Source organism: Podarcis pityusensis, assembly GCF_964106645.2.
Source record: "Podarcis pityusensis genome assembly, chromosome: 1".
NCBI classification, from domain to species: domain Eukaryota; kingdom Metazoa; phylum Chordata; class Lepidosauria; order Squamata; family Lacertidae; genus Podarcis; species Podarcis pityusensis.
The window spans coordinates 4,294,477-4,776,259 of NC_138028.1; the positions used below are offsets into that span (position 1 = coordinate 4,294,477).

The 481,783-nt window shown below is 47.4% G+C and overlaps 10 protein-coding genes and 3 long non-coding RNA genes across 17 annotated transcripts in view; 4 read left to right on the forward strand and 9 right to left on the reverse strand.

The window, feature by feature from the left end:
* Positions 1-2,686: 2,686 nt before the first annotated feature.
* PSMC6 (proteasome 26S subunit, ATPase 6) lies at positions 2,687-23,737 on the reverse strand. The gene is made up of 14 exons (XM_080991701.1): positions 23,574-23,737; positions 15,750-15,829; positions 15,447-15,486; positions 15,076-15,128; positions 14,540-14,607; positions 12,905-13,019; positions 11,923-12,010; positions 10,449-10,510; positions 10,226-10,349; positions 8,345-8,406; positions 6,164-6,284; positions 5,989-6,069; positions 3,836-3,907; positions 2,687-3,186 (listed from the first exon to the last, which is right to left on the reverse strand). The coding sequence occupies exons 1-14, from the start codon at positions 23,656-23,658 to the stop codon at positions 3,068-3,070; spliced, it is 1,170 nt and encodes a 389-aa protein (XP_080847827.1). The 5' UTR covers positions 23,659-23,737; the 3' UTR covers positions 2,687-3,067.
* Positions 23,738-37,873: 14,136 nt separating this feature from the next.
* On the forward strand, positions 37,874-72,321 carry ERO1A (endoplasmic reticulum oxidoreductase 1 alpha). The gene is given in 17 exon segments (XM_080993451.1): positions 37,874-38,100; positions 47,351-47,470; positions 47,684-47,767; positions 51,074-51,115; positions 53,871-53,947; positions 55,262-55,335; positions 57,001-57,121; positions 59,885-59,931; positions 60,460-60,477; positions 62,056-62,082; positions 62,687-62,779; positions 63,989-64,239; positions 67,659-67,679; positions 67,681-67,725; positions 69,519-69,605; positions 70,792-70,925; positions 71,734-72,321. Coding segments are annotated over 17 exon segments (1,398 nt in total). The 5' UTR covers positions 37,874-38,004; the 3' UTR covers positions 71,795-72,321.
* On the reverse strand, positions 70,290-101,986 carry GPR137C (G protein-coupled receptor 137C). 2 transcript variants are annotated; one of them, XR_013982100.1, is made up of 8 exons: positions 101,372-101,986; positions 93,265-93,308; positions 89,462-89,690; positions 86,559-86,708; positions 85,160-85,285; positions 82,663-82,772; positions 79,449-81,234; positions 70,290-70,318 (listed from the first exon to the last, which is right to left on the reverse strand). XR_013982100.1 is itself a non-coding variant. In XM_080991669.1 (7 exons), exons 1-7 carry the CDS (start codon positions 101,720-101,722, stop codon positions 81,069-81,071), a joined length of 1,176 nt encoding a protein of 391 aa, XP_080847795.1. In that variant the 5' UTR covers positions 101,723-101,986; the 3' UTR covers positions 77,289-81,068. The 2 variants fall into 2 exon arrangements, 1 of the variants encoding a protein (XP_080847795.1); XM_080991669.1 differs by lacking the exon at positions 70,290-70,318 and having other exon boundaries at positions 77,289-81,234.
* TXNDC16 (thioredoxin domain containing 16) lies at positions 101,485-159,571 on the forward strand. Of its 2 annotated transcripts, none has more exons than XM_081020262.1 (21): positions 101,485-101,614; positions 103,223-103,466; positions 111,611-111,811; positions 112,696-112,778; positions 115,388-115,461; positions 116,622-116,696; positions 118,326-118,447; positions 119,004-119,091; positions 120,353-120,509; positions 122,650-122,816; positions 125,080-125,140; positions 125,296-125,443; positions 127,325-127,471; positions 130,538-130,597; positions 134,674-134,842; positions 135,384-135,496; positions 142,688-142,772; positions 145,252-145,384; positions 146,848-147,008; positions 147,818-148,011; positions 149,968-159,571. In XM_081020262.1, the coding sequence occupies exons 3-21, from the start codon at positions 111,649-111,651 to the stop codon at positions 150,267-150,269; spliced, it is 2,502 nt and encodes an 833-aa protein (XP_080876388.1). In that variant the 5' UTR covers positions 101,485-101,614; positions 103,223-103,466; positions 111,611-111,648; the 3' UTR covers positions 150,270-159,571. The 2 variants fall into 2 exon arrangements, with proteins under 2 accessions (XP_080876388.1, XP_080876387.1); XM_081020261.1 differs by lacking the exon at positions 101,485-101,614 and adding an exon at positions 102,220-102,344.
* Positions 135,663-418,834, reverse strand: LOC308470678. The gene is made up of 2 exons (XR_013982542.1): positions 418,791-418,834; positions 135,663-135,954 (listed from the first exon to the last, which is right to left on the reverse strand). It is a non-coding gene; the product is annotated as an uncharacterized lncRNA (long non-coding RNA).
* Positions 185,189-203,975, reverse strand: PTGER2 (prostaglandin E receptor 2; the record flags this gene model as incomplete). The annotated part of the gene is made up of 2 exons (XM_080991745.1): positions 185,189-186,742; positions 203,058-203,975. 2 exons carry the CDS (start codon positions 203,973-203,975, stop codon positions 186,494-186,496), a joined length of 1,167 nt encoding a protein of 388 aa, XP_080847871.1. The 3' UTR covers positions 185,189-186,493.
* Positions 205,072-209,060, forward strand: LOC308470736. The gene is made up of 2 exons (XR_013982614.1): positions 205,072-205,217; positions 208,782-209,060. It is a non-coding gene; the product is annotated as an uncharacterized lncRNA (long non-coding RNA).
* LOC308480029 (prostaglandin D2 receptor-like) lies at positions 227,745-258,645 on the reverse strand (the record flags this gene model as incomplete). The annotated part of the gene is made up of 3 exons (XM_081011243.1): positions 227,745-230,947; positions 252,980-254,122; positions 258,640-258,645. 3 exons carry the CDS (start codon positions 258,643-258,645, stop codon positions 230,714-230,716), a joined length of 1,383 nt encoding a protein of 460 aa, XP_080867369.1. The 3' UTR covers positions 227,745-230,713.
* NID2 (nidogen 2) lies at positions 306,779-382,095 on the forward strand. The gene is made up of 21 exons (XM_081007259.1): positions 306,779-307,070; positions 310,909-311,214; positions 320,315-320,541; positions 331,458-332,167; positions 339,275-339,424; positions 340,826-341,071; positions 343,042-343,242; positions 346,383-346,613; positions 351,952-352,095; positions 352,898-353,026; positions 359,256-359,399; positions 361,470-361,589; positions 363,664-363,894; positions 365,511-365,732; positions 367,126-367,295; positions 373,638-373,767; positions 375,191-375,362; positions 378,276-378,433; positions 379,641-379,764; positions 380,220-380,332; positions 381,309-382,095. The coding sequence occupies exons 1-21, from the start codon at positions 306,861-306,863 to the stop codon at positions 381,317-381,319; spliced, it is 4,149 nt and encodes a 1,382-aa protein (XP_080863385.1). The 5' UTR covers positions 306,779-306,860; the 3' UTR covers positions 381,320-382,095.
* Positions 382,353-396,930, reverse strand: RTRAF (RNA transcription, translation and transport factor). Its single transcript, XM_080992945.1, has 8 exons — positions 396,758-396,930; positions 394,138-394,265; positions 392,820-392,919; positions 391,387-391,473; positions 390,850-390,938; positions 386,397-386,465; positions 384,457-384,505; positions 382,353-382,711 (listed from the first exon to the last, which is right to left on the reverse strand). The coding sequence occupies exons 1-8, from the start codon at positions 396,816-396,818 to the stop codon at positions 382,557-382,559; spliced, it is 738 nt and encodes a 245-aa protein (XP_080849071.1). The 5' UTR covers positions 396,819-396,930; the 3' UTR covers positions 382,353-382,556.
* GNG2 (G protein subunit gamma 2) lies at positions 401,449-463,039 on the reverse strand. Its single transcript, XM_080993443.1, has 4 exons — positions 462,836-463,039; positions 409,304-409,384; positions 407,990-408,122; positions 401,449-402,355 (listed from the first exon to the last, which is right to left on the reverse strand). Exons 3-4 carry the CDS (start codon positions 408,074-408,076, stop codon positions 402,227-402,229), a joined length of 216 nt encoding a protein of 71 aa, XP_080849569.1. The 5' UTR covers positions 408,077-408,122; positions 409,304-409,384; positions 462,836-463,039; the 3' UTR covers positions 401,449-402,226.
* A 7,136-nt stretch (positions 463,040-470,175) lies between these two features.
* The window catches only part of FRMD6 (FERM domain containing 6), a 144,068-nt gene continuing 132,460 nt past the window's right edge, over positions 470,176-481,783 (reverse strand). For all 3 annotated transcript variants that reach the window (XM_080977374.1, XM_080977373.1, XM_080977375.1), the window contains 3 exons: positions 481,029-481,163; positions 479,791-479,882; positions 470,176-476,657 (listed from right to left, as the gene is read on the reverse strand). In XM_080977374.1, the coding sequence (XP_080833500.1) occupies positions 476,373-476,657; positions 479,791-479,882; positions 481,029-481,163 (512 nt within the window). In that variant the 3' untranslated portion in view covers positions 470,176-476,372. The remainder of the gene's footprint in view (positions 476,658-479,790; positions 479,883-481,028; positions 481,164-481,783) is intronic.
* LOC308470594 overlaps positions 470,176-481,783 on the reverse strand; it is an 80,379-nt gene continuing 68,771 nt past the window's right edge. The window contains exon 2 of the long non-coding RNA XR_013982489.1: positions 470,176-475,044. This is a non-coding gene — a long non-coding RNA (uncharacterized lncRNA). The remainder of the gene's footprint in view (positions 475,045-481,783) is intronic.

The following is a 481,783-nucleotide window of genomic DNA, read 5'->3' on the forward strand; positions in this document are numbered from 1 at the left end:
TGAAGGGCAGTGTCGAAATTTAATATAAATAAATAAACGTTGAACGTATGCCCTAATCCTCCCTGGTGCATGCTCAACGTTTTGGCACGAGAATGTAAAAGTTCCTCAAGCATGAATTGCACGAATGCTGCGACTGAGCATACGCAGGGCGCTTTTCCTTCACTGTAGGTACCAGGTGCATAGGACTGGTTAGACAAAAAATAAAAAATGGGGACGCTATCACAACATCTGGGCTAGCTACAGTTATGGCTCCTCCGTTTTTATTATTTCATTTTATACCTTTTTATGTTGCGAACAGGTCTCCGGAACGGATCCCGTTCGTGACCAGAGGTACCACTGTACACTGATATTAGTTCGCCTGTCTTCCCAAGTGATGTGTAAGCCACCCAGAGACCTGTGGGCATAGGGCAGTATACAGTGGAACTTCAGTTCCTGAACACCTTGGGAGCCAAATGTTCCGGCTCCCGAACGAAAACTGGAAGTATTTGTTTTTGAACGTTCTATGGAAGCCAAATGCCCAGCATGGCTTCTGACTGGCTCCAGGAGCCTTGGTGGCCGAACTGTTTCAGGAATCGAACAGACTCCTGGAATAGATAACGTTCGGGAACCAAGGTTCCACTGTACAAATATAATAAATAAAAATAATCCATGCTGGCCACCGCTACTTCTTGTGGGAGCGAATTTCTTTAACTATGTGTGAACACAGGCTTTTTCTTTTTTCTCCTGGCTCTTCCCACATTTGGCCCCATCAAATCCTAGTATGGTACCAAAGGGAGACCCAACAGCCCCTAACTATTCACTTTCCTCCATATGTACCTATTGCCCTTGTAACAACGGCTTCAGCTCGTTTCAGAGATCAAACCGAGTCCCGATTTCAGCATCCCAATCCCAAGAAGGACGCTCCATATATTGTGCTCACCCGTTTCCATCATCCATGCGTTTCCGCGCACAATTCAGAGCAGTAAATATAGGTCACTTCATGGCCCACAGGCTGGATCCCAGCCAAGCAGCTCCGCCAAGCAGTTTGCCTGCCTTAACAAACACACAACCCTTCGTTTTTGGTGTGTTTTAACAACGTGCTTCGTCTGTTGCTTCTGTGGTAACATACACAGAAAATATGTCTCAGAATTCATCCAGTATACCTGAAGGAGTGTCTCCACCCCCATCGCTCTGCCTGGACACTGAGGTCCAGCGCCGAGGGCCTTCTGGCGGTTCCCTCATTGCGAGAAGCAAAGCCACTGGGAACCAGGCAGAGGGCCTTCTCGGTAGTGGCGCCCACCCTGTGGAACGCCCTTCCAGCAGATGTCAAACCGATAAACAACTACCTGACATTCAGAAGACATCTTAAGGCAGCCCTGTTCAGGGAAGTTTTTAACGTGTGATATTTACTGTATTTTTGGTTTCTATGGAAGCCGCCCAGAGTGGCTGGGGTATAAATAATAAATTATTATTATTATTATTATTATTATTATTATTACCATCGCTGCCCTTTCAGTCTTTACTCAAGCATTGAAAGCTGATTATATTTACATTAAACTACTTTCTTACTGTATTTTGTGCACTTTTCCCTACCTCTTTTTCAGTTTCTTCATCACTTTATTTCCTATAACTGAAATTCTTTTATTTTTTTTAAAAAATGGAAATGGCTTTTAGATGGACAATTGTGCAGCTATGAAACTATGCGATTTTTAAAAGACATCTGAACTTCAGGGAAGTTTTTAGCATTTTATGTTGTATTGTGTTGTTACTGTTTTTTGTTGGGAGCTGTAGCAACGCAGTCAGAATAATATATTTATAATTAATTTGTGCAATTTTACTTGTGCAATTATGTTATTTTCATTAATATGGTGTTTGTCTGATAATGTGTGGTTTGTGTTTAGTCGTTTAGTCATGTCTGACTCTTCGTGACCCCCTGGACCAGAGCACGCCAGGCCCTCCTGTCTTCCACTGCCTCCCGCAGTTTGGTCAAACTCATGCTGGTAGCTTCAAGAACACTGTCCCACCATCTCGTCCTCTGTCGTCCCCTTCTCCTTGTGCCCTCAATGACAAACAATGACAAGCCTAGACAGCATCTTAAAAAGCAGAGACATCACCTTGCTGACAAAGGTCCGTATAGTTAAAGCTATGGTTTTCCCAGTAGTGATGTATGGAAGGGAGAGCTGGACCATAAAAAAGGCTGATCGCCGAAGAATGGATGCTTTTGAATTCTGGTGCTGGAGGAGACTCTTGAGAGTCCCATGGACTGCAAGAAGATCAAACCTCTCCATTCTTAAGGAAATCAGCCCTGAGTGCTCACTGGAAGGACAGATCCTGAAGCTGAGGCTCCAATACTTTGGCCACCTCATGAGAAGAGAAGACTCCCTGGAAAAGACCCTGAAGTTGGGAAAGATGGAGGGCACAAGGAGAAAGGGACGACAGAGGACGAGATGGTGGGACAGTGTTCTTGAAGCTACCAACATGAAGTTGAGGAAAACTGTGGGAGGCAGTAGACAGAAATGTTACGCATGCTCTGGTCCATGGGGTCATGAAGAGTCGGACACGACTAAACAATAACAAGAAGAAACACTAGTATAAAGAAAATGAAGGTGTTTTCAGATTTTGAACACGATGCTGGTAAGCTGTATCATGAGGGGCCAAAGACCACTCTGCTCTAGAGTAAACTGTGGAAAAAACAGACGACGGAAGCTGGATTTAAACAAGTTTTATTTAATTCTTCAATGGGAAGGGGTGGGGGAGTTAAATGATATAAAATAAGAAATGCACTGCCTTACAATCTGCCGAACCAAACCAGCTGTATGTTTTTCTGTAAGGTTCTCGTACGAGGACACATGTTGCTCTGCGCTTAAGAACGGGACTGTAACAAAGGCCATGTTGGGTTCAGGGTGCCGCCATGAGCTTCCCAGCAGCAGGAGCACCACTAATACAAACAGCTGGCGAGCTCGCTGGCACAATGCAGACACTTGTAATAAAAACACAATCAAGGGATACTTTTGCTTCTCATTTCACCTATCGCAAGCCCCATATTTTCCCATGCAGTCTCAGCCAGCCATTAACCACGTGGTCATGCTTAGATGGGCTTGTAGTCCAACTTAGACTCCAGCTTCTTGGAGTCGGCAACTTTCCTAACAGCCTTCATGAAGTCCTCCTGCACCACAAAGTCGTGATCGGCACGAATGGCAAACATCCCTGCAAAGACACAAGAGTTTGGGAATCAAGCTGTCAGAGAGAAGGAAAGGGGCGCAATAAGGTTCGTGCAGGCAACTCTCTGTGCTTCAGCTTTAATTGCAACGTTACGATCGCAATCCAGACCCTACAAGCATGTTAAGGCTCCCCTTCATGAGCTATAGCCATGCATATGCTCCTCTTTCCATAACTGTGACACATCATGAATTATTTGAGCTTTATAAGAAGTCTCCGGGACGCGGGTGTTGCTGTGGGTTAAACCACAAAGCCTAGGACTTGCCGATCAGAAGGTTGGCGGTTCGAATCCCTGCGACGGGGTGAGCTCCTGTTGCTCGGACCCTGCTCCTGCCAACCTAGCAGTTCGAAAGCAAGTCAAAGTGCAAGTAGATAAATAGGTACCACTCTGGCGGGAAGGTAAACGGTGTTTCCGTGCACTGCTCTGGTTCACCAGAAGCGGCTTCGTCATGCTGGCCACATGACCCGGAAGCTGTATGCCGGCTCCCTCGGCCAATAAAGCGAGATGAGCACCACCGCAACCCCAGAGTCGGTCACGACTGGACCTAATGGTCAGGGGTCCCCTTTACCTTTACTAATAAGTCTCCAAGGGATCAGGAAAATGGAAAGTGATGTCACAAAGATCTCGTTTCCTTACCTGCTTCAGTGCATACATTTCTCAGATCAGCACCATTAAAACCATCGGAAAGCTTCACAATTGCTTCGTAATCTATAAAAGAAAAATTCCTGGGTTAATGGGAATTGTGGACTAAGAGCAAAAACCTGTTTCAAAAATCAGAACTCTTTGCTTCTGACTGACGCAGCAGTCCTGATGTGTGAACAAGCCAGCCAGGGTGGCTCGGTCCTGCCTCCACATTCAGAGGCAGCAAAGCTTCTGAATTCCAGTTACCGGAAACCAAAGCAGGCGAGTGTTGCTCTTGCGCCCGGATCCTGCTTGCGGGTTTCCCATAGGCAGCTGGTGGCCCCTGTGAGAACAGGAGGCTGGACTAGATGGGCCACTGGCCTGATCCAGAAGGCTCATCTTACTCCCACCCGTTCATCGTTTTCTTCGCATGCAGTCTTTCCATAGTTAAAACCCTGCTCAAAGGTGGCTCACAACATGAACAATAGTAAGATAATTCAAAACGCAACAGTAGTAGTCATAAACTATAAATAAAAGATTAAAAAGTACACAATCAAATTGAACTACAGTGGACGCTTGGGTTGCAAATGTGATCCGTGCGGGATGAACGTTCGCAACCTGCAGTGTTCGCCACCCACGTCTGTGCATGTGTAGGTTGTGATTTGGCGCTTCTGCGCATGGGCAACTGCTGAAACCCGGAAGTAACCCGTTCCGGTACTTCCGGGTTTCGGTAGTCCGCAACCTGAAGAAACGCAACCTGAAGGTATAACTGTATCTCCACATTCATCAAAATAAAGACACAAAAAATCAATACAGTGGAACCTCGGCTCCCGAACGGCTTAGCTGATGAACAAATCGGCTCTTGAACTCCGCAAACCTAAGTAAGTGTTCCAGTTTGTGAACGTTTTTCGGAAGCCAAATGTCCATTTCGGCTGTCAGCATTGTTTCCAGGGCCAATCAGAAGTCGTGCCTTGGTTTTCGAACATTTTGGAAGTCGAATGGACTTCCAGAATGGATTGAGTTCGAGAACAAAGGTACCACTGTATAAAAAACAGCAGTAACATTCCCCTCAACCCCCATCCCCCCAAAAACCAAGCAATACTACACTCAAAGAGTCTGTTCAGCAGCCGGAGTTTACAAGTGAGATCAGGACCTGGTCAGACAACCTGATACAACATACTATTCATGATGCCACCATAACAAAATGTTTCTTTGGCCGTGCCAGCTTCACTATTCCATCAGCACTAAAAATAAGTGTGGGTCGGTATGGTGCGATGCACGAGTGGGAAACAGATACGGCTGGTGGGCCAGGTTGTTATCTCTTCCACCCCCTGAGGGCCAAGTTCGTCACACCCTTGTGGCTGGCCAGCTGTCAACTGCCTGATGTCCACAATGGGAGAGTTGGGGGAACTCCCAGAACAGATCTGGGCAGTATGGGGGGTATGGGTAGGGAGCGGGCAGTTCCAACATCCTTCTGTGAACAGGACAACCCAAATAATTTTGTGGCAACTTAAAGAGCAACAAATTGATGATGGCACAAACTTCCGTGGACTGTAGTTATTAAGGTGTGCTTCTCAGTGATGGCTCCGACCTGGTGGAATGCTCTGTCCCACGAGACCAGGGCCCTGCAGGATTTAACTTCCTTCCGCAGGGCCTGTAAGACAGAGCTATTCTGCCTGGCTTTCAATTTGAACTTAGCCTGATCTTTCATTCCCCTTCCTTCCCTCCCTCTCCCCTTTTTATGAAGATTACCCTCTCTGGGATCCCACAGCTAATTCTCCCCTGGTCTCCTCGCTGACCTAAATAGGACTAACTTAGCCAGCTAGCCTTGGTGATCATCTAATGTTTATTGGATGGATTTCCCCCCTAAATTGATTTTTGAATTCTGAATTTATTGTTGTTCATGTTTTATACTGTATTTTATGCTGTTTTTTGTTGCATCAATTAAGTGTTTTAAATTTGTTGTTAGCCGCCCTGAGCCCGGTTTTCTGAACTGGGAAGGGCGGGGTATAAATAAAAAAATATTAATATTATTATAAAATTTTGCTGCAGAAGACGAAGCTGGCTATTTCCCTGGAAATTTACAATCTGTTACAGGAAACAGACTTGAATATGCAAAGCCCAGCCCCCTCCCAGACGCACCTATGAAGCCCTGGGTGGGGACTTACCTATTTCCCCATGTTTTGTTATAGGTCCAGCGTGGATCTTCAGTATGTCTAACCTGGCCTGTTCATTTGGCAAGTCAATATCTAGAAGGAGGGAGAAGGTATGTTAATTTCGAAAGGTACGCAAGCGAAGGGGAGGCACAGACTAATGCCAACCCTACAGAAACTGAATACTCACGGATTTTCCTGTCCAGTCTTCCAGGACGCAACAGTGCCGGATCCAGAGTGTCTGGTCTGTTTGTAGCCATTATCATTTTAACTCTGTGCAGAGTATCAAATCCATCCATCTGGTTCAGCAACTGGAACGCGTGGCGAGAAAACAAAAGCTTTGGTTAATCGGCAAAGAACTTGCCCCACTGAGTGGGCTGAGAAGAGCAGTGTGGGGCAGCAGGTCCCAGGTCCAGTCCTGTCTTGGCATCTCCAGCTTCAGGCTGGGAATAATCCCTGCCTGGAATCCGGGAGAGCTGCTGCCAGTCTGAACGACTGAGCTGAACAGACGAATAGTATGGTAGTCCTGGTATGCCCCGCGGAGGACCTTAAGGTCCACAAATGACAACATTTTGGAGGTCCCAAGTTGCAAGGTGGTTAGGTTGTGTTGCGTGTAGTGAAGGGTTAACCTTCTATGCCTCGGGACTGAGGGGACGGGCTTACAAGGGAAGTAAGCCAGGACGTGACGAAAGCAGCTTGGAGTGCTGTGTACTGAGTGGAAATCGAAAGCAGTTTGTTGCGTCGCTGCAAGCAGAGGGAGAAGATGCAGCTTGAATCAGATGGAAGTTGGAGTTTGTAAATACGCTACTTTTGTGCCAATAAAGAGATATTAGGACAGAAGAAACGTTTGGGACTCTTTGACTGCTCTTTTGACATACGCTGCTGTGTAACTCTGCTAATTGCTTTACGATCTACGGCTCCCAGGGGAAGTGTGGCTGGGCGCCGAACAATAAAGCAATAAATCTACCATACCGAAGTATGGTAGTCCTGGTCTGCCCCACGGAGGACCTTAAGGTCCACAAATGACAACATTTTGGAGGTCCCAAGTCGCAAGGTGGTTAGGTTGGTCTCAACTAGGGCCAGGGCCTTTTCAGTACTGGCCCCGACTTGGTGGAACGCTCTGTCTCAAGAGACCAGGGCCCTGCGGGATTTGACATCTTTCCGCAGGGCCTGCAAGACAGAGCTGTTCCGCCTGGCCTTTGGTTTGGACTCAGTCTGACCCTTATGTTTTCCCTCCCCTTATGGTTTTGATCTATGGGCTAATTTTAAAATGAGGCTGCATTTTAAATTGCATTTTAACCTGTATCTTAAATTGGTTTGGTTTTTTTTTCTATTATGTTTTTACTGTAATTTTACTGGTGTTAGCCGCCCTGAGCCCAGCTCTGGCCAGGGAGGGTGGGGTATAAATAAAATTATTATTATTATTATTATACCCTGCCCATGGGACGCGGGTGGCGCTGTGGGTAAAACCTCAGCGCCTAGGACTTGCCGATCGTATGGTCGGCGGTTCGAATCCCCGCGGCGGGGTGAGCTCCCGTCGTTCGGTCCCAGCTCCTGCCCACCTAGCAGTTCAAAAGCAAGGACCCTTAAGTGCAAATAGATAAATAGGTACCGCTTTATAGCGGGAAGGTAAACAGCGTTTCCGTGTGCTGTGCTGGTGCAGGCTCGCCAGAGCAGCTTCATCACGCTGGCCACGTGACCCGGAAGTGTCTTTGGACAGCGCTGGCCCCCGGCCTCTTAAGTGAGATGGGCGCGCAACCCCAGAGTCGGTCACGACTGGCCCGTACGGGCAGGGGTACCTTTACCTTTATACCCTGCCCATATGGCCTGACCTCCCCAGCCCCTCTGGGCGGCTCCCAACAGAATATTAAAAACACGATAAAACATCAAACATAAAAAATTTCCCTAAACAAGGCTGCTTTCAGTTGTCTTCTACCTAGAATTAGTTATTATAAACCCATGGAAACCAGCAATGGAGACACGACCTTAGGATCCAGGAGAACGGTGGCTCTATCGTTTACTCAGAAAGAACACGTGTGAAGGTTCTAGTCTTGGACATGGTTCTAGTCCAAGGTTTTAGTCTAGACATGGAGATGGGACTGCAATTCAGACACAGAATGGCTGCTTTATGCCAGGAGCTGTTCAGTATGTGCCGCTTTTAGCATTGTCTACTTCCAAGGAAAAGACCTCCTCACGTAAATGATTTCAGGAGGCAGTGGTGAACAGCTGCAAACAATTTCAACATCACCGTTCAGCTATTTCATCTTAGCAACTGATCCTTAAGTCTCACATTTTTTGCTGCCTGCCTAGGATTACAAAGATGTTTGTGTACACGTGAAAGACGACCGGCTCCAGTTCAGAGAAGCGTTACCTCCATTAGAGTTCTCTGAATTTCTCTGTCAGCTGACGTGCCCTCCGAGAAACGACGGCCACCTAAGGAGAAAATCAGCGGGAAAGAAGTCAGACCCTTTCCCTGGTCACCACGCAGGGCAGCTCATGAAAGGAGTGAGGGGAGTTAAAAAGTCAAGTTGCAAGCTGAGGTGCAAGGTTTCTGTATAGAATCTAGGCAAAAGAAAAGAACAGAAAGGGGGTTTGGAAGGTTCCCTTCAAGAGATCACTCAAAAGCAACTTCTGGGTAACATAAGGTCTTGGGGAGGCAATACCTTTTTCAGGTACTTACCTGAGTAAATTAGTTTTACTTTCATGTGGTTACCCTCAGCCCCTGTCCCACTGACATACTGTATTAAGCTCCAAGTAAACAGCTCCAGGGGGACGCGGGTGGCGCTGTGGGTTAAACCACAGAGCCTAGGACTTGCCAATCAGAAGGTCGGCGGTTCGAATCCCCGCGACGGGGTGAGCTCCTGTTGCTCGGTCCCTGCTCCTGCCCACCGAGCAGTTCGAAAGCACGTCAAAAGTGCAAGTAGATCAATAGGTACCACTCCGGCGGGAAGGTAAACGGCGTTTCCGTGCGCTGCTCTGGTTCGCCAGAAGCGGCTTCGTCATGCTGGCCACATGACCCGGAAGCTGTACGACGGCTCCCTCGGCCAATAAAGCGAGATGAGCGCCGCAACCCCAGAGTCGGTCACGACTGGACCTAATGGTCAGGGGTCCCTTTACCTTTACACAGCTCCAGCCTTTGAAAGTGGATGTCATAATACAGTACAGCTGCTAGTTGTCAGGTGCCAGAAGACTCTGCAAGGTGTTTTTTTTGGGGGGGGGGTTCTTTTCAGCCCACGTTTCCGTCACGGGTAAACTTTTGGGGCCACATTCCAGTGGTGTGGCCAGAGCCTAAAGTGGGTTTGTCTTTGTACAATAGCCTACATCCAAACCATGCAGAATTGAGGCAAGAGGCAGGGCAAGGACAAGCAAAAAGCCCTTGAGGAAGAGGGCAAATCAGGACTTGCGAGGAGTGTGGCATCTAATGTGTGGGATGGTCTGGGGAGAGTCCTGAGGACCAGAGAGAGGACTAGCCCCTGGGGTTAAGGTCCTCCACATCTGCTCTTGTATGTTTGGTGTATAGCAGGCGTGCTCAAACTTTTTTTTTGCAAAGAGGACCAGATTGGATGAAGCGAACATGCATGAGGGCCAAGCAAAGTTGATGAGCTTTTTTTTTAAGGACATGAATTGCCAATGGTGGCCAGATTAAATCGATAGGCGGGCCAAATTCGGAACGGACTTTGGACATGCCTGGTGTAAAGGCTTTTGGCACAGCCGCCCTTCCTGCATCTCCCTGGTCTTGACTCTTGTTCACCTGTAGGAAAACTTTATCAGCTACATTAAAGGTAAAGGGGCCCCTGACCATTAGGTCCAGTCGTGGCTGACTCTGGGGTTACGCCGCTCATCTCGCTTTATTGGCCGAGGGAGCCGGCGTACAGCTTCCGGGTCATGTGGCCAGCATGACGAAGCCGCTTCTGGTGAACCAGAGCAGCGCACGGAAATGCCGTTTACCTTCCCGCTGGAGCGGTACCTATTTATCTACTTGCACTTTGACGTGCTTTCAAACTGCTAGGTTGGCAGGAGCAGGGACCGAGCAACGGGAGCTCACCCCGTCGCGGGGATTCGAACTGCCGACCTTCTGATCGGCAAGTCCTAGGCTCTGTGGTTTAACCCACAGCGCCACCCGAGTCCCATCAGCTACATTACGTGTAGGCAAAGTGCAGTACAGGTAAGCAGAGCAGTTCTTTGGGCAGCTGGTTGGGGGGGTGCGGGGGTGAAAGCTTGATGGGCTTCTTGTTGAGCTGCTCAGCCTTACCGATAGCGTCAATTTCATCCATGAAAATGATGCAGGGCTGATGATCCCTGGCGTAGTTGAACATCTCTCGGATCAACCGAGCGCTTTCGCCAATGTATTTGTCCACAATGGAACTAGACACCACCTGCGGAAAGTTGTTACAGGTAGCATGAGCGGCGGCGGCTGCAGATCAAACAGGTCTGCTTTAAGATTCTGGAAAGGAATCTTAAAGAAATTGTTTTACCTTTAAGAAATTGCAGTCAAGCTGGCTGGCAACAGCTCTGGCCAAGAGAGTTTTCCCCGTACCTGCGTGGAGAATACACGTTGCATCAAGAAGCAGTGAAAACAAGTGGCAAGAGGTATACATTTAAACAAACGTGCAAAGCAACATCGTGTTGCAGGTGCAGTGTAGGCCTTTGACCAGAGACCCATGCTCAAAATTTCCATTCATCCCCTCCGGGTGAGCCTGCCCCTTAATCAAGTCTGCCCTTTAAGCCTTATCAGTCCTGCGTTATAGGGTTTAAAACTTTCTATCTTGTTCAATTGGCCTTTCGGGATTGATGCTTATTGGTTGGACTGTGACTCCCTTTAATTATGTTTTTCTGCATCTGCGATTCCCCTGAGAAGAATGGGTGTGTTGTTTTGGTTTTAAAACTTGTATTCTTGGGTTGGCTTTTATGGCTGGCTAGGAAGTGGAAGAAAATGCGGCCTATACAATCATACCTCGGGTTACAGCCGCTTCAGGTTGCGTTTTTTTGGGTTATAGATTATGGAACGGGTTACTTCTGGGTTTTGGCAGTTGTGCATGCACAGAAGCGCTAAATCACGCTTTGCGCATGTGCAGAAGCGCTAAATCGCAACCCACGCACGCGCAGATTGCGAACGTGCATCCTGCACGGATCACGTTCGCAACCCAAGCATCCACTGTAAATGTTTTTAAATGAATAAACTAAACCAGGAAGGTTCATTCCCCACCTCCCTCTCTCAGCCTGACCTACCCCCCAGGACTGAGCTAGCCCTGAGGGACAGCAGAGTTCGTAGAGCAAGAGATTCTCAAGGCCATGGGTCGAGCCCTATGTTGCGTGAAAGCTTCCTGCACTGCAGGGGGTTGGACCAGGTCAGTGTTTCCCAAACTAGGGACTCCAGCTGTTTTCAAACTGCAATTCCCATCATCCCTGCCCAGTGGTCTTGCTAGCTAGGGATGATGGGAGTTGTAGTCCAAAAACAGCTGGAGACCGAGGTTTGGGAAACACTGGACTAGATGATCCTCGTGGCCCCAACTCTAAGATTCTATGAGGATTGTTTTGAAGAGAAAAGGGGAAAAACTCATGTTTGCTATTATGAGCTCATGGGACAATAGGGGCACAACTGCTATGAGTTTTGTTTTTTTTTTACAGTCAAGCTACATATAAATTCTACGAAACAATGTGATTAAAAAAGTATAGAATAATGGGATTCAAACAGCATTTCAAAAGGGATTAAGAGAGACGAAATTACTGCTTTACTTGTACAGGTCTGGAATAACTCCAATGCTGGTGTTTCAAATGTAACACCCATTTCAGTGCTCTATCTGCTGGCTCCTAAAAATGTGACCCCCCCACTTCACACCCACCCACCCACTGCTACTTGAAGGAATATTGCCACAGAGCAGTTGATGCGGAATGAAATCTCCCAAAAGTCATACTGTTTGTTCAGCAGTCAAGAGGCAAGACACCAACCTGGTGGGCCATACAGCAAGCAGCCTTTGGGAGGTATAATCCCCACACGCTGGAACAATTCTGGATTAGTCAGTGGTAACTCTATAACCTGCGAAGAGAAGTAACAAAACGTGCCTTGGATTCAAAACAGAAGGTATACAAAGGCCTGGTTCACATGTTAACACTGAACCATGGTTTTATCAAGTTGTAGTTTATTAACCATAGTTTGTTTGATCACCGAAACATAGCTTCACCATGGTTGTTTGCCCATCTACAAATCAAAATCTGAAACCATGTTGTTGTGGTTTTGCTGGTTTACAAACCTTGGCTTGTTTTCACTATGTCTGAACCTGCCACCCTTCCCTAACCATGGTTTGTCTGGCCACCTCAAAGGCAAGTAGGACAACCGTGGGACAATTTTGCGTCAACTCATAGTTTTGTTAAAGAAACCATGGCTGAAATTTAGTGGTATTCAACTATGTTTGTTCAGTATATTCCCACTGAAATTAATGGGCCTAGCTTAGTTTTGTCCATTGATTACAAAGGGTCTACTCTAAAACTAGGTGAACACAACTCCAAAACAAGTCAAATGTCTGTGCTACTTTTTGTTGTACGCAAGACTTTTGTGCAATGGTGTGTAAGCCAATTTGAATATCCTATTTGAATATTTAAAACCTGAGCTGCTTTAGGCTCATCGGACAATGTTCAGTGTCAATAAATTGATGGTGGCAGGGGAGTCCACAGCTGGCTAACCGAAACTAACGCTGAACTACCAAGGCCAGCAATGATTTGTTCAATGCTGCCCAACTTAGATATCACACCAATCTAGGGTTAGAGGATATCAGGAAAAGGAAGAGGAACTGCCATGACAGCAGCGAAGAAGTGTGCATGCTTGTTCTGAAACCCAGCGCTACGACCAAATTGTACCAAAGACTTAAATGTCTTCCCTGCCAGCAAGGTAAACATATCCATCATTCAGACCAATAAAGAATCAGGCAATTACCTCTCTTAGTTCCCTGATTTGTTCCGACAATCCTCCAATCTCGGAATAAGATACATCTCCAGGATCTTCATGAGACATGTTGTAAACGAGGGGATCAACTTCTCTTGGCAAATATCTAAATTGGAGAAGCCATACAACTGATGTCACCCGCTGATTTTTAAAGCCCCTCTAAAGCAACTTCCCACCCTTTCCCCACCCACAGTTTGTAAGCCACGTATAAAAACGAAGATACCCGAGTAAGCTGACTGCCTTGGGGGTAGGGAAGGCTTGATCTACACGTTGGGGATATTTAAGAAATAGGCTGGGTAACATTCAGTCAGGAACGATGCAGTTACCTTCTGTCATGGGAAATCCTGCTAAAAGCAGGAGGAGGGACTGGATAACCCATCTAACTCCATGAGCGTGAGTAGTCAAACTAAGGCCCAGGGGCCGGATCCAGCCCCATCGCCTTCTCAATCCAGCCCACAGACGGTCCGGGAATCAGCGTGTTTTTACATGAGTAGAATGTGTCCTTTTATTTAAAATTCATCTCTGGATTATTTGTGGGGCATAGGAATTCGTTCATTCCACCCCCCCCAAAATATAGTCAGGCCCACCACATGGTCTGAGGGATGGTGGATCAGCCCACGGCTAAAAAAGGTTGCTGACCCCTGCTCTATGATCCTAGAAAACTAATAAGTTTTTATTTAACATTGGTTAACATATATATCAGCTGATTCAGTAACTACTCTTTTTAATGGGGTGGGGGGTGTCTCTTCATGTCATCTTTGCAAATATTTAAAAAACCACCATCAAATTTTACAGCTATTTTTAATACCTTCTGTGATGCTAAGTAAGATTAGCACTTGGTTTAAACTTATGGTATTTCCCCCTATGTCTGGTATTACTAGTTGCAATGTGCGTCCAATAATCATGAGCTTTCTGGCATCTCTACACAACCACACACGGATATGGCCTGCATTAGGAATACCGTGCTTCCAAGATTTAAACAGTGTTATTGAAAATGTTTTTTGAGTCGAGTGCCAAAAAAATAATAATTGTAATTTATACTGTGCCTCCTGAACCAAAAAGCTTAATGTTACCCTGTTCACCAAATATGCTTCATAACCCACTATTATTCCTGGATTGGCACACCAAGTTCTACGACGCACTGAGTTTTTGTAGAAAACTGGTTCTGCTTTCCGTTCTGATGGTCACCGTACCAAATCAAGATGCCAAAGCAAGCAGGTGGAAGCAAATGCTTCAATACCCTTGGAAATTTAATCAAGTAAGAAAATACTCCATCTTAGCCCTTGGTTTGGAATGCCCAGTTCTCTTTCTGCACTAAGAGCAAGTGAGACTTTGAGACACAGATTTTATTTTTTAAAAAATACCCTTTCAAAAAAGGGTTTTTATAGCCCCTAAATCAACCTTTCTCAACCTGTGGGTCCCCAGATGTTGAACCATAACTCCCATCATCCCTAGCTAGCAAGGCCAGAGCTCAGGGATGATGGGAGTTGTAGTCCAACAACATCTGGGGACCCACAGGTTGAGAACCGCTGCAAATGCTTCTGTGGCCAATACTTTGCAGTAGCTCCACTGCAGGCTTCCTCCATCCCACTCTCCCCTCCCGCCCACTTGATGAGAAGACCTTACCTCATAATAGTTAGGGTGGTCATATCCAGTGCAACTCTTGTCCCAGGCTTCAGCTTACTTTTATCGAGCTGAATGCAAAAGGAGAGGAAGGCAATTGTTAAGATTTGGAAAGCTAAGTGTAGAAGAAGTCGTTTCTTACGGTGCTGTCAGAAACTGACAGCTCCAACCACACTAGTAATCGGGCACTGTCAGATCCAGAGTTGAATCCAAACCAAATGAGGTGACTTGCCAGCTTTCTAATATGAAGTGACCCCATTTTACAGATTTTACTCTCCGAAGTTGCTTGACATCTAAGCCAATTAAAGTATCAAATTATCAAGGGGTGCTATTCAGGACTGGGATAGTAACCCATCACGACAGTCTCTCTCCCAGCCCACACTCTCACAAACAATTTACGGCACTCACCAAAGGGAAGAACGAACCGAGTGTCAAAAAGACATATTTGCCCATGCATGTGCTACAGCCCTAAAGTCTGTGGACGTCTGAGTTATGATCTGAGAGACCAAGACCCATATTCTCAACCGCAGGATGCTCACCTGACGACGGCAGCCGACAACATATCTTGGTCCATTTGTTGCTTTGACAATGACTGGAAGCAGCAAAAGAAAGCACATGGCAGTATTTTAATTTTTCTGCAATTGTGGCTGCAAAAGGACATGTTGCTAAAACATTTTCGCAGCGCTGGATGCGCCAGCATTGCTGCGCTATTCATACTTGGCTTTTCATTTTGCCTTGTTAAATTATTTTGTCAGCGTCCTCTTTTGCCTGCTGCCTTGGGAAGGCAGCATGCCTTGAAATGTGGTTTAAATGTAACTTACTAAATTAACCAAACGAACATTAAATACACCAGTAAATTAATAAAACAATCATTAAATATACTAATAAATATCCTTCTTAATAAACTCACATTTTTCTTCTGTTAACTGTTTAAGAACCTCACCAACGATCTGTTTTTAAAAAAAGAAAAAAATATTAGACCTACTGACCAATATCAAGAACCCTGCCTATCTGGGTCCCACAAAGGGACATGACGTTCATTCACCACAGTACCCTCAGACGTTTTGAGTCCAGACCCACATATGGAAATCTAATAAACTGTTTAGGGCCCCAGAAAAATACCCATTTAACCCAAGAAAAACTGGAGATGCTAAGGAACCCCACCCAAATGGCTCATTTACTGACACATTCCTATCCATATATAAACACTCACCTGTCCAACACTCTGCAAAGCCTTGAGGTCATTTTCAGATTTTTCATACTGCTTGGTGAGCTCCTTCAGCTGTTCCCTTACTACAGACAAAAAAACATTGAAAAAGCTTGTTATGCATGTTCTAAATCAGTGCTCTATTTTTCCCCTCGGACAAAATGGTCACAACTAATCCAGAATGCGGCAGCTAGACTGGTGACTGGGGGCGGCTGCTGAGACCACATAACCCCGGTCTTGAAAGACCTACATTGGCTCCCAGTACGTTTCCGACCACAATTCAAAGTGTTGGTGCTGACCTTGAAAGCCCTAAACGGCCTCGGCCCAGGATACCTGAAGGAGCGTCTCCACCCCCATCGTTCTGCCCGGACGCTGAGATCCAGCGCTGAGGGCCTTCTGGTGGTTCCCTCGTTGCGAGAAGCAAAGCTACAGGGAACCAGGCAGAGGGCCTTCTCAGTAGTGATGCCCACCCTGTGGAACGCCCTCCCATCAGATGTCAAAGAGATAAACAAATACCTGACATTCAGAAGACATCTTAAGGCAGCCCTGTTCAGGGAAGTTTTTTATGTGTGACATTTTAGTGTATTTTTGGTCTCTGTGGAAGCCGCCCAGAGTGGCTGGGGAAACCCAGCCAGATGGGCGGGGTACAAATAATAAATTATTATTATTATTATTACTGGAGCTGTAAAATGTTATTTTCAGATGTGCACAAGGCAGAATAGAAAGTGCACTTCTTTATACATTGATTCCCCCCCCCCCCGATCAAATAAACGTGGCATAATGATCTTCACAGATGCTTTGCTAACCAATGTGTGCTGTGATCCTGTGCACACTTATGTGAAAGCAAGTTCTACTGGAAAAGAAAGCAAGGCAGGACTAGGGCACCTGTGGCTCTCCACCCTGTGGCACCCAGCTAGGCCAATGGTCAGGGATGCTGGAAGTTTGGGTCAGGCAACATGTGGAGGACCACAGGTTCTCGCCCTACCCCTGCCTTTCAAAAGGAACCGACTGGAACAGATGGAGCTTTAGCAGCAAATATCTTCCTCTGTTTTCCTTTGGACCACATCAGTGAGGCCGAGAGGGGGGTCTTGTTGCCTGGACAGCCCAGGAGCTCCATACACACTGCCCAGGCTAATGTCCCAAGGAGGTCACTTTGGCACTGCAAATGCAGTAAAAACATTGCAGGACGCAGCAGTTACAAGTTACCGGTTTCTGCAGCCACAACAGGTGCTGTGATTCTCCAGTGGTTTGACTTCACCTCCAGAGGCACACTCCATTGTCTCTTGAGACAGACAGATGCCAATAGAAAGCGTGTTCCCCCCCCCTCACCTTTTCATGCTAAGTGAGAGCACCACCTGCTTTTTTGCTGAAGGGGGGAGCTGGAAAACAGGGATCTCTCAGAGCACCTCCTCCACCAGGCAGGTCTACTACCCAAGGTGAAGGCATTCCAAGGGGATCACAGGAAAGTAGGAATTGGCCACCTATCCTGAGCCAGACTGCTGCTTCATCTCGCTCAATATTGTCAAGAGAGTAGCAGTAGCTCTCCGGAGCTTCAGAGTCCTACCTGGGGATGCTAGGCATCTAAATCAAGAGGTTGTGAGCTCTCCTCCTTTGGAGGTTTTTAAGCAGAAGTTGGATGGCCATATGCCATGCATGATCTAGTTGAGATTCCTGCATTGCAAGGGGTTGGACTAGATGGCCTTTGGAGTCCCTTCCAACTCTACATTCTAGGAGTCTATGAGCTCCTTGGAGGAAAATGGCAGGGTAGGAATCACAGAACTGGAAGCAGTCCCCTCCCCCTCTCTCACACAGACAAAACCCACTGCAGTCAACTATAGGCAACCAACCATGCCCTGCCCTCCACCTCTCTCGCTGCCAACAAAACCCAATACAGTCGTACCTTGGGTTACAGATGCTTCAGGTTGCGTTTTTTCAGGTTATGGACCCACCAAAACCCAGAAGTACCAGAACGGGTTACTTCTGGGTTTTGGTGGTCGCGCATGCGCAAAAGTGCCCAATTGTAACCCGCACGTGCGCAGACTCGCTGCTGCGGGTTGCGAACGTGCATTCCGCACGGATCACGTTCGCAACCCGAGAGTCCACTGTAAATGAATAGAAATACAACCTGCCCATGTGACGCTGACACAAAAACCTTACACGTACACTATATGGAAGAATGAAACTTTACTACCTCTCCCCTCAATGTCTCCTTCCCCACCTCTTTTCTCCCCCAATGTAAATGCTGTCTATATCATTGTATGTCTCACACTGAATATGAATGATCTGTAGAAAGAACTCTTATCAGCTGGAAGCAGACGCTGTAGGTACCTTTGTGACACAAGAAAACCTTTAATAAAAACCAAAACAAAGAAGAATCGGAAGGGATCCTGGGGGTCATCCAGCCCAACCCTTCAGGACTCTCAACTAACTACAGTGGTACCTTGGGTTAAGTACTTAATTCGTTCCGGAGGTCCATACTTAACCTGAAACTGTTCTTAACCTGAAGCACCACTTTAGCTAATGGGGCCTCTGCTGCTGCCGCGCTGCCAGAGCACGATTTCTGTTCTCATCCTGAAGCAAAATTCTTAACCTGAAGCACTATTTCTGGGTTAGCGGAGTCTGTAACCTGAAGCGTATGTAACCCGAGGTACCACTGTATTCTTATGTTTATTGCGAACAGCAACTTGAAGTAGCTCTCCAAAGCTTCATAGTCCTACCCGGAGATGCCAGGCATCTAACTGAGGAGCTTGTAGCCTCTGGAGGTTTTTATGCCTGGGTTGGATGACCACCTGCTGCCAAGTGTGATGCTAGCTGAGATTGTGAGGGGGTTGGGCTGGATGACCCTCGAGGGTCCCTTCCAACTCTATCAACCTAGGACAGTGGTGGCGAACCTAAGGCATGTGTGTCAGAGGGGGCACTCAGAGCCCTCTTTGTGGGCACACGTGCCATCGCCCCAACACAGAGTTCGTAGGGGCAGCATGTGCGCTGAGTAGAGCCATGTGTGTGCAAGTATCCTGTTTGCCACCCATGGGCTGCAGCAGAAATGTAAACGTTCCATTCCGCTCTCTTAAAACGCCCTGAGTGCAGAACTGCCAGTAAGCTGGGCGGCATTTTGCTCCCTCCCGCATGCGCGGGCTTTAGAAGTGCAGCCCGGTGAGCTAGCCATTGAATCATAGGATTGTGGGGAGTTGGAAGGGAACCCGAGGGTCAGCTAAGTTCAACCCCCCTGCGATGCAGGGATCTCAACGACAGCATACACGGCAAATGGCCATTCAGCTTCTGCTTCAAAATCTCCCAAAGAAGCGTTTCTTGAAGGGAAATCATCAAAACGGCCATGTTGTCTGGGAGCAATTCCCTTTTCGTGATTTCCCAAACAGGGGTAATGCAAACTTTCACCTTTCATTAAAGAATTGTTTGTATCATTGAAAGCTCTGTTACTGTGTTTTTCTTTTAAGATAAAAGATGTTAATGTATGAGTTGTTTTCCTGTAAACTGAAATCGCATCAAAAAATTCCTTCCAGTAGCACCTTAGAGACCAACTAAGTTTGTTCTTGGTATGGGCTTTCGTGTGCATGCACACTTCTTCAGATACACTGAAAGAGAAGTCCCCAGACCCTTATGTCTGGTGACTTGTGTTTCAGTGTATCTTAGGTCTGGCGACTTCTTTTTCAGTGTATCTGAAGAAGTGTGCATGCACACGAAAACTCATACCAAGGACAAACTTAATTGGTCTCTAAGGTGCTATTGGAAGGAATTTTCTTTGTTTCGACTACAGCAGCCCAACATGGCTGCCTACCTGTAACTAAAACCACAGTACGGTATTCCGGTTAAACTGCTTTGTTGGCACTTTGCAATAAATAAGTGGGTTTTGGGTTGCAGTTTGGGCACTCGGGTCTCTAAAAGGTTCGCCACCATTATCCTAGGTACTGCAATGCACTCTATGTGGGGCTACCTTTGACGGTGACCCAGAAACTACAACTAATCCAGAGTGCGGCAGCTAAACTGGTGACTGGGAGCGGCCGCCAAGACCACATAACACCATTCCTGAAAGACCTACATTGGCTCCCAGGACGTTTCCGAGCACAATTCAAAGTGTTGGTGCTGACCTTGAAAGCCCTAAACGGCCTCGGCCCAGTATACCTGAAGGAGCGTCTCCACCGCCATCGTTCAGCCCAGACACTGAGATCCAGCGCCGAGGGCCTTCTGGCGGTTCCCTCATTGAGAGAAGTGAGGTTACAGGGAACCAGTCAGAGGGCCTTCTCGGTAGTGGCACCCGCCCTGTGGAACGCCCTCCCAACAAATGTCAAAGAAATAAACAACTACCTGACGTTCAGAAGTCATCTGAAGGCACCTGTTTAGGGAATCTTTTAATATTTGATGCATTATTCATTTTAATTTTTTGTTGGAAGCCACCCAGAGTGGCTGGGGAAGCCCAGCCAGACGGATGGGGTATAAATAACAAATTATTATTATTATTATTATTATTATTATTATACCTCGGGTTAAGTACTTAACCTGAAACTGTTCTTAACCAGAAGACCACTTTAGCTAATGGGGCCTCCTGCTGCCGCCGCACCGCCAGAGCATGATTTCTGTTCTCATCCTGAAGCAAAGTTCGTAACCCGAGGTACTATTTCTGGGTTAGCGGAGTCTGTAACCTGAAGCGTATGTAACCCGAGGTACCACTGTATTCTTATGTTTATTGCGAACAGCAACTTGAAGTAGCTCTCCAAAGCTTCATAGTCTTACCCGGAGATGCCAGGCATCTAACTGAGGAGCTTGTAGCCTCTGGAGGTTTTTATGCCTGGGTTGGATGACCACCTGCTGCCAAGTGTGATGCTAGCTGAGATTGTGAGGGGGTTGGGCTGGATGACCCTCGAGGGTCCCTTCCAACTCTATCAACCTAGGACAGTGGTGGCGAACCTAAGGCATGTGTGTCAGAGGGGGCACTCAGAGCCCTCTTTGTGGGCACACGTGCCATCGCCCCAACACAGAGTTCGTAGGGGCAGCATGTGCACTGAGTAGAGCCATGTGTGTGCAAGTATCCTGTTTGCCACCCATGGGCTGCAGCAGAAATGTAAACGTTCCATTCCGCTCTCTTAAAACGCCCTGAGTGCAGAACTGCCAGTAAGCTGGGCGGCATTTTGCTCCCTCCCGCATGCGCGGGCTTTAGAAGTGCAGCCCGGTGAGCTAGCCATTGAATCATAGGATTGTGGGGAGTTGGAAGGGAACCCGAGGGTCAGCTAAGTTCAACCCCCCTGCGATGCAGGGATCTCAACGACAGCATACACGGCAAATGGCCATTCAGCTTCTGCTTCAAAATCTCCCAAAGAAGCGTTTCTTGAAGGGAAATCATCAAAACGGCCATGTTGTCTGGGAGCAATTCCCTTTTCGTGATTTCCCAAACAAGGGTAATGCAAACTTTCACCTTTCAATAAAGAATTGTTTGTATCATTGAAAGCTCTGTTACTGTGTTTTTCTTTTAAGATAAAAGATGTTAATGTATGAGTTGTTTTCCTGTAAACTGAAATCGCATCAAAAAATTCCTTCCAGTAGCACCTTAGAGACCAACTAAGTTTGTTCTTGGTATGGGCTTTCGTGTGCATGCACACTTCTTCAGATACACTGAAAGAGAAGTCCCCAGACCCTTATGTCTGGTGACTTGTGTTTCAGTGTATCTTAGGTCTGGCAACTTCTTTTTCAGTGTATCTGAAGAAGTGTGCATGCACACGAAAACTCATACCAAGGACAAACTTAATTGGTCTCTAAGGTGCTACTGGAAGGAATTTTCTTTGTTTCGACTACAGCAGACCAACATGGCTGCCTACCTGTAACTAAAACCACAGTACGGTATTCCGGTTAAACTGCCGTGTTGGCACTTTGCAATAAATAAGTGGGTTTTGGGTTGCAGTTTGGGCACTCGGGTCTCTAAAAGGTTTGCCACCATTATCCTAGGTACTGCAATGTGCTCTATGTGGGGCTACCTTTGACGGTGACCCAGAAACTACAACTAATCCAGAGTGCGGCAGCTAAACTGGTGACTGGGAGTGGCCGCCAAGACCACATAACATCATTCCTGAAAGACCTACATTGGCTCCCAGGACGTTTCCGAGCACAATTCAAAGTGTTGGTGCTGACCTTGAAAGCCCTAAACGGCCTCGGTCCAGTATACCTGAAGGAGCGTCTCCACCGCCATCGTTCAGCCCAGACACTGGAGATCCAGCGCCGAGGGCCTTCTGGCGGTTCCCTCATTGAGAGAAGTGAGGTTACAGGGAACCAGTCAGAGGGCCTTCTTGGTAGTGGCTCCCGCCCTGTGGAACGCCCTCCCAACAAATGTCAAAGAAATAAACAACTACCTGACGTTCAGAAGTCATCTGAAGGCACCTGTTTAGGGTATCTTTTAATATTTGATGCATTACTTTATTTTAATCTTTTGTTGGAAGCCACCCAGAGTGGCTGGGGAAGCCCAGCCAGACGGATGGGGTATAAATAACAAATTATTATTATTATTATTATTATTATTATACCTCGGGTTAAGTACTTAACCTGAAACTGTTCTTAACCAGAAGACCACTTTAGCTAATGGGGCCTCCTGCTGCCGCCGCACCGCCAGAGCATGATTTCTGTTCTCATCCTGAAGCAAAGTTCGTAACCCGAGGTACTATTTCTGGGTTAGCGGAGTCTGTAACCTGAAGCGTATGTAACCCGAGGTACCACTGTATAAGGGCAGGCACACCTTTGTTCGAGGTCCTCCTCCTTCTCCTGCGTGTGAGGGGAGCGCCCTGTTGCAACAGTTCAATAAAGATCAGGCTTACTAGCTGCTTTGCTTCTCAATATTCTCTGGTTGGCCTCTTGTTATTTTCTCCTACTGATGGGGAACCCACTTAAGGACTCTGTAGGGGCTCTTAAGATTCCCTTATTGGTGTGATAGGAATTTTATGGTTTTAGATATATGGCAACGTTCATAACCACACGTACACAGATCAGCACAGGAAAGCCAACCTGGAACCATTTTGATTCCTAAACTGAGCAAATGTTTCTCTGCATGGTAAAAATGGAAAAGCCTCCCCATTGTCTTTTCCTTCACAAATCCTGTCTTAATCTATGTTTGAGTAAGGGTGTGAGCCTTATCATTACAAAAGACTGCCAAGGCTCCCCAAGAAATCCAATCAAGTAACCTGCCAGACAGGAAATAAACAAAGCGACAGGAGAAAACAACATGCAAATGTTCTGTTTTAGACCGCCTTATCTGAGGGGTGGTCTTAGGTTACACCCCTTCTGTGATGAATGCATAATGTTTCTGGGGGTGGTCTTGATCTAGAGGATGGGAATTTCAAAAGTCTTTATAAGGCCTTGTGCACCATTATTCTGGGTTCCTCCTCCTTTCCTGCGTGTGAGGGGAGCACCCTGTTGCAACAGATCAATAAAGATCAGGCTTACTAGCTGCTTTGCTTCTCAATATTCTCTGGTTGGCCTCTGTTATTTTCTCCTACCAATAGGGAACCTATGGGCTCTTGGGATACCCCATAAGGGAAAAGGGCATATTTTTATTTACAACATTGGGAAGCAGTAACCCGAGGTACTACTGTACTAGGCAGAGCTCCTTGGAGGGAAAAGGCGGGGTGTGGGGGACCCCCAGGGGCCATCCATCCCAACCCCCTTGGGACGCGAGGCTCCGTGGCCGAGGCCTCCGTAGCAGCTCTTCCTGTGCTCAGATAGGAATACGGGCCAATAAACCGAAGGGGGAATGAGGTGCGGCCTAGGAAGCCCCTCCCTCCCTCCCTGCCAGGCCCGGCCGCGACAAAGCGGCCCCTCTCCCCGGCCACTCACGCTCCTTGAGGCGCCCGTCGATCTCCTTGTGCTCCAGGAGCTTCTTGCGGTAGTCCTGCAGCGCCTTGTCTCGGGGCTCCGCCATGATGATGATGAGGATGCCGATGCGGCTCTCGGCCGGGAGGGGGGCACTGCGCACGCGCAGCCGCCGCGAGGGACGCCGGGAGCGGAAATACACCGAAGAAAAGGGGAGGAAGGAGGGGGCTTCCTCTCTCTATGGTTCATGCGCCGGCCCTAGACTTCCCGCAGCTCTTCGGCCCGAGGCTTTTGAAGAGCTCCCCCTGCCGGCTGGGAGGCGACCTTGCGGGTTAACGTGAAACCCCAGAAAGAAAGAGGATTTTGGATTTGGAATACAGTAAGGGATAAATGTATAATCTAATGCAAACCCTTTAAGCTTTGTGTATAGGCATTTACATGAGTATAACTTTTGAAAGTCACTTGTAATGAGATGAAGGAGGTTTAAAATTGGATTACTAAGAATATAAACAAGCACTAAACAATGGCTGCATTTTAAATTGCATTTTAAATTGTATTTGAACCTGTATTTTAAATTGGTGGTTTTTTCCCTTTTATGTTTTTACTGTAATTTTACTGCTGTTAGCCGCCCTGAGCCGGCTCTGGCCGGGGAGGGCGGGGTATAAAAATAATTTATTATTATTATTATTATTACTGTATTAATGGAACCAAGAGAGGGAGTGGAGGCAAGTCAAGCAAAATTATGACTGTTATGTACTGAGTTGAATAGGATCCAAACTGTAGCAGTCTGATTGGTCCTAGAACAATAGGATCCAAAAGGCAGCAGTCTGATTGGTCCTAGAACAATAGGATTCAGAATGCAGCAGTCTGATTGGTCCTAGAACAATGCAGCAGTATGATTGGTTGGCAGGAACCACCCAATCCTGCTCCAGATAGAAGTGAATCCACAACCTGATTGGCTTACAGTAGAATTCCAGAATTAGCCAATCATGTGCAGCCCATTGTGTAAATAATGTATATAAAGCAGATACTGTGAGGGGACATTTATTCATTCCTCCTCACCACTATGAGCTGAATAAAGAGCATGAAATCACTTTGCGACTCTGAGTATATTTCACTGGCGACGAAGGTGGGATCCCGCTGAGCTGACTGCCACACACAGCACCGCAGCACCGCCAACTGCCGCACCGCTGCCTCGCACCGTGTATCCAGGCTTCAGCTCCGGGGCACAAGGAACTCAGAATGGCAGCCAACAGCAGCTTCTCGCCATTCAACCCAGCATCTGGAGACTGGGAAGCGTACGCCTCCCGTTTCACCTTCCTCCTAGAAGCCAAAGGGGTCACCGACAAAGAAGACGCCAAGAAGAGGGCGATATTCTTCAGCGTCTGCGGAGAGGAGACGTTTGAAATCGCCCGGGCTCTCCTTGCGCCTGAAGACGTCGCTACTGTTCCATACAAAACAATAATGGAACAGCTGAAGGGGCACTTTTCGCCGCAGCCCTCAGTGGTGGCTCGTCGAAATGCCTTCTACGCAAAGCGGCAAGCCCCTGGGGAAACCATAACTGGGTTTGTGACCTCTCTCCGCCAAGCCGCCCGGTTCTGCAACTTCTCAGAGCTGGAGAACATGCTTCGTGACCGCCTCGTCGGTGGCCTGAAGGATGAGAAGCTGCAACGACGCCTCTACGCTAAGAAGGACCTAACGTTCCAGGTCGCTCTGGAGGAGGCCCTGGCAACAGAAGCTGCCGAGAGGTCGACCCAAGAGGCACGGCCGAGCCTGCCATCCCAACCGAGGGTCCACCATGAAGACCTCACCGACGACTCAGGATCCGACAGGGAGGAGGTGCACCGAGTACAGCAGCGCACTCAAGCAGCGCACAGACCACAGCTGCCTCGACGAGAAGGAGGGAACTGCGCAAGCTGCGGGGAGAGTCACGAGAGGAGGACCTGCCGTTTCCGCAACGCAGAGTGCAGGCAGTGCAGAAAATCGGGACACATCGCCCGGGTGTGTCGGGCTCGGCCCACCCGACACCAGGCATCAGATGACCAATCCAAGAGCCCCAGGTCCCGGGGCCCAACGCACCAAGGCAACTCGACGGAGCTCACGGACTTCCAGGTATACCAGTTGCCCCACCCCAACGTAGAGAAAATTTATGTAGAGGTACAGATAGAGGGGGCCCCATGCCGCATGGAGCTTGACACGGGTTCAACTCTATCCATAATCTCGGCAAGGACCTTAAGGAAACTGTGTCCCACTGGGGGTCCCAAACTCAGGCCGGCCCCATTCACCCTCCGGGACTTCCAGAAACGTAAGGTCCCCACAATGGGGGTGGGGACCTTCAGGGTGCAATACCGAGGGCGGACGCGGCAACTGGACTTGCTTGTGGTCAAGGGCCCCTACATTAGCTTACTGGGATTGGCATGGTTTGGACCACTGGGGCTAGCTGTCACCGGGGTGAACCACACTAGCTTACAAGTGGACGTGGACGCCATATGCAAGGAATTTCCAGGGGTTTTCGATGGGAAATTGGGACAGTATACGGGCCCCCCCATTGCGCTACAGCTTGACCCCGCAGTACGACCGGTCAGGCTCAAGGCCCGCCGGGTCCCGTTCGCCTTGAAACCCCGTATAGACGAGGAATTGGACCGACTCGTAGAGCAAGGAGTGCTGGAGCCGGTGCCTAATGCTCCCTGGGAAACCCCAATCGTCACACCCGTCAAGCCTAATGGTTCGGTCCGCATCTGCGCAGACTACAAATGTACCATAAACAAGGCCCTCACGGCCCACGCATACCCAGTGCCAGTGGTCAGCCATGTCCTTGCCACCCTGGCTGGGTCGAAAATTTTTGGCAAGCTGGACTTGGCCCAAGCATATCAACAGCTGCCAGTAGATGAGGCCACAGCAGAGGCACAGACGATTGTGACGCACAGAGGAGCGTTCAGGGTAAAGCGGCTGCAATTCGGTGTCAGCGTGGCACCAGGCATATTCCAGAATATAATGGACTCTCTCCTTAAAGGGATTCCTGGCGTCACCCCCTTCTTCGATGATGTGTTGATTGCCGGCCCCACACCAGAGGAGTTTGAGGACCGCCTCCGCACCGTTCTGCACCGTTTCCAGACGGCGGGTCTCAAGGTGAAGCGGGAAAAATGTCTACTAGGAGTGCCTCAGGTGGACTTTCTGGGATTTATGGTGGACGCAGAAGGGGTCCACCCGACTGGGGACAAGGTACGGGCCATTTGTGATGCCCCAGCGCCCAAGAGCAAGACTGAACTTCAGGCCTTCTTGGGACTATTGAACTTTTACCATTCCTTCCTTCCCCACAAGGCGGCGGTAGCGGAGCCCCTACACAGACTCCTGGACAAGCGGGCCCCTTGGGTGTGGGGCCAGCGCCAGGAGGCCGCATTCCAGGCAGTCAAGGACTTGCTTGTCTCAAACTCGGTCTTGGCACACTTCGACGAGAGGCTGCCGGTGGTGCTAGCATGCGACGCCTCACCCTATGGCATTGGAGCTGTCCTGGGGCACCAACTCCCGGATGGAAGAGAGGTACCGGTGGCGTACTTTTCCCAGACACTCAACACAACCGAGCGGAACTACTCGCAAATCGACAAGGAGGGTCTGGCAATCGTAAAGGGAGTAAAAAAATTCCATGATTTCTTGTACGGGCGGCCCTTCACCGTGGTGACTGACCACAAGCCGTTGCTTGGCTTGTTTGCCCCCGAAAAGCAGACCCCCCAAGTGCTGTCTCCTCGCGTCCTCAGGTGGTCAATTTTCCTTGCCAGCTACCAGTATGCACTGATTCACCGACCTGGGAAGGCGATGGGCCATGCGGACGCCCTCAGCAGGCTACCACTACCGGAAACAGGCCCTGACCCAGCACCTGCACAAGAGGTTATGAGCCTGGAGCTGCTTCCCGACCGCCCCATTCAGGCACAAGAAGTTGCACACCATTCCAAGAAAGATAGGGTCATCTCCCAGGTCCTGGACTGGGTGTGGAGGGGATGGCCCAGCAGCAGCCCCGGGCCAGAATTCGCCGGCTACACAACCCGCAAACATGAACTGTCGGCCCACAAGGGGTGCCTGTTATGGGGAAGCAGAGTCGTTGTTCCCCAGCCCCTCTGCAAAAGGGTCCTCACAGCCCTACACGAGACACATCCAGGGGTAGTAAGAATGAAGGCCCTTGCCAGGAGTTATGTGTGGTGGCCGGGGATCGATGGAGAGATAGAGGCCTGGGTCAAACACTGCCAGGCCTGCCAAGAATCCCGCCCAGATCCCCCAAGGGCCCCAGTCCAGTCCTGGGAGTCCGCCCGAGCACCATGGTCACGCCTGCATGTGGATTTCGCTGGCCCCTTTCAGGGGAAAACATTCTTCATAGTGGTGGACTCCTACACCAAATGGCTGGAAGTCGCACTGGTACCGTCCACTTCCACGTCCGCAGCCATCCGGGTACTACGCAGGCTGTTTGCAACCCACGGGCTCCCTGACACTCTCGTCTCAGACAACGGGACTGCATTTACGTCAGGAGAATTCCAAACCTTCACAGCGCAGAACGCCATCCGCCACATCCGTTCGGCGCCGTTCCACCCTGCCACCAATGGCCAAGCAGAACGCATGGTGCGGACCACCAAGGACACCCTTCGCCGCATGACGCAAGGGGACTGGGAGTACCGCCTTGCCACATTCCTTCTAGCACAGCACAGCACCCCCAGCTCAACGACTGGCCGGAGCCCCGCTGAACTACTAATGGGTCGGCGCCTTGCAATCAGATTGGACCGCCTTCACCCCGATAGAGCTCAGGATGAGGTAGTGGTGGGGGAAGGCAGGAACCCCCGGACCTTCGAGGCCCAGGACCCAGTGTACGCAAAGAATTTTGGGGCAGGCCCAGCATGGGTACCCGCCACAATCACCAGGGTCACTGGCCCCGTGTCGTACGAGGTGCTAACGGATGGGGGGCAATGCTGGCGCCGCCACTGCGACCAGATACGGCGACGATTCCCGGGAGAAAACCAGGAGGACAGGTCAGAGGAGTCCCAAGGGAACAGCGGGGCAGTGAGGCCCATAGAGCAGGAGGGGCCAGCAGGAGAGGCAGAATCAGTAAATACAGAGAGGACCCGTGAGGCCGAAAGGACACCGGAACCAGAACCACGACTGAGCGAGCCGGTTGCACCAGACCAAACAGCCGCATCACAGCCAGCATCCTTGGAACACGAGCCAGAACCCGGAGCCCGGACCAGGGAACACCCCAGGCCACAACGCACACGTAGGCCGCCGGCATACCTTGAGGACTATGAATGCGACCTCCCGGGCAGGACTGGAACTTAGAGGGGAGGGGTGTTATGTACTGAGTTGAATAGGATCCAAACTGTAGCAGTCTGATTGGTCCTAGAACAATAGGATCCAAAAGGCAGCAGTCTGATTGGTCCTAGAACAATAGGATTCAGAATGCAGCAGTCTGATTGGTCCTAGAACAATGCAGCAGTATGATTGGTTGGCAGGAACCACCCAATCCTGCTCCAGATAGAAGTGAATCCACAACCTGATTGGCTTACAGTAGAATTCCAGAATTAGCCAATCATGTGCAGCCCATTGTGTAAATAATGTATATAAAGCAGATACTGTGAGGGGACATTTATTCATTCCTCCTCACCACTATGAGCTGAATAAAGAGCATGAAATCACTTTGCGACTCTGAGTATATTTCAATGACTTAAAAATTTGTTCATGATGTTTTGTTTTCTTTTTCCTATGTAGTATTGTTGTTATTCTTATTTTTATTTTTTCTTCTGTTGTTATGTTATTTTTGGAAATTAATAAATTGTTATTCCCCCGCCCTGAAAAGGAGGTGACCTTGCGGGTGGGAGAATTGTCTATTTCGAAGGGGCTCCCCAGGGCCATCTAGTCTGAGCTGCTTGCAGTGTGGGAATCGCAGCTGAAGACTGGCTAGCTTCAGGTCAAGGCGTTTGCCTGAGGTTGCTGGGAGGGCAGAATGGTGGAATCACCAGAATAGTAGAGTTGGAAAGACCCCCAGAGGGTCTGATCCAGCGGGCTCTTCTTCTTCTTTGGTTCTCTCTGGGGTTTCAAAAGCAGCTCCTCCTAGCCAAAAGGGCGTTGAAATAGCTGTCGAAAGCATCCCTCCTTGCATCCCATAAGCAACTGTCTGAGCGATATCATTTTTAGCCATATTGCAATGCGTTCTAGAGAGGTCAGTCGCATGTACTCAGAAGGCAGGCACAAGAAATGAGGAGACCTCCAGTGCCGGATTTACGTATAAGCTAAACAAGCTTTAACTTAGGGCCCCACTCTCTTGGGCCCCCCAAAAAAATTAAAGGGGGAAAAACTGGATGTATATTTCCAAAATATAAGATAAAAAACAAATAAAATAAAACCTACATACAGCAACAGTGTTTTGTGTTGTGTAGGCTCTTATGGTGTAAGTCATAGGCCCCGCCTACTAGCCTGCTCCCTAAAACATCACTGGTTTGTTCCTTTCTATATACAGGGTGCCTACATTCTGCATGGACTGTTACGTGCAAATGGCTTTGGATACCTATTAGGTCCATCAATTACCATATAGCATATATTCAACACAAAAAACAGCGACAATTTGTTGTTGACAAAGGACAGCTGGACATATAAAGGGCCCCATTACCTTCAGTAGTTTAGGGCTCATCAAACCTAAATCTGGCCCTGCTTCAGGCATTGTGTCTTCATCGCAGTTATGCTGTTAGGCCCTGCCATAAGCCATGCAACGCACTTCTCTGTGAGCTTACTCTGATGTAAGTCTGGCTGCATTCACTAGGACTTTTTTTTTATTATTGTATGTATTACGTTGTGTGCTAGACGCTTCTAATTCCCTAGAATCAGCAAGTGCTGTATATGTGTGTCGATAAACCATATATCTGCTGTGCGTCATTTCTAAAAGGAAACACAGACCCTGAGCAAAGCTAATGGAATGCCTGGAATCTCACACTGCTTGGATATTGGGGTGGAGTGTGTTGCAACCTTATCCATACTGCACTATTTGTAATCTAGTGGTGCAGCAATGAAACTGCTAGCACATTTGCAATACCTACGCAGGGTCCAAGGTCCGTATAGTCAAAGCTATGGTTTTCCCAGTAGTGATGTATGGAAGTGAGAGCTGGACCATCAAGAAGGCTGATCGCCGAAGAACTGATGTTTTTGAATTCTGGTGCTGGAGGAGACTCTTGAGAGTCCCATGGACTGCAAGAAGATCAAACCTATCCATTCTGAAGGAAATCAGCCCTGAGTGCTCACTGGAAGGACAGATCCTGAAGCTGAGGCTCCAATACTTTGGCCACCTCATGAGAAGAGAGGACTCCCTGGAAAAGACCCTGATGTTGGGAAAGATGGGGGGCACAAGGAGAAGGGGACGACAGAGGACGAGATGGTGGGACAGTGTTCTCGAAGCTACCAGCATGAGTTTGACCAAACTGCGGGAGGCAGTGGAAGACAGGAGTGCCTGGCGTGCTCTGGTCCAGGGGGTCACGAAGAGTCGGACACGACTAAACAACAACAAAGCAGGGTCCAGTCTGGATACAGATTGGATGGGGCATCCTGTACTCACAGTGTCCAGCCTGTGGGAAACCTGCAAGCAGAATTTGGGCACAAGGCCTCTCTCCCTTCCTGTGATTTCCAGCATCTGGTATTCAGAAGCAAGTACTGCCTCTATTATGGGATGCTGGCAGCAACTGGAAAGAGTTTATGGACTCAGGAGGAGACGTTCTCCTCAAGAATTGGGACCCTGGTGAAAGAACTGCTGGTGCAATGAGTGCTGCTGTCCTCTGGTGTGTGCACACCCTTTTGTTCTTTCTCAAAGATGCATTTCCTGTCTTCCTGCTCTATTCTTGGAGCGCCTGAAGCAAGTCATCTCATGAGCATTAGAAAAGCAAGCCCCAAGGAAAAGAGTCAACAGCAATAACACAGCGGATGTTATAGATGAACTGTTGCCACGATGCGCCCTGCGTCATAGAGATGGTCCTCGGTTTGAAGAATCCTGGGAGCGGCACCCTCACAAAACTACAATTCCCAGCACCCTTAAACTACAGAACTACAGGTGGGGCTCCCTCCCAGCCCTACCTGGAGATGCCAGGGAGTGAACCTGAGACCTTCTGCATGCAAAACATATGCTCTGCCATTGAGCCACTGCCTTTCCCCTAATAACACAGTACAGTCCGTGCCGTCCTCTATAGCGTTTGCAATTCCTGCTAATAATAATAATAATAATAATAATAATAATAATAATTTATTTATACCCTGCCCATCTGACTGAGTTTCCCCAGCCACTCTGGGCAGCTTCCAACCAAGTGTTAAAAACAACACAGCATTAAACATTAAAAACTTCCCTGAACGGGGCTGCCTTCAGATGTCTTCTAAATGTCAGGTAGTTGTTTATCTCTTTGATGGGAGGGCGTTCCACAGGGCGGGCGCCACCACCGAGAAGGCCCTCTGCCTGGTTCCCTGTAACTTGGCTTCCAGCAGTGAGGGAACCGCCAGAAGGCCCTCAGAGCTGGACCTCTGTGTCCAGGCTGAACGATGGGGGTGGAGACGCTCCTTCAGGTATACTGGGCCGAGGCCGTTTAGGGCTTTAAAGGTCAGCACCAACACTTTGAATTGGGCTCGGAAACATACTGGGAGCCAATGCAGATCTCTCAGGACCGGTGTTATGTGGTCCTGGCGGCTGCTCCCAGTCACCAGTCTAGCTGCTGCATTCTGGATTAATTGGAGTTTCTGGGTCACCTTCAAAGGTAGCCCCACGTAGAGAGCATTGCAGTAGTCCAAGCGGGAGATAACTATGCACCACTCTGGCAAGACAGTCCTTGTTTTGTGTCATATATGTAGATACAATAAACACACACGACATAACCGGCTGTACGTTTGAAGAAATAATATATACTATTCATTGTATTAAATTGTAGATTTCAACAGCAGCTACTACTATGCTATAATATCCACTGTCCTGTGATATCATATATGAGTTTGTACTACTGATGAAGCCCAAGATGGCGAAACAAGGCTAATATTACGGAAATCCTCGTCTTAGACTCTGAAAGGATTCTGTGGAACTGCAAAAACCTTTCGTGTGGACTGTTGGACTCTATGAACAGACAGGTGGAATAGACATTTTCACATGTATGGACCTTATGCATAAACTGATTAGAGAATGAACTGATCCACTGGGTCTTCTACATTTTTCGTTGAACTTCATTTGTTACTTCTGTTGAAATCTACAATTCAATACAACGAATAGTATATATTATTTTTTCAAACGTACAGCTGGTTATGTCTTGTGTGTTTATTGAATTTGTTTATATATGTAGATACAGCATGCATATTCTAAACTCCTGTACCCCAGACATTGATGAAGATATTGAACAACATTTGACCTGGGACAGAGGCAATAGGTAATAGGCAATAGACCATGGGTTCAGGGCCATCTTAAGCATATCTGGTGCCGTGGTGCAAAGATCCCTCCAGCGCCCCCCCCGGCAACTCCAAAACAAGGGAGGGGGCGGTGGAAAATGTCCTCTGCCTCCCCCACCGCCCCGATCCCCAGCGTGGTAGCAGCAATCAAGCAGGAAAACGTGCTGGCAGACATGCTGTCCGGCGTTGGGGCGCCTGTGAAGGCTGCACACCGCCTTTTGCCAGGAAGCAGTAGGACAACGACCGGGAGCAGGGCCGTCTTAAGCAGATGCAGAGGCTTGGGAGGGAAGGTGGCAGCTTCCATCCTAAGCCTCTGTGGGGGTCGGTCTCCTCCTGCGGAGGCTTGGGAAGGAAGCTGCATGCCTGCCAGCCATATACCGTATTTTTCACTCTATAAGACGCACCAGACCATAAGACACACCTAGTTTTGGGAAGAGGAAAACAAGAAAAAAAATATTGCCAGAACAGCAAGAGGGATCTGGCTTCTGGGATAGCTTCTTGCTGTTCTGGCTTATGGGATAGCCACACGCAGCCTCTCCTGGGCAGCGGGATGAAGGCTCCCTTTAAAGAGTGTGTGGAGTGTGCGTGCGGCTCTTGGGGGCTTTTCCCCTAGAAGGGAGAAGGGCAGCCCATCAGTCCCTTCTCCTTCCTCGGGGAAAAGCCCCCAAGAGCCGCACACACGCTCCACGCGGCTCTTTAAAGGGAGTGCTGAGCAGAGCCTCCTGCCTGCATTTGCTCCATAAGACGCACACACATTTCCCCTTATTTTTAGGAGGGGAAAAGTGCGTCTTATAGAGCGAAAAATACGGTAGTTGGCGGGGCGCAGCTGGCAGGCGTGCAGGGAAAGGGGAGGCTGCCGGCAAAGCTGCGCAAGTCCCCTACTCGCTAGGGCGCCCCTGAGAGGCTGGCACCCTGGTGCAGAGAACCACTAAGACCAATGGGAAAGACGGCTTTGCATGGGTTGTTACCTCCACCTGCAATGACAGGGATTTATAAATTACTACCCGATGGGTGTGGCTACCTCCCAACTGGTTGTGTATCCACCTTATGATAGTTCCTTCTAATTTGCATTTATCCAATCTGCAGGTGAGCTGTCCTTGATAGACCAGCCGGTACATTCACAGCTCTGCTATTAATCATTAACACGCCCTGATGCCTCAGCAAGTTGGCCAACACAGTTGCATTTAAGAGCTGATGCAAAGATTGCTCATTGCAGCACACAGTCCCCGGCATCTCACAATTCCAGGGTGTGCTTTCTTTCCAATGCTGGCTGCCCAAATTGTGACCCACAACCAAATCCCAGGACCAATTCCACCCTTGTGTACTCAGTTACCTGTGAGCAAGCTCTGTTGAACTCAGTGGAGTTTAAGCAGGCATAAGACTGGGCAGTAAATGCATGCCAATGTGTGTCTTCTTAGAATTAAGGTGGCAATTTGATGCATGCTTACACAGGAGTAGACGCGCTCTTGGCCTGATCCCGCAGGCTCTTCTTATGTTCCCCAAAACAGGACCTGAGTCCAAAAGCATCTCTCGCCACCTGTTTCCCAGCAAAACTGACTCCAAGGGCGGAGTCCCCATCTGACTATACATTTAAAACACCATCATACCATTTTCTAAGGGACTCGGGTGGCGCTGTGGACTAAACCACAGAGCCTAGGACTTGTCGATCAGAAGGTCAGCGGTTCGAATCCCCGCAACGGGGTGAGCTCCCGTTGCTCGGTCCCTGCTCCTGCCAACCTAGCAGTTCGGAAGCATGTCAAAGTGCAAGTAGATCAATAGGTACCGCTCCAGCGGGAAGGAAAACGGCGTTTCCGTGCGCTGCTCTGGTTCACCAGAAGCGGCTTAGTCCTGCTGGCCACATGACCCAGAAGCTGTACGCCGGCTCCCTTGGCCAGTAAAGCGAGATGAGCGCCACAACCCCAGAGTTCGGTCACGACTGGATTTAATGGTCACGGGTCCCTTTACTTTTACATACCATTTTAAACAGGCATGGATTCTCCCAAAGAATCCTGGGACCTGTAGTTTGTTAAGACTGTTGTTAGGAGACCCTGTTCCCCTCCCTGCTCTACAACTCCCGGAGAGTTCCCTGGGAAGAGAGATTGATTGTTCAAACCTCTCTGGGAATTGTAGATCAGGGAAGGGAATAGGCGTCTCTCAGCAGCTCACTGCACCTGTAACAAACGACAAGGTCAATCTCAAGGTGCTAGTGTACAAAGTCCTGGGGACCAGTTTAACTATGAGGTCACCTTACCCCACAAATGCCCACTCATCTGGTTTCATCAGCTGAACTGGCCCTGTTACAGGTGCCACGGAATACCTGTTCCACATTTGTAGGAAATCGATTTTTCCGTATGGCGGCACCTACACTTTGGAACTCCCTGCTTATTGACATCAGGTAGGCACCTTCACTGAACTCTTATTGGCACCTGCTAAAAGCATTTTTGTTCAGACAAGTCTACCCAAATGTTTATATTGAAGATTCCACTCCTCATTTATTGCTGGTGTTAATTTTTGGAATGTTTTGATTGCTTTTCCTAACAATTTTATTGTTTTATCGTTTTTGCAAACCATGTTGAGGCTGTTTTTCAGAATGCGGCAACTAGACTGGAGACTAGGAGTGGCCGCCGAGACCACATAATACCAGTCTTGAAAGACCTACATTGGCTCCCGGTACGTTTCCGGGCACAATTCAAAGTGTTGCTGCTGACCTTTAAAGCCCTAAACGACCTCAGTCCAGTATACCTGAAGGAGCGTCTCCACTCCCATCGTTCAGCCCGGACACTGAGATCCAGCACTGAGGGCCTTCTGGCAGTTCCCTCACTGTGAGAAGCGATGTTACAGGGAACCAGGCAGACGGCCTTCTTGGTAGTGGCTCCTGCCTTGTGGAACGCCCTCCCACCAGATGACAAAGAAATAAACAACTACAGTGGTACCTCAGGCTAAGAACTGTTCCTAACCTGAGGTATCACTTCAGCTAATGGGGCCTCCTGCTGCTGTGGCGCTGACGGGGCACGATTTCTGTTTTCATCCTGAAGCGAAGTTCTTAACCCAAGGTACTGTTTCTCGGTTAGCGGAGTCTGTAACCTGAAGTGTCTGTAACCTGAGGTACCACTGTATCTGACTTTTAGAAGACATCTGAAGGCAGCCCTATTTAGAAAAGTTTTTAATGACTGAAGTTTTAATATATTCTTAATATTTTGTTGGAAGCCACCCAGAGTGGCTTGGGAAACCCAGCCAGATGGGTGGGGGTATAAATAATAAATTATTATTTATTATTATTATATCATCATCATTGTATTATTATATTATTATTAATTATTATTATTATTATTATATTAAACAAACCAAGTGGTATATAGAGTTTATGAAATAATAATTAAATCACAGCCCTGGGGATTCTTTGGGGAAGCCATGATTATTTAAAGTTGCTGTATGCACAGTGCAGATGGGGCCACAACCATAGTGGCTAGTAGCCACAATAAGAACACGACCCATCTATCCCAGCATCCTCTTCTCACAGAGGCCAACCAGGGAGCAGGATTCGAACACAAGAGCCCTTTCTCCCTTGCTGTGGTTTCCATTCCAACAATTACCGTATTTTTCGCTCCATAAAACGCACATTTTCCCTCTTAAAATCTAAGGGGAAATGTCTGTGCGTCTTATGGAGCGAGTGTGTGGTCCCTGGGGCTGGGGGGGGGGGGACCTGGGCTTCCCCCACCGCCAGCCCTACAAACTCAGGGAGCAGCAGGAAGCCTCTGCCTGAAGCCTCCAGAGTGCAGCGGGAACTCTTTAGGGAAGCTTTTAATGTTTGATGTATTACAGTATTTTAATATTTTTTTGGAAGCCGCCCAGAGTGGCTGGGTAACCCCAGCCAGATGGGCGGAGTATAAATAATAAAATTATTATTATTATTATTATGGTTGGGTGCATCCTATAGAGCGAAAAATACGGTAGTATTCAGAAGCATTTCCTGCCTCCAACTGTGGCTTGCAGCCATCCATAACCCTTTCTCTTTTAAAGCTATCACGTCCTCCTGGGCTTCTCCCTCCTGAAATACAACAATAACGACAATTATTATTATTATTATTATTATTACCCCACCCATCTGACTGGGTTGCCTACTCTGGGCAGCTTCTAACATAATATAAAAACATAATAAACCACCAAACATTAAAAACTTCACTATGCAGGGCTGCATTCTAAAAGTTGTTTCCTGGGCATCTGAACTGCTGCCTTCCCCAGCGCTTCTAATACTGGATAGCTTTCCGTGTCTCTATAGGAAATGTATGCTTTTGTTTGCGTTCTACAATTTCCAATTCCCATTTAATTCGGCAAACCGAATGAATAATAATAATAATAATTTTTATTGATACCCCGCCCTCCCCAGCCAAGGCCGGGCTCAGGGCTGCTAACAAGCAATAATGTGTGTATCTGAAGAAGTGTGCTTGCACACGAAAGCTCATACCAAGAACTAACTTAGTTGGTCTTAAAGGTGCTACTGGAAGGATTTTTTTTATTTTGATTATGGCAGACCAACACGGCTACCTATCTGTAACTGTAAGCAATAATAAAAACAAGTTGATTGAATACAACTTAAAAACAAGATTAAAATACAACATTAAAATATTGAAACATTAAAATATTAAAATGCAGCCTCATCACAGGAGGAGAAAGGAAAAAGAAAAAAGGGGAGGGAATCAAATTGACTCCAGTGAAGGCTTGCGTCCGCTCCGAAATAGCACCGAGTGATGCAGTGCACGCATACGGCTTCCTCGGGAGCAAGCGTGCGCCTGGCAACGTCCGGTGCGCCGGGCAGGCGGGGCCGGGCGGCTTCCTTCGCCAATGAGGCCGGGCCAGATCAGGCCGGGGAAACCCGCCGGCCGCGCCGCTCCTCGCCTGCGGGCCGGGCCGCACGTCCACCGGCAGGAGGCGGAGGCAGGAGGCGGGACGGAGCCGCCCCGCCGCCGGCGCCGGCGCTTCGGAGCTGAGCTACCCGGCAGAGCCACACTCGCGCGCAGCCATGCAGCCGCTTCTCGCCTTCCTCGTGCCTCTCCTCCTGGGCTGCGCAACTTGCGCGCAACCGCCGGGCTCCGCCGAGCAGCGCTGCTTCTGCCAGGTGAGTGTCGCGCGCGCGCGCCCATCCGCGCGCTCCCCACCCTCGGCTGCCGCCGGTCCCGGGGCGCGCCTGGTGCGTAAAAACGCAGCGCCACGGGGCTTGCTCCAGAGGAAAGGGATCCGATCCGGTTGGGGGTTCGGGTTGCGCTGTAAACAGCCGAGGGGGAGAACTGGTCCCGGAGCCCCCATCCTCTGAAGGCACTCTGCACATGCTCAGGGCACGATGGCGGCCTGGATTCAGAAGCTGAATCTGTGATTGGTTGGAGACGTTCGGGGGTCGCGTTTCCTTCTCCACGCGCCTCCCCTTGGAAAGGTTTTTTTTGCTTTTTGGCTGAGCTTCTCTCGTTAGTCTTTAGGAGACGCAAATCACTGTTGATCTCTTTCTCCTTAATTACATTATTCATTGATGATTTGCATTGCTTAATGAGACTTGCGGTGGCGGTTCAGCTCCTCCTCGGCGTGTCCTCAGTCCCAAAGGCGCTGCTCCTTACACCAGCTGCTAATTGCGCCTGCCTTCTTTCAACAAGAGCAGAGAACTCCCAGGGCGCAACCTGCCCATAACTGGCAGTGCGATCCTAAACATACTCAGCGGTAAATCCTGAAGAGCTATCTTTTCAGGAAGCGCGCCCGGGGTGGCAGAGCCTTGGTGCCTTTGGGAAGAAGGAAGAGGTGAAGAAAGGCAAGAACTGGGGTTACGCCCTGCCTTGGGAAGTGTTGCGGTTGGCTATAGAAGCTGAGACCCCTAAAAGTGTAGAAGTAGTAGTAGTAGTAGTAGTAGTAATAATAATAATAATAAATTTATGTATATGCCACCCATCTGACTGTGTTGCTCCAGCCACTCCAGGCAGCTCCCAACAAAAATTAGTAAACACACAATGCAACATCAAACACCAAAAACTTCCCTAGGTAGGTTGTGGTGGGTGCTCTGGATATGCCCAGAGGCACTCTCTTCTTCAGGGGTCACAACCTTTTTCAGCCGTGGGCTGGTCCACTGTCCCTCAGACCATGTGGTGGGCCGGAGTATACAGTGGTACCTCGGGTTACAGACGCTTCAGGTTACAGACTCCGCTAACCCAGAAATAGTGCCTCCGGTTAAGAACTTTGCTTCAGGATGAGAACAGAAATCGTGCTCCAGCGGCGTGGCAGCAGCAGGAGACCCCATTAGCTAAAGTGGTGCGTCAGGTTAAGAACAGTTTCAGGTTAAGAACGGACCTCAGGAATGAGTTAAGTACTTAACCTGAAGTACCACTGTATTTTGAAAAAAAAAATGAACAAATTCCTATGCCCCACATATAACCCAGAGATGCATTTTAAATAAAAGCACACATTCCACTCATGTAAAAACACCAGGCAGGCCCCACAAATAACCCAGATACGCATTTTAAATAAAAGCACACAGTCTACTCATGTAAAAACACACTGATTCCCGGACCATCCGCAGGCCGGATTGAGAAGGCGATTGGGCCGCATCCGGCCCCTGGGCCTTAGGTTCCCTACCCCTGCTCTTCATTGTTACTTTGTACATTCCAAGCCCTACTTCAGGTCATGCCCTGTTCAGCCCTCATCCTGCCCCAGACATCACCTGCAGCACTCACTTTAATGGAACAGAGCCAGACTGTCTTATGGCAACCCTGTTATTTCAGACAATCTACCGGTACTTCCTAGTGGATCAGGCTTCAAACTGCTTGCTCAGTCTTTGACTGAGCAGGGGATCCAGACCTAGTATGGCAGCTTTCCCCAACCTCGTGCCCTTTTGTTGCTTTGGGCATCCCTAACTCACCGGCTTAGGGAAGGCTGGGATAGATTCCTGTCTCAGTTTTCTAATATTTTGCCTATGTGCCTTTTGCAAAATGAAATCGGATGCATAAGGTGGTATCCAACAAAGTAATACTGTCAGTGCGAGGACTTTCGGCTGTGGAGCAGAGCTTTCCGTCCTTTCTCTGTGCACCCCTTAAATTTGTTTTGGGGGTTCCCCTGAAAACCTCTGGAGCAGGCTTTGGAGAGGATGCAAGGGAACAGTTCTGTGGTGCAATTAGAAATCTTGCACTAACAGGACTGCTTCACTGGATGCCGCCCATAGAGTTGTAGTCTTGTAAACAGACAGTCGTTGCCCGAAATCCTCCTGGTTTGACTCTGATCTACTGTCCAGCTTTTCTTGAATTAACAATGCTTGCCATTTTAGCCGTAACAGTAATTTCTCCGTATTTTCTCCATGGCCTTCTCCTCCATCTGTTTGCTGAGTTCTTTTTATAGGGGGTGACTAAGACTAATAAGTTATTCCTCTGTCACTTGCAATGCTTTTTCTGTGTGTGTGTGTGTGTGTGCGCGTGTGCGGGTGCCTGGAGTTCGTTAATATGTTCTTTTGAACTCTCTTAATGTGCAAATGACAGAGTGGTGGAGAAGGAAATGCGGAAGGTGTAAACAGAGGTGGCGTAGTGTGTGAGCAATTACGCCAGCCGTTCTGAAATGTGTCCTTTCCTGGGTGGTAGACAATACTAGACTGCGCTGCCTGGTGGAAAAACCCTCCCTGTGGGCTGTATTTACCCAGGAGAAATCTCCCTCGTAAATGTATTTACTCTTGAGAAGTTGCCCCTAAGTTGCCATTGAGCTGGTGGATTTATTTACCCTTTACCCAAAAGATCCCACCCAGGCTGGGTTGCATAGATCATAAAATCACATTGATCATAAAAAAAACACCTGCAAGAACATTCTGCATGTGATTGCCATGAAACGAGAGCAAAAATAATGGAGTGGCCAAACAGAGACAGCAATGCTTCTGGAAGTCAGTTGCTGGTAGCCACGGGAAGGGAGAGGGGTCTTGTGTTCGAATCCTGATCGCAGGTTTCCCAGAAGTGGCATCTGGTTGGCCAGTGTGAGAAAAGGTTGCGAAAAAGTGTGCATCCTCAGCAACTGCTAGAAAGAGATTGACACGGGTTCAAGACAGGGCAGGTCTTTCCAAAGCTAGGGTCCTGCTGTTGCCCTTGGCCATTAGGGGTTGCCCTCAGCTGCGGGTTGGAAAGTAAATCCCAGGCTAGCTCAGTCCCACCCCTGCCCTTGGAACGCCCCATTTCAGGACTTTTCATTGGGCCCTACTGGGTGGTCAGGGTATATATCCCACCTGTGGGCCTCCCAGTTGCCCACATTCATGGAATCACAGAGGATCAGCTAGCACAACCCCATGAAATGCAAGAATCACACCTTGGGAGATCACTTGCATCCAGCCCAGGAAATCTCGGAAGCGGCTTTGCAGCACACAGGTCAAAGAGGAAGTTTCCAAACGCCAGAGAGATGCAAAACCTGACATGCTTCCTGTTCAAGATCAGTGCCGGATTTGCGCATAGCTGTCAACCTTCCCTTTTTTTTGCGGGAAATTCCCTTATTCCAGTGCCATTTCCTGCTGCTATCCCGGATTGTTAGATATCCTGTAGACTGTCCCCGGGACAGGTGAGGCTGCTGATCCCTTACTTTCAAATCTGAAAGTTGACAGCTATGGATTTGCGTATAAGTTAAACAAGCTATAGCTTAAAGGTAAAGGGACCCCTGATCATTGGGACCAGTCGTGACCGACTCTGGGGTTGCAGCACTCATCTCACTTTATTGGCCAAGGGAGCCGGCGTACAGCTTCCGGGTCATGTGGCCAGCATGACTAAGCCGCTTCTGGCGAACCAGAGCAGCGCACGGAAACGCCGTTTACCTTCCCGCCGGAGCGGTACCTATTTATCTACTTGCACTTTGACGTGCTTTTGAACTGCTAGGTTGGCAGGAGCAGGGACCGAGCAACGGGAGCTCACCCTGTCGCGGGGATTCGAACCGCCGACCTTCTGGGTGGGAACGCCCCCCCTAAAGATCCCGAGGCAAAGGCAAAACCGACATGGGAGGAACACCTGCCAAATATTTGGGTCCTTGGTTGTTATAGAGCAGAGCTTTCCAGACTTTTCACGTTTTTAGACCCACATCATTTCGCGACACAGTAATTCAGTTTTACTAGCTAACTGGAGATTAAACTAACCTCTATCCAGCCCCGGAAAGAGTGCAGGGAGCATTCATTCGACACACCTACACACTCCAGCTGACACACAAATGTGTCGCTTTCCACCATTTGGAACGCTCTGCTTTAGGGCATCTTGAACGGGGCCGGATTTAGGTTTGATGAGGTCCTAAGCCAGGCTTCCTCAACCTCGGCCCTCCAGATGTTTTGAGACCAATTCCCATCATCCCTGACAACTGGTCCTGCTAGTTAGGGATCATGGGAGTCGTAGGCCAAAAATCTGGAGGGCCAAGGTTTCCTATGCCTGCCCTAAGCAACTGAAGGTAATGGGGTGCTTTATATGTCCAGCTGTCCTTTGTCAACAACAAATTGTCGCTGTTTTTTGTGTTGAATATATGCTGTAAGTAATTTATGGACCTAATAGGTATCTATAGCCATTTGCACATAACAAAATGTGTGATATTTGAGGGAGCAGGCTAGCAGGTGTGGCCCATGACACATCATAGGAGCCTACACAACACAAACACTGTTGCTGTATGTAGGTTTTATTTTATTTTTATCCTATATTTTGGAAATGTACAGTGGTACCTCTGGATACCAAACTGCGGGAGGCAGTGGAAGACAGGAGTGCCTGGCGTGCTCTGGTCCATGGGGTCACGAAGAGTCGGACACGACTAAACGACTAAACAACAACAACAACCTCTGGATACGAACAGGATCCATTCCGGAGCCCTGTTCGCATCCTGAAGTAAACATAACATGTGCCTGCGCATGCGCAGGCTGCGTTTCACAGATTTCGCACATGCACGTGATGTCATTTTGAGGGTCAGTGCATGCGCGAGCGGCGGAACCCAAAAGTAACGTGCTCCGTTACTTCCAGGTCGCCATGGAGCACAACCCGAAAATACTTAACTTGAATCTACTTCAACCCGAGGTATGACTGTACATCCAGGTTTCCCCCCCCCTTTACATTTGTTTTGGGGGCCCCCTAAGCTATAGCTTTAAAGGGACGTGGGTGGCGCTGTGGGTTAAACCACAGAGCCTAGGACTTGCTGATCAGAAGGTCGGCAGTTCAAATCCCCGCGACGGGGTGAGCTCCTGTTTCTCTGTCCCTGCTCCTGCCCACCTAGCAGTTCGAAAGCACGTCAAAGTGCAAGTAGATCAATAGGTACCACTCCGGCGGGAAGGTAAACGGCGTTTCCTTGCGCTGCTCTGGTTCGCCAGAAGCGGCTTGGTCATTCTGGCCACATGACCCGGAAGCTGTACGCTGGCTTCCTTGGCCAATAAAGCGAGATGAGTGCTGCAACCCCAGAGTCGGTCACGACTGGTCCCAATGATCAGGGGTCCCTTTACCTTTAAGCTATAGCTTGTTTAGCTTATACGCAAATCCATAGCTGTCAACTTTCAGATTTGAAAGTAAGGGATCAGCAGCCTCACCTGTCCCGGGGACAGTCTACAGGATATCTAACAATCCGGGATAGCAGCGTGAAATGGCACTGGAATAAGGGAATTTCCCGCAAAAAAAAGGGAAGGTTGACAGCTATGCGCAAATCCGGCACTGATCTTGAACAGGAAGCATGTCAGGTTTTGCATCTCTCTGGCGTTTGGAAACTTCCTCTTTGACCTGTGTGCTGCAAAGCCGCTTCCGAGATTTCCTGGGCTGGATGCAAGTGATCTCCCAAGGTGTGATTCTTGCATTTCATGGGGTTGTGCTAGCTGATCCTCTGTGATTCCATGAATGTGGGCAACTGCGAGGCCCACAGGTGGGATATATACCCTGACCACCCACCCCCCAGTAGGGCCCAATGAAAAGTCCTGAAATGGGGCTTTCCAAGGGACTGAGCTAGCCTGGGATCTGGTGGATCCCAAACCGGTCTCACAGTCGTCATGAGAGCAGGACCTCCACCTTCTGTTGCAGCTGCCATGCTCCATAAAGCCGCTCCAACACGATGGGGAGTTAGGATTGTGCCAAAGCTTCTGTTATTTCACCGCTGGGAGCAACTTGCAATTGTAGAAGCTGATAGAGGAGGACGGGATTCCATTTCCTTAAATTGCAACTTGACTTCCTTTCATATTTCAGAAAGCATTCTATATTGAGGTTTTAGGCAGGCCTGGTTTTCAATCGCTGCTTGCCTGAGTGACAAACCTTGCAAGGTTCTTGTGAGAATATAGTGTACGCCTTGAGAGAGGGAGAAATAAAAACACACCGGCGTTAAAAACTCCTTCGGGAGGAAGGGCAGGATATAAATTCAATAAATGAATAATAGTAAAATAATACAAAATAGACGCCAAAAACATTTAAAAAATAAAAACATACGCATATTTCGTTGGTGGCGAGTGATTAAAAATAATAAATTCTTTATTTAGTTGATCGGTCTGGTGAATTAGAATCTAAAGATCACTTTGCTTGGTCAGAGCTAGGTATGCCCAGTGTCCTTTTTCTGTCAGGTGACAGCTAAATTTCTCCAGTTGGCCATGATGAAAATGCGTCCTGTGTTTTCTGCCCAGCATCTGGCTCCAACATCTGTAGGTACACTGGCACTGACCATGGAGGCTCAATTTAGTTGGGGGTGGGGGCCTAACAGACCTTGCTTTTTGACTCATCCTTTCATTTGAACATCACACCCAAGCTATTGTGCCGTTGCCACATCTCCAGGGAGTGCATTCTGCAAGTTAATTATGTGTTGTGTGTCTGTGCAAAAGTGCCTTGCTGCCAGCCGGTGTGTCTGCTGGGTGACTCATTTGCAAGGCTGGGAGGGGAGGGGAACAGATTCCTTCTCTCCTGGAGAGAAAGAGAATGTGCGTATGTATCTTAGAGGTATAGAGGGGATACACCAGGGGTCAGCAAACTTTTTCATCAGGGGGCCTGTCCACTGTTCCTCAGACTTTGTGAGACTATATTTTGGAAAAAAATAAATGAACAAATTCCCATGCCCCACAAATAACCCAGAGATGTATTTTAAATAAAAGCACACAATCTTTTACAGTCATACCTCGGGTTACAGCCGCTTCAGGTTGCGTTTTTTCGGGTTGCAGACTGCCGAAACCCGGAAGCACCGGAATGGGTTACTTCCGGGTTTCGGCGGTCACGCATGCGCAGAAGCACCGAATCGCAACCCGTGCCTGCGCAGACACGGGTTGCGAACGCTGTGGGTTGCGAACGTGCATCCGACACTGATTACGTTCGCAACCCGAGCATCCACTGTATTTAAAATTAAATGTTAAAACACCAGGCAGGCCCAACAAACAACCCAGAGATGCATTTTAAATAAAAGGGCATATTCTACTCATGTGAAAACACACTAATTCCCGGACCATCCGCGGGCCGGATTGAGAAGGCGATTGGGCTGGATCCGGCCCCCGGGCCTTAAGTTTGCCTATCCCTGGAATACACACCTTCTCTGTCTTCAATGAGATTGGAAAAGCCATGCATTTGAAAAACCAAGCCAGCTAAACCGGCCACCTGAAACACAGCAGGTGAACAGGTGCCGGATTGGCAGGCTGTGTCAACAACAGTCCTGGCCATTTAGGAGGGTGCCCAGTTGGCAACGCTTTGCATTTGACAAGGAGAGGTTGAATAAGAAGCAGGCTGGGATTTGCATCTCTCTGGTGTTTGGCAACTTCCTTCCTGCCTACGTGCTGCCAGGCCACCTCTGAAGTTTCCTTTGCTGGAAGCAACTGCGCTCATAAAAGCTTCTTGAATTCAGTTTCTCCAGGGGGTGTTGCATCACGTTTGGGATCTCATGCCAACAATGGCAGGGCAGAAAAAGTGACCTGAAAGCTTTTTCTTTGAATGGCAAGGCTCCAGAGAGGGACAATTTCCTGCATGCATTGAAGCCATTATTATTATTATTATTATTATTATTATTATTATTGCTGCTGCAATCTCAGGCTGAGCTGAATCATAAATATAGTCTGCATTTGAGGGTTTGGTGTACTCCTGTAACCTGTACAGTGGTACCTTAGGTTAAGTACTTAATTCGTTCCAGAGGTCTGTTCTTAACCTGAAACTGTTCTTAACCTGAAGCACCACTTTAGCTAATGGGGCCTCCCGCTGCTGTCACGCCACCAGAGCCCGATTTCTGTTCTTATCCTGAAGCAAAGTTCTTAACCTGAAGCACTATTTCTGGGTTAGCGGAGTGTGTAACCTGAAGCGTATGTAATCCGAGGTACCACTGTAGTAGTACCAATGTTATATTAAAAAATAATTATCTAAAGACTTTGCAGGATAGATAGGACACTTCCATCACATATGATATGATACGATAATCTTTATTGTCATTGTCCCATACAGAACAACGAAGTTGAAAAAAATCTACATCAGACATTCAAAAACCAACAAGCCTGCTATCCCAGCCTGGTTAGCCCCCTAAAAACTCTGATACCCCATAATTAAATACAATGTACTCCCATAGAGACAACCTTACACTGCGTTTAAAACCAAAATTGCATTGGATAGAAACTCAGGCGGCTAGTCCTAGTCTTTATAACCCTGTAGGTCCTTGTACTGCCACATAAGGTACTTTCTAAAATTATGTCGTAGTGAAGCTAAATATAAAGCTTAAAGTGTGGGGGAATCAGGTGGGGCAGGGTGATATTTTTTGGGGGGGGGGCAGGGGGAAGTAGCCGGAGTTGAGCCCCTCTGCCACTCAAAATCGCAGCCTCTTGATGATGCTTTTAAAAGGTAAAGGGACCCCTGACCATTAGGTCCAGTCGTGACCGACTCTGGGGTTGCGGCGCTCATCTCGCTTTATTGGCCAAGGGAGCCAGCGTACAGCTTCCGGGTCATGTGGCCAGCAGAACTAAGCCGCTTCTGGCGAACCAGAGCAGCGCACGGAAATGCCGTTTACCTTCCCGCCGGAGCGGTACCTATTTATCTACTTGCACTTTGACGTGCTTTCGAACTGCTAGGTTGGCAGGAGCAGGGACCGAGCAATGGGAGCTCACCCCGTCACGGGGATTCGAACCGCCCACCTTCTGATCGGCAAGTCCTAGGCTCTATGGTTTAACCCACAGCGCCACCTGCGTCCCGATGATGCTTTTACTTACTTTTTTTTAAAGTTGGGGTTTCATTACACACACCTCTGTGTAACATTTAATTTACCCCGGTAGGTTTGTTTGAAAGGTGACCTGGATCGAGTATGTAAAGTACTTTCATCATTCCAGTACACATATAAATGTTAATTATGTTGTTGTTTTTGTTAGACGTCCCCTAATTATTTCGCTGCTTTCCAGTCCTCATTGCTTCTTAATTTCTCCTCAGGTGACTGGCCATTTGGACGACTGTACTTGCGACGTTGAGACTATTGATAGCTACAACAACCGCAAGATTTTCCCTAGCCTGCAGAAACTTTTGGAAAGCGATTATTTCAGATATTACGAGGTAATGCTTATACTTTTCTTTTTTTTAATACCCCCCCCCCGCCCCAATGCCTTGGCAAACCATTTCTCAAAAGAAAAAACTGCGCTTGCCTCATCGGAATGCATATCGTAAATCTAAAAGTTTTTTCATCTTTTCCTGACAAGTTAAAATCTCTTGCCTGGAACTAAAAATCACCTAGACCAACCGAAGCAATTTCTGCCTTGATCTCTGCAGGTTAACCTAAAGAAGCCTTGTCCTTTTTGGAGCGACGACAGTCACTGTGGAATTAGAGACTGTGCTGTAAAGCCATGTCCATCGGTAAGTGCGAAACGTCGCAGAATCACAGAAGGGACCACGAGGGGCATCTAGTCCAACCCCCTGGCATGCAGGAATCTTTTGGCCTAATGTGGAGTTCAGACTCACGAAACCCTGAGATTAAGAGTCTCATGTTCTGCGCAGCTTGCAGACTTATCTTTTTTTTTTTTAAATGATATTTATTAAAGTTTCAAAGAATACAAAAACATAAAATAAAAATACAAGAAAATACAAAATACAGAAAAAAAAGAATAAAATTTTTAAGATATAACAAAAAAAATAAAAATAAAAGGAAACATACAAAATAGAAACAATTAAAAACACATCGTTAGTTTTCCATAACATATCTTCCTTTCACTTATTTCCCCGGACCTCCTCGTACCTCCCTTTTTTGTATTCCAGTTCAGTTTGTTAGTTCAGCAAATCCTTACCATTAAGCTTTTACCCATTTATAAAACCTTTTTTCGTATCTCTTAAAGCATTGCAGCTGGAAACCACTTAGTTTCTATCCAACATCCTTCTAAAATTCCTTAATTTTACAATATTTATGTAAATAGTCTTTAAATTTCTTCCAGTCTTCTTTCACCGTCTCTTCTCCCTGGTCTCGGATTCTGCCAGTCATTTCCGCCAATTCCATGTAGTCAATCACCTTCATCTGCCATTCTTCCAGAGTGGGTAGATCTTGTGTCTTCCAATACTTTGCAATGAGTATTCTTGCTGCTGTTGTGGCATACATAAAAAAATTTCTGTCCTTCTTTGGCACCAATTGGCCGATGATGCCCAGGAGAAAGGCCTCTGGTTTCTTCAAGAAGGTATATTTAAATACCTTTTTCAATTCATTATATATCATCTCCCAGAAAGCCTTAACCTGTGCTCGCTTCGGCAGCACATATACTAAAATTGGAACGATACAGAGAAGATTAGCATGGCCCCTGCGCAGACTTATCATATACAATAAGAGAACAAGAAGAACATACGTTTAGAGAAGATTGGAAAACGTTTATTGACTACATTGGGGGAAGGAAATTGTGTACAGTGGTACCTCGGGTTACATATGCTTCAGGTTACAGACTTCGCTAACCCAGAAATAATACCTTGGGTTAAGAACTTTGCTTCAGGATGAGAACAGAAATTGTGCTTTGTCAGCGCGGCGGCAGCAGGAGGCCCCATTAGCTAAAGTGGTGCTTCAGGTTAAGAATAGCTTCAGGTTAAGAACGGACCTCCGGAACTAATTAAGTACTTAACCTGAGGTACCACTGTACACTGGAAAACGTTGGCAGCATTAAGATAAATTCAACAGTGCAAATAAGTTTTGATGGATGTCATAATGGAAAAAAGATTGGTATAGCTTATGTAAAATATGCAGGGATTTGTTGTTGTTTAATCATTTAGTTGTGTCCGACTCTCCGTGACCCCATGGACCAGAGCACGTCAGGCACTCCTGTCTTCCACTGCCTCCCGCAGTTTGGTCAAACTCATGCTGGTAGCCTTGAGAACACCGTCCCACCATCTCGTCCTCTGTCATCCCCTTCTCCTTGTGCCCTCCATCTTTCCCAACATCAGGGTCTTTTCCAGGGAGTCCTCTCTTCTCATGAGGTGGCCAAAGTATTGGAGCCTCAGCTTCACAATCTGTCCTTCCAGTGAGCACTCAGGGCTGAGTTCCTGAAGAATGGACAGGTTTGATCTTTTTGCAGTCCATGGGACTCTCCAGAGTCTCCTCCAGCACCATAAGTCAAAAGCATCAATTTTTCGGCGATCAGCCTTCTTTATGGTCCAGCTTTCACTTCCATACATCACTACTGGGAAAACCATAGCTTGAACTATACGGACCTTTGTTGGCAAGGTGATGTCTCTGCTTTTTAAGATGCTGTCTAGGTTTGTCATTGCTTTTCTCCCAAGAAGCAGGCGTCTTTTAATTTCGTGACTGCTGTCCCCATCTCCAGTGATCATGGAGCCCAAGAAAGTAAAATCTCTCACTGCCTCCATTTCTTCTCCTTCTATTTGCCAGGAGGTGATGGGCCCAGTGGCCAGGATCTTCATTTTTTTGATGTTGAGCTTCAGACCATATTTTGTGCTCTCCTCTTTCACCCTCATTAAAAGGATCTTTAATTCCTCCTCCCTTTCTGCCATCAAGGTTGTGTCATCTGCATATCTGAGGCTGTTGATATTTCTTCCGGCAATCTTAATTCCGGCTTGGGATTCATCCAGCCCAGCCTTTCGCATGCAGGGATTTACAATTTTCAAAATGAAGAAGGGAAGTCACTGATTTTTTAGGGATGTTAAAAGGAGTATTTTAAATTGCTAAGCAGAAAAATTAATAAAAGACTTGAGGCAAGTGCCAAGCCCTAACACAGAACTGGCATCTCTTCTTACATTGTATGACATTCATTTGGGCAGATTCCTGTCTTGCGTTCGGATTAGGGACTCCTTGCACTGCAAGCAGATGCAATCAGGTTTGTGATTAGGGTTTCCTGCCAGGTTCTTGTCCCCAAACACAAGGTCTCGCTTGAGAGGAAGGAAGAGATATGTATTTAAAGGCTGCTGATGCCACAGGCTCAGTAGCAAGCAGAAGGCCTAGAAGTTGAGATCTGCGAGGAGAGGAGCATGGCCAGAGATTTGCAGCCGCCTTAAATCTCAGGTATCCAAGGACGCTGAATGTTAGAAGAATTGGGACAGATAAGAGAAAGGACTTATTCACCGCAGAGTTGATCTGTGGAACTCACTGCCACAAGAGGCAGCGATACCCACCAGCTGGGATGGTTTTAAAAGACTGGATAAATTCATGGAGGAGAGGGCTGCTGATGGCTGTTAGCGCCTTCTCTTTCCTCCTCCTCCTCCTCCTCCTCCTCCTGCTCTTCATCCATCTGGGGCTGCCAAACCGTGCCAAATCCTGGCAAGAGGGGACTGTGATAGCGAACCGCAAGTGGCGAGGGCAGGTGGAAACAGAGCCAAGCAAGGCCAGGGAGAAATGAAGGAGAAGGAGCTGAAGGACAGGGGTGCAGTTGAAATCCGTGCATCGCACGGGGTTTGACTCTGGGGGGTCCCTTCTAATTCTACGATTCTTTGATTCTATGAAATTTACAGAATACCAAACAGGGAAAACCTGCACCAAAGCAGCCTAATAATAATAATAATAATAATAATAATAATAATAATAATAATATATTATTTGTACCCCGCCCATCTGGCTGGGTTTCTCCAGCCACTTTTCTCATCCTGAAGCAAAGTTCTCCAGAACGAATTAAGTACTTAACCTGAGGTACCACTGTACAATGAAATGGGATTTTATTTTGCAACTTCTCTTTTCAGGATGAAGTCCCTGGCAGAATTAGGTCGGAGAGTCACAACAAGGTAAGTCCTGGGAGGGTCCCGGGCAAAACGGAGCTACTGGACTGTGACCTAGTTCTGCCCTATCCTGGGGGAAGATTAATAGAATTGTAGAGTTGGAAGGGTCATCTAGTCCAATCCCCTGCAGTGCAGGAATAGGCAGCTATCCCTTACGGGGATCGAACCTGCAACCTTGGCGTTATCAGCACCATGCTTTAACCAACGGAGCTACCGGCAGTTCATAACTCAGTTGGTAGAGCACCAGCTTTGCATGTAGAAGGATCTCAGTGCAGTCCCCAGCATCTCCAGTTAGGGCCGGGACTGCCTGAAGCCCTGGAGAGCTGCTGCCTGCCAGTGTAGACAATATTGAGCTGGAAGGACCAAAGGCCTTGTCTCCGTATAAGGCAGCTTCCTTTGTTCCTGGCTATGGCATTTCTTTTTGGAAAAGAAATGAGGTGAGGTTTTTTGAGTCATCATGGCCGCCTAGCAAGTATCAGCTGAAGGTTTGGCCGGAAGTAGTAAGCACACACATACCTATTTATTTAATGCCGAGAATTTATATATACCGTTCGTGATGTGAGGTGAGAATAATCTCCGGAGAATATTCTCGAGAATGAGAATATTCTCTGCTAGGAAATTCTCTGGGGAGTATTCTCCCCAAACTGTAAATTCTAATGTAAGAACCAGTTTTACAACCCACATTTTAAAAACCTAGTAATAAATCAAGCTGTGATATTGCTAGTGTAAGTAATGAATAATGATTTTTTTTTGATCCAGTTACATTACTGGGCATTGTGTCATTCACCATTGGCAGTTCTGAAATGTGAGCTACAGAAAACATTCTTTATTTTAGTTTTAAAAATGCTATTCATTTAATTTGATGAACATTTGAATGCATATATATTTCAACTATATGTAAAGTTGATAGTAAATATACAGTTAGTGGCAGGCTTAGTGATTAACGTGAGTCATTCACATTGAATTTTCAATTTCAAGTTTGGTGCCAAAAAACCCAAAGAATGTGAATTCACTTCATTGCCCCATTGAATAAAAGTATCTGTTCAGTTTTTGGTTGCCATCGGAACAAGTTTACCCACGAATAAACATGTATATGAACTAATTATATCATTTTCAATGCATTAAAATGAATATTCTCCTATTTTAAATGAAAATTTTCTAATATTCTCATTAATTTAACATTGCTATATACCATCAGTGGTGTAGCGTGGGGTGCAGAATGGTTAGGGGTGCAAAAGTTCAACATCCAGTTGTGTCGCTGGGCTCTGTTCAAAACGGCTTCCCCGTGCGAACCAGTGACATAACCAGACAATTCAACAACTCTTCTTATTTTTGCAACTCCGATCTCCTGGGTAACACGGATGCCATTAGGCAGTTGAATGCGCATGCGTACGCCGTCCATTTCCCTCCCTCCAAACCCCATTCCTCCGCGTGGCCCCGAACGCTGGCAACCCACGTTATGCCACGGCCCACCATTCTTGGATTAGCTATTTCCGGGGCGTTCACGCCCATGAGATTTCACCAAACGCACCCTCTCTTTCCCCCACAAAAGTTGCTGCACCAAAACAATGGGAGAATGACCTAGGCTATGAGATTAACCCCACTCAATGGACCAGAATGTGGTCTAAACCCCCCTTTAAATCCATATCAACGATAAGAAAAGAACTCACTCTAAAACTCACCTACAGGTGGTACCTAACACCAAGAAAACTAGCGCTAATACGCCCAGGAACCTCACCAAAATGCTGGAGAGGGTCACCTCCACAGGCACATACCTCCACATGTGGTGGGAGTGCCCCCAAACCCAACTATTCTGGACAACAACCATACGAGAAATATGTAAAATAACTAAGCAAGTATTAGAAATCACCCCAGAATTGGCCCTACCAAACATCTTCAAAGATAACAATGCCCATTTACACCACAAAGAACTCATAACCCACCTACTTTCAGCAGCCAGAAACACCATAACCAAACACTGGAGAGACCTGTCAGGAGTAAACATGGACCAATGGTACCAAATAGTATGGGAAACAGCCTTACTAGAAAAATTAACCAATAAACTGAAACTGACACGGGAACAATAGAAGAAGACGCCTTCACCCTGGTATGGCTCCCCTTTATCACATACACAGCCCAACAAGACAATGACAAGAATCCACCAACAGCATACAAATCAATATGGCTAACCTGATCCAAAACACCACCCCCACCCCACTCACACATGAAAACAAAGACCACCACAGCTAACCACAAATGAATAACTGCACCCATGGCCAACCCCAACCTCTCTCACCACCAAAGGAACACAAGTGAACAGCAGAGAACCTGCACAAGCAACACTGACACCAAACCCCACATATATTAAGTAAAATAGAAACATCGCCACCCGATCCCACCTCCACCCATCTTCCACCCCCTCCCCCTTTTCTTCCTAACATCTCAACAAACGAAACTGATTTGTAAAAATGTTACATGGAAAAAATACAAGAGAGAGACATTACGCATACTTTTGTAAATCAGAAAATCTTTAATAAAAATACAAAAAAAAAAAAAAAGAGAAGTCGCCGCACCAGTTTGGCTAGCTCATAAAGCTGCGACGTGGGTGGTCTGGATAGGTGCAGATGTGACTTCCTGGGTGGTCCGTGGGCTGGCTGGTAGCTTTCTTCTGCCTTGGTTGGGTTTGGTGACTCCTGGTGGCCTTCTCCACGGCAGTGGACTCTAATCAGCTTGAAAGCAAACCTGTTGTTTTGCTTTGCAGTATTCTGAAGCCGCTGCCCACCTCGCTGAGGACTGCGAAGAAGCTGAGAGACTTGGAGCCGTTGATGGATCCCTGAGGTGCGATGTCTTCATCTCGATAAACTGGGGCGGCCTGCGAGGCAGGGTAGCTGCTGGTGTTTATTAATCCCGAAAGCTGCAGAGACTTTCCTGCAAGCTCCCTTCTCGCTGTTTTGAATCCCACGGGCGCCTGAATAATAATAATTATAATAATAATTTATTATTTATACCCCGCCCATCTGGCTGGGCTTCCCCGGCCACTCTGGGCGGCTTCCAAAAGAATATTAAAATACTATAATACATCAAACATTAAAAGCTTCCCGAAACAGGGCTGCCTTCAGATGTCTTCTAAAAGCCTGGTAGTTGTTGTTCTCTTTGACATCTGGTGGGAGGGTGTTCCACAGGGAAGGCGCCACTACTGAGAAGGCCCTCTGCCTGATCCCCTGTAACCTCACTTCTCGCAGTGAGGGAACCGCCAGAAGGCCCTCAGTGCTGGACCTGAGTGTCCGGGTAGAACGATGGAGGTGGAGACGCTCCTTCAGATATACTGGGCCAAGGCCGTTTAGGGCTTTGAAGGTCAGCACCAACACTTTGAATTGTGCTCGGAAACGTACTCGGAAACGAAGATCACAAAGGCGACAGGAAGCGTCCAAATCACACCTGCAAGGCCACATCTGCACCGCACACCTAAATCACTACGATACCACTTTATAAACAGTCATGGCTCCCCCCAGAGAATCCTGGGAGTTTGTGCTGGGAGTTGTTCGGAGACCCCCTTTATTCCCCTCCCAAAGCTACAATTCCCAGAGTGGTTTAAACCACCACCATCACCATTTTTTATTTGTATGCCGCCTTTCCACAGTTAAAAAAAACAATGCTCAAGGCGGCTTACAGCATAACAAGATTTACATAATTACAAAAAATAAACCACATCAGAAAAATACACAACCAAATGGGAAACAATTTCCACATAAATCAAAATTGTATAGTTGGAAGGGACCACAGGGGTCACCTATAATGGTTATTTTATTATGATTATTTTACTATTAGGCTGTCTGTCATCATGTTTTTTTATAAGGTTTTTCTGTAATGTGTTTTTAATGTTGTACACCGCCCTGGGAACTTCTGGTACAGGGCAGTATATAAATTGAATGATAATGGTAATAGTAATTATTGTTGTTGTTGTTGCTGTTACAGCCCTGTGCAATGTAGGAATATTTCGCCTACTTGGGGCTCGAATCTGTGCCCCTGAGATTAAGAGTTTCATCCTCTACCAAATGAGTTATTCCAATTGTTTTTAATATTATGTAATAATGCTATAACCTGGGACAAATGAAACATCTAGTGACAAATATTTTCTTGCTTGATTTGCAGTGAGGAAACGGCGAGGGCTGTGATTCGATGGACTCGGCACGATGATTCTGCAGACAGCTTTTGCGAAGTGGACGGTATTGGCTGTTGTGGTTTAACATGTTTCTGTCCCACCTTCCTCCCAAGTTGGGATATTTCCTGGGGTTTTTTTTTAACTCCTGCGCTTAACGCAGCTGGAAGAATTTTATTTTAAAAAACCCAAATTCTTCTAGACTCGTGTCGCGTAAATAGGGACAGCAGTGTTATTCGTTTGTTTGTTGCCTTGTTGCTGTTGATGTCAGCTTTTAAAAACCCTCGAATTAAACCCGGCTGGTGGAGGCAGGGGGACGTAAAAATGAAAAAGGAAGGCGTGTGGGGAGAGAGAGAGAGCAGGGCAAAGACGTAAATAGACCTCATCAGTATGCCACATGCCCAGTCGTGTGGGGCAAACAATAGCTGTTCTCAGGCAATCGTTGTGCAGCTGTGGAACTCATTGCCACAGGAGACAGCAATGGCTAACAAGCTGGATGGCTTTAAAAGGGAATTAGGCAGATTCATGGAGGAAGAAAGGGCTATCAATGGCTGTTGTTGTTTAGTTGTTTAGTCGTGTCCGACTATTTGTGACCCCCTGGACCAGAGCACCCAGGCACTCCTGTCTTCCACTGCCTCCCGCAGTTTGGTCAAATTCATGCTGGTGGCTTCGAGAACACTGTCCCACCATCTTGTTCTCTGTCGTCCCCTTCTCCTTGTGCCCTCCATCTTCCCCAACATCAGGGTCTTTTCCAGGGAGTCTTCACTTCTCATGAGGTGGCCAAAGTACTGGAGCCTCAGCTTCAGGATCTGTCCTTCCAGTGAGCACTCAGGGCTGATTTCCTTCAGAATGAATCGGTTGGATCTTCTTGCGGTCCTTTAGTTTTACCTATGGAGTATCCACAGCTTTACAGGGACGCGGGTGGCGCTGTGGGTTAAACCACAGAGCCTAGGACTTGCCGATCAGAAGGTCGGCGGTTCGAATCCCCACGATGGGGTGAGCTCCCGTTGCTCGGTCCCTGCTCCTGCCAGCCTAGCAGTTTGAAAGCACATCAAAGTGCAAGTAGATAAATAGGAACCGCTACGGCAGGAAGGTAAACGGCATTTTCGTGCGCCGCTCTGGTTTGCCAGAAGCGGCTTAGTCATGCTGGCCACATGACCCGGAAGCTGTACGCTGGCTCCCACGGCCAATAAAGCGAGATGAGCGCCGCAACCCCAGAGTCGGTCACGACTGGACCTAATGGTCGGGGTCTCGTTACCTTTATCCACAGCTTTACAGAGGTCAGTATCCTGTCCCTTTCTTGCAGGCTGAAATGGTACAGCTCTGCAACGGAGATATCGCATGAGTCTTCTTGCTTGAGCTCTCAGACCAGGCAATTTCAAAAGCAAGAAGGTTATTGGCTGGAGAACACATAGGAGCGAGGGAAGGAAGGAAATATGGGGACTGTTATTTACGTGCAGCTTCCCCCAAAGACAACATTTGATACAACCAACACAGTCCATAATCCTTGAAATGTTCCTAAAATGGAGTCTAAACCTTGGGCTGGTCACACTTCTCTGAAGTCTCTCAGCCCCACTCACCTCACAGAGTGTTCGTTGTGGGGGAGGAAGGGAAAGGAGATTGTAAGCTGCTTTGAGACTCCTTCAGGTAGTGATAAAGCAGGATATCAAATCCAAACTCCTCCTCTTCTTATGTCTTTCTGATTAAAATACGGAAATGTCTTTTTTCTTAGATATCCAGTCTCCAGAAGCGGAGTACGTGGATTTGCTTCTCAATCCAGAAGGTTACACTGGCTACAAGGGACCTGAAGCCTGGAAAATCTGGAACAGCATCTATGAAGAAAACTGTTTCAAGTAGGTTCCTTTTGATTGGCTGGATTCTGAGATTTATTAAATTAAAAACACACACACATCCTTTTACAGCCCATGGTTTCCTGCCATGGGGTTATTTGCTTGTGTATAAAATGCTTATCGCCCAATAATAGAAAGCATAACTTTTTCTATCAAAAAAGTGCATGTGCTCTGCATGTTTTTATTGGAAGCCTTGTCTATTCATATGAATGTGTATAAGGTTATATCCAATTGTATAAATTGTCTGTAATTTTTTATTCAAACAAACAAGTTCAAAGTAATAGTAAAAACAGTCATAAAAGCAGGAAGAATAAAATTACAAGATAAGAAGAAGAAGAAGAAGAAGAAAAAGAAGAAGAGGTTGCATTTTATTTGAAATTGTATTTATATCTGTAACAGCTTTTGCTTGCTTTTATATATGCAATAGTTGTTTTATATTTTTATTGTATTTTGAGGTGGCTTCAAAGTGCCTCCTAGGAAGTGATTTGTTAATTAATTAATTACTAATGGATTGCATTTGCATTTGTAATAGCAATTATATTTTAAAACGTTTAAAAATACATTATAAATCATAAAAAAGCTTATCGCCTGCCTCTCAAATCTGCTTTCTTAGATGACCTTTAACAAAAAAATTAACATCCGTACGAGAAATAAAAGCAAAAAACAAACTCATCCTAAAGCAGCAGTAAAAGCAGCCAAATTGCAAAAAGTCTACAGCACCCAAAGACCCATCAAATAAGGTCACGGCAATCCTGACATGCGCCCATAATTTTAAATGTTTCAGTAGGAAAATACAAAGAACTCGGTTTAAAAGCTTGAACAAATAGGCTTTTGGCACCAGTGTAAAATGCTGTGATCATGGCAGGCGATAGGTTAAATGGTTAAGGGGAGGGTGTCCCAACTCCCAGGGGGCCACAGCCAAAAAGACCCTGCTGTTTGCTGCTGTTTGCCTTTCTTCCATAGACGCAGGTGTTGAATTAAGATGTCGAATGACTATCTTGACAACTGGGCAAGATTCACAGTGGGGAGTAAGCTGACCTTTGCTAACCCAGCACCCGCCATATTTTTTGGGACTACAACTCCCATCATCCCCAGCCAGCGCAGCAAAGGCTGCCGCAATAAGCAGACTCTTTGCAGGCACCTGGCTCGTAATAATAATAATAATAATAAGAATAATAGCAATAATAGTAATAATGATAATAATAATAATAATATAGTATTTATACCCCGCCCATCTGGCTGAGTTTCCCCAGCCACTCTGGGCGGCTTCCAATCAAATGTTAAAAACAGTGCAGCATTAAATATTAAAAACTTCTCTGAACAGGGCTGTCTTCAGATGTCTTTTAAAGATAGGATAGCTGCTTATTTCCTTTACATCTGGTGGTAGGGCATTCTACAGGGCGGGCGCCACTACTGAGAAGGCCCTCTGCCTGGTTCCCTGTAACCGCACTTCTCGCAATGAGGGAACCACCAGAAGGCCCTCGGCGCTGGATCTCAGTGTCCGGGCTGAACGATGGGGGTGGAGACGCTCCTTCAGGTATACAGGACCGAGGCCGTTTAGGGCTTTCAAGGTCAGCACCAACACTTTGAATTGTGCTTGGAAACATACTGGGAGCCAATGCAGATCTCTCAGAACCGGTGTTATGTGGTCCCGGCGGCCACTCCCAGTCACCAGTCTAGCTGCCGCATTCTGGATTAATTGCAGTTTCCGGGTCACCTTCAAAGGTAGCCCCACATAGAGCGCATTGCAGTAGTCCAGAACATGGGCTTTGTAAGTCTGCGTTCTGAATTGCCTCTAGAAACGGACGAGTTTCCTGTGAAGTTCTTTTAAAGAGTTGGCATGATGTGTTCCCTAACACATGATGGAAGGATTGTATCTCAGCTGTGAAATATTGGAATTGTGTACAGGTTACTTTTGCCTTCAGAACTTGAGCCAAGGGTAGCCTAGGACGGGGCCTTTTCGGTGGTGGCACCCTGTTGGTGGAAAGTCACCCAAGCAGAGATGTTCCTTTAGCAGGCAACAGTCAGCACGAGTTTATTTCCCTGGCCTTTTGGGAAGAATGTTTGCTCTCTCCCACAGTCGATTGGCTTGTTTTAGTGATGGCTTTTTAATAGAGATCGTTTCTTTTTCCCCCCCAAATAATATTTATTATTTTCAGTAGATAAACATAGGGGAAAAAAAGATTAACAATAATAAAAACAAACAAAGAATAAAAGAAAAAGAGAAAAGAGAAAAAAGATACATACAGCATATTACCACTTAATTAATTAAAATTAAGTACCATCCATCTTCATAAACATAGTATTTGACTTCCTCGAATCTCTTCCATCCGAATTTCTTAGTAATTATATGTAGCAGTTTCCAATATCAGTGTTTCAAAAGACCATATCACAGTCCTAATCATATTACCGTACATAACTTTCTTTATCGTACATTTTCTTATTTATAAATTTAATTCCAGTTTAATCCTAGGCCTAATTGTTTCTTTCAAGTGGTTACATATCTTTAATATTACAATATTTATTCAAATAGTCTTTAAATTTCTTCTAGTCTTCTTGGTGTTCCTCTTCTTTCTGGTCGCGGATTCTCCCGGTGAGATCAGCCAGCTCCATAAACTCCATCATCTTCATTATTAGAGATCGTTTCTGGGGGGGGAAACGTATGTCACCTGGAAATCTGATGGAATGGTGGAATACAAATGTCTTTTAAAAAATTAAAGCACCCTTTTGATTAATTTTTTTAAAAAATACTTCTTTGTCTCCTAGACCTCAGTCCGTAAAAAGGCCTTTAAATCCCCTGGCTTCTGGAAGAGGTGAGTTCATATTTTGTTTGACACTGCCTGCTTGATAGTGCTGTAAAATCAGTTTTTATAGAAATACAGTTTTAAAAAAAAAATTGGGGAAAGCAGCTGATACAAATGAGAGAACAGTTAAAGAGCCTGAAGATTTTGCCAGGCGTGCAGAAAGATAGCGAGGAATTCGGTTTGGAATTAGCCGCAGATTTCAGAATCCCCAGGGTTTCAATTTTCATTGAACCAAAAAGTAGAGTTTCTAGTCCCTGTGGATGCAAATCTAGACTTGAAATGTATGCTGGCAATGACTGTGTAGTGGCTGCATAAGATTCCCCATTATGGTAGGATATAGTCAAATAAGACAGGAAATGCAAATTTGTATAATAACGCAGGACTGGGATGCAGAATTTTAATACCTTATAATGCAGAATATACTTAGTCCTCATCTTAGGTGGTCAGCCAAATAATCTAGACATGCAGGGGGAAGTTGTTGCTCCTTTTTGAAAGTGTAGTGTGAGTGGTAACATTATCTTTTTCTTAAATTTGCAGCTGCAGGAGAAAATGAAGGTGAGTCTCTCTCCAGCTGGGGCCACGAAGGACAAATTTCACGGAGGACAGAAAGCCTAGTTCCTGCTGTCAATTAATTCCATGTTCCATATTATTTCAACATAACTTTGAAATAAACAACTTATATCAAGTAAAGTAATATTCAATAATCCATTAGAATACAATAAAAAGGTAAAGGAGCCCTGACAGTTAAGTCCAGTCGCGGACGACTCTGGGGTTGCGGCGCTCATCTCGCTTTACAGGCCGAGGGAGCCGGCGTTTGTCTGCAGACAGCTTTCCAGGTCATGTGGCCAGCAGGACTAAGCCGCTTCTGGTGAACCAGAGCAGCGCACGGAAATGCCGTTTACCTTCCCGCTAGAAAGCGGTCCCTATTTACTTGCACTTTGACGTGCTTTCGAACTGCTAGGTTGGCAGAAGCTGGTACTGAGCAATGGGAGCTCACTCCATTGCAGGGATTTGAACCACCAACCTTACGATCTGTCCGCGAATGGTCCGGGAACCAGCGTGTTTTTACATGAGTAGAATGTGTCCTTTTATTTAAAATGCATCTCTGGGTTATTTGTGGGGCATAGGAATTTGATCATTTTTTTCCTTTTCAAAATATAATCCGGCCCCCCACAAGGTCTGAGGGACAGTGGACCGGCCCCCTGCTGAAAAAGTTTGCTGACCCCTGATATATAATGTCTGTGGCAGCAACTCTGTTCTGAAGCCTCCTAGGGCTGGAGAGCGAGGGGCGAGGCAGGTGGAAAAAGCCATCGCCTGACGGCCAGCACAAAACCTCTCTCCCCGGCTCCCATCGCGCTTGACCACTGGCCATGCCAGCTGCGGCCGATGGCAGTTGGACGCCAGCAGCATCTAGAAGCACCAGGGAAGTTGGAAGTCAGGTTCATAATCTGGGGCCAAGGTCCCCTTTGGTCTGAATCCTAGCAGGGCTGTTGTGTTTAGCCCAGCCTTTTCCAACTTGGAGTTGCGCTCGCTGTGGCTGATGGGACTTGTAGTTAATAATAATAATAATAATAATAATAATTTGTTATTTATACCCCGCCCGTCTGGCCGGGCCTCCCCAGCCACCCTGGGCGACTTCCAACAAAAGATTAAAATACAGTAGTCCATCAAACATTAAAAGCTTCCCTAAACAGGGCTGCCTTCAGATGTCTTCTAAAAGTCTGGTAGTTGTTCTTCTCTTTGACATCTGGTGGGAGGGCGTTCCACAGGGCGGGTGCCACTACCAAGAAGGCCCTCTGTCTGGTTCCCTGTAACTTGGCTTTTCGCAGTGAGGGAACCGCCAGAAGGCCTTCAGAGCTGGACCTCAGTGTCCGGGCAGAACGATGGGGGTGGAGACGTTCCTTCAGGTATACTGGACTGAGACCGTTTAGGGCTTTCAAGGTCAACACCGACACTTTGAATTGTGCTCGGAAACGTACTGGGAGCCAGTGTAAAATATCTGGAAGAGGCAGGAGGTTGACAGAGGCCAATTACAACCTCTGCTTTGCACGCAACAAATGTGATTTTTTAAAACATTCACCTTTCTCTCATGGAAGAATCCTCCTGACTATTGTCTTGTTTCTGTATTTCCAGGGAACATGTTTTACAGCTGGCTGCAAGGTACCCACCTTTTCCTGTTTGCTTCGCTCTCGATAACCAAGGCAATATTGTATTATTTATTACAACGCTGTTATTAGTAGCATTAGCATTATTTTAACGTACAGTGGTGCCTCGCAAGACGAAATTAATCCGTTCCGCGAGTCTCTTCGTCTAGCGGTTTTTTCGTCTTGCGAAGCAACCCTATTAGCGGCTTAGCGGATTAGCACTACTAGCGGTTTAGCGGCTATTAAAGGCTTAGCAGCTTAGCTGCTAAAAGGCTATTAGCGGCTTAGCGGCTTAGAAAAAGGGGGGGGGGAAGCGAAAAAAAATCTCAAGACTCGCAAGACATTTTCGTCTTGCGAAGCAAGCCCATAGGGAAATTCGTCTTGCGAAGCAACTCAAAAACGGAAAACCCTTTCGTCTAGCGGGTTTTCCGTCTTGCGAGGCATTCGTCTTGCGGGCCACCACTGTATTACCTACCCTTCTTCCAAACTGCAGATTGCATCAGTTTAAAACACAGTATAGAAACCTACACTGCATTTATTCCATTGCCCAATTTTTATACTCTCAGCTGCAAGTGTGCTCCCTTCCTTCCTTTTTCAATATCTCTGAATATTTCTTGCAGGTGTCTGTGTGGAAAAGAGGGCTTTCTACAGGCTCATTTCGGGCCTCCATGCCAGCATTAACATCCATCTCAGCGCCAGGTACCTTTTGGAAGGTACTGCATTCTAATTCCTTTGGGGAGGCGATTGTTTTTTTGCTTGTTTTGCTGTTACTTATTTTGTGTGCAGGACCGTCCTGCAGCCAATCGGAAGCTGCGCTGGACATCCGGCTTCCGGAAATCGTTCGAAAACTGGAACACTCACTTCCGGGTTTCGATCGTTCAGGAGCCAAGGCGTGCGGCTTCCAAGGTATGACTGTACAGTGGTACCTCGGAAGTCGAACGGAATCCGTTCCAGAAGTCCGTTCGACTTCCAAAATGTTCAGAAACCAAGGTGCGACTTCCGATTGGCTGCAGGAAGCTCCAATCGGAAGCCGCGTCGGATGTTTGGGTTTCAAAGAACATTCGCAAACCGGAACACTCGGTTTGCGGCATTCGGGAGCCAAAACATTCGACTCACAAGGCCTTCGCGAACCAAGGTATGACTGTATATAAATTTAACTAATAATAATAATAATACAGTCATACCTCGGGTTACAGACGCTTCAGGTTGTGTTTTTTCGGGTTGCGGGCTGCCGAAACCCGGAAGTACCAGAACAGGTTACTTCCGAGTCTCGGCAGTCGCGCATGCGCAGAAGTGCTAAATCGCACTTTGCGCATGTGCAGAAGGGCCAAATCACAACCAGCGCGTGTGCAGACGCAGGGTGCGAACGTGCATCCCACATGGATCACGTTCGCAACCCGAGCGTCCACTGTACATGGTACCTCGGTTTAAGGACAGTCCTGTTTGAGAGCAATTCGGTTTACGAACTCCGCAAAACCAGAAGTAGTGTCCCGGTTTGCGAACTTACTTTGGTCTAAGAAGGGAATCCAAACGGTGGAAGGGCACCAAGGCCTCATTAGGGAAAGCGTGCCTCAGTTTAAGAATGGTTTCAGTTTAAGAACGGATTTCCGGAATGGATTAAGTTTGTAAACTGAGGTACCACTGCAATAGTAATAGTAATAATAATAATAATAATAATAATAATAATAATTTTTATTTATACCCCTGCCAGAGCCAGGCTCAGGGTGGCTAACACCAGTAAAATTACAGTAAAAACATAATGGGGGGGGGAACACAATTTAAAATACAGGTTAAATGCAATTTAAATGCAGCCTCATTTTAAAAGCAGCCCATAGATCAAAACCCTAAGGGGAGGGAATGTTCCACATACTTCCAAGAAGGCTGAGAGTCCTTTGACGCCTTTCCTTTTTCCTTTCCCCAAGACACGTGGGCAGCCGAGCGTTGGGGCCACAACATCACGGAGTTCCAGCAGCGCTTTGATGAGGTCCTGACTCAGGGGGAGGGTCCCAGGCGGCTCAAGAATCTCTACTTCCTCTACCTGATAGAGCTGCGGGCCCTCTCCAAAGCCCTCCCGTACTTCCAGCGCCCCGATTTCCAGCTGTTCACGGGGGCCGAAAGCCAGGATGAAGAAACCAAGAGCCGCCTGTTGGAAATCCTGCATTTAACCAAGCAAGTGGCTTTGGCTTGAGGTCTCGTGGGTGGGAGGGGTTGGGGGGTGTCTTGAGGAAGGGGGAGGTGGCAGCAAGCTCTTTTGCTTGCTTTTTTATAATAATTTTTATTAGTTTGCAATTACAGTCCAATAATAGCCTCATTGTAAAGGTAAAGGGACCCCGACCATTAGGTCCAGTCGTGGCCGATTCTGGGGTTGCGGCGCTCATCTCACTTTATTGGCCGAGGGAGCCGGCATACAGCTTCCGGGTCATGTGGCCAGCATGACTAAGCCGCTTCTGGCGAACCAGAGCAGCGCATGGAAACACCGTTTACCTTCCCACCGGAGTGGTACCTATTTATCTACTTGCACTTTGTGCTTTCAAACTGCTAGGTTGGCAGGAGCAGGGACCGAGCAACAGGAGCTCACCCCGTCACGGGGATTCGAACCGCCGACCTTCTGATCGGCAAGTCCTAGGCTCTGTGGTTTAACCCACAGCACCACCTGCGTCCCTTTAGCCTCATTATAGCAATGCCATATTACAATACAATTGCAAATACCAATCATTCACATACCAAACTACCGTATTTTTCGCACCATAGGACGCACCGGACAATAGGACACACTTTGTTTTAGAGGGGGGAGAACAAGAAAAAAAAATTCTCCCCCTCTCTGCCCAGCGCCCCTTCAGCGAAGCGGCAGGAGGCGCTGTGCAGAGAGGGAGAGAACTTTCCCCCTCTTGTTTTCCTGCTCTAAAACAAGGTGCCGTTTAAGGTGCGTTCAGGCGGCTACCTTGGAAGCCTGGAGAGCGAGAGGGGTCAGTGTGCACTGACCCCTCTCGCTCTCCAGGCTTCAGGTTCCTTTCGACCTGCTCTTTGGGGCTGGCGGGGGGAAGCCCACCACCAGCCCCAAAGAGCAGTTCAGGGAGCAGCGGAGAGGCTCCTGCCATAGCCGCCCGTCACCTCTCCAGCCGGGAGAGGGTCGTGGGGGGCTGCTTTAGCCCCGCGCGCGCTCTCCCGGCTGGAGAGGTGACGGGCGGCTATGGCAGGAGCCTCAATAGCCGCCCGTCACCTCTCTAGCCGGGGGAGGGTCGCGGGGGGCTGCTTTAGCCCCGCGCGCGCTCTCCCGGCTGGAGAGGTGACGGGCGGCTATGGCAGGAGCCTCAATAGCCGCGCATCACCTCTCCAGCCGGGAGAGGGTCGCGGGGTGCTTCTTTAGCCCCGCGTGCGCTCTCCCGGCTGGAGAGGTGACGCGGGGCTGTAGAGGCTCCTGCCATAGCCGCGCGTCACCTCTCCAGCCGGGAGAGGGTCGCGGGGCTATGGCGTCTTCGCTCCATAGGACGCACACACATTTTCCCTTCATTTTTGAAGGGAAAAAAGTGCGTCCTATGGAGCGAAAAATATGGTATATAATTTAGGTGCCCCCCACCCCACAAGCTAGAATTGAGGGTTTGATTATATTCTTTATTTCTGCATTCCAAAATCTTATTAATTTCGATTACACTTCAGTCGAGAAGACCATCACTTAGACAACAACTGCAATATTAACAGCTTCCATTCGTGTCGACACATTAAATGGCTTATGAAACTACAAATGAGGCACTCAAAACTAAATCCTTCTTCTTCCTGTGTGTGGCACTTATTCTGTCTGTGACATTTCTTCCTGTCAAGCTATTTTGCTTTATGTGTGTGTTTTTCTCGGTGTGCAGAATTTGAATTACCTGGATGTAGTGATAGATTTGAGGCTGGTGAGGACATATTGCCATCTGTCTCATACGTGATGGGGCTTCCCCTCCCTCTGCTGCCAAATCTGTTCCAGAGGGACTCCCAATCCTAAAGAGCAGATTTGGGGGTTGGTTGGTGGAAGGGGGCTGCAGGGGGAGGGAGAACAGGCTAGTAAGGGCTGACATGGTAGAAGTTTATAAAATTATACATGGCCTGTAGAATAATAATAATAATAATAATAATAATAATAATAATAATAATAATCAATAATTTATTTGTACCCCGCCCATCTGGCTGGGTTTCCCCAGCCGCTCTGGGTGGCTTCCAACAAAGATCAAAAATACATTAAAATGTCACACATTAAAAACTTCCCTGAACAGGGCTGCCTTCAGATGTCTTCTAATAGTCTGGTAGTTGTTTTTCTCTTTGACATCTGATGAGAGGGCATTCCACAGAGCAGGCGCCACAACCGAGAAGGCCCTCTGCCTGGTTCCCTGTAACTTGGTTTCTCGCAGCGAGGGAACCGCCAGAAGGCCCTCGGAGCTGGACTTCAGTGTCCGGGTAGAACGATGGGGGTGGAGATGTTCCTTAAGGTATACTGGGCCGAGGCCGTTTAGGGCTTTAAAGGTCAGCACCAACACTTTGAATTGTGCTTGGAAACGTACTGGGAGCCAGTGTAGGTCTTTCAAGACCGGTGTTATATGGTCTCGGCGGCCACTCCCAGTCACCTGTCTAGCTGCCGCATTCTGGAGTAGTTGTTTCTGGGTCACCTTCAAAGGTAGCCCCACGTAGAGCGCATTGCAGTAGTGCAAGCGGGAGATAACCAGAGCATGCACCAGTCTGGCAAGACAGTCTGCGGGTAGGGAGGGTCTCAGCCTGCCTACCAGATGGAGCTGATAGACAGCTGCCTTGGACACAGAATTGACCTGCACCTCCATGGACAGCTGAGAGTCCAAAATGACTCCCAGGCTGCACGCCTGGTCCTTCAGGGGCACAGTTACCCCATTCAGGATCAGGGAGTCCTCCACACCAGCCCGCGGGCAGAGAAGTTTTTCTCCTCCTAACACTAGAACTGAACCTGAATGCTGGAACATTCAGGACAGAGGAAAGAAAAATCCTTCATGCAGTGCTGAGTTAAACTGTGGAACTCCCTCCCACTGGAAACAGTGATGGCCACGAACTTGGATGGCTTTAAAAGAGGACTGGGCAAATTCCAGAGCAGGGGGCTATTGATGACTTCTAGCCAGGATGGCTCTTTTCTGTCTCCCCTGGTTGAAGGCAGCAATGTTTCTGAACACCAGTTGCTGGAAACCCCATTAGGGGTGAGATGTTCTTGAGTTCGAATCCTGCTTCCTAGCTTCCTACAGATATCCGCCTGGCCCCTGCGAGAAGACTAGATGGGCCATTGGCTTGACCCTGCAGGCTCCTTTTATGTTTTTAGGCAACTAAACAGCACAGCAAATAGATAGGCTAACTTGCAGTTTTTTAATGACTCCGAAGGTATTGATTTTATACAGTGCTTTTTTTCTTTAAAAATGTTTAGGGGAACTCTCATTTCCTGCTCATATTGAAATACTGACCCTCAATGAGGCCAAACTTCGATTCACAAAATGTTTAGGGGTATGCGTTCCCCCCAGAAAAAAAGCACTGGTTTTTTGTAAACGGCGTGCCAACGAAGGACTCAAATTATAAACAATGTTTTGTTTCTGCTTTAGATCGTTCCCTTTGCACTTCAACGAAAAATTCACTCTTTGCTGGGAGCCAAAAAGAAGCGGCTAAATTAAAGGTAAGATTCTGTCTCTGGTGGCAAACACTTTTTTTTGGGGGGGGGCAGAATTTACTGTCTCTCTGCTGCAATTATGGCAATGATCATTATGTGAAGGTTGGGGGGGGGAATGGCTTCCTCCCCCATTATTTTCTGGATCTTTATATGTATAGGAGGTGACGTCTTCTACTCTGACTGCAGAAAGTAGTGTGATGTTACTGTAAGGTTACCAGATTTTTTTCAAAGAATCCGGGAACACTTTTCTTTTTTGAAAAGAGAAAAAAAACATTTATTTTTTAAAAGTTGTTTGTTTCTTTTTTAAAAAAATAAGAAGTAATATCTTCTCTTCTGTGGTCTCCTCTATTGGGCTGCCTTCCTCTGGGTCCCAGCCTGCTCTCTTGGAGCGCTAGCCACCGTGGAGTAGTCTCGGATCGGGCCTGGGCTCGGCCACGTGTCCTTGCCCTCCCAGTGTTCTCCTACCTCTCCCCTCTTATTTCTCCTTCCTCTTTCTCTCTCTTCCTTCTCCTTCTCCTCTCCTCCTTCTCCCTGCGCCAGCTCCAGGGTTTTCCTGGCCCTGGAGCACCGCTGGGCAGTTGGACGGGCGGCCAGGCGCTCTCGCTCCCGGTTCAATTTGGGTCGCGAGTGTGTGTGTGTGTGTGTGTGTCAGCAGTTCCCCCAGTTGACACGCCGGGCGTCCCCGGTTCGCCTTCGGCAGTGGCAGCAGCCCGGAGCCAGCCTGGTAGCGCAGTTGGCTCTGGCTGGCTTCAGGAGCTGCTCGCTGCCGTGGTGCCCGCCATTTTGCCTTGCTGGAAGTCCCCTAATAATAATAATAATAATAATTCATTTTTTATATCCCGCCCATCTGGTGTGTCTTGTGCCGTTGGACCAATCATGCAACATTCATTCCGTACTAATAAACCTACAACACTTAAAATATAAATCCGGGGACATTAAATGAAATCCGGGGACTGTCCCCGGGAAAAAGGGGATGTCTGGTACCCATATGTTGCTGAATATTCCATCGGCACCTGGGGGTGGCAGGGAGCTGTCATTGACGAAATGTTCCATGTCCAACTTATGTGAGGGAAGTGTAGCTGTCAGTTTGGCTGGGAGGAAAACAACCCAGAGGCCACAGCAGGAGCTGTGTGTGTGGGGGCGGGGGAAGTCTGGAAATTCCAAAAGGTGTGGACTTCAAGGGGCAGGAAGTCTAGGGCAGCCTGCAGCCCAGGGGTGTCAGGGCAGAGGGAAAGATGGGAGAAAGGGGTTGGCAGAGAGACAAAGATTTTCAACTCTATTCTCACTCCACTGCTCTCAAGTGGCCCCCTGATGGACTGCTCCAAAGGAATGTGGCCTTTGACGGAAAATAAGGCCCCCACACCAGGTCTAGAGGCAGGTTAGTCAACGGAAAGGGGGGTGAGGTAAGCAAGGGAGGTGCCTAAAATTTAAAGAAAAAAGATAATTCTTTCAGATCTGGTTTGTAAAATCACAGCAGTAGTTCGGACTGGGAAGTCCTAAAGGAGCAAAGAAGTGTGCTTGTATGCGTTGAATTCACACACGTTTATACGAACCAAATGTAACTGAGGGACTCCAAAATGTATTCTGCATATGGCAGGGTTTTTAATTGTCAGCATGGGTTTTTATTGTGAAATCACCTAAGATATTTCATGGGAAGTGATTCATGAAAGGAATGAATTAATTAATTAACAGAAGCTAAACATCCCAACCTGGAGTTTCTTAGCAATTGGGTGAAAGGCAAACCAGTGGACTGCTTTCTAACGACATTTTCTTCTCTCTTTCCCTCCTTGCCAAACCAGGAAGAATTTAGACTCCATTTTAGGAACATTTCAAGGATTATGGACTGTGTTGGTTGCATCAAATGCCGTCTTTGGGGAAAGCTGCAAGTAAGTAACAGTCCCCATCTTTCCTTCCTTCCCTCGCTCCTCACAAAGATTTTTCATTCCTTTGCACATTTGCTGCAGGCTAATGCACACAGGTGGGATGCAGGTGGCACTGTGGGTTAAACCACAGAGCCTAGGACTTGCCGATCAGAAGGTCGGCGGTTCGAATCCCCGCTACGTGGTGAGCTCCCGTTGCAAGTAGATAAATAGGTACCGCTCCAGCGGGAAGGTAAACTGTGTTTCCGTGTGCTGCTCTGGTTCGCCAGAAGCGGCTTAGTCATGCTGGCCACATGACCAGCTGTATGCAGGCTCCCTCGGCCAGTAAAGCAAGATGAGCGCCGCAACCCCAGAGTCGTCCGCGACTGGACCTAATGGTCAGGGGTCCCTTTGCCTTTAATGCACGCAGGTATAGTCTGCTAAGAACTTAAAAGTTTTGTTGTTGATCATCGCAAGCCACTCTGGGAACCTGTTTTGGCTGAAGGGCAAATACTTCAGTTTTTAATACTTAAAATAAGGCTTCCCTATCCTGGTGCTGTCCAGATGTTGTTTGACTATCACAGAATTATAGAATTATGGAATTGAAAGGGACCTTGAGGGTCATTTAGCTCAGGCATAGGGAAACTCCAGCCCTCCAGATGTCTTAGGACTACAATTCCCATCATCCCTGACCACTGGTCCTGTTAGCTAGGGATGATGGGAGTTGTAGGCCAAAACATCTGGAGGGCCGGAGTTTGCCTATGCCTGAATTCTAGTCCAACCCCCTGCAATGCAGGAATCTCAGCTAAAGCATCCATGACAGATGTCCATCCAGCCTCTTAAAAACCTCTAAGGAAGGAGAATCTTATCACCTCCCGAAGGAGACCATTCCACTATCAAACAGCTCTTACTGTCAGAATGTTTTTCCTGATGTATAGTTGAAATCTCCTTTCTTGTAACTTGAATCCATTGGGCTCAGGTGCTTTCTTCCAGATCAGGAGAATACAAGTCCTATAATTCCTTACTCTTTAGCCATGCTTGCTAGGGATGATGGGAGTTTAAGGTTCTAGCCAGGGGTGGAGATCCTCAAGGCCAGGGACTGAGTGTGGCCCTCCATGCCTCTATCTGGCCCTTGGAATTCTCCCCAGGCCACACCCCTTCATTGGCCCTGGACAGGTAGACGTAACCCAATTCTTGTTCCCGTTGTGTACAGACTCAGGGCTTGGGAACAGCTCTGAAGATCCTGTTTTCTGAAAGCCTGATAGAAAACATGCCGGAGAAAGGACCCTCGCCCAAATTCCATCTAACGAGGCAGGAAATTGTGTCCCTCTTCAACGCCTTTGGAAGGTGAGTGTGAGGTTTCGTGTCTGGAAACCTGCAGCTTCAACATAGTTTTGCGCATGCAAAAACTGGAGACCCCAATTTGCTTGGAATTTTATGCAAGGTTATATACGGGAACTTGTATCCGCTCAGGCTGTGTATTCATCCCTTGGATGGGCTCTGCCTGCGCTGTTTCAGGCATATTACCGTACTTTTCCGTTTATAAGACGCCCCCTATTTTGGGACTCAAAATTAAGAAAATGGGGAGAGATTCCCCAGAGTTGTTGAGATTTTTGGGGGGGAGGGTGCCAAAAAACGCTCACGCGATGCAGAAGCCTCCAATCATATTTTCGCTCGCCGCCTCGTCTTATACATGGAAAAGTATGGTAATCTGCAAACACAGGACTAGAAACATGCTCATTTTTTTTCAAAAAAGCCGCCGATCAACGGCCCAATTGCCATAGCAGCCACCAATCGCCTGCACTAACTCCAGTGACAATCTACAGCTCGCGGCAGGAAACAATCCACCATCCCCCCGTGTGCACTACACGTGTATAAGACGACCCCAGTTTTTTAACATTACTGTAACGTAAAAAAAAACCCCTCGTCTTATACATGGAAAAGTATGGTAATCTGCAAGCATAGGACTAGAAACATGCTCATTTTTTTCAAAAAAGAAAAGCAAGCTGCGGTGCTCAGGTAGCCGAGTTCATTCTGGCGGGTTTTTGTGCCTCTGTGGAACTGCAGGGTGCAGACAGCTCTGCCTTTTGCCTACGTTCCGAGTCCAAAAGCTACCTAAGATCATGCTCTCTCCCTCTTGTGTCTCCCAATTCAGGATTTCAACAAGTATTAAGGAACTGGAAAACTTCAGGAACCTGCTGAGACCTCTCCACTGAAGCCATTTCCTGATAAAGACTGGCACTCCTGTTCTCCGCTGATGGTTGCTGCATCGTGGCCAGCCCCCCCCAACCCCACCCCGATCTTGGCAAGAAGGGGGAGCGTGGGACTGTAAACCAGCAACCTTGCTTCCCCAGCTTGCGAGTTTTATACTGGCCACAACTCCCGATGCAAGACTTAATCTTCCAGGGCTTCCTGGTCCTGTCGTCTTTGTGATCTGCCATGCAGCGTCTTACGTGATCGAATCTCTCAATGGTGGAAGGCAAAACTCACCTCGGTTAAGTAATCCTCAGCCTGCAGTTTTCATTTAAGGATCTATGAAGTGCCTTTCTGGATCAGGCCCAAGCCCAGAGGTTCTTTGCAAGGATCCCGGTACGGTGCCGCCTCTGTTTTAGGGGGTGCAGTGGAGATACCGCTTCTGGAAAAAACCCTGCTTTTGAACCATTTCATTTTAATTAGATAAGAGAACCGGCAGCTGCCCTTTAAAAAGGACCCCCCCAATAAATGCAATTAAACCCAAACACAAGTTAGATCTAAAGCAGTGGGTAGCTCTCCTTTTTGGGAGTTTTGGACTAGAATTCCCACCCAGTGGCGTATCGTGGAGAGGGTGGTGGTCCACAGGGGGGGTTGCCCTGGGAGCTAAATTTCAGCACTCGGTTCCATCACCGCTCCGTCGAAAATGGCTTGTCCATGCAAACCAGGAACTGGTGATGCACACTGTTAGGAAGTTGAACGCGCATGCATGTTCCGTCCATTTCCCTGCCTCTGCGCAGCCCCGGGCACCGGCAACCCACGCTAGGCCACTGCTCCCACCATCCTACCTAACCATTGACCGCACTGCCAGGAACTGGGAGTCCAAAACAGCCGGGAGGGGGCACCATGTTAACCATCCCTTGCTCTACAGTGCTGTATGGCACAGTCCTCAGGGAGGTACGGTATACGAAGCACACTCCCCAGGGAGATATCTCCATCTGAGCACACCTGGATACAGGCCAGATCTGGCCTACGCAGACATTTGCTCTGCTGCCCCAGGGATCTTCTGGTGGGTCAAATATCTTCTCCCCTATTCTTTTGGGAAATCCTTATAAGAGCTCTGTAGTGTACCCTGGTCACAGGCCTGTGCTTCAGGCAAGCTGATAATCCACAGTTGCAGACTGCCCTTAGAGCACAGTGTAAAGGTAAAGGGACCCCTGACCATTAGGTCCAGTCGTGGCCGACTCTGGAGTTGCGGTGCTCATCTCGCTTTATTGGCCGAGGGAGCCGGCGTACAGCTTCCGGGTCATGTGGCCAGTGGGACCAAGCCGCTTCTGGCGAACCAGAGCAGCGCACAGAAACGCCATTTACCTTCCCGCCGGAGCGGTACCTGTTTATCTACTTGCACTTTGACGTGCTTTCGAACTGCTAGGTTGGCAGGAGCAGGGATCGAGCAACAGGAGCTCACCCCGTCGTGGGGATTCAAACTGCCGATCTTCTGATCGGCAAGTCCTAGGCTCTGTGGTTTAACCCACAGCACCACCCGCATCCCTAGCTGCTATTAAAAAGCAAAATTATGATGGATGTGACTTGACATCTTTTTCTAATAGAAGGGTGACCTCCATCCATCTTCATGGAGGTTAGAGAAACATTCTCCTCTTGTAACTCATGGGCACCCAAGGAAGCTGCAAGTTGGAAGAGTTAGGGCAGATAAAAGAAAGTGCCTCTTTGCACAGCACATAGTTTAGATTGGAGAACTCGTTTGCATAGGAAGAAGCAATGACCACCAGCCTATAGGGCTTTAAATGAGGATTACCGTATGTTCCGGCGTACAAGATAATAATAATAATAATAATTTATTATTTATACCCCGCCCATCTGGCTGGGCTTCCCCAGCCACTCTGGGCGGCTTCCAAAAAAATATTAAAATACAGTAATACATCAAACATTAAAAACTTCCCTGAACAGGGCTGCCTTCAGATGTCTTGTAAAAGTCTGGTAGTTGTTGTTCTCTTTGACATCTGGTGGGAGGGTGTTCCACAGGGAGGGTGCCACTACCGAGAAGGCCCTCTGCCTGGTTCCCTGTAACTTGGCTTCTTGCAGTGAGGGAACCACCAGAAGGCCCTCGGTGCTGGACCTCAGTGTCCGGGCTGAACGATGGGGTGGAGACGCTCCTTCAGGTCTACTGGATGAATTTTTATTCCTAGAAAATCACCCCAAAAGTCGGGGGTTGTCTTATACGCCGGGTATACACTTTGGGATGGAGAAGAGGGAGCTGGTGAGCAGAGGCGCCCCTTGTGCCGTCGCTACTCCTCCCTCCCCCAGAAGGGGACGCGGAAAGACCTTCCGAGTGCAGTGCTCACCCGCCCGCCCAACACCTTGCCTCGGGCTGCTGCTGCTGCGACGGCAGAGGCAGCGAAGGGGTGCGCGCTCTGTCCCTGGCGGCACTCAAACTATAACTCTAAAACTGAACAGCAAAAGTTGAGGGTCGTCTTATACGCCCAGTCGCCTAATACGCCGGAATCTACGGTAGGCAAGTTTATGTAGGAGAAGGCTACCAATGGTTACTATCCAACCAACAAAGACTTCCCCTTCGGGCATCTGATTGGCCACTGCGTGAACAGGATGACGGGCCATTGGTCTGATCCAGGAAGGTGGTTCTTAGTATTTTTGGTCCCAGCACTGAACCTAAACTGTCCAAGTGCCCTGTTGGGTTTCCTCCGCCCAACCCTTCTCTCTCTGAAGAAGAGTTTGGATTTGATATCCCGCCTTTCACTCCCCTTCAGGAGTCTCAAAGCGGCTCACAATCCCCTTTCCCTTCCTCCCCCCCACAAACACTCTGTGAGGTGAGTGGGGCTGAAAGACTTCAGAGAAGTGTGACTGGCCCAAGGTCACCCAGCAGCTGCGTGTGGAGGAGCGGAGACACGAACCCGGTTCCCCAGATTACGAGTCCACCGCTCTTAACCACTACACCACACTGGCTCTCTGCTTAATGTTACCTCATTTGACAAAACGCTTCGTACCCTGGAACTGCTACGCTGGTCTCAGGAAAAAGAGAGAGGCTCCCGAATGATTTTTTACTGTGAATGTTAGCAGAGAAGGGCAACACCTGCCCCCGAATTTCTGTCCACTTCTCCTGAGAAAGCAGAAAGGAATTCTGAGCAATGATTTGTGCAACTGTACTCGATGTGCTGTGACCTGTAGGGGGAAGTGGTGTGGAAATGACTCAGGTTTGTAAAAAAAACCACAAATGTGCCATGAATACAGAAGTGGGGCATACAGACCTGAAACAGAACGCTCTTGCTCTTTCATTTTATTCTCCTGAATTTGCGTTGCAAAGGACTTTGGGTCCCTCTGAACTCTACAATTCTATGATTGCGAAGGGCTGGCTGGGTGAGCAAAATGATGTTCCTACACTGGTATGTTTCCTTGAAGAGATGGTTATTATTTATTTAATTAAATACAGTGGTACCTCTGGATGTGAACGGGATCCGTTCCGGAGCCCTGTTCGCATCCTGAAGCGAATGCTCCACATGGGTCGCGATTCGCCACTTCCACGCATGCGCGTGACGTCATTTGGAGCGTCTGCGCATGCAGCGAAACCCAGAAGTAACACACTCGGTTCGCCACAGAGCGTAACTTGAAAACGCTCAACCTGAAGCACATTCAACCCGAGGTATGACTCTACTGCCCTGTACCCTCAGGTCTCGAGGCGCTTCACAGATAAAATCAGAATATAAAACCACAAAGTACATAATCAAAATAAAAGGTAAAGGGACCCCTGACCATTAGGTCCAGTCGTGGCCAACTCTGGAGTTGCGGTGCTCATCTTGCTTTACTGGCCAAGGGAGCCGGCGTACAGCTTCCAGGTCATGTGGCCAGCAGGACTAAGCCGCTTCTGGCGAACCAGAGCAGCGCACGGAAACGCCGTTTACCTTCACGCCGAAGCGGTACCTATTTATCTACTTGAACCTTTGACGTGCTTTCGAACTGCTAGGTTGGCAGGAGCAGGGACCGAGCAACGGGAGCTCACTCCGTCGCAGGGATTCGAACCGCCGACCTTCTGATCGGCAAGCCCTAGGCTCTGTGGTTTAACCCACAGCGCCACCCGTGTCCCAGTCAAAATAAAAACAACCACCCAAATAACAACTCCCCCCTTCCCCTGCAAAAGGAGCTCTAGGTGGTGACATGGTCTGCCTCATTTAATCCCCACAAAACCCCTGTGGGGTACGGCTAGGCTGAGAGGCTGGCCCAGTGGGAGCTTCATAACTGAGTGGGGATTCGAACCTTGTTCTCCCAGGTCAAAGGCTAACCGCTAGACCGCACTGTTTCTCAGAGCTGACCCTTGGAAACTAGCTGCTCCCAAGGCTCCCCCCCCCTCCAGCGGAAGGTGGGAATCGGCACATTCTTCATCCTGCCTCCAGCTATTTCCCCCAATCCTGCTAATTCCCCTCACTCCAAAAAACCTCTACATCTATCTGCTCCCCCTCCAGCTGTTTTGGTCTGTGCCACAGTAGCTGATGGGAGTTGTAGTCCAAAACAGCTGGAGAGCACCAGGTTAACAAAGGCTGATCTTTCAGGTACATGCAATTTATTTATTTTTTAAAAAGCATGCATTTTTGTTGAAATTATCAGGCATTGTGAACACACTGCCTTTGGGAGGGGCGCATCCATGACCCATGGCAGAGAATTCCATTTCATGCCCCCCCCCTTTAAAAAATACTCTACCACTCTAGGAGTCTGTGGTACAGATTTACCAGCTTTTGTTTACAACAACAACAATTTATTATTTATACCCCGCCCATCTGGCTGAGTTTCCCCTGCCACTCTGGGCGGCTACCAATCAAGTGTTAAAAACAGTACATTGTTACATATTAAAAACTTCCCTAAAGAGGGCTGCCTTCAGATGACTTTTAAAAGTAAAATAGTTGTTTATTGCTTTGAAATCTGCTGGGAGGGCGTTCCACAGGGCAGGTGCCACTACCGAGAAGGCCCTCTGCCTGGTTCCCTGTAACCTTACTTCTCGCAATGAGGGAACCGCCAGAAGGCCCTCGGCGCTGGATCTCAGTGTCCGGGCTGAACGATGGGGATGGAGACGCTCCTTCAGGTATACTGGACTGAGGCCGTTTAGGGCTTTAAAGGTCAGCACCAAAACTTTGAATTGTGCTCGGAAACGTACTGGGAGCCAATGTATGTCTTTCAAGATCAGTGTTATGTGGTCCCGGCGGCCACTCCCAGTCACCAGTCTAGCTGCCGCATTCTGGATTAATTGCAGTTTCCGGGTCACCTTCAAAGGTAGCCCCACGTAGAGCATGTTGCAGTAGTCCATGTAGGTTTTTTTTGTTTTGGTGCTTCTGCCAATTTCTCCATTCCCCCCCCCCCTAGTTTTTTCCTCTCCATCGCCATGAGCCAGTCAGGAGGGCAATAATCCTAAACCCTCTCCTTCCACGAGTTGGGGCAAGCTGTAAAGGTTGAAGAGGAGCAAGAAAACTCAAAGCCGAGCCTTTGAAAACTCCCGTCTCACAAGATAAAAACAAACCTTTATTTTCAAAACATGAATGGCATTACAGTTCAGAGTGAAGGAGGTTTAAGCGTGGGGTACATTCATTAGGCGCAGCCAGCCGAGGGCTGAAGGGACAGCTGGCAAAATGGCGTCCCTCAAACCATACCACGAACGGGCGAACTCTCGCACATTGCAGGATTTCTCTGTTTAAATAAGAAGCTGTCCACGAGAACGAAAAGGGCGCCCACCTCTTGTCAGCCATCACTTATTCTCTGTTCTACAACCCCACCCCGCTGTCCTAACCGGCAGTGGCTCCGATGAGTGGGAAAGTTCAGCTTCAGTGCAAAATGTTGAATAAGGAGCTTGTAGCCCTTAACACAATGCCCTCCTCCCGCCTACAAAACAAAAATTATAAAGTGCTCCCAGTGCATTGTAAAACTCTTAAGCGGAAAAGAAAACGGGTGGGTGAGGGGGTGTTAACAGCGCGATCTGCCTTGGGTGGGTGAAGGAGGGCAGCACAGAGTTCGAGACATGACTTGCTTCACCCGAGTCAGGGATCAATTGATGCCGGGGTGGGGTGGGGTTCCTAGTCACACATTAGCTTGGGAGAGGGAGGGAGAGAGAGCGCGCTTATCTTGACGCACAACGCCAATATGGCCTTTTTCAAGAGATGCTTAAAATTTGACAGCTGTCAAAATCTCATATGTCGACACTAACATGTTTACGAATCCGCCTCCCCCCCGCCCCAGCAAAATGGCCACCCTGACAGGGCCCTGATGCAACGCTAAAAACCACAGTTTACTGTTGCAAGAGAACAGCTCGGGTGCTTTTCCCTACCGCAAAGCGCGACGTGAGGTTTCCTTCAAAACACAGTTTATGAAGCTGGCTTGTTCCAATCAGATTAGCCACAGGTTAGCACTCGGACACAATGCTAAACTGGTTAATTTAAATTTAAAAAAGCAGTGAAAGCTACATTGGAGGAGGAGAACACAAGCCTCTCAGGGTGGGGGCCCTAGGCTTGGCCCTGTAACACTAAACTAGAGTTTAATGCTATTATCTCAATCTGCAGCCACTCTTGAAAAGTTGCCAGCACTTCGGTGTGACTTCAAAAACTGGTGTAACATGTAGTTTTCCTTCTCAATCTGTGAACAGGAGATACACCCATTATTCCAGCCAGATATCCTCACGGGGTATCAGAATTAGCTTGCGAATTGAAAGGGACAGCTACACAGTTCTACCCCCGGGAAGATATCTTGAGGTCTGAAAAGCAAAAGAGCTGCTGGAATGAGAAATGTTTCTCTCCTAAACAAACGCTTACAGATGGCACCTGAAGTTTTGCTCCATGAGTACCTTGAGGCGGGGAAATATCCTTTTTGTCCTGGGGCTGTTAAGAGTCTGCTAATGGAGATGAACCTCCACACATTTCCCAAAGCAGCCTCTGAACTAAGTCCCAAAGAGCAGCAAAATGCCCTGGTTGGTCAGAGTGAGCTGAACAGAAAAAAAACAGAGTCAAGAAATCTATGCAAAGTCAAGAAATCTGGGGCAACCCAGCCCAATGGGCAAGGAATAAATAATAAAAATCATTATTATTAATATTACACAAGAATTGCCTTGCCTACAGTGGTTCTACCAAACATCTGAATTTGTGAGCACAGCGCTAGGAATGGACAAACGTCTCCCAGCAAGTCTTTGGCAGGTTAGCGTCACTTGGGAGTGGAATTTGCTGACAACCTCAATGACTTTAGGCCCCCAAAACAGCTACTCTGCAACACATGACCTCAGCCCAGGGGTGTTTCTTTGTGGGGGGGGGGGTTGGACCCACCAGGTACCGCTGAGCTACAGCTCCCATCAGTCCCAGCAAGCACGGCCAATGGCCAGGGATGTTGGGAACTATAGTCCAGTTGATGGGTGAAAGATTCCCCAGATCTCTGAAGAGGCTGAGCTGCAAGCAGATATTTGGGTGAAGAACTTGTGCAAGAACCTAAACTTGTTCGGGCCCTTTCGCAAGCACGACACCCCCCGACAAATTCTAAAATCGGCACTTTTTGCTGAAGTCACGTTCACTCTGAGCAGGCATGGCCAAACCTGGCCCTCCAGCTGTTTGGAGACTACAATTCCCATCATCCCTGACCACTGGTCCTGTTAGCTAGGGATGATGGGATTTGTAGTCTCCATACAGATGGAGGGCCAAGTTTGGCAAGATACTGCCTCCTACCTCTCAATGTTAGGGATAACTCACCTGGTTCTCGAACTGCCTGAGAAGCAGAATGCGTGCAACCTGGTGGAACAGAGAGCTCCAACACTGGGTCTGAACTTCTACGCAATGGGGACATGTCTTCATTCCGTCACAAGGGAGCAGAATCAGATTTTTGCAGCCAGAAGGTGGTGGAAATGACCCAATATAAGAAGGAGTTCATCCAGCCTGCCTCTTGACCCTTAGGGAGTCTTCACTTCATCCCAATACTATCCACTCAAGAGTGTACATTCCCAGCTTGGATTTTTAAAAAATGGACGGATTGCAGCTTCTCTAGACAACACAGCTGTGTGCATTATAAACAGGCAACCGCCCCCTATCCCCTTCTCTGCTGAGAAGTATGACTGCCATGAACTGCAAAATCTTCCAGAATGGCTACATCAATGGCTACACTTCTCTATTAAGAAGAAGCAGGGAGTAAAGGAGAAGAGAGAAAGTTTTCTTCAACTCTGCTAGAGAGTGCAACCAAACTTTTTCTCCATTGCAGATGACAGTGCTATTTCGTGATTGCTAAGCAGTCCAAATGCTAACCGTGCTGCTTCCTGGCTGCTAAGCGAACCCTAAGAAGGCTCTCCCATCCCGGACCACACCTGTAGCTGGCTGGCTAAGAGCAGCCGAAATATCAACCTCAGCTGCTTCTGCAATATCCCTAGGAAGCATGCAACTAGCCCTCATGGAGCCATTCTGTCTTAAAAAAAATAAAGCACCACTGAGTAACAGCTCTGCTTTCCCCAGTGTGTGAACCAAGTTTGTTAGTTTTATAAATCAATGCTCAACATTAGTCAGTCGGTCGCAAGGGGCTTCATACCACATGCAAAAAAAGATAGATATGAAGAACTGGCTTCAACAGCCCCAGGAATAAACAGATTGATAGTAAAGCATAGCTGCAAGGTAACTTAACCCTTGTGAGACCATGACACTTGTGCCACACTTGTTAACATTCTTTCGTTTTTGTGTGTTATGGTTTCCCCATTTTAAAACTCTGAAAAGTTTGGAAGCAAGGAATTCCCCACCCGACCCGAAACGTCCCCACCGTTAGTACGCAGAGATGCTCCAGTCATCGCAGGAAGACCGAACAAACTTCCCCAGCTATGGATGTGCAATTAAAAGAGTTACCCAGAACCGTCTTCCGGAGCTGATGGAGACAGTTGACTGGCAGGGAGAAGGAGCGTTCCTTGGGAAAGTTCGGTTAAAAGTGCAAATTATCAGCCATCAAGGTCTGCCAGCAAAGCTGTGCTGCTGTTTTCGGTTGCCAAGGTATCGTCCTCCTCTGGAAGGCCCGACCCACTGAAACGAAATACTTCTATAGGGCTGTGATTTGACCTCGCCGGCTTCCATCATTGCAAGTACCGTTTGGCAAGAAGAGTTGGCTTTGCAAAGCTCCCGTCCTTCCGTTCCCACGTCCCGGAAACTTCGGGAGCCGCGCTAGGTATTTGGGGACCCAGCGGAGAGCTGCCGCCTGAGTCCTGCGCACCTGGTTGGAGCCCTGCTCCGTCCGCGTCCCACCCAGGCGCAGCCCCCCAGAGGCGCACGAGTTCCAGTCCTACGGTACCAGGCGGGGGTTCGGGTGGCTTCTCGAATCCAGGCTCCCGTGGGTGAAAAGCAGCGGGGCCACGTCCATCGGAGGGGCCACCAACGGCGGGATCATGACGCAGCTGTCGCTCCCCGTCAAGGAACCGTACCAGCCAGAGCTCTGGGGGGTAGCCAGGCTGCAGAGAAAGAAGAGGACAGGAGGGAAGTCCTGCGGGTCCAGGAAAACCTGTCTAAAACCAAATGCACCAATGAAGGAATGGGTTTCCCAAACCCAAAACTGACTGTGCAGGCAGTTTGAAACTGCACCAAAATCCCTATTTTTCCTTAGCTAAAATGCTTTAACTTGAGCTCGTGAGCCAAAATCCCAGCTGTATAAACAAGTGCTCAGAGCCCTCTCCTTTATCAGTTTGTGACGGCAAGAATGGCCTTGACTGTACCAGTAGAACAGGGAAGACACGTCTGTGCCTGATCTTATATCCTGACCACAAAGGCGCACAGACCTAGTCTGGGAACAGCGCCAGAGGGTGTTCTTGGAGACAGTGACCTCTTGCTCCAAGATAAGAGTAGGAACAGGAAGATCCTTTTATGGTCAGAAGTACAGGAAGGAAAACCCTTTTATGGTTAAGCGTGCCGGAGCAGGAACATCTGTGATGTCAACCTGCGTGTACAAGCTGATGTGGCTGGATTCCTGGGGAAGGGGGAGAGAGTGCCTGGACGATATATATACTGCATGAAATTTCTCATTTCTTTGGACTTGCTGTGGACTGACCACACAAGTGCCTCTCTGCTGTTCCGGAGAGCAGAAATAAAGAACTCTTTCTCTGAACCAACCCTCGGTGTCATTTGACTTCCTTCCTCCTGTCCGGGAGCAACGCAGACCCAATTGGTGAACTCCAATAAGGCTACACCTAAACCAGTGAATGGCCAAACTTGGCCCTCCAGCTGTTTGAGGACTACAATCCCCATCATCCCTGACCGCTGGTCCTGTTAGCTAGGGATGATGGGAGCTGTAGTCCCAAAACAGCTGGAGGGCCAAGTTTGGCCATGCCTGACCTAAACGGTCTTGGCCCAGTGTACCTGAAGGAGTATCTCTGCTCCCATTATCCAGCCTGGACACTTGAGGCCCAGCTCCAAGGGGTCTCTGGCAGTTCTCTTGCTGTGAGGCAGGATGGATAAAAATCAATGATTTTTTTTTTAAATAAAAAAATGGATTTTTTAAAATTTAAATCGGATTTTTTAAATTTAAATCGAATTTTGTAATAAAATGCTTTTGGAGAAAAAATATTTCTAAAGGTAGTTTTCTATTTAAGTTACATTAAGTTACATTATAGTCTATTTAAGTTACATACGTTTTTCACGTGTGCTAAAACTCAAGTCTCTTTTTAATAAAATAATTGTTTAATAAAATAATAAAATAATCATCCCTAGCTAACAGGACCAGTGGCCAGGGATGATGGGAATTGTAGTCCCGAAAACATCTGGAGGGCCGAGTTTGCCTATGCCTGTTCTAAAGCACGTGCCCTACCCACTGAGCTATACAGCCCTTCCCTACACTTTGAAGTGGGCTGCCGACAAAACGCCCTCTCCCCCGTCAACCGTGCTACCTTCCTCCGCTGAGCCTTGGAAGATCGTCGTCACTGTCGTACCGCCTTGGATTGTCGAAGAAATAGGCGCGGGAGTTGTAGCTGTGGCTGTTTATCATTCCAGCCGGCGCCTGTTTGGTTAAAAGAGGCTGTTAGCCAAGTGAGCAAAACAGACAGCGATCTTAGAACATGGGTCTGGGATGCAGACAGTCTTGGGAAGCATCCCACTTAGGGGGAGATGGGGAGGAAAGTCTCTTAATTTCCTTTTCCTCTTTCAGTGGGGGGGGGGGAACCTTGCAGAATTTGCAACGTTTGCTTTGATGTAAAAATGTGTGGAGCTTAGCATTAGCTGAAAAAATAACTCGTTAAACGAATGTGCTGCCAAAGAACTGTAGCACACAGCCCCCTGTTCTGGAGTAAGCATATCAGTATGGAATGAATGATGCTTTGCAGGGTTAAAGAAAGCGAAAAATGGTGTAAAAAAGAGGTAATATACATTAGACACAACAACCTAGAAAGATTAAAAATTTTAAGGTCTTAGGAATAAAGGAAAGAAGTCAGTATGTATATACACCGTATTTTGCACTTATAAGACGCACTTTCCCCCCCTAAAAAGTACAGTGGTACCTGGGGTTACATACGCTTCAGGTTACATACGCTTCAGGTTATAGACGCTTCAGGTTACAGACTCCGCTAATCCAGAAATATTACCTCAGGTTAAGAACTTTGCTTCAGGATGAGAACAGAAATTGTGCAGCGGCAGGCCCCATTAGCTAAAGTGGTACCTCAGGTTAAGAACAGTTTCAGGTTAAGAACGGACCTCCAGAACGAATTTAGTACTTAACCCGAGGTACCACTGTAAGGGGAAATGTGTGTGCATCTTATGGAGCGAATGTAAGCGGGAGGCTCTGCTCAGCGCTCTCTTTAAAGAGCTGCATGGAGCGTGTGTGCGGTTCTTTGAGGCTTTTCCCCAAGGAGGGAGAAAGGCTGCCCTTCTCCCTCCTCGGGGAAAAGCCCCCAAGAGCCGCACCATAGCTGTCCCTTATTTGGCGGGAAACTCCCTTATCCCAGTGCCGTTTCCCGCTGCTGTCCCTTACTGATGATGTCCCTTAAATTTCCCGGGTTTCAAAGGAAGCAGCTCCTCTCCCTCCCTCCCTGCCGGCCAGGGAGGAGGGAGGCTCCAACTGTGTTGCTCCCCCAATAAGCATGCGGGGTGGAGCTTGCATGCCTTGTGCCGATCAAATTGGTCGCGTTGCCTGGGGACTCGCCTTTGCTCAGCGCTTCCCAGCGGAGAGGTGGTTTTCCTTGCTGCATCCCCTTTGCCAGGTTGCTGCGCTGTGGGAACCACCGCTTGAGGCTTTGTTTGGCTGCTGGCTGGGCTTTCTGCCTTTGGCTCGGAGGGGCTCAGAAGTTGAACATACCTGCGCTCTGAAAATCCCTTATTTTGGCTGCTGATCCCTTATTTTCGAGGCTGCCGGTCCCTTATTTTCAAATCAGTAAGTTGACAACTCTGCGCCTTCTTGAAAGGGAGCGCGGCTCTTGGGGGAGCCTTAGCCGTGCGCAGCCTCTCCCGGGCAAGGGGAGCCTTCATCCCGCTGCCCTGCGGAGGCTTCGCATGGCTATCCCTGGCATTTGCGGGAGGTAGGTGAAGGGACAGAGTGCGCGGCTCTGTCCCTTCCCCCACCTCCCAGAAAAGCCCCCAAGAGCCGTGCTCCCTTTAAAGAGCACACGGCTCTTGCGGGAGGTGGAGGGAAAGCCAGGAGGCTTGCTTTCGCTGGAGCCAGGAGGGCAAGAGGGATCAGTGCGCCCCGATGCCGCTTGCTCTCCTGGCTTCAGGGATAGCCCCGCAAAGCCTCCTGAGCGAAGATGGAATAGCGTTCCCTCTTAGCTCAGGATTTGCGTTCCTTTCTTATTTCTTGTTTTCCTCCCCTAAAAACTAGGTGCGTCTTATGGTCCGGTGCGTCTAATACAGCGAAAAATACGGTGTGTATGTAATGATTAGATTAGAATGATTATATGGTTTTATTTGTAGATGTGTGTTTCTGTTTTTTGTGTTCTTTTTTCCTCTTGCGTTTTTTTCCCTTGTTTGTACTGTTTTATTTTGGATTAAATGTTTGTAATTTTTGTTGTAATTTTGCACTGAAAATTAAAAAAAAATAAAAAAGAAAAGAAAGAAATGTAGTACACACACACCCCACCGCCAAAATCCTATTTTGGAGGGATTTTATCTTACGCACAACAAATACAGACGCATGCAACTCCCTCTCAGTGGTGAGATTTTGTTTTCCCCATGGTCTTCAATACCCCACCAAACTAATATTAAGCCTCTCTTCGATATACTGTGCTGCTTCTTGCCACTTCCATTACTTCCGCTCTATCAATTTGTTTGATTTGCTTGAACAAAATCTTTTTAAAAAATAATCATTTCCTTTCGAAGCGGTCTTCACAGTTTGAGGGGCACGCTCTGTTTTTTAACTGGGAAAAGTAGATGATCCGTGCAAACCCTGCGTGATCGTACCAAGTTCTGTGTGATCCTCTGAGCCCGGAAGAAGAGAACCAGGAATGTTGTAGGGACAAATTCCCAGAGGAACAAGACGACCCCAAAAACCACGTATTCTTCGCTTCCGGCTTCTTCGCCTCGAACCTGCGGAAACAGGCCATGGATTCAAGTCCAGCACTCAAGGAGATAGGTTACAGTGGCCAGAGGTCAGCATACCCTTTCAGCAGGGGGCTGGTCTACTGTCCCTCTGACTATATTTTTCGGGGGATAAATGAACGAATTCCTATGCCCCACAAATAACCCAGAGGTGCATTTTAAATAAAAGCACACATTCCACTCCTGTAAAAACACCAGGCAGGCCCCACAAATAACCCACAGATGCATTTTATGAATAAAAGGACACATTCCACTCTTGTGAAAACACGCTGATTCCTGGACCGTCCGGGGGCCGGATTTAGAAGGCGATTGGGCTGGATCCGGCCCCCAGGCCTTAGATTTGCCTACTCATGGGCTACGCTGTGTCTGGGACTGTCCTTGATGACTGTCCTACGAGTACAGACTTCCATTGCGGGACACCTCTTATTTAGAAGATTCAGGAACGATAAGAGAGAAGGTACTTTTCAACATGGTGCACAGTTGAACTATGGAACTCATTGCCACAGGAGGCCATGACGGCCACCACCTTAGATGATAATAATAATAATAATAATAATAATAATAATAATAATAATTTATTATTTATACCCCGTCCATTTGGCTGGGTTCCCCCAGCCACTCTGGGCAGCTTCCAACAGAATATTAAAATACAACCATCTATTAAACATTAAAAGCTTCCCTAAACAGGGCTGCCTTCAGATGTCTTCTAAAAGTCTGGTAGTTGTTTTTCTCTTGGACATCTGATGGGAGGGCGTTCCACAGAGAGGGTGCCACCACCGAGAAGGCCCTCTGCCTGGTTCCCTGTAACCTCACATCTCGCAGGGAGGGAACCGCCAGAAGGCCCTTGGCGCTGGACCTCAGTGTCCGGGCAGAACGATGGAGGTGGAGACGCTCCTTCAGGTATACAGGACCGAGGCCATTTAGGGCTTTCAAGGTCAGCACCAACACTTTGAATTGTGCTCGGAAACATACTTATGGGCTTTAAAAGAGGATTGGACAAGTTCATGGAGGAGAAGAGGGCTATCAAGGGCTGCTAGCCGCGAAGGCTGTGCTCTGCCCCTACAGTTGGAGGCAGCAAAGCTGAATACCAGTTGCTGGAAACGACCTTGGAGCGGGTCTTGTGTTCGAATCCTGACTGCGGGTTTCCCACAGGCATCTGCTCAGCCAATGAGAAGACAGGATTTCTGGACTAGGCGGGCCACTGACTCTTCTTCTGTTCTTATATGGAAATTCAAAAACACCTGGATCAAAGCCCACTGACCTTATCCGAAAGGTTATCCCAGCCATAGTTGAAGGGGCTGGGCACGTGGTCCGGCGAGATCGCCACCGCCACCAGGTTATAGAAGGCCCTCGAGGAGTACAGGAGGAGGACGACAGAACCCACAAGCAAGGCTTGGCAGACAGATGTGCCCTAGTTTTTTTTAAAAAAGAAAAACACATATACACTGAAAGAGGGCATTAAAAATACAGGAAGCTGGTGCTCAGATCTTTCTTCTTAAGTGGTTGTTTTTACGCTGGGTAAATTGTTCACGAGAGAACTGAACCGGAAGAGCTGTTCATCTTTCTTTCTTTTAAGAAAAACAGCTTTTAAATATTTGAACATGCCAAGTTCACAAAGAATCAGATGCGACAGAGAAGGAATCTCTTACTCTACCAGCCTCGAAGATGGAGAGGATGCTCTTACTATCCTATGTGATGACTGGTCAGCCCAGGCACTTACCGTATTTTTCGCTCTATAGGACGCACTGGACCATAAGAGGGGGAGAAAAGGGGGAAATTTTTTTTTCTTGTTCTCCCCCTCTAAAACAAGGTGCGTTCAAGAGCAGGTCGGGGAATAGCGCAAAGGCTGAGCGCAGCCTTGCCGCTGCCCCCCGAGCTTGTGGGGCTGGCAGTGGGGGGAAGCGCTGCTTTCCCCCACCGCCAGCCTCAAAGATCCCTGAAGCCTTTGGAGCTCAGCTGCACTCCAAAGGCTTGAGGCTTCGGAGACATCCTTTGTAGCCTCCGCAGGGCAGCGGGGTACAGACACCCCGCTGCCCTGTGGAGGCTTTGCGCAGCCACCCCGAAGCTAGAACAGCGAGACGGAGGGCTGCACAGCGCTCCATCATGCTGTTTTGGTTTCGGGGACAGCTGTTTTGGCTTCAGGGGAGGCTTTGCGCAGCCATCCGGCTCCCCGGGCTTTGGGCTGCAGGCTGCTATCCGCAAGCCTTCAGCGGGCACTCCCGCAGCACTCCAAAGGCTTGCGGATAGCTTCCTGAAGCCTGGAGAGCGAGAGGGGTCAGTGCGCACCGACCCCTCTCGCTCTCCAGGCTTCCGCGAAAGCCTGCATTTGCTCCATAGGACACACACACATTTCCCCTTCATTTTTGGAGGGGAATAAGTGCATCCTATAGAGCGAAAAATACGGTATTTTCAGACACGAGATAAAAGCAACCGGTTCAGGTATGGAGCGGGGGTGGGGGGTGGGAGGCGAGACGCCATGTCCTTAGAGATCATCGCCCAGGGTAGAGACCTGTCTGTTCTCGCTTCGGTTAAGCCCGTAAAGCTCCGTGCACAACGGACTGTGCTCCATGAATAATCTATGCTAATTGATGCAAATTTATTCAGAGCTACTTTGGTGTGTTTTTTTGCCGATTCCGTACGGGCAGCCTGCTCTTCCAAAACCAGATACGTGTTGGAACTTGAGAAATGGGCTGCAGGGTCACGGAACGTTCACCAACATTCCACAGAGGCATGAAAGGGAAAGAGTCACAGAGGCAGGTAGCGTCCATAAAAAGAGTTGTGGATGGGTAGGGAAATGAAAGTGGCTCTTGCTCTGCTGTCAGACTCAATAATAATAATTATTATTATAATTTATTATTTGTACCCCGCCCATCTGGCTGGGTTTCCCCAGCCACTCTGGGTGGCTTCCAGCAAAAGATTAAAAGTACATTAAATCACCGGTCATTAAAAACATCCCTAAACAGGGCTGCCTTCAGATGTCTTCTAAACATCAGAAAGTTGTTTATTTTCTTTGACATTTGATGGGAGGGTGTTCCACAGGGCGGGTGCCACTACCGAGAAGGCCCTCTGCCTAGTTCCCTGTAACTTCGCTTCTCGCAATGAGGGAACTGCCAGAAGACCCTTGGCGCTGGATCTCAGTGTCCGGGCAGAATGATGGGGGTGGAGACGCTCCTTCAGATCTACTGGGCCGATGCCATTTAGGGCTTGTGCCCGGAAACGTACTGGGAGCCAATGTAGATCTTTCATGACCGGTGTTATATGGTCTCGGCGGCCACTCCCAGTCACCAGTCTGGCTGCCTCATTCTGGATTAGTTGGAGTTTCCAGGTCACCTTCAAAGGTAGCCCCATGTAGAGCGCATTGCAGTAGTCCAAGCGAGAGATAACTAGAGCATGCCCCACTCTGTCGAGACAGTCTGTGGACAGGTAGGGCTCAGCCACCTGAGAGCCAGTGTGGTGTAGTGGTTAAGAGCGGTAGATTCGTAATCTGGGGAACCGGGTTCGTGTCCCTGCTCCTCCACTTGCAGCTGCTGGGTGACCTTGGGCTAGTCACACTTTTTTGAAGTCTCTCAGCCTCACACACCTCGCAGAGTGTTTGTTGTGGGGGAGGAAGGGAAAGGAGAATGTCAGCCGCTTTGAGACTCCTTAAAGGGAGTGAAAGGCGGGATATCAAATCCAAACTCTTCTTCTTCTTCAGCCTGCATAGCAGCTGAAGCTGATAAACAGCTGAACTGGACACAGAATTAACCTGCGCCTCCATGGACAGCTGTAAAATTCATGTTAAACTGCTGTTTTAGGGGTCGTTTTTAAAAGTCTGGAATGGATTAATCCGTTTTGCATTCCTCTCTATGGGAAATCGCGCATTGGTTTTGGAACGCTTTGGTTTTGGAACGGACTTCCGGAACGGATTAAGTTTGAGAACCAAAGTAATAAATAATAAATATAATAATAATAATATATTTATTATTTATACCCCGCCCTTCTGGCTGTACCAATTTTCCACTTTAACAACCACACCCTACCTTTGCGGAGACCAGCCACTCGATGTCCTTCCTCAGAAATGGGAGAGTTTAAGGCGAGGGAAAACAACAACAACAACAACAACAACAACAACAACAACAACAACAGCAACAACAAACCAACCCACCAACCCTTGCTGTCCCTTACCTTGGACTCAAGGTAAGCATTGGCCGAAGACATTTTGGACAGCTTGCACATGAAACAGGCTAGCAGCACGGCGCAGAGAATGAAGAGGCTGTCGTTGATCAGAGCCCGGGTGTACACCGTCCACCGCAGCTGGTCCTCAGGGAGGTCGCCGTGCGCCAGCAATGCGCACGTCAAATTCACAAAGACAAAGAGGAGGCTGGTGAGGATGGAGCCCACGTACAGGGTGGCCCTGGAAACGGAAACAGAAGGTTATCCCATCCGTGTCCCAACATGGAGGCCTTCTGGTCATTGGACCGCAGTTGCTGTCTTGCTTGATGCTCTGGGAGGAACAGGACATAGCCAGGGCCAGATTTAGGTTTGATGAGGCCCTTAGCTACTGAAGGGGCCCTTTATATGTCCAGCTGTCCTTTGTCAACAACAAATTGTCACTGGTTTTTGTGTTGAATATATGCTATATGGTAATTTATGGACCTGATAGGTATCTCAAGCCATGCAACCAGTCCATGCAGAATGTAGGCACCCTATATATAGAAAGGAGGAAAGCAGTGATATTTGAGGGAGCAGGCTAGCAGGCGGGACCCATGACTTACATCACAGGAGCCTATACAACACAAAACACTGTTGCTGTATGTAGGTTTTATTTCATTTGTTTTTTATCTTATATTTTGGAGATGTACAGCCAGGTTTTCTTCCTTTAAATTTTTTTTGGGGCCCCCAAGAGAGTGGGGCTTTAAACTATAGCTTGTTTAGCTCATACGTAAATCCAGCACGGAGTCGTAATCCCATTTAACAACTCTTGGGTTGGGGCAACTGGCTAAAATGTTTCAATTTTGGTTCCTCGGTTTTGTTTTCGTCGGGCTGGGGTTGGTTAAATGTTTAGTTGGATGTTATTTTAATTTGGGTATAGATGTAAACTGTTTATTCTTATTCTTGGTTTCTATTGGTTTATTTATGGTCTGTATAAGAGATTGCAGTTTTTTTGTTTTTTATTTTGATAAGAATTTTTATTAGTTTTCAATTACAACAGTCCAATAGCCTCACTAAAACAATGCCAATTATAATGCAATTAATAATAGCAATCATTGAGATGCCAAATTATACAATTTAGGTGCCCCCCACATGCTAGAATTAATGGTTTGATGATTTTCTTTGCTTCTGCATTTCAAAATCTGATAAATTTTAATAGATGTTCTGGTTTTTTATGTTTAATGTTTTATGTTTTTATATACGCTGTAAGCCACCCAGAGTGGCTGGGGAAACCCAGTCAGATGGGCAGGATGTAAATATTTTTTAAATTTATATTTATTATATTTATTTATATTTATAATATTTATATTTATATTATTATAGCGATACCTAGAAGCACCATGTTGGCTATTCCTGCCTTAAGGCGCAGTAAGACATTAGCTGCAGGAGACAAAGGGGAAGGAAAGGGGGCAGAGAGGACCCCAGTGGGGCGAGATGGAAGCCAAGTGGGGAAAGAAATCTGTTCAAGTACAGAGCGTTAAAAGCCAAACAAGTTCAAGATCCATCGGTATTACAGAAGATAAAGCGCTCTCAAAACCTGTGGGTTGTATTCAGCATAGCAATAAGGTGAATGGCCTATCAGCAGAAGGATTTATCCTTGCGCTACAGAATATTCTCTCTTTCTCTCCCTAAATCCACACTGTTTCTTTTAATTTTAACTCTTATTATTATTTTTTATTGATTTGTTAGCAACAACAAGTGTAAACAGACAGAAAACAAAGAATCAAAGATTTAAACCATAAAAGCATTTGCAGGCTGAAGGTCAAAGATACCATGCAGCTCCAAAGGGAGAATAAAGTATTAACCCATACAAATATCCCATTTACAAACAATTAAGATTTATAAAAGTATTGCCCACCAGTGAGTTCCATGATTGAGAATAAAGGCGCTATATAGTCTCAAATGAACTGGACATTTGTACATACTGGTGGCACTGAGTAACTATGTGCCTCTTTATTTGTATAAGAAATAAAATAACCCCATGTATTTTTTTTAAAAAAGGGCCATTTGAGATCTCTCCTTCATATACTTTTGGTTTATCAGATGTCTTCTCAAAAAGGGGCATTTGTCCAACCCTTTGAATACCAGCAATCCGAACTATTATAATAAATAATTTTGTATTTATACCCTGCCCTTCCCGGTTTAAAAACTGGGCTCAAGGCAGCTAACAGCAAATATAAAACATTGATTAAAATGTGACTTAAAAACAGCATAAAACACAACATAAAATGCAGCATCAATATCAATAAAATTCTAAAATTCAGGGGTCATTTTGGGGGTGGGGTGGGGGTGGAAATCCCAGTCCGTAGACACTGAATGATCACCAGGGCTAACTGGCCAAGTTGGTCCTATTAGGGCCAGCAAGGAGACCAGGGAAGAATTTAAATGTGGGGTCCCAGAAAGGGTTTCTTCATAGAAGAGGAAAGGGGAAAAGGGAATAGAGGATTAGGCTAATTCAAATTGAAGGCCAGGTGGAATAGCTCTGTCTTGTTAGAATAAAGGGCCTCCATAAATTGGCAATACAGTCCCTTCTCCTCACATTAATCCCTAGTTTTTTTTTCTGGGGGCTTCCCCAATGCTCCGGAGCAGATTTGGGGATGGTGCAGTTTGCACGTACGGAAAAGTTATGAGGGAGGAATGACCACTTCACTAGTGCATAAAATTACCGTATTTTTTGCTCTATAAGACGCACTTTTCCCCTCCTAAAAAGTAAGGGGAAATGTGTGTGCGTCTTATGGAGCAAATGCAGGCTGTGCAGCTATCCCAGAAGCCAGAACAGCAAGAGGGATCAGTGCGCACCGATCCCTCTTGCTCTTCTGGCTTCAGGGATAGCAACGCAAAGCCTCTTGAGCGCAGCGGAAGCGCTCCTCCCTTCTCGCTTAAAAGGCTTTGCATTGCTTTCTTGTTTTCCTTCTCTAAAAACTAGGTGCGTCTTATGGTCTCGTGAGTCTTATAGAGCGAAAAATACGGTAGTTGAGTACCTCCCTATAAATCCACTTGGCTTTGCCAAGAGAGCACCATCTGCTTCAGCTGCGCTACAGTTATTTATAGAAAGCCACAGCAAGAGTGCTGGGAACCTGTACTGGACTCCAACTCCCATCAGCCCCGGCCAGCATGGCCAATGGTCAAAGCTGACACGAGCTGTAGTCCCAAAGACTTGGGAGGAACCAGATTCCTCCTTCCCAAACAGAATTCCTTTGAAATACAGGCCATGTTGAAATGAAAGAGGAGGAAAAAAATTGTGCTTTCCCGAAAGAAGGCTGAGCGGCTCAGACACCACTGCAGACCCTTCGGGTGCCTTTGCGCATTTATCAAGCCACGTTGATTCATCAGCGGCAAATTTTAACCTGCGATTAAAACCTGCGGTAACTAATTTATTGGGACACGGGTGGCACTGTGGGTTAAACCACAGAGCCTAGGGCTTGCCGATCAGAAGGTCGGCGGTTCGAATCCCCGCGACAGGGTGAGCTCCCGTTGCTCAGTCCCTGCTCCTGCCAACCTAGCAGTTCGAAAGCACCTCAAAGTGCAAGTAGATAAATAGGTATTGCTCCGGCGGGAAGGTAAACGGCGTTTCCGTGCGCTGCTCTGGTTCGCCAGAAACGGCTTAGTCATGCTGGCCACATGACCCGGAAGCTGTACGCCGGCTCCCTTGGCCAGTAAAGCGAGATGAGCGCCGCAACCCCAGAGTCGTCCGCAACTGGACCTAATGGTCAGGGGTCCCTTTACCTTTACATAACTAATTTATTACGAGGCACCACCCCAAAGGTTAGACTCACTTGTATTTGTTGAATTCGGCGGCACACTTCACTTTGAAGATCACCTGTTCAGAAAGAGAGAAAACGTGGGTTTGGGTGAGGTTTTCCCCTATTCCATCATAGGGCTCCCTCCAGGTATCCTTTACATCATGCATTTGTGACGATGTACCAATGATCCTTCAACATCAACTTCGTTGGACTCGTCATGTTGTGTGGATGCCTGATGATCATCTTCCAAAGCAACTACTCTATTCTGAACTTAAAAATGGAAAGCGTAATGCTGGTGGTCAACAAAAGAGGTTTAAAGACTCTCTCAAGGCAAATCTAAAAAAATGTAGTATAAACACCAACAAATGGGAAACACTGGCCTGCGAGCGCTCCAGTTGGAGAACAGCCTTTACCAAAGGTGTCATGGGCTTTGCAGACACTCGAACTCAGGACGCAAGGGAGAAATGTGCTAAGAAGAAGGCACGCTTGGCAAACCCTCACCGTGATCAACTCCTGCCCAGAAACCAGTGTCCCCACTGCGGAAGGACGTGTGGATCCAGAATTGGCCTCCACAGTCACTTACGGACTGGCTGTTAAAACCGTGATTATGGAAGACAATCTTATTTGGTTATGAGTGATCGCCAACGAAGAAGAAGAAGAGCTTATTCCCATGATGCACGAGGAAACCATGACCTGTTTTCTTTTGAATTTTCTACTAGGAATGAGTCCCCCTGAGCAGTTTGCCCCAGCGTTCCAGCATCCACACTGACAGCTTCAGCTGCTGTTTCGAACTGGAGAACTTTGAATTTTGGAGCCTAGCTGTGTTTCTGGTCACGTCTAGGTTTGAGTAGTGCGAGTTAAGGACATACGAACCGCCTGCTGTGTTAAGCTGTGGGTGAACATATCAGACGACACAGCGATTCTTCAGACAGCTCTTGTTTATTCACAGGCCAGAACAGAACTGAACTGAAGGGTTCAGCCAGCCTGCTTATATAGAGCTCCACTACAACACAACAGTAACCACTTTCTGTAACTATCCAATCACTGAACGTCACTTTCAATCCCTTATTTGCATATGTGGACCTGAGTGAAAACTGTCTACAGTATCCCCCTGCTGGCCCAGGGTGAGAACTTCAGTACATAACATGCCACTGGCCCCTCCAGCCCAGCATCCCATTATCACAGTGGCCGACCAGTTGCCTGTGGGAAACCAGCAAGCAGGATTCGAGCACAAGAGCCCTTATTTTGTCAGGAGCCAGAGTCAGGCAGAAGTCAACAATAAAACAATAAGAAGGCACGCTTGGCAAACCCTCACCATGTTCAACTCCCGCCTGGAAACCAATGTCCCCACTGTGGAAGGATGTGTGGATCCAGAACTGGCCTCCACTGTCACTTATGGACTCATTGTTAAAACCATGTTTATGGAAGACAATCTTAGCTACGAGTGATCACCAAAGAAGACGACGATAAGCAAGCCGGTGTTGAGGATGAAGGAAGTCAATTAGAAGAAAAGAAGAACTGAAATATGGTATATATTTATATTATTATTTGTTTTGTTTAAGTTTTCTTACGTTTATCACGTTTTATTTGTATTTTCTTGCTTGGTGTTTTGTTGTTGTTTGTTTTTCTTTTCATTCTGTACTATTATTTTCATGTTTAGTTCGACAAGTGTGTGTATGTGCTGTAAATAAACTCAATATAAAAAATAAAAAATAAAGCAAGCCCGCTTTGTGTACTGTTTGTGCCTGCAGAGGTTTCAGGGCAGGCATAACACTTTGTTTCATAGATTTGTAGAGTTGGAAGGGACCCCCAGGTTCATCCAGCCGAACCCCTTGCAATGCAGGTTTCGGATCCTCCTTACTGCGGAGTAAATCCACAATACAGCCTTCACTCAGGGAAACAAGGCCAAAAACACACTCCCTTTTCCTTCTTAACAAATATAAGAGCCTTCTAGATGAGAACAAAGTCCCAGCTAGCCCATCCATCCTCTTGTGGCTTACGGCCCTCGTATTTACGGGACCGCCTCTCCTGGTATGCCCTGCAGAGGACCTTAAAGTCCATGAATAATCATAGTTTAGAGGTCCCGGGCCCTAAGGAAGTCAGACTATCCTCCACCAGGGCCAGGGCCTTCTCAGTGATGGCTCCAACTTGGTGGAATGCTCTGTCCCATGAGACCAGGGCCCTGCAGGATTTAACTTCCTTCCGCAGGGCCTGTAAGACAGAGCTATTCTGCGTGGCTTTCAATTTGAACTTAGTCTGATCTTTCATTCCCCTTTCTTCCCTCCCACTCCCCTTTTTATGAAGATTACCTGCTCTGGGATCCCACAGCTAATTCTCCCATGGTCTCCTCGCTGGCCCAAATAGGACTAATTTAGCCAGCTAGTCCTGGGGATCATCTAATGTTTATTGGATGGATTTCCCCCCTAAATTGATTTTTGAATTCTGAATTTATTGTTATTCACATTTTATACTGTATTTTATGCTGTTTTTTGTTGCATCAGTGTTTTAAATTTGTTATTAGCCGCCCTGAGCCCGGTTTTCTGAACCGGGAAGGGCGGGGTATAAATAAAAATTTATTATGATTATTCTCACAGTCACCAACCTATGTTGAGAACCCTGAAACCAGGACTGGTGCTGGTAGCGACAGAGAGCCCAAACCTCCATGAATTTCTCCAATCTTTTTGAAGCCAAGCTGTTGGCCAGTTTGGTAAAATTCAGAGTTGAACCAAGCACGAAGGACAGCAGCCCTTTCTATTGTCTGTCCTGAATCTTCCGGCATTCAGTTCCACTGGCTGGCTCTGAGTTCTAGTATTAAGAGAGAAATAAAAATATTCTCTCTAACCACTTCCTCCATGCTTAATTTTACAGTTCTGTCATGCCCCACCTCGCTCACCTTCTTGCTAAGCTAAAAAGCCCAAAATCAGGGGCAAAACTAGGCTTTATTTCACCCGAGTCAAAGATCCAGTTTGCCACACACCCCAAGCGCATTTGTGTACACACACAGCGGCTGGGAGCCTCAATGGCGTCTCTCTGGGGCTTCACCTGGGGCAAAAACCCCTGGCAAATCCCACTCCCCCCCCCAGCTATTGTTGTTTAGTCGTTTAGTCATGTCTGACTCTTCGTGACCCCCTGGACCAGAGCACGCCAGGCACTCCTGTCTTCCACTGCCTCCCACAGTTTGGTCAAACTCATGCTGGTAGCTTCGAGAACACTGTCCCACCATCTCGTCCGCTGTCGTCCCCTTCTAAAAGCTAAAGAATTCTCTACAAAGGAGATGGTGGCAGTGGTGGTTTCTGCTTAATCATTCCCTGGCAGAAGACAAACTGGCATTCTTGGGCAACGCAAAGCTTCATGACTCAGTATTCCAGATCTGTAAAAGGGACCCGTTCTCCAGCAAAATCTTCACGGCCCCCTTCCATGACATGAACTGTAGCTCATGGAACTGGGGCAAGCTCCCAATATGTGAGATTATTAATTATTATTATCATCATTATTATTACCGTATTGGCCTGAATATAAGCCTCACCTTTTTTCCAAATTCTGACCATGAAAAGTTAAAGCGCGGCTTAAATTCGTGACCTTACAAAAACTGGCTTTTACGATATCGCTGCTGAAACAGACATACGGCAAAACAGAACGGGTGTGAGTGCCTGCAGAATTTTAAGGGAGTGGTTGATATTCGGGTGCGGCTTATATTCGGGCCAATACGGTATTATTTAATTCAACTTATACACTTCTCTATACCCAGAGGTCTCAGGGCAGTTCACAACAAGACCACAACATATAAAATCAAACCAAAAGCACAAACCCAATACCCCCCCCCCAAAGCCACTTTCTAAAAGGTCAATAAGATCAACCAAAGGCCTGGTTAAAAAGGAACGCTTTTGCCTGGCGCCTAAAGGTGTGTGATGAAGGCGTCAGGCGAACTTCCCTGGGAGAGCATTCCACAGACGGGGAGCCACCACAGAGAAGGCCCTGTTCTTGTGTTGCCGCCCTCTGGACCTCTAGAGAAGGGGGCACATATCCATGCATTTTTTTTGTTCCCAGTTACACCTCAGTTGCAATTTGGATTGCATTGGCTTGATCTCCCCATCCCTGACCCCTGAATTTTTATGTGGCAACAACTCCTTGGGGGCAGGGGACTTCTCCAAAATCCCTCCGCAAATATGCACAGGCTTGAGCAATGGTCTTCCTTTCTGAGTAAGTGTGCACAGGATATGCTCGGGGTTAATCATCAGTCTCAAGTCTTCCTTTTCTCTTTGATACTGTCTGTCCATGCAGCCAGATTTTTAGACCAGTTCCCACAATCAATCTCTAGGGACTGAAGTTAAGGCTCCTTGCTCCGTGGTTAACTTGAGATGTGAATTCATAGCTCATGGAGTTCAGGAGGAGACAATTACGTCAAATTCCACCTCAAGCTGCCATTTTGAAAGCTGGCTTCACCCTTCGAGTCTGGTTGAAGAAGAGGAACCTGCAAGCTTCAGATCGAGGATAGATTTCCCCCTCCTCCAGAACTAGTGCTTCTAATCTGCAGATTTGATTTTAAAGAGCTGTTACATCAGTTAACCCTGTAGTCTAAAGTCAACAGGCCTGCCTCGCTGCTGCACCCCATAATATATCAGCTCAATCTTTAGACCTGCAAACAAACTGAATGCAGTTTAAAAATGTGGAGTGCAGATACACCTAAGGAGATCATTGTGAGACAGAAGGAACTCTGTCCTTCCCTAAACTCATTGGTCTCAAGCTGCTCTGCTTGGTTCCCCATGCTTCCAGATCCTTAATTAACACTAGATTCTGAGGGGAACACCATGGAGAAAGAGCTTGTCAAATACCGTATTTTTTGCTCTATAAGACTCACTTTTTCCCTCCTAACAAGTAAGGGGAAATGTGTGTGCGTCTTATGGGGCGAATGCAGGCCGCGCAGCTATCCCAGAAGCCAGAACAGCAAGAGGGATTGCTGCTTTCACTGCGCAGCGATCCCTCTTGCTGTTCTGGCTTCTGAGATTCAGAGTATTTTTCTTCTTGTTTTCCTCCTCCAAAAACTAGGTGCGTATTGTGGTCTGGTGCGTCTTATAGAGCGAAAAATACGGTACATTTTGGGGAGCCCCCCGAGGCAGAAAATCCGGAAACGAACCCAACCCCCAACTTACTAACCATCAGGGGACAGTCCATTTGAAATTGCCCTATGCACTTTGCAGAAGGGCACAGCCAATGGGTGCATAACTTAACATGCTCTGTGGCTCAGTGTCAGAACATCTTCCTTGCATGCAGGAGGTCCCTGGTAACTCCAGGTAGGGCAGGGAGCAGCTCCCATCTGAAACCCTGGAGAGCTGCTGGCTGCCAGTCAGAGTAGAGGTGTCCTGCCATGGAACAGCAGCTTTTCTTGTTGCCTTTACTGCCTCTTAAGTACCGTATTTTTCCCACTATAAGACGCACTTTCCCCCTCCTAAAAAGTAAGGGGAAATCTGTGTGTGCGTCTTATGGAGCAAATGCAGGCTGTGCAGCTATTGCTGAAGCCAGGAGAGCAAGAGGGATCAGTGCGCACCGATCCCTCTTCCTCTTCTGGCTTCAGCGATAGCAACGCAAAGCCTCTTGAGCGCAGCGGGAGTGCTCCTCCCTCTTCGCTTAAGAGGCTTTGCATTGCTTTCTTGTTTACCTCCTCTCAAAACTAGGTGCGTCTTATGGTCGGGTGCATCTTACAGAGCGAAAAATACAGTAGTCCTCTTTACCCAGGGGGGAATCAGGGGACACAAAAGGTTAAGAGCAGGGGTCAGCAAGGTTTACCTCGCCTGGGCCAATTCACTCCAGCGGAGAGCCCTCTGTGGGTCCGAGTGTGCGCACACAACGCGCATGCCCGCGATTTCCAGTTTCTGCGGTTTTTGGCATCTGTGCATGTGCAGACGCAATTTCTGGCGCCGTGGAAGCAAGTCCCCACGCCGCGCTGGTTTAGCACAGTGCACAGGGACTTGCCTAGCGGGCGGCTCAGTTCATGGGCCGGTTAAACGACTTGTGGCCCATGGGCCTTAGGTTGCCAACCCCTGGTTAAGAGCCTGCTCTTTAGCGAGATCTGGGTTGACGCTTAACAACTTTCAAGCCCCGTACTCTTAAGCCAGACCTTCTGAAGAGCACGACTCTTCTAGCGCTTCTCTTCGATAGCCTTAAAACCTTGCAACTGGTATGTCATGTTTTAGTAACAGCGCTGAAACCAGCCAATACCACCCTGATCTCTTAGCTTGCCTTCGCAAGGATTATGGGATGCCTATGGGTGATGCTGGGAAGCAGGTGGCGTTGTGGGTTAACCCACAGAGCCTATGGCTTGCCAATCAGAAGGTTGGTGGTTCGAATCCCCACGACAGGGTGAGCTCCCATTGCTCGGTCCCTGCTCCTGCCAACCTAGCAGTTCGAAAGCACGTCAAAAGTGCAAGTAGATAAATAGGTACCACTCTGGCGGTAAGGTAAACGGCGTTTCCGTGCGCTGCTTTGGTTTCACCAGAAGCGGCTTAGTCATGCTGGCCACATGACATGGAAGCTGTGCGCCGGCTCCCTCGGCCAGTAAAGCGAGATGAGCGTCGCAACCCCAGAGTCGGCCACGACTGGACCTAATGGTCAGGGGTCCCTTTACCTTTTATGGGTGATGCCACCTGCAAATGTCACCCCCTCTCCTCGGAAGGTGCGGCACAGTATTTTGCGGTCCATCGATCCTATGCACACCCATTTGAAGAGCAACACCATGCTCAGCGGTGCTAGAGGATTGCAGCCTTAAGGTTGCTACTCCCGCATCAACTCTCATTCGCCACCCCAGAGAGAGCCTTACGAAAAAGCAAGCCTTGAGAAGCCAGTGCTTATTTTTTCCTGGGGATAACAGCCTCTCTCTCACTCGTGCTTATCACGTGAACATCCCTGGGAGAATGAAATCATTGTTGACACCGCATCCTAAGTGACAAGACACTTTTGCACACACACACACACACACAGAGGGAGTGTTGCCCGAGACTCAAAAGAAACACACCCACCAAAAGAAAGGAAATTTTAAGGAAATTCAGCCAACTGCTGTAGAGTGGGGGGCATCATCCTGTTCAGAGAAGGGGTGCCAAAACTGAAATCGGGAGAGAGGAGGAGGTTTGTGTTCAAGGCTGTATGGAGTTCCTGGGTACCTGCCTGGAAATAACCCCCCAAAGAACCCGGTGTAAACTACTCCCAACTCAACAACGAGGGGGGTTGCAATGCAATATGCTCAATGGAACATCCAAACCTTGAAGCCAGATAATTGAATGTTGTTTTGTTTTGGGAGACGGGGAGTTTGCAGGGGTTTGGAAACAGCTGATCAGCAAGACACAGGGTGGGAGGGGTAGGAAATTAACCCCAGCAGAAAGGGGGGGGGGGAAACAGCCACAAAAATATTTCAGCTCTGAAGCTTTCATCTTCTGGATTATAGAAAGTGGTAAAACTCGCTTACAGTTTTAAAAGAATAGTTTCCTAGGATGATGTGGAGATGCCATCAAAAGGGCTAAGCAGGTAAAAATGGGAATAGGGTTAATAGCCAGATGCTTTCAAAGGTCTTGACACTGAAGGAGGAGAGAAAGCAAAAACAGGGAGAGGAGGAATGCAGCAACAATGGGGGGGGGGGGGGGAAGGCTCCGGAGCGATGACGTAATGGCTGACACCGCTCCCTGCCCCAGCTGAGACAACCTGGGAGGCTGTTGCTGGTACTCTGCAAGCGCTGGCCCCTTATTTGCAAGAAAAAGGAGAAAAAAGCACATATATTTTACATGCACATCTAGAATTACAAGAGCTCTATACAGCAAGCCCGGGTGCGCTTGCAACCTCTGCAAAAACTGCAAGAGAGATCACACAAGCCAAGGCTTGCAGGGGGGGAAAAAAAACCTTTTGGGTTTTTCCAACACCAGGAGGAGGAAAATCCATCCCAAGCTTTTTTGCAGATGCACCAGAATGTGGTAAACAAGAAGAGGCAAACAAGCCGGAGGAGGAGGAGGAAGGGGGGGGCGTGCCTGGGCTGCCGGGTGCGCGCGCGCTTGTTTTGTTCTGCTGTTTTTAAAACACCATGCAAAAAAAAAAAATCCAAACAAACATATATTTATTTGAAACACACAGAGACCCCCCCCCTCCCCATCCCACTTACCTCTGCAAAATAGAGATTGAGGAGGCAGCCGGTGGCGAAGAGGAGGCAGACGGGGAAGCAGAGGAGCAGCCAGCGGGGGAACGGAGGCAGCCGGGGCTGGCGGTGGGGCGGCAGGAGGGCGCCCTGCAGGGAGCAGGAGAAGAGGACGGTGCGCAGCGCCGCCCAGAGCAGGCAGAGGAAGAGGCAGACGGTGCGGTAGCTGAGCCGCTTCTCCCGGTAGTAGAGCAGCAGCCAGAGTTGCAGGTAGGCGAAGAGGAAGAGGCCGGCGTAGAGGAGCGTGTGCAAGGTGCTCAGTCCCAGGGCCAGCGGGGAGCGGGGATCGGGGCCCGGATCGGGGCCCCGCAGCACCATGGCACCCCCGGGGCACCCTTGGGTGCCCTGCAAAGTAACCAACCGGGGGTTGTGCAAAGGGGTGCGTGGGTGGGTGGGGTGCAAAACTGGGGGGAAGGGGTGCCCTGCACCCCGCAACGGAGAGGCTCACAGCTCCATGCAATTCCTGGCAAATCCAGCTTCAAAAATAATCCATATATATAAATATATTTGCCCAGCCAGTGAACCTCCCGCCCGCCCGCCTCCCTGCAGCGCCGGCTCGGCTCTCCCCGAACCAGCCAACTCTTCCCTCCCTCGCTCCAGCTGCGAAAGAAACAATCAGCTGAGCGGCCGCGGCGATTTGAGGCGCTCGCTCCGGGCCACGCGCCGCTCGCCATTGGCCGGCGGGGAGCTCCGCCCACCAGAGGCCCGCCCGCTGGCTGCCGGGCCGCGTCACTCAAGGGGAGAAGCCCCGCCCACTCCCCTTTCAGCCCCGCCCCTGGCTGGCGGCCCCGCCTCCGGAATGCTTTTCTTAGGTTGGCGGAGCCCGCCCGCCTCGCGTTTGGCGGAGCCCGCTCTCTCTCTGTTTTGCACAGCCACCTCTGCGCCTTTTCTCGCCCTCCTTTTTACTGGATCCGGCAGGAAGAGGGAGGAAGAGGCCTGTGTGCGTAAGATGCCATGCATTGGAGGAAAAAAAAATATTATTTATTTGGGTTTAATTCTCCCCCACCCCAGTTTCTCTTGCGTGCTGTTGCTCTGTGTAGCCAATGAAGCTTGCACCACTTTGCAAAAATGGGGGAAAAAGGCTCTAAGGCAACCGGTTTTCCCTGATGTGCAGAAGAAATCGGGCTTTTTTAGTGCCCTGCAATGCCCCTCCTTCGCCTCCCAGCTGTTTAAAGGGACTTTTGCACAAGTCCTATTGATTGATTTGCTTGCAGCTTCCAGGTGGATCCCTGGTCCCACGCCTGAGCTCTGCGTGCATTGACCTCCAAGGAGGCCCCATGGATTTCAAGGCGGCTTCCGATTTGATGTGCTTCAGAGGGGTGGTCGCCTCGGAGGGCTGGCTCTCTATTCTATAGGATCCCCTGTTGCTAAGGGGAGTTTGGAAAAAGGGCTCTATTTAGGACAGCCAACAGAGGCTCCTCCCGCGTTGCTGTAGGGCATGGGGAGGCAAACTAAGGCCTGGGAGCCGGATCCGGCCCAGTCGCCTTCTAAATCTGGCCCCTGGACAGTCCAGGAATCAGCATGTTTTTACATGAGTGGAATGTGTCCTTTTATTTAAAATGCACCTCTGGGTTATTTGTGGGGCCTGCCTGGTGTTTTTACAAAAGTAGAATGTGTGCTTTTATTGAAAATGCATCTCTGGATTATTTGTGGGGCATAGGAATTCATTCATTCCCCCCCCCCAAAAATAGTCTGGCCCCCCACAAGGTCTAAGGGACAGGGGACCGGCCCCCTGCTGAAAAAGTTTGCTGACCCCTGCTGTAGGTCAATGATGCTCAAAGGCTGACAATCAATGGCTGCTTTCCTCCCTTTTTGCAGTGGGATATTTTGGGTCCTTTCAGAACATGGCAGCACTCTAGCGCTGAGCATGAAGTCATCGGACTGGTTTGACTGGGATGCATCGGGGTCCAGGAGAGAAGCCACCGGAACCCCAGGTTGCTTGGGAGGCGACGGTGCCATGTGGACCCCAAATATTTAGCAGAGGCAGGCAACTGGGATCTGCCACCTTCACAACTGGGGGAGAAGCGAGCAGCCATCTGGAAGGCAACGGCTGCGCGTGGAGGTGAGTTGCTGTTTCTTTGGCACTGTGATGCGGTGAGTAACCAAATATTGCTGAACGGTCGGAAGATTCAGGACAAAGAAAAGAAGGGACTTCCTCGCGCAGAGTGTAGTTAAACTGGAACTTCCGACCTGAAACCATTATTTATTCCCAAACTGACCAAATGCTTTCTCTGCAAGGTCAAAGGAAAATGGAAAAGCCTCCCCATTGTCTTTTCCTTCACAAATCCTGTCTTAAGGGTATGTCTGTGTTTGAATAGGGTGAGCCTGTGACCTGGCTCAGGAACTAAGTATTTATCATTACAAAAGACTGGCCAGGCTCCCCAGGTAATCCAGTCAAGTGAGTATTAACAGGTAACCTGTCAGACGAGAAAAACAACGCACTCAGATTTCTGCTGTAGACTGCCTTTTCTGTGATGTAGGTATGATGTATCTGGGGGGTGGTCTTGGGTTTATACTCCTTCTGTGATATATGTATGATGTATGGAGGGGTGGTCTTGAGCTCCAGGGCAGGGAATTAAAAATGTCTATATAACGGCAGGCACACCTTTGTTCTGGATCCTCCTTCCTCCTGCGTGTGAAGGGGGCACCCTGTTGCAACAGATCAATAAAGATCAGGCTTACTAGCTGCTTTGCTTCTCAGTATTCTCTGGTTGGCCTCTGTTATTCTCTCCTACCAATAGGGAACCTACATAAGAATTCTATATGGGCTCTTGGATACCCCATAAGGGGAAAAGGGCAGATTTTTGTTTACAACAAAAGGAGGCAGGGATGGCCACCAACTAGGATGGCTTTAAAAAAGGACTGGTCAAATTCATGGAGGAGGAAAGGGCTACTAGCTCTGCTTCCATAGTCAGAGGCAGCAGTGTTTCTGAATACCAGTTGCTGGAAACCACAAGAGGAGAGAGGGCTCTTGTGTTCGAATCCTGCTTGCGGGTTTCCCACAGACATCTGGTTGGCCACTGTGAGAACAGGATGCTGGACTAGGTGGGCCACTGGGCCTGATCCTGCAGGCTCGTCTTGTGTTCTTGATGCTAAAAATAAAAAATATGCATTTGCACTTGGCCATGTATTTTTATTTTATTTTTTTAAAAAAATATTTTTATGCTTTCCGTTTTACACAGCATAACAGCAAAAAAGAAAAAACCCCCAGATATCATCCCTTTATCCTTTATGCCTAATATGCCTAATAAAGGAATACAGATATCATATCTGCTTTGACTTCCCTTCCCTTCTATTGTGGATCTTTGTTTACATTTTCATTCTCCATTTTATCACTGACTCCAGTTGTTGTTGTTTAGTCGTTTGGTCGTGTCCAACTCTTCGTGGCCCCCTGGACCAGAGCACGCCAGGCACTCCTGACTTCCACTGCCTCCCGCAGTTTGGTCAAACTCATGCTGGTAGCTTTGAGAACACTGTCCCACCATCTCGTCCTCTGTTGTCCCCTTCTCCTTTACCAACTTTCCCAACATCAGGGTCTTTTCCAGGGAGTCTTCTCTTCTCATGAGGTGGCCAAAGTCTTGGAGCCTCAGCTTCAGGATCTGTCCTTCCAGTGAGCACTCAGGGCTGATTTCCTTCAGAATGGAGAGGTTTGATCTTCTTGCAGTCCATGGGACTCTCAAGAGTCTCCTCCAGCACCATAATTCAAAAGCATCAATTCTTCAGCGATCAGCCTTCTTTATGGTCCATGGATGAAGACAATTCCAGTTATTACAAATCCTTAATCAGTCCATGGTTCAGATTTTTGCTGGAAGTCTTCTGTCAAACCTGCTAATAAGTGTAGTTGTTTGGAATAATTTTTCATTTACATGTTATACTTTCCCCCATTCTTTGCTGAAGTTTGATTCTTCCTGGCCCCTGATTCTTCCTGTGAGTTTTGCCAATTCAGCATAGTTCGTTCATTTTAACTGCCACTCCTCTCTGGTCGGAGCTGAATTTTCTTTCCATCTCTGGGGCAGCAACATTCGGGCAGCTGTGGTCACATACATGAACAATTTCTCCTGGTCTTTCGGGATCTCCGCACCTAAAATTCCTAAAACGAAAGCTTCTGGTTTCTTAGAAAAGGTTATTTTCAGCATCCCCCCCAACTCATAATGTATCATTTCCCAGAAAGCTTTTATCACTTTACATGACCACCACTTGTGATAAAAGGTGCCCTCTTTCTCTTTACATTTCCAGCACATATTATAATTTGATTTATATATTTTAGCTAATTTACTAGGAGTTAAATACAAAGAGAACATAATTTTCATATAGTGTAGCATGCTGTAAATTTCAGATCTGCAATCCATAATCTGTCTCACACTGCTAATTCAATATTATAACCAAAATCCTTGCCCAGTGTATCTTCACTCATTTGACCTGTTTGCCAGTCCCATAGAAGTTTATACATTTTAGAAATCAATTTGTTTTTATTTTCCAACACCTATCTTTCGAATCGGGAGGTTTTATATGAAAAACCTTTCTTTTTATCCAGCTTAAAAACTTCATTAAGCTGGTGATACTGCAGCCAATCGGTTATTAGTCCTCTTATTTCTTCATACCACCTTAATTTTAAATCTTGATCTACCTCTTTTAATAATTCTTTATAAGTTACCCAGTCATTCCTCATATTTATTTTTTTCATCGATTTTGCTTCAAGTGGAGAAAGCCACCACAGTATCTTTTGTTCTAATAATTCTTTTTACATTTATGCCACAACTCTCATGCCAGTTTCCTTTGTTACGGAAAAATCTAGGCGCAAGGCTGCTCAGTCCCCCAGCTGAGCCCGCGGGTCCCTGCGGAATAAAGGAAGGAGTCCAGCCACCAACCGGAGCAAATAGCTGTAGACTAAAGTTTATTGCGCAACAGGTTCAAAGAGGAATTTTGAACCCCGAGGAGGGGGTGACAAGGACTTTTAAAACTTTCCCACCATATCCCAGAATACAGTTCGTATGGCATCATTGCCACATCATTGCTACATCACTGACATGTCACAAAAGGGGAGGGGTAGACGAGTTATGCGGGGGGCTCTGTGGGTTAAACCACAGAGCCTAGGGCTTGCAAATCAGAAGGTTGGTGGCTCGAATCCCCGTGACGGGGTGAGCTCCAGTTGCTCCTGCCAACCTAGCAGTTCGAAAGCATGTCAAAGTGCAAGTAGATAAATAGGTACCGCTCTGGCGGGAAGGTAAACGGCGTTTCCGTGTGCTGCTCTGGTTCGCCAGAAGCGGCTTAGTCATGCTGGCCACATGACCCGGAAGCTGTACGCCGGCTCCCTCGGCCAATAAAGCAAGATGAGCGCCGCAACCCCAGAGTCGGCCCCGACTGGACCTAATGGTCCCTTTACCTTTTAGACAGGGGTTACACTAGTTTAACCTTGGGAAACATATCCAGACATGTCCTTGGTACAAGATTAGCATAAGCAGACATGGCAGGGCAAGACCCAGGTATAAGATGAGCATAGGCAAACACCTCTGAAGTCCCACCACCCAAAGTACAATAGAACTTCCTCTGGATGTCTGGACCCTTGGCAAGTCTGGTGATGGGATTAGGCTTTCCTTGGCCAACAATCAGCCCAGCAATTGTCCCCTCTGGGCACTTCCTGGGGTAGGAGGCGTGTATAGTCCTCATGCTTTGGGGGCTTTTCCAAGACCAAAATAGTGTTGAAATAGAGGAAACTGGCAAAGGAGTTGATTTTATATGATTGTTAAAACTAGGTAACTTCCCTGAGCTGTCAAGTCAAAAGGATACATTTATGCATAACATTTGTAACATTTAACAACTTTAACGATGTGGGCCCCCACCTTATAACATGGTTCAAGAAAGCTTTATGAACTTTAACCTTATCATACCACAAATACGCGTGCCAACCAAATCTATTATCATGTCCTTCCAGATTTTTTTTTCTATAATATTTGTTATTTTTCATACATAAACATAACAAAAAAAAGAAAAAGTTGACAATAATAAAAGAAAAAGAATGAAACAAAAAAGAAAGAAAAAGAAAAAAGAATATGAAACATACAATACAACTGATCATCACTTGACTGTCAATTAATTAATTAAAATCCATCTTCATAAACATATTATTTGGCTTCCTCAAATCTCTTCCATCTGAATTTCTTAGTAATTATATATAGCAGTTTCCAATACAGTGGTGCCCCGCAAGACGAATGCCTCGCAAGACGAAAAACCCGCTAGACGAAAGGGTTTTCCGTTTTTCGATGCGCTTCGCAGGATGAATTTCCCTATGGGCTTGCTTCGCAAGACGAAAATGTCTTGCGAGTCTTGAGATTTTTTTCGCTCCCCCCCCTTTTTCTAAGCCGCTAAGCCTTTAATAGCCGCTAAACCGCTAATAGTGCTAATCCGCTAAGCCGCTAATAGGGTTGCTTCACAAGACGAAAAAACCGCTAAACGAAGAGACTCGCGGAACGGATTAATTTCGTCTTGCGAGGCACCACTGTATCATTATTTCATAAACCATATCACAGTCATAATCAAATTTCCTTACTTTTCTTTTTGTACATTTTCTTATTTATATATTTAATCCCAATTTAATCCTAGACCTAATTGATTCTTTCAAGTGATTACATATCTTTAATATTACAATATTTATTCAAATAGTCTTTGAATTTCTTCCAATCTTCTTGGTGTTCCTCTTCTTCCTGGTCGCGGATTCTCCCGGTGAGATCAGCCAGCTCCCTAAACTCCATCATCTTCATCTCATGTCCTTCCAGATCTAATACATAACCATTTTCTAACAATATCCATTCTTTTAGCCAACACCTGGCCAGGTAGGTTAAAGGTACAGTCCTAAGCACGTGTCTGAGAAAGGAAGTAACTAAATTGTGCACTGGGGTCAGTGGAGTTTATTTCAGATGAACATAGGTATGCTCAAGATTGGGGACAGGAGATCAATGAAAAGTTTCATACTGATTGCCAGTGGAATGAGATGCCCAAAGCGGTGAACTTCCTACAAAAAAGATCTTTGGTGTTCAGGTTAGATGACTTTATTTATATGCTACGTAAAATAAATGCAACATAATTCATCAGAAATAAAACATCACACCCCCCCACCCAGCTAACAAGACAATATTATGTAAGTTTCCAAATATGGCTCCCTGATCTCTTCCACAGAAACATTTGTCTGTCTCCATCTGTCACAACTTATTCAAATACAGTCACACCTCATGTTGCGTCCATTTCATGTTGCGTCTTTTTGCCTTACGTCCTGCGGCAACCCTTACGTCCTGCGGCAACCCTTATTTGAAAATAAGGGATCAGGAGGCTCACCTGTCCCGGGGACAGTCTACGGGATATCTAACAATCCGGGACAGCAGTGGGAAACGGTGCTGGAATAAGGGAATTTCCCGCAAAACAAAGGAAAGGTTGACAGTTGTGGCTTTGCAGTGCTTTGAGTTGCGGGCATTTCACGTTATGGACGGGTCTCCGGAACGGATCCTGTCCGTAACACAAGGTGTTGTTGAGTCGTTTAGTCGTGTCCAACTCTTTGTGACCCCATGGACCAGAGCACGCCAGGCACTCCTGTCTTCCACTGCCTCCCACAGTTTGGTCAAACTCATGCTGGTAGCTTCGAGAACACTGTCCAACCATCTCGTCCTCTGTCGTCCCCTTCTCCTTGTGCCCTCCATCTTTCCCAGCATCAGGGTCTTTTCCAGGGAGTCTTCTCTTCTCATGAGGTGGCCAAAGTATTGGAGCCTCAGCTTCAGGATCTGTCCTTCCAGTGAGTACTCAGGGCTGATTTCCTTCAGAATGGAGAGGTTTGATCTTCTTGCAGTCCATGGGACTCTCAAGAGTCTCCTCCGGCACCATAATTCAAAAGCATCAATTCTTCGGCGATCAGCCTTCTTTACGGTCCAGCTCTCACTTCCATACATCACTCCTGGGAAAACCATGGCTTTAACTATACGGACCTTTGTTGGCAAAGTGATGTCTCTGCTTTTTAAGATGCTGTCTAGGTTTGTCATTGCTTTTCTCCCTAGGAGCAGGCGTCTTTTAATTTCATGGCTGCTGTCACCATCTGCAGTGATCATGGAGCCCAAGAAAGTAAAATCTCTCACTGCCTCCATTTCTTCCCCTTGTATTTGCCAGGAGGTGATGGGACCAGTGGCCATGATCTTCGTTGTTTTTTTTTATGATGAGCTTCAGACCATATTTTGCGCTCTCCTCTTTCACCCTCATTAAAAGGTTCTTTAATTCCTCCTCACTTTCTGCCATCAAGGTTGTGTCATCTGCATATCTGAGGCTGTTGATATTTCTTCCAGCAATCTTAATTCCGGCTAGGGATTACCACTGTACAAAGTTATTGCAAGGTGTTAACTTTGCAAAGTTCCCCCGTCTAAGCAACAAGAGCGACTCTCTTGTTTAATCTCTTGTCTAAAGTCTCAAAAGAAGGCCAGTGATAAATCCTATTCCATACCATTCACTGTGGTGCAATTAATCCTCCAGAAGCTATGCAACGAAGGTGCCAGGCACACCTCTGGGAAGAGGGAGCTTCGCAGCTTAGGGGCTACCACAATGAAGGCCCTGTCTTTGGAAACGGACACAGCAGGTCATAGGTTTGGGCAACTGGTTAATTTTTAACATCGGCTATGGTTACCAATATTTTAGGTACCTTCAGCGGATGGAGGAAAACGTTGGGAAATGGAGAAGAGAATAATAACCCTCTTTCAAGCAAGCAGTGTAGCAAGTTTAAGTATGAAAAAAACCACACTCCTGAATTGACAGATTTGTTTGCCAAGAAGCTCGTAATCTTATCAGCAGATAAGTGCACAGGGCTGGATCTGGTGGTTCCCCCACCCTCCGACAAGGTGTTGAAAAATTCCCCAGGATTCCCTGATAGCCTGGTTAGGGAACCTTCTGCTCCACAGCTGCCTTTCTGTTGAAATTGGGTGGCAAAAGGAGTACAGTGGTACCTCTGGTTGCGAACGGGATCCGTTCTGGAGTCCTGTTCACAACATAAGCAGAACGCAATCTGCGCGGGTCACGATTCGCCGCGTCTGCACATGCGCGTGGCTGGGGAAACCCAGCCAGATGGGCGGGGTACAAATAAATTATTATTATTTTGCACGTCTGCGCATGCGCGAGCGGTGAAACCCGGAAGTAACCCTTTCCGGTACTTCCGGGTCACCACGGGACGCAACCTGAAAAGATTTAACCTGAAGCAAATGTAACAAGAGGTGTGACTGTACCAGTGAATGCGGCAAACTTGGAATTTTGGCAGTGATGCAGTTGGCGGGGACCTCCAAAGGTCATCTAATCCGGCCCCCTGCAATGCAGGAATCACAGCTAAATTATCTCTGGCAGATGGCCTTCCAACCTCTGCATAAAAACCTCCAGCGAAGGAGAGTCTATCACCTCCCGAGGGAATCTGTTCCACTGTTGAACAGCTCTTGCCTTCAGAAAGTTCTTCCTAATGTTTAGTCAGAATCTCCTTTTTTGTCATTTGACGCCATTGGTTTGGTGTCCTGCCTTCTGGAGCAGCAGGAAACAAGCTTGCGCCATCTTCTATACAGCAACCCTTCAGATATTTGAAGGTGGCTCTCGCGTCACCTGTCGGCCTTCTCTTTCCCAGGCTAAACGTACCCAACTCCCTCAACCATTCCTCAACCAGTGTCTTTTCGTTCTTGGGAAATCTCCTTTTGTCTTCCTTTGCGAAAAGTTTCACTAGTGTAATAAACGAAAATCTGCACTCAGGGCAGCTCACGGAATAAAATACAAGATAAAAACACAAGTAAATATGTGAAACAAAACAGCAAAACAGTAACGCGCCCCCCTTTCCCATAGACACATTTAAAAGGAACCTTTTTGCCTCTAGTTTAAAAATATGTAATGAAGGTGCCAGGTAAACCTCCACAAAGGAGAGCATCCCACAGACGGGGAGCCACTGCAGAGAAGGCCCCGTTCTTGTGTTGCTACCCTCTGGACCTCATGTGGAGAGGGCGCATGAAGACCGGTCTCAGATGATGAGCGCAGGGTCCAGATAGATTACGTTCCTTCCTGCTGAATTAAAAACTTTTGCAGCCTTTCCCCCATAGGGGAGTTGCTCCAAGCCCCTTGAATGTTACGGTTGCCTTTTTCTGAACCTTGTTGGCTCTCCAGATCTGGCGCTCTGTTTAATCAACGGTTGTAACTATTTTTCTCCCCAAGGTCTGGGCTCCCTGCGCCAGCTGTAAACCACCGAAGTCATGCCATGGCCAAAAATGAGTGGGTGCGCAACCCCTTTCTCTCTCCTCTTCTTATGGGCTACCTACATGTCTGCAACAAGGCAGGCAGAGGACATGGTGTCCCTGGAACAGCTCAGCGGCTTGCAACCATCCAAAGCGTCTCTGGTTTATTTTCGGAGGGACAGTGAGTATTTTTCCCCCATCTGCGTTTTTATTGCATTTGGTTAGTAGGGTTGGTTTGTTGTTGCAATTTAATGGATTTGTATCGCATCTTTCTCCCAAGCTGGGATTCAAGGCGGCTTGCAACATTTAAAAACTATGTTATAAAATACAAAGTAATAAAAAGAAACGCATTAGAAACAGTAGCTGAAAATCAGAACCAGCAATTAAAATCCAGTTTGCCCTGATAGCAACCCAGTGATCAGCCTCATGTGCACTTTAGTTTCTAAAAGGCCTGTCTGAGCAGGAAAGTCTTAGCCTGAAAGAGGCAGCCAGTCTAACTTCTCTTGGGAGAGAATTTCACAACATATGAGCTCTGGGAGTGAGGTTTGGAAGAGAGGTTCTTCCTGGGTTATTTGCGGGGCATAGGAATTTGTGCAAAATTTTTTTCAAAATATATTTCGGCCCTCCACAAGGTCTGAGGGACAGGAGACCGGCCCCCTGCTGAAAAAGTTTGCTGACCCCTGTAATATACCTATTAAATGTGGAAACATGGACTTAGCAGATGGGCAATGAAAGCAGATCAAGTTTGGGAGCCTTGATGGTTGCAAAGAGCCTTGTACTACAAGGCAAAACCACCTTGTGACTGGGAAGATCTCACTGTCCTTTTTGCATTAGTGCAAGGATTTCAGATTCAGTTATAATTTCTTGTGGTGAGTGCTGCATTTTGACTCCTGCTTTTGCATTTAATTTACATTTGGTTGGGGAGCTGGTGGCAGCCCCCCCACCCCCCCGCTGCATCAGAAAGCCCCGTGAAGCCCTGCGCACATTAAACAGCGTCCCAGAAATGTTTTAGCAATAATCGCAATTGTTCTTGTGAAGCAGAGCAGGCTCTTGTTTATCTTCCAGCTTCTCCATCTGCTGAGATGTTCTTGGAACAACTGGATAAATCCACAGAAGCACTCCGAGATTATGGGATTGCAGTCCTCAAGGTACAAGGAAGTATCATTCCCTCCCCCCCCCCCCCCGGCCTGGTAAACAACCAAGGAAGTTTTTCCCTTTATTTCAAGCCCCTAGAAGGACTAACTGGTGTCTTCCTTGTTGCAAATGTTCCTCAGGGCTATTTGGCCATAAGTTGCCCGCAGATTTCTGGCAAAAGTTTTTCTCTGTTGCTCCAAACAAGGTTAAACCACAGAGCCTAGGACTTGCCGATCAGAAGGTTAGCGGTTCGAATCCCCGTGACGAGGTGAGCTCCCGTTGCTCGGTCCCTGCTCCTGCCCACCTAGCAGTTCGACAGCACATCAAAGTGCAAGTAGATAAATAGGTACCGCTCTGGCGGGAAGGTAAATGGTGTTTCCGTGCGCTGCTCTGGTTTGCCAGAAGCGGCTTAGTCATGCTGGCCACATGACCCGAAGCTGTACACCGGCTCCCTCGGCCAATAAAGCGAGATGAGTGCCGCAACCCCAGAGTCGGTCACGACTGGACCTAATCATCAGGGGCCCCTTTACCTTTACCTTAGAAGGACTACCATATTTTTCGCTCTATCAGACGCACCAGACCACAAGACGCACCTAGTTTTTGGAGGAGGAAAACAAGAAAAAAAATATTCTGAATCTCAGAAGCCAGAACAGCAAGAGGGATCGCTGCGCAGTGAAAGCAGCAATCCCTCTTGCTGTTCTGGCTTCTGTGATAGCTGTGCAGCCTGCATTCGCTCCATAAGACGCACACACATTTCCCCTTACTTTTTAGGAGGGAAAAAGTGAGTCTTATAGAGCAAAAAATACGGTAACTGGTGTCTTCCTTGTTGCAAATATTCTTCAGGGCTATTTGGCCATAAGTTGCCTGCAGATTCCTGGCAAAAGTTTTTCTCTGTTGTTCCAAACAAGAAATGGATCTAGAAAGCTGTTAGAGCATCTGTCTTCCTGGCTCAGCGTTGCATAGTTCAGCCTTTATCAACTATTTGGGTTGGGAGGGGGGCTTCACGACTTTGTTCCATTCTTGTTTTTGTTATACATTTTGTGTCTTTGATCATGTGTTTTTATGCTGTGGATTGCCCTGAGATCTACGGATGAATCTTCGAGACCAAAAGTTCATTGAGGACTGGGGGAAATTTGTTGAATATCTGAAAAAAACGTGTGATGTGCAAACAACGCTAGTGGGGTTTCAAGAAGCACTGTGAAAGTTGAGATATATTGTTAAAAAGAAATAGAAGTGGGAGGGAAGTTTAATGGCAATATAAACAGAAGAAATGCGTAACTGAGAAGTAAATATGGATGATTGTCAGAGAAGCTGAAGGAAGTCCAAACAGAACCAAATTTGTGGAAATTTTGATATGATTGTTTATTTGTGTTGGAAAATTAATAAAAATTATTATTTAAAAAAATCTACGGATGAAGGGTGGTATGCAAAGTTGGTTGCTGTTATTATTATTATTAATAATAATATTAATATTAGTAATAATAATAATAATAATGTAATTGATCCTGAGTGCAAATGAATAAGAACGATGGCTCTGCATATTGATATAGAATAATAATAATAATAATAATAATAATAATAGTAATATAATTTGTGCTAAAATTGTTTTAATGGGGGATGAGGTTTTAACTTGGGTGGGTGTTGTTTTATATGGGGGTGGGATTGTTTTAAATTGTTTTTAAATGTTATCTGTTGATTTGGATTTTTGTGGGCCAGGAAATTTGGGGGGGGGGGCTTTTTCTTGGGGAGTGTATATTTTATTCGTTTACTTACATTAGTATTGCTAATTGTTTTGATTATTTTTATTACGTATTTTGTGCTGTGACTTTGTGTTGTGAACCACTCTGAGACCTACAGGTATAGTGTGGTGGTGTAATAATAATAATAATAATAATAATAATAATAATGCTGTGTGAACAATGACAAGCGCATAGCCAGGAGCATAGCATTGTCTTTCAAACACCTGCCGAAGGGAGAAGCAAGGGGAGCCTGTCCTTACATTCTGTACAGTTGAATTTGCTCTTAAGAGCCACCTGTTTGTGATGCTTACCGTATTTTTCGCTCTATAAGACGCACTTTTTCCCTCCTAAAGAGTAAGGGGAAATGTGTGTGCATCTTATGGAGCGAATGCAGGCGGGAGGCTCTGCTCAGCGCTCCCTTTAAAGAGTGCGCAGAGCGTGTGTGTGGCTCTTGGGGGCTTTTACCCGAGGAGGGAGAAGGGCTGCCCTTCTCCCTCCTTGCGGAAAAAACCCCCAAGAGCCGCACACATACTCGGCACGCTCTTTAAAGGGAGTGCGGCTCTTGGGGGAGCCTTCATCCCGCTGCCCTGAAGAGGCTTCGCCCGGCTATCCCAGAAGCCAGAACAGCAAGAGGCTATCCCAGAAGCCAGTTCCCTCTTGCTGTTCTGGCTTTTCGGTTTCAGAATATTTTTTTTCTTGTTTTCCTCCTCCAAAAACTAGGTGCGTCTTATGGTCTGGTGCGTCTTATAGAGCGAAAAATGCGGTATTTATCATTCTGTCCAGATAATAAGTTAATATAAGCCCATGAGTGCAAGTGTATTCCAGACATTTTTGCCGAAGTTATTTCAGCGAAGACCTGAGCGTGCCTGACTTCTTCCCCGCAGGTCAACTGTCACAGCGGAAAAGCATCCGGTTACTGCAGAGATGACAGCTCAGAGGGGAAAGCATACCTGTTCAGGTGAGTGGTTGATCCTGAGTGCAAATGAATAAGAACGATGGCTCTGCATATTGATATAGATTTGGGGAGGGACCCCCCTCCCAAACCCTAGAAGTTAATAAATGGTAGGATTTTGATTATTTGGGATGTGGATGAAAGTACAAGCTGCAGAACTGTGCCAGACAAGGAATCCCTAGGCTAGCTTCTGCAAACCGCCCTGGCTGGCCTAGCGAAGAACAAATCTGTTAACATGACAAAAGGGATTGGTGATGGACCATCTGAGAGGAAACCTTTGGCAGACAGCTGTTGCCAAGGTGATGGGGTGTGTGAAGGGACAGGAAAAGAGAGTTTTTAGTAGGGCGTACTGGGAAGAAGAAAGGCTGGGGTCCATCTTGGGCAGGCTGGCTGAAGGCTGGCTGCACTGCTGTGGATGCCAAGACCCTCTGGAAATGACCGTGCTGTAAGATCTGGATTCCATGCAGACTGAAGGTGTAAATGGGCAAATAAACCACATTTCTTAAAGCTATGACAGTCTCTGCCGTGTCTCAATCCTCCAAAGGAATTACAGACCCTGGGTGAGTGCCTGGAAAACCCCCCCCCCCATTTCTCAGCAGAGAGTTGGGGCAGCACCCAACTTTTGTAACAAAAATATTTTAAAGGGTCCAGAATCGAGGTAATGGACCCCAGGGTGCCTTATAAATCAAGCATTGCTGGGTCTTGTTTTCTTTTCGTTTTCCAGTGTATTTGTTGTTCAAATTCGGCTCGAGCAAATTTTTACACTGAAAGCAGTTTGAGAACCTCTGACTTTGGCTGGATCAGGCCCAGAGCCTAGGACTTGCCGATCAGAAGGTCGGCGGTTCGAATCCCCGCTACAGGGTGAGCTCCGTTGCTCGGTCCCTGCTCCTGCCAACCTAGCAGTTCGAAAGCACGTCAAAGTGCAAGTAGATAAATAGGTACCACTCTGGTGGGAAGGTAAATGGCGTTTCTGTGCGCTGCTCTGGTTCACCAGAAGCGGCTTCGTCATGCTGACTGCATGACCCGGAAGCTGTACGCCGGCTCCCTCGGCCAATAAAGTGAGATGAGCACCACAACCCCAGAGTCGGCCACGACTGGACCTAATGGTCAGGGGTCCCTTTACCTTTACCTTTATCTCCCTCTCACGTTCTTCTCCTTACTTCCAGGGGACATGTGCTGCTTCGTGAGCTCCCCACGGACGCCTTGTTCAGTGTGGATGCCATTGTGGCCAACGTGCTCTTGTGAGTCCTTTCGACATCTGTTTGATTGGCGTCTGTTCCCTTTGCAGCCACCTGCCTGCGTTCTGCGTGGAAAGAGGGTTGTGACAGCAGACTTGTTCTGAGTCAGTGACGGCTGTGGGTGGGGGAACTGGAGGTGACCGACTTGTAGAATCAGAGAACTGTGGGATTGGAAGGGAACCTCAGGGGTTCTCTAGTCTAACTCCCAGCAAATCAGGACTCACAGCTGACAGGTGGCCATCCGACCTCTGTTCAAAATCCTCCAAGCCGACCATCTCCCGAGGGAGTCGGTTCCACTGTCCAACAGCTCTTCCTCTTGGAAAGTTCTTCGTAATATTTAGTTGCAATCTCCTTCCTTGTCATTTGAATCCATTGCTTTGGGTTCCCCCCTCTGGAGCAGCGGAAAACAAGCTTGTTCTGTCTTCCATGGTCCCAGGGCTGGATTTAGGTTCAGTGTGGCCCTAAGCTACTGAAGGTAATGGGGCTCTTTCAATGTCCAGCTGTCCTTTGTCAACAACAAATTGTCGCTGCTTTTTGTGTTGAATATTTTCTATAAGGTAATTGATGGATCTAAAGCCATTTGCCCATGTTGCCATGCGACCAGTCCGTGCAGAATGTAGGCTATATATGTACCCTATATATAGAAAGGAGCAAACCAGTGATATTTGAGGGAGCAGGCTAGCAGGCGGGGCCCGTGACTGGCATCATAGGAGCCTACACAACACAAAACACTGTGGCTGTAGGTAGGTTTTATTTTAATTGTTTTTTATCTTATACAGTGGTACCTCGGGTTACAGACGCTTCAGGTTACAGACTCCGCTAACCCAGAAATAGTATCTCGGGTTAAGAACTTTGCTTCAGGATGAGAACGGAAATTGTGCTCCGGCGGCGCGGTGGCAGCGGGAGGCCCCATTAGCTAAAGTGGTGCTTCAGGTTAAGAACAGTTTCAGGTTAAGAACGGACCTCCAGAACGAATTAAGTACATAACCAGAGGTACCACTGTATTTTGGAAATGTACATCCAGTTTCGTTTCTCCTTTAAATTTTTTTGCCCCCCCCCCCCCATGAGAGTGGGGCCCTGAGCTATAGCTTATTTAGCTTATACGTAAATCCGGCATGGCCTAGTCCACATTCCCACCACGCATTTAAAGTACTATGAAACCACTTTTAAGCAGTCCTGGTGTCCCCAAAGGAATTCTGGGAGCTGTAGTTTGATGAGAGCAGAAATTCCCAGAGTTCCCTGCGAAGAAGGATTGATTGTTGAGCCACCTTCCTCAGCCCCTCTCACCCCAACTGCCTCAAATCGGTGACCCTCAGACCCACAGGATAAATACAACCTAAATCTGCCGTCCCTCCATCTTCCTCGAGTGTTTATAGCCTGGCTGTAACGTGTCCTAGAAGTCCGATAATTGAGTTTCCTCACCCGGATAGAGAATAGAGAGCAGTGTGGGCATGCAGAAAATCGATTTCTGTACAAAGGTAAAAAGTAGGTTATTTTGCTCCGCCCACTTTTGCCTCTGGCCCCGCCCACTGCTGGAATATAGCCCTCGGGGGCTTGCCAAGAAGCGGATGTGGCCCTCGATTTGAAAAAACTTCCCTGGTTTACACGTCGCTCGTCGTATCTCCTTCCCAGCGCTCTCCTCTTCAACGAAGTGAAATACGTCGCCACTGTGGCAGACCTCCAGAAGCTGGAAGACTCTCTGAAGGGTCACCGGGACCTGGTCTTTGCTTATGTACAGGCTGTTGGGACGGCAGGTAATAAATTGGGCAACTTTTCTCGGCCGTGGAGGGTTCCCTTGTCTGTTTCCTCCCTCCAGCTCCAAAGTTTGTGGAATCAGCTGCTGCAGAGCCTTGCTTTTGGTTATAAAGGCAGTGGTTGAACCACGTTGAGCCAAAGGAGGATGGTCTGGGATATCTGAAAGGCCGTATTTGTCCCCTACGATCCTGCCTGGGCTCTGAGATCTTCAGGGAAGGCCCCTCTCTCAGTCTTTCCACCCTCCTGGAGGAGCCAAGAGAGGGCCTTCTCGGTGGTGGCTCCTTCCAGCCAAGTTTGGAACTCCCTCCCCAGAGAAGCCAGACTGGCTCCCCACCCCTTGTTGTCCTCCCGCAGGCAGGTGAAGACTGTTTTATTCTGACAGGCCTTTGCGGAAACCGCTTGAAGCATCTCGATTGCTTTTCTTTGATTTGCTGGTTGCAAACAGCTCAAAGTCTTGAAATTTTGATAATAAACCTGATTTGCAATGGGGGGGGTTGAAGAATTTTGATTGCAGCTGTAAATACGAGTCCCTAAGTGCAAATGTCTTTCTCTTAGAGCACAGAGCTTTGATGGAGGCTGCTTTCGTCTACGACTCTCTTAAGTTTGCCTTAACCACTGAAGTGATGGTTTTGAGGAGCATTCGGTATGTATTTGACACACATACACACACACACACACAAACACACAGAGGGAGGCTGTGTAGCAGGGTAGGCAACCTAAGGCCCGGGGGCCGGATGTGGCCCAATCGCTTTCACAATCCGGCCCGCGGACGGTCCAGGAATCAGTGTGTTTTTACATGAGTAGAATGTGTGCTTTTATTTAAAATGCATTTCTGGGTTATTTGTGGGGCATAGGAATTCGTTCTTTTTTTTTCCTCTTCCAAAATATAGTCCGCCCCCCCCACAAGGTCTGAGGGACAGTGAACCAGCCCCCCGCTGAACAAGTTTGCTGACCCCTGGGTGTTCCTTTTGCATCAGCAAATAATTGGAATAATTGGGTGTACTCTTCCCACCTTAGATCAAATCTATGCTGCCAGGTCCCATGAGAAAGCCGCAGAGATAGAACAGTTTCTACACAAATGCAATTCTGGTTCGAAACGCAGCATAAGGGGTCTCTATAGTATAGTGGATTTTAAAATGGGGTTTCAGAGTTTTTTAGGGGGTTTTGAATGTTTTATGTAGTTTTTCAATTTCATTGTTCTGCATGGGACAATGACAATAAAGATATTATTGAGGAGATTTCACCCCTCCCATATCCAAGAATCTCCTGAGGAATCTGCTGATTCTCCAGAGAGGAGGAGGCATGTTCTGCTCTCTACTTATTCTGCTCCAGCACCAAGTCAGTCAGTCAGTCAGTGTCGGAGAGAGAGAGAGAGAGACTGAGTGTTAGAGATTGTGTGTAGAGATAAGGTTGCTGCTAAGAGCAGCTGCAGACACTCATTTATGCTTAGACCTATTTAGCTCTGTATATAGTTGTATAATAGTTGTAGATAGAATAAAGAAGATATTCTACAGAGCTGCTCTCCGAGTTGTTTATATACTCTGCTAGACTCTGCTATACTCTGCTGTGCGACGGCTGTCTTCTTGTGGGAGTGAATCCGGTGCTCACAACTCCAAGCTGTGAGTCCACAGCACTTTGACCTGTTCCTGTGCAGAAGGTGGTCTCTGGAAGTGCTACCCAGCTCGCCTATCCCAGTCGGGGCTGAAGTGGATGAGTCCAGTTAGTGGCACTGGCTCAAGGGCGATGCTGACAATTATATCGTATTCTGGGTCCAGTTTGGTGTTTTTGCAAAGGTGGACAAATGCTACCTGGCTGTGTTTCTGGGCATGTCTGCATTTAGGAATGCAAGCTCATGGGAGGCCAGGTCGGACCCTGTACTGATGCTCTTGTCTCCCCTCCTGCAGCAGCGGAGAGCCGGACGTGCCGAGCTCAAAGCTCTTTTTCTGCCACTGCAAAGTGGCCACGGATCTGGACCAGCCGTGCCGGAGGACTCTGATGGGGCAGCCTCTGACCACGCTGAACATCCACAGGTTCCTGAAGCTGATGGCGGAGCCCCTCGTGGTACGGTTGGTGGTGGCCTCCTTCCCACCTTCACCCTCACCCACTTATCCTGAGCTTTCTTCAAAGGCCTATTGGATTATAGAGTCGTAGAGCTGCAAAGGGACACCCGAGGGTCATCTAGTCCAACCCTCCAATGCAGGGATCTCAGCTCAAGCATCCATGACAGACGGCCATCCAACCTCTGCTTAAAAAGGAGGAATGGGAAGCAGCTGCCTGTCCTTGCCAAGTCCCGCCCCCCGCCAAGGATCCTCTCCGAAGAATGTTGGATTGGGAGACCAAAGTTCAAATCCCCCACTTAGCTACGAATCTCCTATTTAACTCCTTTGTTCAGAATCATGAGGACTAGAAACTTGTTTATTTATTTTCAAATGATCTATTCTTTATTTCAGCAATTCCCAACCCCCCAGTATATATTTATTTATAAGGAAACATTGTTGTTGTTTAGTCGTGTCCGACTCTTCGTGACCCCCTGGACCAGAGCATGCCAGGCACTCCTGTCTTCCACTGCCTCCCGCAGTTTGGTCAAACTCATGCTGGTAGCTTCGAGAACACTGTCCAACCATCTCATCCTCTGTCATCCCCTTCTTGTGCCCTCCATCTTTCCCAACATCAGGGTCTTTTCCAGGGAGTCTTCTCTTCTCATGAGGTGGCCAAAGTCTTGGAGCCTCAGCTTCAGGATCTGTCCTTCCAGTGAGCACTCAGGGCTGATTTCCTTCAGAATGGAGAGGTCTGATCTTCTTGCAGTCCATGGGACTCTCAAGAGTCTCCTCCAGCACCAGAATTCAAAAGCATCCATTCTTTGGCGATCAGCCTTCTTTATGGTCCAGCTCTCATTTCCATACATCACTACTGGGAAAACCATAGCTTTAACTATACGGACCTTTGTTGGCAAGGTGATGTCTCTGCTTTATTTATTCCAACCCCCCAGTATATATTTATTTCTATGGAGACATAGCACAATATAATAACAGGTGCCCAATGAAGCAAAACATAAGTAAGGGGAGTATCTGGGACTAAGCATATAGGAACAGGTTTCCACACCAAAATCAAACACAATAAATTCCTATCACAGAGTTCCAGAGAAGATAAATGGGTTTGCATTCTCCTGTACCTTATTACTCTATGACGTTATGAAAAGGCTCCATTTCCCAGTGAAGGCATGACCTTGTCTTTCCTCTCTGGTTCCCACCATCTAAGTAAGCTTAGCCATACAACCAGGGAGGTTTACCTGGCGCCTTCACGAAGAAGCGTCTCCACCCCCATTGTTCAGCCCGGACACTGAGGTCCAGCGCCGAGGGCCTTCTGGCTGTTCCCTCCCTGCGAGATGTGAGGTTTCAGGGAACCAGGCAGAGGGCCTTCTCGGTAGTGGCACCCGCCCTGTGGAACGCCCTCCTGACAGATTTCAAGGAGATAAAGAACTACATTAACTTTTAGAAGACATCTGAAGGCAGCCCTGTATCGGGAAGTTTTTAATGTTTAATGTTCTGTTCTGTTTTCTTATATTCTGTTGGAAGCCGCCCAGAGTGGCTGGGGCAACCCATTCCAGGTGGGCAAAGTACATAAAGTAAATTATTATTAGTAATAGTAGTGGTAGTATAAATTATTACTATTTTATCTTTAGGTGACCTGCAAAAATGTTTCTCTTACCCCAGGCCTTTGGCTAATTACGCAACCTGTGCCCTCTTAATCTGGGGTGTGCATGTGTTGTTGTTTTGATGTTGTGTATTTTTGTGTTGTGTATTATGTTGTGTATTTTTGTGTTTTGATATTGTCAACTGCCCTGATATCCTCAGATGAAGTGCAGTATAGAAACTTAAGAAACAACAACAACATGCCCACATACATACATACATACAATGCCCCAGATTTTACAAATGATAATTCTGTCAGCAGTTAAGAGACGTTGTCTGACTCCTCTGGCTTCTGTTAGTACAATTTTATGAACATATATGAATAGTAAAGTACAGCCAGCTATTGCTTCAAGTAACTCAAATTTGTCACTGCATCTTTCTGTTTGTTTGCTTAAAGAAGGTAGATTTCCAGGGGAGCACTGAGTACAGTATTATTACTTCTTTTGGGGGGGGCAAATAAATTTGGGGATCTCTGGTGTATTTACCCTGAAATGGCCTCTCTCCTGCAGGCAGAGGCTACGGAAGACCCAGAAAAGGTTTCCACCACTCACCTCCACCTGGGCCTTCCTCTGATCTTCATCCTGGCTCACGAGGAAACCCTGGAGGCAGATAAAGGAATTGCAGAGTTTGTGGCCTGGCAGTTGCTGGGCAAAGCTGGAGTCCTCCTCCTGTCAAGGTATTTGAGGACAAGAGGTATTTGGGGAAGGGGAGCGATTTGGGGAAGGGGAGAAGAAGATGGGTGGGTTTCTTTTTAACCATTTATAACCTAAGTACCACCAATCATCCGGCAGAAGTTAATCGAAACAAGTCTGTCAAAAAGGGAGGTAACAATAAAGTATGAAAGAGACAGGTTACTAGAAGTGAAAAAGAAAATCGTGTGAAGGATGAAGGAAGTCAAATGGAAGGAAATAAAAATGGAAATTATATATATATAGAGAGAGAGAGAGAGAGTGTTAGTTAGTTCAGTATTCTTTTGTACGTTATTCTTTGTTCTTTGTTTTTCCCCCCATTCATTTTATTTGTATTTTTGGGGAAGGTTGTTTGTTTTTGTTGTTGTTCTTTGTTATGTGTTTATGTTGTAAATAAATTCAATTTAAAAAAGGGGGGGAAGATGGGTGGATTTCTGAGATATCTTCTCACTGTGGGAGCTGACCATCTGCACAGACGCATGAAGGGCCCGGTGCTGTGCGCATTTACACAGAAGTAAGTCCCGCTGAGCAATGACAAACCTAGGCAGCATCTTAAAAAGCAGAGACATCACCTTGCCAACAAAGGTCCATATAGTTCAAGCTCTGGTTTTCCCAGTAGTGATGTATGGAAGTGAGAGCTGGACCATAAAGAAGGCTGGTCGCCGAAGAATGGATGCTTTTGAATTCTGGTGCTGGAGGAGACTCTTGAGAGTCCCATGGACTGCAAGAAGATCCAACCTCTCCATTCTGAAGGAAATCAGCCCTGAGTGCTCCCTGGAAGGACAGATCCTGAAGCTGAGGCTCCAAGACTTTGGCCACCTCATGAGAAGAGAAGACTCATTGGAAAAGACCCTGATGTTGGGAAAGATGGAGGGCCCAAGGAGAAGGGGACGACAGAGGACGAGATGGTTGGACAGTGTTCTCGAAGCTACCAGCATGAGTTTGACCAAACTGCAGGAGGCAGTGGAAGACAGGAGGGCCTGGCGTGCTCTGGTCCAGGGGGTCACGAAGAGTCAGACACGACTAAACAACAACAACAAAGTCCCGCTGAGTTCTTCCTGACAATAAACTGAAGGTGTGCCTAGGATTAAGGACAGGACTCTGGACTAGATGGGCCCCCTTGGGCCTGATCCTGCGGCCAGGCTCTCCTTAGGTTCTTAAAGGCAGGTCGTAGACTGGCAGGTGTAACAGGGGGAGCGATGATAACAGCCTTGTATTTGATTTGATTTATTGTACTTCTGTGCTACTTTTCATTAAGATGAATCCCAAATTGACTTACAAACAAGAAATAAAGGTAACATAATGGAACATCACAAATACAGCACAGAGCACACAAAATAATGAACAAATCATCAATAAAACAATCTATAAAACACTGTTAACAAAGCAGCAACTAAAAATTAAGCTTAACACCACAGTTGCAGCAGTCATTTTATATCATCAAATCAGCAGGGCATTTATAATCCATAAAACAATATTAAGTTCATATACACACTCTCCGTGCGTTTGAGAGGTTTGCTGCCAACAATAGGATGTTAGAACCAATTCTTAACTCTAGTCCTGCTAGGTAGAAAGAGGAGAGTTAGCTCTAGAAATGTGAGCGTTTTTAGCCATTTTGGGCAGCGTTCACAACCTTTCCCCCCCTTTCTAACCCACAGCTCAGTGGTAGAGCAGTCCAGTCCGGCCACAGGAGAGCTGGCCCTTAGATATATAATAATAATATAATAATAATAATTTATTATTTGTACCCCACCCATCTGGCCGGGTTTCGCCAGCCACTCTGGGCGGCTTCCACAAAGACCAGAAATACGCTAAGATGTCACACATTAAAAACTTCCCTGAACAGGGCTGCCTTAAGATGTCTTCTGAATGTCAGGTAGTTGTTTATCTCTTTGACATCTGGTGGGAGGGCGTTCCACAGGCTGGGCGCCACTACCGAGAAGGCCCTCTGCCTGGTTCCCTGTAACTTGGCTTCTCGAAATGAGGGAACCACCAGAAGGCCCTCGGTGCTGGACCTCAGTGTCCGGGCAGAACGATGGGGGTGGAGACGCTCCTTCAGGTCTACTGGGCCGAGGCCGTTTAGGGCATTAAAGGTCAACACCAACACTTTGAATTGTGCTTGGAAACGTACTGGGAGCCAATGTAGGTCTTTCAAAATGGTGTTATGTGGTCTCGGCAGCTGCCTCCAGTCACCAGTCTTATTTACATGCCTCATTTCAGGTTTTAATGCCTCGTTTTTTATCTTGAAAGGAGCTCCATCAGCTTGGATGTTCTTCCCCAGTGTAACGTCGCCCTCAAGACACCTGAGGAGGTTAGTTCGTTGTTGCTGGTGTCATTAAGACTCCCTCTCTGTTTTGCCACCTGCAGTGGGCCTGTTCAGTCGCAAGTTCCATTGCAGCAAATGTCCGGGTAAATGTGTGCAGGCTTGCAGCCTTGACTGGTTTCAATGATCTGGTATTTCCGCAGGGTGCGCCTGTTAAATACTTGGTTCTGAAAGACGTGGATGAGATCATAGCTTTGGTGGAAAACGGCAAGCAGAGCGAACCCACACAGGAACGTGAGGAGGAGGAAGAAGAAGAGGAGGAGGAGGAAGATGGTGAGAACTATGAACAAGGTAGATTTACTAATTCATTTTATTTGGTAAAAATTTTACGCCGCTTGATGGTTGAAGGAAAAAACCAAAATGGCTTACAAAGAGAGTAAGGCAATAAATATAAACAACTCATCAAAATATTCAAAAGGTAAAATCAGCACTAAACAGATGAAAACATTCTCCATGTCTGAAGATGGTTTGGAAACTTCAGCTGGTGCAGAATTCAGTGGCCAGGTTGCTCACCGGAGCAAGACGGTTTGAGCATATTATACCCATCCTGGTCCAACTGCACTGGCTACCAATTAGTTTCTGGGCCCAATTCAAAGTGCTGGTTTTGACCTATAAAGCTTTAAACGGCTCAGGACCGCAATACCTCAAGGACCGCCTCTTCCCATATGAACCTAGCCAGTCCCTGAGATCATCTTCTGAGGCCCTTCTTCGTATGCTCCCTCATCGAGAGATCTGGAAGGTGGCAACACGAGAACGGGGCCTTCTCTGCAGTGGCTCCCCGTCTGTGGAATGCTCTTCCCAGGGAAGTTCGCCTGGCGCCTTCATTACACACCTTTAGGCGCCAGGCAAAAACGTTCCTTTTTAATCAGGCCTTTGGTTGACCTGATCAACATCCTATACCCTTTTAAAATGTGGCTCTTTTTGGGGGAGTGGGGTATTATTGGGTTAGTGCTTTTATTTTTATATACTGTGATCTTTTTATGTGAATTGCCCTGGGACCTTCAAGTATAGGGTGGTATATAAATTCAGTCAATCAATCAATCAATCAATCAATCAATCAACAGGTTTATCTAAATAAAATTGTCTTTAGCAGGTGCTGAAAAGATGACGGCAAAGTTGCCTGCTTGATATCAATTAGCAGAGAGTTCCAGAGTATGCGTGCTTGTACGTTTCCGAGCACAATTCAAAGTGTGGTGCTGACCTTTAAAGCCCTAAACGGCCTTGGTCCTGTATACCTGAAGGAGCGTCTCCACCCCCATCGTCCAGCCTGGACACTGAGGTCCAGCACTGAGGGCCTTCTGGTGGTTCCCTCACTGCGAGAAGTGAGGTTACAGGGAACCAGTCAGAGGGCCTTCTCAGTGGTGGCACCCACCTGTGGAACGCCCTACTATCAGATATCAAGGAAATAAGCAACTATCTTACTTTTAAAAGACATCTGAAGGCAGCCCTGTTTTGGGGAGTTTTTAATGTTTGAAGTTTTGTTCTGTTTTTAGTCCACTGTTGGGAGCCGCCCAGAGTGGCTGGGGAAACCCAGCCAGATGGGCGGGGTATAAATAATAAATTACAGTGGTACCTCGGGTTACATACACTTCAGGTTACAGACTCCGCTAACCCAGAAATAGTGCCTTGAGTTAAGAACTTTGCTTCAGGATGAGAACAGAAATCATGTGGCAGCAGCGGGAGGCCCCATTAGCTAAAGTGGTGCTTCAGGTTAAGAACAGTTTCAGGTTAAGAATGGACCTCCGGAACGAATTAAGTACTTAACCTGAGGTACCACTGTATTATTATTTTTATATTATTGCTGCCGCAGTAAAATTCATTGATAGCATCACCCTCCATGAAGTTGTAGGGTGCTCTCTGTACCCTGCCGAAAGCATGCAACGGGAGACCCAGTGTGCTGTAGTGGTTAAGAGCGATGGACTCGTAATCTGGGGAACCGGGTTCGCTTCCCTGCTCCTCCACCTGCAGCGGCTGGGTGACCTTGGGCTAGTCACACTTCTCTGAAGTCTCTCAGCCCCACTCACCTCACAGAGTGTTTGTTGTGGGGGAGGAAGGGAAAGGGGATTGTGAGCCGCTTTGAGACTCTTTAGGGTAGTGATAAAGCGGGATATCAAATCCAAACTCCTCTTCTTCTTCCTTGTCTTGAGAAGGAGCCTGTTGTTTGCCCTGCAGAGATCCAGGACGACGAAGTGGTGGAATCGGTCGTCAGGGACCGGAAGCGTGAACTTCCTCTTGAGCACATCCAGACCCTGACGGAAGACTCCTTTGCCCCTGCTCTGGCAAAGACCAACTTCACGGCCGTGCTCTTCTATGCCAGCTGTAAGTAAACAGCCCCAAATAGCTCTGTGTTTCACCTTTCCAGGAACCAGCTCTCTCTGTTCCGCTGCTTGAAACAAAATAAAAAAATTCCTTCCAGTAGCACCTTAGAGACCGATTAAGTTTGTCCGTATAGTGAAAGCCATGGTTTTCCCAGTAGTGATGTATGGAAGTGAGAGCTGGACCATAAAGAAGGCTGATCACCGAAGAATGGATGCTTTTGAATTCTGGTGCTGGAGGAGACTCTTGAGAGTCCCATGGACTGCAAGAAGAACAAACCTCTCCATTCTGAAGGAAATCAGCCCTGAGTGCTCACTGGAAGGACAGATCCTGAAGCTGAGGCTCCAAGACTTTGGCCACCTCATGAGAAGAGAAGACTCCCTGGAAAAGACCCTGATGTTGGGAAAGATGGAGGGCACAAGGAGAAGGGGATGACAGAGGACAAGATGGTTGGACAGTGTTCTCGAAGTGACCAGCATGAGTTTGACCAAACTGCGGGAGGCAGTGGAAGACAGGAGTGCCTGGCGTGCTCTGGTCCAGGGGGTCACGAAGAGTCAGACACGACTAAACAACTAAACAACAACAACAAAGTTTGTTCTTGGTATGAGCTTTCGTGTGCATGCACACTTCTTCAGATACACTGAAACAGAAGTCACCAGACCCTTCTATATAGTGAGAGGGTGGGGAGGCGTATTACTCAGAAGGGTGGTGGGAATGGGTGACTGGCTGATAGGAGTGGTGAACCTGTTGACGACTGTTTCTCTGTCTTGTGATTCCTGATATCAGATTTATGTCCATTTATCCTTTGGCGTAGGGTTTGGTCAGTTTCGCCAATATAGAGAGCTGAAGGGCACTTTTGGCATTTGATGGCATAAACAATAGGAGAACAGGAGGAGAACACTTCAGTCTCCCAGGACATTCTATGCAAGATCTCAAATTAGCTGTTTTAATACAAAAGACAGCACCTTAAAAAGCAGAGACATCACCTTGCCAACAAAGGTCCGTATAGTAAAAGCTATGGTTTTCCCAGTAGTGATGTATGGAAGTGAGAGCTGGACCATAAAGAAGGCTGATCGCCGAAGAATGGATGCTTTTGAATTCTGGTGCTGGAGGAGACTCTTGAGAGTCCCATGGACTGCAAGAAGATCAAACCTATCCATTCTGAAGGAAATCAGCCCTGAGTGCTCACTGGAAGGACAGATCCTGAAGCTGGGGCTCCAATACTTTGGCCACCTCATGAGAAGAGAAGACTCCCTGGAAAAGACCCTGATGTTGGGAAAGATGGAGGGTGCAAGGAGAAGGGGACGACAGAGGACGAGATGCTGGGACAGTGTTCTCAAAGCTACCAGCATGGGTTTGACCAAACTGCGGGAGGCAGTGGAAGACAGAAGTACCTGGCGTGCTCTGGTCCAGGGGGTCACGAAGAGTCGGACACGACAACAAATACAAAAGAATTTCAGAAATAGACTGGAAAGAGAAGTTGCTGAATTGCAACTTATTCCCAAACTTAAAACCATGGAGAGACCTGGTCTGAATAGAGAGTTGGATTCTTATCTCATTATGCATGAAAAAGCTATTTTTAGCCATCTCACCCTTTGCTTTTTCCTGTAAGACCAATTGCAGTTGTTAACAGTCGTCAACAGGTTTACCACACCTATCAGCCAATCACCCATTCCCACCACCCTTCTGAGTAATACCCCTCCCCACCCTCTCACTATATAGAAGGGCCTGGTGACTTCTGTTTCAGTGTATCTGAAGAAGCGTGCATGCACACGAAAGCTCATACCAAGAACAAACTTAGTTGGTCTCTAAGGTTTTACTGGAAGGAATTTTTTTTATTTTGTTTCGACTACGGCAGACCAGCACGGCTACCTGCCTGTTCTGCTGCTGTTTCTTATATTTGGCCTTCCCTCTAGCGCAAATGTTGAATTGGGCTCTGGCGTGGAAATCCAGCATCCTTGAAATTCTAGGGCCCAGCAAATGTTGCTGGGTGTTGCTGTATTTTCTGAAGCAAAGCCTTCCAGGGAAGGTTCAGTAATAAAACCTCTACTTTGCCTGCAGAAACTCCCATGCTGTTTTGCGACAACGGGGAGCAGTCCTTCCTCCAGATCTCCACCATTACGAACCGGTATTAGATCTAAACATTACTGACCTTTAGGTTAAAATCTACAAATTATCTTCGCTGGCTTTCCAACATCTTCTCTATGATCATTTGGGCCTTTCCTTCTTTTTGTGCATTGGGAATAAGTCTGTAGTCTATGGGTGTCTTGTTTGTAATTAAGTATTTTTTTGATCTGAACATTATATGTGTGTGTGTGTATAATTTATTTAATCATTTTTCAATACAAACAACAACTGCAAAAGATACATACAACAAAAACCATAATAACACAATTTGACAATTCAGTTTTGAATACACTGATATACCTATGACTACACATTTCTAACAACATTTCCCCACCTCTCTCTCCTCCCCCTCCTTCCCACCACTATCCGCCTTATCGCTTAAATATTCCTTCCAGATTTCTTCATATTTATCCAGCCTTAATTTGCGTTGACATGCTATGTAGCTAATCTGTCCATATTATCAATCCATGTGCTCAACTGAATCTTTTTGCGGCTCTTCCAATTCATCAAAACAAGTTTTTTTGCTTCTAATATAGCACGGTACATCCATTTTTTTTTTACCCCTTGTAATCTCCCACGTTTCCGGAATATAGTTTAGAATTAAATTCAATTCCCCTAAATAACAATTTCTTTTTATTACTCTTGCTATAAATATCCTCACCTCGCACCGAAATGATCTTATCATCGGGAAGTTAATCATCATATGTACTAAGTTCGCATTTTTACTCCCACATCTCCAGCAGTTGTCTGCATTTGTTATTTTCTTCTGGTAAAGTTTTTCTGGAGTCAATTTCACAATTTATCCAGGCTGCAAAATTCCTGTACGCTTTTGGTATGGACTTCCCATTGGTATGGAACTTTGCCTGCCTGCAGAGCAGAGCTGAGGAATTTCTGGGGGCCTGGAATAACAGGATCTGTTTTTCTTTTTCCTCTTGGCCTCAGGGGAAGCCGTCTCCCTGGTCGTGATGCAGTCCTATGCCGAAGTGGCTGCCCATCTGCAAGGTATGGAGGCCAGCTAGCTATTTCACTGACACACAGATTGCAGCTCACACACAGACCCCCCCCCCCCAGAGTGATGTAGGACTTCCCCTATAGCCTTCTGCTCAGGCACACAAGTGGGGTGACTGTCTTGGGCCAACAGGCCACATGGCAGGAGGTCAGTTTTTACAGGACCGCCTCTCCTGGTCTGCCCCGCAGAGGACCTTAAGGTCCATGAATAAGCATAGTTTAGAGTTCCCGGGCCCTAAGGAAGTCAGATTATCCTCCCCCAGGGCCAGGGCCTTCTCAGTGATGGCTCCGACCTGGTAGAATGCTCTGTCCCATGAGACCAGGGCCCTGTAGGATTTAACCTCCTTCTGCAGGGCCTGTAAGACAGAGCTATTCTGCCTGGCTTTCAACTTTATTTCCCTTCCTTCCCTCCCCCTCCCCTTTTTATGAAGATTACCCGCTCTGGGATCCCACAGCTAATTCTCCCCTGGTCTCCTCGCTGGCCCAAGTAGGACTAATTTAGCCAGCTAGCCCTGGTGATCATCTAATGTTTATTGGATGGATTTTCCCCCCTAAATTGATTTTTGAATTCTGAATTTATTGTTATTCATGTTTTATACTGTATTTTATGCTATTTTTTTGTTGCATCAATTAAGTGTTTTAAATTTGTTGTTAGCCGCCCTGAGCCCGGTTTTCTGAACCGGGAAGGGCAGGGTATAAATAATTTTTTTAAATTATTATTATTATTAATTCCCTGGTGGTTGCAGGAGGACAGTGGCTTTGGGTATTTGTAATGGCCAGTAGCAGCAGACTGGAAATTCCCCGGCCAAAGACCTCCATACACATTGACCAGGCTTGCACCCCAGAGAGGTCATTTGGGTGCCGCTAACGCAACAGTTAGGGAAGCGGGTGGCGCTGTGGGTTAAACCACAGAGCTTAGGACTTGCCGATCAGAAGGTCGGCGGTTTGAATCCCCACGACGGGGTGAGCTCCCGTTGCTCGGTCCCTGCTCCTGCCAACCTAGCAGTTCAAAAGCACGTCAAAGTGCAAGTAGATAAATAGGTACCGCTCCGGTGGGAAGGTAAACTGCGTTTCCATGCTCTGCTCTGGTTCGCCAGAAGCGGCTTAGTCCTGCTGGCCACATGACCCGGAAGCTGAACGCCGGCTCCCTCAGCCAATAAAGCAAGATGAGCGCCGCAACCCCAGAGTCGGCCACGACTGGACCTAATGGTCAGGGGTCCCTTTACCTTTTAACGCAACAGTTACGAATGACCAGTCTTTGCAGACGCTGTGCTTCTTCAGCAGTTTGACTTCACCCCCGAGGCACTGTCTCTTGAGACACATGGAGGCCAACAACAGCTACATTAGCTCCCTTCACCTGAGGATCACGAGGCAGTTTGCACTATAAAAACCCAAAAGGCGTACCGTAGTAACAAAAAAACAATAATTGGTTTTTGCGTTTCTTTTCTGGAGAAGGGAGTATTTTTGTGTTGCGAACCTCCCTGAGATCTATAGATGGAGGGCAGTATACAAATAATAATAATTATAATAATAATGTTGGTCATGGAGCTTCATGCTCTGACCAGCATCCCAGTGGAAAGTCCCTGGTCCTAATGGGGTCACTGTGCCCCTGAAGGACCAGGTGCGCAGCCTGGGAGTCATTTTGGACTCACAGCTGTCCATGGAGGCGCAGGTCAATTCTGTATCCAGGGCGGCTGTCTACCCGCTCCACCTGGTACGCAGGCTGAGACCCTTCCTGCCTGCGGACTGTCTCGCCAGAGTGGTGCATGCTCTAGTTATCTCCCGCTTGGACTACTGCAATGCGCTGTACGTGGGGCTACCTTTGAAGGTGACCCGGAAACTGCAATTAATCCAGAATGCGGCAGCCAGACTGGTGACTGGGAGCGGCCGCCGGGACCACATAACACCAGTCCTGAGAGATCTGCACTGGCTCCCAGTACGTTTCTGCGCACAATTCAAAATGTTGGTGTTGACCTTTAAAGCCCTAAATGGCCTCGGTCCTGGATACCTGAAGGAGCGTCTCCACCCCCATCATTCAGCCTGAGATCCAGCGCTGAGGGCCTTCTGGCAGTTCCCTCCCTGCGAGAAGTGAGGTTACAGGGAACCAGGCAGAGGGCCTTCTCGGTAGTGGCGCCCACCCTGTGGAACGCCCTCCCTTCAGATGTCAAAGAGATAAACAACTACCTGACATTCAGAAGACATCTGAAAGCAGCCCTGTTCAGGGAAGTTTTTAATGTGTGACATTTTTGTGTACTTTTGGTCTCTGTGGAAGCCGCCCAGAGTGGCTGGGGAAACCCAGCCAGATGGGCGGGGTACAAATAATAAATTATTATTATTATTATAAAGTCATAATTCAGTACATCTCCTTTGCAAGCAGAAAGTCCCACGTTCATCAAGGTGGGACAGGGAGAGAACCCCTTCCCGAAACCTTGGTGAACCTGTGCCAGTTAGTGTGGACAAGGTGGGCCCAATGGTCTGACTCCCTTATGATTCAGGGAGCCAGGGCCTGATTCTGAGCTTGTGGTGATTCCTCCTAGGATCTCTCGCCTCTCCCCCTTTCAAGGCAACAGAGGCTGGATTGCAAGGGAAATATTCTGGCCGCTGGATGGCAGCAGTTTATTAAACTCCCGTGGACCACAGAAATCTGGGCTCAGAGCTTTCCAAACCGTGAGCTCCGGTTTGCTAGTAAAGCTGAATTACTGTCTTGTGAAATGACGCATGCCTAAAAAGCCTGAAAAAGTTTGGAAAGCTGTGGTTGGGTGCATAAGAGACAAGGTTGTCTCTAAAGTAACCTGCCCCTCTACTCCAGCACCCTGTTCTCAAAATGGCCAACCTAAGCCTATGGGGAAACAGCGAGCAGAATTCGAACTCAAGACCAACTCTCCCCCTCCTGTGGTCTCCAGCAACTGGGGTTCAGAAGTATGGCTGCTTCTGACAGACTAGAGCCATCCTGGCTAGCAGCCACCGATAGCCCTCTTAGTTAATGAATTTGTCCAGTCCCCTTTTAAAGCTGTCCAAATTGGTGGCCATTGTGGCCTCCTGTGGGAGGGAGTTCCACAGGTTAACTGCGCGGCAAGAGGCAGCACTTCCAGCTCCTGGCACATCTCCCCTTAACTGCCAATCTTCTCCTGGGCGAGCACACCCAGTTCTTTTCAACCCACCCTTGTGGGATTTGAGTGGGTTGGTGCAATGGGTTGCCCAAGGATAACAATTGCAAAACAATTGCCGTATTTTTCGCTCCGTAAGACACACCTGACCATAAGACGCACCTAGTTTTTAGAGGAGGGAAACAAGAAAAAAAATATTCTGAACGAAACAGTGGATGTATGATTTTTGTGGTTCGTGCTGTGGCCACAGACATGATACGTGATTTGACGCTGAGTTTGGGGTATCCCAATGCAAAAATCCTGAGAATCCATGTGGATCCGTGCTTTGTAACCACGTTTTTGCATTGCGGCCCCACGAAACAGTGGATGCGTGATTTTTTTTGGTGCAGGCTGTGGCCACAGACATGCTGTGTGATCTGATGGTGAATTTGGGGTGACCCAATGCAAAAATCCTGAGGATCCCTCCTGATCGCTTACTGATCAGCTGCTTCCTTTCAACACTCCCTTCCCTCTTGTTTGCCTTAGTGTCTTTTCTTTAGCTGGAGCAGTTTTTTGCTCCTCCTTTTCTTCTAATTTCTCTCCTCATTGCTTAAGTCTTCCTGCTTCCCCCCTTAGCAAGTTTGCTGTCTTTACCTCCCCCCTCCCAGGCAGCCTCCTTTATCTCTAGCGTCCCTTATCTCTCTCCCCGATCGGCAAACGATCAGCGGCTTTGTTTCAACACCCCCTTCCCTCTTTCAAAAAAGAAAGAAAGCATGATCTGCTTTTTGCCCCTGGGCAATTCGGCTCCAGGGACTACACACTCGCTCCATAAGACGCACAGACATTTCCCCTTACTTTTTAGGAAGAAAAAAGTGTGTCTTGTGGAGCGCAAAATACGGTATATTTAGTGTGTGCCTTTTAGAAAGGTGCTGATGAAACGTGCACCATTTTTCACCTCGCTTTCCTCTCCTAAATACTTTACAGGGACCCCTGAGATTACGCTTGCGAGGGTCAACTGCTGGGACTGGCCAGACCTCTGCTCACAGCAAAACGTCACTCAGTTTCCGACCATCAAAATGTATGTGGAAGCGGGGAGATGGCTGGCCTACTCTGGGATGTGGGGAGTCGAGGAGATGCTAAGGTTCATTGAGCTGTAAGTATCTTCCTGGTGTGTTTGGCTCTAAGGTGCACATGGAAGGTGGGTGGTCTGAGGTCGCAATTCTGGAGAATCTGTTCTGAGAACAGATTTCTGCTTTAAATGTGCATTCTGTAGTCTTTTGTCATCTCTGCCCCCATCGCTCAGCCCGGACATGGAGGTCCAGCTCCGAGGGTATTCTGATGGTTCCCTCACTGCGAAGAGTGAAGTTACAGGGAACCAGACAGAGGGCCTTCTTGGTGGTGGCACCCGCCCCGTAGAGCGCCCTCCATTCAGATGTCGAGGAGATAAAGAACCATCTCACTTTTAGAAGATGTCTGAAGGCAGCCCTGTATTGGGAAGGTTTTGCCTTTCAGTGCAGACTGAATCTGATCTGTCCCACATTGAGTAGGTCCTAATCTCCCTTCTTCCCACCCCGGGTGGTGAGACTTGGGGTATCCAAAATCTTAGGCAGTGACATTAAACATAGGAAGGAATCGAAAAAGACCTTGTAGACAGGCCTGAAACTATTTCCCCTGATTTCCTCTTACATCTGCAGAAGCAGAACCTCCTGTCCGGTGAAGTTGACCACGGCCGAAGAGGTGGAAGACTATTTAAGGATCAAAACTTCAGTTTCTGTTTTGGGACTGTTTGATTCCAGCATGAGTGAAGGTAGACACCTCCCTTGGTTACCAGAAATGATAATACTTCCTATTGCCCTTTACCCGTAGAAACCTTTATACGTGTTTCTTATCCTGCTTTCCTTCACAACAGCCCTGCCAGGTAGGCCCTCTGCCATCCTAATTTTGACCGGTGGGGAATGGAGATGGTAAAGGTAAAGATAAAGGGACCCCTGACCATTAGGTCCAGTCGTGGCCGACTCTGGGGTTGCGGCACTCATCTCGCTTTATTGGCCGAGGGAGCCGGCATACAGCTTCCGGTCATGTGGCCAGCAGGACTAAGCCGCTTCTGGCGAACCAGAGCAGCGCACGGAAATGCCGTTTACCTTCCCGCCGGAGCGGTACCTATTTATCTACTTGCACTTTGACGTGCTTTCAAACTGCTAGGTTGGCAGGAGCAGGGACTGAGCAACGGGAGCTCACCCCGTCGCGGGGATTCGAACCGCTGACCTTCTGATCAGCAAGTCCTAGGCTCTATGGTTTAACCCACAGCGCCACCCACGTCCCTTATGGAGATGGTATCAAGACTGACCAGGGCAACAATTTGTGTCATGGAGATGGTATCAAGACACAAATTGCTGCCCTGGTCAGTTGCCTCCCTCTGGGATTCTCCAGAACAGGGTTTCCCAAACTTAGGTCCCCCCGCTGTTTTGGGACTACAATGCCCATCATCCTTAACCACTGGTCCTTCTCGCTTAATCCACTGGTCCTGTGGCAGCTTAATCCAGAATGCGGCCGCCAGACTGGTGACTGGGAACGGCCGCTGAGACCACATAACACCAGTCTTGAAAGACCTACACTGGCTCCCAGTACGTTTCCGAGCACAATTCAAAGTGTTGGTGCTGGCCTTTAAAGCCCTAAATGGCCTCAGCCCAGTATAACTGAAGGAGCATCTCCACCCCCATTGTTCTACCCAGACGCTGAGGTCCAGCGCTGAGGGCCTTCTGGCGATTCCCTCATTGCGAGAAGCCAAGCTACAGGGAACCAGGCAGAGGGCCTTCTCGGTAGTGGCGCCCGCCCTGTGGAATGCCCTCCCACCAGGTGTCAAGGAAATAAACAACTACCAGACTTTTAGAAGACATCTGAAGGCAGCCCTGTTTAGGGAAGCTTTTAATGTTTAACAGACTTTTGTATTTTAATATTTTGTTGGAAGCCGTCCAGAGTGGCTGGGGAAGCCCAGCCAGATGGGTGGGGCATAAATAAATTATTGTTATTATTATTTATTTTATTTATAGGGATGATGATGGGAGTTGTAGTCCAAAAACAGCTGGAGACCCAAGTTTGGGAACACTGCCCTATATGATACTAACCACCTTCTGCAGCCTGCCACCAATGCAATAGTAGTGTGTTGGGCTTATTCTGAGCTGAGTCCAGGTCACAGGCTCACCCTATTCATACCCAAATGTGCCCTTAAGGCAGGATTTCTGAGCACAGAGACAATGGGGAGGCTTTTCCCATTTCCTTCCTCCTTGCAGAGAAACATTTGAGGTCAATTTGGGAGAGTCAAAATGGTTTCAGGCTGTTGCCTGTACTGTTTCAGACATATGCTCTAGTTATGTCCCGCTTGGACTACTGCAATGCGCTCTACGTGGGGGTACCTTTGAAGGTACTCGGAAACTACAACTAATCCAGAATGCGGCAGCTAGACTGGTGACTGGGAGCGGCCGCAGAGACCACATAACACCGGTCTTGAAAGACCTACATTGGCTCCCAGTACGTTTCCGAGCACAATTCAAAGTGCTGGTGTTGACCTTTAAAGCCCTAAACGGCCTCGGCCCAGTATACCTGAAGGAGCGTCTCCACCCCCATCGTTCTACCCGGACACTGAGGTCCAGCTCCGAGGGCCTTCTGGCGGTTCCCTCATTGCGAGAAGCAAAGCTACAGGGAACCGGGCAGAGGGCCTTCTCGGTAGTGGCGCCCGCCCTGTGGAACGCCCTCCTATCAGATGTCAAAGCGATAAACAACTACCTGACATTCAGAAGACATCTTGCAGGGCAGCAGTTGAAGAAGGAGCAAAAAGGGTTTTCTTGTGTGTGTGTGTTTCTTTGTGGCTGATTAGCTGCTCTCCCTGTGCAAAGGTCAGAGGGGGCAGGGTTTCTGTTGAGGCAGGTGATTAGCTGTGGGAGGAGCTTATCAGAGCTTGCAGGGCAGCGGCGGGTGCCTAGTTTGATCCATCTTTTAGATTTAGGGGAGCTAGTCTCAAACGTTTGTTGGGGGAGACCTAGGTTTTTTTGTGGGGGGAGTTATTTGTCCTGTCTTCACGCTTTTTATGATGGAGGACCGCTGTAGCCACCCCCAACGACATGTTCTTAAGATGGAGGGGGAGGGAACAGCTGCAGTCGCCTGCGGTTCCTGCGCAATGTTTGCCATCTTGCCAAAGGTTGCAGGCAGCTTTACCTGCAGCAATTGCATGTTGATTGCCCTCTTAAAAGACAAAGTCCAGCAACTGGAGGAACGTGTAGCTACGCTCCAAAGAATTAGAGAGCTGGAGCTCTTCTTGGAAGCAGCAGAGCACACCGTCTCCACCAAGGAGGAGACAGGGGACTCCCCTGAGAAGGAGGCTAGTTCACCAACACAGGAGCCAGATATATGGAGAAACGTGACTCAAAGAAGTAGGAGGCCCAGGGTTCGCTCTGATTGTTTAGAAATACACAATTGCTTTCAGGTCCTCTCCCCTAGCATGGAAGACGAAGAGCAGACTCCATTTGAGGATCTCTCCCTCATTACAGTCGATCAGGTATATGAAGACGAGCAGCAAAGTCAGTCCTCAGGGAATGTGCAGGCGACCTTGGAACGGACAGCTCACGGAAGAACCCCGACCAAACCTAAGAGGAGGCGTGTAGTGGTGATAGGGGATTCCCTACTGAGGGGAACAGAAGCAGTGATCTGTGGGCCTGACAAGATGTCTCGGGAAGTGTGCTATCTCCCCGGGGCTAAGATCCAAGATGTAACTGAACGACTGCAAGGAATCATAAAACCCACTGACAAATACCCCTTCCTCTTGGTTCATGTGGGAACCAATGACACTGCAAGCAATAGCCTCCAGAAGATCAAAAGAGACTACGAGGCTCTGGGCAGGAAATTGAAGCGATTAAATGCACAAATTGTCATCTCATCTGTCCTCCCAGTTGAACGACGTGGCCCAGGGAGAGAGGGAAAAATAGTGGAAGTGAACAGCTGGCTTCGCAAATGGCTTCGCAACAGGAACGGTTTGGATTCTTAGATCACGGACTGCAGTTTCTTGAAGATGGACTTCTGGCAAGCGATGGGCTGCACCTCACAACGGTTGGGAGAAATGTTTTTGCCAAAAATCTCAGAAACCTCATCAGGAGGGCTTTAAACTGACTAATGTGGGGGAGGGAGACAGTGCTCCTGAAGGTAGGAGTCTATCAATTGATGAAGATGATCATCCAAATGTCATAGACCAAATGGAGCAAACAGCACGCAGACCTAGTGGTGGGAGGAAAAAATCCTTAAATAAGAGACACGGGGGAATGATTAATGGACTTCAATGTCTGTACACTAATGCACAAAGCATGGGAAATAAACAAGATGAGCTTGAGCTCTTGGTACAGCAAACTAAATATGACATAATAGGCATCACTGAAACCTGGTGGGATAAGTCCCATGATTGGAATGTAATAATGGAGGGATACAATCTATTTCAGAGAAACAGACCAGACAAGAAAGGAGGAGGAGTGGCGTTATATGTCAGGGATGTGTATACCTGTGAAGAGATCCAAGATTTAGAACCTCAAAGCCAAAGTGAGAGCATTTGGGTCAAAATTAAGGGAGAGAAGAATAACAGTGAATTCATTGTGGGAGTTTACTATAGATCCCCAAGCCAAACGGAGGACATAGATTATGCCTTCCTGGAACAGATGGCCAAGCATGCAAAAGGAAGGGAGATAGTAGTAATGGGGGACTTCAATTACCCGGATATTTGTTGGATTTCAAACTCAGCCAAGAGCATAAGGTCAAACAGATTCCTCACTGGCCTTGCAGACAACTTCATTGTCCAGAAAGTGGGAGAAGCAACAAGAGGAACAGCCATTTTAGATCTGGTCCTAACCAATGTTGATGACCTGGTTAGTGGGGTAGAAGTGGAAGGATCATTAGGCGCGAGTGATCATGCTCTTCTGAAGTTTACTATACAGCGGAAAGGAGCAGCCAAGCATACTAGGACTCAATTTCTTGACTTTAAGAAAGCCGACTTCATAAAACTTAGGGAAGTGCTGGGTGAGATCCCATGGACAGTAATACTAAAAGGAAAGGGAGTTCATGATGGCTGGGAGTTTGTTAAGAGGGAGATAGTAAAAGCACAACGTCAGGCAATACCAATGAGACGGAAACATGGAAGGTGCCTAAAGAAGCCAGGGTGGCTATCTAAAGAACTTTTAACTGAGTTAAGATTAAAAAAGGATGTGTACAAAAAATGGAAATGGAAAAGGGGGGAAACCACCAAAGAGGAATTCAAACAAATAGCCAGCACATGTAGACACAAAGTCAGAAAAGCTAAAGCACAGAATAAACTCAGGCTTGCTAGAGAGGTTAAAAGCAACAAAAAAGGTTTTTATGGGTATGTTCGTAGCAAAAGGAAGAACAAAGAAACAGTGGGGTCACTCAGAGGAGAAGATGGTGAAATGCAAACAGGGGACATAGAAAGGGCTGAACTCCTCAATGCCTTCTTTGCCTCAGTCTTCTCTGATAAAAAACAATGCCCGACCTGAAGAATTTGGAGCAAATGATTCAGCAGAGGAAACACAGCCCAGAATAACTAAGGAGATAGTACAAGAATACTTGGCTAGTTTAGATGTATTCAAGTCTCCAGGGCCAGATGAACTGCATCCAAGAGTATTAAAAGAACTGGCAGATGTGATCTCAGAACCACTGGCAGTCATCTTTGAGAATTCCTGGAGAACAGGCGAAGTCCCAGCAGACTGGAGGAGGGCAAATGTTGTCCCTATTTTCAAAAAGGGGGAAAGAGAGGACCCAAATAATTACCGCCCAGTCAGTCTGACATCAATACCAGGGAAGATTCTGGAGCAGATCATTAAGCAAACAGTCTGTGAGCACCTAGAAAGGAATGCTGTGATCACCAATAGTCAGCATGGATTTCTGAAAAATAAGTCATGTCAGACTAACCTGATCTCGTTTTTTGACAGAATTACAAGCCTGGTAGATGAAGGGAACGCAGTGGATGTAGCCTACCTTGATTTCAGCAAGGCATTTGACAAGGTGCCCCATGATATTCTTGTAAAGAAGCTGGTAAAATGCGGTCTTGACTATGCTACCACTCAGTGGATTTGTAACTGGCTGACTGACCGAACCCAAAGGGTGCTCATCAATGGTTCCTCTTCATCCTGGAGAAGAGTGACTAGTGGGGTGCCACAGGGTTCTGTCTTGGGCCCGGTCTTATTCAACATCTTTATCAACGACTTGGATGATGGACTCAAGGGCATCCTGATCAAATTTGCAGCTGACACCAAACTGGGAGGGGTGGCTAACACCCCAGAGGACAGGATCACACTTCAGAACGACCTTGACAGATTAGAGAACTGGGCCAAAACAAACAAGATGAATTTTAACAGGGAGAAATGTAAAGTATTGCACTTGGGCAAAAAAAAATGAGAGGCACAAATACAAGATGGGGGACACCTGGCTTGAGAGCAGTACATGTGAAAAGGATCTAGGAGTCTTGGTTGACCACAAACTTGACATGAGCCAACAGTGTGACGCGGCAGCTAAAAAAGCCAATGCAATTCTGGGCTGCATCCATAGGAGTATAGCATCTAGATCAAGGGAAGTAATAGTGCCACTGTATTCTGCTCTGGTCAGACCTCACCTGGAGTACTGTGTCCAGTTCTGGGCACCACAGTTCAAGAAGGACACTGACAAACTGGAACGTGTCCAGAGGAGGGCAACCAAAATGGTCAAAGGCCTGGAAACGATGCCTTATGAGGAACGGCTAAGGGAGCTGGGCATGTTTAGCCTGGAGAAGAGGAGGTTAAGGGGTGATATGATAGCCATGTTCAAATATATAAAAGGATGTCACATAGAGGAGGGAGAAAAGTTGTTTTCTGCTGCTCCAGAGAAGCGGACACGGAGCAATGGATCCAAACTACAAGAAAGAAGATTCCACCTAAACATTAGGAAGAACTTCCTGACAGTAAGAGCTGTTTGACAGTGGAATTTGCTGCCAAGGAGTGTGGTGGAGTCTCCTTCTTTGGAGGTCTTTAAGCAGAGGCTTGACAACCATATGTCAGGAGTGCTCTGATGGTGTTTCCTGCTTGGCAGGGGGTTGGACTCGATGGCCCTTGTGGTCTCTTCCAACTCTATGATTCTATGATCTTAAGGCAGCCCTGTTCAGTTTTTAACGTGTGATATTTTAGTGTATTTTTGGTTTCTATGGAAGCCGCCCAGAGTGGCTGGGGAAACCCAGCCAGATGGGCAGGGTACAAATAATAAATTATTATTATTATTATATGGTTTATATATTTAAGTATACGTTTGCCTAGTACATTTATGAACATTTATTTTATATATTTAAGACCTTAAATTCTTATAACAGCAGGAAGCTGCAGGACATGAACTGAATGGGAATACAGTCTGCCCCAAAACGGTATTTGAAAGCAGGATCGTGTGTGACTGCCCTGATAGCGTCGCAAGTGCAAATCATAATGACTGGACAATAAAAAGGAGCATCTGTGAGGTGGCCTCTGTCTAATTGCAGGGCGCTGAGCCTTATCATTAGGTTCTGACATGATATATGACGGGACACAGGGAGCTTTCGTCTCTCGAGGCGAGGTCTGCGTTTTGCCACAAAGCGATAAACCTATTGGATTAAGCTTTCTCCAGGAAATTGAACCGGGGTGGCTGGATAAACACCAGCAAACCTGTTTTGATTTAATCTGATAATTAATTATCTGCAAAAATAATAATGAGAAAAGCATTAAAGGGAAGGGGAGCCTAGCTGATACCAGGGAGAGAAAAACTTCTTCTGAGTTGGATCTCTCTGCATTTAAATCCTCTGATGCTTCAAGAACTCTTGCTTGTTCCCGTATATTTAGCTGACATTCCTGCGTTGCGGGGGGGGGGTTGGATTGGATGACCTTTGGGTTCCCTTCTAACCCTACACTTCTGTGATTCAATGATTTACAGACTGGGTTATCTGTTTTTACAGCAAGAGAAGCTTTCGTTGGAGCCGGGAGAGTCCTCAGTGGATACGTCACAACAGGAATCTATCACGAAGAGGATGCCCAGATCCTGTAGGTGGATTGCTAGCTTGCTCTGAACTCGCTGAGCGACTCACTTGGTCTAGACCAGGGGTCGTCAACTTAAGGCCCATGGGCCATAAGCAGCCCACGGGGATCGTTTAACCAGCCCCCGAGCCGCCCGCTCAGCGAGTCCCCGCGCGCTGCGCTAAACTGGTGCAGCGCCACGTGGGGACTCGCTTCTGCGACGCTGGAAATCGCGTCTGTGCAGGCACTGGAAATCGCGGGTGCGTGCAATCTGGCCCACCTTGCTGACCCCTAGTCTAGAGCAGCCATTGCAAACCTCCCGCCTAGTGGTTAGAGCAGAGATAGAAAACCTGTGCCCCCACCCAAAGTTGTTGTTGGACTACAACTCCCATCATCCATCTCTGTCGGCCATGCTGTCTGGTGCTGATGGGAGTTGGAGTTCTGCATCATCCAGAATGCCAAAAGGTTCTCCACCCCTGAATTGGAGTGATGAGCTAGGACGAGGGAACACAGGAAGCTGGAAGGCTACCTTATACTTATTCAAGCCAATGGTCCATCTAGCTCAATAATGTCTACCCTGACTGGCAGCAGCTCCCCAGGGTTTCAGGCCAGGGGGTGCTCCTATAATAATTAATAATAATAATAATAATAATTTATTATTTATACCCCACCCATCTGGCTGAGTCTCCCCAGCCACTCTGGGCGGCTCCCAATCAAATGTGAAAAACAGTACAGCATTAAATATTAAAAACTTCCCCAAACGGGCTGCCTTCAGATGTCTTTTAAAGATAGGACAGCTGCTTATTTCCTTCACATCTGAAGGGAGGGCGTTCCACAGGGTGGGCGCCACCACCGAGAAGGCCCTCTGCCTGGTTCCCTGTAGCTTTGCTTCTCGCAGTGAGGGAACCACCAGAAGGCCCTCGGCGCTGGACCTCAGCATCCGGGCTGAACGATGGGGGTGGAGACGCTCCTTCAGGTATACTGGACCGAGGCCGTTTAGGGCTTTCAAGGTCAGCACCAACACTTTGAATTGTGCTCGGAAACATACTGGGAGCCAATGCAGATCTCTCAGGACCGGTGTTATGTGGTCCCGGCGGCCGCTCCCAGTCACCAGTCTAGCTGCCGCATTCTGGATTAATTGCAGTTTCCGGGTCACCTTCAAAGGTAGCCCCGCATCCTAGCCCTACTGGGAGATGCCATGCCCTAAAGCAGTGAGCAGCATCTACTGACGGCCAGTGTGTGCATCATAGGAGCATAGAGATGGTCCTTGGTCCATCTAAATCAGTGCTGTCCACACTGAGCGGCAGTGACTCTGCACAATATCAGGCTGGGGTCTTTCTCTGTCTTAACCTGGAGATGCTCAGGACTGGATAAATGTATTGTTTTGTTCTTTCCCAAAAAAGAGATCCCCACTCACCTGCGAAGCTCATAGGGCAGTTTAGGTCTGGCAGCTGCCATCTCTCAGCCTAACCTGCCCTACCTCACAGGGTTGTTGTGGGGTTAAAATGAGGGCTGGGCAGAGAGAACGTGAGGACTGTGCTGAGGTCCTTGGAGTAAGGGGAAAATAAATACCTTTTCTGAGACGCTTGCTGTGACAGAGAATCACAGAACTGTGGTGTTGGAGAGGACCCCAACATGGGTTTCGAACCCACAACCCCGGGTTTAAGAGTCTCACCCTCTACCGATTGAACTCCCAAGGCGGACAGTATCTGTTTCCCGAAAACAATGTGTGCATTTTTCCTTCGAAAAAGTATTGTTTCATTTGTTTATATTGGTTGACTGTCGGCCAATATACCGTATTTTTCGCTCCATAAGACGCACTTTTCCCCTCTTAAAATCTAAGGGGAAATGTCTGTGCGCCTTATGGAGCGAATGTGTGGTCCATGGGGCTGGGGGGGGGGACCCGGGCTTCCCCGCCAGCCCTGAGCTGGTCTTTGAGGCTGGCGGTGGGGGAAAGCAGCTCTTCCCCCCACCGCCAGCCCCACAAGCCCGGGGAGCAGCGGGAAGGCTCCCCAACCTGCTCTTTGGGGCTGGCGCCAGCCCCAAAGAGCAGTTCGAAAGGAACCCGAAGGCTCTGGAGCGCAGCGGGAACTCCCGCCGCGCTCCGGAGGCTTTGGGTTGCCTTCACTGAAGGCGACTGAATGCATCTTGAACGCACTGAACGCACCTTGTTTTAGAGGGGGAGAACAAGAAAAAAAAAATATCCCCCTCTCTGCGCAGCACCCCTTCAGCGAAGCGGCAGGAGAAATGGAAGGGGCTCCGTTTCTCCTGCCGCTTCGCTGAAGGGGCGCTGCGCAGAGAGGGGGAGAATTTTTCTTGTTCTCCCCCTCTAAAACAAGGTGCGTCCTATGGTCGGGTGCGTCCTATAGAGCGAAAAATACGGAAATTGATAAACCATCTGTAAAAAGCTCGTGCGATAATTTGGCTTAGATCCCTTTAATTGGGTGATCTTCTGTATCTTCAAAAGAGTTTTTGAAATGTGTTTCTTTCTGTCTTTTCCTCCCAGGTCCCATAAATACAAGGCGCCCCTTCCAGCTCTGCTGCTTGCTAGGCCCGAGGCGAGGACAGTTATCCAGCTCTCAAAGTTCAGCGTGCAAGACGTGGTTGAAGTTATCCGCCGTGCGTTACTGGAAACCTTTGTAAGCACGTTCTCTGCTTCTGATCTCAGCGTTAAAGATGCAGAGCTCCTTTTTCCGGATTCGGATCTGGCACCCCTTCCTTCCCTTGTAATATTTGTCCCGTCTGCCCGCCCACCCCTCTCCTGGGATTCTTGCATTGCACGGGGTTAGGCTGGATGACCTTTTAGGTCCATTCCAACTCTACACTTTTCTCTGATTCCTGTTGTTAGAGAGCCAAATAGAAAAAAGAATTCTCTGTTGCTGGTTTAGAGTTCAACAGATGGACAACACTAGGCTATCCAAAAAATGCCTGAATGAGCTGTCGAACGGATTACCCCTTAAAAACTGGGTACATCACGCTGCCCAACTGATGGGCAAATATGACTGAGATAAAAGAACTTCCCTTATATTCCCAGAAAAATATCTTTAAACGAACCATAAGGGCAGTGGCAACTAAAAACGATCTAAACTCTATGTACACATCTACATGCGCCCCATTGTAATTTAAACTTAGAGAGGCCTAGGAACACACATCTTATTTTAATGAATTGACTTTTGCACGACTTCGGAAAGCTTTTACAGAGTTACACTTAAATACAATAAACTCTGCTTATAGAGATGGGAGACACAGAGGCATACCAACAAACGAACGTGTTTGCATTAGGGGATGTCCTGAAGTAGAGGACCTTATGCATTATATATTGCGCTGCCCCATATATAATGAAGCAAGGGAACGATTTTTAGCACCTATAATGACAAGGTCCCCTGGCCAGAACCCCTCTCACGTGATTTTCTATCTCCTCCAGACACAGATAAGTATGTGACCTGGCGTGTAGCACTCTTTGCAACTGCTGCTAGGAAAATTAGAGCAAATTATATAGCCAATATAGCCACCAACTGTAAAGGAGATCAATTTATCTGCATCAACCTTTATTCTATCTTTGATAATCACCAAACTCTGAATATAATTGCACATTGTATTAATTAACATTATTTTTTTAAATATATTAGTGGCCCTGTGATAATTCTAGCTTATAAATTTTATTGTTTAATGTCTTAATTTGTATATTAAGGTACTTTTATAGCTCTGTTTAGAGTAGGTAATGTATTGATAATATAAATGTTTTAAGTTTTTTGTATCAATTCAGTATACAGTGGTACGTCGGATTAAGTTCTTAATTCGTTCCGGAGGTCTGTTCTTGACCTGAAACTGTTCTTAACCTGAAGCACCACTTTAGCTAATGGGGCCTCCTGCTTCGGCTGCGCCGCTGGAGCACAATTTCTGTTCTCATCCTGAAGCAAAGTTCTTAACCTGAGATACTATTTCTGGGTTAGCGGAGTCTGTAACCTGAAGTGTATGTAACCTGAAGCGTATGTAACCCGAGGTACCACTGTATTTCCTTTTAATTGTTGAATGATTCTGTGTACATTGCGGCAGCCTTTGGCTATGTGCAATAAAACTGACCGACTGATTCCTGTTGCAGCCGGAAATCACAGTGGGCAACTTCCCAGAGTACTTTCAGCTGGATAAACCTTTGCTCCTCCTGTTCAGCGATGGGGCCCTGGCTGAAAGCCAGGAAGGAGAAATGAGGCGTTTGGCCACAGAAGAGCACCGGGAAGAGTTCGTTCCTTGCTGGATGAACCTGTAAGCAACGTCTTAGGGCGGTGATTCTCCGAAGGTGTGGCAAGTGTAGTGGGAAGATTCGAGGGCAGTCAAAGGAACATTTCAACATTTCAGTGTAGTACAGTGGTACCTTGGTTCTCAAACTTAATCCGTTCCGGAAGTCTGTTCCAAAACCAAAGCGTTCCAAAACCAAGGCGTGTTTTCCCATTGAAAGTAATGCAAAACGGATTAATCTGTTCCAGACTTTAAAAAACAACCCCTAAAACAGCAATTTAACATGAATTTTACTATCTTAACTGACCTGAGATCTACGGGTGTAGGGCAGTATACAAATTTAATAATAATAATAATAATAATAATAATAATAATATATTGTTGCTGGGCTTTTTCTCGAGTTAGAATTATTATTATTATTATTATTAATAATAATAATAATAAATAATATATTGTCCCTGGGCTCTTTCTCGAGTTAGAATTTGCTTGTTTCTTATCCTGCATGTGAGTTAAAAGCTTTTACCCCAAAAAGCTTTTTAGATTTGACACTCTGTGCTCCATTTTGCTTTGTTTTTAATGAATCCATTTACGCCACGAGAGCGTGCCATTTCCCAGAATCCAGGGCAAACGCCTTCTGCGGCCTTCGTGATCCAGAGCCTGCGGTTGCGGCTTAAAACAACCCCAAATGCTTCTGGGGATCGAAATCAGTTTAACGGCATCTGCATCTGACAGGGAGCTCAGACTGGGTCCTTTTAAAGTGCCTCTTTGGAGCGCAGCTGTTTACTTTTCCACTCACTAAGTGCTATCATTTAATCTCCTGGTTTTTCCAATGGCAGCAAAAGCACCCCTGCAGGAAGAGGAATCCTAAAGGCCTATTTCGGGAGCTCCCTCCCTCCGCTGCCTCTCCTCCTCTGGATCAACCTCCATTCCGGGGGACAAGTGTTTGCTTTTCCTCCAGATCAGTTGGTTTCTGAAGTGAACGTCTTAGCTTGGATCGAAAAGCTGAAATCCGGCCAAGAAATTCCGAGCAGTAAGTATGCAAAGTTGTCCCTTCTTAACCAAATACCGTATTTTTTGCTCTATAAGACTCACTTTTTCCCTCCTAAAAAGTAAGGGGAAATGTGTGTGCGTCTTATGGAGCGAATGCAGGCTGCACAGCTATCCCAGAAGCCAGAACAGCAAGAGGGATTGCTGCTTTCGCTGCGCAGCGATCCCTCTTGTTGTTCTGGCTTCTGAGATTCAGAATATTTTCCCCCTTGTTTTCCTCCTCCAAAAACTAGGTGCGTCTTGTGGTCTGGTGCGTCTTATAGAGCGAAAAATACGGTATGTCTTGGACTCTCCTCCTGCTGTCGCTCAGTGTCGTTGGCGCCTGAAGATGGAAGGAGATCTGGAGAAAATTCAAAAAGCATGAACCAGACTTCTTTGGTCTGCTTCCGTGCTTCTGACGATGAGATTTCACCCCCTCCAAAAAAAATATGCCCTCTGCATTGGGCTTTCTTTCCCTCAAGCTTACAGGTCCTCCATCATTGCTAAGAACTTGACTTCACTTATGAGAAGTTACGCTTGCACTGGGAAATTCTAACCACCGAAAGGATGCTTTTACTGGTAATTTTAAAACAAAAATGATAACAACCACCCAGTGGAGATATCTTGCTATCGCTAGCAAACGTGTCACGTTGCTTACTAAAAAGGATTCTGAGATCATGCAAAACTGCTCTCTAGCATAGGGTTACCAGACGTCCCCGATTCCCGGAGACAGTCCCCGGATTTGCAAATCTGTCCCCGGACAAATTACGTCCCCGGAATGTCCCCAGATTTGCAAATCTGTCCTGAGGAAACATGGAAACATTCCCTGTTTAGGGAAGCTTTTAATGTTTGATGCATTACTGTATTTTAATATTTTGTTGGGAGCCGCCCAGAGTGGCGGGGTATAAATAATTAATAATAATAATAATTACATGGCAGCGGCAGCCTCAGCTCTGGCTGGCTTCAGGAGCTGCCCACTGCTATGGCGCCCGCCATTATTCCGTGCCGGTGAGGAAAAATGGCGGGCACCACGGCAGCAGGCAGCAAGCAGCTCCTGAAGCCAGCCACAGCCAACTGCGCTACCAGGCTGGCTCCGGGCTGCTCACTGCTGCTGCTACCACCACTACTGAAGGGGAACCAGGGATGTCCGGCGGTACAGATCTTCTGCCCCCTTCCCTCTTTGTTAGACTGATCGGGGGAGGCTCAGGAGTTGCGGGCGGGCGGCCAGTTTTTTAAAAACTCTGCGCATTTATGTTTCACAGGGTGCGAAAGAAGGGCTTTGCACCTTTATGCAATATGCATTTGTGCTTGGGCCCAGGGTCTTTTGCCTCACCATCCCCACTACTGACTCCCTGTTGCTAAGGTAAAGGTAAAGAGACCCCTGACCATTAGGTCCAGTTGTGGCCGACTGGGGTTGCGGCGCTCATCTCGCTTTACTGGCCGAGGGAGCCGGCGTACACCTTCCGGGTCATGTGGCCAGCATGACTAAGCCGCTTCCAGCAAACCATAGCAGCGCATGGGAACACCATTTACCTTCCCGCCGGAGCGGTACCTATTTATCTACTTGCATTTTGATGTGCTTTCGAACTGCTAGGTTGGCAGGAGCTGGGACCGAGCAACGGGAGCTCACCCCGTCGCAGGGATTCGAACCGCCGACCTTCTGATCGGCAAATCCTAGGCTCTGTGGTTTAACCCACAGCACCACCCGCTTCCCTTAAGTTTGGGGGCTCTTTTGTTTGGGGCTTCCATCTTGTTCCACCTGGTGGCAGGTGGGAGTCCTGTCGTGACAGTCTTCAATAAAGACCAAGCCTACTGGCTGCTGTTTTGCTCTGGTATTCCTGGCTGGTATCCTTGTTTTTTGTCCAAGGGAGCCCTCAGATTTCTCCGCTAACAGAACCTGTTAACACAACGGTAAGCGCTATCCTGACTTTTCGATGTGCTCTTCCTGTCCCGCCCCCAGCCGTCCTGTCGGGTGACGAGTGGAAGCCCCGCCTCCCCGCCTACGACTTCCTGAGCATGATGGAACCGTCGTTGCCGGAATTTACCATCTACAGCCGGGGGAGCGTCGGAAGCTACCAGAAGGAAGAGGAGGAAAGCCCCCCCAGAGGAAAGGTATCACTGGGGATGGCAAGAGAGGACCCCACGGAAGACTCTGTCGTATCTGAGTTGGAGAAAGACCAGCCGACTGGAGGGGACCTGAGAGGAACAGCTCCCCGTCTGTCAGCAAGGGAGAAGCAGGCGAAACGCCACGCAGAGCTGTGAAACTCGCTGGATTTTCCGGAAGCAGGCAGCGTGGCCGGGGATGATGGGAGTTGTAGTCCACTTGGAGGGTCATTGGTGCCCCCAAATCCTGCTCTAACCTACGACCGTATTCAGATTTGCCGGTTTTTCTCCCAGGGCATGGTCCTTTCCGTACCAGGGCTAGAACCTTGACCCTTGTGTGACCAAAACATCGTTCCACCACTGAACTGTGGCCTCTCAGTCTCTGGGTAGGTGAAGGAGCATTTTCCGGGATGTTTGGACATGGAAAATGGCGACCTCAATGGTGGTAGCTTGGTGTTGTCTTCTTCGCTGAAGGATGACAGCTGACGTCTCTTGAAGCATCACCAGGTCCTGTCTGTCCTCCTGCCCGTCTTTTAGAAATCATTTGTAAACTCTTGGGGTCTTTTGTTCCTAAATGAGCATGAGTTCTGGAGCCTTGTTTTGGAAGGTTTGTGTATGTGTGTGTGTGAGAGAGAAATTACAGCTCCTCCAGGCAAGCTGTTCCTCGAGAACTCATTCTGATTTGCTTGCACAAAGCTTTTGTAGAATTGTAGAGTTGGAAGGGACCTCGAGGGTCATGTAATAATAATAATAATAATAATAAAAATACAGTGGCACCTCTGGTTACATACACTTCAGGTTACATACGCTTCAGGTTACAGATTCCACTAACCCAGAAATAGTGCTTCCGGTTAAGAACTTTGCTTCAGGATGAGAACAGAAATCGGGCTCCGGCGGCAGCAGGAGGCCCCATTAGCTAAAGTGGTGCTTCAGGTTAAGAACAGTTTCAGGTTAAGAAGGGACTTACGGAACGAATTAAGTACTTAACCCGAGGTACCACTGTAATAATTTTTTGTTTATATCCCGCCCTCCCCAGCTGAAGCCGGGCTCAGAGCGGCTAACAACAGTAAAAGTAACACAATTTACATAAAATCACAAGCAATTAACTAAAATACGTTCTAAAATCAATTCATTCTAAAATCAATTCAGAATCAAATTAATGGCAACCAACCGCCTGCAATACAGGAATCTTTTGCCCAATGTGGGGTTCGAACCCACGACCTTGAGATGAAGAGTTTCATGCTATACCAACTGAGCTGTCCCTGCCTCACAGAGCTTAGACTGTAGACACTTCCAGGCGGCGGCTGTTTTTGGGTGGGATTCAATCGCATACTGGCAAATTGAGGTTGCACAATTGACGGGGAGGTCTTGTGCAACGAACCAGCCATAGCTCAGTCGCAGAGCAGGTTCAACATCTCCATGTGGGGCTGAGAGGGAGCCCTCTTCCTGAAACCCTGGAGAGGTGCTGCCTGTCAGTGTAGACAATACTGAACTAGATGGACCCAGTGGTCTGATTCAGTTTAAGGCAGCTTCCTAATATTCCAAAAGATGTGTGTTTGTGTGTGAAAGGAAGTAGTGGTACCTCGGGATGCAAATGGGATCTGTTCCGGAGCCCTGTTCGCATCCTGAAGCGAACGTAACAAGCAACGGCGCCTCTACACGTGCATGGGTCGCGTTTTGCCGCTTCCGCGCATGCGCATGACGTCATTCTGAGCGTCTGCGCATGCGCGAGCAGCGAAACCCAGAAGTAGCGCGCTCCGTTGCTTCCGGGTTGCCGCAGAGCGCATCTCAAACGCGCTCAACCTGAAGCACATTCAACCCGAGGTATGACTGTAGTGGAAAAATGCGCTGGAAAGTCTGTGGGATCACAGTTGCTTTGACGCAACTTCGCCCTAACGTCCCTGCAAACAAGCCAGTATGAGCGCTCATTAAATAGCCAATGTTATCTAATCTCCCTCCAAACAAATCAGGACGAATGCTCAATGAGCAAGTCAGCCAGAAGCAACCTTTATCCAGTCTTTATCGGGCATTTGTTCAGATTTGTTTGCAAAGTGGCTACAGGACAATGAGCATTCTTCTTGATTTGCTTCCTCGGTGGTTCTGTGGCATCCCATTAAGCACCCACGCACCCTTTGCAGTGCTTTCCCTGTCCCCTTGCCAGCCCCAAAATAGCAGCATGCTGCTCCTGTTGCAGAACGTAGTTACCGTATTTTTTGCTCTATAAGACGCACTTTTCCCCTCCTAAAAAGTAAGGGAAAATGTGTGTGCGTCTTATGGAGCGAATGCAGGCTGCACGGCTAAGCCAGAAGCCAGAAGAGGGAGAGGGAGCGCTGCGCAGTGCTCTGTTTCGCTGTTCTAGCTTCCGGCTTAGCAGGCTGCCCAGAAGCTTCAGCAGGACACGGGGATGAAGGCTCCCTGTTCCTCTAGCTGGCTTCGCGCACAGCTAGACCAGCTAGAGGGAGCGCTGCGCAGCTTTTGGATAGCCCCGTGAAGCCTCCGTACGGCACAGGGATGAATGCTCCCCGCTACCCTGCAGAGGCTTCACGCGGCTCTTGTGGGAAGTGGGGGGAAGGGACAGAGTGCGCGGCTCTGTCCCTTCCCCCACCTCCCAAAAAGGCCCCCAAGAACCACGCTCCCTTTAAAGAGCGTGCGGTTCTTGCGGGAGATGGGGGAAGGTACAGAGGGCAGCTTACCCACGCGCAGCCTCTTCCAGGCAGGGGGAGTCTTCATCCCGCTGCCCAGGAGAGGCTTCAGCGGCTATCCCAGATGCCAGATCCCTCTTGCTGTTCTGGCTTCTGGGATTCAGAATTTTTTTTTCTTGTTTCCTCCCCCCCCCCAAAAAAAACACCTAGGTGCGTCTTATGTCTGGTGCGTCCTATAGAGCGAAAAATACGGTACTTATAGTCATACCTTGGAACCCGAATGCCTTGGTACTCTGACATTTTGGCTCCCCAATGCCACAAGCCCAGAAATTACTGTTTCTGTTTGCGAACGTTCTTTGCAACCCGAACGTCCGACGCGGCTTCCGATTGGCTGCAGGAGCTTCCTGCAGCCAATCGGAAGCCACTCCTTGGTTTCTGAACGTTTTGGAAGTCGAACGGACTTCCGGAACGGATTCCGTTCGACTTCCTAGGTACGACTGTATGACGAAAACAGGCCCTATTGAAAGCGCTCTGGGGGGGAAAGCAGAGCAGAACTGCTTGATGGGTAAAATCCCCTCCCCGTGGGGGGTGCCCAGGGGTTTGATGCCAGCGCGACTTTCACAATTCTGCCAGCTTGTAAAAGAGCCACCGTTGGCTGGCGTTCATTCTTCACGTGACCAAATGCAAGATGATGGCTTCCAGATGGGTCTGATAGTTGGCCGGTTTTAATGCAGCTCTTGTTATCCGGCCCAGCTGGAGCTCAGACCTGTAAAAGTGACGCTCGTGATTAATAGAGCTTGCTAAGCTGGGACCCGAAAGCTTTTACGAGCTCATGGGGAACGCTGGTCCACTAGGCATTAATTTTTATCTTGTGCAAAGACATTATACATATGGCTATGCTTTATGAATGGAGGCTGTAAGAGCTCAGGGGCAGTGAGCAGCAGCCGTAGGCAAACAGTGCATTTGTTATTGCTTTTAAACTGGCCTCGGTCCTAAGATCAAGGAGGGCGTGTGCCTGGAGCCCTGGCCCACCTGCGGTCCCCTAAATGCCTCTCCAAAGTGTCAGGAGACCCTTCTGAAGTCCTGGAGAGCCACTGCCGGGCAGTTTTGGCAGTGCCAAGCTTGGTGGTCCCGTGGTCTGGCTCAGCAGAAGGCAGTTTGCTATGTCCCTGCGTTCCTCCACTGAAAAGCCTCTGCCGAGGGCTGGGGTGGTTGCATTGTGAACATTGTGGGCAGGAAAACTGCAGGGAGGAGATGGGATAAACTTACTGATGTCTTCTCTTCTCTGGGCTTTGTAATACAGTGGTATTGAAAAGATTAGAGAAAATCACAGCGGCTATGAATGGCGACTAACCCTGGTGGAGACTATGATTTTTGTTGATTATTTTATATGGTTTATGCTGCACTCATAATTTTCTGTTATGTTATTGCTAATTACTGTTTGTATGGTGCTTTCGGATTCATTTGAATGAAAAGCAGCATAGAAATGCAATCAGTAACTGATTTTATTTTATTTTATTTTATTTTTTTTATTGAACAAATTTAAGAAATCAGATTATAAATCAATATAACCAATTACATTTCCCCCCTTTCCCCCCTCCCTCCCTCTCCCACCCACCAGAGACTTCCCTCAGCTTCCGTCTCTGATTTCTTTATACCTGTTATTCTCTGCATGTTATAAAATTGTACACATCATTGCCTTGTCTATCATATACAGTGGTACCTCTGGTTAAGAACTTAATTCGTTCTGGAGGTCCGTTCTTAACCTGAAACTGTTCTTAACCTGAAGCACCACTTTAGTTAATGGGGCCTCCCGCTGCCGCTGCACGATTTCTGTTCTCATGCTGAAGCAAAGTTCTTAACCCGAGGTAATATTTCTGGGTTAGCGGAGTCTGTAACCTGAAGCGTCTGTAACCTGAAGCGTCTGTAACTCAAGGTACCACTGTAGTGTGACGTTGAATGTCATTTGTTATTATGTTCATTATCTGCCCTACACCAGACAGCCCCAGGATGGCTTGCAGCAGTATAAATCACAGCATTCAAAACACAGTCACAGCTAGAGTGGGTCTCCCCCCCCCTTGTGTATGTGCATAATCGTCAAATTTTAAGATTCTAGCCAATATATCTTCTTGTGCACAAGTCTGCCCTGGTATCCACCTCTCTTTCCGCTCTGGCAGTCTTTTAGCTTCATCACCAACAAGACATGGAGGTAATGAATGGCTGAGCAAAACAGTACAGTGGTGCCTTGTTTCTCAAACAACGCCTTGGTACTCAAACAACTTGGAACCCAAACACTGCAAACCCGGAAGTAAGTGTTCCGGTTTGCGAACTTTGTCCAGAAGCCAAACATGCTCCGTTTTGAGTGCCACACTTCCATTTTGAGTGTTATGCTGAGGTCTGCCTGTTTTTGCTATTTATTTTGCATTTTTGTTTTTGAGGCTCTTTTTGTTTGTTTTTGTGACTATGTGGAACCCAGTTCAGCTACTGATTGAATAATTGTGTGACTCCAGTACATTGTTTATTGCTTTCAATTTATGGATCAGTGGTGTCATTAGATAGTAAAATTCATGTTAAATTGCTGTTTTAGGGGTTGTTTTTAAAAGTCTGGAATGGATGAATCCATTGTGCATTAGTTCCTATGGGAAAGCACGCCTTGGTTTTGGAACGCTTTGCTTTTGGAACGGACTTCCGGAACGTATTAAGTTTGAGAACCAAGATACCATTGTAGATCCATTTATAAGCTCCCCTGCAAGGTCTGTGAAGCTGGGCCTGGCCAATTTGAAAATAACATTTTTTTAAAAAAACGAACCAGCTGATTTTTGCAGAAAAGTCAAGTTTCAAGGACCGCTTTGGGAAGGGCGTTGATGCAGACCTTGAGCAGCCTGCCTGGGTGTATATATTTGCTCTGTTTCCCCCCAGCCCAGCCCCACATGCACGATTCCTGCTCAACCTGTACATTTGTAAATAGAGCAGTTTGCTCCAAGGGAACCATAAATCCTCAGCGTTCTTTCCTCTGCAAAAGGTGGCCTTGAACTTCGCACCACTCACAGAAAGTGGAAGTCCAAAAGTGTTCATCTGCTGGGGCGGGAGAAGATGTACTAAGATTAGGGGGAAACTTAAGTAAATAAGCAGGGAGCACAAATGTCAGGACCAAAGATGAATTTCACTTAATTAGTGTGGGAACGCTGCTTGATTTTGCACACCCTTCAATCTGCTCTGGGGATCTTGCTCTACTAAATACATTTTCCTTTCTGCTGATGGAGGAACCATAGGGATGGATGAGAGAGAGAGTACGCAAATCTATGCTCGAGGAGAGGAGGACTTGGCCAAAATAAACAGAAAAGGCTGGATATGTAAGGGGGTCAGCAGCCAACATAAACTGCATGTAGATTGTAGACGTTCTCAAGCTTCAGAGGAAGCAGCCTCCTTTGGTCAAATTGAACTCCGGGTAGACTTCCTCGTGTATGTTGGGCCAGGCTTTGAGGCTTGTGGCAGGATCCAACACACGAGGGATAGTTCCCATGAGTCGGGTAGGCATTAGGGCGATATCTGGTTTTCAACATGGTGAAAAATCACCAGCTAAACATCACAATATACTGATATATCACAATGGCTGAAATAAGAATGGAGGCATTGACTGGCTTCATGGTTTTCCCCACATTGTGATTTTTTTCCACAGTACACACATCATGATTTGTGATATGTTGCCAGATCAACAATTATGAAACGGATGTCATGATACGGACTTCAAAGCAGTTTTGGACAATATATTGATTTCTTGCCCACCCCAGTTGTTGTTGTTGTTTAGTCGTTTAGTCGTGTCCGACTCTTCGTGACCCCCATGGACCAGAGCACGCCAGGCACTTCTGTCTTCTACTGCCTCCCACAGTTTGGTCAAACTCATGTTAGTAGCTTCGAGAACACTATCCAACCATCTCGTCCTCTGTCGTCCCCTTCTCCTTGTGCCCTCCATCTTTCCCAGCATCAGGGTCTTTTCCAGGGAGTCTTCTCTTCTCATGAGGTGGCCAAAGTATTGGAGCCTCTGCTTCAGGATCTGTCCTTCTAGTGAGCACTCAGGGCTGATTTCTTTAAGAATGGAGAGGTTTCATCTTCTTGCAGTCCATGGGACTCTCCAGAGTCTCCTCCAGCACGATATTCAAAAGCATCAATTCTTCGGCGATCAGCCTTCTTTATGGTCCAGCTCTCACTTCCATACATCACTACTGGGAAAACCATAGCTTTTACTATACGGACCTTTGTTGGCAAGGTGATGTCTCTGCTTTCTAAGTAGTAGAGATGGATTATTTTCATGTTCATTTTCCCCGTCTTCGGTTGAGTTTCCCACACTTCTGCATGAAGTAAAGGGGGAAACTTCGTGAAAATCCACCAGCATTTCAGTGCGACGTTCTCACAATTTACAATTTGTGACAATTTTTACAAATCTCACAATTTACACATAGTTGAAAGTCCTTCCCACCCCATACAATGCGTTTTTACGCGTTGCTTTCCAGTGGAGAACCGAATCACAAAATGTGGATTTCGAAGGATAAGACGGTGTTTCTGTTTGTGCTTTGGAAAGTTCAGGTTAGGGAGGTTCACATTAAGATTCTAACTGGCCCAAATGTCTCCATCCCTAGTCAGGGATGGCTAACCTGTGGGTCCTCCAGATGTTAACTGGACTCAAATCTCTCATCAGCCAATAGTCTGAAGGAGGAGGAGCGTCTCCACCCCCATCATTCTACCTGGACACTGAGGTCCAGCGCCGAGGGCCTTCTGGCAGTTCCCTCACTGCAAGAAGCCACATTACAGGGAACGAGGCAGAGGGCCTTCTTGGTGGTGGCACCCGCCCTGTGGAACGCCCTCCCACCAGATGTCAAAGAGAACAACAACTACCAGACTTTTAGAAGACTTCTGAAGGCAGCCCTCTTTAGGGAAGCTTTTAATGTTTGATGCATATCTGTATTTTAATATTTTGTTGGAAGCTGCCCAGAGTGGCTGGGGAAGCCCAGCCAGATGGGCAGGGTATAAATAATAAATTATTATTATTATTTATTATTATTATTATTATTATTATTATTATTATTATTATTTGTCAGCGATGATGGGAGTTGTAGTCCAGGAACACCTGGAGAGCTGCAGGCTCCCTGCCATAGAATCTTGGAAGGGACCCAGGGGTCATCTAGTCCAACCCCCTGCAATGCAGGAATCTCAGCTAAAGCATCCATGACAGATGGACACCTAACCTCTTCTTAAAAACCTCCAAGGAAGGGGAGCCCACAGCCGCTTAAGGGAGACTTCCACCGTCCAACAAGTTCTTATTTAATGTGGGAATGCCACAGACCACCTGAACGAAGCTTGCAAAACCACGATGGTCGATGGGGCATAGCTTGGGAACCCTTGTCCTATAGGAAATAGTGTGAAGGTTGTGTGGGGTTCATCCCCTCTGACAATGATGCATTTTGCATCTTCAGCTATGGCTGCTTCTTTGTTTATTTGGTTTTCAAATCAAAGTTTTACAATCCCACATCCAATATATAACAAAACAAAACAAGATTCCAAGGTGTAGTGAAGTTGGGAAATCTTGGTGCAGTGGTACCTTGGTTTAAGTACTTAATTTGTTCCGGAGGTCTGTTCTTAACCTGAAGCACCACTTTAGCTAATGGGGCCTCCTGCTGCTGCCGCACTGCCGGAGCACGATTTCTGTTCTCATCCTGAAGCAAAGTTCTTAACCTGAAGCACTATTTCTGGCTTAGCAGAGTCTGTAACCTGAAGCGTATTTAACCTGAAGCGTCTGTAACCCCCAGGTGCCACTGTATGTTCAACTTTGGTACATATAGGAGTGAGGCATTGTGGGAGAGTTAAAACTGTGGATTTCTGGGGAATGGGTCTCTGGTTTCTTTAACTACAAACTTCCCTGTCTTTAGAAGTGTGAATCAAATTGCATCCTGACTCTGGGCAGGAAAGAGATGTTATCTGATTTGTAGATCCGGGCAGCTGGGGGCTTGGGTGTGAAAAGGCTAGCAGGCAGTTTACAGCTCAAGAGCCTGTGGGAACAAAGAAACAGTCTTTTCATCTCAAGGTCCTTTGAGCATAAACAAAATTCAGCTGTGCTGGCCTCCTGACAATCAGGAGATATAGTCCCATCATGCAGTCATTGGTAATTAACCTAAAGAAATGATTGGTCCCCAAGCCCCTTCTCCACGTGGGATTCTCAAGGATAAAAGTCTGGGGAATTCAGATGCAAATGGCAGACCACCTTGCCCTGGTGTTTGCGCCTGAGGACGCTGGACCAACAAAGAGATTTTGATGACGTGCTGTGCTTTGAACTGTTGCTTTGAGTATGTTTGAGTTAGCTATACGGTAAAGGTAAAGGGACCCCTGACCATTAGGTCCAGTCGCGGACGACTCTGGGGTTGCGGCACTCATCTCGCTTCACTGGCCGAGGGAGCCGGCGTTCAGCTTCCAGGTCATGTGGCCAGCATGACTAAGCCGCTTCTGGCGAACCAGAGCAGCGCACGGAAACGCCGTTTACCTTCCCGCTGGAGCGGTACCTATTTATCTACTTGCACTTTGACGTGCTTTCGAACTGGTAGGTTGGCAGGAGCAGGGACCGAGCAATGGGAGCTCACCCCGTCGTGGGGATTTGAACCGCCGACCTTCTGATTGGCAAGTCCCAGGCTCTGTGGTTTAACCCACAGCGCCACCCGCGTCCTTTTTTAGCTATACTGTACAAGGTTTTTATTTTCTTGTTTGTAACCTTTTAAGAAATGTGCAAGCTTTTACTTTCCGAGTGGCTTTTTCAATAAATTTAGAAAAGGACTTTTGCCTTTTTGTATTCTGTGCCTTTTGCCCGGAGAAGCTGAACTGTTGCCTGACCATTTGATACACCTACCTGTTAGATTTCTGTCTGCGTCACAGTATAGTGACACAGGGCTGTGCAGCTCAGTAAATATCGAAGGGGCGTTCTCCTCCTTGAGCCCCATTCGAGGGTTGCACAGGGGAAGGAGATGGTGGCAGCTTTTACCATTTGGCTTGTGGCTTGCAACACCTAACGTAACTATCCCAGGTCCTGCTGGTGTCTGGAGGACTGGTTGGGGGGGTGGATAGTGTGATAGGAATTTTATGGTTTTAGATATATGGCAACGTTCATAACCACACGTACATAGATCAACACAGGAAGACCAACCTGGAACCATTTTGATTCCTAAACTGGCCAAATCCTTTCTCTGCAAGGTTAAACTGGAAAAGCCTCCTCATTGTCTCTTTCCTCACAAATCCTGTCTCAAGGATATGTCTGTTTGAATAAGGTGTGAGCCTGTGACCTGGCCCAGGAAATAAGTATTTTACCACTACAAAAGAATGGCCAGGCTCCCCAGGAAATCCAATCAAGTAACCTGCTAGACAGGAGATAAACAACAACAGGAGAAAAACAATATTTAAATTTCTGTGATGTAGGGGGATGTATCTGAGGGGTGGTCTTAGGTTACACCCCTTCTGTGATGTATGCATAATGTTTCTGGGGGTGGTCCTGATCTAGAGAATGGGAATTTCAAAAGTCTTTATAAGGCCTTGCAGGCCATTGTTCTGGGTCCTCTTCCTCTCCTGCGTGTGAGGGGAGTACCCTGTTGCAACAGATCAATAAAGATCAAGCTTACGAGGAATCTCCTGGACCTCCCTCTACCCCTTTGTGGGTCCTGTTGTTAATCATTTCCTCCTGCATCTTTTAAAATGTTGCAGGAATTTATGTATAGGTTGGGGGGGGGGTTGCCCCTCCAGCAGATATCAGGCATATGCAGCCCACTACCAAAATCAGCACAATCGCTTTTGTGACTTTTGTGATTTGTCCTCACAAAACACTTCATCACATTTTCTTCCTATCTATTCAAAGGGCCTTTGCTGCACGATACCAAATGTTAACAATTCACTGATAAATGTATCTATCAGTGTGGTGTAGTGGTTAAGAGCGGTAGTCTCCTAATCTGGGGAACCGGGTTCGCGTCTCCGCTCCTCCACATGCAGCTGCTGGGTGACCTTGGGCCAGTCACACTTCTTTGAAGTCTCTCAGCCCCACTCACCTCACAGAGTGTTTGCTGTGGGGGAGGAAGGGAAAGGAGAATGTTAGCCGCTTTGAGACTCCTGAAGGGGAGTGAAAGGCGGGATATCAAATCCAAACTCCTCTTCTTCTTCTTCTATGTACTGGCTCACTGGGAAAACTTCAGAAATTCATATAGACATGTGAGCTCAGCTACTCAGCAGCCCCTCTGCCCGAGTGATCATCCCTGGCACCCTGATACCTGAGGGCCAGACAGGTAGCCATTCCAGAAATAACAAACCCAGATGAAGACAAAAGGGTGTGATTCACTTGGCTGGGAAACAGGGAAATGTAAATATCTCTTTTGTTCCACTTGATGGGTGTTTGGTGGAGGGCAAGGGGAACCATGGGGCAGGGTCCAGGATGCTCAGATTACTGCCACCAGACCTCCCCTTTCATGATGTAACCGTGATGTATGAGTGATGTAGTTTGGGGGGTGTGTGTAACATGGGGATTAGCAGCTAATAAAAGTTTGGGGGCTCTTTTGTTGGGGGCTTCCATCTTGTTCCACCTTGTGGCAGGTGGGAGTCCTGTCGCAACAGTCTTCAATCAAGACCAAGCCTACTGGCTGCTGTTTTGCTCTGGTATTCCTGGCTGGCGTCCTTGTTTTTTGTCCGAGGGAGCCCTCAGATTTCTCTGTTAAGAGAAATAATCCAAATATTTTGCCGCTGTGGTTTCCAAAGAATGAAACCATGTCAGGAATATGTGAATATGGTGCCTTGCAGATGTTTTGGACTACAATTCCCATCAGAGGACAGCTGGATTTCCCGCTTTGTTCAGCATGGCAGACTAGCCACCTGGTTCCTGGCTTGTGTTTACGTCTTTCTTTCTCTCTCTCTCCTGGAATCCTTTTGGCCCTTTCTTCCAACACATGTTGCTGGTCCCTTGGCAGCTGCCAACCTAAACAGCGAATTCCCAAAGTGCTCTCGCAATGCCCTGCGCAATATCTAAATCTGATCCCTTGTGCAATTTTTATTTAAAGTAAAACCTTAATGGTTGACATTAACGCAACACTGTTTAGTCTTGTTTTTGAACAAAAGCCAGCCACCACCTGGTGAGCAGCGCCAGAACCCACTAGCTGGCTGGTGTGTTTGCTTTAAGATTTGCCCTCTCACTCACTAAAACTTTTTAAATGGAGGGCAAAGAATTTTAAGAGCAATGCCGGTGGAGAATCTGCTCCTTCATTTACAAGTAACCCTGACATCCTTCAAGTGTGATCACAAAAGCATCATGTGCCGTAGTGCTTATTGCACTGCCAGTATAGAAACATCAACAGATGTCATCATAAAGGAATTAAAAATGCTTATTTACACAAATTGCCAGGCAGTGAGCGAACTAGTTATACAGCTTGAAGTGCCAGTACAGAAATACAGTTGTTCTGAGTTGTAGAGTTTACCTGACTACCCAAAAGCTGAGACGTCTGCTTCTTGGGAGAAAAGCAATGACAAACCTAGACAGCATCTTAAAAAGCAAAGACGTCACCTTGCCAACAAAGGTCCGTATAGTAAAAGCTATGGTTTTCCCAGTAGTGATGTATGGAAGTGAGAGCTGGACCATAAAGAAGGCTGATCGCCGAAGAATTGATGCTTTTGAATTCTGGTGCTGGAGGAGACTCTTGAGAGTCCCATGGACTGCAAGAAGATCCAACCTCTCCATTCTTAAGGAAATCAGCCCTGAGTGCTCACTGGAAGGACAGATCCTGAAGGCTCCAATACTTTGGCCACCTCATGAGAAGAGAAGACTCCCTGGAAAAGACCCTGATGTTGGGAAAGATGGAGGGCGGGGAGAAGGGGATGACAGAGGACGAGATGGTTGGACAGTGTTCTCGAAGCTACCAGCATGAGTTTGACCAAACTGCGGGAGGCAGTGGAAGACAGGAGTGCCTGGCGTGCTCTGGTCCAGGGGGTCATGAAGAGTCGGACACGACTAAACAAGAAGAAGCCTAAAACAGTTCCTATTACAGTGATAAAGAAAGATGGAGGCCCAGAGGCTAAAAATATTCATTTCATTTCTATACTGTTTTATATTTTTAAGGGGGGGAAATCTCAGAGCAGTTTGCAACCCATTATAACATCAAACCATTACTGAAGAAAGTCACATATAAAGTACACATTCAGAGCAATGTCCTTAACAGGAAACTATTATCGTAACGTTATCAAAATAAAACATTACAAAGGTCAACTACAGTATTCACACTGAGCACAGCAAAGTTAACCAAAATTACCATAACCATTTCAAAATGGAACATTACTAATGGAAGTCAAATGCATGTTTAAAATAGCAGAAGCAAGAGGATAAAATATTACCATAAACATAGAACTTAACTGCCGTTGTTGCCAGTGGTGCCAATGGTGGTTCATGGTGAGTGGTGGCTGTGGAAACTCAGACTCGGTGACCTCGGTCTGCACTAAGAAGAAGAGTTTGGATTTGATATCCTGCTTTATCACTACCCTAAGGAGTCTCAAAGCAGCTAACATTCTCCTTTCCCTTCCTCCCCCACAACAAACACTCTGTGAGGTGAGTGGGGCTGAGAGACTTCAGAGAAGTGTGTCTGGCCCAAGGTCTCCCAGCAGCTGCATGTGGAGGAGCGGGGAAGCAAACCCGGTTCACCAGATTACGAGTCCACCGTTCTTAACCACTACACCACACTGGCTCTCTAAGAGATGCCCAGATGGCCTCTGGCCTCTTCAGCAGTCTCAGCTTTTGCAGCTGGAGCCAGTCAGAACCTGGCCCTCCCATGCCTTCCAGCAGTGACTCCAGCTGTTTACCATTCCTTGTAGGTAAAATATCAGAGGGGCTTTCTGGATCAGGCTAGTGGCCCATCTAGTCCAGCATCCTGTTCTCACAAGTGACCAGCCAGTTGCCCGTGGTAAGTCTGCAAGCAGGATCTGAGCACAAGAGCATCTCTTCCCGTCCTGTGGTCCCCTGCAACTGATATTGAGAAGCATCCCTACCCTCCACCTGTGCAGGTTGCCTTGTGTGGGCTTGAGGTGGGACTGGAGAACCAGGGAAGCCTGAATTCATCAGCTAGGGAAGCTCAAATGCAAAGGTTTGGACCACATGGGAGCTGTACAATAGAGAGATTAGGAAGGTAGAACCAAGGGGGGGGGGAATGAAATGGGGAGGGCAATGACAGCTTCATCTCCTGCAGTGGCACAGTTGTGGCCGAGTCCAGGGAGTCTGGTGCAAGCTGAGCAATGTTTTGGGTGATGAGTCCTTTACAGTTAATAATGTGGGAATGTTCAGGGATGCAGGAGAGGATATATTGTCTGATTATAACCTTTCCAGCTTGGTTAACAAGTTCACAATTTAGCAGAGTAGCATTCCCCTTTTTAAACTTGCAGCAGATGCATTTGCTCAGGCTCACGAAAGACTCTATAATAACTGTTCTGGTATTTTCCCCTTATTCCCTCATAAAAGATAAGACACGACAGAGTCTTCTATAAAAGTATAGAAAGGTTTACTCACACATCATTCTGTTCATAATCGGATCCCAGAAGGCAGACTTAGCTTAGAAAAGTAACATATACCTGGAAACTCTCATAAGGAGACAGTTCCTTTGTCCTCTCTTGGCTGGAGGCCAAGAGAGCATCTTTGGCTAAGCAGATGTTGCTTCTTCGATGCATGTAGTCAAAGAGAGAGAGATGGCTGCCCTACCTTGTGCTTTTGTCGTTACCTGCACAGGTGAGGCCACGCCCACCTCTAGTCACATGCAGAGGAAGTCTGTCCCAGCCCAGAAGGAAACAGGAAGTTTACCTGCTGGCTGGACAAACCTTCCTCCCCATGTGTAAACGTGTTCACTCTAGGAATGTTGTACTTGACTGCTCTTGTGTTTCACATCCCACAAATAATAATTACAATTACAATTACAAGTACAAGTACAAGTATAATTATAACTATAATTATTATTTATACCCTGCCCATCTGGCTGGGTTTCCCCAGCCACTCTTGGCGGCTCCTAACCGAACATAGGGACGCGGGTGGCGCTGTGGGTAAAACCTCAGCGCCTAGGACTTGCCGATCGTCAGGTCGGCGGTTCGAATCCCCGCGGCAGGGTGTGCTCCCGTCATTCGGTCCCAGCGCCTGCCAACCTAGCAGTTCGAAAGCACCCCTGGGTGCAAGTAGGTAAATAGGGACCGCTTACCAGCGGGAAGGTAAACGGCGTTCTGTGTGCTGCGCTGGCTCGCCAGATGCAGCTTGTCACGCTGGCCACATGACCCGGAAGTGTCTGCGGACAGCGCTGGCTCCCGGCCTATAGAGTGAGATGAGCGCACAACCCTAGAGTCTGTCAAGACTGGCCCGTACGGGCAGGGGTACCTTTACCTTTAACCGAACATTAAAAACACAATACAGCATTAAACATTAAAAACTTCCCTAAACAGGGCTGCCTTCAGATGTCTTTTAAAAGAAAGATAGTTGCTGATTGCCTTACATCCAATGGGAGGGTGTTCCACAGGGTGGGCGCCACCACCAAGAAGGCCCTCTGCCTGGTTCCTTCTTGCCTTGTTAAGGTAACCATCATATAATCATAGAGTTGGAAGGGACCCTGAGGGTCATGTAGTCCAACCCGCTGCAATTCAGGAATATGCAGCTGTACTTAACAGCCGATCGAACTTGCAACCTTGACATTTTCAGCACCACCCTCTAACCAACTAAGCTGTGCAACTGGTAAAGTCTGAGTTCCTTAGGTAAAGGGGCCGCTGACCATTAGGTCCAGTCGTGGCCGACTCTGGGGTTGCGGCGCTCATCTCACTTTACTGGCCGAGGGAGCCGGCGTACAGCTTCCGGGTCATGTGGCCAGCATGACTAAGCCGCTTCTGGCGAACCAGAGCAGCACACGGAAACGCCGTTTACCTTCCCGCCGGAGCGGTACCTATTTATCTACTTGCACATGACATGCTTTTGAACTGCTACGTTGGCAGGAGCTGGGATCGAGCAATGGGAGCTCACCCTGTCATAAGGATTCGAACCGCCAACCTTCTGATCGGCAAGTCCTAGGCTCTGTGGTTTAACCCACAGCGCCACCCGTGTCCCCCCTTAGAGCACCTCAAATATTCTACAAATGTCCTTTGTGATGGAGTTTCTCACTGTGGCCAACAAGATTGCCTTTTTCTCTGCGCAAAAGATATTGCAAGCTTCCCTCAGCAGAAAGCTGCTTGATCATTTCGGTTCCCGTTTCTTGGACCTTCTCCAGCTCTGCAATCTCCTTTTCGAGTCGTGTGAAAAGTTAAAGAGGCTCAACTCCAATGACTTTCCCCCAGTTTTCCTCTTCTCATTCCGGGACCCCCAAGGTTACACTTTTAAAAACATCACATGACTGGTTCCCAGGCTCTGCCTAGCAAGGCTCCCACTTGTTCCCATCGTTGCTATATATATGTATAAAGAAATCTTTGGAAACACGATTTATATTCGGACGCTGCTGTAAACTATCAGAGCTTTGTTGATTTTCCTCGGATCTCCCTGCATTAGGACTCAGTGACGTCACGTCAGCTTTGACAGACGGAAAGAAGAACACAAGAAAACCATATTTTTCGCTCTATAGGACGCACCAGATGATAGGACGCACCTAGTTTGGGGGGGAGGAAATAAGGCAAAAAAAATTCTGAATCCCAGAAGCCAGAACAGCAAGAGGGATCTGGCTTCTGGGATAGCCTCTTGCTGTTCTGGCTTCTGGGATAGCCTCTTGCTGTTCTGGCTTCTGGGATAGCTGCTGAGATAGCTGGTCTAGCTTTGCGCGAAGCCTCTGCAGGGCACGGGGAGCCTTCATCCCCGTGCCTTGCGGAGGCTTCTGGGACAGCCCGCGAAGCCTCCGGAGGGCAGCGGGATGAAGGCACCCCGCTGCCCTGCGGAGGCTTTGCGCAGCTAAACCCCGAAGCTAGAACAGCGAGACGGAGTGCTGCGCTGCGCTCCGTCTCACTGTTCTGGCTTCTGGGACAGCCTGTGAAGCCTCCGCAGGGCAGCGGGGTGCCTTCATCCCACTGCCCTGCGGAGGCTTTGCGCAGCTAACCCCAAGCTAGAACAGCGAGACGAAGCACTGCACAGCACTCCCTCTCCCTGTTCTAGCTTCTGGCTTAGCCGCGCAGCCTGCATTCACTCCATAAGACGCACACACATTTCCCCTTACTTTTTAGAAGGGAAAATGTGCGTCTTATAGAGCAAAAAATATGGTAGCTTCCTGGATCAGGCCAATGGCAAATCTACTGTAGTCCAGCATCCTGTTTTCCCAGTGGCCAACAAGATGCCTCTGTTGGAAAACCCGCAAGCCGGATCCGAGCACAAGAGCTCTCTCATCTCCTGCAGCTTCCAGCAACTGGTATTCAGAAGCATGCTGTATCCAACTGTGGGGTGAGAACATAGCCATCAAAGCTAGTAGCCTTCAATAGCCTTTTTCTCCAATCCTCTTTTAAAGCCTCCTGGGTTAAACCACAGAGCCTAGGGCTTGCCCATCAGAAGGTCGGCGGTTCGAATCCCCGCGATGGGGTGAGCTCCCGTTGCTCTGTCCCTGCTCCTGCCAACCTAGCAGTTCGAAAGCACGTCAAAGTGCAAGTAGATAAATAGGTACCGCTCTGGTGGGAAGGTAAACGGCGTTTCCGTGCGCTGCTCTGGTTCGCCAGAAACGGCTTAGTCCTGCTGGCCACATGACCTGGAAGCTGTACGCCGGCTCCCTCGGCCAATAAAGCGAGATGAGTGCTGCAACCCCAGAGTCGGCCACGACTGGACCTAATGGTCAGGGGTCCCTTTACCTTTAGGTAGGTGGTCTGTGATAGGGAGTTCCACAGTTTCAACTATGCATTATGTGAATAAATGTTTTCTTTTATTGCCCTGAAACCAAACCTTATGAGAAACAGCGGAGGAAGTTAGTCTGGGGAAAAAGAGGAGATGGAGCCAATATTTTATGGGGGGGGGAGCCAAAGGGACCTTGGCTCCCCAGGAATTGGCTCCCATGGTCTGAGAATAAGGCAGCTTCCTATGACTGCAGAGCTTGCAAGATCTCCCAGACATGAACTCACCTGGTGACCTCATGTCACTGATTCTGCTCAAAACAGCTCTCAGGTTGGCTGGAATACCGTCAAATTTATGAGACATATAAACTGGATAAAAAGAACGGATTTGACAAGGAAAGACTAAATAATAAAGCTAAGACAATTTCAAGAACGTACCAACTCCTCCTTGACTGGGAAGTCAAGGAGGAGGAGGTCAAGGCAGTTATGATCAGATGGGCACAATGTTGGCAGAATGGGAAAACCTTTGGAAAACTACTATGAATTTTACGGCGTGTTACAATATTAAAGAGAACATGCTAAAGTTGGAGTATAGATGGGATCTTACCCCATCAAGGCTTTCCAGGATGTATAAAAATATTGTGAGTAACTGTTGGAGGTGTGGGGAAAGTAATGGAGACATGTACCACATGGAGTGGACGTGTAGGAAAATAAGAGAATTCTGGGGCCTTGTCTATGATGAGCTGAAAAAAATCTTTGGAACGACATTTTTTAAAAAGCCAGAAGCGTTTTTGTTAAGCATTGTTGGTAAAGAGATCCCGAAAAACTTTCGTGTGCATGCACAGTTCTTGAGGTCATGTGATGTACCTGAAGAAGTGTGCTTGCACACAAAAGCTCATACCAATAACAAACTTAGTTGGTCTCTAAAGGTGCTACTAGAAGGAATTTTTTTATTTTGTTTCAACTACGGCAGACCAACACGGCTTTGTTGTTGTTGTTGTGTAGTCGTGTCCGACTCTTCGTGACCCCCTGGACCAGAGCACGCCAGGCACTCCTGTCTTCCACTGCCTCCCGCAGTTTGGTCAAACTCATGCTGGTAGCTTCGAGAACACTGTCCAGCCATCTTGTCCTCTGTCGTCCCCTTCTCCTTGTGCCCTCCATCTTTCCCAACATCAGGGTCTTTTCCAGGGAGTCTTCTCTTCTCCTGAGGTGGCCAAAGTATTGGAGTCTCAGCTTCAGGATCTGTCCTTCCAGTGAGCACTCAGGGCTGATTTCCTTCAGAATGGAGAGGTTTGATCTTCTTGCAGTCCATGGGGCTCTCAAGAGTCTCCTCCAGCACCATAATTCAAAAGCATCAATTCTTCGGCGAATTATTAGTTAGGGATAATTAAGAGTAATAGAGAAATTAAGAAATGCAGAATAAGTGATAAAGAACGGAAAATCATCAGAGGTGCTGATGGAAGTCAAAAAATATTGTATAAGATAAGTTATGTTATATGAATGTTGGAAATGATATGTTAAAAAACTAATTAAATATATAACCTTCCGTATGTTTTAAATTATGGATGTCCATCTTTAAGTGATAACTTCTCTCTTTTTCGTAAACCGCTTTGAGGCTTTTTCTACAATAAAAGTAAATTTCATGAATTAAATGAATATAAATGCAAGGAATGAATGCAGCAGGGAGTGCTAATGAGTCCTTTGCTTGCTCCCCAATTCCTGATGCCTGATGGTGGATATTCTCCATTCTGGCTTCCCACTCCCTGAAAGCACAGCTGCTTTTAAGTTCTGCTCTGCCAGTGGCTCCCAGTTGCAGGAGCCAGTCAGGGACCATCTGTCCAGCTGGCTGGCACATTCCCAGCAAAGCGGCCCCTTCATCTACCCACGGCCTTGATGGCATCATTATCTCTCATCGCTGCCCACCAGCCGCTTTTGCAGAAGCCTTTTAATGTCATTAGGGCCATGCTTTGGTTGACAAACATCCTTGCTAATTCGTGCCTCTCCCTGCCAGCTTCCAGGGATAATTAGACCATAAGCTGATGGACCGGACACGGACTCCAGAGAATGAGAAATCTCAGAGGGGGAGGTGGTGGGGAGCAAAACTGTTTGCAAAGGATGTTGCTGCAGAGACCAAGGCAATAATAATTCCCTGTAGTGCTGGCGAGACCTCTGGCCCATCTGGCTCGCAACGGGAGACCTCATGAAGAAGTCATCCCCCAAATCTCCAGAGAGGTATTTCAGCCTTATTTGGAAAGGGAACGTCCTTCATCTCCTCCATGAATTAAAGATTCAGCTGGAAAGGGGGGGAAATACATTATTTAGGCAGGCACCCGGCCAGTGGTGCTTCCACATTCTGGAGTTCCCTCGGACAAACTGTTCTCTTTACTGCTGCCCATTTGCTCCCTCCCCTTCCCTTTCGTGGGCCCAATCCACCAAGCGTTGTGCCGAAATCTCCTCTGTCCTTGACCAAGATGGTAAGGGTCAGGGAACCAGGCCTTAGGAGGAACGGCTGAGGGAACTGGGTATGTTTAGCCTGGAGAAGAGTTGAATGACAAGTGATATCATAGGCATTCAGATATTTGAAGGTGGCTGTCACATGGATGATGAAGTAAGCTTGTTTTCTGCTGCTCCTGGAGGGGAAGACCCAAACCAAAGACTCAAATGGCAAGAAATGAGATTCAGCTAAACAATAGGAAGATCTTTCTGACAGCAAGAGATGTTCAGTGGTGGAACGGATCACCTCAGGTGGTGGACTCTCCTTTGTTGTAGGTTTTTAAACAGAGGTTGGACGGCCATCTGTCAGGGATTCTTAAATATTCCTGCATTGCAAGGGGTTGGATTAGATGGCCCTTGGGGGTTTGTTATGTACTGAGCTGAATCCTAGAACAATAGGATCCAGAATGCAGCAGTCTGAGTGGTCTGCAGGAGCCACCCAATCCAGCTCCAGGTGGAAATGAATCAGTGACCTGATTGGCCTGCAGGAGCAGCCAATCAGGCTTCTGGAGGAAGTGAATCAGTGACCTGATTGGCCTGCAGAAGCAGCCAATCAGGCTTCTGGAGGAAGTGAATCAGTGACCTGATTGGCTTGCATGAGCAGCCAATCAGGCTCCTGGATGAAGTGGACCCGCAACCTGATTGGCCTACAGGAGCATCAGGGCGATGAAACACTCCAAAAAGAATGGGAAAAATTTATGTCATATATAGGAAAGAAAAGGTGAAATAGTGAAACCAGTAGAAATGAAATAAACCCCACAATGGGAAAATACAAAGAAATCTATTGGACAATAAGAACAATAAGAAGTAAAAAATGTATAACGTGACCAATGTAACTAACAGTATTTGTAAATGAATATAGACAGACAACAAGAATTGCATATATAGAAGGATTTATTTGTTTACAGACATCTTATGGACAAAAGCGGAAGAAGAACAATTATATACAAAATGGATAAAGACAATGAGAAAATTAGAGACGACATAAAAAAAGCCAGAAGAAGGAAGGAGGGAAGTCAGCTCTTAGGAGCAAGTACAAATGTAAAATGTAATGTAATATGTGTATGTATGTATAAAAAGGTAAAGGGACCCCTGAACATTAGGTCCAGTCGCTCATCTCGCTTTATTGGCTGAGGGAGCCGGCGTACAGCTTCCGGGTCATGTGGCCAGCAGGACTAAGCCACTTCTGGCGAACCAGAGCAGCGCACGGAAACGCCGTTTACCTTCCCGCCAGAGCAGTACCTATTTATTTACTTGAATTTTGACATGTTTTTGAACTGCTAGGTTGGCAGGAGCTGGGACCGAGCAACGGGAGCTCACCCCATCGCAGGGATTCAAACCGCCGACCTTCTGATCAGCAAGTCCCAGGCTCTGTGGTTTAACCCACAGCGCCACCTGCGTCCCTACATGTGTATGTATAGTATGTAACTAAAAAACTAATAAAAATTATCATAAAAAACCCCAGAAGCATTGCTCCCTTTGACTATGGAGGAAGAGCACAGTTTTGTCATCCATGAATTTATCTAATCCTCTTCAAAAGCCATCCAAACCTGGGAGCATCACTGCCTCCTGTGGAAGCAAGTTCCATAATTTAACTATTTGCTGTTTCCATTCTCCCCATTCCTGCATCAGTTCACATTTTTAAGAAGTCTGCAGGGGGAAAAACCCCTCTGCCTTTTGCATGCACTTATCTTGAGATGTGCCTTATTCTTCACTGTCTAATATGCACTTTTTGCAAGCAATTTCCGTGGGTGGATGGAGGGAGGTTGTTGAAGGGAGTGATTTGAGCTTCTTTATCTCCCATTTTAAAGCCTCCAACTGATAACACTGCAAGCTCATGAATAGAAAGTGTTTGCATAATTCTACATAAATAAACAGTGGTTTCTTGGAAGCCAAATGGACTGAACTTGCGTTTCCACTGTGTCCTTCAAGCAATTTTTCTCACACAGAGGGGAAAAATGTCTGCCATTTAAAATGTCAACATTATTTTATTAAGCAGCAAGTGGAAGGGAGATGGGTTGTTTATTTTTATTTTAATATATATTTTAAGGCAGAGGCCTGAAAGTTTTGTGACTTTGAAAATGACCAGACTTCAGTTCTTCCACATCCATTTGAAAAGGCGATTGCTATGTTTCGTTTGGCAGTGGCAATGCACAACTCTTTGGCGGTACGATCCTGGGCCTGTTTTCTCATCAAAAATAGTTCTCGTCCATTGAGTTGGACGTATGGTGCAATCCTGGCCATGTGTGCTCAGAGGTAGGTGCCAGGTGGGGCTTCCTGCCAGGTGAGTGGGTTCAGGGTTGCAGGCACACTCCAGCAACGGCTTGTGCCCGTTGGGTGGAAGGCAAGGAGGCCAACAGTAGGTGGCGCCTGTTTTAAACAAAAATCGCCCTTTTCCCTTATGGGGTATCCAAGAGCCCATATAGAGTCTTTACGTAGGTTCCCTATTAGTAGGAGAAGATAACAGAGGCCAACCAGAGAATATTGAGAAGCAAAGCAGCTAGTAAGCCTGATCTTTATTGATCTGTTGCAACAGGGTGCTCCCCTCACCCACAGGAGAAGAGGAGGAACCCAGAAAAATGGCGCGCAAGGCCTTATAAAGACTTTTGAAATTGCCAACCTGTAGATCAAGACCACCCCCAGAAACATCATACATACATCACAGAAGGGGTGTAACCTAAGACCACCCCTCAGATACATTACACCTACATCACAGAAAAGGCGGTCTAAACAGAAATTTGAATGTTGTTTTTCACCTGTCATTGTTTATCTCCTGTCTGGCAGGTTACTTGACTGGATTGCCTGGGGAGCCTGGCCATTCTTTTGTAATGATAAATACTTAGTTCCTGGGCCAGGTCACAGGCTCACAGCCTATTCAAACACAGACATACCCTTAAGACAGGATTTGTGAAGGAAAAGACAATAGGGAGGCTTGTAGAGAAAAGATTTGGTCAGTTTAGGAATCAAAGTGGTTCCAGGTCGGTCTTTCTGTGCTGATCTATGTACATGCGGTTATGAACATTACCATATATCTAAGACCTCAAAATTCCTATCACAAGCCAGAGCCGATGACAGGCAGAGACATTTGTCCTCCTCCCTGCTGAGTTGTGGAAGGGGCAATACTGAGATTAAGGTGGAAAAAGCTGGCAGGCCGATGGTCTGAGTGTAAGACGACAGGCAGGTGGGGTCTGGATGAGGGCAGACTCAACTGGGCAGGGCAGTCGTAGGCGTGCTGAATTTTTCAGCTTTCGGATTCCCCAAATGAGGGGTGCTAAAAAGTTGTAATGTGACTTGAGAATTTGTAAGATATTTTGCTTAAATTAATCCAATTTAGTTTTGCTTGGGAAGTAAAACGTGTGTAAAATGGCATATAAATCATTAAGAATGATTACCAAATACTTGCAGTTGTTGTTGTTGTTGTTTTATTTAGGGAAGTTTTAAATGTTTGATGCTTTACTGTGCTTAATGTTTCTAATTTGTTGGGAAATGCCCCAAGTAGCTGGGACAACCCATTCAGATGGGCGGCATATAAATCTATTATTATTATTATTATTATTATTATTAAGCATTACCTGACATTTTCAGAAGGTAAAATTAAAATTCTTTGGCTTTCTGAAAGCAGTTTTTGCACTTCTTCATCAAACGTAGACTTACCAAGAGAAATGTTGTCCAAGCACAATAATAATAGCAGATTTGAATTCCTCACACCCCAAAACGACAAAATTCACCCCCTAGAACGACATGCTCTGGTGGTGCCCCATTCATCCTCATGGATCAGCCTCCATTATGCTTACTCCTAGGTCAGAGTAGACCCATTCACATCAGTGCACGTAATTTGGTTTTGGTGGGTCTGCTCCAAGCCTGTCTAACGTTGGATCTCACCCCATGTGTATAGTGTCACATTCTTGCTTAGAGCTCTTCTCTTTCATCACAACTGCAGTCCCATGTACACATTTACAGAGTGTGTTCCCCTCCCTAAAACTACATATTATTTCTATTATGTTGTGAACTGCCTTTGCATTGTTTTTTGTCAATGAAAAGTGTGGCTCATGACTGGGCACAAGGGCAGCTTGAATAAAAGTGCCCACAGGGCCATTAAAGCTGTAGGCGACAATGGCATTTTGAAATAATCTTACTCCACTTTGCAAGCCACTAGAAGGTCTCTGGGGACCTGGGGATTTTAAACAAAATTGCCCAAATTGGTTGTAGAAAGTGAAATGAACAAGAATGGATTTGTCTAATCTGTCTCCATGAATTTGTCTATTGCTCTTTTAAAGGTTTTTGGCTCTTATTGTGGCAGGGAGTTCCATGGTCTAACTTTCTTTTATCTGTCCTAAATCTTCCAGCATTTATCTTCCTTGGATGTCCACAAGTTCTGCTGTTAGGAGAGAGAAAGAAAAATGCTTTTCTCTATTCAATTTCTCCATGCCATGATTTTTTTTCCTAAAATGAGCTTCTATAAATTATCCTCTTACTCCCCTTTTCTCCAAACTAAAAAAATACCAAACGCCGCAACTTTTCTTCATGGGAAGAGTGGCTCCATCCCTTCTATCATTTTGGTTGCCTTTTCTGAACCTTCTCCAACTCGACAATATCCTTTTTGAGGCGAGGCAGGTTCATAGCTATAAAAATGCCAACCCTGCCCAGATTTCTGTTCCTCTTTCAGGTTCTGCGAGTGGCAATTCGTGAGAAAAGCTTTGTTAACTGGCATAGGTTCCAGAATAACTTCACCACCAGGGAAAGTGGAGTTCTGGAAACACTTTTGTCATCTGTAGCTGAAGAGATAAGGGGCATGCCAGATTAGAAGTTATGCTATCACACCTTCCAATTAGAGCAATGGATGATAATTATTCACAGGGCCACATTGTGGGTTTCCCTTTCTGCACCCTTCCTGGGTGGCTGTCAGGAGCCGGTCAGCAGTAAATCACACTGTGCAAATAAGCGTTAACTCTTTATTAGCAAGAACATGATGTGTAAAGACTTGGTGGAATATCAGGCATAATAAGCACAGCAATTCACCTCTGGAAGGTCTTGCCCCACGGATCAGTTGCCAAGACTGAAAGTCCCCACCTCCCCACAACCCTCTAAGTACGTTTCCGAGCACAATTCAAAGTGTTGGTGTTGAACTTTAAAGCCCTAAACGGCCTCGGTCCTGTATACCTGAAGGAGCATCTCCACCCACATTGTTCTGCCCGGACACTGAGATCCAGAGTTGAAGGCCTTCTGGCAGTTCCTTCACTGCGAGAAGCAAAGCTACAGGGAACCAGGCAGAGGGCCTTCTTGGTGGTGGCGCCCGCCCTGTGGAACACCCTCCCATCAGATGTCAAAGAGATAAACAACTACCTGACATTTAGAGGACATCTAAAGGCAGCCCTGTTCAGGGAAGTTTTTAATGGACATTTTAATGTATTTTTAATCTTTGTTGGAAGCCACAAAGAGTGGATGGGGAAACCTAGCCAGATGGGCAGGGCACAAATAATAAATTATTATAATTTTATTATTAAGTTCCCTCCTCTTCAGGGTTCCCCCCCAAGCAATCTGAGACCGTACCTGCATGAAGCCAACCTCCCCTCTGCCCTTTTCATGCCTCTTCTGGTTCTGGGAGACAAGGGAGGAAGGGAACTTGTTGCAGCAGGAAGGGGAGAAACCTGTGACTCTTCGCTAGCCTGATTCATCTCTGCCTCTTGGCCTCCCCTCAGCCCAACTCGCCTGTTTCAGCTTCTGCCTCTGATTCTGCACTTCTCTCTGCCACAGAGTCTGCCAGCTCACTAAGGCCTGTTACCTTTCCCCTGTCTTTTACCCCTTCTCCCTCTGACTACTCATTGTCATCAGACCACCACTCCCCGGGCTCTGAGTCTTCTTCCCTTGGGGGTTCCCCAGCTGGTTCCTTCTACCATTCCTCCGTGTCCAACCAGCCCACGACAGCATCCAATTGAAAAATAAATGTTCTATTTCTTTGAGTGACTTTGCAGGTACGGGGAAATTAGCACCATCAATCAGCTCCTGTTAGCTTTGAGAACACTGTCCCACCATCTTGTCCTCTGTCGTCCCCTTCTCCTTGTGCCCTCCATCTTTCCCAACATCAGGGTCTTTTCCAGGGAGTCTTCTCATGAGGTGGCCAAAGTCTTGGAGCCTCAGCTTCAGGATCTGTCCTTCCAGTGAGCACTCAGGGCTGATTTCCTTCAGAATGGAGAGGTTTGGTCTTCTTGCAGTCCATGGGACTCTCCAGAGTCTCCTCCAGCACCATAATTCAAAAGCATCAATTCTTCGGCGATCAGCCTTCTTTATGGTCCAGCTCTCACTTCCATACATCACTACTGGGAAAACCATAGCTTTAACTATATGGTATATAGTAGCATACATTCAACACAAAAAACAGCGACAATTTGTTATTGACAAAGGACCGCTGGGCATATAAAGGGCCCCATTACCTTCAGTAGCTTAGGGCCTCATTCAACCTAAATCTGGCCCTGCTGAGGGCCTCAGGTAGGAGGCAAACAGATCTGATCCCTCAGAGATATAATAGATGTAGAGACTTGTTCTGTTGCTCAAGGCCATAGGGATGAATGCACCAGAACACTACTGTGCAACATCCATTAATTTCATGTTTCTTTTTCTTTTCAAGGGAGAGCAAAAACAAATCAAACCAGAAAGGATTAACGTTGCAAACCAAAGCCCACTTACCCAGAAGTAAGTCCCAGTGAACTCAACGGGATTGACTTCTAAGTAGACCAGTGTAGGATTTCACTGAAAGTCTGATTGGTGTGTAGTGGTTAGAGTGTCGGACTAGGACACGGGAGGCCAGGGTTTGCATCCCCACTGGGCCATGAACCTCACTGGGTGACCTTGGGCCTGTCAATCTCTTTTAGCCTAACACAGGGTTGTCGCGGGGATTAAATGGGGAGCGGGAAAACCATATAAGCCACCTTGAGCTCCTTTGGAGGAAAGGTGGCGTAGATATGTAAAAAAAGAAACAACAAATAAATATCGAAAAATTCAGGGAAGAGCGAATTTCGAAGAACGTGTTTCATATTGTTTCAGAAGGGGTGAATTAGGTCAGGGGAACCAAATCTCTCCGCCATCCCTAGCCAAGAAGAGTCAGAGCCAAAAATGGAAAACCCAAGAACTACCAATGGTAGAAGAATGGCAGATGAAGATGATGGAATTTATGGAGCTGGCTGATCTCACCGGGAGAATTCGCGACCAGAAAGAAGAGGAACATCAAGAAGACTGGAAGAAATTTAAAGACTACTTGAATAAATATTGTAATATTAAAGATATGTAATCACTTGAAAGAAACAATTACGCCTAGGATAAAAATGGAATTAAATTTATAAATAAGAAAATGTACGATAAGGAAAGTTATATAAAATGATTAGGACTGTGATATGGTCTTTTGAAACACTGATATTGGAAACTGCTACATATAATTACTAAGAAATTCAGATGGAAGAGATTTGAGGAAGTCAAATACTATGTTTATGAAAATGGATGGCACTTAATTTTAATTAATTAAGTGGTAAGATGATGTATGTATTTTTTTCTTTTTTCTTTTTCTTTTATTCTTTGTGTGTCTTTATTATTGTTATTTTTTTTCTTTTTTTACTATGTTCATTTACTGAAAATAATAAATATTATTATTCACCAGGTAACGTTCCCTTTGCCCCAGAACAACTTGACTTTCCTGCGTTTGTCTGGCCTTTCTGTGTGCTTGCTGCTGCTGCAGGTGCTACAAAGCCGCAACGCGGATGGAAACCTCCCTTGTAAATAACCCCAACAGGACGGATGCTGAAGAGTCCTCAGGGAGACCTCCAGAAGGCTGTACAAAGGTGGCGGCCGCTTTTCGGAGGAAGTAATAGAAAGAGAGGAAATGAAGAGAGGAAGTCCCAGCACCAGGCGGAGGGGACCAGCCAAGTAGACCCAAGGCTGGTTGTTAGAACAGGGTCAGCCAAGTGGGTTACGGATGGGGCAGGAGCTGGGCCTGTGTCAAGGAAAGCCCTGATTGCAGAGACATCTAAACATAAGAAGAGATTGATGGGTCTGGCCAACCGCCAACGAAGGCCAGCATCCTGTTCTCACAGGGGCTCAACAGAAGCCTGTGGGAAACACGCAAGCATTACAGCCCAATAGCGTCTTGCTTCCCCCATGGGTGCAACTCAGGGTCCACAGAGACGCCTCACTTCCTGCCTTTCCGCTTCCCCACCACAGAACTTCTCCCCAAGTTTCTAACTCGCATTGCTTCATCTGTGGTGTGAAAGGCCCTGCTCCTTTTGCCGTCTCACAGAGACTTCCCTCTGATGCCTTGTGTCCTCCAAATGGCACCTCCCAAGGTTCACATAGGAGGCCAGTTTGGCTTAATTAGCCATTAACACATGCTGATTTCACAGGATTAGCATTGTCTAGCACACAGCTTATTACATGCAGGTCTGGCCTTCAGGTAGGCAGCCGTGTTGGTCTGACGCAGTCAAAATAAATTTTAAAAATTAAAAGGTCTGGCCTAACACACACACACACGAGTCTAATAAGCAGGGTAGGGCTGGGCGATATATCAATATGTCATCCAAAACCAGTTTGAAGTCCACGATATTGGTTTCATAATTTTTGACCAGGTGTGTGTGTGTGTGTGTGTGTGTGAGCGCTATGCAAAAATCTCAAGGAGGGAAAAACTGAAGCCAGCCAATACATAAGTCCAACCTTATTTCAGACATTGTGATATATCAGTTATATCGCGACGGTGATATATCACAAAGTTGAAAACCAGATATCGCCCAGGGTCCGGCTGTATCCAGCTTTGAAGACTCCAAGCATTGATTAAATTCTTATACCTATTAGACCAGGCATAGGCAAACTTGGCCCTCCAGATGTTTTGGGACTACAACTCCCATCATCCCTAGCTAACAGGACCAGTGGTCAGGGATGATGGGAGTTGTAGTCCCAAAACACCTGGAGGGCTGAGTTTGCCTATGCCTGTATTAGACCCAGGAGTTTCGGGTGTCTAGCACTCAGTGGAAGACAGGAGTGCCTGGCGCGCTCTGGTCCATGGGGTCACGAAGAGTCGGACACGACTAAACAACACAAGAACAACAAACACTCACCAACTTATAACAAAGCTTTGTCCTCAGGGAGGTTTATGTATGTATTTCATAAAAACAAACCAACTGTGGTTTAGTATTACTGTATATCAGATGACAAAGAGAAAAACAACTACCAGACCTTTAGAAGACATCTGAAGGCAGCCCTGTTTAGGGAAGCTTTTAATGTTTAATAGGTTATTGTATTTTAATATTCTGTTGGAAGCCGCCCAGAGTGGCTGGGGAAACCCAGCCAGATGGGGTGAGGTATAAATTAATAATAATAATAATAATAATAATAATAATAATAATAATAATAATTAATTAGTGAACTGGGCAGCTTCCCTTGGGGATTTCAGTGATGAATACAGCCTTTCTCCCAACCTCATAAAGATAGGCACCAGCTAAGGGTCACTGGATTGAGTCAGGACCTACCACTGATGAAATTATAGTAAAAAAAAGAAACTGACATCACGGGGATCACTGTCGTTCTCCCTTATCGCACTTTAAAGCAACCATTTATGATTAAATCAGTCAAGAGAAAGCTCCGTTGGTTGCTCAAGATTCCTGCCCACCCACGTTTACAAAGGCCAGAGTACATCCTGTAGATATTGGCCCGAGGCCAAAGCACTCTCCCAATAAGGCCCGTGGCTTTCGTGTATTCAATTAACTGTCTCCCTTGGGAGTCACAATCTCCTTGGAGCTTAATGGGAGCCAGAGCTCACACAGATGTAAATATTTTTACAGTGCCCAGAAATGCGCCTGGTGGTGTTTCTTTTCCAAATGGCATTGCGGTTTCTCACAGTGTAAGCCTATGTGCGTTTGCTGGGAGATAAGGCCTACTGAAATCATTGGGGCTTACTCCCAAGTAAAAAGGTAAAGGGACCCCTGACCATTAGGTCCAGTCGTGGCCGACTCTGGGGTTGCGGCGCTCATCTCGCTTTACAGGCCGAGGGAGCCAGCGTTTGTCCACAGACAGTTTTTCCAGGTCATGTGGCCAGCATGACTAAGCCACTTCTGGCGAACCAGAGCAGCGCACGGAAACGCCGTTTACCTTCCCGCCGGAGCGGTACCTTTTTATCTACTTGCACTTTGACGTGCTTTCGAACTGCTAGGTGGGCAGGAGCAGGGAGGAACGGGAGCTCACCCCATCGCGGGGATTCGAACCGCCGACCTTCTGATCGGCAAGTCCTAGGCTCTGTGGTTTAACCCACAGCGCCACCTGCGTCCTTCCCAAGTAAGTCGTGCCCCAAAATACTTTGAAGTGGCTTCCCTCAACCTGGTGACCGCGGGAGGGAGGAATCTGCCCAGTTCACGTTCTCATTTCTCCACAGTGGTACCTTGGTTCTCAGATGCCTTGGTACTCAAACACTGAAAACGTGGAAATGTTCCGGTTTGCAAACTTTTTTCAGAAGCCGAACGTGCTCCGTTTTGAGTATTATGTTCCCGATTTGAGCGCCACACTTCAGTTTTGAGTGTTACACTGAGGTCTGTCTGTTTTTGCTATTTATTTTGCGTTTTGTTTTTGCGGCTATTTTTTGTGACTGTGTGGAACCCAGTTCAGCTACTGATTGATTGATTGTGTGACTGCAGTACATTGTTTATTGCTTTCATTTTATAGATCCATGGTCTTGTTAGATAGTAAAATTCATGTTAAACTGCTGTTTTAGGGGTTGTTTTTAAAAGTCTGGAACGGATGAATCCATTTTGCATTAGTTTCTATGGGAAAGCACGCCTTGGTTTTGGAATGCTTTGGTTTTGGAACAGACTTCCGGACCGGATTAAGTCTGAGAACCAAGGTACCACTGTAATCTTAAATTCTGTAGTCTGCATTTCCACACCAGTTTGTCCTCATGAAAATTCTTCACCATTTTAGGGGGGAAATTCTCCCTATATACAATTTTCGTATGCAGTGTTTTGCATACTATATTTTCCTTAATGTAATGCATCTACTGGGGTAAAGTGTACAAGAACTGCAAAAATAGATGCATTTTATGTTCACGTCACTGCAGGAAATGCATTTTTGTGTACAATACTTGGCTGGAAAACTACACTGCAAAGTTCAGAGAAGTGTGAATTTTGAAGGATGGCTGTTTTGTTTCCCTTGTTCTTTCTGAAAGTGCGAACCAAGCATTTTTTTGTTTCATAAAATTTATACAGCCCTTGATTGTAAAAAGAAACACCACAAAGCGGTTTACAAAAGATAAAACAGTAAAACCAAGGAAAACTCACAGGAACACAAAAGTTAAATACTAAAACAGATTAAAATTACCTTGATTGTCTAAGCATCTGCACAGGCTTGTCTAATAAACAAGAATGTTTTTAGCAGGCACCGAAAAGAGTACAGCGAAGGCGCCTTCTTGATCTCAGTAGGCAGGGAGTTCCAAAGTGTTGGCTCTGCCACACTAAACGATCAGGTTCTTATAAATGTGGTATAAGGTAAAGGGGACCCCTGAGCATTAGGTCCAGTCGTAGCCGACTCTGGGGTTGTGGCGCTCATCTCGCTTTATTGGCCGAGGGAACCGGCGTACAGCTTCCGGGTCATGTGGCCAGCAGAACTAAGCCGCTTCTGGCGAACCAGAGCAGCACACGGAAACACCGTTTACCTTCCTGCCAGAGCGGTACCTATTTATCTACTTGCACTCTGACGTGCTTTTGAACTGCTAGGTTGGCAGGAGCAGGGACCGGGCAACGGGAGCTCACCCCATCGTGGGGATTCGAACCGCCGACCTTCTGATCGGCAAGTCTGAGGCTCTGTGGTTTAACCCACAACGCCACCCGCGTCTATTTTGCCTTTAAATGTGGACCGAATTGAGTTTCTCTCCCATCCTAGGCCTCCAGCTGTGTTGGACCATAATTCCCATCAGCTTATGTGAGCTGTAGTCCGAAGCAGCTGGAAAACATCACTTAGCGGAAAGCTGTTTAAAGAAAAGGAGACCTTAGTCTTGCCATTAAGAGTCATCAGATGTTGGATGGTTTCCTTTCGCAGCAGTAATATTTCTAAACTTCCAGCCCAACTGGATTCCTGTAACCTAGGAGCTATGCCACTATAAAGCGGGAAGCATTTATAGAGGATTGTTGCTGTCCCGCCTTGAAATCCTAGCAGGATTACTTTCCTTGTTGAAAAACACCAGGCTGCTTTTATATAACAGTTTATTCCTTATGCCTCACCCTCCCAATTTGCCCAGGGGGAAAATATCTTTCTTTGAGGAGTAAACTCAAGACCCCCAAATGAATTCTCAAGTTATAATGCGAGTGAGGCGGCCCCTTGCTCAGAGGAAGAGAACTTTTTAGAAACTGGGAGGGCAGATCTCAGCACTATTTTTATCTTCCGAAAAGCCACGGGGAGCAGCAGAGAAATGCGGAGGAAACACGAGGAAGAGCAAAAAAACACAAAAGACCCAAGAGGAAATGAAGTTTTATTTTGCACCTCTTCCTTAAATATTTCTGAAACAGAATCCCAAAAGGAACAAACCATTTCATCCTTCCAAATTTATTTCATTTATAAGCTTTCTTATACTCCCCTTTGCCGTTAAAAGTCCCCAGAGTGGTGTTACAGCAATATAGGTTATGCAGCATCATGTTAAAACAACAGCTTCGATTCGCAAGGAGTTTAATGAATTGAAAAGTTCCCATCCCCTCACAGCATTAGCGTTGCCAGGGGTTGGACTAGATGGCCCTTTGGGTCCCTTCCATCTCTATAATTCTGTGATTTCAGCCATCTGCATTTCAGCAGCCTGTTGGGAGCCCTCCTGAATAATGTCCTGATTTACACGTAACACTAAACCATGGTTTGCTTAAACCACAGTTTGTTTAATAAGCAGCAAGCTGAAACAAGTTGTCTGACAGACGAGAGACAGCAACAAACCATGGCTTCAGAGCAGAGTTTGTTGGCAATAAACAAACCATAGTTAAGTTGCTGGGCGGATAACACCATCCGTAAAGTTTATTAAAGCACTAAACCAGGTTTGAGGAAGCTTTGGCCTTCCAGAACGACTACTCCCATCACCCCTGGCTTGCTGGGGCTTATGGGAGTCGTAGTTCAGCAAAATCTGTAAGGCTAAAGGTTCCCCAAACCTGTACTAAGCCATGGTTTAATAAACCATGGTTGAACAGGCCATGGTTTAGTGTTCACTGCTAACCAGGGTAAGATGGGGCTGCTGCGAACTTCCTTGGCTTAGCATTGTAAGCCCTACAAACACCTATGCTGTTTGTCTCCACCATCTGGTATTCAAAGATAAACAGCCTATGCACATGGAGGCTCCATTTGCTATCATGGCTAATAAACAGAAACCCCCTTATGAAGAAAGGTTGCAGCAACTGGGACTCTCAAGTGAGCAGAAAGGTGAGAGACAGGCGACAGGACTGAAGTTGACAAAATGATGCATGGCAAGGAGAAATTAGATTGAGAAAACTTCCCTTCTCTCTCTCATTACACTAGATCTTAGGGACATCCAATGAGGCTGAATGTACCATATTTTTCACTCTATAAGACGCACCAGACCACAAGACGCACCTAATTTTTGGAGGAGGAAAACAATATTCTGAATCTCAGTAGCCAGAACAGCAAGAGGGATCGCTGCGCAGTGAAAGCAGCAATCCCTCTTGCTGTTCTGGCTTCTGTGATAGCTGTGCAGCCTGCATTCGCTCCATAAGACGCACACACATTTCCCCTTACTTTTTAGGAGGGAAAAAGTGAGTCTTATAGAGCAAAAAATACGGTATTTTGCGTTTTTTTATCTTGTAGTTTTATGCTGTGAACTGCCCTGAGATCTGGGGACGAAGGGCGGCATACAAATTTAATAAATAATAGTAATAATAAATAAAATTCTTGGAGGAGAGGGCTATCAGCTGCTACTAGCGATGCCCTGCCTCCACAGTCAGAGGAAGTGCTTCTGGATCTCAGCTGCTGGAAACTGCAGGAGGAGAAAGGGCTCCTGAGGTTGGATCCTGCTTTTGAGTGCCCCACAGGTATTTGGGTGGCCACTGTGAGGACCATATACTGGACCAGATGGGCCAGGGGCTTACCCAGCAGAGCTATTGTTGTTCTTATGCTATTAATGTTAATATTATTAATATTAATATCTACATGGTGCCTAGGGAACAACTTGCACCTTACTATCAGCAAGACAAAGGAGATGGTGTTGGGCGTTCGGAGGAAGAGAGGAGAACTAGCCCCGCTGTACATGAGGGAGGGCTGTGTGGAGAGAGTCTCTTCCTTTGAATTCCTAGGAGTTTATCTCAGTGAAGACTTTACTTGGAAGATCAATACAACCCAGGTGTTTAAGAAAGCCCAACACAGACTCCACCTCCTCAGAGTATTGCGGAAGAACGATGTCAACCAACATTTGATGATCTCCTTCTACCGGTCCACAATAGAATGTGTCCTTTCCTACTGCATCACGGTGTGGTACACTGGTTTGACATCAACTGATAGGAAGTGCCTACAGAGGGTGGTGAATACAGAACAAGATATTATGGGCTGTCCCGTGAATCCGCTGGATGAAATAGTGGAAGAACGTTGCCTCAGGAGATGATTTACACCCTGGCCAGCACTTTCTTGATCTCCTGCCCTCGGGCAGAAGATATAGAAGCACGATTAGTCGCACCAACAGGGTAAAGAACAGCTTCTATCCGTGGGCTGTTAGGCTGCTGAATGAAAAGATAACAACAGGGCAGCTGACTTTCGGGTTTGGTGGGTGTGCGGCAGTAAACGAGGGGAATTAAGACTAGGAGAGCTGAGTGGGGGGTGCTCGTGTAACCTCACTGTATACAAGTTGTACAAGTGACAATAAAGTCTTTCAATTTCAATTTCAATTCAATTCAATTAAAAGACCCAACCTCTCAGAAGCTAACGTCTCCACATTCTGCCTCCTCTCTGCTTTCCACACTTACTGGCCATTTTGTGCATAGTTTGCACTAGTAAATTATGCCTCTACCTGCTTCAGGTAAGAGCATCTTCCTTCTGGATTGGAAGATGTTGATTTCAGTGCGTAGATGACAAAGCTAATGGTTCATATAAGATAACGCAAGCTAATACGGATCTTATCACCTTGACCAACGACCAAACACAGTTTTACTGACATATAGCATCTGAAGTCAAAGCAAACAGGAGGGAGAAAACCCCTCGAAGATAAATATCCAATTGCATTCAACAGCCATTGATAAAGTGTGCATCATGTTCTTTGCATTGGCCCCGGCCTTCATACGAGAGAAGAAACGCGCAAAGATGACACTTTTGGTCACAGAGTGTTTTGCAAACAAATAATGGTTCCTTGGGGAGATAATTTTCCCTCGCTCTCAGTGCAACGTAAGGTCGACCCATCTAAGCATCAGAGCAACTGCTTTGCATGCAAAATCCCCCAAATTCAATCTTAGGCATCTCCAGGTGAGGATGGAAAAGACCCCTGCCTGAAATCCGGAAGAGAAAATTCCAGGAAGGAAAGACAATGATGAGTCACATGGACCAATGATCTGATGTTGTCTCCAATCTGAACAGTCTCCAATGTTGCCAGCCGAGTGTTTCCTGGTGAACAGTTAGGATGGATGGCCATCTGTCAGGAAGTCGAAACAAAACAAAAAAATTCCTTCCAGTAGCCCCTTAGAGACCAACTAAGTTTGTTATTGGTATGAGCTTTTGTTTGCATGCACACTTCTTCAGTTACACTGAAACAGAAGTCACCGGACCCTTATATATCGTGAGAGGGTGGTGGGAATGGGTGATTGGCTGATAGGTGTGGTAAACCAGCTGACGACTGTTAACGATTGCAATTGGTCTTACAGGAAAAAGCAAGGGGTGAGATGGCCAAAAATAGCTTTATCATGTATAATGAGATAAGACTCCAATGTCTCTATTCAGACCAGGTCTCTCCATGGTTTTAAGTTTGGTAATAAGTTGCAATTCAGCAACTTCTCTTTCCAGTCTATTTCTGAAATTCTTTTGTAATATGACAGCTACTTTTGAGATCTTGTATAGAATGTCCTGGGAGGTTGAAGTCTTCTCCTACTGGTTTCTCTGTCTTGTGATTCCTGATGTCAGATTTATGTCCATTTTAAAAATTTTGTTTCGACTACGGCAGACCAGCACGGCTACCTACCTATGCCAGGAAGTCTTTAGCTGTGATTCCCCCATGGCAGAACATTGGAGTAGAGTAGGATTCCTAAAAGTCCCTTCAAACTCTACAGGTCTAGGATGGAGTCATTTCAGACAATCACCCTAGAGAAATGCAGGACAGCGCATACTTTGATGTCCACCAGGCATGCCAACATGGGAATGGAGAATTCCAGCCATTCTCCTGGAATTACCCTGAGGAACTGTCCAGAGATGGACTTTCAAACTTCTTCTCCAAAAGCAGGAGACCGTTCACTGCCTGCAAATGCCAGCCTGTTCGACGGGCTTTGGTTTGGCAAAGGGAGGCCTCTGCCTGTCCGTAGTTCGTGGTTTTAGGGGCACCCGGCAGCAGAGGACAGAGCGTATCACCCTCAGGATGGGGGGCCGGAGGATGGCAAACACCCAGGGGTCAATGATGGAGTTGAAGGACAGGAACCGCATTGCCTGAAGGTCTTCCTTGTAATCCACACCCGGGTCAAAATGGTTCATAAAGGCACGGACCTGGAAAGAAAGAAGAATAACAACACACTGTTTAGCAAAAGTAGAGACATCACCTTTCCCACAAAGGTCTGTATAGTAAAAGCTATGGTTTTCCCAGTAGTGATGTATGGAAGTGAGAGTTGGACCATCAAGAAGGCTGATTGCCAAAGAATTGATGCTTTTGAATTATGGTGCTGGAGGAGACTCTTGAGAGTCCCATGGACTGCAAGAAGATCCAACCTCTCCATTCTGAAGGAAATCAGCCCTGAGTGCTCACTGGAAGGACAGATCCTGAAGCTGAGGCTCCAAGACTTTGGCCACCTCATGAGAAGAGAAGACTCCCTGGAAAAGACCCTGATGTTGGGGAAGATGGAGGGCACAAGGAGAAGGGGGCAACAGAGGACGAGATGGTTGGACAGTGTTCTCGAAGCTACCAGCATGAGTTTGACCAAGTTGCGGGAGGCAGTGGAAGACAGGAGTGCCTGGCGTGGTCTGGTCCAGGGGGTCACGAAGAGTCGGACATGACTAAACAACTAAACAGCAATAGCAGTTTAGCAATTGTATAGCGCACGAGGCTTAAAATGTTATGGGCTTTATTTTATAGAATTTATACGCCATGTGATTGGTAAAAACAGCAACTCCCTCAGAGTGGTTTACAAGGAGAACAAAACAATGACATCGTCAGTAAAAAACAAGTCCTTAAAACATTCAGGAGGAACAAAACCCCAGCAATAAACTGAAAACAGATTGAATGTCAGAAGCAAGCTAGCAGTAAATCACACCATGCACATCGGAGTTAACTCTTGATTGGCAAAAATACCATCTGCCAGGACCTGGCAGAGTCTCAGGCCTAATGAGTACAGCAACTCCATCCCGGTAGGTCTTGCCCCCATGAAGCAGTTGCTGAGACTGAAGGTCCCCACAGCTGCCTAAGTCATCTCCTCTCCAGGGTTTTTTCCAAGCAACTGGAGACTGTGCCTGCATTCCAGCCTTTGCTCCTTGCTCTTCATGCCTCTTCTGGCCCTGGGAGACAAGGGGGAAGTTTGTCACAGCAGGAGGGGAAGACACCTGTGACTCTTCACCAGCCTAACTCATCTCTGCCTCTCTCTTTTTTAGAAATAATTTTTATTCTTTTTCAATTACAAAAACCCAATATAAGCCTTATTATATCAATACCGAATTGCAATACCAATTTGAATACAAGTCAATCAAATAGCCAACTATTAAATTTAGGTGGCTCCCTGCATGCTAGCCTTCAAGGTTTAATAATTCCCTTTAATTACGATCCAATCTTAATAAGAATCCCTTATACCACAGCTACAATGTTTTAATTTCAATTCGTATTAGCACATTTAATCATTTATGTGTCCGCTAGTGAAGTTCTCCTTTCTTCTTCCTGTGTGAGGTATTTATTTTAATCAATTATTCCTTTGCGTCTTTGCCAAATAGTATGTCCACCTTGGTTATTCCTGGTCTCTATCATGCCTTGTGTCTTTTTGTCTCAGTGCCATTCTAGAGCAGGCATGGCCAAACCTGGCCCTCCAGATGTTTTGGGACTACAATTCCCATCATCCCTGACCACTGGTCCTGTTAGCTAGGGATGATGGGAGTTGTAGTCCCAAAACATCTGGAGGGCCGAGTTTGGCCATGCCTGTTCTAGAGAGATCTCTCTTTTTTTGTTTTCCAGCCCCTCTGGCTGCAGTTGTAAAATCCCACCCATCTCTGCCTCTTGACCTCCCTTGTCCCACTTGCCTGTTTCAGCTTCTGCCTCCGATTCTGGACTTCTCTCTGCCATAGACTCTCCCAGCTCACCAAGTCCTGTTACTGCTTCAGCTTCCCACATCTTCTCTTCCCAGTCTTCTCCCTGTGTCCACTCATTGTTGCCCCACCACCAATCCCTGGGCTCTGAGCCTTCTTTCCTTGGAGGTTCCCCAACTGGTCCCTTCCACCATTCCTCTGCGTCCAGCCAGTCCAAGACATTGAAACATATATATCAACGTTCTACATGGAATGTCAAATTATCACTTCCACAGGAGGCAGTGATGGTTAGTGGCTGAGATGGCCTGGGACTCGGGCTCGGACTTGGAACCAGAGGAGTCTCAGTCCGCAACGGATCCTTTGCCTCAGGCATCACCTGAACCAAGTCCAGGGCCTGATCCTGAAGAGTCCCAGTCTGCAAAGTTTCCCCTGCAACAAACACCAGCTGGGCCGAGTCAGGGGCCTGAGCCTGCCCTGGCTCCAGATGTGGGGATGACCTCGTTGCCTCCAGCTGGGCCATCACTTACAGCTGCTCCACTACCAGTTGGGTCAGGGGAGGCTGAGGCGGCCCCTGGGTCTAGTAACCCACCGACATCTCCCGAGCTGCAGAGACTGAGGTCTGGGAGAAGGAGAGACCTGAGTACTCGCAGGAGGAGTGTTAACCTTCAGGCGAAACAGGGAGGTGAGTCGCCGGGGGATCAGGACTGGCCGCTACCCCGACAAAGATAAAAGGCTGTCGGACTCTGCCACAGGTTGCGGGAGCAACATTGCTGTATGCCAGATCCTGCCTGAGATCCTGTACCTGCCCTTGCCTGGTTTTCTGCCTAGTGTCTTGCCTTGGCCCTGTCAGACTGACGCCTAGCAGAACCTTTGGATTCTGGACCGGCCCTGGACAGCGTTGCACGGGTTATCCCCGGGCCCAGCACAGTGGCTGCTAGCCATGACAGCAATGTCCTGTCTCCACTTTTGGAGACAGCAATGTTTGTGAATGTTTAGTCGTTTAGTGGTGTCCACCTCTTCGTGACCCCATGGACCAGAGCATGCCAGGCACTTCTGTCTTCCACTGCCTCCCGCAGTTTGGTCAAACTCATGTTTGTAGCTTCGAGAACACTGTCCAACCATCTCATCCTCTGTCGTCCCCTTCTCCTTGTGCCCTCCATCTTTCCCAACATCAGGGTCTTTTCCAGGGAGTCTTCTCTTCTCATGAGGTGGCCAAAGTATTGGAGCCTCAGCTTCAGGATCTGTCCTTCCAGTGAGCACTCAGGGCTGATTTCCTTCAGAATGGAGAGGTTTGTTCTTCTTGCAGTCCATGGGACTCTCAAGTGTTCCCTCCAGCACCATAATTCAGTCGCAAAAAGCCGGCCACTATGAGAACTAGATGGGCCCTTGGCCTGATCCAGCGGGCTCTTATGTTCTCATGCCTGGCTAGGCTTGTCTGAACAAAAATGTTTTCAGCAGCTGCTGTAAAGAGTACAGTGAAGCCCTGATGTCAAAACTTCACAGGGCAGCGGAGAAGGACAATAGCACGCCCAGGAATATTCGTTAAACGGAGGAGGCATGTTGGGATCTGCTTTTGAACCTCAAGCGTTTTACGGGTGGAAAAGGCTGCAGAGAATTACGTCAGCCCCCCTAATACAGGAAACGCTTCAAAGGGTGCTCTGACTGTGTGGACTTAACTGCATTGCAGCAGCAAGAAGGTTCTTTATAAGGCTGGAGCAGAACACAGGAAATTGTTGAGGGTCTGGCTCACAGTCCAGGGTGAATTTGTGGCTGTGGTTTTGCCTCCAGGCCTACGCCAACCCTCCCTTTTCAGCCTCTGAGTCTCCCTTCGCTGCTCCTTCCCACTTCTTTTTTAAAATAAATTTATTTTTGCTTTTCAGGTTTATACATTTCCACTAACTTGACAATCATTTTAACATTTCAAAACTTGACTTCCTTTCCCCCCTTTCTGCAGTTCCTTAAATGTATTTTTCATAACTTCTGCATATCCAAATTACCATATTTTTTGCTCTATAAGACTCACTTTTTCCCTCCTAAAAAGTAAGGGGAAATGTGTGTGCGTCTTATGGAGCGAATGCAGGCTGCACAGCGATCCCTCTTGCTGTTCTGGCTTCTGGGATACAGAATTTTTTTCCCCTTGTTTTCCTCCTCCAAAAACTAGGTGCGTTTTGTGGTCTGGTGCGTCTTACAGAGCGAAAAATACGGTAACTTAATTTGCTCATTTAATTTTCATCTGTTTTAAATATATGCTCGTATAAAACCGCAGGCTATGACAATAATCCTGCCATTGTTCTTATCTGTTTACAATTTATCTGTAAATATTCAATAAACCAATTCCATTCTTTTATATAAAAAAGTTTGTTATCTTGATTTCTTATTCTTCGGGTAAGTTTTGCAATTTCTGCATATTCCATAAGTTTTTGTATCCATTCTTCCTTTGCTGGGACTTCTGCTTCTTTCCATTTTGGGGCAAGTATCATTCTTGCTGCTTTAGTAGAATACATAAATAAATGTCTATACTATTTAGGTAGTTCTGTCCCTATAATTCTCAAAAGAAAAGCTTCTGGAGGTTTTTGTGTGTGTTTTTTTACAAGCGTTATTTTAGACATCCTTTTCAATTCATTATGTATCATTTCCCAGTAAGCTTTCTCTCTCTCTTTGGTGATCCCTCATAGCCGAGTAAGATTGTCTTCCATAAACACGGTTTTAGCAATGAGTCCGTAAGCGACTGTGGAGGCCAATTCTGGACCCACACGTCCTTCCACAGTGGGGTCAGTGGTTTCCGGGCAGGAGTTGATCATGGTGTGGATTTGCCAAGCGTGCCTTCCTCTTAGCACGTAACCCTTGTGTCTGGAGCATAGCTGTCAACTTACAGATTTGAAAATAAGGGACCAGTAGCCTCGAAAATAAGGGATCAGCAGCCAAAATAAGGGATTTTCGAACACAGGTATGTTCAACTTCTGAGCCCCTCCGAGCCAAAAGCAGAAAGCCCAGCCAGCAGCCAAACAAAGCCTCAAGCGGTGGTTCCCACAGCGCAGCAACCCGGCAAAGGGGATGCAGCAAGGAAAACCACCGTCACCTCTCCGCTGGGAAGCGCTGAGCAAAGGCGAGTCCCCAGGCAACGCAGCCGATTTGATCGGCACAAGGCATGCAAGCTCCACCCCCCAGTCGTTCTTAGACTCTTTATTGGGTGAGCAACGCAGCCAAGCAACACAGTTGGAGCCTCCCTCCTCCCTGGCCGGCAGGGAGGGAGGGAGGGAGAGGAGCTGCTTCCTTTGAAACACAGGAAATTTAAGGGATATCATCAATAAGGGACAGCAGCGGGACACAGCACTGGGATAAAGGACTTTCCCGCCAAATAAGGGATGGTTGACAGCTATGGTCTGGAGTTCAAGTATCTTCAAAGCCCATGACACCTTTGGTCAAGGCTGTTCTCCAACTGGAGCGCTCGCAGGCCAGTGCTTCCCAGTTGTCAGTGTTTATACTACATTTTTTAAGATTTGCCTTTAGGAAGTCTTTAAACCTCTTTTGTTGACCACCAGCATGACGCTTTCCATTTTTAAGTTTGGAATAGAGTACAGTGGTACCTCGGGTTACAGACACTTCAGGTTACAGATGCTTCAGGTTACAGACTCCGCTAACCCAGAAATAGTACCTCGGGTTAAGAACTTTGCTTCAGGATGAGAACAGAAATCGCATGGCAGCAGCGGGAGGCCCCATTAGCTAAAGTGGTACCTCAGGTTAAGAACAGTTTCAGGTTAAGAATGGACCTATAGAACGAATTAAGTTCTTAACCCGAGGTACCACTGTACTGTTTCCGATAGTGGAAATGGACATATTCACCTTTCGTGGGGTTTATCGGGGACATAATCCAAGATCATCTTCTACATGCAGAACAGAGGCTTCACCACTGAATTCAGATCATCCCACAAAGCAATCATGCTACGTGGTACATGATCTTTGTGAGGTTCCAAAATGACCTGCAGCACTCACTTGTCACAAAGTGTAGTGCTGGTGACTAGTTTAAATAGTTTCTTCTTTTATGTAAACAGCAGATGGAAAATTGGAAGTTCCCCTTTTGCATTATTATTATTTTTGCTCATGTTTCTTTCCTTCTGCTTTCTTTCTCACTCTCTCTTTCCTCCCTTTATCTCTATAGCCCCTTTCTTTTCTTCTTCCGTTTTTCTCCTTTGTTTTGTACCTTTCGTGGCTGCAATTTTACTGGGAAATCTCAATAAAAAAATTGTATTTTTTAAAAAATGGGCAGGGGCTACCATGCCAAAAGATCAAGTGCCTAACAGGTCCCTGTGAGAGTGCCTTTTCTGCAGATCGAAGCAGCGGAATGAACATGCATGGATGGGGTAAGGCGATACTCAGTAGAGCTTACTCCCAGGGAAGTGTCTTGCACAGCCACCTTCAAAATGATGCACACTAGACAAATATCCGTATAGTTAAAGCTATGGTTTTCCCAGTAGTGTTGTATGGAAGTGAGAGCTGGACCATAAAGAAGGCTGATCGCCGAAGAATTGATGCTTTTGAATTATGGTGCTGGAGGAGACTCTTGAGAGTCCCATGGACTGCAAGAAGAACAAACCTCTCCATTCTGAAGGAAATCAGCCCTGAGTGCTCACTGGAAGGACAGATCCTGAAGCTGAGGCTCCAAGACTTTGGCCACCTCATGAGAAGAGAAGACTCCCTGGAAAAGACCCTGATGCAGGGAAAGATGGAGGGCACAAGGAGAAGGGGACGACAGAGGACGAGATGGTGGGACAGTGTTCTCGAAGCTACCAGCATGAGTTTGACCAAACTGTGGGAGGCAGTGGAAGACAGGAGGGCCTGGCGTGCTCTGGTCCAGGGGGTCACGAAGAGTCGGACACGACTAAACAAAAACAGACAAAGATGTGCCACTGGTCTCATTTTGCAGCATGCACCAGCTGCTAGGAGTCACAAGCTGGGAAGATACGCTCTTTTGATCAGACCCTGCTTGCAAGTTTCTCATGGGGCAGCTGACTGGCCACCATGAGAACTGCATGCTGTACTAGATGGGAGTTTGGCCTGGTCCAGCTGGACTTAAGTGCTATGCATCATTTGTCTTATTTTGCTATTTCTTGGGAAAGGAAGGAGTTATGCAAGACTCTGAGCAACGCTACCCCCCCGCCCCCACCTAACCACCAGAATTCTTACTGGCTTGTGAAGTGTCAGGCAGCGTCAGCCAGAAACTTACTTTTGTATCTAAATAATCTGTAATGAATTGGGGGGGGGGGATGTTTAAAATTCACTTTTCCAAAAAACAACAACCAGAGTCCTTTCTATTGGGGATAATTCAGAATGAAATTCCCAGGTGTCAAAAAAGGTTATTTATGTATGCTACTACTGTGGCCCGTGTTTCGTTAGCCCCCAAATGGAAAATGAGCAGAAGAAGAAGAAGAAGAGTTTGGATTTGATATCCCGCCTTTCACTCCCTTTAAGGAGTCTCAAAGCGGCTAACATTCTCCTTTCCCTTCCTCCCCCACAACAAACACTCTGTGAGGTGAGTGGGGCTGAGAGATTTCAGAGAAGTGTGAGTAGCCCAAGGTCACCCAGCAGCTGCATGTGGAGAAGCGGAGACTCAAACCCGGTTCCCCAGATTACGAGACTACCGCTCTTAACCACTACACCACACTGGCTCTCATGGGAGCAAGGTCCCAACCAAAAAAGAACGGTGATTTAAGATGACAGAATATGCACAACTCACAGACTTAACATATAGAATAACAGAACAAGAAGAACGTATGTTTAAAGAAGATTGGAAAATGTTTATTGAATATATGGAGGGGGGAATTGTGTACACCTGAAAACGTTGGCAGCATTAAGATAAATTCAACAGTGTAAATTAGGTTTGATGGATGCATTTGTGGAATATTGAATGGTTTAGTTTTTGTAAAATATGCAGGAATCTATGATACGCAAAATGGACCATGGAAGGAAAAGAAGGGAAGTCATTGATATTTTAAGGATGTTAAAATGAGTATTTTAAATTGTGTAACAGAAAATTTAATTTTAAAATTATATATGTAAAAAGAAACTTAATTTTGGTTTTATAATTTTATTTTACTTATTGTTTTTATTATTAAATTTATATACCGCCCGTCATTAAAAGGGCGGCTCACAGAATAAAATACAATACACAAGAAAGTAATTAAACCCAAATAACAAAACAATACCCCCCCTCCTTCTGAGAATTCACAGAAATAATTCTGAGATTTGCAGGAATCTCCATTCATTATGGCACCCTCCCCTCCCCTCTGCAGAATCGTGGCGTTCAGGAAGCCCTGGAAGCAATAAGACCTGCAAAACTCCTCATGTATCCATGCCTCAGTTTATTCACCATTCAAAACAGGGATGGGAAAACTGTGTCCTTCCAGACTGTTGTATCCCTGAACATTGCCCAGTGCTGGCTGGAGCTGATGGGAGTTTGGGCTCCAACGGCAGCCATCATGGCTAGTAGCCTTTGATAGCCCTCTCTGCCACCATGGTTTGGAAGAACCTGTTGTAGGGCAGAGTCAGTGTGGCATAATGGTTAGAGTATGGGTCAGCAAACTAAGGTCCACGGGCTGGATCAGGCCCAATTGCCTTCTGGCTGCAGCCCACGGACGGTCCGGGAATTGCCAGCAAGCACGCATTATTTCCCTCTCCCTCCCTCTCCTTCACATGGCGCCGCCGGCTGCGCCTCCTCCCTCCCTCCCAGCTTCTCCCTGTGCCTTCCTCTTAGCACGTTTCTCCCTTGTGTCCTGAGTTCGAGTGTCTTCAAAGCCCATGACACCTTTGGTAAAGGCTGTTCTCCAACTGGAGCGCTCACAGGCCAGTGTTTCCCAATTGTTAGTGTTTATACTACATTTTTTTTAGTTTTGCCTTGAGAAAGTCTTTAAACCTCTTTTGTTGACCACCAGCATGACGCTTTCCATTTTTAAGTTCGGAATAGAGTACAGTGGTACCTCGGGTTACAGACGCTTCAGGTTACAGACTCCGCTAACCCAGAAATAGTACCTCGAGTTAAGAACTTTGCTTCAGGATGAGAACAGAAATTGCACGGTGGCGGGAGGCCCCATTAGCTAAAGTGGTACCTCAGGTTAAGAACCCTTTCAGGTTAAGAATGAACCTCCAGAACGAATTAAGTTCTTAACCCGAGGTACCACTGTACTGTTTCCGACAGTGGAAATGGACATATTCACCTGTCATGGGGTATATCAGGGACAGAGCCCAAGATCTGTTTCTACATGCAGAACAGATGCTTCACCACTGAATTCAGATCTCCTTGCAAAGTAATCATGCTACGTGGTACATGATCTTTGTAAGGTTCCAAAAGTGACCTGCAGCACTCACTTGTCACAAAGTTTGGAATAGAGTAGTTGCTTTGGAAGACGATCATCAGGCATCCGCACAACATGACCAGTCCAGCAAAGTTGATGTTGAAGAATCATTGCTTCAACACTGGTGATCTATTATTAGCCCTCTGTTATGTGCTGAGTTGAATAGGATCCAAAAAGCAGCAGTCTGATTGGTCCTAGAACAATGGGGTCCAGAATGCAGCAGTCTGATTGGTCCTAGAACAATGGGGTCCAGAATGCAGCAGTCTGATTGGTCCTAGAACAATAGGGTCCAGAAGGCAGCAGTCTGATTGGTCCTAGAACAATGCAGCAGTCTGATTGGTCCACAGGAGCCACCCAATCCAGCTCCAGGTGGAAGTGAATCTGCAACCTGATTGGCCTACAGGAGAATCCCAGAATTAGCCAATCAGGTGCGACCCATTGTGTAAATAATGTATATAAAGCAGCTATTTTGGGGGAACTTTCATTCCTCACTACTATGAGCTGAATAGAGAGCATGAAATCCACACTCGACTCCGAGTATATTTCACCCTCCTTTCAATGTTTTATATTCCTCCCCCGAAAGTAATGGGGGCACGCATGAACTAAATCACTGGAATCCCAGGCAGCATAGGATTTCTGCTTGCGTAACGAGACTTCCGCTCATCTCTCTCCCTTCGCCTTGCACCCTCCCCCAAAATCTGCTTCCGAGTGTAGTGGGAGCCCCCAAAGCAGATTTAGGGGAGGAGAAGGTCCCACTGGGAAAGCGGGAATTCTCACACGCAGACTCAGGACGGCGACTTATCACTGTGCTAAATACCAGCTGAGAAAGTCCCAGGCAGTCCAGGACGAAAGAACACACAACTGCAGCTTCCCCTTTCTGACCCGGCCCATTGCAGATCTCCCAGCTGCACCTTCTCCAGTTATGACGCAGCCGGGGGGGCGGGGGGGGGGGCAAATGAAGTGGAGAAGATGTTTCAAGGCTGTTGAGACCCAGAGCTAAATACTGGGGGCCAACAGCCGAATGTCAATATCCTGTTATAATAAACTTTGGGATGAGACTGTAAGGACAGAAAGAGACAAGAGAGAGAGAAATATCTAAATTAATGGTTCTTATTAATGGTTCTTATTAGCCCGAGTAGCACCGAGTTAAAAACAAAAGAGGAATGTAAATGGGTAAAATGGATGGTAACTGCAGCCACTCAGACCTGCGCATGGGGCAAGAGGAGGTAGTGTGAACCAGCCCAAAGTTTCTCCTCGTCATATATATTGACTCAGCATTTGCTTCTGGCTTTTCCATGTGTGGTATTTTCATTTTGTAAAAAGCCGCCCTTTGGCTAATTTGAGCTGGCTGCTGTGCTATTGCTAGCAGCTCCCTGGGATTTCAGCCTTGTTTACACAGTTGGCTTGCTCATCTCATGCCGTAAAAACTAACGCATATAAACAGAAAGCCATTTAAATGTTTTGCATTCTATTGCACTTTTTAAGAGTTTCCCCTTTTTATGCCGCGAGAGGCTGGAAAGAGTCCCGAAGGTGGATTGAACATTACAGATTGTATCCACCTAACCACCCCTGGAATACCGGGCAATCTTTGTGTTATTGTTGTCATCCATCCGTCTCGAGAGACAATGGGGGTGAGCCTCCGGGGGTGAAGTCAAACTTCTGTGTTAGCAGGTCCAAAGGGACACCCCCCCCCCCGGGGCGCAAGCCTGGGCAGTGTGTCTGGAGGTCCTGAACTACCCAGACGACAAGACCGGCCTTGCTGGCGGGGACCAAAGGAAAGTAGAGCAAGACGTTTGGCACCAGTTTGGCTGCAGGAGTTGCTGGAAGGAGGCTGTTGCAGAAATTTATGTATAGGTTGCTGGGGGGGGTGTTACCCCTCCAGCAGATATCACAGGCAAAGGCACAGCCCTCTTCATGTCTTTATCTGCTCCACACCTGATATTCTGTGAAATGGACGCATGGGCCAAATAGGGGTGTTGCAGGAATTTATGTATAGGTTGGGGGGGGGGTTGCCCCTCCAGCAGATACCATGCACATGCAGCCCACCACCAAAACCAGCACAATCGCTTTTGTGACTTTTGTGATTTGTCCCCACAAAACACTTCATCACAGTTTCTTCCTATCTATTCAAAGGGCCTTTGCTGCACAATACCAAATGTAAGAATTCACTGATAAATGTATCTATGTACTGGCTCACTGGGAAAACTTCAGAAATTCATCTAGACATGTGAGCTCAGCTACTCAGCAGCCCCTCTGCCTGAGGGATAATCCCTGGCATCCTGATACCTGAGTGCCAGACAGGTAGCCATTCCAGAAATAACAAACCCAGATGAAGACAAAAGGGTGTGATTCACTTGGCTGGGAAACAGGGAAATGTAAAGATCTCTTTTGTTCCACTTGATGGGTGTTTGGTGGAGGGCAAGGGGAACCACAGGGCAGGGTCCAGGATGCTCAGATTACTGCTACAGGACCTCCCCTTTCATGATGTAACCATGATGTATGAGTGATGTCGTTTGGGGGGGTGTAACATGGGGATTAGCAGCTAATAAAAGTTGGGGGGCTCTTTTGTTCGGGGCTTCCATCTTGTTCCACCTTGTGGGAGTCCTGTCGCGACAGTCTTCAATCAAGACCAAGCCTACTGGCTGCTGTTTTGCTCTGATATTCCTGGCTGGTGTCCTTGTTTTTTGTCCAAGGGAGCCCTCAGATTTCTCCATTAACAAAGTGTACAAGGAGTCATCAAACCACCTTAGGGACTCCACTCCAGATTTGTGTGAGGTTTACTCCCGAGCCTCTTCATTTTATTTTATTTTTTGTTAAACAATTTTCATGAATTTTCAATTACAAAAATCCAATATAAGCCTTATTATATTAATTCCAAATTGCAGTACAAATTCAAGTACAAATCAATCATAAAGCCAATTATAAAAATTTATATGCCCCCCCCCCGCCTGCTGTACTTCAAGGTCTGTTGATTCCCTTTCACCCTGCTTCCGATCTATTACTCAATCCAATTACAATCCACTCTTGATAAAATCCCTTGTACCCCAGCTACAACGATTGACTTCAGTTCGTATTAAGACATTTAGCAATTTGTAAATCCGCGAAGGAAGTTTTCCTTTCTTCTTCCTGCATGAGGTTTTAATTTCCATCCACTGTTCCTTAGCCTCTTCATTATTGACAATATGAATGAACCAATAAAATTGACGATATTGGACCGCTCAGTGGATAGCCCTACCGTCCTACTACGGTGACCGTGTTTGCTCTATCATTGCGGGAGTTCTTAAGTCTATTCCTTCCCTCACCCCCGTCCACTGACACACCAGGGGTTCAAATTGCTCACCCAGCCCTCATTTCAGGATCACAGTTCTATCTAGCTTCATCTTTGCTTCTGCCCAAGCCCCCTTGTGCTTTCCAACGACTAAAGTTGGCAGATTGGGAAAGGTTATGGAAAGCAGACTTGAAATTTATGGCATGTTGTAGGTATGCTGAAAGAAAACTACAGCAGTACCTTGGGTTACAGACGCTTCAGGTTACAGACTCCACAAACCTAGAAATAGTACCTCGGGTTAAGAACTTTGCTTCAGGATGAGAACAGAAATCGGGCTCCGGTGGCGCGGTGGCGGCAGGAGGCCCCATTAGCTAAAGTGGTACCTCAGGTTAAGAACAGTTTCAGGTTAAGAACGGACCTCCAGAATGAATTAATCTCTTAACCCGAGTTACCACTGTATATGAAAATGATGTACCAGTGGTATTTGACTCCTAGGATGCAGGTGGCGCTGTGGTCTAAACCACTGAGCCTCTTGGGCTTGCTGATCAGAAGGTTGGCGGTTTGAATCCCCGCAACAGGGTGAGCTCCCGTTGCTCAGTCCCAGCTCCTGCCAACCTAGCAGTTCAAAAGCACGTCAAAGTGCAAGTAGATAAATAGGTACCGTTCTGGTGGGAAGGTAAACGACGTTTCTGTGTGCTGCTCTGGTTTCGCCAGAAGCAACTCAGTCATGCTGGCCACATGACCCAGAAAAACTGTCTGCGGACAAATGCCAGCTCCCTCGGCCAGTAAAGCGAGATGAGCGCAGCAACCCTAGAGTCATCTGCGACTGGACTTAACTGTCAGGGGTCCTTTACCTTTTAAGCTAGCAAACAGGTCAATAGGACAAGTACAAACACCTGCTGGAAATGTAAAGAAAAAGAAGGTACCTTCTATCATATGTGATGGACCTGTAAGGAACTAAAAGCTTTCTGGGAGATGATATACTGTACAGTGGGCGCTCGGGTTGCGAACATGATCTGTGCAGGATGCACATTCGCAACCCGCAGCATTCGCAACCCGTGTCTGCGCACGGGCAAGTTGCAATTCGGCGCTTCTGCGCATGCGCAAAGCGCGATTTAGCGCTACTGCGCATGCGAGACTGCCGAAACCCGGAAGTAACCCATTCTGGTACTTCTGGGTTTCGGTGGTCCGCAACCCAAAAAAACACAACCTGAAGCAGCTGTAACCCGTGGTATGACTGTATAATGAAATGAAAAGAAAATGTGTAAAATAACCTTTGTTTAAAAACCCCAGAAGCTTTCTTTTTAGGAATTACAGGTACTGACATCCCAAAGGAGCAGAAAAGACTTTTCATGTATGGAACAATAGCTGCTCAGGTGCTACTAGCCCAGAGACAGAAAAAAGACAAAATCCCTAACAGAGAGGAATGGGAAGCTATGATGCTTTGCCGAAATGGCAAAGCTGACTGGAAAACTCCGGAACCAAGAGAACAAAAACTTTTTAAAAAGAATGGGAATTTTTTAATAAGTTATCTAGGAGACCACTATAAGCAGATGGAAACATTAGCAGGATTTTAATTCCACTTGTAATGTAATAAATGCTATGGACAATATGGATTGATGTAAAATTTAGAGTATGGAAAAATATGCAGTTGAAAATGTTGAAAATAGGATTCCATGGAGGGGATATGGGGAAGTCGAGAGATTCAGAGTAATCTCAATACATGGATATGTCTTTGGATTGTTATAATTTCGTATTTGTAAAACCAAACAAAAATGATTAGAAGAAGAAGAAGAAACTGGCGAAGAGTGGAGACCCTTTTCGGATCATCTGAGAAAATATTCGTCAAACGAAATTGCAGGCAGCATTTGAAAGGCAAGCAAAAGGATGTAATGTAAGATATATGATTTTTTGGGGGGGGGGGAGTACTGTATTTAAGACGCGGGTGGTGCTGTGGGTTAAAACCACAGAGCCTAGGACTTGCCGATCAGAAGGTTGGTGGTTCAAATCACCGCGACGGGGTGAGCTCCCGTTGCTCGGTCCCTGCTCCTGCCAACCTAGCAGTTTGAAAACACGTCAAAGTGCAAGTAGATCAATAGGTACCGCTCCGGTGGGAAGGTAAATGGTGTTTCCGTGCGCTGCTCTGGTTCGCCAGAAGCAGCTTAGTCAGGCTGGCCACATGACCCAGAAGCTGTATGCCAGCTCCCTCGGCCAATAAAGTGAGATGAGCGCCGCAACCCCAGAGTCGGCCATGACTGGACCTAATGGTCAGGGGTCCCTTTACCTTTACCTTACTGTATTTAAGGCAGCAAATAAAGGATTTGAACAGAAACATCGTGGAAGTAAGGATGGGAGGTCAAAACACCAGGGGAAGGTTGTATGGGAACTGAAAGGAATTGGTTAAACTGTATGAAAATCAATAAAAATTTACGGGGGAGGAAGAGTGGTTAGACACTGGCATAAATCGCGGGAGGAAATTGACTGATGTCTCACATTTAACATGCCTTTAAGAGTCATCCTGAGCCCTTAATGCTAAACATCCAAGACTCTGGGGCATCAGAAGCTGCCTTATCAGCCCTGCTGCGTCAAAAGGCTGCAGGGTCTTTGGGGAAGGCCAAGAGCTCACTGGGAGAACACCTGCTCTGCCTGCAGAAGGTCGCAGATTCAAACCCAGCTGCTTTCGGGGCCAGCAGCAGAGGGTGCTCAAGCTGGGCATCTGCCAGGGCCCCACAACCAGCAGAAGACCCATGGATCCTAACTGTGTACTGTTCTGGTTGCCTCGCCTCAAAAAGGATATTGTACTTTTGGGAATTTCCCAGTAGTGATGTATGGAAGTGAGAGCTGGACCATAAAGAAGGCTGATTGCCAAAGAATTGATGCTTTAGAATTATGGTGGTGGAGGAGACTCTTGAGAGTCCCATGGACTGCAAGAAGATCCAACCTCTCCATTCTGAAGGAAATCAGCCCTGAGTGCTCCCTGGAAGGACAGATCCTGAAGCTGAGGCTCCAATACTTTGGCCACCTCATGAGAAGAGAAGACTCCCTGGAAAAGACCCTGATGTTGGGAAAGATGGAGGGCGCAAGGAGAAGGGGACGACAGAGGACGAGATGGTGGGGCAGTGTTCTCCACTTTCTGGCAGTATGAACTGTTTGGCAGTGGAACGGATTCCCTTGACGGTGTCTCTGAAAATCGCTTGGGAAGACAGGCAAACTAATGCCAGTGTATTAGAAGAAGCAAAGATCACCAGTGTTGAAGCAAGGATTCTTCAACATCAACTCCATTGGACTGGTCATGTTGTGCGGATGCCCGATTATCATTTTCCAAAGCAACTACTCTATTCTGAACTTAAGAATGGAAAGCGTAATGCTGGTGGTCAACAAAAGAGGTTTAAAGACTGTCTCAAGGCAAATCTTTAAAAATGTGGTTTAACTGACAAATGGGAAACACTGGCCTGCGAGCGCTCCAGTTGGAGAACAGCCTTGACCAAAGGTGTCATGGACTTTGAAGACACTCGAACTCAGGACGCAAGGGAGAAACGTGCTAAGAGGAAGACACGCTTGGCAAATCCACACCTTGATCAACTCCCGCCTGGGAACCAATGTCCCCACTGTGGAAGGACGCGTGGATCCAGAATTGGCCTCCACAGTCACTTACGGACTCATTGTTAAAACCGTGTTTATGGAAGACAATTTTACTCAGCTGCGAGGGATGGCCAAAGAAGAAGTTGAGATTCTTATATTGCAGGGGGTTGGACTAGATGACCCTTGGGGTCCCTTCCAACACTACAGTGCTACAATTCTACAACTGTAAACCTCTTTAAGTGCCCTTTTCTGATGCAGCCCCAGCCCCATGGCAGGTCACCCCGCACCTCTTGGGCAGCTCACAGGCTGGCTGCTTGTTCCCCGGGATTTTGGACTGCTCCCCCGGGGCGTCCCAGTCGCATCCTCCCTTCCCACTCACCGTGAAAGGCAGGGAGCACACAGCGAAGGTGATGGTGATGATGGCGAGGAGGATGAGGTGGTCCAGCTCCTCGAACATGGACAGCTGCTTCCTGGCCGCGCACCTGGGGCTGGGCGCCTGGCCGTCGGAGGACTCCGTCTGGTGGAGCTGGGAAGAGGAGGAGGACGAAGCGGCGGCGGCTGCAGCTGCGGTCGCCCGTCGGGTGGCTTTGCCCCTCCGCTGCATGCGGAGCAGGTTGACGATGACGCTGAGGTTGCAGAGCAGCACGGCCAGGATGAGCAGGAGCAGCAGCGACGCGTAGAGGAGCGAGAAGGCGCCCCCCGACGACAGCTCCGCCGCGCCGCCGGCCCGCGGGAAGTGCATCTGGATGAAGCACCAGGTGCCCGGGCAGTACTGGACGTAGCGGCCGAAGCCGAGCAGCGGCAGGGCGCAGAAGGCGGCGGCCAGCGCGTAGAGGGCCGGCAAGGCGGCCAGCAGGAGCGGCGCGACGGGGCGGGCGCTCAGGAGCCGCTCGTACAGGTAGGGCGCGCCGATGGCCAGGCTGCGCTCCAGCGCCATGGCGCCCAGGCATCCCATCGTGGCCAGGCTGAAGAAGCTCATGGCGAAGGCGAAGTAGAGGCACACGCCGCCGCCGTCGGACAACCCGCGCAGCGTCCGCCGGCGCCCGTAGGCTGCCAGCACCACGGGGCTCAGCAAACACGTGCCCAGCAGGTCCGTCAGCACCAGCGCCATCACCAGCACGTGGAAGGGCGCCAGGCGCTCCCGGCGAGCCCGACGGCGAGCCCGCGCCCGCAGCAGCAGCCCCAGCGCCGTCACGTTGCCCAGCACACCGGCCGCGAACATGAGCGCCGCGCTGGCCGGGCTCTCGCCCGACGGCGGACGCAGCTCCAGCGCCGCCTCGCAGCTCGTGGTGTTCATCGGAGGGACTGCGCTCAGCGCGGTCCGTCAAGAGGGAAGGCAGGCGGAGGCGGGGAAGCCGGCGGGGGCGGGACCAGGCGACACCTCCCTCCCTTCCTCCCTCCCTGTTTTTTTTTTTAAATAATTTTTATTAATTTTTAAACATATTAATTGTCATATGTGTGACATCTTAGTGTATTTTTTGTTTTTGTGGAAGCCGCCCAGAGTGGCTGCGGAAACCCAGCCAGATGGGCGGGGTACAAATAAATCATCATCATCATCATCATCATACATACCACAGAACTTCACATCTTATACAACTTTTTGGACTTCCATCAGCACCTCTGACGATGCCCCATTTTTATCATTTCTTAAATTCATATTGCGTTTAATTATCTTAACCAACATCCTCCTCTTTATCCTATTATGCAGTTATTCAAACTATCCACCTCGCAAAACTTCTTGCAAACCTACAAATGTTATCTGATCATCACAGTTACTTTTCAAATAGCCCGTAAATTTACACCAATCTTCTGCGAGTCTCTGGTCCCGCAGGTTTCGAATCCTTCCTGTTACTTTATCTAATTCTGCAGAGTCCATCAATTTCATCCTCCAATCTTCTTTCATCGGTAATTCTTCTTGCTTCCATTTTTGTGCCAATAATATTCTTGCTGCCGTCCCTGCATATAAGAACCACTTACAATCCTTTCTCCCTCCCTCCCGGTTAGGGGGCTGGAGAGAGACCGGGTGCCCCGTCGGGGGAAGAGCGTCGGCTGGCCTCCCCAGACCTTCGCCAGCAGCCGAGCCCCACGACGGCGTCCCCAAGGCGCACGAAGGAATCGACGGGGACCCCAGGACCTCGCCAATCCCACCCATCCGACAGCGTCCCGAAGGCGCACGCGGGGGGTGGGGGAGGGAATTGATGGGACGCAGAGGACATCTCCAATTCCGCTCCCCACCACGGAGTCCCCAAGGCGCGGGGGGAATCGACGGGGACCCAGAGCACCTCCCAATACTCCTCTCCCACGGGGTGCAGCACCTTTGCCAACGCTTTCAACGCCGTGTAGTGTGGAGTCATCCGAGCCGTCTTGCTCCAGGGCCTCCCACCGCAGCCCCGGATTCGCCCTCGACGGGGCGATGCGGCAGCTCCCGATCTCCGCGGCGTCCCTGGGCGCTACACGCGCGTGGGTCTCCTTCACGCGGGTGCGTTGGTAGATGCAAACTGAAAACACATGATGGGCGGCGCGGCCCCGTCAGCTCTGGGTGAGTGGAGAGGCGTGGAGATCTTTTCTCCGGATGTCCTAAGACATCCCCCACTTTTCCTGCCTCGGACTTCCACGTCGGACCAGTTTTCAGGGACTCTGAACACTCAGGGATGTAATGACGAGGGTGTCTCTGAGCATGTGTGGAGAGCGCTGCTGCTTCGCTCTCTCTCTGCGACTATTCGTGGAGGATTTTCAGGCAAAATCCACAGTTCTCTTTTCACGTTGCCTCCAGACTGTCACTGTTTCGTGTGGGAGGGATTCAGGTACATATCCAGAATTTACTTTAGTGCAATTAAAGTAGATGAAAAGGGTTCTGCTACCACAGCCCTTCCTTGCTTGATTGCATAAAGGAAATGGATGATTTGGAGCATATAGGTAGCAATCACGATTTATCGTCTTGCACTTTTAAAGGATATTAAAGGTTAAGGTAAAGGGACCCCTGACCATTAGGTCCAGTCGTGGCCGACTCTGGGGTTGCGGCGCTCATCTCGCTTTACTGGCCGAGGGAGCCGGCGTACAGCTTCCGGGTCATGTGGCCAGCATGACTAAGCTGCTTCTGGCGAACCAGAGCAGCGCACGGAAACACCGTTTATCTTCCCGCCGGAGCGGTACCTATTTATCTACTTGCACTTTGATGTGCTTTCGAACTGCTAGGTTGGCAGGAGCAGGGACTGAGCAACGGGAGCTCACCCCGTCGTGGGGATTTGAACCGCCGACCTTCTGATCGGCAAGTCCTAGGCTCTGTGGTTTAACCCACAGCGCCACCCGCGTCCCTTAAAGGATATTGCTGGACCTCAAAGCCACATCTGCATAATTGAAAGGGAAAGTTTTGGGATCCAGAAGAGGGAGCCATTTTCTCAGCCCTTGATTAACTTTATGAGGGCTAAGGAATTGGTACTATTTTGTTCTCATTGTCTTTAGGAAAAGCTCTTTTAAGCACCAACAAATAGCTGGCAGAATGAAACTCTGATGACATCTTGTAACCCCACATAAGATTTCTGACTTATCCTTCTCATGGTTTGATAAATTATTGCCAGAATGCTAAGCAAACATTGGCCCAACTCTCTCTTATAACGGAAGTAGCCACTCAAGAGCTCATAAAATCCACATCATCTTATAAATGCCTCTTACACAAACATACCCTGGAATATAACAGAACTCAGTGGGAGGCCTTGCGTATGGCTACTATAGAAAAGAATGAGCCTAGACTTTCAGATATTTCTGCCCATGGCCCAGCTGAGATGAAAGGGATCATTGGAGCCCACATTTCAACTGATGACTGGACCAATTACAGTGGTGCCTTGGTTTACGAACTTAATCCGTTCCGGAAGTCTGTTCTTAAACCAAAGTGTTCTTAAACCAAGGCATGCTTTCCCATAGCAGCGGGGGATTCAATTTACAAATGGAACGCACTCAACAGGAAGCGAAACATGTTCTTATTCCAAGGCAAAGTTCACAAACCAAAACACCTACTTCTGGGTTTGCAGTGTTCTTAAGCCAAGTTGTTCATAAACTAAGCTGTTCTTAAACCAAGGTACCACTGTATTATTTTACTAAATCATACAGTTCTCCATCAGTTTCTGAGCTTTGCGTAGACCGTGGAGTTTCTCTTCTTTGGGATCCAATGCAGGTGGCGCTGTGGTCTAAACCACAGAGCCTAGGGCTTGCCAATCAGAAGGTTGGTGGTTCGAATCCCTGCGACGGGGTGAGCTCCCGTTGCTCAGTCCCTGCTCCTGCCAACCTAGCAGTTTGAAAGCACATCAAAGTGCAAAGTAGATAAATAGGTACCGCTCCGGCGGGAAGGTAAACGGCGTTTCTGTGCGCTGCCCTGGTTCGCCAGAAGCGTCTTAGTCATTCTGGCCACATGACCTGGAGGCTATCTGCGGACAAACACCAGCTCCCTCGGCCAGTAAAGTGAGATGAGCGCCGCAACCCCAGAGTCGTCCGCGACTGGACTTAACAGCCAGGGGCCTTTACCTTTACCTTTAACCTCACAGTCGGGTTGTGACTCCACAGCAGTGAGCAGAGGAGGAATGACCACTAGGAGAAGCACACAGAGAAGAAACGTCTTGGTGCATCTGCAGGAACACAACTGGACACCTTCTTCTGCCCCAGCTGCAACTAAACATGTCTCTCCTGTATCGGTCTCAACAGCCACAGCAGGTGGTGTAACCTTCCAAATGTTTGACTTCACCCCCAAAGGCACATCCTCCTCTATTTGTCTCCCGAGACAGACAGATGCCAACCAACAACCTCACACCAAGTTAAATCAATGATAAATCAACCTAATAAGGCTCCGAAGTCAACATTCCTTGCCCCCCCAGAAATGTTTAAAACCGACTTCAACTGGTGGACTCCTGTCCTTGCTAAGCTGTTACACTGAGATCACTCTGACTGGCTCAGTTCCTCCAGGTTGGAAATTGTAGTACAGTGGACGCTCAGGTTGTGAACGTGATCTGTGTGGGAGGCACGATCGCAACCCGCAACACCGTGTCTGCACACACGCGGGTCGCGATTTGGTGCTTGTGTGCATGCGCAAAGTGAGATTTAGTGTTTCTGAATCCGAGACCAGGGAGAAGAGTCAGTGGAAGAAGATTGGAAGAAATTTAAAGACTACTTACAGAAATATTGTAAAATTAATGAATGTTAGAATGATGACAGATTGAAGTTAAGTGGTTTCTAGCTGTAAAGGTATAAAAGAATATGGAAAAATTGGTTTTTAATAGTAAAAATTTAATGTTATAATATATCAAGATTAAAGATCAGGATTAAAAAGGAGGGAAAGGAATTGCTGGACTAACAAATTGAATTGGGATACAAAAGAGGGAGGTATGAGGAGGTCCGGGAAACAAGTAAATGTAAGAGAAGTGATGAAAAGATGGAATTGTTTTTAACTGTTTTTTCTTTTTTGTACTTTGTATTTTTCCTTTTTATTGTTAATTTTCTTATTAATGTAATCTTTTTCTTTTGAAATTTTAATAAATATCATTTTTTTAAAAAAAAGAGATTTAGTGTTTCTGTGTAACCCTTTCCGGTACTTCTGGGTTCGGTGCGGTGCGCACCCCAAAAATGCGCAACCTGAAGCTTCTGTAACCCGAGGTATAAGTGTATATCCTATTTCAGAGCACAATTCAAAGTGTTGGTGCTGACCTTTACAGCCCTAAACGGCCTCGGCCCAGTATATCTGAAGGAGCGTCTCCACCTCCATCGTTCTGCCTGGACACTGAGGTCCAGCGCCGAGGGCCTTCTGGTGATTCCCTCCCTGCAAGAAGCCAAGTTACAGGGAACCAGGCAGAGGGCCTTCTCAGTAGTGGCACCCGCCCTGTGGAACGCCCTCCCACCAGATGTCAAAGAGAACAACAACTACCAGACTTTTAGAAGACATCTGAAGGCAGCCCTGTTCAGGGAAGCTTTTAATGTGTGATGTATTACAGTATTTTAATATTTTTTTTGGAAGCTGCCCAGAGTGGCTGGGGAAGCCCAGCCAGATGGACGGGGTATAAATAATAAATTATTATTATTATTATTATTATTATTATTATTATTATTATTTCATTCCCAGAATCACAGACCAATCAGGCTTTTGGAGACCTCTTCTGTGTGAAGAGCAAGCTGGTTTTTGGCATTTCTGTTAAGCCGTTGATCGTTGCTAAACTTTCCCCAACTATTTGGGAAAACTATTGAAAACCATGTGAGGCTCTTTACTGTGTCTGTTGACCTGGCATCATCAGCTGACCCCCAGTCCCGCTTGAAGATAGCCACAGCCTAGGAGTTCCCCTCCTACCTGGGCAAGTGGAAGGGGTCAAAGAACAGCAGCAATGTCCTGAGCTACAAAAAATAATGGCAAAGAGTCTTAAAGACACTTTTTCCCTTCCTGCGGCAGACACACCCTGTAGAAAAACAAGTGATGATGCAAACCGTTGCCTCGCCGGAAGTTTATTGGGACGGGCACCATCTGTTAGAGTTGCCACGTATTGTCACCTGAAGAATAACCATCTTCTCTCCAAAAGAAAGTTTGCTCAGGGCTGCAACTGTCATCCCAGGGCTCAGTCTGAGCAAGGACCCATCAGCACGCAAGCCTTGGCTTATTAATAATAATAATAATAATTTTATTATTTATACCCCGCCCATCTGGCTGGGCTTCCCCAGCCACTCTGGGCGGCTTCAAACAAAATATTAAAATACTGTAATACATCAAGCATTAAAAGCTTCCCTAAACAGGGCTGCCTTCAGATGCCGTCTAAAAGTCTGGTAGTTGTTTTTCTCTTTTACATCTGGTGGGAGGGCGTTCCACAGGGCGGGTGCCACTACCGAGAAGGCCCTCTGCCTGGTTCCCTGTAACTTGGCTTCTTGCAGTGAGGGAACCGCCAGAAGGCCCTCGGAGCTGGACTTCAGTGTCTGGGTAGAACGATGGGGGTGGAGACGCTCCTTCAGATATACTGGGCCAAGGCCGTTTAGGGCTTTAAAGGTCAACACCAACACTTTGAATTGTGCTCGGAAACGTACTGGGAGCAAGTGTAGGTCTTTCAAGACTGGTGTTATATGGTCTCAGTGACCGCTCCCAGTCACCAGTCTGGCTGCTGCATTCTGGATTAGTTGTAGTTTCCAGGTCACCTTCAAAGGTAGCCCCACGTAGAGCGCATTGCAGTAGTCCAAGCGGGAGATAACCAGAGCATGCACCACTCTGGCGAGACAGTCCGCGGGCAGGGAGGGTCTCATCCTGCATACCAGATGGAGCTGGTAAACAGCTGCCCTGGACACAGAATTGACCTGTGCCTCCATGGACAGCTGTGAGTCCAGAATGACTCCCAGGCTGCGCACCTGGTCCTTCAGGGGCACAGTTACCCCATTCAGGACCAGGGAGTCCTCCACACCCGCCCGCCTCCTGTCCCCCAAGAACACTACTTCTGTCTTGTCAGGATTCAATCTCAATCTCTTAGCCGCCATCCATTAAGATACCACCTCTGTAAAAACATCATGCGGCTTTCCTTCTCCAGCTGTGAAGTGGTTCCTGGTTGGTGTCGTGGTGAGAGTGCTCGACTGGGACCTGGGAGACCTGCGTTCAAATCCCCCCTCACCAAACTTGGGCCAGCCAGTCCCCGTTGCTCCGAGCCTGGCCCACCTTGCGGGGTTGGTGTGAGGATAAAATGAGAGGGAGGGGAAGAAGAAAGTATGCTTCCTTGAGATCCTTGGAGAACAAGCGGGGTAGGAATTTAAATAATAAGGGAATGACCTGAAAGAAAGAGACGGGTTTCTGAAAAGGAAGGCAAGTTGGGGCAAATGAAGGTGGCATCATCTCAACCTCAGAGGGAACTGGGGTACCAACATCCGAGGGTATTATGTAGGTGTCTTGGAGTGGTTTTGGGGGCTGCTGTTTTGGAGGAGGTGCACAGAGGCAGCTGGGAAACCTATTAGGTGGGTGATACCCTGTATTTTGGGACACAGACCACCCACCCTCTGATTTCACTACCTCCTGGGGTATAGGAAGAATTAAAGGAGGGGCAGATGTTTGCTGAATGGCTGGTGTGTGTTTCTTTTAGGGTGATGTATATATTTAGAAGGGACACGGGTGGCACTGTCGGTTAAACCACAGAGCCTAGGGCTTGCTGATCAGAAGGTCAGTGATTTGAATCCCCGCGACGGGGTGAGCTCCCGTTGTTCAGTCCCTGCTCCTGCCAACCTAGCAGTTCGAAAGCACGTCAAAGTGCAAGTAGATAAATAGGTAGCACTCTGGCGGGAAGGTAAGCTGCATTTCCGTGCGCTGCTCTGTTTCGCCAGAAGTGGCTTAGTCATGCTGGCCACATGACCCGGAAGCTGTCTGCGGACAAATGCCAGCTCCCTCAGCCAGTAAAGCGAGATGAGCGCCGCAACCCCAGAGTCGTCTGCGACTGGATTTAACAGTCAGGGGTCCCTTTACCTTTACCTTGATGGGAATTGCAGTCCCAAACATCTGGAGGGCCGGACTTTGCCTATGCCTGGTCTAAACCTCTTTTAAGACTAGCCAACTTAGTGGTCTTCTTTGCCTCCTGTGGGAGGGAGTTCCTGTGGGATGTAAACACAGGAGCAGTCAATGACAACATTCCTAGAGTGTACATGTTAGAACATGGGGAGGGATGTCAGTCCAGCAAGCAGGTAAACTTCCTGGGGATGGACTTCCTCCGCATGTGACCAGAAGTGGGTGTGGCCTCACCTGTGCAGGTAAATGATAAAAGCACAGGGCAGGCAGCCATCTCTCTCTCTCTGCCATTTTCCTTCGATGAGGAAGCATCTAAAGATGCTCTCTTGGCTCTCAGCCAAGAGAGGAGGAAAGGACTATTTTGCTATAAGATAGATTCTGAATGCATGTAACCTTTTTAAGCTGTCTGCCTTCTGGGATCATATTGTGAACAGAACGTGAGTAAACTCTTTTATACTTTTATAAAGACTGTGTCGTGTCTTGTATTTTAAGAGGGAACAAAAGGGGAAATTACCAGAGTAATTATTATAGAGGTTCTAGCGAACCTGTGCACACGTTACCGTTGCGAACTTAAAGGGGAATGTTTATAAACTCTGCTGATATTTTTGGAACTTGTTAGCACAAGTTGGATAAGGATATAATTAGTCAATATATCCTCTCCTGCACCCCAGAACATTCCCACAGTTCCATGGTTTAACTATGTGCTGAGTGAAGAAGGACCTCCTTTTATCTGTGTTGGCCATGGGGCAACCACAGAGTTCGGGATTTGTTAAGTGTCGTGGGCTGCATATGTACTTTTGAAAAGTATGCAACAACATTGCCCTGAGCTCTGCTCAAAATGCGCCAAGAAGATGGATATCAGTTGGCAACAGTGCAGTCTGTCCAACTTCAATGTTCTGCCCGAGAGACTTTTTCATAACAAAAGCTGAGCTCTGAGGATTCCTTAAGGGAGCTTGTTGTCTTCTGGATTACTGTGGCCGCAGCCCTGCTCCTTTAAATCATGGGGATTCACAAGCTGTCATGAAACCCCAGCCTGCTCCGATGAATCTTGAGCTGCTCAGCTTAAACAGGACAGGCAGACTTGCTGGAGGTCTTTTGCACAGAAAAGGGATGGGAATTGAGCAGCAGGAACATAAGAGCATCAGAACAGCCTTTTGGATCAGGCCACTAGCTTGATCTATAATAATAATAATAATAATAATAATAATAATAATAATAATAATTTTTATTATTATTTATACCCCGCCCATCTGGCTGGGTTTCCCCAGCCACTTTGGGCGGCTTCCAACACAATATTAAAATACAGTAATGCATCAGTCATTAAAAGCTTCCCTAAACACGGCTGCCTTCATATGTCATTTAAAAGTCTGGTAGTTGTTTTTCTCTTTGACATCTGGTGGGAGGGCGTTCCACAGGGCAGGCGCCACTACCGAGAAGGCCCTCTGTCTGGTTCCCTGTAACTTGGCTTCTTGCGAGCCAACATAGGTCTTTCAAGACCGGTGTTATGTGGTCTCGGCAGCCGCTCCCAGTCACCAGTCTAGCTGCCGCATTCTGGATTAGTTGCAGTTTCTGGGTCACCTTCAAAGGTGGCCCCACGTAGAGCGCATTGCAGTAGTCCAAGCGGGAGATAACCAGAGCATGCACCGTTCTGTTGAGACAGTCTGCGGGCAGGGAGGGTCTCAGCCTGCATACCAGATGGAGCTGATAAACAGCTGCCCTGGATACAGAATTGACCTGTGCCTCCATGGACAGCTGTGAGTCCACAATGACTCCCAGGCTGCACACCTGGTTCTTCGGGGGTACAGTTGTCCCATTCAGGACCAGGGAATCCTCCACACCTGCCCGCCTCCTGTCCCCTAAAACCAGTACTTCTGTCTTGTCAGGATTCAACCTCAATCCATCCTCCAACCGCCTCCAGCATCTAGTCCAGCATCCTGTTCTCACAGTGGCCAACCAGATGCCACTATTGGGAAACCAGCAAGCAGGATCCGACCACAGGAGTGCTCCCCATTCCTGCAGTTCCTGTGGCAGGGAGTTCCATAGTTTAAATCTGTGCTACATGAAGAAGAACTTTCTTTCATCTGTTCCTGAAACTTACATTATTCTGCTCCATTCTCCGGCCACTTTCTTTTTAATTTTTATAAACTTCTATTGTGTTGCCTCTTACTAATCTTTTCTCTAAATGGAAAAATCCCAAATGCTGAAACTTTCCCCCTTAGGAGAGTCGCTCTGTCTCCTTGATCACAGAGCCTGTAGCACCTATATAAATTGCTACTCTAATCTCCAAGCTCCAACCTTCATAATCTGGGGGAACGGACTTTCCCATGCCCTATTCACTGCTTGAAAATTCCCTCCCCGCATCTGGTTGGGTTTTTTTTGCCCAGGTGCCCAGTGACTCATCCAGAGACACAGCAGACCCCTCCTCCGGGGGCAATTAATTCTGTGGCACCAAATGCACTGAATGACCCTGACATGCCAGATACGAAGAGTGCCAGAACTGCCTACTTCCAGCGGAGGCTAATTGTTTGAAGGTCAGGAGAGAGTGAATCACAGAGATGCAGTTTGAGCTCTGGAGAAACGGGATATTTATTTCTTGTTTTGCTGCCTTGTGGGCACACTGGCCGTTATCCCAGGGGCATGGAGTGCGAGAAGGTGACTGATCTAACCGTTTTAAGCCGGGAGAGTTAAATTAAGATGGGTAAAAGCCCAGAGTTAAGAGCACGGTAGGAAATGATTGTGGTGGGATGTGGACCAGGGATTTCCTGACTCACAAATTTAGCATCTTACAGCCGTGGGGCTGGTGCTGCTACTGAAATAATTCAATGAACCCAACCCAGAGGTGGAGATAGAGGCAGTCACAGTGGAAGAAGCAATGAATCATATCCCAAACAGAATTGGGGAGCTGCTTGGAGAGCAGAGAATAGGATGAGGTTAACAAGATAGAAGTACTGTTTTGGGGGGACAGGAGGCTGGCGGGTGTGGAGGACTCCCTGGTCCTGAATGGGGCAACTGTGCCCCTGAAGGACCAGGTGAGCAGCCTGGGAGTCATTTTGGACTCACAGCTGTCCATGGAGGCGCAGGTCCATTCTGTGTCCAGGGCAGCTGTCTACCAGCTCCATCTGGTACGCAGGCTGAGACCCTCCCTGCCCACAGACTGTGTCACCAGAGTGGTGCAAGCACTGGTTCTCTCCTGCTTGGACTACTGCCATGTGCTCTACATGGGGCTACCTTTGAAAGTGACCCGGAAACTGCAACTAATCCAGAATGTGGCAGCTAAACTGGTGACTGGGAGCGGCTGCCGGGACCATATAACACCGATCTTGAAAGACCTACATTGGCTTTCAGTACGTTTCTGAGCACAATTCAAAGTGTTGGTGTTGGCGCTTCTCTGGAAAGGTTGTTTTCTGCTGCTCCAGAGAAGCGGACACGGAGCAATGGATCCAAACTACAAGAAAGAAGATTCCACCTAAACATTAGGAAGAACTTCCTGACAGTAAGAGCTGTTCGACAGTGGAATTTGCTGCCAAGGAGTGTGGTGGAGTCTCCTTCTTTGGAGGTCTTTAAGCAGAGGCTTGACAACCATATGTCAGGAGTGCTCTGATGGTGTTTCCTGCTTGGCAGGGGGTTGGACTCGATGGCCCTTGTGGTCTCTTCCAGCTCTATGATTCTATGATTCTATGATTCTATGACCTTGAAAGCCCTAAACGGCCTCGGCCCAGGATACCTGACGGAGCGTCTCCACCCCCATCATTTGGCCCGGACACTGAGGTCCAGTGACGAGGGCCTTCTGGCAGTTCCCTCACTAAAGTTACAGGGAACCAAAAAGAGGGCCTTCTCGGTAGTGGCACCCACCTGTGGAACACCCTCCCAGCAGATGTCAAGGAAATAATCAACTATCTGACGTTTAGAAGACATCTGAAGGCAGCCCTGTTTAGGGAAGTTTTTAATGACTGATGTTTTAATGTATTTTAAATCTTTTGTTGGAAGCCGCCCAGAGTGGCTGGGGAAACCCAGCCAGATGGGTGGGGTAGAAATAATAAATTGTTGTTGTTGTTGTTGTTGTTGTTGTTGTTGTTGTTGTTGTTACAGTATTATTATTATTGGATGATGCTTGCTGTGACAAAAAAAATCTAATTAAAATCTCTTACTTCACAGAGATTATCCCATGAAGCTTGTAGAATCTACTGTGACAAAGTTGGCCGAAAGTCCATAAATGGCCTGATCTGGTCCAGCATCCTGTTCTCACAGTGGCCAACCAGATGCCTCTATTGGGAAACTAGCAAGCAGGATCCGACCACAGGAGTGCTCTCCATTCCTGCAGTTGAACTGAAATACAGTTAAGAAGTATATTAATTGTGAAATACAACCCTGTATATAGAAATGAGCAAATCAGTGATATTTTAGGGAGCAGGCTGACAGGTGGGGCCCATGACTTACATCATAGGAGCCTACACAACACAAAACACTGTTGCTGTATGTAGGTTTTATTCTATTTGTTTTTTATCTTATATTTTGGAAATGTATATCCAGTTTATTTCCCTTTAAATTTTTTGGGGCCCAAAGAGAGTGGGGCCCTAAGCTAGAGCTTGTTTAGCTTATGCATAAATCTGACACTGGTTAGGAAATGCTTTTTGAACACTTGGAAAGTGTTAGCAACTACAAAAATCCTGGGTTGGCTCAAGGTGTGTCTTTTCCCTCATCTGTCAAATGCTGCCACCTATGGGGTGAAATCATTAATATTTCTGTAATATCCAGCAAAATAGCTAGGGCCGTGGTTACCAATTCGCTAAGAATACTGCAAACTCCCTGTTTTGCAAAAGCCAAGACATGGACCCCCTACTTTGGAAAATTCTGGTATCTCTAAGGAAGTGGTTGTTTTTTTTTAAATGTGAATGGTGCCACGGAACTCCTTGGTATTGTTATGGAAATTACGGGGGGGGGCCACATCTTTAAAGCTGTTAAATGTTACAAATATTATGCATAAATGTACCCTTTCGACTTGACAGCTCAGGGAAGTTACCTAGCTTTAAAAATCATATAAAATCAATTCCTTTGCCAGTTTCCTTCATTCCACCGCCAATTTGCTTCATTGGCCAAGGACTTGGAAACCACTCGGTCCCCACCATAATCCCTTCAAGCAGGAGGTCAGGTACTCACAGGAAGGTACTCATAGGTGTCAAATCACTGGGCAAAGGCACTCCTCCGGACTTGCCCAGGTGGCAGACTATGCAAACCAAAGTTCTATTGTCCCTTTGTAGTAGGTGCTTAGAATGTACTTCCCAGCCTGTTACCCCAACACATTCCTTTTATATTAATCATGTATAACTCTCCCCTTTTCCGATGTAGCAATGATGTAGTGATGATGCTTAATGAACTGTGTGCTGGGATAAGATAGAAACTTTTAAAAGTCCTTGTCACCCCATCCTCGGGGTTCAAAATTCCTCTTTGAACCTATAATAATAATAATAAATTTTTATTTATACCCCACCCTTCCCGGTTCAAAAACCGGGCTTAGGGCAGCTAACAACAAATTTAAAACACTTAATTATAAAAAACAGCATAAAATACAGTATAAAAACATGAATAACAATAAAATTCAAAATTCAAAAATCAGTTAGATAATCCCCAGGGCTAACTGGCTGAATTGGTGCTACTTGGGCCAGCGAGGAGGCCAGGGGAGAATTAGCTGTGGGGTCTCAGAGCAGGTGATCTTCATAAAAGGTGAGGGGGAGGAAAGAGAAGGGAAATAAAAGATCAGGCTGAATTCAAATTAAAGGCCAGGCGGAATAGCTCTGTTTTACAAGCCCAACAGAAGGAGATTAAATCCCGAAGGACCCTAGTCTCATGGGACAGAGCATTCCACCAGGTTGGAGCCATCACTGAAAAGGCCCTGGCCCTGGTGGAGGATTTGCTCCAGTTGGTGGCTGGACTCCTTCCTTTATTCCGCAGGGACTCGTGGGCTCTGCCCAAAGCCTCGCACCTACATTTTTCCGTAACAGTAAGATATGAGGACCGTCCCGTCCCCCCCCCCCCCCGTGTCCATGGACCACCAGTTGGGAACCACTCGTGTAAAGCATAATCCTGGCAACATTCTGCCCCTTAACTGCTTTCAACAGGATACATTTAAGTGTGCAGTGGATGTCAGCTTTCCCCTACAGTTTCCAAAAACAAAGGCAAGAAATTCACCCGTGACTCATCAGCACGATGCAGCAAAACACGAAGGGCTAGAATCCTGTTCTATTCAAAGGGTGGAAGGACTATTCATTGTTGATCTCTGGCCTGGGAAAAACAGCCTTCCTGGGAAGTTCCTCTACAATAGTGAATCTACAAGGTCTCTTCCTCATAAGAATCCCTGTTCAGTTGCAGCCACAGCCAAGCAGAATGTGCTACGCAAACTCGGCTGCACAGTATCACACACCTATTGTGTGGCTGAGGCCACAATCCTGATACGCGCAGCCCTGACACACGCAGGCAAAGGCACAGCCCTCTTCATGTCTTTATCTGCCCCACACCTGATATTCTGTGAAATGGACGTATGATAGGAATTTTGAGGTCTTAGATATATGTTAAATGTTCATAAGTGTACCAACCAAGCACGTACATAGATCAGCACAGGAAGACCGACCTGAAACCATTTTGATTCCCAAACTGAGCAAATGTTTTCTCCGCAAGGTCAAAGGGAAATGGAAAAGCCTCCCCATTGTCTTTTCCTTCACAAATCCTGTCTTAAGGGCAAGTTTAAGATATGAGTAGGGTGTGAGCTGTGACCTGGCTCAGGAACTAAGTATTTATCACTACAAAAGACTGGCCAGGCTCCCCAGGCAATCCAATCAAGTGACCATTAAACAGGTAACCTGGCAGACAGGAGGTAAACAAAGCACTCAGATTTCTGCTGTAGACCACCTTTTCTGTGATGTATGTATGATGTATGGAGGGGTGGTCTTGAGCTCCAGGGCAGGGAATTTAAAATGTCTACATAAGGGCGGTCACACCTTGGTTCTGGGTTCCTCCTCCCTCCTGCGTGTGGTGAGTGAGGACCCTGTTGCAACAGATCAATAAAGATCAGGCTTACTAGCTGCTTTACTTCTCAATATTCTCTGGTTGGCCTTTGTTATTTTTTCCTACCAATAGGGAACCTAAGGAAGGACTCTATATGGGCTCTTGGATACCCCATAAGGGAAAAAAGGGCAATTTTTTGTTTACAACAGATGCATGGGCCAAATAGGGGGGAGGCCTGGAAGTCCTCATCAGGCTCAAGCGGGAAAACTGCTGTTTTGAAGCTGGTGTCAGGAATAGAGAACCACGGCGTCCTGTGAGCACAGCAAGCCACCGGGTGCATCTAACAAAATCCTCAGCATTGCTGTCAGGTAAACAGGGATCATAGAATTGTAGAGTTGGAAGGGACCATTCGAGCCATAGGGTTGCGGGTGGTGCTGTGGTCTAAACCACTGAGCCTCTTGGGCTTGCTGATCGGAAGGTCGGCGGTTTGAATCCCTGCGATGGAATGAGCTCCCGTTTCTCTGTCCCAGCTCCTGCCAACCTAGCAGTTTGAAAGCACACTAGTGCAAGTAGATAAATAGGTACCACTGCGGAGGGAAGGTAAACGGCGTTTCCGTGCGCTCTGGTTTCCATCACAGTGTCCCGTTATGCCAGGAGCGGTTTAGTCTTGCTGGCCACATGACCTAGAAAGCTGTCTGTGGACAAATGCCAGCTCCCTCGGCCTGTAAGTGAGATGAGTGCCATGACCCCATAGTCACCTTTGACTGGACTTAACCTTCCAGGGGTCCTTTACCTTTACCTTACTAGAGTCATCTAGTCCAACCCCCTGAAATGTAGGGATCTTTCACCCAGTGTGGGGCTTGAACCCACAACTCTTAAGATTAAGCCTCGTGCTCTACCAACTGAGCTTTCCGTCTACCACAGAGCGTTACTTGCTTTCTCACTCTTGTTTATTCTTTCCCCCCCCCCTTTTAAATTAAAGATTTTCTTGATTTACAAAAGTGTGTGCAATGTCTTTCTCTTGTATTTTTTTCTTCTTCCATGTAACATTTTTACAAATCAGTTTCATTTGTTGAGATATTAGGAAGAAAACGGGGAATGATGGTTGGGGTTGGGGTCGGGTGACGATGTTTCTATTTTACAGTGGTACCTTGGGTTACAGACGCTTCAGGTTACAGACTCGCTAACCCAGAAATAGTACCTCGGGTTAAGAACTTTGCTTCAGGATGAGAACAGAAATCGTGCTCTGGCGGCACAACAGCAGTGGGAGGCCCCATTAGCTAAAGTGGTGCTTCAGGTTAAGAACAGTTTCAGGTTAAGAACGGATTAAGTTCTTAACCCGAGGTACCACTGTGCTTACTATATGTAGGGTTTGGTGTCAGCGTTGCTTGTGCAGGTTCTTTGCTGTTCAGTTGTGTTCCTTTGGTGGTGGGTGAGAGATGTTGGGGTTTGCCAAGGGTGTGGTTATTCTTGTTCGTTCTTTCTTTCTTTCTTTCTTTCTTTCTTTCTTTCTTTCTTTCTTTCTTTCTCTCTCTTTCTCTCTCTCCCTCTCTCCTTTCCTTTCTCTCTCTCTCTCTCTCTCTCTCTCTCTCTCTCTCTCTCTGTAACCTGTGATATTTCTCCACACTTCTCTTTCCTTTTTCTGAAGGCACTGTTAATTTTAGAGAGAAGAAAATCAAACTGCACTTCACAAACCACTCAAGTGATTTCGGTGGAGCTGAAGCCCAGAGTGGATGGTCTTGCGGCTTGCTAACATTACTCCCATGACATTTTAAAACAGGAAGTTCTGCTGCCACCAGAAGAGCAATCAAAGTCTGCCCAGTGATTACTTAGTTGTTGAGTTTATTGCTTTGTTGTTCCTTTTTATTGTACTTGTTATCTTTCTGCTGGAAACTTTGCTTTTTTTTTAAAAAAAGGTGGCAATAGCAGGAGTGGAGGCAGCTCTAGACTCTGTCCCTACCTCATTTCTTCACTCTGAATTGCCCTCAATCAAAGTGGCTTTTGTCCCCAAACAATCCCAAATAAATGTTTGCCTGATTTAAGGAGGTGGACTGATGTGTGCTAAAATAAATGAGCAAAATTCTGCATCGGGAAAAGCTGAATTCTGCAACCAGTTATGAATTCTGCGACCGTGTGTCATTCATTTGCAAAATTTATTCTACTTTTTGCTAGCCACAAGGAAAGAACGAAACAGGGCACCAATGCTCAGCCACTTCTCTGGCTTAAGATTTTATTAGTCATTGTTCACACAACTTCTAGAATCTTGCTTGCTTCTTTGCGAAAGCAGAGATCCTGAGGGAGCTGAAATCCATGTAAAAAACCCCAAATACTGCATTCTGCAACATTTCCGTGCTCCTGCCAAATAACAGCAAGCAGAAAGTTATGCCATCAGGCTTTGAAATCTTTCGAGGTGTTGAATGTACCAAAAAGCAACCCGCACAGTTGATTACATTTCCCCCCCAAAACCAGTAAACGGCGTTTCCGTGCGCTGCTCTGGTTCGCCAGAAGCGGCTTAGTCATGCTGGCCACATGACCAGCTGTACGCCGGCTCCCTCGGCCAATAAAGCGAGATGAGCGCCGCAACCCCAGAGTTGGTCACGACTGGACCTAATGGTCAGGGGTCCCTTTACCTAAAATGAAATACCCCATCAGGGAGAAGGACTAGCCAATTGATTTATTCTTTGAAGGCCTTTATATACGGAACTGTGAACTTTTTAAAATGAGGGGGCATAAAATTTGAAGAAAAAAACAAAAAGCATGCAAAGATACTGTCAGAGTTGCTTCCAGATCCTAGCTCACAGAGGATCACGCTAGCCAGCGATCATTAAATAAAAGTCTTTATTGAGTTACAGTTTCCATTTTCAAGCTGCTGCGTGCAACCCTACGTCTAATGGTTAGATCGGCGAAGCTCCATCTGAGTCTCCGCCCCTTGTACACCAACTTAATATCCTAGCCTTGCTCCACCTTTTCCGCCTGACTGTTCTTCTCTGGGTCCCTCTGCCCCCCGGGGTCTCTTCCTTCCGGGATTCCTCTGACGCTGACGCTGACCCCCCTGACTCTTCTCCCTCCTTTCGGCGGGCTTTAGGACCTGGCTCCCTTTCCGGGCTGCCTACTGCGCCACCTTCCTGTGCATTTGAACTTGGCGCGCGCGCCCAACCTTCCACCTTCCGTCTGACCGTTTCTTCGCTCCCCGATGGAGGTGTGGCCACTCCTGACTCGTGCCCTCCCCCCTGTTGTGAGCTGCCAGCGCTTGATCCCTGGCGCCCTTCCTCTTCCCTGCTCTCTGGCGGTGACGCTGGTCCCGATTTCCAACTGCTCCCCTCTGAGTCCCCTCTGGCTCTATCTTCCTGGGGTGTCCCCCTAGGCTCCCCCCTTGCCCTGGCCACTGGTGCTCCTTTCTGTGAATCTTCTGATTCACTGGAAAGACTCGGAGATCTCGGGTCGTCGTCATCACTCATCTTTTCTTCTGCCTCCTCCCCCTCGCTCTCTGTTTCCTCCCTTGCCCTTGCCTCTGCTCCTGAACCCCTGACAGATACGAACAATGAAAATTCTTCATAAAATGCCTGCGGAAACAAGCAAGTCTTTGTGCCTGAAGCTGACAGAGGGCTTTTCCTTAGCCTGCGGAAACTCTTCAATTTTACGCTGTCCAAAATGGTCCAGTCCACTCGCCGCCTCCTTCTGTGGTCCCTAGGAAGGGAAGCAAAGAGCCACAACCCCCCTTCGCCTGTTGGATGGCATAGCGGCAATTCCAGCTGCCGCCCCTTCCACATCTGGGCCCAGATGTGTCTCCATTGCAGAGCATGCCTCTAAGGCAGTGGTGGCCAAACTTGGCCCTCCAGCTGTTTTGGGACTACAACTCCCATCATCCCTAGCTAACAGGACCAGTGGTCAGGGATGATGGGAATTGTAGTCCCAAAACAGCTGGAGGGCAGAGTTTGGCCACCACTGCTCTAAGGGGACATCTCCCATGCTACCTTTCAAAGACATGAGAGTTTTTCCTCCAGATTCGTGTAAACTTAGGACTTTGCCTTATTCTGAATCAGGCTACTGGTTCATCCAAATCAGTATTGTCAACACTGACTGGTAGCATCTCTCCTGGATTTCAGACGGGGGTCTCTTTCTCCAGCCCTGCTTGGAGATGCCTTGGAGATGCCTGCTTGGAGATGCATGCATTATTTCTTGAATAAGACAGGAATGTGCCCAAAAGGCTGGATGCTTTTCATGGTATATAAAAGAGCCTAAATGTCAGCTGTTGCCAGATTCTTTGCAAGCACCCCAGTCGTTGGCAATCAGGCAATCAGAGGCTATTTATTATTACTGTTTATTTCACATAACTTATACACTGCTTGTTTGTAAAATAAAAAAGCGCTTTACAAAAGACATACAATTATCACGAAGGAAAACTGACAATAAGTTAAGACTTTCGAAAAGTTGCAATAACAATAGACTAAAAACATTAAAGCTCGCATGAACTTTCTAAACATCTGGATAGGTTTGTCTAACAAGGATGCTTTTATCAGGCGCCCTAAAGCGTACGGTGAAGACACTTGCCTGATAATCAAGAGGCAGGGAGTTCCAAAGTGTGGACTCTGCCACACTAAAAGACTGAGTTCTTACAAGGACGGAATGGGTATTACGTGGCACCTGGAACAGGATTAATTCCATCAATCAAAGCACTCACGGGACGTGGGTGGCGCTGTGGGTTAAACCACAGAGCCAAGGACTTGACGATCAGAAGGTCGGCGGTTCGAATCCCCACGATGGGGTGAGCTCCCGTTGCTCGGTCCCTGTTCCTGCCAACCTAGCAGTTCGAAAGCACGTCAAAGTGCAAGTAGATAAATAGGTACCTCTCTGGCGGTAAGGTAAACGGCGTTTCTGTGCGCTGCTCTGGTTTGCCAGAAGCGGCTTAGTCATGCTGGCCACATGACCCGGAAGCCGTATGCCGGCTCCCTCGGCCAATAAAGCGAGATGAGCGCTGCAACCCCAGAGTTGGCCATGACTGCACCTAATGGTCAGGTGTCCCTTTACCTTTACCAAAGCACTCAAGTGAGCTCATAAGGGGTAAGGTTATGAACCTCCTGACTGCTCAGTGGCAATATGTCAGCAAAAGAATATTGTACACCTGTCTCTTCAGATGCTTGTGCGTTATGAAAAGAGATGCGCGCGCACACACACATTTCCTGGAGGAGACAGAGACACTTGGCAGAGCTCTCAGGGCTACTTGGGTCCTGATTTACAAACAAGCTAAAATTTGGCTCCCAAACCGGCTATCATCAGCCTTGTCTGCCTGCTTTTGGAAAAATCAGAGCTTGGTAATCAGCAATCCTAACTGCTCCACGGCAAAGTGTCAGCAACAGAATATTGACAGCGGAGGAATGATGGACAGCCCTGCTGGAGCAGATTCCTGGCGATCGCCCCAGAGCTTTGGAACAAATACTCAGGTATATGTCCCTAGGAAATCCGGAGGTATACAGTACAGAGAGTTCCTGCTCATAGCTATTGCAACTAGCAGCCTTCGACAGACACATTTTCCCTGAACCTCTCGTGTGTGTTTTTTTTTAAAAAGCAGCGATTAGTCATTGCATAAAGAAATCCACCCTTTTGTCTGCACCAGTCAAACAGCCAGGGGGCGCCCCTGACATGTTGAGAGACAGCAAGAAGAAAACCGTGATCCGTGCGGGACGCACGTTCGCAACCCGCAGCGGCACGTCTGCGCACGCGAGGGGTTGTGATTCGGCGCTTCTGTGCATGCGCAAAGCGTGATTTAGTGCTTCTGCACATACGTGACTGCTGAAACCCGGAAGTAACCTGTTCCGGTACTTCCGGGTTTCGGCGGTCCGTAACCCAAAAAACGCAACCTGAAGCGTCTGCAACCCGAGGTACGACTGTACTGTATTTTAAATGTGATGCCGTCCATGTTTTTCTAACCTCCTTTCTTGTGCATCCATTTCCCCCAGTCCACCGGTCTCACTTTTAAAAATAGAAATTAAAAAATCATAGCCATCGAGCCCATTCTTCAGAAGAGGATTTCTGCAATGGACTCGATGATGACCTTTGGGGTCCCTTACAACTCTATGTCAGGGACTGGACCAGGGGTCAGCAAACTTTTTCAGCAGGGGGCCTGTCCACTGTCCTTCAGACCTTCTGGGGGCCGGACTATATTTTTTTTTGGGGGGGGGGAATGAACGAATTCCTATGCCCCACAAATAACCCAGAGATGCATTTGAAATAAAAGCACACATTCTACTCATGTAAAAACACCAGGCAGGCCCCACAAATAACCCAGAGATGCATTTTAAATAAAAGGACACATTCTACTCATGTAAAAACACGCTGATTCCAGGACCGTCCGTGGGCTGGATTGAGAAGCCAATTGGGCTGGATCCTGCCTTAGTTTGCCTACCCATGGACTGGACTGAGGAGGGATGATGGGGACCGCCCCCCCTCTTCCTGAACCTTCTTGAGGAGGACAGTGTAGATTTTAGAACAGTGGGTTGCAGAAGGTACCGTATTTTTCGCTCTTTAAGACCCACCAGACTACAAGACGCACCTAGTTTTTAGAGGAGGAAAACAAGAAAAAAAATATTCTGAATCTCAGAAGCCAGAACAGCAAGAGGGATCACTGCGCAGTGAAAGCAGCAATCCCTCTTGCTGTTCTGGCTTCTGGGATAGCTGCGCAGCCTGCATTCGCTCTATAAGACGCACACACATTTCCCCTTACTTTTTAGAAGGGAAAAAGTGAGTCTTATAGAGCAAAAAATACAGTAATCATTCGGAGGCTGCCGAGGAGGGAAGCTGGGAAATATTGGGAGAGCAGCAGGAAGCAGCAACAGCTGGGAGAGACAGCTGACAGACGCAGTGTCTTCAGAAAGCATTCCTAACCCCCCCTTTCCAGGACCCGGCGTGCATTGAGAGTAGGAGAACAGAAGTGGAGGAATGGCAGATGAAGATGATGGACTTTATGGAGCTGGCTGACCTGACGGGAAGAATCCGCGAACAGAAAGAGGAGGAATACAAAGAAGAATGGAAGAAATTTAAGGACTATTTACTTAAATATTCTAAAATAACGTAAGTAGGAAGACAGAAGTGCCTGGCATGCTCTGGTTCATGGGGTCACGAAGAGTCGGACACGACTAAACGACTAAACAACAACAACATAAGTAGAATTACTAGTAAGTACCAAATTGGCCTAGGAGTTAAATATGTTAAATTGTATAACATTATGGATAGAAGATAATTTGAAAAGAAAGACAAGATGTTAATTGATCAGGTTAATCTTATCTGAAAGTAGTATTGGAAAACTACTACGATGAGCTATATGGAAACTCAGCTAGGGGGATTCAAGGAAGTCATTTAACAATGATAACAAAATTGGGGTTTTAATAGTTAGGATAAATGTCTGTTCGTTTTTTATATTGTAATGTTTTTCTGTTATGTTTGTTATAAATTTGGAAAACTGATAAAAAAAATTGAAAAGAAAAGAGAGAGTAGGAGAACAGAAAGTTCAGAAATAGAAAGCTCAGATCAGCCAGAGCAGGGATGACGTACAGTAGGTATAGTAGGCTTAGCGGTCAACGTTTCCCTTTTTTAAAGGGAAATTCCTTTATTCTGAATAGGATTCCTCGCAAGAAAAGGGAAAAGTTGACAGCTATGATAGCAGGAGCAGGGCTGGATTTAGGTTTGATGAGGCCCTGAGCTACTGACGCTAACGGGGCCCTTTATATGTCCAGCTATCATTTGTCAACAACAAATTGTCCCCGTTTTTTGTGTTGAATATATGCTGTATGGTAATTGATGGACCTAATAGGTATCTCAAGCCATTTGCCATTGTTGCCATGCAGCCAGTCCATGCATAATGTAGGCACCCTATATATAGAAAGGAGCAAACCAGTGATATTTGAGGGAGCAGGCTAGCAGGCGGGGCCCATGACTTGCATCCTAGGAGCCTACACAACACAAAACACTGTTGCTGGATGTAGGTTTTATTTTATTTGTTTTTTATTTTATATTTTGGAAATGTACATCCAGTTTCCCCCCCCTTTGATTTTTTTTGGGGGCCCCTCAAGAGACTGAGGCCCTAAGCTATACAGTGGTACCTCTGGTTACATACTTAATTCATTCTGGAGGTCCGTTCTTAACCTGAAACCGTTCTTAACCTGAAGCACCACTTTAGCTAATGGGGCCTCCTGCTGCTGCTGCGCTGCCGGAGCACGATTTCTGTTCTCATCCTGAAGCAAAGTTCTTAACCTGAAGCACTATTTCTCGGTTAGCGGAGTCTGTAACCTGAAGCGTCTGTAACCCGAGGTACCACTGTAGCTTGTTTAGCTTATACGTAAATCCGGCACTGAATAGGAGAGACGGAGGGCATGGGACTTTACTCAGAGCAAAGCCATTATCTGAGAGGTGGCCCCCCCCCGAATACTGAATAAAATACCATGGGAAGAACGTCTTGTATTCCCATTTCTGGCTGATAGCCATGAGAGAGGGGGATCGGGTTCCCTACAGTTCTGTGAGGAAGATGTTTCTCTCGAGTAGCCCTTTTCAAACTCTGCTCCATCTGTTCTCACAGTTTCACACTCAGATTGTGTCCACAATATTCTGCATCCAGGGCATTCCCACAGCTGGTTTGGGAAATGGTGTTCCTGCGACATTGGCCATGATCCGCATCTATCCTTTCCTTCCTTACAAAATGCTGCACTTTGATGCGTCACTGTCCCCAAGCCAGCTTTGATCTAAATTGAGAAATTGAACAAGCTAGCTGCGTTTTAAGCTGGTGGCGCAAACACCGCCCTACTCCAGAGGTGCCTACAGGCATACCTGCAAAGAGGGAATCAGTGCCTTTCCCCCCTGCTCCTGGGTAAGCATGGACTTCTCCTGATTTTGCTTTTCAGGTGGCACCCACACACTTTCCCCTCCAAAGCTTGCCCTGACTTAACTCTGCACCCTTCCAGCTTTTACTCATCTGGAGTGCAAAATCAGGCGCTTGCATTTCCAACAGTCGTTGGTTCTTGTCTTGTACATTTTAGCTAATTTAGCTGGTGTTAAGTACCATCTCAGGACACGGGTGGTGCTGTGGGTTAAACCACAGAGCCTAGGACTTGCCGATCAGAAGGTTGGCAGTTCAAATCCCTGCGACAGGGTGAGCTCCTGTTGCTCGGTCCCTGCTCCTGCCAACCTAGCAGTTTGAAAGCACATCAAAGTGCAAGTAGATAAATAGGTACCATTCTAGCGGGAAGGTAAACGGCGTTTCCGTGCACTGCTCTGGTTCGCCAGAAGCGGCTTGGTCCTGCTGGCCACATGACCCAGAAGCTGTAGGCCAGCTCCCTCGGCCAATAAAGTGAGATGAGCGCCGCAAACCCAGAGTTGGTCACGACTGGACCTAATGGTCAGGGGTCCCTTTACCCTTTACCTAAGTACCATCTATACATCATTTTCATAACATTCTCTTTAAGAGCACTGGGAATGTAAAGAAAGGGAAGGTATCTTTTATCACATGTGGTGGACTTGTAAAGAGGTAAATGCTTTCTGGGAAACGGTATATAATGAGTTAAAGAAAATGTTTTAAAATACTTTTGTTAAAAAACCGGAAGCCTTTTTATTGGGTATAGTGGGCAAAGATATACCAAGGGAAGTTAAAAGACTCTTTATGTATGCAACAACTGCAACAAGAATTCCTTTAGCCCAACGAAATAAGAGTGGCAGATGAAGATGATGGACTTTGCAGAACTGACAGGAAAAATCCGAAACCAACATAATCAAGTATTCCAAAAGGACTGGAGTAAATTTATCCGATACCTGAAAGATTATTGTAAGCAATTAACATCCCTAGCAGGGTTGTCTGAAGACTTGTAATGAGAAATTTTCTACCTTTCAATATTTATTTAATTTTTGAGTCATTTTGTAACGAGTCTCATTAGAATTGGAAAACGTACAAATTGCAACGATATAAAGGTTAATTTTGAAAGCCATGAGGCGGGAGGGAAGGAAGTCAACAGGCTCTAAAGAGCCAGGGTGGTAAAGTAGAAAATGATGATGTGAATGTATATTATTAAATGGAAAATAAATAAAAAATATTAAAAATAAAAATATCAGGCGCTTGGCAGATGTCTCAGACTAAACATTTGTTTGGCCAGCTGAAGCAAACCAACCGGTCTTCCCAAGGTGAAAACTGCTCCTGGGAGGGTGTGTGTTTGCCAGAAGGGCCAACCAATCGGAAAACACAAACAGGTTTCTTCGGAGCTTGGCCGGAACGGAACAAGGGGCACCTCCAGGGAGGCTTCACCCCTCAAACGACGCACGACTGGTTGCGCCCCAATATTGCAGAACAACGTGACGCCATCGTGAAGTTTTATTTCCAACCTTTTTGTCAAGGGCTCCAACCTCTTTGATGGTTTCAGTTGTCCTTTCTCAGTCCTGGCCTGACTGATGCTCAACATTCCGTAGCTTCCCCAGCAATGCTCACAATTCATAGAATCGGAACTGTAGAATTGGAAGGGGATTCCCCAGGTCATCTAGTCCAACCCCCCACCATGCAAGCTAATGATTCACTGGACGAAACCCAACATTGGCTTGATGACATCTGCACCATTCATGTATAAAGTGGGGTGGGGGGGCGTGTTGAGGAGGAGATTCCTGATTTAAACGCAGAAAGGAGGATTTAGCTGAGGGCAGATCAACTCCACCGTCCCTCCCCTTCAAGAAAAGGTAAATCAAGTGTATCCTTTTATCCCTGGTCATTTTGTCTGCCTCTTTCTGCCCCCCCCCCCAGCGCCACAGTCTCCTATTTCGAGATGGGAGTAACTAGGAATGTACCGTATTTTTCGCTCCCTAAGACGCACTTTTTTCTTCCTAAAAAGTAAGGGGAAATGTCTGTGCGTCTTATGGAGTAAATGTGTGGTCCCTGGAGCCGAATTGCCCAGGGGCGAAAAGCAGATCATGCTTTTTTTTTTTTTTTTTTTTGAAAGAGGGAAGGGGGTGTTGAAACAAAGCCGCTGATCGTTTGCCGATCATGGAGAGAGATAAGGGACGCTAGAGATAAAGGAGGCTGCCTGGGAGGGGGGAGGTAAAGACAGCAAACTTGCAAAGGGGGGGAAACAGGAAGACTAAAGAAATAAGGAGAGAAATTAGAAGAAAAGGAGGAGCAAAAAACTGCTCCAGCTAAGGAAAAGACACTAAGGCAAATAAGAGGGAAGGGAGTGTTGAAAGGAAACAGCTGATTGGTGGGATTGAAAGAGAGATAAGGGATGCTAGGAGGCTGCCTGGGAGGGAGGAGGTAAAAGCCCATGGATCCTCAGGATTTTTGCATTGGGTCACCCCAAATTCAACATCAGATCACATAGCATGTCCATGGCTACAGCCTGCACCAAAAAAATCACGCATCCACTGTTTCCTGGGGCTGCAATGGTACAAAAATGTGGTTACAAAGCATGGATCCACATGGATCCTCAGGATTTCTGCATTGGGTCACCCCAAATTCACCATCAGATCACATGTCTGTGGCCACAGCATGCACCACAAAAATCATACATCCACTGTTGTATTCAGAATAATTTTTTTCTTGTTTTCCTCCTCTAAAAACTAGGTGCTTCTTATGGTCAGGTGCATCTTATGGAGTGAAAAATATGGTACATACTACTCCAATGACAGCCGCACATCCGCTCTACTGTGAATGATCAAGGTGGTCATTCCGGATTTCTGTCTCCTCGCAGGCCTGTGGGCAGAAATACAAGGGGAATTTGCCCTTTTGAGACAGCAGCACATATCCACGTGGCTATGCAATTCTCATATCAGGCCAGCCAACTCGCCTGGTCGCCACTGGCGAGCAACCATTGCCTCCAGGCGACCTGGCAGGAAAGTCCTTGCAAGCTGGGAGAGAGCGGACTCCTCCTTTTTTAACTTTTCAGGCCTGCCCACAAGTGGCTGATACCTGTGGGCAGTACGCAAACCGTCTAGTACCTTTGATCAGCTGGGGGTGCAATGTCCGTGTGTCCCCCAAATTCGGTGACTGCTTCTTGGATTTTTCACCTATCTTAAAAGAGCAGAAACCATGAATGGTGGTGCGGTCACTACATTAAAAACCCAAGAAGACCCCGCTGGATTAGGCCAATGGCCCATCTAGTCCAGCAAGTGTCTGGTTCTTACATTGGCCAACCAGACGCCCCAATGGGAATCCGATAATCAGGATTCGAACACAAGACCTTCCTGCGGTTTCCATCAACTGTTATTCAGAAGCATTGCAGTGGAGGCAGAGCCTAGCAGTCCTGGCTAGTAGCCATTGCAAGCCCTCTCTTCCATAAATTTGTCCAGTCTTCTTTCAAAGTCACCCAGGCTGGTGGTCATCGCTGTCTCCAGTGGGCATGAGTTCCAGAGGTTAACCATGCAGCTTAAGCCAGCTGCTTCTTTCTGACCAGGGAAAATGTTTGCTTGCAAGCACTTCGGCCTGTTCCTTGGACTATGGATGATTTACGGGGCCGGGATGGGGGTGGGGGAAGTCCATCTGGATCCCCTCCAGTACCAGCTCCTCAGAAGGCAGAAATGCCTCACTGCAGACGATCGGATCCTTTCCGCTCCCAAGTTTCTAGCAGCTGAGAGTCTGTGGACCTTTTCGAGCTCAACCTCCTCGAAACCCGGCGGAGGCAACTGCGGAAGAGGGACGTCCGGAAAATAATGAAGACCCAGGGGTCCACGATGGAGTTCACGGAGAAGAAGCGCAGGGCGGTGAGGTCCGCCTTCTCGTCGAAATCGGGGGCAAATGCGCCGACGTAAGCACGGACCTGTGGAAGGGGAGGGAGATAGGTAATAATAATAATAATAATAATAATAATAATAATAATAATAATAATTTATTATTTATACCCTGCCCATTTGGCTGGGCTTCCCCAGCCACTCTGGGGGGCTTCCAACAAAATATTAAAATACCGTAATGCATCAAACATTAAAAGCTTCCCTAAACAGGGCTGTCTTCAGATGCCTTCTAAAAGTCTGGTAGTTGTTTTTCTCTTTGACATCTGGTGGGAGGGCGTTCCACAGAGTGGGCGCCACCACCAAGAAGGCCCTCTGCCTGGTTCCCTGTAACTTGGCTTCTCGCAGCGAGGGAACCGCCAGAAGGCCCTCAGCGTTGGACCTCAGTGTCTGGGCAGAACGATGGGGGTGGAGACACTCCTTCAGTTATACTGGGCCGAGGCCATTTAGGGCTTTCAAGGTCAGCACCAACACTTTGAATTCTGCTCAGAAACTTACTGGGAGCCAATGTTGGTCTTCCAAGACCGGTGTTATGTGGTCTTCCAGTCCCCAGTCTAGCTGCCGCATTCTGGATTAGTTGCAGTTTCCGGGTCACCTTCAAAGGTAGCCCCACTTAGAGCGCATTGCAGTAGTCCAAGTGGGAGATAAGCAGAGCATGTACCACTCTGGCGAGACAATCAATGGGCAGGGAGGGTCTCATCCTGCGTACCAGATGGAGCTGGTAGACAGCCACCCTGGACACAGAATTAACCTGTGCCTCCCTGGACAGCTGTGAGTCCAAAATGACTCCCAGGCTGCGACCTGGTCCTTCAGGGGCACAGTTGCCCCATACAGGACCAGGGAGTCCTCCACACCAACCTGCCCCCTGTCCCCCAAGAACAATACTTCTGTCTTGTCAGGATTCAACCTCAATCTGTTAGCCGCCATCCATCCTCCAACAGCCTCCAGACACTCACAGAAGCATAGAATTTCAGAGTTGGAAGGGGCTAGAATCATCTATTCCAACCCCTTGCAATGCAGGAATAGGCAGATGTCCCAAACGGGGATTCAACCTGCAACCTTGGCATTATCAGCACCACACTCTAACCAACTGAGCTTTCCTGTTGGTTCGTTTATTACCTGCCCTTCTTCAACATCACGTCCCAGGACAGATTTACATCTATTTAAAACTCACTACATATTGAATAACAATGACAAACCTAGACAGCATCTTAAAAAGCAGAGACATCATCTTGCCATATAGTTAAAGCTATGGTTTTCCCAGTAGTGATGTATGGAAGTGAGAGCTGGACCATAAAGAAGGCTGATCGCCGAAGAACTGATGCTTTTGAATTATGGTGCTGGAGGAGACGCTGGAGAGTCCCATGGACTGCAAGAAGATCCAACCTCTCCATTCTTAAGGAAATCAGCCCTGAGTGCTCACTGGAAGGACAGATCCTGAAGCTGAGGCTCCAAGACTTTGGCCACCTCCTGAGAAGAGAAGACTCCCTGGAAAAGACCCTGATGTTGGGAAAGATGGAGGGCACAAGGAGAAGGGGACAACAGAGGACGAGATGGTGGGACAGTGTTCTCGAAGCTACAAACATGAGTCTGACCAAACTGTGGGAGGCAGTGGAAGACAGGAGTGCCTGGCGTGCTCTGGCCCAGGGGGTCACGAAGAGGCGGACACAATTAAACGACTAAACAACAACAACAAGAATAATAATAATCTATTCCAACCCCTTGCAATGCAGGAATATGCAGATGTCCCAAACGGGGATTCAACCTGCAACCTTGGCATTATCAGCACCACACTCTAACCAACTGAGCTTTCCTGTTGGTTCGTTTATTACCTGCCCTTCTGTAACATCAGGTCCCAGGACAGATTTACATCAATTTAAAACTTGGTACGTATTGAAAAACAGTTCATCTAAAAGACAAACCACAGGGAAAGGGGTGTATCCCGGAAAAACCTGTCTTGGCCATCAAAGGCCAGGGTAGAGAGCTACATCTTCAGCATTACATTGCAGAGGCAGTGGGGGTGTAGTGGTTAGAGCGTATGACCTGGGAGACACGGGTTCGAATCTACCACTCAGCCATGGGTGACCTTGGGCCAGCCGCTGCCTCTCAGCCTAACTTACCTCGCAGGGTTGTTGAGAAATGGGAATCCGCGACCAGAAAGAAGAGGAGTTTCAAGAGGACTGGAGGAAATTTAAGGACTGTTTGAATAAATATTGTCATATAAAAAATTAGAAATTACTTGAAAGAAAACAAATAGGCCTAGGATGAAACTACGTTATAATTAAATCAATGGGATTTAGAATGTTAAGAAAAGTGAATAAGATGGACTATAATTGGAAATTGTTTTAGTTTAATAATGAAATTGGAAAGCTGTTACTTTTAACTACAAGGAAACTCAGAAGGGAGGGACTTGAGGACGTCAACCAAGATGTTTAAAAGGTTGGATTTGTGAATAATTAAGTTTGTTGTCACTGTTTATTTGTTTATTGTTCCTTTTTTCCCTTCTCTTTTTCTGTTTTTGTGTATCATTCTGCTTTTGCTATTGTGGAAAATCTAATAAAATTATATATATATATATGAGAGGATAAAATGGGGAGGAGGTGAATTATCCAGGCCACCTTGAGCAAAGTTGGGTGGTGGTGGGGAAGGTAGTATATCATACCGTACAACTTTTGGAGGTTGAAAACCAGGACGCCTGCTTTTTAACAACCACACGGTGTATAAATTTTATGGAATAAATTGGTAATGGATAGCAACATCTGGAGAGTCGCTATCCCAAAAGCCACTGAAATATTGTAAGCAAGAATTGCAAAAAAAAACCAAAACCCTTTGCTTTGGTTTTTCGGCCGCCTGCATGTGCAAAGAGCTCCCCCTAGTGGGTAAAGTTGGTGTTTGCTCAGTTCTGTCTCAAAACTGTTTCTTTGAAGGGGCTTCCATAGAATCAGAGTTGGAAGGGACCACCAGAGTCATCTAGTCCAACCCCCTGCAATGCCGGAATCTCAACTGAAGCATCCATGACAGGTGGCCACCCAACCTCTGCTTAAAAACCTCCAAGGAAGGAGAGTCCACCGCCTCCAGAGGGAGACCGTACCACCATCAGAAGACATTTGAAGGCAGCCCTGAATAAGGAAGTTTTTTTTGTTTTGTTTAATGTTTTATTATGTTTTTATAATTTGTCAGAAGCTGCCCAGAGCGGCTGGGGCAAGCCAGTCAGATGGGCGGAGTATTAGTATTTGAAATATACTTGGAGCAGTGGTGAGGAGGAATGGAAGTTCCCCCAGAATGTCTGCTTTATATACATTATTTACACAGTGGGTCCCATGTGATTGGCTAATTCCGGGATTCTCCTGTAGGCCAATCAGGTTGTGGATTCACTTCCACCTGGAACTGGATTGGGTGGCTCCTGTGGACCAATCAGACTGCTGCATTCTGGATCCTATTGTTCTAGGACCAATCAGACTGCTGCATTCTGGATCCTATTGTTCTGGGACCAATCAGACTGCTGCATTCTGAATCTTATTGTTCTAGGACCAATCAGACTGCTGCATTCTGGATCCTATTGTTCTGGGACCAATCAGACTGCTGCATTCTGGATCTTATTGTTCTAGGACCAATCAGACTGCTGCATTCTGAATCCTATTGTTCTAGGACCAATCAGACTGCTGCAGTTTGGATCCTTTTCAACTCAGTACATAAAAACATTATTATTATTATTATTATTATTATTATTATTATTATTATTATATTGGACATCCCTATTTTCATATGCACACTTGCAGTCTAAAGTGCTTCTCAGGTGCTTTTCTGGAACATGAGAATTGGCTCCAAGTCTCCCTGCGTTCGTTCCAGGAGGCTCGTCCTGCTATATATCTAAGTACAGTGGGACCTTGGTACTCAGACGCCTTGGTACTCAAACAACTTGGAAGCCAAACACTGCAAACCTGGAAGTGTTTCAGTTTGCAAACTTTTTCCGGAAGCCAAATGTGCTCTGTTTTGCGTGTTACGCTTCCAGTTTGAGTGCCACACTTCCATTTTGAGTGTTAACACTGAGGTCTGTCTGTTTTTGCTATTTCTTTTGGCGGCTCTTTTTCGTTTTGTTTCTGTGACTGTGTGGAACCCAGTTCAGCTACTGATTGACCGATTGTGTGACTGCAGTACATTATTGCTTTCATTTTATGGATCCTTGGTCTCGTTGGATAGCAAAATTCATGTTAAATTGCTGTTTTAGGGGTTGTTTTTAAAAGTCTGGAACGGATTAATCTGTTTTGCATTGCTTTCTATGAGAAAGCACGCCTTGGTTTTGGAACGGACTTCTGGAACAGATTAAGTTTGAGAACCAAGGTACCACTGTAGTGGGATTTGGAATAGATGTGAAATTAACTGTCACTATTTTCAGTTTTGTTGCCTTATTATCGTCTTTACCGGGTCGTGCAAACCACTTTTCTAAATAATGCCTTTTGTGGGGGCGGCATTGGGGATGAGTTTGTGGAACTAAGGAAGCAGGGGCTCTGCGGGCGTTACAGCCACCCTTGAACTTGGCCAAGGCTGGACTCTGACGCACCAACCTCAACATTTGCTCTTCTCGAAAATGTCTCCAATAACCTCTTGACAACCTCCAACCTCCTCTCTTTAGAATCCTGGCCTTAAAAGGGCTCAGAATGTCCACGTGAGGCTCTGGTTCTCCGCAGGCATTTAACAGCTTTCCAAAAACAATGTAACTGCAGCGGTCCTGTAAAAACTCCCCCAAACTGCTTTCCGGCTAAGAGATCTGACACAAGACAACAAAAAGCTGAAGATGCTTATAGTTAAGGCTCTGCTAATATATACCATCTCTTCGGACAGGCCGATAAGCAGATAGTCCCTTTTCTGGATCTGCGGTTCCCAAATGCTTTTAGCAGGCACCAGAAAGAGCACAGCGGAGGCGCCTGCCTGGTATCATGAGGCAGGGAGTTCCAAAGTGCACAAAAAGATGAAGTTCCTGCAAATGCAGAACGGGTACTGTGTGGCACTGGTAACAGCGCCAGTTCCGCAGACCGAATCAGCCCGACTGGCACATAAGAGGTGCAGCAATCTTCCAGGTAAACTGGTCCCAAGTTGCTAAGGACTTTCCTAAAACCTTGAACTCAGCCTGGTAGAAAATTAGCAGCTGGCGCAGACCTCCAAGTACAGGTGTTATCTGTTGGCAAGCCCTCGCTCCTGCCAGCTATCGGCCCTAGCCACAGTTTCTGGGTCAAGCACAAGGGAAGCCCCACCTAGTTCACAGTTTTGTGATTCTGTTTTTATTTATTTTATTAAATTTGTATACCGCCCTCCATCTGAAGATCTCAGGGCCTACCTGCTGTCTTATGGTGCCTGAAACAGCCCTTATTTTAGTTCCCACAACTGTTACAGTGGTACCTTGGTTCTCAAACTTAATCCGTTCCGGAAGTCCGTTCCAAAACCAAAGCGTTCCAAAACCAAGGCACGCTTTCCCATAGAAAGTAATGCAAAACGGTTTCATCCATTCCAGACTTTTAAAAACAACCCCTAAAACAGCAATTTAACATGAATTTTGCTATCCAACAAGACCAAGGATCCATAAAATGAAAACAATAATGTACTGCAGTCACACAACCAGCCAATCAGTTGCCAAAAAGTACAAGTAGATAAATAGGTACCGCTCTGGTGGGAAGGTAAACGGCGTTTCCGTGCGCTGCTCTGGTTTGCCAGAAGCGGCTTAGTCATGCTGGCCACATGACCCGGAAGCTGTATGCCGGCTCCCTAGGCCAATAAAGCGAGATGAGCGCCGCAACCCCAGAGTCGGTCACGACTGGACCTAATGTTCACGGGTCCCTTTAACTTTTTACAGAAGCAGAAGAAAAGGAGGTTCGGGAAATGTTTTAAGGATTGGGAAGTTAAGGAAATCCTACCCGACACTGGCGGAGAAAATGGCGCAGGGTAAAAGCGTGATGAGTGAATCAGCATATTAGAAAATCTACTGAGTAAATGAGAACGGGAAAGATACATGAATAAAAGGTAGAAAAAACAAACTTATACGTGCGAGATAAGACAATGTTTCAAACGCCCATGGAATTTAGTAGTTACACCCGAGAGAAAGTTGGAACTTTGTATCCATTACTGAGATACCTCTGGAAACACAATTTGGGAAATAGTATTGAGTGCAAGGACTTTTTGTATCTATATGAATGTTTGAGAACCAAGGTACCACTGCATTTGGTTGGGTGGAGGAAGGTGGGGCAAGGGGGGGTGGCTGGAAGGGAAACGATTCCCTGTGCCTTGGCTCGGCTCTCCATCGCAGTGCACAGCCTGGTGATTCAGCTGCGGTTCCTGCTTTGCAGAGGGTTGCACTAGATGACCCCTGGGTGTCCCTGGAGTTCTATGAAATCAACAAAATTAACCAGTTAACTTGATCCAAGGAAACCAGTTTTTCAAAGTCTCAGGGTCATTTATACCTCCAAAGCCCCCTACCTCTTAGCACCCCGCAGGGAATCCCAACATCCCCTCAGCAATCTGGTAGCCACATTTTGAACTCACGGTACAGTGGTGCCTTGGTTCTCAAACGCTGAAAGCCCAGAAGTAAGTGTTCCGGTTTTTGAATGTTTTTTCGGAAGCTGAATGCCCAATGCCGCTGTTGGCTATTGTTTCCGGGGCACTTGCACCAATCAGAAGCTGCACCTTGGTTTTCAAACATTTTGGAAGTCAAACGGACTTCTGGAACGGATGAAGTTCGGCGCTTTTGTTTTTGCTATTTATTTTGTGTTTTTGTTTTTGAGGCTTTCTCGGTTAATATGTTTTTCTGACTGTGTGGAACCCAGTTCAGCTACTGATCGATTGTGTGACCGCGGAAATGGATACAATCCCCCCATCCAAACAATCACTGTCATCAGTGCAGGTAAGGAAAAAAAATAATTTAATTTTTTATCATCTACAATACTGTCTTATTTATTTTATAGTACGTTGATTATTGCTTTCATTTTATGGATCAGTGGTCTCGTTAGATAGTAAAATCCATGTTAATTGCTGTTTTAGGGGTTGTTTTTAAAAGTCTGGAACGGATTAATCCGTTTTGCATTACTTCCTATGGGAAAGCGCGCTTTGGTTTTGGAACACTTTGATTTGGAGCGGACTTCCGGAACGGATTAAATTTGAGAAAATACCACGGTATTTTCCAAGGACTCTTGTTCCCTCCTCCCAGTAATGTTTCTCCAGGAGGACACAAGTTTCTTGCATTGATTTCCACAATTTATATACCGTTTATTTATTTAGTAAATTTGAACCCCGCCCTTTGTCTCAAAGGAGGCCAGGGCGCCAGACAACATGCAGTGAAACATCTCCAAAACAATTCCATTGCAGATGCCGTTCTCGGAAAGATCTCAGCTTCAAAGGCTGGTTGTAATTCAAGATAACAATCAGTTAAAACTGTTTTAAAAAACAACAACCAGACACTGCAGAGCCACTGCTGTTAGATTGCTGGGCTAGGACCTTGGAGACGAGGGTTAAATACTCACTAGGTGACCCTGGGAGGTCAATCGGCTGCTTTTAGCCTAGCCTACCTCTCAGGCTTGTTGTGCAGACAACGTGGGGAGAAAGAAGGGTATTATGTATGCCACCTTGAGTTTTTCAGAGGAAAGAAGGTGAGATAACAACAACAACAACAACAATTTATTTACTACTACAACAACAACAATTTATTTATATCCCGCCCTCCCCAGCTGAAGCTGGGCTCAGAGCGGCTAACAACAGTAAAATACCGTGTTTTTTGCTCTATAAGACTCACTTTTTCCCTCCTAAGAAGGAAGGGGAAATGTGTGTGCGTCTTATGGAGTGAATGCAGGCTGCGCAGCTATCCCAGAAGCCAGAACAGCAAGAGGGATTGCTGCTTTCACTGCGCAGCGATCCCTCTTGCTGTTCTGGCTTCTGAGATTCAGAATATTTTTTTTCTTGTTTTCCTCCTCCAAAAACTAGGTGCGTCTTATGGTCTGGTGCGTCTTATAGAGCGAAAAATACGGTAGTACAACATTCTAAAATCATTTCATTCTAAAATCAGTTCAAATCAAATTAATGGCAACCATTGGGCCAGAGTTCTGCGAGGACTGCCAAAGGAGGGGGTCAGACTGTGCCTTGGCCAAAGGCCTGTTGGAACAGCTCCGTCTTGCAGGCCCTGCGGAAAGATGTCAAGTCCCGCAGGGCCCTGGTCTCTTGTGACAGAGCGTTCCACCAGATTGGAGCCACAGCTGAAAAAGCCCTGGCTCTGGTTGAGTGCAGCCTAACCTCCCCGTGGCTGGGGACCTCCAAGATGTTTTTGTTTGAAGACCGTAAGGTCCTCCGTGGGACATACCAGGAGAGGTGGTCCCGTAGGTCCGAGGGTCCTAGGCCGCATAGGGCTTTAATGGTTAAAACCAGCACCTTAAACCTGATCCTGTACCCCACCGGGAGCCAGTGCAGCTGGTATAGCACCGGATGAATGTGATCTCGCAGCGAAGACCCCGTAAGGAGTCTCGCTGCGGCATTCTGCACCCGCTGGAGTTTCTGGGTCAGTCTCAAGGGCAGCCCCACATAGAGCGAGTTACAATAATCCAGTCTGGAGGTGACCGTCGCGTGGATCACAGTGGCTAGGTCAGGGCGAGAGAGGTAAGGGGTCAACTGCTTAGCTTGACGGAGATGAAAAAATGCCGCCTTTGTTATATATACAGTGGTACCTCTGGTTGTGAACGGGATCCATTCCGGAGGCACGTTCGCAACATGAAAAGAAAGCAATCCGCAGCGGCGCGCCTGCGCCTGTGCAGGCGCAGGTTGCGATTTGCTGCTTCTGTGCATGCATGTGATGTCATTTTGCGCTTCTGTGCATGCGTGAGTAGAGAAACCCGGAAGTAACCCTTTCTGGTACTTCCGGGTTGCCGCAGGACGTAACCTGAAAGAACGTAACATGAAGCGGATGTAACGTGAGGTATGACTGTAAATGTAATACAGTGGTACCTCAGGTTACAGATGCTTCAGGTTACAGACTCCGCTAACCCAGAAATAATCCCTCGGGTTAAGAACTTTGCTTCAGGATGAGAACAGAAATCGCGCGGCGGCAGCGGGGGGCAAAATTAGCTAAAGTGGTACCTCAGGTTAAATCAAAAAATCAACTAGAATTAAACAAAGACTTAACGAGATGCCGGCTACAAAACTCATTTCACTGAACTAATCAGTTTCCTCAGAAGGAAATAAAGAAATGATAAGATTTTAAGTGATATCAAACAAGCTCAAGAGCAGGGCTGAAAATGCTTCCTCGAGTTTACAAAGAAGGTATGAAAACCTCAATGACAAAAGAAGGTATGAAAACCTCACTGACAAATACCCCCTCCTCTTGGTTCATGTGGGAACCAATGACACTGCAAGCAATAGCCTCCAGAAGATCAAAAGAGACTACGAGGCTCTGGGCAGGAAATTAAAGCAATTAAATGCACAAATTGTCATCTCATCTGTCCTCCCAGTTGAACGACGTGGCCCAGGGAGAGAGGGAAAAATAGTGGAAGTGAACAGCTGGCTTTGCAAATGGTGTAAACAGGAACGGTTTGGATTCTTAGATCACGGACTGCAGTTTCTTGAAGATGGACTTCTGGCAAGCGATGGGCTGCACCTCACAACGGTTGGGAGAAATGTTTTTGCCAAAAAACTCAGAAACCTCATCAGGAGGGCTTTAAACTGACTAATGTGGGGGAGGGAGACAGTGCTCCTGAAGGTAGGAGTCTATCAATTGATGAAGATGATCATCCAAATGTCATAGACCAAATGGAGCAAACAGCACGCAGACCTAGTGGTGGGAGGAAAAAAATCCTTAAATAAGAGACACGGGGGAATGATTAATGGACTTCAATGTCTGTACACTAATGCACAAAGCATGGGAAATAAACAAGATGAGCTTGAGCTCTTGGTACAGCAAACTAAATATGACATAATAGGCATCACTGAAACCTGGTGGGATAAGTCCCACGACTAGAATGTAATAATGGAGGGATACAATCTATTTCAGAGAAACAGACCAGACAAGAAAGGAGGAGGAGTGGCGTTATATGTCAGGGATGTGTATACCTGTGAAGAGATCCAAGATTTAGAACCTCAAAGCCAAAGTGAGAGCATTTGGGTCAAAATTAAGGGAGAGAAGAATAACAGTCACCTCATTGTGGGAGTTTACTATAGATCCCCAAGCCAAACGGAGGACATAGATGATGCCTTCCTGGAACAGATGGCCAAGCATGCAAAAGGAAGGGAGACAGTAGTAATGGGGGACTTCAATTACCCGGATATTTGTTGGATGTCAAACTCAGCCAAGAGCATAAGGTCAAACAGATTCCTCACTGGCCTTGCAGACAACTTCATTGTCCAGAAAGTGGGAGAAGCAACAAGAGGAACAGCCATTTTAGATCTGGTGCTAACCAATGTTGATGACCTGGTTAGTGGGGTAGAAGTGGAAGGATCATTAGGCGCGAGTGATCATGCTCTTCTGAAGTTTACTATACAGCGGAAAGGAGCAGCCAAGCATACTAGGACTCAATTTCTTGACTTTAAGAAAGCCGACTTCATAAAACTTAGGAAAGTGCTGGGTGAGATCCCATGGACAGTAATACTAAAAGGAAAGGGAGTTCATGATGGCTGGGAGTTTGTTAAGAGGGAGATAGTAAAAGCACAACGTCAGGCAATACCAATGAGACGGAAACATGGAAGGTGCCTAAAGAAGCCAGGGTGGCTATCTAAAGAACTTTTAACTGAGTTAAGATTAAAAAAGGATGTGTACAAAAAATGGAAAAGGGGGGAAACCACCAAAGAGGAATTCAAACAAATAGCCAGCACGTGAAGACACAAAGTCAGAAAAGCTAAAGCACAGAATGAACTCAGGCTTGCTAGAGAGGTTAAAAGCAACAAAAAAGGCTTTTATGGGTATGTCCGTAGCAAAAGGAAGAACAAAGAAACAGTGGGGTCACTCAGAGGAGAGGATGGTGAAATGCAAACAGGGGACACAGAAAGGGCTGAACTCCTCAATGCCTTCTTTGCCTCAGTCTTCTCCGATAAAGAAAACAATGCCCGACCTGAAGAATTTGGAGCAAATGATTCAGCAGAGGAAACACAGCCCAGAATAACTAAGGAGATAGTACAAGAATACTTGGCTAGTTTAGATGTATTCAAGTCTCCAGGGCCAGATGAACTGCATCCAAGAGTATTAAAAGAACTGGCAGATGTGATCTCAGAACCACTGGCAGTCATCTTTGAGAATTCCTGGAGAACAGGCGAAGTCCCGGCAGACTGGAGGAGGGCAAATGTTGTCCCTATTTTCAAAAGGGGGAAAAGAGAGGACCCAAATAATTACCGCCCAGTCAGTCTGACATCAATACCAGGGAAGATTCTGGAGCAGATCATTAAGCAAACAGTCTGTGAGCACCTAGAAAGGAATGCTGTGATCACCAATAGTCAGCATGGATTTCTGAAAAATAAGTCATGTCAGACTAACCTGATCTCGTTTTTTGACAGAATTACAAGCCTGGTAGATGAAGGGAACACAGTGGATGCAGCCTACCTTGATTTCAGCAAGGCATTTGACAAGGTGCCCCATGATATTCTTGTAAAGAAGCTGGTAAAATGCGGTCTTGACTATGCTACCACTCAGTGGATTTGTAACTGGCTGACTGACCGAACCCAAAGGGTGCTCATCAATGGTTCCTCTTCATCCTGGAGAAGAGTGACTAGTGGGGTGCCACAGGGTTCTGTCTTGGGCCCGGTCTTATTCAACATCTTTATCAACGACTTGGATGATGGACTCAAGGGCATCCTGATCAAATTTGCAGATGACACCAAACTGGGAGGGGTGGCTAACACCCCAGAGGACAGGATCACACTTCAAAACGACCTTGACAGATTAGAGAACTGGGCCAAAACAAACAAGATGAATTTTAACAGGGAGAAATGTAAAGTATTGCACTTGGGCAAAAAAAATGAGAGGCACAAATACAAGATGGGGGACACCTGGCTTGAGAGCAGTACATGTGAAAAGGATCTAGGAGTCTTGGTTGACCACAAACTTGACATGAGCCAACAGTGTGACGCGGCAGCTAAAAAAGCCAATGCAATTCTGGGCTGCATCAATAGGAGTATAGCATCTAGATCAAGGGAAGTAATAGTGCCACTGTATTCTGCTCTGGTCAGACCTCACCTGGAGTACTGTGTCCAGTTCTGGGCACCACAGTTCAAGAAGGACATTGACAAACTGGAACGTGTCCAGAGGAGGGCAACCAAAATGGTCCAAGGCCTGGAAACGATGCCTTATGAGGAACGGCTAAGGGAGCTGGGCATGTTTAGCCTGGAGAAGAGGAGGTTAAGGGGTGATATGATAGCCATGTTCAAATATATAAAAGGATGTCACATAGAGGAGGGAGAAAGGTTGTTTTCTGCTGCTCCAGAGAAGCGGACACGGAGCAATGGATCCAAACTACAAGAAAGAAGATTCCACCTAAACATTAGGAAGAACTTCCTGACAGTAAGAGCTGTTCGACAGTGGAATTTGCTGCCAAGGAGTGTGGTGGAGTCTCCTTCTTTGGAGGTCTTTAAGCAGAGGCTTGACAACCATATGTCAGGAGTGCTCTGATGGTGTTTCCTGCTTGGCAGGGGGTTGGACTCGATGGCCCTTGTGGTCTCTTCCAACTCTAGGATTCTATGATTCTATTCTATGATTCTAAGTTTTAAACATAGCCCTATTCTCTTAAATAGCCCTATTCTCTTAAATTTCTGTTATTCTATAGTCGATTACTTCTTGTTTCAGGGATTTTCACGATACTTTCTTTTGTTCTGTGTAAATCCTCTTTCAAACCTAGCTGCTGGTGGATCGGGGCCACTGGGGACCACCGACAGGGACTCCCTCAATCAAGCGTCCCTTGAGACACCCTGGTCCCAAGTTGGGAAGGGCCTTGCCAGTTGACCCAAGACCTTGAACCTTGCCCAGGAGAAGACAGGAAAGGGCAGTTTCAGAATGGGGTCAGCGGCTCAAAAATAGCCGCTCTCGCTCAAGAGACTTGCCTGCATTTGACAATCTGCCAGATGAATCAGATCTGGCACCAAATCCGGCCAAGCCTGAAGACTTTTACGCCGGTTGGCAAACATCCATTTCTCGTGTTAACAGGGTTCCTGCTGTTCCTGGGCCACTGTACTCTCAACGTTCAGTTCTGAAAAGACACTTCGGCTGACATTGACTTCCTTCTTCTGTCTCCTTGAGAAAATGTCCTTTAAAGCATGGGGGGGGGGGCAGGCTGGCAGACCAGATGGTTCTCACTCCTAACCCTGCCCTGGTGGCCAAATTTGAAATATGGGCAGAGAAATCTAAATTTAAGATGGGTATTTACAAGCTGGAGGAGACTCTTGAGAGTCCCATGGACTGCAAGACGATCAAACCGATCCATTCTGAAGGAAATCAGCCCTGAGTGCTCACTGGAAGGACAGATCCTGAAGCTGAGACTCCAAGACTTTGGCCACCTCATGAGAAGAGAAGACTCCCTGGAAAAGACCCTGATGTTGGGAAAGATGGAGGGCACAAGGAGAAGGGGACAACAAAGGACGAGATGGTGGGACAGTGTTCTGGAAGCTACCAGCATGAGTTTGACCAAACTGCGGGAGGCAGTGGAAGACAGGAGTGCCTGGCGTGCTCTGGTCCAGGGGGTCACGAAGAGTCGGACACGACTAAACAACAACAACAACATTTACAAGCTGGAACGTAATTCAGAGAAGGGCAACCAAGATGGCCCAGGACCTGGATACAACACCTTATGAAGAACGCTTGAGGGAGTTGGGGAGGTTTAGCTTGGAAAAGAGGAGACTGGGAGGAGAAAGGATAGTCATCTTCTGATGGCCTGTCACATGGAGGATGGAGAAAGCTTGTTTTCTCCTGCTCCAGAGGGGTGGACTCAAATCAGTGGGTTCACGTTACAAGAAAGGAGATTCTGACTCAACATCAGTACAAACAACAACAACAACAACAACAACAACAATTTATTATTTATACCCTGCCCATCTGGTTGGGTTTCCCCAGCCACTCTGGGCGACTCCCAACAGAATACAGCGGTACCTCAGTTGTCGAACGTAATCCGTTCCGAAAGACCGTTCAACTTCCAAAACGCTCGACAACCGAGGAGCGATGGGCTGTCGGCAAATTCAATGGAGAAAATTGACAAATGTGCCTCAGAAGCCGTTCGACTTGCAAGGCGCGTTCAAAAATGGAAGCAATTACTTCTGGGTTTTCGGTGTTCAAAAACTGAAATGTTCTGCTTCTGAGACGCTAAAAAACCGAGGTTCCACTGTATTAAAAACACGACAAAACATCAGACATTAAAAACTTCCCTAAACGGGGCTGCCTTCAGATGCCTTCTAAAAGTCAAAGAGTTGTTTATTTCCTTGACATCTGATGGGAAGGCGTTCCACAGGGCGGGCGCCACCACCGAGAAGGCCCTCTGCCTGGTTCCCAGTTTGATGGTGGAACAGACTCAGAAAGTGCTGGCATTGGAGCCAGACGTGCTGAGGAGATTTCACCCCTCCCATATCCAAGAATCTCCTGAGGAGTCTGCTGATTCTCCAGAGAGGAGGAGGCGTGTTCTGCTCTCTACTTATTCTGCTCCAGCACCAAGTCAGTCAGTCAGTCAGTGTCGGAGAGAGAGAGAGACTGAGTGTTAGAGATCGTGTGTAGGGATAAGGTTGCTGCTAAGAGCAGCTGCAGACACTCAGTGCAGTGCAGCATTCATTTATGCTTAGACCTATTTAGCTCTGTATATAGTTGTAGTTATAGAATAAAGAAGATATTCTACAGAGCTGCTCTCCGAGTTGTTTATATACTCTGCTAGACTCTGCTGTACTCCCCTGTACGACGACTGTCTTCTTGTTGGAGTGAATCCGGTGTTCACAACTCTAAGCTGTGAGTCCACAGCACTTTGACCTGTTCCCGTGCAGAAGGTGGTCTCTGGAAGTGCTACCCAGCTCGCCTAGCCCAGTCGGGGCTGAAGTGGATGAGTCCAGTTGATGGCACTGGCTCAAGGGTGATGCTGACACGTGCACCCCCACCCTCAGAACAGCTGGATTCTGCAGCTCTGGGCGCAGAAGACCAGAAGGAGAGCCCTGTTGGATCAGGCGAATGGTGCTTCTGTTCCACCATCCTGTTCTCACAGAGGCCAACCAGATGGTTGCGGAAAACCAGCAAGCAGAGAGTTCTCTTCCTTCCTTTGCTTTCCAAAAACTGGTACCCAGAATGACTGCTGCTTCCAGCTGTGGTGGTCAGAGCCCAGCCATTGTGGCTGGTAGCCTTTGCTATACATTTTACCCTGGTGGGGAAGCCTGTGGCCAGGTGACTTCCTTGCTCTGCTAACTTTTGATCGGTAACTCCAATGTCTCTGCAGATCTCCCTTCTCAGAGTTGTTTAACTTTAAATAGATCCGGGACACCACACAATTAAAATGCTCTTATATCACTTGAAACAGCCGTGGCTTTCCCCAAAGAATCCTGGAAGCTGTAGTTTGTTAAGCTGTTAGAATGCCCCATTTCCCCCCTCCCAGAACTACGGTTCCCAGGGAAGAGGTATTGATTGTCAAACAGAAGAGTGTCTTCTGTAAAGGGAAGGGATTCAATCTCCCCAGGGCCTAATTTGCAGGTTTATGGGGAGGACTCCTGTGATAATGTACACCAAAGGCTCTGAATGCTGAAAGCACTGTAATAAATCTGAACTATTACAGCAATTACTACTATTACTACTCCGAGCCAATGGCTTCAAGTTACAAGAAAATGGAAATTCTGACCAGGGACGGATTTAGGTTTGATGAGGCCCTAAGCTACTGAAGGTAATGTCCAGCTGTCCTTTGTCAACAACAAATTGCTGCTGTTTTTTGGGTTGAATATATGCGTATAGTTCAAGCTATCGTTTTCCCAGTAGTAATGTATGGAAGTGAGAGCTGGACCATAAAGAAGGCTGATCACCGAAGAATTGATGCTTTTGAATTATGGTGCTGGAGGAGACTCTGGAGAGTCCCATGGACTGCAAGAAGATCAAACCTCTCCATTCTGAAGGAAATCAGCCCTGAGTGCTCACTGGAAGGACAGATCCTGAAGCTGAGGCTCCAATACTTTGGCCACCTCCTGAGAAGAGAAGACTCCCTGGAAAAGACCCTGATGTTGTGAAAGATGGAGGGCACAAGGAGAAGGGGAGGACAGAGGACAAGATGGTTGGACAGTGTTCTTGAAGCTACCAGCATGAGTTTGACCAAACTGCGGGAGGCAGTGGAAGACAGGAGTGCCTTGCGTGCTCTGGTCCATGGGGTCACGAAGAGTCGGACACGAATAAACAACAACGTATGCTATAAGGTAATTTATGGACCCAATACAGTAGTTATCTAACCAGTGATATGTTAGGGAGCAGGCTAGCAGGTGAGGCCCATGACTTACATCACAGGAGCCTACACAACACAAAACACTGTTGCTGTATGTAGGTTTTATTTTGTTTTTTATCTTATATTTTGGAAATGTGCATCCAGTTTTTTTTCTTTCAATTTTTTGGGGGGCCCAAGAGAGTGGGGCCCTAAGCTAGAGCTTGTTTAGGGACCCCTGACCATTAGGTCCAGTCGTGGCCGACTCTGGGGTTGCAGCGCTCATCTCGCTTTATTGGCAGAGGGAGCCAGAGTACACGTGGCCAGCATGACTAAGCCGCTTCTGGAGAACCAGAGCAGCGCACGGAAACGCCGTTTACCTTCCCGCCAGAGTGGTACCTATTTATCTACTTGCAGTTTGACGTGCTTTCGAACTGCTAGGTTGGCAGGAGTAGGGAACGAGCAACGGGAGCTCACCCCGTGGCGGAGATTCGAACCGCCGCCCTTCTGATCGGCAAGTCCTAGGCTCTACCTTATAAGTAAATCCGGCACTGATTCTGACTAAACATCAGGAAGAACTTTCTGACAGTAAGAGCTGTTCAACAGTGGAACAGTCTCCCTCTGGAAGTTGTGGACTTTCCTTCCTTGGAGGCTTTTAAGCAGAGGTTGAATGGCCATCTGTCAGAGATGCTTCGGTTGAGATGATCTTTGGTCATGGATGATCTTGTTGAGATTCCTGCATTGCAGGGGGCTGGGCTGGATGACCCTTAGGGGTCCCTTCCAACTCTATGATTTTATGATTCTATGCTTGTTTGCTCAGCCTTGGCTCTCATTGCTAGATGTGCCAGCCTCAAAGCCCATTAACCACACATGGCAAGACTACACAACTAGATTGCGATCTGGCTTTCCTAACTGAGGCCTCATCCTGCCCGCAAAGCGCACCAGGCAAGGGCCACAGGTAAGCCACTGCTGTCTTCACGCTGCTTTGCTTTGTGGGTCCTGCACATCATCTCTGCTGCAAACAGGATATTGGAGTTGATGGTCTCTTTGTCAGACCCAGCAGGGCTGCCTTGATGACCAGAGATCTGTCTTAATCTTCTTTGCTCTGTTCCAGACATGCCGTGTGCCTTGACTAAAAAATGGATGCTGTTGGCCGGCAGCGCGAAACATTCTCCCGACTGTGTGCAAGTAACCAAAGCAAGTTCTCAAATGCATCAACATTAGTCAGTGTTCCCTCGCCGTCCCGTTCCAGAAATCAATCAGTTAGCAGCTTTTGACTCGCAGCAAGCTGCAAAGAATCCGATAAATCTGAGCCTTGTCATTATCGGTGCTCCGAAAACAAAGCCGGAATGTTTTGCAGCTTAACCAAGAGAGAAGAGCAGCGAGCCTTTTCTGTTACCCAGAACCGCTTCCCACGTCCAAACAGCCCAGAGGGCAGCTGTTCTTTCCATCCCCGCTCTTGTGCTAATCTCAGAGAGGTGCGATGTGATGATTCTCAAGAAAACCAGTGCAGGGTTCAGAACCCTTAGCCACAACAGCGAAGGCGCAGTCAAGGTCCGCTGTGATGTCCCATAGCAGGGTTGGGGGGGTGACTTACGGGGCAATGGCTATGGGGCTTGGGAGATAAATGCTTCTGTTCTCTGGTGGGGCAGCGGGGGGAAGTTACAGCGACCTGATCAAATTCTCCTTTAGTCTCAGTCACTGCTGCAAGAGAACGCGAGTCATTTCAGAAAGCTAGGGAGAAAGAAAGGGCAGGTGGATCAGAGACCGGGAGAGGAGCCTACATTTTGCACCGTTTCAAAATCTGGTGGCATTTGCCCCACGTTGGGCAAAAGATTCCTGCACTGCTGGGGGCTGGACTAGATGACCCTCGTGGTCCCTTCCAACTCCACGATTCTACAAAATCTTCTACAAATGACAGAGAGGGGTTGTGTTAGTTTCTGTAGAAAGTAGCCTACTGCAAGGGGTGAATTTGGCATTTCTTGTGTCCCCCTCTCTCAGTTTCAGCTCTGGTCACTACCAGCATGTGGTCCCCATTTTCTTGCCCAGAAGCGAATGCAGCCCTCAGCCTGAGAAAAGTCCCCTGCCCCTTAGTTATGCATGCATGCGACTTACTCCCTAGCGCGTCCACTCCTGAAGCCTCCATTTCAAATTTTCGCTTTGTGACTTGATTATAAACTGAGCTCAAACTGCACACACTACAAAACGTAAAGCGATACTTTTAGCATTTTCTCCTTCCCCCACCTTATTAGGCGAATAGCTATTTAAAAGCCTGGAGTATCTTATATACACCCTGTTTTTCTAAAGCCCTTAAACCCAACAACATCTGCCGCAGGGAAAGCTGCAAAACTTCAGGTTGGGAGACTGCTGCTGAGCTAATCTGAGATGCGAAAAACAACCAGGTGTCCTTTTGAATGCACATGCATGATGATTTGTGCTCACGATGCTACCAGGGAGGTCACACGTGATCACGATTTCAACGCCGGTTGCACCTGCAAAAGCTTGGGGGCTGATCACGCGGCTTCATTCCCAGTCGGTGCGTATCTTCCTGCTGAAATCCTGTAATTTTTTTATACCACAAATGTTCTGTTTCATTTTCTTTGCTTCTTTTGCATGCACTGTGGCCCTCCTAGGCAGCAATAACGGGGCATGATTTGGGAAAGAGACACGGACCAAACCAAAGTGAGATAAATCCTCCGCTAATGAACTATTCTTGTGTCAAGAACATGCTGCAGAAAACACTGCTGCAGAAAATGCTGCAGAAAATGGCCGGGCCATTATCTCCAACCAATTTGTTCTAGAGATGGATTGCAACGTGGATGGAAAACAGACGCCAAACTGTCACCCCCAAAAGTGAAAGCAAGCATATGTCACGGATATTTTGGCCAGGCCAATGAGGATGTTAGAAAGGAGAATCCAACCCGTCTTGTGTGAAGTCCCCCTCTTTCAGAATTCTGCCTCCAGGGAGCAGCTGTGATTTCCCCCCCTTTCCTAAAACAATTCCAGCCTGTGTAATAACTGCTAGATCATTTATCACCGCAGTCCTGCTATGGCCCAGACTCTGTTTTCTGTTAAATTAAACAATCTGCGAGGGCTTCAGCAGAAAGGACAGGAAGGTGCGCAGTTATCAAAGAGATGCAAAAGGGAGATTAGAGCTAAATCTGTTCAGGGAGGCATGAAACATGGAAAAGACACGTTTGCTAGCAGAAGTCGCCGGCCCTCTTCTAATCAGGTGCACAGATCATCGCGTGTGGCAGGCAGAGGCCAACTCGGCCCTCCAGATGTTTTGGGACTACAACTCCCATCATCCCTAGCTAACAGGAACAGTGGGCAGGGATGATGGGAATTGTAGTCCCAAAAAACATCTGGAGGGCTGAGTTTGCCTGTGCCTGGTGTATGGCATCTGTGCCCCTGCAGGCAAGACTAAAAGGGTGGAACCTCCATTCTGGGTGGCGGTCTACCAGTTGCAGGGAACCACAACCGGGGTGTTCTGCTCAAGTTCTGCTTGCGGGTTTCCAACAGGAATCTTGTTGGCCACTGGGAGAACAGAATTCTGGACCAGATGGACCATTGGCCTCATCCTGCAGGCTCTTCGGGTGTCCTTAATATTATTATTTTTTAAATATTTAATGCTGTACTGTTTTTAACATTTGATTGGGAGCTGCCCAGAGTGGCTGGGGAAACTCAGCCAGATGGGCGGGGTATAAATAATAAATTATTATTATTATTATTATTATTATTATTATTATTATTAAGTGTGCTAATTTATTATTACTGTTGTTCGTTTTATTAAATTTCTTCAGCACCTTTCTAACAAAATCTCAAGGTGTCCCACAAAGAACATACAACGAGAAGTAAAGTAAACAATGAGAATATAACGGTGGTAACAGTAATATCACTACAAACAGTAAAATCCACATCAGTCCACCAAATATAAAAAAGCCCAATTCACCACTCATGATTGTCAGTGCTGCCTTCACTGGAGTAGATCTTCTGATCCAGACAGCTCAGCTGGTTGAGGGTTGTGGGTTTGAGCCTGAAGTCAGGTGAAAGATTCCTGCATTGCATGGGGTTGGACTAGATGACCCTGGGAACTCAGTTCCGGCACCTCCCAGATGGGCACCGTTGCCATTCTAAGAGAACAAGGTGAGTTCTGGCATCTCTTTCCTAGAAAAAATAGCACTGAGACGATTCTGTGTCTCTCGACCTCCTAATTTCACACAGTCCTCAGTTTAGTTTTTAAATCTAGCTACCTGCAAGGGACGCGGGTGGCGCTGTGGGTTAAACCACAGAGCCTAGGACTTGCCGATCAGAAGGTCGGCGGTTCGAATCCCCGCGACGGGGTGAGCTCCCGTTGCTCGGTCCCTGCTCCTGCCAACCTAGCAGTTTGAAAGCACGTCAAAGTGCAAGTAGATAAATAGGAACCGCTCCGGTGGGAAGGTAAACGGCGTTTCCGTGCGCTGCTCTGGTTCGCCAGAAGCGGCTTAGTCATGCTGGCCACATGACCCGGAAGCTGTACGCCGGCTCCCTCGGCCAATAAAGCAAGATGAGCGCCGCAACCCCAGAGTCAGCCACGACTGGACCTAATGGTCAGGGGTCCCTTTACCTTTACCTTTACATTACTGCTTAAAGAACAAGAAAGGTAAACGGCGGGAAGGTAAATGGTGTTTCCCTGAGCTGCTCTGGTTCGCCAGAAGCGGCTTAGTCATGCTGGCCACATGACCCGGAAGCTGTATGCCGGCTCCCTCGGCCAATAAAGCAAGATGAGCGCCGCAACCCCAGAGTCGGCCACAACTGGACCTAATGGTCAAGGGTCCCTTTACCTTTATCTTTACCTGCAAGTGTGACCACGGCAGTGTTCTGGCAGAAAGTGTTTGCAAAAGGGGGTGGACCATCTCTCTTCTGTTTCAGGCCCCACAAGATGCTGCGTTCAGCCTGGCCCATGGCTGGCTGGCACAAGGAGACCCTCTGGTCTTCCTCTCACCCCAAGTCTTTCTCAGCTCCACCTGCGGATGCCAGAGGTGCCTTTGAGAGGCACATGGCAATGTGGTACTTGAGATACCTACTCCATGCTCTCTAGGCATCTAGACATACACAGTGGGGGGGGGGGGGCTTCCCCCCACCAAGGACCAAAATGCTGGAGGCAGGAGCGCCAACTTGAATTAAATACTGTGGTAGCCCAGGTAAGCCCTGCCCCACATAATTCATCACATAATGTGGTGCACACAAACCATTTGAATGCCAGTCAACTTTGGGTGCCCCTGACCCCCTCAAATATATTATTTGGGGGGCAAAGCCCCCTCAGTCCCTCGGAGTTGGCTCCTATGGCTGGAGGTTCCCTGGAGAGGCCCTGTGGAATGCCCTCCCTCTCAAAGAGATAAACAACTATATGACATTTAGAAGACATCTGAAGGCAGCCCTGTTTAGGCAAGTTTTGAATGACTGATGTTTTAATGTATTTTTAATCTTTTGTTTGAAGCTGCCCAGAGTGGATGGGAAATCTAGCCAGATGGGAGGGGTATAAATAATAAATTATTATTACTATTATTATTATTATTATTATTATTATTATTATTATTATTATTATGCCCTCTGGGCGCACAGAGCGCGCCTTCCGACGGGGCGTTTCCCTCGACGGCCAGGGCCTCTCCAAAGCGCACAGCTCTCCCGTCCCCCCCTCGTAGCGTTACTTACGATCATGGGCAGGGAGCAGATGGTGAAGAGGGCGGTCATGAGAGCCAGCAAGACCAGCTGGCCCAGCTCCTCTGTGCGGCCGGCGCCGGGAGGCGCTGTCGACGGGCCGCCGGGGCCACCGCCGCTTCCGTGCGCACCGGCCGGCTGGCTCCTTCGCGGGGGTTGTCGGCGCGCCATGCGGTAGAGGCTGCGCATGCTGACCAGGTTGCAGAGCCCGATGGCGAGTCCCAGCGCGCCCAGGAGGCTGGCGTAGAGCACCGAGTAGGCCCGCCCGCCGCCGGCCATGCGGATGAAGCACCAGGTGCCCGGGCAGTACTGCACGATGGCACCGAAGCCCAGCAGCGGCAGGGCGCAGAAGAGGGCGCACAGCGCGCCCGCCGCGACGGTTAGCAGCGCGCCCAGGCGCCGGCTGGTGTGGCGCTGGTAAAAGTAGGGGTGTCCCAGCGACAGGCAGCACTCCAGGGCCATGGCTAGTAGCAGCATGGTGGGCGCCAGGCCGAAGAAAGCCATCAGGAAGGCGAACAGCTGGCACAGGCTCCCGGGGTTCGCGTCTCCAGCGTCGGCGGCTGCGTCTTCCCCGACGGCAGTTGCTGGCGGCGGCCAGAGCTCGCTGAGGCTGCGGTTGCGCGCATAGGCGGCCAGGACGATGGGGCTGAGCAGGCACTTGCCCAGCAGGTCGGTGGCGGCCAAGGCGCTGACCAGGAGGTAGAAGGCGGACGCCCTTGGGCGCCCCCAGCCGCCGGCGCGCTGCAGCCGCGCGCGGAGCTGGTGCTGCCACAAGATCCCCAGCGCCAACACGTTGCCCAGCAGGCCGGCCGCGAAGAGCAGCGAGCCCGGCAGCGCCGACTGGCCGCCCTCCAGGTGCCGGTTGGCGCGGCAGCGGTAAGCGCCGCCGCCGTCCATGGAGCCGGCGGCGGGCGAGAGCGTGCGCCTCGACGGGGCGGGCAGGGCGGGACGCGTGTGGGGCGGCGCGGCGGCGCGAGCCGTGCCTATGAAGGGGCGCGGGGCGGGGAGGGTGGGCAGGAGGGTGGACGGCCTCCCGCAGACGGGGCGGGGGCTAAGAGAAGGAAGCGCTGGCCTCGCCGGGAGGGCGGAGAAGGAGCCGTTTGTTCCCACGGGGAGCGGGGAAGGAATCGCAGCTGTCTGTGGGAAGGGGGCGGGCGGGAGCAAGCGGGAGGGATGGAGTTCTTTTCTAGACGGCAGGCGGCAAAGGGTCGAGGAAACGAGAGGAAACGGAGTTTTGGGTTGCCTGGCAAGGCACCTCCTCTGCCCCAGAAACCCTCACCTGCAGCGCCGAGAAGGGTAATAGGTTGGGTACAGTGGTCCTGCGGAAAGGTTGCCGGCGACAAGGGCGCACTGCACATGCCCAGAGGCACTCTGCCCGTCCTCACTTGCCTCACCACTTCCGTCCGGATTTGCAGCAGTAACTCGGGAAAAGGGACCCACTCCAGGGTGGTTTGGGCGGGGATTTCGCCAGTCCAAGGCGCATAGGATGGCAGTTGCTGCAGGACAACTGCTTTGCGTGCAGAAGGTCCCAGGTTCAGTCCCTGGCTGGCAGCATCTCCAGGTAAGGCTGGGGGGGACCCCTGTCCAAAACGCCCGCTGCCATTCAGAGCACGTAAGGCGCAGCTAGGTAAGGGTCTGACTCAGAATAAGGCAGCTTCCTGGTATGAATTGCCCTCAGGTGACCAGATAGAGAGGCTTTGCAAAAACTGGTTCTTTGGGGGGGAAGGGTCATAGGTGACCGGGAGAGTATCTGCTTTGAATGCAGGAAGTCCAAAGTTCACCCTCAGGCCTCTCCAGGTAGGATTGAAGGAAGCTGCCCCTCAGGAAGGTCAGCCCACTGGAAGATGAACCAATAATAATAATAATAATAATAATAATAATAATAATAATAATAATTTATTATTTATACCCCGCCCATCTGGCTGGGCTTCCCCGGCCACTCTGGGCGGCTCCCAAAAGAATATTGAAATACTATAATACATCAAACATTAAAAGCTTCCCGAAACAGGGCTGCCTTCAGATGTCTTCTAAAAGCCTGGTAGTTGTTGTTCTCTTTGACATCTGGTGGGAGGGTGTTCCACAGGGAAGGCGCCACTACCGAGAAGGCCCTCTGCCTGGTTCCCTGTAACTTGGCTTCTCGTAGTGAGGGAACCGCCAGAAGGCCCTCAGTGCTGGACCTCAGTGTCCGGGTAGAACGATGGGGGTGGAGACGCTCCTTCAGATATACTGGACCAAGGCTGTTTAGGGCTTTAAAGGTCAGCACCAACACTTTGAATTGTGCTCGGAAACGTACTGGGAGCCAATGTAGGTCTTTCAAGACCGGTGTTATGTGGTCTCTGCGGCCGCTCCCAGTCACCAGTCTAGCTGCCGCGTTCTGGATTAGTTGTAGTTTCCGGGTCACCTTCAAAGGTAGCCCCACGTAGAGCGCATTGCAGTAATCCAAGCGGGAGATAACCAGAGCATGCACCACTCTGGCGAGGCAGTCCGCAGGCAGATAGGGTCTCAGCCTGCGTACCAGATGGAGCTGGTAAACAGCTGCCCTGGACACAGATTTGACCTGTGCCTCCATGGACAGCTGTGAGTCCAAAATGACTCCCAGGCTGCGCACCTGGTCCTTCAGGGGCACAGTTACCCCATTCAGGACCAGGGAGTCCTCCACACCTGCCCGCCTCCTGTCCCCCCAAAACAGTACTTCTGTCTTGTCAGGATTCAACCTCAATCTGTTAGCCGCCATCCAACCTCCAACCGCCTCCAGGCACTCACACAGGACCTTCACTGCCTTCACTGGTTCTGATTTGAAAGAGAGGTAGAGCTGGGTATCATCCGCATACTGATGAACACCCAGCCCAAATCCCCTGATGATCTCTCCCAGCGGCTTCATGTAGATGTTGAAAAGCATGGGGGAGAGGACAGAACCCTGAGGCACCCCACAAGTGAGGGCCCAGGGGTCTGAACACTCATCCCCCACCACCACTTTCTGAACACGGCCCAGGAGGAAGGAGCGGAACCACTGTATAACAGTGCCCCCAGCTCCCAGCCCCTCAAGACGGTCCAGAAGGATGTTATGGTCGATGGTATCAAACGCCGCTGAGAGATCCAGCAGAACTAGGAAACAGCTCTCACCTTTGTCCCTAGCCCGCCGGAGATCATCAACCAGTGCGACCAAGGCAGTTTCAGTCCCATGATGAGGCCTGAATCCCGACTGGAAGGGATCCAAATGGTCCGCTTCTTCCAGGCGTGCCTGGAGTTGTTCAGCAACCACTCGCTGAATCACCTATAATAATAATAATAATTTATTATCTATACCCTGCCCATCTGGCTGGGTTTCCCCAGCCGCTCTGGGCGGCTTCCAACAAAACACTCAAATACAATAACCTATTAAACATTAAAAGCTTCCCTAAACAGGGCTGCCTTCAGATGTCTTCTAAAAGTTTGGTAGTTATTTTTCTCTTTGACATCTGGTGGGAGGGCGTTCCACAGGATGGGTGCCACTACCGAGGAGGCACTCTGCCTGGTTCCCTGTAATGTGGCTTCTCGCATGGAGGGGACCGCCAGAAGGCCCTCGGAGCTGGACCTCAGTGTCCGGGCAGAACGATGGGGGTGGAGACGCTCCTTCAGGTATCCTGGGCCGAGGCCTTTTAGGGCTTTCAAGGTCAGCACCAACACTTTGAATTGTGCTTGGAAACATCCTGGGAGCCAATGTAGGTCTTTCAGGACCGGTGTTATGTGGTCCTGGCAGCCGCTCCCAGTCACCAGTCTGGCTGTTGCATTTTGGATTAGTTGCAGTTCCCTGGTCACCTTCAAAGGTAGCCCCACGTAGAGCGCATTGCAAGACCAGTGAACTTGCAGGTTTTGTTGGCCTTCTAAGCCCTCAACCCCAGTGCCGGATTTATGTATAAGCTAAAGCTATAGCCAAAAAATTTAAAGGAAAAAAAACCTGGATGTACATTTCCAAACTATAAGATAAAAAACAAATAAAATAAAACCTACATACAGCACCAGTGTTTTGTGTTGTGTATGACGCGGGTGGCGCTGAGGGACGCGGGTGATGCTAGGGACACGGGTGGCGCTGTGGGTTAAACCACAGAGCCTAGAACTTGCCGATCAGAAGGTCGGCGCTTCGAATCCCCGCTACGGGGTGAGCTCCCGTTGCTCGGTCCCTGCTCCTGCCAACCTAGCACTTCGAAAGTACGTCAAAGTGCAAGTAGATAAATAGGTACCGCTCTGGTGGGAAGGTAAACGGCATTTCCGTGCGCTGCTCTGGTTCGCCAGAAGCGGCTTAGTCATGCTGGCCACATGACCCGGAAGCTGTACGCCGGCTCCTTCGGCCAATAAAGCGAGATGAGCGCCGCAACCCCAGAGTCGTCCGCGACTGGACCTAACAGTCAGGGGTCCCTTTACCTATGGACCTATTAGGTCCATCAATTACCATACAGCCTATATTCAACACAAAAAACATTGACAATTTGTTGTTGATAAAGGACAGCTGGACATATAAAGGGCCCCATTACCTTCAGTAGCTTAGGGCCTCATCAAACCTAAATCCGGCCCTGCTCAACCGTCTTCCTCTAGTTGCTGTAATATCACTCATGATTATGATGATGAAATAATAACGATCATCACCAGTGCTTTTTTCTGGGGGTACACAGGGGTACGCATACCCCTAAATATTTTGTGAAGCTAAGTCTGGCCTCATTGAGGGGCAGTATTTCAATATGAGTAGGAAAATGAGAGTACCCCTAAACATTTTTAAAAAGAAAACAGAAGCACTTTTAATAATAATATGCCACCCATCTGACTGGGTTCCCCCAGCCACTCTGGGCGGCTTCCAACAAATTAAAACAATAGGACATCAAACATTAAAAACTTCAATAGGGCAAACATAAGGTTCTGCACTTAGGAAGAACCAGATGCACACATATAGGATGGGGGACAGCAGTACATGTGAAAAGGATCTAGGGGTCTTGGTGGACCACAAGCTGAACGTGAGTCCACAGTGCATTGCAGCAGCAAAAACAAAGCTCATGCTATTCTAGGCTGCATCAAGAGAAGTATAGCGTCCAGGTCAAGGGAAGTAATAGTACCCTCTATTCTGCCTTGGTCAGACCACACCTGGAATACTGCGTCCAGTTCTGGGCGTCACAATTTAAGAAGGATGTCGACAAGCTGGAACATGTGCAGAGGAGGGCGACCAAGATGATCAAGGGTCTGGGAACCAAGCCTTGTGAGGAACGGTTGAAGGAGCTGGATATGTTTAGCCTGGAAAAGAGGAGACTGAGAGGAGATAGGATAGCTAACTACAAATATCCGAGAGGCTGTCAGATGGAAGGCAAGAGCAATCTTGTTTTCTCCTGCTCCAGAATGTAAGACCTTCAAGTTACAAGAAAGGAGATTCCAAAATTAAACATCAGGATGAACCTTCTGACTGTAAGAGCTGTTCAACAGTGGAATGGACTCCCTTGGAAGCTGGTTGACTCTCCAGCATTGGAGAGCGGTTGAGTAGCCACCTGCCAGGGTTTCTTCAGTTGCGATTCCTGCATTGCAGGGGGTTGGACTAGATGACCCTCAGGGTCCCTTCCAACTCTACCATTCTACGATTCTCTGAAATCTCTGAAGTTTGGAGCAGTGGTCATCCAGGGTTTCAGGAAGCTCACCACCATGTCTTCCTGTCCACTGGTTGGGATGTTGATTTCAGAATAGAGGAAGCTGCCTTTTATCACAGTATCACATGAGCACTGCTCCACAGCATTTGATATTTTCATTCACATATATTCATTCGAAATAAGATGGGTTTATGAAACAATTCTATATTCTCCCACCACGCTGACGAAGATCTACAAAACAGCAGTCAATATCCGGAATCTCTGTTCAGTGTTGGACATTATATTTGCTGAATACATCATCATCATAATTTATTATTTATACCCCGCCCATCTGGCTGAGTTTCCCCAGCCACTCTGGGCGGCTTCCAATCGAGTGTTAAAAGCAATACAAAGCTTCACAGCTTATCTTTCATCGTACAAAGTTTGGTATCTCTCTTCATTTAAAGACTTTCAGAGACTTTGAGTCTAACATTCATTTTACTGAATCAGAGCATTGGTCCATACAGGTCAGTATTGTCTGCACTGGCTGCCAGCAGCTTCCAGACAGAGTCTAGCCTCTCCCAACCCTTGCTGGAGATGTTGGGGACTGAACCTGAGACCTTTTGCTTGGAAGGCAGATGTTTTAACCCCTGAGCTAGCTCTCTCCCCTGTCACACACTAAAAGAAAGGGACCATGGCTGGTTACTTGTGAGCTGGAAGGAGCTGGCGCCCTCAGCCCTTCGTGACCAGAGAGCCATAATATTTGCTCCTGTCCATCCATCATGTTTGTTTTTTTCTGCGGAGCTAGGAGCTCAGATGGAAAACAAAGATTACTGACTTCAACAGGGACAGGCTTTGTAGACACTTCGTGACTATAGGAAAGTACAGGAAAATCTGAGCCTTGCTTGCGGAAGCATCAAAAATCGGTCCCTCCAGTGACATTTTGTGGTGACAGGGATATTCTGGCTGTGACCCTGCAGTACTGTGTGTGGTTTGGGAGCTGCACGGTCAGGGGAAAAACAATGCTATCCAGCGTTGTAAAGACTGCGGAGAGAATAACTGGGTGCACTCTTCCCACCTTGGATCAAATCTATGCTTCCAGGTGCCATAAGAAAGCTGCAGAGATAGCGCAGGATAGTGCGCACCCCGGAAATGATCTCTTTCAGCTTCTGCCTTCTGGAAGAACTGTACAGTGGTACCTCGGGTTAAGTACTTAATTCGTTCCAGAGGTCCGTTCTTAACCTGAAACTGTTCTTAACCTGAAGCACCACTTTAGCTAATGGGGCCTCCTGCTGCTGCTGCGCCGCCGGAGCCCGATTTCTGTTCTTATCCTGAAGCAAAGTTCTTAACCTGAAGCACTATTTCTGGGTTAGCGGAGTACGTAACCTGAAGCGTATGTAACCTGAAGCGTATGTAACCTGAAGCGTATGTAACCTGAGGTACCACTATACAGGGTTATAAAGACTAGGACTAGCCGCCTGAGAAACAGTTTCTATTCAAATGTGATTTTGGTTTTAAATGCAGTGTAAGGTAGTCTCTGTGGGAGTATATGTATTTAATTATGGGGTATCAGAGTTTTTTTTTTTTTTAAAAATGATATTTATTAAAGTTTCAGAAAAGGTTACAAAAATAAGAAAAAGAAAAAAAAGAAAAGAAAAAATACAAAATACAGAAAAATAAAAACATTTAAAAACAAATCAATCTTTCCATGTCTTGTCTTTCGTTTACTTGTTTCCATGACCTCCTCACACCTCCCTTTTTTGTATTCCAGTTCAGTTAGTTAATTCAGCAAATCCTTTCCCTCTTTGTTTTTATCTTAATCCTTTATCCTAATATATTATAACTTTAGATTCTCACCTGTTAACAATCCATTTTTACATACTCCTTTGTAACATTGCTGCTAAAACCACTTAACTTCATTCCGACATCATTCTAACATTCATTAATTTTGCAGTATTTCTGTAAATAGTCTTTAAATTTCTTCCAATCTTCTTCCACCGACTCTTCTCCCTGGTCTCGGATTCTGCCAGTCATTTCCGCCAGTTCCATGTAGTCCATCACCTTCACCTACCATTCTTCCAGGGTGGGTAGATCTTGTGTCTTCCAGTACTTTGCAATAAGTATTCTTGCTGCTGTTGTAGCATACATAAAGAAAGTTCTATCCTTCTTTGGCACCAATTGGCCAACCATGCCCAGGAGAAAGGCCTCTGGTTTCTTCAGAAAGGTATATTTAAATACCTTTTTCATTTCATTTTTCCACCTGGAAGCCAATTTTCTTGTCCAAATTATATGCCTCCATTATCTGATAATAATGAAGCCAATCTCGCACTTTATTTTTTAGTTTTTCAAAACTCTGCAATTTCAATCTGTCTCCCTCTTGTTCCAAAATTTCCCAATATTTCGGCCATTTGGCCTCCATATTGAGCTTTTTCTGAGCCTTCGCTTCCATCGGTGACAACCACCTTGGGGTTTTATTTTCAAGTAGGTCCTTATATCTTATCCAGACATTAAACAATGCTTTCCTGACAATATGATTTTTAAATGCTTTATGTGCTTTGACCTTATCATACTGGGGTATCAGAGTTTTTAGGGGGCTAAACAGGCTGGGATAGCTGGGATAGCAGGCTTGTTGGTTTCAAATGTTTGATGTAGATATTTTCAATTTCGTTGTTCTGTATGGGACAATGACAATAAAGATGATCGTATTGTATCATACTGCCTCCACCTCAATCATTTTGGCAGTCCTTTTCTGAGCTTTTTCCAACTCGACAATAAAATAAACCTGAAAGCGACTTGCCTATCAATCTTCGGTGTGGGGTGAGCATGGAATCCACAAACCCTAAATCTGCAGGGAAATGCAATAATAAGAATTAGATCTCGGTGCAAATTTCCCTGCCCCCAGATGCTTTAGCTGAGATTTCTGCATTGCAGGGGGTGGACTAAATGACTCTTAGGGTTCCTTCCATCTCTACTATTCTGTGATTCTATGAAGGAACCCCTTATTCCAAGCAGACCTGCCTCTGTGTTGAGATCTGTGGAGTTGACCTTCCTAGTGGGGCTTCTACCATTTGGCAAATAATATTCAGCACCCCAGGGGAGGGCCTTCTCGGTGGTGGCTCCCCAGTTTTTGTAATCCCCCCTCTAAGTTACGGTGGGAGGCTGCTTTTAATTACTGTCCTGCTGCTTGTTGAGCTTGTGAAAAATATTTTTATGCGTCTTATCTTCAGAGCTGTATTTTTAAACTGCAGATATTTTAAATGAAATAAATATAAGCATCATGTTTATTAAGGTAAAGGTAAAGGTACCCCTGCCCGTACGGGCCAGTCTTGCCAGACTCTAGGGTTGTGCGCTCATCTCACTCTATAGGCCGGGAGCCAGCGCTGTCCGCAGACACTTCCGGGTCACGTGGCCAGCGTGACAAGCTGCATCTGGCGAGCCAGCGCAGCACACGGAACGCCGTTTACCTTCCCACTGGTAAGTGGTCCCTATTTACAGTGGTGCCTCGCAAGACGAAATTAATCCGTTCCGCAAGTCTCTTCGTCTTGCGGTTTTTTCGTCTTGTGAAGCACGGCTATTAGCGGCTTAGCGGCTATTAATGGCTTAGCGGCTTTAAGAAAAAGGAAACAAACTCGCAAGAACTCGCAAGACGTTTCGTCTTGCGAAGCAAGCCCATAGGGAAATTCGTCTTGTGGAACGACTCCAAAAAAGCAAAACCCTTTCGTCTAGCGAGTTTTTCGTCTTGCGAGGCATTCGTCTTGCGGGGCACCACTGTATCTACTTGCACCCGGAGGTGCTTTCGAACTGCTAGGTTGGCTGGTGCTGGGACCGAACAACGGGAGCGCACCCCGCCGCGGGGATTCGAACCGCCAACCATGCGATCGGCAAGTCCTAGGCGCTGAGGTTTTTACCCACAGCGCCACCCGCGTCCCTCATGTTTATTACATCCCCTGTATATTGCAAAGGCAGAAAAAGGCCAAAACAAAAACAACACAATATTGGGTTATATTACCTATAAAAGGCAGATTAAAAGGTTCAAATGACTTTTTTAAAAAATGACAGAGGCATGGTGAAATGACATTTTATTCGGGAGAATTTGCCTAAGGGGTTTCATCATTTTGCAATAAGAAACATAAAACCACAACGGTCAGGAATGGTTGTAAACTGGGCATTGTTGCAACGAATCCATTATTGAAATCTAGGAAAGGAATAGATTTCGCTAAGTCTTAGATTTTGGATGTCCCGGTTAGTCTCACTTATCCCTATATGATCTGTGAGCCAAGTTCCACAGCCGTTTGAGGAGCTGTTAGCTAAGCATTGATTGACATTTTTATTTATTTGAGGGATGTTTATATGGCCTTTCAACCGCAGTTTTCAGGGCACTTGACAGATGAAATGATTTTTGAAACATCAAGGCCAAAAGAAAACAAAACTTCAAAAGCAGCATTAACAGTGAGTGATGGGACCTTTTAAAAGCTGGAGAGAGGAAGACAGTATGAAAAAAGATCTGTGTCCAGTGCGGAAAAGAGAATCATGCAAATGTGTCAGGGCCCTTTCACACTTCGTTTTATGGTGCATTCATCATGATCTGTCCTCATGATCCTGCTTCCTGCAAAGATTTTGAAGAGAAGAAGAAGAGCTTGGATTTGATATCCGCTTTATCACTACCTGAAGGAGTCTCAAAGCGGCTAACATTCTCCTTTCCCTTCCTCCCCCCCAACAAACACTCTGTGAGGTGAGTGGGGCTGAGAGACTTCAGAAAAGTGTGACTAGCCCAAGGTCACCCAGCAGCTGCATGTGGAGGAGCGGGGAAGCGAACCCGGTTCCCCAGATTACGAGTCTACCGCTCTTAACCACTACACCACACTGGCTCATATTACTTATACAGTGGTACTTTGGGTTACATACGCTTCAGGTTACAGACTCCACTAACCCAGAAATAGTACCTTGGGTTAAGAACTTTGCTTCAGGATGAGAACAGAAATCGCGCAGCGGCAGCACGGCAGCAGTAGGAGGCCCCATTAGCTACAGTGGTGCTTCAGGTTAAGAACAGTTTCAAGTTAAGAACGGACCTCCGGAACGAATTAAGTACGTAACCAGAGGTACCACTGCAATTCTGAATCTCTGCCTGTTCATAGCTTCCTGCTGAAATCCTGTGAATTTTTATACCCCAGATGTTCTGGGGTGAGCTTTAATGTCCTGCTTTTTCATGCTATAATAATAATAATAATAATAATAATAATAATAATAATAATAATAATTTATTTATACCCTGCCTATCTGGCTGGGTTTCCCCAGCCACTCTGGGCGGCACCCAATCGAATATTAAAAACACAATACAGCATTAAACATTAAAAACTTCCCTAAACAGGGCTGCCTTCAGATGTCTTCTAAACGTCAGACAGTTGTTTATTTCCTTGATATCTGATGTGAGGGCGTTCCATAGGACAGGTGCCACCACCGAGAAGGCCCTCTGCCTGGTTCCCTGTAACCTCACTTCTCGCAGGGAGGGAACCACCAGAAGGCCCATGGAGCTGGACCTCAGTGTCCGGGCTGGACAATGGGTGTGAAGACGCTCCTTCAGGTATCCTGGGCTGAGGCCATTTAGGGCTTTCAAGGTCAGCACCAACACTTTGAATTCTGCTTGGAAACATACTGGGAGCTATGGGGCAAGAGAGCCTCTCCAGACACCAGACACTGGGAAAGCACTCCAGAACAACTAACGAAGTGGAATGACGTCTGGACGATCCAGTATAAATCCACCGCTGTTACTGTGTTAATGACATGTTGCAGAATACACCCACCAAAAATAACCCCCAACTAGTCTCAAGAGTCCCTCAGTCCTTGCACAATCATTTATTGGGATAATTGTGGATTGGATTGAGAAAGTGAAAGGTTTGTGGATTAATTTCTGGATTATTTACTTGCAAGAAACCTGGTTAAACAGATAATTCTTTGGGATTTTACCAACTTCTCTAGGCTTAAGAGATCAGTAGTGGAGGAAAACCCCAGTCTCTTGCTCTCCATCTAGCCTGAGCGATCCAGGCATGGTACTTCAGCCAAGTTTCTGAATCCACAAGGATAGTTTCTGTCTGCCAGGAAGATTGAAAAAGTCCTGGTATCAATTTCATCAGCAGAAACCATCTTCCCCTGCCCACAAGGGCGTTTGCCATGTCCCTAAATCCTGGAAAGATGTTGCAATAGTTACCTGGCATGTGCTCTGGTTGGCTGAAAAGTGCCAGCTGTCACTCTCACCAACATGGGTGGGCTGTGGGCTGGCAGTTTTTTGTCCTCACTAAGGATAAGAAAACCAGCAACTATCTGTGCTTAGTTGCTCCAGAGGAGAACGGAAGCCTGTTAGTAAGTAACAAAGTGGCGTTAGATAGATTTGAACCAACAGGTGTTTTTTATTTTCCATCGCTTGCTTTGTCTATCTGCCTCCCCTCTTCCTTTTTCTTCTCATATATACATTAAAAATGGAAGGCTGTTGTCACACAGCCTGCATTGAATGATTTGAAAGGCCAGATTAAATCCCAGGCTTACAATTTTAACATTTTTATATATGATTTTTGGTACCATTGTTGTGAGCTGATTTGATATTTTCCTTAATGAGTGAGCTGCATAGAAACATGGCTATGAATAATAATACTAATTGTTGTTGTTATTTAGTCGTTTAGTCATGTCCGACTCTTCGTGACCCCATGGACCAGAGCACGCCAGGCACTCCTGTCTTCCACTGCCTCCCGCAGTTTGGTCAAACTCATGCTGGTAGCTTCGAGAACACTGTCCAACCATCTCGTCCTCTGTCATCCCCTTCTCCTTGTGCCCTCCATCTTTCCCAACATCAGGGTCTTTTCCAGGGAGTCTTCTCTTCTCATGAGGTGGCCAAAGTCTTGGAGCCTCAGCTTCAGGATCTGTCCTTCCAGTGAGCACTCAGGGCTGATTTCCTTCAGAATGGATAGGTTTGATCTTCTTGCAGTCCATGGGACTCTCAAGAGTCTCCTCCAGCACCATAATTCAAAAGCATCAATTCTTCTGCGATCAGCCTTCTTTGTGGTCCAGCTCTCACTTCCATACATCACTACTGGGAAAACCATAGCTTTCACTACACGGACCTTTTTTCCTGCTTTTTTTCCTGGAGCAGGAACCGGCAAGCCACTCCAGTATCCCTGCCAAGAAAACTCCATGGACAAAGACAATAATACTAATACTAATGCTAATGCTAATGCTACTATTACTACTACTACTACTACTAATAATAATAATACCACGAATTGCTTCACAGGCGGTCAAACAACCAATGACTTGTTCTCCAAAATAAATTAAAAAATTGTCCAGTAGCACCTTAGAGACCAACTAAGTTTGTTCTGGGTATAAGCTTTCGTGTGCATGCACTCTTGTTCAGACACACTGAAACAGAAGTCACCAGACCCTTCTATATAGTGGGAGGGTGGGGTGGGGTTTTATTCAGAAGGGTAGTAGGAGATGGGTGATTGACTCAGTGCGTATGGTAAACCTGTTGACAACTGTTGACGACTGCAATTAGTCCTACAGGGAAAAGCATGGGATGGTATGCAGATGACCAAAAATAGCTTTAGCATGCTAAAGGTTTACCATACCCACTGAGTCAATCACCCATCTTCTACTACCCTCCTGAGAAAAACCCCACCCCACCCTCCCACTATAGATAAGGGTCTGGTGAGTTCTGATTCAGTGTATCTGAAGAAGTGTGCATGCACATGAAAGCTTATACCAGGGGTTGGCAAGGTTTACCTCGCCTGGGCCGGTTCACTCCAGCGGAGATCCCTCTGTGGGCCAGAACGTGAGCGCATGTGTCTGCGATTTCCGGCATCTGAGCAGATGCGATTTCCGGCATCTGCATCTGTGCAGATGTGATTTCCAGTGTCTGTGCATGTGCAGATGCGATTTCCGGCGCCGCGGAAGCGAGTCCCTGCTCTGCGCTGTGCCAGTTTAGCACAGTGCGCGGGGACTCGCCGAGTGGGCACCTTGGATTGTGGGCGGTTTGTGGGCCGGTTAAACGACCCCCGTGGGCTGCTTGCGGCCCATGGGCCTTAGGTTGCAGACCCCTGGTTTATACCCAGAACATACTTAGTTGGTCTCTAAGGGGTCTCTAAGGGACGCAGATGGCTCTGTGGTCTAAACCACAGAGCCTAGGGCTTGCCAATCAGAAGGTTGGCGGTTTGAATCCCTGTGACAGGTTGAGCTCCCGTTGTTCAGTCCCAGCTCCTGCCAACCTAGCAGTCTGAAAGCACGTCAAAGCGCTAGTAGATAAACAGGTACCGCTCCAGCGGGAAGGTAAACAGCGTTTCCGTGCGCTGCTCTGGTTCGCCAGAAGCAGCTTAGTCATGCTGGGCACATGACCCAGAAGCTGTATGCTCTCTCCCTTGGCCAGTAAAGAGAGATGAGTGCCGCAACCCCAGAGTCGGCCACGACTGGACCTAATGGTCAGGGATACGTTTACCTAAGGAGTCTAAAGGGGATGTGGGTGGCGCTGTGGGTTAAACCACAGAGCCTAGGGCTTGCCGATCAGAAGGTTGGTGGTTCGAATCCCCGCGATGGGGTGAGCTCCCGTTGCTGGGTCCCTACTCCTGCTAACCTAGCAGTTTGAAAGCATGTCAAAGTGCTAGTAGATAAATAGGTACTGCTCCGACAGGAAGGTAAATGGTGTTTCCGTTTGCTGCTCTGGTTCGCCAGAAGCGGCTTAGTCATGCTGGCCACATGACCTGGAAGCTGTATGCCGGCTCCCTTAGCCAATAAAGCTAGATGAGCACCTCAACCCCAGAGTTGGCCACGACTGGACCTAATGGTCAGGGATCCATTTATCTTTATCTAAGGAGTCTCATGGGGATGTGGGTGGCGCTGTGGGTTAAACCACAGAGCCTAGGGCTTGCCGATCAGAAGGTCGGTGGTTCGAATCCCCGCGACGGGGTGAGCTCCTGTTGCTCAGTCCCTGCTCCTGCCAACCTAGCAGTTCAAAAGCATGTCAAAGTGCAAGTAGATAAATAGGTACCGCTCCGGTGGGAAGGTAAACGGAATTTCCGTGCGCTGCTCTGGTTCGCCAGAAGCGGCTTAGGCATGATGGCCAAATGACCCGGAAGCTGTGCACCGGCTCCCTCGGCCAATAAAACGAGATAAGCGCTGCAACCCCAGAGTCGTCCGCAACTGGACCTAACGCTCAGGGGTCCCTTTACCTTTAAGGTGCTACTGGACAATTTTTTTATTTATTTTGACTGCGTCAGACCAACACAACTACCTACATGAATCTTGTTCTCCAAAGGTTTTCTTTTGCTCTCCAGCTCCACTTGCCATCACAGATCGTCACATGTCTCGGGTGGGGTAGCCAAACAAAGCATGGGTGCTGTGTTCACAAATAACGCCAAGCCATGATTAATGCAAACAAATGGTTGGTAAGCGAGTAACAAATCATGGCTTCAGACGGTGGTTTGTTGGCAGTAAATATAGTTAAGCTGCCGAGCCGGATTTGCATGTGGCGCTAAGCCAAGAGTGGGGAATCTCAGGCCTGGTTGCAACATGGATTATGACAACAATGGCAGTTTTTATTGTCTGCGCCATCTCTTAGCGGTTCCTAACATGGAAGCCATCTTTTCAGAGCTGCTTGCTAAACTTATGGCCAATCTTCTCTTTGAAGGTGTCCTTTGTGTAAATGTCTCTTCAATCCAAGTCCAATTTGAACATTTAAAAACCCATAAGAATGGAGATTGAGAGTCATGAAGTTTCCCACCAGTAGTTAGCAGTAGCTCCTAGTTGTTGTTGCAGCTGCTACTAGTATTAATGGTGCTACTACTAGTATTACTAGTACTACTAGTAATAGTAGTAGTAAAATAATTTATACAACACATTTTGAGTATAAATACTGTTGTGAAATTATGGGGGGGCCCACATCTTTAAAGTTGTTAAATGTTACAAATATTATGCATAAATGTATCCTTTCGACTTGACATCTCAGGGAAGTTGTTGTTGTTTAGTCGTTTAGTCGTGTCCGACTCTTCGTGACCCCATGGACCAGAGCACGCCAGGCACTCCTGTCTTCCACTGCCTCCCGCAGTTTGGTCAAACTCATGTTTGTAGCTTCGAGAACACTGTCCCACCATCTTGTCCTCTGTTGTCCCCTTCTCCTTGTGCCCTCCATCGGGGGGGGGGGGGGAGTTACCTAGCTTTAACAATCATATAAAATCAACTCCTTTCCCAGTTTTCTCCACTTCAACACTATTTTGCCCTTGGAAAAACGACTCTTTTCCCTGCCACCTCCCCAAGCGTGAGGACATGTATACACACCTCCTACCCCAGGAAGTGCCCAGAGGGGACAATTGCTGAGCTGATTGTTGGCCAAGGAAAGCCTAATCCCATCACCAGACTTGCCAAGGGGTCCAGACATGCAGAGGAAGTTCTATTGTACTTTGGGTGGTGGGACTTCAGAGGTGTTTGGCTATGCTAATCTTATACCTGGGTCTTGCCCGGCCATGTCTGCTTATGTTAACCTTGTACCAAGGACATGTCTGGACATGTTTGCCAGGGTAAACCGAGTGTAACACTTGTCTACCCCTCCCCTTTTGTGACATGTCAGTGATGTAGCAATGATGTGGCAATGATGCCCTACAAACTGTATTTGGGATATGGTGGGAAAGTTTTAAAAGTCCTTGTCACCCCATCCTCAGGGTTCAAAATTCCTCTTTGAACCTGTTGCCCAATAAACTTTGGTCTACAGCTATTTGCTCCGGTTGGTGGCTGGACTCCTTTTATTCTGCAGGGACCCGCGGGCTCTGCCCGATGAGCTGGGTGACTGAGCAGCCTCACACCTAGATTTTTCCGTAACAAATACCGAGGTAGTTTCCCACAACGGCTTCCATAATAAAAAATACACAGCAAAACGTGGCAAAAACAATTTCATCAGAACATGAAAACGCCCATAATTAAAAGGTATAATAAACAAGCCTTCTAAAGTAGCATAATGATCATAACAATAATTAAAGCAGGAAGTTCAAGCCTGGAGATCATTTGCCCAAACAGGAGTGTCTTCTAGAGCTGGCACAATGTTGATATTGATGGAGCCTCTTGCATTTCAGCAGTGGGGTCAGTAAATGCATCTGGAGATCAGTAGCTGGGAATTGAAAATGGGGAGAGTGCTTTGGTGCTCAGATCCTGTTCGTGGACTTCTCATAGGTACCTGACCAGCCACGGTGAGAATGAAAGGATGTTGGACTAGATGGGGCTTTGGTCTGATCCAGTTGCAAGGCTCTTCGTGGCTTCGTATTGGGCAAATGGACCATCTGGGTTGGTATTGTTGCAAGTTCTCTAGGGTTTCAGGTAGGGGTTTCTCAGACCTACCTAGAGATCATGGGGATTGAATCTAGAGCCTCTTCAAGCTATGAAGGCATATGAAGAGCCAGTGTGCTGTAGTGGTTAAGAGCAGTGGATTCGTAATCTGGTGAACTGGGTTCGCTTCCCTGCTCCTCCACATGCAGCTGCTGGGTGACCTTGGGCTAGTCACACTTCTCTGAAGTCTCTCAGCCTCACTCACCTCACAGAGTATTTGTTGTGGGGGAAGAATGGAAAGGAGATTGTGAGCCCCTTTGAGACTCCTTAGGGTAGTGATAAAGCGGGATATCAAATCCAAACTCTTCTCTTCTTCTTCTTCTTCTTCTTCTTCTTCTTCTTCTTCTTCTTCTTCTTCTTCTCTGCAAGGAATTGAAGCTGCTGCAGACCAGGGCTTCCCAAATATTTTGGGGTTCAATAAACTCACTCCCAGTGCCCTCTACCTGATAAAAAACATTATTCAGAATAGAGGTTTGCACGACCCACTAAGGAATCATAGATCATTGAACTGTAGAGTTGGAAGGTACCCCGACGGTCATCTAGTCCAACCCCTGCAATGCCGGAATCTCAACTAAAGCATCCATGACATTTGGCCATCCAACCTCTGCTTAGAAACCTCCAAGGAAGGAGAGTCCACAACCTTCCGAGGTATTTTGTTCCACTGTCAAATTGCTCTTATCATCAGAAAGTTCTTTAAAAAAATAATATTTTAAAATTAATTTCCCAAAATTTACCCAATATTTTGCCAATTATGCAGATTTCAATCAATATCAAAATAATTCCAATTATTTCCAAATTTATACAATTTAATCAAAGTGGTTTCCCGTGCTCCTTGATCGATGTTTTTTGTCTAATCTTAGATTGCTGCGATTCCTATTTTTTAAAAACAACTAATTACATTTTGGTTGGTATATTAATCATTAAGATCACAGCTGCATTTTTAGCGATTGCTATTTGTGTCAATCCCCTTCATGGATCACTGCCTTGCCATGGCGAAGGGGCTTGAATAACTCAGAGAAGCTATGAGCTATGCCGTGCAGGGCCACCCAAGATGAACAGGTCATAGTGGAGAGTTTTGACCAAACGTGATCCACCTGGAGCAGGAACCTGCAAGCCACTCCAGTATCCCTGCCAAGAAAACTCCATGGACAAAGACAATAGGCATATAAAAGTTATGACGCTGGAAGATGAGCCCCTCAGGTCGGAAGGCGTCCAATAGTCTTCTCGAAGCTACCAGCATGAGTTTGACCAAACTGCGGGAGGCAGTGGAAGACAGGAGTGCCTGGCGTGCTCTGGTCCAGGGGGTCACGAAGAGTCGGACACGACTAAACAACAACAACATTCGTGTCAATACCTTATCTACCTTTCCATAGGATTTCAAATGAGGTGCTCTAATTATTTTCCTTTTCTCTGCGTGTGCCAGTCTGAACATGTCCAGTTATAAAGTCCTTGGCTTTTGTCTGCTGTCCAGTTCTTGAAATTCCTCCAATTGCTGTTGTCTCTCAACATAACTGGGGTGGGGCTATAATCCTGGAGAATTCTCAGAATATCTCAATAGCTCCCTCCCTTCATGCTCTCATCTTTCTTGGTGTTTCTGGACAACAACATACTCCAACAGTCCACTCTTTCTCACTACTCAGTCAACAACTAGAAATTTCCACAGCCCAAGAAGGAGGGCTCTAGCTTCCGCCCAGGGGATCTTGTAGTACTTTCATTTTAATTAATCACCATCAAAGTCTCCATGCCTCCCTCGGCCACGGCTCCAAATTCCTTTCATCTTTACGACTGCATTTTGGCCAAAGTCCACTTAAGTTGTATCTCTTCTCTGTTGTTTTTAAGGGGGGGGGGGTAGAGATGGTATCCGTTCTAATTTTCCAAGATAATCCATTCCAGCATTAGAGCTCTCCCCCATCTCTTTAAACAACACGCAGTTAACTGTTCTTTTAATCAGAAGTTTCATTCCATACTGCAATCCAACCTCATTCTGTATCTTTAAAATTTTGCGCCTGGAGAGGGTTGCGGAATCATTAATAAAGAAACTCAAAGTAAATAGGGAACCGGAGGCTTCCTTCTCCACCATTACCACCCACACCCAATAAAATATTTTCTCAGTTCCAAATCTCATATCAATGCAGCTGGGTGATTCCGCAGTTCTGATGACAACATCTTCTCTCAGAGCGTGCCTGACTTCAAAGCCAATTAAAAATCCAATTAACAGGAGAACTTCTGCTTCTTAATGGCGGCGTAGGGGTTTTTTTTGCCAGGCAAAGTGCATTTACACTCAGCGCCTCCCTGCTCCCCACATTCCATGCCAGAATGAGAGTCAGGTACCGTGATGGACTGCGAGTGAAGCCCCTTCCTTCCTTCCTTCCTTCCTTCCTTCCTTCCTTCCTTCCCTGGAAGGAATTTCCAATAATGACTTATCCTCTATCATTCTTGTTTTTCTCTACCTTCCATCCCCGCGATGTTGTGGGGACTGCCTCCATTTAAGGCAGATAGGAACTGGAAACCATCAGAAAGTTCTTGATGTTTAGTTGGAATCTCCTTTCTTGTAACTTGAAGCCATTGGGTTGGGTCCTACTCTCTGGAGCGGGAGAAAACAAGCTTGCTCCATCTTCCATCTGATAACCCTTGAGATATTTGAAGATGGGTTTTATGTCTCCTCTCAGTCTCCTCTTTTCCAGGCTACACATACCAAGCTCCCTCAACCATTCCTCATCAGGCTTGGTTTCCAGACCCCTGATCATCTTGGTTGCCCTCTTCTATATATGTTCCAGCTTGTTAACATCCTTCCAGCCAGTGTGGTGTAGTGGTTAAGAGCTGTAGACTCGTAATCTGGTGAACCGGGTTCGCGTCTCCGTTCCTCCACATGCAGCTGCTGGGTGACCTTGGGCCAGTCACACTTCTCTGAAGTCTCTCAGCCCCACTCACCTCACAGAGTGTTTGTTGGGGGGGAGGAAGGGAAAGGAGAATGTTAGCCGCTTTGAGACTCCTTAGGGTAGTGATAAAGCGGGATATCAAATCCAAACTCTTCTTCCTCTTCTTCTTCTTAAATTGGGGCACCCAGGACTGGACACAGTATTCCAGAATAGCGTGGGACTATGACTTCCCTTGACTGGGACGCTACACTAGATAATAACACAACGAAATTCAAAACAGTAACAATTAATTGAGCATTTATTCAAAATCCAGTTGAAAATATTTAGTTTGGTTAATTCATTAAAACTGAGAGACTTGATCCAGCGTTACCACTGTTTCAAAGTCTGCTAGCAACCTCCTGCTTCCCCCTTGCCTCTTAGCCCCCCTCCCAGTTATCCCACAATCCGAGTTGCCACACACTTTGGGAGCCACTGTTGTAGAGCAGTATGAATTTTTGGCAAAAAAACAAACCAGCCCATGGTAGTTACTTAAAACAAAACAAAAAAACCCCTAAAAGTGCAAAATCTTTGCTCAGTTAGAGTGCTGACTGGCCATGGGTACTGTGGAGCTGTTATCAACTGCACAGTTTTTGACACCCCCACAAATATTAGGTGCACGTTGTCGCTTTGCTGCCAATACAAACTGTTGCTTATGCAGAACGAAAAGCAGAAGTATTTATGACTGTTTGGGGCTGATCTGAAAACCACAGTAACTCACAGAGAGCCTTCTAAATTCTGACAACTTGGCAGCATACTTGTTTGGGATAATAGGATTTGGAGTAGACTCTCTGATGCCGTTTCCGGAATAGGGAGTGCATTGTGAACAAGTTGAGCCCAGGTAAAATTAAATAAAAAACTCTCTAATCTAGGGTCTCTATAGAATCAAAACTATTGAGGATGTATTGGTTCCTGAAATCCATTCTGCAGAATCTCCCCCATGTAATTTCCATGATGATATATACTGTTGTTATGTTATAGTTTGATGTTATGTCTTGATTTAGGAATGGGGTTTGCTGTACTGAACCAGTCCGTCATTTGATCGTGCTGTTGATTTGTTGCTCAGACTCGTTCTGTTTTGGTTAATGTTTAGTCAAGTTGGGGCAATCTCAGCCTGGCCTGGAAGTTTGCAAAAAGAACACTTTTTTTTTTGGTGCTCCCAACTCTGTTGCAATGGTCACTTCCATAATGGATATTGCTATTTACGGTATTTACGTATCATTAAGTAGCCATTTGCTTGTCCCCAGGGGTATTGCAATTTCTCTGTCTAGGCATTTATACGATAATGCATGGTTGTATTTAATTTAATTGCTGGCATTTAGGATTGAATAACCCACCAGTGCTCACTGGAAGGACAGATCCTGAAGCTGAGGCTCCAAGACTTTGGCCACCTCATGAGAACAGAAGACTCCCTGGAAAAGACCCTGATGCTGGGAAAGATGGAGGGCACAAGGAGAAGGGGATGACAGAGGACGAGATGGTGGGACAGTGTTCTCGAAGCTATCAGCATGAGTTTGACCAAACTGCGGGAGGCAGTGAAGACAGGAGTGCCTGGCATGCTCTGGTCCAGGGGGTCACGAAGAGGCGGACACGACTAAACGGCTAAACAACAACCCACCATTGAAAATAGGGGTATAGTTTACATCATGGGTCAGCAAACTAAGGCCCGTGGGCCAGATCAGGCCCAATTGCCTTCTAGATCTGGCCTGCGGGCGGTCTGGGAATCCAGGCATAGCGCACGCACATAATGGTTTTTGCGACTCAGCCAGGCTTGGGGGTCAAAAGTGAGGTGGGTGGTTGCTCAAGACAAGCCCCTTCTCCGTCCGCCATGCGAGTGCAGCAATCTATTCTTCCGGGGTGGGGAAGAGGGAAAAGGAGCCACAGTTTGTATTTCCACCATGGAGCTGCCGGCGACTGACCTCAGGAAGGGCAGTTGCGGTGGCAGGGGCTCGGAGGCGCCTCGGGAGTGACGACTGCCAGTGTCTGTGGCGGCGGTGCTCCCCGCCAGAGGAAGCGGGGAGCGCCTGGACACATAGCTGTCAAGTGTCCCTTATTTGAAGGGACAGTCCCTTATTCCAGCGCCATGTCCTGCTGCTGTCCCTTATTGATGGATGTCCCTTAAATGTCCTGTAAATGATGTCCCTTAAATTTCAAAGGAAGCAGCTCCTCTCCCTCCCTCCCTGCCGGCCAGGGGGGAGGGAGGCTCCAACTGTGTTGCTTGGCTGTGTTGCTCATTCCAATAAGAAGTCTAAGAACGACTGGGGGGGTGGCACTTGCATGCCTTGTGTGTGGCTAGTTAATGCAAGCTGAGGAGGGTTTTGAATGCTGGACGCCATTTTGTTGCACGTGCTGCTGCAAACTTTGCAGTGCAAAGCCAGGCCGGGGAGCCATCTTAAGTTGAGGCTGCATAGGCCTTGTGGTGCATGTGATTCAGATTCTGTTCAGTTGAACCTCTGGTTACAAAGTTGGTTGGACAGTGTTCTCGAAGCTACCAGCATGAGTTTGACCAGACTGCAGGAGAACAGGAAGACTGGAGTGCCTGGAACAGGTGAGGCTGCAGGTCCCTTATTTTGGCTGCTGGTCCCTTATTTTCAAGGCTGCTGGTCCCTTATTTTCAAATCTGTAAGTTGACAGCTATGGCTGGGCAGCCGCACTCCAAAGCAGTTCTGTACTCTGCTGAGGAGGCCGCTTGTGAGCTACATGGTGCAAGCCATGGAAAGCTAAATAACCACCGCCTCGTCTTCCCTTACGCGGGGAAAAGATCATTTTTGCTTGAGCGGCGCTAGCCTGATTTAGACTGGCCAGTGGCTTTTCCCTTCACCCATGCATGCGCACATGCTGTCCAGGGCTGACAGGAATGGCGCGCATACCTCAGCCCCTCACCCCCCACCACGCCTTACGAGAGAAATAATAACTGTCAATGCGTAAAACACAAAGGAAGCACCATAAGTGTCGCAGGAAACCCCCCCCATCATTCAGTTTGTACAAACTCGACACACACACTCACACACGACATGCGCTACGCTTCTGTTATAAATTCATAGAAAATCAGCCATACATCGGATCTGCACCGTTCCACTTTTTTTTTTTACTCCATGAAGGAAGGACTACAAAATGGGGAAGGTTTGATACAGGGCAGCCATAATCCCTTGAGCATACCAGCACATACACAGGAGCCCTGCCCAGTTGCTGTGCCAACCCTGATGGTCCTAGACAGAAGACCATCAAGGTCACAAAGGATTTGCATATGGGAGTGGATTCAATACGGACTGGAACAAAGGACAATGATCAGCTCTTCCCTCTGGGGTCAGGAAACTGCCAATTCCCCTTTGTCCTCTGGAAATGACTCATGGGGAGGGGGAGAGGAGGAACCAGCCAGGTGACAAGATACTCAGGTTACCTCCACAACTCCTCCCTCAACCCCTCCTTTTTGTGATGTGTCAATGATGTAGTCATGAGGTAGCTGTGATGTAGTTCTAGGGGTGTAGTTTGGGGTATTAGTAACTAATAAAAGTTGGGGTCTTCTTTTGTTCTGGGCTTCCATCTTGTTCCACCTGGTGGCAGGTGGGAGTCCTGTCGCAACAGTCTCCAATAAAGACCAAGCCTACTGGCTGCTGTTTTGCTCTGGTATTCCTGGCTGGTGTCCTTGTTTTTTGTCCACGGGAGCCCTCGGATTTCTCCGTTAACATGGGTGTATGAGGGAACACCCCTACCCTCAAAAAATCACCTTTGGGCAACGTTGGGGTTGGTCCCAATAAGGGTTTTTGCCAAAAATGCGGATCATAATCATGGCAATATATAGTCTGGCCCCCCACAAGGTCTGAGGGACAGTGGACCGGCCCCCTGCTGAAAAAGTTTGCTGACCCCTGGTTTACATGCTGTCATTTCACCTGGATTGCATTCAGATGGGTGCTTGGAATATGTATTGGTCAATTTAATTGCAAGGGGCTTCTTAACCCTTTCCCTTCTTCTGGTTGTTCTGCTAAAAAACCTCCTCTCTTCCCGCTACTTTTTCTTCCCTGGGAGAAAAAATATGGGTTTCGACACCAGATTGCAGCCACCGCTGCTAGATTTGGCAAAAAGGGGGAGAAAATAAACAAAACCTTGGAATAAGAACTACATAAAATTGCACATCGCATGTTCTTTGGCTCACAGTTAGGACTGGGGTCCAGGCATTCCTAGAACTCTGATCCAGGAAACATTTTAGGAAGCCTATGTTCTTCCAACTTAGCCAGTTTGGAAGAATGGGAGGGAAGGAGATAAAACAACAAAGGCAGATGGACAGAAATCCTGCTTTGGCTCAGAGATTTGCATCGGAAACTCCTGGCCGCCTACCTGAAAGGGTCCTTAATGAAGTTATTTCGCAGCACCTGAAATGGTCAGCATCATGTAGTTAACAGAAGAACATAAGAGTTTGCGGGATCAGGCCAAGAGTTTGCGGGATCAGGCCAATGGCCCATCTAGTCCAGCATCATGTTCTCACAGTGGCCAAACAGGTGCCCCCCTGGTAAGCTCACAAGCAGGATTTGAGCAGAAGAGGACTCTTCCTGTGCTTTCCAGGGTACACAGTTACTCAGTGTGAACTTCAGGGCTGGATTTAGGTTTGATGAGGCCCTAAGCAACTGAAGGTAATGGGGCCCTTTATATGTCCAGCTGTCCTTTGTCAACAACATGGGTAGGCAAACTAAGGCCCGGCGGACAGATCCGGCCCAATCGCCTTCTAAATCCGGCCCGCATGCGGTCCGGGAATCAGCGTGTTTTTGCATGAGTAGAATGTGTGCGTTTATTTCAAATGCGCCTCTGGGTTATTTGTGGGGCCTGCCTGGTGTTTTTACATGAGTAGAATGTGTCCCTTTATTTAAAATGCACCTATAGGTTATTTGTGGGGCCTGCCTGGTGTTTTTACATGAATAGAATCTGTGCTTTTATTTAAAATGCATCTCTGGGTTATTTGTGGGGCATAGGAATTTGGTCATTTCCCCCCCAAAATATAGTCCGCCCCCCACATGGTCTGAGGGACAGTGGACTGGCCCCCTGCAGAAAAAGTTTGCTGACCCCTGGTCAACAAAAAATTGTCGCTCTTTTTGTGTTGAATATATGCTCTATGGTCATTTATGGACCTAATAGGTATCTAAAACCATTTGCACATGTTGGTATGTGAAATATACTCAGAGTCGCAAAGTGATTTCATGCTCTTTATTCAGCTCATAGCGGTGAGGAGGAATGAATGAATGTCCCCTCAAAGTATCTGCTTTATATACATTATTTACACAATGGGCTGCACATGATTGGCTAATTCCGGAATTCTACTGTAAGCCAATCAGGTTGTGGATTCACTTCTATCTGGAGCATGATTGGGTAGTTCCTGCCAACCAATCATATTGCTGCATTGTTCTAGGACCAATCAGACTGCTGCATTCTGAATCCTATTGTTGTAGGACCAATCAAACTGCTGCATTCTGAATCCTATTGTTCTAGGACCAATCAGACTGCTGCAGTTTGGATCCTATTCAACTCAGTACATAACAGTATGCAACCAGTCCATGCAGAATGGAGGCACCCTATATATAAAGGTAAAAGGGACCCCTGACCGTTATGTCCAGTCGCGGACGACTCTGGGGTTGCGGCGCTCATCTCGCTTTATTGGCCGAGGGAGCCGGCGTACAGCTTCCGAGTCATGTGGCCAGCATGACTAAGCCGCTTCTGGTGAAACCAGAGCAGCGCACGGAAACGCCGTTTACCTTCCCGCCGGAGTGGTACCTATTTATCTACTTGCACTTTGACGTGCTTTTGAACTACTAGGTTGGCAGGAGCAGGGACCGAGCAACAGGAGCTCACCCCGTCGCAGGGATTCGAACAGCTGACCTTCTGATCGGCAAGCCTTAGGCTCTGTGGTTTAGACCACAGCGCAGAGCAAAGCAGGTTTTTCTCCCTTCAAAATTTTTTGGGCCCCCCAAGAGAGTGAGGCCCTAAGCTAGAACTTGATTAGCTTATACAGTCATACCTCGGGTTGAATGTGCTTCGGGATGAGCGCGTTCGAGTTGTGCTCTGCGGCAACCCGGAAGTAACGGAGCGCGTTACTCCGGGTTTCGCCGCTTGCGCATGCGCAGATGCTCAAAATGACGTCACACGCATACGCAGATGCGCCGAAACGTGACCCGCGCACGTGCAGACTCAGGACACGGGTTACGTTTGCTTCTAGATGCGAACGGGGCTCCGGAATGGATCCCGTTCGCATCTAGAGGTACCACTGTACGTAAATCCGGCACTGGGGATTGGAATCAACCCAATGTTGGAATCCTGGAACGATTGTGGAGCACCCCTGTTCTGTTCTGCCCACCCCTTTGCTACGTCACTTGACGGCCCTCGAGTGACGAATGCCTGCGTGGATGGCTGAGGTTGTGGTCTTGCAAGCGATGACCTCGAGCAAGGGCTTTAAAGGGGTCATCTATGCGTCCCCCCCATTCCTTCCCAAGCTATGGGGCTGGCAGAACGTTGTGGGGGAAAGATCCTCAGGACTACAGTTCAGAAGGAGGCCTCAGATGTGTACAATGTTTGTTTCAGAAGATAAGCAGCTGAAACGCCTGTCCAGATAGGGATTTTGCAAACGGGGCAGGGAAATGCCTCTTTCATTGTCTTCTCTGTTCTTCAAAAGACGTTCATACTTTGTCCCAGTGGCCTGGCTTTTTCGGAGGAGACCGGGCCGAAGTGTTTAGCTTTCTTTTGGCATCTGTTTTCTCCATTGGAAGAATTTGCTTGAATGCTTCGCCGCAATAAGATCTAGAAATTTCACATCCTTTCCCCTTCTGGAACTTGCGTATGTGTCTCGAAGACTAGCGTTCATCTTGCAGGAAAAGAAAAACAGAGTTTGCCCCAAAGGGGTCTGCTTCTTCAGGATTTCACCCTTAGGTGGGAATGCAGCTCAAACATTTTGAAGGCTATGAATGCTGGGCGTCAAGAAATGAGATCTGGGTTCAAATTCTGCTGCGGGGGGAACACCTTGCCTAAGAGGAGGGCAAGACTATCCATGGATATCAGCCAAGAAGGCTACAATGTTCTCCTCAGGATGCCTTTAAATTACTGTTTTTAACTAGTTTGTTTTTATTATTCTGTATTTTATGACTGATGTTATAAAACTTGCGACGGGGAAGCCTGCAGAGGCAGGCGGGGGGAGGGAGGATAATTAATGTGCTCACACCTCGCCTGCCTAGCTGCTTGATATATTGAGGTGGTTGCTTTCCCATGCCTGCACATGTTGCAACTTCCAGCTGTGTTACACTTTGGGAATGCACAATCCCAGAGCTCAGATGCCACAGGCCACGTTTTTAAGGACCTAGAGCATCCTCCTAACTCAGTGCTTTAAAACAGAGGTCTTTAACCATCAAGGTTGTTGCTGCCTTGTTGTATTCCGGCTAAGGTTTACCAGCCCAAAAGAGCACCTTCATTCATATGTTCGTTTATTCATTCATTCCATTTATGTCCCTGCCCTCCAAGGAGCTCAAGCTGGTGCAAATGGTTCTGGCTTCCCCACTTTTCCTTAGAACATCCCTATTTAGGGAAGCTTTTAATGTTTGATGCAATACTGAATTTTAATATTTTGTTGGAAGCCGCCCAGAGTGGCTGGGGAAGCCCAGCCAGATGGGTGGGGTATTATTATTATTAATAATAATAATTCTTATTATTTTCATTGGAGAAATGTTGGAGGGTATGGAGTTATCTGACCCCCAAGCAGCCAAGGAGATAACTAACTATATAAGCTTTAGAAGACATCAGAAGACAGCCCAGTATATGGAAGGTTCTTTTTAAAATGTTTATTGTTTTATTTTGTTTTTATATACAGTGGTACTTCGGGTTACAGACTCCGCTAACCCAGAAATAGTACCTCGGGTTAAGAACTTTGTTTCAGGATGAGAAGAGAAATCGTGCTCTGGGGGTGCGGCGGCAGTGGGAGGCCCCATTAGCTAAAGTGGTACCTCAGGTTAAGAACAGTTTCAGGTTAAGAACAGACCTCCAGAACGAATTAAGTTCATAACCCAAGGTACCACTGTATGTTGAAAGCTGCTCAGAGTGTCTGGGGCAACCCAGTCAGATGGGTGGGGAATAATAATAATAATAATAATAATAATGGAATAGGGCATCCTTATTTTCATCAGAGAAATGTTGGAGGGTATGCACCATAAACACACTAAAACAACAAAATACAGTGGTACCTCTGGTTACGTACTTAATTCGTTCCGGAGGTCTGTTCTTAACCTGAAACTGTTCTTAACCTGAAGCACCACTTTAGCTAATGGGGCCTCCTGCTGCTGCTGCGCCGCCGGAGCACGGTACTATTTCTGGGGTAGTGGAGTCTGTAACCTGAAGCGAGGTACCACTGTAATACATAACATAATTCAGAACAGTCACAGTTAATTGCACACTTATTCAAAACCCATGTGAAACTGTGTTATTTAATTAAGTCAACAAAACTGAGGAATTTGATCCAATGATACCAGTTTTCCAAAGTCTTCTAATCGTTTGCACCTCAAGGAACCCCTTGCTGCCCTTTCTTCTTAGCACCCCTCATGTAATCCAATCAGCCACTCTGGGAACCACTGAGCTAAATAATGTTCAGATGTGGCCAAGACCAAAGTCTGATTTTTATTTTAAAAAGCAATACATCACACAGGATGGAGAAACCGAGAAAGAGCCGAGTGGGGAAGACAAGAGCGGTATATTTAGATTGCTGGAAAGTCTGATATGTCCAGACTTACATCACATGCAACATAGCCAAGCCGTAAAGACATCATGAGATGCTTGCGAGGTCAAATCAACCTTCCTCTGTCCCCGTGTCTTGCTCGGACCGTGGCCTGTTCCAAATGTACCAGAGGAAGCGAACAAATGCATCCAGTTCTAGCCGAGTAATCCCATCCCCGATAATTGCTTCCAGCTTCTGATACTCGGAGGTTTATAGCCATGCCCTGCAAGATGATGGATTCGGAGCTTATTCCGATTCCCTTGGAATGTCAGAGCCGAGCTCTGGAACAAGCAGAGCAACAAGAAATATGTTCAGCTTTGGAACGGGCCCAGAGCTTTGTGAAATAAACATACATTTCAGAAAGCAAAAAAAGGGACGAGTCCCCATGCGCCAGGAGAACTGGGGCTGCATCGCACATGGGATGCGCCTCTTCAGCTGCCCGCCATCAACTCAGGAGAAACAGTTGTGTGAAGAAAGTACAAGGCTAGATTAGAACTCATGACTACCCAGGGAAGCTGAAGGCTGGAGTATTCACAGCAGATAAAAGAAAGTACTTCACTCCGTGTAGATGAGCTGTGGAACTCTCTGCCACAGGAGGCGGTAATGGCCACCAACTTAGATGGCTTTAAAAGGGGATTGGACTAATTCAGGGCCAGAATGTTCTGTTCTGCTTCTGCAGTAGAAGGCAGCATTTGTGAATACCAGCTGCTGGAAACCACATGAGGCGAGAGTTGCTGTTGTGCTCAAATCTGACGATATGGAAGCTGTTATGTACTGAGAACAATAGGATCCAAAATGCAGCAGCCTGATTGGTCCTAGAACAATAGGATTCAGAATGTAGCAGTCTGATTGGTCCTAGAGCAATAGGATTCAGAATGCAGCAGCCTGATTGGTCCTAGAACAATAGGATTCAGAATGCAGCAGACTGATTGGTCCTAGAACAATAGGATTCAGAATGCAGCAGTCTGATTGGTCCTAGAACAATAGGATTCAGAATGCAGCAGCCTGATTGGTCCTAGAACAATAGGATTCAGAATGCAGCAGCCTGATTGGTCTTAGAACAATAGGATTCAGAATGCAGCAGTCTGATTGGTCCTAGAACAATGCAGCAGTATGACTGGTCTGCAGGAGCCACCCAATCCGGCTCCAGGTGGAAGTGAATCCACAACCTGATTGGCCTACAGGAGAATCCCAAAATTAGCCAATCACGTGCGGCCCATTGTGTAAATAATGTATATAAAGCAGATATTGTGGGGGAACTTCCATTCCTCCTCACCACTATGAGCTGAATAAAGAGCATGAAATCCACTCTCGACTCCGAGTATATTTCAGAAGCTTTGAATGTTTGATGTATTACGGCATTTTAATATTTTGTTGGAAGCCGCCCAGAGTGGCGCCCAGATGGGCGGGGTATAAATAATAAATCATCATCATCATTATCTTTATTATCTTTATTGTCATTGTCCCATACAGAACAACAAAATTGAAAAAAATCTACATCAGACCTTCAAAAACCAACAAGCCTGCTACCCCTGCTATCCCAGCCTGGTTAACCCCCTAAAAACTCTGATACCCCATAATTAAAAACAATATACTCCCTCAGAGACTACATTTCACTGCGTTTAAAACCAAAATCGCATTTGGATAGAAACTGTTTCTCAGGCGGCTAGTCCTAGTCTTTATAACCCTGTACCTTCTTCTAGAAGGCAGAAGCTGAAAGAGATCATTTCTGGGGTGCGCACTATCCTGCGCTATCTCTGCAGCTTTCTTATGGCACCTGGAAGCATAGATTTGATCCAAGGTGGGAAGAGTGCACCCAGTTATTCTCTCCGCAGTCTTTACAACCCTGGACAGCGTTGTTTTTCCCCTGACCGTGCAGCTCACAAACCACACAAAGAGACCATAGGTTAATACACTCTCCACAGTACAATGGTAAAATGCCATCAACAGGTCCTTTGAGAGATTGTTTTTCCAGAGGATTCTCAGAAAATATGACCTCTGCTGTGCTCTCTTCATCAGGTCTTTGCTGACTTGTAGGCTTCAGGGGATACTTACCATATATCTTGTTTGGGTCTACTATATTTTTGTTCTCTGCTGTTAGGAAATGAGTACAGTCGAATGGAATCTGTACTGGAAGTCTGTTCAATATCCAAAACGTTCGGAAACCACCAAAGCACGGCTTCTAATTGGTTGCAGGAAGCTCCTGTATCCAGTGCTTTTCCCCCCCGGGGGGACGCATACCCTTAAACATTTTGTGAATCTTTGTACTTTTCTCCATTTACTGTATTTATTTTTCCCAATCTGAACTATAAAATGGTGATTTTCTTGGGTCAAAATGAGAGTACCCCTAAACATTATATTATTTTTTTTTAGAAAAAAGCACCGCCTGCAGCCAATTGGAAGCTGAGCCGGACGTTTGGCTTTGTTAACGGAGAAATCTGAGGGCTCCCTTGGACAAAAAAAACAAGAACACCAGCCAGGAATACCAGAGCAAAACAGCAGCCAGTAGGCTTGGTCTTTATTGAAGACTGTCACGATAGGACTCCCACCTGCCACCAGCTGGAACAAGATGGAAGCCCCCAACAAAAGAGCCCTCAAACTTTTATTAGCTGCTAATCCCCATGTTAACCCCCCCAAACTACATCACTCATACATCATGGTTACATCATGATAGGGGAGGTCTGGTGCTAGTAATCTGAGCATCCTGGACCCTGCCCCATGGTTCTCCTTGCCCTCCACCTTTGAGGAACATTCGACTTCCGAGGGGCGATCGAAAACGGAAGCATTTACTTTTGGGTTTTCGGCGTTAAAAAAACCAAAATGTTTGATCAAATCTTAGATCAAATCTATGCTGCCAGGTGCCTTAAGAAAGCGGCAGAGATAGCGCAGGATAGTGCGCACCCCGGAAATGATCTCTTTCAGCTTCTGCCTTCTGGAAGAAGGTATAGGGTTATAAAGGCCAGGACTAGCCGCCTGAGAAACAGTTTCTATGCAAATGCAATTCTGGTTCTAAACGCAGCATAAGGGGTCTCTATAGTATAGTGTATTTTAAAATGGGGTTTCAGAGTTTTTAGGGGGTTTTGAATGTTTTATGTAGTTTTTCAATTTCATTGTTCTGTGTGGGACAATGACAATAAAGATATCGTATCGTAGATACCTTCCAACCTTCCTAGACTTACCTTTTTGCAGTCTTATGTAGTTTTGTGGTAGTTTTATGTATTTTTTATGTAGTTTTATGTAGTTTTTCAATTTCATTGTTCCACACGGGACAATGACAATAAAGATATCGTTATCGTTATGTTTGACTTCCGATACGGTTGAAAACCACTGTACTGTAGTTGTAACATTGGTGGCTGTAGAAAAGGATGGTCTATGAAAATGCCAAACCAGTTCCTTTCCCAAAATGAATAGCGCCAGACAGGTGTGTCCAGTGCTCCATTTGTTACGTAAGCTAGAGGAAATACGTTGCCATGGAAATTAAATAGCCGGGGGCACCACTGGTAGGTGATAACTATTAGGGCAAAAGTGGGCATGACTTGCCTCCCCCTTCCTTGGCTGTAGGTAATGTCACCCAGGAACCTCACCTTCTGAGTCCATTCCACTGTCAAACAGCTCTTACTGTCTGAAAGTTCTTCCTGATATTTAGTTGGAATGTTATTTCTTGTAACTTGAATCCTTTGGTTCAGGCCCTCCCCTCTGGAGCAGCAGAAGCTAGTTCCATCTTCCACGTGACAACACTTTGGATATTTGAAGATGACTGTCATATTTCTTCTCTGCCTCGTCTTTTCCAAGCTAAACATCCCCAGATCCCTCAACCGTTCCTCATATGGCTTGGTTCCCAGACCCTTGATCATCTTGGTCGCCCTCCTCTGCACACCTTCCAGCTTGTCAACATCCTTCTTAAACTGGGGTACCCAGAACCGGACACAGGTCTGACCAAGGCAGAAGACAGCAATACCACATATCACATCTTGAAGATGAGACTGTGCATATCAACACAGCGTCGAATTCACAGGAGACTCTCAATTGCCGGCTCCCCCTCCCCCTGGGTTTTCCTCCAGCTCCCGGCTCTGCTTTCCCACTGAGCGAACGTCCTAAAAATGGTGTTTTTACGAGGAACACAAGCACAAGAACAAATGTTCTAGGACGGATTCTTTGTTCCGTCCCTAGCAATGCACAGGACACGCCGAATGCTGCTTAATCACCTCTCTTAAACTTGGCGGATCGTGAGCCATCAAATGCTACAGATCATTTGAAAGGGAAGAAAAATCAAATAAACCCGTGTGGAATTGATTTAAGGGCGCCAAAAGATTAAAGGCAGCCATAAAATGGAATGATTTCACGAGCCGTTACGCTCCTTCCAGTTCCTTGCTAAGCGTATGGATTGTGACTTGTGGCAGCGTCCAAGCGGCAGGTTCATCGATGGTGAGAGTTGTTCGACGGTGGAATGGAAGACCTCAGAAGTGGATTGCCCTTCCTTGGAGGATTTTAAACAGTGGTTGGATGGCCATAGGCCAGCAATTCTTTAGCTGTGATTCCTGCACTGCAGGGAGTTGGACTAGATGATTTCTAGGGGTCCCAACGGTACAATTTTATGCTTCTACAAAACCCCCATACACACGGCCCAGGCTTGCACCCTGGGGATGTTACTTTGGTGCTGCTAACACAGCGGTTAGACTTCACCCCTGGAGGCGAACGTCCTTGTTATAACAGCTCCAAGGCACAATTCAAAGTTCTGGTTATGACCCTTAAAGCTCTACACAGCATTATAGGTCCAAACTATATGAAATACAGTGGTACCTCGCAAGACGAATGCCTCACAAGACAAAAAACTCGCTAGACGAAAGGGTTTTTTGTTTTTTGAGCTGCTTCGCAAGACGATTTTCCCTATGGGCTTGCTTCGCAAGACGGAAACGTCTTGCAAGTTTGTTTCCTTTTTCTTAACACCGTTAATACAGTTGCGACTTGACTTCGAGGAGCAACTCATAGAACGCGGTGTGGTAGCCTTTTTTGAGGCTTTTAAAGACTTTGGTGATTTTTGAAGCTTTTCCAAAACTTTCCCGACACCGTGCTTCGCAAGACGAAAAAAATCGCAAGACGACAAAAGTCGCGGAACGAATTAATTTTGTCTTGCGAGGCACCACTGTACGACCATAAAGAAGGCTGAGTGCTGAAGAATGGATGCTTTTGAATTCTGGTGCTGGAGGAGACTCTGGAGAGTCCCATGGACTGCAAGAAGATCCAACCTCTCCATTCTGAAGGAAATCAGCCCTGAGTGCTCACTGGAAGGACAGATCCTGAAGCTGAGACTCCAATACTTTGGCCACCTCATGAGAAGAGAAGACTCCCTGGAAAAGACCCTGATGTTGGGAAAGATGGAGGGCACAAGGAGAAGGGGACGACAGAGGACGAGATGGTGGAACAGTGTTCTCGAAGCTACCAGCATGAGTTTGACCAAACTGCGGGAGGCAGTGGAAGACAGGAGTGCCTGGCGTGCTCTGGTCCAGTGGGTCACGAAGAGGCGGACTAAACGACTAAACAACAACAACAACAACAACAATGGGTGGCAATCTGTCAGTTTAGATTCATGCACTGAGTTCTTTAGTTGAGATTCCTGCATTGCGGGGGGTCCAACTCGATGAGCCCTGTGGGTCCCTTCCAACTCTACAATTCAATGAGTGAATCTAAGAGTGTTGGCTCTCTGGTTTGCTGCAATTGGCCATAGTGCCTGTTTTGGGACTACAACTCCCATTATCCCTAGCTAACAAGACCAGTGGTCAGGGATGATGGGAATTGTAGTCCCAACACAGCTGGAGGGCCAAGTTTGGCCATTTCTGCCATTGGCCTTGCTTTGCTCCCAGGATTTGCTCCCGTGAATGTTCAAGGGAAAGAATGCAAATGATGCCGAGGTTTTCTAATGACATGCTACCATCTACTGGGCAAAAATTTAGCTGCAAAATTTGCCGTGATATCTTAGCCACAGAACTCCCAACAAAAATGTATTAGGAAAGCCTGACTGGAAATTGGTGGGAAATTTGCAACCCCAAATCAATTTTGCCGCTAGCTTTCATTCTTTACTGTTGCATCACATAGAATCAAGGGGGGGGGGAGGTAAAGGTAAAGGACCCCTGGATGGTTAAGTCCAGTCAAAGGCGACTATGGGGTTGTGGCGCTCATCTCACTTTCAGGCCGAGGGAGCTGGCGTTTGTCCACAGACAGCTTTCCAGGTCATGCGGCCAGCAGGACTAAACTGCTTCTGGCACAATGGGACACCGGGGCGGAAACCAGAACGCACGGAAACGCCGTTTACCTTCCGCCGGAGTGGTACCTATTTATCTACTTGCGCTGGTGTGCTTTCAAACTGCTAGGTTGGCAGGAGCTGTGATAGAGCAATGGGAGCTCACTCTGTTGCAGGGATTCGAACCGCCGACCTTCCGATCGGCAAGCCCAAGAGGCTTGGTGTTTTAGATCACAGCGCCACTTGTGTCCCTTAGAATCATAGAAGCTTAAAGTTGGAAGGGACCCTGAGGGTCATCTAGTCCAACCCCCTGCAATGCTGGAATCTCAGCTAAAGCATCCCTTTTTGATGACCGCCCAACCTCTGCTTAGAAAGGAAGGAGAGTCCACCATCTCCTGAGGGAGACCGTTCCACTGCCAAACAGCTCTTACTGTCAGACAGTTTTTCCGAATGTATAGTCGGAATCTCCTTTCATAGACTCATAGAATCATAGAATCATAGAGTTGGAAGAGACCACAAGGGCCATCGAGTCCAACCCCCTGCCAAGCAGGAAACACCATCAGAGCACTCCTGACATATGGTTGTCAAGCCTCTGCTTAAAGACCTCCAAAGAAGGAGACTCCACCACACTCCTTGGCAGCAAATTCCACTGTCGAACAGCTCTTACTGTCAGGAAGTTCTCCCTAATGTTTAGGTGGAATCTTCTTTCTTGTAGTTTGGATCCATTGCTCCGTGTCCGCTTCTCTGGAGCAGCAGAAAACAACCTTTCTCCCTCCTCTATGTGACATCCTTTTATATATTTGAACATGGCTATCATATCACCCCTTAACCTCCTCTTCTCCAGGCTAAACATGCCCAGCTCCCTTAGCCGTTCCTCATAAGGCATCGTTTCCAGGCCTTTGACCATTTTGGTTGCCCTCCTCTGGACACGTTCCAGTTTGTCAGTGTCCTTCTTGAACTGTGGTGCCCAGAACTGGACACAGTACTCCAGGTGAGGTCTGACCAGAGCAGAATACAGTGGCACTATTACTTCCCTTGATCTAGATGCTATACTCCTATTGATGCGGCCCAGAATTGCATTGGCTTTTTTAGCTGCCGTGTCACACTGTTGGCTCATGTCAAGTTTGTGGTCAACCAAGACTCCTAGATCCTTTTCACATGTACTGCTCTCAAGCCAGGTGTCACCCATCTTGTATTTGTGCCTCTCATTTTTTTTGCCCAAGTGCAATACTTTACATTTCTTCCTGTTAAAATTCATCTTGTTTGGTTTGGCCCAGTTCTCTAATCTGTCAAGGTCGTTTTGAAGTGTGATCCTGTCCTCTGGGGTGTTAGCCACCCCTCCCAATTTGGTGTCATCTGCAAATTTGATCAGGATGCCCTTGAGTCCATCATCCAAGTCATTGATAAAGATGTTGAATAAGACCGGGCCCAAGACAGAACCCTGTGGCACCCCACTAGTCACTCTTCTCCAGGATGAAGAGGAACCATTGATGAGCACCCTTTGGGTTCGGTCAGTCAGCCAGTTACAAATCCACTGAGTGGTAGCATAGTCAAGACCGCATTTTACCAGCTTCTTTACAAGAATATCATGGGGCACCTTGTCAAATGCCTTGCTGAAATCAAGGTAGGCTACATCCACTGCGTTCCCTTCATCTACCAGGCTTGTAATTCTGTCAAAAAACGAGATCAAGTTAGTCTGACATGACTTATTTTTCAGAAATCCATGCTGACTATTGGTGATCACAGCATTCCTTTCTAGGTGCTCACAGACTGTTTGCTTAATGATCTGCTCCAGAATCTTCCCTGGTATTGATGTCAGACTGACTGGGCGGTAATTATTTGGGTCCTCTCTTTTCCCCTTTTTGAAAATAGGGACAACATTTGTCCTCCTCCAGTCTGCTGGGACTTCGCCTGTTCTCCAGGAATTCTCAAAGATGACTGCCAGTGGTTCTGAGATCACATCTGCCAGTTCTTTTAATACTCTTGGATGCAGTTCATCTGGCCCTGGAGACTTGAATACATCTAAACTAGCCAAGTATTCTTGTACTATCTCCTTAGTTATTCTGGGCTGTGTTTCCTTTGCTGAATCATTTGCTCCAAATTCTTCAGGTCGGGCATTGTTTTCTTTATCGGAGAAGACTGAGGCAAAGAAGGCATTGAGAAGTTCAGCCCTTTCTGTGTCCCCTGTTTGCATTTCACCATCTTCTCCTCTGAGTGACCCCACTGTTTCTTTGTTCTTCCTTTTGCTACGAACATACCCATAAAAGCCTTTTTTGTTGCTTTTAACCTCTCTAGCAAGCCTGAGTTCATTCTGTGCTTTAGCTTTTCTGACTTTGTGTCTACACGTGCTGGCTATTTGTTTGAATTCCTCTTTGGTGGTTTCCCCCCTTTTCCATTTTTTGTACACATCCTTTTTTAATCTTAACTCAGTTAAAAGTTCTTTAGATAGCCACCCTGGCTTCTTTAGGCACCTTCCATGTTTCCGTCTCATTGGTATTGCCTGAAGTTGTGCTTTTACTATCTCCCTCTTAACAAACTCCCAGCCATCATGAACTCCCTTTCCTTTTAGTATTACTGTCCATCGGATCTCACCCAGCACTTCCCTAAGTTTTATGAAGTCGGCTTTCTTAAAGTCAAGAAATTGAGTCCTAGTATGCTTGGCTGCTCCTTTCCGCTGTATAGTAAACTTCAGAAGAGCATGATCACTCGCGCCTAATGATCCTTCCACTTCTACCCCACTAACCAGGTCATCAACATTGGTTAGGACCAGATCTAAAATGGCTGTTCCTCTTGTTGCTTCTCCCACTTTCTGGACAATGAAGTTGTCTGCAAGGCCAGTGAGGAATCTGTTTGACCTTATGCTCTTGGCTGAGTTTGACATCCAACAAATATCCGGGTAATTGAAGTCCCCCATTACTACTATCTCCCTTCCTTTTGCATGCTTGCATGCTTGGCCTTCCTTTTGCATGCTTGAAGCCATTGGTTCGAATCCTACCCTCCAGAGCAGAAGAAACAAGTATGCTCCCTCCTCCATGTGGCAGCCCTTAAGATATTTGAGGATGGCTATCATATCTCCTCTCAGTCTCTCCTCAGATCTCCTCTCAGATCTCCTGATCATCTTGGTTGCCCTCCTCTGCACACCTTTAAGAACATCCTTCTTAAATTGCGGTGCCCAGAATTGGACACAGTATTCCAAGTCTTGTCTGACCAAGGCAGAATAGAGTGGGACTATTCCTTCCCTTGATCTGGACTCTATACTTCTGTTGATGCAGCCTAGAATAACATTAGCTTTTTTTTGCTGCTGCATCACACTGTGGACTTATATTCAGTTTGTGGTCCACCAAAACCCCTCAGTCCTTTTCACATGTACTCCTAGTAAGACAGGTGTCCCCCATCCTATATTTGTGCATCTGGTTCCTTCATCCCAAGTGCAGAACCTGACATTTGTCCCTATTGAAATTCATTTTGTTAGCTTGCGCCCAGTTCTCCAATCTGTTTAAGGCCATTTTGAATCCCGGTTCTGTTTTCTGCAACATTAGCTACCTCTCTCAGTTTGGTGTCATCTGCAAATTTGATGAGCAACCCCTCAATTCCTCCATCCAAGTCTTTTGTATTGACTTTGTACCAGCTCCTCTGCAAGAATATTATGGGGGACTTTGTCAAAAGCCTTACCAAAATCAAGATACACTATGTCCATAGCATTCCCCTGATCCACCAAGCTTGAACACTATACCCACAGATGGATGGTAGTCCAAAATCTAGTTTTCCATGCCTACCATAGAGGGGGCACATAACTAGGAACCTGCCCTGGAATAGTTACCACTTTGCTCAGAAAAGGGGGTGGGTGGGCTGTAATAAGAACAGCAGATCCATTCCTTGCTCCAGATCACGATTCCAGAATGCTCAGGCATAAGCGTAAACTAATCCACTGCAAACCTAGACAGCATCTTAAAAAGCAGAGACATCACCTTGCCAACAAAGATCCGTACAGTCAAAGCTATGATTTTCCCAGTTGTGATGTATGGAAGTGAGAGCTGGACCATAAAGAAGGCTGATCGCCGAAGAATGGATGCTTTTGAATTATGGTGCTGGAGGAGACTCTTGAGAGCCCCATGGACTGCAAGAAGATCAAACCACTCCTGTCTTCCACTGCCTCCCGCAGTTTGGTCAAACTCATGCTGGTAGCTTCAAGAACACTGTCCCACCATCTCGTCCTCTGTCGTCCCCTTCTCCTTGTGCCCTCCATCTTTCCCAACATCAGGGTCTTTTCCAGGGAGTTTTCTCTTCTCCTGAGGTGGCCAAAGTATTGGAGTCTCAGCTTCAGGATTTGTCCTTCCAGTGAGCACTCAGGGCTGATTTCCTTAAGAATGGATAGGTTTGATCTTCTTGCAGTCCGACTAGGCTTTTGCATAGTCAACGAAGCAGAAGTAGATGTCTTTCTGGAACTCTCTAGCTTTCTCCATAATCCAGCGCATGTTTGCAATTTGGTCTCTGGTTCCTCTGCCTCTTCTAAATCCAGCTTGCACTTCTGGGAGTTCTCGGTCCATATACTGCTTGAGCCTTCCTTGTAGAATTTTAAGCATAACCTTGCTAGCATGTGAAATGAGTGCAATTGTGCGGTAGTTGGAGCGTTCTTTGGCACTGCCTTTCTTTGGGATTGGGATGTAGACTGACCTTCTCCAATCCTCTGGCCACTGCTTGTGGCACTAGAGGGCGCAATTGCCACTGCAGAATCTCTGCTCTTCTGGCAGCGCAGAGGGAAGGGGCTGCAAAATTCCTATTTAGGAGTGGAGGGTGGAATTTTTCTGCAGTTGTTACCACGAGAAAAAATGCGGGGAAGACACTGGAGCGAAGCAGAAATGAGAATGCTAAGATGAGTGTCTGGGGCGACCTTTCAGATATTATTGTTGCTACAGTAATGATTTTTTTAATGTCAGATGACTCCTGGTGGATCACATCAGGGGTTTCTCGCATCCAGTATCTTTATTTGGCAAGCCAGATTCCCCAGTGGGATGCCTGCAAGAGGGATCAGACCACAGCAGATCTCTTTCCCTGCTTGTGGTTCTCAGCAATCGGTGTGATGACTTTATCTGTTTCATTTATGAATCACTTCCTTTTTTAAAATAATAACAATTTATTGATTTTCCAAAAATAACAAAAAAGAAAAAAAAAGAAAAAAGTAAAATATCATAAACAGATTAAACCATATTTTTTTGTGTCGACCCCTCCACTCCCCCTCTTGGTTCTATTATAATATACTTGTTTATGCACGTCCATAAAACCTTAATCCAATTTTAAAACCTTCTTCATCATATTACAAGTGACTTTTAGAAGCTACACTAATGTAAAAGTCTGTACGCAAAGCTTAAGAAATATGCACTGAACAATTGTCCGTTTTTGTAATAATATGTCCTGTGTAGTTCAGTAATTTATTTTGCCAGTCTTCTTCTTTATCTTCTTCTTTATTTTCTTTGGCCGAGGCTTTTTCCTCCTTCCATAGGGGCTGGCTGGTCTTGGCCTGCCATCCAGCCGTGCATATCTTTTTTTTAAAAAAAAATAATATTTATTATTTTTCCAAAAACTTAAACACTAAAAAGAAAAAAACAATACAACACAACACATCAAATTAACAAAACAAGACAAAGACAATAAAATAAAATAAATCAAACAATTTCATTATCCCATCTTTCATTCACTTATTTCCACGACCTCCTCACACCTCCCTTTTTGTATTCCACCTCTGTTAATTATTTCAGCAATTCCTTTCCATCTTCCTCTGTTTTCTATCCTATAATTATCTTAACTCATTCTAACCTTATTTTTTCCTTTAATGCTCTATTAACCTATCTGTACTTAATTCCTTATAATATTTCTACTAAAGCCATATAACTTCATTTCAACATTTTCCTAACATTCATTAATTTTACAGTATTTCTGTAAATAGTCTTTAAACTTTTTCCAATCTTCTTCCACCGACTCTTCTCCCTGGTCTCGGATTCTGCCAGTCATTTCTGCCAGTTACATGTAGTCCATCAACTTCATCTGCCATTCTTCCCGGGTGGGTAAATCTTGTGTCTTCCAATACTTCGCGATGAGTATTCTTGCTGCTGTTGTTGCATACATAAAAAAAGTTCTATCCTTCTTTAACACCAATTGGCCGACCGTGCCCAGGAGAAAGGCCTCTGGTTTCTTCAAAAAGGTATATTTAAATACCTTTTTCGTTTCATTATAAATCATCTCCCAGCCGCGCATATCTTAACAGAGTCTTTCGTTCAAGCAATCCATCAAGTCCTGTACATCTCAATCTCATAACATTTATGAATCGCTTTCTAAGCAGGATCACCAAGCCGTTTCGCGGCACCCATTCAGAACGCCTATAAAACGGCTGGGTCTAAACAAGTTAAAAACTGTTGCATACATAAAAAAACCCCTTTCAGATCCGGGACAGATACTGAGTGGGATGCACATTCCCAATTAGAAGCTGAGCTGCCCCGAGGCACCGTTAAATATCAGCAGAAAAATGCGAAGAATGGTCCTGACCCCTGACGAATTCATGATGGGCCAAAAGGGCTGGGTAAAATATGAGACCAGATGCAAATGAGTCCTCCTTCTCCTTCTCCTCTTGCAGAGCTGCTTGTTCTAAGAGCAAGAATGAATTAGGTCCTGGATTAGAGGAGAGGGATCTACACACAGCATATACAGTGGTACCTCGGGTTACAGACGCTTCAGGTTACAGATGCTTCAGGTTACAGACTCCGCTAACCCAGAAATAGTACCTCGGGTTAAGAACTTTGCTTCAGGATGAAAACAGAAATTGCACGGTGGTGGCACGGCAGCAGCAGGAGGCCTCAGAACAGACCTCCAGAACGAATTAAGTTCTTAACCTGAGGTACCACTGTACTCTACTCCGAACTTAAAAATGGTAAGCATAATGCCTGTGGTCAACAAAAGAGGTTCAAAGACTCTCTCAAGGCAAATCTTGAAAAATGTAATATAAACACCAACTGGGAAACACTGGCCTGCGAGCGCTCCAGTTGGAGAACAGCCTTTACCAAAGGTGTCATGGGTTTTGAATACAGGTAGGTAGCCGTGCTGGTCTGCCGTAGTCAAAACAAAATTTAAAAAATTCCTTCCAGTAGCACCTTAGAGACCAACTAAGTTTGTTATTGGTATGAGCTTTCGTGTGCATGCACACTTCTTCAGGGTTTTGAAGACGCTTGAACTCAGGACGTGAGGGAGAAACGTGCTAAGAGGAAGGCACGCTTGGCAAATCCACACCGTGATCAACTCCCGCCCGGAAACCAATGTCCCCACTGTGGAAGGACGTGTGGATCCAGAATTGGCCTCCACAGTCACTTATGGACTGACTGTTAAAACCGTGTTTATGGAAGACAATCTTACTCAGCTACAAGTGATCGCCAAAGAAGAAGGTTAAGAACGGTTTCAGGTTAAGAACGGACCTCGAGAATGAATTAAGTTCTTAACCCTGTAAAAATAATACATATTTTGAAACACGAACCTTCAAACAGCCTCTTTAACAGGTGAGCGCTCATCTGCACATGTGCGATGCTTGCCTGAAATGTTCACACCATTCTCTCTCTTTTTGCATTGCAATTTTTTAAATAATTAAATTTCTAAAATTTAACTTCAAATCAAATACAGTCGTACCTTGGAAGTCGAATGGAATCCGTTCCGGAAGTCCGTTCGACTTCCAAAACGTTCGGAAACCAAAGCGCAGCTTCCCATTGGTTGCAGGAAGCTCCTGCAGCCAATCGGAAGCCTCAGCAGACGGTCGGGTTCCAAAGAACATTTGCAAACAATCACTTCCAGGTTGCGGCATTCAGGAACCAAAACGTCCAAGTACCAAGGCGTTTGGGATCCAAAGTATGACTGTAATTACATTGTTTCATAAGTTAACTTCCGAACCACACCTCCACTGTTATATACTGAAGTTCTCACCCTGGGCCAGCAGGGGGATACTGTAGATAGTTTTCACTCAGGTCCACATATGCAAATAAGGGATTGAAAGTGACGTTCAGTGATTGGATAGTTACAGAAAATAGTTACAGTTGCGTTGTAGTGGAGCTCTATATAAGCAGGCTGGCTGAACCCTTCAGTTCTGGTCTGGTCTGTGAATTAACAAGAGCTGTTTGAAGAATCACTGTGTTGTCTGATATGTTCACCCACAACTTAACATCCACGGTGTTTTTGTTCCAACCCTTTTCTACTGCATTAGATATCAAAAATGTTCACACAGTTCTGAAGTTTGGCGTGAATGCGGCTTAACTTTTCTAGTTGACTGAAGCGGTGGGAGTGAGGAAAAAAGACGTCAAGCAGCAGCGTTTGTCCAGAGACTCCTGGTTGGATATTGTCCAATCTCCCTGGAAACAAAGCAGGGTGAAGGCTCAATTCAAAAGTTGCCTGTATGTCCTCCAAAATTTAGTGCTTCCTCCCCTTGTTGCTGCTTCATTTCCCCCTCCCTGATGCTTTTCTTTTTTAAAAAAATAAAAACCCTGAAAGGCATTTAATTGGTTTCTTATTCACATTTGCACGCAGGGTGTAGCTGTTGTGCAGCCAGCAATATCTGTTTTGCATTGTTTCCTACCCTGCTCCCCCGTTGTTTAGGAATATGTGTTATTCCCAAAGAGAAACCCTTAGAATATTGGATTCCGTTGGACAACATCTCACGCTGCCAAAACAGGAAGTGTCCCCACTTGACATGGGGACATGAGCAGTGCCGGATTTACGTATAAGCTAAGCAAGCTATGGCTTAGGTCCCCACTCTCTTGGGGCCCCCCAAAAAAATTTAAAGGGGAAAAAACCCGGATGTCCATTTCCAAACTATAAGATAAAAAACAAATAAAATAAAACCTACATACAGCAACAGTGTTTTGTGTTGTGTAGGCTCCTATGATGTAAGTCATGGTGCCCGCCTGCTAGCCTGCTCCCTAAAATATCACTGGTTTGCTCCTTTCTATATATAGGGTGCCTACATTCTGCATGGACTGGTTGTAGGCCAACATGTGCAAATGGTCTTAGATACCTATTAGGTCCATCAATTACCACATAGCATATACCAGTAGTCAACACAAAAAACAGTGACAATTTGTTGTTGACAAAGGACAGCTGGACATATAAAGGGCCCCATTACCTCCAGTAGCTTAGGGCCTGATCAAACCTAAATCTGGCCCTGGACATGAGGCTCTTGCAAAATGAAGCCACTTCATTGCTCTTGTTGCTGAGAACTTCCTTGCTGCTTCAGATGCCATTTGGACAAGTCAGGGAATTGCTAGATTAGGGGTGAACGTGAGAAATCTCAGGGGCACATCTGCAGGGGACTAGGGCTGGGCAGTATCTGGTTTTCAACATCATGATATATCACCAGTTAAATATCACAATATACTGATATATCATGATGTCTGAATAAGGATGGAGCTGTGCAGAGGCACTGGCTGGCTTCACGGTTTTCCCTGTGTTGTGATTTTAGCATAGCACACACACACATCATGATTCGCAATGTATTTCCAGGTCAAGCAGGGATGCGGGTGGCGCTGTGGTCTAAAGCACTGAGCCTCTTGGGCTTGCCGATCAGAAGGTCGGCGGTTCGAATCCCCCCAACGGAGTGAGCTGCTCTTGCTCTGTCCCAGCTCCTGCCAACCTAGCAGTTTGAAAGCACGCCAGTGCAAGTAGATAAATAGGTACCGCTCCAGCGGGAAGGTAAACAGCGTTTCCGTGCGCTCTGGTTTCTGTCACAGTGTCCTGTTGTGCCAGAAGCGGTTTAGTCCTGCTGGCCACATGACCTGAAAAGCTGTCTGTGGACTAATGTTGGCTCCCTCGGCCTGAAAGCAAGATGAGCGCCACAACCCCATAGTCGCCTTTACTGGACTTAACCGTCCAGGGGTCCTTTACCTTTACCTTTACCTTACCTATTTCCAGTTCAAAAATTATGAAACTGATATCATGCTACGGACTTCAAACCAGTTTGGGATGAAATATCGATATATCGCCAGTCCTGCAGGAGGCCAGTCAAGAACTTCAGGTAGAAGTCTTCCCCCAGATTCCGGTCGCTGAGATAAGAACGTAAGAAGAGATTGCTGGCTTGGGTCAATGGCCCATCTAGGCCAGCATCCTGTTCTTTCATGAAGACTGGAGGATGGCACAGCCAGGAATATAGAGGTAAGGACATTGGATTGAGCGGTTGTTGCTGTAGCTCCACACACCACAAGAGCTCCTTTCACCAACTCTAATTTTGTACAAAACCCTGGAAAAGCTGGTCATGGATCCCCTCCACCGTGTCTGTTTTGGACCTATAATAGAGGGAGGGGAGTAACTGGCCCCCACTCACAGACTCTCAAAGTGTTTTCCAGGGACAGTCCCGGATGTACAGAAGCTGTCCGGGTTTCTGAATTGATCCCGGAATGTCTCGCTTTCCCTTACGACGTCCCTATTTTCATTGGAGAAATGTTGGAGTGTAGGCACTCATTCTTCTGAAACGGCATCTTTGGGATTTTGAGCTTGGCCCCCATCCATGGCCAAAAAGCATAGCTGCTAACGTTTCCCTTTTTTAAAGGGAAATTCCCTTATTCCAAATAGGATTCCTCGCAAGAAAAGGGAAAAGTTGACAGCTATGCCAAAAAGGGAGCTGAAATTAGAAGTAGGGTCTTCTTAGGAGAGGGAGGATTTGTCCCTACACTGAAAACAAGTTGAAATATACTCAGAGTCGAGAGTGGATTTCATGCTCTTTATTCAGCTCATAGTGGTGAGAAGGAAGTGAGGTTCCCCCAGAATGTCTGCTTCATATACATTATTTACACAATTGACTACACGTGATTGGCTAATTCTGGGATTCTCTTGTAGGCCAATCAGGTTGCGGATTCACTTCCATCTGGAGCAGGATTGGGTGGCTCCTGTGGACCAATCAGACTGCTGCATTTTGGATCCTATTGTTCTAGGACCAATCAGACTGCTGCATTTTGGATCTTATTCAACTCAGTACATAACACAAGTAATGGAAAAACCCGCCAAAAATCTGCTTTTCCTTTTGTATTCTGTTTGTCCTTGTCCACAAAGCTCGGCTCAATTAACAGGAAAACGTGTCTGCGTTGCTCTGATGGGGACAGTCCCCTCCACAGACACGGGATCTGATAGAGGGTTCCAGATCCTTCCTCTGAAAGGGGTGTGTGTGTGCTTTTTGGTTCCTTCTGCTCCAGCCCCTGAGGACAACAACGAAGAGAGCTAATTATGGGAGACGCACAAATTCCATGCCCCTCACCTCCTCGCCGCCCCCCCCCCCGCAATTCTCATGTAACAGCTGCAGCCACAAGAGCATGGAAAATGTGTGGGATGATGGAGAGGGAACTGATCCAAAAGCAGGCAGAATCGGTGCTGGGTTGTGGCTGGAGGAGAGCTCTCTTTGACAGACAACGGCAAGGCTCTCGCGCACAAAAGGGGGGTGGGGAGGGCCTGGTAATCATAGTAATTTGCAGGAGCAGAAAAATAAGCCTCCACAAATGGAGAATTTCCAGTTGCGCTGCTCATAGCTGCTCCCATTTGACTCTCCCTCCCTCCTCACAATTAAGAACTGAGGACCAGTTTGTCGGTGAGATCGCCTCTCCATGTACAGTGGTACCTCGGGTTACAGATGCTTCAGGTTACAGACTCCGCTAACCCAGAAATAGTACCTCGGGTTAAGAACTTTGCTTCAGGATGAGAACAGAAAAAGCGTGGCCGCGGCAGTGGCAGGCCCCTTTAGCTAAAGTGGTACCTCAGGTTAAGAACAGTTTCAGGTTAAGAACGGATCTCCAGAACGAATTAAGTTCATAACCCAAGGTACCACTGTATATCAGGGGTAGGCAACCTAAGGCCTGGGGGCAGGATCGGGCCCAATCGACTTCTCAATCCGGCCTGCGGACGGTCTGGGAATCAGCATGTTTTTACATGAGTAGAATGTGTCCTTTTTTAAAAAATGCATCTCTGGGTTATTTGTGGGGCATAGGAATTCTTTTTCAAAATATAGTCCGGCCCCTCACAAGGTCTGAGGGACGGTGGACTGGCCGCCTGCTGAAAAAGTTTGCTGACCCCTGGTGTATATATTCCCACTAGACCTTTTCGATCTGTGGAACTTGTTGCAGGTGCCACAGAAGACCCGTTCCATATCTGTAACAAATGGATCTTTCATTGTGGCAGGACGTACATTCTGGAGGTGGAGGAAAGGGGTTTTGGAGGAGGGGTGGTACCTCTGGTAGGGGCACATGGTGCCCCTTCTGGGGACGTTTGTCTACTTTTAGTCCCCACCTTGCCTTCGGCCATCACCAGTGGCTCCTAGAACTGGTCAGCATGCGATAGCCACCACACCCTGAAAACGGCTTTGCCTGGCCAGCTAAACCAGGTGAGGGGAGCGGACGGGTTTCAAACTCCTGTGAGTTAGGGACTTCCTCTGCGTGAAAAGACAGCCTCTGGTGAATTGAATGGAAGCAATGATTCCTCAACATCAACTCCATTGGACTGGTCCTGTTGTGCGGATGATCGTCTGCCAAAGCAACTACTCTATTCCAAACTTAAAAATGGAAAGCGTTATGCTGGTGGTCAACAAAAGAGGTTTAAAGACTCTCTCAAGGCACATCTAACAAAATGTAGTGTAAACACAAAACAACTGGGAAACACTGGCCTGTGAGCGCTCCAGTTGGAGAACAGCCTTTACCAAAGGTGTCATGGGTTTTGAATACAGGTAGGTAGCCGTGCTGGTCTGCTGTAGTCAAAACAAAATTTAAAAATTCCAGTAGCACCTTAGAGACCAACTAAGTTTGTTATTGGTATGAGCTTTCGTGTGCACGCACACTTCTTCAGGGTTTTGAAGATACTCAGACTCAGGACGCGAGGAAGAAACGTGCTAAGAGGAAGGCACGCTTGGCAAATCCACACCGTGATCAACTCCCGCCCGGAAACATCCACTCTGAGGAATATATCACAAGCTAGAGAAAGGAGTCTCTGAGCTTAGTGTGAAGGACAGTGTGTCGTGTCCTGTAAGGGTAATAGGCGAGGAATTAACTGGGAGGCTGAGCCAGGAGAAGTAGAAGCTGCAAAGATACAGTCTACTTAGGTCTCATTCCAGTCAAGAGGGGAGACATTCTTCTACAAAAAGAGAAGATTCCCAAACCAGTTAAGAAGGGTGTGAAGATCCCTTGGCTCTGTTTCTTGGAGCACCCCAGGAGTAGGGTTGTCAAAGGGGTGTGTAACTGTCAGAAAGCACCACCTTGTTTAAGAACCAAAGTATTAAGTGGCAACAGCTGTGCAACAACTGAGAAAGAACTGAAGTGAAATAACATTATCATCTGAAGTATCCTACATTTTACCCACTTCATGTCATAAGCTTCTTATGTTTAAAATCTCTCTTGTTTACTTGATCGAATCCTGCCTGAGGCTCCAAATTATTAAGTTTTCCTACACAAGATAATCTGGATAGTTTGTAGGAATTCGGGTAGCTGGTGTTCTGTGAGGTGGGTGCACTTATATTTAAGTGAGGGCCGGCCCAACGGGCCAGGGGAAAAAGTGCCATTCTGTCGTCGCACCCCCTTTCCCTCTAAAATATCCAAGTGCTCGGGGCAGGGGAAGAATGAATCTGCTTCTGCTCAAGGCTGGCTTCGCGGCCTTTGCTTATTCCCAAAGAATTACGAGGACGCTGGGAAGATAAACAAGGGCAGAAATGGTCTTTGGCGCAGCCGGACGACTGAGCAGCTGTAAGGACCGCGTTTATAAGCCAAGAGATTACTAAAGTGGAGAGGAGAACAGGAGGGACACACACACACACACACACACACACACACACACACACACACACACCACACCATGCAAACATGCCTTCTGTGTTTCCTTTCTCTGCTCCTGATCATTTGCCGCCATCTCATGCAAGGCCTTCCAAGACCTCCTTTGAAACCCCCCAAAGATTTCTGCAGCTTCCTCCTTCCTTCAGCCTGGTGATGATGGCTGGTGGTCAAAAGGCACACAGTGACGCCTCTGCACCAGCAGTTTTGGCCAGGAATTCATGGCCATTCCTTGCCTCTCCTCCTCCCCGGCTGACGTCACTGCAGATCAGTGCGATAGGAATTTTGAGGTCTTAGATATATGGCAATGTTCATAAGTGTACCAACCAAGCACGTACATAGATCAGCACAGGAAGACCGACCTGGAACCATTTTTGATTCCCAAACTGACCAAATGTTTTCTCTGCAAGGTCAAAGGGAAATGGAAAAGCCTCCCCATTGTCTTTTCCTTCACAAATCCTGTTTTAAGGGTATGTCTGCATTTGAATAGGGTGTGAGCCTGTGACATGGCCCAGGAACTAAGTATTTATCATTACAAAAAGACTGGCCAGGCTCCCCAGGCAATCCAATCAAGTAACCTGCCAGACAGGAGGAAAACAACATTCAAATTTCTGTTTAGACCGCCTTTTCTATGATGTAGGTATGATGTATCTGGGGGGTGGTCTTAGGTTACACCCCTTCTGTGATGTATGTGTGATGTTTCTGGGGGTGGTCTTGATCTACAGGACAGGGAATTTAAAATGTCTTTATAAGGCCTTGCGCACCATTGTTCGTTTCTCCTCCTTTCCTGCGTGTGAGGGGAGCACCCTGTTGCAACAGATCAATAAAGATCAAACTTACTAGCTGCTTTGCTTCTCAATATTCTCTGGCTGGCCTCTGTTATTTTCTCCTACCAATAGGGAACCTACGTAAGGACTCTATATGGGCTCTTGGATAAGGGAAAAGGGCAGATTTTTGTTTACAACATCAGGGACCGATAGTCTTGGGCATTGTGGAGCCGGCAACATATTTCCAGGGTGAGCAGGATGGCCTGCAGCCAGGACGCTGTCACAACAGTGATAAGGACTCAGCGCTGAAAGAGTCTCGGTTCTCCTGTTAACAGACAACAATGGCCACAGCATGGGCAAATCAACTCTGGTGTCAGCTCCACTGAAGTTCTGAAGTTCCCCGATTTCCTGAGCTTATGAGATCCCAAGTTTGAGGGGATCTCTGGGGACCCTGGATGTGGGCTTACTTTGGCCACAAAGGCACCATACAGTCATACCTCGGGTTACAGACGCTTCAGGTTGCGTTTTTTTGGGTTGTGGACCCGCCGAAACCCAGAAGTACCGGAACGGGTTACTTCCGGGTTTCAGTGGTCGCACATGCGCAGAAGTGCTAAATCACGCTTTGAGCATGCGCAGAAGTGCCAAATTGCAACCGCAAGATGCACCACTGACGGTTGCGAAAGCTGTGGGTTGCGAACGTGCATCCCACACGGATCACGTTCGCAATCCGAGCATCCACTGTATATTTAAAGTACCGTGATGCCACTCTAAACATCTTATGGCTTGCCGCAAAGAATCATGGGAGCTGTAGTTTCAGACCCTCCAAGTGTCTATTTTCCAGGGACTGTCCCGGATTTACAGAAGCCATCCCAGTTTCTGATTTGATCCCGAAATGTCCCCCCTTTCCTTAGGAAGTCCCTCTTTTTTTTATATAAATACATTTTTATTAATTTTAACATACAAATTATAAAACGTACCACACAAATTATTACAAATACCCTTTTTTTGGACTTCCATCAGCACCTCCGATGATCTTCCGTCTTAACCTCTTTTTATGCATTACTTAATTTTATATTGTCTTTACCTCACTTAACTTATCATCTCCCCTTTTCCATTTTTACAATATTTCCAACAATACTCCTCACAGAACTTCTTGCAAACCTACAAACGTCGTCTGATCATCACAAATACCTTTCATATAGTTCGTAAATTTACTCCAGTCTTCGGTAAATTTCTGGTCCCGCCGGTTTTGGATCCTTCCTGTTAATTTGTCTAATTCTGCATATTCTTCTTTTTCATCAGAGGGTATGGTAGGACGTCCCTATTTACAGCGGAAAACTGTTGGAGGGGACATCTGTATTTTCACTGGAGAAATTTTGGAGGGTAATAATAATAATAATAATAATAATAATTTTTTTATTTATATGCCGCCCACCCGACTGGAGTTGGAAAAGCTTCTGGAAAGGGTCACGAAAATGATCAGCGGGATGGAGTGACTCTTCTATGAGGAAGATTCAGGACAGAAAAAATATAAAATTGCAGAGGTTCCCCCCCCCTTTTTTAGCTAGTCATATATTTTTATTTATTTATTTATTTTTATTGGTTTTCACATATTACATTACAATACAGGTGTACCAAAGCCAACACCATTTCCTCCCCATCCTCCCATACATTTACTTATATATTTCCTCAGTCCATCATATTATTCTTTTCTCCTTCCTCCCACTTCCCTCCTCCCCCACTCGATTTCCTCCACATTATACAATTTACAATAATCTTTGCATTCTAAAGTCTTCTCAGATCATCTATATATTCTTATTATCTTTCCTTACTAATTTTTCTTCCAGCCAGTACTTCACATTTTAATCTAGGCATATTAGCGTATCTTTTTTTTTTTAGCAATATTTGCCATATATTCATCAAAACATTTCCACTCCTTTTTAAATTTTTGATTCGACTGATTTCTTATTATAGCAGTTAATTTTGCCAAAATTAAAGGGAGAAATGCGCTAAGAGGAAGGCACGCTTGGCAAAACCTCAACATGATCAACTCCCGCCTGGAAACCTATGTCCCCACTGTTGAAGAGCATGTGGAGCAAACTCTTTGCAAGAAGTAAACTGATGGGGAAAGGAATTGCAAAGTGTTGGCTCGCACTTGCTTTGACACAACAACATGTAACCTCTCTGTAGACAATTCAGAATCATTGCTCAATAGACAGTTCCTCCTGAATTACCCCATTATAGCAAAACCTTTAAGCCAGTGGTTCTAATGCAAAGCTCAGGTGGAAGAGCAAAGCTAAAGTACCATCTGAGATTCCAAGATAAACTGCTCCTGACTTTGGATGTTCCACTGAATTACTGTGGGCTTGTTTACAGAATGAATATGTGATTCACACTGCCCTCCTCACAAGATTTCTTCAAAAGGAAGCAAATTAAGTCATGCCTGGGGAAACACATGCAGATTTTTGCAAACTGCAGAGTTTGTACTGAGTGCAAGACTGCAGTCTTCTTTGATATGGAATTCAGCTTTTTCTAATTTTTTTTTATTTAGTAAAATGCAGGCCTGTGTCTCTCCCCTCTGCCTGTGCCTCTGGCCTTTGCACCCTAAAAGAATTAATTAAACACTGCACTAAAGTTAAAGGAAGAGGAAATGTTCCATTTCTCCCCAGGGCATTGCAAATGCATGTCAAATGACTGAACAACGGTTCCTTTTCTTCCTCTTCTTTGTAATTATAAAAGGATGTTCTTTGTGTCACTGGGAAACAGCTGGGAATAGTCTGGGGTTTCAGTGTAACTGGACGCAGGGGCACGTCAAGGAACATATTACAAGTGACAGGAAAACACAGCGGTTTTCTGGAACTCAAAGGAGAGGTGACACAAAAGCTGGGAATAAAGGCACTGCCTTATAGACCAAGGGAGTGTATGGGTTCATATAGCTCAATATTGTCTACTCTGAACGGCAGCTGCTCTCCAGGGTTGCAGGCAGGAGCGATTACCAGTCTCACCTGGAGATGCTAAAGATTGAATGCGGTGCCTTCTGCATGCCAAGCACATGTTCTGTTATTGAGCTATGACCCTTCATATAAAAGGGGGCGGGTGGGTGGCAGTAGGTGGGATATAGTTTGGGCAAAGAAATGGCCTGATCCAGAGTCACATAGTCGGTCCATCTTCCTCAGTACTTTATCTGTTGTTGTTTGTTGTGTCTGACTTTTCGTGACCCCCTGGACCAGAGCACGCCAGGCACTCCTGTCTTCCACTGCCTCCCGCAGTTTGGTCAAACTCATGCTGGTAGCTTCGAGAACACTGTCCAACCATCTCGTCCTCTGTCGTCCCCTTCTCCTTGTGCCCTCCATCTTCCCTAACATCAGGGTCTTTTCCAGGGAGTCTTCTCTTCTCATGAGGTGGCCAAAGTATTGGAGCCTCAGCTTCAGGATCTGTCCTTCCAGTGAGCACTCAGGGCTGATTTCCTTCAGAATGGAGAGGTTGGATCTTCTTGCAGTCCATGGGACTCTCCAGAGTCTCCTCCAGCACCATAATTCAAAAGCATCCATTCTTCGGCGATCAGCCTTCTTTATGGCCCAGCTCTCACTTCCATACATCACTACTGGGAAAACCATGGCCTTTACCATACGGACCTTTGTTGGCAAGGTGATGTCTCTGCTTTTTAAGATGTTGTCTAGGTTTGCCATTGCCTTTCTCCCAAGGAGCAGGCGTCTTTTAATTTCGTGACTGCTGTCACCATCTGCAGTGATCATGGAGCCCAAGAAGATAAAATCTCTCACTGCCTCCATTTCTTCCCCTTCTATTTGCCAGGAGGTGATGGGCCCAGTGGCCAGGATCTTCGTTTTTTTGATGTTTGATGTATTTTATCTCCACTAACAATATTGCCAGTGAGCTTAAGAAGAAAGGAATTTCAGATGGAACCACAGGAGGGGAGAAAGTTCCGGGGTACCACTTGTGGCTCTCCCCTCGGGGCGTCTGGCTGGTCCCCCGTGCGAAGAGGACAGCGGACCAGATGGGCCATGGGCTGATCCGGCAGCCAGGCTCTCCTCCTGGTCTGCTGCGCCCCTCTCTGCGAGACGTGCCTGCGCCCAAGCAGCGGGATCCAGCTGTTCCGATGCGCGCCGGGCACCGAGGCCGCATCCCCGACGGGGCGGGCAGCCAGCGGCGCTGCAGCCGCTGCGCCTCTAACGAGCTCCAGATGTTGCCGTCGGGGGGGGGTGGAGTGGGGGGGGGGTTACTGGCATCCTCTCTAGTCCAGGAGGGCTTGATTGGCCGCTGCCCGGGCTCCGGGCAGCCAATGGAGAGGCGGGAGAGGCGCCTCCGGCCCCGCCCTGCCCTGGGCCAGCTGCCGGGACTCGAGGGGGCGGCCGTGGGCTTCGCGCCTCCCGCTCCGGAGCTGCGCCCGCCCCGCCCGCTTCCCCTTCCTCCTCCTCCTCCCGGAGCAAGTCCATTGCGAGGGCCATGCTGGGGGAAGCCGCGCTGCCCGGGCTCTTCCTCCTCCTCCTCCTGCAGCTGCCGGGCTGGGGGGCTGCCCTGCCCCGAGCGCAGCTCTTCCCCTTCGGGCCCCCGCGCGGCGACCGGCAGCTGCCCGACGGCGACGACGAGACCTCGGCTCCCGTGCAGCTGCCCAGCCCGCTGCTCTACTACGAGACCCGATTCAGCCAGGTCTATGTAAGTCCGACGCCCCATAGAGAGAGAGAGAGAGAGAGATCGCGGGACTTGGGGGGAGAGGAGCAGGGCATTCGTCTAGGGCAGCCTTCGCCCAGCGGGTGCCCCGCAGATCTTGTTGGACGGGACGGGGATGGATGCGCCCTGCAGCTGTTGGGCGGGGCTGATGGGGGTTGTGCCCTCCAGGTGTTTTGGATGGGGCCAACAAGGGGTTGTCTTTGCCCTCCAGATGTTGGATGGGGCTGTGCCCTCCAGATTTTGGTGGGCAGGGCGTTTGGGTGTTGTCTGTGCCCTCCAGATATTGGGGGCTGACGGGGCTTTCTCGTGCCCTCCAGATGTGCCGTCCGGGGCGGATGGGAGTTGCCATCCATCAACATCTGGAGGGCACCAGCTTGGCAAAGGCTGGTGTCAGGCTCCTGGTTGGAGGATGGTGACAGTCCCAGGGAGAAGCCAAGGACTCACCCCCCCCATGGCACCACCACCCTGCTGAGGCAGCCCAGAGCTGTGCCAGATGCCAGAGGCAGGGAGGGGTCCTTGGCTGGGCATCTGTTTGCCCAAGACATTCCTGGGCACTCAATAAGAACTCTGTGTGTCCCTTTCCGAACATCTTTTTCCAAGCCGGCGCTCCGTCCCTCGACAGACACTGCAGAATCTCTGTCGCCAATTCCTCTCCAGTGATGACACATTCGTTTAGCTGGCTGGCCTTTTGGCCTTTGCAAACCGAGGACCTGTCTTGAGACCCTCCCCCAAGGCAGTTGGGGGTATCCAATGCTCCCCCTGCTCAGAGTAGCTGCATTGAAACAGACAGACATAGCAAACGTGGGTCAATTAATTTTGATGCTCTGCTGCAAGCACAACCCTGTGTAAATGTAGGGTGGTTGTGCTGCTGTGGTGACCCACTTTGGGCCCGGCTTTGAGCTGGCAGCTGGTCCCGATCCACCGATTGAAGGCTAACGGTCGAATTCTGCCACATCTCTCCACATCTACTTATTTGAAAAATAGAAAAAAAAATGCAAACGAAAACCTGCTAGATTTTAATAACTAAAAGGAAATAAAATCAACAGCTTTTCATCTGCAGATGTGTTTTCTTAACCTTGATAGTGAGTTGGTGCTGCTTCCATTTTATGGATGAGAAACTGAGGCTGAAAGGCAGCAGCCTGCCCACAGCCTCCTGTGGCAGAAGCACACACAGTTTCCTTGTGAGTAAGGTTGTTATTGTTGAGCCTGGAAGTTCCCAGGCTCCATTCTTATCCACAGTTGTAAACTCACAAGGCAGTCTTGAGCAAACCTCCACTTTCCTAGCTGCCTCCCACTTAATCTGGGGAATTTTCCTTGCAGGGTTGTTTTAAGGATTCCTGCAGAATGCTCTGATTATTCTGGGCACCACAGTTCAAGAAGGACACTGACAAACTGGAACGTGTCCAGAGGAGGGCAACCAAAATGGTCAAAGGCCTGGAAACGATGCCTTATGAGGAACGGCTAAGGGAGCTGGGCATGTTTAGCCTGGAGAAGAGGAGGTTAAGGGGTGATATGATAGCCATGTTCAACTATATAAAAGGATGTCACATAGGGGAGGGAGAAAGGTTGTTTTCTGCTGCTCCAGAGAAGCGGACACGGAGCAATGGATCCAAACTACAAGAAAGAAACATTAGGAAGAACTTCCTGACAGTAAGAGCTGTTCGACAGTGGAATTTGCTGCCAAGGAGTGTGGTGGAGTCTCCTTCTTTGGAGGTCTTTAAGCAGAGGCTTGACAACCATATGTCAGGAGTGCTCTGATGGTGTTTCCTGCTTGGCAGGGGGTTGGACTCGATGGCCCTTGTGGTCTCTTCCAACTCTATAATTCTATGATTCTATGATTCTATGATTTTTATGGGCTGCTTGCAAGTGGAGTTTTTAAGCACTATACGGACGTATTATTTTATTTCTGTACCTACCCCTCCTCCCATCTGGGAGCTCAAGGCAGTTTATCATGCAGTAAAATCTCTGTCGCAAAAATATTTCACAATTGCATTAAAGACTGCAATCTAACATTTGCAATTGCTGGGTCCCGGGGATGCTAAATCCCCGAAGGCTCAGGTGAATAAAAGAAGCCCATAACTGGTGCATAAAAGGGAGTACAGTGGACGCTCGGGTTGCGAACGTGATCCGTGCAAGATGCACGTTTGCAACCCGCAGCGGCATGTCTGCACACTCTCGGGTTGCAATTCAGTGCTTCTGCACATGCGCAAAGTGTGATTTAGCACTTCTGCACATGCGCGACCGCCAAAACCCAGAAGTAACCCGTTCCGGTTTTCGGCAGTCCGCAACCTGAAAAAACGCAACCTGAAGCATCTGTAACCTGAGGTATAATTGTAACGAGGAGGACAGCAGCGTTTCCCAAGGGAAGGAGCTCAGAATCTGGGAGTCACCATGGAGAAGGCTGTCCCACCCCAAACTTTCCCTAGTGGTGACACCAACTGATCTCATTCCACAGGCCAGTCAGTATTAATTTCCCTGATTATCTCTCCGGCAACTGGGACCTAAATCTTTCTTACATTTCTCCATCCAGCTACGAGTAAGCAATTAGATGCCTGTGATTCACTTAATGCACAAATTTGCCCAATTCTCTTTTAAAGCCATCTAAAGGTCGGTGTCCATCACTGCCTCATGTGGCAGGGAGTTCCAGGGTTTAACTCTGCGCTGTGTAAAGACTATATTTTCTCTGCCCCAAATCTTCCAACATTCATTGGATGTCCACAAGTTATCGTGTTACACGAGAGGGAGGAAAGCTTTTTCTCTCCATTCTCTCCACGCCATGCATAAATTTATAAAACTCTATCATGTTGCTCCTTCCTTGCTTTTTCTTTAAATGAAAAAGTCCTAAATGCTGCAACCATTCCTCAAAGGGCAGTTGCTCTGTCCCCTCCACCATTTTGGTTGCCATTTTCTGAACCTTTTCCAACTCTACCGTATCCTTTTGAGGTGAGGAAACCAGAACTGTACAAACGGTTAGCCCAGAGATGGAAGGAAGGAAAAGTTCCCCCCAGAGAGGAATGGAAGATCAAACTGATGGACTATGTGGAGATGGCGGAAATGACTGGGAAAATCAGAAACCAGGAAGAACAGAATTTCAATAAAGAATGGGGGGAATTTATAACTTACCTTGGAGACCACTGGAAACAGTTGAGCTCCTAAGCAGGATTTAAATAACACTTATAATGTAACAGGGACGCGGGTGGCGCTGTGGGTTAAACCACAGAGCCTAGGGCTTGCCGATCAGAAGGTCGGCGGTTCGAATCCCCGTGACGGGGTGAGCTCCCGTTGCTCGGTCCCTGCTCCTGCCAATCTAACAGTTCGAAAGCACGTCAAAGTGCAAGTAGATAAATAGGTACCGCTCTGGCGGGAAGGTAAACGGCGTTTCCGTGCACTGCTCTGGTTTGCCAGAAGCAGCTTAATCCTGCTGGCCACATGACCCAGAAGCTGTCTGCCGGCTCCCTCGGGCAATAAAGCAAGATGAGCACCGCAACCCCAGAGTCGGCCACAACTGGACCTAATGGTCAGGGGTCCCTTTTCCTTTACCTTTATAATGTAACAAGAACTAGGAGTGCATGGAATATTTTTTTAAAAACGGAGTGACTTAAAATATGCAGCGAAAAAAGATTAGTGATGGAGGGGTGGGGGAAATTCCAGAGATTCAATTGATTCTTTGTTTATCTTTCTATGATTTATGATTTTGAATGTCACTTTTAATTTGTGAAACTAAATAAAAATTTATGATGAGAACCGTACAAACCTTTAGTCTTCCACTGCGTTTGATATTTGATCACTTTATTCATTCTTCTTTGACCTGGCTCCCTGACAGGTTGGGACCAATGGGATCATTTCCACCCAGGACTTCCCTAGAGAGACCCAGTATGTGGACGATGATTTCCCCACGGACTTCCCCGCGGTTGCTCCTTTCCTGTCGGACATCGACACCAGCGGCGGGAGGGGCAAAATCTATTACCGCCTGGACGACTCCAGGGAGGTGACGGATCGGGCTGCCCAGCTAATCCAGGCTGGATTCCCCAGCGCGGACGGGTTTGCCCCACGCCACACCTTCATCGCTACCTGGGAAAACGTGGGGGCCTACGAAGAAGTCAGCCGGAACTCGGAGCCTTCCAAACAGGTGAGGCGATGGTTTGTGACGTCTGCATTTCTGGCAATTTCTGCTTGGGGTGCTCCTTGGGGTGCGCCAGTGTGGTGTAGTGGTTAAGAGCAGTGGACTCGTAATCTGGTGAACTGGGTTCGATTCCCTGCTCCTCCACATGCAGCTGCTGGGTGACCTTGGGCCAGTCACACTTCTCTGAAGTCTCTCAGCCCCACTCACCTCACAGAGTGTTTGTTGTGGGGGAGGAAGGGAAAAAGGCGATTGTTAGCTGCTTTGAGACTCCTTAGAGTAGTGATAAAGCGGGATATCAAATCCAAACTATTCTTCTTCGTCTCCTGTCATTGGCCAAGCTGTTGGGATCCTATAGGGCATTTGATACAATAGAGAGGGAAGAGATACGGACAGCCGCTGCTCCCATTGGGATGGAAATGGAAAGGTGATTTGGTGTCAGGACCAGGTCAACAATAAATCACATGGTGTCAGTGAAGTTAACTCTGTATTCAAGGAAACAAGGACTGCTCCGGCGTTCAGGCTTAGCGATCCCAGCAACTCTTCCTGGTAGCACAAGTGCTGGATCTGGCAGCACTCAGTGCTCTTTGAAACCCTGGAGAGAGGCTGCCGGTCAGTGTTGAACAAGATGGCTCAGCTGTCTGACTCAGTTTAAGGCAGCTGCCTAGGAAAAGGCAAAGAGGGCTTTCCGTTTTGGGAAAGTCTGACTGCTTTTGTTTTGTTAACCGTTTTAACCTCAGCCTTGTTTTGTTGGGTGGGTGGGGGATATCTCTGTGAATGATTCATGCCCGTGTCTGTTGGGAACGAAAGGCATGTTTCAGATTTTCCGCCACACATGGAAATGAAGGCCCTAATGGCATTCCTCTAACGAGGTAGGTCTGCAGATATCTATTTTTAAATCGATTTGCGCACATTTAAAAACAACACGAAAGGGCTGTAACTCAGTGGGGGTGCCTCTGGTTTGCATGCAAAAAGTCCTGTTGTTGTGTTTGTTATTGTTATTTCTATCCCACCTTTTTCCCAAACAGAGCCTCAAGGCGGCTTACACAAATTAAATCGACACAGATATAATGCAAAATGCTTAGAACATTTACAGTCGTACCTTGGTTCTCGAACGTAATCCGTTCCAAAAGTCCATTAGACTTCTGAAACGTTTGAAAACCAAGGCGTGGCTTTCGATTGGCTGCAGGAGCTCCCTGCACACCAGCAGAAGCCTTGTCGGACGTTTGGCGTCCGAAAAGCGTCCGAAAACGTTCCGGGTTTTCGCTATTCGGGAGCCAACATGAATAGAATTAAAGCCACACACACACAGTGTGTTAATATACTGGTTCAGTCCCTATCACCACTAGGTTTGGCTGTGAATGTCCCTTGCCAGAAACCCTGGAGCTGCCAGTCAGTGCGTGCAACACTGAGGTATATGGCAAGTGGTCTGGCTCAGCATCAGGCAGCTTCCCATGTCGCATAACCCTGGCGTGCTGTTTTGTTTTTAAATGCCAGGGAACATGCAAAAGTGGAGGTAGCCAATGTGAGCTCCCTCACCCCAGACGGTTGCAGAATTGTTCGCCTTCTGGCCCCCAGATCCTCAAGAGCGCCAGGCTGCCTCTTCCTGTCAAAGACCACTGGGTGGGAGAAAGAATCATAGAGTTGGGAGGGCACCAAGGGTCATCTAGTCCAGCCCCCCAGCAGTGCAGTAATCTCAGCTAAAGCATCCATGACGGAAGGAAATCCAAGCTCTGCTTAAAAACCTGCAAGGAAGGAGAATCTACAAGCAGATCGTTCCACTGGCGTAGGCTGCCAGAGATTCTGCGTTGAAGAATTGGGTCTCAGCCGCCCTCTGGAGTTGAGGAAACCGGATTCGGGCTGGCAGAATTTGCCCTCCGTTTGAACAAATGTTGGGTGCTCAGAGTCCATCGAGGGTGGCTTAGGAACAAGCAAGTCAAGCTGACCTTTGCCCTTGCCCTTTGACGCTTGACCCCACCGGAACACTGTTATCTGTCAGATTTCCCATTTAACTGGGGGCTTAATCCTGCGTGTTTAGATGCAAACCTCCAGGAAGAATCCAGCTTTGTGCTGAGGCCACCGTTCTGTCATTTCCGCTTGCCGGATGGGACAACCCCCCCATCTCCTCTACACTGCATGCCGTTCTGGGGTTTCTCACGACCCCCCCGAGCCCATTTTGGGGTGCACAGGGGGAAGGGGGGAAAACCCCATTGTGCAATCGGAAGTCCTTGTGCGACGAGACTCATTTGTTGTACACTGTGCTCTGTTTGTTCGTTTGCTTAAGGGAAGAATCCACAGGGAATGCTCTCCTCCCGAAACTCTGCTGAAATGAATCTGGGAAAATGCCAGGCATTGCAAGTAGGCTCGGGCCAGAGATTCCCAGCAGATCATGTCCTTTGGAACTCCTTGCCTCTTGATAATCAGGCAGGCATCTTCACTGTACAGTGGTACCCCAGGTTACATATGCTTCAGGTTACATACGCTTCAGGTTACAGACTCTGCTAACCCAGAAATAGTGCTTCAGGTTAAGAACTTTGCTTCAGGATGAGAACAGAAATCGTGCTCCGGCGGCGTGGCGGCAGCGGGAGGCCCCATTAGCTAAAGTGGTGCTTCAGGTTAAGAACAGTTTCAGGTTAAGAACAGACCTCCGGAACGAATTAAGTACTTAACCTGAGGTACCACTGTACTCTTTTCGGCGACTGCGAAAAACATTTTTGTTCAGACGAGCCCACCCAGATGCTTAGAAAGTTAATGTGAGTGCTATTCCGTTTTAGTTTTTAAACTTTTGTATGTTTAGAAACTTGGCGTGAGCTTTAATCTGCTTTTAGTCTCTTGTCATCTTAAGCTTCCTGCAAGTCTTAAATTATTGCTGTTAGTTTTTTTGGGTGACCATTTTATCGCTTTATCTTTTTCGTCAACCTCTTTGAGTGTTTTGTTTTTTAAATAATAAGATTTTTTAATTGAGATTTTCCCATAATAAAAATACAGCTCTAAAAGATACACAACAAAAACAGAAGAAGGAAAGAAAGGAACCATAGGAATAAGGAGAGGAAAGAGCGAGAAAGAGAAAATAAAGAAAGCAAAATAAAAGAAACATTAGCCAAAAATACAAAAGAGGAATTTCTTCTTCATGAAACAACAGCCTGCTGGATCGAGAGCAACTCTTCCCTCCTGTGGTTTCCAGTGGCTGTTACTCAGAAGCAAAAATCTTGGGCCTTAGGCTTTGCAGGGCTGCTGCCAGCCAGAGCAGACACTATCAGCTTAGATAGCCCAAAGGCTGGATTTGCTCTTGGGCTGGTGAGGCCACCTCCTTATCTGAAGCTAAGCAGCTCAATAGACATGACAGCTTGTCTCAGTTTGCCAAACACGACCACTTCTGGGGGAAAGCTTGTGGCTGTCAGGAACATCTGAATTATTTTCAAGGGAATGCTGTGAAATTCGTTGCTACACATTTTGAGATTCCCCCCCCCCCCTTTTCCACTTCTTTTTCATTCTGACAAAGCCATGGCTTCATCAGAGCCAGAGATCAGCCCTTGTCTACGTCCAACAATACTATCTTTTTGATTTGTTTACTTAACATTTGCAAAGCTCTTTTTTTTGAGTTTGAGAGGAAAATCCCCCAAAGGCTCTTGCCGAAACCCTTATCAGCCGGAGCGGGGATGTCCATAGTTTCTGCATTCCAGATCTCCAGGCACATATTTGGACATGCGGCCACGACGGCCTCAGGCACTGCCTTCCGGCCCCGCAATAACGCTGATACCCTCTAGCACGAAGGTCTTCTTGGGTGCAGAAGGTGCTTGCTCAGGAAACACGAGGTTATCGGTGAAGGAGGAGGCCGTGGGCTTCCTGAGAGACTCTCTCCCTGAGGAAGGGTGACGTCTATGATAGGAATTTTATGGTCTTAGATATATGGTAATGTACATAACCGCACATACATAGATCAGCACAGAAAGACCAATCTGGAACCATTTTGATTCCTAAACTGACCAAATGTTTTCTCTGCAAGGTCAAAATGGAAAAGCCTCCCCGTTGTCTCTTCCTTCACAAATCCTGTCTTAAGGGTATGTCTGTGTTTGAATAAGGGTGTGAGCTTTATCATTACAAAAGACTGGCCAGGCTCCTCAGGCAATCCAATCAAGTAACCTGCCAGACAGGAAATAAACAAGGATAAGAGAAAAACAATATTGAAATTTCTGTTTTAAGACCGCCTTTTCTGTGATGTATCTGAGGGGTGGTCTTAGGGTTACACCCCTCACGTGATGTATGTATGATGTTTCTGGGGGGTGGTCTTGATCTAGAGGATGGGAATTTCAAAAGTCTTTATAAGCCCTTGCACAGCATTTTTGTGGGTCCTCCTCCTTTTCTGCGAGTGAGGGGAGACCCTGTTGCAACAGATCAATAAAGATCAAGCTTACTAGCTGCTTTGCTTCTCAATATTCTCTGGTTGGCCTCTGTTATTTTCTCCTACCAATAGGGAACCTATGGGCTCTTGGATACCCCATAAGGGAAAAAAGGGCATATTTTTATTTACAACAGATGGCAACCACGACACGTCGATCTTCCGCCTCTCCGGGAAGCACCCCAGACAATAACGCCAGGCCATTTCAGATTGTAAGCTCCTCGGGGCAGAGAACTACCCTCTTGGGCTGGGGAAGCTTTAATAGGTCAAGGGTTGCGTTCCCTCAAGGCCGGCCTCCTGGGGGCCTTATGCCAGAGGTGGGAGGGGTCCCGAGGCACAAGTGGGTGGGGCCAAAGGCGGGACTTGTTACCTATTGTGCATAGGTAAAAGGTACAGTGGTACCTCTGGTTACGAACGGGATCCGTTCCGGAGTCCCATTTGCAACATGAGCAGAACGCAACCCGCGTCTGCTCGTGTGGGTCACGATTCGCCGCATCTGCACATGCGCGTGACGTCATTTTGCACGTCTGCGCATGTGCAAGCAGTGAAACCTGGAAGTAACCCTTTCTGGTACTTCTGGGTCACTGCGGGACGCAACCTGAAAAAACGTATCATGAAGCAAACGCAACACGAGGTATGACTATAATGGTAAAGGACCCCTGGTCGGTAAAGTCCAGTCAAAAGTGACTATGAGGTGTGGCGCTCATCTCGCTTTCAGGCTGAGGGAGCCGGCATTTGTCCACAGACAGCTTTCTGGGTCGTGTGGCCATTAGGTCCAGTCGTGGCCAACTCTGGGGTTGCGGCGCTCATCTCACTTTATTGGGCGAGGGAGCCGGCATACAGCTTCCGGGTCATGCGGCCAGCATGACTAAGCCACTTCTGGCGAACCAGCGCAGCGCATGGAAACACCATTTACCTTCCCGCCACAGCGGTACCTATTTGTCTACTTGCACAGGTGTGCTTTCAAACTGCTAGGTTGGCAGGAGCTGGGACAGAGCGACGCGAGCTCACTCCGTTGCGGGGATTCGAACCGCCGACCTGCCAATCGGCAAGTCCAAGAGGCTCAGTGGTTTAGACCACAGAGTCACCCGCGTCCTTTGTACATAGGAGCCTCTTCCAGTTCAAAGGCACCTTACCAGGTTTGTAAAAATCACTCAATGAAGGCGCAGGGCTGTGTCATGGAAAAGTACGGCCAGGGAAGGGTTCTTCTGATGTTGAGTGGAATCTTGTTTCCTGTAACTTGAATCCCTCGGTTTGGGTCCTCTTTGGAGCAGCGGAAAGCAAGCTTGCTCCATTCTCTGTATGACAGCTCTTTAGCTATTTGAAGATGGCCATTGTATCTCCTTTCAGTCTCCTCTTACCCAGGCTATCATGGAGAGCAAGCCTATTATTATTATTATTATTATTATTATTATTATTATTCCACCCTAAACCTGGGGGTCTCAGGGCGGTTCACAGAATAAAATCAAGATATAAAACCACAAGATACCTAATAAAAATAAAAACAACCACCCAGTAACACCCCTCCAAAACCCCCCACATTTTAAAAGGTAATAGGATGTTTTTGCCTGGTGCCTAAAGGTGTTTAATGAAGGCACCAGGCGAACTTTCCTGGGGAGAGCATCCTATAGACGGGGAGCCACTGCAGAGAAGGCCCCGTTCTCATATTGCCACCCTCCAGACCTCTTGAGGAGGAGGCACATGAAGCAGAAGGGCCTTAGAAGATGATTTCAGGGTCTGGGTAGGTTCATGGCTACTAGCCATGATGTATTGCCCTGTCTCCATGGTTGGAGACCACATTACCTCTGAATCCCAGTTGCTGGAAGCCACAGAAGGGGAGAGTTGCCCTTGTGCTCAGATCCTGCTTGCAGGTGTAATAAACGAAAATCTGCCCTTATTCCCTTAAGGGAGACACAAGAGCCCTTATAGAGTCCTTTGCAGGTTCTCCATCGGTCGGAGAAAAGAACAGAGGCAAACCAGAGAATATTGAGAAGCAAAGCAGCTCATAAGCCTGATCTTTATTGATCTGTTGCAACAGGGTGCTCCCCTCACACGCAGGAGGACAGAGGAGGACCCAGAACCAAAGTGTGGCTGCCCTTATATAGACATTTTAAATTGCCCGCCCTGAAGTCCAAGACCACCCCCAGACACATCATACATACATCACAGAAGGCGTGTAGCTCAAGACCACCCCCCAGACACATCATACCTACATCACAGAAAGGGCAGTCTACAACAGAAATCTGAGTGCGTTGTTTCTCTCCTGTTGTTGTTTATCTCCTGTCTGGCAGGTTACCTGTTAATGCTTACTTGACTGGATATCCTGGGGAGCCTGGCCAGTCTTTTGTAGTGACAAATACTTAGTTCCTGAGCCAGGTCACAAGCTCACCCTATTCATACACAGATATACCATTAAGACAAGTTTTGTGAATGAAAAGACAATGGGGAGGCTTTTCCATTTTCCTTTAACCTTGCAGAGAAAACATTTGGTCAGTTTCAGACCCAAAATGGCTCCAGGACTGCCCTCCTGCGCTGCCTCAGACATGTGGCCCATACATTTATGTACGTGTTTGCCTGGCAAATCCATGAACATTTAATATATATATATATATATATATATATATATATATGGGTTTCCCACAACATCTGGGCAGCCTGTGAGAACAGGATGCTGTTCTAGATGGGCTATTGACTTCACCCAGCAGCCTCTCCTTATGGGTGAAGGACGGCTTATAAATACTTAAAAGAAACAAATTGTTGCTTACATACAGAGTCAATTGTATATCCTGTCTCCTTCCTCCAAAATGAGCCCAGGGCCGCAAGCGACAAATGAGAACGCACCTTAAAAACATCTTCAAAATGATTGCTGGGTGGGAAAGATCTCAGCTTCAAAGGGTTGTTGAAAGAGGAAGGTCTAAAGGAGGCGCCCCAAAGGATACAGGATACAGTGCCGGTCTAATAGCCAAGGAGAGGAAATCCTCACACATCTGAAATATTGTGGGAGAGATGTTCTGCCACGCAGGGTTTTTTTCCTCTACTAAATTTGGCACAGCCATCAAGGGTCGTAGTTTAAGGGGTCAACTCAACCAGAGCCTGATCTAAAGGCGATGAGGCATATAAGGAAACGGAAAGGATTGGGCCCGAAAAAGAATGGAGGGGTCAACAGGGAAAGGAAAGGAAATCCCTCTTGGAAAATGTGTGTGTGGAGGAGAAGGAGAAGGTTTAAGGACAAGGAAGAAGTGCCTCTGAGCATGTGCAGAGTTCTGTGTCGTCCTCATTGGTTTTCACAACCAGCCTCCACCCACGTGCCCGGGCTGAGTCCGAGGGCCTGTTTCCAAGCAAGCTTGCATCCACAACTTCTCCCTTTTTTGGGAATCGGCGATTGCGTCTCTTGAGCTTCTTTTGGCTTGGGTGAAAACTGGAATCTCTCTTGAGGCTCCCGAGGGGGAGATAATCCAATGGAGGAAAACGGATTTATTTCCCCTCCTTGCAGCTGAGTCGAGATTAAAAGGCAGGGAGATAAGACGGGAGGGAGATGAATGATACCAAACAGGGCAGTTCTACAGGGCGTTTTGAGCAGCAGCCTTCTGGGAAAGGAGGAGCGGAAGAAATGGAATCTGCCCATGCAGACCTTTACTCCTTAACTGGAGTTGAGCAGCAAAGCCGACCCCTCCCTTGATCTGATAATCTAGGGCCGTGCCACTGCTGTGTTCTGTATCTGGTGAAGGATTAGATTCATAGAACTATGAAGTTGGAAGCGCCCCAAAGGGCCTTGCAACGCAGGAACCAATCTATTTCTTTTAATCATCATCATACTCATCAACTTTATTGCACTAGCCAAAGGCCAGGGCATCATTCACAATGGGAACAGAAACAAAAGCAACACTAACCATAAAAACACCAGGCACTGCAGATACAATAAACCACGATCACGTCTCCTAAAAATTATTTGTTGCATACGATAGAATAGCAAGGGGTTCTCAGGTAGAATGTGCCGGCTTAAATGACCGAATCACCTTTGCAGCTGACCGCTATTTTATCTACAGTGGTACCTCAGGTTAAGTACTTAATTCGTTCCGGAGGTCCGTACTTAACCTGAAACTGTTCTTAACCTGAAGCACCACTTTAGCTAATGGGGCCTCCTGCTGCTGCTGCGCCACCGTGCGATTTCTGTTCTCATCCTGAAGCAAAGTTCTTAACCTGAAGCACTATTTCTGGGTTAGTGGAGTCTGTAACCTGAAGCGTATGTAACCTGAAGCGTATGTAACCTGAGGTACCACTGTAGTTCTTTTCTCCTGATCTTCTTAGCTGCCAATGCATATAGTGCTATTTTATGTTACAAAGTCACATTTCTTTTAATGCCCAGTTTTGAAATGTCCAGCGTCAGTTTTGCAAATGAGCAGGCGAGCGACCGGCTCCAGGCCTCTGCAGGGGGAAGATGCCCTGTTTGCAGAAAGTGGCTTGAATCTCCAACTGCTTCTTGCAAACAGACTTCAAAGCCAGCATCTCCATCCCCAAGGAGGGGGGGGGGGTGCGGCTTTCCTGCCAGCGCTCATCAGCTGTTTGGCACTGGCAGACACCTCCGTGTGGAAATGAGCAACCAGGAGCTCACTTTATGCCCCTAGTTTTCCCCTGCCCCACACCTGATGCCCGTTCTCTCCTTTGATCTGAACAGGATTGATTTTGGGTCTCTGCACTTTGCTTCCGCAGCACAACACCTTCCAAGCAGTCTTGGCCTACAGCGATTCGGATGCCTATGCCCTCTTCCTCTACCCCGAGGATGGGGTCCAGTTCTTTGGGACGCGGCCCAAAGAATCCTACAACGTCCACCTGGAGCTGCCAGCCAGAGTCGGCTTCAGCAGAGGGGACTATCAGCGCCGGGAAGGGCCGTACCACAGCGTCACCAGCAGTGAGCAGTCCGTCAAGAACCTCTACCAGTAAGTAACTGGTGTTCTGTCTGGTTCTACCTCCAAGCATCTTACCGTATTTTTCGTTCTATAAGACGCACCTTTTCCCTCCTAAAAAGTAAGGGGAAATGTGTGTGCGTCTTATGGAACGAATGCAGGCTGCGCAGCTATCGCTGAAGCCAGAACAGCAAGAGGGATCGCTGCTTTCACTGTGCAGTGATCCCTCTTGCTGTTCTGACTTTGCTTCACTAAACAGGCGCTGCGCAGAGAGGGAGAGCTGCGCAGAACCCCTTTAGTGAAGCGGGAGGATAAACGGAGACCCTTCCATTTCTCCTCCCGCTTTGCTGGAGAGGCGCTGTGCAGATTCAGAATATTTTTCTTCTTGTTTTCCTCCTCCGAAACTAGGTGCGTCTTATGTCGAGTGTGTCTTATAGAGCGAAAAATACGGTATTTTCCTTCTGCCTTTGCAGTTTGCGAGTATGTGCCAAATATTGATATCTTTGAAGGGTTTGGCAGGGAAATTCCGGGGGAGAGCCTGGTCTTTAGGTCAGTGGGCTGCTTGCCCACCAAGGGGAAGGAACCAGTCCTTTTCTGCCCAAAAGGACTCCCCTTTGGAGAAAGGGTGCAGCGCTTGGCAGCATTTTTAGTTTGGGGAAAAAGTGAATCAGAGGTGAATAACTTGGTGTCGTCCACAGTTTGGGAACCACCGCAGTGTGCAAACAAAGGAATTGGCACCGGGTGCGGAATCTGCCCTCCACAGAACTTTGCTTTCATTGAACACATTTCCAGGGAGTGAGGCTTCCCCATGTTGCAACAGCTGCAAAACAAATGATGAAACGTCTGCAAAATTGTGCACATTTGCCCAGCTCATTACAGGTTGCAGAATCCAACACTTCTGGGTGCAGAAATTCTGATTTATTTGTGTTTAAAGCTGCATAGCCAAAAAGTTAGATTTGTTTTTGAACCTCTTGCACTCTGACACCAAACAAGCATGCCAGCCTGCCTTTATCAGAAAGCGGAGATGGGTTTGGATCTGGTGTCAGATGTCGCATGCAAACTTTGTTTGTGTTAGCTGGCTGTTTCCTTAGATAATGCCATGTCTGCTGGGTGATATGTGCTGTTCTGCACCTCTTTCCAAATTTGGGTTCAAAGAGAGGCCAGCACTGTGTGGAAAACCTGTGGGAAAACATCCTTTTCGGATGGTGATGTTGTTGCAAACTTGCTAAGGTCACTCTTTTGACTGCTGGCGTCCTGCCCTTGACCGGCGTGTGTTCTTGCCATGTGGTACAAGCTGGGTACAAACTGTGAACTCAAGTGGTGCTGTGGTATAAGCCACTGAGCCTCTTGGGCTTGCCGATCAGAAGGTCGGCGGTTCGAATCCTCGTGATGGCGTGAGCTCCCGTTGCTCTGTCCCTGCTCCTGCCAACCTAGCAGTTCGAAAGCACGCCAGTGCAAGTAGATAAATAGGTATCACTGCGGCGGGGAAGGTAAGCAGTGTTTCTGTGCGCTCTGGTTTCCGTCACAATGTTCTGTTGTGCCAGAAGCAGTTTAGTCCTGCTAGCCATGGGACCCGGAAAGCTGTCTGTGGACAAACACCGGCTCCTTAGCCTGAAAGCGAGATGAGCGGGGCAACCCCATAGTTCCCTTTGACTGGACTTAACCATCTGGGATCCTTTACCTTTACCTTTTTTTTTACAAACTGTGTCTACGTTGGATGCCCAATCTGGAGGATACCATGCGCCTTCAAGATCGGAAAAATATAAAAGCAAGGAGGCCAGAGGGTCTCCTCTTTAGCAATCAGCCCAGCCCTGAGGCTACTCCCCCCCCCCCCATGTCCGATTGTGGAATGAAAGAGCAGGGGACGTGGACTGGGAATATGCCAGGTTCCATAACACCAAAGTTGCAGGTTCGATCAACATATAGAACAGCTGCATATTCCTGTATTGCAGTGAGTTGCACTATTGCATGGGTAGGCAAACTAAGGCCTGGGGTGCCAGATCTGGCCCAGTTGCCTTCTGGATCTGGCCCATGGACAGTCCAGGAATCGCCACGTGGATCAGCGTGGATCTGATCGTTCGGGCTGTGCCAGCACGCGTGTTCAGCGGCGTCTCCTCCCTCCTCCCCTCCTCCTCCTCGCTTCTCCTCGTCCTGCCTAGAGCCAAGAGGAAGGGGGCTGGGCTTTGTTGTCGCCAGCAGTAGCAGCGTTAGCGCTCAAGCGGCCGCCATTGTAAGCAGGCTCAGTTCGGGCTTTGTTGCTGCCAGCCCCTCTCCCGAGCCCTTTTGCGTGGCGCTCATCGTCCCGCCGCCGCCAGCCCCTGCCTCTCACAAGACACAGGTAAGCAGCCACCGGGCTCATCTGGTGCTTTGGAGAAGGGAGGGGAGAGTTGGGGGTGGTGGCTTCCCTGAATAATCATCATAATCATAATCATAATCATTTATTTGTATCCCGCCCATCTGGCTGGGTCTCCCCAGCCACTCTAGGCAGTTCCAACAAAGATTAAAAATACATAAAAATGTCACACATTAAAAACTTCCCCAAACAGGGCTGCCTTCAGATGTCTTCTAAATGTCAGGTGGTTGTTTACCTCTTTGACATCTGATGGGAGGGTGTTCCACAGGGCGGGCGCTACCACCGAAAAGGCCCTCTGCCTGGTTCCCTGTAGCTTTGCTTCTTGCAGGGAGGGAACCACCAGAAGGCCCTCAGCGCTGGACCTCAGTGTCTGGGCTGAATGATGGAGGTGGAGATGCTTCTGCAGGTATACAGTGGTACCTCGGGTTAAGTACTTAATTCGTTCCGGAGGTCCGTTCTTAACCTGAAACTGTTCTTAACCTGAAGCACCACTTTAGCTAATGGGGCCTCCCGCTGCCGCCGCGCCCCCGGAGCACGATTTCTGTTCTCATCCTGAAGCAAAGTTCTTAACCCGAGGTACTATTTCTGGGTTAGCAGAGTCTGTAACCTGAAGCGTATGTAACCCAAGGTACCACTGTACTGGGCCGAGGCCGTTTAGGGCTTTAAAGTTCAATACCAACACTTTGAATTGTGCTCGGAAACATTCTTTTATTTAAAATGCATCTCTGGGTTCTTTGTGGGAATTCATTTATTTCCCCCCCAAAATATAGTCCGGCCCCCCACAAGGTCTGAGGGACAGTGGAATAGCCCCCTGCTGAAACAGTTTGCCAACCCCTGCACTAGATGATTCTCGGGGTACCTTCCAATTCTACAATTCTATGATTCTGTAATGACGTATCTGCTGAAGAACCCTGACATAAGAACATAAGGACTCTGCTGGGTCAAACCAGTGCCCCAGCTAGGTCAATGCTGTATCTTCAAGGCTGTTAGTAAATTAAACAATTGACCATTTGTGGCTTTTTCTTGCCAGCTCAAATCTGCTTCCTAATTGCACAGCCGGTCATCGTAAAAAGTCTCAGGGTACGTTTCCCTTACCAAACCCCTGATCTGGACATTTGCAGCAGCGATGCTTCGCAGCAGCCTCAGCTGGCATTAGAAGGAGTTTTGGGACTGGGAGGGGGAGGCGGGTATTTAGAAATTTCCTTGAAACGTGACCGACTCGAGGAGCCGGGCCTGTAAAACCGCAGCTGCTGTCTCCATTTCCCACTGTTATCAAATGCCAGCTGTTCTCTGGCTTGGAGTTGGCTGACATGAGGGAAGGGGAGAGGAATGTGCGAATATCCGCGGCCGGAGGAGCATTCAGGGGCTGTGAAGGGAGATCTTGTTTGCTTCTAGATGCTTAGGGGACCTGCAGCCTGCCAGCTATTTTTGCGGCTCGGAATCCGCCCAGCGTTTTGCACAACTGTCATAGAAGAAAGTTGCGGAGAATGCGTGCAATCTCTGCCTCCCTGCCCTCCTCTCATTCCTAGACTGGCATCTTATCTGTTGCTGTTGTTTAGTCATTTAGTCGTGTCCGACTCTTTTTGACCCCATGGACCAGAGCATGCCAGGCACTCCTGTCTTCCACTGCCTCCCGCAGTTTGGTCAAACTCATGCTGGTAGCTTCGAGAACACTGTCCCACCATCTCGTCCTCTGTCGTCCCCTTCTCCTTGTGCCCTCCATCATTCCCAGCATCAGGGTCTTTTCCAGGGAGTCTTCTCTTCTCATGAGGTGGCCAAAGTATTGGAGCCTCAGCTTCAGGATCTGTCCTTCCAGTGAGCACTCAGGCCTGAATTCCTTCAGAATGGAGAGGTTTGATCTTCTTGCAGTCCATGGGACTCTCCAGAGTCTCCTCCAGCACCAGAATTCAAAAGCATCAATTCTTCGGTGATCAGCCTTCTTTATGGTCCAGCTCTCACTTCCATACATCACTACTGGGAAAACCATAGCTTTTACTATACGGACCTTTGTTGGCATCTTATCTACTTGGCTGCATATTCGCCACCCAGATAGGAAACCCATCAGTTCTCAATTCTCTTCCTTTCACCAGTTCTTCCTCGCCCACAGCCTGTGCAAGATCTTCCCTGGATTCTTTCCTGATGTAGTGCTCTATCTGGGCTCCTGAAGGACCAGGTGCACAGCCTGGGAGTCATTTTGGACTCACAGCTGTCCATGGAGTTGCAGGTCAATTGTGTATCCAGGGCGGCTGTCTACCAGCTCCATCTGGTACACAGAATGAGACCCTCCCTGCCCACAAACTGTCTCTCCAGAGTGGTACATGCTCTGGTTATCTCCTGCTTGGACTACTGCAATACGCTCTATGTGGGGCTACATTTGAAGGTGACCCGGAAACTGCCACTAATCCAGAATGTGTCAGCTAGACTGGTGACTGGGAGCGGCCGCCGAGACCATATAACACCGGTCTTGAAAGACCTACATTGGCTCCCAGTAAGTTTCTGAGCACAATTCAAAGCGTTGGTGCTGACCTTTAAAGCCCTAAACAGCTTCTGTCCAGTATACCTGAAGGAGCGTCTCCACCCCCATTGTTCTGCCTGGACACTGAGGTCCAGCTCCGAGAAGCGAAATTACAGGGAACAGTTACAGAGGGCCTTTTCGGTAGTGGTGACCGCCTTGTGGAACACCCTCCCATCAGATGTTAAAGAAATAAACAACTATCTGACATTTAGAGGACATCTGAAGGCAGCCCTGCTTAGGGAAGTTTTTAATGACTGATGTTTTAATGTATTTTTAATATTTTGTTCCCCAGTGGCTGGGGAATAAAATGATGATGATGATGATGATGATGATGATGATAATAATAATAATAATAATAATAATAATAATGATGATGATGATGATGTGGTAAAGGGACCCCTGACCATTAGGTCCAGTCGCGGACGACTCTGGGGTTGTGGCGCTCATCTCGCTTTACTGGCCAAGGGAGCCGGCATACAGCTTCTGGGTCATGTGGCCAGCATGACTAAGCCGCTTCTGGAGAAACCAGAGCAGCACACAGAAATGCCGTTTACCTTCCCGCCGGAGCGGTACCTATTTATCTACTTGCACTTTGATGTGCTTTCGAACTGCTAGGTTGGCAGGAGCAGGGACCGAGCAACAGGAGCTCACTCCATTGCGGGGATTCGAACCACCGACCTTTTGATCAGCAAGTCCTAGGCTCTGTGGTTTAACCCACAGCGCCACCCACGTCCTAATAATAATAATAATAATAATAATAATAATAATAATAATAATCCTGATATCCCAAACATGATATCTATCTTTCCCTGAACACCTCTGGGGCACACAGCTGCTACTCGAGAGTAGCCAATGTGGTGCCCTGCAGATGTCACTGGAATGAGCATCATCCCTGAATATTGGCCAGGCTGCCTGAGGGTCATGGAAGCTGGGAGACCAACAACACGTTGAAACTACAACTCCTATCGTCCCTGCTCATTGGCCAGGCTGGATGGGGAGGTTGGACAGCCACCTGTCATGGATGTTTTAGTCGAGATTCCTGCATTGCCAGGGGTCAGACTAGATGACCCTGGAGGTTCCCTTCCACTTCTGATTCTTTGATTCTAGGTCTCGCTAACCAAGGTCCAACTTGTACAGCATTTCAACACCTTGTATTTATTACACGGCATCTAAAATAATAATATATGTGGTGGACCTGTAAAAGGGTAAGAGAGTATTGGGGAATAATCCATAATGAATTGAAAAAAAGGTTTAAAAGTACTTTTTTCCAACCTCCCCCACCAAACTAGAGTCCTTTTTGTTGGGGATAATTCAGATGGAAATTCCTAGGTGTCAAAAAAGGCTATTTATGTATGCCACTACTGCGGCCCATGTTTTGGTAGCCGAAAAATGGAAAATGAGTGAAGTTTCAACCAAAGAAAAATGGCAACTTAAACTGATGGAATATGCATAGCTTGTGGACCTAACATGTAGAATAGGAGAACATACTTTTAAAGAAGATTGGAAAATGTTGATTGAATATATTGGGGGGGGGGAACTGTGTACACTTGAAAATGTTGGCAGCATTAAGATAAATTCAACTAGTTTTGATGGATGTAATGATGGAATACTGAATGGTTTAGTTTATGTAAAATATGGAGGGATTTATGATATGCAAATTGAACCATGGAAAGAGAATAAGGGAAGTTTTAAGGTTGTTTAATGAATATTTTAAATTGTAAAAAAGGAAACTTAATAAAAATTATACACACAAAAAAGTAATCTTAGACAATATATACAATGCCCAAATAATAATGACGTGTGCAACTCAGTATGTAAAAGCCAAGCAGTCCAAACATTCCTGAAATAAGTCCATGAGAGAAGCTCTCTATGTGAATACTTGTACTGGATCAGGCCCCTGGCCTGTTCTCTCTCTGTGATTCCCAAAAACTGGCGTTCAGAGATATTTACAGCCTCCAGCAGCTGAACGTTGCCTTGTTTATTATCGCATTTCTGTCCCGTCCTTCCTCCCAAGGGAGCCCAGGGCGGCCAACAAGAACGCAGCGAAACCATGCAATTAAAATAAAAATAAAACGAGTGAAAACAATTTAGAAGCAAGAACAATTGAGAGCATCTGAAAACAATTTAGAAGCTCACAAGGTCAAGGCTGCCAGCAACAACAGCATCTTTCAGCCATCAAACCCCGAGCAAACAGGAACCTTTCAGAATCCCTCTTGGGAGTTAATAACAAAGGAGATAGATGCACCTCCCCAGGAAAGGGGATTCCTCAAATGGGGAGCCACCACCAAAAAGACCCTGTAAAACGATTAACCAATAGGAACCCAAGGGGAGGAGTTAGAGTTAGAGTTGTTAAGAAGTCAGTCTGGAGTTAGAGAAGAGAGAGAGAGGATAAGTCTGTGAGTTGGGCTAGTCTGATGTGAGAGAGTGAGAGAATCTGTTAAGAGGAGTCAGTCAAACAGTTGATATAATCAGTCAGAAGGTATTAGGAAGGTATAGGCTGGTAAAGAACCTAAAGTTAAGAAACTGACAAGAATATTATCTGAGAACCTTAAACTTGTTAACGCTTATAAAATAAACTTGTTTATTAGGTTCAATTTTAATAACTGTCTGGACTCCATGTGTACCCGAGAGTAACAGGTTGGTGGCAGCGGGGAAGCGAGCACAGTGGTGGCACAGGGATCAATAGACCGTCAGACGTCTGGGGACCCTGTGTGATCGCCACAGTTTGTTGTTGTTTAGTCGTTTAGTTGTGTCCGACTCTTCGTGACCCCCTGGGCCAGAGCACGCCAGGCACTCCTGTCTTCCACTGCCTCCCGCAGTTTGGTCAAACTCATGCTGGTAGCTTCGAGAACACTATCCAACCATCTCGTCCTCTGTCGTTCTCTTCTCCTTGTGCCCTCCATCTTTCCCAACATCAGGGTCTTTTCCAGGGAGTCTTCTCTTCTCATGAGGTGGCCAGTCTTGGAGCCTCAGCTTCAGGATCTGTCTTTCCAGTGAGCACTCAGGGCTGATTTCCTTCAGAATGGATAGGTTTGATCTTCTTGCAGTCCACGGGACTCTCAAGAGTCTCCTCCAGCACCATAATTCAAAAGCATCAATTCTTCGGCGATCAACCTTCTTTATGGTCCAGCTCTCACTTCCATACATCACTACTGGGAAAACCATAGCTTTTACTATACGGACCTTTGTTGGCAAGGTGATGTCTCTGCTTTTTAAGATGCTGTCTCGGTTTGTCATCGCTTTTCTCCCAAAAAGCAGGCGTCTTTTAATTTTGTGGCTGCTGTCACCATCTACAGTGATCATGGAGCCCAAGAAAGTAAAATCTCTCACTGCCTCCATTTCTTCCCTTTCTATTTGCCAGGAGGTGATGGGACAGTAATCTAGTCCCATTCCATGCAATGCAGGAATCTCAACTAGAGCATCCACAACAGATGGGCATCCTATTCCATTACTGATCCTAGAAAAGTGGGCATTGCATTCTGCCATGTGCCATTGCTGTTTAGGAACTACATGCATATTTTTGATGCTACTTGGGGTATTGAAGGAGCAAGAGAATTTCAGGTCTGCCAAGCTGAGCACGGGGGAAGAGCAAATTCCCCCGTGATCTGGATCTCCATTGCCTCGGTCCTTTGATCGTGTGGCCAACCCAGATCCCATCGCTGCTTCCCAGCTCCTCTCCAGCAGAGCTGTTTCTGCTGTTTGCAATTAGTAACATGATCCAAGCGACCCATCCGACACGGATATCCAGACTTTGCTAGTGTGGGATGGAGCCGGACCGCATTGTTTTCGCTCGTCCGCGGGGATCACGCCAAGGCAATTACACGCGCCAAGATTCCTCGGCCCCAAGCCCCAAAGGGATTCGTCGGTTGTCATAAAATCCCCCTTTCCTCCGAATCATGTTTTACTAGACCGTAAGCCCTGCTGGTAAGGCTGCCTCTCAGTTTTGGTCCCCGCCCCAAATCTTCAGGCACAGCGTGAATGTTGAACTAATGCCAAGTCAAAGTCTGTATGCTCCTGGATGGCCCACTGTCATGGATTTTTCAGCTGAGATTCCTGCATTGCAGAGGGTTGGACTAGATGACCTCTGGGGGTCCCTTTCAACTCTACAGTTCCATGAATCTATATGAATACCAGTTTCTGAAGAGGAGTAGCAGCAGGAAAGGGCTGTTGCCTCTCAGGTCCTGCTTGCAGGTTTCCCAGGGGCAGCTGCTCAGCCCCAGTGGGAGCCACGATGGTCTTGTTGCATGAATTCGCACCCTTCATGTTGAAGTTTTTATTTTATTTTATTTTACTTTGTTTTAAAAGGAGGTTGTCAATCAGTAGCCATTGGGCTTTCACCCTTCTTCCTCAGGGCTGGAGAAAGATCTTTAGAGACCCTAAGCGCTGGAAAGATTTTGGTGTCTCCATATATATATGTTATTCAAAATATTGTTGTTGTTGTTTAGTCGTCTTAGTCGTGTTCGACATTCCGTGACCCCATGGACCAGAGCATGCCTTGGAGACTCTCACTTTCTTCTCAAAGCTTCTCCTTTTTTACGTCCATGGAGTTTTCTTGGCAAAATACTGGAGTGGTTTGCCAGTTCCTTCTCCAGGTGGATCACATTTAGTCTAAACTCTCAGCTATGGCCTGTCTGTCTTGGGTGGCCCTGCACGGCAAGACCCTTCACCACGACAAGGCAGGGATCCATGAAGGGGATTCAAAATATAGGTAAAGGTAATGGACCCCTGGACGGTTAAGTCCAGTCAAAGGCGACTATGGGGTTGCGGCGCTCATCTCGCTTTCAGGTCGAGGGATGTGGCATTTGTCCACAGACAGCTTTCCTTGTCATGAGGCCAATAGGACAAACCCGCTTCTGGTGCAACGGGACACCGTGACAGAAACCAGAGTGCACGGAAACGCCGTTTACCTTCCCGCCGCAGTGGTACCTATTTATCTACTTGCACTGGTGTGCTTTCGAACTGCTAGGTTGGCAGGAGCTGGGATAGAGCAATGGGAGCTCACTCTGTTGCGGGGATTCGAACCGCCGACCTTCTGATCAGCAAGCCCAAGAGGCTCAGTGGATTAGACCACAGTGCCACCCGTGTCCTCATTCAAAATATACACAATAATAAACCATAAAAAATTTTTTTGTTTATCAAAATGAAGAAAAACCTACATTAAGATGGAAAATAACGTTTCATTTTGTATACTTCCACTTTATTTGTATTTGAGGTTTTTTCCTCCTACTTGTTCTAATTGCAAAGTCTTTGGGGTGCCTGAGATGCCTGCGTTGCAGGGGGTTGGGATAGAGGACCACTGGGGGCCCCCCTTCGACTCTACAATTCTTTGATTCTACGATCAGATTCTCAAAACTAATCTTATGTAACACACCTGCTTCTGTACTTCAGATAAGGCTCCCAGCCTGCCTTGTTGCATAGTTGCTCTGCTAAATTTTATTTATTTATTTATTTGCACTTAATTTATTTATTATTAATGTTGCAATACATATATGAAATCTTTACATATTGATACATATACATTATATTCGTAAATTCACATTTTCACATTTCATTATGTACCAACATTTATCCATTTCTTATTTCTTACCCTGAGTCTTCCCTCCACCTGTGCATGACTTCCTTGTTATTATTTTGTAATTTATTACTGAGATGGTAATTTTGTATCTTAATAATTAAACATTCAATCTTATATATTTGCTTAGTTTAGCTTAGCTTAACTTAACTTTGTGAAATCAGTCTATACATATCAATAAATTCTTGTTGGAGCATCTTTTGGTCATGTATTCTTCTATACATTTCCATTCCTGTTTGAGATTTTGATTAGATTGCATTTCTGTTGACGTCATTTTTGCTAATTCAATCGTTTCAAAAATTTTATTTTGCCAGTCTTTTAATGTTGGTACTTCTTCTGATTTCCTCTGTGGGGATTTTAAATATCCTTCGACTGAGAAAACAAACGTTCAGCTGAGCGCTTTGTTGAGGTTAAAAATCCGGCAATGGGAAATTTCTGTGGTGCCCACCCTCCGTTCTCCCTTGATGCCCTAACGGTTAATCAAGCCCTGTTCTTCCTCCTTCCTTTAGGCTGAGCAACATGGGCATCCCTGGCGTCTGGGCTTTCCACATTGGCAGCGCCACCCAGCTGGGCAATGTGGTCCCTGCCTCGCTCGGCGGGCTCCCCGCTGCTCCCCCGGAACTCCCCGAGACCAGCTCCACCGGCCACAACTTCCTGGAGCCGGAATACCCTGACCCCAACCTCGACTACGCGGATCCCTTCTACGACGACAGTGAAGACGATTTTGAGTACCTGCCCGTGGTGCCCACTGGGCAGCCGCTCGGACCGGGACCCAGCGCTGTGTCGAACGCCGATGCGCAGGTCGACTACAGCGAGCCAAGGCACTCGGGCGCCAGCCTGGACTCAGAACTGGAGCCCACCTCGCTCTACTCAGCACCCAGCAGCCTCCCTCCGTACCCTGAACTGGATTCGGCCCTCCTGTACCTGTCGGAGCAACTGACGCCACCTTCTGTATTAGAAGAAAACGCGAGGACCCCGTCCCTGCCGCCGGTGTACGAAAGCCCGATCGAGGCCGTCACGGCTGTTCTGCTGAGGCGCCGTGGAGACGGGGACAGCCTATCCCCGCAGGGAGAAGGCACAAGTGACCCTATGGACCCGGACATCTTCCCAGACTACCCGGAGGGCGAAGTTATTCTCGAAAGCTTCCCAGACACCCCTCCTTTCAGCCACAGGAGACGGGTTGTTGGTGTGGATGAGGACCTCCCCTTTGACCCAGACGGTAAGCTCCTGAGAACATCTCCCTACGCCAGACATCAGTCTCTGAAACTGGAGCTTCTAAGGCAGCAGAATTAATTTCAAATGCAATAAGTGCAGTTTCGTTAATAAGCCTTTGGCTGATTATTCTTCTGCAGCCTTTTAAATGTGTTTGCGGGAGGGGGGAATTATTGCTCTGTTGGTTTTGTTTCCGCTATTTATTTCTGCTTCCGTCTTGCATTTTTTGTCGTGTGAACCGCCCAGAGATCTTTTGACGAAGGGAGGAATATAAATGGATTAAATAAATATATGAAGTCAAATAATGATGCACATGGAGTAGAGAAAACGGGCAGAGGAAAGTTTCTCTCCCTCTCTCCTAATAATAATAATACAGTGCTACCTCGGGTTACATATGCTTCAGGTTACATACGCTTCAGGTTACAGACTCCGCTAACCCAGAAATAGTACCTCGGTTAAGAACTTTGCTTCAGGATGAGAACAGAAATCGGGCTCCGGTGGCGTGGCAGCAACAGGAGGCCCCATTAGCTAAAGTGGTGTTTCAAGGTAAGAACAGTTTCAGGTTAAGAACGGACCTCCAGAACGAATTAAGTACTTAACCTGAGGTACCACTGTAATAATAATAATAATAATAATAATAATAATAATAATAATAATTTTTATTTATACACCGCCCTTCCTGGCCAGAGCTGGGCTCAGGGCGGCTAACACCAGTAAAATTACAATAAAAACATAATAGGTGAAAAAACCCAATTTAAAATACAGGTTAAAATGCAATTTAAAATGCAGCCTCATTTTAAAATAGCTGATAAATCAAGACCATAAGGGGAGGGAAACATAAGGGTCAGACTGAGTCCAAACCAAAGGCCAGGCAGAACAGCTCTGTCTTGCAGGCCCAGCAGAAACATGTCAAGTCCCGCAGGGCCCTGGTCTCTTGTGACAGAGCGTTCCACCAAGTCGGGGCCAGTGCTGAAAAGGCCCTAGCCCTAGTTGAGACCAATCTAACCACCTTGCAACTTGGGACCTCCAAAGTGTTCTCATTTGTGGACCTTAAGGTCCTCTGTGGGACATACCAGGAGAGGTGGTCCTGTAGGTATGTGGGTCCTAGGCCGCATAGGGCTTTAAAGGTCAAAACCAGCACCTTAAACCTGATCCCGTACTCCACCAGGAGCCAGTGCAGTTGGTAAAGCACTGGGTGAATGTGATCCCGCGGTGGGGACCCCGTAAGGAGTCTCGCCATGGCATTCTGCACCTGCTGGAGTTTCTGGGTCAGCTTCAAGGGCAGCTCCACGTGGAGTGTTACAATAATCAAGCCTGGAGGTGACCGTTGCGTGGATCACTGTGGCCAAATCAGGGCGAGAAAGGGAAGGACCAACTGCTTAATACGTCAGAGATGGAAAAATGCCACCTTTGCTGTGGCTGCAACCTGCGCCTCCATGGAAAGGGAGGTGTTGAGGATTACACCCAAACTCTTGACAGAAGGCGCTAACACTAGAATTCATGGGCATCCAGGCAAGCTGAAGGTTGGGAGATTTGTTGTTGTTGTTGCTTAGTCATTTAGTTGTGTCCGACTCTTCATGACCCCCTGGACCAGAGCATGCCAGGCACTCCTGTCTTCCACTGCCTCCCGCAGTTTGGTCAAACTCATGCTGGTAGCTTCGAGAACACTGTCCAGCCATCTCGTCCTCTGTCGTCCCCTTCTCCTTGCGCCCTCCATCTTTCCCAACATCAGGTTCTTTTCCAGGGAGTATTCTCTTCTCATGAGGTGGCCAAAGTATTGGAGCCTCAGCTTCAGGATCTGTCCTTCCAGTGAGCACTCAGGGCTGATTTCCTTAAGAATGGAGAGGTTTGATCTTCTTGCAGTCCATGGGACTCTCCAGAGTCTCCTCCAGCACCATAATTCAAAAGCATCAATTCTTCGGCGATCAGCCTTCTTTATGGTCCAGCTCTCTTTAGGATGGGTAAAAAGGAGGAATTTTCCCCGCCACACATAGTGGAACTGTGGAACTCATAACTGTGGAGCCAGTTATGGCGACCAACCTAGATGGCTTTAAAAGTGGATTGGACACATTCATGGTGGAGAGGGCTATTGATGGCTACTGGCCAGGATGGCTGTGTTCTGTCTCCACAGCTGGAGTGCTTCTGAAATATCAGTTGCTGAAAACCACAGAAGGGGAAGAGGGGTTTGAGAGTTTCCCACAGACATCTGGAGGCGGGCAGGTGTGGAGGACTCCCTGGTCCTGAATGGGGTAACTGTGCCCCTGAAGGACCAGGTGCGCAGCCTGGGAGTCATTTTGGACTCACAGCTGTCCATGGAGGCGCAGGTTAATTCTGTATCCAGGGCAGCTCTCTATCAGTTCCATCTGGTACACAGGATGAGACCCTACCTGCCCACAGATTGTCTTGCCAGAGTGGTGCATGCTCTGGTTATCTCCCGCTTGGACTGCAATGCGCTCTACGTGGGGCTACCTTTGAAGGTGACCCGGAAACTACAACTATTCCAGAATGCGGCAGCCAGACTGGTGACTGAGAGTGGCTGCCGAGACCACATAACACCGGTCTTGAAAGACCTACATTGGCTCCCAGTACGTTTTCGAGCACAATTCAAAGTGTTGGTGCTGACCTTGAAAGCCCTAAACGGCCTCAAAGGCCCAGTAGACCTGAAGGAGCGTCTCCACCCCCATCGTTCTGCCCAGACACTGAGGTCCAGCTCCAAGGGCCTTCTGGCGGTTCCCTCATTGCGAGAAGTGAGGTTACAGGGAACCAGACAGAGGGCCTTCTCAGTAGTGGCACCCGCCCTGTGGATGCCATCCTATCAGATGTCAAAGAAATGAATAACTACCTGACTTTTAGAAGACATCTGAAGGCAGCTCTGGTTAGGGATGTTTAATAGGTTATTGTATTTTAATATTCTGTTGGAAGCTGCCCAGAGTGGCTGGGGAAACCCAGCCAGATGGGCGGGGTATTATTATTATTATTATTATTATTATTATTATTATTATTATTATCTGATTGACCACTGGGAGACTAGGATGCTGGACTTAGATGGGCCATTGGCCGGACCCAGCAGCCTCTTCTGACATTCTCACGAGGCATGAACTCCTCTAGTCCTGAGACAGGGGACAAGTTTGCAGAAGAGTGTGTGCGTTTGAGAGAGACAGCGATAGACAGAGAGGCAGAGAGAATCGCCAAATGCCGCCCTTCGTGGTTTTTGGGGCAGGGTGTGCATTAGAGACGGCTGTTGGCCTGCCATGACAGCTGGCCCTTCAGGGATCTCATTCCAGACCAGCTTGCGGATATTTAGATTGTTGTCTCTCAAGAGCTGCCGTGCGAAGAATTAAGAAGCCATTAGTGGCCGCAGGGAACCCGGCGGTCACAGCCCTTCTCCGTCCACACGAAACGGGATATCCCACAGCTGAGAGACGTCAGCTGAGGCAGCTGCGTATCTGGCCAGACCTGATGGTGTGATTGGGGTGGTGCGCAGAGATGTGGGGAAGAGGAAGACAGGGGGTCAGGGACTGTGCTGGTCCCAGGGGCTAACTGAGAGGCGAGGTCCGAGTCCAGTCCGAGGTCGAGGGTGCGGTATGGAGGCTGTCCGTCAAGCTGAAGCTGCGTCCAAGGTGGGGAGTCGGGTGAGGTCAGGAACTCTGGCAGAAGAGCAGGACAGGGTGCAGGCAGGAACAGGCTACTAACAATGTTGCTCCCGCAACTTGGACCGGGGCTGGCTGGCTTTTATCTGCCTCGAGGCATAGGGCGGCCCTGATCCTCAGGTGATTCGCCTCTCCTGGCCTGGAGGTGAGCACTCCTCCTGCAGGAACATAGTTCCCTCCGCCTCTCTGCCCTGAGCCTCTACAGCCCAGGAGAGGGTGGAGGGTGACCGGACCCAGAGGCAACCTCAGCTTCCCCTGACGGGGCTGAGAGTGGAGGACCTGCAGGCAATGGGTCCTCCATCACCTCAGGAGCCAGAGCAGACTCAGCTGGTACCTGCACCTGAGGATCCAGCACAGGTGAGGACCCTTCAGGCTCAGGCCCCAGCCCCGGCTCAGCTGGTTCTGGAGGCAGGGAATCCTGTGCAGGCTGGGATCCCTCAGGTTCAGCCTCCGAGTCCGAATCCCAGGCCATCACAGGGACCCTTGGCTAAGCGGTCTTGGGGATGGTGGAAATTGCAGTGCAGCAATGTCTGGGTGTTCAGAGATGCCCCTTCTCTGATCCTCAGAGGGGAGCGCGGGAAGCCAGGGGCTTGGCGGAGGTTTTTCTACCCTGGAAGCTCTGAGTTGCGTCAACGAAGTTGAATGCCAACTGACTAGCAGAGGCTGGTGAATGAGAACCGCCGCTTCTAAGATCATTAAAAAAACAAAAAACGGACGGCATTGTCCTCAGGTGACGGCACATAGGCCCGTGTGAAAATGGGAGCTTAAGAAGCCGTCTTATCATTGGCCGTAATCGTAGAACTGTCGACTTGGAAGGGACCTGAGGGTCATCCAGACCAACCCTCTGCAATGCAGGAGTCTCAGCTAAAGCATCCGTGACAGATGGCTGCCCAACCTCTGCTTAAAACCGTCCAAGGAAGGAGAGTCCACCACCTTCCGAGGGAGCTCATTCCATTGCTGAACAGCTCCTGGCATCAGAAAGTTCCTCCTAATGTTTAATTGGAATCTCCTTCTTTGTCATTTGAACCCGTTGGTTCAGGTTGTACCCTTTGGAGCAACAGAAAACAAGCTTGCTCCATCTTCCACGAGACAGCCCTCCAGATATTGGAAGGTGGCCATCGTATCGCTTCCCTGATACCTCCTCCTCATTCCCAATTCTCTGCCTTCAGGGCAGGCTCACAAGGAATGGGAAACTGTACATTAGGGTTACCAGATGTCCCCATTTCCCAGGGAGAGTCCCCGGATTTGCGAATAATTCCCCGGACAAATTCCATGTCCCCGGATTTCATCTAATGTCCCCGGGAAACGCAGTGGCGGCAGTCTCAGCAGCCCGGAGCAGTTGGCTCTGGCTGGCTTCAGGAGCTGTGGGCTTTTTCTTTTTTTAACGTTCTTATGTCACATATGTATACATTATCATATTACATTACAGGGCATATTCTAATATAATTTCCAACATGTATACAAAGTTTATATGCCAAATTTATGTACCTAAAGAAAGAAAAACAAAGAAAAAACAAAGCCATTTCAAAATACTCTACCATTTCAGAAAACTCTACGGACTTCCTGTCAATCTCATTGTATATTCTTTTTTTTTACAAATGAATGTAGTCTTATTATTGTATATTTCTTTACATTTTATCTAATACGTTCCTATATCAATATGTGTTAGATAATACATCTTGTTTCTCAACTCAATTTCTCTCCAACATCAATCGAATGCTAGCATACATAGCGAACCTTTACTATATTTTTGAGCATATATCTATCCCATTTTTCCATAAATGTTTGTTTTGAATTGCCTCTCAACCCCCTGGAATTGACAAATAACCAGCTGTGGGTCTCCTAGCAAAGCTTCCTTATATTCAGTGGAAGAAAGTGCCTCAAATACAAAAATATTTGGAATTGGTTCAAGGTACCTGCTCCCACTGCAGAGCTTCTGGAGAACGCAGTGGTCAGTCGGGAATGTAGCTTAATGCAGACATAGAATTGTAGAATTGTAGACTTGAGAGGGACACCAAGGGTCATCTAGTCCAACCCCATGAAATGCAGGAATCCCAACTGAGAGATGGCCATCTAACCTGTGCTTCAAAACCTCCAAGGAAGGAGAGTCCACCACCTTCCGAGAGAGACCTTTCCACTGTCAAAACTCTTTCGTTGGAACGACCTTTGGGGGCCCCTCCATCTCTGCAGCTATATTATTCTGAGTTGTTTAGGACTTTGACAATTAACACAAGAACCTTGGGCCGGGAGCAAATTGTACCCTAGTGCTGGGCTAGGTGAACCAATATTTAGCATCGTCAAATGTCCTGTGGAGGCCGGGTGAGATTCTCCCTTCCACCCCATTTTTATTTATTTATTCGGTTTTTCAGATAGAAATTATACAGTCACATACCCAACATACAGCATAAAAGCAAGATTCCAATGAATCTCTAGTAGCTCCCTCCTCCCCTTTGTGGGTTCTGCTGTTAATCATTCCCTCCTGCATCTTTTATAATAATCCAATTATTTTATAATAATAGTAATAGTAATAATAATTTATTATTTGTACCCCGCCCATCTGGCTGGTTTTCCCTAGCCACTCTGGGCGGCTTCCAACAAAGATAAAAAATACATCAAAATATCACACATTAAAAACTTCCCTGAGCAGGGCTGCCTTCAGATGTCTTCTAAATGTCAGGTAGTTGTTTATCTCTTTGACATCTGCTGGGAGGGCATTCCACAGGGCAGGTGCCACCACCGAGAAGGCCCTCTGCCTGGTTCCCTGTAGCTTTGCTTCTCGCAATGAGGGAACCACCAGAAGGCCCTCGGAGCTGGACCTCAGTGTCCGGGCAGAACAATGGGGGTGGAGATGCTCCTTCAGGTACACTGGACTGAGGCCATTTAGGGCTTTCAAGGTCAACACCAACACTTTGAATTGTGCTCGGAAATGTACTGGCAGCCAGTTTAGGTCCTTAACACCGGCTCGCCCCCTGTCCCCCAAGAACAGAACTTCTGTCTTGTCAGGATTCAACCTCAATCCGTTAGCCGCCATCCATCCTCCAACCACCTCCAGGCACTCACACAGGACCTTCACCGCTTTCACTGGTTCTGATTTGAAAGAGAGGTAGAGCTGGGTATCATCCGCATATTGATGGACACCCAGCCCAAACCCCCTGATGATCTCTCTCAGCGGATACTCTCTGTTGTATCCAAAATTCACCATTAAGCTACAAGGGATATTCCAATCCTACTCACGATTTTAACTGTTTACAATGGTCTTTAAGATAAGTTATAAATTCCCCCCGTTCCTTATTAAAATGTTGGTCTTCCTGGTTTCTGATTCTCCCAGAGCCAGGTGAGATTCTGAGCCCAAAGGGGGTGGATTACAGGACGAGCTCTGAGCTCTGTGCGGGAGGGCAAGTTGACACAGCTGTGGCAGCCCGCTCCCTCTGAGATATAAAACAACTTGCATTTTTTTCATTTAGGGTTCACCTACAGCACTGCCAACGTGGAGACCTGCGAGGACCACCACCGCCAGTGCTCCCTGCATTCCTTCTGCACAGATTACAGCACAGGCTTCTGCTGCCACTGCCAGTCTAAGTTCTACGGGAACGGAAGACACTGCTTGCCAGAAGGTACCATACTTTTCTGTGTATAAGACGAGTTTTTTTTTTTAATTTAAAAATTATGTTAAAAATTGTGATGAAAATGATGTATCGGTGGTATATTTTCAGGAGCTGAATAGAGCAAAAGATTGCAAGTCATGGGGATGTGGAAAGTGCGTGTATCAACAATGCATAGTTTATTTTGGGGCTGCTATTTTGTTCATGTTAATATTGTTTTGCATATTATACACACACTGCAATCGATTTGTTAATCGTGTAATATGATTTTTGCTTTATTTGTGATGTTTAGCTTATTTTACAGTCGCCTTGTTAATGTTTTTCTAGATGTTTCAGTGGTGGTTTGTTAATAATTCCATATGAGTTACGTTGTGTTTGTGGTGTTCTATCATGTTATACATTGTTTGTAAGCTGCTTTGGGATTCATCTGCATGAAAAGAGGCGTAGAAATATAATCCATAAATCAAACTGTATTTCAAGCCGAAGCTATATACAAATATATAATTCTAGGGGAAAGTGTCGAATTCTTCATAGAATCAGCATGTGGTGTCTGTGGTTACTGGCCATAATGGTGATTTCCAATTGCTGGAAACTACAGGAGGGAAGAGTGGATCTTGTGTTTGAATCCTGCTTGCAGGTTCCCCACTGAGGCATCTGGTTGGCCACTGTGAGCTCAGGATGCTGAAATAAATGGGCCCCTGGCCTGATTCTGCAAACTCTTCTTGTGCTCTTGAATATCACTTGACAGATATGTGTGCAGGTGTTCAGCCTGGGAGTCATTTTGGGCTCACAGCTGTCCACGGAGGTACAGGTCACTTCTGTGTCCAGGGCAGCTGTCTACCAGCTCCATCTGGTACGCAGGCTAAGACCCTACCCTCACGAAGCGAAGTTACAGGGAACCAGGCAGAGGGCCTTCTTGGTGGTGGTGCCCTCCAGTCAGATGTCAAGGAAATAAACAACTACAGTGGTACCTCTGGTTGCGAATGGGATCTGTTCCGGAGGCCCATTCGCAACCTGAACAGAACGCAACCCGCGTCTGTGTGTGCGCGAGTTGAGATTCGCCGCTTCTGCGCATGATGTCATTTTGCATGTCTGCGCATGCGCGAGCGGCGAAACCCGGAAGTAACCCGTTCAGTTACTTCTGGGTCGCCGCGGGACACAACCTGAAAACACTCAACCTGAAGCAAACGTAACATGAGGTATGACTGTATCTGACGTTTCAAAGACATCTGAAGGCAGCCCTGCGCAGGGAAGCTTCTTAATGTGTAATATTTTATCATGTTCTTAATATTCTGTTGGGAGCCGCCCAGTGTGGCTTGGACAACCCAGTCAGATGGGTGGGGTACAAACAATAAAATGATGATGGTGCTGGTGATGATTCTGCTTTGGCTAAGTCTCCTCTGGCTTTCTCAGGCGCTGCTCACCGTCTCAACGGCAAGGTGAGCGGAGACCTGCTGGTGGGCCGGACACCGCTGCGCTTTGGAGAAGTGGATATGCATGCCTACATTGTCGGCAACGACGGGCGAGCCTACACGGCCATCAGCCACATCCCTCAGCCGGCCGCCAGGTCTCTGATGCCTTTGGCTCCCATCGGGGGATTTTTCGGCTGGCTTTTTGCTCTGGAGAAACCGGGCTACAAAAATGGCTTCAGGATCGCTGGTGAGTCCCCGGGGAGAACAGGCGAGGGTGAAGGCCAGGGGTGGGGGAACTTCAAGCCTGGGGGATGCCAGACCTCTCAACCCATCCCTCCGGTCTCTCCCCAGGCCACAACCCTCACGAACCCTGCCTCCCATCTTTTTTTTAAAGCATAGAATCCACGTACCTACGGGACCGCCTCTCCTGGTATGCCCCGCGGAGGACCTTAAGGTCCACAAATGACAACATTTTGGAGGCCCCAAGTCGCAAGGTGGTTAGATTGGTCTCAACTATGCCAGGGCCTTTTCAGCACTGGCCCCGACTTGGTGGAACGCTCTGTCACAAGAGACTAGGGCCCTGCGGGACTTGACATCTTTCCGCAGGGCCCGCAAGACAGAGCTGTTCTACCTGGCCTTTGGTTTGGACTCGGTCTGACCCTTATGTTTCCCTCCCCTTACGGTTTTGATTTATGGGCTGCTTTTAAAATGAGAGGGACATGGGTGGCGCTGTGGGTTAAACCACAGAGCCTAGGACTTGCCGATCAGAAGGCCAGCGGTTTGAATCCCTGCGACGGGGTGAGCTCCCGTTGCTCGGTCCCAGCTCCTGCCAACCTAGCAGTTCAAAAGCACGTCAAAGTGCAAGTAGATAAATAGGTACCGCTCCGGCTGGAAGGTAAACGTCGTTTCCGTGTGCTGCTCTGGTTCGCCAGAAGCAGCTTAGTCATGCTGGCCACATGACCCAGAAGCTGTACGCCAGCTCCCTCGGCCAATAAAGCGAGATGAGCGCTGCGACCCCAGAGTCGTCCGCGACTGGACCTAATGGTCAGGGGTTCCTTTACCTTTACCTTTAAAATGAGGCTGCATTTTAAATTTCATTTTAACCTGTACTTTAAATTGGTTTGCCCCCCTATTATGTTTTTACTGTTATTTTATTGGTGTTAGCTGCCCTGAGCCCGGCTCTGGCTGGGGAGGGCGGGGTATAAATAAATATTATTATTATTATTATTATTATTATTATTATTATTATTAGCAACATATGAAGCAATAAAACCCAAACACTTTTGCAGAAAGATAATAGAATGCAATGTATCAAAGGGAAAGAAAAAGCTGTCTCTTGAGCGCCGGCAGCCCGAGCGAGCTCCTTCTCTGCAGAACTTTTCAGGTGTTAAGTTCGACAGAGGGGTGGGAAATGGCAGCCTGGGATTTTGTGGCGGCCCCTAAAATTGTGGGGCTCCTTCCCCACAGTCTTGCACCCGGTACCTTCATTGTCTGCCTCTATCCTGTGCAAAAGACACACCTGTTTATCCTGGCAGTTAAGGTTGCTCTGCGTTTCAATTTACCTGGACTGCATTGCTTTTGTTGAACATTCTTTTAATAATTGTATAAACTGTTTTGACTTGCATGGTTACATTGTACTGTGGAGAGTGTATTAACTTATGGACCATGTGTGTGGTTTGGGAGCTGCACGGTCAGGGGGAAAACAATGCTGTCCAGGGTTGTAAATAAAGACTGCGGAGAGAATAATTGGGTGCACTCTTTCCACCTTGGATCAAATCTATGTTTCCAGGTGCCATAAGAAAGCTGCAGAGATAGCGCAAGATAGTGCGCACCCCGGAAATGATCTCTTTCAGCTTCTGCCTTCTGGAAGAAGGTGCAGGGTTATAAAGACTGAGAAACAGTTTCTATCCAAATGCGATTTTGGTTTTAAACGCAGTGTAAGGTAGTCTCTATGGGAGTATATTGTATTCAATTATGGGATATCAGAGTTTTTAGGGGGCTAACCAGGCTGGGATAGCAGGCTTGTGGGTTTCTAAATGTCTGGTGTAGATTTTTCAATTTCGTTGTTCTGTATGGGACAATGACAATAAAGATTATCGTATCGTATGTTGCTGGTTATGTTGCCCCAGGAACCTTATGGCAAAAGGTGGGTAAGGAAGAGAATTTTAAAATAAATACAAATCAAATATTCCGGGTCTTTCCCTCTCCCCACAATAGGTGCTAAATTCACTCACCATTTTGAAGCCATTTTCTACCCTGGAGAGGAAAAGGTTTCGGTCAAGCAAACCGCCGACGGGCTGGATGCAGATAATTACCTCAGCGTTCGGACTAAAATTCAAGGTCAGGTGCCCTACATCCCTGAGGATTTCACCGTCCACATTGCACCTTTCAAGGAGATCTACCACTACTCAGATTCAGGTATGGACGAGCCCGGGCTGAGTTTGTCCGTAAGAAGCTGCGTTGTGTTTTGCACTTTGCAAAATCGTCTTTCCCCCCGCGAATAGGAATCTATAAATTTCGTACGCCGAGCATTCCAAAGTTCTTCAGCAGGAAAAAGACATAGTTTGCAGCAAAAAGTGTGTTCTGTGAAGAGTCTCATAACCAGCAAGACTGTCAGTCAGTAATAATAATAATAATAATAATAATAATAATAATTCAAATCCCCGCTTGGCCCTGAAGCCAGTCAGCGTAGGCAGGGCTGAGTTAGATGGAGCAAGCGTGTATTGTATTTAATTATGGTGTATCAGAGTTTTTAGGGGGCTAACCAGGCTGGGATAGCTGGGGCAGCAGCCTTGTTGGTTTCTGAATCTCTGATGTAGATTTTTCAATTTCGTTGTTCTGTATGGGACAATGACAATAAAGATTATCGTATCGTATCCTATGTTCCTAGCTGGAGCTAGCACCCCATATTCTTCTAAATGTGTTTGTGGGAAGGGTGTTATTGATCTGTGGTGTTCTTGTTTGTGTTTTTATTGTGCATTTTACGTTTTGATCTTGTGTTTTCATGCTGTGAACCATCCTGAGATCTACAGGTGAAGGGCTGTATGTAAATTTAAATACCGTATTTTTCGCTCTATAAGATGCACCTTTTCCCTCCTAAAAAGTAAGGGGAAATGTGTGTGCATCTTATGGAACGAATGCAGGCTGCGCAGCTATCCCAGAAGCCAGAACAGCGCTCCATCTCCCTGTTCTAGCTTCTGGCTTAGCCCCTCAGTCCCTTCCCCCACCTCCCAGGAAATCCCCCAAAAGCCGTGCTCCCTTTAAAGAGCCATGCGGAGCTCTTGGGGGCTTTTCCCTGAGGAGGGAGAAGGGCAGCCCGTCACTGACTCCACACGGCTTGTGAAAGGGAGCGCTGAGCAGAGCCTGGGATGCGTACAGGCTCTGCTCAGCGCTCCCTTTAAAGAATATCCTTTTTCTTGCATTCCCCCTCTAAAAAAATAGGTGCGTCTTATGGAGCGAAAAATACGGTAAATAAAACAATTCACCTCCTGGGCTCAAAAGGAAGCAATCTGTCATGTTAGCCTTTTCACTTAAGGTGGGCGGCAGCATCTTAGTATCTGTAACAATAAACACCCAAAACACCATAAAGGAAAGTCCTGGGGGGAAAGAAGGAAGGAAGGAAGGAAGGAAGGAAGGAAGGAAGGAAGGAAGGAATATATGAATGAACCACCATTAAATTGTTAATTTTTTTTTTTAGAGCAAAACATATCAATGCCTGCTTTTTCTTTTTCTGTCATGCTGTCTGACATACTTCTGAGTGAGTGCCATAACTGTACCACTGAGATAGCTCAGTTGGTAGAGCATGAGACACTTCATCTCAAGGTTGTGGGTTCGAATCCCACCTTGGGCAAAAGATTCCTGCATTGTAGGGGGTTGAACTAAATGGCCCTAAATGGTCCTTTCCAGCTCTACAATTCTATGATTCTGTGATGCACACCTGTAGAGGAGGCAGTGATTTTGTCCGGAGCTTGTCCGGAGTTTTGGGCTGGGCTGCCATCAGTATGCTGATGACATCCAACTCTATCTGTTGATGGATGGCCATCCTGACTCGGCCCCAGACACACTGATCAGATGTTTGGAAGCTGTGGCTGGATGGTTACGTGGGAGCCGGTTGAAGCTAAATCCTTCGAAGACAGAGGTCCTTTGGCTGGGATGGGACGATATGGGATTGGGGGGCAACTCCCATCTCTTGCAGGGGCGCAATTAGTGCCAGCAACGTCCGTTAAGAGTTTGGGTGTAATCTTCGACACCTCCCTTTCCATGGAGGCGCAGATTGCAGCTATAACAAAGGCGGCATTTGTTCATCTCCTCCAAGCTAAGCAGTTGGCTCCTTACCTCTCTCGCCCTGACCTAGCCACTGTGATCCACGCGACGGTCACCTCCAGACTGGATTATTGTAACTTGCTCTACGTGGGGCTGCCCTTGAGACTGACCCAGAAACTCCAGCGGGTGCAGAATGCCGCGGCGAGACTCCTTACAGGGTCCTTGCCACAGGATCACATTCACCCGGTGCTATACCAGCTGCACTGGCTCCCGGTGGAGTACGGGGTCAGGTTTAAGGTGCTGGTTTTGACCTTTAAAGCCCTATACAGCCTAGGACCCTCGTACCTACAGGACCGCCTCTCCTGGTATGTCCCACAGAGAAACTTACGGTCTTCAAATAAAAACATCTTGGAGGTCCCAGGCCACAGATAGGTTAGGCTGGCCTCAACCAGAGCCAGGGCTTTTTTGGCTGTGGCTCCGATCTGCTGGAACACTCTGTCACAAGAGACTAGGGCCCTGCGGGACTTGACATCTTTCCACAGGGTCTGCAAGACGGAGCTGTTCCACCAGGCCTTTGGCCAAGACACAGCCTGACCCCCTCCTTTGGTAATTCTTCACAGAACTCTAGCCCAATGGTTGCATAGCTGTCAACTTACAGATTTGAAAATAAGGGACCAGCAGCCTTGAAAATAAGGGATCAGCAGCCAAAATAAGAGATTTTAGTCAACCAGCAGCCAAACGAAGCCTCAAGCGGTGGTTCCCACAGCGCAGCAACCCGGCAAAGGGGATGCAGCAAGGAAAACCACCGTCACCTCTCCGCTGGGAAGCGCTGAGCAAAGGCGAGTCCCCAGGCAATGCGGCCAATTTGATCGGCACAAGGCATGCAAGCTCCACCCCCCAGTCATTCTTAGACTCCTTATTGGGTGAGCAACGCAGCCAAGGAACACAGTTGGAGCCTCCCTCCTCCCTGGCCGGCAGGGAGGGAGGGAGAGGAGCTGCTTCCTTTGACACCCGGGAAATTGAAGGGACATCATCAATAAGGGACAGCAGCGGGACACAGCGCTGGGATAAGGGACTTTCCCACCAAATAAGGGACGGTTGACAGCTATGAATGGTTGCCATCAATTTGATTTGAACTGATTTTATAATGAATTGATTTTAGAATGTTGTATTATTTTACTGTTGTTAGCTGATCTGAGCCCGGCTTTGGCTGGGGAGGGCAGGATATAAATAAATTTTTTTTATTATTATTTTCTAAGATGAACCCAGCACTCCCCCTTTCCTCTCTTCCCCAGTTGTGACGTCCACGTCCTATCGGGAGTATTCCCTTGTTTCCGGAAATGTCAGCCAAACCTTCTCTTACCGCCTGCACCAAAACATCACCTATCAAGAGTGCCGGCATGCCCATCACCACAGGCTCTTCCCCGCTGCCCAGCAGCTGACCGTGGACCGCATCTTTGCCTTGTACAACGAGGAGGAGAGCGTGCTTCGCTATGCTGTCACCAACCAGATTGGACCCCTGGGAGGTATGTTGTCTTTAAAAGCGGGTCAGGCAGATTCACGGAAGAGGCAATATGCCCCCAGATGCCAGTTGCTGGCTTCTACCCAAATGCAATTCTGGTTTTAAACACAGTGTAAGGAGTCCCTGGGACGCATGGCGCTGTGGGTTAAACCACAGAGCCTAGGACTTGCCGATCAGAAAGTTGGCGGTTCGAATCCCTGCGACGGGGTGAGCTCCCGTCACTTGGTCCCAGCTCCTGCCAACCTAGCAGTTCGAAAGCACATCAAAGTGCAAGTAGATAAATAGGTACTGCTCCGGTGGGAAGGTAAACGGAGTTTCCGTGCACTGCTCTGGTTCGCCAGAAGCGGCTTAGTCATGCTGGCCACATGACCCGGAAGCTGTACGCCGGCTCCCTTGGCCAGTAAAGCGAGATGAGCGCTGCAACCCCAGAGTCGGCCACGACTGGACCTAATGGTCCTTTACCTTTACTTTAAGGAGTCTCTATGGGAGTATATTGTATTTAAAAATTGGGTATCAGAGTTTTTAGGGGGCTAACCAGGTTGGGGTATCTGGGATAGCAGGCTTGTTGGGTTTTGAAGGTTTCATGTAGATTTTTCAATTTCGATGTATGGGACAATGTATGGGACAATGACAATAAAGATTATCATATCGTATCATATCTGCACCATTCCCAAACCACGTTTTCACTGAGTTGGCCACAGAGGACACTGCGGGGATGGTTTTTTGGGTGGTGGAGAATAATAATACAGTCGTACCTCATGTTACGTCTGCTTCATGTTATGTGCTTTCAGGTTACGTCCTGCGGTGACCCGGAAGTACCGGAAAGGGTTACTTCCGGGTTTCGCCGCTCGCACATGCACAGAAGTGCAAAATGACGTCACGCGCATGCGTAGAAGCGGCAAATCACAACCCGCGCGTGTGCAGACACGCCGCTGCGGGTTGCGCTCTTTTCATGTTGCGAATGGGCCTCCGGAACGGATCCCGTTTGCAACCAGAGGTACCACTGCAATAATAATATATTTATACCCCACCCATCTGGCTGGGTTTCCCCCAGCCACTCTGGGTGGCTCCCAACAGAATATTAAAAACACGATAAAACATCAAACATTAAAAACTGATTGATACAGGGCTGCCTTCAGATGTCGTCTAAAAGTTGGGTAGTTGTTCGTTTCCTTGACATCTGATGGGAGGGTGTTCCACAGGGCGGGAATAATAAAGCTGGTGCTTTTGTGGGCTTTTGCTTGCCCTCTCCTTCGTCTCCCGGGTTTTGCAAAACGCAACCTGCGAAAATGGCTATCCAACGGATCAATCCTGGAGAATGGATGAGGCTTCTTCCTGGTAGCGATGAAGTGATTTCAATGTTTGTGGGGCAAGAGGTATGAATTCCCATAGGGAGAGAGAGAGAGAGAGAGAGAGAGAGAAAGAAAGAGAGAGAGAGAGAGAGAGAGTTGGGGTGGTCTACTGATCACAGCTTCATCTCCAGAAACAAAAGATGCAGTTTGTTGTTCTCCCTCCTCCTCTCCCTCCCTCTTTCCTTAAGCGCACAAATGAGTTCCAGATCTCTAGTTTGTAATCCAAGCGCTTTATAACCTGGTTGTAAAAATAGCCAAAGGAGGATGAAGCTGTTTGCACAACTGCAGGACCTGGGGAGATGGTTGGGAGGACAACCGGTCATCTGGGCCACGGCGAGAGGGACATACGAGCAACTTGCAAAGATTCTGGAAGGAGATGCAACAGTCCTGTTTTGCTTTCGTAACATCAGATGTGCGGTTTGTGTTGCAGGCTGGCTGAGATCCTGCCTGCGTGGTTTTCAGAGAGAGGCCCCCTTCACTCTCGGGAGTTAACACATCTCCGAACATTCTGTGGCCGCGCCAAATCCCCGCGACAGAGTGAGCTCCCGTTGCTCGGTCCCTGCTCCTGGCCACCTAGAAGTTTGAAAGCACGTCAAAGTGCAAGTAGATAAATAGGGACCACTCCGGCGGGAAGGTAAACGGTGTTTCCGTGCGCTGCTCTGGTTTGCCAGAAGTGGCTTAGTCATGCTGGCCACATGACCCGGAAGCTGTACGCCGGCTCCCTTGGCCAGTAAAGCGAGATGAGTGCCGCAACCCCAGAGTCGGCCACGACTGGACCTAATAGTCAGGGGTCCCTTTATCTTTTACAGAGGGTGGTGTATACAGCACAAGATATTATGGGCTGTCCCATGAATCCGCTGGATGAAATAGCTGGCACTTTCTTGATCTCCTGCCCTCGGGGAGAAGATCTAGAAGCATGATTAGTCACACCAACAGGGTAAAGAACAGCTTCTATCCGTGGGCTGTTAGGCTGCTGAATGAAAAGATAACAACAGGGCAACTGTCAGTAAACGAGGGGAATTAAGACTAAGGGAGCTGAGTGGGGGGTGCTCGTGTAATCTCACTGTATACAAGTTGTACAAGTGACAACAAAGTCTTTCAAGTATTTCAGTATCAATATATAGATATACATATATATGGAGTGCTCACTGGAAGGACAGATCCTGAAGCTGAGGCTCCAAGACTTTGGCCACCTCATGAGAAGAGAAGACTCCCTGGAGAAGACCCTGATGCTGGGAAAGAAGGAGGGCACAAGGAGAAGGGGACGACAGAGGACGAGATGGTTGGACAATGTTCTCGAAGCTACCAGCATGAGTTTGACCAAACTGCGGGAGGCAGTGGAAGACAGGAGTGCCTGGCGTGCTCTGGTCCAGGGGGTCACGAAGAGTCGGACACGACTAAACGACTAAACAACAATAGAGATATAGATATATATGGAGCAATAAATTATTTAAGCGTGCATTGGCAGTCTGATGTGGTTTACCACTTCACTGAGAACTGGCTACCTGTCTCCCACACCTCTCCATTGAACTGGCTGCTAGTGATATTTGTAGTTGGAGAACTCTCGATCTGTGCTCTTTCGACCGGAAGGAGGGTATCATAGGAAGAGGAAAGAGCAAAAACAACTGCCCCTGGCTGCTGTTTGAGGTTTAAGGCCCACCTGGTTCAGCATCCTGTTCCCACGGTGGCCAGACAGCTGCCCCAAAGCAGGACCTTTTTAAAAAAACAATAAGTATTTAATCATTTTTTCGATACAAACAACAACCGCAAAAGACACTACAACAGAAACCACAATAACAATAATAACACAATTTGACAATTCAGATTTAAATACACCGATATACCTATGACTGCACCCTTTTAACAGTATTTCCCCACTTCTCTCTCCTCCCCCCACTTCCCACCACCATCCGCCTTATCGCTTAAATATTCGTTCCAGATTTCTTCATATTTATCCATTCTTAATTTGCGTCGACATTCATTCATATGTAGCTAATCAGTCCATATTATCAATCCATGTGCTCAATGGAATCTTTTTGCGGCTCTTCCAATTCATCAAAACAAGTTCTTTTTTTTTTTGCTTCTAATATAGCACGGTACATCCATATTTATTTTTGATCCCTTGAAATCTTCCACATTTCCGGAATATAATTTAGAATTAAATTCAATTCCCCTAAATAACAATTTCTTTTTTATTTACTGAGTGCCCCCTCCCTCTTCGGCACTTGTGATTCCTAGCAACTAGTATGGCCACTGGGCCCATCACCTCCTGGAAAATAAAAGGGGAAGAAATGGAGGCAGTGAGAGATTTTACTTTCTTGGGCTCCGTGATCACTGCAGATGGTGACAGCAGCCATGAAATTAAAGGACACCTGCTTCTTGGGAGAAAAGCAATGAAAAACCTAGACAGCATCTTAAAAAGCAGAGACATCACCTTGCCAACAAAGGTCTGTATAGTTAAAGCTCTGGTTTTCCCAGTAGTGATGTATGGAAGTGAGAGCTGGACCATAAAGAAGGCTGATCGCCGAAGAATTGATGCTTTTGAATTCTGGTGCTGGAGGAGACTCTTGAGAGTCCCATGGACTGCAAGAAGATCCAACCTCTCCATTCTGAAGGAAATCAGCCCTGAGTGCTCACTAGAAGGACAGATCCTGAAGCTGAGGCTCCAAGACTCTGGCCACCTCATGAGAAGAGAAGACTCCCTGGAAAAGACCCTGATGCCTGTAAAGATGGAGGGCACAAGGAGAAGGGGACACCAGAGGACGAGATGGTGGGACAGTGTTCTTGAAGCTACCAGCATGAGTTTGACCAAACTGCGGGGGCAGTGGAAGACAGGAGTGCCTGGCGTGCTCTGGTTCATGGGGTCACAAAGAGTTGGACATGACTAAACGACTAAAGAACAACAACAGTATTTAAAGGCAGACCCTGTGATGGCTAGATAATGCAAGCCTACCTTGCAAGGTTGCTGTCATAATAAAGTGAGGCCACGACAGGTATACTCTTTTGAGAACATTGCAGGAAGGATATGATATAAATGTGGCACGGAAACGAAGCAGCCATTCCCCCTGCTCCCCCCCCCCCAAAAAGGAATACAGGGGATGGCAGAGGGAGGGGTCTCAAGCTCTGAGTCTTCCTTACTTCCTTCTGCATCTTCTTTTTAAAACCTGTCCGTGTGAAGTCTGGCCAATAGCGCCCGTGGAAAAATAAAACAACAAAATAATGTTGATGCCGCGCCTGAAGCACAAAGACTCCTTTGTCACCGAATGGCACAGCTTTATATTACTTCCCCAGGTAAAAACGAAAATAGGAGACTCTCTGCACACTTATTGGTTAACTTAAACAGTTTACTGCCTTCTATACAAACAGTCAACCGGGATAAGAAATTAGGTTATTTGTTTGTTGTTTTGCATGCATTGCCTGAACACCAGCTTCTTGGTTTGGATATCTCATTATGTGATGTTGAACAAAATTAATAAAAATTAATGTAAGCTGTACTACCGCCGAGACCACATAACACGTACGTTGGCTCCCAGGACGTTTCTGAGCAGAATTCAAAGTGTTGGTGCTGACCTTTAAAGCCCTAAACGGCCGTGGCCCAGTATACCTGAAGGAGCGTCTCCATCCCAATCATTCAGCCCAGACACTGAGGTCCAGCTCCGAGGGCCTTCTGGCGGTTCCCTCCCTGCGAGATGTGAGGTTACAGGGAACCAAGCAGAGGGCCTTTTTGGTGGTGGCACCTGCCCTGTGGAACGCCCTCCCATTAGATGTCAAGGGCATAAACAACTATCTGACTTTTAGAAGACATCTGAAGGCAACTCTGTTTAGGGAAGTTGTTAATGACTGATGTTTTAATGTATTTGTAGTCTTTTGTTGGAAGTTGCCCAGAGTGGCTGGGGAAACCCGGCCAGATGGGCGGGGTAGAAATAATAAATTATTATTATTATTATTACTAAAAAAACATACACACTCTCCTTTTCTTGTCACCTGTAGAGGATTCTGGGACAGTCACCTTGAACCCCTGCTACGATGGCACGCACTCATGCGACACAACAGCCCGCTGCCAGCCAGGGTCTGGTCTGGATTACAGCTGTGAGTGCTCTGCCGGATATTGGGGTGATGGCAAGGAATGTGCAGGTAAGCATTGCTGCTGTTACTATTACTCCAACCTTGACCTCCCACTTTCCCATCAAGGAGCTAAAGGCAACGCCCGTCACTCTCCCCTCTGCGTCTAACCTTCACAACGACCCTGCAAGGGCGACTGGGCTGAGGGATAGTGACTGCCACAAGGGCACCCAGTGAGCCTAAAAGGCCAAGTGTGGATTCCAAGAGTCAGGACAGATAATAAGAAGGATTTACGTAGCGCGGAGTTAAACTGTGGAACTCCTGGCCACTGGAGCATAGCTGTCAACGTTTTCCCTTTTTAAAGGGAAATTCCCTTATTCCGAATAGGATTCCTCGCAAGAAAAGGGAAACGTTGACAGCTATGCACTGGAGGCAGGGATGACCACCAAGCTAGAAGTACTGTAGTTAATTTGTGAATGTTCTCCCTATATAAAAATATAGCAATCTATGTATCTTGCCATTACGCCAATGAGCTTGGGGGGGGGGTCGAAGGATGGGAACTTCTGCCCCCGCAGTTAGAGTGATTTGAAGCCGATCTGTGTGTGTTTAGCACGCTTAAGAGGTTAAGCCTTGGAACTTTGTTTTCCCTGGAAAACATCTGGATCTGTTTGGCTCTGGTGATGTTTTTGTAGCTGGATGGGGGATGAACGTCCTGGCCGGAACGAGCCATGGGGAGGGGGAGGCCGGGGGGGTGGAGGGCTGGGGAGTTGGCGGCTGTGCAGCTGATAATGTGAAATGATGCCGGAACCGCCTGGAAGAATCGACCCGAACGTTTTTCTCCCCATTCATCCTGCCCCCCTCTCCTCCTCCTCAGATGTCAACGAATGCCAAGAGGGCCGCAGTAGGTGCAGCCCGGAGTCCGTCTGCGTCAACACGCCCGGCAGCTACCGGTGTGAGTGCCCCAGTGGATACCAGATCGCAGGGGACCGGGCCACTTGTGTAGGTAAGGGGCTAGTCCCTGGTGAGGAAGGTGTGTCCTCAACGAGGGAGGCGCAAACTCCAAAATCTGGGCAGGAAGCGATGGGGAGAAGGCGGCATTGGGCGACTGTGGACAGTGGCATCCCTCGACTTAGCCGTGGTTGGCATTCTGCGCCATCAAAGATGCTCCTTTTGCCATTAAAGGGGAAAAAGAGAATTTGGAAGCTGCCTTATACAGTCATACCACGTGTTGCGTTAGGTTCATGTTGCGTCTTTTCAGCTTGCGAACGATGCAAACCCGGAAGTGTATACTTCTGGGTTTTGCTGCACGCGCATGCGCAGAGGTGTTCTGCGCACTGTGCGTATGCACAAAAGCAATCTGCGTGCTTCGCGCATGCGCAGAAGCACTCAATCGCACTGCGGACTTTTGGGGTGCGAACTGCACCCCGGAATGGATCGTGTCCGCAACTAGAGGTACCACTGTACTTTTGTTCTTTGGCACTCCTGCTGGTGCCACATGATCCCCATTTTCTGCATTTGTCTGGATCGTTTAGTGTGGCAACTTTGGAACTCCCTGCCTGTTGAGACCACGCAGGCGTCTTCCCTTTACTCTTTTCGGTGCCTGCTAAAAACATTCCTGTTGGGACAAGCTGCCCTCCCCCAGAAGCTTAGAAAGTTAATGTGGGTTTTAGTCTTTTCATTTTTGTGTGTATGGCTGTACAGTGGTACCTCGGGTTACATACCCTTCAGGTTACATACGCTTCAGGTTACAGACTCCGCTAACCCAGAAATAGTGCTACAGGTTAATAACTTTGCTTCAGGATGAGAACAGAAATCTCGTGGCGGCGGCGGGAGGCCCCATTAGCTAAAGTGGTGCTTCAGGTTAAGAACAGTTTCAGGTTAAGAACAGACCTCCGGAACGAATGAAGTACGTAACCAGAGGTACCACTGTAATTGTTTTGATTTTCTGGTTTTATCTTTTTACAAACTGCATTGAGGGTTTTTTTGGTTTTTGTTTAACGAACAAGCGGTATATAATTTTTTATGGAATGAATAAGAAAACAATCCAGTTCAGTATAGGCTGCTCGGACTGGCAGCAGTTCTCTGGGAACTCTAGGAGACAAGGCCTCTGTCCCCATTGCTTGCTCTCTGCGTTCTTGCAAACGTGGTTTCTATCGCTGAGCTGCCAAGAAATCGTTTTGCTTATTCTTGCTCAAGAGAGCCTCCTGACGGATCCTGCCCCATGTGGATTAGTGTGAGGGGGGCTGTCGTTTTGGATTTGCGTCGCAGGTTCCCGAAATGTCTCGAGCCAGCCCGGCCAGCTGGAGTCCTCCTTTGACCCCTTATTTCATGTACACTTGTGTGTCTTCTGCACAAGTCTTCTCTTGGCTTCAGTCTGGGGAGGAGTTGGTTTGCGTTGCTCTGGGTGGGCTCAATATATCGATGCACGTCCGGGCTCTGTTCTGTTTCGGAAAAGGAACAGTTGCCACCACCACCCTTTCTGTTTTTTGCAATGGGATTTCCTCTGTTGGCACCTCTGTTGAACGCACCTGCAAATTCACTTTAAAGGTAAAGGGACCCCTGACCATTAGGTCCAGTCGTGGCCGACTCTGGGGTGGCGGCACTCATCTCGCTTTATTGGCCGAGGGAGCCGGTGTACAGCTTCCGGGTCATGTGGCCAGCAGGACTAAGCCACTTCTGGTGAACCAGAGCAGCGCACGGAAACGCCGTTTACCTTCCCGCCGGAGCGGTACCTATTTATCTACTTGCACTGGCATGCTTTCGAACTGCTAGGTTGGCAGGAGCAAGGACCGAGCAACGGGAGCTCACTGCATCACGGGGATTTGAACCGCCGACTATCTGATCAGCAAGTCCTAGGCTCTGTGGTTTAACCCACAGTGCCACCTGTGTCCCTAAAGTGCAAATTCACTTTATTGCGACGATTACTGTATTTTTCGCTCTATAAGACGCACTTTCCCCCCTCCTAAAAAGTAAGGGGAAATGTGTGTGCGTCTTATGGAGAAGCCAGGAGAGCGAGAGGGATCGGTGGCTATTGGAACGCTCCCCCTGCCTTGAAGAGGTTTGGCATGGCTATCCCAGAAGCCAGAACAGCAAGAGGGATCGCTGCTTTCACTCTCTGCGCAGCGCCCCTTCAGCAAAGCGGGAGGAGAAACGGAGCCCCTCCCATTTCTCTTCCTGCTTTGCTGGAGAGGCGCTGCGCAGAGAGGGAGAGAATATTTTTTTCTTGTTCTCCTCCTCTAAAACTAGGTGCGTCTTATGGTCGGGTGCGTCTTATAGAGCGAAAAATACGGTATTTGTATACCGTCCTCCGTCTGTAGATCTCAGGGTGTTCACAACACACAAAAATACAAGATAAAAAAAAACCATATAGCCACCTGTCTCTGAAAGTGGCCTTGAGCTCCGTCATAGAATCATAGACTTGTAGAGTTGGAAGGGACCCTGAGGGTCATCTAGTCCAACCCCCTGCAATGCAGGAATCTAAACTAAAGCACCCACGACAGATGGCCTCCTCGCTCTTCAGCATGGCAGTTATGGACTTTCTTTTTCCTCCACCCCAGGTGTGGCTGGCATGGTGAATTTTGCATCTTGTTGGACTCCAGCTCCCATCAGCCCTGACCATTGGTTCTGCTGGCTGGGGCTGATGGGAGTTGTAGTCTGACAGCTTCTGGAGGGTGCCGGGTTGGCTACCCCTGTTCAAATCCCTGTGCCCAGTTCTTTATTCCTGGAAATCACATGCTGATTTAGAACGTCAGCATCACCTGGTAGAGTAGCAGGTCCCTGATGAGCTGTTTTTCTGCATGCAGGGAATGGTCAAAAGCGCCTCCTCCCCGCAATGCCTGCCATCTTGAAATGGTACAGGCCATTGTGAGGCACCTCTGTTAGTGTCCTCTTCTCTGATACAGGTGCTTCTTCCGCCCACAAGAGAATCCCAGGGCCGCTTATAAATACTTAAAAATAAAATAAAAATTCTGGGGCTGGATTCTGTAACCTGCATATATTATGCAAATTGATCATCTTCGCGCCGTTTACCTTAAGTTGCAATATTTTGCTATTCTTATCTTTCCTTTGCAGTTTTGGTTAATTGTGAGGAAAGGCTGAGGGAGCTATTTGGTGCAATGAGCCACTGGGCCTATTGTTGAGCAGGTTTTGTGCATGCACTTTCGGAGATAACCATGAGGTCTAGCGCCTTGGTTGTTTCCCCACCCCCTAAGGATAGCAGAATTTCTCAGGAAGCTGAATTCCGCAGGCAATAACCATATTCTGTGAGGCCTCTGTGCTCTTGTTAATTATGGTCTGTGCCCAGTCCTCATCATTGCCTAACTTGTTTCTTGAGGGGGAAGTCTTGGGAATGTCAGCCTTTGCAGGCGTAACAAATACCACAGTCTCTGGAACCTCTTTTTCCCAGGCTTCTGCTGACATCAGTTGAAAAATTTGACTTTGGGGGTTTTTCCGGCATGCTATCAATTAACTCTCCATTTGCAGCTACAGCTAGCTGTGAAGGAAAGCAAGCAGTGGAATGGTGTTAATCTGGAACAGAAGGAAGCTTGGAGGGTCTTTGTTGACTTCTTGGCTTCTGAGATGTTATTGGATATGGCACTCCTGAATTTGGCCATAAGGACTAGAAAAGTAACTTTTTAAAAGCAAAAATAAATGCTGAATTCAGCGCCAGATTTCTATGCTTTTGCAACTGCGGAGAGCAGCCCTGTGGGATGTCCTGAAATCCTGAGAAAAGTTAGCACAGCAACCTGAGGGGGACACACACACAAGGTTCCCCATCCTTTCACTCTGTTGCAGAGCAAACCGGAGCCAGATTCCTCTTGTGTGGTCCAATCACATCATACACACATTTAACTTGCGCAGTTTCAACCACACGCAGTTGAAATTCTGCCAGTGAAATTGTGCTGGTCCCGGGGAGGGTTACCGTGCGGCATGGTCTGAGTCCGGTCCTAGGTTGAGGGTTTGGAGGCTGTCTGTCAAAGCTGAAGCGGGGTCCAAGGCAGGGAGTCGGGTGAGGTCAGGAACTCTGGCAGGAGAGCAGGACAGGGTGCAGGCAGGAACAGGCTACCAACGATGTTGCTCCCACAACCTGGGACTGGGGCTGGCCAGCTTTTATCTGCCCCGAGGCATAGGGCGGCCCCGATCCTCTGGTGACTCGCCTCTCCTGGCCTGGAGGCGAGCACTCCTCCTGCGGGAACTTAGTTCCCTCCGCCTCTCTGCCCTGAGCCTCTGCAGCTCAGGAGAGGCTGGAGGGTTACCGGACCCAGAGGCAACCTCAGCTTCCCCTGACGGGGCTGAGAGTGGAGCACCTGCAGGCAATGGGTCCTCCATCACCTCAGGAGCCAGAGCAGACTCAGCTGGTGCCTGCACCAGAGGATCCAGCACAGATGAGGACCCTTCAGGCTCAAGCCCCAGCCCCGGCTCAGCTGGTTCTGGAGGCAGGGAATCCTGTGCAGGCTGGGATTCCTCAGGTTCAGCATCCGAGTCCAAATCCCAGGCCATCACAGATATGCAAGCGAGGCAGAGATGTTTTAAGCCTTCCACCTTGCTTGGGGATGAGCAAGGCCCTCTTGATGCAGTGGTTCTTGGGGTGCTCTCGAGATCCTGTGGGGTCGTCCCAGGTTCCCACGAGATATCGTGCGAGCATCCCAAGCCGGCGCACTTAGCGGACCTTGCCCTCCAAGCAAGGCAGTCATATCCTCCAAGTCCCCGATTTTCCAGGGACGGTCCCAGAATTATGAAAGCCATACCAGCTTCTGATTTGATGCCCTGTTTTCCCCGCCAGTGCTGATAGCACTGAACTCGGGGAGAAGGATGAGCCGGCGCTTTTTCTTTTTTTAAATGTATTTTTATTAAAGATTTTCTTGATTTACAAAGGTATGTGCAATGTCTCTCTCTCATATTCCCCCCCCCCCCATGTAGCATTTTTTAATTTTTTACAAATCAGTTTCAGGTTAAGAACAGACCTCCGGAACGAATTAAGTACTTAACCCAAGGTACCACTGTATATGTAGGGTTTGGTGATAGCGTTGCTTGTGCAGGTTTTTTGCTATTCACTTGTGTTCCTTTGGTGGTGAGAGAGGTTGGGGTTGGCCTAAGGTGTGGTTGTTCATTTGTGGTTGGCTGTGGTGGTCTTTGTTTTCGTGTGTGAGGGGGGTGGGTGGGTGTTTTGGATCAGGTTAGCCATATTGATTTGTATGCTGTTGGTGGATTATTGTCCTTGTCTTGTTGGGCTGTGTATGTGATAAAAGGGAGCCATACCAGGGTGAAGACGTCTTCTTCTATTTGTCCTCATGTCAGTTTCTGTTTATTGGTTAATTTTTCTAGTAAGGCTGTTTCCCATACTATTTGGTACCATTGGTCCATGCTTATTCCTTTTGTGTGCATGGTGTCTGAAGAAGTTTGCATGCACACGAAAGCTCATACCAGTAACAAACTTAGTTGGTCGCTAAGGTGCTACTGGAAGGAATTTTTTTTTATTTTGTTCTGAAATATCTGTTACTCAAATGAAATGGTGAAAGTTTATTCAAATCCTTCCAGTGAATCCAGTCCATTCTGTTGTTTCTGCAAATAAACTGTAAATGGTCCCCAGACTCTTTTGAATTCCTTTTTGTCCTCTCATAGTTTGTCTGTTAGCTTAGCCAATTCTGCATATTCTTGCCATTGTTCCTTTGATGGTATTTCTTCCGTCTTCAAAAAGAAATAGTGGAAGAGAATTTTAAATTGTTCAAAAAAGCATATAGTATTTTATTAGAGTGGGAAACCAAAGAGGAAGAGGTTAAATCAGTTATGATTTAATGGGCTCAGGATGTGGGACACAACATCCAATTTGAAAGTTGGGAAAAATTATGGAAAGTTGATATAAAATGTACAGATTGCATACTATTAAGAGAGAATTACATGAAAATGATGTATAGATGGTATATCACACCAGTGAAAATGGCAAAGATGTTTAGGAAAGAAAATAACATATGTTGGAGATGTAAGGAAAAGGAAGGAACATTTTCTCATATGTGGTGGGAATGCAAATGCATTAAAAAATATTGGGAAATGATATACAATGAATTGAAAAAAATGTTTAAAATGTATTTTGTTAAACACCTGACGACTTTTTGTTAGGTATCTCAAATCAAGAGCTACCAAAATAAAAATGGGCATTATTTAGGTATGCGACAACAGCGGCAAGAATATTGATTGCACAATAATAGCTGACTCCTGCTTTCATTCCTTTCCAGCCATTGCCCCGCCATCCGATCCCTGCACAGACGGCACTCACACCTGCGCCCCATCCGACCAGGCGCGATGCGTCTACCACGGAGGGGGTTCGTTCAGCTGTGTCTGCCTCACTGGTTACACGGGCAATGGGCACAACTGCACAGGTAAGTGGAAGAAGAGGTTTGCCTTGGGCTTTGCCTTGTCCTTCCTCGGTGATTCCGAGACCAGCAGGAAATCGGTCTGGTCCTCTGGAACTCTCCCCCACTAGAGATTCAGCGGACGCTTTAAGAACCTGCTCAAAACTTTTCTTTCCCCCCAGGCCTATGCAGCTAATTAAGGATACATCCTCCCACATTGGTTAATGGATGTCCGTTTTCTTTCTTTATGGTTTTGTGTTTTTATTGCTAAAAACCACTTTGATATACTCACTGTGACACAGGAGTATACAAACAAATGAAATGAACCAATGAACAAAATAAAATGTCACAGATGGCGCAGAACTGGAACAGCAATCACACTTGAGATTAGAATTACGACCTCGAATGATTAGGAAATCGATGATTTCAACACAATTCCATTTAAACATATTCTTGCAAAGTATCTCAGATTTGTAAAAATGACGATGACTCCCTTCCTGCAAGAATTTGCCCCAAAATAACACATTGAGGTTTTGCTTATTTATATATTTAGTTGGAGATAGAAGCTCTCAAGTGATTAAACTGAAGGCAGAGCCCTAAAAGTTCATGGCCACGGCGTTTGTGAAGAGTGCATCCTGCGTTTTTTCTCTTGTGTGTGAAAATGGTCTAAAAACCTGTTCCTTTTCCTATCAGTCTGAAGGGGATGTGCTTTAAAAATGATGCCTCTCTCTCTCTCTCTCTCTCTTTCTCTCTTTCCCTACTCTAACTCACCATCACTTACTACCTTCTAAATAATATTAGTTTGAGAGTCCATTATTGCCTCTCGGACTTGACGTTTGAAACTTTGAGCCAGTTTCCCCCCTGTACCACTTTTGGAACAAGAGAGCATTTGTCACAGAGGTCTTTTGAGGAGCCTCCAGCCACATCAGAGCAGGGCTTAGTGGCTTTTCGGCTCTGGAGATTTTAGGGGCTCAAGATATTTCTTTCGCCTTTGCTTCTGACGCCAAACTCCCAGGAAGGGAACACCTGCCTTCTCAAGCATGTGTAAAATTTATATACTGACTATTTACCCCCCCCCCCAAAGCACTAACCCAATAATAAAGGTAAAGGGACCCCTGACCATTAGGTCCAGTTGTGGCCGACTCTGGGGTTGTGGCACTCATCTCGCTTTATTGGCCGAGGGAGCCGGCGTACAGCTTCCGGGTCTTGTGGCCAGCATGACTAAGCCGCTTCTGGCGAACCAGAGCAGCGCACGGAAATGCCGTTTACCTTCCCACCGGAGCGGAACCTATTTATCTACTTGCACTTTTGTGCTTTCGAATTCCTAGGTTGGCAGGAGCAGGGACCGAGCAACGGGAGCTCACCCCATCGCGGGGATTCGAACCGCCGACCTTCTGATCAGCAAGTCCTAGGTTCAGTGGTTTAACCCACAGCACCACCCGCGTCCCAACCCAATAATACCCCCCCCAAAAGAGCCACATTTTGAAGGGTATGGGATGTTGATCAGGTCAACCAAAAAAGGGAACGTTTTTGCCTGGCGCCTAAAGGTGTACAATGAAGGCGCCAGGCAAACTTCCCTGGGGAGAGCTTTCCACAGATGGGGAGCCACTGCAGAGAAGGCCCCGTTCTCGTGTTGCCACCCTCTGGACCTCTTGAGGAGGAGGCACACAAACAAAGGCCTGGGAAGATGCTCTTAGGGTCTGGGTAGGTTCATATGGAAAGAGGTGGTCCTTGAGGTATTGGGGTCCAAAAACCAAAACCAGCACTTTGAATTGGGCCCAGAAACTAATTGGTAGCCAGTGGAGTCGGACCAGGATCGGTGCAATATGCTCAAACCATCTTGCTCCGGTGAGCAACCTGGCTGCTGGATTCTGCTCCAGCTGAAGTTTCCAAACTGTCTTCAGAGGCAGCCCTACGTATAACGCATTGCAGTAATCTAACCTTGAGGTTACCAGAGCATAGACAACAGTAGTTAGATGGAAAATTCTTATTTTGCTCCCTTGGACCCCAATACGTCTTGGGACATCCCTGTGTCCAAACTGCTTCCCAGGCTATTTATTCCCTGTATACTCCCAGTCTTTTCTTCCTCCTCCACAGATGTGGACGAATGTGCGGAGAGAAGGTGCCACCAGGCAGCCGATTGCTACAATTCTCCCGGCTCCTTCTCCTGCCGCTGTTTCGCTGGCTACGAAGGCGACGGCTTCCGCTGCTCTCCAGGTACTGCCTCAGGGGCTGGAGAACCGGCTCTGCTCGATTGTGATGTTTCAGCTGCCCAACCACCCAGCGCCCTTCCGGTGGGGAGCTTGGCTGGAGGTCCTGAGGTCCTGGCCGAGGCAGGTTTCCAGACTGAGAGCTACAATGCACATGGGATAAATGAGGAAGTCAGAAAGGGTTAGGGCCTCAATTTCTAGCCTGGTTCAAAAATAACATAAGAAGGTAAAAAGAGCTTGCTGGATCAGCCAGTGGCACGTTCAGTCCAGCAGCCTGTTGTAATAATAATTTATAATAATAATGTATCTATTTATACCCCGCTCATCTGGCTGGGTTTCCTAACAGAATATTAAAAACATGATAAAACATCAAACATTTAAAAACTTCCCTAAACAGGGTTGCCTTCAGATGTTTTTAAAAGTCAGATACAGTGATACCTTGGTTCTCAAATTTAATCCGTTCCGGAAGTCTGTTCCAAAACCAAAGCGTTCCAAAACCAAGGTGCGCTTTCCCATAGAAAGGAATGCAAAATGGATTCATCCATTCCGGACTTTTAAAAACAACCCCGAAAACAGCAATTTAACATGAATTTTACTATCTAACGAGACCATGGATCCATAAAATGAAAGCAATAAACAATGTACTGCAGTCACACAATCAATCAATCAGTAGCTGAACTGGGTTCCATGCAGTCACAAAAACAAAACAAAAAGAGCTGCAAGAACAAAATTGCAAAATAAATAGCAAAAACAGGCAGAGCTCAGCGTAACACTCAAAGCGGAGCACGTTCAGCTTCCGAAAACAGTTCGCAAACTGGAACAATTACTTCCAAGTGTGCAGTGTTTGGGTTCCAAGGTGTATGAGTACCAAGGCGTTTGAGAACCAAAGTACCACTGTAGTTGTTTATTTCCTTGATGGGAGGGCGTTTCACAGGGAGGGCGCCACCACCGAGAAGGCCCTCTGCCTGGTTCCCCACAGCGGCCAATCAGATGCCTGTGGGGGAACCCACAAGCAAGATTCGAACTCGAGCCCTCTCCAATCCTGTGTTTTCAGCCACTGATATTGCTGCCTCCCAACTGTGGAGGTGCAGACACCATGGCTAGCACCCATTGACAGCGCTCCTCTCTGAGACTGTGTCCAATCCTCCTCATGCAACAGAATGGCCTCATGTCCGCAGAGACATAGCCCCATCAGGGTAGCTAGCCGTAGGACGTTGGACCATGGTGTCGAAGGTCCGGGTTCAAATCCGCATCACGCCACGAAGTTCACTAGCGATACGGTCCTAACTCCTTTTCGCCTCCACAGATGTTGACGGCAGGGTGCAAGGATGCTGCGCGGTTGCACACAGGAGCAGGGCTTGTCTGCACAAACCCATGTGGACTTTAGACATGGAGAGAGGTTGCCATAGGCCGGATTTTCCCGGACATACCGTATTTTTTGCTCCATAAGAAGCACCTTTTCCCTCCTAAAAAGTAAGGGGAAATGTGTGTGTGTCTTATGGAGCAAACGCAGGTGGGAGGCTCTTCTCAGCGCTCCCTTTAAAGAGTATTTTTTTTCTTGCATCCCCCCTCTAAAAACTAGGTGCGTCTTATGGTCAGGTGTGTCTTATGGAGCGAAAAATACGGTATCTGGAATACTGCAGTCGGAAGCAGCGTCCGGGTGGAAATCGCTAAAAAATGTCCGGGAAAATCTGGATATACGGCAAGCCATGTCAGCAGACAATTTACCTTAAAAATAGCTCCAAAACTTCATTATTTATTTATTTTTTGCGATTTTGCCAAAAAAGCTCAACACCTTTGGGCAAAACTCTGGCAAAAAACCACAAAACCCTCAACAACTTTTGTGATATATCAGCTTATCACACTATATGCCAACTCTAGGGGGATTTTACCCCGATATTTTAGATATCTTGGAAACATTAACAGGAAGCCTAAGGCACCGGGCTTTTAAGCAGAGGTTGGGCAGCCATCTGTCCTGGATGCTTTAGCTGAGATTCCTGCATTGCAGAGGGTTGGACTAGATGACCCTCGTGGGTCCCTTCCGACTCCACAATTCTATTATTCTTTCTCCCGGCCGGTAGGGGGCGTGCAGAGGATGACCCGCTGTGAACACGAGCGGCTGTACGCCAGCCAGCGAGGCGCTGCCTTCCCTGGGGCCCCCCACGTACCCGAGTGTGATGACCAGGGGAACTACAGGCCACTGCAATGCCACAGCAGCACCGGGTATTGCTGGTGCATGGATACAGATGGCAAGGAGATTCCCGGCAGCCGGGTGCCGCCGTCGACTTCCCGACCAACTTGCAGGGCTCCAGGTTAGTGCCTCACCTGCCCTTCGCTATGCTAAACTATCGGGGGAAAACAAGGGTGGGTGCTGTTCCTTTGGGGGTCTAGGATAGGGGTCAGCAAACTTTTTCAGTAGGGGGCTGGTCCACTGTCCCTCAGACCTTGTGGGGGGCTGGACTATATTTTTTGGGGGGGAAAGAAGAGCGAATTCCTATGCTCCACAAATAGCCCAGAGATGCATTTTAAATAAAAGGATACATTCTACTCATGTAAAAACACGCTGATTCCCGGACCGTCTTTGGGCCGGATTGAGAAGGCGATTGGCTGTTGGTTAAGGACAATTAAAAGTAATAGGGAAATTAAGAAATGTAGATTAAGTGATAAAGATTGAAAAATCTTCAGACGTGGTTGATGGAAGTCCAAAACGTTGTATAAGATAAGAAAATATGTTATATGATTGTTGGGAATGATATATTTTATATATAAAGGTAAAGGTAAAGGGACCCCTGACCATTAGGTACAGTCGTGACTGGCTCTGGGGTTGCGGTGCTCATCTCGCTTTATTGGCCGAGGGAGCCGGTGTACAGCTTCCGGGTCATGTGGCCAGCATGGCTAAGCCGCTTCTGGCGAACCAGAGCAGCGCACGGAAATGCCGTTTACCTTCCCGCCGTTTACCTTTCTTGTTCTTTAAGCAGTAAGGTAAAGGTAAAGGGACCCCTGACCATTAGGTCCAGTCGTGGCCGACTCTGGGGTTGCGGCGCTCATCTCGCTTTATTGGCCGAGGGAGCTGGCGTACAGCTTCTGGGTCATGACTAAACCGCTTCTGGCGGACCAGAGCAGTGCACGGAAATGCCGTTTACCTTCCCGCTGGAGCGGTACCTATTTATGTACTTGCCCTTTGATGTGCTTTTGAACTGCTAGGTTGGCAGGAGCAGGGACTGAACAATGGGAGCTCATCCCGTTGTGGGGATTCGAACCGCCGACCTTCTGATCGGCAAGTCCTAGGGTCTGTGGTTTAACCCACAGCGCCCCCTCTGTATATATATATATATATATATATATATATATATATAGCTTTCGAAAGCCGTCCATCAGCATTTAACTTGCAGTTTCAGCTTGGAGACACCTGGTTGAAACACCACCAAGTTAAATGTGAGCAGGGCAGAGGACTTCTTTTTCTTATTATTTATTAGTGACGTGTTAAATTTCTAGACTGCCCTTCATCCAGGGATCACAGGGCGATTTGCAATATAGAAACACAAAAGTAGGTATTGACCAGAGGAGGAATGACCGCTGGGTCATGATTCTGTAATATCTGCTAAGTTTTTGGTGCTGCCAGGTTTAAGATCTGCTGAATTTGAATGCAAGACTTCAGTGGCGATGGGGGTGGAGTCTGGGTTTTGGGAAGACCTGACCTTCCAGTATTTCTCTTTCTTTCCAGGTTTGCAAACCTTGGTGTGGGTCACTTAAAACTAGCATCTCTCAAACTTGGGTCTCCAACTGTTGTAGGACTATGATTCCCATCATCCCTGACCACTCGTCCTGCTAGCTAGCGATGATGGGAGTTGTAGTCCAACAACAGCCAGGGACCCAAGTTTGAGAAACACTGATTTGCACCCTCTTGGTTTTTTTGTTCGTCCTTCAGAGCCCACCCAGAGGCCGCAGACCATGTGTGAGCGCTGGAGGCAGAGCCTTCTAGAGCACTACGGGGGCAGCCCGAGGGGCGACCAGTACGTGCCCCAGTGCGACGCCCTGGGCGAATTCACCCCCTTGCAGTGCCACGGGAACAGCGGCTACTGCTGGTGTGTGGACGAGCATGGGCGCGAGGTCCAAGGGACGAGGTCGGAGCCTGGAGTTCCCCCCGCGTGTAAGTGCTGTGGCGTCAGAAGCAATTCTCTGCAAAGCCTTCAGGGGAGGCGGTTTGGCAGAACGCAGGCAGCAGAAGACACGGGGATGGGCATGGTGGAGCCAAGGACAGAAATCCTGTAAGGCTGGGGGAACTTTTTTTTCCAGCCAAGGTCCACATTCCCTTCTAGTCAACGTTATGGGGGCCACTTTTTTTTTTTTACTTACCATATTTTTCCATCTATAAGATGGCCCCATCTATAAGACGCCCCCTATTTTCGGGGACACAGATTTGAGAAAGTTGTGGGGGTGGGGAGAGATGTATCCATGTACAGTGGTACCTCTGGCTACGTACTTAATTTGTTCCGGAGGTCCGTTCTTAACCTGAAACTGTTCTTAACCTGAAGCACCACTTTAGCTAATTGGGCCTCCCCTCTGCTACTACGCCACCGGAGCACGATTTCTGTTCTCATCCTGTAACCCAAGGTACCACTGTATAAGATGCCCCCTAATTTTTGACATTATTTTTTAGGGGGGAAAGCTAGTCTTATACAGTGGTACCTCGGGTTACATACGCTTCAGGTTACATACACTTCAGGTTACAGACTCCGCTAACCGAGAAATAGTACCTTGGGTTAAGAACTTTGCTTCAGGATAAGAACAGAAATCGGGCGGTGGCAGCAGGAGGCCCCATTAGTTAAAGTGGTGCTTCAGGTTAAGAGCAGTTTCAGGTTAAGAACGGACCTCCGGAACGAATTAAGTACTTAACCCGAGGTACCACTGTACACGGAAAAATACGGTACTTACACACACACCAGTTTTATATCCCGCTTGATTGCGGAAAACTGCCAAGTCGTTTGCAAAAAAGAATGACACAGCGAGAATGTTAGTGAAAACCGTTGCGGCGTTAATTTCAAAAGAGCAATAGAATAAAAAACACGCCAGCATGCTAAGTATCTAGGCAGGCTTGTCCAAGCAGAAACGTTTTTAGCAGGTGCCAAAAGGAGTAAAAAGGTGTCAAGAGGCGGGGAGTTCCAGAGGGTATAACCGGTGATAATTTTAAAAAGCAGATAAGAGGCTGGGGAAAGTAGCAGGTAAGACTGGTATAGAAAAGACCCTCTTGCACCCTCCCAACCCTGAATCGGAAGAAAGGGGCAGGGGCTGTGCAGGGAAGACCCATCAAGCAATCTCGTAGGGTAGGCAGTAAGAACACACACAGTCCTTTGGGTACCATCTCTGAGCCATGTAACACCTTTTGCCTCTCCAACTGGGTGGCTCAGTTGGTTAGAGCGCGGTGCTGATAACACCAAGGTTGCAGGTTTGATCCCCGTATGGGACAACTACGTATTCCGGCATTAGAGGGGGTTGACCAGATGATCCTCAGGGTCCCTTCCAACTCTTCGATTCTCCCACAGGCCTGCCCAGCGTCGCCCCTCCGACTGTCCGTCCCTCTCCGCGCCCCGACGTCAGTCCGCCCTCGGCCGGGACGTTCCTGCTGTACGCCCAGGGCCAGCAAATTGGCTACCTGCCACTGAACGGCACCAGGCTTCATAAGGAGGCAGCGAAGACCCTGCTCTCCCTGCATGTAAAGTATTTTTCCTGGGGGGTGAGGGTGGGTGGGGGGCAAAGGAGGAATGGGTGGCTCTGGGGGTGGGAGGGCTGGCAAGGCCTCAGTTCAGACCACCTCTTCCCATGTCAAAAGACCACATGTGGGGAGCAGAGGCAGGCTAACCCCGACCCTGTGCGCAGCAATGCAGGATTCCCCAACCTCCCGCCCACATCTCTTGAGGTGGAAAAAATCTAGGATGCTGTGGTCAATGAACTTCCCGGCTGAGTGCAGATCTGCCTTCTGGTGGTTCCCTCACTGCGAGAAGCCAAGTTACAGGGAACCAGGCAGAGGGCCTTCTCGGTGGTGGCGCCCGCCCTGTGGAACACCCTTCCACCAGATGTCAAAGAGAAAAATAACTACCAAACTTTTAGAAGACATCTGAAGGCAGCCCTGTTCAGGGAAGCTTTTAATGTTTAATAGGTTATTGTATTTTAGTGTTTTGTTGGAAGCCGCCCAGAGTGGCTGGGGAAACCCAGCCAGATGGGCGGGGTATAAATAAAAATAAAATAATAATAATTAATAATAATAATAATAATAATAATAATAATAATAATATCTGAACCTGGGTCTCCTTGCTGCATTTGGAAGTATCATGATGTTGGAAGCCCAGGGACAGATTTAGGTTTGATGAGGCCCTAAGCTACTGAAGGTAATGGGGCCCTTTATATGTCCAGCTGTCCTTTGTCAACAACAAATTTTTGTGTGTATTGAATATATGCTATATGGTAATTGATGGACCTAATAGGTATCTCAAGCCTTTTGCACATGTTGCCATGCAACCAGTCCATGCAGAATTCAGGCACCTTATAGAGTCATACCTCATGTTACGTTTGCTTCAGGTTGAGCGTTTTCAGGTTGTGTCCCGCGGCGGCCCTCCACAACGGATCCCGTTCGCAACCAGAGGTACCACTGTATATAGAAATGAGCAAACCAGTGATATCTGAGGGAACAGGCTAGCAGGCGGGGCCCATGACTTACATCATAGGAGCCTACACAACACAAAACACTGTTGCTGTATGTAGGTTTTATTTTACTTGTTTTTTATCTTATATTTTGGAAATGTACATCCAGTTGTTTTTTCTCTTTAGATTTTTTTGGGGGCTGCAAGACACTGGGGCCCTAAGCTTTAGCTTGTTTTGTTGTTGTGGTTTAGTCGTTTAGTCGTGTCCGACTCCTCGTGACCCCCTGGACCAGAGTACACCAGGCACTTCTGTCTTCCACTGCCTCCCGCAGTTTGGTCAAACTTATGCTGGTGGCTTCGAGAACACTGTCCCACCATCTCGTCCTCTGTCGCCCCCTTCTCCTTGTGCCCTCCATCTTTCCCAACATCAGGGTCTTTTCCAGGGAGTCTTCTCTTCTCATGAGGTGGCCAAAGTATTGGAGCCTCAGCTTCACGATCTGTCCTTCCAGTGAGCACTCAGGGCTGATTTCCTTCAGAATGGATAGGTTTGATCTTCTTGCAGTCCATGGGACTCTCAAGAGTCTCCTCCAGCACCATAATTCAAAAGCATCAATTCTTCGGCGATCAGCCTTCTTGATGGTCCAGCTCTCACTTCCATACATCTCTACTGGGAAAGCCATAGATTTACAATACGGACATTCGAAGGCAAGGTGGTGTCTCTACTTTTTAAGATGCTGTCTAGGTTTGTCATTTAGCTTGTTTAGCTTATATGTAAATTCGGCACTGTAGAAGCCAGATATGTTTTGAAACAGAATGGCCTCATGTCCGCAGCGACGTAGCCACATCAGGGTAGCTAGCTGTAGGACGTTGGACCATGGTGTCGAAGGCCCAGGTTCAAATCCGCATCACACCACAAAGTTCACTAGCAATACGGCCCTAACTCCTTTTCGCCTCCACAGATGTTGACGGCAGGGTGCAAGGATGCTGCGTGGTTGCACACAGAACATGCACAAACCCACGTGGTCTTTAGACATGGAAAGAGGTTGTCTAAAATACTAGGGGTGCCAAAAGTCTGGAATTTCCCAGACATATCTAGAATACTGCAGTTGGAAGCAGCATCCGGGCGGAAATTGCCAAAAAATGCCCGAGAAAATCTGGATCTGGATATATGGCAAGCCATGTCAGCAGTCTCCTGACAATTTACCTTAAAAATAGCTCCAAAACTTTATTATTAATTTTTGCAATTTTGCCAAAAAAGCTCAACACCTTTGGGCAAAACTTTGCCAAAAACCCCCAAAACCCTCAACAACTTTTGTGATATATCAGCTTATCACACTATATGCCAACTCTAGTGGGATTGTACCCTGATATTTCAGATATCTTGGAGACATCATTAACAGGAAGCCTAAGGCGCCTAGCTATGCCTCATATCTTTTATCCCCCCTGTTAACGGAGAAATCTGAAGGCTCCCTCGGACAAAAAACAAGGACACCAGACAGGAATACCAGAGCAAAACAGCAGCCAGTAGGCTTGGTCTTTATTGAAGACTGTCGCGACAGGACTCCCACCTGCCACAAGGTGGAACAAGATGGAAGCCCCGAACAAAAGAGAGCCCAAACTTTTATTAGCTGCTGATCCCCATGTTACACACACACACCCCAAACTACATCACTAATACATCATGGTTACATCATGAAAGGGGAGGTCTGGTGGCAGTAATCTGAGCATCCTGGACCCTGCCCCATGGTTCCCCTTGCCCTCCACCAAACACCCATCAAGTGGAACAAAAAAGATATTTACATTTCCCTATTTCCCACCCTTTTGTCTTCATCTGGGTTTGTTATTTCTGGAATGGCTACCTGTCTGGCCCTCAGGTATCAGGATGCCAGGCAATATCACTCGGGCAGAGGGGCTGCTGAGTAGCTGAGCTCACACGTCTATATGAATTTCTGAAGTTTTCCCAGTGAGCCAGTACATAGATACATTTATCAGTGAATGCTTACATTTGGTATCGTGCAGCAGAGGCCCTTTGAATAGATAGGAAGAAACTGTGATGAAGTGTTTGTGGGGACAAATCACAAAAGTCACAAAAGCGATTGTGCTGGTTTTGGTAGTGGGCTGCATGCACATGATATCTGCTGGAGGGGCAACCCCCCAACCTATACATAAATTCCTGCAACACCCCCCAATATGTTTCACAACTTAAACCCTTTTTGAGTACATGCCCTTGAAAGCTGTTAAAATGAAGAAAATAGAGACAGAGAGATTTCACAGTGAAAGTTGTCTCACTGACACACAGCGTTCAAAATTGGGTTCTGGTCCCACCATGGGAAAAGGTCTGGGATCCATTTCCCCTTCCTTCCACAAACCTTCCTGTGCCTTTAAATACTGCTCTGAAGAATCCCACTCAGAGACTATTCCTCTCAAACGGTTAATATTATTTGCCCAGATTTTTAAGGAGCTCCCAGCCAAGAAGTGTTGGCAAACAAAGCTTCCAGGAAGCTATGGGGGGGTGGTTTGTTTTCACCGAAAGGCCGCTGTCCTCCAGACCACCTCTTCATGGTCAGAGAGAGAGCACTTAAACGTGAAATAAAACAAAACCCCAGCCCAGTGGGGAATCGAGCAAATTCGCAGAAAATTAAAACAGGCAGAGAGAGAGAGAGAGCAGGACCTCCAGTGTTTCCGCAGGGAAGAATATCACCAGTTGAGCAAAATTTTTCCCGAAGATGCAGCTCTCTGGAGATCGTGGACTCATTTAAACACTTTTCTTGCTCTCAAACAGAAAGTTAACAAAGAAACTGTGTATGTGTGTGTTGAGGGAGGACAGAATACACGGAATTGATTGGTAAAAGGTGCTGATATTTTTGGAGTTATTTGCAGGGCCGAGCCAGGACATTTTGGCGCCTGAGAAAGGATACCCAAAGTGCTCCATTGGGGCCATAGCTGTCGACGTTTCCCCTTTTTTAAAGGGAAATTCCCTTATTCTGAATAGGATTCCTCACGAGAAAAGGGAAAAGTTGACAGCTATGATTGGAGCATCTGGTTGGGCACTGTGGGATCGGGACGCTGGATTAGAAGAGTCACTGGCCTGATCCTGTGGCAGGGCTCTTTCCAGGGTGCTCCCCCCTGCCCCCAAACAAACAAAACGCAGCAGGGAGCGGACAGACACAGGCTATCCAAAAATAATTAAGCAAGTGCATTTATCATGCATTAGTGACATTCAGAAGCTTTGGGCCAAAGTTCATAAAATCATGCACGAAGGTGGATAGAGAAAAGCCCCCCCCCCCATCTCTCATAATGCGAGAACTTGCAGACATGTAATGAAGCTGAATGTAGGAAGAATGTAGGTGCATGCTCTGGTTATCTCCCGCTTGGACTACTGCAATGCGCTCTACGTGGGGCTACCTTTGAAGGTGACCCGGAAACTGCAACTAATCCAGAACGCGGCAGCTAGACTGGCGACTGGGAGCGGCCGCCGAGACCACATAACACCCGTCTTGAAAGACCTACATTGGCTCCCAGTACGTTTCCGAGCACAATTCAAAGTGTTGGTGCTGACCTCTACAGCCCTAAACGGCCTCGGTCCAGTAGACCTGAAGGAGTGTCTCCACCCCCATCATTCTGCCCGGACACTGAGGTCCAGCGCTGAGGGCCTTCTGGTGGTTCCCTCCCTGTGAGAAGCCAAGTTACAGGGAACCAGGAAGAGGGCCTTCTCGGTAGTGGCGCCCGCCCTGTGGGACACCCTCCCACCAGATGTCAAAGAGAAAAACAACTACCAGATTTATAGAAGACATCTGAAGGCAGCCCTGTTTAGGGAAGCTTTTAATGTTTAACAGACTACTGTATTTTAATACTTTGTAGGAAGCCACCCAGAGTGGCTGGGGAAACCCAGCCAGATGGGCGGGGTATAAATAATAAATTATTATTATTACAGTGGTACCTTGGGTTAAGTACTTAATTTGTTCCTGAGGTCAGTTCTTAACCTGAAACTGTTCTTAACCTGAAGTACCACTTTAGTTAATGGGGTCTCCCACTGCCACTGCGCCGCCAGAGCACAATTTCTGTTCTCATCCTGAAGCAACGTTCTTAACCTGAGGTAATATTTCTGGGTTAGCGGAGTCTGTAACCTGAGGTACCACTGTATTATTATTATTATTATTATTATTATTATTATTATTATTCAGGACAGATAAAAGGAAGTCATCCTTCACATAGCGCAGAGTTAAACTGTGGAACTCCCTCCCACAAGGCAAATTCATGGGGGAGAGGACTATCACGGCTACTAGCCCTCTGCTCTTCCTCTGCAGTTGGAGGCAGAGATGATTCTGAATCCCCGTTGCTGGAATCCACAGGAGGCTCTTGTACTCAGGTCCTGCGTGTTGGTTTCCAAAAGGCTGGACTAGGTGGGCTACTGGCCTGATCCAGCAGCCTCTTCTTATGTCTGAGGCAAACACCTGAATCTGTTGAATGCCCAGTTGAAATACATATTCAGGGTGCATGAAATTTATTACGGTCAGAGACCAGCTTGAGGAACACAAATGGAACTACAATCCCAATAGCAAAACAAACATTTAAAACAATATACAACAACGGATTTTTAAAAGTGCAATAAGCATATAAACACATAAAAACTTTAAAATAGACTACCTTAGAGAAATGATCCAACGTCGCCCATGGATCCGGGTTTGGGAATTTTCTTAACAAACTAGAATGAATCGGGGGGTGGTCTGCGCCTACAGATCTGTGCGCAGAATCTGGCGACAATCCGGGTCGTCTTGTGGTCTTTGCCTAACAGGAGAAGATCAAATTTTTGCCTTACCGGGAGGTCAGCAAGCCTCACCGGCAGGGGGTCAATGGTTTCTCTACAAAGGGACATCTAAAAAATATGTGTTCAGGGCTTCCTATATCCCCCAATGGACAGGCGCAAATTCTCTGGTCATATGGGACTTTTTTAAAGGATCCTTCCAAGACCGGCGAGGGTGGAGCCGAGCTTCTGGCAAGTGTGAAAGCCCTTCTTGCATTTTTGGATACAAGAAAAAAGAGAGATGCTGCTGGTGCAGCTATATCTCTCTCGATTTCTACAATTTTGTAGTCAGGGCGCCTTAAGCAGCCCTGTTGTCGCTCGGTGTCTATAATTCTTTGCCTAACTATTGCTTTTGCTTGGCCCAAGCCCAGACTTAGAAGGACTTGAGGGGCAAAACCCAGTTTCTGAAGAGTGTTCATATTCAGGGTTTTTCGCATTGGCTGCTAAATTAAACCAGTGCAGTCAGTTATTGACAACTCATCTAGCAAGCAGGTGGTTCCTTGTAAGTGCCAGAAGCAGGAAATAGCGACCGGATTTATTGGATTTCTTGGAAGCTGATAATAGCCTTGCCTCAATGTCTGGCTGTTCCTCTGTGTGTATATGTCCCCTCTAGGGTTCCATCGTGGTGGGGATTGACTATGACTGCAGGGAGAAGATGATGTACTGGACGGATGTTGCTGGAAGGACCATAAGCCGGGCGAGTCTGGAACAAGGGGCAGAACCAGAGACGATTATCCAATCGGGTATGTGAAATTTCTTGTTCTTTAAGCAGTAAGGTAAAGGTAAAGGGACCCCTGACCATTAGGTCCAGTCGTGACCGACACTGGGGTTGCGGCGCTCATCTCGCTTTATTGGCCGAGGGAGCTGGCGTACAGCTTCCGGGTCATGACTAAACTGCTTCTGGCAGACCAGAGCAGCGCACGGAAATGCCGTTTACCTTCCCGCCGGAGCGGTACCTATTTATCTACTTGCACTTTGAGGTGCTTTCGAACTGCTAGGTTGGCAGGAGCAGGGACCGAGCAACAGGAGCTCATCCCGTCGCGGGGATTTGAACCGCCGACCTTCTGATCTGCAAGTCCTAGGCTCTTTGGTTTAGACCACAGCACCACCCTTTTTAAGCAGTACGTCGTGGAAAATTTAATATAAAGTGATTTAAATAGATTTTTTTTTTTAAAAATTAAATTATATTGCTGTTGCTACTGATAACTTGAATGGAAATGTAGTTTTACCTTATGAGTGTTCCTTTTTTCATTTGACTTTTCGAAACTCCTGCCATGAAAGACAAACTTGAATCGGGTATGTGGCTCGCTTCCTCTGGGTTCCCAGTCCACGTTGGAGGTTGTGAAATACCGCCCCCACCCCTGCTCATATTTGCAAAGTCAGGAAACTTCCCCTAAAAGGGAAACTTGGCAGATTTTTGCTCCGAAGGAGTCTGCAAATCTCCAGGGATTGTTCTGGAGGAAGCAGGTTAAGTGCAGGACGCACCTATCACATGCAATGCCCAGGGCAGGTGGGTGGGTTGGGCAGAATAGGTATTTTGCAGCAGTTGGAGGTGTGCTTTGTAAATGCCAGGCTGCATTTCTGAAATGTTCATTGAGGGGCACCAAGAGGCAGGGAGGACTTCGAGGTGTGCCAGACTATCGGGCTTCGGAAATCTGGTAAGGCTGGATCATCAGTTTTGTTGAATTAGCTAAGCTGAACAGTCTTAACTGGATGTTGAATAAATGTGCAATTAATGATAATCTGGTGAACTGGGTTCGCTTCCTCGCTCCTCTACATGCAGCTGCTGGGTGACCTTGGGCCAGTCACACTTCTCTGAAGTCTCTCAGCCCCACTCACCTCAGAGTGTTTGTTGTGGGGCAGGAAGGGAAAGGAGATTGTTAGCTACTATGAGACTCATTCGGGTAGTGATAAAGCGGGATATCAAATCCAAACTCTTCTAATTGTGACTGTTTTGAATTGCATTGCGCAATTCCTTATTGGATTGTGCAAACCGCTCTTGTGCATAATGCTTTTTATTGGTTTTCTCACTTCCCAGAAACCTGGAAGTGGCATGATGAACAGAATAGCAGGGAACATGCAGGCTGTACCCCTTTCTTAAAACTTCGAGGTCAGGGAATCCTTGAGCCTCCATCAAAGTCTTTTTCTGGACTTCTCCTCCCTCAGGGCTGATGAGTCCAGAAGGCCTCGCCATCGACCACCTCCGAAGGACCATGTTTTGGACAGACAGCGGCTTGGACAAAATTGAGAGTGCCCGGCTGGACGGCACAGAGCGCCGCGTCCTCTTCGCCACAGACCTCGTCAACCCTCGTGCCATCGCGGTGGATCCCATTCACGGGTGAGTGGCAGGCCCCACAGAGAAGCAGAAGGGAAATTTCTGAAGTCGTTCTGTGACAATGACACAGTCTGAAGAGCATCTCCTTCTGCCGTCTTTGCATCGATTGCAAAACAACGCGAATGAACCAGGGTTTGTGCGGGTTTTAGGCTGCAATTTTATACCTACTTATTTGAGAGTAACAACGCTGAACTTACCATATTTTTCCGTGTATAGGACGATGCTTTTTGCTAAAAAAAATAGGCAAAAATTGGGTGTCGTCTTATACACGGATAGGGACGCGGGTGGCGCTGTGGTCTAAACCACATAGCCTAGGACTTGCCAATCAGAAGGTCGGCGGTTCGAATCCCCGTGACGGGGTGAGCTCCCATCGCTCGGTCCCTGCTCCTGCCAACCTAGCAGTTTGAAAGCACACCTGTGCAAGTAGATAAATAGGTACCGCTCTGGCAGGAAGGTAAACAGCGTTTCCGTGCGCTGCTCTGGTTCGCCAGAAGCGGCTTAGTCATGCTGGCTACATGACCCGGAAGCTGTATGCAGGCTCCCTTGGCCAGTAAAGTGAGATGAGCGCTGCAACCCCAGAGTCGTCCGCGACTGGACCTAATGGTCAGGGGTCCCTTTACCTTTTACCTTATACACAGATAGTGAATGCAGAGGGGGGACGTGCGATGAATGGCAGTAGCAAGCAGGAGATTGGCAGTGGCGATTGGACGGGTGATTGGTGGCTGTGGCAAGGCCTGCTGGCGACTGGCTGTGGCGAGGCGGGCAGGCAACTGGCAGCTGCGGAAAGTGGGCAGGTGGGCTATTGGTGGTGGCAAGCGGGCAGACGATTGGCAGCTGCGGCGAGGTATGCGATCGGCAGTGGCTGTGCCAAGCGATCGGCAGTGGTGAGCAGGCAGGTGAGCGATTGGCGGAAGTGACCTTCCCCACCCACCCCAAAAAGCTAAACAACTTAATTTCGTAATTTGGGGTTAAAAAAATATGGGCCGTTTTATACATGAGGGCGTCTTATACATGGAAAAATACAGTACATCTTCAATTTTAAAAAAGTAAAAAGAAAAGGGAAAGTAAACAAGGAGATGGAGCAACCTCTCTATCATAGAATCATAGAGTTGGAAGGGACCTCGAGAGTCTAGTCCAACCCGCTGCAATGCAGGAATCCTGTCCACAGCTGTCCCTGGGTGGGTTTGAATGACTTCTGGGTAACAGCCAGACACATTGGCCCATTGCGCCACATCATCACTGAGCACACATGCACAGGGTTGTACAGGTAATAATTTTGAAGGGCAATCTCATTATTTTATTACCCGTTCACAACCCTGTAGGGTGGACCAGTACAGTGGTGCCTCGCAAGACGAAAAGAATCCGTTCCACGAGTCTCTTCGTCTTGCGGTTTTTTTTGCCTTGCGAAGCAAGCCCATTAGCGGTTTAGGGGATTAGCGCTATTAGCGGCTTAGCGGGCTTAGCGGATCAGCTGATAAGCGGCTTAGTGGCTTAACGGATCAGCTGTTAAGCGGCTTAGCGGATCAGCTGATAAGCGGCTTAGTGGCTTAACGGATCAGCTGTTAAGCGGCTTAGCGGATCAGCTGATAAGCGGCTTAGTGGCTTAACGGATCAGCTGTTAAGCGGCTTAGCGGCTTGGGGAAAAGGGGGGGGGGAGGAAAAAAACCCCGCAGGAACTCGCAAGACATTTTTGTCTTGCGAAGCAAGCCCATAGGAAATTCGTTTTGCGAAGCACCTCCAAAACGGAAAACCCTTTCGTCTAGCGGGTTTTCCGTCTTGCGAGGCATTCGTCTTGCGGGGCACCACTGTATTGTCATTATCCCCATCTTACTTGCAATTGGAGAGCCGAGGCTACAGGCAGAGGAGAGATCCAGCCAGGGGGCTTTTCAGTGTTTCGTCCCTTAGCTATAGCAGCTCCAGCACTGTCAGTTTCACTCTGATGCCTATTCAGACTGCTTATATTAGCAAGATTCAAACCACCCACCTTCTCATCAGCAAGCCCAAGAGGCTCGGTGGTTTAGACCACAGCACCACCCACTGAACTCCCATTGCTCTGTCCCAGCTCCTGCCAACCTAGCAGTTTGAAAGCACACCAGTGCAAGTAGAGAAATAGATACCGCTGTGGAGGGAAGGTAAACAGCGTTTCCGTGCACTCTGGTTTCCGTCACACAGTCTCCTGTTGCGCCAGAAGCGGTTTAGTCCTGCTGGCCACACGACCTGGAAAGCTGTCTGTGGAAAATGCCGGCTCCCTCGGCCTGAAAAGCGAGATGAGCGCCGCAACCCCAGAGTCACCTTTGACTGGACTTAACCGTCCCAGGGTCCTTTAACTTTACCTTTTTTTACCTTAAAAAAAATGTTCCCGTCGTTATTTGTTTCCCCCCTTTTTCTGTTACAACTGTAAAAAAGCAAAACAAAAGTCAGATGCCAAGACCAGCACTCTAACCAGCAGGTATTAATCCCCAGAGGTTTGGCAACACAACAACAAAAAGCATTTTTGCCTTCTTTCCAAAAGCTCAAAGGGAGTCAGCCAGTGGTGTAGATCTCAGGAATTCCTCAAGTGCAAGAGGTGCTCACAGAAGCTTTCCCAGGCACTCACAGAGTCATAGAAACAGAGTTGGAAGGGACCGCCAGAGGTCATTCAGCCCAACCCCCCTGCAATGCAGGAAACTTCATTGTAATTTGTGGAAGAAGCTTTTCTGTTGAAGCCAATAAAATAATTACAGTGTAGGTTTGGTTCTGGTATGTGTGTGCCTGTTTCATGTCCATGACAGCTGCTGACCCCTACCTGGGAAGAGGTGATGAAGGAACTTCCCGAAATAATGGGAGTAGCCAGCACACGAATCTCGGGTCTCACCTTGTTTGTGTAACCACTTTGATGCACAGCCAACCGTAGTTGCTCTTGGCATCTCCCTCCAGGAATCTGTACTGGACGGACTGGAACCGCGAAGCGCCCAAAATCGAGACGTCCACTGTGACTGGGGAACACAGGCGGATTTTGGTCAACCAAGACATTGGGCTGCCCAACGGCTTGACCTTCGACCCCTTCTCCAAACTGATTTGCTGGGCAGATGCAGGTAAGGGGCATTTCACGGAGAGAAATGGAGGGGGTCAGGAATCACAATCGGGCTTTTAAGGACCCAACAGTCAAGATCAACCACATTCAGGGCTGCACTTAATGTTAACGTAATTGGGTTGCCTGCATACAGAACCTCATTTATTTCCTTGAAACCTGTGTGTATAAACCTTGACTATAAAGGTTGAGAGTGTGCTCTTAAAAACCAGAAAGGATCTGACTGTGCTGCGTATTTTATTTATTTTATTCCCTTGCATTTATACCCCATTTCCCTCCATTATGGAAGCCAGATTGCGTCCAGGCGCTAACCCACTCAAAACATTGACCAGACCTGGAGCTGCTTAGCTCAGCAAGGTGGTGGCTTTGTGAACCTTCAGACCAGCTTTCCTCAACCTCGGCCCTCCAGATGTTTTGAGACTACAATTCCCAGCATCCCTGACCACTGGTCCTGCTAGCTAGGGATCATGGGAGTTGTAGGCCAAAAACATCTGGAGGGCCGAGGTTGAGGAAGCCTGCTTCAGACCATAACCCGGGACACACAAAGGTGATGTGCAGGCGTTAGGAAAATGGTATTTCAGGAACGCTTCTCTCCTGTTACAGATCACCTAACTAAAGACACCTCCCTCCCCTTCCCATAAGCATTCTGGTGTTTCCTGCCCACAGATCGTCTTTTTAGGCTAATGCTCCACTCACAATGTGCCCCCCCCCAAAAAGGGATGCCCAAGTCAGTCCTTCACTTAAGGTCAGCCCAATTCTGCAACCCGAATCATCTACCGTATTGGCCCGAATATAAGCCGCACCCAAATATAAGCTGCAGCTTTAAAATTGGAGGTGGGGGAAAAGACAAAATACCCGAATATAAGCCACTTCATTCCTCGCTGCTCCTGGCTGCATACTGGTGGCGGGGGGGGGGGGGGAGAGACGTGGTGCGTGTTTCCCCTTCCTTGCTCTCTCCCTTCCCAGCCTTGGGGGAAGAGGACAGGGGGCTACGCGCAGGGCGGGCACCGGTTTGCCACGCTCCTGGCGCTGTTTGCCCTGCGCTCCTGGCTGCATACTGTAAGGTCGCGAATATAAGCCGCACTTTCACTTTTTACATTCCGAAAAAAGTGCGGCTTATATTCAGGCTAATACGGGATTTGCAATTATGGACCTGAGCAAGGAAGAGAATGCCCCCAATTTAACTCTCCCTCTTTTTGGTTTGGAAAAAGGAACCAAGAAGCTGGAATGCGCACTGCCTAACGGGACGGGGCGTCGCGTCATCCAGAACCACCTCAACTATCCCTTCAGCATCGTGAGCTATGCCAATCACTTCTACCACACGGACTGGAGAAGGTAGGTCCCAAAGGCTGGGAGAAAAGCCTTTTTCAACATAAAGCTGATTCCAACTTAAGTGACCTGCAAGTTTGGGTTGATGTTCTTCTCGCACTATGAAGGTACCCACACACTTGGCCCAACCATTCCAGATGTGAAAAAGTCACTACACGGGAGTTTGTCGTCTCCTGCATTGCACAGGAAAAGTGTCTTGGGAAGAACTGTAGAATCAGGCCTCAAAAAATGGCTCACCCGCTGGTGTTTGGGGAACCTGGGCCAGTTGAGGGGGTCAGACTTAACACCGACCACTCACAACATTTTAAAGGAGTCTTGCATTAGCTGGCGTCATTTTTCATCATTGTGCCTCTTAATCTGTTGAATTTTCACACTTTGGCATAGGCCAGCTAGCCACTGCTCTTGAAGGAATGATGTTGCCCTGGATGAAAACCATTTTCCCTCCCCAATTTTCTGCTCAGGGATGGCGTCATAGCTGTGAACAAAGACAGTGGTGCTTTTACAGGTGAATATCTTCCAGAACAGCGAACACATCTCTATGGAATAACAGCCGTTCACCCATACTGCCCAGGAGGTAAGATCTGGGGTTTTGCCAGAAATGTATGTTGCTTAACCACAAGCATTTTCTGCTCCCTGGGAAAATTCTTCTTCTTTTTAGTGATTTTTCTCAGGGCTGTTGCAAAACTATACTTGCTGCTGACATCACAGTGCAGTAGAACAGGAAACAGCCATGGCAAATGAAACATCCCTGCAGAATTCTTGTCTCTGTCTGTCTATCGGGACTGAGGGCAATTTACCTCTAAAATGGTAAAGGGACCCCTGACCATTACGTCCAGTCGTGACAGACTCTGGTTTTGCGGCGCTCATCTTGCTTTATTGGCCGAGGGAGCCGGCGTACAGCTTCCGGGCCATGTGGCCAGCATGACTAAGCCGCTTCTGGCGAACCAGAGCAGCGCACGGAAACGCTGTTTACCTTCCTGCCAGAGTGGTACCTATTTATCTACTTGCACAGGTGTGCTTTCAAACTGCTAGGTTGGCAGGAGCAGGGACCGAGCAACGGGAGCTCACCCTGTGGCGGGAATTAGAACCGCCGACCTTCTGATTGGCAAATCCTAGGCTCTGTGGTTTAACCCACAGCACCACCCACGTCCTCTACATCTGATTAATTCCTAGCAGATCTGCACTGTGGGATTCCTAGCAGAAATGTGCTGTGAACTCAGGACATCGATAGGATTCCTGACTGGGCAGTGAGTGAAAAGGAAGATCCAGCTAAAAACTAAAACGGTGCCAAAACTGGGGCCTTGCAACAAGTTATAAAAACCCTGCAAGGGCAGGATGTTTTTCGCAGAACCTTCTGGCCTCCTCAGAAGTGCGTTAACTTATGTCTTTTTATTCGGAAGAAAAGATGGTTTTTTGGCCATCAGAGAGGCATATCACCACCTATGAACTCCACACACACACAGCTGGGAGGGACAGGAAGGAATTTGCATCTTCTTTACCTTAAGAACTGTCTTCCTTCAAATTAACCCTTGCTGCTTCTCTTTTTGCAGGAAGAAAATAAGCTACTGGTACTTGGGGCAGAAGAAAGGGCCGGGGAGTGGGGGGAAAGAGTTCCATTGTGGCAGCTGGAAGGAGACTCCCACTGAGAAGATATTATTGTACAGAGTGCAAAAGACCCCTCTCCCAACTACATGAAGACAACCAGCAATATGTACTGAAGGGAATTAAGCGGTTTAACTTAGAGCAAAATTATCCAGTATTTTTTAAGTTATACCTCAAATCTTTTTACTACTGTATTTTTTTTTTAAATGAAAACTTTTTTTTTATGTATTGCCAACATGAAATGGTGCTATACCCCTTTGCTGATGGGAGCAACTTTGGAAAAAAATAATAATTATGAACATATACATTTATCCTTACTCTATTGTTATTTTATTAGAAAACACAAGAGACTCTCTGCTTTTAAACGGGTGGCGTGGCAGCAATCTGTATAGGGACTCTATCTGTATGTACGGGAATGGCTTCTGCAAAAGTGCCTTAAGAAGTCCATGTTGTTTTTTAAAAAAGCTCTGGTTGTATGAGAAAGGTGGAAGTAGTTTAGGAGCCATGCAAAGGGTATTTTGCAAAATCCAATGCCCACGTCCGCCTCTCGCCTCTTCTGACTGTTTTTAGTATTTATATGAGAATATGCTAGAATGAACTGGCTCAAATCTACCCTCCCCACCCCCCCAGGGCTCTGCGCAAGTGAGGTGTATGTGCCAACACCTGACTGAAACTTCTGGTCTTTTCTAGGCTACTCCATGAATTTAATAATAATAAAAATAATAAATTTTCTAAGGCAGTTTCAAGGCTTTTTGTTTTTGACACGACTACCGGGAACTTCTGCTCACAGCACAATGAAGTGCGGTGTGTGTGTGTGTGTGTGTGTGTGTGTGTGTAAAAGGAACACTCCACATTTGAGGTGGGGGCCTTGGAAGTTCGGAGCATCACTTATCCCATGCAATACGCTCTCTGAGCACACTCCCTCGAAGTGGAGGGACTGCAGCAGCTCCTGTTGTCCTTGGCAGCCTCGCACTAAAGGATGACGGTTTGGATCGGTTTAATCCAAGCTTTTATTCACGTAAAGAAAAAATGATATGGAGCGGATGTGCTGGCAGCTGCCCTTGTTTTCTTTCCAAACACGGCAGCCGTATCCTTTTTTTCTCAACTGCATGCGAGGTTCAGCTTGGAGGAGTTCCCCGAAGGGCGAGGCCAGCAGCAGCAGCAGCAGCTGGGGAGCCAGGAACCTGCCTGCTTGCTCATCTCCCCACCTTGCCCAGTCTGTGGTCAGTTTTTGGATCGGCAATAATCGCCTGGACCGCTACGATGGCTTCGTTGATCTTCGTCTGCAGCTCGCGGAGCTCTTCTATATGCAGTAGGCGGAGGATCTGGGCGGCCTCGTTGAGAACGGCATCTGGGGCGGAAGGGAAGAGGAAAAGGAAAGGGCTGATCAAGCTTTAGTTCGCCATTACTTTTGGAGCCGAGCCCTAAGTGCTTAAGCTCAGTCAGCTGCCCTGAAACTTTCTTTCTTTCTTCCACAAGACAAGGGGGCTTGATGACGCCTCAGGCCAAGAGCAGCTGAAGCAACCCTTGCATCAGTCTCTCTCGGGAGACAATGGAGGATGGCACCTTTGGGGGTGAAGGCAAACTGCGGGAAGGTTACAGAACTTGCTGTGGCTGTAAAGACCGATATGGGAGAGCCTTACAGACAAGGACATTAAGAAGAGCTTTGCTTCTGGATCTAGCCAAAGGCCAGTCTAGGGCCGAATCCTGTTCTCACAGTGGCCAAGCAGGTGTCCCAATGGGAAGCTCGCAAGCAGGACGTGAGTGCAATAATGCTCTCCCCACTGTTATTCCCAGCCACTGATATTCATCATCATAATTTATTATATAGACCCCGCCCATCTGGCTGGGTTTCCCCAGCCACTCTGGGCAGCTCCCAACAGAATGATAATAATAATAATAATAAAAGAGTGATAAAACATCAGACATTAAAAACCTCCCTATTCAGAGGAATGGTGCCTCCGACAGTAGAGGGAACCCAACCATTGACAGCCTTATTCTTTTAAAGTCCTCCAACTTTGGCCATCTCTACCTCTTCCATAATTTATTTAGTGCTGTGTGAAGAAGTACCCTTCCATGCTAAACTGGATGTCCACAAATTGTAGCACTGCCACAGAGCGCCACAGTGAACTAAAGCAAGGATAATAATAATAGTTAAAATATTTATTCCCTGCTGATCTGGCTGGGTTGCCAGCTTGAGGCTGGGTGATAATGGAAAGACACACCTGGATGGACTGCAGGTCTTCTTTGGCTAGCAAAGGCCCCATATCCCCTGGTGCCCAGCTCCCAAAAGACGGGCAGAGCGCCAGTGCAGCATCCCATACCAGAAGGCGAGTAAAATCTCAGGGGCTGAACTCTGGCTTGTGAACACGCCTCTCTAGGCCAATGTTTCTCCACCAGTTGCAGGTGAACATAGTGGCATCTCCTTACACGGTTCCCATGCATTTGAGGAGCTGGGAGGGGCACTGATCCAACACTGGCTTTAAAAGCGGGAGAGAGAAGGGCATCACACTCACTCCTTTCTGGAACTAGCTCTTCCTGGGCTCCCTTCTCCCTAAATCGGGGTGAGATGCCATCACAAATCCAACACTGATTAGAGAGGTCTTCAACTTGCCCTGCCTTGGGCAGGATGGGGGGAAAAGAAACAGGAAATATGCTCCCGTTCCCTTGGGTTCCTATTTCCCCCATAAACTACCCTTTTCCCAGGTGTTCTGTGCCTCCAAAGGAGGGCTAGCCCTGACCCAGGACTACGGATTACGCCCTCCTTGAAGTGTTCTCTCCACTAATTTAATTGAAATAGTTTTAGTAAGTTACTCTCACAGAGAGAGTATTTTCTCCCAAGTATGTAAGGATGAGAGGAGGGTGGCCACTCAATGTTCCCTAACAGTTCTTGGTAACAGCAGGACACTGATTAAAATACAAATCCTGTTCGCAGCAGGGCAAGAGGAAAGTGCGACATGCTTTGTGACAATCTTACACACAACATGATGATCATGCATCCAAACTTGCCAAGCATGCAAAACATGGTCTCTTCAAAGGATGTGCACAGAAACGCCCCCCAAAGAACATTTGCTCTATTGAAGCGCACTCTCTTACCTCCTGTGTCAAAGCCAAGAATGTGCTTGTCCAAGGTGACAGGCAAGCCCTTGGGGAAAGAAAACGGAGAAAAGTGTTATGCCTTCTCTTCAACAACCGAATCTATCCAAGTCATCAGTGCTGTTGATTCCACTTACTCAACTCAAGTCCTGCAAATCCTAAAATAAGACGCTCCAGTTGCTAGCTACTTTGATGACCAGCATTTCCTCACTTCTGCTTCCAAAGATTTCAACCGAGCAACTCTCCCAACATGTGGTGGGCAGGATTGTGGCCTCAGAAGCTAAGGCCCTTGGAAAGGAAGACGCTTAGAAGTTTAAATTAATTTATTCCACAAAGGGGCTGTTTGATGATTCCATGTCTTTTAAGAACACAAGACAAGCCTACAGAATCAAATCCAAAGGTCCATCAAGTCCAATGGCCTATTCTCACAGATGCCTTTTGGAAGTCTGCAAGCTGGACCTGATTTGTGATTTCCCCCGCAGCTTTTAAGATACGGAAGCTAGAGAGGACTTGCAAGTCAAAACACCACACGTACGTACCCCTACTTGTTACAAGTGCCACGTGCGATTTCATAGCAAGAAGCAAAAAACCCAACATCTTCCCCAATTAAAACCGGTTCCCCTTTATCAGCTAATTTCCAGCTAATCTACTGCATCGGGCTCATAGCCTTCGCTGCTACCGCCCAAGGTTCATGGGTCTGGTGGTCTCAGGCAGGAGACAAGAGAAGGGCTCTGGCATTATTCTCGCACAGGGCAAGTTGCCACGAGGGAACCTGTCAAGCGAGATTAATCGGCAATGTGGTCTCTGAGCGCAGCCAGCTGCTCAGCAGCCACTGAGTTGCCTAGGAAGAATTTTATCAGCTGACCTCCACCTACTCTGCCAGCGGCTGATCTCAGTAAGAGATGTTAAAACAGCAGAACACAGTGTGACGCTTCCCTCTCTGAATGCACTCCGCTGTGGGCTGCCTGCTGCGCCCCTGGTCTGACTATTTTCATGGATGCATTAATTCCAGCAATCCTTTTGTTCAATTACAGAACTACCATATTTCCCCATCTGTAAGACGCCGTGTATAAGATGCTCCCTATTTTGGGTGACTCAGATTTAAGAAAATGGGGGGAGATGGCCCAGAGTATAAGACGCCCCCTAATTTTTGACATTATTTTTTAGGGAGGGAAACCTAGTCTTATACACGGAAAAATACGGCATTTATTTAGCTCCACAGCTCTGGAGAGGGGCTGTGCCCATGGCACTCCTATGCAAATCCATGAGCTGCTAAAAGCAGCTTGTGCCACAGGAGTTTCTGAGTGCTTTTAGCTCATTCACACCAACTATGTATAGGTGTGGACGCGGGTGGCGCTGTGGGTTAAACCACAGAGCCTAGGACTTGCCAATCAGAAGGTCGGCAGTTCAAATCCCCGTGAGGGGGAGCTCCCGTTGCTCAGTCCCTGCTCCTGCCAACCTAGCAGTTCGAAAGCACATCAAAAGTGCAAGTAGATAAATAGGTACCACTCCAGCGGGAAGGTAAACGGCGTTTCCGTGTGCTGCTCTGGTTTGCCAGAAGCGGCTTAGTCATGCTGGCCACATGACCCGGAAGCTGTACGCCGGCTCCCTCGGCCAATAAAGCGAGATGAGCGCCGCAACCCCAGAGTTGGCCACGACTGGACCTAATGGTCAGGGGCCCCTTTACCTTTACTATGTTTAGGTGTAGAAGGCACCTCTCTGAAAAGAGGTGCTTTTCATTTAAGGTAACTGTCATGTAATGTGGCTACTTCTGAAAGGCGGCCTTCTCTCTGCATCCTTTCTGCGCAGGATCGCCTGGGCTGTTGCTGGTTTCAGACCCTGCCAGCTTTATTAACGCAGAGGGCTTTCAAGCCATTGAAAGTGGCCGTAATTGAGGCAAAGGGTTCACCGGCTGTACAGAGACAGAGAGTTAGACATACCTCTTTGGACTGATTTGCCTTGGCAACAGCCTCCTGACTCAAACGCTCCTGAACCAAGATGCGAATTGCCTGGGAAGGAAAAAGAAGGCGAAAGCCCATGTAAGTGCTGGGGGATCCCTCTGGCCCAGGATGATCTGGAAGAGCTTACAGAAGCCAGCATGACATACGGTGGCAAATGATGCAATGAGATCAGGGCATATGGTGCCTAAACTGGAGGGGGCGAGGGAGTTCCTTACTGTGAAGAACTTACACCAAAAAAAGTCAGCGCTGTCTTCCAAGATTGTGCCTTCTTAAGAGGTGGCCAAGTTTTGTTTCAACTGACCCTAGTAATGGAATACACTCCCTTTCCTTTTCCTCCACTTGGCCATATTTGATTCTGCAGTAGCTCCTGGGAGCAGAGGTGGGAGTGAGGAAATAACGGGTGAGATTTTTCAGGCACAAAAGCTCTTGCCCCTTAAGCTGCTGCCTCTCAGGCCAAACAAGCTGTCACAAACAGTAAACGTGCATTTTAAAAAATCCCGAAGACAGCATTTGTTCATGGTTGAGGTGACTGTGAGTGACCAAGCGGCGATGTACATTTCCCCACCAGCTGTATTTCCACGTGTACCCAGAACCTACAGAGGGAAAACCAGTTTGCAGAGGGATGATTTAGAGTGTGGAAAAAATGGGACTTCCGGGTTGGCGCCTCTGGCAATGGCGGATTTCCTCCGATCTGGAGGAATCCGCTCCATGGAAAACAGGGTCTGAACTGCCACGGCGAGGCGGAGACCCATTAAAAACCACAGGCAGGAGAAGCCTGTGGACGTGGGATTTGGCTGGCACCTTTGCGCCCCCCCCCTACTCGCGGGGAAACTCGGTTTTCGGGGATCCGGAGTAACATGGGGTGAGTGGCGCGGTGCTTTGAATCGACTGCTTCTTTCACGGAGTGAAGCCGCATTGCTGTTGCCGGAGAGCGCTGACTTTTTCCTGTGGACAACTGGATTTTAAACAACTGCCCGTGAGTAGAACGGAAAATTGGATTAAGAATTTTTTTTTAATTTGGGACTGAAGCGGGAAGGTCTAAACAGGAAGTCCGCCTTCCGCTTTTGTAGATAGATTGAAGCAAAGACACGGCAAGCTAGAGTTTAGAAAGTCGTCTGTAAAGGATCAAATTTTCATCATTTAAAATTACTGAACCCCCCTTGGAAGCAGGAGAAGAGGGGGGAACCTTTTTTAGACTGTTTAAACCTGCAGAATAGAGAGTAAAGAAAGGCAATTTTCCACCGTCTTGAACCTGGGAGCGGGGTGTCAGGACAGACGTTCTGGGGAAGTTCATTGACTATGGACAAACATTTTTGACAGATAGTTAAAAGAAGAGAAACATATTGATTCCATTGTTCCCCTTCGCATTTAAAAGGAACAAAATATTGCCAAAATATCTGAAAAAGGAAAACTTTGTTGCTAGATCTGCTTTAAAAAAAAAGAAAAAAAGATGGATACAAATAGAAATTGTTTCCCCTAGAGGGAGCTTGTGAAACTGTTATTAAAACCGAACTGGGGAGCTTTGCAGCTGCAATAGATTAAGATCGTGGGACCAGACTTCGACCTTGAACAAGAATGTACTAGGAGGCTCTGGTGCTTGCCTTTTGCAAGACAAGTGCTTTATTGGAACAGTTACATGAGAAGATGGATTTGATGACTGTTGCGATCGGAAATTTTGGACAGGCAGTGGGTACCTATATAGAACCCACTCAGGAATTAATCCAGGAATGTGCTTTGACAGATCAGATGAGGGAGGAGGTTGTTGCTGGACCTCGGGAGGCAGAGATGGAGGGAACTGTGGCCCAGCAGGAATATGAGTTGTTGGATTCGACGAATGAACCTGGAAAAAGTCAGATTTGGAGAGATGGAGTCCAGTTTGGCTTGGAGACGGGGGGCTGGATAGACCCCCCTATGCAGGGATGTTTTGACCCAAGTCTGGCTTTGGGTCAGGGGGAGCTCGGAGTTGTGGGGGCCTTTAACTTTGGAGGGACCTTGAAACATGCCTTTAAATACCACATGGATTTCAGCGTTGACTATGGAAAAGGGGCTGACTTGTCGAGAAGGGACAAAAATATTGTCAAGCTGGAGTCTCCCCGAGTGAAAGGAGCAGAAGACAAAGTAAAGTACAGGTATAAATATGAAGAAGACCAGCGGAAGGGACATGGAAGAAACTTAAGAGCCTCGGACATAAGGTCACCAGGTTGATGGACTAGATGGATGGGATAGAAAGGACTGACAAAACCTGAGACCAGGAAGAAGAGACAATGGATGAAGATTGGAAGAAAGTTTTAAAAATTCATTTAGAAAAGTATCGTAAAATTAATGAGTATTAGAAAAATGTTGGAATGAAATTATTTGGCTTTAGCAGAAATGTTAAAAAGAATCATGTAAGAATATGTTATGGTTAAGAGAATTTGTTATAAATAAGATTTAAGTTTTAAGTTTTAGGGTTTTTTATGGTAAGATAAGGTTAAAATAGATTAAGGTAATTTAATGACAGAATATTATGAAAGATGGAAAGGATTTGCTGAGATAATTAACAACTAGAATACAAAAAAGGGAGGTGTGAGGAGGTCGATGAAATAAGGTAATGACAGTTAAGGATCTGGGAATATTGGATTTGTTTTTAAATTTTTTGTTTATTTTTGGCTTTTTGATTTTGATGTATTGTGTGTTTTGTTTTTTCTTTTTGACTTTGGTTTTTACTGATTTGTATTGTTTAATTGTTACTTTTATCTACTTTTTTTCTTTCTTTTTCTCTTTCTCTTGTTTTTTCCTTCTTTCTTTGTAATCTTAAAATTCTCAATAAATATCATTAAAAAAAAAAATAGAGTGTGGAAAAAATGTCAGGAATGCCACTATTTGGCCTCTTCTCTGCTCTAAACTACTCTCCCAGAACTGCTTTCCCCTAAACAAAGCAACCTCTAGGATTTAAACACACATTATCTGCATATAAATATTTAGGTTGGCCATATAGGCTAGGCCTCCATACAAGTGTGAATGGATGATTGAATGACCGTGGAGGCGCTGGGTACATCACCCATGCAGGTCCCACAGTCATAAATCACAACTATCACATGGCTAAAGATGAGCTTGGAATTCTGACAAACTCCTTTTGTTTTGTGCTGACTCGGACACCCTGCACAGACCTCGGGACCTTAGCTATATTTCAAAGTCTGCCGTTGCAACAAAGATGGACTTTAAAGAACCGATGCCAGAAAGGAGAACTTCTGGTCATCAATTACTTCTGCCTGTGCCCAGTCTTCTGACATGGTCAACAAGTTTTGCTTCTATCTCTTTCCATGGGGAAAAGGCAGCACCAAATATCAACAGAGAAATTACGGCCATAGCACAATCAACTGCTGTGCTTGTTTCCAAGGCTACCAAAGTTCCTCCAGGGGGTCTTTACTATTTGTGCCTCAGTAAAGGGACGCGGGTGGAGCTGTGGGTTAAACCACAGAGCCTAGGACTTGCCGATCAAAAGGTCAGCGGTTCAAATCCCCGCGACGGGGTGAGCTCCCGTTGCTCGGTCCCTGCTCCTGCCAACCCAGCAGTTCGAAAGCACGTCAAAGTGCAAGTAGATCAATAGGTACCGCTCCGGCGGGAAGGTAAACGGCATTTCCGTGCGCTGCTCTGGTTCGCCAGAAGTGACTTAGTCATGCTGGCCACATGACCCGGAAGCTGTACGCCGACTCCCTCAGCCAATAAAGCGAGATGAGCACCGCAACCCCAGAGTTGGTCACGACTGGACCTAATAGTCAGGGGTCCCTTTACCTTTAAAGGGCAGAGAGACCAGGAGCCTCAATGCAAGGGCCACCCACCTCACAGCAAACCTACATTTACCTGAAGCAGGAGCCGGGCCACAGCACATTTACTCCTGAGTAAGTCCCACAGAATGAAGCTGGCAGGGCTTACTTGTGAGTAAACACACTCTGGCCTGAGATGCACAACTCAGGAGTCAGTTACTTGGGAAACTTCTGAAGCTCTCTCTTAGATGAACTGCTCTTATGGCAGGAAGTTTTTTAAAATATATGTTTAAGCACCCCTTTCAATGACAGGATGGTAGCGTGAAGATCAACATTAGGAATGGCTTCCTAGCTTTAAATGCAGTTGGTAATTGGAATAAGTAATTATCCTGCCACTGAAAGGTGTGCAGGAGTAGCTAAAGAGAGGACTTTCGAAAACGTCAGTGATTCGTGAAGGGTGAAGGACAGAGGCTGGACAATATGCCCTACAAGTCCCCTTCCTCTTCAAAACCTCTCACCCCAAACTCATTCTAGGCTACCAATTAAAATAAAAAAATTAACACGTTTAGCATCTTTTTTGGGGGAAGGAGAGTGGTCAGCATGCTTGTACAAACCATTTAAAAAACCACTTTTAATCTACTGCAGTTTGTATTTATGAAGAAATAACAGGCTGCTAATGAGCTAACCTTGAGCATCACCAAATAGTCATCATGACGCTGGATCTGAAGGAGGTTCGCCAAAGCCATCACACCAGCCTTAAAGTCAGGGTTGTTTACTGTGGAAAAGCACACGCACACACACAAGTTGATTCCCCTCGAAAATAATAACAGCATGAAATTTTCTTTGGAATTGCTTAATCCAGGTGCCACCTTTTACAGCAAGAGGGGGGAACCTGTGGCTCTTAGCCTAATTTCATGCAGGTGGGGGAAGCCCGGAAGAAAGCGGAGATGGATGGAGCAACTGAAGGAATTGGCGGGGAGGGGATCTCCTGGTGTTCAGACCTTTGGTAAAAGCGATTTATCCCTTTCCTGGCAGCCTGGGGAAGGTGTGTGGGGAGAAAGGATGGTCCCGCCCACTTTTGGCCCTGGCCCCTCCCACCGCTGGCTTCGGCCCCACCCACTGCCTGCACGCAAGTCCTGAAAGATTACCAACCCCCAAGGGAATTTGGCCCTGGAGACACTCTCCTGTTTCGCGGCATGAAATACGGTGGCTTTTTCACTCACCATCCAGGTTGATGAGGGGTTCTGCATTTTTAGATGCATTCTCTGCGTTCTTCGCCCCCTCAGGCGTGGAGTCCTTATACTTGTCAGCTGTTGAAACAAAAGCCGTTCTGGCCCGTGAGTGACAAAGGGGTTTTAGAGGACTATGGATGAGCTAAAAATGAAAGGAAGCAGCCCCAGGCCAACAAAGGAAACAGGCACTGAACTATTCTTCTCCGTGAGAACAGCATGTGCACAGAACGGCAGCAGCTGTCCAAGACGCCCGCAGCCTTCGCGTCAGAAGCTTGTCAATTGCTAATAAAAATGATGACACTTAAGTAGCAGCTGAACATGGAAAGAAAACAACAGATTTTCTGAACAATGCAGGAAACTGAGAAGCACGGCCCAAACGCAGGGAAACGTGAGGCCAAAACTATACATTTGGCAAAGAACCCAATGTGGGTATCAGCAAAGAGTTGCAAACTGGCAAAGTGGAGAACTGGCAGGCAGGCAAAGGGAATTTATGTGCCCTTAAAACTTTCCTCTACTCTCTTTTGCTGTTCCTTGCAAACCCTGGATTCCGTGGGCTGGCCAGGTTAAAAAAACCCCAACAGCAATAGCTGGGGTGGTGGTTTCAGAGAAAAAGCTATTGGGGGCAGGGAAAGAGTTCATGTTTCCCCCCTTGCAGCTATTTGACAGAGAGCCAGGCTCCCAATCCTGAGTGTCTGTCACATGTAGTAACTGAGTGTGATAGAAAACACAGGCTTGCGGATAATCAAGGGCAAAACTGTGAGTCAAAAATCTCTGGACTCTCAAGCCCACTTCTCTCAAGTCAATTTCCCACTGATGATGACAGAACTCAGGTGGCTTCCAAATTGATTTGTTCAAGATTACAGCCTTACACGACAGACTTATTCTGAACTGGAAAAGTTTGGGTGTGCTTGAGCCTCTAGCTTCCGTGGCCTCGCTGATGTCTAGCGACTGAATCCTGCTAACTTCCAAGCGATATAGACATGTGAAGTCTCTCCGCATTCAGACCCCTTTATCTTTTAATGTCGCCTTGTGTGAGTTCCCTTCACCCTACACCTCTTGCAGCAATGGCACGAGATTCAACACTGTTCGGGCAACTGAGAAAGTAAGAAATAAAGCTTAAGCCGTAACAGAAGAGTTACAGCACAATCCTGGGCATTTCTCCCTAAGGCACATTTTATTGAGATCAACGACACTCACTCTGAGGCAAGGTGTTGCCCTTTTAAAGACTCTAGCCTTGGAATGAAATAAAGGAGTATTCCCTTTATGTACCTTAAAAAACTACAGCCACAAATTAAGAGTAAATTACATTGTTAATTGGCACGTGCTTTCTGGCCTCTTTCTGGCTCAGCTTGAAAAACAGAACTGTAAAGGAAAGGGATCTATACTGCCTTTGAAGACAAGGGAGAGTGAAAAGTCAAACATACCGTTGTCCCCATACTCAAGCCTAACTGCCAGTCCCAAAAGCCAGTCAATTGTTTCTTGTCGCTCTTGGATGTTGAAGGGACAATTCACATCTTTAAGGTACTGTGAAAAATAAGAAGAAGATTGAGCTAAGAACCTTCAATGATTCATAAGAAATTAACAAACACTGCAGGTTTGTCTGGGAGAGCAGCTTCCCAGGCAATGGGCATCTTGACTTGGAGGGTAGCACTAAGGAATTGAGGAGGGGGGCAGAAACAGAAAATTGCTGCTGCTGCTCTTCCTCGCCTGGGTAAACCTAACATTTATCTGTTTGTAAGGGCCAACACACAAACTGCATACACAAACCACACCCTTGCCTTGGGCCTGCAACAATTTGTCTGCAGCTAAACACGCCTGGCCAATGCCAGAATGGGAGATCACTTGGGAACCTCATCTATGCCACCTTGAACCACCTTGAACTTCATCATGGAAGAAAGGTGGAATATAAATCTAACACAGATAAAGGAAAAGGCTCTCAATGGCTACAAGCCATGATGGGTATGTTCTACACCTGTTGTCAGAGGCAATAAATGCTTCTGAATATCAGCTGCTGGGAACTGCTGGAGGGGAGGGTGGTCTTGCATTTGGGTCCTGCTTTTGGGTTTCCAATTGGGGTACCTGTCTGGCCACAGCGATGCTGTCTTCAGGGGTCAGCAAACTTTTTCAGCAGGGGGCCGGTCCACTGACCCTCAGACCTTGTGGGGGGCCGGACTATATTTTTTGGGGTGTGTGTGTGTGGAATGAACGAATTCCTATGCCCCACAAATAACCCAGAGATTCATTTTAAATAAAAGCACACATTCTACTCATGTAAAAAACACGCTGATGCCTAGACTGTCCACGGGCCGGATTTAGAAGGCGATTGGCCCGGCCCTTAGTTTGCCTTCCCATGGTGTAGATCAGCGGTTCTCAACCTGTAGGTCCCCAGATGTCGTTGGACTACAACTCCCATCATCCCTGAGCTCTGGCCTTGCTAGCTAGGGGTGATGGGAGTTGTAGTTCAACAACATCTGGGGGCCTACAGGTTGAGAACCGCTGATCTAGATGGTCCCTTTTGCCTGATCCAGCACAGCTCTGCTTATGTTCTCAAAGAAATGGTGAATTGGGCATTTTGCCTCTGCAAGAAAGCAAAGGAATGCAGAAGCACAAACATGGTCATGTGACATTGTTCACAGCAAAGGGTCTTGGGGCAGGAGCTGCCACTGACAGATCACACTGATAAGCATTTCCAGACCGGAAATAATAACTGTTAGCATCAACTAAGGTTTCAAGAAGTACTACCTTTTCAAAGGACTTTGTCCATTCTGCAGCATTGTGGATGTTTCTCAGATTCCCTCTGTCTTCAATTTTGTAGTGTCTGATTTTCTGGTCTTCAAGCCAAACAATAAAGTTTCGAAATTCAGTTTCATCTGTGATAACAGATTAATAAAGTCACATTGATGATGTCAAAGTCTATCCCAAGTCATTGAATCCACCCAAGGATTTATGCCACTACAGAGCTTTCCAAACTTTTCATGTCGGTGACACACTTTTTAGACAAGCATCATTTTGTAATTTAGTTTTGTTAGCAAACCGGAGGTTAAACTAACCCCTTTCCAGGAAAGCAGGGAGCGTTTGCGTGACACCCCCACACACAGCAGCTGACACACTTAACGTGTTGCGACACACAGTTTGGAAAGCCCTGGGCTGAAGGGTGAACTGCATAAAGAAAACAAAGCAGACTAACAGAGGATGTACCAGAAGACCCTTGAACACATTAAAAGAAAATATATTTCATTTCATTCATTCATTTTATTTGTATGCAGCTTTTGCACCCAAAAAACATGTTCAAATTGGCTTACAACAAAGAAACAGATTCATTTCAAACAAACACTACAAAAACAATTTCATATCATAGCAAAATAACACAGAACCAATTTCATAACCTAACAAAACAATAGGAAATATAACAACATACAAAAAAATCACATTCCAATACTATAATTATAGCATGCACCATCCAATAGCAATAATAATAATAATAATAATAATAATAAACTGTATCAGAGCACTTCCCTCGACTGACCACTGAGCGCACCACACAGGGAAGTTAAATTAAGCTAAGCAGATATGTAAGATTGAATATTTATTTATTAAGATACAAAATTACAATCTCAATAATAAAGTTACAAAATAATAACAAGGAAGTCACACACGGGTAGAGGGAAGACACAGGGCAAGAACTAAGAAATGGATAAATGATGGTGCATAATGAAATGTGAAAATATGAATTTACGACTATAACGTATATGTATCAATATGTAAAGATTTAATATACCATATTTTTCGTTCTATAACACGCACCCGACCATAACACGCACGTAATTTTTAGAGGAGGAAAACAAGAAAAAAAATATTCTAAATGAAACAGTGGATGTATGATTTTTGTGGTTCATGCTGTGGCCACAGACATGTGATCTGACAGTGAGTTTGGAGTAGCCCAATGCAAAAATCCTGAGGATCCATGTGGATCCATGCTTTGTAACCACGTTTTAAGTGGGGAGGGAAGGAAAAGCACTCAAGGGACAAGGAGCACGCGCGGGGTGTGCGGAGAAGGATGCTGCTAATAATGCAGAAGAGGGGTTTAAGGGGAGAAGGAGCACGCGTGGGGTGGGTGGAGAAGGATGCTGCTAATAATGAAGAAGAGGGGTATAAGGGGAGAAGGCTCCTCTCCTCTCCCGCTTTGCTCCTTTAAAGCAAGCAGGCTCTCTGTCCCTCTCTCCTCCCCACTCAGCGGCTCTTCTCCCGCTTTGCTGTTTCAAAGCGAGCCACGGAGGAGGGAAGGAAGGGGAACCATGGATCCTCTGCTCACAACTGCAGCAGATCCCCCCTGCCACCCGTAGGCATTCGCTCCATAACACGCACAGACATTTCCCCTTACTTTCTAGGAGGAAAAAAGTGAGTGTTATGGTGCAAAAAATACGGTATGTATTGCAACATTAATAATAAATTAGGTGCATAATAATAATAATAATAATGGTCCAGGGCAGCTGTCTACCAGCTCCATCTGGGATGCAGGATGAGACCCTACCTGCCCGCAGACTGTCTCGCCAGAGTGTTGCATGCTCTGGTTATCTCCCGCTTGCACTACTGCAATGCGCTCTACGTGGGGCTACCTTTGAAGGTGACCCGGAAACTACAACTAATCCAGAATGCGGCAGCTAGACTGGTGACTGGGAGCGGCCGCCGAGACCACATAACACCGGTCTTGAAAGACCTACATTGGCTCCCAGTATGTTTCTGAGCACAATTCAAAGTGTTGGTGCTGACCTTGAAAGCCCTAAACGGCCTCGGCCCAGTATACCTGAAGGAGCGTCTCCACCCCCATCATTCTGAGGTCCAGCGCCGAGGGCCTTCTGGCAGTTCCCTCATTGCGAGAAGTGAGGTCACAGGGAACCAGGCAGAGGGCCTTCTTGGTGGTGGCACCCGCCCTGTGAAACGCCCTCCCAGCAGATGTCAAAGAGAACAACAACTACCAAACTTTTAGAAGACATCTGAAGGCAGCCCTGTTTAGGGAAGCTTTTAATGTTTAACAAGTTATTGTATTTTAGTGTTTTGTTGGAAGCCGTCCAGAGTGGCTGGGGATAAATAAATTTATTTATTTATTTATAAATAAATAAATAAAATATTATTAATGTGCGTGAATTGAGCACAGCACACGCGAGTCAAAGTAACGTGTGAACCGAGCTGGGATGGGGGCAGGGGGCGAGGAAGAAGACCAAAGGCGCCAAGGGGCGTGGCCAAGACGGCCACGGGGCGGCGCTAAGGGGACCACGTGCGCACGCATGCGCGCTGCGGGGCGAGCCGCCGGCCACGACGGAGAGGAAAGGCGCCGACGAGAGTTTGGGCCTAGCCGCCTCACCTCGGCAGTTGAACCCGGCCGGGTTGTGGTAGTCAAGCGCTGACAGCTTCCGCCGGAACATGGCGCCGCGCCTCGGGAGAGCCTCTGCCCGGCTCGGTTGCCGCCGCCGCCGCCTCAGCGAGAAGCGCCTCAGTCGCTGCGAAGAAGACGGCGGGAGGCTGAGCGCGCCTGCGCAACAGAGGCTGGAGTGGGCGGAGCTGCGAGGGGGTTATAAGCCCGCGGTGGCCAATCGGTGCTCGTGCCGAGCCGAGTGGGCGGGGCGAGCCGGAGGTGAGAATGGGCGCGACTTAAAGAGAGGAGGGGAAGCGAGCGGGAAGGAGGCGCCGAAGACGTTGACTGACAGACGCCCCGGCGAATAGAGGCGAGAGGTGGAGGAGGCTTGTGAGGAAGGAAAGGGATGCTGAGGAGGAAGGCGCCATAGACTTATAACGGGTAGAGGGAGGCGGAGGGCTGGATTCCGGGGCCAGTTCAAACTTTTTATTTTGCCAACCATAAAAATCAGGGGGGACAATCATGGGTTTGGGGGCAACAGTGATTGTTCTAAAAAAAAGGTTTTGTTTAAAGGCTTTTTAGGCAGACGGAGGGCAACAGGAAGGACGAAAGCTTCCCCTGTTGAATATCCGCCTGCTGCCTAGATTTTTAAGTGCACAGGAATGCAACGTTGGATTTTTCTTTTGTTTGCATGTGTTTCAAGAAATCCTGCTAACAGCATCTGGCTAGTGGGATGGAGTCAAAGGTTTTCCCTATTTTTCAAAAGAGGATATTCCATAGTTCATGTCAATGAAGATTTAAATCGATTTTTAAAAATCTGATCCATTTTCTAGAGTGATTTATTGGACAGGTGGAGTTAAAGCTCACTCTTGTTTTTATTTTACAAAAGAACATGAAAAAAATTAATAGTTTTTTTGGTTTGGATTATATTTTGTTGTTGGATTTTTATAGGAGCCACCCTGGAAGCCACTCCAAAGGATGGCACTCATAACTTTCAGATCTCACACTTCATCATTTAGAAGCCAAAGCTGTCTTAGACGGCAGCTGTATGTCCACAACTAATATTTCTGCATCATTGAACTAAGTGGCATTACTTCTGAGCAGGCACGTAAACAAGCCACTCTGGGAGCCTTTTCGGCTGAAGAGTAGGATACAAATGCTAGTCTAAATAAAGCCTTGCGGAACTGTTTTGAACATCTCCTCGCTGCTCATAAACGTGATTTCAGGTCAGAGAATCCTCACCGTGCTGTTTTTGCACCAAGAGCAAACGGCTCCAGAGATTTGAACCTGGGTCTTCGTAGCTCATATCCTACATCCAAGACAAAAAATGAGGCGTCTCTTCTGTGCCACAACCTCCTTCCTTCCCTGGAGTTGCTGTGGTTATCAGGTCAGTGGGCTTTTGCCCAAACTATCCAGCAGAGGGCTTTTTGCAGAAGGAATCAACTCGCAGCTCTCTGTGGCGAGCTTGTCATATCGAGACGAAGCTCCCACAAATTATTATAATAGATGCTTGCTGATAACGGCACGGCAAGATGGATATGGAGCACACAAGGACCATCTTTCTTGGAGGTGTTACTTTCGAAGGAGCAGAGATTCGGCCCAGGATACCTGAAGGAGCATTTCCACCCCCATTGTTCTGCCCGGACACTGAGGTCCAGTGCCAAAAGCCTTCTGGTGGTTCCCTCCCTGCAAGAAGTGAGGTTACAGAGTACCAGGCAGAGGGCCTTCTCGGTGGTGGCGCCCACCCTGTGGAATGCCCTCCCATCAGATGTCAAAGAAATAAGCAACTACCTAACATTTAGAAGACATCTGAAGGAGCCCTGTTTAGGGAAGTTTTTAACGACTAATATTTTAATGTATTTTTTATCTTTTGTTGGGAGCAGCTCAGAGTGGCTGGGGAAACCCAGCCAGATGGGCGGGATATAAATAATAAATAAATGATAATAATACCTCATGTTACGTTTGCTTCAGGTTGAGTGTTTACAGGTTGCGTCCTGTAGTGACCCGGAAGTACCGGAAAGGGTTACTTCCGGGTTTCGCCGCTTGCACATGTGCAGGCGCGCAAAATGACGTCATGCGCAGAAGCAACGAAGTGTGACCTGCAGATGCGGGTTGCGTTCTTTTCAGGTTGCGAATGGGCCTCCGGAACCGTTCGCAACCAGAGGTACCACTGTAATTATTATTATTGTTGTTGTTTAGTCATTTAGTCGAGTCCGACTCTTCGTGACCCCCTGGACCAGAGCACGCCAGGCACTCCTGTCTTCCACTGCCTCCTGCAGTTTGGTCAAACTCATGCTGGTAGCTTCGAGAACACTGTCCCACCATCTGGTCCTCTGTCGTCCCCTTCTCCTTGTGCCCTCCATCTTCCCCAACATCAGGGTCTTTTCCAGGGAGTCTGCTCTTCTCATGAGATGGCCAAAGTATTGGAGTCTCAGCTTCAGGATCTGTCCTTCCAGTGAGCACTCAGGGCTGATTTCCTTCAGAATGGAGAGGTTTGATCTTCTTGCAGTCCATGGGACTCTCAAGAGTCTCCTCCAGCACCATAATTCAAAAGCATCAATTATTCGGCGATCAGCCTTCTTGATGGTCCAGCTCTTAATTATTATTTGCTACCAGGACACATTTAGATCAGCCTTCATCAGCTTGGTGTCCTCCAGATGTTTTGCGCTACAGCTCCCGTCAGGCCAGGATGGCAGAGGTTGTTCTTCTCCTTTGCCTCAGCCAGGTCTCTCTTTCTCCCCACCCTCTTCCCAGGAAGAAAAGGAGAAGGTTGCCCCATGTCTTCCATGAACCTAATGCTTAACAGCCATCCAAGTTGGATGCAATCACCAGCTCTTGTGGGTTCCCCCTATTGCCAGCAAGATGAGAAAGCACATGCTGCCTCCCCTCACTCACTGTACAGTCATCAGAGCTGGCGGCAGCTACAGATGCTTCTAATAATCTCTCTTCCAATGCCCGTTTCATCCAGGGAGCCTCCAGCCCCCTCCCGCTTTGTACTTTGTCTATCGTGTCGTACAAACCTGGGAGGAAACAAGGCACCCTCTTCCACCAGCCCAGTGGTTCAAGAGTGGACAGTTCCACCCCTCTGGGCGTGGTGGGATTGCCTAGTGGGCCTGCTAAGAGGCAAGGGAGCGGCAGAGGGGCAAATGAGCTGTGTATGTCATAGAAACAGAACCGGGATTCAGAATGGCCTTAAACAGATTGGAGAACCAGGCACCAACTAACAAAATGAAATTTCAGTAGGGACAAATGTCAGGTTCTGCACTTAGGCAGGAAGAGCCATATGCACAAATATAGGATAGGGGACACCTGTCTTACTAGGAGTACATGTGAAAAGGAGCTAGGGGTTTTGGTGGACCACAAGCTTGACATGAGTCGACAGTGTGATGCAGCAGCAAAAAAAGCTAATGCTATTCTAGGCTGCATCAACAGAAATATAGTACCCAGATCAAGGGAAGTAATAGTCCCACTCTCTTCTGCCTTGGTCAGACCACACCTGGAATACTGCATCCAATTTTGGGTGCCACAATTTAAGAAGGATGTTGACAAGCTGGAAGGTGTGCAGAGGAGGGAGAAAAAGATGATCAAGGGTCTGGAAACCAAGCCTTGTGAGGAACGGTTGAAGGAGCTGGGTATGTTTAGCCTGGAAAAGAGGAGACTGAGGGGAAATAGGATAGCCATCTTCAAATATCTCAAGGGCTGTCACATGGAAGATGTGTTCTCCTGCTCTGGAGGGTAGGACTCGAACCCGTGGCTTAAAGTCACAAGAAAGGAGATTCCGGCTAAACATCAGGAAGAGCTTTCTGACAGCAACAGCTGCTCAAAAGTAAAACACTCCCCCTCAGGAGGTGGTGGACTCTCCTTCCTTGGAGGTTTTTAAGCAGAGGTTGGGGGGCCATCTGTCCTGGATGCTTTAGCGATGCTTTAGCTGAGATTCCTGCATTGCAGGGGGTTGGACTGGATGACCCCAGGAGGGCCCATTTCAACTCTACGATTTTATGAAATGACTACCAGACTTTGAAAAACTAGTATCTCTGGATCAGGCTCATCCCCCCACTTTTTTTAGTTAATTCATAGTTTTGGGTGGATTCTGAATGTGCAAATGTGTGTCGAATTTTATTGTGCTATTATCATCCTTGGTGGGTCGTGCAAGCCACTACAGTGGTGCCCCGCAAGACGAGTGCCTCGCAAGACGAAAAACTCGCTAGACGAAAGGGTTTTCCGTTTTTTGAGTCGTTCCGCAAGACGAATTTCCCTATGGGCTTGCTTCGCAAGACGAAACGTCTTGCGAGTTCGTTTCCTTTTTCTTAAAGCCGCTAAGCCGTTAATAGCCGCTAAGCCGTTAATAGCCACTAAGCCGCTAATAGCCGCTAAGCCGCTAATAGCCGTGCTTCGCAAGACGAAAAAACCGCAAGACGAAGAGACTCGCGGAACGGATTAATTTCGTCTTGCGAGGCACCACTGTATTCTGAATGCTTTCTATAGGGTAGTGGGATATCTTTAGAGAACCAAGGGAGCAGCAGCCCCCCGAAATTTGGGAACCGCTGCTTTAGCCCAGCAAAGCATCCCTGCCTTCCTAGATGGTGACCACTGCCTATAGAACTATCTGCAGTCTGATGATGCTCACTGTAACAGCACCATAGGAACAGCACAGAAGTCTGCGACACACGGAGATGAAAAGGACGAGTCAAAATGCCCCATCAATCACAACATACAGTTTTTACTTGCAGAACAAACAAAAAAATTAAGCTACCAAATACAAGTGTTAGAAAAACAGTGATAGTAACTACGTCGGGAATGTACACGGCGGCCTCCCAGGCCCTTCCGAAGCTATGGCACATCCTTAGTTAAATCCTTGGAAGAGAACAAAATTGGCCGAGGCTGAACAGCAACTGCAATTCTGGGCCCCTGTCCCCCTCGCGTGGCGCTACTCTAAAAATGCTACATACACACAAGACCCAAATGCTAAGGAACATCGGAATAAATCTAACCTGCTGCGATAATTTTACGATTCAACATAAATAACTGAGTGACATTTTTTTTGGGGGGGGGAAACACAAAAAAGGAATAAGGATATTATGTACATACACACACAGATACACAACCCTTTTCGACCACGCTCTGCGCAACCCTCTCTTTTTTTGGAAAGAAAAAGACAAAAGGGTTTTTGTCTGGCAAGAGCGTAAGTGGACATCAATTTTACTCTTTTACACATTCCCCCCTCCCTCTCCAGACAACTCTGCAGATGTCAAGATCTTTAGCCTCGTAACGTAGAGCAACATCACCATTCCATTCTCCCAAGAAGGCAGCCGTTTTCTTTTTTTTTTTTTTGATCATGCACTTCTCTGTAAACTTCCAGGCCATTTTGATTTTATGTTTTAAATTGGGTGGACTCTGGAAACACGTCCACGTTGCTGAAAAAATCTCTACATCAGTGTCCAGGGCGGCCCAAATTGGGGTCACAGGCTCCTGTGAGGTTTACAGAATGGCGCAGAAAAACTTCTTCTCTCTAAAGGGGTTTTCTGAAGCAGGGACGGGAGTCAATAGAGGGTCTTCTTTGGCGTGGGCTTCGCAGTACGCCATCAGGTCTGCGGCGGCTTTCGACACCTGGGAGGAGAGAGAGAGGAGGTCAAGTTCCCTGGAAAGCAGTTCTCAAAGAGCAGCTACTTGGGCAAGGAAGCCCACGGAGGCAGAAGATGGAGACCTGAAACCCTCTAATAAATAATAATAATAATAATAATAATAATAATAATAATAAATTTTTATTTATACCCCGCCCTCCCCAGCCAAGGCTGGGCTCAGGGCGGCTAACAAGCAATAATAAAAACAAGTTGAATGAATACAACTTAAAAACAAAATTAAAATACAACATTAAAACATTAAAATATTAAAATGTAGCCTCATCGCAGGAGGAGAAAGGAAAAGAAAAAAGAAAGAGGGGGAGGGAATCAAATTGGCTCCAAGCCAGAGGCCAGGCAGAACAGCTCGGTCTTACAGGCCCTGCGGAAAGAAATCAGATCCTGCAGGGCCCTGGTCTCATGAGGCAGAGCGTTCCACCAGGCCGGGGCCAGTGTTGAAAAGGCCCTGGCTCTGGTTGAGGCTAATCTGACTTCCTTAGGGCCTGGGGCCACTAGGGAGTTGCTATTTATGGACCTTGAGGCTCTCCGTGGGGCAAACCGGGAGAGGCAGTTCCGTAGGTACGAAGGTCTCTAGATATTAATGGACTCTCAACTTGCACAAAGTCAATGCGAGTTTTCCTCCAACTGCAACAGAAATCTACCCTCCTGCAGCAAAGAATCATAGACACTGAGAGACAACAGGACTGCTCAAGGTGCCCTGACTATAAAATTGGAGAAATCGAGAGATATATAGCGAGCATATCTCTTCTTTCTCGTATCCAAAAATGCAAGAAGGGCTTTTACACTCGCCAGAAGCTCGGCTCTGCCCTCGCTGGTCCTGGAAGGATTCTTTTTTAAAAAGTCCCATATGCTCAGAGATTTTGCGCCTGTTTATTGGGGGAGATAGGAAGCCCAGAGCACTTGTTCTTTAGGTGTCCCTTTTATGAAGAGGCACATAGTGTGACCATTGATCCCCTGCTGGTGAGGCTTGCTGACCTCCCGGAAAAGCAAAAATTTGACCTTTTCCTGTCAGGAGGCAGTGATGGCCATCAACTTTGATGGCTTTAAAAGAGGATCAGACATGATCATGGAGGAGAGGGCTATTTTCTGCCTCCACAATCTCAGACTCAGGAGGGAAGAGGGCTCTTGTCCTCAGGTCCTGCTTGCGGGTTTCGCACGTGCATCTGGTTCGTCACTGTGAGAACAGGATCTGGACTAGATGGGCCATTGGGCAGATCCAGCAGGTTATTTTTATGTTCTTATTGCGTAATCTCACAGCGGTGGCTGTGAGAAGCCGTGGTTGTGAGTATCTGTTGGGTATTCTCTCTGTGTGTGAGAGAATCATTTGTTCCACAAACAAAGAAGCAGAAGGTCGAGATTGTTTGGTCTATGAAATGACATTTTTTGTGGGAACTGTACTTTGGACATGTGCAGTGTCGCAGGAAGTACTGATAACAATTGTTCTGTGCGACTTGTAACTTGTTGTGAGTCTCTTGCTTGAGCCTTGCGGTGAGGGAAGCAGAGAGTGAGTGAGTCTTGGAGTCTTGCTGGACTCTAAGCTACCTTTCAAGGTGACCCGGAAACTGCAATAAATCCGGCAGCTAGACTGGTGACTGGGAGAGGCCGCCGGGACCACATAACACCGGTCTTGAAAGACCTGCATTGGCTCCCATGTCGTTCCCAAGCACAATTCAAAGTGTTGGTGCTGACCTTTAAAGCCCTAAACGGTCTCAGCCCAGTAGATCTGAAGGAGCGTCTCCACCCCCATCGTTCTGCCCAGACACTGAGGTCCAGCTCCAAGGGCCTTCTGGCAGTTCCCTCACTGCGAGAAGCCAAGTTACAGGGAACCAGGCAGAGGGCCTTCTTGGTGGCGGCACCCGCCCTGTGGAACGCCCTCCCACCAGATGAAAAAAGAGAAAAATAACTACCAAACTTTTAGAAGACATCTGAAGGCAGCCCTGTTTAGGGAAGCTTTTAATGTTTAATAGGTTATTATATTTTTGTGTTTTGTTGAAAGCCGCCCAGAGTGGCTGGGGAAACTCAGCCAGATGGGCAGGGTATAAATAATTTTATTATTAATTATTATTATTATTAGGTAAAGGTAAAGGGACCCCTGACCATTAGGTCCAGTTGTGACCGACTCTGGGGTTGTGGTGCTCATCTCGCTTTATTGGCCGAGGAGCCGGCATACAGCTTCCGGGTCTTGTGGCCAGCATGACTAAGCCGCTTCTGGCGAACCAGAGCAGCACACGGAAATGCCGTTTACCTTCCCGCCGGAGCGGTACCTATTTATCTACTTGCACTTTGACGTGCTTTTGAACTGCTAGGTTGGCAGGAGCAGGGACCAAGCAACGGGAGCTCACCCCATTGCGGGGATTCGAACCGCTGACCTTCTGATCTGCAAGTCCTAGGCTCTGTGGTTTAACCCACAGTGCCACCCGCGTCCCTAATTATTATTAATATTACTGTATATATTTGCTACCAATATGCTTTTATGCCTGTCAAGTAAACTTCTGCACTTGACTGAATCTTTATGGCATCCATGAGTGTTTATGGCCTACTGTGTGTATCTTCAACCTTGAAGACACTTCCAAGGCAGCAGCTGCGTCGAGATGTAACTCTGCTGAGCATGGATACTGGCACACACAGGCAGGGAAAGTGATGCCGGACCCAATCCTACTAAATCATCCATCAGATGTTGATGGATTGATCCAACGGTATCATGATGGGGTCCTGTCCTTTTGAATTTGACACTACTCTACTGGGTGGGTGGGCCTGTGCCCCATTTGCCCTAATGGATCAGCTCCCAATATAAGGAACACCCCTTCTCTCTTCCTAGTGGCAAAATGAATCTTGCCACTCTCCCTCTTTTACCCAAATTTCGTAATTCCCAGAGCCGTGCTAGCCTCGGCCTCATTTCCCCTCCCACCCCTGCAAATGAACCAGAATGGAAACCAAAATTCAGGGAGCTGATCTCTCAAAAAACCACATTGTGCAAACTATGCCTTTGTTGAAATCCCCACTCTCTGCAGTGGGGAAGACACAGACAGACACACAAAGGATAGGCAAATCTCTTCATTCTAACTTCTCCGTTACATATTTTTCCAATCTTCACTTCCTCACATTTCCACATCTGTTTGCCGATTCTTTTTAAGAAGCCCTCATGAAAAATTATCAGCGTTTTCGTGCTCCTGTTTCACGCTACATCCAATTTTGCTGTGCAATTTTGTCCAGCACATGTCATTTTGCAGTTCCCCCCACAATAAGGCATTTTGGCACACATTCGTTGGCGGGACAGCTGCATTGCAAAATTCAGAAAGTGTGAATCTCAAAGGACGGCTGTGTTTTGGCTCAGGTATGGTTTCAGAAACTGAGCTGGGTAGGTTTGCCTTTAAAGGCAAATGGAATGGATTTTCTCCTATGTTCTTCGTCTGCGCCAGGTACACCTTGGGAAATTTCCCAAACCCAAGTCCAGCCTGCAACATATGTGTTTTTGTGTAATAGCAACCAACCCCTTGATAACGCAAGGCTGGCCGAGACCCCTTTCTAAGTATGCCAAGCCACGGTGAAGGATGCTTGCTGTTGCCATAGTAACGCAGGGAGAAAGCAGCAAGCCGCAGCCATCTAGCACATTTTAACACAAAGGCTCTCTGAATTTCTGTCCATGGATAGCAGGGTAGGTTACCCCATTTAACAAAAGAACAACCAGAAAAATACAGCAAGGAAATGCTAACTCGAGCCAAGCCAAGTTCCCACAACGTGGCAATGCAATGGAAATGGCTTGAGGATTCGTAAATCGAAGGCGTGCCTGAATGGTGGAATCGCTGTCGCTTACGGACTCACTGTTAAAACCGTGTTTATGGAAGGCAATCTTATTTGGCTACGAGGGATCACCAAAGAAGAAGAAAGAAGATTTGCTGGCACACATGGGCCAAATTTCATTTACCAAGACACGGGTGGCAGACGCCAGGCTTGCAGGATCTGGTGTTGTTGTTTTTTTAATCCTGATATCCGCCAACTGGAACCAGGAACAAAAGATCTACTCTTGAAACGAATAGACTTCGGAGCCCAGGAATTTGTGGCACTGTGGGTTAAACCACAGAGCCCTAGGGCTTGCCGATCAGAAGGTCAGCGGTTCAAATCCCCATGACAGGGTGAGCTCCCGTTGCTCAGTCACTGCTCCTGCCAACCTAGCAGTTTGAAAGCACGTCAAAGTGCAAGTAGATAAATAAGTACTGCTCCAGCGGGAAGGTAAACGGCGTTTCTGTGCGCTGCTCTGGTTCACCAGAAGCAGCTTGGTCATGCTGGCCACATGACCCTGAAGCTGTACGCCGGCTCCCTTGGCCAATAAAGCGAGATGAGCACTGCAACCCCAGAGTCGGTCATGACTGGACCTAATGGTCAGGGGTCCCTTTACCTTTACTTTTTTACCAGAGCTGAAGGGAGCTCATGGTCTTGTCACAAAAGAAATCCACTCCTGATTGTCCAACACCCCAACACCCCAGATTTCTCCCTGGATGGCGGGGGTGGGGTCGCTTTATCATTGCAAATTCTAGCCAGTCTACTTAAGATAAGAACATATGATGAGCTTGGTGGATCAGGCCCATCTAGCCCAGCTTCCTGTTCTCACAGTGGCCGAACACATGCCCCAATGAGGAACCCTCAAGCAGGATTCAAACACAAGACCGCTCTCATTTTCTGCAGAGCAGAACCACTGTGGGTAATAGCCCTTGATCGCGCTCTCCTCCATGAATTTTGCTAGTTGTCTTTTAAAGCCATCAAAGATGGCGGCCATCTCTGCCTCCTGTGGCAGCGAGTTCCACCGTTTAATGACGCGCTGTCCTGAATCGTCCAATTCCACGGACTCCAACTCCCACCATCCCCATGCTGGCTGGGGCTTATGGGAGTTGTAGTCCCAAGAACTTCTGCAGGGCCAAAGCTGCTCCCAAAAAAATCAACAACATCCCCTTCCCCCAAGCCAGGCATCGGCAACCTTTGGCCCTCCAGATGTTTGAGACTACAATTCCCATCATCCCTGACCACTGGTCCTGTTAGCTAGGTGTTATTTACTGAGTTGCATAGGATCCAGAATGCAGCAGCCTGATTGGTTCTAGAACAATATGATCCAAAATGCAGCAGTCTGATTGGTCCTAGAACAATAGGATTCAGAATGCAGCAGCCTGATTGGTCCTAGAACAATAGGATTCAGAATGCAGCAGCCTGATTGGTCCTAGAACAAAGGATTCAGAATGCAGCAGTCTGATTGGTCCTAGAACAATAGGATTCAGAATGCAGCAGTCTGATTGGTCCACAGGAGCCACCCAATCCAGCTCCAGGTGGAAGTGAATCCACAACCTGATTGGCCTACAGGAGAATCCCAGAATTAGCCAATCATGTTTAGCCCATTGTGTAAATAATGTATATAAAGCAGGTATTTTGGGGGAACATTCATTCCTCCTCACCACTATGAGCTGAATAAAGAGCATGAAATCCACTCTCGACTCCGAGTATATTTCACTAGGGATCATGGGAGTTGTAGGCCAAAACATCTGGAGGGCCGAAGGCTGCCTATGTCTGCCCTAAGCCATCTGTCTGAGCCAAGAAATTGCTTGCAGGGTCTTACCTTTATTCTGTCAATGTTCGCCTCCATTTTGAGCTGCTCTACCAGTTTCCTGGCTTGCGCTATGCTGGTGGTGTTGTTGCTGGCCATCTGAACTTTCCTCGTGGGCCTGCGGGTGCTTGCCCTTCCCGGTGCGCTGCAAAAAACGAGAGAATAAATCAAGGTGATCCATCAGGGAGCTAATAAACTGCTAGGCTTGCAAAGCCATCCTCGGAGGAAGAGGAATCTGAGCGAGGGGAGGGTGATTAATAATGATGCAAATACAGTGGTGCCTTGCAAGACGAAATTAATCCGTTCCGCGAGTCTCTTCGTCTTGCGGTTTTTTCGTCTTGCGAAGCACGGCTATTAGCGGCTTAGCGGCTATTAGCGGCTTAGCGACTATTAACGGCTTAGCGGCTTTAAGAAAAAGGAAACAAACTCGCAAGAACTCGCAAGACGAAACGTCTTGCAAAGCAAGCCCATAGGGAAATTCGTCTTGCGGAACGACTCAAAAAACGCAAAACCCTTTCGTCTAGCGAGTTTTTCGTCTTGCGAGGCATTCGTCTTGCGAGGTACCACTGTACTACAGTTTGGTTTCATGGGCTGCAAGAAACTAGTCCACTATTTTTATTTTTAAAGTACCTTAGCTGGTGGAGAACGGAAACTCACCTTGGGAAAACACTTAGCTTGCAGAGAAGGATTCTTGTAAACTCAGATGTATAAAAAGTAAAGTGAATTTTGAGAAAATGCATCCAAGCTCACCTATTAGGGCATTATGCTGATACAATCAATCAATCAATCAATCTTTTTATTTATACTCTGCCCACATGACCGGGTTTCCCCAGCCACTCTGGGCGGCTCCCAACAGAATATTAAAAACACAATAAAACATCAAACATTAAAAACTTCCCTAAACAGGGCTGCCTTCAGATGTCTTCTACAAGTCAGATAGTTGTTTATTTCCTTGACATCTGATGGGAGGGCGTTCCACAGGGTGGGTGCCACTACCGAGAAGGCCCTCCCCCTGGTTCAAACACAACCAGCTCTCTCCCGCGATGTGTTTTGAGATTAGACAGCAGGATTCCCAAGATGACTTCTTTTATTTTACTTATTTCATAAAATTCATACGCCACGTGACTGTTTTTTAAAAAACACACAGTCAAAGTGGTTTGCCAAAAAGAGAAAACAAGAACATTATCAATAAGGAAAATTAAGAACCATCCTTTAAGCCTTTAGAAAAGTGAAAATCTAGTACAACCCTCTGCAATGTTGGAATGTTTTTTTTTCAAACCCACAGGGTCCCATGCGCTAGATAGAAAATGAAGGAGGGCAATTCACCTGAAGTCAGTGTCCCCTGTGATATTCTGTGTGGAGATGATCCGAGCCGAGGATGTTCACTCCTCAAGAGTAAGCAAAGCCCTGTAGAATCAAAGAGAATGGCACATGTGGGATGTGTCTAAGCCCTGCTATCCACCCCCAACAAGATGTTTTGAAGCACAACTCCCACCAGCCCCTGGGGAGATCCTTTCCCCCCTCGCCTCACCCCCAATAATATTATTAACTATTATTTTTATTATTGATTGCCCACCCTTCACCTTACAGACCCCAGAGCAGGCTGCAAGCCTAAGGCGTGACGTTTAAAGAGTGCTCGAAACAGCTTATAACCCGAAAGAGAGTGCGAACTGCCCGCCCGCAGAAAAGCAGAAGGAAGCAATCGGAATCTGTTTCATCAGAGCTAAACAAAGGCATAATCATAATCATAATCATAATCATAATTTATTTATACCCCGCCCATCTGGCTGGGCTTCCCCAGCCACTCTGGGCGGCTTCCAAAAAAATATTAAAATACTGTGATACATCCAACATTAAAAGCTTCCCTAAACAGGGCTGCCTTCAGATGTCTTCTAAAAGTATGGTAGTTGTTGTTCTCTTTGACATCTGGTGGGAGGGCGCCACCACCGAGAAGGCCCTCTGCCTGGTTCCCTGTAACCTCACTTCTCGCAGTGAGGGAACCGCCAGAAGGCCCTCGGTGCTGGACCTCAGTGTCCGGGTAGAACGATGGGGGTGGAGATACTCCTTCAGATATACTGGACCGAGGCCATTTAGGGCTTTCAAGGTCAGCACCAACACTTTGAAGTGTGCTCGGAAACGTACTGGGAGCCAATGTAGGTCTTTCAAGACCGGTGTTATATGGTCTCGGTGGCCGCTCCCAGTCACCAGTCTGGCTGCCACGTTCTGGATTAGTTGTAGTTTCCGGGGCACCTTCAAAGGCAGCCCCACATAGAGCGCATTGCAGTAATCCAAGCGGGAGATAACCAGAGTATGCACCACTCTGGTGAGGCAGTCTGCAGGCAGGTAGGGTCTCAGCCTGTGTACCAGATGGAGCTGGTAGACAGCCGCCCTGGACACAGAATTGACCTGCGCCTCTATGGAAAGCTGTGAGTCCAAAATGACTCCCAGGCTGCACACCTGGTCCTTCAGGGGCACAGTGCCCCATTCAAGACCAGGGAGTCCTCCACACCTGTCTGTCCTCTGTCCCCCAAAACCAGTACTTCTGTCTTGTCAGGATTCACTCTCAATCTCAATTATGTCCCGCATGACGGTAGGAAAGTTAGCCTGGCTGCAGGATGAGGTCGAAGGCACCGCCAGTCTAGTACCCTGTTCTTACAGTGGCCAACCAGGCGCTCCAAAGGGAAGTCCGCGGGCAGGACTTTGTCTCTCCCAACCCGCCATTCCCGGCCGTGGCTCTTCCGAGATCCACTGCCTTCAACAGAAGAGGAAAGACACGGCTGTTGTGCTCAGTGGCCATTGGTAGCCTTGTCCTTCAAGCCGAGGGGTGGGGCCTGAGGAGAGGGGGTGTGGCTGGGGAGCATCCCAAAGACCTATTTCGCACGGCCACCTGGAGACCCTTGGAAGAAAAATGGTGGTACGTGTGGGATGTGATCCATGAGAAGCAGTCAAGTACAACATTCCTTGTAATGTTAGAAAAGACATGCATGGGAATGGCTGGTCCAGCCAGTCAAAAACTTCCTGTTCCTCCTGGCTGGAGCATCCTTCTTTTTGCACGTGATAGAAGGTGGGCGTGACCTTACCTGACCAGGTAACGAAAGGATGAGTCACGCAGCACACTCTGTTTTTTTACTTCCTTCTTCGTTTGACCAGCTTTTAGCTAGGACTGCTCTGCTAGCTCTCAGCTAGCAGGAACGTACAATAATAATAATAATTTTTCATTTATACCCCACCCATCTGGCTGAGTTTCCCCAGCCACTCTGAGTGGCTTCCAATCAAGTGTTTAAAACAATACAGCATTAAATATTAAAAACTTCCCTAAACGGGCTGCCTTCAGATGTCTTTTAAAGATAGGATAGCTGCTTATTTCCTTCACATCTGAAGGGAGGGCGTTCCACAGGGTGGGCGCCACTACCGAGAAGGCCCTCTTGTCTGGTTCCCTGTAACCTCACTTCTCGCAATGAGGGAACCGCCAGAAGGCCCTTGGAGCTGGACCTCAGTGTCCGGGCTGAACGATGGGGGTGGAGATGCTCCTTCAGGTATACAGGACCGAGGCCGTTTAGGGCTTTATCCGAGACAGACTGAATTGTATAATAGTGAGAAGCTCACACGAGCCTGCAAGCAGCTACCTGCTGTGCGTGAGAAGGGGAATGTAAGCTCTGCTAAGGAACCTGCTAGCACAAGTTAGGAAGGATATTAATAAACGATATAGCCTCTCCTGCCACCCTGAACAGTCCCACAGTACACTCATGCAATAAAATAAAACGAAAGTATTCACAGGGGCAGAGAAGCAGGAAGAGAACACAATGATCTCGAGAACAGTTTGGTTTGTGTGCGATAAAAGCCAGCTGCAAAACCAGCAACACCTGCCTCGCATCAAAGGCAGCCCAAGAAACGTTTTCAGGTCTGCAGAGGCACAGGCGGAGGTTTAAGCCATGGCTAGGCAAACTAAGGCCTGGGGGGCCACATCCGGCCCACAGATGGTCCGGGAATCACTGTGTTTTTACACAAGTAGAATGTGTCCTTTTATTTAAAATGCATCTCTGGGTTATTTGTGGGGCATAGGAATTCGTTCATCCCCCCAAAAAATATATAGTCCGGCCCCCCACAAGCTCTGAGGGACAGTGGACCGGCCCCCTGCTGAAACAGTTTGCTGACTCCTGGTTTAAGTGCTCGGGGCTTAACTGGAGGGGGGGGCATTCACTTTGGCCACAAATCATGCTGGTTTATGTCAAGGATCATTGGACCGGAGGCAGGCAGACATCCTACAGGTGAAGACGGGAGGCGCATGTTCTGAAATGTAACGGAAGTCATCTGACCACACACTCCTAGCCACAAAAAAGGTTTACCCTTTGCTTTCACCCACCCCCTCATAATGCGAGTTCTCCAGGCAGCATACGAACCCCGTCCGGTTTGAAGCAAGAGCATAAAATAACGTGCAACAAATGCAGCTCGGTGTTCAAGCCACTTTCACTACACATTAATAATAATAATAATAATAATAATAATAATAATAATAATAATTTTTATTTATACCCCGCCCTCCCCAGCCAAGGTCGGGCTCAGGGCAGCTAACAAGCAATAATAAAAACAAGTTGAATGAATACAACTTAAAAACAAGATTAAAATACAACATTAAAATATTGAAACATTAAAATATTAAAATGCAGCCTCATCACAGGAGAAAGGAAAAAGGAAAAAGAAAGAGGGGGAGGGAATCAAATTGGCTCCAAGCCAAAGGCCAGGCGGAACAACTCTGTCTTACAGGCCCTGTGGAAAGAAATCAGATCCCGCAGGGCTCTGGTCTCATGAGGCAGAGCATTCCACCAGGCCGGGGCCAGTGTTGAAAAGGCCCTGCCTCTGGTTGAGGCTAATCTGACTTCCTTAGGGCCTGGGACCTGGGACCTCTAGGGTCTTGCTATTTATGGACCTTAAGGCTCTCCGTGGGGCAAACCGGGAGGCGGTATTATTATATTAGAGGCGGCCTTTGCCAATTGGGGCCGATGGGAGTTGTAGTCCCAAACCTCCAGAGGCTGCCAAATTGGCAAAGGCTGGCTTAGCATGCCTCTTGTTGTAAATAAAAATATGCCCTTTTCCCTTATGGGGTATCCCAAGAGCCCATAGGTTCCCTATTGGTAGGAGAAAATAACAGAGGCCAACCAGAGAATATTGAGAAGCAAAGCAGCTAGTAAGTTTGATCTTTATTGATCTGTTGCAACAGGGTGCTCCCCTCATTCGCAGAACAGGAGGTGGACCCACAAAAATGCTGTGCAAGGGCTTATAAAGACTTTTGAAATTCCCATCCTGTAGATCAAGACCACCCCCAGAAACATTATACAGTACATACATCACAGAAGGGGTGTAACCTAAGACCACCTCTCAGATACATCACAGAAAAGGCGGTCTAAAACAGAACATTTGCATGTTGTTTTTCTCCCATCGCTTGTTTATTTCCTGTCTGACAGGTTACTTGATTGGATTGCCTGAGGAGCCTGGCCAGTCTTTTGTAATGATAAGGCTCACACCCTTATTCAAACACAGACATACCCTTAAGACAGGATTTGTGAAGGAAAAGACAATGGGGAGGCTTTTCCATTTTGACCTTGCAGAGAAAACATTTGGTCAGTTTAGGAATCAAAATGGTTCCAGGTTGGTCTTCCTGTGCTGATCTATGTATGTGCGGTTATGAACATTACCATATATCTAAGACCATAAAATTCCTAACACACTCTCCACCAACTTCACCTGTGGGACGCCGGAATGCTTGCAAACCCACGTTTCCTTGCAATAAAAGCACCCAGATTCTTGTAGAGAAAGGAGATTACAGAGCAGCAAGGTTGAGAGTTTTCACGCACTCACAGAAACTGAAGATCTGGACAGGGAAATTGGGGGTTTCTGCAAGGACTATGCTCCCCGCTCGCTTTGCAAAGGAAACTTTGGCCTAGCCTTTTGTTCTCTATATAGGTTCCAGCTGGCTAATTACTTTCTCCTCCCCTTTACTGCTGGCAGGTGGTCCTGTTTAAGATCTGATCCTCAGTTGTCACCTCCCCTCCCAGCAAAGCCCCTGTGCCTTTAACACCTGCATGGCAGGTCATAATTCAACCGGTATAACCCTGCACAATGGGGTGCCCACCTGTGGAATTCACCGTCCCAAAATGGGGCGATGGCAAACAGGTTCCCACCCCAGCACCGGTCGAAATTTTTGTTTGTAATATCCAAGGCAACACGATGACCAATGCGATGTCAATATAAACTCTTTATATAATCTATACAGAACATTGAACAGTATGAAATATATGAAATATGCACTCTCTGCAAAACCAAATAAACAGAAATCTTATAAATCACTGAAAGTCACAAAATATGCACTCTTGATGGATTCTCTTGAAAACTATATATATATATATATATATATATATATATATATATATGTTTATATATATAATCACTGTTCACTACGTCTGTTTGTGGACCACTTCGGCAGCGTTGGACGTCATAAAACAAAACTTTACGGCTTGTTTTCACCAGATAAGAATCAGACCCCTTGCTTCTTTCAGAGACTTGCACAGTCTACCAAGACTTTCAGAGACTTATAAGACTTATGTTTATTTGGTTCTATGTTTTGGTTCTATGTTACATATTTTTAACTGCTGTTATATCTGTATTGTCCCTGTTATACCCAATTGCAAAATTAATAATAATAATAATAATAATAATAATAATAATAATAATTTTTTATTTATACCCTGCCCTTTCTGGTTCAAAAACCGGGCTCAGGGCGGCTAACAACAAATATAAACCACTTAGTTATAAAAGCAGCATAAAATACAGTATAAAAACATGAATAACAATAAAAATCAAAAATCAGTTTAGGGGAAATAAGCATTGGATAATCACCAGGGCTAGCTGACTGAATTGGTCCTACTTGGGCCAGCGAGGAGGCCAGGGGAGAATTAGCTGTGGGGTCTCCCTATTGTGTTTTATGACTTCCCTGATACTGTATGTCAGCTGGAACTGGTCTGCGACTGAAATAATAAATTTGTATTTGTTCTTCCTAATGTTTAGTCGGATTTGCAAAAGGCTCATTACTGCTGGTTTCCAACGAAGGCAAAATTCCGCCTGTTTACAATTTATATATGTGTGTATACTTGAAAAGTAAGCGAAATGTACAACGGAACCAAACAGAGGACGCGCATGGGAGCCAAGGAAGTAAACACATAAGAGGAAAAGAAGAAGACGTTTCAAACTTCAAAGCCTGTGTTGCAACTAATGTCAAGCGTAGTTTAAACATGACAGCAACTTAAACATTGTAACGTACCGTATCACAAATCTTTAGAAGAGGAGGCCAGCTTAGCCTAGCGGTTCCTTCACATTCCTGTCCGAGTCACTGTTAGCTTAAATGGCTTTTCCCCTCCCGCAAGGAGGAAAAATAGCCCGGAAGATGAGAGTTAAATAGAACCTCCATGTCTACGCGCAGTCTACCTGCGATACTCCGCCTGTCAGTTTTGGGCTACCTGCTGTTGGAAACAGAGCGCTGGCTGGGAAGGACCTGCCCGCCAAGCCCTTGCATCAAGGTTGGAACAAAAGTTTTGAAAGCCACACATTGCATTTGTTCCCCTCCCTCTTCTTCCAAGCACTTGGGATGTTTTGGGATTCCGACAAGGTTTCTTTTTTTTCTTTTCAAATGCTTTTTATTGATTTTCACAAACATAAATAAAATTTAAACTTTTACATTCAACATTTTGTGTCGTCTTATTTACCCTGCGCAATTTCGTGCCCGGACTTCCCTCCTGCCCTGCTTCGGTTTTCCTAATTTACGTCTTCCCTTACAGATTCATATTTGCCCTCTATTCCCATCACAGGATTTATATTAGCCCTGCTACAGTTTCTAAACTTCTGCAATTAATTCGTATGCACACAACAAATTTACTCTATTCCTCTTCAAACTTTGTCACTTTTTGGTCTCGAATTTTAGAGGTCATTTTTGCCAATTCTGCATATTCAAATAATTTTGTTTGCCCCTCCATTATGGTTAGGATCTCCTGGGATTTCCACTTTTGGGCCACAAGAATCCTAGCGGCAGTCATGGCGTACTGAAATAATTTACGGTCTTCTTTTCTCACTTTCTCCTATTATCCCTAATAAAAAAGCCTCCGGTTTCTTTGGGAATGCATATTTGAAAAGTTTTTTCAACTCATTATATATCGAGTCCCAAAACTTTTTCATCTTTTCACATGTCCACCACATATGGTAGAATTCGCTGTCCTTTAATTTGCACTTCCAGCAGGCTTTATTACTCAATCTGTACATTTTTGCCAATTTAACTGGGGTAATATATCACCAAGGGACACGGGTGGCGCTGTGGGTTAAACCACAGAGCCTAGGACTTGCTGATCAGAAGATCGGCAGTTCGAATCCCTGCGACGGGGTGAACTCCCGTTGCTCGGTCCCTGCTCCTGCCCACCTAGCAGTTCGAAAGCACGTCAAAGTGCAAGTAGATAAATAGGTACCGCTCCAGCGGGAAGGTAAACAGTGTTTCCGTGCGCTGCTCTGGTTCGCCAGAAGCGGCTTAGTCATGCTGGCCACATGACCCGGAAGTTGTACACTGGCTCCCTTGGCCAATAAAGCGAGATGAGCGCCGCAACCCCAGAGTCGGCCACGACTGGGCCTAATGGTCAGGGGTCCCCTTACACTATAATATATCACTGGTACATCATTTCCCCTAGGTTTTCTTTTAAGGTGGAGCACGCTGTAAACCTCATACCTTCCTTCCATAGTCTTACCCAGTTGTTGTACTCAGTATTGTAACCAAAGTCGACTGCCCATTTTATCATGACTTCTTTCATCCTTGGTGTTCCATTCGAGCAAACAGTCGTACATTTTAGACAAAAGTTTTGTTCTACCCTCTAAGATTTCTGTTTGGTATTTTGACTTTTTTTCGCTGGGGATTCCAACAAGGTTTCTTTTTTCTTTTTCCAAATGCTTTTTATTGAGATTTAGGAACACCAACACCAACCAACAAAAACATCAAGTCTTATTACATATATCCTACTTTATGCTCCATAGAGCCGTTGACTTCTGTCCTTCCCTTCCGCAAGTTTTCTTATTCCAATCTATAATTCACAGTTTCATTGGTTAAGAATTACAGCGTGACATAAGACTTAATTCAATCCTGCCAACGTTTTCATATTTCTACAGTTCTCACTTATATAAACCATAAATTTACTCCATTCTTTTTGGTACTTCGTCTCCTCCTGATTGCGAATTCTGTGTGTCAATTTTGCCATTTCAGCGTATTCGACCAACTTTATCTGCCATTCCCTTACAGTTGGAATATCCTGTGACTTCCACTTTTGGGCTATCAAAACTCTAGCTGCTGTTGTTGCATACAGATATAATCTTTGGTCTGTCTTCTTAATATCTTCTCCCACCAAGCCTAGCAAAATTCTTCCGGCTTTTTTGGAACTGACAAGGTTTCTTAATGGGGACAAGGAAGTCGATTCACATTCAGCTTTTTGCTTTCTTTCTTTTTTTCTCAGCCCTTGGCATTTTTTAAAATAAAATAAAATAAAATAAAATCTCTTTTTTATTTATGATGTGCGGTTTGAAATTTTGAAAGACGAGCGGAGCCCGACTGGAAAGGGGCCAGCAAAAATGAGTGGTAATGAGCCCGTTTCCATGGAGACGGCTTCATTAGCATGCTGGCGTAGGGCGATGGTTTGCTCAGCGTATCTCAGGGAAGCGAGGTTTCAAAAGGGTTTGGCAAGAGAGGAGAAGGAATAGCTCCCCACCCCGTTCCGCAGGTCAAAAGAAATAGATGTATGTTTTTCCTTGTCTCAGAAACAAGGAGGGCATTGTGACTCTTGCTGACTTGGCAGCGCTGAGTTCCAGTCTCGCTCTCTCTTTCCCACCTTCAGAGGAATTCCCCCCCCCCGAAAATTCAAAATATGCCGAAAGGCGATGGGAGTTTGAGCAGTCGGAAGCAAGACGTTTCAAAACTAGAGATCTGCATGTGAGGAACAGAGAAGATAAGGTGCAAACAGGACAGTTGCACTTATTTCTGGGCACACAGACAGGAAAAACCATAAAAACTCAGATGAGCAACCTCATTTGAACACTGCAATTGCAGCATACATTTAAAGCGCTACGATATGACTTTGCACAGTCATGGCTCCCCACCCACCCCCAAAAAAGAATCCTGGGAGTTCTAGTTTGTTGCGAATGCTGAGAGCTGTTATTCCCGCTCCGGGAACCACCGTTCAAAAAGGGTTTTAATAATCAGTTCCTCTTCATGGGAACTCTGGGAATCGAACCACCTAGGGGCGCAGCAGTGAAATCGCGAACACGATTTGCAAAGCTAAGCAGGGTCCAGGGTGGTTCCAGATTGGACGGGAAACCACATGTTGAGATTCCTGCATTTCAGGGGGTCAGATTACATGGCCCTCAAGGTCCCCTCCAATTCTATGATTCTATGAATTGCAGCTCCCTGGGAGGCAAGAGGTCTCTTAACAAAACTTAAAGGTAAAGGTAAAGGGACCCCTGACCATTAGGTCCAGTCGTGGCTGACTCTGGGGTTGTGGCGCTCATCTCGCTTTATTGGCCGACGGAGCCGGCGTACAGCTTCCGGGTCATGTGGCCAGCATGACTAAGCCGCTTCTGGCAAACCAGAGCAGCGCACGGAAACGCTGTTTACCTTCCCACTGGAGCGGTACCTATTTATCTACTTGCACTTTGACGTGCTTTGAACTGCTAGGTTGGCAGGAGCAGGGACCGAGCAACGGGAGCTTACCCCGTCGCGGGGATTCGAACCGCTGACCTGATCAGCAAGTCCTAGGCTCTGTGGTTTAACCCACAGCGCCACCAGCATCCTTAACAAAACTTAGCAACTTAAAAAAACCCTACAGCGCCCAGAGTCATTTGGCGGGAAGCCACGACTCAGAGTGATACTACGGAGCTTCAAATGTATGGTGTTCTCTCACAATGTCCCGATGTTGATCCGGTTTCTGGGTACTAGGTTCGAATCCTGCAGAGCAGCTGCTGGTGGTCAGTGCAGACAATACTGGGCTAGGTGGATTCCAATTGCAGCTTGCTACACACCCCTGTGCTTTCAGACCAGTTCCGCTGTTCGAGAGCTGATACCACCTGTCTTCTCCTTCCGAACGTAGGCCGCTTTACACACTGCCAAGCGTGGCTTCCAGAGGTCTATCCTAGCATGGGCCTAGCACAGTGATGGCCAAACGTGGTCCTCCAGCTGTTTTGGTACTACAACTCTGGAGGTCTTTAAGCAGAGGCTTGACAACCATGTGTCAGGAGTGCTCTGATGGTGTTTCCTGCTTGGCAGGGGGTTGGACTCGATGGCCCTTGTGGTCTCTTCCAACTCTATGATTCTATGATTCTAACTCCCATCACCCCTAGATAACACGACCAGTGGTCAGGGATGATGGGAGTTGTAGTCCCAAAACAGCTGGAGGGCCAGGTTTGGCCATCACTGCCCTAGCATATGATGCTCAACGGACAGATTATACCAGTCTTTGCCAACTTGGTGCCTTCCAGATGTTTTGTACTACAATTCCCATCAGCCCTTGCCAGCAGGCTGGATTACAGATTATTTCCGATGAGGAAAGTGCCCTCATTGTAGGAATTCTGCAACATACAAAAGAACCATTTGAATCAATAATAATAATAATAATAATAATAATAATAATAATAATTCATTTATACCCCACCCATCTGACTGGGTTTCCCCAGCCACTCTGGGCGGCTCCCAGCAGAATATTAAAAACACGATAAAACATCAAACATTAAAAACTTCCTTAAACAGGGCTGCCTTCAGAAAGTTGGATAGTTATTTATTTCCTTGACATCTGGTGGGAGGGCGTTCCACAGGGCGGGTGCCACCACCAAGAAGGCCCTCTGCCTGATTCCCTGTAACCTCATTTCTCACAATCAGGGAACCACCAGAAGGCCCTCGGCGCTGGACCTCAGTGTCTGGACTGAACGATGGGGGTGGAGACGCTCCTTCAGGTATACTGGACTGAGGCCATTTAGGGCTTTAAAGGTCAGCACCAACACTTTGAATTGTGCTTGGAAACGTACTGGGAGCCAATGCAGATCTCTCAGGACCGTTGATTGATTGATTGATTGATTGATTGATTGATTGATTGCTGCATCCTATAATTTAGTACAGTGGTACCTCAGGTTAAGTACTTAATTCGTTCTGGAGATCTGTTCTTAACCTGAAGCACCACTTTAACTAATGGGGCCTCCTGCTGCCACGCCGCCGGAGCACAATTTCTGTTCTCATCCTGAAGCCAAGTTCTTAACCCAAGGGACTATTTCTGGGTTAGCGGAGTCTGTAACCTGAAGCGTATGTAACCCGAGGTACCACTGTATAGCTTTTTTTGCAAAGAGGTTTTGGGCTTATGCTCCAGAAAGCTCTAGCTCAGCTTAAGCCTTCTTGGTTTTTCACTGCCCTTTTTCAAGGGAGGAGGGGAAATATTCATTCTGCAAAGGCTCAAGTGTGCTATTAAAAGTACTGGGAGGTTTTTAAAACTCCGTAATGGAAGGTCTCTGGATTGTTTAGCTGGCAAAGAAAGAAAGAAAAAAGAGAAAGAAAAATGGGAAACAGAACTTTGTAACGGATGGGAAGCACTGCTTAGTTAAACAAGATCTGGACAGCCAGCTAATTGATGGCAAGCGAGACGCCCCGCACTGGAACGTTGACAGATGACATTTATGTTATTTTCAGGCGCTCGCAGATTTTCTCCCTCGAATGTTGGCAAGTAGCAAAGATTTAACAGGCACAACAGCTCACAACAGCCTGGAGGCGTTTGGTCTAAAACTAAAAGGAAAGGGAGTTCATGATGGCTGGGAGTTTGTTAAGAGGGAGATAGTAAAAGCACAACTTCAGGCAATACCAATGAGACGGAAACATGGAAGGTGCCTAAAGAAGCCAGGGTGGCTATCTAAAGAACTTTTAACTGAGTTAAGATTAAAAAAGGATGTGTACAAAAAATGGAAAAGGGGGGAAACCACCAAAGAGGAATTCAAACAAATAGCCAGCACGTGTAGACACAAAGTTAGAAAAGCTAAAGCACAGAATGAACTCAGGCTTGCTAGAGAGGTTAAAAGCAACAAAAAAGGCTTTTATGGGTATGTTCGTAGCAAAAGGAAGAACAAAGAAACAGTGGGGTCACTCAGAGGAGAAGATGGTGAAATGCAAACAGGGGACACAGAAAGGGCTGAACTCCTCAATGCCTTCTTTGCCTCAGTCTTCTCCGATAAAGAAAACAATGCCCGACCTGAAGAATTTGGAGCAAATGATTCAGCAGAGGAAACACAGCCCAGAATAACTAAGGAGATAGTACAAGAATACTTGGCTAGTCTAGATGTATTCAAGTCTCCAGGGCCAGATGAACTGCATCCAAGAGTATTAAAAGAACTGGCAGATGTGATCTCAGAACCACTGGCAGTCATCTTTGAGAATTCCTGGAGAACAGGCGAAGTCCCGGCAGACTGGAAGAGGGCAAATGTTGTCCCTATTTTCAAAAAGGGGAAAAGAGAGGACCCAAATAATTACCGCCCAGTCAGTCTGACATCAATACCAGGGAAGATTCTGGAGCAGATCATTAAGCAAACAGTCTGTGAGCACCTAGAAAGGAATGCTGTGATCACCAATAGTCAGCATGGATTTCTGAAAAATAAGTCATGTCAGACTAACCTGATCTCGTTTTTTGACAGAATTACAAGCCTGGTAGATGAAGGGAATGCAGTGGATGTAGCCTACCTTGATTTCAGCAAGGCATTTGACAAGGTGCCCCATGATATTCTTGTAAAGAAGCTGGTAAAATGCGGTCTTGACTATGCTACCACTCAGTGGATTTGTAACTGGCTGACTGACCGAACCCAAAGGGTGCTCATCAATGGTTCCTCTTCATCCTGGAGAAGAGTGACTAGTGGGGTGCCACAGGGTTCTGTCATGGGCCCGGTCTTATTCAACATCTTTATCAACGACTTGGATGATGGACTCAAGGGCATCCTGATCAAATTTGCAGATGACACCAAACTGGGAGGGGGGGCTAACACCCCAGAGGACAGGATCACACTTCAAAACGACCTTGACAGATTAGAGAACTGGGCCAAAACAAACAAGATGAATTTTAACAGGGAGAAATGTAAAGTATTGCACTTGGGCAAAAAAAATGAGAGGCACAAATACAAGATGGGGGACACCTGGCTTGAGAGCAGTACATGTGAAAAGGATCTAGGAGTCTTGGTTGACCACAAACTTGACATGAGCCAACAGTGTGACGCGGCAGCTAAAAAAGCCAATGCAATTCTGGGCTGCATCAATAGGAGTATAGCATCTAGATCAAGGGAAGTAATAGTGCCACTGTATTCTGCTCTGGTCAGACCTCACCTGGAGTACTGTGTCCAGTTCTGGGCACCACAGTTCAAGAAGGACACTGACAAACTGGAACGTGTCCAGAGGAGGGCAACCAAAATGGTCAAAGGCCTGGAAACGATGCCTTATGAGGAACGGCTAAGGGAGCTGGGCATGTTTAGCCTGGAGAAGAGGAGGTTAAGGGGTGATATGATAGCCATGTTCAACTATATAAAAGGATGTCACATAGAGGAGGGAGAAAGGTTGTTTTCTGCTGCTCCAGAGAAGCGGACACGGAGCAATGGATACAAACTACAAGAAAGAAACATTAGGAAGAACTTCCTGACAGTAAGAGCTGTTCGGCAGTGGAATTTGCTGCCAAGGAGTGTGGTGGAGTCTCCTTCTTTGGAGGTCTTTAAGCAGAGGCTTGACAACCATATGTCAGGAGTGCTCTGATGGTGTTTCCTGCTTGGCAGGGGGTTGGACTCGATGGCCCTTGTGGTCTCTTCCAACTCTATGATTCTATGATTCTATTCTATGATTGGTCACGTGAGCCTCAAAATGGCATTGCAACTCCTGCTCATGAATATGTAAATAAGAATGATAGGGATTTGCAGAAAAGAGGGTGGTGAAAGTTCAGAAAAGGACCAAACGCATTGATTCGTATGCTTTGTCTTGTTGTTCTGGATATGGGATAAAGGGGAGTCACGTCGGGCTAAAACGGACCTCCTTTGCCCATCCCAGTGCTAGTCTAAGCTTGTTGGTTAATTTTCCTAGTAGGTACATTTTGGCACCGGTGGTCTATACACACACACAAACAAGCCATACTGCAAACCAAGTAAATACAACAAACCAAGATCTGGACCTTCCAATATCTTGCTATGCCAACAAAAATAAATAACTATACAAATAAAGGACCATGCCGCATGGCGCTGACCCCAAAATCCCGGCGCAAACACTATGCAATAGAACAAAAGATCATTATCCCCCCTGCACACCTATCTCTCTCCTCTCTTTCCCTGCAATAGCTTGGATAATAGTATCTCATACTGAAAGTGGAGAGGCTATATGTTCTTTTTCCGTGCTTATTTGCTTGTACAGTGGTACCTCTGGTTGCGAATGGGATCCATTCCAGAGGTCCGTTCGCAACATGAAAAGCCCGCAACCTGAAGCACTGTATCTGCGCAGGTGCGCGGCATGATTTGGCGCTTGTGCGCATGCGCAAAGCACGATTTAGCACTTCTGTGCATGTGCGAGCGGCGAAACCTGGAAGCAACCCTTTCCGGTACTTCCGGGTCACCGCGGGACGCAACCTGAAAGAACAGAACATGAAGTGGATGCAACATGAGGTATGACTGTATTGTAACACACCAAATCTTCAATAAAAAAGAAAAGGGAAAGGAACAAGGGGATGGCGCGACCCCCTATCATAGACGCTTAGAGTTGAAAGGGACCCCCAAAGGTCATTTAGTTCAACCCCCTGCAAAGCAGGAATCTCAGCTAAAACATCCAGGACAGATGCTTAAAAATCTCCAAGGAAGGAGAGTTCACCACCTCTCCTGGGAGTCTGTTCCACTACTGAGCAGCTCTTACTGTCAGAAAGCTTTTCCAAATGTTTTTTTTGGAATCTCCTTTTTTGCAACTTGAAGCCATGGGTTCGAGTCTTCCCCTCCAGAGCAGGAGAAAACAAGCATGCTCCCTCCTCCATGTGGCTATCATATCTCCTCTCAGTCTCCTCTTTTCCAGGCTAAACATACCCAGCTCCTTCAAGAGCTCCTCATAAGGCTTAGTTTCTAGACCTTTGATCGTCTTGGTTGCCCTCCTCTGCACACCTTCCAGCTGGTCAACCTCCTTCTTAAATTGCGGTGCCCAGAATTGGACACAGTATTCCAGGTGTAGTCTAAGGCAAAATAGAGTAGTACTATTACTTCCCTTGACCTGGACTCTAGACTTCTGTTGATGCAGCCTAGAATAGCGTTAGCTTTTTTTGCTGCAGCATCACACTGCTGGCTCATGTTCAGCTTGTGGTCCACCAAGACCCCTAGATCCTTTTCACATGTACTGCTAGTGAGCCAGGTGTCCCCCCATCTTATATTTGTGCATCTGGTTCTTCCTGCCTAAGTGCAGAACCTTATGTTTGTCCCTACTGAAATTCATTTTGTTAGCTTGCGCTCATTTCCTGAGAGCCACAGAGACAATATGCTATACTAGAGTCTTCATAGGTCAGGGCTGGGCATTGCTATAAAGAAAGCCTCCATAATCATCTAAAACCAAATTTTAAAATTATTTTCTGATATGGAAAATCTGTATTTTCCTCTGTCTTCTGCAAACCCAGCTCCCAAATCAGATATGGGAATTTTTGGCCCTTCCAGACTGGGTGGGTATATTCCACAACATGTCATTGATGCAATACCAGTGCATTTAGTGATTGATTTATCAGTCTGCTTACATGTCCTGCAATGCTTCCCCAATGTAAAGCCTTTATTGCCCTTGAGGTGAAGGGCGCCCTTGTGCTCTGTGCAATGAAAAGAGGACAAAAATTAAACTGGAATATTATCGTAAAAACTTGCAGGGTTTTAGCAGGAGCCTACGTGACGTGCATAGACCAGAGACGAAGAAGTATGTCCACTGCAAAAACTTTTGCAGGCACAAACAAGTATTGAATGCATGGAAGTGATTCTATCATGCACACAAATCATCATTAATGCACCGGAAAAAGGGCAAATTTGTTTAAGGTTTCGAAGCAAAAGTTAGCATGGTGACAAAATCAGACGTACCAAGCAAACGAATGCAAAGGTTCCATTGATGCTGAAGCAAAACCTCATCTTAACTTTACAATCTCCTGCTAAGGTATTCCAAAAGGATGCCTGTTTCTGCTTGTTATTACACACCAGAGAGGCGGTTAGAGAAACAGTAACTCCTTCACTAAGCTACAGAGGATCTGGTTGTGGAAATGCTGTTGGCAGGACAAGGTAGGCATTGTCCAGAGAGCAAGCTGTGTGCCCGCTGAGCTGCTGCTGCGATTTAGCAGGTATGGGAAAGGAGACATTTATTATATTTTTAAAAAGGGAATGAGGAACTAAAAAGAGTTTGAAACACAGGGCCTAATTCAACCCTCTTCGGCTGCCATCCTACACACCCTGACTTGGGAGTAAGCCTCATGGGACTCAGGGCTGGATAGCTCAGTCAGTAGAGCATGAGACGCTTAATCTCAGGGCTGTGGGTTCGTTGCATGTTGGGCCAGATGGGCGGGGTACAAATAATAAATTATTATTATATTATTATATCCTTTCACACCAAGAGTCTGGAGCGGATGCAGATGAACACTGGAGCAGTTTTAAGAAGAGGACCAAGCTGGATGTGATGAAGAAGAGCCGAGATTAGGATCTGGCGCCACCCCTCTCGCTGCCAGCCGGCCGATGGCCACAAACTCTGCTCCCTTTGCCCACGTGGTTTGATTTCAAACCATGCCAGCGAAGGAAGCACTTCCCTGAGGGCTTGCTGTCGGCTCTGATCAGCTGTTTGGTGACATAATTGTTTTGGCAGCAGATATTTGGGTGAGTCTCAGCCGTTGCGAGGCAGGATACTCATTCAGTTCCTCTGCTGGTGTTGCTCAGTTGGTTAGAGGAAATGAAGAAGGACCTGTTGTTTAAGGAAATGATTTCTCCTCTGCTGGCGGCAAGGCTGGAGGTGGCTCAATGGCAGAATGAGACAGAACCTTTATCTATGGTACCGAAGAATGTCCTCTGGAGGAAAATATTACCTGCATGGTGACATGATGATGATGATGATGATATTTTATTTATATCCCGCCCTCCCCAGCTGAAGCCGGGCTCAGAGCGGCTATCAACAGTAAAATAATACAACATTCTAAAATCATTTCATTATAAAATCAGTTCAAATCAAATTAATGGCAACCATTGGGCTAGAGTTCTGTGAGGATTGCCAAAGGAGGGGATCAGGCTGTGCCCTGGCCAAAGGCCTGGTGGAACAGCTCTGTCTTGCAGGCCCTGCGGAAAGATGTCAAGTCCCGCAGGGCCCTAGTCTCTTGTGACAGAGAGTTCCACCAGATTGGAGCCACTGCCGAAAAAGCCCTGGTTCTGGTTGAGGCCAGCCTAACTTCCCTGTGGCCTGGGACCTCCAAGATGTTTTTGTTTGAAGACCGTAAGGTCCTCCATGGGACATACCAGGAGAGGTGGTCCCTTAGGTACGAGGGTCCTAGGCCGTATAGGGCTTTGAAGGTTAAAACCAGCACCTTAATCCTGATCCTGTACTCCACCAGGAGCCATGCAGCTGGTACAGCACCGGGTGAATGTGATCCCGTGTCGAAGACCCCGTAAGGAGTCTCGCCATGGCATTCTGCACCCGCTGGAGTTTCTGGGTCAGTCTCAAGGGCAGCCCCACATAGAGCGAGTTACAATAATCCAGTCTGGAGGTGACCGTCGCGTGGATCACAGTGGCTAGATCAGGGCGAGAATCAAAGAGCTGCAGTTTTGGAAGGGATCCCAAGGTGGTCATTTCCAAGGAAGGACCATCTTCCGAAGGAGTCTGTTCCACTGTCAAACAGCTCTTGCTTTCAGAAAATTTCTTCCTGAATCTGCTTTCTTGTCCCTTGAATCCATAGGTTGGGGTCCCATCCTCCAGAGCAGGAGGAAACAAGCTTTTTCCATCTTCCCTGTGAGAACCCTTCAGATGTTTGAAGAAGGCTATCATCTTCTCCATCTTCTCCTGAGGCACCTCAACACGTTGGGCTGTGCTCTGGTTTGCAGAGGGCCTGTCCTGCTAAGAGATGCCCGATCAGCAGGAAAGAAAATATTTTTTACTGAGAGAAGAATTCCCACCTTTGCACAGATTGCAGCCGATCAGAGGAAGAGAAGTCAGCCGCTGAGGATTGGCTCCCGAGGTCACTCTGGAGAAGAGGCATGGGAAGAAGAGCAAGGAGAAGTTCTGTATGCATTTAGGAACACTGAAAAAGCAAGGTGCTTTGGTTTCGAGAGGTTGGTGGGCGAGTTCTGTTGCACGCAATGGAGCTCCAAGGAAAACACAAGTCCCTCCGAAAGATATTGGCACACACCAAACCATTTCCCGGTGCACAGAAAACAGTAGATTTGGCTGAAAAGGCGATGCGTGGCCATCTGCCTTAATCCTAGAAATTAATCCCTAATCATTCTTATCGCATAATTATAAGATCATTGTATCATCTTAGAAGGTGGAACGGCTGTGTGGCCGTGACTGCCATGAAACTGTCAGTGCTTTGCCCTGTGCTATGGTGAGACGCATTTCATTTCTATCAACAATACAGCCGTAGTTCCTAATGGTGCATGCACAAATATAAGTTAAGGTAAAGGTAAAGGGACCCCTGACCATTAGGTCCAGTCGTGGCCGACTCTGGGGTTGCAGTGCTCATCTCACTTTATTGGCTGAGGGAGCCGGCATACAGCTTCCGGGTCATGTGGCCAGCATGACTAAGCCACTTCTGGCGAACCAGAGCAGCGCACGGAAACGCCGTTTACCTTCCTGCCGGAGCGGTACCTATTTCTCTACTTGCACTTTGATGTGCTTTCGAACTGCTAGGTTGGCAGGAGCTGGGACCGAGCAATGGGAGCTCACCCCGTCGTGGGGATTTGAACCGCCGACCTTCTGATTGGCAAGTCCTAGGCTCTGTGGTTAAACCCACAGCACCACCCGCGTCCCACATATAAGTTAGCATTTGCAAATGCTGTGCAAACAGGAGTCCCACTTTGGGAAACACCACCCTTAAGTCATGCAAATCTGTGCCGTAAAAAAAAGCAAGAGCTATAGATTTGTTGCTCAATAATCAATTTGTTGATTACCGCCATGATGACTCACTGGAGCAGGCGGTGTCTGGCAAGGAAACTGTTTGGAGAAAAGCCCCCCTGGTGATAATACATTGTTTGCAGGGCGACAGAGTCAAGGGAGAGACCGTACAAGGGCCAGTCGCGTTCCTGAAATGAGAGGTGCCTCAAATGAATGGGAAAGGGTCGGCAGAGCAACTGCTTTGCTTGTAGAAGGCCCCAGGCTTCATTCTCTATCTCCAACTCCTTGAAAGATTCCATCAATGGGGCCTCTGAAAAAATTTACACATCACATGGGAAGCCAGGCAAAGCTAGTGTGGTGTAGTGGTTTAGAGTGGTAGATTTGTAATCTGGTGAACCGGGTTCGCTTCCCCGCTCCTCCACATGCAGCTGTTGGGTGACCTTGGGCCAGTCACACTTCTCTGAAGTCTCTCAGCTCCACTCACCTCACAGAGTGTTTGTTGTGGGGAAGGAAGGGAAAGGAGAATGTTAGCCGCTTTGAGACTCCTTCAGGTAGTGATAAAGCGGGATATCAAATCCAAACTCTTCTAATATCAGTATACTGGAAGAAGCAAAGATCACCAGTGTTGAAGCAATGATTCTTCAACATCCACTTCGTTGGACTGGTCATGCTGTGCCGATACCTGATGATTGTCTTCCAAAGCAACTACTCTATTCCGAACTTAAAAATGGAAAGCGTAATGCTGGTGGTCAGCAAAAGAGGTTTAAAAACTGTCTCAAGGCACATCTAACAAAATGTAATATAAACACCAACAATTGGGAAACACTGGCCTGTGAGTGCTCCAGTTGGAGAACAGCCTTTACCATGGGCTTTGAATTACAGATAGGTAGCCGTGTTGGTCTGCCATAGTCAAAATAAAAAAAATCCTTCCAGTAGCACCTTTAAGACCAACTAAGTTAGTTCTAGGTATGAGCTTTCGTGTGCAAGCACACTTCTTCAGATACCATGGGCTTTGAAGACACTCATGGGCTTTGAAGAAAAGAAAGAGGCGGTTATTAAACCGCTTCTTAAAAAACCATCTTTAGATGCGGCCACGATGGCCAACTATCGCCCAGTCTCAAATCTTCCATTCTTGGGCAAGGTGATTGAGCGAGTGGTTGCTGAACAACTCCAGGCACGCCTGGAAGAAGCGGACCATTTGGATCCCTTCCAATCGGGATTCAGGCCTCATCACGGGACTGAAACTGCCTTGGTCGCACTGGTTGATGATCTCCGGCGGGCTAGGGACAAAGGTGAGAGCTGTTTCCTAGTTCTGCTGGATCTCTCAGCGGCGTTTGATACCATCGACCATAACATCCTTCTGGACCGTCTTGAGGGGCTGGGAGCTGGGGGCACTGTCATACAGTGGTTCCGCTCCTTCCTCCTGGGCCGTGTTCAGAAAGTGGTGGTGGGGGATGAGTGTTCAGACCCCTGGGCTCTCACTTGTGGGGTGCCTCAGGGTTCCGTCCTCTCCCCCATGCTTTTCAACATCTACATGCAGCCGCTGGGAGAGATCATCAGGGGGTTTGGGCTGGGTGTTCATCAGTATGCGGATGATACCCAGCTCTACCTCTCTTTCAAATCAGAACCAGTGAAGGCGGTGACGGTCCTGTGTGAGTGTCTGGAGGCGGTTGGAGGATGGATGGCGGCAAACAGATTGAGATTGAATCCTGACAAGACAGAAGTACTGTTTCTGGGGGACAGGAGGCGGGCAGGTGTGGGGGATTCCCTGGTCCTGAATGGGGTAACCGTGCCCCTGAAGGACCAGGTGCGCAGCCTGGGAGTCATTTTGGACTCACAGCTGTCCATGGAGGCACAGGTTAAATCCGTGTCCAGGGCAGCTGTGTACCAGCTCCATCTGGTACGTAGGCTGAGACCCTATCTGCCCGCGGACTGCCTTGCCAGAGTGGTGCATGCTCTGGTTATCTCCCGCTTGGACTACTGCAATGCGCTCTACGTGGGGCTACCTTTGAAGGTGACCCGGAAACTACAACTAATCCAGAATGCAGCAGCCAGACTGGTGACTGGGAACGGCCGCCGAGACCATATAACACCGGTCTTGAAAGACCTACATTGGCTCCCAGTACGTTTCCGAGCACAATTCAAAGTGTTGGTGCTGACCTTTAAAGCCCTAAACGGCCTCGGTCCAGTATACCTGAAGGAGCGTCTCCACCTCCATCGTTCTACCCGGACACTGAGGTCCAGCACCGAGGGCCTTCTGGCGGTTCCCTCACTACGAGAAGCCAAGTTACAGGGAACCAGGCAGAGGGCCTTCTCGGTAGTGGCGCCCTCCCTGTGGAACGCCCTCCCACCAGATGTCAAAGAGAACAACAACTACCAGACTTTTAGAAGACATCTGAAGGCAGCCCTGTTTAGGGAAGCTTTTAATGTTTGATGTATCATTGTATTTTAATATTCTTTTGGAAGCCGCCCAGAGTGGCTGGGGAAACCCAGCCAGATGGGCGGGGTATAAATAATAAATTATTATTATTATTATTATTGAAGACACTCGAACTCAGGACACAAGGGAGAAACGTGCTAGGAGGAAGGCACACTTGGCAAATCCACACCGTGATCAACTCCTGCCTGGAAACCAATGTCCCCACTGTGGAAGGACGTGTGGATTCAGAATTGGGCTCCACAGTCACTTACAGACTCATTGTTAAAACCGTATTTATGGAAGACAATCTTACTCGGCTACGAGCCATCGTCAAAGAAGAAGACGACGACAGTGGTATCTCGGGTTGCAGACTCTTCAAGTTACATACGCTTCAGGTTACAGACTCCGCTGACCCAGAAATAGTTCCTTGGGTTAAGAACTTTGATTCAGGATGAGAACAGAAATTGTGCGACTCTAGCACTCTCCTGCCCCAGCCCTGCTCTCACGGTGGAGTCTACCTCCTTCCAAATTTGAGTGATTTTATCTGCAAAAAACTTTGCAAAAGCATTGCAGGAGATCTTGGGGTCCCTTCCAGCCCCGGTGACGAAGGTGGTTCCGATAGATTGCGAACCACCTGAAAGAGTCTCCTGCTGCTGTTTTCTACAGATGCAATAGGAGGCGGTGAAGAAGGTCGTCTTCGCTGTCACTACTTAGTAGGCTTGACGTTGAGCTCTAGCCCGTGTCTGGTCTGATTCAGAATGAGTTTCCACCACTGGCACTCTAGCCGTCTCAGTGATTGTTTCATTGCCCTCAGCTCCAGGGAAAACCATGGGGCTGTCCGGGCTCCATGCAATTGGAGAGGGCGCTTCAGAGCCAGATAGTCAATAGCCCTGGTTAACTCCGCATTCCAGCGGGCCACCAGGGAATCAGCTGAAAGGCCATCAACATGAGATAAAACATCCCCTACCACTCTCTGGAAGCCAACTGGATCCATTAAGTGGCAGGGGCGGACCATCTGAATCGGTCCCACCTCCCTGCAGAGGGGAAGGGTCGCGGAGAAGTCCTGTTGCACCAGGAAGTGATCTGACCATGGCACTTCTTTTGTTTCGCTTTTATTATTATTACTTATACAGCTAACCTCTGGACTTTTTCAAAGCACAATCTCCAGCTCAGCATCTGGCAACCCTTAGCAACCCTCTCTCCCAGTCTGGAGAGGGTTTATTGGGGGGGGGGGCGAGAGAACAAGGTGTAACCTAAAAGATCGTATCACCCCATGTATACCCCACTGCGCTCTGCCAGAGAGGGCCTCTTGCGGATGGCTTCTCACCCGAAGGCCCATTTCATTGCTGAAGAAGACCTGGGCTTTTAGTGTGCCAGCAGCTGCCCTTGGAAACTCCTTCTGTTTAAGTGTCGGAGATGAATTTTAGACTCTGGAGCAGCGGTTCTCAACCTCTGGGTCCCCAGATGTTGCTGGACTACCACTCCCATCATCCCTGAGCTCTGGCCTTGCTAGCTAGGGGTGATGGGAGTTGTAGTTCAACAACATCTGGGGACCTGCAGGTTGAGAAAGGCAGCCCTGGAGGGTGGGAGATGGTGCACCACCCAGTTGGCATGTGTAAGGTTTTCATGTCAGACACAGTAGTTGCTGGTGATCACTTGCCAATATCTGCCTTGGTGGCTCAGGTGGTAGAGCATGAGGCTTTTAATCTCGGGTTCGAGTGCCGCCTTGGGCAAAATATTCCTGCCTTGCAGGGGGTTGGACTAGATGACCCTGGGGGGTCCCTTCCAACTCTACAATTCTGAGTCTGCTATTCTGCCAGAGGTGTGCTGCAGCAATTTGTTCATTGATGGCCCTGTCTCTCCATTTCCACCCCTGCCAAGAAAAGCGAGGGCATTGAGTTCTTTCGCTTTGGTCGCTCGTGGGGCTGCGACCCTTCACTGCTCTGTCAGGCTGGGAAGGCAGCCCTCCGCAGATCTCAGATCTGTCTTATCCATTCTCGAGCAACTGACCTCTTTGGGTAGCTGGTCATTTCTCTCTCCAGGTTGCTATGGAAACGAAGCCTGGCTTTTAAATCCAGCTCCCAGGCGGTCCTTGCCTACACCAAGGCCGAAAGAAACAACCCCAAGCCTCTACCGGCCTGGCTCGTTCCATGTCTGAGTCTGATTATAATCCACTTTTCAAATTCCAAAGCAGCTAGGATAATGGCCAAACAAAACACACACAAAAAACCAGTATATGGCAAATATACTGAATTAAATTGGGTGCACGATGGCTCATCCTAATCTAAACACGTGATATGCAGGTGAAATACCCTTATAGGCTTCAGTCCTGACATACCAGCTAAAACCCAATAGAATTCACTATTCTTGCATGCTTTCTCTTGCATAATTCTACTCCAGTTTTTCAGATTATTTGAAATGGTTTTCAGAAGCTGAGCTCCACATTCTGGGACTATTTTTAAAGGGGTATATGGCTTGCCTGGGGGCATGAGTGATGTGAGCTTTTAAAACAGCATATCCTTATACAGTGGTATCTCGGGTTAAGAACTTAATTCGTTCTGGAGGTCCGTTCTTAACCTGAAACTGTTCTTAGCTTGAGGTACCACTTTAGCTAAGGGGCCTCCTGCTGCCACTGTGCTGCCGCTGCACAATTTCTGTTCTCATCCTGAAGCAGAGTTCTTAACCCGAGGTAATATTTCTGGGTTAGCGGAGTCTGTGACCTGAAATTATAATAATATAATTTATTTATACCCCGCCCATCTGGCTGGGTCGCCCCAGACACTCTGGGTGGCTCCCAACAAAATATTAAAAACACAATAAAACATCAAATATAAAAAACTTCCCTAAACAGGGCTGCCTTCAGATGTCTTCTAAAAGTCAGATAGTTGTTTATTTCCTTGACATCTGATGGGAGGGCGTTCCACAGGGCGGGTGCCACCACCTAGAAGGCCCTCTGCCTGGTTCCCTGTAACTTGGCTTCTCGCAGGGAGGGAACAGCCAGAAGGCCCTCGGTGCTGGACCTCAGTGTCCGGGCTGAACGATGGGGGTGAGGTGCTTCTTCAGGATTCTTGCCTTGCAAGGGGGTTGGACTAGATGACCCTTGGTGTCCCTACCAACTCTAGGATTCTGTGCAACTGAGAATGACCCAAGGACCCAATGGGCTACACCCAAATGGCTGGAAAAAAATCAGAAACCAGGATGATAAAAACTTCAGTAAGGACTGGGGGAAATTCGTAATCTAGTTGAAAGAACAGTGTAAACAATTACAAATATTAATGGCACAGCAATAACACTTGCAATGTGCAAAAGAACTGTGGGAAAAGTTGAGTTTTGTGGACAAATAGAGGACGATATGATATGCAGTGGAATGTGATGATTTGCGGACTCCATGGAGGGGAGGAAGGAAGTCTGAGAATTCAGAGAATTCTACATTTTATGATTGTCTTTTGTGTTTGAATGTAAAACCAAAATGTAAAACATATATATATATATATATATATATGAGAGAGAATGACTCAAGGCAGGCACACCACACCATAGCTGTCAACGTTTCTCTTTATTTAAGAGAAATTCCCTTATTCCGAATAGGATTCCTCGCAAGAAAAGGGAAATGTTGACAGCTATGCACCACCCAAGTGAGTGCCAGCTCTCAAATGTCGACTTCTTTGCTGCTTTCGCTTCCTAACCCAACTCCTGGCAGCCCAGGGGTTGCCTCCTTGTCGGAAACGTGGCCTTAACTTTCTCTTCCCTTGGCCAAATTGCGTCATCTTCTCGGAGGACGCCTTTGACTCTCTAGTGACGTTTTATTTTTAGTAGTCTCCAGACAAAGGCAACTCACACCTGGCCCAGAGGCCCGTGGGATTCGTTCCAGGGATGACATCAGCGGCGACAAAAGGAGCTGCCCGAATGACTGTCCCCTTGGCGAGAAGCCTTTCGGACTGCTTTAATTAGGTATCTGCTCCAAAGGCGAATTAATTAATTGGCACTCGGCACCTGGAGCACGGCAGCCGCAAAGGCCCCCGTCAAGGCTTCAAATACAGCAACCACGTCGCCTGTCCTGTTATTACAGGGATGTACGCACAGGGGGCCGGCCCTGCCATTAGGCCCAATGTTGATGCTGCCTCGGGCGGCAGATGTTGAGGGGCAGGGAGCTGTAGGAGGAGACGCAGGGGGCAGGTAGCCTGCCCTGAGATAGCCTCGGCAGCCTCAGTTTCTTATTTTCCATATCCAGAATCATCTACTGCACACTGGTCTCCAATTTGTGAATTGGGGAGCACATTCCACAGTGTAACTATGCGCTCTATGAATAGGTACTTAATAATAATAATCAAAATTTAAAATTAAAAAAATAGTCCAGTAGCATCTCAGAGATGGGACGCGGGTGGCGCTGTGGGTTAAACCACAGAGCCTAGGACTTGCCGATCAGAAGGTCAGCGGTTCGAATCCCCGCAACGGGGTGAGCTCCCGTTGCTCGGTCCCTGCTCCTGCCAACCTAGCAGTTCAAAAGCACGTCAAAGTCCAAGTAGATAAATAGGTACCGCTCTGGTGGGAAGGTAAACAGCATTTCCGTGCGTTGCTCTGGTTCGCCAGAAGTGGCTTAGTCATGCTGGCCACATGACCCGGAAGCTGTACGCCGGCTCCCTCGGCCAATAAAGCGAGATGAGCACCGCAACCCCAGAGTCGGCCATGACTGGACCTAACGGTCAGGGGTCCCTTTACCTTTACCTTTACTAGCACCTTAGAGACCAACTAAGTTAGTTCTGGGTATAAGCTTTTCGCACACGAAAGCTTATACCCAGAACTAACTTATTTGGTCTCTAAGGTGCTACTGGACTATTTTTAAAAAAATTTATTTCGACTGCGTCAGACCAACACGGCTACCTACCTGAATAATAACGATGTATTTTTTCTTTATAGAAAGCTCCATTTGCTACTCAAAAACTACCGTATTTTTCGCTCTATAAGACGCAGCAGACCACAAGACGTACCTAGTTTTTGGAGGAGGAAAACAAGAAAAAAAATATTCTGAATCTCAGAAGCCAGAACAGCAAGAGGGATCGCTGCGCAGTGAAAGCAGCAATCCCTCTTGCTGTTCTGGCTTCTGGGATAGCTGCGCAGCCTGCATTCACTCCATAAGATGCACACACATTTCCCCTTACTTTTTAGGAGGGAAAAAGTGAGTCTTATAGAGCCAAAAAATGGTATATTCCAGTTCAACAAACTAGTGACTTCCAGTTCACCCAACATCAATTGTTATAACCCAAATTTCATACAATTTTGCTTCCCCCTTTTCTTTTAATTTTATTATTTTTACAAAGTAATAACCATACATAAATAAGAACAAAAATGTGCACCCCACCAATGAGAACATTCCATTGTAACTATCCGACCTCCCAAAACTTCAACACCTCTTGCGATGGTTTGACCCCTTTCTGTTTTAACAGTACAAATTCTACAAAAACCCTCCATCTCCTCAGAATAATTTCTCCTGCATATTCCCCGTCTTACTTTAATGGAACATGTTAATTTATCATTAATAGCTTTATCCCATGTACAATTTTTTTTTTAAGGTTCTGTCTTACCTCTAACATGTGTCTAAATGTTCTGCTATTTTCTTACACCTCAAACCACACAGTATGGGAAACAACACTTTATGTGGACTAGAAAGATGTACAGTGGATGTTCGGGTTGCGAATGTGATCCGTGCGGGAGACACGTTCGCAACCTGCAGCGCCATGGCTGCGCATGCGCGGGTTACAATTTGGCGCTTCTGCGCATGCGCAAAGCACAACCCAAAAATGTGCAACCTGAAGCGTCTGTAACACAAGGTATGACTGTACTTGATTTGACCTGAAAGTCATACCATCCCAACTATTTCAAGCCTCAAATCAGGATGCGGCCCTACCAAAGCACTTTTTCAGAAGGGGAATTGCGGCACAGAATTGTGCGAGATCATGGTGCCCCAAATGGCAGCCGCCGTCTTGTGAGAAAAAAAAATGGGATGACCCGGTTTTCCAGGACACTTGTGGGGTATGGAATTGGGCCTGGAAACTAATTGGCAGCCCATGCGGTTGGGCCAGGATTGGTGCTATTTACCCTGGTGAGCAGCCAATAATAATAATAATAATAATAATAATAATAATAATAATAATACTTTATTTATACTCTGCCCATCTGGCTGGGTTTCCCCAGCCACTCTGGGTGTCTTCCAACAGAATATTAAAATACAATAGTCTATTAAACATTAAAAGCTTCCCTAAACCGGGCTGCCTTCAGATGTCTTCTAAAAGTCTGGTAGTTGTTTTTCTCTTTGACATCTGGTGGGAGGGCGTTCCACAGGGCAGGTGCCACTACCGAGAAAGAGAAAGAGGAAGGGAGGAAGGGAGAAGAGAAGCTTCTCTCCATCCAGGATTACTTTATAGGAGTCCATCTGCCAGCAGATCCAGAGCAGAACCTAGGAACCTGATCCATGCTGCTGGATCAGGCCCAAAAGGGGTCCATTAGGTCCAGAGCGGCCAGCCAGGTGATACTTCCCAGGTGATACTGGGAAGCCTGCAGCCGCTCTCTAGCTGCTGTAATCACCAACTGGTATTCAGAGGTAGACTGTCCCTGGGCATGGAGGTTCTGCTTTTGCAATAGCGCTCCATAAGAAGGGCCCTAGTGATGTATGGAAGTGAGAGCTGGACCATAAAGAAGGCTGATCGCTGAAGAATTGATGCTTTTGAATTCTGGTGCTGGAGGAGACTCTTGAGAGTCCCATGGACTGCAAGAAGATCAAACCTATCCATTCTGAAGGAAATCAGCCCTGAGTGCTCACTGGAAGGACAGATCGTGAAGCTGAGGCTCCAAGACTTTGGCCACCTCATGAGAAGACTCCCTGGAAAATACCCTGATGCTGGGAAAGATGGAGGGCACAAGGAGAAGGGGATGACAGAGGACGAGGTGGTGGGACAGTGTTCTCGAAGCCACCAGCATGAGTTTGACCAAACTGCGGGAGGCAGTGGAAGACGGGAGTGCCTGGCGTGCTCTGGTCCAGGAGGTCACGAAGAGTCGGACACGACTAAACAACAACAAAGGGCCCTGCTGGATCAGGCCCAAGGCCCATCTAGCTCAACACCTGGCCAACCAGGTGGCTACATAGGAAACTCGAAAGCAGGATCTGAGCGCACAGCCTTTTAAACTGGTATACAATTGGTATTCAGAGGCCTCCAAAAGCTCACGCAGAGCCGAGCCACGAGGGTTCGGAGCCTTTGATGACAACAATCATCTTTTAAAGACACCCAAGTAAGTTTATTTATTTATCTTTTTTAAAATAATATTTTTTATTGATTTTAACATATAAATTATTAAGTGTACCACAAAACTTATCACTTATGCAATCTTTTTAGACTTCCATCAGCACCTCTGATGATCCACCGTTTTAACCACTTTTTATGCATTTCTTAACTTTATACTGCCTTTACATCTCTTAACAAATCACCCTCCCCTTTATCCAATACTTCTAATAATTCTCCTCACAAAACTTCTTGCAACCCTACAAACGTCGTCTGTTCTTCACAAATACTTTTTCAAATAGTCCGTAAATTTACTCCAGTCTTCCATGAATTTCTGGTCTCGCCGGTTTCGAATCCTTCCTGTTAGTTTATCTAATTCTGCATAGTCATTTATTTATCTTTTAAAAGCGCAACAGGTTATAGAAACTTGAAACCAATACTGGCAGGCTTGGTTACGGTTCACTTTTGAAGCTGCTAAAATCCGACGGGCTGGAGAAGTAGGTTTCTCGACGATGTCCCTCTGCTAATTCTGTGCCTGTAGGGGTGATGACCCACATAATGCCAATTAAACGGAACTAAACTGTACTATTGTAGCCTCCGGCGCTCTTTCGAGTTGAGAAACGCAACCCCGTCTCGGCTTGGAAGAGGGAAGCCGCATTCCAGGTTATAGCCAATCCTCTGAGACTGAGCCGCAAATGGGGACAGGCGCTATCAACACTGGGGCGCACAGAGAAGGGTCCAGCCATCCTTCCTGCGCCCCATGGAAGTAGCCCCAGTGTGTAGGTCTGGGAATGACGAGTGTGCAGTGCAAAAATGCCAAACTCTGGGTCCAAGAACAGCTCTATACAGTGGTACCTCAGGTTAAGTACTTAATTCGTTCCGGAGGTCCGTACTTAACCTGAAGCTGTTCTTAACCTGAAGCACCACTTTAGCTAATGGGGCCTCCTGCTGCTGCCGCAGCACAATTTCTGTTCTCATCCTGAAGCAAAGTTCTTAACCTGAAGCACTATTTCTGGGTTAGTGGAGTCTGTAACCTGAAGCGTATGCAACCTGAAGCGTATGTAACCTGAAGCGTATGTAACCTGAGGTACCACTGTACAAGAAAACTCTGCCAAACAGCTCTTAACAGGGACAGAATTAGGTTTGATGAGACCCTAAGCTACTAAAGGTAATGGGGCCCTTTATATGTCCAGCTGTCCTTTGTCAACAACAAATTGTTGCTGTTTTTTGAGTTGAATATATGCTATATATCGTAATTTATGGGCCTAATAGGTATCTAAAGCCATTTGCACATGTTTCCATGCAGCCAGTCCATGCAGAATGTAGGCACCCTATATATAAAGGTAAAGGCAAAGGGACCCTGGACCATTAGGTCCAGTTGTGGCCGACTCTGGGTTTGCGGCACTCATCTCGCTTTATTGGCCGAGGGAGCCGGTGTGCAGCTTCCGGGTCATGTGGCCAGCATGACTAAGCCGCTTCTGGCAAACCAGAGCAGTGCACGTTTACCTTCCCACCGGAGCGGTACTTATTTATCTACTTGCACTTTGACGTGCTTTTGAACTGCTAGGTTGGCAGGAGCAGGGACCGAGCAACGGGAGCTCACCCCATCGTGGGGATTCGAACCGCCGACCTTCTGATCGGCAAGTCCTAGGCTCTGTGGTTTAACCCACAGCGCCACCTGTGTCACTTACCCTATATATAGAAATGAGCAAACCAGTGATATTTGAGGGAGCAGGCTAGCAGGCGGGCCCATGTCTTGCATCATAGGAGCCTACACAACACAAAACACTGTTGCTGTATGTAGGTTTTATTTTATTTGGTTTTTTTAATCTTATATTTTGGAAATGTAGGTAAAGGTAAAGGGACCCCTGACCATTAGGTCCAGTCGTGGCCGACTCTGGGGTTGCGGCGCTCATCTCACTTTATTGGCCGAAGGAGCCGGCGTACTGCTTCTGGGTCATGTGACCAGCATGACTAAGCCGCTTCTGGCGAACCAGAGCAGCGCACGGAAATGCTGTTTACCTTCCTGCTGGAGCGGTACCTATTTATCTACTTGCACTTTGACGTGCTTTCAAACTGCTAGGTTGGCAGGAGCAGGGACCAAGCAAGGGGAGCTCACCCCATGGCGGGGATTCGAACCGCCGACTTTCTAATCGGCAAGTCCTAGGCTCTGTGGTTTAACCCACAGCGCCACCCGCGTCCCTTTTGGAAATGTACATTCAGTTTGTTTTTTCCTTTAATTTTATGGGGGCCCCCAAGACAGTGGGGCCCTGAGCTATAGCTTGTTTAGCTTGTACATAAATCCGGCACTGGCTCTTACTGTCCGAAAGTTCTTCCTGATGTTTAGTCGGAATCGCCTTTCTTTTCATTCGAAGCCATGAGTTCGAGTCCTACCTTCCAGAGCAGGAGGAAACAAGCTCACTGGAGTCCTCTCCCCCATTGCTTGTTAAAACATCCCTTTTGCCCCAAAGACAGGAAGATTCCCCAGCATCAAAAATACTACCCGCAATATATTAACACCGATCCTCTTTGCATCTCTCTTTAGTGAGCGTTCGGTGGGAATTGCAGGCTGCTCAGCTGGAAGGAAGCCACGCATCAAACGGCAGAGAGTTTTCCTTCTCTTGGAAGTGGTTTAGCAGCGCAGACAAGACCCACGAGATCAACGCTTTCCCAGCGCCGTTTCCACTCTGCCAGCCAGAAGCGGAACCTCCTGTTGCCTCGACGCAGGAGCTCCACTTCTGAACAAGAGAAGCCTGTGTGTATGTGTGTGTGTGTGTGTGTGTGTGTGTGTTTGTGATTAACTTGGTGGAGGATAATTAAAGCATTTGCGAGGAACCTTGGGTGGGATCTGTGCCAACAAAGCCAGAGTTTCTTAACTTTCCATCCAGGAATGTGGTACCTTGCTTTCCATCTGAAAAATCCCTTCAGTTTTGAACTTGTTGTTGTTGTTTAGTCGTTTAGTCGTGTCCGACTCTTCGTGACCCCCTGGACCAGAGCACGCCAGGCAGTCTTCCACTGCCTCCCACAGTTTTCCTCAACTTCATGTTGGTAGCTTCAAGAACACTGTCCCACCATCTCGTCCTCTGTCGTCCCTTTCTCCTTGTGCCCTCCATCTTTCCCGACATCAGGGTCTTTTCCAGGGAGTCTTTTCTCATGAGGTGGCCAAAGTATTGGAGCCTCAGCTTCAGGATCTGTCCTTCCAGTGAGCACTCAGGGCTGATTTCCTTCAGAATGGAGAGGTTGGATCTTCTTGCAGTCCATGGGACTCAAGAGTCTCCTCCAGCACCAGAATTCAAAAGCATCAATTCTTCAGCGATCAGCCTTCTTTATGGTCTAGCTCTCACTTCCATACATCACTACTGGGAAAACCATAGCTTTAACTATATGGACCTTTGTTGGCAAGGTTTTGAACTTAGTGTTGCAAATAACCAGCAGATACAATTCCATGGTTCAAATACCTGAAGGAAGATGGAGCAAGCTTGGCAGGATCTGAACTAGCAGTTTCAAACGACAAGGAAGGAGACAGCAGCCACACCTAGGAAATGGCTTTGACTGGCTGGCTACACCAGATGAGAGCAACCAATGGGACTATTTACAATATAGTGATTATTTTTCCATTGGCATCTCCACATCATCCTAGCTGGGCGAATTGCTATTTGCAAGCCATCAGCGCTAGATGACCATAGACATAAAATAAGTAGGGCATGCAATGGAAACTGGCAAGATCCCCAAAGTCCAGTGGAACTCTGCGTTCCTCTCCTGTGCAGAACCCGAATTATGCAAAAGTAAGAAAACTTGGCGCACCTGAATTTGGCACGGGCTGCCGGTGTGATTTAAATAACCAAGTAGAAAAAGAGAGAGGGAGCAAATTGAATAACTGATGCAAATCAAGTTTCCCGTTTTGCAATTCATGCATTTCCTGATCAAGAGTTGCCTACGAATGGGCTGCTGTAACAGTTAGAGCCATTTGGTGTGCAACTCAATAAAGCCTTAATGTTAACTTGGAATAATCCAAAACTCCGGTAATTCAGTTTGCGTGCTTGCCATGCCTTTGTTTCGGCAATGCTGAAACCGATCCTAATCAAAATCCCATTGAAACCACTCTGTTGGTTTTGATGGGTCTTGTATTTTGCCCAGGAAAGATTGTGTCTGATATATATTTCACTCTGGGCTGTGTTTCGATTCACCTAAGAGCCCACAGATAAGGCTTCACACGGTGGGAAGCCTCCGGGTGCCTGTGGCAGCTAGTCATTCTGCATCACCACTGCCAACTCGCTCCCTCTCCCTCTCAGCGAGGTATTGTTTCTTCTTGGACTTAGAGCGGAAAAAAGAACAAGTCACTGCTTCTTGGTAGGCAGAGGGTGATCAAATTGATGGGCGATGGTGGCCACAGTCACTAAGAGGCTTCTTATCGAGGCCAAGACGACATAAATAGGGCTTCCAGGTAGGGTACCATCACCCTCAGATCAGGTTAGACTCAGAAATGCGACCTCAAGGATCCCTGGGAGTCAATTCCTCTCAAATTTCCAAAGAGGGACAGGCACTCTGCACATGTTTAGAAGATGAGGGTTTTGTTTTTTTAAAAAATCTAGCTGCCAACATTATATTAAAATAACAACAACCAACAAACAAACCTACATTGGGTTTTCTAGTTTCTAATTTTTCTAAGGGGGGGGCGGAAACTTCTTTGATATTTCTTCACTGGATCCCCTGTGGAACCTGTGAAAATAGATTCTGGGGCTAAGCCACCATGACCCCAGCTCTAAAAAAAGCAGAACAAAGAACCTATGTCTCTCTTTTCCTTTCTCTAACTGTGAGTTATCGCTGGTGTGAGATCTGGATTGTACACCGACCGCTGAATCCAGGCCGTTCTGCTTTGGATTCCGGCTTGTGACACCTTGCTACGAAGACTACACACTCACAAATGTGCCACACCTGCTGCAAAACGCCGCAACATTTCACAGTCTCACAGCCGGGTGGCTTCCCCACCCCCTTCACCTGCTAGACACCCACAGAATAGTGCTGTGCGTTGCCCGAGCAACAGGAAGCTTTCAAAAAGAGCAGCTCTCGCTGCCAGCAGCAAAAGTCCCATCGCTGCTCACAGCCCTGTTTCTCAGGATTATAGCATCATTCACACCTTGGGACGGAGCCACCTGGGAATCGAAGCGGACTTGGGTTGGAGCAGAAGGCTGCTTGGGTCCTTCATGGCATCAGAGAACCGTAAGCCGCAATGGATCACATCTTGGACTACTGCTATGCGCTCTATGTGGGGCTACCTTTGAAGGTGACCCGGAAACTACAACTAATCCAGAATGCGGCAGCTAGACTGGTGACTGGGAGCGGCCGCCGGGACCACATAACACCAGTCCTGAGAGACCTACATTGGCTCCCAGTACGTTTCCGAGCACAATTCAAAGTGTTGGTGCTGACCTTTAAAGCCCTAAACGGCCTTGGTTTCCCCAGCCATTCTGGGCAGCACCCAACAGAATATTAAAACCACGATAAAACTTCAAACATTAAAAGTTTCCCCATACAGGATTGCCTTCAGATGTCTTCTAAGAGTCAGGTAGTTGTTTATTTCGTTGACATTTGATGGGAGGGCGTTCTGCAGGGTGGGCGCCACCACCGAGAAGGCCCTGTGCCTGGTTCCCTGTAACTTGGCTTCTCGCAGGGAGGGAACCACCAGAAGGCCCTCGGCGCTGGACCTCAGTGTCCGGGCAGAATGATGGGGGTGGAGACGCTCCTACAGGTATACTGGACTGAGGCTGTTTTGGGCTTTCAAGGTCAGCACCAACACTCTGAATTGTGCTCGGAAACGTACTGGGAGCCAACGTATCTGTTATGTAGTGTAACCCATAAATGCAGGGCAGCTCCTTTCTAGGGGCAGTGCTTGCTGCCCCTGCCCCCTGGCACCACCCAAAGGTCTGAAAGGTACCCCAAATTGTCTGCCTGAGGAGAGCTGCCCCACTCTGCCCCATTTTGTCGGTCACACTGATCTTAGCGGTAAGTGTCGCCAGTCCCAAGTCCGGGCACAGATTCCACCTGCAGGAATGCAAGAATGCAGGCACAACAAGATTTCCCGCAACGAATCTAACTGTAACGAGGAAGGTTAAAAATGGGGGCAGCCTGTGGCGGAGAGTTAGCTGTAGCGCTTGAGAAGATTAAGGGCTTATCTGTAAGTTCGTTTTTGCAAACGCTGGAAATGACTCTGATTATAACCCGTGCTCCACATTGCCTTCCTTTTTTTGTTTTTTTGTGGCTGATGTGTTGGGTCCCTCCCCTCTTGAATGTGGGGCCCACCCAATAGAACTGGCATGTATGTGTAAAAATTGAAATTTGAATGAAAGAGATAAGGGGAGAATTGGAACCACAAAAGAGAGAAGGAAACAGTTTATAAAAGGATGTAAATGAAACCGCTTTGAGGAGGAATGGAAGTCAACCAGAAGAAAAGATGAAATGAAATATGGTATAATTATAATTTTGTTTTTTTTAAAGGAACTGGCATGTCTGTGTGTATCTATCGGGCGGCTGTGGGGTGGACAGGCTTCACGACAGGGTTCAAAGACCTTATCTCGGATATAATCGACAGTATACTGCAGGAAATATGTACATCCGAAGAACGTGTCAAACGACGGCGACGATTTACCAAAACGAAGCAAGCAACCCACACATTTCCGCCCTCCACATCTCCTAAAGTCTGCTGGCGAAAAGGACAACCAAAATTATCAAGGGGAAATGGATGCAGAAAAGCTCCTTTCTCCCTCTCTCAATGCTAGAGCCTAGTGGGGCCACCCAGGGAAGATGAATATTCGGGGGGGGGGGGCGGGGGCGGTGGAAGCACAAATTGTGGCATTTGAGGGAGAAATTTGGTTCTGTTCACATGTGTGTGCTAACATCCCTAGTTTGCATTTCCCCAAATGATAGGTAAACCGAAATACAGCTGCCCTGATGTTATGGACACACCTCCGAATTTTGTGCCTCAGTTCCCCAGCCGAATGATGTGTGCAGAAGGAGTGAAAACAATGTGGAAACGCATTAGGTTAGGAGAAAATCGCTTGCAAAGATGTGCATATTATCCAAAATTCACAGGAGTATCAGAGAATCAAAGAGCTGGAAGGGACCACAAGAGTAATCTAGTCCAACACCCTGCAATGCAGGGGGCACCTCAAACCCACAACCTTTGCATAGCGAAAGTAGAGTTGCTGTACATCTGAAATTTCCTGGACATAGCCAACAACTTTGCCAAAAAAGAAAAAAAGAAAAAGCTCACCAACTCACCAACTTTTGTGTCTGGGTTTTCACTTTCTGAAATATGGAAAGCCTAGTTAAAGCCATGCCCAAAGTGGCTCACAATATGAAAAAAAAACTACATAATTTACATCATGTTGGCTACCACCAGTGTTTTTGGCCTCATTGAGAGGCAGTATGTCAATATGAGTAGGAAAATGAGAGTACCCCTAAACATTTTTTAAGAGAAAAAAAGCACTGGCTACCACTGTCCTGGGACACAGGTGGCGCTGTGGTCTAAACCACTGAGCCTAGGGCTTGCTGATCGGAAGGTCGGAGGTTCGAATCCCTGTGACGGGGTGAGCTCCCGTTACCTGGTCCCTGCTCCTGCCAACCTAGCAGTTCAAAAGCACGCCAGTGCAAGTAGATAAATAGGTACCGCTCCGGCGGGAAGGTAAATGGCGTTTCCGTGCGCTGCTCTGGTTCGCCAGAAGTGGCTTAGTCATGCTGGCCACATGACCCAGAAGCTGTACACCGGCTCCCTCGGCCAATAAAGCGAGATGAGCGCTGCAACCCCAGAGTCGTCCGCGACTGGACCTAACGGTCAGGGGTACCTTTACCTGCCGTGAGCCTAAGATTGCCAGAGGCTATTTGGCATGTTATTGGTTGCTGCGGTGAGGGCTGGTGTTGATTTGCTGTCGTTGTGCTAATTGGATAGGCACAACCCCCCCTAAAAAAGTTCAACAACTCTGGGGGCCACCCCCCATTTTCCTAATTTGGAGTCCCCAAAAATAGGGGGCGTGTTATACACGGGGGCGTGTTATACACGGAAGAATACAGTATTTATTTTTCTGGAAACTGCCCAGAGTGGCTTGGGAAACCCAGCCAGATGAGCAGGGTATTCATCATCATCATCATCATCATCACTTAAGGTACCAGGCCATTCAGTGAGATCCCAGAGGACCACGTCTGGTGGACTTCCACCCCCACCGTGAGATACTGTCAAGAGCAGGTATTTGGTTCCTGTCTAGCTGCTCTGATGAATGGAGGGAGGAAGTCGCCAGAAGAGGAAGCAGCAGCCCAACCGCACAGTGATGTGGAAGCAGCCGTTGCAGAGTCGGCACCTGCTTCCTTGCACTGCCACAAGCTAACACCCAAGAGCAGATTTAGCTGCCTCTGTCAGGAAAAGTTGCTTGCAGCCTGGGACTTTTTAGCTTTGAGAAAAAGGCGAGTAATAGGGTTGCGTGGTAAGGTAAAGGTAAAGGTACCCCTGACCATTAGGTCCAGTCGTGGCTGACTCTGGGGTTGCGGTGCTCATCTCGCTTTATTGACCAAGGGAGCCGGCATACAGCTTCCGGGTCATGTGGCCAGCATGACCAAGCCGCTTCTGGCGAACCAGAGCAGAACAAGGAAACACCATTTACCTTCCCGCTGGAGTGGTATCTATTTATCTACTTGCACTTTGACGTGCTTTCAAACTGCTAGGTTGGCAGGAGCTGGGACAGAGCAATGGAAGCTCAACCCATTGCGGGGATTCGAACCACTGACCTTCTGATCGGCAAGTCCTAGGCTCTGTGGTTTAACCCACAGCGCCACCCGCGTCCCTTAGGGTTGCATGGTAGGAGTTTATAAAATCATGCATGGTCTCGGCGGCCGCTCCCATTCACCAGTCCAGCTGCCACATTCTGGATTAGTTGCAGTTTCCGGGTCACCTTCAAAGGTAGCCCCACACAGAGCACATTGCATTAGTCCAAGCGGGAGATAACCAGAGCATGCACCACTCTGGCGAGACAGTGCGCAGGCAGGTAGGGTCTCAGCCTGTGTACCAGATGGAGCTGGTAGACAGCCGCCCTGGACACAGAATTGACCTGCGCCTCCGTGGACAGCTGTGAGTCCAAAATGACACCCAGGCTGCGCACCTGGTCCTTCAGGGGCACGGTTGCCCCATTCAGGACCAGGGATTCCCCCACACCTGCCTGCCCAGGAAAGGCTGATATAAGTTGCCAACAACACAGCTCTCTGCAGCCTTCCCAGGTCTTTGCCATCCTGTATTTTCTGTCTCTTGATTGATTGACGATGCCGATTTAAATATGCTGCTCGCTGTTTTCAGGGGCCCTTTGGGGCTGAAAAGCTGAATAGCAACGCTAATTATCCTTTTCGGTGGCAGCCGGGAGTTAGTTGCCAAGCGTGAAGTTCTGTTCGGGTGCAACCAGCTAGCCACAAACGCTGCGTTCCTGGCAGACGTTAAGCCTCCACATGGAATTGCAAAGGCGGGGGGGGGGGGGAGAGAAAGCCCATATTGCAGTTGTGTCAATCAGCCCCGGGTGATGTTTGGGGAAAAGTTCGAAGACCATCTTGCACAGCAGAGCCAAATTGCCATAGCAACAGCACGAGGCGAGTGGGTGAACGTCTTGTGGGTTTTTTTTTTTTTATGACTCATTTTTTATTTTATTTTATTTCATTTTTTTTTTTTTTGTTTCTTGAAGGAGTGATGGCTCCCACCACCACCTTTCAAATTTTTATTTCAGATAAAAAGCTGAATTGCTTAAAAATAGAAACCCAAAGAGACCAAACCGATTCCTGGCGAACGCTGAAAAATAAGGGTGGTAATCTCAGAAGACTTGGCTTCTGTTTAAACATCTCCGTTATGAATGTGTTGCGTGGCTGGTAGGGCAGATGCGGCGGCATCCCGGGATAAAACTGCCGATCTGAGCTGTGTAATCCAATTAATAGAAGGCTTTGCAAATAGTTTAGAAGCGAGACATCATCTCCCATTATAAACAGCTGTGATCGCGTTAAGCTGCGCTTTTTTCCTCCCTCCCCACTTTCTGGGCGTGTGTGTATTCTCATAAACAAGCACAGGAAATAATACCGACTGCACCATGAATTAACTGACTCACCCACAAGTTAGCGGGAGGATATAGGGCAGGACCCGAGTGTCGTTCATCAAGACAACACGCTGCATTCTGCAAACCTGAGAGTTTCGCAAACCAAGAGCCCTGCCTGCCTGCTGTGACCCAAAGAACAAAGGAGTCGGATACCCTCCAACATTCCTCAGATGAAAAAAGGGACATTCCTCATTCCTCGCCCCCAAACTGACCCTCTTAGACCCCCCATTTTCTGTGTCCCTCCCAGTACTTCCTATCAGAAGAAGGGCTAATGCCATGATACCAGCGGGGCACAACACACAAGCCCTCCACCATCCTGAAAAAACCCCTCAATTTTTATTTTATTTTTTATTTTGTTCCTTGGTAGATTTACAGAAAGAAAAAACAAACACCAAAATATGTAGTCAAACCTCATGCTGGGTCCGCTTCAGGTTGCGTTTTTCAGGTTTTGGCAGTCGCGCATGCGCAGAAGTGCTAAATGGTGCTTTGCGCATGCGCAGAAGTGCCGGATCGCGACTCGCGCATGCGCAGATGCGGGTTGCGAACGTGCCTCCCGCACAGATCACGTTCACACCCCGAGCGTCCACTGTATTTTAGAAAGGGGCATCATTAGATGCAGACACACAAAGTTTTTATTTTTCAGAAAAACGAAGACTCCCTGTGCTCTGCTTCCCCTTTCTTCCCACCCGGGGCAGCCCTGCCCTCTGCCTGCACCTTAGGGCTGGCGTATCATGCAAGGCTGGGCCTCAGCAGCCTCTCCTCCTCCCTGCCCGCTCTTCAGCAGCTGCTATGAGCTACCCAAGGGAAGAGGCCGGCAGCAGCAGCCATGGAGAGGCCATGGGATGCTATCACACTGCCGCTGCTCCTCAGGACAAGCGCCAGCTCCTCCTTCCTTAAAGGTGCTGCCAGCCAGTGTGGGCAGTAGCAAGCTAGATGGACCCGGGGTCTGATTCAATATAAGGCAGTTTCCAGTGCTCCTAACGCCTTGCAAATGAATGTTTCCTGGAGGGCTGGCAATGACTCAGTACAGGAGGGTATCAGCCTTGCATGCAGCAGAAGTTTTCATTTGTAATCCTCAGCATCTCTCGGTAGGCTGTCTGAAATCCTGGACAGCTGCTGCCTGTCAATGCCAGCAGTATTGAGCTAGATAGACCAATGGTCTGATTTGGTATGAAATGGGCTCCCATGTTCCTAACTAGTCTCTGAAGCCTGCCCCCCCCCCCGCTCTGCCCCTCTCTAGCTTCTGGCACTAAGCACAAGCCTATCATTGCAGTCAAGAACTGTTGCTGACATCCGTCTGTCTCGAAAGACAATGGAGTTCACCTCTGGAGGTGAAGACAAATTACTGCTGCCCCTAGCATTGTTTTGGCAGCGTGTGTGGAGGTCCTGGGCTGCCCGGGCCACAAAACCCTCCTCTCAGCCTTCCTGATGTGGTCCAAACGCCTTAGAATTTTGTTCTCTTGAAGATACAGTGGTACACCTTGGTTCTCAAACACCTTGGCACTCAAACGCCTTGGTTCCCAAACGCCGAAAACCCGGAGGTAAGTGTTCCGGTTTTCAAACGTTTTGCGGAAGCTGAACGCCCAATGCGGCTGTCGGCTATTGTTTCTGGGGCGCCTGCACCAATCAGAAGCTGCGTCTTGGTTTTCGAACATTTCAGAAGTCAAACTGACTTCCGGAACGGATGAAGTTTGGCGCTTTTGTTTTTGCTATTTATTTTGCGTTTTTGTTTTTGAGGCTTTTTCGGTTAATTTGTTTTTGTGACTGTGTGGAACCCAGTTCAGCTACTGCTTGATTGTGTGAATGCGCAAGTGGATAAAAGCCCCCCATCCAAACAATGACTATCATCGATGCGAGTAAGAAAAAAAAATAATTTTAATTCTTATCATCTACAATACTGCCTTATTTTATTATACAGTACATTGGTTATTGCTTTCACTTTATGGATCAATTGTCTCGTTAGATAGTAAAATTCACGTTAAATTGCTGTTTTAGGGGTTGTTTTTAAAAGTCTGGAACAGATTAATCCGTTTTGCATTACTTTCTATGGGAAAGCGCACCTTGGTTTTGGAACGCTTTGGTTTTGGAACGGACTTCCGGAACGGATTAAGTTTGAGAACCAAGGTACCACTGTATCTCATAAGTCAGCGAGTATTTTAGGGACTAGAAACCAGCATATTCGGTTAAAACTAAAGCTGGACATTTCGACAAGTTCCATATTATGCCCAACTTTCTGTGATGCACGCAGTACGATTCTGAAACTCACACAGCGGTGGATATATTGCAAGCGCTCTCGGACACTGGGGAAACACGGAAATCAAATTAGAGCAAGCGTGCAGAAAATTATTAATCCGGAGAGCTCAGCTTCTCCCGACACGGAGAGGCCGCCGGGGCAAAGTCTCATGGAAGTCTCCACCTGGGCTTTCGGGAGACCAGGTTGCGTTCTGCGTCTAGCAATGCAGACGCAACACAATTATCAACAATTGCTGGAGCCCTCGGAGATTTCGCACGGAGAGGCTGCGTTGCCGGAGGGAAGCCTCCTGAGGGAAGGTGCAACGCTTTTGTTGAGTCTGCAATGACTAAAAAAATAAAATAAAGGATGCTACCTATGAAGACCACATTCCCCCCCCCTTCTCCTTTGTTTCCTGTTAAGCGGAAAAATCTGGTTTCAGATGGACAGAATAACAGAATCATCGAATTGTAGAGTTGCAAGGGACCCCTGAAGGTCATTTATTCCAACCCCTGCCCTGACCATTGGTCCTGCTGGCTGGGGCTGACGGGAGTTGTAGTCTGACAGCTTCTGGAGGGTGCCAGGTTGGCTACTCCTGTTCAAACCCCTTTGCCCCGTTCTTTATTCCTGGAAATCACATGCTGATTTAGAACTTCAGCATCACCTGGTAGATTAGCAGGTCCCTGATGAGCTGTTTTTCTGCATGCAGGGAATGGTCAAAAGCGCCTCCTCCCTGCAATGCCTGCCATCTCGAGGCAAATCTAAAAAAATGTAGTATAAACACCGACAACTGAGAAACACTGGCCTGCGGAGCACTCCAGTTGGAGAACAGCCTTTGCCAAAGGTGTCATGGGCTTTGAAGACACTCGAACTCAGGACGCAAGGAAGAAATGTGCTAAGAGGAAGGCACGCTTGGCAAATCCACACCATGATCAACTCCCACCCGGAAACCAATGTCCCCACTGTGGAAGGACGTGTGGATCCAGAATTGGCCTCCACAGTCACTTACGGGCTCATTGTTAAAACCGTGTACAGTGGTACCTTGGGTTAAGTACTTAATTCGTTTCGGAGCTCCGTTCTTAACCTGAAACTGTTCTTAACCTGAAGCACCACTTTAGCTAATGGGGCCTCCGGCTGCCGCCGTGCCGCCGGAGCACGATTTCTGTTCTCATCCTGAAGCAAAGTTCTTAACCTGAAGCACTATTTCTGGGTTAGCGGAGTCAGTAACCTGAAGCGTGTGTAACCTGAGGTACCACTGTATATGGAAGACAGTCTTACTCAGCTACAGGTGATTGCCAAAGAAGGAGGAGGAGGAGGAGGAGGAGGAGGAGGAGGAGGAGGAGGAGCCCTGTCCCAACAGGAATGGAATGTGTGCATGCCACCTGGTACAGAAGGATGTCATTCTGCACAGCAACAAAAGAAGAGTCGGGCTGGATTAGACCCAAGGCCCCTCAGATCCAGCATCCTGTTCTCAGGTGGCTTGTGGTTCCTTCCAGAAAAGGTTTTCAAAGGCGTAACACCTCTGGAGATGCAGAGAGTCTTCTATTGAGGTAGAACAACGTGGCCTTATGACTTTGTCTCCTTCTAATTTAACTCCCTGCTATGCGTGAAGATGTACAGGCAACACCAGTTTCGCATGCATTCAAAGAATGCCCAGCTGTGCATGTGCAGGCCTTTTTCGGACTTGGAAGGGCGCATGGCGGGGCATAATGGGGTGGGCAGACTTATGCGCTCTTCACCGACACGTACAATGACCCAGGATGTAGGACCCTAGGACTCAGCTCTACAGCTGCAAATATAACGGTTTAAGTGCATTATACAAAGGTGACACTAGATGGCGATGGTGAGCTAATGGCAAATTCAATATATTTTAAAAAACTTTTTTCCAGAGCGTTTTTTAATATATGTCTAGATTCAGCCCTAGTGTTTGGAGAAAGGGAGGAAAAACCTTTCCTCCATCCACTTTCTCTGTGCCATGCATAATTTCATAAATTTCTACTTGCCTGCTCTCCAAACTAAAAAACCCCAAATGCTGCAAGCTTTCCTCCTCGCCATCCCTTTGAACATTTGAGCCGTCATTTTCTGAACCTTTTCCAACTCTACAATACCCTTTTTGAGGTGAGTTATTCCAAATGCAGCTGCACCACAGATGTGTATAACGGCGTTGTTATAGCAACGCTTTCATTTCTAATCCCTTTCCCCATGCAACAGGTCTTAACCTTACAGAAGCAATGCTGGTTCTGCTTCAACAAGACTTCTTCTTCTATATACGTGGGAATCTATCTTTAATTGTGCTATTCACGGGTTTTCCTGCAACAGACATTAAACTCACCAACCTGTAATTTCCCAGATACCTCCTGAATCCCTTTTCAATACCGTATTTTTTGCTCTATAAGACTCACTTTTTCCCTCCTAAAAAGTAAGGGGAAATGTGTGTGCGTCTTATGGAGCGAATGCAGGCTGCACAGCTATCCCAGAAGCCAGAACAGCAAGAGGGATTGCTGCTTTCACTGCACAGCGATCCCTCTTGCTCTTCTGGCTTCTGAGATTCAGAATATTTTTTTTCTTGTTTTCCTCCTCCAAAAACTAGGTGTGTCTTGTGGTCTGGTGCATCTTATAGAGCGAAAAATACGGTAACTGCTGTTACATGTTTTCCATTCCTCAGACATGGAAGCTGAAATTAGGGAATAGTCACTTTACTTTTTTGGAAGCAATTTCACTTCTGAGTTCTTTATGACCTCTCGGATTGATCCCAACCGAACCTGATAGTTTGTTTTTCATTTGTCAATAAGGCCCAGAACTTTGCCTGATATCATGACCTCAGTTGCTCAGACTTGCTTCCTGCGAAAGTTTGCTCGGATACAGGAATCCGCCCTGCATCTTCCATTGTGTAGACAGATGGAAATAATTAATTCAATTATAACTGAATAGCCCTCCAGCCCTCTGGAGAGATTTAACTACTTTCGTCTTTTCTTTTCAACTTCCTCTTTCCCACTCCCTTCATTTCTCGGAAGTTTCTCTTCCTGACGTCAAATGTGACTCTGTTGGACTTTCTTGGCAACTGTCTATTTGCAGATACAGAGCACGAGACTCTTAATCTCAGGGTTGTGGGTTCGAGTTCCACACGGGCTGGACTAGATGACCCTCGTGGTCCCTTCCACTTCTACAATTCTATGCTTCTATATATTGAATGTGATAGGGTTATAGTCACTGTTCCTGCTCGGGTCAGTAACATTCACTGGGCATCACTTAAGATGGAATCCGGGGTCAGCTCCCCTCTGGCCAGTTCCATGATCTACTGCTCTAGCGTAGAGTTATTTGTCTAGAAAGTTGAAAGGGTGAAACTAAGGACTTATCCAAACTTAACTTTTGCACCGTTCTTTCCAGGCAAAGGTAAATGGAAGGAAGTTGTGAATAAGTCTTAAAATTAGCTGCAATTGCATAACTTGCAACATTTCTCTGATGAAAATAGGAATGTTAATAATAATAATAATAATAATAATAATAATATAATAATTTGTTGTTTATACCCCACCCATCTGACTGGGTTGCTCCAGCCACTCTGGGCAGCTTCCAAAATAGATAAAAACATAATAAACCATTAAACATTTAAAAAACTTCCCTGTTCAGGGCTGCCTTCAGATGTCTTCTAAAGGCTGACTCTTTTTATCTCAGGCGTCACACAACTCCACACCCTCCAACATTTCTCCAATGAAAATAGGGATGTCCTAAGGCAGGGGTCAGCAAACTTTTTCAGCAGGGGGCCGGTCCACTGCCCCTCAGACCTCGTGGGGGGCCGGACTATATTTTGGAGGAAAAAAATGAATGCATTCCTGTGGCCCACAAATAACCCAGAGATGCATTTTAAATAAAAGCACACAATCTACTCGTGTAAAAGCATGCTGATTCCTGGACTGACCGCGGGCCGGATTGAGAAGGCGATTGAGCTGGATCCGGCCCCTGGGCCTTAGTTTTCCTACCCCTGTCCTAAGGATAAGTAAAGGGACCCCTAACCATTAGGTCCAGTCGTGACCGACTCTGGGGTTGCGGCGCTCATCTCGCTTTACTGGCCGAGGGAGCCGGCGTACAGCTTCTGGGTCATGTGGCCAGCATGACTAAGCCGCTTCTGGTGAACCAGAGCAGCGCATGGAAACACCGTTTACCTTCCCGTTGGAGCGGTACCTATTTATCTACTTGCACTTTGACGTGCTTTTGAACTGCTAGGTAGGCAGGCGCTGGGGCTGAGCAACGGGAGCTCACCCCGTCGTGGGGATTCGAACCACCGACCTTCAGATCAGCAAGTCTTAGGCTCTGTGGTTTAACCCACAGCGCCACCCGCGTCCCTATGTCCTAAGGATAAGCACAAATTAGAAACAGGGATGGCGTCTGTAAATCCGGGACTGTCCCTGGAAAAATAGGGACACAGGGAAGGGCCTGTACTTGTGATTAAAAAAAAAATCACAGGTGATTCTCTAAGAGTGATCTGCAACACACTATCGGGTGGTTCACAGAACTACAATAAATTGAAGAAGAGCCTGCTGAATCAGACCGATGACCCATCGAGCCCCACAAAATTCGTTTATGTTTTTGCTTTCTTAGATCCAAGAGAACATACTTTGAATAGAATCTGTTTGCCAACTCCCTGTCCCTCTGAAGAGAGGCACCACTTGCAGAAACAGAAACGAGATTTTTTCCCCCTCCTTAAATGACGCTGATTTCACAAGGAACAATGGAGCAGAGATCCAGCAGCCCCAGCCCTGGCATGGAGGAACTTGATGATACAGAAAACTGTGTGCTGTTAGAAAGATCCCATTATAACCAGCCTCGGGGGCGAAAATAGTGCCAGCACTCAATGACACATACTCTTTTGGAACAGAGATGGGAGAAAAGATACAAGATTGAAAATCCAGATATTATATTCTGCTATGTGACTTGGTTGCTCAGTTCAGTCTTTTTGCATGGTCTTTTATATATTGTTTTATGGGTTGTCACTTGGCTGTTATTTTTATCGATTACAGTCTAGTAGTTCTTTAGTTATCTCAGCTAGGGCCAGGGCCTTTTCAGTACTGGCCCCGACGTGGTGGAACGCTCTGTCACAAGAGACCAGGGCCCTGCGGGATTTGACATCTTTCCGTAGGGCCTGCAAGACGGAGCTGTTCCGCCTGACCTTTGGTTTGGACTCAGTCTGACCCTTATGTTTCCCTCCCCTTTTGGTTTTGATTTATGGGCTGCTACTAAAATGAGGCTGCATTTAAAATTGTATTTTAACCCATATTTTAACCCGTATTTTAATTAACTGTTTTTTCCTTTTCTTTTACATTTTATTGTAATTTTATTTGTGTTAGCCACCCTGAGCCCAGTTCTGGCCGGGGAGGCGGGGTATAAATTCTTCTTCTTCTTCTTCTTCTTCTTCTTCTTCTTCTTCTTCTTCTTCTTCTTCTTCTTCTTCTATAATGCTTTTTATAGTTTTGAGTTGAGTTCATGGCACCAAGAAAAGTTCAAGAACCACGGACCTAGTGGAAGACTGGAAAGACGGCCGTTGCACAATTTGCAGGCTGTTTTTGGGGCAAACACTGACGTGGACATCTGAAAACTGGGCATTTTCATGCCGCATTGTGTCTTCTGAGTACCTGCGGATAATTTCCTTCCCTGCTAATTGCTGCCCTGAGTTCCGATCTCGCTCATCTAACCCTGTTGAGCTACGATAGCCGGGTGCTCTCTGCATTTTCCGGAAACAATGGAAGACCTTTTTTTCGCTTTGACAAGCTTTTCCAGGATGAAAAGGTCTCCGACTTAAGGTGTTCATTTTGCACGGCTTTAAACCTATAGTTTAGTTGTTGCTTTCTTCTGTTTTCAAAACTATTTTTAGCGGGGTTTTAGATTGCGGGTTCGTCAGTCGCCTTGGGACATGCATAGAAGGTGATTAGTTCATAAGTCACGGTGGTGATATTTTCTAGAGATATCAGGTGGTATGCAATGCTAGTCCTACTCAGAGTAGACCCACTGAAGTCAATGACTGTGTTCTGCTTCCACAGATGGAGGCAGCAATACTACTAAATCCCAGTTGCGGAAAACCACTGGAGGGGAGAGTTGCTCTTATGTTCGAATTCTGCTTCCCAATTTCCCACTGGTTGGCCACTGGGAGAACAGGATGCTGGACTAGGTGGGACACTGGCCTGATCCTGCTGGCTCCTCTTATATTCACAACGCATAGGACTAGCATTTGTTTAGTCATTTAGTCATGTCCGACTCTTCGTGACCCCCTGGATCAGAGCACGCCAGGCACTCCTGTCTTCCACTGCCTTCCACAGTTTGGTCAAACTCATGCTGGTAGCTTCGAGAACACTGTCCAACCATCTCGTCCTCTGTCGTCCCTTCTCCTTGTGCCCTTCATCTTTCCCAACATCAGGGTCTTTTCCAGGGAGTCTTCTCTTCTCATGAGGTGGCCAAAGTCTTGGAGCCTCAGCTTCAGGATCTGTCCTTCCAGGGAGCACTCAGGGCTGATTTCCTTCAGAATGGATAGGCTTGATCTTCTTGCAGTCCATGGGACTCTCCAGAGTCTCCTCCAGCACCATAATTCAAAAGCATCCATTCTTCGGCAGTCAGCCTTTTTTATGGTCCAGCTCTCACTTCCATACATCACTACTGGGAAAACCATAGCTTGAACTAGACAGACCTTTGTTGGCAAGGTGATGTTTCTGCTTTTTAAGATGCTGTCTAGGTTTGTCATCGCCTTTCTCCCAAGAAGCAGGCATCTTTTAATTTTGTGGCTGCTGTCACCATCTGCAGTGATCATGGAGCCCAAGAAAGTGAAATTTCTCACTGCCTCCATTTCTTCCCCTTCTATTTGCCAGGAGGTGATGGGCCCAGTGGCCATGAACTTCGTTTTTTGATGTTGAGCTTCAGACCATATTTTGCGCTCTCCTCTTTCACCCTCATTAAAAGGTTCTTTTAATTCCTCCTCACTTTCTGCCATCAGTGTTGTGTCATCTGCTCAGAACACGGCTGGATGCAACGAAGTCACCCCATTAGCAAAAGGATGTTCTGCATAGACCACAGGACTTCCTCTTCCTTCTCTTGCATGTTTGCTTTATCTCTCCCAATTTTGCTCCAAAGGGCTGGGGGAACCCCAGTACACATTTGGGGGAGGCATAGGGGGAGAGGAAGTCCCACTGTGCAGGCAGAAGAAGAGAAACATCATTGGGCACAACCCTTTATTATTATCCAGGGGCAACAGGGCCTCGTTGCTGGCGTGTGTTTCTACTGCTTCCGATTTAAACCGACTTTCTCTTTCAATATCAGGGGCTTAATCCTGACATCTCAGCCTCCTCCAAGACGTCAAGCGCGTGACGCTCTTGACCAGGTCTGCAATGGCCCTCTGCTTTGTGGCTTCCCTGCCAGAGCCACAGCTGTCTTTGTGGGACCCTCTCCATTCTGCGCTCGTCTAGACTCTCCTCCAAGAGTGCATTGGCCGGCAGAGCAGGTGTGGCCTTTTGAGCAGCGTCTGAAGGAAATCCCTTCGCTCGCCTGTCAATTTCTGAACAGGCTGATGCTTTTGAATTCTGGTGCTGGAGGAGACTCTTGAGAGTGCCATGGACTGCAAGAAGACCCAACCTCTCCATTCTGAAGGAAATCAGCCCTGAGTGCTCACTTGAAGGACAGATCCTGAAGCTGAGGCTCCAATACTTTGGCCACCTCATGAGAAGAGAAGATTCCCTGGAAAAGACCCTGATGTTGGGAAGATGGAGGGCACAAGGAGAAGGGGGCGACAGAGGACGAGATGGTGGGACAGTGTTCTGGAAGCCACAAACATGAGTTTGACCAAACTGTGGGAGGCAGTGGAAGACAGAAGTGCCTGGCGTGCTCTGGTCCAGGGGGTCACAAAGAGTCCGACACGACTAAACGACTAAACAACAACAACAACAACATGTTGGAAGGGACTCGGGTGGCGCTGTGGGTGCGATGCCCTGTGGTTTCAGGCAGGGGGGTCGTTCCCATCCCTACCTGGAGGATCGAACCTCTTCCTGCTGAGCTGGGTCACTTCCCCCCAAACATCCGTACTGAGTCAGACCGCTGGACCACCCCATGAAGCTGTAAGGCCCACACAGCACTTAGCAAATTAAGAGAGCTATGGAAATGATACGCAGGAGCTGCATTCAACCAGGGGCTACAGGCACAAGCCTGTTCCCATTTTAGCTTCTAACATGGTGATTCACACAAAAAGCTTCCTTACATTAGGTCAGACAAGCCCACTATTGCCCACTCGGACTGCCAGCAGCAGGTCTCCAGGGCCTTGGGCAGAGGAGCAGACATTTCCTGCCCTCAGCTGCAGATGCTTTTAACGGGAGACGCAAGCGACTGACCCCCGGGACCTTCTGCCCGCAAAACAGGTTCTGTATAGGACTTCCACAAGACGCATATCAGTAGATTAGCAAGCCACTACTTAGAAAATCTGTTCCAGCATCTGCCCAGGGGGAGATCAGAACCAGAAGCCCTGGAAGCTACACGCCAAGGCTCTCTCCCATCGCTCTCCAACCTGGTGCCCTCCAAATGTTGTTGGGACTACAACACCCATCAGTCCTGACCACTGGCTAAGATGGATGTGGATGATGGGAGTTGTAGTCAACCCAAGACCACTCCTCTACTCCAGATGTCCACAAGGCCACCAGTTGGAGACCTCAAGTTGGGGTTCTACTACCACAACCCAGAATCCTCCTGGTCCCGGAAATCAGGTGACCTCAGTGAACCAATCCAGCGCTGTTGTGCTCTATAAAAGTTTCCACATAGGCCCACTCAGTTCGGGAGATTTGTTTTTTTTTTTTGGTAGATCTTCCCACTTCCATGGATTCATAGCTAATCCTCTTTTAGGATTAGAATAAAATTGGCTCAGTTGGTTAGAGCCTGATGCTGATAAACGCCAAGTTTGCAGGTTTGATCCCCATAAGGGACATGCCTTATATCACTGGCCCATCTTAACCAGCATTGCCTACACGGGCTGGCAGCAGTTACCCTTGGTTTATTCTCCCAGCCCAACCTGGAGAAGTTGGGGAATGAACTTGGGACCTCCTGCCTGCAAGGCGGATGCTCTATCACAGACCTACAGCTTTTCAAATCCTTGTCATTACCCCGTCATGTGGGCACTTTGGGGGCCCATCAATTGGGCCATCCCAACATGAATTACTATGAGAAGCAGGGACATGGGTGGCGCTGTGGTCTAAACCACTGAGCCTCTTGGGCTTGCCGATCAGAAGGTCGGCGGTTCGAATCCCCGTGACGGGGTGAGCTCCCGTTGCTCTGTCCCAGCTCCTGCCAACCTAGCAGTTCCAAAACACACCAGTGAAAATAGATAAATAGGTACTACTCCGGCGGGAAGGTAAACGGTGTTTCCGTGCGCTCTGGTGTCTGTCACGGTGTTCCGTTGCACCGAAGTGGTTTAGTTCTGCTGGCCACATGACCCGGAATAATAATAATAATAATAATAATAATAATAATAATAATTTATACCCCACCCATCTGACTGGGTTTCCCCAGCCACTCTGGGCGGCTTCCAACAGAACACTAAAACACAATAACCTATTAAACATTAAAAGCTTCCCTAAACAGGGCTGCCTTCAGATGTCTTCTAACAGTTTGGTAGTTATTTTTCTCTTTGACATCTGGTGGGAGGGTGTTCCACAGGGCAGGTGCCACTACCGAGAAGGCCCTCTGCCTGGTTCCCTGTAACTTGGCTTCTCGTAGTGAGGGAACTACCAGAAGGCCTTCGGCGCTGGACCTCAGTGTCCAGGCAGAACGATGGAGGTGGAGACGCTCCTTCAGGTATAGTGTCTGCGGACAAACGCCGGCTCCCTCGGCTTGAAAGCGAGATGAGCGCTGCAACCCCCTAGTTGCCTTTGACTGGACTTAACCGTCCGCGGTCCTTTACCTTTTATTTACTATGAGACGCAACCAGCAGAGGTGTGTGGAGAGTTGTTACTTTCTCCAGGGCAGTTATATTTTACAAATGTTTATCAAGCCTTCCTTAGCTGTCCGCTCCCACCCAACCAAAAAAACCCTCTACCACTGTCTGCATTATGGAGGCTTTCGGAGCACGCCACGCCCACCGAGGTGATGCAAAGCATCTCTGGAAAGCAGAAAGGGGAGGAAATACAGAGAAGCCAAGTGGCTTTCTACCTCATCTTTAAGCCAATTGCATGTCAGTTCCATGCATGGCCATATGGCACAAAAGAGGATTTGAATCAGAGGATTCCATAAAATCCAGTTAATATGGAAGGAGCGGCCGAATGGGTGTGGTATAGGACCTCCCGTCGCGAAATCAGAAATCAAGAGGCAGATGTGGCCATTTCGAGATCCACGCAGACAACTGGCAGTGCCAAACCACCCCACGGAGAGCATGCACCCTGAAATAACAGGCTGGTCTTTCCCCCCAGGGAACAGCTGATGAGTTCCTTTTGGATGGTGGCTGGACTGAAGGAGAGGTCAACGGGACCAGCAAGTTTGAGAACCTGGCCAGGCAATCCTTGCCGAGAAGCAAAAGGGTTCCCAGGCTCTTTTTAAATAAAGCAGAGACCGCCCCCCTTCCAAGGCCCTAATAAAACTCTCCTCCTAAGAGACAACAGGTATCTTTGTCTTGGGATGAACTTGGGAGCGGAGAGGCTAAGGACCATTGAGCTTTATGGGTTGTAACAGTCAATTAGCGCAAAATTAATGGGGGGCGGCAAACGAGGCGGAGGGGGTGTCATTTTTTAATTGCCTCATAAACGTGGGGGTTGAATCTCCACCCGAGTTTCTTCCCTCCCACTCCCATCTCTGCCTCCAATCTTGAGAGTCAAAATATCTGCCTCTCCTCTTCCTGCCCTGCCTCACCTCCTCAAAGCTGAGTTCTCAGCATTCAAAACAAAAGATGCTTATTTTGCTAGAGCTCACTTCTCTTTTCCCTGCAGTTGCTTCTTCCTTCTTAGATCTCTGCCCCTTACGAAACCAGAATTCAAAGCGTTTCCCCATCTCAGAGACCTGGGTTCAACCATCTTCTACTCTACACCCACCTAAGAATTAATCTCTCCCCAACCCTCCTTTTTAAGAAAAAGGAGTAGAAAGGTGAAGTTTGGACTGTTCTGCCTTGTTCTATAGGATGATGGTGTGTGTGTGTGTGTGTGTGTGTGTGTGTGTGCATATATTTGTGGTGGAGCTGCTTGAAAAGCTGATCTCCAGTTTTTGTTCTTTTTTTAAAAAAATGATTTTAAAAAAAATGAAAGGCAGGAGAAAGGCCAGATCTCATTCATCCAGGATTAGCAGGCAGGCCAAAGTCTTCTAAATTCAGTCTTTGTTCCCAGAGGCTGGACCCTGTGGCATGACCTGCTTTGTCAATGGCCACTCACCCTTTTGCAAGGCTTGGGCTTCTTCCACAATGTCAACATCCTGTAGAGTCCCCATCCCAGGTCATTTTATGAATGGTCTGGTGGGGTGGAGGTGAGGGGTAAAAGAGTAGGCTGGGCTGGTTTGCCCTGAGTCAGACTGCCCGTTCAATCTGCCCACCCAGTTTTAATGCTTATCTGTCCATCCATCCACCCATCTTAAAAAAAAATAAACACCAGAGTCTTTCTCGGCAGTTTGGCAATCTTGCCTTCGTGCACGCTGCCAGCAGAACACAGCTGCCCACCCTCGCCAGCTTTCCTGCCCACCCGTTTGCCATCAGAGCAGTAATACCACCTACCACTGCCTAAAAATAAAATTTAAAAAATATGCTAACACAAGAGAAATATTTCCAGAAGAAGGAGCCAATACGCAGATTTTCCTCTCCCCCCAACTTAAAAGAATTGAAAAAGACAGCTTTTCCAGCTGGAGAAGGAGGAAACAACTTTAAACAAAGCCGAACAGAAGGATTTAATATATACACATATTGGGTGGGATCCCAATGCTTGCCATGAGTTTCAGTATCTGAATCAGACAGACAAGACTCTCCGGATCAACATCATCCCCAGCATGAGACATGGGAGGGGAGTCCAGGCATGCCAGAAAATGCTACTTGCTCCGAACAAAGAGATTGCAAACAGATCCAGGTGGGAAGGGGTCCCTCGCCCACCCAGGAAGATCCCTCGCAGAAAGGAGGGGAGGGTGTTTTTTAAATATATATATATATAATAATTCACGTGCATTACAAATTAGGCAGAGCGCTGGCGATGCAACCACTCCGGAGTGACGCCAAATTAAATTAAATGCAATTTTTGCAAAGAGTCTTTGAGGCGTAAAGTGTGTGTGTGTTTGTGTGTTTTGTTCTCTGGCTGAATGAAAAAACACCACCACCCACATTCCCATCAATTTCTTTTGCACTGGCGGGGAGAGACGTGTTATTGGACTCCCTCCCTCGACACATTCCCCGCTTGCAAGATTCCTTCCCCAAACGGAGGATCATATTTTGCTTGCAAGGATTTGTCAGCCCACCCCAGTCCCTTGTGAAAACCCCGTTCGCGCCTGGAGGCGCCACAAACCCAAAGGTGGGAAATTGGAGAGATCGATCGATCGATCAGATGCATGCATAGGAAACGAGGCTGCCCCTTAACCATCGCGTTGGAGAAAAAGGAAGAAAACCTACAGCCCAGGAAAAAAAGGGATAGAGACACCCCCCCCCCCGAGCACGTTTAGTGGGCTTTCGCCCTCTCCTTTACCTGGATGAAGATTTCACAAACCGGAGCGCACAGCGGAGTCTCTCTCCTCCCTCCTGGATCCAGATGTGGTCAGAAGCAAAATGCCCCCCCTCCTTTCCTGAGTCCCAGAGCCGGGAGTAGCAGCAACAGCTGGATCGCTAGAGAGCTGAGCTGAGCCTCAGATGCGAGTCCCCACCCAGTCTCTCTCTCTCTCTCTCTCTCTCTCTCTCTCTCTCTCTCTCTCTCTCTGTGTGTGTGTGTGTGTGTGTGAAATCAGCTCCCCGTTGTACAGGAAACACGGCAACTACCGCTTCCTCTCCTCCTCGAGCTGCTGCGTGATGCTTCTCCCTTGCAGACTCGTTCTCTGCTCAGCTGTGCTCTCCCGCGCCTGAAATCCTGGAGAGCTGCTGCCAGCCCGTGCAGACAGCACTGAGCCGGGCAGACCCCATGCTCTGACTCGCTCAGTAGAAGGCATCTCGCTGGGTTCCTTGGAAAGGGATGTTCCCTGAGATTAGAATCGTAGAGTTGGAAGGGTCCCACCCCCCACAAGGGTGATCTAGTCCAACACACACACACCCCGATCTTTTTGCCCAACGCAGGACTTGAACCCAGGACCCTGAGATTAAGGGGCTCCTGCTCTACCGACTGAGCTATCTGCTAAACTGGAGTAGACCAGGCAGTGGCTCCTCTGGCACAATCCTCAGCATCGCCGGGTAGGACTGGGAGAGCTGCTGCCAGCCCGTGCCGACAGCACAGAGCTAGGTGGACCTGATGGCCGGGCTCAGCACAAGACAGCGTCTTAAAGAGGAAGTGGGGCTAAATATAGCTTGAATGCAGAAACTGCTGGGCGCAAGAGTTAGAAAACAAGAAATAATAATAATAATTTTTATTTATACCCCGCCCTCCCCTGCCAAGGCCGGGCTCAGGGCGGCTAACAAGCAATAATAAAAACAAGTTGAATGAATACAACTTAAAAACAAGATTAAAATACAACATTAAAATATTGAAACATTAAAATATTAAAATGCAGCCTCATCACAGGAGGAGAAGGAAAAGAAAGAGAGGGAGGGAATCAAATTGGCTCCAAGCCAAAGGCCAGGCGGAACAGCTCTGTCTTACAGGCCCTACGGAAAGAAATCAGATCCTGCAGGGCCCTGGTCTCATGAGGCAGAGTGTTCCACCAGGCCGGAGCCAGAGTTGAAAAGGCCCTGCCTCTGGTTGAAGCTAATCTGACTTCCTTAGGGCCCGGGACCTCTAGGGTGTTGCTATTTATGGACCTTGAGGCTCTCCGTGGGGCATACCAGGAAAGGTGGTCCCGTAGGTACGAGGGTCTGTGAAGGGCTTTAAAGGTCAAAACCAGCACCTTGAACCAGACCCTGTACTCCACCGGGAGCCAGTGCAGCTGGAAAAGCACTGGGTGAATATGCTCCCATGGCAGAGACCCCGTGAGGAGCCTCGCTGCAGCATTCTGCACCCGTTGGAGTTTCTGGGACAGCTTCAAGGGCAGCCCCGCGTAGAGCGAATTACAGTAGTCAAGCCTGGAGGTGACCGTTGCATGGATCACTGTGGCCAGGTAGGGGCGGGAAAGGTAAGGGACCAACTGCTTGATGCGGCGAAGGTGGAAAAATGTCGCCTTGGCTGTTGCTGTAACCTGCGCCTCTGTGGAAAGGGAGGCGTCAAGGATTACACCCAAACTCTTAACGGAAGGCAATGGCACTAATTGAGCCCGGCCTTGGCTGGGGAGGGCGGGGTATAAATAAAATTGGAGGGCTGTGGGTCAGTGGTTGGGGTGCGTGAAGTGGTGCGTTGAACCAAAGGTGAACTATTCCAGATGCCCTGCAAACACCATATTGGCAGTCAAGATAACCCCACAGTTAATTGGTAGTTGTAGCAATGAGCTCATATATGTGCATATTCACTTACTTTGATATAAGCTAATTGGCTTGCTTTGATGCTACCCTTATCTGTGGGTTTCGGGTGCTGAGCCCAGAAAAGAGAACTATCTGTAAAATTTGAGCAGTTGCCCCCTATGCCCTCATCTGGGCCAGTGAAGCAATGGCAAGTCCTGGCCCAGTTGGGACTCGCCTACAATAGTCAAGAAACAGCGTTTTGAATGTATTATAAACATAAGGTAAAGGTAAAGGGACCCCTGACCATTATGTCCAGTCATAACCAACTCTGGGGTTGCAGCGCTCATCTTGCTTTATTGGCCGTGGGAGGCGGCGTACATGTGGCCAGCATGGCTAAGCCGCTTCTGGCAAACCAGAGCAGCGCACGGAAACGCTATTTACCTTCTCGCTGGAGTGGTACCTATTTATCTACTTGCACTTTGACGTGCTTTCAAACTGCTAGGTGGGCAGGAGCAGGGATCAAGCAACGGGAGCTCACCCCGTCATGGGGATTTGAACTGCCGACCTTCTGATCGGCAAGTCCTAGGCTCTGTGGTTTAACCCTCAGCGCCACCCGCGTCCCTGTTATAAACATGCAATGACACAAATCTTTTCCTTCTGCTGTGCCCATAAAGGCAAGGAAGACACAGCAGGCTGCTTTGCTGCAAGTCTACCACTCTTGACGTTTGGGACATCTTTCTTAGCTCTCTCTGCACCCAACCTCTCCCACAAGTCCTCCTTTGGGTCTGCAGTTCTGAACAGGTTGGGCATGTGTGTGTGTGGAGAACCAGAGACCCTGGATTTAAGGGGGTGGGGGGCAAGAAACATACATCCAAACGGGAGGAGGGCCAGGAAAAAGTCAAAACGATAGATCTATACCCTTGCTTCCCAAACTTGCGTCTCCAGCTGTTTTTTGGACTACAAATCCCATAATCCCTAGCTAGCAAGACCAGTGGGCAGGGATGGTGGGAATTGATTACACTGTATTACAGATAAAAGGTAAAGGGACCCCTGACCATTAGGTCGTGGCCGACTCTGGGGTTGCGGCGCTCATCTCGCTTTATTGGCCGAGGGAGCTGGCGTACAGCTTCCAGGTCACGTGGCCAGCATGACTAAGCCGCTTCTGGCGAACCAGAGCAGCACATGGAAACACTGTTTACCTTCCCGCCGGAGTGGTACCTATTTATCTACTTGCACTGGTGTGCTTTCGAACTGCTAGGTTGGCAGGAGCAGGGACTGAGCAACGGGAGCTCACTCTGCCGCGGGGATTCGAACCGCCGACCTTCTGATCGGCAAGCCAAAAGGCTAAAAACCTTGCCATCGTATCCTTGGGATCGGGAGCTTCTGGGAATCTTCCTTCCTTGAAAAACGCCTGGCATTCTAACTGTTGAAGCAGCTCATGTCTCCATCTCCCCGCCGAATAAAATTCACATCTCCCTCCTTTGATCCGCCAGCTCTGGGCAAACACCCTTCTGCTGCCTTATGGAAGCCAGGGTCATTCAGCTGAAGAAACCTGCTCCCTGCTCCCTGGCTGACTGCAGGCAACCTGCCAGTGGGGACTGGAGACTTTGCAAGGAAGACAGGAGGGAAAAGGAATCTGTCATCTGTCAGAGGGCTGCTGTACATTCATGTGTCTGGGTGCCAATAGCGCAGAACAACGCAGGCAGGCAGCACATTAGAGAACACCTGACAAGCAACTGAGAGGGCTGGTTTGCTTTGGGGTTAACGGGGTTACAATCTCCCCAACATAAAGAGGGGTGGGAGTCTTCAGGATCTGCCAGACTGATGCTATTTTGGGGTGGCATTCAGTCATGCGCTGGCAAATTCAGGTTGCACAACAGCAAAGTGGGAGGCCTTGTGCAACTAACCAGCAATGATGGCCGCCCAGCCAGGTGCCTTTAAGAAGGTAAAGGTAAAGGGGCCCCTGACCATTAGGTCCAGTCGTGACCGACTCTGGGGTTTTGGCGCTCATCTCGCTTTATTGGCCAAGGGAGCCGGCGTACAGCTTCCGGGTCATGTGGCCAGCATGACTAAGCCGCTTCTGGCGAACCAGCGCAGTGCACAGAAACACCTTTTACCTTCCCGCTGGAGTGGTACCTATTTATCTACTTGCACTGGCGTGCTTTTGAACTGCTAGGTTGGCAGGAGCAGGGACCGAGCAACGGGAGCTCACCCCGTCACGGGGATTTGAACCGCTGACCTTCTGATTGGCAAGCCCTATTCTCTGTGGTTTAAGCCACAGCGCCACCCGCGTCCCTGCCTTTAAGAAAGGAACAGACAAATTTGTGGAGGAGAGGGCAATCAATGGCTACTAGTTTGCTCTGACTCAAGCTGGAGGTAGCAATGCGTCTGTATTGCAGTTGCTGGAAAACTGCCGTGGACTGGCTGGAGGCAGAGGAGTGGTGGGAGGGACCAGCTTGGGACCCCCCCCCCCCAAAGGAATAAGGCATGGAGCCAGGGGACTGGTGGCGGGGTGGTGACGAGTGGTCAGAGCGAGAAGAGGGAGCAGACTGGGAGGAGGTGGTGTCGGAGGTTGAAGAGGCGACAGGGTTTAGTGAGCGGGAAGAGGCTGGGGCAGATAGCAGTCCAGACTCAGAGGCAGGAGAGGAGGGGACCCAGGAGACAAGAGATGATCACGGTGTGGATTTGCCAAGCATGCCTTCCTCTTAGAACATTTCTCCCCTTCGTCCTGAGTTCAAGCATCTTCAAAACCCATGACACCTTTGGTCAAGGCTGTTCTCCAACTGAAGCACTCGCAGGTCAGTGTTTCCCAGTTGTCAGTGTTTATACTACATTCTTTTAGATTTGCCTTGAGAGAGTCTTTAAACCTTTTTTGTTGATCACCAGCATTATGCTTTCCATTTTTAAGTTGGGAATAGAGTAGTTGCTTTGGAAGACGATCATCAGGCATCTGAAAAGCATGACTAGTTGAGCGAAGTTGATGTTGAAGAATCATTGCTTCAACACTGGTGATCTTTGCTTCTTCCAGTACACTGGCATTAGTTCACCTATCTTTCAAAGTGATGTGTAAAATTTTTCGGGGACACCGTTGATGGAGTCTTTCGAGGAGCTGGAGATGTTGTTTATATGTGGTCCATGTTTCACAAGAATACAGTAAAGTTGTTAGTAGAATAGCTTTGCAAACAAGCATTTGGGTTTCCCTGTGGATGTCCCAATCCTCAAACACTCTGCGCTTCAGTTGGGAGAAAGCTGCACTTACAGAGCTCAGGTGATGCTGGATTTTGGCATCAGTGTTGACCCATGTGGAATGAGGGTAGGAAAAGTGATTGACACTTTCCAACGTTACACCATCGAAAAAATATGGGAGAGAGAGGAGATCCCAGCAGACTTTAGGGATGCCAAAATTATCAATCTTTTTTTTTTTTTTAAAGGTGATAGAATGGATTGTGGAAACAATCTCTTTAGTAGCTGCAGCTTGCAAAATTATTTTAAGGATCTTAGCAAACCGTCTCCTAACTATATCCGAGGCTACCCTTCCTGAATCCCAAAATGGTTTTTGACTTTCTAGGGGGACAGCAGTCAGGATTTTCACCACTCGACAGCTTCAGGGAAAATGCAGAGAGCAAAACCAACCGCTGTACATGGCATTTATTGACCTGACTAAGACCTTGGACACTGTAAATCACACTGCCCTGTGGACTGTCCTTCTGAAAATCAGCTGCCCAGATCAATTTGTGAACATCCTTCGGCTCCTCCATGATAATGACAGCAACAGTGGGATCAGGTATTAAACAGGGTTGTGTTATTGCCCCAATTCTATTCCTTATTTTCATTGCCATGATCCTACACTTTGTCAAAGGGAAACTCCCCACCGGAGTAGAAATCATATATTGGACAGATGGAAAGCTTTTTAATCTGAGCAGGCTGAAAATGAAAAGTAAGGTTACCATAACTTCCGTCATAGAGCTTCAGTATGCTAATGAAAACGTCCTGCGTATGGGGAAAAGCAACCTGTTGCTCGCCAGGTCCTGCTGGACTCCAACTCCCATCAGCCCCTGCCAGCCTAAGTTGTCAATCACCAAGGCAGGGAGTGCATTAGGGCTCCCACTCAGAATCCTTGCCCTCCATCGCCATCTAGGGATCCACAGTGAAGTTACAGGAGCTCCACTAGAGGCCTCATTCGGATGGCAAAAGTAAAGGCCAAACCAGGGATATGCCCATGAAACATGTGCTTGGCTGTCCGTTATGCCCTCAAGTATCTCCTCACTCATCCAGCTTCTATGCTGGGCTGCTCAGATTCTCGTGGTCGCATCCTGCCACAAGATGGCAGCAGGCAGCCAAATCACTTCCTCCGAAGAGTGTTTTCCCTATTCGCAGATGCAGAGTTTGGCATGGAAGGTCCTTCTATAAAGCAAGCATCATTTTCAGGTCCGCCCAGGGAGACATTCGCATTAAGAATGGCAGAAGAGGCCTGGCTGCAGGGTCAGGCCAAAGGGGGCCCATCGAGTCCAGCGTCCTGTTCTCACAGTGGCTGACCAGATGCCCATTGTGGGAAACCCGAAAGGAGGATTCAAATAGAAGAGCAAGATGAAATTATACAATCAAATATAAATATAGATTGGAAATGCCTATGTATAGTGAATACTTATCTACTTTTAAAAATTTTCACTTTTGATCTTTTTCTACTTCTTTATTTTTTCTTTGTTGTTTTTTCTGATATTTTACCTTTCACTTCACTCCTTTATTGTGAATAGCATTTTATAGAGGTATAAATAACTGTAAATATGAAAAGAGATAAAATATTCTCTAATTTTTTCCTTGGTTATATGTATTTTCTTTTTCTTTTGTATTTTCTTTTGTTGTAAATATGTATGTTTTTCTAATTTGTACTTAATAAAGTTCAATATTAATTTAAAAACAAAACAAAAAAACAAACAAGAGCAACTCTCCCCTTCTGTGGTTTCCAGCAAATGGTATTCAGAAGTGTTGCTGTGGCGAGTTGGGAAGGCAGAGCTTAGCCTTTGTGGCTGGTTGCCGTTGATAACCCTCTCCTCTGTGAATAATAATAATAATAATAATAATAATAATAATATCCTGCCCACCTGGGTTTCCCCAACCACTCTTAGATTAGAATTCAGAATTAGAACTTGTCTAATTCTCTTCCAAGCCATCTAGGTTGGTGGCCACCATCCCTGCCTCTTGTGGCAGAGAGTTCCACAGTTTATGTGAATAAGTGAGGAAGAGGGACTATAGCTTTCCGATGGCTGCCTCAGGACTTAAGGAAGAATTCACAACAGCAAACATGCCCCTCTTTGTTATGCTGGATCTCCAAGGTGTTTACGGAGCCCGAGGACTCTATGGCTCCACCTTCTCTCCTCTGACTCACCTCTCTCTGGGTTGCCAGTCGAGAATGCAGATATGTATGTGCTATTTTGAGGGCTGGGTTTCCCCACCACCCCCTTAGTGTGGGGAGGGAGACGCTCCGCTCAAAAAAAAGACCAGAGGAGCTGCTGCAATGTAAACTGCGACTTTTATTGTCATTTCTTCGAACAGAAGGCCGCGCACTGCAAACGTCCCGCGTGACAAACGCAAATTGGCTATGCTCCTTTCAGCGCGTTGCTCCCGGCTGCTGGCGCGCCACTGCCCACCGCCCGGACGGGGAAGAGCCTTTCACAGAAAGGAGCAGGGGCTTGTCTGAGCGGTGCAGCGCTTGGAGCCGGGGGTCTGTGGCGACAGCAACCGGGGCGCCACCCAGACCCGGCAAAGAGTTCCCAGAAATGCAAAAAGTATATACGATAGAGATATATATAAAAATACAGGCTGGTAGCATATGGCCTCCTTTGGACATCTATAATACAAAAGGACTTGCTTCTTCCATACCCCCTTCCCTTAAACCACACCAACGCGTTACGGGCCAAAGGCTATCTTCCCCAGTGGCACAATTCAGTGCCGCCCCTCATCGCACAGTGAGGACCCTGGAGGCTGCCACGATGTTCGTGCCCCCGGTGACCCCGGAAGGGACCTCTGCGGCTCTGGTTTGCTCAGGTCTAAAGGAGCAGTGGAGCAGGGGTTGGTTCCATGCAGCTCCCACCCCGTAAGTCTTTTGCTGATGGAAAGGGGAGGGCATGTGGCAAGGAACCAACACGCCTCCTTTTGAGGAAGGGGTCAGGAGGAGTTTGAGCATCCCTGCGCATTAGAGGCCGCCAAGCCCAGTGATTTGCAGAAAGAAGGTCTCAGGTGCAATTTCAAGCAGCACCTCTGGGTCACGCTGGGAATGTCCGCTGCCCGAGCCCCCGGACAGCTACTGCCGGTCAGTGTAGAGCAGTGTTTCCCCAACACGGGTCTCCAGCTTCTTTTGGACAACAACAACTCCCATGAGCCCTGACCGTCCTTGCTAGCTAGGGATGATGGGAGTTGTAGTCCATCAACGGCTGGAGTCCCAAGTTTGGGAAACGCTGGGGTAGGGAATTCTGAGCTGGCCTGACTCCCTGCAAGGCACCTTCTCTGAAAATCAGATCCACGCTTTAGACATGAAGCAGGCAGAAGTGTGAACAGACTGCCTTCAACCACACTGAGCCAAGCCACTGGTCTACCTGGGAATATAGTGTCTTGCTCTGTCTGGCAGCAGCTTTCCGCCCTGCAAGTTGGGATCCGGTCGCTGGAGATGCCAGGGTTAGAAGCTGGGATGCGAGGCGTGCAAAGCAGGGACTCATATCCAAAGTGGTGCTGAGTCCCTCGTCCGGTTAGGGCAAGGAGTTAGCTTGGCACTTCCCCCCCCTCCCTGGCCTGCTAAATCCGGAGCAGATTTGGGGAGGGTGCAGGCGAGGGGGACGTCCCACGGCAGAAATCCAAACGGAAGAAGAGACTTTGCGCTGCTTTGGATGCAAGCACCGAGTTGCGGGCCCGTTCCCAGAGCTGACCTCTCTTCAGGTGTGAGGTTGGGCTTCTCAAGGACGGTGCCACTACCTGGCAGGCCCTGCTGCCATCCCAAGGCCTTGCCCGCCCTTAGAACCAGCTGGGCAATTCTGCCTCCATTTGCTGTGGGGATCGGGAAGGAACAAATCACACATTTGTCACACCGCCGACATCCACTGGGATCCACCAGCCCATCTCTGAAGACACTGCTTGGACCCACAAAGGCAACTTTTTCCTGGCGGGCTCTCTGCATATGCGTCTAATTCCCTCTGCACTCATTGCTCGAGGTCTCTGTCCCTGGCTTATGCCGCCATGCAACACTTACGCACAAGCAGTGAGTTTTCAGCTGAAACCGTCCAAACAAATTGAAAGTTTATGCACAAAGACCCTCACAGCTGGTTCTATAAAACAAAGCGAGCGTTCCCCGCAAGGCAAGTGTTATCACACAGAAGCCAGACAACAGACCGCACACCAGGTCAACTGTTGTTGATGTTTTAAGTCTTATTTTAAGCAGCGGCAACACAGACCCACAGATCCAGCCTCGGCTTTTGTGCGACCGTGAGATACGGCTTCCGATGATGTCCACAGAGCATCTTTACTTCTACACTAAAAGCCAGAAAGACGAGAAACGAGATGGCTTGTCCAATCACGCAGCTCAGTCTCGCAAGGCGCAACACTCGCCTTCGTCAACACAGCGGTGAACCGAAATCCGGAACATTCCTCCGCTCAGTCGCCAGGGTGATACTGCCCTCTAATGGCAAGAACTGTTTTTATCTACAGAGCTTCTCCATTTTTGATCGGACGCAAGACAACAGGCTGGGTGACGGAGGCGGCTTCAAACTTCGCCAAACGGCAAGCACAGCTGAAGCCGTGTGCCCACCTGTGGCATTTGGGAATAAGGCACTTTTGAGCTCACCTCCCTCATGTTTCAAATCGGCTGAGTCAGCGTGCCGAGACTTGGCCCTCACATGCGGCTAGACCCTATGGAGGAAAATTCTCATCACTGCATAACGACTTCACAGGTGTTCCTCCATGACACAGATGCTCATCTGAATCCAACTCAGATTAGATCAGGATGTGTGTGTACATCTGCATTTAATATCAGCCTGCAGTTTCACCGTACAAATTGACTGCCGCCTGATATTATGACTTGAGATCAGCCTTGGCTATCCTGGTGTCGTGCAAAGGTGCTTGGACCGCAGTTCCCATCTGCATGGCAGCATGATGCTGGAAGCTCATGGGAACTGTAGTTTAAACACCTCTGCACGGCACCAGGTTAGCAAAGGCTGCCTTAGATCGTTCAGAAGTTCAGCTCAGGAACAGCAACGACAAAAAGCTGATCGATAGGAATTGGAATCAAGGAATTTGGCTGCAGCCATGCATCTGGGACGGACGAAAGGGTCGCGTCAGGTGAGCGGTCGCTGTTATTACCTGTGTCTCAAGAGACACAGAGGAAAGTGTTATGCAAACCGCGATGGCTGACTTGTGCGATCGTGCAGTGCTGGGGCATTCACCGGAGACTGGGAAACGGCTAATTTCAGAAAATCTCCTCTTCCTTCTCCAAAATAAAGTCTCCAGGGTAAACCAGTCAAGCTTATTGGTAATATCACCTGCCCTTCTCAAGCACTCTGACCACCACACCAGAGTGAAAGGTCAGCCTCGTTCCTTGCCGAAATTTGTCTCACCTAGATCCAGCCTCTGTCTACAGATCTGGGCGGGCAAATTCTGATGGTGCGTCAAATGACAAGAGGGCTGTCCAATGGGAAGCGAGGAACAGGGCAAGCAACGACAACATTGCTCCTTTATGTACAGTCCTCCAAGCCCAACACGGTCCACTCTCCGTGTATTGCAGCCTTCCAGGTGCTTGAATCCCCAGGTGAGGGCAAGACAAACCCTTGGCTGAGGAGGGATTAAGATTGGCCTGCCAGGGGTGGAGTCTGCAATTTGCAACGGCTGGTACCAGAATGCTATGGAGAAGGGGAGGGGGGCACCTGTGCCAAACGGGGAGTGCCAATGGCAAAGCACAACATAAGGGACGTGCAGTCTCACTGCAACTGCTGCTTTACGACACACAAACAAGCACACCCCTGCCTGTATCACAAAGCAAAATCTCAAAAGGAAGCTGCAAACATCTTGGGCTGACATGCTGAGGAGCGCAGGTACCAGTGAAAGATCATCTGAAGCAATTGGCAGAATCTAGACGTGCCCAACTTGAGACTTCTCTTGGCTCAACTGTTAATACTGATTAGCTGGTCAGCCTCTTTCGATACCAAAACAGGGGGAAGGTGGGGAGGGAAAGGAAAGAATGGAAATTTTCTGCCTCTTTAGAAAAATATCCTTGCTTTCAGCTTTATAAAATAATATATATATACAGGTACATATATATATTTAAGAAGGCTCCAGTTAGAAAAAAGACAAGTGTATCAAAATATGGCGATGCTGTATGGCTGTGGATACAAAACCTCTCAAAAAATATTTGTTCGCGTGCTTTTTTAAAAAGGCATCGTGCTAAGAAACTTAAATCGTTTTGCTTCCCCCGCTCCCGCAGAACGGCTGAAGGTCTTGGGACAATTTGAGAGAGGGGACAACCCACACCCGTTTACTGAAAACACGTAACTCCAACATGGCCATCCTCTGAACACCAGCCTCCTTCCCCTTGGAGAATGGCACAACTTTTCCAGAAGAACGGAGAAGCCGAGCGCCACCTTCTAAAGCTCTCGGCTCCAAGTTCAGGTTATGGGGAACGCTGCTCAGCACAGAATATGGGGCTGCCCCCCCCCGAAATATGTTTGCTACTGCTTGGGTCACGAAGCAGAAGTCATGGCCAATTCCAGCTCTCTGGCAGTGCACATACCTTTGCGCTATTTTATTCCACGGAAGACTAATAAAGATTGTACATCTTACGTGGAGGTTTGGTTCCAAGGGTTCTGCGTATGCACGGAAATCATATATATCCAAACCCCTTGAGTCGCGTCTGCAGCTACCAGGTGTGTGCAAGTAAGGCAGAGAGATTAAAAGCTCCTTTTGTGCCGGGTAAACCACACGGATCCAGCAGCAAAAAAAAGCTTTCAAGACAGCTTAGCTCTCTGTCTTAACTTGGGGATGAAGGCCAGCCCAGAACACTGGCTCTGGGAGGCTCACACGAAATCTCGCACGAACCCAGATGGCCCTGCGAGATCTTGCACGAGCATCCCCAAGGTGGCGCCCTGAGCAGGCCTTGCCCCTCAAGCAAGGCGGAGAATGTAAGGAGCTCTATAAAGATCTCTACCTCGTTTGGAGTTCAGTTGCGCGATTCCAACTGGTCTGCCTCCGACCGCGTATGGTCGAAATCGTGCAAGCTCAACGCACGTAAGATGCAATCTTGCTATAGCTGCACATAGGAGGTCAGGTCAAAGATGCGTTTGCTGCCCACAAATGTTACTGTATTTGTAAAGTATTTGGCGTGTTTGTTTTATAAGAGCTATGCTGAATGGTAAGGGGGCAAAACTATTCTCCTAATGAGCCTGTGGTCAGAGGATGGCAGAAGGGATACACCGAAGACCCAGTTCAAAAAAAGAAAACAGCAAAGATATATTATGGGGGTGAGGAAGACGCCATGCTTACGACGCAGCAACAACACCCCCCCTCCCTCGACAGCAAAAAGAAAAGGGGAGCAAGTTTTCTTCCCTGTGTGTAAGTAGAGCTTATAAGATTGTCTATATATGTAACATGGGGTGTTGGGGGGGTAGTTAACTTTTTCTACAAAAGGCATTTAAAACAGAAAAACAAAACGTAAAATGGGAGATCTGCAAGTTCAAGCATACAATAAACAAATACTCCTCTCTATACTTATATACGCATTTTTTATATATAATCTCTCTCTCTTTCTCTCTCTCAAATTTAAGGTACTTTGGTCAGCAAACCTTATTGCTACATCCTGACAGATTATCTGTTCATGAGGTTGTTTCCACCTCAAATGAAAAAGCTTCCAGCAGCTTTCAAAATCCCACTTTTCTGAACATTGGTTTTTAGGCCTGTTTTTATCTTCCCCTTTTTCTTTTGTAAACAACACAAAATATCAGATGGGAGATGATGTCACCGCAGTCCTTTTCCTTTCGGTGGGGAAGAACAGGAAAATGGTGGCCCGACTGCATCGTGACACACTTGCCGCCCTCCCCCAGGCCTCTCGACCGAAGAAGGACAAAGTCCCTTTGGTCAGTTATTGCTCACACCTGTGGTCTCGATGGCTTCCCGTTTGGGACGATTTCTTTGGCTTGACACAGTGCAGGAAGTAAAAAGGGTTGGGGGGGGGGAGAAAGAAGACTATAGAGACTGGTGTCCTCGCTTTCAGCATCGATGCCATGACGGCCGACCCAAAGAAAGCTGCAAAATGTGACGCAGGAAGAAGCCACGGCCACCTGAAGCGCGGAAGAAAGACGGCAGCTTGGCGTGAGGCAAATAAAATTAAAAGGCCAATCTTTGTGCATCTGTTTTTCTTGTCAAAACGAGAGAGCCAACAAGTGCTCAAGGCTGGCCTCCCCTTTTCCGAGAACAGAAGACCGCCGTGTTTCCAGAGCAAATCCCACCGCGGACATCGATTCAGAAAGAAACCGCCTTTGGGACAGGCACATTTTTGTCAAAGTGCAACACACAGGATCTGTGTAGTATCCGAGAAGAAAAATTGATGGGGAATATATATCTCTATATGCCCCTGCTATGGCACCAGAAATAATCCAGGCAATCTGTGGTCCTCTTTCTTGGGTCAACCTTCCTCCCGAGTACCCAGCTCCGGAGGCGTTTCTGAAGAGGCAGCGTCAGACGACAAACTCCGGGACTTCTTCGTGGGCGAGATCCAGAGAGAAGTACTTGCTGGTCCTCTTGACGGGGAAAGTGTCGTGAATGTTGATGCATTGCTGCGCTAAGCAGCCGTTGCAGTAGAGGCCCTCTTCGGCCAGTCCGTGGCCACAGCCGAAGGTGTAGCTCTGGGCTGTCTCCTGGCAGAGGCTGGCCAGTCGCAGGAAGTCCTTTTGGTAGAGCCGGATGTCGTCCAAGCTCAAGCTGTGCCGGTCAGTGGAGGTCTTTGGCTTCCGGCAGGCCGTCTGCAGGAAACAGGAAACAATCATCTTTATTGTCATTGTCCCATACAGAACAACGAAATTGAAAAATATCTGCATCAGACCTTCAAAAACCAACAAGCCTGGAAGACACAAGATCTACCCACACTGGAGGAATGGCAGATGAAAATGATGGACTATATGGAATTGGCGGAAATGACTGGCAGAATCCGAGACCAGGGAGAAGAGTCGATGGAAGAAGATTGGAAGAAACTTAAAGACTACTTACAGAAATATTGTAAAATTAATGAATGTTAGAATGATGATGGATTGAAGTTAAGCGGTTTCTAGCGGTAATGGTATAAAAAAATATGGAAAAATTGGTTTTTAATATGTACAAATTTAATGTTATAATTTATCAAGATTAAAGATTAGGATTAAAAAGGAGGGAAAGGAATTGCTGGATTAACATATTAAATTGGAATACAAAAGAGGGAGGTATGAGGAGGTCCGGGAAACAAGTAAATGTAAAAGAAGTGATGAAAAGATGGAATTGTTTTTAACTGTTTTTTCCTTTTTGTATTTTGTATTTTTCCTTTTTATTGTTAATTTTATTATTAATGTGATTTTTCTTCTTTTGAAATTTTAATAAATATTATTTTAAAAAAAACAACAACCAACAAGCCTGCTATCCCAGCCTGGTTAGCCCTCTAAAAACTCTGATACCCCATAATTAAATACAATATACTCCCACAGAGACTACCTTAAAGGTAAAGGGACCCCTGACCATTAGGTCCAGTCATGGCCGACTCTGGGGTTGCGGCGCTCATCTCGCTTTACTGACCGAGGGAGCCGGCATACAGCTTCCGGGTCGTGTGGCCAGCAGGACTAAGCCGCTTCTGGCGAACCAGAGAAGCGCACGGAAACGTCGTTTACCTTCCCGCTGGAGCGGTACCTATTTATCTACTTGCACTTTGACGTGCTTTTGAACTGCTAGGTTGGCAGGAGCAGGGACCGAGCAACGGGAGCTCACCATGTCGTGGGGATTTGAACCGCCGACCTTCTGATCCGCAAGTCCTAGGCTCTGTGGTTTAACCTACAGCGCCACCCGCGTCCCTTAAACCACCCCCCCCAAAAAAACCTCTGATACCCCATCATTAAATACAATATACTCCCACAGAGACTACCTTACACTGTGTTTAAAACCAAAATCGCATTTGGATAAAAACTGTTTCTCAGGCGGCTAGTCCTAGTCTTTATAACCCTGTACCTTCTTCCAGAAGGCAGAAGCTGAAAGAGATCATTTCCGGGGTGCGCACTATCCTGCGCTATCTCTGCAGCTTTCTTATGGCACCTGGAAGCATAGATTTGATCCAAGGTGGGAAGAGTGCACCCAGTTATTCTCGCCGCAGTCTTTACAACCCTGGACAGCATTGGTTTTTCCCCTGACCGTGCAGCTCCCAAACCACACACAGAGACCATAAGTTAATACACTCTCCACAGTACAATGGTAAAATGCCATCAACAGGTCCTTTGAGAGATTATTTTTCCGGAGGATTCTCAGAAAATATAACCATCGAAGGGTTTAAGGCAGAAGCTGTCCACCTTTTGGAGTCCACGGCTCCCTTGACCAACTACATTCTTTCTGTGGCTCCCTTGTGGGGCTCAGGAGCCCAGTTAGATCCCCCCCCTTGCCTGCAGAACTGGCAGCCCCTCACCCCTTTTCGAACACCCTCCCTTGTGGAGGGGTCCCTCCGCCTCCTCTCCTCTCCCCTCTCCTTGGGAGTCCTCTGGGCAGCTGCTGCCGCCGCCCCTGGTCTCTGAGCATCCCCAAAGAGAGGTGCCTCCTCACACTGCCCCACAGAGGCCTGGGACTTGTCCGTCCATTCCCAACAGCAAGGGATGGCGGACTGGCTGGCTGGGCTCCCTCCCTCCTTTGCTTACTCTGAGGCTGCCTTAGCTGCTAGCAAGCAGCACCTCCTGGCCAGCCCCAGAGGCACCATTCGCCTGGGGAGCTTGCAGCCAGGGCTGCTGCGGCAACAAACAGCCCTGCAAGCCTCAAATACGAAAGTTTGGTTGTGCTTAGACTAACCTTGTGAAGAATACAGAGAACACAAAGATTTGATGGACTATGAAAGAACTCGAGAAAAAGGAGTGACTGAAGAACAGGTGTAAAGGTGAAGTAGAAACTAAGAGACGTGTGGTGAATGCGGTGGAAGTCTTTTAGAATATTTTAACTAGGATATATATATATATATATATATAGTAATGTTCGAAGTATAAATTTGGCATTATTGATTATGAAAAGTATTTTTTTCTTTTTTTCTTTTCTTTTAGCTTTCGTCTCTTTTCTTTTCTAGTCTGCGTGTTATGTATTGATTTTTGTTTCTATTTCTTTTTTCTTTTTCTTTCCTTGTAATATTTAATAAAAACTAATAAAAAATTTAAAAAACTCAAACAGCCCTGCAAGCCTTTGGGAGGCAGAGACGCAAGAGGGCATCAGAGGAGGGAGGGAAGGAAAGAGGTCAGTGTTGCCCACGGCACCCCTGACCATCCTTCAAGGCACCCCAGGGTGCCAGGGCGCACGGGCTGAAAACCACTGGCTTAAGGAAACCCTAGAGCAGGCAGCTTTCAAGAGACTGAGATCTGCTCCCACTATTAAAAAAAACTGGCAGTGATCTACCAAAGTTGTTGAGCTTTTGTGGGGTGGGGGGAGGGTCCAGCGATCTACCACAGACACCCCGTGATCTACCAATAGATCATGACCCCTGCACTAGAGCAGGGGTAGGCAAACTAAGGCCCGGGGGCCGGATCCGGCACAATTGCCTTCTAAATCCGTCCTGCGGACGGTCCGGGAATCAGCGTGTTTTTACGTGAGTAGAAAGCATCCTTTTATTTAAAACGCATCTTTGGGTTATTTATGGGGCCTGCCTGGTGTTTTTACAGGAGTAGAATGTGTGCTTTTATTTAAAATGCATCTGTGGGTTATTTGTGGGGCATAGGAATTCGTTCATTCCCCCACCCAAAAAATAAAGTCCGGCCCCCCACAAGGTCTGAGGGACAGTGGACCGGCCCCCTGGTGAAAAAGTGTGCTGACCCCTGCACTAGAGACTCCACAATTCTATGGTTTTATGGCCTCGGATGCAGAACTTTATGGACTCATGGAGAACTTACGAACCTGGGGCAATGAATCAATGCTTTGGCCACGAAGCTTGACCACGGTCTCCGAAGAGCTGGAAGTGGACGAACTGACTTCTTTGACGACTAATCCTGTGTTGGAAACAAGAAAGCAAAGAGCCGAGGTTCGTCATTATTCAAGGGCGGCCCAGTTCTTAACAGAACCGCTAAGTACCCCTTAGGGAACAGTACATCAGAAGCCTGCTTTTTAGCGTAATGGAAAAATCCAATTGCTTCGCCACCATCTGCCTGCTTTTTCAGAATGTGGGAATGGGCGAACGTGGCTCAAGAGACAGAACTGGTAATATATCCCCGAAAACCATTTTGTGCAGAGACGGTTCACATTTATCACACCTTGGAACAAGAAGTGCCAATGTGATATTAGACCCCGTCCACTCTTTTATCATCCGATAGCTTTTTAAGACAAAACACAATTTCAGTTTCAGTTTCAGGGTATTGATTAAACTGACTGTAGCCATTACAGTTCAAATGGATGGTGAGATTATGTAGCTCTTGCTTATTACTTATTTTTCCTGGGAAATCTCAACTTGGCACGGATTGTTTATTTATCCCCATTTAATGAATTTTGCTGTGCGGTGCACTATGTTCAGATTCCTGCACTGCTGGGGGGGGGGTTTGGACTAGATGACCCCTAGTACCCCTTTCCAACTTTGCAATTCTACGATTCTCCTTTGAGCATGGCATAGCCGGATACAACCTTAAAGGTAAAGGTAAAGGGACCCCCTGACCATTAGGTCCAGTCGTGGCCGACTCTGGGGTTGCGGCGCTCATCTCGCTTTACTGGCCAAGGGAGCCGGCGTACAGCTTCTGGGTCATGTGGCCAGCATGACTAAGCCGCTTCTGGCGAACCAGAGCAGCGCACGGAAACGCCGTTTACCTTCCTGCCAGAGCGGTACCTATTTATCTACTTGCACTTTGACGTGCTTTCAAACTGCTAGGTTGGCAGGAGCAGGGACTGAGCAACGGGAGCTCACTCTGCCGCGGGGATTCAAACCGCCGATCTTCTGATCGGCAAGTCCTAGGCTCTGTGGTTTAGCCCACAGCACCACCCGCATCCCTTTTTAATGTTTAATAGATTATTGTATTTTAATATTCTGTTGGAAACCGCACAGAGTGGCTGGTGCAACCCAGCCAGATGGGCGGGGTATAAATAATAAATTGCTGTTGTTGTTGTTATTAATTGCTTCCTTGCTTATGCCGAGCTCCTGGGAGGTTTACCTGAGTGCCCGTTGAACTTCCTGGCCATGAGCATGTCTTCGGTGATGTAAATGCAGACGTCGGGACTCACGTCGTCCAGGGACCTTTCGCTCGTGGGCTCAAGGTCTCGGGGGTCATCGACCAGCATCTCTATTTCTGAACCAAAGATGGAGGGGTGTGAGATGGGAGTGGGAAAGGGAGGCTGCAGTACAGGGAAGAGCACGGAGGACACAGCAGAGCATCGTCTCATCCCCCATGCAGAGGACCTTGGGATTCCCCCATCCAGGATTTACGTACAGTGGACGCTCGGGTTGCGAACGTGATCCGTGTGGGATGCACGCTTGCAACCTGCAACGTTTGCAACCCGTGTCTGCGCACGTATGGGTTGCAATTCGGCGCTTCTGCACATGCGCAAATTGTGATTTAGCGCTTCTGCGCATGCGCGACCGCCGAAACCCGGAAGTAACCCATTCCGGTACTTCAGGGTTTCGGCGGTCTGTAACCTGAAAAAACACAACCTGAAGCGGCTGTAACCTGAGGTATGACTGTATAAGCTGAACAAACTATAGCTTAGGGCCCCACTCTCTTGGAGGCCCCCAAAAAAATTTAAAGGAAAAAAACCTGGATGTACATTTCCAAACTATAAGATAAAAACCAATTAAAATCAAACCTACAGTGTTTTGTGTTGTGTAGGCTCCTATGATGTAAGTCATGGGCCCCGCCTGCTAGCCTGCTCCCTAAAATATCACTGGTTTGCTCATTTCTATATATATGGT

Excerpts from the sequence above, each read along its gene's own strand:
- GPR137C (XM_080991669.1), bottom strand. The coding sequence starts at position 101,722 with ATGGTGCTGCGGGGCCCCGATCCGGGCCCCGATCCCCGCTCCCCGCTG. Across the intron at positions 86,709-89,461 it reads ATGCTTACCTTGAGTCCAAG|GGCACATCTGTCTGCCAAGC; the intron begins GTAAGGGACAGC and ends AAAAAAAACTAG. Across the intron at positions 85,286-86,558 it reads GGGATAACCTTTCGGATAAG|GTTCGAGGCGAAGAAGCCGG; the intron begins GTCAGTGGGCTT and ends CTGTTTCCGCAG.
- RTRAF (XM_080992945.1), bottom strand. The coding sequence starts at position 396,818 with ATGTTCCGGCGGAAGCTGTCAGCGCTTGACTACCACAACCCGGCCGGG. Across the intron at positions 392,920-394,137 it reads GGACAAAGTCCTTTGAAAAG|TACCTTAAAGATGTGAATTG; the intron begins GTAGTACTTCTT and ends TATTTTTCACAG. Across the intron at positions 391,474-392,819 it reads GCTTGAGTATGGGGACAACG|CTGACAAGTATAAGGACTCC; the intron begins GTATGTTTGACT and ends TTGTTTCAACAG.
- PSMC6 (XM_080991701.1), bottom strand. The coding sequence starts at position 23,658 with ATGGCGGAGCCCCGAGACAAGGCGCTGCAGGACTACCGCAAGAAGCTC. Across the intron at positions 15,487-15,749 it reads CTTTGCAGAGTGTTGGACAG|ATCGTTGGTGAGGTTCTTAA; the intron begins GTGAGTGTTTAT and ends TTTTAAAAACAG. Across the intron at positions 12,011-12,904 it reads AAATCAGGGAACTAAGAGAG|GTTATAGAGTTACCACTGAC; the intron begins GTAATTGCCTGA and ends TTCTCTTCGCAG.
- GNG2 (XM_080993443.1), bottom strand. The coding sequence starts at position 408,076 with ATGGCCAGCAACAACACCACCAGCATAGCGCAAGCCAGGAAACTGGTA. Across the intron at positions 402,356-407,989 it reads CGAACATTGACAGAATAAAG|GTGTCGAAAGCCGCCGCAGA; the intron begins GTAAGACCCTGC and ends CTCTCCTCCCAG.
- NID2 (XM_081007259.1), top strand. The coding sequence starts at position 306,861 with ATGCTGGGGGAAGCCGCGCTGCCCGGGCTCTTCCTCCTCCTCCTCCTG. Across the intron at positions 359,400-361,469 it reads CAATGGGCACAACTGCACAG|ATGTGGACGAATGTGCGGAG; the intron begins GTAAGTGGAAGA and ends CCTCCTCCACAG. Across the intron at positions 365,733-367,125 it reads GCCTGGAGTTCCCCCCGCGT|GCCTGCCCAGCGTCGCCCCT; the intron begins GTAAGTGCTGTG and ends ATTCTCCCACAG.
- TXNDC16 (XM_081020262.1), top strand. The coding sequence starts at position 111,649 with ATGCCATGGCCAAAAATGAGTGGGTGCGCAACCCCTTTCTCTCTCCTC. Across the intron at positions 118,448-119,003 it reads ACAGGCTGTTGGGACGGCAG|AGCACAGAGCTTTGATGGAG; the intron begins GTAATAAATTGG and ends TCTTTCTCTTAG. Across the intron at positions 148,012-149,967 it reads CGGCCAAGAAATTCCGAGCA|CCGTCCTGTCGGGTGACGAG; the intron begins GTAAGTATGCAA and ends TCCCGCCCCCAG.